Source organism: Mercenaria mercenaria, chromosome 6 (genome assembly GCF_021730395.1).
Source record: "Mercenaria mercenaria strain notata chromosome 6, MADL_Memer_1, whole genome shotgun sequence".
In the NCBI taxonomy this organism is placed as follows: Eukaryota; Metazoa; Mollusca; class Bivalvia; order Venerida; family Veneridae; genus Mercenaria; species Mercenaria mercenaria.
The window spans coordinates 75,166,172-75,742,887 of record NC_069366.1 but is presented as its reverse complement, the minus strand read 5'-3'; the positions used below and the strand labels follow the sequence as shown (position 1 = coordinate 75,742,887).

Genomic DNA, 576,716 nt, shown 5'->3' with positions numbered 1-576,716 from the left:
ATGATAATATGTATGCAAGTATTACATAAAGATTTATTGGGAGGTTTTTAATCTGTATAATAAAAGTTTTTCTAAAGTTGTATATAACTAATACATACTGAACAAAATAGCTAAGTGCCCCCCCCCCCCCCCCCCCCCCCCCCCACACACACACACATACCCCACACACACACACTTTTAAATACTTCTTGAAATGTAGTGTACACTCAGAACAATATGTTATTGATAAAATGCCGATCTTTTAACAAAACCAAACCACGACTTCAGATATAATATTCATTCATTTTACGATTTCAACCAATTTTTGACAGGTCACAAAAAGTAAACAAAAATGTTTATAATGTGCATGTACATACTAAAAACGAAAGCGTATTTTGGGAAGATAATGAAATAACTTCGTTAACTTACTTTTTCTAAAAGCAGCATTCATCATTCGTGTCATATTTAATCATTCGTTAGAAAAAAAATATTAGTATCTTACAAATGGTATTCACTTGTTTATTAAAACACAGTTTCTATGTGTTTTTGTGACTTTTTTACAAATGGGGTGAGTTAGTAAATTGAATAAAATTGTATATGGCGTCACTTAATATTTTTGAAATTTTATTATTTTATTAGCAACACTTTGTTCTATTAAGAATTGTATTTACAGAATTTTCAAAGATATTGGAAAATTAGCAAATGCGGTTAGCTATTTTGTTCTGTATATATACCCAATGACCTTTAACCTTTATATATGATCATACAATGCGTTTTTGAGTGCGAGTCATAATTTATTAATTGAATACAAGTGTATGATTTATTTAAACCTATAATTGTAAATCAAATCCTGTATAATGTGAAAATATTCATGAAACATTGCATCAGTGCCGAAAATTATGTGAAAATATCAGTTTTAACGCATGACCTTTTGACGGTTTCAAAGGTAACAGCTGTAAAACTAAATAATTGATTTCGAAAAAGCTTTCCTTTTTCCTTATGTAACATATGTGTTTATCATTAAATCGTAACATAGAAAGAGGAATACAAACGTTAGCATTTAAAGCAAAAGGTTAACACAATTGACTTGCATTCATAAAAGATAGATATAATGGGAAATATATTTTGTTTTTGTAAAATGTGTAAAACATACATGTTTAGTTGCGGATAAATGACGTAAAGAATTTCATTATTACATAACGTGAAGTGTAAAAATGGATTTATATACAGCACATAAACTGAAAAAATATTACACTTGCAACAACAAAACATATTCATCAGTAATGTTTTCTCTTGTGTTGATTCTTGCACTTATTCTTATACATAGTTGCATTGTTCTGTCTAGAGATGGTAAGTCATTTCCGAAATTACATAGAAGATTAAACAATAACAACAATAACAATTAATCTCAGGAAACGTTCAGACTTTCTTGAAAACAATTGTATATATCCTACATGACGCATATATTCACTTGTAGTTTACACAAACATAAATATAATTAGTTCCTAATATAAATACGAATTTATACAATTATTTTAAAATGTAAATATAACTTAGTACATATTGACATATTTACCTATGAAAATATAACTGTGTTCTTTTACATCTGCCAGCTTTTTTGCTGATTCGAATAATCACAGGTTATAAGCTACGTTCAATAGCATGAAATTATTTTACTTGCCTAGCCCGCAAACAGATTATATTACGGCTAAATTCTGTTACATCAGTTTCCGTCCTCGCTAAGCCCACCTTTTGGCACCTGCGTTACCGTTTGACAAATGTACTGGCCCAGTCACAGTACTGAACTTTGGAGAAATATTACTTCGAACATGAGAAGACAAATTCAAATATTCAACGTCTGTCATTCACAAAACAATCATTACAGGCATAATCCTCGTTTAAATGGGACAAAAGTGTTGTTGTAATATAGAATATACTGGGCCTGTTTACAAGGATATGTGATATATATAGCATTATGTCATTACTTTTGAGCATGGATCGCTGGTGTAAACCTTCTTCCCCTTCCGTTTGGAACCGTTCATGCTTACAAACACGTTTGTTTATTTTTTTAGGAGTACATGTAATGTGTATTATCTATACATTACATTATACATATTGTTGTTTGTGTGCGTGCGTGCGTGTGTGTATGAGTATTTTTGTTGTTGTTGTTGTTGTTCTTGTTGTTGTTGTTTTCGCGCTATAAAGGTAATCCCGTTTATTATCTCCATAATTGTACGTTAGTTACCTAGCAAATACTTGCTAAGAAATATTACTAGTGTGATTGCATGAAGGATATAAATTATATAAATACCTCGTCATGTATACAACTGTTTCACTTTTATGGCCTTACTAATGTATTATGTTTTCACAGACTGTCTTATGTTTTCCTTTTTATTATTGTGTTTTGTGTGTTGCTATATTATTTAAAAGATATTAAACCCATTTCGCTACATTAACTAACATGTAGATCAGGTATATAAAAATCAATTTCTGATTTATTATTACTGTACCAAGGCACTAAATCCTATATGATTTATTATTGTCAGGTAGCAGTTTTATAGCAAATGTTTGATAAAAACAAAACTGCTTACTGCTTCTTATGAAAAAAAGACAGAATTAATTAACATATTTCATGGAAAATAAATATGCTTTCAAGCAAAAATTTTCTTTTAGTTACCAACAAGCTTATTAAACTGAGAAGAGAAGAAAGCATTATGCACCTCCCGTCGAAACAATACTTACCTGAGCTGAGGACTGATGGCAATAATACATATATGCACCGCCCGTCAACCGGATCCCCGCTTGTGCTGAGAAATTATGAAGATGCAAACGGCCCGTCTATTGGATCCCGGCATGAACTGAGAAACGATAACAATTTCAACGGCCCATCAACACGGCCACTATCTAAGCTTAAAAGTGAGGACAACAATATGAACAGCCCAACAACAGCATCCAACCAGGTTGTAACCTTTCTTTAAGGGGTTTGTCTTATTTTCTGGTAAGATTTCTGTAACCGCAACAACGCCCCGCCTCCAATATACATTTATTTTTGGGGGGGGGGGACACTTTAATTTGACATTGTCCATAAGTTTATTCGACCATACTTCCATCCAAATTTGTGTCTTGCATGTGCCAAAGAGCTTTCACCAGGAGTCATAAATCGTTACTGAATTTTAATACATATGATACTATATATAGTAACAAAAATGAATGTGTTTTCAGCAGATTATTGCTTTCACGCACTGATTATCACTTATCGGCCCGGGCCGAAAACTCATAATCATAATCCGCTCGGTGAACACGTGCGCGTGAAACCAATGGCTACACAAAACGTCATCATGGTCAAGGCGCTTTCAACATGGTGGCCGAGCGAACGTCGGAGACGTTATTGGACGTCATAATGGTCTGTCACTGGTCTACACGTTAAACTGTTGTTTATCGCAAAATTACAATGCTTACAAGGTTTTTAGTAATAAAACAGAACATGCACATATTTACATTGGAGCTAGAATTCCGAGTTTCAACAGTGTTCGGGTATGTGGTGTAAAACAGCATGATTCGCACCACACAATTTCAAAATTTCGACGAAGTTGCAGGTTTCTTCTCAGTGAAAATGGAATAACTGCTTTTCCTATACTTGTATCATAGCTCGGTGTTTTTTCTTAACAAATTTGGTGCAGGTAATTCGTATACTCCAAGTACAGGGTGCGGTAACTAAAAGTGTGCAGGTATTTAATACCCGCACGCTAGTTACCGCACTGTTAGATAGGAAAGTATGCCAGCTGTCTGGAACAGTAGACAGCAAGTGTATTTTATTGATTTTCTGCTCTAGCATTGGTTTGTTTACCTGGGCTTTACACATTTGTAAAGCAAGGATTTTAAGTACTCACTGAACTGCTGTATATGGCAATGTGGACCGCCTACAACTACCATATATGGATGGCTATGATACAAAACAGAAAGAACATTAAAACTCTCGGGTAAACGATTTATACTCGGGAGCTACGCCCCCTTGTACAAATCGTTTACCCTCGAGTTTCAATGCTCTTTCTATTACATAGATCTACTGCTAAGAAAAATGCATTTTTTCATGGAATGACTCAAATTAGGCTCAAATTATTTGCTGTTCCACATTTTTAGAATGGCGAACCATTTGATGAGTTTGATAGGTACATACGCATTTTGAGACAAATGTACCCGCAGACTATTTAACGCTAAAGGACTGTTGTATAAGCTGTTTAAGTGTGCACTTGATGTTCTGTATGTGAATTTACACTTTCAGACCAGAGTAATTGTCCTTAACTTAGTAAAAATAAACACATCAGTGATTAAAAGTTTTTATCGAAGATGTCTTAAAAGTAGTTGATTTGGAGTCATGAAGCCATATAAGAATATTTTTTAGCATATGAATATGTGCAACTGAGTTTCTTTTTTATTTATTTTTTTTTTTTTTTATTTCACTCTTTAAGACAACAGTTATGGTCCATGACGAAATTAAAATATGCAAAGAGAGCCTGAAAGTTTGTGTCTCCTGTAACCTTAGAAAATTTCAGTCGGAGTCATAAAATATTAGGGGATTGTTAAATAGTATGTGCAGCTGTGAACTTCGTGTTCTTTTTGAAATTTTACTAAAAAGTTTGCGTGGCATATATCTGTACAAATATTTCACCTGAATCATGAAACCAAACACGTCAGCACTTCACATATGTTACTTTTCGTCATCGTAACGCATTTATAGGAATTCCTCTGGAGGGGGATATAATATTAGCTCGAATATACGAAGTATATGAAGAGCTGTCCTGCGTGCCTTAGAGGTTTAAAACAATTGTTCATCATATAGCTTCAGGGTCATGACTCTCGCACATAACTTAATTATTATTATTTTTTTTTTTTTTTGGTTTTTTCTTAAAGGCTTAGGTTAAAAATTGTGAGCACTTTTTGTCCAACTCTGTTGTTACTAAATGGATTTGATTTCACATAATCACCCATATGACATAAAGTCCATCATTTTAGTACCAATTTTTCATGGATTATGTCCCCTTTGCTTAAAGTTTTATACACTTATACTTTGTCTCTATTGTTTCTGTTTGATTCTAATTTAGAAAACTTGTTCCACTTCATAGCCACATCATAAGACATACGATTCATAACTCTAGTACTAATATTTTACGAATAAGGCCCCTTTTTACTTGAAACTTCATATTTAAGTTGTGATGCACTTTTGCTCTTTCTATTACTGAGTGGATTTTATTCAAACATAAAACAGGTGCTTCATGTTATTTCCACATGGTATGACAGATGGTGCATTAGTCTTGCTGAAACATTCCATGAATTATTATCATTATATAATTACTTAATGTTCTGAAACACTTTCACTCTGCCTGTGTTGGGGGCGGCATTCCTGAAATGTGAATTTTTCTATTGAACCTTATCTTTGATCTTGGTTTTTTTAGAATTTTGATAAACATTGTTTTCTGCGTTCAGAAACAATGAAATGGACCTTTATCTGGGACAAAGTTTTTTTAAAATTCTATTTTTAGCCAGTAACTTATGAATTGTGTTCATTCCGTTAAAACGAAGAATGCCAATCAAATGCGATTTTTTTAGAGTAGGCTCAGGTGTTATCACTCCGAGCGATTAACATATCGAAATAACAAAACTTAGGAAGACGATTGATATACATATGTGTAAATAGCAAATTTTCAATTAACAATTTCCCCGCATTATAAAGACAGTGTTTGTAAGTGTGCTAGTCGTGAATTACATTATGTCAAGTCATTGTAGTATTCTTACAGTTTTATTGGAAAAAAATTCTAAATGCATGAAAACTTTCATAGCATGACTATGGCAGTGTGAACGATATAGCAAAATATCGTTGGAAGATGTTTAAACATTTGGGAAGTATATATGGCAATTTCTTTTATATTTTTTACATTATATTTGATTGTTTTTGTTTGATTTTTAATGACGATATGTTTTTCAGAACCATAGTTTTCAAACGGCTATTACAAGAAATGCTGAGAGACAGAAAAATCTTCAACAGCGATGCAGCATTTTTAGTCAAAAAGAAAGAAGTAATGTTTCAAAATGGCAGAGGCAGGAGTTTTTTAAAAAGGAACATATTAGAATTCTGACCAATCCACATGTATCCGTTGCCTATTGCCGTGTAAATAAAGCTGCTTCATGGTATACTATCAACACACTTGGTGAAATTCTTAACTGCACGGAGGAATGTTTACGTAGTTTTTCTGAAAGAATCCGCATGTTACCATATGAACGTAAAAAAGAGGCACTCAGTAATGCTTACAAATTTATGTTTGTTAGGGAACCATATGGGCGATTATTTTCGACATACTGTAATAAGTTTTATTTCCCAAAAGGCAATTGGGATCCAATAGGAAAAGATATTGTTAAAAGATTCAGAGAGGATCCGTCAGAAGACAGTTTAATGTACGGACATGATGTAACATTTGCTGAACTTATACGATATACTATTGAAGACTTTGAAGCTGGTAACAAAATGGATGCGCATATAAGACCCATGCATACCAACTGTAAACCTTGTGACTATGATTATGATTTTATAGGAAAATTAGAAACAATGAAATCAGACTGGAAATACCTAACCCAAGAGTGGAAATCAAGGAACATCACAATAAATATTCCAGCTGATATCGGCGAAAAATCAAAATATATATTCAGTGAAATGAGTCATCTGCTTCTAACTTTGAAAAGAATAAAAGATTCGAATATAAAGCTATATGACCTTTACCAAAGAGCATGGAATTACTACCAGATAACTTCAGTTATATCTAAACGTAATAATATGCCATTGTCAAGATCTGATAACAGAGCTTTTGGTTATTATTCACTTCTTTATCACCTGAAACGTGCTAGCGTTTATTCAAAACAATATTCCACTGAAATGAAAGCCCAAAGACATGAAGCAATGTTACAAGCATATTCTACCGTGCCTTCGGAAGATTTAGAAAGATTGAAAAGTGTAGTCAAGGAAGACTGCCTGCTGTTTGGTTATGATGACAGTCCAGAATGGCTGTTTGGAAGAAAGATCGTCTATAATAAGTCAGCTTCATTTGATTACTTTAGCGGTATAAATGGAGACAAAACTATTTAACAAAATGACAAAATGTTATCGATTTAGCATAAAAAACAAAGACAAATATCAAACAGGGAAGGCCACGCACCAAAAACGCAGCCTCCTCAAAACGAAACCCACAGCACGCAGACGCGTGCACCACACGCACACATACACACACACAGCCAACACATTAGAACAAAACGAACAAACAAAGGAACACACACACACACACACACACACACACACACACACACACACAAAGCCAACACATCAGGACAAAAAGAACAAACAAAGGAACACAGTGGGGCACCGCCTTGGAACGGTCAGTGGCAAAAACGCCACTGGGGAACTTAAACCGGTTTATGGTGCGCACCCAACCTCACTCTTACCCCCCATCATATTCCAAAGACACGGGACAGTGTAAATAAAAGTAATCCCCTCCAGGTGAATCTCTAACACAAGTAATGGAAACAAAAAGGCATGGCATGTAAACCACAAAAATGTTTATGTATAAAAATATAAAAAGCAAACCTTTAGAACCAAAAACGTATGTACTCAATGCCTTTTCAGAAGACAGAGCAACAAGAGAAACACCCTTAAGGGCCCGACGAAACAGGCCAGAAGAGTTCAGTCCTGGTAGGATTTAAAAACTGCTTATCATAGAGTCCTCCCCCTCCTCCGTCAGACACAATAAAAGAGGGAAGCGTAATGTCCAACTGTAAACGGGTTGAACACTAAACATGCGGTATGTCTCAAAACAGCCGGGCCGCAACCTCCCTCAACAAAACGCTCCACAACCCTACCAAACACACCCGGAAAACCACAATGACCCAAGACCCCACGAAGTTTGTAAACCATACCCCCACAACAAACGGGCCCAGAAACACCCCAGCAGAAGCGCCCCTAAATCACCATCGAACTCCAAAACCAAACCAGAATCACGACAGCAAAACTCAGCAAAACACATATTTGTGTGGTTGAGATCTCTTGGTATTTAAAAGTGCGTTAGCGGAGTTCTTCAAATTGTCCCGGTCATTTCTGTTCATATAGTTATGGTTTACAGGCGTTTAGGAATGACAAATGCGATGTCATTTTTAAAAGGAGTGTACTTTACATTGGCACTGGACTGAGTTAATGTACTTTTATGATTAATACTGTTTTATTTACATATCACACGTTAAAGGAAACCTGTTAACAAAAGTTAACAAGGATTTAATTGATAAATGACATTATTTTTAATACCATCTTCACAGTTAAAACGGTATTTACATTCTAGAGTTAATTAGTTTAGTGTGAAGACATGCACGTGTTTTATGAAATTATCCAATAGTGCATACATCCATCGTCTGTAAATGTTACACAGAACGTTTGGTAAAAGCAACGTGCGTGGTTCATTCTCTCTTATCTGCTACTATACGGCGAGGGCCTCACATGTTGTTACAAAACAAAATTGAATATACCGGGAAATGATCCCGTGATCAGTTATTAGATTTCAACCACCTAAAATTAATAACAAAAAGATACAAAAACATACGAAAATGTATTTTAATAGACAATATACGAAACAGTATCTTAATAAACAATATAAGAAAACGTATGTCCGTAAACAATCCTAACAACGTGTACGAACGTGGTTGAAAAGTGTGAGAAGTAAACGATTTGAATACGAAATTAACGAATACAAATACCGCTATTTTAATTTATACCTTATCTTCAGTAAATGTTTTCAATATGCAAAAATTTGCTACGTTTAACGTTTTTGTAAGATGTAAAATGCCAGACAATATTTCATCACTGGATATACTAACGGGGAGTGTCGGATATTCAGATGATCTTACTTTTACGATCAAACTGTAAAGTATTACGTTATACATAATGTATTACGTTGAATGAAGTATTATTCTATATCTATTTTATCTATCCAATCGCGAACGTTCATTTGCAACACGTGACCGTACAATATATTACGGTATTTGGATGCACGTGCGTACAAAAACCCTGTATTTTCTGTATTTGGACGCACGCGCATACAAAAAATCCTGTATTTTCTGTATTGGACGGTTCAACAGTCCCATGTTAAACAAACGATAAAGCCCGAAACGCGTGAATATGTTCCGAATGTAAATCGGATGAAGAAGGCGCTCTATGTATAGAGCTTGATTATGCGTCTTGAAATCTGGATTTAATTTGAATACACACAAAAACGATTCAAGTGATAACAATGCTATCTGATTTAGATATTAAAACGTTCGTTAATAATCAAAAACTTAAAAATTCAGTAAAAAAGATAATCAGATTTGGAATATTTGAAAAGTCGCTAAAAGAAGCCGTTCCGGACGAAACCTAGAAATTGCAAGATATCAGCCCTGACTGTCTGAATAGCTACCTCAGCAGGTTTTATTGGTTAAGAAACAAAATGTAGAAGATTATGAATGGCAGCGGACGGGCGGTCAGCATCCAAAACATGTCTGCTCTCTAATTCAGTTTTCGTCTGATCTTCACCAAACTTGCTGACAATGTTTGTGAGCATAACATCTCGGCCAATTTCGATAACCAGCCAAATTATACCAGGCACTCTTTGACTATAGTCCTTGAATTACTCGGGAAACGGGGAATTTAGTCTTGTCCGCTCTCTTAAGTCGAACAGTTTTCATCCGATCTTTACCAAACTTGTTGGCAATGTTTGTGGGCATAATATCTCAGCCAAGTATTATTACCACCCAAATCGCCAAATGGCTGTTGTAGGGAGGTCGCACCATATACTTTTTTTAATAATGATACGCAGAAAAAAACATTCAATGTATTACGTATATTACGTATGAAGTGAAATAAATATAGAATAAAAAGGTTATATAAGGCCTAACATTGTTCTGTATAATAATTATATATTTGCACACATACCAAGCTGGGAAAAACTAGAAAAGGCAGGAATACAATATTCAGTGAAACATTCTTAATTTTAACTATTATTATAGTAAGATAAAATAGATATAGAATTAAAAGGTTATTTAACATTGTACTGTACAATACGAGATATATTTCCGTATTGTACAGAACAATGTTAAATAACCTAATAATATCTGAATTATTGATTTTAGATATCCAGCATTTTAACAATTTCACAATGACTATTATATGCTGGTACAAGACTTTTCAGTTTTCTAATGGGGGCCATTGAATTTGAGAACGGAAAAATGTGCAGCCTTTTTAAGGGTGGATTTTATTATTTTTCCATCTTTTTCTTTTCAAACATAACTAAAAGAGCTCACAGTTACGTTATTCATAAGGAGTGTTACCTGCAAAAGCGACGCACTGTTGTGTAAGCTGGACTTCATTTAAAATATTCAAGTTTATACGTTATATGCTTACCCAAATTAGTAAAGCCAATGACTCGGAGGAGGTCTGCCCCCAGACATGTGGCATGCCAGGCCCACCGGTGTGTGGACACGCCCTGATGCCTATGACAGACCCCCAGCTATGGGACAAATAGCTCCTGTGTTCCCAGGATAGGGTTTTAACTCGGAACTAAGGGTGAGGTAACCCTGAAAGAAACCTAGAGAGTTGAAGACAGAGGTGCTGGGCCATTGGCACTCTCTTAACAAACCACAGCACCATGCAATATCGCTATGTCTACACAGCCATCCGGTTTTAAACATAGTGGTGCTGCGAATGACAAGAAGAAGAAGATGTAAAGCCAACTGTCATCTTGCTGATTTCCGATTTCAAAAGCTCTCTACACAATTTGTTCTTGGGTGTACAATCCTTGAATGAAATGCTGTAGAGTGTTTTCTATAATTTCTTTTTTCTCTTTGGAACCATAAGATATGGCTCGTTTATTTTTAACAAACACACACACACACACACACACACACACACACACACACATATATATATATATATCTAACTAAATAGATAGTATTATTTTCAAATATACATGACGGCATTCGTGACGTTAATTAATTGATGTACAATAAGTGTTATGTTATTATAACTTAATGTAGTCCATACTTGACTAACAAATATAAGAAACAAGGACTTCAAGTACAAAGTAATCAGACGTTAGACTGAACAATATTGTAGATTCTATTAGATTTTAAAATACAAATAGAAGTACTGAAAAAAACATTAATGCGTCTGTTACAGAAAGTCTTTACATTAAAGACATTCACGACGCAAGTTATGTTTCTTTTTACCGACAGTAAGGACATCAGATTAAGTTATCTATTGTCGAAATCGGAATAATAGAGTTACATGTTGTGCACAATTGCTATGTGTCAGTACCTATAATATACTTTATTTCTTATCAGTATGTGCTTCTTTCAAATACTTGATAAATTTATTCAGAATGGGATGATTGTACTTCTTATTCTCATAATAATTTTCCAAGACTAAAAATTCATTATACAGTACTTTCTTATTATTAATAATTCTTGCCCTGCTATCACTTATCATATAAGATTTATTAATAATAAAGCCAATATGACTTAGAATAATATTTACATCTTGATAAGCTGTGAGCTCTGTATTATATCCAACGATAAGGTATTCTAAATCATCAAAACGTTTACATATTTTAAGCTTTTGGAAAATGGAATGAATTACATCCAAAAGTGGTGTGACATATGGACATATAAAAAGAAAGCGGTCAATAGTTTCAACATTCTGACAGTGATTACAACAAGGGGAGTCAGATATTTCCCAAGTAGAAAGATTTTCTTTTTTTGCAGTTATTCTATGTAAAAGTTTTAATTTAAACTGTTTCGCTCTATTGTCTATGAAAATCCTATTTAACATAAAATATACGGAATTCAAGTTTATAAACCTATTAAATGTCTGTTCCCAATATCTATGAATATATGGTTTTTCACTCCTTTTTAATAAAAACATATTTTTCACTTGTTTATTAGTTAAATTATTGAAATCAAGACGTGTCTTTAAACGAGTTTTAACTTTAGATTTAGACGCTGATTGTTTCAAGGTATTTTTCCAAAATGAAAGAATTTCTTTAACAATCCTAGAATATTCTGAAATCCAGTTAGATTTGTTTTTTTAGTTGATTTAAGATAGCTTCTTCATTAATTTCACCATCTTTAATTATTTGACCAATAAAGAGTATATTGGATTCTATCCAGTTATTATATATTAAACATTTTCCTTTATATTTTATAAACTGATTGCCCCATATAACCTGCATTCTAGTCATGAAATGAATTTGGATTACAACTTTTATTTACATTGCATAATTCTATGCAATCCATAACTACCTCTCGATAAAACCGTGGTAAGGTTCATTTTGCAGGGAGGGATTTAAAGAAATCAATATTCATCTTAAAAATTAAAAGATCTCTGCCATACTGGTTTAAAAACAAAGTCGGGATAATTTTCCAATTGGCATCATCTTCTATACATAAAGATCTAACCCATTTCATCTTTAACATTTTTATATATGAGATTAAGTCAGGTATTTCTATTCCACCATCACTTTTATTTCCAATCAAAACTGATCTTTTAATGTTTTCCTTTTTGTTACTCCATAAAAATTTAAATATCATAGAATTAATTTTATCTATAACAAACTTGGGTGTTGGTATTGATTGGATTAAGTAGGCAAGTTTTGGTAGGATTAAAGACTTTATAACCGTCACTTTTCCAAAGAAAGTTAGATATCTATAACTCCATCTATTAAACAAACTTTGACAGGTTTCAATTTTACTGTTCCAGTTTAACTGCTCACATTCAGTAGTATTTGTTCCAAAGTACGTTCCAAGAGCTTTAACTTTTTTGTTGACCTTAATGCTGTGTATTGGCAATTGGTTAGCGTTTTTTGATTTCCCAATTAAAAGGCCTTCTGTTTTATATTTATTTAGTTTTAGTCCTAAATGACGTCCAAATTCTTCAACTATGTGTTTTTTATAATTTCAAAAATTTTACATGTATTTTTATGTACTTAAATCACGTTTGTCTTAAAACATGTGCGGCAATCGTATGGATTAAAACAGAATAAATAAATATTATAATAGATAAAAATGTCTTGAAGGAGCATACATGTTTTAAGATGAGGAAAAAGTTCTGCTATCAATCCATTCTGATATGATCATAATTATTTTTATTTTCTTTGATCGTAAAAATATTTTTACAACTCACTTAGAAAATTGCATTTCAAATAGTTAATAAATTACTTGTCGTGAACAATATGTGTGTTGTTGTTGTTGTTGTTGGTCTTTTTGTTGTTTTTCTTTCGCTTTTCAGTCTCTGTCTGTTGTTACATAACAAAGTAGCAATAACTGTATAGCCACAGTTACGGTCCTAGGTTGACAATAGGGAGGTGAAAATAGTTCCTTTGTTTGATATTGAATATTGGTGAAATTGTGTGTGAAAGATCTGCAATAAATGGCATAACTTAACACAGGATATAATATTAGCCGTGCCATGAGAAAACCAACATAGTGGCTTTGCGACCAGCGGATGCGCAGGCTGGTCTGGATCCATGCTGGTCGCAAAGGCACTATGTTGGCTTTCTCATGGCGTGGCTCATATAGTTTTAGTTTATTTTCAATATTCCAAATGGTCCATGAGGACATACAATACATGATATATGGCAAGACAGTGTACAACATAGCTCAACATGCAATCGAAGTTGATGTGCGGAGAAGGTTTAAAATACATTGCATATTAATATCCTTAATGCGTGATAATATCAATGAGTATCAAAATAAATAGTATCGAAAATTACAAAACCATGCGTTTTACAAACCACACAACATTGTGATACATTTTAAAACGAGTTTTTATATAAAGTCTATTTTTATAAATTCTTTGTTTCATAAATATATATAACAAATAAAACATGGTGCTAGTAATATCTGTAATAAGTGATTATCATATATTATTCTCTTTTTCATAAACGTTATCATACATTGTAATCAAATTATAACACATTATTCTCTAGACTTGTTTTAGTGTAAAGTATACATCATCTCAAAATGTTCACATACTAGAAGATCAACATTATTTTGGCCAAAAGAATCTGAATGCCACAGAAACTGCAACTGAAAGTTACAGAGTGAGTTAGCTCACAAAAAAGTAAATATGTTCAAATTATTATAGCACAGGCCCAAAACATTAATGATAATTGATACACACAAGTATAATGAGCACAATATACAGTCAGCATTATAAATAATGTCATAACTTACTATACATATTAAAAATCATAAAATGGTCATGAGTAAAACACACGATACATGAAATAGTAGATACATGTAGAATTTGATAGAATTATAATGACAGAATATGTATGACATTACTTCTTGATAGATTTGCCTATTTGCAGCCATTTAGAGACTTTTCTATATACGCGAGTGATTTGGTTCAAGATTGTTGAAAGAAGAGCTTATTAAGCCTATGTTTATTGTGGCTGGAATTATTTCTCTTGAAAAGTTCTGTTTAGTGCAAGTTTTATTTCTTGGTTCGGAATACAGGCAAAATTGCAATATTCTACAGTGTCAGTATAGAACATATAGTAAAGTTTATAAGAACAAAATATAAGGGACAGGAGTGCAAAAAGCCCATGGCTTTATTGACGCTCTAAATATCAAAGAGGTCGCAAAAGTTAATCGCATCTGCAGCATTTATATTATACCAGATATATAGCGCATTTTCATGATAAGAAACGTTCAAAGGCCCTTAACAGGGCGCCGAATTTATCATCTACTAGTACTGATACAGAGCGATCTGACCACAGGGACAGAGTTATCAAAAGCCCCAGAACAGAGAGCGATCTGTCCACAGGGACAGAGTTATCAAAAGCCCCAGAACAGAGAGCGATCTGACCACAGGGACAGAGTTATCAAAAGCCCCAGAACAGAGAGCGATCTGTCCACAGGGACAGAGTTATCAAAAGCCCCAGAACAGAGAGCGATCTGACCACAGGGACAGAGTTATCAAAAGCCCCCAGAACAGAAAGCGATCTGACCACAGGGACAGAGTGATCAAAAGCCCCAGAACAGAGAGCGATCTGACCACAGGGACAGAGTTATCAAAAGCCCCAGAACAGAGAGCGATCTGTCCACAGGGACAGAGTGATCAAAAGCCCCCAGAACAGAGAGCGATCTGTCCACAGGGACAGAGTGATCAAAAGCCCCCAGAACAGAGAGCGATCTGACCACAGGGACAGAGTGATCAAATGCCCCCAGAACAGAGAGCGATCTGACCACAGGACAGAGTGATCAAAGCCCAGAACAGAGAGCGATCTGACCACAGGGACAGAGTGATCAAAAGCCCCCAGAACAGAGAGCGATCTGACCACAGGGACAGAGTGATCAAAAGCCCCCAGAACAGAGAGCGATCTGACCACAGGGACAGAGTGATCAAAAGCCCCCAGAACAGAGAGCGATCTGACCACAGGGACAGAGTGATCAAAAGCCCCAGAACAGAGAGCGATCTGTCCACAGGGACAGAGTGATCAAAAGCCCCAAAAACAGAGAGAGCGAGAGAAGTCCTTTTTAGATACAGGCCTGTTCGGCTAACTTAGCCAATCTCTTTGCAAATAGACAGTCTGGTTCTTAAACGTGCCCGGTGTATAGCACCGATACATTCGAAGCCTTCTTTCCTTTGAGGAACCAGTACTAGTCTCTTAGCGAGTTTGCACTTTATGGCGACAAAATGTCTATTATCATAATAATAATAATATGTTTCTCCAAGACGAAAACGACGGTCAACTCATCGTACGATGCTGGAGACCCACGATCAATTATATCTCTGATCTATTCATATCTCTGAGGAAGGAGCTGATCAGCTCCATGTTAGCATGACAGTTGTCAGTTTTGACAGTTTTGCTATGCATTATACATCTTTGAATCGTCTAGCACCCTAGAAGATTTGCAGTTAAACGGGTTTAATTTAATAATAACAGGTATTATTCGCTTGTTGTACATGAAAGGATTTAACGAACGCGATAATTAAAGTTTGAAATTATTAAAATATCTGAATAGTCTGTTTGCCTGAAATATTCAATACAGTAAAACGAAGCTGTGATCTGCGTACGTCATGCTGATTTGTTTATTTCTGCTATCTATTTCTAACCTTTAGTGATTCTGCTGTTCTGCCGGCGGGTAGAGTGTGTCAGACCCCGAGATCAAGTGTTGTAAGTTCTTTGATGAGTAACATAGATAATTTTATATGTATTGCATTTCACGGGTATTTATTGTAGGTTACTCCAGATAAGGTGGCAGTCAGGAAAGATCAAATGTGGAAGAAAAACAACGGCACTTTCATACATCTCATTTATTCACATTAAAGTGTCATAACAAACCACATCTATAGAACACATGTATGCATAACATAGTTAAAAGGTCACATGTATGGTCATATCCTGAAACTATTCCGGTTATGGGGTCTGGTTATTTCTTTATCGAAGTATACATTGTATACCTTATATTGGACCTTAATATCCATTATTTGTACTTGACTTGTATTACTGTTAAATTCTGTATCCCTAGCCTCCCAGTTACAGACTTTCATTGGGCCATTGTAAATAAAAGTGGCGTTTCTAAATAGGCCGATACATTTAAATGTGTAAGAATATCCAAAACAAATCCTAGAAAATCTGTACTTTTAATAAGACAAGAGTTCAGCCAGGCTGGGCAATATATACCCGAAGGATTTTTTTTTTTTTTGTTTATTTTTTTAAGGTAACTTCTTCTTTATTTACAAACATTCATAATATACATCCATACATCAATTAACATGTATACCAAGAATTTTAGACAACATACATGTACTCGTATATACATGTACAATATTGTATACATTCATACATGAATATATAAATTACAAAGTAGAATACATACATTACAAAGTATATGACCCAGATATATATCATAAATTGCATTATACTATTATATTGCTCCTGAAACCTTTGAACACATTGATTTGTAGTACTTCTATGTCAAGTATATAATACAGTAATTTCACATATTTGAGTTAGGAAGCACACATAGATACTTTAAAACATTTACTAAAAAAATAAAATAAAAAAGTATGTGTATGTCATTTCTATTTAATGTACATATCATCAAGTATATTTTCAATATTATTTTAAAGGAAAAAAACTCTTAAATATGTACACTATGAATTATCAGATTTTTAAATGAAACATACAAAGGAAACACCAAAAAAGAAGTATGGCTAAGCTGTATTGCTTATTCAAAATAATTTGAAAACCATTTTACCGATCTAATGGCAACATATTATAATACTATATGTTGATTAGATATCATTATTATTATTATTATACCAGATTTATATAGCGCCCTTTTCATGATAAACACGTTCAAAGGCGCTTTACATATAGCAAACGCAGCCACACAGGGCGCGAAATTCATCCTCTACTAGTACAGACACAGAGCGATCTGACCAGAGGGACAGAGTGAGATAAAGCCCCCAGAACAGATAGAGATACAGATATGCAGATACAGGCCTGTCCGGCTAACTTAGCCTAGCTCTTTTGCGAATAGACAGTCTGGTTCTTTTAACGTGCCCGGTGTATAGCACCGATACACGCGAAGCCGTCTTTCCTGGGAAGAACTAGTACAGGCCTCTTATTTAGCTGGGAGACACTCAAGAGCATCTCAGAAATTTCCAGCGCCTGGACCGAGATTCGAATCCCGGACCTCTGGATTGACAGTCAAGCGTGTTACAACTAGACCACCGGCCCGCCTTTGATATGTGGATTGTCAATAAGAAGCTGTACAATTTTCCATCTTTTTTTATATTGGTGCTTCTGTATACTTGCCAGGCACAATTTAAGCTACCTTTTAAACCATAAAAGCATGGTACAAGCTCTTTCCTTTTACAAGTGAAAATATATTTTTTGTTTTAAAAGAACGAAACATAAAGTTTTTCAATTCCTTTTTCACAATTTCCTATGATAAAGTCTTCCCCTCTTATTTGAACAGTTGTTTCATTGTTCAATAAAACATGTTTCACTTCTTGCGATAACTTTATAATACTAGTATAAGTACAAGACCAGAACAGATGCATAATTGTGTCTTTCTCTTCTTTACAAAATGTACACAGATTATCATTAAAACTTTTACAATATTCACATGAAATTATAACTTAGTACCAATAATTCTGTAGAGTATTCGTAATTGTAACCACTGAATGTAAGAATCACTTGTCATAAGAAACATACTTCCAGTCATTGGTTCCATTTAACTTGACTGGTAGGAATATCATTGTTTGCAATCAGTACATTATACACATGCTTATTTTTCTTATTTGAAAATACAACTTTTGAAACATAACAAAACAACAGGTCCATAACAACTACAGTTACCACTTATTCTAATATTACATGTTCTTAAATAGGACTTTATAGTACTTTTTAACCCTTCATAGAATACAAAATTCAATCTTTTACCAATACACTGTTCTAAGTATGAAACCTGCAACTATTATTAAATCACTAACAAATCGGAAATCAATATGCTTTATCAAATACACTTTTGTTACCCATTTAAACATTGTTATAAAACAGTGGCATCGCAAGACGTTCATACAATTTAAACAGTCATCTTATCCATAAGAGATAAAACTTCTTAACAATCAACCGAATTTGTTATTTATCTTTCATAATTTCGCAAAACAATTTTTCATAATTTACCATTCTATGTAAGTCAAATATCGAATTTTAAACAACGCGTAACACTTTCCAGTACCACTAAAAGCTTTTCTTATCCATGACACTTTCATACTCTGTTCATATTGATAAGTATCTACCATTTTTAGCTCTCCTTCTTCATAATTCTTAGCAACAACAGAGCACTTTATCTTATACGGGCCGTTCAATACAAAGTCATATAACAATTTATTTAAATTATCCATTGACATTTTAGGCGGCGGTTGCAAAACGATAAACAAATCTGTAAAGAGTGGAACTAACAAAGATATCACAACAGTAATTTTTCCAATAGCAGTAATTATTCTTCTGATAAGTAGGATATTATCTTTTTAACATTTTCTAACTTATCAAAATTAAGCATTATCATACTATCGAGATCTACATCAAAAATAATACCAAGTACTTTAAACCTTGTAATACCCCAAGATAGTTACTATAGGTACTTTATCTTTATTGATCGGGTACTGTATTTCATTACACCTATCCAAATAATATTAGTCTTCCCGAAGTTAACTCTCAGACAATTAAATGAAAATTCACGTAGCATATGTAAGGTAGAATATAAAGACTCTTCCGAGCCATCCAACAGCAATGTTGTATTGTCAGCAAACTAAGATATTTCATACTCAACTTCATCAAATGTAATACCTTTAGTTTTCTCAGAATTTCTTATTTTAATAGCAACTGTTTCGGCACACAATATTAAAACATAAGGACTTATAGGATCCCCTTGTCGGCAGCCTCGTTATACTTTGAAGAAATCTGAAAGGAATCCATTGAGTTGGAGTGTAGTCATAGTACGTACTATGTAACAAGAGAGTCATGATGACCCTGAATCGCTCACCTAAGTTATATGAGATATATAGACAAGTGTAAGAGATCAGGTAAGCAAGTCAAATATAAGTAAGCATTGAAATATTTTCCCAGTTGTTTAAACAATTTAAAATGCCAAATTGATGCGAAAATATTAAGAAAGGTCAGTAGGTCACATTCATGGTTACTGAAGATCAGTTTAATATCGGTGTGCAAAACTGTATGTCATCCAAATTTCAACGCTGTATCTTAAAAAACAAGAAAGTGGGTCAGTATGTCAATGTCACAGTCAAGTGACTCCTAATTGCTTGGGCCATCAGGCAATTATTATTAAACAGTCTAGGAAATAGGATCAGATAATTTTTTAAGTATTTTTTCATATATAACTCTTATAACTAGGGATCCCTTGGGCGTGGCCTATATTGACTTCAGGGTCATGATTTGAACAAAATTGATAGTTGACCACTAGACAATACTAAATACTAAATATCTAAACTATGGGCCTTATTGTTTAAGACAAGAATTGTTAAGGGTTTTTCCTTTACAAGTTTTTCTAAACCATATGCCGCCCGGGGCGGGGCCATTTTTAACCCCAGGGAGATCAATTTGAACAATCTTAGTAAAGAACTACTATACGATGATTCATACCAAATATCAAAGCCCTAGGCTAAGTGCTTTTGTACAAGAACATTTTCAAAGTTTTCCTTATATAAGTCTTTATAAACCATGTGACCACAAGGGCGGGGCCATATCTGACCCTAGGGGGATAATTGGAATAATTCTGGTAGAGGCCCACTAGATGATGCTACAGACCAAATATCAAAGCCCTAGGCCCTGCGGTTTTGGACAAGAATATTTTTAAAGTTTTTCCCTATATAAGTCTATATTAACCTATGTGATCCCCACGGTGGGGCCATATTTGACCCTAGGGAGATAATTTGAGCAGACTTGGCAGAGGACCACTAGATGAAGCTACATACCAAATATCAAAGTCCTAGGACCTGTGGTATTGGACAAGAATATTTTTAAAGTTTTCCCTTTTTGATTGCATGGCAAACAGATTTCTGTATGATATTCAATTCTTTGAGCAATTTTTAAGAAAACCATACAAGGAACATCCCTGTGAAGTTTCACCAAAATTGACCAGGTGGTTTAGGAGGAAATGTTGTTTAAAGGAAAGTTTGGACGGACGCAGCGACGGACGCCGGACGGTGAGCGATCGCAATAGCTCACCCCGAGCACTTTCAATCCAAGCCATTTCTTGAATGTGGTTCCAAAGTTTAAAAAAATCAAAAGGTTTTTTCAATAAAATTGAAAGATAATATATGCCCGAAGGATTATATCAGTGGAAGACGGAAGCAAAATTTAAAGAGAAAATAAAAACAGAATTTAAAGATTTTCATTTGGTGAGCGGTGTAGGGGTGTGGGTGGGGGACGGCAGGGCGGGTGTGAGTTAGTTGGGACATGATGCTAAAGGGCAAGAAACTAAATGTGTTTTTTGTGGGGGGAGGAGATGGGGACTGTAATGCAGATTAATCCAGTCTACACATCGTCTCATCACCACCTGCCTATATTCCAAGTTTCAACTTAATACCTTAAATATTTTTAGGTTATGCTCTGGACACAAAATATGGCAAATTTGACCCTGCTGTGACCTTGACCTTTGTTCTACCATCCTGGTTCATGCACTCTGCATATTGTCCTATTACCAACTACCTACATTCCAAGTTTTAAGTCAATACCTTGAATGGTTAATAAATTTTTCTCCGGACACGAAATATGACGGACCGATTTGACCTTTTAGGTCGATTTTTGACCTTTATCTTTGACCTACAGAGCCGGTTCATGCGCTCTGCACATCGTCTCATCGACATTTACCTCTATGCCAAGTTTAAAGTCAATACCTTCGATGGTTTTAAACGTATGCTCCAGACACAAATTATGACGGAAGGACGGACGGACAGACGCAGGCGCCATCCCATAACACGTCTGTTTTTTGTTGTTGTTTTTTTTTCAAAACGGGCGTTGAAAAATGTCACATGACCTTTGTAACTAGTACGTGAATAGAAAAAGGGTATACATTTGGTCACGTGCTATATGACATCTTAACACGATTAATTTCTTAACATATTCGTAATGGAGATAAGCAGAACCGACAGTAAGAAATTTTAATCATCACAGAGTGATTAAAGGATGACAGGTGAATCTAAATATACATTACAATAATAAATACTTTAACGTAAGAGATTGACAGGTGCAAAATATATCGGATATAGAAGTGGTTTCCAGAGGAAGTTACAGTTCCATAATATTCAGACGAAATGATCTTCGTTACACTATTGACTCAGTGTTGTTATACTTTCTTGTCCTTTGGGATAATACCATGAATTCATTGTAAAAACGAATTCCGGTAAAGTTGGTCTATGGGCTCGAAGTGTGTTGCACATTTTATTATCTCCATTGAACTGATTCAGTCAAACCAAGTCTGCTATTATTTTACTTTTCTGTGTTCTTCTAAATGATTGTCTAGATTTCATTACGTCATATACATGTTTAATTTAGGGAATCGTTAAAAGAGTCAATAGTATTGTTCCAAAATATATATGCATATACTATATATGCATTAAACTTTCAAGTATTGCAGATGATTTCCAAGTAAGGTTGATAACTTTCTGAAAACCGACTGATTTTGAATGTTTTGAACTACTGATCTCTGAAACAAATTTGCATGAACTTCATTTCAAGTTCGAGTAAACAAAGTTATATTGCAGTTTTACTGACATTTGCAACATTGTAGAGCGAGTAATAATGTTGTTCATGTTCGAGATAAAGGTGTACAAAATCAAACAATTAAAACCATCATGACCTATCAAGATTTTATTTTCTCGCTCATATCTTGGTCAATATGATTGCTTATTATTGGATGCATTTAATTTAGGAAGTGTCGGGTTTATTATTGATATCAAGGATGTGTCGGGTATATTTATCAGATTAAACTCCCAAGCCAGTATGTACTCTCTTTATGGTATGTCTATATATTTTCACCAGCAAACTCCCAAACCAGTATGTACTCTCCTTATGGTATGCCTGTATATTTTCACCAGCAAACTCCCAAACCAGTATGTACTCTCCTTATGGTATGCCTGTATATTTTCACCAGCAAACTCCCAAACCAGTATGTACTCTCGTTATGGTATGTCTATATATTTTCACCAGCAACAATTATAAATACGGAGATACTTTTTCGACGCTCGTTTCTAAAAGTTTCATTCACGTTACACGTTGCCTCTGCTTATACCGCTAAAGTAATTAAATGTATTAGACTCACTTTGTAGAGTCTTACCACCAAACAGCCATTCAGGACTCTCGTCATAACCGAACAGCAGGCAGTCTTCTTTGACTACATTTTTCAGTCTTTCCAAATCTTTCAAAGGCACAGTAGAATAAGCCTGTAACATTGCTTCATGTTTTTGAGCTTTAATTTTGGTAGAACTTGCAGCTGACCGTTCACGCGCAGCCGACAGTTGCTGAAGAAATAGTTCATATGAAATATTTTTGTTAACAATTCTTGAAAATGGCATTTCTATATGTTTAGATATAACTGAAGTTATCTGGTAGTAATTCCATGCTCTTTGGTAAAGGTCATACAGATCTATTTTCGACTCTTTAACTCTTTTAAGAGTACGAAAAACAAATTTCATTTCACCAAACGCTTTTCTTGATATTTCGCCAATATCAGTAGGGATATTTGTTGTAATGTTCCTAGATTTCCACTCATGTGCTAGATATTTCCAGTCTGATTTCATTGTTTCTAATTTTCCTATAAAATCATATTCATAGTCACAAGGTTTACAATTGGTATGCATGGGTCTGATATGTTCTTCCATTTTGTTACCAGCTTCAAAGTCTTCAATAGTATATCGTATAAGTTCAGCAAATGTCACATCATGTCCATACTTTAAACTGTCTTCTGACGGTTTCTCTCTGAATCTTAAAACAATATCTTTTCCTATTGGATCCCAATAGCCTTTTGGGAAATAAAACTTATTGCAATATGTTGAAAATAGTCGTCCGTATGGTTCCCTAACAAACATAAATTTGTGAGCACCATCAAGTGTTTTCTTTTTGCGTTCATAATGCAATCTCCGAATTCTTTCAGAAGAATGCTGGAAGCACTCCTTTGTGCAGTTAAAGATTTCAACAAGTGTTTGAAAAGTATACGTCGAGGCAGCTTTATTGACGCGACAGTAGACAAGAGATAAACCTGGGTTGGTCAGAAACCTTACAGTATCTTTTCTAAAGAATTCATGCCTGTTTATGTCTGTTCTATTGCTGGATTGACTTACACTCCTACATTGCTCTTGGAGACGTTGCTTCCTCTCAGCATTTCTAAAGATGATTGCTTGAAAGTCATTCATCTGAAAATAAAAACGGTGCAATCATCGTTAAGAAATTCAAATTACTTATAAAACAATGAATGAAAGAAGACCACGTAGTCTGCATGATCGAAACATTTAGGCCGGCATTCCATGTATCCGCGATCTGTAATCCGTGTTCGTATCCGCTGTCGTCATCACGTCAGTAACAAATCGCACATGTAAAAATTCATTTGACAATTCTATTTTCCATTCTGTGTCCGGGTATGCCTCCAATGTTTGATGATTTTCACGGTTATGGTTTAATTACGGACAGGACTCTGATGTTTCACTCTTCAAACTTAATAGATCGTCAACCCTGCTATATACGAGAAAAAAAAAGCTGCCACAATATGAATATAAAAATGCATTGATTGTGTAAAACACGTTGTCTTCAGTCGCAATATTGTACGAATCGTCGCGGATACGGAAATGGACCCGACGGACTTTTATCGGTCAATTAACGGCTTTTGTTGATTCAAATTAGTTTACATAGAGATTTGCATTGTCCGGTACGGAAATATATTGGCCGGTTTCGTAGAGCACATGCAAATTGATAGAGAAAAAATAAGTATAGAAACATAAAATACCGCTCAGAACTGAATGAGTAACCTGAATCGTATTTTCATTTATAAATAATAGATTGTAAAACTAACTGCAAAATTTCTTAAAAGTTAAAATAAATCTGAAAGCATAAAAATAAGAAAAACAGAAAAAAAGAAACCTGTTGGGATGTTTCTGTCTGGTGATACCTGTTGTTGTAATCACTTTTCAGCTTATGTAGGGTGTATCCATAGGTGTCTGAAAAAGAAGTGTATTTTTTACAAGAAAAGAAAATTCATGGTTTCATTGTTTCAAACATCTCAGTTATTCAAAAGGATGGGAAACTGATCAAACGTTTGCTGTAAGCCGTTATCTGACAATACTGTAATGCCGGTAAAATGTTACAAATCGCGCTGTTACTAAACTTCAGAGCCACAACCTCAGTATATTGGAAGGAAAGAGGTTTTGCGGATTTATCACTTGATTACATTTGTAATCTATGAAAATGTTTTATGTTTTATTTTTAATACTTTATTGATTTAACTTACTTGGGATGTTTTACATGTTAGTCAGTAATGAGATCTGATTATATTTATATGTGTCGTCAGTTGAATATAGACTATGCTAGTAATTATATGTACCTTGGAATTATGTTAAACTAAAGTATTACGGCAAAATATGTTACTCAAGGTGCTGGACGTGCCCTTATACTTCTTATTGCTAAATTCAAAGGTTACGTAGGTCTTCCTTACAATGTCTACACTAAACTGCACGCAGGTCGTGTATTGTTCCAGTAATACTCTATGGGGCATCTGTATGGGGAGTTAAGCAGTTTTCTTGTATAAATGCCATTCACCACCGTGCAATGCGATTTTTCCTGGGCACTGGCAAATATACTCCAAATGTAGCTGTTAAAGGTGAAATTGGCTGGAGGCCAATTGTAATCGAAAAATGGAATTTATATGTAACCATTGCAATCGTTGTTTAAATTATGATGACACAATACTCAGTAATTAATCAGAAGAGTTTTACCTGGGCATTAAGTAAAGATAATTACAGATGTAAAAACTGACCTTTCGTGGTTAAAGACAGGTTAAAGTATTTTGGTTTACAGTCGTACACGCAGTTATCTTTCCCCCCTAAACAGTTATCAACCGATGTTTCAAATGTTCCTAGGAACATGCTGATTGAACAGTGGAACAATGATATTCAGAAGGTCACTGGTAAATGGCAATGGACGTAACAAATTAAGAATATATCGGATTTTTAAAGATTGTTATCAGGTTGAACAGTATTGTAAACAAAGTTTTCCATTTCCACATAGATCAGCTCTTGCTAAATGAAAATCTTCCTGAATGTGACAGAACATGCCAATTATGTTCAAAAGCTATAGAATCTGAATTACATATACTTTTAGAATGTTCTTCATATTTAGAAGACATGAAGTTATTGTTTGAAAAAGCTAACATTGTAAACAGTAATTTTAGAGTACTCAGTGATATTGATAAACTCGAGATCATGTTTACTCACCCAGATATTATTAGAACTATAGCAAAAACCGGTTGTAATACTTTAAAGGCCTAGATTTTGGCAGTGGGTCAAGGGATTTCTGTCTTCACCAGCACAGTTGGGGGCTAATGACCATAACAGTATGGTTCCATTGTTTATTGGAGTCGGTCTACCTTTCAAGTGTATCAATTAGTGAGAAGGGAAAACAATCTAATTTATTTTAAATTAATGAATAACTAGAAAATGCTTTTGTAAAAAAGCGCATGTTTCCACCAATGCAAAGTCCTATAGGCAAGAAGTCAATAGGGGTCAGGAGCGAAAGTCAAAGAGACAATGATGGTTAGCTGCAATAGGGATCATCTACTTGGCATGTCCAGTCATCCCGCTAAATTTCAACACTCTTGGCCTAGTGGTTCTCAAGTCACTGTTCAGGCTCCAGTGACCTTGACCTTAGATCAAGTGACCTCAAAATAAATAGGGGTCATCTACTCTGCATGTCCAATCATCCTATAAAGTTTCAACATTCTAGGTCAAGTGGTTCTCAAGTTATTTCTAAAAAATGATTTTACATGAACAGGCCACTGTGACCTTGACCTTTAATAGACTGACCCCAAAATCAATAGGGGTCACCTACTCTGCATGTTCAATCATCCTATGAAGTTTCAACATTCTGGGTCAAGTGGTTCTCAAGTTATTGATCAGAACTGGTTATCAATGTTCAGACCCCTGTGACCTTGACCTTTAACGGAGTGACCCCAAAAACAGTAAGGGTCATTTACTCTGCATGAACAATCATCCAATGAAGTTTCAACATTCTGGGTCGAGAGGTTCTCAAGTTATTGATTGGAAATGGTTTTCCATGTTCAGGCCCCTATGGCCTTGACCTTTAACAGAGTGACCCTAAAATCGTTAGGGGTCATCTACTCTGCATGACCAATCATCCTATGAAGTTTCATCATTCTGGGTCAAGTGGTTCTCAAGTTACTGACCGGAAATGGTTTTCAATGTTCAGGCCCCTGTGACCTTGACCTTTCATAGAGTGACCCCAAAATCGTTAGGGGTTATCTACTCTGCATGATCAATCATTCTATTAAGTTTCAACATTTTTGGTCAAGTGGTTCTCAAGTTACTGACCGGAAATGGTTTTCAATGTTTAGGCCCCTGTGACCTTGACCTTTGATGGAGTGACCCCAAAATCAATAGGGGTCATGTACTCTTTATGACCAATCATCCTATGAAGTTTCAACATTCTGGGTCAAGTGGTTCTCTAGTTATTGATCAGAAATGGTTTTCAATGTTCAGGCCCCTGTGACCTTGACCTTTGAATGAGTGACCCCAAAATCGATAGGGGTCGTCTACTCTTCATGACCAATCATTCCATGAAGTTTCAACATTCTGGGTCAAGTGGTTCTCTAGTTATTGATCGGAAATTGTTTTCAATGTTCAGGCCCCTGTGACCTTGACCTTTCACGGAGTGACCATAAAATCAATAGGAGTCATCTACTCTTCATGAACAATCATCCTATGAAGTTTCAACATTCTGGATCAAGTGGTTCTCTAGTTATTGATCGGAAATGGTTTTCAATGTTCAGGCCCCTGTGACCTTGACCTTTAACGGAGTGACCCTAAAATCAATAGGAGTCGTCTACTCTTCATGACCAATCATCCTATGAAGTTTCAACTTTCTGGGTCAAGTGGTTCTCTAGTTATTGATCGGAAATGGTTTTCAATGTTCATGCCCCTGTGACCTTGACCTTTGACGGAGTGACTCCAAAACAATAGGGGTCGTCTACTCCAGCAGCCCTACAACCCTATGAAGTTTGAAGGTTCTAGGTCAAATGGTTCTCCAGTATTTGCTCGGAAATGAAGTGTGACGTACGGACGGACGGACGGTAGGACGGACGGACAGGGCAAAAACAATATGTCTCCTGTGGGAGACATAATTAATAACATTTAAACTTATACTTGTTTTTTTAGGCATTTCTATGTAAAGAAAAATGTTGTTGATCAAACACAATAATAAAATAATCAGAAACTTATTTTCACAATAATAAAATAACGAGAAACTTTCATAAAGAAATATGCAAGTTTTTATTTTTTTTCAAATTCTGTCTGGAAAATTGTGATATTTCAGAAAAAAGTGACTTTCACTCATCTAAAGCTGGCAGAATACTTTAGATAACATTTGTCTAAAATTGAAAACAGTATATGCATTTCAAAGTTACAAAGCAAAGCATGAAAAAAAGTCACCTTTGGCAACAAACTAAAAATGAAAATTGATTATAGATGGACCACAATAATTTTATATAATTTTTTTGTCAGCACAAAGAACTCATGAAGTTTTCACTATACTTGTGTTTTATTATCATTATTATTTTCAATATTATTACTGTATCTTTTATCATCCTATTTGTAATATAATAATATTATTATTATTATTATTATTATTATTATTATATTAAAGTAATAGTTATTATCATCTATATTTATCAAAATAATAATTATTATTATTATCATTCCACATTCACAGACGCAAAATTAATTTCTTTCAACTCCACTGCACACATCTTCATGGTCTAGTTGGGGTCCCTGTTGTGCTAATTGCTCTAATCAGTAACTGTTACATAATCGCTGATAAGCAACAGATAAGATGGGAGTTGTATATTGGATTTGGGGGGAGTGGGGACACTTATATAGTAGTGAATCTAGGCCTTTAAAATTTAGACAGTAAATCGTAAACAATTTTAATATTAGCTAATGTATTTTTAACTTATATGTAGTCTCTTAATTAACTTTTATTCAAGTTGGGAAATATCTGCTAATCTACTCGCTTCTTATTTGATTAAAGGTGATATTTTCTTAAAAATTATGATAATAACATAGAAAGGTACAAACACTTTCTGTGCATTGTGCATTATAGATAAAATAAAATAATAATGTATACAAGCTGTTGATGTAGACTGATGCACACCTTACTATATACTGTTCGTCAAATAGCAGGGATCGATGGTATATTTTCACATTTTGGAGCAAATTAAGAAATGAGAGACGGGCGAAAGCGCACTATGGTCTAAGTGGCCAAGAATACTGAATATGTTTAACAGTATAATTAGGGATGAATGCTGGTTCACTTATTTTAGCATACTTGAAATAAACAAAAAAATCTGGCGACGGAAGTTAGTTAGTAAATATATATATAATAAAAATAAACACGATAAACATGAATTTTTCACATTAGAATATAATTTATCTTCTCCTATTTCTATGTTGTCTGTACATTTCTATGTATGATTTGTTATCAAATTGGGCACAGCTCAAGATTAGGTTTGTTTTTTTTAAATGATATTTAATATTGTTTTATAGAACATGCCCTAACGTCCCTATTCACTAGATACAAACATATGCTTTGGAAATTCCTAATTACAGACGCGCATGTTTTTTCTCAAACTGCTTAACCAACTATTGGTAGATGTTTGTAAATCATGTGTATTTTATATATTTACATGAAGAAACAAATCCATCTTCATGACAAATCGGTAGAAATACTATAGAAATACTTACAGTCATGGGACAGAAAAACACGACCATGCATAACAGCAGGTATAAGAATCAATACCAGAAACACCATCACAGTTAGGAGCGTCTTCTTCTTCTTTCCTTTTTTAAAATCCATTTTAAATTTCCGTCGACAACTGTAATATTTACCAGCAGGTGTCACTAGTTAAATATTAACAAACCAAATACCCAGATTTTATTGACATAAGAGTCCTTATTAAATATCTACATTCTTAACTACGCGAAGTTGTTGTAGCGTTATATACAGACCATACAATAATGTCGCGGTGTGATCAAAACGTTAATGTACCGACATAATGACTTTCATAAATGATTGTACAAATTAATTATTGTATATTCAATTCAAAATTATTATTTTACAAGAAATCCATTTATAGACTAAGCTTATTAATGTTTATATGTATATTTTCACTGTTCTTTAGCCAAAGACATATGTTGTGTCGAGCTTGCTAAATAAATGTTGTTGTTGTTGTTGTTATTATTAAATTAAAGCTGATTGAATTAATAAAATGTTTTATGCATCACGCGTATTTCCTTTTTAATGGATTGCCAATTACCACTAAATAACGAAAAACATATACAACACTGATAGGGCTATGAAGTTTAGTTTCTTCTTTTATTAGTGTCTCATCTGTATACATCATATACATACAACATTAAACATTATACAGCCGCTCTGTACAGAGCTACAAGAGACAATACATATATAAAACCTCTCATTCAATTTAAAACATGAATGCTTATCAATAACGGGTATATATTTGTAACTGCAAGATATAATTTAATATAATGCCATTTTAATTTTTTTGCGACATTTGTTATTTTGCCAACAGTTTGCATACATCAGTGAAATATGTACTACGCGAATTGCCCAATAAATCTGAAAAAAAAAAGAAAAAGATAATATTCATAAAGAAAACAATATTTTAATAGGAAAAATGGCAAAGGTTCCTACTTCTTTTCTTTATTCGGTAATCAAACGTTTACACTTTAAATACAGATTTATTAAGGACATATTTAGATTTTATCTTATTGAAAATATTAAAAGTTAAAACCTTTGTGAAAAGTTTATCACTTTTCAACATTCATTCATTGCATATTATGTTTTAAATTTCACTTCAATATTTTTTTTTTTTTTACATCAGATTTATATAGCGCCCTTTTCATGGTTAACACGTTCAAAGACGCTTTACATGGCGCAAAGGCAGCCACTCAGAGCGCCTAAGTCATCCTCCATTGTATAGGAAGACCCGGTACTGACCTTTTACTTAGGCAGGAGACAGCCAAGAGCATCTCTGAAATGTCCAGAGCCTAGATGAATGTCCATGACTATGATATATAATCCCATCAGTCTATCTTTCTTGTATTTGTTACGTAAAATGCCGGGGGAAAATGTCATGTATGCTGTCATTGTAAGCAAAATTTTGATACAACCTTTTAACTAAAGGTTTATTTGTTTTGAATATCCCATCAGTCTATCTTTCGTGTATTTGCTACGTAAAATGCCGGGGGGAAATGTCATGTATGCTGTCATTGTAAGCAAAATTTTGATACAACCTTTTAACTAAAGGTTTATTTGTTTTGAATATCCGAAGCCGTGATATGTTATCCGGTTTGTCAGCTGTTCTTTTATTTTCTGCATAAAATGTCGAAAAATTGTCATATAACTATGTGGTCAACTTAAGCAAAATGTTTATACAACCTTTAAACTAATTTCGATGTCCTAGATGCGACAAGCTATAAATAAAGACCTTTTGAATGTTTATTTATTTATTTATTTAGCTTTTTATCTATTTTTGGAGAGAGAAAAATGAATGTCGTAGACGACGTTTATTTCACTTATTTTAAAGTAATGACATGCCATGAAAAATAGTGGTTGCGACAAGGGATCGCCCTGCTGAATCATCTGGTAAGTCCATTCAATTTGCTCCAAATTCGATAAAGCTATTTCAAGTAGCAACAGCTTGGAACCTGATCAGACGCCGGATTATCGGCGCTGGATCTGGTTCCATGCTGTTCGCAAAGGCTTTATTGGTGTCCATGGCAAGGTTAAATTAAACTTCAGTGCGAAGAATCTACCGGTAATCACGCAAACAAGGGATATTGCTGAATTATCATCAACAGAAAAAAAGTAAATTGTCGCATCAAATTTATCAAGGCTGTTAATGATTATTACATTGAAAGCTTCAAAGTAGATTAGTCCATTCTAGGTAACTATAAACAAATATGACATAAATGAAATTTTGCTTTTGTTGATCTCTTTTAAAAAGAAAGCAAAGGAAGAATTATAATGTAATGACCCAACCATAGATCTATTTCCGTATATATAATATTTTTCGACCGTATGAAACATGCTTGATGTTCTATTTTCCATATTTTTTTCTTGAAGTGAATTTGTACTGAAACGTACCAGAGGAAGGTAACTTGTTTGCGTTTGTCCAATAAGCAAGAGTTATCCAATCCGTTCTTTCCTTTAAAGGCGTATTCAACTTGTGTTCAAAACTGTGTCGGTTTAATTTAAATATGCTTGTTTTCCAATGTTTATAGAAGTCGTCATACTTGGATTTCAATATTTGCATTTTGTCCATACTAAGTAACATTTTTTTCTGCCAAAAACGAACATATCTAACAATTGCGATTAATTAATGAGCTGAAAAGAAAATGAGTACAAAATTCACTAATAATGATAACACGAACAATGTCTAATGAAGTTGATCATGATAACTCAAACGATGTCTAATGATATAGGCATACAGACACTAAAAAGAAAAATGGCGCGAAAAAAAATGGTAGTCGCATAATGGCGGATACAAATAGTCCTCAGATTTTTTTGCTCTGTAGAGCTACTTTCCTTATTTTCTTTGCAATTTTTTTTTGCTAAAATCACATGACAGATCTATGCTTGACATGTAGGTAGCATTTTCATAATGAAATAACAACATTACAAAATTGTTCATGGAAACGTAGATCATACACCACCAGTATAATTTGGGGTCTCATTTTTTAGCTGATTTTACAGTTTGTGTGTTTGACTGAAATTATTTTTCTTGCATCAAACATAACCCCCACTTTTCTTTTGATTTTAGTTAGTACTGACAATATTCTTCAAGAAAATGTAGCTTACAAAAATAAAAATGGGTCCTGATGTGTGCTGCGATCATTGGAATTAGGTCAATTTTATATAGAATAAAGAACAACAACTATTTAGTGTTTTATAACCTATAGACGGATTTACAATGCTATTGGTTGCCATGATGTTTTACAGGATGTTTTGATTTTAATGCGCATGCGCTCTTTACGTGTAGCAAAAAGACTGCAAACCTACATAAATTCATCATTATATTACGAATTGTTTTGCCATAATAAAAAAGATTTTGATCACACAATTTATTGTACGGAATGCCTTGATTAAAATAGATATGTTATTAATCATATCTTACCTGAGAAGTCCGCTTTAATCTTAATCAAAGTTTCGTCAGATAATGACATCATGAACGATGTCTAATCGTACCGTTAAGGGGACGCACACTTTGAAATTAGAAAAAAGTGGGTGGGGTATGATAAAATTTGCCTGCAAAAAAGTACAAAGTTTTGGTACATGAAATGGATACTGTTTCAACTGTTATAAGTACACAAAGGATTGCTCACTAAAATATAAATGAGAAAAACTGAAACAAGAAAGTTATTGTTGAATTACACAAGACTTATTGTGTACATTCAAAGTCAACAATTAATTTATTTTTTTTTTGTGCGAAAATAATAGTGCTTTACCTTGTCCAAACATTTATCAATCTCCTACAGATTCTAATTTAAAGAAAAAAAGTGAAATAAAATCACTGTCTTGCTTTTCATTTTGCATATGTAAGCTAAAACACGTTATTTAGTTTGTTTACAAAGTAGTGCATAAGAAAAGATATGGTGGTCAAGGAATGCCACATTCCAAAACTAAAAGAGTATATTCCTGATGAATGGGGGGGGGGATCCAGCTTCAATTTGTTTACATAATGACGTAATATCGTCCATGATTTTGAATGGAAAACGGTAGACAAATAACACTGTCCATGATTTTGAATGGAAAACTGTAGACAAATTACACTGTCCAGGATTTTGAATGGGGAATGTAGGGACAAATATGGTACCACTGTCCTAGATTTTGAATGGAAATGTAGGGACAAATAAACGTAACACTATCCAGTATTTTGAATAAAAATCCTTCAACAAAATCAAAATAAGTCAATTTTATGAACGTAAGTTGGCAATGTGAAATACAAACAGACTGATGCGAAATACAAACAAATTGATCATAGGGTTTACAAATCAGAGGAACTCTGTATTCGTAAATTAGTAAAGAATAACAGTACAATGTAGTATGTTGAAATACTATAACTAGCATAGTGGCTAAGACTTTAAACAAATATTATAGTCCATTGTTACGACTTAAAGGTAGCGTATAAAATCATTGGACTTAATGATGGCAAAATGTAGTATATTTAATTCGAATGAATGGTCATGGTCCTAAGACAACTTGTATCATGCCCTGTATTACACATTACAGAAGTACATTTTACAAAACTAACATGTTCAATTATTCCAGACGTGTTTCAGTTAGAGTTCATAGTTCCATTTGTACATACAGGTAAAATACATATGCAATAAACTTGATAACAATAGGCCAATCTCAAAGATTTATAAGAATCTAGTTATAAATAAAATTCCAATTTAATGAGACATTCTTTTTATTCCCTAGATAAAGACGGTACAGTGATATTGTTTTAAGAGATACTGTTTATTTTAATTGATAGCAAAACATTGTTTATGATTTAGCTATGAGTGATACCTGACTTTTGTGGGGAACAAATCTCCCCACACCTTAGTTGTTGAAAGATTTTATTTCCAATTAAACTAAGTTTCTGGATAACAATGCTGCAGCAGTGTCTGGACACACTCAATATTACAGCCTAGTTGACAGATGTATTTCAATCCTAGATTGTATTCAAAGAAATAAACTTGAAAGCTAAAGTTCCCGCTATGTAGAACTTGCGCGGAAAAAGAACGTCAATTCAAATGTAACTGCACAGATAAACAACGAATGATCACAGGAACCTATTGCACCCCCGAAATACATAAAGCTGTAGAAAATGGGTACACACTCATTAAAATTTATGAAGTGTATCATTTTCCTCAAACAGAGAAATATGACTCAGCCACAAAAACAGGGGGTATTTTCACGAATATATTAATACATTCCTAAAACTAAAGCAAGAAAGTTCTTGCTGGACCGGCTGGATCAAGACAGAGGAAGATTAAATCAAATACATTGCTAACTATTGGGAAAAGGAAGGCATTCAACTAGAATACAACAACATACAACAAAACAAGGGTCAAAGAGCCTTGGCCAAGCTCTGTTTTAATATGTAACTCACTAAGAATTTTTTTTAATTTTCAGTTAAAATTTTCATAAAATAAAAAAAATCAGAAATTTTTCAAAAACAATCAGAAAATTTTCCAAAAATATATATATTTTTTTTTAAAATATAATGGTTTTACATTGAAATACATAGTGCTTTTTTGTAAAAAAAAATCAGAAAAGTTTAAAAAAAAAATCAGAAAATTTTCAACAGAAATCTGAAAATTTAAAAAAACAGAAAATTTTCAAAACAAAATCAGAAAATTTTCAAAAGAAATCTGAAAATTTTCAAAAAAAAAAGGGCAGAAAATTTTCAAAAAAAAAGACAAAATTTTCAAAAGAAATCAGAAAATTTTCAAAAAATATCTATATTTTTTTTTTAATATAATAGTTTTACATAGAAATACATAGTGCTTTTTGTAAAAAAAAAATCAGAAAATTTTCCAAAAAAATAAGAAAATTTTCAGAAGAAATCAGAAAATTTTCCAAAAAAATCAGAAAATTTTCATAAAAAAAAATAGAAGACAAAAAATATTTGAAAGTAGTTTTATATTTTCTTTTTTCTCCAAAACAATTGTATAGAATGATATTTTTTCACTACAGTACTGACTAAGTTCATTGCGTTTTTTCAGCTTCTGGGGTAAATTTGGACAAAAACAAAACTTGAGACAAACAACCTATTTCCATGAGAGCCATGAGGACAAATTCTTTCAAATGATATCGGACAGTACAAAAAACGTGACAAATTTTCACGTAATATCGAAAGACATGTTAATAATGGAGTGGGAACATAACAAGAATTATGTGCCAGATGACACCAAAGTATATGTGTTTATTGCAGCTTTCACAACATGCTATGCTAGATTAAAACTGTACTCTCTGTTGGAAATGTTAGGTCAGAGGATATTGTACATGGACACTGATTTTTGTATCTATATTACCAAGGCGGGACTTGCTGAGCCTAAACTTGGGGATTATTTGGGTGAACTGACCAATGAGCTTAATCCTGGGGAGCACATAACTGAGTTTGTAACTACAGGACCTAAGAGTTACGCCTATTTAACCAACAAAAATACACAGGAATGTAAAGTACGAGCATTTTCATTGAAAAGTTATACCAACAGCAAACTGATTAACTTTGATACATTGAAAGAGATAATCATAACAGACAAATCAAAATCGGTCAATGTTGTCAATGAAAGAAAGATATGTCGTAATAAAAAGTCAAGCATCCTTTATAATCGTAAAGAAACAAAATGTTACAAAATGGTTTTTACTAAAAGAGTTATTGATGATAATTTCAATACATTTCCTTACGGATTTTAATTAGTCTGCTATGGGATAAGTAGTTAAAAAAATACCCAAGAAACACTCATTTGTACATTCTTAAATTTATTTTCATTTTATTTCATTTGTAATATAATAAAGAGATAACAATAAAAACTAATATTTTAACCATTGTATTTGTGTCTTTTCATTTCGTTTGTTATGTGGTTTCTTTTCAATATTTTGTTTGTATAATTCTCCTGGAATTTGTGATGATTTGCCTCTCACATATCCTGCGCCTGTTTGATTGTGTTCTTTTCTAGTTATCAAACTTCTTGGAGTATTTATTTCTTCAAGAACTGAATAAAATTCACTCAGTCCCTCTGGCTCACGTCTACTTAAATGTGAAACAGTATATCTTATCAAATCTACGATATGACTGTTTGGAATAACTTTGTCATGCACTTTGATACGGCCTGTGTTGTCCCAAGATAATACGTTATTGGAATTCTGTTTCATAAAGGTATATAAAGCCTTGGCCTTGTTTAAAATGTTTTTAGGCAATGTTATTTGTATCAATTTAAAAATGAAGTCCTCTTCTTGTCGTTCAGATGCTTGGTTTTATCTAATACTTGTAAATACTTCTCGCTGTGATCCAGTTTAGAGATAGGTTGTTGTTTTAACTGCTCACCATGGTCTTCCAGCTTAGACGTAGACTGTTTTTTGAGTAGTTCATACTGAGCCTTTGATAACAATATCAGCTCTCTACTCATTCTTACTTATTACTGGTAAAACAATCTTTAAAAAGTAAGAATACGAGATTCTGTTTTTTTATCAATAATGTTCTTTTTTCCGCACGTTTTACAGTTTTGTCTGCAAGTAAATGAATAACCTTTTGAAATGATGACAAAGATTGAAGGTCATCCTTATTTATAGGTATTGTGTCGTGTAAAAAATTAAAAAATAAGGCACAAAGTACATCCAGTTGACTATTGGTAGAGTTTTCTAATACCAGCTTCCTGTGTTTAGGACTAGACACTGATAAATATTTTAAAAAGTCTTTGTTGTTCTCTAACAACGTTTCCATAATAACGTCTTTTATACATCTGATGCCAATATAGGTTCCGTGTTTCATTTATAGTCTAAAGGGAGGAAGCATGTTGTTTCTTCTCCTGGAAATATTCCTGTTCATAGTGAAAAGCGTTGGTCAGTATTTGCCGATATATCTACTAGTAAATACCCATAAGGCTGTGCCACACACTTATCATAAGCATCTAGGAAATAACCGATTTTCCTGGATATAGCTGAGATGCAAAAGTGACAATTTGTCTTTTGTCTCTTCTGTTTCTGAGTAAGAAATAGTACTGTACTTGTAAACTTAAAGTCTTTGAAAATCGTCCGGGTGGGTATAAAGACTGAGTTAAAAATATAACTGATATCTTGAGGTGGTGGCTTAGTACAGTAAACAAATGAACAGCATCTTCTGACTGCGTTACTTGCATGAAAAGGTCATCAATACATAATATGATATGTTGTCTTTCACACCCTCAGCACTCCAATGTTTCTCTGTCCAGGAGATTTTGATGAAATGAAATGTTTTCAATACTTTGCTTCATTTCATCAAAGAGTGGTTGCCATTCTGAGTAACAGTAAATAATGGATTTTGGTGGTTCACTATACATTTTCTCTGCATTTTCTAGAATTCGTTTGGTTAAAACAGATTTTCCGCTCATTGTAGGCCCATTGATATACATAATAGATGGGGTTGTGAACTTGATTAAACTTTCATTTTTCCACCATTCATTCATTTTGTAACGTGCTACCTTTACTATGCTTACCAATAGAATGACACATAATATATGGTAGTGCTATTATAAGACATATAAACACTGTTTGTTTTAACTACATTTTATTTACTAAACACATATTTTAAATACACTCACTAAACATATTATGTACATATTCATAGACATGCATATCATTTACAACTTTATTAGAAGTAAAATACGACAATATTTCTTTATTTGTTTTATAATTAACTTTCATCAGTACAAAAAACATGATATAATATCCACAAACAGAAGAATACATTTGTTGTAAAGCTATTTCATTGTAATGGTAAAAGGAGGCATTCGCCGTTAAGAAATCAACAAAATGACTAAAATAAAACCCGGGGCGTTTTCCTAAACTATCAAAAAATAAAGCATTAGTTTTATTTTCAAAGTAGAACAAAACCCAATGTTTTCCTTTATTATAAGAAAAATCTATATTCACTATATAAATACTAGGGTATTTTACAACAAATCTTGGTAAAGTATCGTTGGCGTAAATACCCATTACAATATTTCTGGCTCCATCTATTTTAGACAAAATACATTTCATCGTATTAGAATTCATGGCTGAATAAAACGTATGTCTCTGAACTGATCAATTTGTAACAAGGCGGGAAATTCTGCAAACATTAAACAACTAATGGGGACAGGAGTAGGAGTTTTAAATCTGACCTCTAGACGGGTATGACCAGTTTTAACGAGATTCAAGTATTTACCACCTAGATTGTTTGGCTCAATCACAAAGCAAAACAATGAATAACCATTTGGGAAATAGGACCTCTCAATCGTAAGTCCAGTGCGGTTTTGTTTACTTTCCGCGCAATCGAACAAATTTAAATATGCTGATACAAACTGATTTTTATCAACATCTAACTGTAATGGTCGGCTTGGCACGCTTACACCGTCCACGTATAAACCAATACTGGTTACCATTACTATGTATAAAGTTAAAGGGATTATGTACGTAACTACCGTTTACAGCCTGTTGGTTTACAAAACCGATTATAATTTTATTAGGCAATGCGTTTTGAAATAAATTGTCCCATAAAAACTCTGAGGAATTAGTAGATATGCTATTCATTTTTATACGCCCGTTTGAAAACCGGGACGTATTATGGGAACGCCCCTGGCGGGCGGGCGGCGTCCACATACTTTGTCCGGAGCATATCTTCTACATGCATGAAGGGATTTTGATGAAACTTGGCACAGTTGTTCACCATCATGAGACGGAGTGTCATGCGCAAAAACCAGGTCCCTAGGTCTAAGGTCAAGGTCACACTTAGAGGTCAAAGGTCAAATTCAAGAATGACTTTGTCCGGAGCATATCTTCTTCATGCATGGAGGGATTTTGATGAAAGTTGGCACAATTGTTCATCATCATGAGACGGAGTGTCATGCGCAAGAACCAGGTCCCTAGGTCTAAGGTCAAGGTCACACTTAGAGGTCAAATGATACAAGAAAGAAAACTTTGTCCGGAGCATATCTTCTTCATGCATGGAGGGATTTTGTTATAACTTGGCACAAATGTTCACCGCCACATGGCGGAGTGTCATGCGCAAGAAACAGGTCCCTAGATCTAAGGTCAAGGTCACACTTAGAGGTCAAAGGATACAAGAATAAAAACCTTGTCCGGAGCATTTCTTCTTCATGCATAGAGGGATTTTGATATAACTTTGCACAAATGTTCACCACTATGAGGCGGAGTGTCATGCGCAAGAACCAGGTCCCTAGGTCAAAGGTCAAGGTCACACTTAGAGGCCAAAGGTCAGATACAAGAATGACTTTGTCCGAAGCCTTTCTTCTTCATGCATGGAGGGATTTTGATGTAACTTGGCACAATTATACACCATCATGAGACAAAGTGTCATGCGCAGTTCTCTTCTTTAGAATTACTTCCCTTTGTTGTTACTATAAATAGCTTATATTGTAACTTTTTCATTACTAGTCGTAGGGAAAAATCGAGACCACTTTTCTGTAGTACAACATGCATGCTACATCCAATTATGAGGTGTATTTTGACCAATCTCTACCTGGTGAAGATTTTTGTGTGGACTTACAATTTTTTTTTGGATTTTTTTTTTTTTTTTTTTTTTTTTAAAGATTATTTTCCCTTAGTTGTTACTATAAATAACTTATATTGTAACTTTTTATAATTGACCGTAGGGAAAAAACAAGACCACTTTTCTGTGGTACAACATGGATGTTACTTTCAAATTTTAGGTGTATTTTAAGGTATCTCTACCTGGTAAGGAGTTTTTTTGTGGACTTAGAAAAACAAATGACTTACAATGATTACTAAACAAGCACAAAATTAAAATTCCATTTGCAAATACAGGTGCTAGAGTAAAGAAATTTGCTGTGACGGGCGTATATTGTGCCATGGTGGCAGAAACAGGGTCTGTTTCATCCAGATTAGAGTCATCGGGATAGTATAATTGACTTTCGAGTTGTTGTAAATCATCATGTGATGTACTCATCAATGTTTTGATATAAGCTTTCCAAGGGTAATTATTAGCGTTCAAAGACACTAATTTTCCGTTCATGTATATCTCCATCTGTGACCACATAGATTGTAAAGGTAAGTTAATGATAGATGTTTTTTCTTGAGCAGTAAGATGAGATCCGTCATGTTTCAATAGCTTTGCCTTCACATAAAGTCGACTACGTTGCAAGTCTAGATATTCTTGTCCAGCTCCTGGTATTTGGATTTCTACAGGGGAACCTTCTGTCGATATCGCGGATATAGGCTGACATTCTACAAAACGAATATTCTCAATGGCAACTTGGTTCTGTCTGGTTGCAAATATTTTTAAACCCGGTTTATAAGCCACATCTTGATTGGAAATGTTCAAAAAAGCCATTACTTCTTTTCAGCTTTCAGTTTAGAAAACACAGTTTTTCTTTTTTTTCTTTTATCGTTTTTTGTTATTTTTATTTTCTTTAATCGGTGTATATTTTTTCTTCTTGTTTAATGTCTTAGCACCGGTTTTAGACTTCTTTTAAGATGTTTTTACTTTGGGATTTACACCAGTTGTGACAGCTTTTCTTTTCCTAGTCCTTTTTATAGCTGACGGATCCACATACGGAATTTCGTTCTTGGACTGGAACCTGTACTCGGTCTTTGCTCTGTTATTGTCTGCTTGAACTATTGCATTTTAAAAATTGATTGTCCTTTATCAAACATATTAGGCTCATGTTTGAGAGACTGATTAACTTCTTTTTCCCAGTATTTCCAATCACTAATATACATGTTTTCCATTTTAGTTTGTTAAAAAAATTGTTGTTTAAGATGAAGCGTTACTGTCAATGTCCCATCTAAAAAAGAAGCCAGATGATTTTTCTGGTCAATTATATAAATCTGTATTTCGTGTATATATCCTAACTTTACAGGAATGTAGTGAGGGTTGTCAAAGGTAACTGCGCTGTCTGTTTTATTGTAAAGGAAGGCATTTCTTAATAAAGGTATAATGGAACAGCCAACGTAGGAATCTTTGCAAATATTACTACAAAAATATAACATTTCTTGTCTAGGAAAATTTTTAGTGTTGCTAAATGCAAAATCTGTTAAAGCTACCTTCCAGCTTCCATCTAAAATTAATGGCTTGCTTAATTCGACACGGAAGTTATTATCCTTGTAAAAATCAACACAGTCTGTGGAACGTAATACAATACGAATGTCAGTCATTTTCGCTGATATCGTTACTTGGTACCCAACTATTATATTTTTAGGCCAACCGAGCCAGCTGACCAAGGACTGTTTTACACCTTTTACTTTTCGTGTTTTTATGATAGTGTCAATGTACCACTTTGTTTCTTTAGATTTATTCACTTTTTGCAGTTCCTGTTCATAAAATGAACCTGTCACTGGCGAGTTGTCATACTCATTAACTTTGTATACGGGAATGCCTTGTCTTTTATACCTTTTAGAAATATAAAATATTTCAGTTGTCCAACGATCATTGTATTCCCTTTGAAAAGGATGTTTTAAATGAGAAATACGTACTATATCATTTACTTTAAACTTGTAAGGAGTGATACGTTTTAGTTTTGAAGCGTTTTTCTGCTTCTTTTGACGACTGACATATTGCAAATATCTGACCTCATCTTGGTTAGAATTTATGACTTCAGCAGGTGTTAATCCCCCTAGGCCTGAGTGACTTCTATGGTTATAATTATAAACAATCTCCTGCAAAACGTCTGTAAAGGTAAACGTGTGTTGACTTGCAAAGTACCGGTACATTGCTTGCTTTAGAAACCTGATACATACTTCGCTATAGTTAGCATGAGTTTCACTTTCCGTCGAGTAATAATTAATAATTGAGCCGCGCCATGAGAAAACCAACATAGTGGGTATGCGACCAGCATGGATCCAGACCAGCCTGCGCATCCGCGCAGTCTGGTCAGGCTCCATGCTGTTCGCTTTTAAAGCCTATTGGGATTGGAGAAACTGTTAGCGAACAGCATGGATCCTGACCAGACTGCGCGGATGCGCAGGCTGGTCTGGATCCATGCTGGTCGCAAAGCCACTATGTTGGTTTTCCCATGGCATGGCTCATATTATGTTTTTTCAGATAGGATTGAAAATGACGACCTCTCCATTCTTGTCCTTTATCGCTTCTTAGGGTCACTGGACGTCTATTTGTAGAACTCAAAACTTTATCAAAGCCTCTAACAGTTTCTTTATTAGTTTTATCGTATAAGGGTGCAACCCACATGTATCTTGAGAATACATCTACAGTCACCATCAAAAAACGTACACCAGAATTATATTTAGTTATAGATTCACAAGAGGCAAGATCTATGTCCCATAAAGAATCGATACCGTTTACTACAACGCGACCTCTTTTAATTTTTCTCAAAACCCTCTTTCTGACACTATAACTGTCTTGGTCATTTAACCACTGTTTAATTTTCCTTAGACTAATGATGTATTTTCCTTCTTTTTTAACATAACGGTATAATGTTAAAGGTCCAGAATAAGAAACTGGATTTTTAATATCATACTATATACTTTCTAAATATTGACTGGTATCATTCATACTGATAAATGAACAAAATATGGGTAAACATTTCATTTATATACAATAAAACAATCTCATTTCTGATACATTTTATTTGAAAAGAAATTGCTCGCTAATAAGTCTGAACAGTAATGAAAAGCAGACACAAACAAATCATGCTAATAAACTGTCGTGATCTTTATACCCTGTTGGGTTACACACTGAACAAGATAAAGCGCCAAGTAAATTGGCATGATCACTCTGCATATAGCAAGGTTGAAACTGGTCAAAATTGGGTATACATTTGTTAATATCGGTAAATGAGTCTTTCATTTTGTTATACATTTCAAAAGACAAAATTTGTCCCTGTTTCGTAGGATGGATGTTTATAGTACCTGGGGGGTTCCAGTACCGTCTAATATTTACGAATGGATATCCGCTTTGAACACAGATATACCAGTTTTTCCCAAGATGTAATTTATAGTCCACATCTTAATTTCCTTGCTGTAATTGCTGGATCTTGTTATCTAATTCAGAAATGCATTTCTGTATTTCCCACCACATCTGTTCTGTTAAGGATATTCCTTCTTTTGTTGGTTTCCCGTCCTCTCATTTACGAATATGTATATAATGTTGATGGTTAAATGTAGACATAGATAAAAAGAGGTTTTTATCAGCACTAAGTTCAACTTTGGTCTGTTTTGAGGTTTCTTGAGATTTCTTTATTTCAGCCAAGTTATGTTCAACAGCTTTTTTGACGTTTAGTTTCTGCTTCTTCGTAATTTTAAGAGTTGCCATTTTTTCAGATGCAGTCAAAACCTTTTATATGTAAAAGCAAATATTTATTAAAATATGATACAGATGTTACAAAAACATTAGAAAAAACGAGATTATGGTCTAATGTTAACTGTTATAAATTAGAAATAAAATGTAACAATTCCATCTTTTAAATTATTTAATATGACAAAGGTTTATAGATAATAATGTTTCACCTTTCTGTGTAGTTGGCCACTTAAATCCACCAGATGATGTTATGACGTTTGTTTCAGCGTTTTTAGGATGTCCTAGGAAGCAATTGTTTGGTATTGGTTTTCCAAATATATTTCCTGGCTTTAAGTTGGGAATAAAGATTTCTGATGTCCTGGTTCTGAAGAAAAAGGATTTTTCAGTTGAGTCTGGTTATTTAGCTCTTCATTACATCCATAGCCAATTATTTTTAGAAAAACGCTGTCAGGAGAAAACTTTAAATGCCCATCCAATGCGTTATCAGAGGGATTCCAGTCCCGTAGTTTTATGTGACAGGAGAAACACTCTGTTATATGTCCACAGTCAGTGTAAAACATGCCAGCTTTTGCCAAATTATACTTTGTTGGTAGTATCTGATTTGACCAGTTTTTAAAACTTTCAAGTCTGTCCTAGTAAAACATCATATTTTGTGGAAGAACTTGAGCACAATCCATTCCTTCCATTTTTATTTCTCAAATAAAATGAAAACAAAAAATAATGAAAAAATAATGCTAACTCTTTAAGTATGATAGGTTAAAAACTGAACCTATTCTAAAAAAATATGTATCAATATTTGACGATTTTTGAAAAAAAGATCTTCGTTAAGTAAAAGTAGAATTTCAGGTTAGAAAATAAGAAAATGTGATGAAATCTTTACTAAAAGCCTTAATACTGAATACAAAATACATACCTGACAATTAGCACTTTGTAAATCTTTTCGGCAAACAAGACAGAAACGCTTTTATGAGCTGATCATATTAGGTTATCTTGTAACAGTCAACACTTGTAATGCTGCTTGCAATAAATCTGCCTCATTAAATAGTGATTCACAGTAAACTTGTCTAGGGGTTGTTTATTGATAAAATGAACATGACGCGATAATTTTTGTTCTCATTTTTACCATTGAAAATGCTGGACAGTGTGGCGTTGCCCTCAGATTTCCATTCAAAATACTGGATAGTGTTACGTTTATTTGTCCCTACATTTCCATTCAAAATCTAGAACAGTGGTACCATATTTGTCCCTACATTCCCCATTCAAAATCCTGGACAGTGTAATTTGTCTACAGTTTTCCATTCAAAATCATGGACAGTGTTATTTGTCTACCGTTTTCCATTCAAAATCATGGACAGTGTTATTTGTCTACCGTTTTCCATTCAAAATCCTGGACAGTGTAATTGTCTACAGTTTTCCATTCAAATCATGGACAGTGTTATGTTAGTTTCATTAAACAGGAGGTTTGTTACGTTCATTCAAAATCATGGACAGTGTTATTTGTCTACCGTTTTCCATTCAAAATCATGGACAGTGTTATTTGTCTACCGTTTTCCATTCAAAATCCTGGACAGTGTTATTTGTCTACAGTTTTCCATTCAAAATCATGGACAGTGTTATTTGTCTACCGTTTTCCATTCAAAATCATGGACGATATTACGTCATTATGTAAACAAATTGAAGCTGGATCCCCCCACCCCCATTCATCATTTTCACCTTAATACATTAAACATTTATCGTTACAGAAGTCGGGTGGCTTACAATAAGGGCCTAGAAATGTTTCCATTATTAACTAGTTATTCATGAACTAAAATGCACTTAAATATCAAAACACATTGAACAAACTTTTGAAAATGTATTGTCTTAAAAATCCCTAAAATAAGGTATGAAATTTGGTTGAGAGGTCCAATCAATGTGTATATGTGCAAAAGTAACATTCTAATCTTGTTCACAAAACTTACTAATACACAGCAGGAATGTCAATGATCAAAACTGGACGAATATACAGTTATCCTCACTTTAATGTCATTTATAATTTGCCCTTGAATTCTCCACCATACTTTTCATAACTCTGTTTGCACGAGTTACACGAGAATGCTGCCATTCACGTAAAAAACGGGGTCAGATAAGTTGTAAAATGCAATATCGTGTAAACGTAATTAATGGATTATGCAGTTCAAGAAAAACTTTATCTCATAACGTAATGAACAAGTATAATGTTGCAACAACAACTATACTTAAACTGATCTAAGTAGCAGTCGGTTTATAAGTGACTTTATTGATTCATTTTGTGTTTTGTTATTGTTGTCAAAAAGTATAACGGAAGTGCCTCACAACTGAAGGGGAAACCAGTTTGATGCGCAAAGTAGTCCACTGTAAGTAATATTTTTTGATAAATGTCCATAGAAATTAATTATTTTCTGATATTAAAGACGAATCTCTGAATACGATTCGTTATTTGATAAGAAATTATAATCATCGACATGTTTTTTTTAAAAATCTACACGTGCTGACACCTAAGTTGTCTCCCGTTGTTTATTAGAGTTACCTTTCGTCCGGCGCAGTACTACTTTTTGCAGTGAATCGCCGAGAAATCGTGGGAAAATTAAAAAACATGTAAATAAACTAAAATTAACCACCTTTACAAGATCAATTTCAAGTGATCGACGTTATGCATTTAACCCATCTGACCTGTGTAGTAGCATCTTAGATATCTGTTCTAAGGTATTTATTGTGTAGAACGTCGTGTTATGCCCTTGCAATGGTAATCCCACTCTGATTTTTTTGTTTACATTTTTTATCAATGAGAAATATGGCGTCCATCTCGAGCTGAAATGACGTGGCGTTAAATTTTTACATGTTTAAGCAAACCTGGTGTGTTAGAAAGAAAATTTCATCCCTTCAACATTATTTGTAACACTGGTATTGTCAAAAACCTGTTTTTTCCTTATACAAAAGCTTAATATTTTGTGTTGAATGTACTTTCACAAAGACCTCTGTTTTCCTATTACATTCATAGAACCACATACTTATCCACAAAGTACTGAATATTACAGGTGTCCATCAGTATTATATCAGTTTAGGAATATGTTTTTTATCTTCCCACCATCGATTTCTTGAATATGCACCCCTTCCTCATTTCTGTATGAACTGTGAATGTAGCAAAATGCGTCCCCTTAATGAAATTCATAACAAAGTCATTTGAAAGTACAAATCGAAGATAGTAAATATATTATCTACAAAAAAAATTGAAACAGTTAAGTTTCATTTAGAAGGATTGTTAGTTGTCAATTCATGTTCTACAGTTGTTCCCGTTTACATGTAATTTTCTACACAAGAGTATGTCTTGAAGCGCATCCCATGGCCTGTGATGACCTTTACAATGCAGATGATGCCAGTACCTAACTAGAAAATATTAGATGTCAATACTACATGCACATGTACGTGCTAACATTGTTTTAATAACAATATTTCAAAAAAGATAATTAATTGTGAGAATTTACTAACAGAGCGATAGCAATGAGAACTGAAAATTAACGATGATTCTGGAAAAAAGTATATCAGAAAAAAATCACGTGATAAAGAATTGAAAATATATATACATTCAAAAGATAATTCATGTTAAAATTAGTAACATTGTTTACTGATATTAAATCATTTAAGTTAATATTTCATATTTCGTGTCCCTTTGTGGAAATGCAGCTCAATATCTGAATGAATTATTGTGTTACATTAAATTACCGGTATGATATTTTAGGATCATTTGCTTATTTCTTACACAGCAACAGGAGAGAGCGAGTTACATAAGGCGAATACAACCCGAGAAGATCGTTCAATATAATACTGTCTTGTGATGTAATGAAGATAAATCTTGTACACGAGATGGCACGTAATGTACTGGTTGTTTCCCTTGAATCTATCATTTGATAGGTCTCGCATAATCATTTTATCTCCTTGTATATATCGTATACCACGGAACTTGACATGAAGAACTTGTTCACAAATTGTCACAAAACCCGAAACTCCGAAACTTATCACATGAAAATATTAAGAGGGGAAAATGATAGCGGTGCGATTTATTACCATGGCGTTTAGCCATGAAAATATTAAATTCTAAAATGCGTTTGTGAAAACTTTTTAACAGCGCAAAATCACGTATACTAGAAAAATATACTTAGCTGTTCATATGACTGGCAACTATAACTTTTGAAACTGTTCAAAATCATAATGATCCTGCTATATGTAACTAAGTTTATGATAATGTTGCAAATTCCAACATTTTAAACCCACACCGTAATCGCGTCGACCAGCTGAGTTACTGCTCCCCAAACTCCACAGAATTTAGCCAGTATGTGTCATCGTTGCTGAAGCTCTAGTAAAATCCCTTCCCATATCATTATATTTTATGATGGCCAGAAAATAGTTATTAAGTAAAAAAAAGTGTGCCTAAAATACATCATTAAAGTGATCAGTCCTATCTTTTCATTGTCACAAAGGTTGGTAAAAAGTACGAAATTAAAAAAAGGATCTTATTTTTAGAAGAATAGGGCAATAAAAAATAGCTCAGGAAAGAAGCACCTCTGAAATACCTGTTTTACCTTGTTACTTACGGGGTTTCCTAACTCGGTCGCGCAACAAAGACTCAGTCGAATTAACTGAATTATCGTTTGTAAGATCGTTTACAACAGACAAATTTACCACAGAAGATTTGTCTTAATGTATGTTAAATTGGTTTATGGAACTATTCTAATGTTAAATTCTGGAGGACAGTGGTTTAAACCTCAGTTGTGGTGACGTCTCTTAAAAATGTTACAAGAAAACAAAGTCAAAACCCAGGGTATACTATAAGAACCATTGTCATGAACGGGAAAGTGCACTAATCCATTTCAATCAAGCATTTCTCACGATCGGTAAATGGGTACCATGCATATTGAACAATTTCTATCTTGCACCAATCACATTATCTCAATATATCATACAGCAGAGACACTCCACATCTTTTAAGCATTATATTTTGTCCACAAATATTCTGGAGGTCGACAGCTTTGTATCTCAAAAGGGTCCTGTTTATAGCCATCTCCCGTACAGCAGTGTTGGCCGAGTTGAACAGCGTCCACCTCGCAGAAGCAATACAATATGTAACACATCCCACTCTCCTAGTATCGGCTAAAGAGGAACTCTATTGTACCAATGGTTTTAATGGATTCTATGTTTACAAAGGATCTGATTTATAACAACAATCAGTTATGGAGTTTATTAAAGTACTAAAGTAAAAGGTTTAGACTGATCAAACCGATGACAGTACGAGTTGTGACTTGATGAGATAGCAAGGCATATTCCTAAGGCGTGATATTCACTATGGACTTTGACGTACCTCGTTAGATATACATGACTGACAAAATTGTCCAAAAGAAACCAAAAGTTTCAAAAGATTCACGTGTCCAACTCTCTCCTGTCTAACTGGTGTTCCATAGCTTCCATTTTATATCCATTGCGTTGTGTCTCTTTAATATATAGCATGAGCAATACTGTCTGGTGATCTAAGGAGTTATAACTCGTGTACAAATCAAATCACAATGTATGCATTGGTGGTTTCCCATGACGTTAGGCCTATCTACTGTTATAAAAACAAACATATGTGTGCATGGACATGAAATAAGTTAAACATGTTCAACCAAATTATTGATCTGAAAGTTGCCAACCATTGCAGATATAATGCACGGAGGGACAGCGGGGTCTTCCGCCACTATCAAAAGCTGGAACATCAATACCGCCATATAAACAATAATTGTGTCGGTGTGACGTTGAACCCAACAAAAACAATAAAAAAAAACAACAAAGAACATTAAGATTTGGCACCAGGGTGATTCCGTACTTTGGGTACAGTATGTATGAAAATTTGCATCACGTACACAGATAAAATTAGCAGCCTAAAATCCATCACATATTCCCAGCTCTGAGTAGGTCTTCCTTCACCGATACAGTTGAAACATCGCCATATGTGACCGAATTCATAATGCTTAAAGTTGGAAATGACTTTAGTCACAGTAATTCTTTAATGTGTGCGATGAATTAAGTGCGTTAAACAGTGCAGTTGGAGCCAGCTGCACACTAACAAAATCAAACAAACACATCCTTTTTGTCTGTTTCTGTAAACAGGAAACTGAAATAACTTCCGTTTGGTACGATAGTGTGCGATAAATTGCATTTTACGTCACACCGGTGCAGTGATGATGGACGCAATTATATTTGCACTGACTTACGTGTTTATATTGTCTTTGTGAAGTAGTTAAGAAGTAACTTATACACTTGATGACCATTTAATGATACAGGAAAGTATTTATACATAACAATCTGTTAACTTGTCATAACAATTAAAACTCAAATATTGTTATTGTGTGAAATTTACATCCACTTGAACTTCTCACCCGAAAGCGTATCTTTCTCATCTTTGTTTACAAAATTGCATTCGCAACTTTTAAAAAAAGTACATGTCTCCCCAAAAATATTTTTGGACATATCCTATGATTACTGTATGTGGACAGATTGTTTTCAGCATAACGTAAGCCTACTTATGTACTTAATATCATTCAGCGATCATTTGGGGTAAAATGATTTGGAGTTGACACAATTTTGTGACAAATGGAATGGACGGGCGGACAGTCGACTACACCGTAAATGTTTCCATCCGATTTTGGGTAAACGTTATTTTTTGCTTTGTTAAAAAGTGGTCTTGATAGCTAGATTTAGTGTTGACAAAACGTTTGTCTGGTTCCACTAATCTATAGAAAGTATTGCAAAACCTAAAATGATGTGACATATGTGTTTCTTAGTGTAATATAATTATAACCATATAAAATATAACAAAATTATTGAAGTTACTGATGCAGTGGGTAATACGCATTACTTTGTGAACCAGCTGGGTCAAATGGGTACAAAGTCATTACACTGTAGTATTTTGTACGATAGTATTGTTATTTATATCAAAGAAAATTTATTTTTATTAAGAGTGTACTATTGTTTAACAAACTATATAAGTACATAAATCATAATAATAATTATGAATTTACTTCCTCCACCCCCACTCTATAGTATTTAGTACATATGAACTACGACTATGGAATATCACTAAATGACTCCTTATATAAAATGCCGTACTTTAGTTTGTGCTGTTGAACGGTATATATTTCTACATTAAATATTGCTCAGCTAAAGTTAAATCTTGAAGACAAAGAATATGAAAATATATTTCTGATGTCATGTTATTAAAAGCTTAAAATGACTTGCCGGTCAATAATCAAAACAATTTTTCAGACCCCATACAATTGTTCACTGAGTGTACATCTTAAATAAATCACTGGTCACTAGTCTGTGCTACTGACCGGTTAATAGTTCCACAAAGTTCTGTTGGGCTAGAGAAGAAATTAACTGAAACTTTTGAAATTTGTTCCCGATTAATAAAGGCTTGCCGATCAATAGTAAATACTATCAGCCCTTGGCCCTTTTTCAAGCTATTCAGTAAGTGTGTATATAGATGCTATAATTGCACGACTCCTTATCTTTATATAAATCGCCGGTCCATGATTTGTGCTCTATGACTTTCTATATTCAACACATTTTTTAATATCTGTGATAATGTATTTCGGATGCACGTAATGCCACACTTATTTAATGATTTAATCCCATTTCAGACTTTTAAATCCAGTCTTCTCTAATATTGATTTCAGTGATATGAGAACTGTGCATTCTGAATGATCATGGAGTTAGTTTTGTATTACAGTTTAACCCATATGAGATTGGAGCATATGTTTTAGTGAAAGTGAGAAAAAATTCGAAACAGAATTAGATAAAACAATAATTATCTTCTAGTTCAAATTTAAGCATTACTCTAAGGAGGATGTTTGAATAAAAAATACTTATTACTTTCATATCTTAAGAACAAACAATAATATTCTACTGTGCAACTAATTTGTACTGCATGATTACCGCAGAAATAGCTGTTCCTATGTGTTTCGCAGATTATAACTGGTTGCTTTTGTACGTAATATTAGCCTAAAACCTAACTGAATATTTGTTGTTTTCCATTTTTACTAACAATATCTAACAAGTGAGAGCACTATCTCAATTTCGAAATAGATTATTTCAATGTCGGCAGAATTCGAGCACATCTGTGCCTGTGCGAAAAATTAGAAACAGATGAAGCACTTAAATCAGGTTCGCCTGAAAATGGAAAGTACAAACTACTCTCAATTTAATCAGTTTAAATTATTGTTGATTTTCCTTCTTTGGACAAAACTCTTAAAAAAGTTAGAAAAAAGGCATTTCGTTTGTCATTCATGCCAGTAAGTAGCTGTCAGAACTCTACAAACTCGTATAAAACCACTCGAGATGTAGAGATACGTGTACATTGTGCCGTCAGATGCACTTTCAGTACGGCGCGTGCACAGGATATAGTGTGTGCACTGTGATGTAATCAGGCACCAAATCACGACGACACATCTAAAACAATGGACCAAAATAACAATAGACAGGATACGAAATTAATTAAGAAATCATGCAAATCGTGCTGAATATTTAATTGCAAAAAAAAGCATTTATTGCTGAAGAAACTATATGCAGGTCTCGGGGTTATGCGATTAAGGATGTTATGTCAACTGGCATGCCCATGCAAAATTCTTCTATATAACACTATAAGCTTGGCCCGTCATCTTTTCCAAATGTCGACTTTTTAATGACTTTTAAAGCCTTAAAATGAATTTAATAAGCGTCAAGCACCCTATTAGTTCTCTATGGATATGCTCATTTTTTCCGTATTGATATGAACTTTATAACAAAATCTGGCAAAGTACATGTCTGAAACCATTTAAGCTGTGGTTAAGATATTTGGCATGCAACATCATTTAAAAAATACGACAAAATTTTATATGGATAAAAACTGGCTCTGTCTCGAGTGTCACACTTTACGTAAACACTTCAAAAATCTTCTCTGAAACCACAATTACTTTATCTTAGACACATGTATCAGACTTCAAAAATTATGAACCTTGGATATAAGAATGACCCCATCCTGCGTGATACTTTTTGTGATATATATATGATTTTTTTGTTATATACATGTATATACCTATTTTGGAAAAAAGCGTTTAACGATTTTCTTCTAAAGGAACTACAACAACTCGAGCCGCTTAGTTATGTGACAACGACCAGTCACAATCCTGGGTATATACAGAAACAAGGCAAAAACGATAGGTGTTATTAAGCCAGTGAGATAAGAGGAGCGTCAGGCCGTCATGAGCCTTACGTTATTTTGTATTCCCGAATCTTTCAATGATTCGCTTTTTCTTTTACAACATGCAAAGAAGAGCATGTCAGGTGGTATTACATACGGTAAATATGCTGTAACTGTTAGAGTGACATTGATCTTGTAAAATACCAGTAAATTTGCCGGAAATGGCGTTCCTAATTTGGTTGTTGCTACACTGGGCGGTTTGTTACATTTAAGAATGCTGCAGAAGTCAAAGTGATTTAAAAGTTTCGCTTTCTCTGTGGATAAGTGTGTCTAATAATCTAGTTGGTCGCCTTATGGACTCGAGTCTGAGACCTATGTTTCTTTTTTTTTTCTTTTTCTTGTAGAATCTTATATCGTCTCCAAATTTAAGATCAAGGCTTTATATTTACCATCAGGTAATATTTCATATTGTTTTCTGGTAAAATATTAGAAACAAATTATTATGTTAGCAAGTGATATTTGCAGTAAAATCAGGCTCTAGACATTTGCTCTTGATTAAAAATTGGAACGTGTGCGTGTGTGTGTTGGGGGGGGGGGGGGAGGTGCGTGCGTGCGTGAAGTCTACTCATTGTGTATTGTTAACACCGTGGACACTATTCACAGAGCTTAATTAATGAAATGTAGTCACGGTACCGTCAAAAAACAGTGTTAAATGAAATGATGTCACAACACAATGAACACTACTCACTTAAAAGTGTTAATTGAAATGTTGTCACAACGCAATGCACACTATTTACTAAGCAGTGTTAAATGAAAAGTAGTCACAACACAATGGACACTACTTACTTAGCAGTGTTAATTGAAATGTTGTCACAACAAAATGGACACTACTCACTTAGCAGTGTTAATTGAAATGTTGTCACAACACAATGCACACTACTCACTTAGCAGTGTTAATTGAAATGTTGTCACAACACAATGGACACTACTCACTTAGCAGTGTTAAATGAAAAGTAGTCACAACACAATGGACACTACTGACTTAGCAGTGTTAATAGAAATGTTGTCACAACAAAATGGACACTACTCACTTAGCAGTGTTAATTGAAATGTTGTCACAACACAATGGACACTACTCACTTAGCAGTGTTAATTGAAATGTTGTCACAACACAATGCACACTACTCACTTAGCAGTGTAAAATGAAAAGTAGTCACAACACAATGCACACTACTCACTTAGCAGTGTTAATTGAAATGTTGTCACAACAAAATGGACACTACTCGCTTAGCAGTGTTAAATGAAAAGTTGTCACAACACAATGGACACTACTGACTTAGCAGTGTTAAATGAAAAGTAGTCACAACACAATGGACACTACTTACTTAGCAGTGTTAATTGAAATGTTGTCACAACACAATGCACACTACTAACTTAGCAGTGTAAAATGAAAAGTAGTCACAACAAAATGGACACTACTCACTTAGCAGTGTTAATTGAAATGTTGTCACAACACAATGGACACTACTCACTTAGCAGTGTTAATTAAATGTTGTCACAACAAAATGGACACTACTCACTTAGCAGTGTTAATTGAAATGTTGTCACAACAAAATGGACACTACTCACTTAAAAGTGTTAATTGAAATGTTGTCACAACGCAATGGACACTACTCACTTAGCAGTGTTAATTGAAATGTTGTCACAACGCAATGGACACTACTCACTTAGCAGTGTTAATTGAAATGTTGTCACAACGCAATGGACACTACTCACTTAGCAGTGTTAAATGAAATGTAGTCACAACAAAATGGACACTACTCACTTAGCTGTGTTAAATGAAATGTAGTCACAACATAATGGACACTACTCACTTAGCAGTGTTAAATGAAATGTAGTCAGAGCAACGTAAACACTACTCATTATGCCTTGTTAAATGAAATGTAGTCACATCAACGTGAACATTACTCATTGAGCATTGTTTAATGAACTGTAGTTAAAGAAACATGAACACTACTCATTGAGCATTGCTAAATGAAATGTAGTAACACCAACATAAACACTACTCACTGAGCATTGTTGAATGAAATGTAGGCATAGCAACAAGAACACAACTCATTGATCATTGCCTAATGAAATGTAGTCACACAAACGTGAACATTACTCATTGAGCATTGCTAAATGAAATGTAGTCAAAGAAACATGGACACTACTCATTAAGCATTGCCTAATGAAATGTAGTCACACCAATGTGAACATTACTCATTGAGCATTGCTAAATAAAATGTAGGCATAGCAACAAGAACACAACTCACTGAGCATTGCTTAATGAAATGTAGTCATATGAACAAGAACATTACTCAATGAGCAATTTTAAATGAAATCTAGTCAAAGAAACATGGACACTACTCATTGAGCATTGCTAAATGAAATGTTGTCACACCAATGTGAACATTACTCATTGAGCATTGCTATATGAAATGTAGGCACAGCAACATGAACACAACTCATTATGCATTATTAATGAAATGTAGTCACAGCAATGTGAACACTACGCATTGAGCATTGTTAAATGAAATGTGGTCCCAGCAACGTGAGGACTAATTATTGATCATTGCTTATTGAAATGTAGTCACAGTAACGTGAACACTACGCATTGAGCATTGCCTATTGAAATGTAGTCACAACACCGTTAACACTACTCATAGAGCATGGTTAAATGAAATGTAGTCACAGCAACGTGAACAATGCTCATTGAACATTGCTTACTGAAATGTAGTCACAGCACTTTGAGCACTACCCATCGAGCATTGCTTAATTAAGTGTAGTTACAGCAACGTAAACACTACTCATTGAGCATTGCTAAATGCAATGTAGTCATAGCAACGTAAACATTACTCATTGAGCATTGTTCTTTGAAATGTAGTCACAGCTCATAGAACAATACTCATTGAGCAATGTTGAATGAAATGTAGTCACAGCACATAGAACAATACTCATTGAGCACTGTTAAATGAAATGTAGACAAAACAACGAGAACAATAATCATTGAGCATTGCTTACTGAAATGTAGTCACAGCAAAGTTAACATTACCCACTGAGCTTTACTTACTGAAATGTAGTCACAGCACCGTGGGCACTACCCATTAAGCATTGCTTAATGAAGTGTAGTTACAGCAACGTAAACACTACTCATTGAGCATGGTTAAATGAAATGTAGTCATAGCAACGTGAACATTACTCATTGAGCATTGTTAAATGAAATCTAGTCAAAGCAACGAGAATAATAATCAATGAGCATTGCTTACTGAAGTGTAGTCACAGCAACTTGAACACTGCTCATTGAGCATTGTTAAAGTATTGTAGTCAGATCTCCGTGAACAGTAATTATTGAGCATTGCCTATTGAAGACAGACAAAACGACATTATTTGATAGTTCTCGTCTGTTTTACAAATCTGATGGCCCTGAAAATGTGCTTTATCCGTTTGCTAGACAGATTCTTAAAAAGTTTTATGCTTTGATCGGTGTGTGTATTTGCCGTTACTTATAAGTTTCGACTACCGAATTTAGTCATAACAAATTGTTACAAATGGTAGGTGACATCGATATACAGTTCGTGTTTAAATTGACTGTTAACCGAAGTTTAAGCACAAAAAAGCTGCGGTGTAGCGATCGGTAATTAAATGTTTAAATTTCAATTTTACGTGTAATTAAATACTTGAGTGTTCGTGTAAAGTGTGAAATAATTTTGAACAGAAAGAGACGAAATAGTTAAATGACAATAATGAAATAATGACTAATTGTTGAGCATGAAAAATACCGGTGTTCAAGAAAGGATCCTGTAAAAAGGTAAACTTTTATATATTTCTTAAATACATGTCGACAAGTTGAAATGTACAAATTTTGCAGGAAAAAAAATCGATTTATTAAGGATTGACTTTTTGATTTGGAAAAAAAAAAAAAACGTCATTATAATTCATTCAAATCTTGGCTTTTATTTCTGAAATGATTTTTCTTATCAAAATGTGATACGTATGGAATACGTATCTATGTTTTACAATGAAACAGAAACATTTATATTCAGTTGATATCTTACGACAATCCTATAAGAACAGGTGAGTTACATTTTGCATCAAGTTCGGTAATATTTTATAGTTTATGTCTGTCTTTTTCAAACTGAATACACTGTTATGTTTCAGCTGTAAAATTTTATCTTAAATAAAATTTGAAACCAGTCATCCATTATAAAACATACATTTGTGATTTTGTTTTATTACATTATATCAGTCTTAAATTTGTAAGTCTGACAAATCAACATAAAAAAAACATTACACGTGTATTTTTCAGTTTTCTTGAATGGTATGAAAAGTCAGTTAGTAAAGACACAACGCTTAAGAAACAAATAAAGGATATTTTATTTAAAATTGCAGTTCTGCGTGAATATTGTTTGTGCACTTTTATGCTTTATAGCGGTTTTATCCCGGAAACACAATTGTGTTTGTTGTGGCGATCTACTTGTTTTTTATCTATAAATTATGATATCATATTAATATTTTTATGCCCCCGAAGGAGGCATATTAGTGTTCAACTGTCCGTCCGTTCGTTCGTTCGTTCGTTAGTTCGTTAGTTTGTTCGTTCGGTCGTCACAACGTTAACCTTTTGCATGAAGGCATTTTACTCGCGAACCACTGCACCCAGGACCTTCAAACTTCACGTGCTGATAGTACTTATTAAGTATACCACCCCTACTGACTTTGGGGTTACCAGGTCAAAGGTCAAGGTCACAGGGGCCAACGTTAACTTTTTGCATGAAGGCACTTTACTCACGAACCACTGCACCCAGGACCTTCAAACTTCACATGCTGATAGTACTTATTGTAGATTGGGATCACTAATCATCCCCTACTCGACTTGTGGGATCCGCACTTGAGTCCAAATCGGTCACTGGTCAAGCACAAAGGGGCAAACGTTAACTTTTTACCATGAAGGCACTTTACTCGCGAACCACTGCACCCAGGACCTTCAAACTTCACATGCTGATAGTACTTATTGAGTTCACCACTCCTACTGACTTTGGGGTCACCAGGTCAAAGGTTAAGGTCAAGGGGCCAACGTTAACTTTTTGCATGAAGGCACTATACTCGTGAACCACTTCACCAGGATCCTTCAAACTTTCACTGTTGCCTCAAGATAATAACTTTTATGAAGCTATCAAACAACCAAATCCCATAACTGATCCTACTTTGGGAGGTCACAAGGTCAAAGGTCAAAGGTCACAACAGGATTGCCACAGAACGTTATAACTGATTAAAATGTCTTATATTTATTGTTTATTGAATTAATTTTGGTATATTATTTGTGTGTATTAATCCTCATTGATAGTAAATCTGAATATAACTCTTTCTATAGATGTTGTCAATTGTATCCATTCTGTATCTTCAAGCATTATATGCTATCTAAATTACCATTATTTTTGTGCACATTGATGAGACATAAATTAAATAATCTGTAGGAATAAATTCATAAGATTATATGCAGCAACTGTTTTAACAATGTTTGAGAGGACCGTATTTTCACCTCCCAAAACATCTGACCGAGCCACTATAAGAGGGTCAAGATACACATTTTGATATCTGGCAAATAACAGAAATAGGAAAACAACATAAACTTATTGTGTAGAATATAACCTTTAGCTCACTGTATGAAATTTTCTACATTTAAGTTAAATTCTATGATAATATAAGAAGCCGCAAAACTTTTGAAATTTTACCTTTATGTAAATATATTTTCTTCTGAATGAGACGTTATTGAAATCAAATTTGTCCAAATTTGTAGGTAAATAATCCCACAAATAAGGTTATACAATCTTAAAGGCCTTATCTAAACAAGGTGATTCTCTTTTTGTAGAGAATAAAATATAAGTGTTAAAATCACCACTTTTAAAGTCAATAAAATGTGTAACGAAAATGAATGGGTGAAATTAGGGTCATGGTAAAGGGTCGTAATTGTGTATTTGATTTCCTTTTGATGAATTAAACAGAAACGTTTATAAAGGATATTAACATTACAGTCAAACCCGACTTAAATGATCACCAAAGATTTCGAGTAAAATCAACCACAGTAGTCACTTATTAAAGATCAGTTGATAATACTATTAAACGTACATGTATATATGCGGAGACCACACTTTAGATTTGGGACAGCCAAAAACTGATTTATATCTGCGGATGATTTTTGTTTTCCAAGTTTAATACAGTAAAATACTACTCGATCAGGTATAGCTGTCTTTAGACCCCCACAATCACGAAACTACTTAAAAACTTCTAGTAGTCCCTCTTAAAATATGTTATTCAAAATGTGCTGCTTAGGTATTGCTAAGAACATTATTGAAATTTGGCAGGTAAATTAGTCCAATTATGCATCATAGTTACGATTTAAAAACAGTTTGCTAGTGTATGCTATCTTTCGATCCAGTCTGAATTACGTGTTTATAAATATCATATCGGAATAACGAAAACTTGAAGATGCACACACAGCATTGAAATCGTTGTTAAGGCATATTAAGTTTTCTGAAGTCCAGGATGTGAATTATGTGATATTTCTTTCTTTGAGTACGCCGAAAACTGTATTTAACATGTTTGCTTACAACCTTCCACCACTCCGTTCGAACAGCTCAGAATTTAATTGCGTTTCTGGTTTACGCCTGTATCACTCCTATAACGATCAGAACGTGTGAACACGTTCTGCCCGCTATGAAAAGCAGTTCACGTTGCATTTATTCTCGAAAATGTCTCTTAAAATCTCAAACACAAAAAAATACAACATTGGCCAATTAAATCATTTGAACTCAAAGAAAATTTGAGACTGCCAGTCACAAATAGGTGTAATTTAAACTTTAAAGCAATGGAAAGTCTCCAAGTCTCGTCTGAGGTTAACCGAAAAAGAGGTGGTGTCGGTTATATAACGTCCCATGCTCCTTTGAGACTTCTGTTCAATCGAGATAAGGGACAGTATGAAACGAAATCATAAAGGCTATCCTAACATTAGCTCATAATCCAAACAATGTGGCAAACTGACCCGTAACAACTCATGAATTTATACCCAAAACCCTTTGGTAATTTTAATATCCTTGCAGATGATCAGACGTTGCAGAACTGTGAAGAATATAAAGTACATAAAACGAGCCGGTAACAATCAAAAATTGTAAAACTCTTATGAACTTTTATGAAAACAATTTTGCCAAATCGCTTTATATTTATCTTTGATCGATATTCTAGGAATAAGTCGACCCACTAAGGATGTAATGGGTCGATAAGACTTTTGAAGGTTAAACACTAAGAAACTGAATCGCCGGTGGCACTCAGTCACTTAAATTGACCTCGTTCGCATACTCGACAACCACTCTCATCGATCGGAAATTCGGCCGTTCAGTTTTACGTCCACTCGTTTTAAGTACGTTGTCAGTCCGTCTAACTGTAGGACGGAATGATTGGCAGAAATTTTTGAGTAGGCTCAAAGTTCTGGAGCACCATTCCCGTTCAACCCCGTCCGAGCCAGTCCATAAAGTTCTTAGACAGACTGTAGAACGTCGCTACTACGTCTGTTCCGTTACCACACAGTTTGAGCCCGTTCGGTTACATTTTTTAGAACGTACTGAAAACGAGCTTGGTGTGATGGGGGTATTAGCACCAGGCCCCAATTTCACGAAACTACTTAAATAATTACTTCTAGTTAAGTCTTTTAAAATATGTTATTTCAAAATTGTGCTATTGCTTAGGTTATTGCTATTTTATAGATACATTATACTATAGTTAATAGTATTTGTCGGCAGTACTTATTTCAGTCACGAAAATTATGATATTTTTATTTAAGCACGATATAACAAACTTAAGTACTTGCTTAAGTGTATTGCTTATTTCTTTACTTCGATTCCAGTAAAAATTCAGAATTATTGTGTTTTGATCTATGAAATAGTCATATACGGTTCTGATATAGACGAAAAACTTTGAAGATGCACAAAGGGCAAAAACAAGCATTCGAAATAACGGACTTAGTTAAGCAATTATTTAAGTTTTTTCGTGAAACTGGGGCCAAGGTACTCGTGCAATTCATGTGATCATTTTCTTTCTTTGTGTCGCTTCAAAAACCTGGATATTTCAAGCATTTTGCTCTACCAACTCCTCTCCCCTCCACCACCATCGGTCGTTTGATACAGCTTTCCACGGAATTTAATTTGGGGTTATCTTGCGATCTTACAATGCCAAATGTATCACGTCTATATAAGCCGATAGAACGTGTGAGGAACGTTCTGCGCTATGATGATGGAGGTTCAAGGGTTGATTTTTTCGAAAATGGAAACTAAAACTAAAACATATATGAAAAAAAAAACACGGGAATTTTGCTGTTCCCATACCATTAAAAATCATTTTGAATAATACTGATTTACAGACTTTATTTTATCTTTTTGAGATTGCTGTCAGTCACAAAATAATTGGTGTAATTTAACTTTAAATGCAGAGGAACGGTCCTTCATAAGTCTGGTCTTAGGTTAACCAAACAAAGATGGTGTGTTTCGAGTTAGTAGCAAACGTCCAAAATAGCTTCCGGAAGATTTAAGAGCTTGCGGTGATCATTTCGATAATAAGTGGTCAGTATGAAACAAGAACATATCATTAGAAGTGCTTATTTCCTACATTTAAGCAGGGTCATTATCCCCAAACAAATCCGTAAGGCATTGAACTGACTGGAAAACATCATTGAAACTGCTGTTGCCCAATAAATAACTACTGGTACTTTTTTTAAATATCCAATTGTGGCTTTATTTATTGACAGACTGTTGCAAAACTTGAAGAATATATTAGTTAGCATAACAGCAGCAGCTCTGGTAAAACAAATTTCAAAAATGTAGTCGAAATTGATCATTGATCGGACTTTTAACATAGGGAAATATACAATTTTGGCCTTAAACTCGGCTTTATTAATATATCTTTATAACGATATTCTAGGGATTGTTCTACCACCCCTGGATTTCCATTAGGTGTATGAAATAGCAGATTTAACCAAAAAACCTTGAAGCTGTCTGAGTGGCACTTCAGTCCACTTCCCGAGAAAGTTTCAGTATTGGTGTAAAACTGAATACTCGACATTAACTCGTGACCTCATGGCGACCTCCGGGTTGAAAAATGGGCTCCCTTATCAAGTCGATTTAACGGAAACAGATACGGATTACGAAAATTTACTCAAGAAGACCCCTCGAAATGTCCTTTATTTTTATCGACGATACTTAATGTATATTATTCTTCCCGTTGAAACTTTTAGACACATGTTCAACTTGTATATGATTGTTTAATTTCCATAACGTTTATATAGACAAGTCCTGTTTATAAATTAGAACCATTTATCCATGACAAAAAAAATAGTGAAGAAACAACATATAACCAAAAGTGTTTGTTAAAGACCATCTATTTAAAATCATGCAAATTCTTGATCTTTTCAATTTCCAGGGGGAAAAATTGACCTTGAAGATAGCAGAGAATGTCTGAAAACTGTTTCTGTAGCATGTGATGCCCCATATTAAAACTGTTCGAAATGTCTTTTGAGTAGAGCACATGGGCAAAAACGGACACATAACGTATTATTTTAGTGTGGCATCGTATTCAGTGATAAATGCAACCTTACATTTGTATAGTATGTGTGCTTGGTGCCAAGATAATAGACCTTTAGAATGCAACTTTGCCATTTGTTAAATAAAAACATTTGTTGTAGACATTTTGACAATAGGAATGTAGGCTAATATTACAGAAATTAATACAGTCTTATCATTGGTCAATTTAAAGACATTAGATTTTGCTCAAAAACACCCGGTTAAAAACTGGAGAACACTTTAAGAAATCCAGCTTCCGAGTACAAACTTTAAATTGACTAAAGATAACAACCTGAAGTCAGTCTGATTTCAAAAGACCAACATCAACAACGCAAAAGTTAGGTTTATAGAATCTGTTTTCAATCTTTTACAAAAGACTATGGGTGCTGAAGTAGGCTCTAGTACAATGGTGTTAATATCAGAGAGGTTTCAGCAGAATAAGTACCCCATAGACAAAATGCGACAGCATATCTTTGGAACTGAATCTACGTTTTTGACATAAGAGTATCATTTCAACAGTAGATAAATTACATGGAATAAGCGTTGGTAAATGGCAGTGCAAAACCTCCATACGTTTGGACACCGGACAGTGTCCGCTTTCAGGGTCACTTAAGTTATAATTTTTGATGTAGTGACTTCAATCAATATATACAAAATATATGTCACATTCTAAATTTATATATAACTGATTCCATCATACTTCTCTTTTAGGTACAAATTTGTCATAAGTGTTGGCAGTGCTTACGAAAATAAACGTGATTTCAATTAAGATTTATTGCGTCTTAAAGTTTCTAAATAGGACACTGAAGGACATTGTCACATCTGTGTCTGACTCAGAAACCGTAGAAACTATAAAAACATCAACTTTAAGATAGAGTCAAGTAGTTTGTTAGATATGTAGCCTCCAGTGGCGGAAGTTATCAGTTAAATACTATGATTAATTTCGAGGACCTAAAGACACCAGTCACCAGTACTTTTAGCTGTTGCTGTCAACACTTGTAAAAACTGGTATCTGTCCAAATGGCCAGTGGTATATGCATGCATCTATATTGTTCAATAGTATTGTTTGCTTGTTGCTGTTGTAGCAATTGTTTAGCAACTGGCTATAGCTCTTAATCAACTTTCAAGTTTCAACCTCGCGTCGTTTGAGTTTGCCTTCTATTTCTATGTGACCTGGACGTGTAAAAATAGCCCCATATTTATTTTTGTAATCTTGGTATTGGGTGAGTATGTGAGCAACTGGGGACTACTGTTTTAAACAACAAAAAGAATCTAGAATAATTATGAACTTTATATTCACATTCGAAATATTCGGAATCACGCCGCTCTAGGGTTAGGGTTAGGGTTAAACTTGACCCGACCCTAGGGCAAACTTAGTTTTACGAGAGTTGTATAGGGAAAACCTTTAAAAATCTTCTTGTCTTGAACCACAATGCACAGAGCTTAGTTATCTGGCCTGTAGCATTGTCTAGTGGACCTCTACCAACATTGTTCAAATCATGACCGGTCTATGCACAATGAAATGAGCAGTGCCATGGCAAAACCAATATAGTGACTTTGCGACCAGCGTTCGCTAACAGTTTCACCAATTCCAATAGGCTTTAAAAGCGAACAGCATGGATCCTGACCAAACTGCGCGGATGCGCAGGCTGGTCTGGATCCATGCTGGTCGCAAAGCCATCATGTTGGTTTTCTCATGGCACGGCTCAAATGTTGATTCTTGAAATATCATTCCATAAGCACTGGCTATCCTTGATTATATTTTTAGGTTTGACTTAAATTGTAATTACAATAAATGTAAATCATCTTTTGTAATAATTAGATTTTACAGTAAAATTCAGTGTAGTTAAAGCTAGTTAATGTTACAACAAATAGTCGTTTGTGGAATGCTTCCTTCAATGTAGAAACCCTCCAAGTTACAGTCTCTGCATCAAAACTGAAAAACACACGTGTTATTTAAATCAGCAACAAAAAGTTCTAAAGTCAAAGCAACATAAATTACATTAAATAAACATTACAGATACAGCGGAACAGTTTGTTTTTGGTTTAACATCGTTTTTCAACAGTTACTTGAATGCCGTTTTTCAACCATATACCATTGTCCAATGTTTCCTTATTTTATTCACTCAAAGTAACGGATAACTTCTCCACATGAATTAGAGCTGTAGAGCCAAACATCACGATGGAAATCGCCCAAACCAGGCGATTCTAGCCTCAGGCCAATAGCTTGGAAATCTTGAGGATGAAATTTTACATACGCTTAATAAATCTTAATGCAATGGTATAAAAATGAATAGAAGCTCCTGGCGAAATTTTGCCCTGGTGTGAAGTTTTTTCATATAAAAAGCAAAGACAATAACGCAATAACCGAACAAAGGGTACTGACTTACACGTTTTCGGCATTTTTTTTTTCATGTATGTACCAGTTAATATCACTGTTCTTTTGATATCAAAATTCTTTCTTGCTTCATTACAAGAGCATCGTACAGTTAAAAAGAAACTTTCCCGAGTCATGTTTGTCTTAGAAAGGTAGAATGTGTGATTTTGACTCAGAAAGAATTGCGTTGTCAGTCGCCACAATATTTTGATGCCAAGTGTTTATATGGTCGTTTCAAGAACTAACTGTAGTTAAAAAGAATCCTCCTTCTTTTCGTGTTTGTCTATGAAACCACATTAGGTCAAAGGAACCCTTAATGACATGAGAATTTGACTCATTTGTTACCTCCCAAAACAAACTAAAGAAACCGAAATTACTAATCAGAAAACCGGAAAGCAGCTGACATTATATAAAATACATTGCACTTGTACAAAAAAAAAATTGTATTTTACGGACTAAACCACTTATTGAAAACAATCTTAAATTGTCATTAAGAAGGAAACAAACAAAAACACCAAGCAGACGACATGAATACTTGATAAGAACATTAAGGAAGTCTTGGAGCTATTTAAACTAGCAGACGATCATTTGTATACGTTTAAGTGAAATAATGAATGAAGAATTGTTTTCTGTCGCATACTGCATTTCCTGCGTGAAAAATCTCAGTCACGATCTTGAAATAACAAGTAAACCCTCTCAGACTGCACATTGCCCTTGTATAGTCGTCAGACCCTTCAGATCAGTCAAAGACACGCGGAATTTGTCCTTTTACGCGAAACAATGGGACTCCGGAGGGAACCTCAAGACCGTTTTGCTCAAGTGCACAAAATCATTATTAAAACAACCTTAAATTATTTATATGCTGTTTTAAAAAGTAGCATTCCTCCTTATTTGTGCACTTATTTCGTTTTAAAACTACAGCAATATTTATCAAATATAAAAAAAAATGATAAATAAAAATCACCAAACTTATAATGAAGTATCACCAGAACTTACATGAATTGTCTCGCTTTTTACTCTTACATGTGATAAATGAAAGTAAATCATAAATTTGAAATGTTGAATTTAAAGTTTTCAAAATCATTTCTGTCACTGTCAAAGCGGGTCTTTGCAATTACGTGGTATATGGTTTCATTACAAAAATATATACTGTATTATAATGTTTATTTTATTCAAAAATATTTTCTTACACTAAATTATTAAAAGTAAAAACCCAAATATCATCAAAGAGTTGTCATTAGAAGGATACTAGGTCGATATGTCGGTGTATATTTCAAAAGAAAGCAAATCAATTTGGTATTAAATTTTACCAATAAAGCCCATATTAAATCGTTATCTGTCATTCGATCTAACCCCCTGAGCAGAATATTAAAAATACAGTTGTTACAGATTGTCAAAACAATGACTATAGAGAGAACCGGCTTGTTATATCCCCATTAAAGGTACTGGACCCGTAATAACAATCTCCATTTTCCGTTCGATTACGTACTGTACCCGTAATAACAATCGCCATTTTCCATTCGATTATATAACAGTTGCTATATTCCGTTTAATTACGTACTGGACCCGTAATAACAACTGCCATTTTCCGTTTGATTACGTACTGTACCCGTAATAACAATTAGCCATTTTCCGTTTGATTACGTACTGGACCCGTAATAACAATCGCCATTTTCCGTTTGATTACGTACTGGACCCGTAATAACAATTGCCATTTTCCGTTCGATTACGTACTGGACCCGTAATAACAATCGCCATTTTCCGTTCGATTACGTACTGGACCCGTAATAACAATTGCCATTTTCCGTTTAATTACGTACTGGACCCGTAATAACAATTGCCATTTTCCGTTCGATTACGTACTGGACCCGTGATAACAATTGCCATTTTCCGTTCGATTACGTACTGGACGCGTAATAACAATCGCCATTTTCCGTTTAATTACGTACTGGACCCGTAATATCAATCGCCATTTTCCGTTCGATTACGTACTGGACCCGTAATACATTTCAACAACTAATAAAAAAATAGTTTAACAACTTTTAACAATGAGAGCATTAATTATGAAAAACCTAAATTTTGTTCAAAGTAATTCTAATATGCTCATAAATAAAATTGCTATATACGTATACCGTTGAAATATCATATGTTCGATTAGGTTATGCCAATTTTTGCAGTTGGAAAAACGATTTTACGATTAGAGAAAAGCGTCATGTAATGAAATGTATATTAATTTTTAAGATTTGGGATTTTCAATACCCTTGGACTGTTTAACAATAACCTCTAATTTCTTATTGAAACTTAACGTTAATTAATAATGGACTTTACATTTTGCCACTTCAATCTATAAAACTTAACAATATCTGATTACCGTAATTTTCACAGAATTAAAGATTTAGTATTGGAGGCGTAAAGTAATCAACAATAATAGGGAAAAGTTAGTTTCACATGTGGGTTTTCAATTTTTTTAAGCCATGCTATGAAACCCACTGCAATAGTCATGCATCAACATACAGTTATTTATGCAAATACGTAATGAATGTAACCAAGCAAAATAATAGAGACTCATTGGTCGTTGTTCTTGATGTATTGAATGTCACCTAGACGGCTTAAAGCGGAATTCTATTATGTGAACTGATCAAAAATGAATGAATAAAGAATCTGTAGTCATCATGAAAAACTGCATTGTTTGAAATGCATATTCATTATATTTAATTTAAAGTAGAAAGAAACACTTGCACATTATGTAAGTTTAAGTTTCGTCAACAAATGAATTTAAAAAAACAGAAGCGTCGCTGAGTTCAAGAAACAAATGTACATCAATCTCGTTACTACCTGGGTTACAATCCAGGTATTAAATGGTTAATGAATTTAAATCTGACATAAAACAGAAGTCCTGAATGCGCAAAATATATACAAAAGCATACTGTTAATTTGTTCATATTTAATAAAACACGTCCAGAGTTTTACAGTTTTGATGCTTTACGGCGTTCTGCAAAACTCGTATGTCATGTCTAAGCTAAAGCAAATTATTTATACAAAGTAAGAATAAATACTAACGAAAAGTAGAATAAATTCTCTGGCTGTCAAAAAGTAAAATATACAATATTTGTAAGTACATAAATTTAAATAAAAGCCTATATTTTAAATAGAAAATTATTTCCTGTACTAAGTTTGTCCATTGTTAAAATCTGACAGTTTAATATAACCGTAACAATGGTACAGATGACCAGACAAACATCGGATTAGTCGATTAATTCGATGAATACAGTAATACAAATCAATTTATGAATTGTTGCATAAAAATGTCATCTTATCACTAGAAATCAATTACACCTGTCCCTTACAGGCAAAACCTGTTCTGCTTAGTGATAAATGCGTCATTAGAAACGTATGGCCACCGTCTTTAGAAGTTAGTGTATTCCTTTTATTAATTTTTTATGTGTATATATACATCATTAAATGGTTCACTTATTATAACCCCGCGGTCAGTGTGCTAGCCATTTTTTTGTTGTTTAGTGTTACTGCAGTTCAGTGTCATTCGTTATAATTTCATGGATTTAAAATGGGAAACTACAAAATTGTTATAAAATGGAGTTTCCTGGTAAGTTGTTAAATATTTTTTGCAGAAAATTCGTCCAAAATGCAATCATTCTTTGGAGATGTTTATACAAAAACGGTTGGCTATTCATGACATTGTATTTCGCGGTGGAAAAAGAATTCATCTACCGTTACCAAATGTTGTCACACGGGGGTCCGGCACAATGCTAGGCTTAGATATTTATAATAATGTCTAAAATATTATGAATTACATTCAAAGCTATATGTAAGTGTGGGACCCCTGTGAGAATAATCCGGTTTACAACCGGTGTATGTTTTGGTCTGCGCCTCACAACAAAATAGTCCATTAAGTTTTTGTAGATTTATGTAAGAACAACGAAATCTGAGTTCTGGAATTATGTATTACTGTGTATATATTTTTTCATGTTGTTTGTTTTTATTCAACAAAATAAACTGCTTTTTTACTTTTTAAAACTTTATGCACTATGCATGTAAGAGACATTAGAATAAATTGTAAAAGTCTGAGGTACTATATGACATACATCATGTGAGCCAAATCTAGCTCCGGTAAAGAATTAGGTTGTTACCACTTCGGTCGTTAACTAGTGGAGATCAAGATATGTCACTTATTAACGCAACCGCAATATAAAGTCTGCAGAACATTTCTGATGAATCCAGATGGAAATTTGCACATTACCCTGTGGTTTCGTGTGAAAATGTTCTTTAGTTTACCCTTTTATCTTTTAGTACGTAAGTTAGTGGTCATGTGAAGTTATGCATATTCAGCCGTTGCAAAAAAAGATGGTTTAAAAATGGCTGCCAAACATTCTCTTGATACAGACACATATTGTATGTATTTACGGACAGGGTTTTTTTTATTCGAGATCTATAGGATGTTTGATTCGAAACAATATTTAAAATTTGTGGTTTTGGAAACGACTTAACTTTTGAAGGTAGAAAATGTTAAGTTACAAAGTTGTATAAGAAATACATGACGTTATTGTTTAAAAACGTTTCACAAAACGCCAGTATCGGATTAGTTACTTCTGAGCATAATCTGGAAATTGACCAATGGTGCCGTTGCATCCCTAGACTGGTTATGTATAGGCCTAGTATATGACTGGTTGTTGTAGCTCAATTTTGAAATTATCCAGCGGTAAGGCGGTATTCCTAGATCGGTTTCAAAACTCGGTTTTATAACTTTGCCATTGTCCGTGATTGGTTGTTTCGAGCCCAATTTTGAAGTTATAAAATGGTGCAGCTGCATTTCCGGACTGGTTTTCGAACTTAGTTTTTGGATTTTTACAGTCACGATGTGGACAGCAGAACAATCACGTTTGCTGCAATTCCATCAAACACAGCTGCAGTTTCATGACATCATTTTTTCCTCTTTACTTTCATGTGCCGAATCCTGTGTGTTTAAAGGTGGGTTCCCACTGCCGATCAGATCAACTCGATCATCCCGATCACCCAAATTCCCCGATCAGGCCCGACCATGCTCGACTAAAGGCGAATACACGACTTCTTCTCGACCTCTTGTCGATCACACACGATTTCCACACGATTATTCACGACTCCTTCACGACGTCAACCCGACCACCTTTCCGATTTCCGCTCGATCATCCCGACCTTTACACGATCCCTACACGATCTCAACTCGACCTACTGGATCTCTGCTCGATCGGTGTCAGATCTTTCCCCGACCCGATCGTCATAGTCGTACTCGAGTCGTAGAAGGTCGTGAACAGTCGTGTACCAAAACTTTTAGAATAAAAACTTCAAACAGTGTTGATCATTATCACTTCATCCTGAAACTTCATGGTATATGTTGTGTCCAGCATAGTATACATATTTATGGAGATTGAGCAGTTGCAGATGTGGGCCAGATGGTTAGAGCTCCAGAGAGACAGGGCCATTGCAGTGCTAGAGTTGGAACAAGAGGAAGAGGCTGAGGGTCGTAGGCATAGACGTAGGCGACAAATGCGCAGGAAAATATGGATGAAGCAGTGGCTTGCACGACGACCCCTGTATGGGCATTATGAGCAACTGCTACAGGAGCTAAACAGGGAAGACCCAAAAGGATACAAAAATTTCCTAAGGGTAGACGCTGATATGTTTGGGGAGCTTGTTGATCGCATATCACCCAGAATTCAGAAAAAGAACACCAACTTCAGGTAAATCATGGGTTTGATCCCCATCATTTTCACGTATTTCTGAAATAATTAGTCATCTAGTTACTTTTCCAACCAATTGACATCAACAGCTCTGTGCAATTGTCACTAATATTTAAGAAATTTTAATACGTTGTATAATAGCAGGCTAGTTATTACTTATCATTGTTCAATCTCTATTTCAGGGAAGCCCTGGAGCCTGGATTGAAGTTGGCGGTCACTCTTCGTCATCTCGCAACTGGAGCCTCGTATTCAGACTTGATGTACTCATTCCGAGTGGGAAGTAACACAATAAGTAAATTCGTCCCTGAAGTTTTGGATGCTATAATACAGGAGTACTCTGAAGAGGTTTTGCCAGACGTCGTCACTGCTGAACAATGGCAGCAGATTGCAGATGACTTCCGAACCAAGTGGAATTTTCCTCATGTCTGCGGGGCTCTTGATGGTAAGCACGTGAGGATAAAGAACCCGAAGAACTCTGGATCTCTGTTCTATAACTATAAAGGCTTCTTTTCCATAATACTACTCGCACTCGTAGACGCAAACTACAAATTCATCTGGGTAAGCGTTGGTGCTAATGGCAGTGCATCCGATGCCCAGCTATTCAATAACACTGAACTCAGAACCATGCTAGAAGAAAACAACCTTGGTTTGCCTGACCCTGATCCACTGCCTGGCGATGACATGAACACCCCATACTTCCTCATTGGAGATGACGCCTTCCCGTTGAGAACTTGGATGATGAAGCCATACTCCAGACGCAACTTGACCAACGAGGAGCGCATATTCAATTACAGGTTAGACAATCTTTTGAATTACTATTGGCAAAATAGCTATGCATTTAATCAGAAATTTGTTCTTATAAACCATCACCATCCTTTCATTTTAGGTTGTCCAGGGCTAGACGAGTGGTAGAAAACGCCTTCGGTCTTCTCGCTATGCGGTTTCAGTGCCTACTTGGCTGCTTGAACCAGATGCCCGAAACCGTTGACTTGATTATTCTTGCATGTGTCACACTGCATAACCTTATCAGCATACGGTACCCTGCCATTGCAAGACTGGCCGTCGACCAAGAGGACGAGCATAACCAATTAGTACCTGGTGAATGGCGCCAAGGAAGACAGTTGGCTGATGGTGATCGGACCCATGGAAGAAATGTGGTGACATCCGCTGGGTCAGTCAGAGGAACTACATTAAACACTACTTCAACTCCCGAGCTGGTTCAGTTGAGTGGCAACAGAATATGATTTAGTGTGTTAGTTACTTTGGAAAGATATTTTGATGAAGTGTATAACCTATATGATGCGAGTATGCACAAGTTATGTAGTTATTAAAGTGATTTCCGATATGTTTAAGTATATTATAGTAAGTCATCTTCTATTTGGATATGATAGTTTCCATGATATGTTTGTTAATGGAGGAAATAAGCTTCAAGTATACATGTATATACAATAGAGTTGATTGTTTGTTTCTTGATTTTATGCCCTTTTTCGAAGTATTTCAATCATATCACGGTGGTGAGTTAACTTAGAACATGACCTAAGTCGGCAACAAGAAATAGCCACATACCAGTAATTTACAACTTTCATTTATAGTTCACCCTAGTTTCTGAGCCAATCACCGTCCAGAGATTTTTCAAATTTCTGCTCGAATATGTTCCATATAAGAACACTTCTGCACAAATAAGTTCGTATTATAACTAGGTCAGCAGACATGGCGCGCGCCAAATAGCAAGCCCAGCCTACTGTCTGGAACGACAGAAGTGTCGATTCAAAATGACGTCACTTCTGCTTTATCAAGCGGTAGTTACGTCATTTTGAATCGATAACGACTTATCCAAGTTACCGTTCAACCAATTGGCGCGCTGTATACGGATGGCGTGATTTTCCCCCGATCACATGACTTTAATTGAAGGCACAGGAATGATAGTGGGCGGGGTTAACTATAAGTCGGTCATAGTTCATATAATGGAAAAAATAAACAAACTTAATACGGCGCTTCGCTTCGCTCGCTTGTATTAAATTTGGTTATTTTTCCATTATATGAACTATAACCTACACGTATAGGACAAGTTGCGGTAGCAGACATCTCTTCATAAGGTCGAACGTTTTAACTACCAGAACACAACGCTCACTTTTAATTGATTGATTAATTGTTTAGGGGCTGAAGAAAAATATTAAATTTTAGAATACATGTATTCTTAAGTAATTGCTACCAGCATGACCAGCCTTGTTTTGTTATAACAATACACATTTAAGTTCAACTTTTAATACTGACAGAAACCTACATAATAACAGGGTTATTTTGCCTTATGCCAAAAGTAAGCTAATTAAGTTTCTAAGTAAGATAAATTGCTATCCAAACAAATTTTACGAACAGTTTACATTGATTTACTTAAGAAGACTCAACAGTCAACAGTAATATTTATCAAGAATGAGGCTATTTAACCTTTATTCAAAGTAAAAACCAAAACGTCGAAAAACTAAATTCACAATGCACATAAACTTGAGTAAAATCACATCATCAAATCACTTGGCTGGTTCAACCATTTTCCAGTTACTTTGTTCAGTCCTTGGGTGCGTCATGCATCTCCTGGGTTAGGATGGGGGAACTATTTGGTGTCGAGACCATATCCATAGCCTGGCGGATGATAGATGCAGTCGTGGTTGGGGTTTCTATGGCGGGTGTAATGGACCTGTAAGCACATGTAGGCTGTTGCAAGATTGCCTGCACATTTGGTGGTTGCAGGTGAGTAAAACTTTTCAGCAGTGGTGTAAGATGGGCTGGTGGTGCAGATGCAGCTATATTGGTAGCTAGCTGAAAATCCTGCTGCATGTGATCCTGTTGCTGAAACTGATTCTGCTGCCATGCTGAGCCGAATACCGCTGATATGGGAGCCTGTCTTCTGTATATAGATGATGTAGGAGCGGGAGGGACAGGCATGGCAAAAACTGGATCTGCTATCTGTTGACCTACATGCCCTGCTGCCTCTTGGGTGGCTAGTCGTCTCTTCTCCTCTTGGCTTTCCTCCGCAAGGTCCAGAGCCAGCCTTGTTGCACGTGTGACAAACACATTCATTCTCTGCTGGTCCATTTGGCGCATCAAATACACCAAAAACTGGCCAGTGTGTGCTGCTGGATCTTGCGCAACTGTGATGGCACCACGCACGGACTCCAACTCGGACGTCAATGAGGACAGTACACGCGCTGCTTTGGGACGGCAACCAGATACTGCTGATGTAGAGGGTGCTGACGAATCGGAGGCGGCGTCATCATCCTCTGTCTCCTCCAAGACAAGTTCCTTTCTCTTCTCCGCAAACTGCAAATATAGAAAGTACACAGAATAAATACAGACTTTTAAGAAGGTGCCCCGATGGCAGAGAGGTTAACGCCTTGGACTGCGAATCCTGTGTCATGTGTTGGCTTGAGTTTGAATCCCGGCTCTGAAATGAACTTTTCAGAAATGTTGTATGGTATTTCTCTTGCACAAGACTTAAAACATAGGTCCACATATGGCCTTGTATAATAGAGATATGGCCTTAGCTGTCGTTAAATCCGAGTCAAACTTAGGCAAAAAAACTGAACTCCCTTTTATACCATTAAAATTTAGAAATAATTTAATGCTTGATTACGTATATTTCTTTTAAGTGTATACACATGATTTATACAGGATTTTATTACTACATGTACTTACTTTGGATCCCCTCTGAGTTCGCAGCTGTACCAGATAAGGGCGCAGGAATTCAAAGTTGTCCAAAATCCACTGTTGCCTTGCTGTGCGCTCTCCAGCACCAGATCCAGATTTGTTGGTAAGCTTAATTAGTTTCGAATACTGTGTTCTCATATTCGTGTACCAGATTGACGACAGGTCTCCAGGTTTGAGGCCCAACTCTGCCTCTTTCGCGGCCCATGTACTGTTCTTCTTCTCCTTATACTTGAATCCTGCGGATGATTTGTCGAAGAGGAACGAGTTCTCTCTTAACCACGCTACAAGGTCATCTTCTTCATCTTGCGTGAGTGTACGATGTAGTGTCTTCCGGGGCCTGATATCAGTCTGTAAACATTAAAAGTATACTTATGAATAACAAGGAAACTTCCAATTATGTTTGTTATTTTGCGCCTAAAATATTGCCGAAAAAAAACATATACATGTAGAGTACTAATTGTAAAAATACATGACAAACATAGCAGTGTGTTATGATAAAATAAACAAATTATGCATTATATCCTTATAAACACTTGACACACAAAATATAAGTCTAATGACAGTTGTTTGTTCGTATTCGAAGGGAAAGCAAAATCAAAAGCTTAGTACCTCTATCTCAGGAGAAGTCGGACGTTCTTCTACTTGCTCTTTTCTGGTTTGCTCGGCAGAAGAGTCAGTAGGGGGTATAGGCGACTCATTACTCTCTTCCTGGGTGGGTTCCACGATTTCAGGCTGAGGCGCAGCAACTGCACATTTACTCGCAATTGTACTGCCTATCGGCCTTTTGCCTTTTCTCGGCATCTTTAGTTTGTAGTAGAAATGGCTTGGCTGAAGATGTTTTAACAGATATTGGTTTGCTAAAGATGTTATATCTTCAGCGTCCAAACAACTTATGAGACACTGGTCAGCACGCTTTTCTTGCTTTAGTCACGTGAGCTCGTGTATGGTCGAACAGTGATCGGGGTTTGATCGTGTGCGGTCGTGTGTGGTCGTGGAGTAGTCGGGTAGCAGTCTTGATAATCTGGACAAGAGATCGAACAGAGATCTACTTAATCGGGATGCGATCGTATATTACTCGAGTAGAAGTCGAGAAGATCGGTTACAGATCGGGTAAAAGATGTCAATCCGACCAAACAAGATCGCTACACGATTGTTTCTCGATTAACTCGATCTTCAACTCGATCAATACACGATCGCTTCCCGAGCTCTTCTCGACCGCTTGGCTACACGATCGCTACACGAATTTTTTTGACATGTCAAAAAAATTCGGGTAGAAAGCCCGAGCGATGCCGACCAAGGTAGACCTCCCCGACCACTCCCGATCAATCATGCCGACCTACCCAGACAAGTACCCGATCGCTTGATCGGGCTTGATCGAGTTGATCTGATCGGCAGTGGGAGCCCAGCTTAATACTGGGGCGGACATCACTAAAGGCTCCTCTCGCTTTTGAAGTATTTCCCACGAATCTTTTAATCTTGTTGACATCATCTGACCCCATATCTTGTGATTAGCACTGTGAAATAAACTTTAAGATGTTTTTAAGTTGATCGGGAAATATACTTTACATATTGAGATGCAATATGGACAAATTAATTATGTGTAAGCGTTCAAGTGGTCGGGAGTAAAGTTCATGTTGAGCGTGCTGTAACGTGCTGTAATATCAGTAGAAAATTTTCATTCGACTTGAGCAGTTGTGCAATATATTTATTGAAAATACTTCTTAAAAAAATTGTCAATTTTTTTTTTGTTGAAGATTTCTCATTTGGATATTATTGCTGTGTGTTGAAAAGAGGTTTTCAAAATTATCCGGTAAGAACTTTTTTTATTTCTGAACAAAGTTTAAAAGATGGAGCAAAAATAACGAAAGAAAATAGCGAGCGTCGAACTTTGAAACTAAATGTAAAATAAGTGCAACTGTTTAGTGCCATTTGACTCAAGTTAGAAATTGTTTGCTTTGACACTTTTGTTATATATGCTATTTTCAGTTAATGAAAATTAGTTTTATAGGAATCTGTATAAATCACAACTTGTTCTTTCTGTCCTGGGAATGCATACTAATAAAAATATTGTAAAAATTCAAATGCATGAAATATATAATGTACATTGTAGTACTTTAAGTTTAACAAAATGCTGATGGACAGTTGGCTGCATCAGAATTTATATTTTATTGTAAGTGTACAACTTTAAGCTGTTGCTGCAAGCATGTACCTCAATACAGTTCAGCATAAAAATTTAACGTTTTTGGTTTTAACATTTCGTAAAAGGATGTCTTTTATAACATGTCTGATGTCATGGCTATGCCATAAATTTGGTATAATTAGGCTACGAGTAATAACTAAAGACTTCAGTTTTATAACATTTTGAAGTTGGCGTTTGAATTGACTTGGTCTGTGATTGGTATTTAAAGGAAGGATTTCAATGTTTCAGCACAAAAAGCACGATTATTTCACCTTGGACTTATTAAACCCCTTAAATGCTCGGCATGTTATATTCAGTATAGAAAGACACATGTGCACATATCCTCTATGTAAGTTGACATACGTTTAAGATTTAAATATCATTGAAGATTAGTTTAGCCATTTGACACTTGACATATTATGATGTGAATGTATGACGTGACACACGACGGTACCGACGGCACGACGTAGACGTCAACATCAGAATATAAGGCGTAGTATGTTTCCTTTGTGCATCGCGGGTAACGGCATGATATTATATAAAAGCCCAGACAGGATTTTTGCATTTTATCGAAAATCGCTCCGTTAGATATACTGACGGCTGTTTCTGTGGGGGTTTTTTTATTTCTGTGTTTTTAATGCACTAGTATTTTCTCAGTGTTCGTGCTTACAATACGTAGTAAACCCGACTCTATATAGGGATTCTTTTTTACATACAACTCCAAAAGAAAGTAAAATCATTACGTTTATTTAGTTTCTATAAATAACAAATCCAGGGTTAATGCACTGCAAGACAACAAAAATATCCTTTTCTCGGACAAGTTCAGAGTTTAATTGGTGAAAAAAACAAAAGTACAGCTTACATCAGATACCGTTTCGATAATTCGAATTATTAGATCAGTGCGTGTGAAAATCTTCCGTATCATGTTGGGAAATCAGCGTCTCCGCTAAATTTGGCGCGAAAGGGAAATAAACCTTAGAAAATTTCAAAATATACTCGTTTGAAATAAACAAGATAAAAAGATACTCAGCCGGTAATACTTAGGATCGTGTCAAAAGGACAATGTACTTAAGATAAACAATGATATCACGCGCAACATCTAATTGGGATACTTGTAATCTTAACACTTAGGGTTAGGACAAAGAATTTCAGTTGTAAATGGCGTACCAATTTAAAACAATGAAAGAAGCTGGATATGACATTACTATAAAAGCTTTTCGATTTTGAAATAAAATTGTCCGCGATGGTATCTTGAATACTTGGAACATTTCCGATCCAGGAAATTTAGTTTGAAGTGAAAATCAGAAAAACATTTGTGACTTAAAAAGTTAGTCGCCCCATTCTGACGGATCAGGTTGCGAAGTTTTCATAAATTTATGGAGAACAAGCAAGTACTGGGCCTGAGATTATAAAACTAAGTTTGGAGACCAGTCTTAAAACGTTCGAGCAGCTGATAGGTTGTTTCTCAACACAGCGTAAAACCGACCAATGACAATGTTTCATTTTTCCACATTGCTTTTACAGCAATGGACCCACTTACGGTCTAAAAGAACACTTAATTAAAATGACGCCACACTTTTAAAAACCACGGTAATACACCAGTCAGATGCAACTTCTGAAATAGTGGACTTGATGAACCATCAGTGGTCACTAAACCTAGTAACCTTCCTTTCGGGTCAAACAATATATATACCACAACGGTCGTGTGTATTTTATGGATACTTTATGTTGTTTGTGTGACCTTTGGATGTTTGATTGGCACTGTTTATTTGCTTTGTTAGCATGATTGCTTGTCAGACAAGTAGATTAATATTTGTTATTGCACGGGCTTGTAGGTAATAGCATATTTGAAAATTATGCCAGTCATAAATATATTGACGACTATTTTATTCTCATTTCAGGATTCGACCAGATGCAATGACAGCTGAAGCAAACTAGAGCACAGCCATGAATTCTACGTCCAATTTTACATCCAGTGTCGTACCAGGTGCACCCGTGGGTGTGGCTCAAATTACAACTTCAACGGTGCCGAACACAACAACGCTGAGTGAAGATGACCTATTTGAAATACTCGTTCGACATAACGACGCAAAAGCAACTTTGTATATTCCAGTTATTGTGTACATGATCATTTTGACAGTGGTGGGAACATTTGGAAATATTCTAGTTTGCTGTGTGTACTGTTGTAAACCTACAAAATCATCTTCGCATTTTTTCATCTTGGCGCTGGCCGTCCTTGACCTTTTGACATGTATAATCGGAATGCCTACGGAAATTACCGATCTTAGATATCCCTACATGTTTTACGCTTCGGCTGCATGTAAACTTCTAAGATTCGTGGAATCTGTTACAACAATCGGATCTTCAATGATTTTGATATCAGTAGCCGTGGACAGATATTTGCGAATATGCAAATTAGGCAAAATGATCTCAGTAAAGGCCTCCAAAAAGATATGCGTAGTGGCAATGTTTGTTGGTGTTGCTCTTTCCTGGCCGGCGTGTTTGATTTTTGGTCGTGCTACAGAGGAGCTTGAATCCGGCGTGTGGGGAGTGGACTGTTCCACGGACGATTCCATGCATGGGACACTTTGGACGCCAATTTACTATGGCTTCCTTGGTCTACTTTTCATCTGCTGCCTTGTTTTCTTCTCTGTTATATACATTCAAATAGGGCTTCAAATATGGCGACAGAAGAAAGCAAAAATCGGCCAAAAATCAAACAGAGAATCTGAAATTTCGACAAAATCAGGGCGAACATTCAGCAGTAGCTCGACACGTGACTCCAGTGATCCAGTGGAAGAGGTCAAAGGTAATGCACCAGACGATAATGGATCGGACCCAATCAGTACCGACATGTCTTCAGAACAAATGAATGACTCTTACTCAAAGAAAAAGTGCATTAAAAACAATAACAAAGACAGAAAATTTTCATCTATTTCGTCGGCGAGTGTGAAATCCACCGCACCTACAAAACGAAAAATTAAAGTCACTCGGACCACCGTTGTCCTCTTCGCCGTGACGGTCGCTTATGTCATTAGTTATCTACCATTTCTAATTATAATGGTTATCCGCAGCATCAAAAAGGACTTTGAAGACAATCTTACGCCGACACAAGAAGTGGTGTTCAAATTTTGCGTAAAGTCATATTTCATAAATAACGCGATCAATCCAATTATTTATAGTTTCCTGAATATAAACTTCCGAAAAGACGCAAAGAAAATGCTTTTGCGGATTTTTGGCGCGTGCTGTTGTTGCAGGCGACACAATAGCGTCTGACTATATGATAGGAAATCCGACAAAGCAAAGAGGTACAAGAATGTGTGTTTTAACGAAGAATCTATTGAACTGTGCTAAAATTAATGCGATATGAAAGGGAAGGTTGATAAGTACGATCTGCTATTGTGAAAAAGTACGCTTCAACACTTACTTTATATTATTAATATTAACGAGGCAATCTTCTTACATGTATACAGTGCTTCACTCGAATTCCAAAAACTGTTAACAAATAAATTTGCCCTTTCAGTATACAATGCCTCTAGTTTGGCAATTCAATTTACAACGATGATTTCCTGCTTTGTAATGCGATGTACTTTATTCTGTTTGTTTCATTATTTTGCACGAAAAACAAAAAGATCATTTATACTGTATTTTATGAAAGTGTTAAAGTACTTTCGTTAGATATATTATTTTCTAATGTGACTAAGATCAAGTCTGTGAAAATGTTGTGCATTTAAGAAATTCTAAATTAACGTAAATAAATATTTTGTTATATAATATTTATACTATATTTCGTCTGAAGAAATCCCACAAGAGCCTTGTGCTATGTGGCAATTTTTTGCAGAAACCTGTGTGCTGGCACGTTTTGCTTTGTTGCATTTACAAATATTTAGTGCAATTCCTCATTGTGTATTTATGTATATATTTTCTGTAACATAAATATTTATTTCTTGTTTATAATTTGTTCAGGTCTAAATAATTCCTTATTTCGAAAGAATAAATTCATAAATAATAGGTTAAGTTGTTATTCATTTCAACAGAGAGTAGAACAAAGTAATACACAACCATTACTGATAAGTGGAGTTCTCGGACCAGACCTCAATGATAGAGTATCTCTTGTGATTCTGTAATCATCAGCAATTAAAATTTTAACTTAAAGCTGTACGCCTCTAGATTTATATCATACCGTTTGAAATTTAGAATTTCTTAAGCTAGTAACTGCAGCTTAGAGGAAGTGATTGCGTGAGTTTTAGGAATTTTTTTTAACATTCAGCCTGCTGGCGGCAAGTGATTCTGCCTTTGCGACCAGTGCTGACCAAGATCAGCCTGCACATCCGTGCAAGCTGATCATGGTTTGCACTGTTCAGTCATGAGCATGCATCAGGGTAGAACCACTGACCTTCCGTAAGCCAGCTTGATGATTTCCTCAAATGGAAGAATTCTACAACCAAAACAAGTATTCAAACTTATAGCAGTGAGGAGCAAGTGATTCCAAGTCAAAGAACTTAACCAGTTGGCAAGGGAGGCCCTTCATAAGGGTCATCAACTGACCACATAGAAATCATCTTATCAAGTATGGTAGCCAATGATCCAGAAAAGGAATTATTAGCATTCTCAAGGTCACTTTCACCTTAACATCTCACCTACTGTGCCCAATATAAATAGAGGAATGTTGGTAAGAAGTTGAATACAGGGTCTCGAAAACATACCCAGTGTTAAGACAATTATTGTGACCTTCACCTTTGACATACCGAAACCATTCTAAAATTGGGCTCATCTACAGACTATCCAAAAACAAGCCATGCAATTTGATTATGATTGCTCTATTGCTCAAGATATAGACCAGATACCTATTAGGTTTAAGTAACAGTAACCTTGACCTTTTGATATAATAAAAATCAAAACTTGTTATGAAAAAATTTAGGGCCTAACTCCAGTGAAAATCACTGAACCATAATATTCCAATGACATACATAACTAGGCTTGGTACTGATTACTCCTGTGAAGTTTGGTTTAATTCAAACCAATGGCATAGGAATAGCATAGACATCACAGAATTCGACAAATCAAGGGTCGTAACTCCAATGAAAATCATTAAACTGGAACGTGCATATGGACAACTACACTTCACACTGATCACTAGTGAGGTTTTTTTTTATCAATTTCAGCCCAATGGCAAATAGTGTAAACACTGTAAAATTCAATAAATAAAGGACCATAACTCTTTTGAAAATCACTGAACCATAACATGGCTACTAGGCGTTACCTTGAAAACACCTTTAGTGTTCGGTGGAAATCTGCCCAAAGGTGTGAGAGAGTAGCCATAAAATCATAAAGTTTGACAAAGGACCATTATGCAGATGAAAGTTGCTGAACTGGCATATGCCCATGATATGAATAACAAGTAAATTCGATGAATTGGTATCCCCCGCCAAAAGGGTCTGTGGTGAGGAACAGCAAAAGACTATACCCAGCAAAAAGTTAAGAATGTTACAAAGAAGCAAATAATTTCATCAGTCAAAATTAAATTAACAGAAAATGAATGTTTTTTTTTTGGGGGGGTGGGGGGGGGGTGAGGGTACAAAAGTTTACATGTTGATAAAGTTTGACAAAGGACCATTATGCAGATGAAAGTTGCTGAACTGGCATATGCCCATGATATGAATAACAAGTAAATTCGATGAATTGGTATCCCCCGCCAAAAGGGTCTGTGGTGAGGAACAGCAAAAGACTATACCCAGCAAAAAGTTAAGAATGTTACAAAGAAGCAAATAATTTCATCAGTCAAAATCAAATTAACAGAAAATGAATGTTTTTTTTTTTTTTTGGGGGGGGGGGGGGGGGGGAGGGTACAAAAGTTTACATGTTGATTATAAATATTAATGGAAAATTAAAAATGAGAAAAAAATAAAAAATTGGAGGGGGGGGGGAGCGGGGTTGGTTGGGAGGGGGAGGCAAGGTGTAGGTACACAGCTTCACATGTTTATCATAATTGTTCATGGAAAAGAATGAAAGAAGTTTAATGAAATTCTTCCAATTGGTTGGTTTGTTATGTTTAAACAATTAAAGGGCAATAACTGTATGGAAAATAGAGCAATAAAAAAAGAAAATGACAGGCATCATCAAAGTATGTTGGTTCATATTTATTTCAAGTTTGATGAAATTCTACCTGCTAGTAACTGAGAAATGGCTGCGGACGGACGGACTGACGGACGGACAACGCCATTTCAATACCCCCCCTCCAGATTTCATCGGCGGGGGATAACTAAGCTTGGCAGTCATCACTTTATGAAGTTTGGTGTAAATCCTCCTGCTGGTATTGGAGCAATTGCATGGACTATGTTTAGCGTCTTTTTCAACAATATTTCAGATATTGCGGACGGACATTTTTGTGCATTTTTCATTAAATCAAGGGCAATAATTCTAAGGGAAATTGACCAATCGAAAAAAACTTGAAGGGCATCATCACAGTATCTTGGTTCATGTCTATTTCAAGTTTGATGAAATTCTACCTGCTAGTTACTGAGCAATGGCTGCGGACGGACATTTTTCATTAAATCAAGGGCAATAACTCTTACGGAAATTGACCAATCAAAAAAAAAAACTTGACGAGCATCATCGCAGTATGTTGGTTCATGTTTATTTCAAGTTTCATAAAAATCTACCAGGTAGTTACTGAGAAATGGCTGCAGACGGACGGACTGATGGACGGACAACGCCATTTCAATACCCCCCTCCCGATTTCATCGGCGGGGGATAACTAAGCTTGGCAGTCATCACTTTATGAAGTTTGGTGTAAATCCTCCTGCTGGTATTGGAGCAATTGCATGGACTATGTTTAGCGTCTTTTTCAACAATATTTCAGATATATAGACGATGGTGTCTACTTATAGCAGTGAGCAAATTGCCCAACTTTATTGTGCTTCCTCACTAGAATATCATGCCATAAACAAGTGACAAAATACCCCACCCAGTCATATTATACTGATATCTGGCTGACCAGTCCTAGTACTATCATAATGCTGGGTGCCAAGCGAATGAAGCTACTAGAACCAAAGCTACTTGTAGCAACAAAAAAAACATGATATCATATTTTATGAACTTTTTCATGTATAATAAAATGTTAGAATCCAAGTATCTGATGCATGTTTCAATTAATTAAATCACCACACAGAAAAATTCATTCACTAAACAGGACATGTAACCCTTAAGTCCTGTTTGGATCAATTGAAAATACTACATTGTCATTAACAAATTGTTAATTAACATCAGATAACAAAGAACCTGGATGTATTAAGATCTTGTTATGAAAAAGATTGAAAGCGTCACTGTCTTACAGTTAAATCAAAATACCAAAGCAGGATAGTATCTAAATGGAGAATGTTGTACTAATTATTATTCAATAAAACTTTAAAACAGTAAAGACTTTTAAAAGTGCACCCTTTGTGCATCACACTTACAACTTTCACCAAGCAAACACCTGATGCTGTTTTGAGGAGTTGCGAAGGGACGAGAGAAAATGTAAGATCTGCAGCAATTTCAATCTTACATGCCAGACAAGCAAATTATGTTAGTTTATATCTTTTTGGTGGATTTAACCAATTTTTACTTAATTTGTAGTTCTGTATCACTGGAAAATATATCTAACTGCAAAATTACTGTATATATTTCACAGTTTTATTGCAACGACTAAATATAGACACTTGTGTTGTATACACTTGTAATCAGGATTTATTTCACTGTTCGAATAATCATGATGTGATCTTTATAACCACTCTGGACTAAATTTGAAATCTAATTTCCCTTCTGCTGGTATGAAGTTCACCCGTACATCTATAGCACTATCTTCAACACTACATGCACTTTTATGATTGTTGTAAAACAAATGTACTCCTTGCTTTGAATGATAATCCCATATGATTTTTTCGCCAATTCTGATTGGCTGCCTTGGACCAGTTGAGGTCACATGACCATTTCCAAAGTCAAACTCCACCCACATGGCAACACCATTGCATGGCTCTTCACTGTAAAATTAAACAATAATGTACACATTCAGCTAATAACAACATCATAACATTGATATCATAAAATCTACAAAATTAGTTCAATGTAAAAAAAAATAGGACATATTTCTTAAAACACTAAAACAAGTTGCCTGGATTGTTCCAATGTAAAATTAGTCTAAAATCAAGGAAAATTAAATCAACAAACATACTACTTGAAATCTATCTGAAATACAATGTCATTTCTTGCATTCTGGCAATTCATATTTATATCATGTATGTAACTTACAACACAACACAAATTTTGCAAATCATCAAGAACTGTGATGATCTCGAAGTATCTGGCAGACACTCAAATTACATTTATAAATACATTAAACAGGCAATAAAATTCTTTGTACTATGAAAAAAGCTTTATATACATATACATGAAATTTAATGCTCTCTAATATAATTACAAACCATTATTTACAATACACATTAGTTTCTTTTCAATGACATTAATATTCAATTTTTGGTAAAAGACTAACCTTGTTACATTTAGACAGACACAGTTGTCAACTGATGATGTTTCCCTGGCTGGTTTTGTGAAATCTATATCTAGAAGGCATTGCTGGTTACCGGCTGCAGTACACGGATACTCCCATAGCGGGTGTGGCTCAACATTCTCATCTACCTCCTCTGAACTTTTCTGTAACATAGACCAGCATGCCAAATAAAGCTCATGTACTATGAAATCATTTGATTTGATTACTTTGAATTTTGAGTTTGAGTGCCAATAAAATTTTGTGCCTGCTTCTTGGGGACATGGATGATTTCAAATTTTAAATGTAAAGTAAACAGAAAATTTGCTTAATTGTCAGTAATTAATGGGCTGGTGCACCATCAGATCATACATGCCATATTTTCAGATGGTCAATAATGGAGATTTGCCTCAACAGGGCTTTTTTTAAGGGAGATTTGGGTAAAAATAAGGGAGACTTTTATTCGCTCATTTTTTATGCGCTAAATAGCCGTTTTCTTGAAAAAGTCATCAAGTTTTCTATATTGAATTGATGAGTGGAGCCAACAGTTGTGTACAGAATGCATGATTATTACTTATAGCTCTTTACTTATTCCAAGGAAATTCAGAATTCCATGAAAGATTGAACCAGGAACTTTCATTTTGCTTTATGTGTTGATGCTTCTGCATCTGGAGAGAGTGATCTTTTTGACATGTTTAAGCATACAGTTCTCAAAAGATTGCGGAGATATCATGTCAAAACAGTCTTTTAAGGGCAGGCATTTCTTTTCAGAAATGAAGTTGTTAAAACAAGAAAGAAAGCCATTCTTTTGCTGGATTGTCCATATTTAGATTAAAACTACATGTATTTAAACTGGGAATTCTTCTCCCGTTTATTATTGCAACATGACAATATCACAAAGGAATGGTAGTCAATTCTTCGGGCAGTATGAATTGCAATTCATTTCATAAAATTCACTTATCCGAATTCATGTTTGTCCGAAATTCTGTGTAGTCTGACATTTACTCACCAATTTTTGTTAAATCGTGGTTGATTATTTGCATGTTTTGCAAGTATTTAAAATTGAGAAGCATAAACTCGGTGTTAACACTAACCTGTCTCATCCTCTGATAGCTCGATAAATATTGAGGTCAGCGAAAACGAAAGTACACTCTGGCAGGTGGCGGTAAAATGACGTAATTTTAAGACTGCATGGTTTACATATTGTTTTGAAAACTACAGGTCCGTGACTTTGATGTTACTGAATCAGTCTAAAATCTCGCATGCACATGTTTACAATTGCCTACGGGTTAGATTAAATGGTTAATTGTTTGCAGATGGTGACAGTAGCTGGTAAGATAATTAATGCCTCAGGCGTGTATCTCTCGATAAACAAGCTAGGGATTATAGACAACTATCAAAATTATGTTTGAAGAGTATTTCCGGGCTACTCGATATTAAATTTCAAGTATTTTCTTAAGGTCTACATTGGGTCTGATTTTTCGACAGAGGACTTTTTTTCAGAATTTATTTTTTTACGGAGGTTTTCATGTCCCGGCGGGAGACCGGGAGATATACTGAAAATACGGGAGAAAAAGTCTCCCGGCGGGAGATATGGCATGTATGTCAGATATTAGTCTGCCTCCAGTCCCCAAAAGAGGTGGCCCCACTTATATGCCTAGTTAATACAGTGGTATTTTCTTGGGTAGCAGTTTCTGGATTAAAAAAATAATTCTAAGAAGTGATATTTTTCTCTATTTTTGAAAAAAATCTCCATATTGTTTTTACATACTCATAGTAGATATTATAAACCATGATACAATTGAAAACACAAGACCATCACCATATAACAAACAACCCCATAACCAGGAGTAGTCCATATTCAATACATGGTAATGAACCATGATTCACAGAATTTATGACCATGTATCACTGACAATAAACTCTGTATATTTTGTAGTAAATGAACTGAATACTTCGCTTTTAAGATCAAGGTGTGAGAGGGTAGATAACTACTACATCAGTATTGAATCAAAATAGTTAGTAATGCCCCTTGCCTTAACAAGAAAATTATTAGTGTTTCAAACTGCACTCAACAATTCTAATACTTCTGAGTTTGAGAGAGAATTGCTGAGTGATGAGTTTAAAAAATGTTGCCAAATTTCTGTAAAAAGAAATAGCAATACCTTTTGCAAATTTAAATCACTGTTCCACCCTATATGTACTAAAGTTTCTCAGTGTAATATTTACTTTTTCCTGTTGCATATCATAGGATTATCTCTAAGTTTCAAATTGTGAAAAATGTTTTAATAGAAGTATGTCTAGATAAACTAATAATTTACCTACACTGAACTCTCATGATTTAAGTGCTCCAATATAATGTTCCTGGAATGCTGGATTTAAGAAATAATTTATAGCAAAAGAATGTTTTAACACTTTTTATGCACACTCAGTTATACGTCGGGCGAAATTATTTGTATGACGTCTTACCGCCCGAGTGTATAAATAGTGTTAAAACACGGTTTTGCTATAAATTATTTTGATTCTAATATGCCCTTAATCTAAAACAGTAGATAAAATATAGGAGCACTCTTTTTTCTTGGTCGCAACAAAAACATGACGTCACCGCACGTTAACGTGACGTCATTCTAGCGTAAGTGTGTTTTAACAGAGTCAAGCACATTAGAATTAATAATATTCCACTTGGGGATCCATTTACAACTTAAAAAATAATTTAACATGTTTTTTTTAGAGGAAATCAAACTTCTGCTTGAAACGATATAACTTATTTCTTAACAACAGCTATCAAAAGGACAGTACAAACAACTACTTGGAAATGTTTGCCAAGAGCAGTGAAAACAACAAAGTACTCTCAAACTATGCTAGAAACTAAATTCTGTTAACATCGTTTTATATACAAAACTATTGCCATATGAAACCTTGCAAAGTATTAAATATTATGCTAGATTTATATAACACCTTTTTCATAATTAACATGTTCAAAGGCACTTTACACAGCGCAAAGGCAGCCACTCGGGTGCCAAATTCATCCTCTACTAGAACAGACACAGAGTGAGACAAAGCCCCTAGAACAGAGAGAGAGAAATCCTTTTTTAGATACAGGCCTGTCCAGCTAACTTAGCCTAGTTCTTTGCAATTATACAGTCTGGTACTTTAACTTGTCCTGTGTATAGCACCGAAATATGAGAAACTATCTTTCCTGTGAAGACCCAGTACTAGCCTCTAAGTTAGGTAGGAGATACTCAAGAGCATCTCAGATATTTCCAATGTTTGGACTGGCGTAACGGTCAGTTTTTTCCCCAGTCAGCTTTTTCCCCTGAGGAAAAAAACAACCGGTTTTGAACCTCGGACCTCTGGATCGACAGTCAAGCGTGTTACCACTAGACAATCTGACCACCTACTACAGCATATTGCATTACTGTTCAATAACAATGCTTCAAAAGTAGAAAAGCATTTGTCTGAGACACTTTGAAATTACTGGTATGCAAAAAAGCATAAAGAAAATAAACATTCTATATATATTTTTTGTCAGACATTAACACAGTTCATATAGAATATCCAAGAAAAATTTCAAATTCTTTTCAAGGACTTTTCAAGCACATTTTTTTACTTTTTCAAGGAACATTTTTCACAAAGGAAAACCATATCTTAAACCTTAGTCCCAACAAGTTATATAAGCTATTTCCAAAAACTGCATTATAGCAGAAACTTTGCTTTGTAAGCTGTGACAAAATGCTGTCTGCTTACAACTGCTACATAATGGATTGATAAGTAACAAAATATCATTACTTTCTTTTAAAAAAATTCTATTTCTTTGTTTAAATTTGTTCTTACTGCAAAACAAGGTGATGACAGAACATTTTTCAAGGAGTTTGTGGTGAAATTCATGCATTTTTTTTCAAAATTCAAGCAGTTTTTCAGGGTTTTAGTCAATTTCAAGGATTTTTCAAAATCTGTGCAAGCCCTGATTTAGTCACCATTTCCAAATATTACTAAAATGTATTTTGTTACCTGTCAATGTCCGATTTATGTACTGGCAAAATTATGTGTAAGTTTTCAATCCTTATTTCTAAAGCATCTGAGGCGGCGAAACTCAAAACATTGCAACTTTTACACATTTATTGGTTCATATTAAATCTTAATTAGTAAAACCTAAACCTTAAGGTTTTTTAATTCATGTAGCATACAACTAGATTTTATTCATAGGGACAACTTTAACAGACGCTTAGTATTATGTACAAGCTGAACCTGCCATAACAGCCACCTATATTACACAACCACTTGCCTTAATATCAGCCAGTAAGCTAAGAACCGAAACCACTTGACTGGCTGCTTAATACAGGTTTGAATGTATCTATAGGCATTTACTAATGTATGTCCACATGTACAAGTACTGATAGTGCAACTTCTCCCACTATTAGAAAATATAATTTTTCATTTTTAACAATGAATAACTGCATAAAATATCAAATGGTCAGTAACATAAATGACCTAAAATCCAAAGCAAGTGTATGACAATACCCCTCACTGTCAAAACCACTTCCACTGATTTTTCATGAAGAGAAACCCTTCATGCTGTTTTACAGATAAGGCAAAAACCTCCCCCATTAAAATTTCAGGAGTTGAGCACTGACAAAACCTCTCCTGCTACCAAATCAACATGCACAAAACATTTCTTATTTTTAATAGGTAGGAAAAAACCACTCCCATTATGTTGTTTAAGTGTAATTAGGGGTGGGTTTGTCCTATCTTTTCTTAGTCAGTGGGAGAAATCTGTCACAGAGTGATTTTATCTGGCTCCTGTTTAAACCTGAATATCATAATTTTAAAAGAAATTTACCTGAATTATCTTATCAAACTCTTGTATACTAAAGCCCTCACAAAGACCTACATCAGCCCGTATTTTCCATAAATCTGCATAATTTACTGCTATTGCATATACGGTCATCTTTCCTGGTAACACTTTGCTTTGATCTGTCAAACGATTGGTGAGTTGTTGTGTAAGGTACCAGAAACACATGTTATCCCAAGGAAGGACTGATGTCTGGAAGATTGGTTCCCCAATTATTATGTCAATCTGAAAAGCAAAGAACATGCCAGGTACCAGAAATACATATTATCCCGAGGAAGGACTGATGTCTGGAAGATTGGTTCCCCAATTAGTATGTCAATCTGAAAAGCAAAGAACATGCCAGGTACCAGAAACACATGTTATCCCAAGGAAGGACTGATGTCTAGAAGATTGGTTCCCCAATTATTATGTCAATCTGAAAAGCAAAGAACATGCCAGGTACCAGAAACACGTTATCCCAAGGAAGGACTGATGTCTGGAAGATTGGTTCCCCTAGTACTATGTCAATCTGAAAAGAAAAGAACATGCCAGGTACCAGAAACACATGTTATCCCAAGGAAGGACTATGTCTGGAAGATTGGTTCCCCTATTATTATGTCAATCTGAAAAGCAATGAACATGTCAGGTACCAGAAACACATCATCCAAAGGAAGGATTGATGCCTGGAAGATTGGTTCAACTATTATTATGTCAATCTGAAAAGCAAAGACTTGCTAGGAACCAGAAACACATATTATCCAATGGAAGGACTGATTCCTGGAAGACTGGTTCCCCTATTATTATGTCAATCTGAAAAGTAAAGGACATGCCAGGTACCAGAAACACATATTATCTCAAGGAAAGACAGATGTCTGAAAGATTGGTTTCTCTAGTATTATGTCAATCTGAATAGCAAAAAAACTTGCTAGGTACCAGAAACACATGTTATCCCAATGAAGGACTGACGTCTGGAAGATTAGTTCAAGTTTGATTAAAGTTGGAAGATTAGTTCAAGTTTGATTAAAGTTGATAGCAAAATGTGGTCTCTATTGTGTTCACAAGCCAAAATAGCAAATTTTGGCCCTTTAAGGGGCCATAACTCTGAACCCATGATGGGATCTGGTCAAGTTTAGAAAGGAATCGAGATATTATGCCAATACAAGTTGTGTGCAAGTTTGATTTTAAATTTGCTAGCGAAATGTGGTCTCTATTGTGTTCACAAGAAATTGTGGATGGGCGAACGACAGAAGGACAGACGACGGAGGAAGGGCGGGCACAAGAGCTCCAGGTGAGCTAAAAATAAAAATTTGTGTTTAGTGCAATATCATTAGCGTCTCCCTAACATAGGTAAATATGGCATTCTAAATGTTAATGTATGCAGGAGAAGTAGCAATACAGATTTTTATCACAATTATGGCAAATGACACCTAAGGTTGCTTGATAATTAGGAAGGAAACATTATCCTAAGAAAACATGAATGTTACCTACTAATTGTCCAACCCAAGGACTGATGCTTTTTTGTCTTATTAAATTCTGTCGAATGATAAGGAAATTATTAGCAAAATCAAGGAGCTGCATTTTCAGAATGCAAAATCATGCCCCCGGGTGTATGACCAAAGACGGTTTTCAAGTTTAAAGGTGAAGATCGTAATTATTATGAACTTCAATGTCAGAGGGTAAGTATGAACTAAATTGGACATTAATGTGGGCTGTAGGACCAAAAATTTTGTTAAGGTTTTAAATTTGAAGGTGAAGGTCATATTAGGGTCAAGGTCATCTATAAATAGGTCAGTTTGTAGGTCTTGCTACAAGGATTGTTGAGTATGAGTATGAACTAAATCAGATCATTAATGTGGACTGTAGGCAATCTGGTTCATACCGACAGAAAGACAGACATTTCAATCACTATATGCCTGCGGAAATAAAAAGTTCATCTGAATTGAGAGATTTTTCCTGTATGTTTGGTACTGAAAGCAGAAAGGTCATCTGGGATGTTCGACTTATGAAGATAAAAAATATAAACATTTTAATAAGAATTTTTTTTTTTTAATAAACAGAATATCAGTATTTACCTTTTCTGGTAAATCATTTTCTCCAATTTCTTCTGGTATTTTATCCAATACAGTAATTCTGTCTTGAAGTCCATTATGCTTAATGAAATCTGTAACCACTCTGTTACATAGATGATTAATTTCTACAGTGTAAACATGTCTGGCCCCTAGTCTGGCTGCAATCAGTGGCAGAAGACTACCATCACTTATACATAAGCACGTGGTTTCTGGTGTAAAGTTCTGAAATAAAAATGTTTCTTTTGATAACAATAATCATGATGATGATAACTGATAGAGATAACATGGACACAGAAAACTAAGATAACGTTTAATAACAATATGGCCAAATCATGGCCCTTCTATCAACTGGCCCAAAGTCTCTCACCTGACTGCTTTTTGACCAAATTTAGTGAACAACTATCAAGAATATTGTGAAAGGAAACTGTATGAAATATTTTCTGTTTTTAGCTCCGGTTGCGTATAAGTGCAGTCAAGTGTAACTATTTGAACAAATCTGAGAACAGTCTATCAAAGAAGGCTTCTGATTAAGTTTTAAAAAAAACATCCATTCAGCAGTTCATGAGAAGAAGTCCTTCAAAGAATTAATTTTTTTATTCTAGTGGCCCCAAAGTGCAGCAAAGTGGGATCATTTGAACAAATCTGAGAAAGGACTAGGCAAGAATGCATCTCACAAAATCTTGTAAATATCCGCTGTTCATGAGGAGAAGAAACTGTTGGTTTTTTTTTTCTATTTTTAGGTGTGGTGGCTCCTAATGGCATTCAAGCCAAACTATCTGAACATATTTGAGAAAGGTGGGGATGGGTTAAAGAATACTTTAAAACATCATCAAACAAGAGCTGTCAGTGGACAGCACGCTCAACTATTCTCAGTGCTTGATAGTATAATATAGGCAATGAGTAAAACTTTAACATTACAATAAGCATATTCTAAGTCAAAACGGGGACATAATTCAGTCAAAATGCTTGATAGAGTTGCCTCCTCCTTTTTACAGACTGGGGTAATGATGGTAAGCAAGTATGCAAAATATGAAAGCAATACCTCAATGGACTTTGAAAATATTTGGGGTGGTACGCAAACTTTAACATTTATTCTAAGTTGAAAAGGGGCCATAATTCAGTCAAAATGCTTGATAGAGTTGCCTCCTCCTTTTTACAGACTGGGGTCATGATGGTTAACAAGTATGCAAAATATGAAAGCAATATCTCAATGGACTTTGAAAATATTTGGGGTGGTACGCAAACTCTAACATTTATTCTAAGTCGAAAAGGGGCCATAATTCAGTCAAAATGCTTGATAGAGTTGCCTCCTCCTTTTTACAGACTGGGGTCATGATGGTAAACAAGTATGCAAAATCTGAAAACAATATCTCAATGGACTTTGAAAATATTTGGGGTAGTACGCAAACTTTAACATTTGTGTGACGCCCACGCTAACGTCGATGCGAGTAGGATAGCTCCCCTATTCTTCAAACAGTCGAGCTAAAAACACAGCTTACAAGAAACTAAGAGTAAAGAGCTGTTTTTTTTAATTGCAAGTACATGTAAATCCAAACATGAGGGCCATGATGGCCTATATCGCTCACCTGAGTAGAGTTGTTTGCTTGAACAAATTTCTTAGCTAAAGCTTTAAAAACAAGAAAATTAGGAGAGTGGGTCAAGGTAAAGATTATGCAAGATAACTTTTGAAATCTGTAAAAAAATATTACAGGTGGTCCAAATCCTTTTGCTGTAGCTTAGAAAACAAGAAAGTAGGTCAGTAAGTCAAATTGATGGTCACTGAAAGTCTTTTTAAAGATCGGCATGCAAAACTATACATGTCATCCAAATTTCAAAGCTGTATCTTAAAAAACAAGAAAGTAGGTCAGTAGGTCAAATTTAAGGTCACTGAAAATCAATTTTAAGATCAGTGTGCAAAACTGTACATGTCATCCAAATTTCAAGGCTGTATCTTAAAAAACAAGAAAGTAGGTCAGTAGGTCAAGGTTACAGTCAAGTGACCCCTAATTCAAGTCATAAGGTAATTATAATTTAACAGTCTAGGAAATATGATCAGATAATTTCTGAAGTATTTTTTCCTATACTACTCATATAAAAACTATGTTACCCTCGGGGCAGGGCCTCTTTTCATCCCAGGGGCATAATTTGAACAATCTTGTTAGAGAGCCACTAAGCAATGCTACTTACTGAATATCAAAAGCCTAGGCCTTGAACTTTCAGTCAAGAAGATTTTTAAAAGCTTTTCCTAGGTGTAAAAAAAAAAATTGTTTGTTTCCGGTATCCCGACCTACCCTAAATTTTTGGCCCGACCCTAAATGTTTTTATGGCCTTAGAGAATTTTTTTTTCAACTTTTTAACAAAAAGTTGCAAAACTGCACTTTTATGCTTTAAACATGGCCAGTGATGTTAGAAATCAACTTACTGATGCTCTAAAGGCATAACCCCCTTGTTTGTATTCATTTTTTGACACAAAAATAATTTCCGAAAAGTCTCCCTTAATAAAAAAAATTTCCCAAAAAAAAAATTTTTCCGACCTACCTACCCTAATATTTTTGAGCATGTTACCGGAAACAAAGAATTTTTTTTTTTAGGCCCTATGTAAAAGTCTGTAAAACTTGGGACCCCCATGACAGGGCCTCTTTTTACCCCAGAGGCATAATTTGAACAATCTTGGTAAAGGACTACTAGGCAATGTAACATACCAAAAATCAAAAGCCCAGGCCTTGCAGTTTCAGACAAGAAGATTTTTAAATTGTCTATGTAAAATTTGGGACCCCCGGGGCGGGGCCTCTTTTCAACCTAGGGGCATAATTTGAACAATCTTGGTAGACAACCACAAGGCAATGCTACATACCAAACATCAAAGGCCTAGATCTTGTGGTTTCAGAAAAAAGGATTTTAAAAAAAAAATTCCTATTTAAGTCTAGGTAAAACTTGAGACCCCCGGGGCGGGGCCTCTTTTCACCCTAGGGGCATAATTTTAGCAATCTTGGTAGACAACAACAAGGCAATGCTACATACCAAACATCAAAGGCCTAGATCTTGTGGTTTCAGAAAAGAAGATTTTTAAAAAAAAATCCTATTTAAGTCTAGGTAAACATTGAGGCCCCCGGGGCGGGGCCTCTTTTCATCCTAGGGGCATAATTTGAACAATCTTGGTAGAGAACCACAAGGCAATGCTACATACCAAATATCAAAGGCCTAGGTCTTTTGGTTTCAGACAAGAAGATTATTTAAATTTTTTCCTATATAAGTCTATGTAAAACTTGGAACCCCCATGAGGGGGCCTCATTTGCCCCAGGGGCATAATTTGAACACTCTTTATAGAGGACCATTAGATGATGTCACATTACATATATTGAGGCTCTATGTCTTAAGGTTTTGGACAAGAAGATTTTCAAAGTTTTCCCTGTATAAGTCTATGCAAACCATGTGACCTCCAGGGTGGGGCCATATTTGACCCTAGGGGAACAATTTGAACAACCTTGGTAGAGGACCACTAGATGATGCTACATACCAAATATAAAAGCCCTATGACCTGTGGTTTTGGACAAGAAGATTTTTAAAGTTTTTCCTTTCGGTTGCCATGGCAACCAGTTCTAAATGGAATTCAATTCTTCGAACAATTTTTAAAGAAGACCATCCAAGGAACATCCCTGTGAAGTTTCATCAAAATTGACCTGATGGTTTAGGAGTAAATGCAGGCTGTCTAGCATACCCTGACAAAAAATTAGGGCTAATTTTAGGGCAATTTGTACAAAAAAAATAGGGCTAAAATTAGGAATTTGGTACAATTTTAAGGAAATTTTAGGGCTAAATTTAGGAATTTTCAAATTAAAATATGGACTTTAAAGACCATGTAATGTGCTTACCTTTATGAGACTGACATAAAAGTAACTCACAAATAGTGCTTTATTTACAGAAAAGACGTCTACCACTGGTAAACTGCTTTGAACTCTGCTAAACTGTTTTTTTCTGAATTAGAAGAACTTTAAAACAACATTTAAAACATTTTCTCTTTTTGATCATTGCAAAAAAGTTAAAAAATTAGGAATTTTTGTGAAAAAATAGGGCCTTTTTAGGAATTTCCTTTGATTTTTTTTAAAAAATAGGAATTTTAGCCAAATTGAAAAAAAAACAGGAAAAAGTAGGAATTTTAGGGACGCTAGACAGCCTGTAAATGTTGTTTAAAGGGAAGTGTGGATGAATGGACGGACGCCAGACAGTAAGCGATCACAATAGCTCACCCTGAGCCTTTGGCTCAGGTGAGCTAATAAAACCCAAGAAGCACAAATTCACATGCTGAACAAAATTCCTTCAAATATTCATGACTTTAGGTCAAATACCTTTTGACATACATACAACACAAACTTTTAGACTCTTTATGCATATATTTTACTAAGTCAAAGGCCGTGTTTACTCTGGTCTTGTCGGGTGATATAAAGTTTCATCATTCTGGGTCAAATATTTTTGGAGATACATGCGGAACAAACTTATAGGTCCTTTTTGCATGTTTTTGACTAGGTCAAGGGCCTTAACTCTAGTCTTTCTAATTTGAATTCCAAAACAAAACTCTAGGTGCACTACTTCACATGCTGCATAACAATCCCATATCATTTGATGACTATAAGTGAAATCATTTTTGAGATATACATGACACAATTGCTGGACTGGCAGACTTCCTCAAGAGAGAGTAGTGTTGTGGTTACCTTTATGTTCTTTCATTTGTTCATTTTAGCTGCATAAAAAATATCAGCCACATTAAAGTAAACTGAATGAATAATTTACAGTTATCTATTGATCTCTTAGCCAATTTCCTATGTGGATGCTACAGATCAAATTTGGTGCAATTCTTACCAGTGGTTTCAGAGATGTCATCTGAAAGAAAGTGTGGACAGACGCCAGATGGACTAATGGATAGACAGCTGATAGATGGTGAGCAAACACAATAGCTCATCTTGAGCACTTTGTGCTTAGGCGAGCTAAGAAGTCCACACAAAGATGTTATCTACCAAGTATGTCAAATGTACATCAAGTAGCTCTTTTTTTTTTTAAATTTGTTTCTATTTTGAGCTTTGGTGGCCTCTAATTATGACCATCTGAATGATGCAACAGCCCAAGTTTGCTGAAGTTCCATAGAGTGGTTTATGAAAAGAAATTGTTTCAAGGTTTTCTTTTTTCACTCTAGCAGTCCAGCAAAAACGATTTGAACAAGACTGAGAGACGTCAGTGCAAGAATGATACAGATAAAGTTTGGTGAAAATCAATTATATGGTTCATTAGAAGTTGTTTTTTAGATTTAGTAGTCCCGGAATGCAGTCAAATGGAACAATCTGAACAACCTTGAGAAATGTCTATGCTAGGATGCTTAGTGTAGATAGACCAAGTTTGGTGTAATTCTGACCAGTAGTTTAAAAGAAGATTTTAAAGTTAAGTTGTTGATACAAGATGCAGGACCATCAAGGTATTTGGTTCAGGTAAAAATGTCAATATATAATAATATAGCTATCACTGCTGTGAAGTTTCACCAAAATTCAGCTGTCACTTCAAAGACAAGATTATATAATATTTTGAGGCAGGCAGCCAGAAAACAAACAAATAAACAAACAAACAAATGGACAGAGTGATGATTATACAGGGCCCTTGTTTGACACGTTTTTGGCTGATGTTCTGCCAAATTCCCCTCTCCAAAAAGTATGTTTTTTTCCGCAATTAAAAAAAAAACTCTCATAAAAAATATTTTTTTCTTAATACCCTTTCCACCTAAAACTCCTAGTACAGATGTACATTTTTACAACACAATGAAATGCCTAATTTAATGTAACCATTTTCCTCTGAAAAATACCATTTTTTAAAATACCCCTTTTTCCTTCAAAATGACACAAAATTCCTCTACCCATGGCCCCAATCCTCTAAAGTGGTGCAGAGAGATGGCCAGACAGTCATACACACAACCCAGTATGTCTCTCTTATACAAGGTGTGACAGATTTCATGAAACTTAGATTTTGTAGTCTTTCATATCATGTAAGTAAATACTTAACCATTGATCAAGTTAAAAACAGGGACATTGTTATCTTGACATTTTTAGATTATAAATTGATTATAACCTGGTTACTTCAACTACAAGTGCTGGCAAGTTTAGTATTTATCACAAAATTACATCTGAAAAGCACAAACACATTTTTCATGAAAATATCATTAATACTAGATGAGCATATTGTTGTTATACTAAGAATACATCATTAAAGTGTGACCTTTGGATTAATTTCAGGTTGAAAGACTGATTTAAATATATACACAGTAAAACTAAGTACAATCTTTAATATAATCTATTTCAAGATATTTCGAAATATGGCAACATCTGCAGATTTCAGCGAATCAGTGATAGAAGCCTCTGATGAACTTGTGGACATTTACTGTGAACCCTGTGCAGATGATGGGAAACAAATTGAAGCTGAAGGATTTTGTGTGGACTGTTCCGAGTATCTGTGTGGACAATGTTACAAGAACCACACAAGATATAAAGCATTTAAACACCATGTGCTTCAAGATAAGAATAAAATGCCTGTGGATGCAGCAAAAGCTCGTGTAACAGATGTTTGCATAGAAAAGTGTGCAGTCCACTCTGCAAAGGTTATTGAATATTTCTGCAGGTCATGTGATAAACTAGGTTGTACAGCCTGTATTACTGTCAACCATCGCCTATGCAAAAATGTGGATCACATACCTAACATTGTCAAAGATCTTGAAAAAAGTGAAGAATTGAAAGAATTTAAGAGCAAGCTAGATAAAAAGCTAGAGGCAGTTACTGAAAGAAAGAAAAAAATCACATCAAGTAAGACTCAAACAGAAGGAATGAAAACAAAAGCAAAGGCAGAGCTGAAACAACAGCAAGAAGAAATAAAGAATTTTTTCGCAAACCTTGAACTGGAAATGGAAAGACGAATAGAAGATATTGATAAAAATAATAAAGAAACTCTGAAAACAGCAGCAACTACATGTGATTTCATCAATGATGAACTTGACAAAATGAAATCTGACACTGATAATAAACTGAAAAATGAACAAAAATGTGAACTGTTTATAGCTATGAAACGCCATAAATCAATAATGGATGAAGTTGACAAGGAATTTGAAAAGTTGGAAACAGAGAGCAAAATACAAAGGTATGCTTTGACACCTTCCTCTCAAATGGAGGCAGTGATGAAGAGTACATCTGAAATCTGTACACTGAGAACCACAAAGTTTGGGTCAGAAATAAATGTTGGCACCAAAAATGACAAAGAAAAGCCTGTAGTTTGTGGACATGCAATGGTACAGAATCATTATCTCGCAATAACAGACTTAAGTAATGGATCAGTCAAAGTATTTGACACAAGGAAAATGAACCTGGTATCAGAAATGGACATGAGTAATGTTAGATGCATAACAAGTGTGAAAGATAAACAAATTGCAGTGTTACTTAGATCTGGTAAACAGAGTAAAATCTTCATCCTGTCAATATCAACATTTGGTTCATTGAGTAAAGATTACCAAATACCTGTAAATATTGAATCTGACAGCATGGCATACAGCAGAGACAAACTGTTTATAGTTGCCCGTAACAAAATAGTAGTCATTGATATGCAAGGCCAGCTTCTTGAAACAATTAAAACTACATATTCTAAACATATAGCATTAAGTCCAGACCAAGAAACCATCTACATGACCAATGTTCTTGACAACACAGTGACCAGTATGACCTTAGAAGGCAAGATAAAGACAGTCTACCAGGACGAGGACCTAAAATTCCCACAAGGCATTACAGTGGACAATGAAGGTTTAGTATATGTTAGGAATTATGGAAACTCCAATGTACATCAGCTGACTGCAGACTGCACAAAGGTTCAAATACTCATAGAAAATGTGCCTGGCACAACAATCACTTACTCGAACACAGAAAAAAGATTTTATCTGGGATGTGCTAATATGGTCAAAGTGTATCAAATGGAATAGAAGAGTATATGATACACTAAAAAGGAGACTATTTCAAAGTGAAAACCAAATTCATTGAACTCACATCACACTTTTAACATTATAGAAAATTACAAACAATATTTTTGGTTCTATGAATCAACATACTGGTAATGTTTTTTGCAAAAAAAAAAATCATTGTAAATATTATTCAATGTTATACTGAACACTCAAACTGACTGGAAACTATTTTGAACGTATTGCAATATCAGAAAAAATATTCAAGACAGTTCTAATGGATATTATGTCATAAATAATAGCAGTTTGGAACAGAGGACAATCACTGTCGAAATGATATTATGCTTCGTGGCATTTTAACTTCCAGTTAGTTTAGTTTATACTACATGTAATTTGTTTTAGCTTGATTGTGATGAAAGCTTCCAGTTACAAGAAGGAGTATACAAAATAAGTTCTTCATGCTGGGCAATTAGTCCTTTAAGCCACTGAACTGCTTATTCATTATTCTGCCCACTTCATTTTACAACTAAAATCATATTTTCTTAGATCTACTTGTAACTTAATATTGACTATAGAACATAATCACAATGTCTTATTGTTCTTTGTCAGTCCTTTCTCTTTACCCTTAATTTGTAATACTTTGCTGACTCCTCATATCTGTTCTGTTCTGTTCATACCTGAACATTCTACATTCTATCTGCCAACACTATTCTACAACAGCATTGTGCACCTGTGTTTTTGCTTTATTAATTAATCCATATGCCTTGCGGGTGCAGACGCTCATCTGATTTTTTTGTATAATAGAAAAGTTGTCCTACCCATGATTTTCTAAGTCCAAAAAGGGCCATTATTCTTGCAAATAGCAGGATGGAGTTATGTTTCTTGCCTTACAGGGTCAGCTATTGATGGTGAACAAGTGTTGCAAGTTTCAAAGTAATAGCTTTGATAGTTTAGGAGAAAAGTTGACCTAAACATAAAACTTAACCAATAAATCTGATATTTTCTAAGTCCAAAAGGGGCCATAATTCTTGCAAAAAACAGGACAGAGTTATGTTTCTTGCTGTACATGGTCAGCTTATGATGGTGAACAAGTATTGCAAGTTTTAAAGCAATAGCTTTGATAGTTTATGAGAAAAGCTGACCTAAACATAAAACTTAACCAAGAAATCTGATTTTCTAAGTCCAAAAGGGGCAATAATTCTTGAAAAAAGCAGGATGGAGTTATGTTTCTTGATGTACAGGGTCAGCTTATGATGGTGAACAAGTGTTGCAAGTTTCAAAGCAATAGCTTTGATAGTTTAGGAGAAAAGTTGACCTAAACATGAAACTTAACCAAGAAATCTGATATTTTCTAAGTCCAAAAGGGGCCATAATTCTTGCAAAAAGCAGGATGGAGTTACGTTTCTTGCCTTACAGGGTCAGCTATTGATGGTGAACAAGTGTTGCAAGTTTCAAAGCAATATCTTTAATAGTTTAGGAGAAAACCTGAAACCAGTATACCCCACTTACAACTTTGTTGTCGGGGGGGGGGGGGGGGGGTACAATAGTACAATAAAACATTTGAAGTTTTACAGCATGTCCTTTTAATTCAAAAAAGTGTGTAAATATTACATTTAGATTTACTGTGGCATTTTTATTTTTCTTTAACATAAAAGTATAACCATCATATACAGAACAAAACAGTAAACCCACTGTTTGCAAATTATCTTAAAAATTACTTACAGTATTTATTTGAAATTTAAATTAAAAATATACTGTTGGTGCAATTTCAAACATTTTAAATCAAATCAAGCTGTCAGTTAAACTCATGCATTTTGCAACTACAGACAGATAAGCTAAAATGTCTATAATTTACTAAACTAGCGTAAAAACGTACATTGGGAATAAAATGAGGTAAGGCCCCTGGTATGCCCTATCTAAAAACAGCATTTAATATTTGTGTGATATTTAGCCATTTTCTCACACAAAAATCAGTATGAACACCTCTGTTCTCTTCTTTTCACTCATTTCCTAAAGTGTGATGTTTTACAAATGGGTATGAGGAAATTTTGCATTGTTTAAAATTTTGAAATTTAAATCTATGTAATTAACATCTCTTTATTCTAATTTTGACATTTTTTCAAATTGATGGTAACTGATATTTTTTATCTTCCGTACTAAATATATTTCCTTCAGTGTGTGCCTTATTCAGCTGGGTTTACACATACATGAACACCAAAAAATGTTTTAGATTATTGAATCCCAATCTAAATTTACAGAGATGTGACTGGTTGAGTAGATACATCCAACAAATATATAAATACCTTTCTAAGGATTTCCATATAGAGTTTATTTCTGTCTGGATCATTCAGCATCCCCATCCTTGCCCTTCCATAGGAGATATGTGCACCACATCTACATATAGGATGTTCCTCTGGGCAATTGTCTTTGCTAGAAAGAAAGCAGGATTTCATATCTGATTTGCACAGTCAGCTGCGAAACAACATACAAATGTAATATGGTCACAAAAGTTTTGAAAAAATAATTGTCATCATATCTTTGTTCATGGAATAAACCTTTTATAGTTCAAGCAGTAGCTTCATCCATAAAGAATAGAAACTGTAAAGATATTTGTTGCACATCAGACTGACTTTTCCTGTGATATTATCCATGTCCTCAAAATCAGTCTGGCACCCCACCATCAGCCAGATGACTCTCATGCATGATGCTTTTAATTACACACTGATAATATATTTCTTTATGTAAAGTTCGATAGAAATCAAATAACTTAATAGCAGCACTTTGTTCCTTTAACTTTATTTATTCAAATCAAAAACACAACATTATGCTACAAATGATGAAACTGAACCAGAATTTTGATGTTGTGTATGCCTAGGAAATAGAGATCAATATAACTGCACCTTTACTAATCCTACCAGGTGTTCTGTATTACAAAAGTGCTTCTGTTGTAACATTTTGATACAAGCAAAATAGTATTATCTGCACTATAAAATACTTACTGGTACGGCTTGTCAAAAGTTAATTTTTTACTGTAAGTAAGCTGACAAAATGATATGAAGCAGGTTTTATGCGGTAAATCAGATTCATATGAATGAATCCTAAATGTTTTTGTTGTGCAAAAGGGTATGATATTGTGCCTTAAACTGTTTTCATATTCCACTCAACTGTGTAATTGCAAGGGAAGTAAACTAATAGATATCTCTGCTATAAGTACTGGCCTAGGGCAAGAGTTGTCATTCTTTGCAGATCACAACTTTAAATTAAATATTAAAACTTCTGTTATTGATATAAACAAAACTATCAAAAATTTCACATTTGTAAAATCATTTTTTGTTATTTCAAGGGGTTAGAAATCAATTTCTAGACTTTATTTAATGTATTTCTATCGCTGAAAATATTAAAACTTCTGTTACTGGTATAAACAAAACTATCAAAAGTTTCACATTTGTAAAATAATTTTTGGTTATTTCAAGGAGTTAGAAATCAATTTCTAGACTTTATCTAATGTATTTCTATCTCTGAAAATATTAAAACTTCTGTTATTGGTATAAACAAAACTATCAAAAATTTCACATTTGTGAAATCATTTTTGGTTATTTCAAGGAGGTAGGAATCAACTTCTAGACTTTATTTAATGTATTTCTAATGCTGAAAATTTTAGGGTCTATCTCTATGTTGTGCATCTTTGAAATGTCATGACGCCCCTTCTGTTTACCAATACTAATTTGCTTTCCTTAGTTTAATATGAATATGCTACTATAAGTAAGAGTGCTTAAAAGGAAGTATTTGTTAACTTTTAATTTTATAAGTTGTAAATTGCAAGGAAAAAACTCTGCAAAGCTTTGTTATCACCAAATACAGTTTCCTTAGCACCAGATATACCATCTGCATCTACAACCAGTGACAGATTATTATCCTTAAGAGCTTAGTATTAAACTGAAAACCTCTGAATAATTAACACTTGACAGGTCTTTAAATTCTCATAAACAACACATTGCATTATTTGACTTGAAACAAGAGTGCCAGACTGTCACAAAATATGCCCATCATCAAATTTGGCCTAATTCAAGGGCCATAATCCAAGAGTGCCTCAGGTGATTTGGCTGATTATCGAACTTGATTGAGATATTATGCCCACAAACATTGTCAGCAAGTTTGGTGAAGATCGGATGAAAACTGTTTGGCTTAGAGCAAGGCTAAATTCGCAGTTTTTCGAGTAATTCAAGGGCCATAATCCAAGAATGCCTGGGGCAATTTAGCTAGTTATCAAATTTGGCCGAGATATTATGCCCATAAACATCGTCAGCAAGTTTGGTGAAGATCCGATGAAAACTCTTGGACTTAGAGACCGGACAAGGCTACATTCGCTGTTTTTCGATTAATTCAAGGGCCATAATCCCAGAGTGCCTTGGGCAATTTGGCTGGTTATCGAACTTGGCCGAGATATTATGCCCACAAACACTGTCAGCAAGTTTGGTGAAGATCGGATGAAAACTGTTTGACTTAGCGAGAGGACAAGGCTAAGTTTGCTGTTTTTCAAGTAATTCAAGGGCCATAATCCAAGAGTGTCTGGGGTGATTTGGCTGGTTATCAAACCTGGCCGAGATATTATGCCCACAAACATTGTTAGCAAGTTTGGTGAAGATCCGATGAAAACTGTTTGACTTAGGGAGTGGACATGCTTTGGACGATGTCCGCCCGCCCGTCAGCTGCCCCCCCGCCCGCCACAAATGTTCACATAATAAACATGTATAGCAATTCCAGTATGTTTTGAACAGAGATGAGTTAAGTCCTCAGCAATAATCATAAAACTAAGAAAAAAAGCTGTAAACTTACACAGTATCCATGGCAACATCAAACCATAAACTATATTCATCATGTTTACTTATGACCTTGACACTGTCACCCTTGGCAACTGTCAACTGACTGTAAGGGTAATAGATAGCTTGCATCCAATGGTCTCGCCACTGCAAACAAAAACAGAAACAGTAAAGAAGGACATTTTTGCATAAAAAAGTTACCGTAGTTTAGTTTATAATTATTCATTTTCTATCGATTGTGATATAAGTTCTACTAGGTTAATCAGTCAATCCTGACATCTCATTCCTGATGGAACCCTTCTCAACAAGGGTAGGACAGAAGAGACACCAGTTTCACTTTTTTAATACTGGACAGGAAGCAAGTGGGTACTGAACCATTTTTCATGTCTTTTGTATGATGTAGCCAAACTTCTACATTCATAGGGAGTGCTCTACCACTAGGTTACCAAGATGATGAAAATGTGTTACAACAATATACAAAGTCCAGATTTCTGGCTCCCTACTTTATGAAACTAGCAATTCTGTGCTTACAGTCATATTTCAAAAATCAACAAGATGCAATGATGGAACATATGACCTTCACCTTGCTTTCCTTAACATCCACCAAGAAGTTGTCTAAAGACTTTTGTCTTTTAGCCTTTAGCTATGGTCAGTGAAGCAGTACCATTTCAATAAAAAAGAGAAAAAGGTCTATGCAAGGAGAAAACTTTGACTGAGTTTGGACGACATCCATTAAACAGTTCATGACAAGAAGTTGTTGAAAGTGTTTTACCTACTTGTGGTTCAAGTGGTTCATAAATGTATTGAAGAAGGCAATAGATGTCCAATCGACTATTTGACTAGCTAATACTAGGCTACATACAAAAAATTCAGCAAATTTTTTCATCAAAGTCGAAAAGTGGCATAATTTGAAAAAAAATTGTCCAAATGGTCCACTATACAAGCGATCAGGCCCACTTGCTGCAATATTTTTGAGAAATTTGTTTCAACTAACAAGAGGGCTATGATGGCTCTATATCGCTCACCTGTTATCATTGCACTTGAGGACAAGAAGGTCCTCAGAAAAAATATCAAAAAGAAAAACAAAATTCTTACAAGGTACAGATATGTCAAAATACACCTAAAAATTGGAGGTACCATCCATGTTGTACCACAGAAAAGTGGTCTCGGTTTTTCCCTACGGCCAATAATAAAAAAGTTACTAAAAATAGGCTATTTATAGTAACATACAAGAGCACCGCCTTGCGGGTGCTGACGCTCATCTGATTTTTTTTGTGTAATAGAAATATTGTCCTACCCATGATTTTCTAAGTCTAAAAAGGGCCATCATTCTTGCAAAAAGCAGGATAGAGTTATGTTTCTTGATGTACAGTGTCCACTTATGATGGTGAAAAACTGTTGCAAGTTTTAAAGCAATAGCTTTAATAGTTTATGAGAAAAGTTGACTTAAACATAATACTCAACCAAGAAAATGATTTTCTAAGTCCAAAAGGGGCAATAATTATTGCAAAAAGCAGGATGGAGTTATGTTGCTTGCTGTACAGGGTCAGCTTATGATGGTGAACAAGTGTTGCAAGTTTCAAAGCAATAGCTTTGATAGTTTAAGAGAAAAAGTTGACCTAAGCATAAAACTTAACCAAGAAATCTGATATTTTCTAAGTCAAAAAGGGGCCATAAATCTTGCAAAAAGCAGGACGGAGTTATGTTTCTTGCTATACAGGGTCAACTTATGATGGTAAACAAGAGTTGCAAGTTTTAAAGCAATAGCTTTGATAGTTTAGGATAAAAGCTGACCTAAACATAAAACTTAACCAAGAAAACTGATTTTCTAAGTCCAAAAGGGGCAATAAATCTTGCAAAAAGCAAGATGGAGTTATGATTCTTGACGTACAGGGTCTGCTTATGATGGTGAACAAGTATTCCAAGTTTCAAAGCAATAGCTTTGATAGTTTAGGAGAAAAGTTGACCTAAACATAAAACTTAACCAAGAAATCTGATATTTTCTAAGTACAAAAGGGGCCATAAATCTTGCAAAAAGCAAGATGGAGTTATGTTTCTTGCTATACAGGGTCAGCTTATGATGGTGAACAAGTATTCCAAGTTTCAAAGCAATAGCTTTGATAGTTTAGGAGAAAAGCTGACCTAAACATAAAACTTAACCAGGCAACGCCGACGCAGACGCCGACGCCGACGCCGACAACCGCTCAAGTGATGACAATAACTCATCATTTTTTTTCAAAAAATCAGATGAGCTAAAAAGGGAAGTAATTCAAAAGAAAATTATTGTAAGTTAACAAAAGAAGGATCTGCCAAATAAATCTGTTAACATAAATGAAATTTCAGATCAGTATCTTCATTAGTTACGGAGATATACCCATTTTAATTTCAAAAATAAAGGGAGGTAATTTGACATAAAATCAGTCCATAGTTATCTACCCTGATTGGCTCGGTCCAACTAATGACAATAATGAAATTTCAAATAAGTCCTGTCAGTACTTACTGATATAAATCCATTTTGACTACAATCAGGGGAGGTAATCAGATATAAAATAACTCTGGAAACTATGAATGGATCTGATTTGTCATGGAATCCAAGATTTATTGTTGTTGAAGATATTTTGGAAGTTTGTATCAAATAAAACCATAAATGAAGTCTCTATATGGCTGCAAAAGCCAAACTAGCCCATTTTGGACATTTAAGGGGCCATAACTCAGGAACCTATAATGGAATCTGTCCAGTTTAAGAAAGGAACCAAGCTCTTGTGGTGATACAAGTTGTGTGCAAGTTTGGTTAAAATCAAATCATAAATGAAGTTGCTATTGTGCAGACAAGGTCAAAATAGCTAATTTTGGCCCTTTCAGGGGCCATAACTCTGGAACCCATTAGGAGATCTGGCCGGTTCAACAAAGGAACTGAGATCTTATGGCAACACAAGTTTTGTGCAAGTTTGATTAAATTCAAATCATAAATGAAGCTGCTATTGTGCAGACAAGGGCAAAATAGCTAATTCTGGTCCTTTCAGGGGCCATAACTCTGGAACCCATAATGGAATCTGGCCAGTTCAAGAAAGGAACCAAGATCTTATGGTGATACAAGTTGTGTGCCAGTTTGGTAAAAATCAAATCATAAATAGAGCTGCTATTGTGCAGACAAGGTCAAAATAGCTGATTTTGGCCTTTTCAGGGGCCATAACTCTGGAACCCATAATGGGATCTGGCCATTTCAACAAAGGAACCGAGATCTTATGGTGATACAAGTTGTGTGTAAGTTTGGTTAAAATAAAATCATAAATGAAACCACTATCGTGCAGACAAGAAATTGTTGACGGACGCACGGACGCACACACGACGGACGACGGATGAAGGGTGATCACAAAAGCTCACCTTGTCACTATGTGACAGGTGAGCTAAAAAGCCTTGGTAGAATGCAACCAAGAAACATTGACTTAAATGATCTTGTTTTTAGCATCTCCCTCTGGCTGCCCTTATGTGCAGATTAATGGAACCATCTAACAACTATGAAGGACCACCAAAGAAACATTACTTTGAAGTTCAGTCGATATTGGATGTGTGCTTTAGGAGATGTTGTTTAAAGAAAGAGTGGACAGACAAACCACAGGCAGATAGAAGCTATTGAGTAGTCACAATAGCTGACACTGAGCACTTTGTTCTTAGGTGAGCTCAAAAGTGAAATATAACATTTAAAAGCAATTTCAATTGTTATCTAAACTGGGCATATGTAAGTCAGGTTAGCAAAATTGTGAAAATTTGCACAAATGTAATCAAGTAAGAAAAAGTCATTATCTATCTACGAGTGTTGTTTTGGAAATGATTGTTTCTCAATGATAAATCCAATAATCCAATTAAAGTCAAGAGCTTCATTTGCAGGTAAGAAAAACATCATGTGAACTATAAAACCAAGAGAGTATCATAAAACATTTTAATATAGAAAGGGTTTCCATCTCTATTTAGAATCAATTAATCAACATACAAACCTGCATATTATCTGGGGTAGGATGGGCCCATCTAGGAGCACAACTGAGGATGATTTCACTATCTGGATCCATTTCAAGGTCCCACCACATAAATACAGCATCAACAGACCCAGAGTTCATCATCATACAATCTAGTATAGAAGTGTTTTCAAACGGTAGTGACGTTTTTCCTGTGAAATCAAATCTGAAAATGGAAGACTTGGATTAAATTACATATTCTTATTTCTGAATGGCATTTTCTACAATGAACAAACTGATTATATCTTTCCATAAAATTTTTGAATTTACCTACTTACATGTACCTGTAATTAGAATATTTCCTATCATGTGATTGAATACTAAAAGAAGCATGTCAATTGATGAGAAATGAGCCAATGTTTATGAAGAACACATTAATTCGAGGTTAATGTTTTAACACAATACAGTCAACACTGTATTAAAAGACCACATAAAGAACTGGCAAAACATGGTCTCTTGACAGAGCAGTCAGACAGACGGGTAATATGTTGAACTGTTGATATACCATGATGAGGTGTACTGTAATTTATCGCATGTCATGTACATAGTACAATATATAATTATTACGGTGTTGAAACTGTTTGTTTGTTTGACTGTGAGAAAAGTTGACACTCTTTCAAAACAGTACCTAAATACCCTTTTAGGTTCAGTGAGTACAGTGAATGTATCCATTGGCAACTGATCAAGCTGAAGGTCATGCAGTGATGGTGCTCCTCCACAACTGGAGATCTCATCAGGGGCAGTAACTCTACTAGCATTGACAACAATATCTTCAACCCGGTTCCATCTTCTGACAAGATCAGATGTTATAACTTGTACATACAAATTTGCATAGGATGGAATTACAATGCAATCTTCCTGAAAAATAAATAAAGTGGATCATAGAATGCAAGGGTTGAATGTAAAACTGTCCTAACTCGTATTAGATACAGGTGGAGTTAGGACAGTTTTTTGTTCAGCCTTAAAATTATGATTTACCCTGGAATCATTAATTATAAATATTTGTGGGTAACTAATTTTTTCAGATTTCATAATCAATTTATGCAACAAAATTGAATACCAACAAATAAGTAAAATTCCCATTCAATTTAAATCTAAAAATTGAAATCTACAAAATCATATCCTGACAAAACTATTTTTAGCTCAACTATTCATAGAATAGTGAGCTATTGCACTCGCCCATGCGTCGGTGTCGGCGTCGGCGTCCCGATTTTGGTTAAGGTTTTGTATGTAAGCTGGTATCTCAGTAACCACTTGTGGGAATGGATTGAAACTTCACACACTTATTCACTGTGACAAACTGACTTACATTGCACAGGTTCCATAACTCTATTTTGCTTTTTTACAAAATTATGCCCCTTTTTCGACTTAGAAATTTTTGGTTAAGGTTTTGTATATAAGTTGGTAACTCAGTAACCACTTGTGGGAATGGATTGAAACTTTACACACTTATTCACTGTGATGAACTGATCTACATTGCACAGGTTCCATAACTCTATTTTGCTTTCTTACAAAATTATGCCCCTTTTTCGACTTAGAAATTTTTGGTTAAGGTTTTGTATGTAAGCTAGTATCTCAGTACTTACTAATGGGAATGGATTGAAACTTCACATACTTGTTCACTATCATGATCTGACATGCACTAAGCAAGTCCCATAACTCTACTCTCTTTTTTTTCAAAATTATGCCCCTTTTTCGACTTAGCAGTTTTTTGTTAAGTTTTTGTATGTAAGCTGGTATCTCAGTATCCACAAATTGGAAAGGATTGAAACTTCACACACTTGTTCACCGACATGATATGACATGCAGTACAGAGGTTCAATACCTCTACTTTGCATTTTACAAAATTATGCCCCTTTTTCAACTTTTGTATTCATTCAATTGACAAGGCTGTTGAATAGTCGAGCCTTGCTGTCCTCCGACAGCTCTTGTTTTTTTAACTAAAACCATGGAATTTCCAATGCACAATATTACATGATTTTACAGCATCTGTTTATTTCAAATAAACAGGCACAGTTGTAGGAGTGCTATTCAGCTAAGTGGTTACTGTACTGGCTTCATAAGTGGAAGGCCATGGTTTCAAAACCCCATCAGAGGCTGGCGGTTTTTCAGATCATGTGGAGTAGCAGGAGTTAGCTTGGATCAATACTCAAGGAAGATGTATGCATATAACCAATGTCCATATTGTCAAACATATTTGATATAAATGATAGCACTTCTGCAAGTAGTTTTTTTTCTCACTAATACAAACAGGTAGCAAGTAAAGTGAAGTAAACTCTTCATGAAAAGTTAAAGGAAATAAAGCTATAAAAACATTCTGATTTAACAAAAGTTTCTGTCCCACATACTTCAAGGAGCTGTTTATGAGCATGGGTAAATGTCCCTATGGCCCCTTCTCCAATAAGTTCTGTGTCAAACACTTCTGTTACCAATATGTTTGCTCTTCTAGGGAGGTCTTTTCCTGAGAAATCAAAAAACTATTATATACTATGAGGTCATACATGTATACAGCAATTTACAATGCCAGACTACATGCTGTTTTGATCATGCTATTCAGCATGTCCTGCAGGTATACCAAATTGATGCAGGTACAACTTAGGCCTGAATGAAACCGGTGCAAATCTGTGTACTAGGTCAAAGCTGCATATACAATACAGCCCACCTACTACTAAAAAGGAAAGTCATCCTATGACCTAATGTTTCCAGCGAGGCTATAAACCTAACAAAATAACTATGAAATAGATGAATATCTTAATCATATATAATTTATAAACTTTGTATCTAAAATAAACTGTATTATCAAATATTAATAAAAAGATTGCATTGTAACAGAAGAATTTATTTTTCAAGCAAAAAATAGTGTAATATGTATTAAAGTCAATGTTAACAACATATCAGTTACAGGTATATCATTTTGTTTTTGTTGAGTTTAATGTCGTTCAGGCACTATTACATGTCATATTGCGGCTTTCCAGCTTTTGACGGTGGAGGAAAAAGGCAAGTGCTCCACCATGAATTTTTGCAGTCACTGAAGGGCACTAACCTTCCATAAGCCAGCTGGGTGGCTTCTCACAAGACAGACTGCTACACCCTAAGTGAGGTGCCTCGAACCCACGGCGACAGGCAAGTGATTTAAAGTCAGCAACTTTAACCACTCAACTAGACACCCTAGTTACAAACATATGTATATGGGAGTCAATTAACTTAAAATTTTCCTTGATTTTAAATGAACCAGAGGTTTGGGATGAATGACTTTTATATCTACATGTAGTCATGTATTGTCTTCTGTAAACAGTGGGACTGTCCTTTTGCCAAAGAACCAACTTGCAAACTGTGGATTATTTTGAAATGAAAAAAATTCTTCATGGACTAATAATTAGCAATTTTGACGGATTTGTGGTTGCCTCAACCCGTCTAGTTAAATCGCTATGAACAAATTAAAATCCTACTGATATTTATTTTTTCTTTGAAATTTGAAATATAACACATTTCATGCCTGTGCGAAAAGCATTTTTGACGCCTATTAACTGTAGTACCTTTGTATTCAAAAATGAATAAACTTTCATAAATCTGAAATTTAAGAATGTAACTATTATATTATAATAGATATTTTAATTTATAAAAACACACCTTGGCCAACTGTCAAATCTGTTGAACGTTTGGGCACTAATTTTATCTTATCAGCAAATCCATTCTCTGCAATAATTTTGGAAGCACATTCTGTCATCGGTTTGAATGCCTGTAAAGAATATACAATATTATTGCAAGTTCTGTGTTATATTATGTAATTTGCTTCCATTACTCCCATATATCATTTACAAATATAGTATAACTCTTGCTTGCAACATCTTAAAAAAACAAACACCTTTTTATAAAGGTAATTTTCCCACAAAATATACTTGGAAACTGAAGGAACACAAGATACAGAAGTAGCTGTAATACTGTTAAGTCTAAAAAAGGGGCAATACTAAGAAAAATAAATGGACATGAAACAGAAAGTCGCAATAATATGCACATATCCTCTTCCTGTTGATGATGTATACAAAGTTTCATCTCTTTTGTACGCAAACTGTAGGAGGAGCTGAGTACACAAGAACTTTAATAGACAGACAGAATATGGACAGACATTTAAAACACAATATGCCTCCAGAGTCTTCGACACCTGAGGCATAAAAAGTTGTTGCAACAGACTGGTTACACATAACCACTTACTTCATATGCAAAAACTGTATCTGCACAAAGTTTTGCTGACATGATAAACAATTGGCCAAAGTATCAATGCTAAGGGCAAAATGTTATTGGAACAGACTGGTTACCTAGAAACTTACCTCACAAGCATAGACTGTGTCTGCTCCAAGTTTTGCTGCCATCATGGACAATAAACCAGTCCCTGTACCAATATCAAGGACATGTACTGCCTGACCTCTCTGTCTCATCTTAGCAATAGCTATTTCCAGACCTTTATAGTATAACTGATTCTGAAATAATTATAACTCTGTGAATTTTTTTTTCTTGCCATCAAAATTCATAGTATAATATATTACCCCAAAACAACAATTTCTTGGATTTCTTATTAACGGATAAAATGAATTTATTTTCATTTGTTTGGATTAAATGTCACGGACTGCAGTAACCATGAAATCCAGGTTTATTTCGTAGTAACTACATACTAGTAGAATCAAAATCGAAAATATTACTGAAAATTAGAGCAAACTAGAAATTTTTCAACAGTGAATTGTACTTTTAATATAGGAGAGATCATGTTTGTATACAAATCCCTTGTATTTTCTATTTTTAGAACTGATAAGACAAAGATCGGGTGGGCAGACGCCGAGCGTCCATGTTTTTTTGTAAACAGTGATGTTTTTCTAACGGCTTAAACTTTCTTAAAACACAAATGATATCAATAATTTTTTGATCAATGGAAAGGATATAAAACAAGCAATTTATTGATTACTTTTAATTATCATTTCGAAACAAAATGGATTTATTATGAACGCTTAACTTACAGTGTTTTTTCTAAAAGTTTGGAGCATCGCTACGCCGCTATTAAAATCATATGTCATTTAAAACGGTCATTCATTTTAAAAAGGTATTTAAATGAGAAAATATGAAAATCGTAAGCATTTCAAAACTTTTTGAATTTTTAAAATCCATAAATGAGCGAAAAAGTTATTAAAAATTAAAAATTCCGATCCCATACACAAACGATGTAAAAACATTTGTTTTGCCAACCACCAGATAAACAGGTGTTAATGCGTGACGTCATGGCGATCTCTCCTATAAAGAAGAAAAACACTGTATATGAACATTAAAGCATAGATCTATCAAAATTTCCATCCCAAAATGATGTATAAACATGTTAGTAATATGCAAAGCATCTTTATGAAACGATAAATCTCTGAAATAAGTAAACAGACTGAAGTTTAACCTTTACCCTGCTAAATTTCTAAAATGGACTTGTCCATCATTCAATTTGGACAGCATCACTTATTATTCAAAGGGGGTGTTCACTGACTGAATAGGCAACAGTGCAGACCATGGTCTCAAAGGCTAAATTACTTTCGGCCAGCAGGTAAAACTAAAAGGTTAAACAAAATTGGCACAGAGTTATATGGTAGCTCCTTGCACTAAAACACTTTGTTTACAAATTTATCAAAATAACATTATATGATTTTACCCTTTCTGTATCATGTAACATGTCAGCATATGCAGATCTGCAAATAAAAAGCAATAATATGTATCTCTAATTGCAGTATAACATTTCAGCACAGCAATGATAACCTGTAACAACATCATACTGCCCACATTCTTTTGAAATCATATATAAACCTGATCAATTTATTATGCTCACAGGCTCTTTAAAAAGTGAAGAGTGAAAAAAGCATTTTCTTCAACAAACCAGCTTGGCACTGGTCATGAAATCCTTTGAAATTTCATTCAAATTCCATCTGTAATATGTAACAAGAGCTGTCGGAGGACAGCAACGCTCGACTATTTAACAGCCTTGTCGCTTGAATGAATAAGAAAGTCGAAAAAGGGGCATAATTTAGTAAAAAAGTAAAATAGGGTTATGGAACCTGCATAGTGCTTATCAGCTCATGACAGTGAACTAGTGTGTGAAGTTTCAATCCTTTCCCATTAGTGGATACTGAGATACCAGCTTACATACAAAAACTTAACCAAAAATTTCTATGTTGAAAAAGGGGCATAATTTTGTAAAAAAGCAAAATAAAGTTATGGGACCTGCTTTGAGCATGTCAGATCATGACAGTGAACAAGTGTGTGAAGTTTCAATCCATTCCCATTAGTGAGTACTGAGATACCAGCTTACATACAAAACCTTAACCAAAAAATTCTAAGTCGAAAAAGGGGCATAATTTTGTAAAAAAGCAAAATAGAGTTATGGAACCTGTGCAATGTAAGTCAGTTTATCACAGTAAATAAGTGTGTGAAGTTTCAATCCATTCCCACAAGTGGTTACTGAGATACCAGCTTACATACAAAACCTTAACCAAAAATTTCTAAGTCAAAAAAGGGGCATAATTTTGTAAAAAAGCAAAACAGAGTTATGGAACCTGTGCAATGTAAGTCAGTTTATCACAGTGAATAAGTGTGTGAAGTTTCAATCCATTCCCACAAGTGGTTGCTGAGATACCAGCTTACATACAAAAACTTAACCAAATCGGGACGCGGACGCGGACGCCAACGCATGGGCGAGTCCAATAGCTCTACTATTCTATGAATAGTCGAGCTAAAAAGTACTCTAAACAAATCTTATAAAAAATGCCCTTTAAGCTTTAAGGTGCCATAACTACAATGTTGTAAATCATTCAAACTAAAATGCTGACAATATGCAGTTATTAGTAGCCTTGGTACTCAACATCCAGCTACTAGAATCACTTACTGAGAAAAAAAAGCTGGTCATTTTTGAGAGGGTTTTTTTTTTTTTTTGACAATTAGAAAAAAAATCACTATTTCTCCTGATACCAAATTTAGTGATGATATGCAAAAATTCATGACACCCATATATGGTTTAAGCCAGTCAGCTAAGATTTTCAAGTTATAATAACTAAAATTCTGATTACTAGTTACAAACTTTGATGAAAGGATATCACTCTCCTTAGGTTGTTTCCATGAAAAAGCAACAGAATGGTCAGCAAAAGCTCCAGCTGATGAGATTATGATAAATCAGCAGCAATGGCACTTACAAATCAAAGTGGTAAAACTTGTTGCTTAATCTATATAGATTATTAGTATTTCTATTTAATTATAAATGCTATTATCTTAAACTAAAGGGAGATATTGTACAATTGTACTATTGTAGAACAAGATTTTATTAATGCTTGTATTCTTTTGGCATGGTTCGCTTTAATGGTATGCAAAAGAAGGATGAAAATTCAGTGACCATTTCAGCTAATTGGTGATCATCTCTATGTTAAAGTAATCCTGGGAGAGAATATACCAACGTCCTTACTGGGGGGGGGGGGGGGGACCTTGGACCTTGTGATCTGTAGACAAACACTAAACAAAACCCCAAGGGTTAACCCAACAGCAAGTCTGAATGACCCTTAATGCCTGCCACATGAGTCAGTCAAACACTTCTGACACCACTACAATAAGATCAGGGCCCACACTGGGCTGAATAAAGTTGGAGCCACCTTTTTCTCGGAAACGGTAGGGAGGGTGCTGGAGAGGTTTCCCTTCCCGCGGCGCGTTGAAAATTTTTGTTACTTCCCATAAGCAAATGGTGATATTCTAGGTATATAGGGGGACTTTTGAATGAAAGTGGGTATACCTCTAAAGCAAGTTTTGTATTTTAAAATGTTGTTGGATGTTTGAAGCAACCTGTATGAAATATTTTTCCATTACAGCTTCTTTTTGTTGTGGGCCTACTATGTAAATGCATGGCCCGGTGGCTGTGTTTTTGGTGCTCTGTGCTTCCGAGAAATCTACCCTGATACAGGATTACATTTCAAATCCATTCCTAACTTTTAAAGACATTCAAAAAAGTTGGCAAACACCTTTACTAATTACTTACTAAGATCACAGACACGGGTCCAGTGTATCTTTTTTTTATTAATATAAAAAAACAACCTTTTTTTCACACAAATATGCTTTCTATGTTAGTCAAATGAAAAAAAAAAAGATGACAAAAATCCGGTCACAGTGTCGTGTATGATATTGTGACCGGGTTTTTGTCATCATTTTTTTTTTTTTCATTTGACTAACATATAAAAAGTATATTTGTGTGAAAAAAAGGATTTTTATATTAAACAAAAAATACACTGGACCCGTGCCTGTGACTAAGATACTGTCTGACGGTGGCGACATCGTTCAAAAATTCATCAAACCATTCATTATTTTGCCGATTTATTTATCAATTATTTGATCATGGAAATTAAAGGCATCAATCATCTAATCTGCCGTAATGACAACAAAACAAAAAGATTATTTTAACCCGATAATCGGTTGCTAATTGATAGCAAATTGCATCTTCTCGCGTGTCAAGATGTTTATTACACATTGTTATATGTAAAGTAAACGCAGACTGGGAAATACTATCCCGAAATAAGTTAATTTTATAAGGTAAAATTATCGGAACCAGTCAACTGTTTTTTAACATAATTTCTCGGAGGTTACGATTTAGAACGTCTGAAACAAAATGGCGGTCCAAATTACGAACATTTTTTCATTTTCGCCACTCGCGATTTTTCTTCGCCACTTTCATCGCAGATTCGCCAAATGGCTCGAGTGGCGAACGACAGCGTGGGCCCTGAAGATAAGATAAGCATCCTAACGATGAACCGTGGTAAATTAGACGATAAATCACAAGAACTTGAAGTTGAAGAAGGCCTTGATTAATTGTTTTCATTCTGACATGCTCATTGACATATTTTAATAAATGTGATGCTGGACTTCATTTACCCAAGAAGTAATGTCCTGGACGTCATCCGGAAATTTTTGACGTCATAATGCTCTCTTACCGGTCCGCGCATCAACCGTGGTTTATCGCAGAATATACAGAGCTTGATGCTAGCAAGACATTTCAACCCCAAGAGACAATTCGACCCCAAGACATTTCAACCCCAACTCCTTGGACATTTCGACCCCATTCAATGATATACCAGAAAACATCTAAGAATGCCGTCATTATTATAATTAAACTTTAATCTAAAGATAATTGAGCAATTTCAAAATGTTATAACCCTTAATTAGCAATTAAAATGTTAAAATACGGTTATTTTCGCGAAAATAAGATTTTTGTTTATGAAATTGAGCCATATTTGTCTAAATTTCTTTATTTTCTAAAATTCTTTTTCTAATTTCTTAAAGACTTTGTTAGTACCGACTTCTTATGAGAAATGAGTGATTTTTATCTCACAATAACGAAATAATCATCATCTATATTTTTTTTTTATTAACGAAAATAACGGGATTTATGTATCAGCCGCGTTTATTACGTAAATAATTTAAGAACAAACCGTTCTGATTATCTATCTTAAAATAACCTTTATATAACATATTTTCATAATTGGTGTTTATTTATATTTTCAAATCATCTTAAACATCGGAAATTTATAAACATGTGTCAACATTATCTTTAATTTCGGCGAAAATGTAAAGAAAACAATAGGAAATTAAACAACACATTGCTTTAATGTTATTTTCGCAAGCGATTTTGACGCACACATAAAGTATTTGCTTTACAGAATACAGAATATGATTGTTGTTATTTACAAACTGCTCTTTTCTTTTCTATGAACGACATTCCTTCCAGTTGTAAAATATCAAAAAAGAAATCCCCGTTACTGCAAAATATAAGAATATATGAGTACTGTTCTGTTAAAAACGGGGAAAAAATTATTATCATATTTCATATCTGTAAAGAAAATGTGGCAGCCGTATTACATTTTTCTATATTATTTTAGCAAATACACGTGATTTAAAGTATGATTTTAAAAGTATGATTTGAGCAACTTCAAGCGATTTCGGTTACACATTAAACGGGAATCCACCTAAAAAATCGGGATACACCGGAATACATTTTACATAACCGGGATACACCTGTATTTTGTAAGTTAAAGGTATTTTTGAAGGGTTTTTTTTTAAATAATTCAATCATATATATCATAAATGAATAAAATACAAAAGGAAAATAAAATACGTTCACGCAAAATTTCCATTACCGAAATACACCATTATTTTATTAATAAATGGTATTTTTGTAGGGTATATTGCAGAAATCATTCGTGTATAATATAAATAATACTGGCAGTAAGTTTCAGAAGGATAAGTAAAATTCTTTAACGCAAAACGATTTTATAAGAGACTGAAATTCGGCGACCACGCGGGAAATTACCGTAACCGAAATACACCCGTATTTCTTTAACAAATGGTATTTTTGAAGTGATTTATGACTGACTTCAAACATATATATCATAAAATATTATTTTTCAAAAGGAAATTAAAATACTTTTGCGCGTTACGTCTTGTACATGATTGAAAATCGGCCTGCGCACTGGAAATGTGTGCATTCGGAATTTCCATGTCCTAGATTCTCTAATGTACACAGGTATTTCTTAAATAAATCGTGTTTTTAGGGTTTATGATAGAATTCAATCATATCTCAAATAAATAATTAATTTACAAAAGGAAAATAAAATGCACAAAACGTTTTTACACGAAGTTGAAAATTTGTTGAGCGCACGGGAAATTTGCGCACTCGTGGATGAACAACAGTCGCCGGTATTTTGTTAGCTTTTAAATTAAATAAAAGCTTATTATATTTAACAGCACTTACCTTAAGCTTGTAAAACATTAATTGTCACATGTCACATGTGTGTGCTTACAAATATACTGATTAATTGATATAATCAATAGGTGTGATAATCCAATCAAACTCTATCAGAACTTAATCAGAGGCACGTGTTTGTTACGCCGCATATATTCAAAGGACATTAATTGTGCTTTGGCAATAAATACAGTAAACGTTTTTATATTCATATATAAACATGATATAATTCTTTTAAAAACTGATTTTTCATAATAATTTTTCTTCTTAAATTATCAAATTAAACATGAAGAAATAATTCAATTAGTTCCAATAATAAACTTTCCGGTCAGCGCAGTTTATTCACTTACATGTATTTTGTGTATGATTCATTTAAAAATAGCATGTTTATATATATACATCTATATATTAATATTTTCCAAAATATGCAACATGGAAGAAATATAAAATGAAAACATACAACTATTTCTGAGTGGTCGAAATGTCTTGGGGTCGAAATGTCTTTGGGGTCGAATTGTCCAAGAAAATTAAATTTTGGGGTTGAAATGTCTTGGGGTCGAAATGTCTTGGGGTCGAAACGTCTGTTGTATTTTGGTGAGAAAATCATCTACCCAGTGTAGGACTCGAACCTACGACCCCCTGCTTGCAAGTCAGGTGCTCTACCAACTGAGCTAACCGGGCTCCTGGTTTACCAGAAGCCTCGAATCACTACACTCCTCCTCACTTTAATTTTGAAGGCTTAAACCTTATCGTGAAACCATAGAGCGAGGCATCAACTGTTCAGCTTCCAACAGAGTATAGCCTCTGCAAATACCGCATGCTCTATATAACTGGCCACGTAGCCTTCCTTTACAGTGGAACTGCAGAGCGGGACATCAACTGTTCAGCTTCCAACAGAGTATAGCCCCTGCAAACTGCATGCTCTACATAAACTGGCCACTGTAGCCCGCACTTTCCAATTTACCTCGTCGCCAATGTTGTATTTTGGTGAGAAAATCATCTACCCAGTGTAGGACTCGAACCTACGACCCCCTGCTTGCAAGTCAGGTGCTCTACCAACTGAGCTAACCGGGCTCCTGGTTTACCAGAAGCCTCAAATCACTACACGTCCAAGATTCAGCTTGATTTCCTTCTTTGTTTAACTGGAAATCAAATCAAGCCATGTTAGAATTCTACATATAAACTCTAATGTATATTCTTGAATGATAAATCAATGACAGAGCAGGGCGATCAATGATGATGATGAAATTTCAAAGATTTTTTATTTTTTATCCGAACACTACTACACTACATTTACCTCGCAATCTCTTGTTTATAATCGTAATCGTCCTCTCTGAAGTCCCATTCCATTTTACCAGTTATTCTATTGACACGGGATACAAAGGTACTCATCCTTAACCCTTTAAACTGCAGAAAATCTTTGAATTTGAGGATTTTTTGAAAGAAATTATGAATCATCTGTTCGCGTGTTCATGGGCGCGGCCATATTTGTTGTCAAAAACTAGGTATAATACCACTAAAAATGGGGGTGTCAGACGTTTCACCCCCAAGACTGTTCCTCCCAAGACTTTTCCTCCTAAGAGTTTTCACCCCCAATTTGCGGGTGAAAAGTCTGATGTTTTATAGCATATGAAGACTTTTCACCCCCAATTTGTTTTTATTATTAAATATGATTATAATGTTTTTTGGGGGGAGGGGGTTGTATAGTTATGAATAATTTCATATATATTATAATAAGGTTAATACATTAAAAAAAAATTATGTTTGTTAGTAAGGATGACCATAAACTTTACACATAAGTTATTTACAAGGTTATCTTTTAATCCATTTGTCTGTTCAATGATTGAAAATGTGACTTTGATGATTAAAGGTACTTTTGATAATAGTTACAAAAAAAAACAAAGACAAATATCAATCAGGGAATGCCACGTACCAAAATCCAGCCTCCCCAAAACGAAACCTACAGCACGCAGATGTGCACACCACAAACACACACACATACACGCGCATACACACAAAGCCAACACACGAGGACAAAATGAACAAATAAAGGAACACAGTGGGGCACCGCCTTGGAACGGTCAGTGGCAAAAACACCACTGGGGAGCTTAAACCGGTTTATGGTGCGCACCCAACCTCACTCTTACAAACTTAAAAAATATTTTGCTCCCTTTGTTTGATGTTTAGTGATTGAAAAAAATAAAAGTACATTTGATAATAATAACTACAAAGTAAAATATGTTATTGATGTTAAAATTAGCCTTGTTTTTCAAGGTTTGAACGTTTGCTATCAATTAACAATGTTGTAACATAAAAAAAAATACATTGCTAAAAGCCGCTATCAAATAATTTACATCATAGTATAGAAATATATAAATATTTGCAAATTTTGTACAATAAATTATCAATGGTAAAAAATAAGATTGAATAAAAAATTGACCCATTTGTCTTGTTTGTTATATTGTGAAAAATAAATTATTTAAGTCAGTCAGGTGTTTATAGAAGATTAATGATTTGGCTGATTAAAACAAAGTTTGGGGATTTTCGGACTTTAATTAATTTTGTCCAAATATTACGCTGAATTACGATAGACTCTGTAGATTTTGTAACATGAACCAAGTAGAATATGAATATCATTTTCTTTTGATATGCCCTAAATACAGTGTCTTACGAGTAAAATATTTATCTAATTACTTCTGCCGCTGGCCATACATCCTTGAACAAGTTTGAAACTCTTTTATCTTCGAAATCAAGAAAATCTATACAGTGCCTTGCTAAATTTTTGTACTTTGCATTCAACAAAGGGGGAACTAATTCGTTCTTTTTCACAATATATTCTGTATTTCGTTAGCTCTAGTAATACAAGAAAACCATACTGATATTATTATCTACCAGACATTATTTAAAGAAAATCAACCAAATGTCAACTTCAGTATAGTATTCATGTACTCTTCTGTTAACCATCTTTGATGTTTACATGTTTATTGTGAATTTATATTCTACCATGCTGCCTTTGTACTTTGTATATTTGCTAGAAACAATGTAAATTGTTTAATGCAATAAACTATTCGCATTCGTATTCGATTTTGTGTAGGAAATAAGCAATAAATCTATTGTGGAAAAAATGTTATATTCAAATTGTTTATATCGCACATCGTTGGTTGTTGGCAACTTAATTGTTAGTTTTTGTTGATTCCTTAATAGGCAAGTGATGCAAGATAAATTAATTTAAGTCTATCAACTGTTAATTAATTGGCCGCATTCTCTTGCATGTTTTAGTATATTTTGTCCTTACAATGATAAACTGTACATGTTCAAGTTATATCAGTAAATTGAAATAATAACAAATTCTCGATTATCCAATAAGTCGAAATGGTTTGATGAATCTTGTTACATATAGCAAAATATAATTTCAAGAAAGGAAGAAATACATTTGTGAAAGACAAAAATGAGGGAAATAGAATTAATTTTACAAGCATGCGTACTAAGTATAATAGAATAAGAAAAAAGGGATAAATAATTAGTATTATATGGTAAGCTACTGATTCGAATAATTTGAAGAAAAACCCACTACAAAAAATAATTTATCATATGCTGCGTAACGATGCAAACAATTACATTACTGTACATAGGCAAAGAGGGCGTGGTAATCAGAATCGTGGAAGAGGTCAACAGCAGTCGGGTTCACAACAGAGGGGACGCTCATTCAGGAGATAGGCCAAATTTGGTTTTTGGAACATTAACGGTTGGAGTGTAAATAGAGAAAGTGATAATTTTTATCTCAGAGAGGAATGTGCTAACTTTTTAAATTGTGATATCTTGGGGTTAGCTGAAACTCATTTAACTAATGATAGTTGTATAAATATGCCTGGTTATTTGTGGTATGGAAACAATAGAAAACATTTACATATTAATGCCCGCACTGGATCGGGTGGTGTTGGTTTCCTTGTAAAAGAAGAACTTAGTTTATATTATGACATAGATGTAATTGATGATAATACTGATGGTATACTATGGTTATGTTTTAAGGACAAAATGTTAAATACTAAGTTTTACACATGTGTATGTTATTTACCTCCAATCAATTCATCTAGGCAAGTAGATGTTCAAGAATTTTATGACAGTCTTTTAACTAGTATATATACTTATCAAAACGATGGTCTATTAGTAATATGTGGCGACTTAAATAGCCGTGTTGGAGATAATTTAGATTATATTTTGGGAGTGGATTTACTTCCGGAAAGAGATGTTATTGATTTTACATCAAATACTTATGGTGATTGTTTACTTGAGTTTTTGATAGACAGTAATATGTGCATATTAAATGGTCGTAATGCTTGCAGAAATGATTATACTTCTGTATCTTCAAAGGGTTGTTCAGTGGTAGATTATTGTTTTGTTCAACATGAACACCTTCCAAAATTTTCTAATTTTACAGTAACACGTGCATCAGAACTTATTACAAAGGTTAATACAAGAAACAGTTTATCGCCTACATCTATTCCAGATCATTCTGTGTTAACATGGACTGCGGAACTTGCGAGTGGAATGGGTGAAAGTATTCCACAGCAAGTTAATGCAAGTAACGAAAACATACAACCACCGTCTGTAACGTATGATAAATTTGACATGACAAGTATTCCATCCGATTTTTTGAAGGGTGAAGATGTTGTACATCATATTCATGAGTGTATTTTTAGGTTAGAACAAAGTTTCAAACTTAAAAATGATATTGACATAGCTTATAAAGATCTATGTAGTATTTTAAAAGAAGAAATGTATAGTAATATTAATTATAGATCAGTAAATATTGCAAATAGATCATCAAATAAGAAAAGGAAGGTTGGTAAACCTTGGTGGTCGGAACATCTTTCTTATTTATGGAATAGATTTTGTGAAACAGAAAGGCTTTGGCTTAAATGTAAAAACCTTTCAGAAAAGGCTAGTTTAAAAACCAATTTTATAACAGCCAGAAAACATTTTGACAAGGAGGTACAACGTAGTAAACGATATTTTTGGTTAAATTTGCAGAAAGAATTACTTTCAGATTGTAATAATAACCAACAGGAATTTTGGAAGACTATAGGTAAAGTTGGTGTGTCCCAGTCAAAGTATAAATCTATTCCTATGGAGGTAGTTATAAACGATGTTGTTTCTAAGGAGGTAAACACTGTGTTACACAAATGGAAAGAGGATTTTAGTAGCCTTTTTAATAAATCAGTATATTCTGTAAATACAGCTGCTGTAAATGATGAAGGTAATGTTATTTGGAACGACTTTTCTTCCAGTTTGAATGAAAATATCTCTATACTTGAAGTACGTAATACTATATCTAAAGCAAAAAATGGTAAAGCATGGGGATTTGATAATATACCAATGGAAATTTTAAAAAAATGACTGTTCGGTATCATTCCTTCATATTTTGTACAATATTTGTTTTGAAAAAGGAATTATTCCATCTGACTGGGGCAAAATTATTATTAGTCCCATTCCAAAGTCTTTGACTATAGATCCAAGAGATCCGCTCTCTTATAGAGGTATATCCCTTTCCTGTACAATGTATAAGATATATTGTTCTGTCTTAAATGACCGTCTGTCAAAATGGGCTGAGAATAATGATATAATTGTAGATGAACAAAATGGTTTTCGGAAAAACAGAAGTACTATAGACCACGTTTCAACATTAAGTAATATTATTGATACAAGGAAGAAACTAAGAAAGTCTACTTTTTGTGCATTTATTGATTTTCGGAAAGCATACGACTTTGTTGATAGAAATATTCTCTGGAAGAAACTTAGTGATTTAGGTATTTACGGTAATATGTTCCAAGCAATAAAGTCTTTGTATCACTCTGTTTTATCGTGTGTAAGATTGAATGGAATTAACACAGACTGGTTTGACGTACACTGTGGACTACGTCAAGGTTGTTCCTTATCACCTCTGCTTTTTAATTGTTTCCTAAATGATCTAGTTGTACAGGTAAAATCTATTGGTAAAGGGGTCTATATTGACAATGAACAAATTTGTATATTACTGTATGCAGATGATGTTGTTTTAATTGCTGAAAATGAACATGATTTGCAAGCTATGCTGGATATATTATCTAATTGGTGTAAGTTAAATTCAATGTCAATTAATCCTATGAAAAGTAACATTGTTCACTTTCGTCCTGGTTCTTATGATAAGTCTACTTTTAGTTTTTCATGCTGTGAAAATGAACTGAAACTTGTTGGTCAATACACTTACCTGGGTATTCTGCTTGATGAGCATTTGGATTTTAACAAAACTGCTAAATGTGTAGCTCAAAGTGCAAGCAGGGCTTTGGGGTTATTGATTGCCAAATCTAAAGCTATGGGGTCTATGCCATATGATGTTTTTGTAAAGCTGTATGATTCAATGGTATGGCCTATTATTTCCTATGGAAGTGCCGTTTGGGGTAATAGGTCATTTTCGTGCATCAACTCTGTACAAAATCGGGCTATGCGTCATTTTATGGGTGTTGGTAAATACACGCCTACTACAGCTCTTTATGGAGAACTGGCTTGGCAACCACCTCATGTTAAACAGTGGAAATCTATCTGTCATCAGTGGCATAGGTTTAGTAAGATGGAGGTGACAACACTTAACTATAAAGTTTTCACGGCATGTAGAACTATAAGTGGAAATAGATGCAAAAATTGGCAATTTGTTTTTACAAAATGTTTAGACAAACTAGGATTAACTGAACATTACAGTCAGTGTGAAAGACAGTCGTCCAAATATTTTTGTGATAAAGTTATTGATAGTTTAATGTCAGAGTATAGAGTTGAATGGCATAACCTGTTGAATAGAAATACAAGTTTGAATGGCAGAGCAGGAAACAAGTTAAGGACTTACAAATTGATGAAGCAGGAGTTTTTAACTGAAAATTATTTGAAAATGTTAATGCCTTTAAAACATAGGGCGGCTTTTGCTAAATTTAGATGTGGGGTTGCCCCCATCAGACTTGAAACTGGCCGGTATGAGAACCTCCCCATTGAGAATAGGATTTGCCCAGTTTGTAGGGAATCTGTAGAAAGTGAGGTACATGTTATACTTCATTGTAACGCTTATGAAAATTTAAGATTGCAATTGATGGCTAAAGCGTCTGAGATTAATCCCGCTTTTAGTACATTCACAGATAATGAAAAATTTGTTTTTATTTTCTCCAACTATGATACTGTCAAGGTCACCGCAAAAACCTGTTATAATATATTGCAATTAAGGTCAAACATTCTGTACCCGTAGGTATTGTAGATTTTTTTTATCGTAGGCTTTTTAGGAGTCTGTGTTGTTTTTTTTTTTTTTTTTTTTTTTTTTTTACTAACTTTTAGTGGTAGTTTTACTTCATATTCTGTAGCCGCTGATTTCTTTTATCTCTCTGTTTTATTTAAGACATGTTGAAATTTCAGGATATGTGGTAGAGTATTTTAATGTTTTACTTAATAGTCTCTTGTAATTCAATATTATGAATGGCATTGTACTTTTTATGACTTTTATATTTGTATGTATGTAAATATTTGTACAATGATGAGACTCAAATAAACAAACAATATAATAATTCAAACTGGGCGTTTTAAATAAAGATGCTGTTAAAAAACCTGGGATTGTCGGATATATGGATAAGTCAATCAAGACAGCAACAGTAATTCTTTATCTACAGAGAATATTGGACAATTATTATCAAACTTGATATGCTAACATTAACAATTCTCAACGATTACTCTCTTATAGTAGATTTAAACATTCCTTTAATCTTGGAAAATACTTAAATATAATTGAAGATAAAAAAAATTCGAATTGCTCTTAGTAGATTTAGATCATCATAACATAATTTTGAAATAGAAAGAGGTAGATATAACAACACGGATCATAATGATATAAAATGTAAATTTTGTAATCTTAATTCTTTAGAAAATGAATATCACTTTCTTCATGTATGTCCGTTGTATAAAGAATTACGCAGAAAATGTTTAAAACCATATTACTGTAGATGGCCCACTCTGTAAATCTGATGTCTACGGAAAATAGGAAGGAATTTCTGAATCTGTCAAAATTCATTTATTTTGCAAATAAACTTAGACAAGATATTGAAAGTTAGTTTCATTTTTGAAGCAACATCATTTTTGAGTGATGAGTATAATTTTTTTTTATTTCCATAAGATCAGTCAAGGTTTAGATTAATTAAAGTTTAATATACTACAGGTTAGCCAGTTAATCCATTTATATTTTAACACTTATTCCTGTCAATCAAAAGGTGTTGATTAAATCACAACACCTATGAAGAATTTAAAATATTGACTATTTCTGTCAATCAAAAGGTGTTGATTAAACACAACACATGCGAAGAGTTTAAAATATTGACCTACAATGAAATGAATGACTTTCAAATTGTAATATTAGTTTATGTATTTATTATTTCAGTCTCATCAGCATACATAAATAACATCACAGTACATACATGTATTACATATAATAACATTAATTAACATATCGAATGCTGCCACTCAATACTGAGTTACCTGAGACTATTTATCTTGTTAAATATATAAAAAATAAATCATAAAAATAAATTCCACATCATATTGCTCTTATAAATACCCATATTACATGTTATCACAATTGGGCTATCATTATTATACTAAAGGATAAAAACATACCCTCTAATTCTAACCCCTAGTTAATATTTACATCTACTATTGTAATCTGAATCTACTCATATTTTTCATAATTATATTACATAATTAAAATTTTAATCCATTTGAATAACATAGAAAAAAATTATAATCATTTAGAAGTCTCAACAATCTGACATTTAAAAAGATCAGTTGATTAAGTTGACTACATGTATGTTACCCTAACTTCAGTGTATATTTGATAGAATTATGGTCCATAAAGTAACAAATTATCTTAATAAATGCCCTAACAACCTACACAAAATATATAAAAAAGATTTTAAATATCAAATAACAAAATACTTCACGATATTTTCACTATATTAAAAATTTGGGGTGAAAAGTCTAGGGTTTGTAAAATTGGGTGTGAAAAGTCTTGGGAGGAAATATTTGGGGGTGAAATGTCTAGGGGAGGAAAAGTCTTGGGGGTGAAACGTCTGGAATTCAAAAATGGTATGAACGACCCTGTGCAACCACAATGCTCAAGCGGCGAAAGCGACAAAATAGTAGAACGGTCAACGTTGAAACAAAACCAAACTGTAAGTAACGATCAGCAAGTAGGGAAACCAAACCAACCTGAGAACAACGAGTATTCAACGAACCAGCCTATTATGCAAGAAAACCAACCTATTAATATTGGTTATGTAACAGGTAACCCAGTTTTCTACAAACAGTCCCAAAAAACAAAGATTAATCCTCCTAGACCATCAGTACATAATCAGGTACAGCCAGGAATGGAGCATATGATCGATTTGACACAACCACCACCGATAAGACTGTGAGACTGTTCATGCTAACAATTTACTAGATACTGATCATCAATCTAGATATTTTGGTCCATCCCGCCCGCCAATGTCTTCAATGGAGGTACCCCCTTTTCGTCATACCAGCAACACTCGGATCCAGTTATAGATAAGCAAGACCATGTGTCACTTCGCGTTTCTTCATTTAACTGCAAAAACGTTAGGACGTCGGCAATCGCGATTAATGAACTATTTAAAACATGTGATTTTATTCTACTACAGGAACATTGGCTGTTCCAAGCACAGATACATTTGTTAGGTGAAATAAATTCCTTCTCTGACTATGCTGGCAAGGGTGCGGACTTTCGAAATCCCCTGCCTCCTATTCAAATAATGACTTTTGTGCATGTGTTGATGAACTTAATGAAATTGTTTTGAAACCGAAACGGTTTACATAAATCTGAAATAGACTATTTTTTAACATGTGGTGATACCGCCTTTTTGAAAGGTACGAAAGAAATAGTTGAAATTGAAGCAAACGTATCTGATCACATGCCGATTGTCAGGACGTGTAAAATGTGAAAAAGGAGAAACTCAAAAAAGTGTGAACCACCATCTGTTAACAAAACTAACTGGGATAAGATCGATAAAGACGCATATCAAAGTGCGGTGAATGAATTATTACAGAGTACGACTTTTGATGACGTCATTGAAAATAATATTATGTCACTGTGTTCTACCATGACGCAAGCGTCTGCGGATGTATCTGGTAAGAAGAAGAATAGCAGGAAGTCCAATCCTAAGCTGGCTGTCTGGAATGAAAATATCTCTTATGCATTAAAGAAAAGTAGGGATGCTTATAAAATATGGGTAGAAGCGGGAAAGACCTGCAACCCAAGAGACTCATTGTTTATAAATCATAGAAATTGTAAAAAAAAAACAATTTAGGCGACAGTGTAGAATAGCGGTTGCTGAAGATTTTAAGAGGGAACGAAACAACATAATGAAGGCTAGGACTGGTGACAATAAACTCTTTTACAGACTCATAAATAAACAGCGTGGTTCTTTAAAAAAAAAGTAGTTGACGACTTGTATGTGGATGGGACATGTTAGACGGGTGAAGATGCGTTGTTAGAGGGCTTCAGAAAACACTTTCAAAGTTTAGCCGAACCTTCAGAAATGGAACAGTTTGATCTCAAGTACCACGAACATGTAAGGGATGAAATGAAATATATTACTGAAAACGTCGAAAGAACACGTATTGAACCAGTTTCTTATTCTGAGCTTGAGAAAGCATTGAAATCTAAACATAAAGGTAAATCGTCTGATGTTTATGTTGTTAACATAGAGTATGTTCTGTACGGGGGTGAAGTCTTACGTCATAAACTTCTCAGTATCATAAACTCTGTTTTTTGAAAGTGGCGAAGTACCGTCATGTCTGAAAATCGGGCTCGTGTCTCCAGTTTTTAAAAACGAAGGACAACCATCTGATGCTACAAACTATAGAGGTATCACTGTACTACCAACATTATGCAAAATTATTGAATCTGTTATACGAAACCGTATTCAGGAACAGATATTGCTGCATCAGAACGTAACTCAACGTGGTTTCACAAAAGGGTCGTCGCCCCTGAATGCTGCCTACATTCTTGAAGAATTTTATCGTTACTGTGCAGACAATAAGGTTGATGCTAATGTTATTCTATTAGACGCAAAAGCTGCTTTCGATGTTGTGTGTCACTCGCACTTAATGAAGAGACTTTATCACTCGGGTATCAATGATAGACATTGGCTTTTAATAAGATCCTTGCATGAAAACGCTTCAAGCGTAGTTAAACTGAAAAATAAAATAAGCGACAAGTTTGAAATATCACAAGGGGTACGTCAAGGGGGAATATTATCAACTGATCTCTACAAAACATATGTAAATCCTTTGTTGAATCAACTAGAATCTACAAAGATTGGTGGGAAAATTGGAACATTATTAACAAATAACTGTTCTTGTGCTGACGACATTTGTATTATGAGTAGCGTTGAATATGAGATTCAGTTGTTAATAAACATTGCAAATAACTATGCGGATGAAGAAAGGTATATCTTTTGCAACCGACAAAAACTGTTGCAATTAAGCTCAAAAATTCTCGTAATACGTGTAGTCAAAATCGGCAGTTTAAATTGGGGGATAAAACTCTGAGTAGTGTTAATGCCGCACAGCATCTAGGGATAACAAGAACCCCGACTGTTGAGGAGAACGCAGAAATGAACATGGATAACAATTTAGCAAAATCTAGAAGAGCTTTATATAGTTTGTTTTGAGCTGGACTTCATGGCGAGAACGGCATGGACCCTGCTTCTGCAATTCATCTTTACAAAACGTTTGTTTTACCGGTGCTTGTATACGGTGTGGAACTTGTTTTACCATCACAGAAACTAATCGAAAAGCTTGAATTATTTCAAAAGAAAACTGTCAAACAACTTTTATCGTTACCAGACAACGTAGCTGAATCTGCAATATACATTTTATCAGGCTTGTTACCAGTGCAGGCAGTTATTGATCTTCAAATACATATACTTAGCTTTTTTAATAATTTGTGTAATCAGCACGACGACAGTCTTGAAAAAAGGATACTTGTGAGACTGTTAACAGTGAAAAATGAGAAATCACTTTCATGGGCTATGAAAATTCCACCTCTTCTAGCAAAATATGACTTTGAAGATGTTTTTACCTATATTAAATTTCCATGAAGTAAGCATAAATGGAAAACATACACATATAAGCTAGTTGAACTCAAATGGAGACAACAGATCGAGTTTCAGGCTGGACTTTACTCTTCGCTCCGACACATGAACTGTAGTTATCAACCTGGTAAACTTCATCCTGTTTGCGTGTTCGGTGTACTTCAACTCTTGAAGTTTCAAGGATGTCACCTAGATTGAAGATCTTGACAGAAACATACCTTCTACAAATCAACAGAGCCCGTTTTAATCAAAATGCAGTTAATCCAGTGTGTCAGTTATGCCATTGTGCTGACGAAACCTCAGAACACTTTATATTGCAATGCCCAGAGTTGCAAGACACTCGCGCATCGATTATCACATCTGTAAAGAATAAGCTAAAAGAAAATGGTCTACAGTGTTTTATTTCCTCAACAAATGACTTTGTGAACCTGTTTATTGACTACTCTAAAGTTCTGCCTTCATATATATGGTAGGGACAGACTTTGTGAATGATTCAGAGTTTGATGCAAGGCGGCTTTTATATAAATTGCATAAAGAAAGGGACAAAATATATAGGGGATCCATTCCTAGATGATCTCCCACCGAGTGCATGCGGTCTAACTTACAGAATTTTAGACAAATTTTAGACAGTGTGTAAAGACTGATCTGTATTTATAAATGTAAATACTTTTCGTGGTGATTCTGGTGTGGGGCGTAGCACCTGTACAGTGTAGCATTTATTCGGTAGTGGATTAGGGTTCGCCATTGTTGGCGGTGAAGAATTTGAAGAAGAAGAAGAAGAAGAAATGGCCGTGAAATATTAAAAACTACTTCAGTTTGACTACTTACATACAGTATTTGGAATTATTTCCAAATGCTAACAAAATATCGCAAGCTTCAAAATTCCTCATAAGCGTTATGGATTTTGGCGCTTATAACGGGTGAAGTGGTTGGTGAAATAGCTGTGAAACACAATTAACTTATAAGTTTCACAGAAGAGGTATTTGGCAATTTTGAGAATGGCCAACAGACTGCTGTCATCGTCATGGACTTCAGTAAAGCCTTTGACAAGGTTGACCAACATATATTGATTCATAAGCTCGATACCCTGGGAGTCCATGCACCCATTAGCATCCCAGTGGATCAAGTAATTTCTCAAGGACCGTTCCCAAAGAGTAGTTGTGGATGGCTTCACCTCAAATGAACTTCCTGTTCTTTCCGGGGCTCCACAAGGATCAGTCAATGGCCCCTGTCTCTTCATAGCCTACATAATGACATCCCAGAGTCCATCAGAAGTAAGTCAGGACTTTTTGCAGATGACACTATATTGTCTAGCTGACGGTTAAATCCTCCCTTGATTCTCAATCCCTACAAAATGATCTCCATTCCCTATAGAAGCCTGGGAAAAGGACTGGTCAATGGAGTTCAACCCGGACAAGTGTGAGGTGTTGGGTATTACTCGAAAGGAAAAACCTATCATCTACAATTATACGTCCATAATATATCACTAAAACCTATAGAAGCTGCTAAATACCGGGGCGTTACACTAAGTAAAGATCTCAGTTGGTCAAAACACATTGATAACATCACTTCGGAAGCAAATAACTCACTTATATTCATCAAAAGAAATGCCAAAGCAAACAACAGAAAAGTAAAAGAAACAGCTTACAACACCTATGTCCGCCCACAGCTTGAATACTTTTCCACTATATGGCACCCTTGGCAAAAATCCCTCACATACAAAATTGAACGAGTACAACGATCTGCAGCTCGATACGTATGTAACAACTTTGGTCAAACAAGCAGTGTCACCCAAATGCTTAAAGGTCTCAACTGGCAATCCCTTGAACAACGCCGCATTAAAAATTCCCTTTATATATTTTTTTAAAAAATAAAGGACAGTCTTATTGCAGTTGACCATAACCACCTCACACCTACAAGGAACCTGATCTACTTGATCCCACAATCTCATACGCAATACCATTCTAACTCATTTTTTTCCAAGAACAATTCGTTCGTTCCTGGAATGGTCTGCCCCTACACATACAGTCAATCCCCAGTTTGATTCTATTGACTGAGAGTCTGGCAGCTGTAACCTTCTAATCTATATCTATGATTTTATCTTAGTAATTGTAGTTCTTTTTAACTTTGCACCTAATGAGCTTGCTCATCTTTTAGCAGTCTGTCCCAGACAAGCGCCTCCCAGTTATAATCAGAATTGATTGTTGGGCAGTACACAGTAGCAGTGGTAAGACCATTTTTTGATCTGTCAAGATTTTGAAAAAAGAAATCTATTTCAGACAGCTAATTGAGTCGTGCGCTTTAATATGTTTCGTGTTGTAGATGAGAAATATATGGAATAAAAATTTGCGTATTTCTTGCTTAAAAACATGGGCCCACTTCAGAATATTTTAATAATGGGGTATATGAAATGGTACACCCTTGTTCAAATGTAAATACACTGAAATTTACAGGAAATTTCATAGCAATTTTAAAGGAAGTTATGTAATTTTTATAACTCTATAATTTAAAGTGAACGAAGAAAAAATATAAAAAGACAGCTAAACATGTTGTCAATATATACCTATAAATTATAGGACTGCATGCTCATTAAAATTAATCTCATCCGACAAATAAAAAGCTTAACTGAATTAAAAATTTAGTGTTTTGTATCACGTTTTATTTGAGGAACTTCACTGCATTAATAATTTGAAACTGCAGAAATATTAATTTCCAAATTGAAGTGAGAACTAACAATAACATAGAAAAATGGTTGGAAGAGGAGTAAAATATCAGTTTCATGACGTTAAAAGTCTCGGACTTTTACGTTTTTGTAAGTTTGTGACGGCTGAAGATAGTCTATTAATTAGATCTATATATAGCAAAACGTTTTGGTACAGTCGTCTTTAATAAACGTTGTTTTTACATATAAAATGTTAAGATGCATATATGTAAATTTCTAAATACATGTTTGTAATTCAACATAACTCTTTCTTGTACATTTTTGTAGAAATCTGAGAAGGCCTAATTAGATATCTCAATAATTACTCCAGCGCATATAAGAAGGAAAAGTAGATTTCATCGATACATCTACGGTGTACTGACCAACAATCAATTCTGATTATGACTGGGAGGTGCTTGTCAGAGACAGTCTGTCCGTTTATCATGTCTTTGCTTAATTTTTACCATCGTCATGTGAGGAAGCCATCCATTTGCTTTGAGAAGATTTGTAATCTGCCTTCGCGCAACGTATATGAACACTATGCACAAAAGTCTAAATAAATTTCATTTTTATAACAACAAAAAAAGTACTTTTTCTCATTAAAGTACATGGTTACATGTAACTATTTCTTTGATAATGTACTGTCATTCAGTTTTATAATATCCATATTAAGCGTGCAATGGAAATTCTGATTGAACTTTTTACGTTTAAATATTATTAAAACATTACAAAGTTTGTTTTTAATCTTGGTCTAAAACCTCGAATCAATAGGAAATATTTGCTCAAGTAACGTGTATCATGCATACTCTTACCAGGACTTAAGGAATATGTCGGTTTTTTAAGCTTGGCTTTTAAACTTTTTGTTAGGTAGTATTCATGTAAAATTGCCAGACGGTTCCTTGCGAGAAAACGTGTGTGTGTGTGTGTGTGGTGGGCGTGGGGGGGGGGGGGGGGGGGGTACCTCGAACTTTCGGGACTTTCTTGAAGAATTTTCTAGGACTTCCTTAAAGAATTTTGAAACCCAGCAAACATTCGCTCTTCATCAATACATTTGTACTCCCGTCAAATTGCGACACTGGTTGTGTCGAAGTGAATTCTAATAAATGAATTGTGTTTGTAGAGCTTCATTCATAATTAAATGTCATGCAGTAACAGTCGATTGTTTAAAAAAAACTTCCATTTTTGTGGTAATACACATTTATACTGTCTTCAGCCATACATGTATACAGCGTGTACTATTTTTAACTTAATGCATAGTATTGTTAATACACATAAATTGCTAATTTTATGTTTACATAAATTATATGAAGTATTTGTTCATGTATGAAATTTGGATCTAGTATACCTGTAACTAATTCTGATCATATTTAACACATAAAACGTGTATGCTTGTAAGATCTCAATCAAATGTAATTGTTCTCTTCAAAATATTCATTATATGAGGCAACGCAAAATCTTACAACGGAACAAAAGCTAATTCTCTGTTTGGACATATTGATCTAAAATGTAAATTCACAATATTTTGTACGGATTTGAAAGACAAAAAAAGTAATTGTGCGTTTTTCCCCTTCATTTTTGTCTTCGCATCTGCCTAATCTAAGTTTAGTTTGTGATTTCGGATACGGACAATGTAATGAAATATAACCACAAATTTAATCCTATAAACACCATATTAATATTTGTATTAAATGCATGTAAAATTAACATACTTAAAGTATTCAAAATTGTCTTGTTTAGATTTATAGGATAACTGAATAACAGGGTAAAAAATCAACTTCATATTCTCTTGTAGATCTAATATTAATTTTTAACGATTATTTTCATTTATTGAAGAGTAGGTGGTAGTTCAATAGACCATTTAGTGCAAAGGAAGTGATAGTTCCACAGACCGTTTAATGCGTGGGAAGTGATAGTTCAAGAGACTATTATACTCGGTAGAGCCTCACTACTGTCAAAACAGTTACCTTAGAACCGGATATTTCCATATGCATGTACTCATTCTGTTGATAACAACTAACAATTCGTGCGTTGATTATATATTATTTATGTAAAATTCGATAAAACTCAAATATCTTGATAGTAATTCTTTATTCATTTTAGTATATCTATTGACAAAAATAATTATTTAAAAAAAAACATAACGCTATGCTGCAAATGATTTAACTAAATCGGAACTTTGTTGTTGTGCATCATTGAAATGTCATGACGTCACTTCTTATGACAGACGTTAATTTCCCGCGCTATGTTTAAATACGCTTCTATAAGAAAGAGTGCTACGATGAAAGTATTTCGTTTCGCTTTATATATTCTTTAATTTGTAAAATACTGTATGCAAGAAAAACAATTTGCCACTGGTTATAGAGGAAGATTGAATTATATGTTCTCGTGTTACTGATCGGCGTTTATTCGGTAGAGCATCGTTACCGTCAAAACAATTATAATCGAACCAGATATTCCAGGCTGCAATCTTCAACCAGTGACAGATTATTACAACATATAAGCTCTAGTTGCACCCCCCCCCCCCCCCCCCCCCCCACCCCCAATCGATTCTTTGGTTGCCTGGGTAAAACTTTAGTACAAATAAAACAATTGTATCATCGTCATGTAGAAATATATTTTAGAACCACCTGTAATTCAATGCGGGGCCTTAAAATAACGGCAGGTTACAAAACAAAAGTCAAAATTGTTGCTGTCTCGTTTGATATTATACCTGATAAGATGTTTCAGTTAGTTAGATTATGAGGTAAAATGCAGATAATTGTTACAAAATGCCTAAAGGTTTGCCCAAACAAAGTCATAATAAAATCTTGACTTAATTTCCGTTTCTAAATGAACAAATCTGTCATAATGTGCAGAAAAAGTCTGGCATGAGTTAGAAATCTCTGTAAGAAAAGCACAGAAATACAAAAAATATAAGGATTCGTAAATATCTGATTTTTAATGAAATTTCTAACGCAGTATGAACTTTCTAGTCAGACTAAACAGACTATTTCGGTGAAATAAAAGTTGCAAAGTGATTTCTAATTTATCACACTAGTATATTTTAAACAAATATATTGTAAACTACGGTAAAATGCGCCTTTTAACAAAAATTCAACTAAGACACTGATTCCCAAGTTATAATTTGAGAAAGACATTTTGGCATGGACCTTCAAATTGACTGTATCAGACATCAGCTAATGCCAGTTATCAGCATTTCGTGTATATTTGTCATGCATAAAAGACTAATGAGAAAGGGGGGGGGGGGGATCGGGGCGCAATTATACAAAAAAAGACTCCTTTATTAACAAAAATAAAACCAATATATCATAACATAACTGCATTGAATGTATAGTTAGGTATTAACAACCTTAATAAGAAAGAAAACAACAACTTCTCTACTTAAAACTTGGTTAAAACTTCTAAACAGGACTAACAGGTAATATCTACATTTACAAGAGACCACCACTGGGACTTTAAAATATGACAAAGCCGATATTACGCAAGCATTTCTAATCCATTTTTACACTCATATTCTCTTTAGTCTTGTCTCAACCTTGTCATTCTCTTCTCCAATTTATATATAGTGCGCCGGACACTTCCAGAAAACCTCCGTCTATGCCGTATATGACTAATGACCGGAAGAGGCTATTGAAATTGTTATCAAATCTGGAATCAGGCAAAACGGGACAAAATAACATAAAACCACCTGACCATAAAGAACTTCGAAATGAGATTGTTCCAGTTATAAAAATCATTTACAAAATTCCGCAAATTCAGGCATATTACCCAAAGTATGGACATCAGCAAATGCTTGTCCCCATTTTAAAATTAGGAAAAGAAGATGTTCACCAAATTACCTTCCCATTTCCGTTACTTCTACTTTGTGTAACTTAAAGAACACAATGTAACGTCTAATATCTCTTCTCATTTTACATAATACAATATTTTATATGATCTTCAGCACGGGTTCAGGGAACGTCGCTGTGAGATCCGCTATATATTACAACTTGTTGATGACACTGGGAAAAAACTACGGGAAAGGCCACCCAACTGATCTATTTCTATTAGATTTCAGTAAGGCATTTGATAAAATTAGTCATCTATAATTCTGTTTAAACTCCGAGAACATGGCATCTACTTTGTTATAGATTAAATCTTTTATGATAGCTGGTATACAGTTTTTCTTGACGGTGAATATCAAATAAAGTACGAGACTGTTACATCTGGAGTACCACAGGGGTGTGTACTTGGGCCTTTACTATTTATTTTAAACGCTAAAATCCCAAGCTCGTTTATTCGCAGATGACACCGCTGATAACCTCGCTATTAATAACCTGCGAGATTCCCACTTTCTACAAAAAGACCTTGTAAAATTGGAAAATGGGAAGAAAAATGGAAAATGGAATTTTAGCCCAGTATGTACTGTTCTAAATATATCTAGAAATAAGGAAAAAATAAAGTTTAACTATATACGTGTACTTCGTCGACATATTTTAGAAACAGTTCAGGATGAAAATACATAAAAGCCTGGATATCGCTGAAGACCTCTCTTGAAACACACACATAAATAGAATACATCTAACTTTAACAAAACTCTTAGTTTTCTTCGCAGGAACATTATCAACCAAAAATTAGAAGATCAAGCAACGTGCCCATAACATTATTGTAAGACCGCTATTGTAATACTCTTTATCTTTCTGGTCCTTTTAAACCCAGTATGATATTGACAAGATTGAAAAAGTCCAACCTAGAGCCACTTGCTGTGTAAAAAAATAATAATTCATTATATCTGTGAGAAAAGAACTTAGAAGACAAACTAACTGAGACAAGACTTGTATAGAGTGGTGTCATACTTTACGTTCCTTTTTGATAATGGAGTCCATTCAATATCTGTCTAATAGAATTCCGCTTAAGCCAAAGCTAGGAAGCGTGAGAGGTGTTGCACTTTCCATTACCTCTCATGAACTGAGACTCAATCAAATCGAGTCTGCTATAAATTTGCTTGGTTTTGCTTGGCTAAATTCTATGCTTCCAAAGAATCTTATTACAGATTTTATTACTTTTTTGCAAATTTGTTAACTTCTTAGTTTAAGTCTCATTGCCGTCAAACCTTGTGCGTCTCATGAGAATAACTCGCAGTATCCACCGAACAGACGAGTCCATACCTCTGCCAATTATTTTTAGTTTCCTTTTTTTCCCTTAAACAATGGTGATCTGACACAGCCTTCCTTCATATGTTGTTATTATACCCCGCCGAAGACGGAGGGATATAGTTTTGACGTTGTCCGTCCGTCCGCCCTTCCGTCCGTCTTTCCGTCCGGAGCCATATCTAGGAAGTGGTTGGGAATATTTAAATAAAACTTCATATACATGTTCAACACAATAGGGAAATGAGGCCCGTCAAGTTTCAGTCAGATTGCCCAAGAAACACCATAGTTATGGTCCTTAGAGGTTTCTAGTGTCAACTATATAGGGTACTATAAATATGGCAATTTCTGCTTCATAACTTGTGACATATTTGACCTAGAACTATGAAACTTAAACTGAATTTAGACCACCATAATGTGGTAGTGCACACACAATTTCGTCAGGATCTCTTTTGAAACTTCAAAGTTATTGTCCTTTAATTGTTTAAAAATCCGCATATTTGTACATAACAAACTAACAAATTGGTAGAATTTCTTTCATTTTTTTCCATGAACATTTATTATAAACATGTGAAGTTGTGTACCCACACCCGGTCACACCCACCGCCCTGGTCACACACCCTCCCCAAATATACCCCCACCCCTACCAAAATTTTTTTTTCATTCCTTTTTTAAAAATTGTTTTCAAACTTTCTATGAATATTTATCAACATGCAAAGTTGTACCCTCCCCCACCTCGCTCCTCCATCCAGTCATCCCCATCACTCCCGATCGTGCATCCCCACCCCAACAATTTTTTTTCTTCATTTTTTATTTTCCATCATATTTGTTATCAAGAAATTCGGCCCCACTTCTCTGTAAAAAAAGTATGTGTTTTGTATTTTCCCCTATTTCTGAAAAGAATTCCCCTCAAATTTTTTTTTACATATCACAACCAACAAAACCCTTTCTAGATGTACAAAAAAAATCTACATGATAATGTGATAATGTAAACTGTACCATTTAAAACATGAGACAGTGTGCTTTTAAATCATTTTCTTTTTAAGTGTAACATATTTATGAAAAATATTGCTTTTATCACGATGCAATTTTCCCCCTATTTTAGTGGTTACGGCGCAATTTTCCCCTCCTTATGGGCCCCAAAATAACGCTGCAAACCTTCCATGAATGTTTATCTACATGTGAAGTTGTAACCTAAATCACATAAATCTGAGATATACAACTAATATCCGCAACAAATTGAGCATGCAAAATAACCGAATTGAATCAATTATAGTTGTTTTCAAATGATATGTATCAAAACCAAATCCCTATTTTTATCTTTTTTTTACGCACTAGGTCTACAAAAACAAGGATGATCTATGTTTAGTCTATTCCGCACATATCTATTTATGGCAACCGGATAACTTTCGTGAAATTGTTGGAGAAAACTGAAAAAAAAATCGCCAAAAAGATTAATAAACTTTTAATAATTTTATTGAAAGTTTTTGTCAAAATTATATGATCATCTAAAAAACGTCTTAAAGTACAATAGTACTAATAGGTAATCAAGCATATAATCAGATAATGGCGCAAAGAAAAAATCCTCATTTTTTCCAGCTAAAGTGGCATTTTCGTGTTTTATGTAAGTCAGTTTCTGTTTTTATTTCATTGTGGACCTATACTTGACATTTTGGTAGCATTTTCAAGGAGATTGTTTGCATTTATAGAATAGTAAGCAAACCTTAATACTCATGTGTTCATACCCACATTTTAGCTGTCAGTTTGGAAGATATTCCATAGTGTTGACCTGTCAGACAAAAAATCTCTCTTAGAAGATACATGGCCTCTATTTTTCCTGGTGTTTTTGGTGGTTTATAGGTCATTTAAGAAGACAAAGCTAGTAATTCTTTTTTTAAAATAGGCCTATGTGTTACAGCTCTCAGAAGTTTGTTAATTTTATATAGAACATATAGCGAATTCATTTACTACAGTATAGCCTATAACATCAACATTGGCAAAAATTGGGACTTGTCCAGATATGGGTATAAGGGCTATTTTGGTAAGATTTTAAAAGAAAATGATCTTTTCATTGCATTTTGCTGCAAATATTGTGAAAAAAAAAACACACACATTTAGGGTGTATTTCTTTTCAGAAAGAGCATATTCAGAGCCTAAATATTACCCATTCATAGCCATCAGAGTAGATAGTTTGTATATTTAACAGTGTTTATATGTTATTTGCTTGCAAATTTGAGTACAAAATAGAAGAATAGGGCCAAAATAAGCTCCAACTTGGAGAAATGGTTAAAAGTTATATCACAACAAGTATTTTTGAGGAAAATTGCTGCAGTAGCACTTGTTACTGAAAATGCCATTTAACCTTGGAAAATGATTTTATCAAGCTGAAATACAAATAAACTACTGTTACTATATGAATGACACTGGTACTATTACAGAAAGCCACTTTTTCTTAAAGGTACAACAGTACTAAATAGGTAATCAAGCAGAACTTCCGGGCTATGCCATCGGAAGGAGAAGATACATGACCCCTACTTTTCTTGGTGTTTTTGGTGGTTTATAGGTCATTTAGGAACATAAGGCTAGTAATTATTTTTTTTAAATGGGCCTGGCTATGTGTTACAGCTCTCAGAAGTTTGTTAATTTTATATAGAACATATAGCAAATTTATGTACTACGGTATCTATCTATCTGCCGTTGACGTCAGACGTAGACGTTCTGCGCGTCAAAAACAAAAAGAGAAAGAAAATAGTGATAAAAAAATTAGAGTGGGAGAAACTAAAATAAATTTGGTGATATAAAAAGGTTAAAACTTGAGTTTGCATGATAACTAGGGCGAGACATGTTCTAGGCTGCAAACTGCAGCACTGAACTGCTCTAGGGTAGGGAGGATTATGGTACACTGTTCTCGGAAAATAAGAAAACTTGTAGTAGCCAGTGGTTGCAGTAATTAACCTATAACTTAGGGAATGGCCATAGCGGACACAGCGGGTCATTGGGGTCAGGTAATCTACGATTGGGATAGCAACCAGATCATGATGAATCTTATAGAAGTGTGATAACCTAGAATCAATACGCCTGAAATCCAGTCGACGAAGGTTTAGGGAGTGTAGCATATGTGTTACACTGGAAGTACGGCCGTAGTCGGTCTTGATCCAACGGGCGGCTCTCCTTTGGACGCTTTCAATTTGGTCAATTTGAGTTTGGGTGTGGGGCGACCATACCTCGGAGGCATATTCGAGCTGGGGTCGGACTAGAGTCTGGTAAGCAATGCTCTTAATGGGTTGGGATTTGACCTTAATGTTTCTTCGTAAAACCCTAGGGTTTGGTTAGCTTTCTTTATTGGCCTGTTTATGTGATTGTCCCATGATAGGTCATTTGAGATATCCACGCCTAGGTATTTAGCTGAGCTGACCGATTCAAGTTGGACTCCATGTAGGTATTACTTGGTAGGGATAGGATGTTTCGTTCTAGTGGCGTGGATCACTTGACACTTGGATGGGTTGAACTCCATATCCCACTCCATCTCCCACTTTTCTAGAAGTTTGAGGTCATTTTGGAGAGTGACAGATTGGTCTGCAGATGTCAGAGTTAGATATATTGCCGTGTCATCTGCAAACAGACGGACTTTGGAACTGACGTTTTGTGGGAGGTCATTTATGTAAGCTAGGAAGAGCAGGGGACCAAGGGACCAAGTACAGACCCCTATGGGACACCTGATGATACTGGGATGGCATCAGAGGTAGTGCCATTTAAGACTACTGATTGGATCCTATTATCTAAGAAGCCTTTGACCCATCTTAGTGCGTTACCTCTGACTCCGTATTCGTGCATTTTTAGAAGAACTTTCTCATGGCTAACCTTTTCGAAAGCCTTACTAAAATCTAGTAGTATAAGATCTACTTGTTTCTTATTGTAGACTGAAGTGACCAGATCATTTCAGTCACGATTGCATATCATTTACTAACATAACTAACTGGGTAACACATGATCTTTTCCCCCTAAATCCATGCTGTAGGTCATACAGAATACCATGTTGGTGAAGTGCTTAACAATAGATGAGGAAACAATGTGTTCAAGAACTTTACATAGGACACATGTTAATGAAATTGGCCTGTAATTAACTGGATTTGATCTATCACCTTTTTTAAAAATGGGGGCAACATATACGGATTTCCACTGGGATGGAAGTGATCCTTCCTCCAGGGATTTCTGGAATATGACCTCAAGGATGGGGATAGTTCTACAGAGAGTGTTTAAGTATTATTGGCTTGATTTTGTCAGGACCACTGGCCTTATGGGGGTTCAGGTTGCTGAGAAGTTTCTCAATATCATTTGCGCCTATCCTAATATCTGGCATAGTAGGGACTGATTTACCGTCTGGAGTTAGTTTCATTTTGCTGAGCGAGGCAAAGTTTAGTGGTGATTTGGGGCTAAAGACAGACTGAAACCGTTTGTTCAGTACTGTTGCCTTAGCTAGATCATCCTGCTGGAGTTTGTTTTCATACTTTAGGGGAGGGATATAGGAAGATTCTTGTCTCTAGTGTTTAACGAGCGAGAACAGCTTCTTAGTATTTTTTGTTTTGGGAGTGAGGCATCAGTGGTGTTCAAGTTTAGGGTGTGCTCAAGATACTAGCTATAAGCCTCTTTGACCTTTTTTCGCACTAGATGCTTTAAGTCTAGGACTTTCTTTCGATCAGAAGATGAGCCAGTTTTCTTAACCTTTCTAAAAGCTCTATTCCTCCTTCTGATTAGTTTCTTAATGTCCTGATTGACCCATGGAAGGTGATCTCTTATAGTTGACTGTTTGGATGGAATCCATTTTTCTGTAAGGTTGTTTAGGGTATTTGAGATATTTTCCCATAACTCTTCTGTGTTTAGTGCGGGGTATTTATCCTCATTGGTTATAACCTGGTGGAAGTCAGTTAATGACTGTTTTATTTCCTGCCAGTTTGCTTTTTTATACAAGGGAATTTTTCGAGGCTTCTGGTAACATATCCTTGCGGATGTATTGTATTTTGTTTCTACTACATTATTGATCACTGATGCCCGGTATGATGTTGACCTGATTTACCAGAGTTGGGTTTGTAGTAAGGAATAAGTCTAGAATATTATTTCCTCTAGTTGGTAAGTTGACCAGTTGGGTTAGGTTTGCATCATTAAATGTTTCAATATCCTGACGGTAGAAGGTGGGATGCTTACATTCAGGGGATGGACTGCTGGTGTCCCAGTCCATTTTTGGAAGGTTTAGATCCCCGGCCACCTAGACATTTGAAAACTTTCTATTAACCTTTTCAAGGGATTTAGTAAATTCTGCGAAACTGTCAATGTCTAATTCATGTGGCTTGTAATAAGCACCAATAACTAGGGACTTATTACCTACCTGGTCTAACTTTACCCAAAGGTCCTCACACTCGGACTGAAGTTCGGGCATTTTTGGGCTGTGATACAGTTTCTAATTGCAATGAAGACCCCTCCGCCTGCCTGCTTGATTCGGTCGCGATGGAAGATAGAGTAACCTAGGTCTGAGTGAAATACCTCACTAGGCGATGTTTAGGTTTAAGCCAGGACTCGCGAAAATATAGAAATGTCGTCAACTTATTTTAATATACAAGTAGGAAATTTATAACTTTTCGTGAAACTTTTTAATTTTTGAGAAAACTTAGATTTCGTGAAAAAGAAAGAAATCTTTCGTGTTTTCATGAAAATAAAGGGGGAAAAAGGTTCTCAAATATAATTTGTTAGATTAAATATGAATTTCCTATGGTGGCATAAAACTGCCACCTCTTAATTATCAGGTTTCTTGAAAACTTTCACGAAAATAATTTAGTTTTTCTCGTTAATAATGGAGGATTTCATGAAAACAGTAAATTATCACAAAGGCCAATAAAGTATCTTAACACGAAATTATGCTAGTTAGTGCTTTGAACTGACACCACTTAAAGAAAATTTTCATGAAAAGTTTCGTAAAAGCAGATTATTTTTCACGAAAGCAGATAATTTTTCATGAAACCAGATAATTTTTCACGAAACCACAACACATTTCAAGAAAAGTTTTCATGAAAAGTGTCACAAAACCAGATAATTTTTCACGAAACCAGATAATTTTTCATGAAACCCAGATAATTTTCACGAAACCAGATATCTAAAAATAGATGATCTCTCATTCGGCGAGCCCTTACTCCAAGACAGAAGAATCGTTCCGCATATGTTCCGTTTCTATTCGTAGTTAACTACTTTCATGAAAAGTTAATTGGTATCATCTGGAACAACTGATACGGGGACTGGAAACCGGCATTTATCTTATCTTATGCTGTCGTCCGATCGAAGCGTATGCCGTAGGTTATTCTGCTATTACTCAAACACTTACGCCTTACAGTTTAACTTGTCCTTTCAGTGAAAATCTGGGAAAGCATTTGTTGAATTTTTTGTTGAAAACAATAGTTCTGCCATGAAATTATTGCCTGCATCTGTTTTTAAATGGAAAATATCTACATTATTGTTACTTTTCGCCCTGTGAAACTGGCTAAATCTAGGCTTGTCTTACCCAGAAAGAAAGATGTCGTTTTTTACATGATATTTGCCTTGTTGATTCAGAGTATTTAGAACAATAAAATTAGGACATATTCTAATGAAAAAAGCAAGTCGAAACTGTAAACTGTTGCCTGAAAATATTTGTTTATGATATTGCTTGTTCTTCACCATTTAAATGCGTGTTAAACCTAGATGATTTTCTGCAGTTGTATCTAAAAGTTCGGAATACTAAATGTAACTTCGTTGTCGGCCTTTTTTAAAAAAAAATTATTGTTATTTTAATTTAAATACATTGTATGTTTCACACATCAGTTTTAAGATTAAATTATTAAACTAATTTTTGGACTTTAAACAACAATTTCGTTTGAAACATTCTCTGCGTTCAAGAAGAATGTTTGTTTCTGTATGTAGAAATCTGACATTATAAACAATAATTACAATTATGGCTCTACAAGATTAAGAAAAGTGTCAGCTTTCTGTTTTTTTCCATTTTATTTATTCAAATCCAACAAAAATTGGTCCTTTGAAAAAGGTTTGAAGTTACGTGGTAAAATATTTCTTCAGGGAAGTGAGCTCGAGTTAATTCATAATAATTAAGCATAACACCACATGCAGCCGCATGCTGCTTTTCCTTCGGAATCCCTTTAGATCAATCTCTGATCATTTAATTATCGCCACTTAACATGTGACTGGTAAACCCTTTGAACAAAAAGTGTTATAGCTCCATGATTAACATGAGGTAATATGCTAATTACACGCTAATCGATAGTGGCGAAAACAAAATATCGATCGCTAACGACTGGTCGATATTTACAGGTATGGACGACAGCATAATACAGATAAATGTATTGATTTATACGGAGTTTCTACTCCCCGTATTAGACCTTCCTGGTATCATGAAAACTTTAACTGCTAAGCTGTGGCAGTTTGAAGCAGTAACGAGCAAATTTTCATGTTAAGATATTTATCTTGCATTCATGAAATGTTTATCTGTTTTCGTGATTTTTTTTACTTTTCGTGAAAACCTAAATTATTTTCGTGAAAGTTTTCATGAAACCTGATAATTAAGTGGTGGCAGTTTTATGCCATCATACTTTCCGCCTGGTAGTGAGACCATAACTTTTGAATTTTTACGAAAAAAAGATTTTTTTTTCTCGAAAATTAACATAATTTCCATGAAATTTAACCGTTTGTCGTATGCAAAAATATGTCATGTTCATAAACTTTTAGTACTGCTTAACCTAGTTGCTGTAACTTTTACGACATAAACATTATCGTAAATTGTCATCGCCAGCGGCAAGTTCGAACGTGCATTATAATTAAGATTTTGGTAATTATCAGTATTTATATTCATTTTTACATCATAAAATCATGTATACTACTTATAGTGATGATTAAGCCTTTTAATAAGAAGAAGCATGTCATATTTAAGGACTGCCGCGACGTGTAGTGCGCTCTATTCTAAGTGAAATAGTTACCGGATAGTTTAGTCATATTTATGATAATCCGTTTAATAAGAAGGATCAGTGTATATTTAAGGACTGTCATGATGTGTAATATGGTCGTTTTGAAGTGCAAATGTTATTGCTAACCTGGTCTGACAGGGTTCATGAGTTAGACAATATAATACAGGGAGAGTTTCGAAAACTTGTGTCATTTTAGTCGTCTGGAAACTGGATGCCTAGCCTGTGTTCTAGCCGTCTGGTAACTGTAAGCCCAGCCTTTCCTATGAGGGTTTTCTTGGCATCCGGTAATCAATTTTTTCATGAATTAGGTATTTTTCATTGAAAGAATTCTATAGCTAGGACTTTTCTGGAACGCAGGCTATAATTAAGGCACTTCCAAACAAATTCAAATTAGATCTAATCAGTAAATTTAGGTTACAGATACCAAAAAAATATACTGCTCCCATTTCTTTGGAATTAAAGAGCCTAGTTTGACACAATGACTTCCAAGGATAAATTAAGCATGTCCTTCAGTATATTATCACTTCTCTTGATTTTACTTCAACTTCAACTATCTACTGCCGAACAATCGTCTAGCGATTATGACTGGCAGGCGCTGTCAGGAAACAGTGTTTTAGTAAAAATTTTATGTGGTGTTACTTTTACAGAGTATAGTAATGACAAACTTAAGGTATGTTTGGCATAACTATGTAGTGATTTTGTTACTATTATTTACAGCCACATAATACACCATTTCCTGGAGCCAAAAAGCAATATTTTTCCTTAAAATTATTATATTTCCCCTAATTTTGCCTAAAGAAGGTAATATTTTCCCCTTGGAATTAAGAGAAACAATTTCAAAATATACATAATTATTTTTCAAAAGATTGAGTTGATATATTTTTCAACCACAACCTTAAAATTTATGACTTGTGACTGATAATTATGCTGTGTTTACTTCCAGGTTTTTTTCCCTTATATGAGGGGTACTGATAAACTGAAAAGCACCGCATTGTGTTTTTTACGACTGCGTAAATTTTATAGGCGCCGTAAATATAAATACTCTCCATCTGTGTTCACACTCGGACATTTCGTAACTACCGTGTAAAAGAATGCGGGATTGGGGACGAAACAGAATATTAGTAGGTTATTGGAGGTTCGATTGTTACTTGCATCAATTCTTGTTTTACTGATAAAATGTCGCACAACAGCAAATACTACCGAAAAAGATTAAGGCAGCCGGAAAAGAAGAAAAGAAGCGATGAGATGCTTTCAAAACGACAGAATGTTCAAGAAGAAGAGGGTGCATCGCCAAGAAAAAAGGGGAAGAAGGTCTGTCACTGTTGGGTCCGGCGAACTGCCATTACCGACGAGTGAATCTACACATTCATCCTCACATGAAATGTTATTGAAAAGTTCAAGACTGCTAAAAACAGAAAAATTGCTATGTAAAGTGATATTTGAATGACTGTATTAATGATTAAACAGAGTTTAGAGCCTTTTCGGTTGTTATGTTGAATTAATTACTATAAAATGTGCTTCATAGAAATTTCCCAATTTGACCAAAAATAGCACGATTTTTCCAAAATTGCACGGGTACCGGTACCATTCCCAAAATACTGAAGAAAAAAATCCTGACTTCTCATTAGGTGCCAAGGTTTAAAGGTAAATTGGCATCAGTTCTTGCAAATTGGGACTGATCCTGTTATCATAACATTCTAATGTCTAGGTTTCAAATTTGGATTTTTCCCATTTTGTATTCATAGCACTATATTTTCCCTACAAAGCCACAGGTTGTATGAAATCATCCCTGTCAATACAGAATAAGGAAAATGTGAAAAGTGAGATATAAGATATATAAAGATATTACTACATCTGATGCTGTGCAGTACAAAACACCTTGTCACATGTATTATAAAACAAGTATAGGTAGATCACTATATTAAGACAAAATTTATGGCAAATTTCATACCAACTTGTAACATACCAGCCATTAATACTCAGACTGGCCATTTCATGAAAAGCTATATGGCATATATTTTTATTTTCATGAGACTGCATTCAACTGATAATAACTTGAGTTTTAAAGATTCCTTTGCCCCTCCCCTTTCCCCCATGGGCTTGACCTTTGCTTTGAATAACATGCCGGGTCATATTGCAGCTTCAGCTGTAATTTTACATGCCCGAACTCTTGTTGCTCAGATAAATCTACAATTTGGTCTGCATTCCTGGACCTGCAGTGTAACTCTAATTATTACTCTTCATCTAATTTATTCTTGATCAAGCAAATAAACATATTTGCTACATTCTGGATCAATAAAAATATTTTGAAATTGTTTACATGTATATCATCAAATATTTACATTCGCCCTATTCTTTTCCATTGAAACTTTTGACGTTCATTTCGTATGAACAGCAAAAGGGAAGGCGCGGAAGTTATGTCATTGCTGCTTAGTGATAACCGACGGCTGTTTTGACGACGTCCGCGTCATGGAGAACGTTCCTTAGATGACGTCGCAGTTGTTCCGTCTGGTGAACAAAATGGCCGGGAAGCTGATTTTAATGTTAAATGCTGCACATTATATGCAGTTCATAATATTATGTAGTTTACAAATGGAAAGGAAATATAATGTAAATATAAGAAATGAAACTAGCGCGATTCATGGATTTGCCGATCCTATTCTGTTGTTCATTTCGCATGAACACCGAAAAAAATCATTTCATTTCTTAAAGGACCACATTTTTTTTTTCATAAAAAGGACATTGTCACTGGGATGTTTAGTGATCAAAAACAAAATTGAGATAAAAATATCTGGTAGAGAAGAAAAGCATTTAGGCCGAATTTCGGCCCCATTCCCACTGGCAATAGTATCTCCCCCCATCCCCACCCCAGTTTCAAAGCTAGAATTCCCAAAAGTTAAAAAAAAAAAATAATAATAATAATAATTTTTCAACCACGACTGTACATGTGAAACCTTAAAAATTTGAAACACAAGACATTATGCTAACCAATCTGACTAAAGTACATCTCCTATTACGCTACGCTTAGGATCTGAACACGAGCTATTGATAGCCTCGTTCTGACGACCCTTCCCCTGGCCAATCAAAAGCTAACTTACAACATTCTGCAAGCTTAAAAAAGCCTTGGTTTTTGATATCTACAATTCTTATGTCGTAAGATGTCAGATAGCCGGCTAGCTCAGTCGGTAGGACACTTGCTTTGTAAGCGAGGGGTCCCGGGTTCGAGCCCTGGACTGACTGCAAAGTTTTCTTACTCTTTGACATTCGAACAAGTCGTCTGATTGGTTCAAATAAAAATAGATTTGTGAAAATAAAAATAACAATACTGGAAATCCAAAATATACAGAAGACGTATGTGAATAGGTCATTCTCTGATCTTCATTTAGAAGTTCTCTGATCTTCGTTTAGAAGATCAAGTACTTAAGTCAGATTGTTATGCTAACTTAAGGTGGGTCGATACCTTCTTCGTCAAATATGACATTCCCTCCGATTTTGATGAAACTTTGTCCAACTGTAGCACAAGGGTTCTAAACTATTTTTCCGTCGTCTTGGCAACAATGCGTTATCAGTGATGACGTCACGAAAGTCACAACGTAGGGCGCCAAAATGTCGAAATACTGCCGTTTTGAGTCCTCTAAAATGCCTAATTATGATTTAAAATCAGCGGAACTGTACATTTTGAAACTTTATTTAATTTATATTAGGACTAGCGTGTTTGTAAGTGGTATCGCACCATATTACAACGGACAATTATCATTTGATCAAGCAAACCATGTTCCTTCTGATACAAAATTTTGACAAAATATCGGCAAATATACGCGAAAATGACATCTTTAAAAATCTACAGGCCCATTAAAAGTCTGAATTTCAGCACAAGTGATCAATTTGCAAATGAAATGTCAAATAAAAAAGGGAACTTTACGTTTTCAGTTTTTCACAATATTGTGTTGAAGACAAACTGTCCTTCTGATTTTTGGACGTACAACTCAACGTTTTGACGTTAGATGCCATGTACGTACATCGCGCCATAGCAATTTGCTATCTATACATGTGTTTGTTCTTCGTTCTACGAGGAGATAACATAATAAACATAATAAGCAAATATAACTAAAGGTAAATCATTTGTAAACTTTGATATCGTATCGTGCATAGTTGATAAAAGTAGGTGAATGTTATAAGGACAGTTCTGGAATTAATTGTATGGGTGGGTCGGAAGGCAGTTTTTGAAAAAAAAAAATAAATGAAAAAAAAAAATATAAAAAAACACCACCCATACCTTTTTTATTTTCCTCCAACCCCACTCCCCATGATTTTTTATTTTCCTCCACCCCACTACCTTTAATTATGAACTTAATACTAACTCCCACCACCTACAATTACTAAATGTACAAAAATCGAAACATAGAGAGAGTCTGTGGAATTTACCATTTTCCCTTTCTCAAAAGCGTCTAAGAGTCTATAAGCATTCGGTCATTACCGAAGGGACATCATGGAAGGCACATGCTGTTTTCCCGCCAAAGTACAAAGAAGAAACGTCTGCTTCCCTATCTGTCAAGAAGACCCGATATTTACGCATATTCAAGCCGAATTAGCTTGACGTTTACATCTTCCGAACAGTGTACGAAAATGTATATAGTGATTTAGTACAGTTTCTACTGAAATATGGTACATGTATTGGAAGAATCATGTTGTGTCATTAAAACATGCATGTATCATGCCTTCTTGCCCTGACGCCGACAAGACTTGTGATTTATTTGAACAGTCATGATTTATGGAAATTCAGTCATCCGTTTTTAAAAAAATTACTTCACACTGTACATGTTTTAGTAAACTTCTTTTAAAGGCATTGACTTCTAGATCCTACGACAACAAAAAAGATAGAAGATAGATATAGAAATTTATTGCTCTATTTCTTAAGGGTTTAAAACTTCTCTCCTGATTTGGTAGTTTAAGACAGATTAGGAATAAACAATCGTGTTCTAATGGTCAAAACATGACTGAACTACAAGCGAAAATCTGGAGGCCAGTGCCTTTAAATGTCTAAACGTGAAAGTATATTGTGATTTTTTTGTCTACATACTGTTTAATCTATAATGGAAATAATGTAAGACTGGTTATATTTAGGAAAAGTTGTGAAATATTTTGCAGGTCACATTTTTTTTTTTTACTTCAGCGTAATATAGGTTTTTAAAAGGTTTTCTTTTACGATGCTGGCTTTGTTATTAACACTTCTAACTGCAAAAATGCACTTATTTATGATAGGTCTGTCTATTATGTACATTAATCTGGGGGCAAAATATGATTGGAAACTAACAGAAGGTAAGTTCATATTGCAAATCAGATAAGCATGCAGGTATTTTAAAGAAACCGATGTTCGCGATTTTTTACTGTTTAACCTTGCAGTGATGCATAGGCGATTTAACTGAAAAAATATAGTTCAAAGCCACGTATTAGAAGAGAAAACATTTGCGTAACTCTGTAGTAAATATAATTGTAGGCAACATTAGTGACTTTACATAATTATAAACGAGAATGACTGCTGGGAATATTATAATGTCGGTTTTCTTAGAGATTTACACATTTTGCTTTAGAAAAAAAGGTTTCCGAATCGGCTAGTGCTTCACAAATATATCAAAATACCTGAGGCAGATATGTTTTAATATCGATGATGACGATATAACAATTCTGTCGGCATTGGATAATGAAATCATTAGCATTGATTTATCAACATACGATTTTGTGTGGAATTGCACGATGAATCTGTACGCCTGTTTGAAGTAGTCGTGCAGCATGTAAAAATTCGACTAATATTAGGAAAAAGTGATTTACATGCAAGAAAAAAAATACTCAATTCTCGCATGTTTTCGTTTTGGCCTGCCTCTATGTCATTTAGCTACATTCTATTTCTTTTTTTTCCCCGGTTCAGTTTTTGGTGCGTATGCGAAACAGCCTTTACTAAGATACTCATACGTGCAACGTGCCAGACAGAATACACGTGCGAATGAAGGGCGGGATTAAGGACGCGATTAAGGACGCTAACTGCAAATTCAGCGGGAACGAGACAAAAAACAAAACAAAACAAAAAACAACAAAAAAAACAAAAACAAAAAAAACCGAAATGTTAAATGAAAATAAATAAAAGGAAAGATCGTATTTCTTAGATCGGTGATGTCAAAATTACGTTCCGTGTATCGCGGTCAGTTAAGTAACGACTTGTAGTTAAAAAGGAAGGAAATCTATCTACCTATCTGTCAATATTAGAAAGACTGATGCATAATAATTTCCCAAAGTTGTTGGCTCATGAATACAGATGAAATGGACCTAAGATATAATGCAAACGTCCAAAGCGCAACGATGCAAACAATAAGCAACGTCGATAAAACGTTTACGACCAAAAATCAGAAGGACAGTTTGTCTTCAACACAATATTGTGAAAAACTGAAAACGTAAAGTTCCCTTTTTTATTTGACATTTCATTTGCAAATTGATCACTTGTGCTGAAAATGAGACTTTTAATGGGCTTGTAGATTTTTAAAGATGTCATTTTTGCGTATATTTGCCGATTGTTTTGTCAAAATTTTATATCAGAAGGAAGTGGGTTGCTCAATAAAATTATAAATGTCCGTTGTAATGTGATGCGATACCACTTAAAACACACTAGTCCGTATGTAAATTAGTTAAAGTATGATATTGTGAAATTTCGCTTATTTTAAATCTTGATTAGATATTTTAGAAGACCTATTACGGCGGATTTTGGGCATTTTGGCGCCCTACGTTGCGACGTTCGTGACGTCATCACTGATTATTTATTGTTGCCAAGACGACTGAAAAACAAAAAAGGAACCATAGCGCTATAGTTGGACCAAGTTTCATCAAAATCGGAAGAAATGTCATATTTGACGAATAAGGTATCGACTCACCTTAATGCATTTATGACTATTTTTTCTAAAAAGTTAATTTTTATAAAAAAAAACATGACTTTTGTCAATTCCCAATTTAGATGTTTTATGACACAATTTTCACGGGCCATATTCCCAAAACAGTGAAAAAAAAATACTTGAAATTTTATGGACAGTTTTCTAAAAAATAATTCCAACATAAAAGTCCAGGTACCAGTATGATAGACACTGATTATATATTGCAGGTCGCAATTTAATTAAAATCAAACTAATATTTATTTGTTGTTAGTAATTTAAGTAAACATATAACATTACAAATATATGCTATTTATAGCTTTTGACTGACAATAATGTTGAAGAAGTTAGGAAGAGTTTGAAAGCATGAATTATCTATTGAGTTATGCCCCTTTTTGAATTTTTCTAGTGTAAAGCTGCATCTTGTATACTATACTCACAAATCTTGGTATACACCAGCAGCATGAAGTGGACAAGCAACTATTGTTGGAACTTTTGTGTCTGATTACTATCTTTCGGGTTATATCCCATTTCAGCTCACCTGAGCACGAAGAGAAGGATCATTGTCCATTTATAGTCCAAGGTTTCTTTAAAAAACTTCCTCCCATGAAATCACCAAGCCAGTTTCAATCAAATTTCAAGGGAATATTTCTTGGATTGTCCACTTTCAGATTCCTTCCAATCTAATTCATCCATGGAAACTTCTGGTTTCCATGGCAACCAAAAAGATATTCTCAGAAGCACTGGTCTAATTTCAAAATAGTTTCACAGATTGCTCTCCACTAATTTCCTTCAAATTATTCTGTTTTCATTGTGAAAAAAACAACAGCCATGGCTGCCAGAAGTTGGGGCTAGTTTTCTCTATATGGCTATGGAAATCTAGGAAACTGCTATCCCATTTATGAAATTATTACACAGCAATGTTCCCTTTGTGACCCCTGTTCCAAATTCCTTTTGATCATTTTATTTTGTGAAACAACATGGCTGTCAAGGGATGGGGCTAGTTTTGTGTATATTGCTGTATAGAAAACTACTAAAATCTTGTTGTCTGAAACTGCTAGCCTATTTCAAAATAATTTCAAAGAAATGTTCTGTGGGTAATCTTCTACCATGTTCCTTGAAGTCATTGTGACTTGTCTAAAATTTGGCCACCAGGGATTGGAACTAGTTATTTCAATATGGCTATATTTGAAATTTTGAAAACCTTAATTCTGCTCTGAAACCCACTGGCATGATTATAAAATAATTTCTGATTCATTTGAAAACATGTCTGCTAGAGCTTAAAATAAAAAAAAAACTCTTCAAAGGAATTCTCTTCTTTTAACCCCTGGTCTGATTTTGAAATAATTACAGAGAAACGTTTCTTGTTGGACATACGCTCTTCCAAGATTGTTCAAATTCTTTAAATTTTGTCAAAAACATGGATGTCGAACCTAAAACCTAAAAATAGAAAAGTCTTCAAACATCATAGTCTCTTAAACTTATGGTGCAATTTTGAATAATTCCACAGAATGTTTCTGTAGTTACCATATATCAGTGAGCAGACAGAAGTTATTAATTTTCAGCTTGTCAAAAAATATGTATATTGTGGTTCCTTTAATATATATAGAGAGAAGTTTAAAATTTTCATGTCAGTAACCACTAGCTCAATATATTCTCCTTGCATACATGTAATACTTTACCAAAATTGTTCAGCCCAACTGTGAGTCAGGTGAGGGATCTAAGGCCATCATGGCCCTCTTGTTTGAATTGAACAATATTGCAACTACAGATGTACCTTGTGTACTCAACAAACTTGGCATACTTCATCAACTGTAAGTGGACATTCCCTGTTTTGTTCTTGTCAGCCTTTTAGTTTTAGAGTTATACTCCTTGTTTTGACGTAACAGTTTTACATCTCTGTCTTGGATACCCAACCCGCCAGCTTAGCTCAGTAGGGAGAGTGTCGGTCTACAGATCGCGGGGTTGTGAGTTTGATCCTCGGACGGGGCGGATGTTCTCCGTGACGATTTGATAAAAGACATAGTGTCTGAAATCATTCGTCCTCCACCTCTGATTCATGTGGGGAAGTTGGCAGTTACTTGCGGAGAACAGGTTTGTACTGGTACAGAATCCAGAAACACTGGTTAGGTTAACTGCCCACCGTTACATGACTGAAATACTGTTGAAAAATGGTGTTAAACCCAAAACAAACAAAACAAACCGTCTTGGATACCCAACTACTAGGGTTTCCATCAAATTCAGATGAAACTTGGTATACACATGAAGTAGACATAATAAAATTATATGCTCTTTGTCAAGATTTTAATTTCTAATTGTTTTTTTATTGAGTTATGACCCTTTTTAGCTAACATGAGCAATGCTCAGGTGAGTTATTGTGATCGCTCGATGTCCGGCGACTGTCGTCTGTCAACATTTAGCTTGTGTATGCAATAGAGGCTGTATTTTTCAATTGAACTTCATGAAATTTGGTCAGAATGATTGCCTTGATAAGATCTAGGCCAAGTTTGTAAATGGGTCATCTGGGATCAAAAACTAGGTCACTAGGTCAAATCAAAGGAAAACATTGTTTAAGCAATAGGGACTGCATTTTACACTCAACGGTCTGGATCTTTATGAAGTTTGATCAGAATGTTTGTCTTGATGAAATCTAGGTCAAGTTTAAATATGGGTCATCTGGGATCAAAAACTAGGTCACCTGGTAAAATAAAAAAAAAACTTGTGTAACCACTAGGGTTACACTGGATATTCATAAAATGTAGTCAGAATGGTTTCATTGATGAAATCTAGTTAAAGTTCGAATATGGGTAATTTGGGGTCAAAATACTAGGTCGCTAGGTCAAATCAAAGAAAAACCTTTTGTATGCAATAGGGACTGCATTTTACACTGGATCTTCATGAAATTTGATAACAATGTTTTTCTGGATGAAATCTAGGTAAATTTCGAATATGGGTCATCTGGGATCAAAAACTAGGTCACCAGGTCAAATCAAAGAAAAACCTTGCATATGCGATAGAGGCTGTATTTTTCAATTGATCTTCATGAAATTTGGTCAGAATAACTGCCTTGATGAAATCTAGGTCAAGTTTGAATATGGGTTATCTGGGGTCAAAAACTAGGTCGCTTGATCAAATCAAAGAAAAACCTTGTGTATGCAATAGGGACTGCATTTTACACTGGATCTTCATAAAATTTGATCAGAATGTTTGTCTTGATGAAATCTAGGTCAAGTTCCAATATGGGTTATCTGGGGTGAAAAACTAGGTCACCGAGTCAAATCAAAGAAAAACGTTGTGTATGCAATAGTGGCTGCATTTTACGCTGGATATTCATGAAATTTGATCAGAATGTTTGTCTTAATGAAATCTAGATCGAGTTTAAATATGGGTCATGCTGGGTCAAAAACTAGGTCACCTGGTCAAATCAAAGAAATACCTTGCCTATGCAAAAGGGGTGGCATTTTTAGCAGGATATTCATTGAATTTTATCAAGCTGTTCTCAGGTGAGCAACCTAGGACCATCTGGTCCTCTTGTTTAAAGGGACTGGCCTCCAGATTGTTCAAAAACAACAAAAATTTGTTTTAGATATCTGGAAAATACATGCTATACTTCTTAAGAGGGCTTTAAAACTTAGTTACTGACAAACTATATGTTACGGAAACACATGAGACTTTGCTGTTTTTACTACTTTTTACAATGAAAATCGAAAAGCGTTTGAACCGCTTTACACCAGGTGAACTGTCTCAATTAGCTCAATTAAAGTTGTTGTTAACTTTGTTATGGTAGGTCTACAGATATCAGTTCTGGATACAGATCTGAATCACACCTTATTTTTTTTTTCTATAAAAACTTTTATACACTCTTTAAACACTTATGTTATTAAATTAAAACTACCATGATTTTATTCTGAAAAGTTACTTATATTTCCATTATCTTCAATTTTAAACGAAGCACTGTCAAAAACTTCAAACCTTAGTCAGTACTTTGTGTAAAATCATAAAAAAAGTTGGATAGAGACTGTGAAGAATCTGAGGTCAGTCACTAAGCTCCCTCTTGTTCAGTTTTTAATACTGAAGATTTCACTTTATACATTGCATTTTTCTAGGTTGTTTTGTGATTTATAAAGAATAAATTCTGCTAAGAATTATTGCCAATAATGGTAAAGGTATTTCTCTCTTATAACATCGAGCAGAAGAAATTTTCCAATTCATACAAACACCAATGCAGTTTCATTGCTGTAGTTAAGATATTTATCGCTCCAGGAAGTGTTATTTTACAATACAATATGCTGATCAAGCACAATAATAGACATGTTCTCTTTATGCCCAGATCTTGTCTAATCCTGATTAAATTTTTTAACGACAGTACTCTGTACTTATGGTTGTTTATAGTGTGTCTGTGATTTTATCCAATCAGTAAGGTGAAAGAAAGCTGAAATAGGACTACATTCAGATTCTTATAACTGGATATATAGCCTATCTATTAGTAAAGATCTTGTAGTCATATTTAGCTTGACTGAGAGCTTTTGTAGTTATCCTTCTGTTCACAGTGCTATAAGCCGCAGCGTCCACATCACTGAAAGTTAAAAATTTTGCATGTGAGCAGGTTTCTCGGAAACTACAAGGCTAAATACTTTTTGACCACATATGCAGGGTTGCCAGCAGTCTTTAAAAGTCAGGGAAATTGGTTTCTTTTTCAAGGTCAGGGAATTGTCAGGGAATTTTAAAATTTGGTCAGTGAAAAATGAAAATCCTGGAAAGTCAGGGAAAAGTCAGGGAAAAAAGATTTCAAAGCTCGAAGAAGTTAATCATTTTAAACTTTTGTGGCTATGGCAGTCTTCAAGCATTAAATTTAAGTAATTAAAAACAAAGTTTAATGATGTAATACTGTAACATGCATTTAATTTGTTTAAATCACCAAAATTGATGCTTTGTCAATATGATTCCAATGGTCTTGCTATTAGTCATGGTGTTTTATTGTTTTTGCCTCTAGGAAACTGTGTAATAACAGATCTTAGATTTTTGAAAATGATATTTTGCTAATACTAGCAGGGTTCCAATGGTCTTGTTATTAACCATACTTTATTGTTTTTACCATGAGGAAAGTGTACCTTAAAAGATGTTAGATTTTTGATAGTTACATGTCTTGCAAAGATGCTTTTGATATGTATCTCTTAATAATTAGGTTTCACTGACCAATAGTCACAATTATGTTTCATTGACTTGACCACCAAACAGTCATACAAGAAAGAAAACCATGTTTATTATCATTGTGTTTGATGTTTATGTTTAATATATTGGAAAATAAATACAAAACATTTGGAATAATGGGAGGATTGGACGGCTATAGGGGAGGTCAGGAGGCCGTTTAAATGTTTGGCGGTTTTGGTCAGTGAAAAACATGAATTGGTCAGGGAAAAGTCAGGGAATTTAATTCACCCAGAGTGCTGGCAACCCTGATATGTCTGTGGCATCATAAGGTAACCTCACAGGGCAAGATATGTAGCTTTAAATTTTTTGTCTAAATTATGTCCCATTTCAACTTTGAAATTTTGGTTAGAGCTTTGCATGTAAGTAGGTTTCAGAAGAACTGCTAGGCTATATGCTTTCAATTCAAGCTTCATACATGCCTTTGATATCATGAGATGACCTCATGGGACAAGTTACTTAACTCTAACTTATTTTGTTAGAATTATCCCTTGTTTTTAACTAAGAAATTTTCAGGACTCACACTGGCCTCAAAAAAATAATAGCCATCTTTTTAACCTATGAAAAATTAATAGCCAAAATTGATGCGGATCTTTGCGTGCAATTTTTATAAAAATAAAAATGATAAATTTTAACATAATTATATATTTTCTTAATTGCTTTAAAAAGTAGTAGGCCCCTTCAGGGGAGTGTTGGAATTGGGGCTTTCAGGGAAATTACCTCCTAATATTGGATGCATATTTAGTTTGTGTAAGGTAGCTGAAATTGTTGATATTGACTGACATTATGGACTGGGCAATGGCTCACATTCATGCACACACAATATGGACAAAGTTGCACTTGATGGAAAGTTTACCAAGCCTTTGAGTATCAATCCTGTTTATACTTTTTCTTTATTCATGATTCTTTTGACCATAACTGCACTTAAATTGCTCGAAAAGTACAAAACAATCCGGTCGCGAAAATACGTGATATTTGGCATCTATGCACACTATTGAATTACAGCTTTTTGTCAACAAGTTTTTGATGCCTTATTCAATAAATATACTATTTTTATGTGTTTTAGAATGTTTTCACTTACGCTAATTACAGTATGCAAGCAAATTTATTTGTTGATTTTTTTTTAGTTTGCCCGTATCGGCCATGTTTCTAAAAATAGAAACAGGACTGGGTTTTCCGATAATTTTTTTATTAATGTGCAAAACAAATATTGAATATGCCAGAATTGTCTTGGTAAAAAAATAGACTATTCAAAATATCTGGCCTATAATATTTCAACAAAGTCGCGTTTTTTACAAATTCTGAAAATTTCGGAAAACAAAAGATTTTTTTTCGCTTCGAACAATTTCATTTTAGATTAAAAACACATATAGATCTAACCAATATCCTGATTAAAGATAATATTTTGAAATCATCGACAGTTAATTAGGTCAGTTTATAATATGTTTTTAAAGATAATTAAATTAGCGGTAACTATAGATGGCAATTTAATTTTTCATCAGGAAACTACCTGTACAAATTGGTTTAATTGTCGTCTGTCGAATACAGAGTTGAAGAAAATTTGCGTTGGCATTTTAAAACGTTCAAAGAAAGTAGCCTGCCTGTGAGTTCAATCTGATTGATAGCTAGATAATTAAGATTAACTTTTGGTTATAATCGGTTTAAGTGTCGTCTGCATCCTACCGCCCTAGGCAATGTCATCGGCATAGTTGACACGTGTTTGGAATACACGAGGTAATAGACAGTCCGCTCTATCGATTTTCTACACTAGCAGACCGCTGGTTACTGTCTCACTTGGCACAATCATTTATGTAGCTAATAAATAAAATAATCGCCAGTTTGTCGCCAAAATGAAAAAATATTCGCCATTTAAATGAAATAATTGCTAATGGCGATAATGGCAACTGACAGCGTGAGCCCTGAGTTTTACATTGTAGATTTCACAGAAAACTACTTGACCAAATGTTTTCAATTTCAACACACATATTGTAACAACTCTGGGTTATATTTTGGCCAAATTATGTGTCTGCTCAGTAACTAGAGTTTTTTTGTATCAGAACTAAATTAAAATTACACAAAATACGTATCTCTATAAAATTTAGGCCAAGTTCCATAACTAGCCAGTTTCGACCGGTATCTCCAGAGTTATAGCCCTTGAATTGCCAAAATTGACTCTAGAATAATTCTTTGATGTCAACCATACTTATACAAAAGATGAAAAAGATGGGTCTCCATAGTTGAGTGGTTGAGGTCACTGCCTTCAGATCACTTGCCTCTCACCAATGTGGTTTCGAGCCTCAGTCAGGGGATTTAATTTTTCATGTGAGGAGGCCAGCTGGCTTACGGAAGGACGGTGATTTTTGACCAATAACCATGTTTCAGTAAGTTACAACAAAACTTCATACATGTGATCATCTTGGAAGTGCAGAATCTGATTTACTTAACATTTTTAAGGATTTATTTATGCATTCCTTCGACAAAGCAGTATTGCTGTGGTATTAATCACTTCCAATGATACCTCAAGTTTTTGTCTTCAGCTATAGTCTTAATTGTATTTGTATAATTAGCTTTTCTCGCCCCTTGCATTCGAACAATTACTGCAAGAAAAATATCAGGAGCTTTAATTTTCTACTTACAGGAGAAGTTCCAAAGTTGTTTTGAAATTTGGAAAATCCTTCTACTTTGTAATAGACTTTTATAGATATAAAGTGTTGAAAGTAAAAATAATACAATTTATTGAATTCTAGGAAGAATTTATTCTTAAAATTCACTCTTATAGCGGAAAGACCAATTAAGGTATAGAATATGTAAAAAGCCCCTACTGGGTTAGTCACACAGTAAAAATGTGTTTTCTGTTTAACAAGAACACTATGAACTGAAGTAATACTGACTGATGGTTTGTGATATCTTATAGGTAATTGCAACCAGTTGGGACATATAGTTATGGTGCTGGTTTTCTGTCTGTCCATCCGTTTGTGATTAATTACATTTCCACAGAATAAATTTGACTTATGGTCCTCAAACATTATATGGTTATTGCTCATGGGCAGTGGCTGACCCTTATTGACTTTGAGTTAAGTTTGTCAAAGGCCAAGGTTGCAGAGACTGTTACACCAAAAACAGTTTCTACTAAATACCTTGAGAATGCCTTGATCTCCTGTTTCACTATATAAAACAAGCTCATGAGATTTATTGACAATGAACAATACAGATTTGGTAACTTTGATCATTTACTTGCAGAGTAATATCACAGCAAAATATAATTTATAAACAAAACAACGTAAATTATTACATTGTTTGAAGTTCAGATTCATAAGTTTCTATAATTCATAATTTTAACATGTCCAAAACATTGCGGAATGATACTTATTTCACTTGGGTAATGATAACATTTTACTCTGACTTTATCATAGACTCCCTGTGTAAAATCTCAAACTTTAATCTAAAATAAAGGTATTAAATCGATATAATATTTCAATGAAACTTCAAAGTTTTGTTGTTTGTAGCATTATCTGGGGCATGTGCAATGAGAAATCTTGATTTGATAGCTAAAATAGTGTGATATTTATTTCTAAAGTCACTATATGTTCATTGTAAATATACTTGGTTATACCCAAGTGGAAACTGGCAGGTACTCGAAAATGCAGCTCTCTGATTGGTCAGTTAGAACCCCTAATGTACTGTGATGTCATGATAAAGTTATGAATAATGGGTTCGTAGTGCATCTAAATGTAATTCAGTGATGTTTTTTTTTTAAATTGCTGTTTGGGATATCTTATTTAGATTCTATTTTGACATCAAAAAACAATTTACCTGTTTTCAACATGCTGCGAAATAGTGGCAAATTCACCAAAGAGCAGATTTCAGTTCAATAAGGCTTTAAATTTTATGTTAAAATCAGATAAAACAACTATGACAGTTTGCAGTTTGTTTGATAACAGTTATTATATTCACTGTTTCAGCATTCCATGATTGATATAGAAAGTCATTTGCCTGTTCATAAACAGCAGAATGAGAAATTGCCTGGAAATTGGGGATTGTCATTATGGGTCCATGACTTTAAAATTGGTGGTGTTTTCCCAATTAGGCCCCCCAAAAACTGTCAAAACTTTCTCTTTCAAGATATAATTCAGTCCAGGAAGAACCAAAAATAGTGCAGCAATTAGAATGCACCTCTTCAAACTGTCAACAAATTGGAAATTTTCAATATATTTTCTCCCCAGAGATTGGTCCAGTTGATGAAGTTATATAATTCAATTTATCATTGCAGGGATTAGTTTCAACACTGTCCAATAAACTGTGAGAGATGTTTAATTAAAAAGCAAGGAAATGGCAAGTGCATCAATCGATATAGATTCACCAGACCTGTGTCTCATTGACTGTGGTATATCTAGTCTCCAAGAAATTCCACTAAAGTCGCATTTGGTTTCACTGAATCTTCACAGCAACTACATCAGCTGTATAGACTGCCTAAGCCATTTGAAGCTTCTGAAACACCTTGATTTGTCAGCCAACCAGATCCGTGTCATTGAAGGGCTTGATGGTTTGGCTTCTCTGAAGACATTGAATTTGTCATGCAATTTGTTGAGCTGTGTGGAAGGACTGTCAAATTTAAGGTATTTTAGTTGTTTTACGCACCTAAGCACAAAGTGCTCATGGTGAACTTTTAGGATTGTTGCATGACTGTTGTCCGATTGTCCGTCTTTTGTCAATCATCTGTGGCCATCCACAAGTTCTTTAGAGATTATCACCTGAACCACAGTGCCAATTTCAATGAAACTTCACAGGAATTTTCCTTGTGTGCTCCCCTTTCAAATTCCTTCAAGTCGATGGTCTTTAATGCAGAATGTCTGGTCGCTAAAAGAATAATTTAAATTGCCATCCTAATAAAGTGCAACATTTCTGCCATAAGCTATATTTTCATGACTCTTTGAAATGTTTGTTTATCATTAATCAATTGATGCCAACTATTTGTCATGAAAACTTCTGTGTTTGAAAACAGTAGCAGAACACGATATGGTTGACACATAACTGCTGAAATGTCATCATGTGTCAACTTCTAAAACACACAAAGCAAATTGTTGGTTGCTGCATGGAAAATCATGTTTGTCTGTAGTCTTTGTTCAATTGTACTTTGAACAGCATTTGCTGATTTTAATTCATTTCAGTACAAAGGGGGGAGGGGGTGCAGGGCTACTTTTCCCTGCGTATAATTGTCCCTATATGACTATATGGAAAACTTTGACAATCTTTTAGACAACTAGCAGGGTTTTAAAATAATTTCACAAATGTTTCACGGGTGATCTCCTCTTCCAAATTCCTTACAGTCATATGAATTTGTTGAGAAACATGGTTGTCAGGGGTTTGGGCTAGTTTTACCTAGTATACAGCTTTTTTTTCTCCTCTGGAACTGTCGGCTTTATTTGAAAATATTCTCACAAAAATTATGATTAGATGACTCAAACCTACAGCTTTTGTCTGTATGAGATTTCAGCATTTATAAGAAGCAAACTTGTTGGTCAAATTACGTATCGGGATGAACGATTTTTCAAAGTAACTCTTCGTTCTCATGACACTAATGTGGTAGGCAGTGACAACAATGTATATTCAGTATACTTAGTGTTTATCCATAAATTTGCCAAACAAATACCCAACTTCTTCTGTGTTATCAAAGGGAAACATGAACATTTATTGTCATTATTCTACAGCTTCTGAATCTGAAAAGTGGTCCTGCAGCAGGTCTGGTCAAGCAGCATGGGGAATAGGGATAAAAGGATGGTGGTGGGTATGGTGTGGCTCTGATTAATTTCAAAATTTTATAAGTACGATGGTGCTTTTTAGGCCATTCTGGACATTATATTCTGGGGAAAACTTTTTAAGCGCAAATCTATGTTGAATGTAAACCATGTCCCTGAGATTTATTAAAAAATGTGGGACTAATTGTGTTTTACCCTTGTATCTGTCACAAGATAATTTCAGCATGTGAAGAAGAGTTGGGGGGAGGGGGGCACCAAAAGATGTTTGAAGAAGCTAGGTTAAACATTCTTCAAGACAGAATCAAGAAGTATAACTTGTGACAGTACATGTTGTAGTTCATGTAGTGCAGACGGGATTCAGAAAAATTTTGAAATCTTATGAGAAAAATAATTCATTTTAAGCCGTAGAAAATAAGGAAAACCTGCCAATGATTTTGTGATTTATGTGCAAAACAATCTTGTCAGGTTTTAAGAAACAAGAATCACGACAACTGCAGGAGTTTATTTAGGTTTCACTTTTGTCAGAAATGTTTGAAGAAAACATCAACCAACTTATGCATGTTTCTGTTACAATGTTTTTTGTCCATTAATTTTCTTGAAATACAAGAACATATTGTTAATATTCATTATTCTAAAAAAGTCAGAGGATTGTAATAGTAAACCATTTGTCTTTTCAAAATGTTGGAATTTCTTTTTGAATTGATAATCAAATATCTATACTGATGTTTCTATTGCTAAAACATGGCCCTTGTCGATGGTAGATTAATGCCCCCTCCCTTACGAAGGCAAACTGAAACACACCCAGGAATTTTTTTTGCATCATTATTGTGGCCCTTAGACATTACTCATCCCTTGTGGGCTGACTTGGGGGATATGTTCCTTCAACAATGGTAAATCTGGGCCTGCTGCAGCAGTCATTTTCAAAGTGTTACCGCAGTTACCACATGCAACATTTATAGTATGTATAAGCATGCAATGTTTTACATGGCCAAAATACACTTAACACTGCATTTTTTGTAAAAAATTTGAAAGCTGTTTTTACTGCATTATTCAATTTATTGTTATTTATATCATATTGGTGCTACAATCTGTTAACTCCCCCACCCCTCACCCCTTATTATTTCATCACATTTTTAGCATTTTTACTGTTTTCATTTTTGCTTTAAAGTGTAAGCCTGGGCCTGCAGTGCCTACAGGATGCTACACCTATATCATCAACAGAGTTATGGTCCTTTAATTCATCTAAATTGCCAAAATTAACAGTGTCAGCAAGATAACAGTATTTTTCCCAGAACTATACTAATGTAAATGGGCTTATATTTTGACAGGTCAGTACGTTTGTTATTTTTGAGTCGGCTAAACGCTGTCAAGCGTTCGACGAGTCCTTGCTATCGCCCGATTTCTCATTCTTAAATGGCCTCACAACACAGCGAAGTGATGTAGTTCCATTAGATTGTCTCTAATTTCAAGGATATCATTGATCGAATGAAGTTCATTTATGTCAATCCTATTTGCTATGACCAATATACAATGTAATCTGTCAAATTTATGAAGTGTAATTGTGCAATACTCGAATAAAGCCATGTATTTTCTTCCGCGGTAACTCATTAAGCATAAACACGCATAACGATTCTGCGGGATTTGGTAATACATTTGCGCATATGATTATGGTGACGAATTTTATGCCCTTTTGTCACAAAATAGCAAATATGATGATCACAAATTCAAATAAAAACTGCATATTAACTTATTAGCCAAATTATCCATTTGTTACCCTGTCCGTTTCAAAAAATAATCTTTAAAATCATTGCGCAAATAACAATTATATTGCGCTGTGCATTTTATGAATTGCGCAGGCTTACAAAGCTTGCGTAACATCCAGCGAAAGTTAAAATATAGTTCCAGAGCATACTGCTAGTATTTTATTGAGTGGGTACCTCTGAAAGCATTGGAATGTCTCTTATCAAAGAGTTTACCACATCGATGAAATTAAATTATGACAGCTTCATTTTAAATGACCCGAATAAGATATGTGCAGTACGTTAATTTTTCCGCGAGACTTTGCGGATGAATCCTAACTACATTCTGGACACTTGTTGGCGAACACGCGTGACCTGTTTATAACAACGCTTCTACGACTTTGCGTGGGTTGAATTTTGCAGTCAGTAAACGGATAAATTATCGGAAGAAGAAGCTCTTACTGGTTTGTTTAGTTACTACTGATATTAAAAATGATTTTATTTCTTATTTTTCGACAAATAAACAAATCGGCGAAACATTAAATTGTATTTTCTTGTAGTTTTTGAAATCGAAAGTAGATCATCTATGTTTGGCTGCTTTGACGAAACGAAACAACTTTTTTATGAAAAGATTTAAATAAGAGGTATTTTAACCGTAAACTTCAATGTCAGATACTGCCAATTGCTGCTAAATGTCTTCGTATCATCACAATTTGTAAAACATATTGTTGAAACTGGAGAAAAGTGTAATCGTATCCGGATATAATATTTTGGGTAAATATCGAGCTGTGTTATGAAATTTTAACATTCAAGTAACATACATGATATATATTATTGTAACAGAAATGATTCTAGAATTTATTTTTATTACACCTACATATAATCTATATCAGACTCATATTCTAGTCCTGAGGCATGATCTGAAAGTAAAAAGATGAAGTGACAGTCTACTTTGGATATTGTAATACTAGAAAGAATCTAGGTAATATTTAGAAATTGAAACAGAAGATTTTCAGTTAAAATCGCACCAAAGGCTGTATCAAGGGTCTACATATTCAAAAATTTCTTGTGGTAATACCCCAAACCCTACTTGCAGGAGGGGGTATCCTCCCACACCCTTCCCCCATATTACCACTTACAGTTTGATACATTTGCCCTTTTACCATCTGCCGCAATGCCCATTTCAAAATCTGACTGCAATTTAAAGCGGAAAGAAACACCCCTCCCCACACCCACCCTGCTACCGACCACGTAAAAATGGCTCAAACATTTTTCTGCCCAAAAGTCTGGGCCTGTCTGTCTACATGAATCAAAATGGATAATTGAAAGTGGATGGACTTCGGGATAACAGACATGATTTTTAAGGGGTTAACAAGTCTAAAAAAGAATAAATGATAGTTTTAACTAAAAAAGAACTGCATTTATTAATATCGGTTACACTATATATTGACACTCGGCAACATTTACATACATGTATCTCTAAACGCAAAAGTAAGTATACTTTAAATTGACATCACTTATAATATGATTGAACAAAACCTAACATATGACAAGGCTTTCGCCAGGCCCATTATAGTATCTGTAAAATATCAGTTCTTTCGTCCATCCATTACAAATTGTATGTGGCAATCCGTGCTGTAAAATTTTAATATTATAAATTGTCATATTCAAATTTTATCATGTGCGAGTATATACCAGCCGATAATTGCCTCTTTTGGCAATGCCGGAGGCAAATGTTTACTGGAAAAATATATATAGTCATGGGCAGTATCTTAGTGTCAGCTGTCAAATTGTAGTTTGTACTTTCAACATTTTTATTTCTGCGAACCACTTTTCAATTTTAGAGAAATATATTGGGTTTAAATACTTGTATAATGTCAATCAAAGTTTTACTAGGCATCGACCGAATGTTCATTTCATTTATTGTAACAAAATCTCTCTTTAGTTGGGGAAAAAAACTAAAAACAAACTGAAACTGGTAGACTATACTGTCAGTACATCAATCATTAGCTGACTCAGGCCCTTCAGGCCTTTGATTTACATTTGAAAAATTGTGACATTAATCTGATGGCATGAGCCTTGAATTTCTGTCTGAAAAACAAGAGATGTTGATAAAATAGGAAATAAAAAAGATAAGTGTAAACCAGGCCTAGATCCAGGGCCTGGCTGTTGAGGCCCGTGCCCCTCCCTCCCAGTTGGCTGAGAACTGACCTATACTCATCAAAGTTGCACCCAACTATTTTTGCAAAGGAACTATATTTTCTAAAACTTTAAACCCAAAAATGCATCAGAGGCCTCTATTTCATTATCTGTCTTTCAAAATTTTCCAGAGGGAGCCTTTCCCTCTGAACTGAGGGGGTACCCTTCAGGTACCTCAAAATTTAAACAAAATCAAAGGCCTGAAGGGCCTGAGAGTCGGCTAATGATTGATGTACTGGTAGTATAGTCTACCAGTTTCAGTTTGGTTTTAGTTTTTTTCCCCAACTGAACAGAGATTTTGTTACAATAGATGAAATGGACATTCAATCGATGCCAAGTAAAACTTTGATTGACATTATACAAGTATTTAAACCCAATATATTTCTCTAAAATTGACGAGTGGTTCGCAAAAATAAAAATGTTGTAAGTACAAACTACAATTTGACAGGTGACACTAAGATACTGCCCATGACTATAAATATTTTTCATGTAAACATTTGCCTCCGGCATTACCAAAACAGGCAATTATCGGCTGGTATATATTCGCACATGATAAAATTTGCATATGAAAATTTATATATTGAAATTTTATAGCGCGGATTGCCATATACAATTTGTAACGGATGGACGAAAGAACTGTTCAGATATTTTACAGATAAGGGGCCTGGCAATTACCGTGTCACATGCTAGGTATTGTTCAATCATATTATAAGGGATGTGAATTTAAAGTATACTTACTTTTGCGTTTAAAGATATGTAAATGTTGCCGAGTGTCAATATATAGTGTCATGAATGTTTACACTGACAGGAAAATTGCGCATTCGAAACTAAGAGAAGTTACTCGGACTAGCTACCAATTTCGGAAAAGATAACCAATATTAATAAATGCAGTTCTTTTTTAGTTCAAACCATCATTTATTCTATTTCAGACCTGTTAACCCCTTCAAAACCATGTCAGTAGTCCCCAAGTCTATGTACTTTCAATTATCCGTTTTGATTCATGTAGACAGACAGGCCCAGACTGGGCTGAAAAAATGTCTGAGCTATTTTTACGTGGTCGGTAGCAGGGTGGGTGTGGAGAGGGGTGTTCCTTCCCGCTTTGAACTGCAGTCAGATTTTGAAATGAGCATTGTGGCAGGTGGTAAAAGGGCAAATGTATCAAACTGTAAGTGGCAATATGGGGGGAGGGTGTGGGAGGATACCCCCTCCTGCAAGTAGGGTTTGGGGTATCACCATAAGAAAATTTTGAAAATGTAGACCCTTGATACAGCCTTTGGTGCGATTTCTAACTGAAAATTTTATATTTCAATTTCTAAATATTACCTAGATTCTTTTTAGTATTACAATATTCAAAGTATGAATGACTGTCACTTCATATTTTTACTTTCAGGTCATGCCTCAGCACTAGAATATAAGTCTGATATTGATTCTATGTATGTATTATAAAAATAAATTCTAGAATCATTTCTGTTACAATAATATCTATCATGTCTGTTACTTTTATGTTTAAATTTCATAACACAGCTCGATATTTACCCAAAATATTATATCCGGATATGATTACACTTTCTTTTATACCGCCAAAATCTCCAGTTTCAACAATATGTTTTACAAATTGTGATGATATGAAGACAGTTTAGCAGCAATTGGCAGTATCTGACATTGAAGTTTACGGTGAAATTATTTAAATCATTTCATAAAAAAAAAATTGTTTCGTTTCGTCAAAGCACTCTAACATAACGATCTACTTTCGATTTCAAAAACCACAAGAAAATACAATTTAATGTTTCGCCGATTTGTTTATTTCTCGAAAAATAAGAAATAAAATCATTTTCAAAATCAGTAGTAATTAAACAAATCAGTAAGAGCTCTTTCTCGGGATAATTTATCCGCTTACTGACTGCAAAAATCAAGCCATGTGTCATCATGAAAAGCAGAATGGGTGACGGTTTCATTTTTTTGCGAACCTGAATCGTAAGCAAATTATCAAAACCAGTCAAAATTCCAGAAAGGTTACGATCTAGATTCTTTCTAGTATTACAATATCCAAAGTATGACTGTCACTTCATCTTTTTACTTTCAGATCATGCCTCAGGACTAGAATACGAGTTTGACATAGATTATATGTAGGTGTAATAAAAATAAATTCTAGAATCATTTCTGTTACAATAATATCTATCATGTATGTTACTTAAATGTTAAAATTTCATAACACAGCTAGATATTTACCCAAAATATTATATCCGGATACGATTACACTTTTCTCCAGTTTCAACAATATATTTTACAAATTGTGATGATACGAATACATTTAGCAGCAATTGGCAGTATCTGACATTGAAGTTTACGGTTAAATTACCTCTTATTTAAATCTTTTCATAAAAAAGTTGTTTCATTTCGTCAAAGCAGCCAAACATAGACGATCTACTTTCTATTTCAAAAACTACAAGAAAATACAATTTAATGTTTCGCCGATTTGTTTATTTCTCGAAAAATAAGAATTAATATCATTTTTAGCTCATCTGATTTTTTGAAAAAAAATGATGAGTTATTGTCATCACTTGAGCGGTTGTCGGCGTCGGCGTCGGCGTCGGCGTCGGCGTCTGCGTCGGCGTTGCCTGGTTAAGTTTTATGTTTAGGTCAGCTTTTCTCCTAAACTATCAAAGCTATTGCTTTGAAACTTGGAATACTTATTTACCATCATAAGCTGACCCTGTATAGCAAGAAACATAACTCCATCTTGCTTTTTGCAAGATTTATGGCCCCTTTTGTACTTAGAAAATATCAGATTTCTTGGTTAAGTTTTATGTTTAGGTCAACTTTTCTCCTAAACTATCAAAGCTATTGCTTTGAAACTTGGAATACTTGTTTACCATCATAAGCAGACCCTGTACATCAAGAAACATAACTCCATCTTGCTTTTTGCAAGAATTATTGCCCCTTTTGGACTTAGAAAATCAGTTTTCTTGGTTAAGTTTTATGTTTAGGTCAGCTTTTATCCTAAACTATCAAAGCTATTGCTTTAAAACTTGCAACACTTGTTCACCATCATAAGCTGACCCTGTACAGCAAGAAACATAACTCCATCATGCTTTTTGCAAGATTTATGGCCCCTTTTGGACTTAGAAAATATCAGATTTCTTGGTTAAGTTTTATGTTTAGGTCAACTTTTTCTCTTAAACTATCAAAGCTATTGCTTTGAAACTTGCAACACTTATTCACCATCATAATCTGACCCTGTACAGCAAGCAACATAACTCCATCCTGCTTTTTGCAATAATTATTGCCCCTTTTGGACTTAGAAAATCATTTTCTTGATTGAGTATTATGTTTAAGTATACTTTTCTCATAAACTATCAAAGCTATTGCTTTAAAACTTGCAACAGTTTTTCACAATCATAAGTGGACACTGTACATCAAGAAACATAACTCTATCCTGCTTTTTGCAAGAATGATGGCCCTTTTTAGACTTAGAAAATCATGGGTAGGACAATATTTCTATTATAAAAAAAAAATCAGATGAGCGTCAGCACCCGCAAGGCGGTGCTCTTGTTAATATCAGTAGTAACTAAACAAACCAGTAAGAGCTTCTTCTTCCTATAATTTATCCGTTTACTGACTGCAAAATTCAACCCACGCAAAGTTATAAACAGGTCACGCGTGTTCGCCGAGAAGTGTCCATGTTACGCGCATATAGCCAATCTGCGCATTTGGTAAATCGCGCAGCGCAAATAACCAATTTGTTATCTGCGCAACGATTTGTAAATCGGGCAACCTTATATATTTCCTATATGCGCAGGGCAACTGTCTTGCGCGTTTGGTAAATGAGTCTGCGCTTTTAGCATATGGATGATATCTCCCGATAAAATTGAATATCATTAGAATGTTAGACTTGTAGGCCTACCTGACGGTGATCAGGCATGCGTAAAGGTGTGAATTTGTAAAGAAAAAGAAAAACATTTTTTAAAGTAAATGAGCGTATTTATGCGGTAATTTCTCAAGTCCCTGGTAGTTTATGGCCTATAAATTTCTGTTGACGACGGTATTAAGAGTCATTTGTCATAGGTGTTAAAAAACGTTAAAATGATACAAAATATCCCAAGTATATTTAATAACACAAGTATTTTTTTATTTATTTTTATACTTTTTTTTAACTTTTAAACGCCGTAGCCTGTGCGGGATGTCGATCCTGCGCTAATAGAAAATCTGGAAATTACTCTGATAATATGCATATCTGCCATAAACCATGCTAACTTTTACATTGTTTAACAATTACAGACTGATATTGCAAATCTTGGTTTTAAAATGTGTCATAAATTTATTTCAACATCATTAAATTCATGGGAGTCGGTCACCTGGTTTCAATACCTGCAATATGATACAATATGCAATAAAACTCGAACATGCGTGAAGGTGTGATTTCCTTCGGATAGCCACATCGTCCTCTCTATTCTTTTTATAACTAAAGTATTTTACTTCATTCGATTACACGCAGTCATTTTATACCGAATATAGAACATAAAGGAGACTTACATAACAGACTGAATTGCCACACACTTACCACATTTCACCATATCGCTTTTCTTTTCATCATATTGAAAAAGCGCAGTTCTTTTTACCGACGTGAGCATATCTCTTGACATGACCAAGATTAAAAATAAAACAAAAATAAGCAGAATTAAAAGACGAACTTACAGATCTTTTATACTTATATAGTTGTTTAATGTTTTATAGTGAGATAAATAGAATGAATAACTAATAAAATCCCTCAAAATGTGAACGAAATTTTACATTTTGTAGGTGTGCAAGATGTGTGTCCTGCACTAATAGAAGTCTGAAAATTACTCCAATAACTTGAATATCTTTTGTAAACCATTTTAACTTTTACTTCGTTTTTCGATTACAATCTAAAAATGTAGCTTTTGAAAATCTGAATATAATGTTTCATCTGTAGCCTGCGCGGGATGTTGTTCCTGTGCTAATAGCAATTTCTGAACTGACGTTGATATTTGCAACATATTTCAATTCTAAAAGATACTATTTATGTCACTTCATGAAAATGTTTTCGGAGTAGAAAAAAAATAAAAAGAAGTGTGATTTGCGTCAAAACGAGAACGAAATATTACATTTGTTATCTGTGCAAGATGTGTTTGCCCTGCGCTAATAAAAAATCTGGAAATAATCCTGATAACTATGATATCTTTCATAAACCATGCTAACTTTATCATTGTTTTATGATTACAGGCTGAAATTGTAGCTTTTGCCAAATGAATATTTTGTTACATCTGTATCCTGCGCGGGATGTCGGTCCTGCGCTTATAGCAAATCCTGAAATGACGTCGATATTTCAAACATATTTCAATTCTAAAAGATACCATTTATGTAACTTCTTAAAAAATGTTTTCAGAGTAGAAAATAATTAGAAAGAAAAGGGGTTTTCGTCATAACGAGAACGAAATATTACATTTGTTATCTGCGCAAGAGTTTAAGTTAACATAGTTTATGAGAAACATTCAAGTTATCAGAGTAATTTTCAGATTTATTATTAGCGCAGACACACACATCTTGCGCGGATAAAAATGTAATATTTCGTTCTCGTTATGACAGAAATCACTCTTTTTCTATTCATTTTCTACAGTATTCATTTGAAAGTTACATAAATGGTATGTTTTATGAATGAAATATATCTGAAATACAGTGTTATTTCAAACTTTGCTATTAGCGCAGGACCGACCTGCCACGCAAGTTACAGGTGTAACATTATAGATCCATTTTGATTTGTAAAAAAAACCTATAGTTTTAGTCTGTAATCGTAAATCAAAGTAAAAGTTAATATGATTTATAAAAGATATTCAAGTTATCAGAGTAATTTCCAGATTTATTATTAGCGCAGACACACATCTTGCGCGGATAAAAAATGTAATATTTCGTTCTCGTTATGACAGAAATCACTCTTTTTCTATTCATTTTTCTACAGTATTCATTTGAAAGTTACATAAATAGTATGTTTTATGAATGAAATATATCTGAAATACAGTGTAATTTCAAACTTTGCTATTAGCGCAGGACCGACCTCCCACGTAAGTTACAGGTGTAACATTATTGATCCATTTAGATTTGTAAAAAAACTCTATAGTTTTAGTCTGTAATAAAAGGCCTACTCTTTATTCAATCGATTTTGTACTATAAAATAATAATAATAATAATAATATAGATAAGATCTGTAAGAATTTTCTTTTAATTCTGTGACTTTTTTATTTCATCTTTTATCTTAGACATGTTGAGAGATATGCTCCCGTTGGTAGAAAGAATACTATTGGGAAATTTCAAGATATTTCAATATAATAAAAACGATATTTTACTAAGTGTGTGCTCGGGTGAAGTAGAAAATTATAAAAATAGCCTAAAACATACCAGGGGACGACGTGTGCAAGCTGGAGGAAATCACACCTTCACACATGTTTGGGTTTTATTGCATCTTGTATAAGATTGGAGGTATTGAAACCTGGTGACTGACTGCCGTGAATTTACTGATGTAGAAACAAATTTATGACACCTAATTTAAGTACCGAGATATTCAGCATTTGACATCTATATTTATTAATAAATTGACCAACTGCATGATTTATCAAACACGAAATGCAAATTTCTGATATATAAAGTTACATTTGTTATTTGCGCTGCGCATTTGGTAAATCGGGCAGGTTAAATTTATCCTGCGTAAATCGTTGCGCATTTAACCAACGTACAAAAATTTGTTATATGCGCTGCGTGTTTGGTAAATAGCGCAGATTGGTTATTTGCGCTCAACATCCAGAATGTAGTTAGGATTCATCCGCGAAGTCTCGCGGAAGAATTAAAGTACTGCACATATCTTATTCGGGTCATTTAAAATGAAGCTGTCATAATTTAATTTCATCGATGTGGTAAACTCTTTGATAAGAGACATTCCAATGCTTTCAGATGTACCCACTCAATAAAATACTAGCAGTATGTTCTGGAATTATATTTTGTCTTTCGCTGGATGTTACGCAAGCTTTGTAAGCCTGCGCAATTCATAAAATGCACAGCGCAATATAATTGTTATTTGCGCAATGATTTTAAAGATTATTTTTTGAAACGGACAGGGTAACAAATGGATAATTTGGCTAATAAGTTAATATGCAGTTTTTATTTGAATTTGTGAACATCATATTTGCTATTTTGTGACAAAAGGGCATAAAATTCGTCACCATAATCATATGCGCAAATGTATTACCAAATCCCGCAGAATCGTTATGCGTGTTTATGCTTAATGAGTTACCGCGGAAGAAAATACGTGGCTTTATTCGAGTATTGCATATTTACAAGTCATAAATATGACAGATTACATCGTATATTGGTCATAGCAAATAGGATTGACATAAATGAACTTCATTCGATCAATGAACTCTTTGAAATTAGAGACAATCCAATGGAACTACATCACTTCGCTGTGTTGTGAGGCCATTTAAGAATGAGAAATCGTGCGATAGCAAGGACTCGTCAAACGCTTGACAGCGTTTAGCCGACTCAAAAATGCACCAGAGACCACTATTCCATACCTACATTTCAAAGTTTTTTGGGAGAAACCCCCGACCCCCTCATGTAACTCAAAATTTACACAAAAATGCACCATAGGCCACCGTTTCATACTATTATTTCAAAATTTTCAAGTGGGAGAGCGGCCTGAACTCCTTCCCCTCACCCCCAAACTAAGGGTTACCCCCTCATGTACCTCAGAATTTACACAAAAAATGCACAAGGGACCACCATTTCATAGCTGCATTTTAAAAATTTCCAGGGGGAGACCCCTGACTCCTCTAACACAATGGAAAATCCCTGTCCCTACCTATCACCCTTCGGTGCTTAGCGCCTCATCGGTCTTGCCTTCATTCTTGACTGGTGTACCCCCACCCCCATTGAAATATTTCTGGATCCGGGCCTGTAAACTGTCCAGCTGCAAGGCCCTCAAGTAAGCAATTAAATTAATAGGTTTAGACTGAAATAGTTATTATTTGGCTCAGGTGTGAAACTTTCTGAAATCTTACCATTGTTTATCCTGCTGTAAGGGTATATAGAAACAGTGGCTGACTGATTGAAAATTGAGACCAGTCTAGTCACATTAATTTAGGAAAATAAAATCTTATATAGATTAGCTTTAGAATTTCAAACCTCATCTGTTTATTTTCCAGTGAGACATAATTCATAAGAACTTGGGTGAAATCATTGGCATTTTAGCTCATCTGATTTTTTGAAAAAAAAAAAAAAGATTTATTGTCATCACTTGATCGGTGTCGGGTGTCAGTGTCTTCGTCGGCGTTGCCTGGTTAAGTTTTATGTTTAGGTCAGCTTTTCTCCTAAACTATCAAAGCTATGGCTTTGAAACTTGGAACACTTGTTCACCAGCATAAACTGACCCTGTACAGCAAGAAACATAACTCCATCCTGCTTTTTGCAAGATTTATGGCCCCTTTTGGACTTAGAAAATACCAGATTTCCTGGTTAAGTTTTATGTTTAGGTCAACTTTTCTCCTAAACTATCAAAGCTATTGCTTTGAAACTTGCAACAGTTGTTCACCATCATAAGCTGACCCTGTACATCAAGAAACATAACTCCATCCTGCTTTTTGCAATAAGTATTGCCCCTTTTGGACTTAGAAAATCAGTTTTTTATGCCCCCGAAGGGAGGCATATAGTTTTTGAACCGTCTGTCTGTCGGTCTGTCTGCAATTTTCGTGTCCGGTCCATATCTTTGTCATCGATTGATGGATTTTCAAATAACTTGGCATGAATGTGTACCACAGTAAGACGACGTGCCGCGAGCAAGACCCAGGTCCGTAGCTCAAAGGTCAAGGTCACACTTAGACATTAAAGGATAGTGCATTGATGGGCGTGTCCGGTCCATATCTTTGTCATCGATGGATGGATTTTCAAATAACTTGGCATGAATGTGTACCACAGTAAGACGACCTGTCGCGCGCAAGACCCAGGTCCGTAGCTCAAAGGTCAAGGTCACACTTAGACATTAAAGGATAGTGCATTGATGGGCGTGTCCGGTCCATATCTTTGTCATCGTTGGATGGATTTTCAAATAACTATGCATGAATGTGTACCACAGTAAGACGACGTGTCGCGCGCAAGACCCAGATCCGTAGCTCAAAGGTCAAGGTCACACTTAGACATTAAAGGATAGTGCATTGATGGGCGTGTCCGGTCCATATCTTTGTCATCGATGGATGGATTTTCAAATAAATTGGCATGAATGTGTACCACAGTAAGACAACTTGTCGCGCGCAAGACCCAGGTCCGTAGCTCAAAGGTCAAGGTCACAGTTAGATGTTAAAGGTCATTTTTCATGATAGTGCATTGATGGGCGTGTCCGGTCCATATCTTTGTCATTCATGCATGGATTTTAAAATAACTATGCATAAATGTGTGACACAGTAAGATGACGTGTCGCGCGCAAGACCCAGCTGTGTAGGTCAAAGATCCTAAACTCTAACATCAGCCATAACTATTCATTCAAAGTGCCATCGGGGGCATGTGTCATCCTATGGAGACAGCTCTTGTCTTGGTTAAGTTTTATGTTTAGGTCAGCTTTTCTCCTAAACTATCAAAGCTATTGCTTTAAAACTTGCAACACTTGTTCACCATCATAAGTTGACTCTGTACAGCAAGAAACATAACTCCATCCTGCTTTTTGCAAGATTTATTGCCCCTTTTGGACTTAGAAAATATCAGATTTCTTGGTTAAGTTTTATGTTAAGGTCAACTTTTTCTCTTAAACTGTCAAAGCTATTGCTTTGAAACTTGCAACACTTGTTCACCATCATAAGCTGACCCTGTACATCAAGAAACATAACTCCATCCTGCTTTTTGCAATAATTATTGCCCCTTTTGGACTTAGAAATCAGTTTTCTTGATTGAGTATTATGTTTAAGTCAGCTTTTCTCATAAACTATCAAAGCTATTGCTTTAAAACTTGCAACAGTTTTTCACCATCATAAGCGGACGCTGTACATCAAGAAACATAACTCTATCTGCTTTTTGGAAGAATGATGGCCCTGTTTAGACTTAGAAAATCATGGGTAGGACAATATTTCTATTAAACAAAAAAAAAAATCAGATGAGCGTCAGCACCCGCAAGGCGGTGCTCTTGTTTATATTTATTGCTAGAATTTGAAAAATATTTTAGCATTGCCTTTTGGTGAGGTATTTCAGTATTTAGGGTGCACATTTGTATGCATAAATAGAGAATAATAGGTTAGTGCCGTAGATGAGAAAGTTTATCTGGCAAGGTGGAGGAGGTTATCGGGTGAGCCGCAGGCGAACCTGATAACGTCCGGAGCCGAGCCAGATAAACTTTTCTCCATTTTAGGCACTAACCTATTATTCTATTTATCTTGTCATGACTTCATTTTTCGATATTTGGCAATTTATTTTACAAAAAAAGTGTGCGACAACCGTTTTAATGACATCATATTCGTAATGACGTCACTTATATAATGAGGTAATCACCGACATAGTAATGTGGTTACAATTAAAAATCGCAATAACTTCTTCGTTTTTGAATAAAAACTCATTATTTGACCACTCATTTTCTTAGTTCGGACATTTCCAACACAATGGTGATGGTTTCAATGCAAAATTTCTTATGACAACAATATCGATCATAAGGTCACATGATCAACTGACCGTATATCACTGGTCACGTGTCAACTGACGGTATATCAAGAAAGATATACGGCACCCTGATATCGGGTCGAAAATACTGCAAGTGACAGGATAATATTTTATTCAATGTTATCATGTGATAATTTTGTTCAGTCTGTCATTCCACTATGTTTCTTTCATCTTCATTTTGTTTGTCGTCTGTGTTAACAGAGTTGTTTGGCTGATTTTGTAGTCAATTATTAGTCATGTTCTCTGGATTGGAAAAGTATCTTTTCCTTTAAATAATTTTCTAAATGCAGACCCCACAAATTTCAGTGTGTTAAATTCTTAAGAATATTTACATAGAGAAATCACTATAGTGGTGTCTAAATATATTTGATTTTCTAGGCGTTCAGTTTTACACTGCTCACATTAATGTTTGCCTAAGTCACATACATATTCCCAGTCAGAGAAAAATGTTGCTGAAGTTCTCAGCTGCTATGGTATGGATTCTTAAAATCTTAAAGAAAACAAAAACTGTCCATCCAATAAATTCCTATTTCAACTGTTTATCTCATAGCTGTTTGTCCAGCTCCTTTTACTGTTTTGTCTCTCCAGTATCTATTTCCAGTATATCATTGTTGCTCCAGTCTAGTACCAACAGAAGATGTCTTCAATGTGATTGGTTAAGGTGATACAATATTTACAAAATGTTACAATATAATTATCAACATGTTTGTAAGTTTTACCTGCTTGGTCACTGTTGAAGCAGTTTGATATTATCAGTGTACCAGTGTGAAAAGCATGTTGTTGGCACATACCTGGTTCCTATTTGAACATTAGGCATTTTCTGACAACAATGTTATAGAGTTGTACAACCTGGTCATGCCGCAGTGAAATTCTTTACCTTTGTAGAAGCGTATTTCAGTGGTTGCAAGCGAAGTAGGTCTATCTGCTTCTTTATTTATATGTACTTGACCTCTCACTCATACCCAGTGGTTTGCTTTTCAGAGATGTTAACACAGGTTATAAATACTGATGCTAACTCAGGTTATTAGCAGTGATGCTAACTCAGTTTAATAGCAGTGATGCAAACTCAGGTTATTAGCACTGGTGCTAACAGCTAGGTTATTAGCATTGGTTGCTAACTCAGTTTTTTATGCCCCCAAAGGTGGGCATATTAAAATCGCAATGTCCGTCTGTGCTTGGGTGCGTGCGTGCGTGCGTGAGTCCATGCATCTGGTAAATTATTGTCCGGGCTGTAACTCTTCCATCCGTGAAGGGATTTTGAAATAACTTGGCATAAATGTTCACCATAATGAGACGACATGTCATGCGCAAGACCCAGACACCTACCTCCAAGGTCAAGGTCACACTTACAAGTCAAAGGTTAACAGGGTATGTTTCGTGTCCGGTCCATAACTCTGCCATCCATGAAGGGATTTTGAAACAACTTGGCATAAATGTTTACCATAATGAGACGACTTGTCATGAGCAAGACCCAGACCTCTACCTCCAAGGTCAAGGTCACACTTAGAGGTCAAAGGTTAACATGGTCTGTTTCTTGTCTGGTCCATAACTCTGCCATTGATGAAGGGATTTTGAAATTACTTGGCATAAATGTTCCCTATAATGAGATGAGGTGTCTTGTGCAAGACCCAGACCCCTAACTCCAAGGTCAAGGTCACACTTAGAAGTCAAAGGTGTTTCTTGTCTGGTCCATAACTCTGCCATTGATCAAGGGATTTGAAAATAATGTGACACAAATGTTAACCATATTGAGAAGATGTGTCATACTTATGACCGAGGCCTCTTAGATCAAGGTCACAAAATGATATGTGATTTTTTTCGCATACAGCTGTAGCATTCTTGGGCCTACTTCAGGGGCATTTGTCACCAATAGTGACAGTTCTTATTTAAATCATTGTTGCTAACTTGGGTTATTAACAGTTTTGTTAACACAGGTTATTAGCATTGTTGCTACTCCAGGTTATTAGCATTGTTGTCAACATGGGTTATTAACAGTGATGCTAACACAGGTTCTTAGCATTGTTGTTGAATTGGGAAAAATGACGGCATTTTTAACCCAAATTGGGAATTTTTTGTAATAAGTTAATAACATCATTTATAACACTTCTTCCTTTAATTCATTGTAAATATCATCCAATAAACATAATGAATGGTTGAATAGTTTTGCTAGAGATACATGTGGTTGTTCTTCAGTCTGTATTATCATAGACGTATCAATATGGGCGTTGGAAACAGTAGCCTTGGACATTTCTGACGGTGATTGATGAGGGTTGTCCTCAGTCTGCATTATTATAGAGCTGCGAGTCTCTACAGGAATATCAGGGGTTGATTTGTCGGAAACAGCAGGAAATGAATGGGTAGAGGTTGATGAACATGGCCGCTGTAAGGATTTTGGCTTAAAACCATAATCTGCAAGGCTTTTAAAGCCATCAGTGGTAGATTTCTGCAATTTCTTAATGTAATATTTACTGTTATGGCTCATTTTGTTTCTCACGAAAACGTATTTTGTACAGAAGATAAATCCTGTTCTAGGTATTAGACACTGATAAATTCCCGTTTCCGGTGATCGGACATTACACTATCTGGTAAACTGGGCCGTCTCTTTTACGGAAATGCCGGCTGGCGGGGTTTATTCTTTTACGTCAAAATGGAGGTTTTTCATTCTCGGCCTTGGGGGTTTTGTCAATTTATAGGATATAATCAGTTTGTTTTGGTCATTTTGGGAATTTTTGGATGAGAATTGGGAAAAAAAGGTACCTGTCTTCAATTGGGAAAAGGTCCATTTACCGGACCTTTATAAAGAAGCAAAAAAATCACTGATACAGGTCCGTTGTATTTTTAGCCCACCATCATCAGATTGTGGGCTATTCAAATCACTCTGCGTCCGTGGTCCATTGTCCTTCCGTCCGTCCGTCCTTCCGTCCGTTAACAATTTCTCGTTATTGCATCTCCTCAGAAACTACCAGGGGGATTTTGACCAAACTTTGTCAGAATAATGTATTGGTACCTTAGTTGTGTCCCCCTGAAAATCAGACTGGTTCAACAATTTTTTAGTAAGTTATGGCCCTTTTTTTATTTCTATAATTTACATAGATTTATATAGGGAAAAATTTTGAAAGTCTTCTTGTCCAAAACCACAGAGTCTAGGGCTTTGATATTTTGTATGAAGCATCATCTAGTGGTCCTCTACCAAGATGATTCAAATTATTACCCTGGGGTCTAATATGGCCCCGCCGGGGTCACATGGTTATAAGACTTATAAGGGAAAATTTGAAAAACCTGTCAACCCCAAAGCTAGGGCTTGATATTTGTAATGAAGCATCATCTAGTGGTTCTTACAAGTTTTAAACTTATCCCTGGTAATATGCCGCCCTGGGTCACATGGTTCAAAGACTTATTAGGAAAAGTTTAAACTTCTTGTCAATTACCTACAACATTCAAATTTGGACCACATGTATGGTTTTGAGTGGCAAGATCAACCTTGACATGAGTTGATCTTGATTTTGACCTAGTGACCTACATTCACATTTCTGTAGCTACAACCTTCAAATTTGGACCACATGCATAGTTTTGTGCACTGAAAAAAAATTTGACCTTGACATTGACCTAGTGACCTACTTTCACAGTTTTGAAAGTACAGGCTTCAAATTTGGACCACACGCATAGTCTCGTGTTCCGAAATGAAGTTTGACCTTGATTTTGACCCAATGACCTACTTTCACATTTCTCAAGCTACAGCCTTCAAATTTGGACCACATGCATGGTTTTGTGTACCGAAACAAACTTTGACCTTTACACTGACCTAGTGACCTACTTTCACATTTTTGAAGGTACAGGCTTCAAATTTGGACCACATGCATAGTTTTGTGTTCCGAAATAAAATTTGATCTTGACTTTGACCTAGTGACCTACTTTCACATTTCTCAAGCTACAGCCTTCAAATTTGGACCACTTGCATAGTTTTGTGTACCGAAATGAACTTTGACCTTAAGATTGACCTAGTGACCTACTTTCACATTTCTGTAGCTACAGGCTTCAAATTTAGACCACATACATAGGACTGTGTACCGAAACAGACTTTGACCTTGACATTGACCTAATGACCTACTTTCACATTTTTGAAGATACAGGCTTCAAATTTGGACCACATGCATAGATTTGTGTTCTGAAGTGAAACTTGACCTTGATTTTGACCTAGTGACCTACTTTCACATTTCTCAAGCTACAGCCTTCAAATTTGGACCACTTGCATAGTTTTATGTACCGAAATAAACTTTGACCTTAAGATTGACCTAGTGACCTACTTTCAGATTTTTCAAACTACAGCCTTCAAACTTGATGCACATGCATAGTTTTTTGTACAAAGAACTTTGTTCTTGAAATTGATCTAGTGACCTACTTTCACATTTCTCAAGCTAAAGCTTTCAAATTTGGACCACATGCACAGTGTTGTGTATGGAAATGAAATTTGACGTTGAGCTAGTCAATAAGTCTTGAAATTTGGAACACTCAAAAATGGCACATTGGTGGGTGCCAAGATTACTCTCTGATCTCTTGTCTATTTTTAGAACTTACAAGACAGTGATTGGGTGGGCAAAAGCTGAACGCCCATTTTTTTTTGAAACAATGTTTTTCTGACAGCCTAAACTTTCTTAAAACACAAATTATATATCAATAATTTTTTGATCAATGTAAAGGTTATAAAACAAGAAATTTATTAATTACTTTTAATTCTTATTTCGAAATAAAATGGATTAATTATATGAAAGCTTAAATTACTGTGTTTTTCTAAAAGTTTTAAACATTACTATGCCGCTATTAAAATTATATGTCATTTAAAGCAGTTAGTCGTTTGAAAAAGATATTTAGATACGAAAATATGAAAATTGTAAGTATTTCAAAACATTGAAAATACATAAATGCAGGAAAAAGTTATTAATATTTAAAAAGTCCATACACAAACAATGTAAAAACATTTGTTTTGCCCACCACCAGATAAACAGGTGTTAAGCGATCTCTCCTATAGTAGCATAGCATAACGAGACACGGGAAATTGTGAGTTGTAAATATTTGTGAATGAGAAATATTTATTCTATTTTAAAGATGTTTTGTTTTGGTTTTTCTTAATTATTCATTCCATCAGTAGCATTGAAATACAAATGTTGTTGATACAGTAATGAAATGACGGCGCTAGGAACATTACATGTTATTTTAAAATCAAAGGTTCACTTTGAACAGCATGTTACACTTACTATTGATTATTCTCCGCGCATAATTCATAGATGTGTCACTCAGTTTGTATGCCGATATCGGATTGACAGCAGTCGGAATATTGGCGGGTAGGCACTATGTCTGCCCAATATAAAAATATGACCCACACAATTTTTTCCTAACAATTAGGCATAGTGTTATGTGTGTAAGATATTATTAAAAATCCCCTCAGTCAATACCTAACAATTCATATATGTTAAACACATCAAAAACAAGAAAGGTCAAGTATTGGCCAGATGTCATAAGAAATGCACCTTAAATGTAAGCTGTTTGGCATGCCTTTAGTAATGTTGATAATTTTTTTGTCAATAATAGTGAACTGCTTAAAAGACTGAGTATCCAAAGTGACAGATAGACGGTTTGGCAGTGGCTAGGCAGTTGTTCCATCAATGTCAAATAGCTAATGTTAATTGATAAATGATAAATACTAATCGTCAAAATCTTGTACAATCTGTGTTGTTCAGAGACAGTCGATCCTCCAGTACTTTCAGTCCTTTGATTTGTTAATGCAAGTAATTAGCAGTGTTGTTCATGCAGGATTTTGGTGTTAATGCAGGTAATTAGCAGCGTTGTTAATGCATGTTACACTTTATATGATTGTTTTAAACTTTTCCAAAACTTCTTTTACAGACACCTGGAAAAATTGAATTTAAGTTACAATCAGATTGAAGACCTCTCTGGTTTGAAGACAGTGTCAGGCCCATCATACAGTCTCTCACACATAGATCTCCATGGCAACAAGCTGTCATCAGTAGCACATATAGCACAGTGTCTGTGTCGGCTAGTCAACCTTAAACAGCTTGTTCTAAGTCTGGATGGATCCAGTAATCCTGTGTGTCATAGATCAGGTTGGTATGTCATACAGTGAAACACAGCTTGCTTGGGCATATCAAGTGTTTGAGCACCAAGGCCCACTGTTGTAATTCATGTGGTTCAAAGCCATTTTTTCCTATGTCTGGATTACTAAAAACCCTAGAAAACACAAGGATTTTGACCACACCTTTGCAACCTTGAGCAGTTAGGCCAGAGTTTTTTTATTTTTCGTTTTACGGGAGCGCCGGTCCTAAATATTGCAAAAGTGGAATAAAATTAAAATTCATTTTCCCGAATTTTATTTTATTTTTTCCGCCGGTCGGTTGTTTACAGCCCCAAAGAAAATAAAATTAGTGTATTTTCACCTGGACGTAATTTCACAGGAAGGGAGTTTAACGCGTGCAAAATCTCGTGTTTTGCCGTACATTTGTCGGCATTAACAGGGTGTAAAATTCCACTCGCCTGCTCGCATCGGCGAGTTAAGTCTGAGTAGGACGAGTGGACCTCACTGTGTACTCGACCGATCGGGCGAGTGGTTTGTTTACGTCCTTACTTTACCAAAATTCAGAAATTACATCTACAAAACGTCAACAAACTTTGAGATGGTTCAGTCGCTACCTGGATTGACTGGAATTTACCCGCGAATCGTAAAGGTATCAAAACGTCATGCCGGTAATTTTCCATTCCACAAGCACGTGTGACCTATCGTAACATCTAATTTACATTGACACGTACACAAAAACCGTGTGTAGTGCATTCATTTTTTTAATATTTTCGCTTCAAGTTTTCAACACCCCTTGAGAAATAATACTTTTTGAATTCTATAATGATTTTAATAAGATATCGACAGAAATGTAGGCAAAATTCTATAAAAACGGTCGAATTTTCAGATAATCATTTGTAAAAATTCAAACAGCGCGATCTTAGTTACTTATTTCTTTCTAAAAGTAAATAAATGATGAATTCTAAGGATTTAAAATTCAGACTTTTGACCAGAAAGTACAAAAAACAGAATAAAAAAATCTTAAATAATGAAAGAGCGGCTGCGATTACAATACATGGAGTAAAACGATTTTTGGCAAACAGATTTCTGTTAGTGCGGCAGAATAGGTTACGTGACCTCGTGAACGTAAGTAGAAATGCGATTTTAAAATAAAGCAATGTGATGTCACTGCGGTTTTTAATAAGTTTTAAATGAATCTTTGTACATGTATTTTTTGACCAACAATTTAAAAGTTTTTTCTTGTCAAACAATAATGTAAATTCATTGAGGGCAAATAGGTCACAGAGGTAGGATATCCACTATAGTAACTATCGTTTGAGACATTTACCTTTTATACGGGATATAGCACATTCGCTTTTGATAACAAAATAAAGAAGAAATTTTTTATTGATTTCTATTTCTCAGCAATTTTTAGAACCGATGCGGTACGATCAGACAGTGATATGTCACATGGCGCGAAAACATGACGTAATGTCATGACAATCTCGAGCAAAAATACCGCTTTGATCTCCGCTTCAGATGTCAAGATACTGATACACTTCTTTTAGCTCTTAGAGGGAGTGTAAATTGATCATGAAAACAAGGTCAACATTACTTAGTTTATCACTGAATTACCGATAATCTTTAACGTTTTTTTTTCTCTCTTTCTACACGGGTGGATGGACGATGATTGTGTCCAAATTTTTCTAGACACTTTTCAAACTATATATTTTTCGGGAAATAATAATATTGTACATAATAATCCTTTCATAAAAGTGACAGTAATAAAAGTATTAAATTGTCTAAAGATTGTCTTACTCACATTTTGTTTTCAATAGATTCAACTTACAAGTTTGCCATAGAAAGGTAATACAATATCAAAGGTGCTTTGACATTAAATTTTATTCAAAACATTAGTTGTTTGCAGAACAAATAAATGTTTGTAACAGCAGATTTTTTTTACATTTTTATTTCAATGGTGACCCCTCACACTTTACACAGGCTTGGGACTGTCTGGCATAAAGCAGCTGGTAGTGCTGGCAAAATCTCAGACAGATGGTCCATTTCTTTTGTAACTTCAATAGAATTCATAAGTGTATAAAGAATAATAAAGAATACTTTTTATTGGAGACAATATTTTGACAAAAAGTGATGCAACTTCAGTACTTGAACTTAGTGTAGTATAAAAAGGTGCAAATTACAGAAGCAACTTCAGTACTTGAACTAAGTGTATTATAAAAAGGTGCAAATTACAGAGTTAAATGAGGTAAACTTTCAGATTACTTTTTGCTAGATTATCTTTCGTTTTTCATCACTGAAAAAAAAATCTTGCCCTCTGCACTGTGACTGTTATTCAAAGTTATTAAATACTTTATTTTGCTGATAAAATCCAGTATATTATGAGCTGGCATAAACTGTTAAGTTAGCTCGTTAAAGATGATATTGGTGAAAGATACAATAAGTAAATATTATGTATAAAAAGCAGAGGTTACACAGATGAAGATGCAAGCAAACCAAACCACCAAAACTACTACACTACTAGGCCACTTTATACCAGACGTGTTTAGTCTCTACTTGCTGTCACTGAAATTTACTGTGGCTGTTGTAACAGATAAAATAGTTTTTGTCTTCCACTTGAATTAAGTAAAACAAGCTTTCTGAATTTTAAAGACTTGCCAGTGTGAGTTACAGTGCCTGAAGCAGTTTATTCACAAGCATGCATGAAAATTTTATTCAATGTTCATCCTGTATAAATGGCTTTTATAGTCTTAAAACATAACAATACATCACCAGGGTTTTCCCTCGGGTTTTTTATTTGGGAGTCCATGGGCTCCCATGGCTGCTAATTTAAGGGTCCCTAATAATTTTTGGGGGTCCACAAATTATTGATCTTGAAAATGGACATTATTACTAAAAAAAAATTTATCCTAAAACCGAATGAACTTGTATCTTTTTAATTTAGATAGCAGCTGATTCAGTATTTCGGAATGGTATCTTTCAAAATGGCATGAGCTTCTCAATCCAGACTGATAACAAAAGGTGTGACAGTCTTTTTGTTATGATCAAATAGCCAGTAATTACCGGCAATTAAGTGTCAACTCGTGTCAATTATGTTGTTCACAGTTTGATCTTAGTTAAAGATAAATACTCGATCCTTAATTAGCATCATAATTTTTGTGATTTATTAATATTTTTTCATCAAATACTTTAAATTTATATGAAATTAATTTGTTTAATAGAAAAATAAACCATTCGATCTTTTACGGAACGTAACGGCAATCTTAGATTTTAGCGGTGTCAGTTAGCGCGGAGAGTAGTTTCCCTTTACCAAAATGGCGAACATCGGTAACAAAACTTGTTTTGAAGTTGGAAAATCGTCTATACCTGTGTATAATGAGCACCCACGATTCGGGGATGGTCCCGGTGGTAAAAAACTGCGCATTTTACATGGGTATCTGCGCAAAGGAAGCTTCAGTGCAAAGGAGTTTCGTGACCGATTTTGCGGGTCCAGTGGACGCAGAGGCACTACAAAATGCGAGTCCAAAGCAGTCAAAGCGCGTCAGGGACGCAGAAAACCTGCGTCCGGGAAAACCCTGCATCACAATATTAAATACTGGACACAAACACAAGTAAACAAAACTTGAAACAAAAGTTAATCAAAAAAAAAAACATCTTAAAAAATTCTATTTTATTTTTATTTTTTTCCGAGATGCTCACTTTCAAGCTTTTTTTTTAATTTTTATTCCCTCCTCCCCCTGCTCATTTTTCAAAAATCTCCCGTAAAACGAAAGATAAAAAAACTCTGGCCTTAGTATTTATCAGTATGTAATAGATTGCCTAGCTTTAAAGAAAATTACATGAAAATGTTCACAATTGTGCAGTCAAAACTTATAGGTGAAGGGCAGACTTGTCATGGTGGGTGGAGTTGGGGCTCAAAAAGTGGTCATTCTTTACAGATATTTAAGGTAGTGTACATATTTACAGGTTGAAAAAGTGCTGCATTTAAACAAGAAATAAAAGAAGTGGCTTTGGTTCACAATTCACAATCTACAGCACAGGTTTGTCAATATTGCGTTAAGGAGACCTTGATATCACATCATCCTAGTAGCAAACAAAAGCAGATGGGACTTTCTGTCTTTGAATTAAGCCAGTTTTGTTTTGCAAGTTAACAAAACTGGTTTTGAAATGTGCATTGGAACTAAAGACAAAAGGGTAGTAAATTTGACTGGTATTTTTGTATGCATGATAGTTTTATATGCCCATGGACTAGGATGTATTTATGTGATCACTTTCGGTGGGGGAAGGGAGGTGGGGGGCAGGTGTGCGGATGTCCATTAAATTCGTCTGCTCTCTTGCTTGAGCAGTTCTTATCTAATGCTCATCAGACTTGGTCACAATGTTTTAGCATATCATAATATTTTATGACCAGCTTGATACCTGCACACACTTTTGAGTTATGGTCCTTTACATGAATTGCATGAAATTGTGAACATTGACACTATCCACTTAACACTTGGGCAAATCATTGCAAATATTCTCAAAAGTTGGAATATTTGTAGGCGTATTGATTTGGCCATTTCCATAGCAAACTGGATAGACCTTTTTGCATTTGACTTATGACCCTTGAATTAGTCAGACTTAAGAAAATTGACAACAAGTCTGCTGAATCAGTAGAGAGCTTTAAATATTCAAAATATTGTGACAGTTTGGATTTCTTGTTTATGTCTAAAAAGTGTAGCAGATAATTTAAGTTCCATATATCTGTATTCATACCCTCTCTGATTTTTAGCTCGACTTTTCGAAGAAAAAGTAGAGCTATTGCACTCGCCCCGGCGTTGGCGTCGGTGTCGCCGTTGGTTAAAGTTTTTGATAAAGTCAAATATCTCTGTTACTATCAAAGCTATTGACTTGAAACTTAAAATAGGTATTTACTATCAACATCTACACCAGGACAAACAATCCCCATAACTCTATTTTGAATTTTGACAGAATTATGCCCCTTTTTAACTTAGAAATTTTGGCTAAAGTTTTTGATAAAGTCAAATATCTCTGTTACTATCAAAGCTATTGACTTGAAACTTAAAATACTTATTTACTATCAAAGTCTACACCAGGAGAAAAATCCCCATAACTCTGATTTGAATTTTGACAGAATTATGCCCCTTTTTAACATAGAATTTTTTTAAAATAAATTGATAAAGTCAAATATCTCTTTTACTATTAAAGCTTTTTATTTGAAACTCAAAATAGTTGTTTACAATCAAAGTCTACACCAGGAGACACAATTCCCATAACTCTGGTTTGAATTTTGACAGAATTATGCCCCTTTTTAACTTAGAATTTTTTGTTAAAAGTCAAATATTTCTGTTATTATTAAAGCTTTTGACTTGAAACTCTAAATAGTTATTTACTATCAAAGTCTACACCAGGAGACACAATTCCCATAACTCTGATTATAGTTTTGACAGAGTTATGTCCCTTTTTAACTTGGAATTTTTTTACTGGCAAAGCTCTAATTCCAGAGTCAAGCACTGAGAAAAGTTGAGCGCGCTGCCTTATGGACAGCTCTTGTATGCTTAACCTTTAGCCGGCTGATGGCAAGTGATTCTGCCTTTTCGACCAGTGCAGACCAAGATCAGCCTGTAGGTCCATGCTTGCTGAATGTGGACTGCACTGTTTGCTTTTCAGTCAGTAAATTTTCAGTGAACACCCCTTTTAAAATACGTGATGCTGCTTAAATGAAAGACGGGCATGTACATTTTAAAAATTTGAAAAAAGTATATGAGCATAACCAGTAGTGAGTTGTTACTGCAGCAGATACACAATATCATAGTTTGTTCCCTTATACTGTACGTCTAATAAGTGATCTCTTTCTATAGGTTATGAACAAGAACTGATGTCAAATCTACCTCAGCTTTATTATCTGGACGGGAGGGACCGGTTGGGAAATCTGCAGTCCAAAAGTGATACAAATGCTCCAGGTACGTGTTGTTACTTTGCCAAAAATAGAAAGGTTACAATTTTGCCTTTATACGGTGTGTATTGAGACATTATATATGAGCCTCACCATGAGAAAACCAACATAATGCATTTGAGACAAGCATGGACCCAGACCAGCCTGCGCATCCGTGCAGTCTGGTCAGGATCCATGCTGTTCGCTTTCAAAGCCTGTTGCAATTAGAGAAACTGTAAGCGAACAGCATGGATCCTGACCAGACAGCGCCAATGTGCAGGCTGATCTGGATCCATGCTGGTCGCAAATGCACTATGTTGGTTTTCTCATGGCACGGCTCGTATTTCATGAAGTGGTTTTAAACTTCAGAGCATTGAGGTTTTTCATTAAATTAAGAACTATACTGACAAATTGGAAGTCTAATTTTGTAGTTCAAAAATATATACATTATGTATAGGGAGGTACTCTCTTAATTTATGATAAATTTTCAGTATACACAGCTGTATTTTAAAATAAGGGAGCATACAGGTTTATTTTTATGCCCCCACTTTGGTGGGGGGGAGCATATAGATTTGCTCTTGTCCGTCCTTCCGTCCGTCCGTCCTTCCGAGAATGTTGTGTCGCGCCTAGCTCCAAAAGTATTTGATGTAGAGTCACAAAACTTTACAGGAATGTTGGTCAGCATGTGTAGTTGTGCACCTAGGGTTTCGCGTCTGGATTCATTCAGTCGTGTAGGAGTTATGGCCCCTGACTTTGTAAAAATTGGTCATTTAAGTGTTGTGTCGCGCTTAGCTCCAAAAGTATTTGACGTAGAGTCATAAATCTTTACAAGAATGCTGGTCAGCATGTGTAGTTGTTCACCTGGGGTTTCGCGTCTGGATTCATTCAGTCGTGTAGGAGTTATGGCCCCTGACTAAGTAAAAGAATTGGTCATTTTAATGTTGTGTCGCGCCTAGCTCCAAAAGTATTTGACGTAGAGTCATAAAACTTTACAAGAATGTTGGTCAGGATGTGTAGTTGTGCACCTGGGGTTTCATGTCCAGATTCATTCAGTCATGTAGGAGTTATGGCCCCTGACAGTAAAAAAATTGGTCATTTTAATGTTGTGACGCGCGTAGCTCCAAAAGTATTTGACCTAGAGTCACCAAAGTTTACAGGAATGTTGGTCAGCATGTGCAGTTGTGCACCTGGGGTTTCGCGTCCGGATTCATTTAGTTATGTAGGAGTTATGGCCCCTGACTTAGTTAAAAATTGGTCATTTTAATGTTGTGTCGCGCGTAGCTCTAAAAGTATTTGACCTAGAGTCACCAAAGTTTAAAGAAATTGGTCAGCATGTGCAGTTGTGCACCTGGGGTTTCGCATCCGGATTCATTCAGTATTGTAGGATTTATGGCCCCTGACCTAGGAAAAAATTTGTGTCCTTTGTCATGTAGTGGGGGCATCTGTGTCCCATGGACACATTTCTAGTTTTAAATGAGATACAACACAGTTATAACTAGGTTGGAAATTTTTATGTTAAAACCCATTTTGGGACTGACATGCTTCTGTTGTGCTACGCTTCTGCAGTATCTTGTTTCAGCTGTAGTCATTAAAGTCTAATACCTTGTTATACCCCCACAAAGTGTTTTGGGGGTGATGAGGTTTATAGGAGAGAGCTTGGCGGCCGGTCGGTTTGACGGTCGGTCGGTCGGTCAGTCCGTTGGTTTTCATGGTTTCCAGATGATAACTCATGAAAGGCTTGACAGATTTAAATAAATTTTGGTACACAGGTGTAACATCATGAAATACAGGTCAAGTTCGACTTTGAGATCAGTAGGTCAAAGGTCAATGTCACAGTGACTCGGAACAATTAAACAGTTTCCGGATGATAACTTGAGAACGCTTGGGTCTAGGATCATAAATTTTTGTACACAGGTGTAACATGATAAAATACAGGTCAAGTTTGACTTTGAGGCTAGTAGGTCAAAGGTCAAGGTCACAAAATCACGAAACAGTTAAACGATTTCCGGATGATAACTTGAGAACACTTGGGAGGTTGATAATGACCAGCAGATGACCTTTATGCATTTTGAGGTCAGTAAATTGAAGGTCAAGCAAGTTCAGCTTTGACATTGACTTAGTTCTGTGACAAGGCCATATTGTGGGGGTATAATTCGTCACTCCTGTGACAACGCTAGTTTTGGATTGTTCCTCGCAATTCTTGAGCATGTGTACATATTGTAGGTAATTATCATAACAATGAAAAATGTGCAATTGTATACCCAGCTGTTGAACTGTGGCTCTTCTGAAAATGCTTCAAGTTTTATAGAGCACTTACAGACATAATCATTAAATTTGCTTTGATTGATGTTTTAGGGTTAGATGAATTTTTGGATTATCTACTATCCAGTGGAGCAGATTCTGATACTTTTAAGGTAAGGAACACCTGAAATAGAATTGCTACTTGTACTGTTTAAGGTAAGGAACACCTGAAATAGAATTGCTACTTGTACTGTTTAAGGTAAGGAACACCTGAAATAGAATTGCTGCTTGTACTGTTTAAGGTAAGAAACACCTGACAGAGGTGTGGAAATCTCAGTATTTTTCACTTGGCCACGGACAAGTGGGAGATAAAAATCCACTTGCCCATAGTCAAATTTCATTTGTCCGGATTTTCAGCAAAGCCTGCATTAAACTGCCAATTATTCCTTATTTCCGGCAAGTGTTTTTATGATCTACAGGTAAAACCAAAAGCAAACGTAATACAGTGTATTACTGTAACTGACAAAAAAAAGCTATGAATACTTTTGCCTGACTACATGGCTGAAGTCACATCCGCAAGGCTGGGGAACATTCAACAAATTCAATACAATAAAAATGCCATACCAAAACTTTGCCCGTAGCCTCTTGAAATGATCTTACTCGTTTAGCATCGTACCTGTGATTTCTCTGTGTTTTGTTTTAACCCGACATTGACTCCCGTTTTTGTCAGCGAATGAATTTATCCAAAGGTTTTTGGAAGAATTGTTATGTTTCTGGTTTCTATTTGTAAAGTTACCGTTTGCAAAATCACGCGAAACCGACACCAAGATCCAGCCAGAATGCGGAAAAAGATGATAGATTTATACGCAAGTGCATGGGTTTTCCAAAACTTCAACAATTGAGAGGGCCTCTGTGGGTAAAACATGGATTTCGTAGAAAAGAATATTTTTTCACCTCCATAAACTTGTTTTTTTGCATAATTTATACCTGAAAATGTATGCTTGTCCGCGTACAAACAGTATGAAAAAATGCACTTGTCCGCCAACAAAAAGTCCCGAGTCGGACAAGTCGGACATAGGAATTCCACACCCCTGCCTGAAATAGAATTGTTACATGTACTGTTAAAGGTAAGGAATGCCTGAAATAGAATTGCTACAGGTACTGTATAAGGTAAGGAACACCTGAAGTAGAATTGCTACAGGTACTGTATAAGGTAAAGAACACCTGAAGTAGAATTGTTACTTACAGGTACTGTTTAAGGTAAGGAACACCTATGGTTTCTATCTAACTAACTTTCATAGTTACACTTTACTGATAAGGAACATCTAAAGCAGGGCTTCAATTAAGAGTTTAGTGATATTAGTGATATGGATCCTTTCAGTGCATAGTGGTACAAAGTAGTCCAATTTTAAGTGCATTTTTTGCAAATTTCAAGATATATTTTTCAAAGACATTATTTGGAGCTCTGCCTAAATAGATACATTTAAGGTATGGAATACCTGAAGGTGGATCTGTTAATAGATACATTTAAGGTATGGAATACCTAAAAGTAGATCTGTTAATAGATACATTTAAGGTATGGAATACCTAAAGGTAGATCTGTTACTGTAACACTTTGGTAAGAAACTTGTTAAAAATGTATTTAAGATAAGGAACTCCTCTTGGTATAATTGCAACAGATACACTTTTGGTAGATTTGCCAGGCAGCAAACTAAATTTACATACTATATATATGAAAAACATGTCGTAAGTGAATAAATTGTTCTTGTGACATGACATTCTTAATGTAACATAACTTGCATTAGAATATAAATTCCAAAAAAAATGGCATGTCATATTGAGAATGAAATTTTGAATGTAATGTCACACTTAGAATTTCATGTCACATTTAGAGTGGCATGTTGTTAAGAATGTAGTTAACCAGTATAAACATCATTTAGCCACTTTGAAGTTAGAAGTTGTCATCTAGGTGCATTAACAATTGGAAATATTTTTACTGGGGCTATAATACCCTCCATAATGTTCATTTTAAAGTGTGTTTTGAATTTCAATATCTGACACTCAGTCTGATGCTTAAGGGTGTCATAAATTTGTAGATAATAGTAATGGAAATATGACTTTGCTTTTGTATCTTAATTCGCTTCATTAATTCAAAAAGGCACCAAGTGCTAATAATTAACGAAAGTTATGGTACCTTTTTGCATTAAATGGAATTCCTATAGTTTTTCTATGCGCATCTTTCTGCACAGCAGATTCTATCTATGGAAAATTGAATTGAAGTCAACATTTGATGAAACATGTGACAGAAAATCTTAAATATGAGGAATCTTGTATAAAATAACATTTTCCAATTATAAGTTTTATCAGTATTCAAATGTTGATACTGGTTTATGATGTGTTGACATGCATCATGCCTGACATGTATCATGCAACTTGCCATTTGTGGCTGTGTTTTGACAGCGCATTTTAGTACAAAGACAGTATTGTTCATATAATGTTAGTCAATTAACTTTGTATTGATAGGACAGTATCTCCTTTTAGATCATTTAGTATTCTATTATAGAAGGGATATAGAATTTTTTTAAAGTAATCTAGCAGATATAATCAATTTGGTCAGGTTCAGGCCATTATTTCGTCCGAATAGGTGTTGTATTCAAGCGGACCTAACATACATTTTAGCCTGGTGACCCATACATTTTTGGCCACTTTTTTGTTCACAATACAATTATCTTTACACAAGGAAAACAGGAAAAAAATCTATGAAATAGTTTTTTCAAAATTTAAAAAGATATTCTTTACTATGAGTATTTTTCATTGAACAAACTTCACAAAAGTGAATATGAAACAAGATTTTTGTTTCATTTGTACCCATCACTGTAATGATATAGTATTACAAATATGACTATGATATGAAATAAATATATAATAAAATCTGTAAAAAGAATAAACCATATTGTGCTGTCTTGATTCATGTTTTTTTTTGGTATTTATAAAAAAAGCAGAAAATTATGAAAATGTTAAAAAACGCTAGGAATTTCAGCAACAGTGGATATGTTAAAACAACTTTTCACAAAAACAAGCCTGGTGACACATTGTTTATATTTGTTCATTGTTTTCAGCACAAATTTTCCTATCATATAATTATGTGAATTTGAAAAAAATCTATGAAAGGAAAAAAACTATAGGAATTCTCTTTAATGAAACATATAATGATTTATGTTTGGGTGACCTGTTGAAATGCCTGTTTATAAAATACTGTTATACAAGGGGTGTATTTGGCACCATATAACCTATACTGTGTTGGTGCACCAAAAACCCAAATAAAAAAAGAATGAAAGTAATGCTGCTGGGTCTGTATTTTGCAAATTATATTCATTTTGAATTCCTGTTTATTTTGACTAGTACTTTCATATTTTGAGTGTAATGGCAATTAGACATTCAGAGAAGCAGAGAAAAAAATATTTCATGCAAAAGAGGTCGTGTTGTAGGATTTTTAGCTTACCTGGGCACAAAGTGCTCAAGGTTAGTTATTATGTTGTCTGTTGCCATGCTTTGTGGTGTTAATATTTTACTGTTGAAACTGGGCAGAGGTATCAATTTATCCAATCCTAATGTAACATGGTCAGAATGTTTGCTTGAAAAAAAATTTGGACAAGACTGAAACTGGGACATCTAGACACTTAATCAAAGGCCATAAGAGCCGTGCCAGGAGAAAATCAACATAGTGGCTTTGCGACCAGCATGGATCCATGCAGTCTGGTCAAGATCCATGCTGTTCGCTTTCAAAGCCTATTGCAGTTAGAGAAACCATTAGCGAACAGCATGGATTCTGACCAGACTGCGTGGATGTGCAGGCTGGTCTGGATCCATGCTGGTCGCAAAGTCACTATGTTGGTTTTCTCATGGTGCGGCTCATATTTTCATTGGTCAATGTGTAACCTGTATTGTGTTTTGGATTGTCAGGCCAAAGATGTAGATCACTGTCTTTGGGAATTCATATGCTTTGAAATATCAGTAATTTACACCTGGCCTACATCTTTCAAACTTTCAAGGATTGTTGCCTGTGGTCTGTAGATGTTAGATAACATGTTGTTTTTGTCGAGCCTGCTTGTGGAAGCGAAGATATAGTTGTCCAAATGGCTGTTCGGTGTTTGTGCGTCCGTGCATGCGTCCATTTGTGCGTCCATCCAGATTTGTTTGTCCGGACCATAACTTTGACATGTAAGGAGCAATCTTGTTTATATTTGGCATTAATGATAACCCCAGTGAGACGGAGTGTCATGCACAAACCCCAGGTTTCAAACTCAAAGGTCAAGGTCACAGTCTGAGGTCAATGGTCATGTCAGATCTTGTCCGACCCGTAACTTTGACATGCATTGAGGAATCTTGTTTATATTTGGCATGAATGTTTAACTCAGTGAAACGAACTCTATTTCAAAGGTCAAGGTCACAGTTAGGGGTCAAAGGGAGGGCTCGACATGTTGCATCTAGTTAGTAACATAGGCCAACAATAAATGTCACATTGACCTTGGTGCCTGAGACATTTCGTATTAATACCTAGTATTAATAACTGCAGAATAATTGTACCTACAGCAGTTGACTAAAATGATAGTGTTATCTAAGTTGGTTTTTGCTGGTTCTGGGCTCAAAAGGTCAAAGGTCTTGGTCACCACGGTATTGAGGCAAATCGTGGCATACCCACTGTCAGCAGGCAACCATGGGGTGGGAACAGCATATTACAGCTATTGTTTAAGCTGTAGTTTATTCATGTAACTTATGTTAGTTCACAAAATTTAATCTGACAGCAGATGTTTTAAGATTCTGTCTTTATTAAATCATTGTCGATTTTTCCCTGAAGTCTATCAGATAAACTGCTTAATCTATTGACCAAATTGAAATCTACATCAGAATGCTCTCATTCAATTAGAGATGAACATTTTTCCGAAGTTAATTATTTGAAATGGCCTACAGAATGATGTATCTTTTCCTTCTTTGGTGAAGAGTATGTAAATGAATAAGGTAGCAGGGTACACTTTCGAATTTTGGCCCCCGTCAATATTTGTTATAAAGAGAACATCGTGATTTTGGATGTCTGTAAATTAAGGTGAGAGATAATGATTATTAATTCTTTAGAAAATTTATACAGCCGATACACGTAAAATTCTGATGTCAGTTGGAAAACCTAACTGCTGGTAGCTTTGTATGATCAATGAGACACCATTTCGCGGAAAAATTCAATTCACGGAAGGGTTCTGTGCTTGTTGATTGATACTCATGAACATTTTCGTTATTTTCTGAAAAAACGAGCTGGATGGGCCCCCATTCCGTTTATGTCCTGACGTTCAGTAAGGACTATTAAATTAAGAAATGCAATAAAATTGGACAGTGTTCTTGCAGCGGGATCATTGTAGACTGTCCAAAAGGTGCAAAATTGATGATTTTGGCACGCTATTTTTCATGGATGATGTAAACCTTTCGCTTTGATAACTTTCTTTATTCTTGTTTGAGAATCCTGATCTTGCCATTAATTAAAAGCACAAAACATGCACGCAATTTATAAGATAGCCACCCAAATTTTGCTCATAGGGGAAGTGCAATATTGCGACTCGCTACATGTAAGACCGTCCGTGCCCAAAATTTTCGCATCTAAGTGTACCTTGCTACCTTATGGAAAATCTGCCAAAATTAAATTTTGAAAGAACTCTTAAATTTGTGCGGTTTCAAATAGTTTAGAACCTCTTCTTCGATATTCTAAACTTTCTGGGCACTTAAAACGCTACCTGACGGCACAGCAGCTCAAAAATGTTACGGTGAGGACACATAAAAGCATAAAAGTCAATATACACGCATACGATTTTTTTGGATTCTAGCTCCAGAAACAAGGTTCTGGTACAGTAAAAACATCATTTTTATCGTTATTAACCCACACAGCGCATATTTGGCCCACCAGCTATGCAGTTCGTCAATCAGGGGGATGGTCGGACAGTGGGGACCCCATGAAATAAGAAAATAAGGGGTGGAGACATTTTATTTTCGCAAAATGGTGCAGAATTGCGCTTATATCATTCCTAATGACAAAATACGTTAAATAATGTCAGAAAATGGTAAAAACGGATGTATTGTACGTTCTTTGTCTCGTAGCGATGATTTGTAAATTTTGGCTAAATTTGTGCATTAGGGGTGGGCAAGTTTAGAGTCTCTCAAACAGACTTCTTTTCATGCTACTGAAAACATATTTATTTGGTTGAATTGGCGAAAGACATATAAAAGTTCAGAACAAGTAAAACCCTCTTCTGTTCATTAACTGAAAAATCTTAAGGTAGCAGGGTACACTTTCGAATTTTGGCCCCTGTCAATATTTGTTATAAAGAGAACATCGTGATTTTGGATGTCTGTAAATTAAGGTGAGAGATCATGATTATTAATTCTTTAGAAAATTTATACAGCCGATACACGTAAAATTCTGATGTCAGTTGGAAAACTAACTGCTGGTAGCTTTGTATGATCAATGAGACACCATTTCGCGGAAAAATTCAATTCACGGAAGGGTTCTGTGCTTGTTGATTGATACTCATGAACATTTTCGTTATTTTCTGAAAAAACGAGCTGGATGGGCCCCCATTCCGTTTATGTCCTGACGTTCAGTAAGGACTATTAAATTAAGAAATGCAATAAAATTGGACAGTGTTCTTGCAGCGGGATCATTGTAGACTGTCCAAAAGGTGCAAAATTGATGATTTTGGCACGCTATTTTTCATGGATGATGTAAACCTTTCGCTTTGATAACTTTCTTTATTCTTGTTTGAGAATCCTGATCTTGCCATTAATTAAAAGCACAAAACATGCACGCAATTTATAAGATAGCCACCCAAATTTTGCTCATAGGGGAAGTGCAATATTGCGACTCGCTACATGTAAGACCGTCCGTGCCCAAAATTTTCGCATCTAAGTGTACCTTGCTACCTAAACAGTATTGCTGGTACTTTTTTCCCTCTATTGTGAAGAGTAATTAAGGTAGTTCTGCATGTAAGATTAACTGGAAGTGATGGCATATCATTTATTTGGAAAGCCTAGAAGAAATGCTTGGTATCTGTTATATGGGTGGCATAAATGTTGCTGGGAATTTATTATTCATTGTATTAAGTGTGGAACTGTCAGTGCTACTGTCTTTTAACCCTTACCCTGCTAAATTTCTAAAGTGGACTGGTCCATCATTCAGTTTGGGCAGTACCACTTATTATTTAAAGGGGTGTTCACTGAAAATTTACTGACTGAATAGCGAATAGTGCAGACCATGATTGTACTGCACGGTAATGATGTAATAGCATTTGATAATAAAGAATAAACAAAAAAGGGGCTATATAAAGAATCCAGTTGCCAGATTTGGCAAATTGTGAAAAGTTAAGAACATGGATCTATACATTTTACCTGGCCATACCCTTGAAAATAAGTAAACCTACAACTGTGGAAGGTTTTTATTAAAGTGTCATGGAAAATGCGACTTTCCCTCAGAAGTCTAATGAGAAAATTGACTGGAGGATCAGTATTTTTAATCCCCTGCCATGGGTGGTGGAGGGTTATAGGAATGGTTTCCATTAGTCCTTCTGTAACATTTTGTGTCTGCTCTTTATCTCCTAAATCCCTTGAAGGATTTTCATGAAACTTGGGTCAAATGATCACCTCATCAAGATGATGTGCAGAACTAATGAGTCAGCCATGTCAGCTCAAGGTCAGGGTCACAAATCCAGGTCAAAAATTTAAGCCTTCCATTTCCTAAACCCCTTGAAGGATTTTAATGAAACTTGGGTGTAATGATCTCCTCATCAAGACGATTTGCAGAACTCATGAGTCAGCCATGTCTGCTCAATGTCAAGGTCACAACTCCAGGTTAAAGATTTGAGTCTTTCATTTCCTAAACCCTTTGAAGGATTTTAATGAAACTTGGGTGTAATGATCACCTCATCAAGATGATGTGCAGAACTCATGAGTCAGCCATGTCTGCTCAATGTCAAGGTGGCAGCGCAAGGTCAAAGGTTTGAATCTTCCATTTTGTGTCTGCTCTGTATCTCCAAAACCCCTTGAAGGATTCTAATATGACTTGGCTGTAATATTTCCCTTATCAAGACGATATGCAGAACTCAAGATTCACCCATGCCAGCTCAAGGTCAAGGTCACAACTCAAATGTTTATTGCTTCCACCCAAAACTATCAACCCTTTCACTATCCATAACGTTACAGTGGCAGGGGATATAGCTGTCTTTCAGACTGCCTTGTCAAATTTGTTTTACACAATCTTATCTTTTTTATTGGCTGAATTTCTTTCAGATTCAGTGATGCCTAAAAGGATATGGTTTAATAAAATTCTACATAATACAATAATGTTTGTTTCTGATATACAGAGCTACCAAAATAGTGTATAGAAATCTTGGTATTTTTGTTGTCATTCAATTTTTAGCTCGACTTTTCGAAGAAAATGTAGAGCTATTGCACTCACCCCAGCGTTACAACAGAGCTATTGACTTGAAACTTAAAGTAGCTATTTACTGTCACAGTCTACACCAGGAGAAACAATGCCCAACTCTGATTGAATTTTGACAGGTTTATGCCCATTTTTAACTTAGAATTTTTTGGTTAAAGTTTTTGATAAAGTCAAATATCTCTGTTACTCTCAAAGCTTTTGACTTGAAACTTGAAACAGTTATTTACTATCAAAGTCTACACCAGGAGAAACAATTCCCATAACTCTGGTTTGAATTTTGACAGAGTTATGCCCCTTTTTAACTTAGATTTTTTTGGTTAAAGTTTTATATAATGTCCATTATCTCTGTTACTTTCAAAGGTATTGACTTGAAACTTAGAATAGTTATTTACTATCATAAGAAACAATGCCCATAACTCTGATTTGAATTTTGACAGAGTTATGCCCCTTTTACTGGCAAAGCTCTAATTCAGAGTCAAGCACTGAGAAAAGTTGAGAGTGCTGTTTTACGGACAACTCTTGTTTTATGTGATAATCATATGGCTAGTTGTTTTCTACAGACTTTAAAGGCTACCAATGTCAAGTTGATCAATTCTTCAGTTTTAAGTAGTCTACCAGCCAGATGTATCTGTGATCATGTTTGTTAAAGCAATCCAAATCTGCAAAATGTTATTACATTTAATACTGTCAGCGTGACTTTCCAACAAAACTAAGTTTATTAGTAGATATATTCAAACGCAAAGGAACTTCTGCAAATAAAAAGCAGTGTTAATTAAGCCATGTCCCAGTTGTTCAAAACTTATGTTTAATTAACAAACGTTTAACTCATTGTTAGTTAAATTGTTGTTACTTCATTAGCTAGCAAGTCCTTAAATTTTCAGTTGTTAAAACTTCCATTAGTTAACGAGTCATTAAATCTCTTAATAACTTAAAAATTTAGCGAATCATTAAATATTTTAATAACTCTTTTAACAACTCATTGAAAATTTAAGAAGGCATTATATCCCATCATACACAACATCTGCACTTTCTCTTAGAGCATTGAAAAAATACAGTAACACCAAGAACTGACCTGTTATGTAGCACCTCATATGAGCCGCATCATGAGAAAACCAACATAGTGGCTTTGCAACCAGCATGGATCCACACCAGCCTGTGCATCCGCGCAGTCTGGTCAGGATCCATGCTGTTCGCTAACAGTTTCTCTAATTCAATAGGCTTTGAAAGCGAACAGCATGGATCCTGACCAGACTGCGTGGATGCGCAGGCTGGTCTGGATCCATGCTGGTCGCAAAGCCACTATGTTGGTTTTCTGATGGCATGGCTCATATATTGTTACCACACTCCACTTATTGACTGTTTTTCTATTTTTAAACCGGCTATTTCGCATGCTTGTAATGGACGCAGTCCTTCTTTCTTCCCTTGAAATAAATCATGTGCTTTAACTGAGGACAGCAAATTAAGTTTATTTTGTTTTAGTATACAATGTAAGACAAGTCAGCACTATTTTAAGTACCAGTAGTATTCATTTTTGTTGTATAAATTTCTGAACAAATGAACTGTTCAACAGAATAGTTTAGTATACTGTTTTACGAAAAGTTAACATCACATTGAATAATGAATAATAAAATCCTTGCAGAAAGAAAATGAAGTAAGGAAGTGAGAAGATGCATGTTATTTTTTTACCTGTCTGAGCTATTGTGATGAATCATCATCTGGTATCCTTCCTTTGTCCATCCATCCACACTTTTCTTCAAACAACATCTACTTTGAAACCATGTGGTGAAAATTGATGAAACTTGGCTTGGATGTTCTTTGGGTGGTTTTCTTCTGAAATTATTCAAACTATTCAGCTTGGTTGTAGATAGGGGCTGCCAGAGCTGAAAAATAGAAAAATCATAGTTGTACACAAATGTTCCTTATGTTACCTTCTACCAAGATTGTTCAGGTTACTCAGAGTCGTCAAAAAACATGGCCGCCAGAGGGTGTGGTCACTTTTCCCAATATTTATAAATCTTGACTTTAAAATAATTTGATACAAATGGTCCTTGTGTGACCCTCTTGCAAGATTGTTCAAATTATTCCGATTTGTCAAAAAACATGGCCTCCAGAGGGTATGGTCACTTTTCCCTATATGTATACAGCGTAACTCAAGTGAGCTTGCACTTTAGACAGTATTATGGTTCTGACATAGGCCTACAGTGTTATTAACTGTATATATATTTAGATGCAAGGCAATCAATATTCTACAAATGATTTTTAGCTCATCTGATTTTTGTTAAAAAAAATGATGAGTTATTGTCATCAGTTGAGCGGTTGTCGGCGTCAGCGTCGGCGTCTGCGTCGGCGTTGCCTGGTTAAGTTTTATGTTTAGGTCAGCTTTTCTCCTAAACTATCAAAGCTATTGCTTTGAAACTTGGAATACTTGTTCACCATCATAAGCTGACCCTGTATAGCAAGAAACATAACTCCATCTTGCTTTTTGCAAGATTTATGGCCCCTTTTGTACTTAGAAAATATCAGATTTCTTGGTTAAGTTTTATGTTTAGGTCAACTTTTCTCCTAAACTATCAAAGCTGTTGCTTTGAAACTTGGAATACTTGTTCACCATCATAAGCAGACCCTGTACATCAAGAAACATAACTCCATCCTGCTTTTTGCAAGATTTATTGCCCCTTTTGGACTTAGAAAATCAGTTTTCTTGGTTAAGTTTTATGTTTAGGTCAGCTTTTATCCTAAACTATCGAAGCTATTGCTTTAAGACTTGCAACACTTGTTCACCATCATAAGTTGACCCTGTACAGCAAGAAACATAACTCCATCCTGCTTTTTGCAAGATTTATGGCCCCTTTTGGACTTAGAAAGTATCAGATTTCTTGGTTAAGTTTTATGTTTAGGTCAACTTTTTCTCTTAAACTATCAAAGCTATTGCTTTTAAACTTGCAACACTTGTTGACCATCATAAGCTGACCCTGTACAGCAAGCAACATAACTCCATCCTGCTTTTTGCAATAATTATTGCCCCTTTTGGACTTAGAAAATCATTTTCTTGGTTGAGTATTATGTTTACGTCAACTTTCCTCATAAACTATCAAAGCTATTGCTTTAAAACTTGCAACAGTTTTTCACCATCATAAGTGGACACTAAACATCAAGAAACATAACTCTGTCCTGCTTTTTGCAAGAATGATGGCCCTTTTTAGACTTAGAAAATCATGGGTAGGACAATATTTCTATTACACAAAAAAAATCAGATGAGCGCCAGCACCGGCAAGGCGGAGCTCTTGTTAAAAGTACAAATTGGTGAACCAGACTTGAGCATAACAGTTCAAGTCTGCTATGAATGCTCTTAATAGAAACAGGAACCAGGTACCAGGTAAGTATGTCACAGTTCAAGTCCCAAGTATGAATGGTCATAATGCAGAACCAGGTACCAGGTAAGTATGTCACAGTTCAAGTCCCAAGTATGAATGGTCGTAATGCAGAACCAGGTACCAGGTAAGTATGTCACAGTTCAAGTCCCAAGTATGAATGGTCATAATGCAGAACCAGGTACCAGGTAAGTATGTCACAGTTCAAGTCCCAAGTATGAATGGTCGTAATACAGAACCAGGTACCAGGTAAGTATGTCACAGTTCAAGTCCCAAGTATGAATGGTCATAATGCAGAACCAGGTACCAGGTAAGTATGTCACAGTTCAAGTTCCAAGTATGAATGGTGGTAATACAGAACCAGGTACCAGGTAAGTATGTCACAGTTCAAGTCCCAAGTATGAATGGTCATAATACAGAACCAGGTACCAGGTAAGTATGTCACAGTTCAAGTCCCAAGTATGAATGGTCATAATGCAGAACCAGGTACCAGGTAAGTATGTCACAGTTTAAGTCCCCAGTATGAATAGTCGTAATGCAGAACCAGGTACAAGGTAAGTATGTCACAGTTCAAGTCCCCAGTATGAATGGTCGTAATGCAGAGCCAGGTACCAGATAAGTATGTCACAGTTCAAGTCCCAAGTATGAAGAATGGTCGTAATACAGAACCAGGTACCAGGTAAGTATGTCACAGTTCAAGTCCCCAGTATGAATGGTCGTAATGCAGAACCAGGTACCAGGTAAGTATGTCACAGTTCAAGTCCCAAGTATGAATGGTCGTAATACAGAACCAGGTACCAGGTAAGTATGTCACAGTTCAAGTCCCCAGTATGAATGGTCGTAATGCAGAACCAGGTACCAGGTAAGTATGTCACAGTTCAAGTCCCCAGTATGAATGGTCGTAATGCAGAACCAGGTACCAGGTAAGTATGTCACAGGTCAAGTCCCCAGTATGAATGGTCGTAATGCAGAACCAGGTACCAGGTAAGTATGTCACAGTTCAAGTCCCCAGTATGAATGGTCGTAATGCAGAACCAGGTACCAGGTAAGTATGTCACATTTCAAGTCCCCAGTATGAATGGTCGTAATGCAGAACCAGGTACCAGGTAAGTATGTCACAGTTCAAGTCCCCAGTATGAATGGTCGTAATACAGAACCAGGTACCAGGTAAGTATGTCACAGTTCAAGTCCCCAGTATGAATGGTCGTAATGCAGAACCAGGTACCAGGTAAGTATGTCACAGGTCAAGTCCCCAGTATGAATGGTCGTAATGCAGAAAAGAGTTTAATTAGAGTGTCACAGTTTGAGTCCCCTATGAATGGTCATTATAGGAACAGAAACTAGGTAAGAGTGTCACAGATTAAATCCCCTATGAATGGTTATAATAGAAACAGAAACCAGATTAGAGTGTCACAGTTTAAGTCCCCTATGAATGGTCATTAAAGGAACAGAAAGGAGAGTATTTAGAGTGTCACAGTTTGACATAAATGGTTGTCATAGGAACAGAAACCAGGTTAGAGTTTTAAAGTTTGAGTTCCTTATAAATGCTTGTTATAGAAGCAGGCAACATGTTAGGGTGTAACAGTTCAAGTCCCCTAAGAGTGGTTGTTACAGAAACAGGAACCACGTTATTAGCTCACCTGTCACAAAGTGACAAGGTGAGCTTTTGTGATCGCGCGGTGTCCGTCGTCCGTTGTCCGTCCGTGCGTCTGTAAACTTTTGCTTGTGACCACTCTAGAGGTCACATTTTTTTGCGGGATCTTTATGAAAGTTGGTCAGAATGTTCATCTTGATGATATCTAGGTCAAGTTCGAAACTGGGTCACGTGCCATTAAAAACTAGGTCAGTAGGTCTAAAAATAGAAAAACCTTGTGACCTCTCTAGAGGCCATATATTTCACAAGATCTTCATGAAAATTGGTCAGAATGTTCACCTTGATGATATCTAAGTCAAGTTCGAAACTGGGTCATGGCCGTCAAAAACTAGGTCAGTAGGTCTAAAAATAGAAAAACCTTGTGACCTCTATAGAGGCCATATATTTCACAAGATCTTCATGAAAATTGGTCAGAATGTTCACCTTGATGATATCTAGGTCAAGTACGAAAGTGGGTCACGTGCCTTCAAAAACTAGGTCAGTAGGTCAAATAATAGAAAAACCTTGTGACCTCTCTAAAGGCCATATTTTTAGCTCACCTGAGCAATGCTCAGGTGAGTTTTTCTGATCGCTCAATGTCCGGCGTCCGGCGTCTGTCAACATTTAGCTTGTGTGTGCGATAGAGGCTGTATTTTTCAATTAATCTTCATGAATATTAGTCAGAATGATAACCTTGATGAAATCTAGGCCGAGTTTGAAAATGGGTCATCTCGGGTCAAAAACTAGGTCACTAGGTCAAATCAAAGAAAAACCTTGTGTATGCGATAGAGGCTGTATTTTTCAATTGATCTTCATGAATATTGGTCAGAATGATTGCCTTGATGAAATCTAGGATGAGTTCGAAAATGGGTCATCTCGGGTCAAAAACTAGGTCACTAGGTCAAATCAAAGAAAAACCTTGTGTATGCGATAGAGGCTGTATTTTTCAATTATTCTTCATGAATATTGGTCAGAATGATAGCCTTGATGAAATCTAGGCCGAGTTCAAAAATGGGTCATCTCGGGTCAAAAACTAGGTCACTAGGTCAAATCAAAGAAAAACCTTGTGTATGCGATAGAGGCTGTATTTTTCAATTGATCTTCATGAATTTTGGTCAGAATGATTGCCTTGATGAAATCTAGGCCGAGTTCGAAAATGGGTCATCTCGGGTCAAAAACTAGGTCACTAGATCAAATCAAAGAAAAACCTTTTGTATGCGATAGAGGCGGTATTTTTCAATTGATCTTCATGAATTTTGGTCAGAATGATTACCTTGATGAAATCTAGGCCGAGTTCGAAAATGGGTCATCTGGGATTAAAAACTAGGTCACTAGATCAAATCAAGGAAAAACCTTGTGTATGCGATAGAGGCGGTATTTTTCAATTGATCTTCATGAATTTTGGTCAGAATGATTACCTTGATGAAATCTAGGCCGAGTTCGAAAATGGGTCATCTGGGATTAAAAACTAGGTCACTAGATCAAATCAAGGAAAAACCTTGTGTATGCGATAGAGGCGGTATTTTTCAATTGATCTTCATGAATTTTGGTCAGAATGATTACCTTGATGAAATCTAGGCCGAGTTTGAAAATGGGTCATCTGGGGTAAAAAACTAGGTCACTAGGTCAAATCGAAGAAAAACATTGTGTATGCAATAGAGGATGTAGTTTTCAATTAATCTTCATGAAATTTGGTCAGAGTGATTGCCTTGATGAAATCTAGGTCGAGTTTGAATATGGGTTATCTGAGGTCAAAAACTAGGTCACTAGGTCAAATTAAAGAAAAATCTTGTGTATGCGATAGACTGTTTTTTTCAATTGATTTTTATGAAATTTGGTCAGGATGATTGCCTTAATGAAATCTAGATCGAATTTGAATATGGGTCATCTGAGGTCAAAAACTAGGTCACTTGGTCAAATCAAAGAAAAAACTTGTATATGTGATAGAGGCTGTATGTTTCAATTGATCTTCATGAATTTTGGTCAGAATGATTGCCTTGATAAAATCTAGGTCGAGTTTGAACATGGGTCATCTAGGGTCAAAAACTAGGTCATATCATAATCTAAGAAAATGCTTGTTTTATCACAAGAGACCAATTTTTTGGTCCAATCTTAATGAAAATTGGTCAGAATATTGATTTTGTTTCCATGAAATCACTAGGTCAAACATGTTTTACACTGTTATGGTGTGTTTCTTAGGTGAGCGACCTAGGGCCATCTTGGCCCTCTTGTTCATGGGACCTGTATGAAAGTTGGTCTGAATGTTCATCTTGATGATATCTAGGTCAAGTTCGAAACTGGGTCACGTGCCATTAAAAACTAGGTCAGTAGGTCTAAAAATAGAAAAACCTTGTGACCTTTCTAGAGGCCCTATATTTCATGAGATCTTAATGAAAATTGGTCAGAATGTTCACCTTGATGATATCTAGGTCAGGTTCGAAATTGGGTCACGTGCCATCAAAAACTAGGTCAGTAGATCAAATAATAGAAAAACCTTGTGACCTCTCTAGAGACCATATTTTTTATGAGATCTTCATGAAAGTTGGTCTGAATGTTCGTCTTGAAGATATCTAGGTCAAGTTCGAAAGTTGGTCACATGCCATCAAAAACTAGGTCAGTAGGTCAAATAATAGAAAAACCTTGTGACCTCTCTAAAGGCCATATTTTTCATGGGATCTGTATGAAATTTGGTCAGAATTTTCATCTTGATGATATCTAGATCAAGTTCGAAACAGGGTCATGGGCGGTCAAAAACTAGGTCAGTAGGTCTAAAAATAGAAAAACCTTGTGACCTCTCTAGAGGACAGACTTGTGAATGGATCTCCATAAAATTTGGTCAGAATGTTCATCTTGATGATATCTAGGTCAAGATCGAAAGTGGGTCATGTGCCTTCAAAAAGTAGGTCAGTAGGTCAAATAATGAAAAAACGTTGTGACCTCTCTAGAGGCCATATTTTTCATGGGATCTGTATGAAAGTTGGTCTGAATGTTAATCTTGATGATATATAGGTCAAGTTGGAAACTGGGTCAACTGCGATCAAAAACTAGGTCAGTAGGTCTTGAAATAGAAAAACCTTGTGACCTCTCTAGAGGCCATACCCTTGAATGGATCTTCATGAAAATTGGTCAGAATGTTCACCTTGATGATAACTAGGTCCGTTTAGAAACTGGGTCACGTGCCTTAAAAAACTAGGTCAGTAGGTCAAATAATAAAAAAACATTGTGACCTCTCTAGAGGCTATACTTTTCATGGGATCTGTATGAAAGTTGGTCTGAATATTCATCTTGATGATATCTAGGTCAAATTTGAAACTGGATCAACTGCGGTCAAAAACTAGGTCAGTAGGTCTAAAATTAGAAAAATCTTTTGACCTCTCTAGAGGCCATATTTTTCAATGTATCTTCATGAAAATTGATCTGAATGTTCACCTTGATGATATCTAGATCAATTTTGAAACTGGGTCACGTGGGGTCAAAAACTAGGCCAGTAGGTCTAAAAATAGAAAAACCTTGTGACCTCTCTAGAGGCCATATTTTTCATGAGATCTTCATGAAAATTAGTGAGAATGTTTACCTTGATGATATCTAGATAAATTTCAAAACAGGGTTACATACCTTCGAAAACTAGGTCAATAGGTCAAATAATAGAAAAACCTTGTGACCTCTCTAGAGACCATATTTTTCAATGGATCTTCATGAAAATTGGATAGAATTTTTATCTTGATAATATCTAGGTCAAGTTCAAAACTTGGTCACATGAGCTCAAAAACTAGGTCACTATGTCAAATAGTAGAAAGTGATGTCATACTCAAAACTGGGTCATGTGGGAAGAGGTAAGCGATTCAGGACCATCATGGTCCTCTTGTATTTGAATGTTACTGTTCAAATCCCCTGCTAATGCTAGTTATAGAAACAGTAGACACATCAGTGTATCACAGTTCAAGTCCCCAATGAATGCTAGTTACAGAGACATATACCATTTTAGAGTGTCACAGTTAAAGGACTCCATGAATGGTTCTTATAGGAACTTACAGCAATCTGATTACAATGTCACAGTTCAGGTGCCCTGTGAATGCTCGTTATAGAAACAAGCACCAGATTATGAACAGATCCCAAACCAGAGTGTCATGGTTCAAGTGCTCTATGAATGTTAAAAGGAACCAGATTAGAATGTTGCAGTTCAAGTTCCATATGTGAATGGTCATTACAGATCAGAATATCACATTATAAGTCCCCTATGAATGCTTGTTATAGAATTAGGAATCAGATTGGACAGTTTCAGTCTCCTATATGTGGTAACAGAAACAGGTACCAGGTTAGAGTGTCACAGTTCAAGTCAACTATAGGTGGTCATTATAGGAGCAGGAACCAGAATAATGTCACAGATTGAGTTAATGGGTCTTTATGGCTGAATGGTTGAGGTTACTGGGATCTAATAACTTGCCTGTTACCGCTGTGGGTTAAAAATCTTGCTTAGAATATATAGAATTCTTTCATGTGAGGAAGCCGTCTGGCTGGCTTTCAAAAGGTCACTGGTTTTACCTGGATGCCTGCTTGTACCTGTTATAATACCTTGATGGGCACCTGTGGTCTTGTTGCACCATAAAAAAGATGGAAGATTGCCATATGACCTACAGTTGTGTTTTTCTGCTGTTAAACCCAACTATTCATAATGAAAAAAAATGTATGAAAGAAACTGTAGTCAATTAGAATAAAGCAGGAAAAATCCTGATGAAATGACGTCAGGAAGTAATGCTAGTCATTGCATGTCACTATTCATTATAGGCTTACCAAGATTCCTCTTTTGTCATTCCTGGTGGGAGCTTAACCTTTTGTCAGTGATAAATTGTGAAGATAACCTTAGGTACAAGGATATACAAGTATATCATGGTATTTTGTTCTGTTCTGTGATATTTTTCTGATTAAGTGTACAGAACTTGATCATACTTTGACTAGAAAGTAGTCATCTTTTTTAAGTTTTGCAGCACAGTATTAGCAACACATAATAAACCTAAACATAGAGTTACAGAAGCTGACTCAGAGCTCACCTTTTCTGGCGTCAAAAATTGATAGCATTCAGCCAAGTGGATTACCTATCATCTCGTATTGCTAAAATGAAATGTGAAGTTAGAAAGCATTTGTTCTAACAATTTTTGATAAAATTGCTTTCACGGTAAACATTTGTGATGGTGATGCAGCTGCAATGTCAAAATGGTGACAACAAAAGTTGTATCTTTTTAAAAATGTGTCCGGAATTAAATGTTAGCACAAATCTATCTTATTCTTGTTTGGTTTATATTCTTAGAATAGCCGAATAATTTAAATTAATTTACTTAAAAGGATGTCCATAAAACACCTTACTCCTAAGTTCAAACCTTGTTGTAAATAGTCTTCATGAAACGGGCCCCAGACTAGTAAAATATCATGATATTATTGTGTACACAGAACTGTGTCATCAAAGTAAAAAAATATATATATCTTATAAACTACTTAATAATATGTAAATAAAAGTTGAGAAATATTTTTAAAATATTTGAATACTGTTCCTGTATTAATTAAAAGGATTTTTATTTGTCTTTTGCACCTCTGTGTGAATATCCCTTTTTTTTTATAGAGAAATGCTATCCTGTATCTCTAATGGAATACTGTACTTTATTAGGAATTCACTGAATTCAAGCCACTTAGATGAAATTAGAAGACACGCACACTACCACACTACGGGAAAGTACATTACCAATATACTGGTTATCTATGGATAGCACCATTAGTAATATTAACTCCATTAACTTTTGTGGGGTTTATCATTTTAATAAAGGAGAATAGTTATTAGCTTTTTGTCCTATTTGAAAAGAACTGGTAATTTATCGTTTTTGAACCTAAAATTGATTAGAAATCTTCAATTTTACTGGTGGTTTTTTTCTTTGATTTCTTCCTTAGCACGCACCTGAACATTTTTTCTTTGTTTTTTTTTTTCATTAGTTCACCTGTCACTTAAACAAATCAGTTAACAGCAGAAAAATAGTTCTCACATATTTTTATAGGGATCTGCACTAAATTTTCACAAAATATTTTCTATAGAAAGTAGCATAAATGAAAAATATGTAATGTTTTTCTCAATTAACCATAAATTTCTTGTCCATCTTTCAATTTGGACAGTACCATTAACTGTTAAAAGGAGTGCTTACCAAAAAGATACTGACTGAATAGCGAACAGTGCAGGTCATAATCAGACTGCACGGATGTGCAGGCTGATCATGATCTACACTGTATGGTCGCAAAGGCAGAATAAGTCATGTTTAGCATGATAAGGTTAAAACTATTGTATGTCTGGTATTTTAAGTTATGACAAGTTAAAAAAATTATTTTGTTGATAAAATGCAAGAACAAAGTTTTAACAGGGTATATTTCATTAATTATTCAATTTAGGCTTATTTTTATCAATGACACCTTGAAATATAATATTTGATCAGAATATTGTCTCTTTCTCTGCTGTGAACTTATTTGCTGGCTGTGGAGCTGTTAATTAGTACCAAAATTTTACGGGCAGGTGCATCTAAATGAGGGAGTATATAGTATGCATGAAGGCACTTTTTTAAGCAGTTTTTTCCTGTGCATTACAAGCATTCAGAGCCCACCTGCTTAGCTCAATAGGGAGAGCGCATATCTATGGATCAGGGGTCGTAAGTTTGATTCCTTGGTGAGGTGCATGTTCTCTGTGAATACTTGATAAGAGACATTGTGTCTGAAATCATTTGTCCTCCACCTCTTATTCATATGGGGAAGTTGGCAGTTACTTATGGAGAACAAGTTTCTACAGAATCCAGGAACACGGCAGCTGTTAAATAACTGAAATATTGTTGAAAAATGGTGTTAAACCCAAAACAAAACAACAGGTATTCAGATTTTTTCTTCAGAATTTTTTATAAAGCCATGTTTTTTTAAAAACAATGCTTGTTTTCCTGAAATAATTAGTCCTTTGGAGTTCATATTTGAAAATGAAATTAAGAATAATTATAAAACCAGTAACAATGTTCATTATCTGGAGTCTCATGCTGTTTCTCTGTCAGCAGGGACCACTTTTAATTTCCTGGAACTTTAAAAAGATTTTCAAATTGCTTTTTCTTAAAATCTGTTACATAATAGGATTTTAAATCTTTTAGGAGAATATTTTGCAATCATCTGTGTCCTGAATGGTGTGTTCACTTTACAGAGTAATTATTTGTTTCATGTAATTGGGCTCTTTGCCTTTTCCAAGCAATATTTCTGTAACACAATGGCATTCAGTAGGTCTAATGACTGTTAGTGGATTCTAAACCAGGAATCAGACTTTTGACATGCACATTGTCTAGCCACTTTTTGTGGATTCTGTACCAGTATTCAGACTTCTGATGTTACCACTATCTAGCTACTGTATGTAGATTCTGCATTAGTATTCTAGATCCTGCACCAGTTTTTAGGCTGTTGATCTGACATACACATTGTCTAACCACTGTTATAGATTATGCAGCAGTATTCTGGATCCTGCACCAGCATTTAGGCTGTTGACCTTACCATTGTAAGTGGATTCTGCACCAGTATTATAATTCTGCACCAGTTTTCAGGCTGTTGACCTAACCACTGTTATAGGGTTCTGCAAGAGTAATCAGACTTTGATGTAAATAGTGTCTAGCCATTTTAAGTGGATTCTGTACTAGTATTCAGACTTTTGAGCTAACTACTATTAATGGAATAGCCAGTGTTAGTGGATTCTACACCAGTATTCAGACTTCTGATCTTACCACTGTTAGTGGATTCTGTACCAGTATTCAGACTTTTGATCTTACCACTTTTAGTGGATTCTGTACCAGTATTCAGACTTTTTATCTTACCACTGTTAGTGGATTCTGCACCAGTAAGCAGACAGGGTTTCAGAAATTCCCATGTCCGGAGCCAGGTAGCTGTCAGAAAGTTTTGTCCGGTCACTTGATTTTTTTCACAGCGTGCCTGCGAAGCTGCCTTGAAACTCAATAATTATATACTCACTCGAGGCATTAATTACCTTACCACCTTTTGACACAATCCGCAAACAATTATCCTTTAATTGTACCTGGAGGCAAATGTTTACAAAAATAAATGCACACAAGATTTAAGACCGAAGTTGCTGATCCATAGTGTTCAGAACAGTATGCAAACCAGTCTTAAAATTATGTACTCAAAGCACTGTTAGTTGATTTAGACTAGCCACTAGACTGATAATCAAAAAATTGTCACAAAATTGTTCTTTTATTTCATGTGTTAGTAACAAATGCAAGTCTATTTAGAGATGATTGTAATATAATCACTAATCAGTCTAGTATCATCTGAAATGATATTGGACATATGATATAGACTGGCTATATTCACAATTTTGAAAATAAAAATTAAAAAATATATATCATAATCTAGGAGCTAGTCTAAGTTGATTCTGCGCCAGTTTTCTGATTTTTGATGTAACCATTGTTTTTTTAGTTCAACGTTTTGAAGAAAAAGTAGAGCTATATTGCACTTGCCCCATCCTTGGCATCGCCGTTTGTTAAAGTTGTTGATTATGTCAGATATCTCTGTTACTATCAAAGCTCTTAAAATGGTTATTTACTATCAAAGTCTACACCGGGAGAAACAATTCCAATAACTCTGACTTGAAGTTTGACATAGTTATGCCCTTTTTAACTTAGATTTTTTTGGTTAAAGTTTTTGATAAAATCAAATATCTCTATTACTATTAAAGCTATTGACTTGAAACTTAAAATAGTTATTTACTATCAAAGTCTACACGAGGAGAAACAATCCTGATTACTCTGTTTAGATTTTGACAGAGGTATGCCCCTTTATAACTTTTGGTTAAAGTTTTATGAAATTTTTACTGGCAAAGCTCTAATTCAGAGTTGAACACTGAGAAAAGTCGAGCGTGCTGGACAGCTCTTGTATCTCTTCTAACAATTTTGTTTAATTTTTATACGCCCGTTTGAAAAACGGGACGTATTATGGGAACGCCCCTGGCGGGCGGGCGGGCGGGTGGGCGGGTGGGCGGCGTCCACAGACCTTGTCCGGAGCATATCTTCTACATGCATGAAGAAACAGCATGAGACTCCAGATAATGAACATTGTTACTGGTTTTATAATTATTCTTAATTTCATTTTCAAATATGAACTCCAAAGGACTAATTATTTCAGGAAAACAAGCATTGTTTTTAAAAAAACATGGCTTTATAAAAAATTCTGAAGAAAAAATCTGAATACCTGTTGTTTTGTTTTGGGTTTAACACCATTTTTCAACAATATTTCAGTTATTTAACAGCTGCAGTGTTCCTGGATTCTGTAGAAACTTGTTCTCCATAAGTAACTGCCAACTTCCCCATATGAATAAGAGGTGGAGGACAAATGATTTCAGACACAATGTCTCTTATCAAGTATTCACAGAGAACATGCACCTCACCAAGGAATCAAACTTACGACCCCTGATCCATAGATATGCGCTCTCCCTATTGAGCTAAGCAGGTGGGCTCTGAATGCTTGTAATGCACAGGAAAAAACTGCTTAAAAAAGTGCCTTCATGCATACTATATACTCCCTCATTTAGATGCACCTGCCCGTAAAATTTTGGTACTAATTAACAGCTCCACAGCCAGCAAATAAGTTCACAGCAGAGAAAGAGACAATATTCTGATCAAATATTATATTTCAAGGTGTCATTGATAAAAATAAGCCTAAATTGAATAATTAATGAAATATACCCTGTTAAAACTTTGTTCTTGCATTTTATCAACAAAATAATTTTTTTAACTTGTCATAACTTAAAATACCAGACATACAATAGTTTTAACCTTATCATGCAAGAATGAAAACTTTGTCCGGAGCATTTCTTCTTCATGCATAGAGGGATTTTGATATAACTTGGCACAAATGTTCACCACCATGAGGCGGAGTGTCATGCGCAAGAACCAGGTCTCTAGGTCTAAGGTCAAGGTCACACTTAGAGGTCAAAGGATACAAGAATGAAAACCTTGTCCGGAGCATTTCTTCTTCATGCATAGAGGGATTTTGATATAACTTGGCACAAATGTTCACCACCACAAGACGTAGTGTCATGCGCAAGAACCAGGTCCCTAGGTCTAAGGTCAAGGTCACACTTAGAGGCCAAAGGTCAGATACAAGAATGACTTTGTCCGAAGCATTTCTTCTTCATGCATAGAGGGATTTTGATGTAACTTGACACAACTATACACCATCATGAGACGAAGTGTCATGCGCAGTTCCCTTCTTTAGAATTACTTCCCTTTGTTGTTACTATAAATAGCTTATATTGTAACTTTTTCATTACTAGTCGTAGGGAAAAATCGAGACCACTTTTCTGTAGTACAACATGCATGCTACATCCAATTTTGAGGTGTATTTTGACCAGTCTCTACCTGGTAAAGATTTTTGTGTGGACTTACAATTTTTTTTTTGATTTTTTTTTTTTTTTTTTTTTTTTTTTTTTAAGATTAACTTCCCTTAGTTGTTACTATAAATAACTTATATTGTAACTTTTTTATAATTGACCGTAGGGAAAAACCAAGACCACTTTTCTGTGGTACAACATAGATGTTACTTTCCAATTTTAGGTGTATTTTAAGGTATCTCTACCTGGTAAGGAGTTTTTTTGTGGACTTAGAAAAACAAAACACTTAGTTATTACTAAACAACTACAAAATTAAAATTCCATTTGCAAATACAGGTGCTAGAGTAAAGAAATTTGCTGTGACGGGCGTATATTGTGACATTCTTGCACTCTTGTTCAGTTTGTAGTTCTTACATTGCTGATTTTTTATGTTACTATTTTAAATTATTTTACATCAAAAACCTATCTGACTACTGTCAAAATTAGCCTGAAAGAAGACAGTAAGTGCTGACTGTGTAACACATAAATCGTGTGATTTAATATGCACCTGACAACATTTATGCCACTGTTCAAGGACATAGGGCATTATTCCAGGATTTGCAGACAAATGATGTTATGCATTCCCTTCCTGTTAATCAAATGTGCAGAATAACCTTAATAGGTAAGTAATTGTTTGTGACATACAGCTGATGGTAATCAGACTACTGGAATAAATGTTGGTTGATTTTAAGCTTCAGTGCTTTTGATGTTTGGAAATTTCCATTTGATTCAGTAATTGTTTTCAGTGTTCTCCATTTGTTACCACAAACCATCTGCTGGTCTGTATGAAGAATAATAGAATAGCTTACCAGAACATGTAATTACTCAGAAATTATTTATTGTGACTTCCAAACTTGGTCTGTAGTATCTTGGCAAGGTCTCAAATTAGTTCAAAAGATTCTGCTTGACTCCTTTAGTGGACTGCTAGGGCTAAAAATCCTTCTTATGAATTGATTGATGGATCATCATTAAAATTGCTTGTAAGATAGTATCATTATATTAGCTCCGCTCTCAAATTTGATCAAACAGGGGCATTCAGCCCCTTTAGGAACCACTAGAGCTAAAAAGAAATACATTGAAATGACCTTTTCTTTTGAACTACTTGATGGATTTTTATCAAGATCATTATTAGGTCTTCTCCAAGTTTTGTTCAGATGAGAGCACTTTGGGCCCCTTGTAGGGGCAGCTAGCGCTAAATGATAGAAATACCTTTAAACAACTTATCATGAACCACTTGTTTGATCTTCAAGAAACTTGCTCTGTAGCATTATTATAAGATCATCTCCCACATTTGTTCAAATGTACGTTCAGCCCCTTTTAGGGGCCGCTATAGAGCTAAAAATAGAAATGTCTTTTAACAACTTTTCAAGAACTGCTTGATGGATCTTCATCAAGTTTGGTCTGTAGCATCTTTATAAGAGATAGACAAAGAAAGATAATATTAATTTTATAAACTTGCATTTCTTATGTATTTTAGCTAAATGCATTATTGTTAATGCACATCATTGACAAATATAATATAACAGTTCTAACATTCATATAATTCCCAAGGCTAACTGTGTTTATAGAATTAATAGTATGCTAAAATAATTTTATTTTGGTTGGGTAACCAGGATAGGAAAATTAGAAAATTTAACAATACCTCTTTTAACCTGTATCATGCTTGACACGATTGATTCTGCCTTTGCGACCAGTGTAGATCATGACCAGCCTGTATATCTGTGCAGTCTAATCAAGATCTGCACTGTTCCCTATTCAGTCAGTATCTTTTTGGTAAGCACCCCTTTTAATAGTCAATAATACTGTCCAAAAGATGGATAATTTCATAATATGAATTCAGCAGGGTAAGGGTTAAAAACTGAACACGTAATTGGCTCTCATTGAATGTAAGTAAGTGTAAATGATCTGATAGTGATGTTTTGAACAAACCCATTACTTGATTTGAATATGATAAACCACCATTAAGACAGCTCCTGGCTAACTTGAAATATATATATATTCTTATTCTTTTCTCGATATTCTGAATAAGACACTGTGGGCTGACAATCTCTAAAGATCTTAGTAAGCCAGCTTATACCAATTATATTATATCCAAAGTAAAACACTCTCTCTGTGCATCTTGATCAGGAGAAATGTCAGGACAAACAATAAGGAAATTGAAACATGGGCTTATAACACCTTTGTCCACTCCCAATTACAATATCATTGAATTGTTTGGCACTGTCCTGGCAAAAATCCCTAACAAAATTGAAATGCCATAAACAGGTTGACAGCATACTATGGTTGTAACATGATTATAGAGTGTTTTCTTCATGATAATACCATATACTACTCCTGCACGATAATTTGAATGACAGCATGTTTATATTATCGTTTGATTGTTATGGTTCTCATGCATCGTTGAACTCAAAATGGTTGTCAATGATAGAAGTTAAGTGCATACTGTAATGTTATACAAAAATATTTTCTGTATTGAAACGTTTTAATGTAGAAAAATCATAATTATCAAACATGTTATCGTGCGAGATTTATACTGGCAAACCTTAGAAAAACACCATCACCTATTTCTCAAATCATATTTTGCAAAATCAAATTTAACCTTTTTAGCTCACCTGAGCAATGCTCATGGTGAGCTATTGTGATCATGCTGTGTCCGTTGTCCGTGGTCCATGGTGCGTGTGTGTGTGTGTGTGCGCGTCCTTCGTCAACAATTTAAATGACATCTCCTCCAAAACGGAATGAATTTTGATGAAACTTTTATTTGAAACTTAGATGGTCCTCTACCAAAATTGTTCAAACAGTTCTGCTTGGTTGCACATAGGGGCTAAAAACAGAAAAATCTTCAAACGACATCTCCTCCTAAACCGATGGTCTGATTTTGAAATAATTTCACACAAATGTTCCTTATGTCACCCTCTACCAAGAATGTTCAAATTATTTTGATTCGTCAAAAATTTTTCCCTATATGTATATAGTGGAAACTTGAAAATACTTCTTGCCCGATTTTAGAATAATTTTACACAAATGGTCGTTATGTGACCCTTTACCAAGATTGTTCAAATTGTTTTGATTCATAGTGGAAACTTTAAAAATCTTCTTGTTTGAAACTGCTGGCCTGATTTTAAAATAATTGTACACAAATGGTTCTTGTGTGACCCTCTACCAAGGTCATTCAAATTATTCCCATTCATCTAAAAACATGGCTGCCAGGGGGCGTGGTCACTTTTTATGCCCCCGAAGGGAGGCATATAGTTTTTGAACCGTCTGTTGGTCTGTCCGCAATTTTCGTGTCCGGTCCATATCTTTGTCATCCATGGATGGATTTTCAAATAACTTGGCATGAATGTGTACCACAGTAAGATGATGTGTCGCGCGCAAGACCCAGGTCCGTAGCTCAAAGGTCAAGGTCACACTTAGACGTTTGAGGAAATTTTTCATGATAGTGCATTGATGGGCGTGTCCGGTCCATATCTTTGTCATCCATGGATGGATTTTCAAGTAACTACGCATAAATGTGTGGCTAGGTAAGACGACGTGTCGCCCGCAAGACCCAGGTCTGTAGCTCAAAGGTCAAGGTCACACTTAGACCTTAAAGGTCATATTTCATGATAGTGCATTGATGGGCGTGTCCGGTCCATATCTTTGTCATTCATGCATGAATTTTAAAATTATTGGTCATGAATGTGTACCACAGTACGACGACGTGTCGCGCGCAAGACCCAGGTCCGTAGCTCAAAAGTCAAGGTCACACTTAGACGTTGAAGGTCATATTTCATGATAGTGCAATGATGGGCATGTCCGGTCTATATCTTTGTCATTCATGCATGGATTTTAAAATAACTACGCATGAATGTGTGGCACAGTAAGACGTGTCGCGCGCAAGACCCAGGTCCATAGGTCAAAGGTCCTAAACTCTAACATCGGCCATAACTATTCATTCAAAGTGCCATCAGGGGCATGTGTCATCCTATGGAGACAGCTCTTGTTCCTTTATGTATATAGTAGAAACTTAGAAAATCTTCTTGTATAAAACTGTTAGCAGAAAGTGGCAGAATCTTAGGGGTGTTCTGTGTATGCTCCAATGTAAAAAGATAGGGTGTTGAATGTAAAGGTTCAGCATAACAATGCCATAAAGGATCTTGGTATGCCTGCCTGTGTAAGACAGGGTTTCCCTAACTGAGGGACAAGGAGGAATAGAAAACAAGCATTAGCAAGGTTTGTAATCCATATTGTCCTGTGGGTTGGGAAAACATTAATTTTGTCATTCATAGGCAGACAGGTGTGATAATTTTTCTTGTTGATCACATTAGATTAGATCACAATGACAAACAGGTTCCCATGCCTGAAGAAACCTTATGAAAGACTGACCTTTAAGAGGTCATAAGATGATTGATTGCCTGTGGTCAACTGATGACAGAATGATATTCTTTTGGGGCTAAAGACCAAGCCCATGGCAATCTTGAGATACTGTTTTGCTTATAACTGAATAACTATTTAGCCTAAAGCTGTCAAATTTTGTAGGATGATTGCTTAGGTCAGTATCTGACCCCTGTTGCTTTAGGGAATTAGTGGGTTAAAGTTCAAGGTCACAGTGTCTTTGACAGTATAATAGTGTTGTAGACCATTTCCCTTCAATTTAAAAAACAACAAAAACTTTTATCACAAACATTGTATGGTTTGACTGTTCTTTTTGTCTGTCGCTAAACATTGTGTCTTTGTGCTATAGATTGATATTGTTAAGTAATTAATGCAGCTTTCTGCTTTTACAAATAAAGGTTTCCAGGTTCTTTTCTTCTTATCGTTAACTAAAATTTGTTTTATTTCAGGAATCAAACAAAACTGATTTGATAACACCAAGGATTGATAAAGCTGTAGAGAAGTTCCGTCAGCGCCACCATCAGCAGCCAAACGTAGAATCATCCTCGGCAGATACCAGTGTAATACAGTCTGTCACTGATACTGAACAAAGTCCTTATCCAGCTAGGAGTCATCCAATAGTTAAGGTAAAACCAGAGAGATCACCATTTTGTACTTATATAAATATGGATATATGCATCTTGTAAATCTTCTTTATTCCTCCAATTGAAAGGCAAAGGGAGAATGTGGTAGTCAATCTCTCCATATGAGCCATGCCATGGGAAAATCAACATAGTGGCTTTGCGACCAGCATGGATCCAGACCAGCCTGCGCATCTGCGCAGTCTGGTCAGGATCCATGCTGTTCGCTTTCAAAGCCTATTGCTATTAGAGAAACTGTTAGTGAACAGCATGGATCCTGACCAGACTGCGCAGATGCGCAGGCTGGTCTGGATCCATGCTGGTCGCAAAGCCACTATGTTGGTTTTCCCATGACACGGCTCATATCTGTTTGTCCATCCATCTTTTACAGTTGTTTCAAGCATAACCCTAAAACATTTAAAAGGGTTTTGTTGAAATTCAGTAGAATGTTAAAGGACATTGAGAACAAATACCATGTACAAGAGCCATAAATCTACCGTGCTTACTTTTTGAATTATCTCCCTTAATTTAATCTGATAACACTTGTCTCAAGGGCATAATGCCATCATTGTTAAAGGTATTTTGTAAAACTTAACACAATCACTGATGGTATTGAAAGAAAATACCTTGTACAAAAACTGTAACTCCATCTTGCTTGCTGTTTGAATTATTTCCCTTTAATGGATTTACTTGTCCAGGGTATAGCTCTTTGACTGCTGAATGGGAATTTATTGATACTGAAAGATGGAGAACATTTAGGGAAACTGCAGCACAGTTTGCTTACTTTTTTGAATCGTCTCCCTTTATTAAATTTACTTTGACACATTGTCAGGAGCATAACTCCAAAACAAAGGGATTTTGTTAATACAATGGCAGAGGAAACTGAAAGGAAGCCCAATGTACAAGTACCATAAATCTTCTTTGCTCACTTTCATAATTGACCAAATGCCGGCTGTCAATCAAACCAATAAATCGATAAGTGATCAACCAATCAATGCGCTTGATTCGACGCACACCTCTAGATGGTGTTAATGTAAATATTACCCTCCGACACTGCGATCTCGACAATGATAAAAACAACTGATAAATTCCTTTTGAAAATGATTATATATACATGTAAAACTTATTAGAAATGGTAAAAAGGTGTCAGTAGGGACTTTGCAAGTCTGATAGTCGCTTCCCAGAATGCCTAGATTATCCTTTTTCCAAAGCCTAAGTAAAGTTTTGAGAAGTGTCTTCGCTGGATTAAGACCTGTGGACATCCTCACAGACAATTGAAATTGGATAAAATCGACAGAAACTACCACCACATATTTGTATATACAATGGTATTAATATATCTAGCTTTCACCTAATTCACATCGTGCCATTTTTAGCTCACCTGTCACAAAGTGACAAGGTGAGCTTTTGTGATCGCACAGTGTCCGTCGTCCGTGCGTCCGTCTTTCCGTAAACTTTTCCTTGTGACATCTCTAGAGGTCACATTTTTCATGGGATCTTTCTGAAAGTTGGTCAGAATGTTCATCTTGATGATATCTAGGTGAAGTTCGAAACTGGGTCCATGCGGTCAAAAACTAGGTCAGTAGGTCTAAAAATAGAAAAACCTTGTGACCTCTCTAGAGGCCATAATTTTCAACGGATCTTCATGAAAATTGGTCAGAATGTTCACCTTGATGATATCTAGGTAAAGTTCGAAACTGGGTTACGTGCCTTTAAAAACTAGGTCAGTAGGTCTAAAAATAGAAAAACCTTGTGACCTCTCTAGAGGCCATATATTTCACAAGATCTTCATGAAAGTTGGTCAGAACATTCACCTTGATGATATCTAGGTCAAGTTTGAAACTGGGTCACGTGCCATCAAAAACTAGGTCAGTAGGTCAAATAATAGAAAAACATTGTGACCTCTCTAAAGGCCATATTTTTCATGGGATCTGTATGAAAGTTGGTCTGAATTTTCATCTTGATGATATCTAGGTCAAGTTCGAAACTGGGTCACGTGCGGTCAAAAACTAGGTCAGTAGGTCTAAAAATAGAAAAACCTTGTGACCTTTCTAGAGGCCATATATTTCATGAAATCTTCATGAAAATTGGTCAGAATGTTCACCTTGATGATATCTAAATCAAGTTCGAAAGTGGGTCACGTGCGGTCAAAAACTAGGTCAGTAGGTCAAATAATAGAAAAACCTTGTGACCTCTCTAGAGGCCATATTTTCATGGGATCTGTATGAAAGTTGGTCTGAATGTTCATCTTAATGATATCTAGGTCAAATTTGAAAGTGGGTCACGTGCCATCAAAAACTAGGTCAGTAGGTCAAATAATAGAAAAACCTTGTGACCTCTCTAAAGGCCATAGTTTTCAATAGATCTTCATGAAAGTTGGTCTGAATGTTCATCTTGATGATATCTAGGTCAAGTTCGAAACAGGGTCATGTGCGGTCAAAAACTAGGTCAGTAGGTCTAAAAATAGAAAAACCTTGTGACCTCTCTAGAGGCCATACTTGTGAATGGATCTCCATAAAAATTGGTCAGAATGTTCATCTTGATGATATCTAGGTCAAGTTTGAAAGTGGGTCACGTCCATCAAAAAGTAGGTCAGTAGGTTTAATAATGAAAAAACGTTGTGACCTCGCTAGAGGCCATATTTTTCATGGGATCTGTATGAAAGTTGGTCTGAATGTTTATCTTGATGATATCTAGGTCAAGTTTGAAAATGGGTCAACTGCGATTAAAAACTAGGTCAGTAGGTCTAAAAATAGAAAAACCTTTTGACCTCTGGAGACCATATTTTTCAATGGATCTTCATGAAAATTGGTCAGAATTTTTATCTTGATAATGTCTAGGTCAAGTTCAAAACTGGGTCACATGAGCTCAAAAACTAGGTCACTATGTCAAATAATAGAAAAAACGACGTCATACTCAAAACTGGATCATGTGGGAAGAGGTGAGCGCATCATAGTCCTCTTGTTTTTTTAGCTCGTCACAAAGTGACAAGGTGAGCTTTTGTGATCGCGCGGTGTCCGTCGTCCGTGCGTGCGTGCGTCCGTAAACTTTTGCTTGTGACATCTCTAGAGGTCACATTTTTCATGGGATTTTTCTGAAAGTTGGTCAGAATGTTCATCTTGATGATATCTAGGTGAAGTTTGAAACTGGGTCAGGTGCGGTCAAAAACTAGGTCAGTAGATCTAAAAATAGAAAAACCTTATGACCTCTCTAGAGGCCATATTTTTCATGAGATCTTCATGAAAATTGGTCAGAATGTTCACCTTAAAGACATCTAGGTCAAGTTCGAAACTGGGTCACGTGGGGTCAAAAACTAGGTCAGTAGGTCTAAAAATAGAAAAACCTTGTGACCTCTCTAGAGGCCATATTTCTCAATGGATCTTCATGAAAATTGGTCAGAATGTTCACCTTGATGATATCTAGGTCAAGTTTGAAACTGGGTCACGTGGGGTTAAAAACTAGGTCAGTAGATCTAAAAATAGAAAAACCTTGTGACCTCTCTAGAGGCCATATTTTTCATGAGATCTTCATGAATATTGGTGAGAATGTTTATCTTGATGATATCTAGGTCAAGTTCAAAACTGGGTCACATGGTATTGAAAACTAGGTCAGTAGGTCTAAAAATAGAAAAACTTTGTGACCTCTCTAGAGGCTATATTTCTCAATGGATCTTCAAGGAAATTGGTCAGAACGTTCACCTTGATGATATCTAGGTCAGGTTCGAAACTGGGTCACGTGGGTCAAAAACTAGGTCAGTAGGTCTAAAAGTAGAAAAACCTTGTGACCTCTCTAGAGGCCATGTTTCTCAATGGATCTTCATGAAAATTGGTGAGAATGTTCAGCTTGATGATATCTAGGTCAGGTTCGTAACTGGGTCATGTGCGGTCAAAAACTAGGTCAGTAGGTCGAAAAATAGAAAAACCTTGTGACCTCTCTAGAGGCCATATTTTTCACGAGATCTTCATGAAAATTGGTGAGAATGTTCACCTTGATGATATCTAGGTCAAGTTTAAAAGTGGGTCACGTGCCTTCTAAAACTAGGTCATTAGGTCAAATAATATAAAAACCTTGTGACCTCTCTAGAGGTCATATTTTTCAATGGATCTTCATGAAAATTGGTCAGAATTTTTTATCTTGATGATATCTAGGTCACATGTGCTCAAAAAGGCGGGAAAAAAGTCAAACAGACACTGTGCGGAGATTATATGGAAATCGTGCAATTTCAGAGCAGTTGCCTTGCAGTCAACGCAAGCTTCCAACGGAAATCTTACGTGCCGGAGATGACCAATATATATAACCATTTGAAAAATGTAATGCCATATCAAGGCCGCCGCACGGAAATGATGTGGCCGCTGTAGGGTTGTCGCGCAATGATTGCTCAATATCCGTGCGATTTCATTCGGCACTGCAGCAGGCAGGAACCTTGTGGCAGCTGTGCGAGGGCCCTGCGAAGGTCTCAGGTGTCTACAGTCGCCGTATGATTTCTTTTAGGCACTATGTCCACGGAATATCGTGCGTTGGCTTCACAATCAGCGTGTGGCCACCTAACGATGCCTGTGCGGAGATTGTTCAAAGCCACCTGCGACATGTCTACGGGCTTTCGATTAATTCAGATATGTATAACTTTTTGCTAAACAAAATCATAGAGGCTGCGGAGCCCGTGAATCCGTACAAAAATCGCACTCATCAAGACGATGTGCAGAACCCATGAGTCAGCCATGTCGGCTTAAGGTCAAGGTCACAACTCAAGGTCAAAGGTTTCAGCCTTCAATTTCCTGTCCGCTCTGTATATCCTAAACCCTTGAGATATTGAAATGGGTCAATATCACTATCAAACATGTGCAGAACATGAGTCAGCATGTGGCTCAGTCAGGTCACAACTAGGTCAAAGGTTGAGCCTTCATTCTGTCCCTTGTATCTCAAGCGGCGATGGTTGCACTAAATCCCTCAGAGGGGTTCGAACTCATGGGGTGATCTTCACTGAGGGTCATGGTTACAACTACATCCCTCAGAAAGTCAAATGGGTTTCCTCCATTAAGCTGGAAGTCCATTCCAAATTTCGTGCGTCCACATATTGTATCTCCTAAACCCCTTGAAGGATAATCATGAAACTATTGGGTCAAATGATCACCTCATCAAGACGATGTGCAGAACCCATGAGTCAGCCATGTTAGCTCAAGGTCAAGGTCACAACTCGAGGTCAAAGGTTTCAGCCTTCCATTTCGTGTCTGCTCTGTATCTCCTAAACCCCTTGAAATATAATCATGAAACTTGGGTCAAATGATCACCTCATCAACACGATGTGCAGAACCCATGAGTCTGCCATGTTGGCTTAAGGTCAAGGTCACAACTCAAGGTCAAAGGTTTGAGCCACTATCCATAACAGCGGCAGGGGATATAGCTGTCTTTCAGACTGCCTTGTTCAGCATTATTTAAGTCATGTAACAGTTAACCTATCCAGTGTTCCTGTACCAGTACTAACCTGGTCTCCTTAAGTAACTGCCTACTTCCCCACATGATTCAAAGGCCGAAGACAAAATGACTCGTGACACAAAATTGCTAAAAAGTGACAGTGTATATACTTTTAAGTTGAGAATATCATAACCATTGTTCATCAAAATTTGTCACAGTGTTTATTGGCATTATATCTCAGTCAGATTTGATTACCATCGCAGTCGTTCCTGTGGCTTTGGAGTTTTTGTTCTTGGATTACGGAATATTACAAAATTGACATAGTTTGCTTTCTGACTTGAATAGTTCTTATCAAATGTTCACCAAGCTTGGTCATAATATGAGCCGTGCCATAAGAAACCAACATAGTGGGTTTGCGACCAGCATGGATCCAGACCAGCTTGCGCATCCGCGCAGTCTGGTCAGGATCCATGCTGTTCGCTTTTAAAGCCTATTGCCATTAGACAAACTGTTAGCGAACAGCATGAATCCTGACCAGCCTGCGCGGCTGGTCTGGATCCATGCTGGTCGCAAACCCACTATGTTGGTTTTCCCATGGCACGGCTCATATTTATAGGCATAAAATCTTAGACAGCTTCATTTAGCAGTGAAATAGTCCCTGGGTCACTGTTGAGTTTTGGCCTTTGTGTTTATAGGTTTATTGTCTTGGCCAAGTTTGGTAATCGGCTTTGTCTGTCTGGAATTATTTCCCTTGAATGAGTTGAAATTGAGAAAATTCACAATAGGTTTCCTTAATAAGAAGAGAGTTAAACAATGGAGAATTAATTTTCCAAGTGTTCCAAAAGTAATCAACAATTTGAATTAGTGGTGGAGAAGAAACCATTTCAGACATCAGGTCTTCAGTCAAGTGGGATTAAATTCACCGCATGGAGACTGTAAGTCTGGGTTCAGTCTACTGATCAGGTATGGCAAGCATCACTTTAAATGCAAACAAAAGTGATTGCAACAGAACAAAAATTAGATTGTCTGTAATCAGACACATCTTTGACCTTGACCTGGCATCCAAGTATGAAATCATGACATTTGATTACAAACAGGACTACAAATAGGATTACAGAGCTTAAGCAGCCTGATGGAAGGAATACAAATTATGTCTGCATCACTGCCAGGCAGTCCCAGATTAAATTCAACTAACAGTCCTTGACCTGTCTCTTTTACGCACAAAGAAAAACATTTAGGTGTGTCTTTGTTAAAAGTAGATGTCCATTGGTGAGATGTCGAACTATGGAACCAGGGGTTGCATGTTTGATTCCCAGCTCCTATAAGTAATTTTACTTATAGTCTTGTCACGGATCTGTTTGGGTACTTCACACTAGCCACATTGAAAATATATTGAAAGCTTGAGGAATTGGAGGATCTTTCTTACCTTTCATTATTCTCCAAAGTCCTAAAATGACTAAAATTCTTCTTGAAGAAATGGCCATATGCAGCTTTCCATAGTAAAAAAATATATACATATATTACACATTGTATGTTTATGAAAAATATGTGTTTTTTTTTTGCAGGGAAAGGAAGAGAATTTAGAGAAAGATCAAGATCAGAGATTAGAACAGCTTGAACAACAGATTGCCCAATTACTGAACAAAGCTAAGGTAGGAATCATTAAAATGTGGATACGCTGATTGATAACTGAGAACAAAGGTCAGTATGTCATGTCAATGTCCTTTTATGATTAATGGGAAATCATTTTACTTCTGCTTTAGAGAGGTCTAGTTAAAAATGTGTGCCCCCATGATGTTCATCTCATTTCAGAACAGCTTGCAATTTCCTTCAAATGTCAGAGGTGATAAGATCAGTATCAAACGTTTTAAAGATGAGAATGTAGGTCAGTCTGAGAATCCTGTCTCGCCATTTGTCAGTTTCAAATATAATATTATGCTCAAATATAACCAATCAGGTGCTGGAATTAAGAGACTCACGATCTTTAAATGCATCTTCATATGGGCTCAGTATAATTTAAGTCAAAAGTTTGAAAATTTGAAGGGTTTCTGCTACTTTTTATGCCTCAGCATATTTATGTGGGGGATATATAGAGTTGCTGCTGTCTGTAAATATGTCGGTACATCCCAGACTCTTGCGTGTCCAACTCCTCTCACTCAGACTGATTTGCTACAAACTTTCACAGATGAACTAGCTTGATGTGCAGATGACCATAAAGGAAGGAAATTTTTCTGTGATTATTTTTCTGCAGTTATGGCCCTTTGATAGTTTTTGCTATATGGAATATAGAGAAAAGTCTTGTCTCCAACTCCTCCCACACTAGTAGCCTGATTTGCTTCAAACTTTCTCAGATGAATAAGCTAAATGTGCTGATGACATTAAAGAAAGGATTTTTTTCTATGAGTATTTTTACAGTAGTTATGGCCATTTAATAGTTTTTTGCTATATAGAGCATGGCACAGTATATGGGGGCATTCATGTTCTATGGACACAATTCTAGTAACAAACTTTTTTGGTGCCTGACTATTGCATTAAAGAACCTTTTTGCATATATTTAAGGACTACACAAATGGTTATCATGAATAAATACCTCCTAGAATGCAGGATGTTGATAGATTTTAGGTCTCTGGCTTAGAATCACTTGCCTTTCAATTCTGTGTGTTTGAGCCCTGCATTTGTCCTAATGTAAGGAAACCAACCATCTGACTTAAAAGAAGTTCATGTGCCTGCCAGTGTCAGAAATAATGCACTGGGTTGCACCATTAGAGGCAAAAATAAATTGTGCCATTGTGACTTAGAATTCATCAAAAACAAAAAGCAAAAACAAATAAAATTTCCTCACAGTTTTGTAAAAGAAGAGCAGTACTTATAATGATATCTTTATTGTACTAAGATGAGCATATATTTCATGATTTCAGAAACTAGATAAATAGCCAAGTAAATACCTCCTTTATTCTTTATGTAGCTACTTTTCCTAAGTACAGCATCTTTAAGCTGTATAATGCACATCCACAATGCAGATATGGAAAAGGTGTGTACATGACATTTATTTACAGTACCTTGAATATGGCAAAAGTACCTTGAATATGGCAAGAGTACCTTGAATGTGACAAAAGTACCTTGAATATGGCAAGAGTACCTTGAATATGGCAAAAGTACCTTGAATCTGGCAAGAGTACCTGGAATATGGCAAAAGTACCTTGAATCTGGCAAGAGTACCTTGAATATGGCAAAAGTACCTTGATTGTGGCATGTTTTTACAGAAAACAGTCACTTGCTTCCATTTCATTTTTGTTTTCATTAATTGTTGCATGTTTACTATGCTGAGGGAGTCCCTGTTTCAGTAATTGAAAGAGGATGCCATATTGACTTTGATGAAATATTTCCATTCATAGGTATTACAAGACATGAAATAAATCATGTGCTCATTTTTATTGCCAAAGAAAGGTGATTGCCTTGACAGATGAAGTTTGTATGTCAAGTTTGGAACCAAATTTATTGAAAAAAAAAAAGATTTCTAATCTGGTATCATATAAAAACCATTTGTTGTATTGTGATGAAACTGGGCATGGACGTTCCCAGGATGGTTCTCCACTAAACTTCTAAACAGTTCCACTTACCAGAGCTGAAAGCTACCTGCCCGCAGTTTGGGTGAAATTTTTAAACATGTTAACTTGGTAGATCATTTCCACCAAGTTTGGCATAGAATGTATATATGACACTGAAAAATGATAAAGTGGGTGGAATTGGTAGAAATACAAGAAGAATGTAAATTTTCTGCATTATTTCAAAAGTGTTGCAACAGTTTTCTGCACATTCAATAATTTTAATTATTTATAAGTATCTTCAAAAATCTTATTTCAATAAGTTTGTACCACTAGTCACTTTCAGAGTACTCACTTTTTTTTTTTTATAGATTTTTGAGAGATATTATTTTTTGCCTAACATACATGTATGTGGGTTAATGGCTTTAAATAGAAACATCTTCATATAACATGCACATCTGAAACCCTGTCAAATTTTGTGTCTGTTCTATAAGAAATTATGTTATTTGAATCTTTCTATCAATGTCATACCTGTAGTTAATCTGGAAATATAAATGCTTATCTTTACAGAGTGATATGGTTGGTAGAAGTTCAAGTGAAGACCTGCCAGCGAGCTCAAGTACAGCAGATGGTCCAAGAGTAACAAGACATATCGCTGAACGAGGTTATTTCCTCCACCTATATCCTGCTAAATTTCTAAAATGGACTGGTCTATCGTTCAATTTGGGCAGTACCATTTATTATTTGAAGGGGTGTTCGCTGAAAATTTACAGTCAGAATAGTGAACAGTGCAGACCATGATCAGCCTGCATCGATGATCTTGGTCTGCACTGGTCACAAAGGCAGAATCACTTGCCGCCAGCAGGCTAAACTAATCATTTGCCACTTCTGTAGATTTAGGACTTGTGCAGGTAGTTATGTGAGGAAGCCATCCAGCTGGCTTTGGGAAGGTCATAGGTCCTACCAAGGTGCTTACCCTTGCCTGAAATTATATGAGCCGTGCCATGGAAAAACCAACATAGTGGCTTTGCGACCAGCATGGATCCAGACCAGCCTGCGCATCCGCGCAGTCTGGTCAGGATCCATGCTGTTCGCTTTCAAAGCCTATTGCTATTAGAGAAACTGTTAGCGAACAGCATGGATCCTGACCAGACTGCGCGGATGCGCAGGCTGGTCTGGATCCATGCTGGTCGCAAACCCACTATGTTGGTTTTCTCATGGCGCGGCTCATATCTAGCAGGCAAGTATGTGGGGCTTCCTCTACTGTTTAACTGGAAAATTACCATATGACCGAAATTGCTATACCAGTGTGATGTTAGAGCTTTATGCATGAATTTTTATGGCTTTCTATTCACAGTGGATATAGATTCCATTTGTATCTCAGTTCCAAAGTAATGGACACAACTGTAGGAGTGTCATGCTCCTTTTGTAGCGGTAAGAGAAAGCAACAGTGTGACAGAATTCAAAATTATTCAGTTGGAATCTTGTAGTTTTACAAAGAAATTAATTAGTAATGGATGTGATGTTTATTGTTTATCACAGTCTCAGAGTCAAGGATATTAATGAAAGAATAGAAGTCCTTGAATTGTGTTATGAATTACAAGGCAGTAATTTGCTATAGATTTTAACAGATAAAAGTGGAGTGTGGGTGTGTTTCTTAAATGTTGTTTGTAACATTTTTCACCAAATGATAGGTGAATGTCATCATTTCAACTAATCCCCTTGGTAACCTACTTGAAGAGTGCCTGTATGGCATGCAAGAGGTCATGGGTTCTTCATACCAAAGACTTTAAAAAATTATACCAGTAGCTCCCTTGCTTGATGCTTTGTATAAAAACTGGCCTTTATTATGTCATACCTTCATTACAATTATGTGACATATCCTTCAGTGAAGACATTATAAGGAAATAACTATGAAGCTGTGTTCCATAGTTGTTCCAGACAAAGGTGAGCAATGCGCAAAATGCAGCCTGCCCCTTTTTAGCAGCACCCTGCCCTTTTTGGAGCCCTAGAAAAATCCCTATATTACAATATATACAGTCCAAGAGGTTTACCTGATAAACTTTGGTCACAGTCCACATTACCTATTTGTACTGATATGCAAATCAGTGCTTACTTAACTAGATTTGGTAATAAATTGGCATCCCAAAACATTTGGTCACAATTTCATTTTGTCATCAGTGATGCATTCAGAATTATTTTGTTTGTCATTTTGGAATATAGTGTGCTGAAACTCACAAAAATATACTTCTAGTAAAACCTTGGATTATATTTCATACAATACTTTAATGTTTTTATGATGTTATCAAAAAGCTATACCAGCTTAATTTCTTCTTAAATACGAGAAAGTATGTACGAATCATTGCGTCTTTTGTAACAGATAGAGCATTGTCTGGGGACAGTGACAGTGGGCATGCTGTGGATGATAGAAAAACAAAGGCAAAGAAATCCCGCTTGCCGAGTTACAGGAAGAGCACAGCTGCTTCAAGAGCTAGGAAAGATGCACAAACTAAGTAAGTTGTACTTTAAACTTATGTAGGACAATGTCCCTTTTTCCTATGAATTAGGCCAGACAAAAAATGTTATTACTTACAGCTCTTTATAAAAGGTTACCATGTTATTCATACTGTGGAATGATCTCTTAGTGTAGCAGGTTACGCTAGAAAACTGTAGCCAGAGGCAACAAACAGTTCTAAAGTCGTCCTAGCTATCTGAACAAATTTTAACCTCATGAAAAAACCATGTCATTCTGATGAAATAAATGCTTATTCAAGAAAACTCCACGGCATATTAATTGCAAGACACATACTTTAAAATCATTAATATATATGAGCCGTGCCATGAGAAAACCAACATAGTGGGTATGCGACCAGCAAGGATCCAGACTAGCCTGCGCATCCGCGCAGTCTGGTCAGGCTCCATGCTATTCGCTTTTAAAGCCTATTGGAATTGGAGAAACTTTTAGCGAACAGCATGGATCCTGACCAGACTGCGCGGATGCGCAGGCTGGTCTGGATCCATGGTGGTCGCACACCCACTATGTTGGTTTTCTCATGGCACGGCTCATATATTGGTTACATCAGTCCATGAAATTTACTGTCAGTGAAAATATAAAATTTCCATTCGTCATCTCTTCAAAAGTTGAAATCCACAGATTTATAGCACTATGAAATAGCTGTTTTTTGGGGTTTTTGTTTTGCAAAAAGCACAAAAATTTTATGCCAACAAAAATCATTTTACAGGATGTATTTTGATCAAGTTTTATAAGTTCAAGAAACACCAAGTCTTCCTTAATGTAAATACACCAAAAATGTTTTTATTTTTGGAATAATTTAGATAATAAAGCAGACATAGTTTCGAATAACGTAGTCATAACCAAAGTCAGGAAATATGTTCTTGATGTAAACATTACAAAATGATTGTTGTCATTAAACAGCAGATACCGATATAGAAAGTTCAGTAGAATAATATTGTGAAAAAAAATTTTGTCAAGAAGATATTCACTAATTTACTTTGTTTGTACTTTGTCAACAGGAAGTGCATTAACTTCGTGTTTGTGCCCATAATTACTTGAATGCGTCTTTTAAGATGAAACCTTATCATTGCATGATTAATCAAAGTTAAAATACGATGCTCACATCAGTAATTGTTGGGTGGTCTTAAAAGATGTTTGTTTTCTGGCATGAGAGCAAATTTATTATTAAGAAAAAATTACGTTGGTCAATGATCGTTCTGTCGTTAAGCTTTCTGATCACGTGGGAGTTTTGTAAAATGATAACGAAAAGCGAAAGCTACTGAAAACAGTGCTCATGCACTAGATATTTGTATGATAGTATTAATCAATGGTTATATTTTTAGCTCCACTATACAAAGTATGGAGAGCTGTCGTACTCTACCCGATGTCAACTTCGGTGTCCTTCCGTGTCTGCTCTTCGGTTAAAGTTTTGATGCACTTTCTCTTTATCTCTGTAATTACTTGATGGATTTGTTTCAAACTTAAAATAATTATTCCTCATTATCACCCACATCAAATAGCACAAAGGCCATAACTTTTGGACCAATATTTTAAGAATTATCCCCTCTTTTGACTTAAAGGTCCAATACTAAGGAAAGTGAACATTTTAATTTCTTTTAAAAAGCACAGAAACTATTTCATTTTATTGGAAAATGAAAGTTGGTATGTAGAAATTCGAAATAAATCGCAGTATATGTACAATTATTTTTCTATGAAGTATGAAGAAAGTTAAAAAGACCTGGGGGGTCATTCTGTCGATTCATTGAAATTTCAACATAATACACATACATTTCTTTGAGTTCCAAAGACCTTCTGTAAATTTTGACCTGCCAATCTTCATTATTTAGTGTCTTGCAGAAGTCTATGCACTGGCTATGAAAAAAATTGCCAACTCACTTTCCCTTAGTAATGGATCTTTAAAATTTCAGGTTAAAGTTTTGGTGCACATTCACTCAATCTCAGTTATTACTAAATGGATTTGATTCAGATTTAAATAGTTGTTTCACATCATCACCCACATCACATGGCACAAGCTCCATAACTCTGGAACCAATTTTCCAAGAATTATGCCCCCTTTTTACTTAGAATTTCAGGTTAAAGTTTTGGTGCACTTGCATTCTATCTCTGCTATTACTTAATAGATTTTATTCAAACTTAAAATAGTTGTTCCACATCATCACTCACATCATATGACACAAGGTCCATAACTCTGGCACCAATTATTCATGAATAATGCCCCCTTTTACTTTGAATTGAAGGTTAATTTTGATGCATTTTCACTATATTTCTGTTAGTACAGAGAGAATTTGATTCAAATTTAAAATAGTTGTTTCACATCATCACCAACATCATATGACACAAGGACCATAACTCTTACACTAGTATTTCCTGAATTATCTCCACTTTTTACTTAGAATTTCAGGTTAAAGTTTTGGTGCACTTTCACTCTATCTCTGTTATTACTAAATCAGTTTGATTCAAACTTAAAGTACACATCATCACCCACATCATATGACACAAGGTGCATCACTCTTGCACCAATATTTCATGAATTATGCCCCCTTTTTGCTTAGAATTATACTTACTTAATGTTTTGATAATTTTATCTTTGTCTCTCTTATTACTTAATTCTTTTGACACAAACATAAGCTATTGTCCAATACCTTCATCCACATTGGAGTCATTAAACACTCCAGTGACTGCTGCAGCTTCCTCAGATGTGCCCATTTTCCCTATCCAGCATCGAAATAGTCGAGCGTGCTGTCTCCTGTGACAGCTCTTGTTTTCCTTCTTTCAGAAATCAAAATAACTAATGCTGTCATAAGGAGAAATCATTTACATTTTGTAAATATAAGATGTCATAAGTATAGCAAAAGCAGCTATTGAAATTCCTTAAGGACTTGAGATAAGCAGAAAATTTTACTTGTTTGTTTAAACTTAATATTGTTGATCAACGAAAACACAAAAAATGATAATGTCAAAAATATATTTTGTTTGCACGTAATTTTGTCGTTTTATGGTCAAAATTGCTCTTGTCAGGATACATGTCTGTGGAATTCAACTTTTCAGAGATGGTGGACGGATAGCTCAGTGGTTTGCACACTGGCGTTCCAATCCTGAGGTTGGGGGTTCGATCCCCGGCAGCTGCTCGGGAATTTTCAGAAACGCTTTTCAGTGTTTCCCACCCAACTAGAGGTGTACTGGTCAGGAACCCAGGCAATCCTTGTGTGTATCAGTGCTATACACTGGGCACGTTAAAGAACTAGGCTGTCTATTCGCAACGAGCTAGGCTAAGTTAGCCGGACAAGCCTGTATCTGATTTCTGATCTCTCTGTCGTGGGGGCTTTGTCTCACTCTGTCCCTCTGGTCAGATCGCTCTGTGTCTGTACTATTAGGGGATGAATTATGCGCCCTGTGTGGCTGCATTTGAACTATGTAAAGCACCTTTGAACATGAAATTGATCATGAAAAGGGCGGTGTATAAATCTGGTATAATAATAATAATAAAGAATGGAATTTTATCTGTTCATTGAGACAACTATGAAAATAAGTCTTATGTCTTTGATTATTTTATAGAATCTGTCTTTTGATCATTTATGTATTGTTTGTCTGTAGGTATCAAATTATTTAATTCTAGAGATACGACAGTAGATTTGGAGGGAAAATTTTTTAAAGTGATGCCAACAGGATTTCATAACAGATACCTCTATCAGCTAGGGTATCCCTATAAAAGCCAAAACTTTTGTTTGGAAATATTTTCATTTTGATTAAACGATACTGGCTAATATAGCTTATTTGTTTTGTTTATATGAGGTATATATCAATCATATGGAGTTTGGTAGACCAATTTTATGAATTTTGAGAACATAAATCAAGGCTTTTAGCTAATTTGTTGGCCACTGACACTGCTTGAACATTTTCTTAGTTTTCTGTTTGAGAAATGACTGGCACAGTTTAGAATTAAAATTTGTGGCCTCTTTTGCTGCTGATTTTGATATATTTGACCCTCAACGCTATCGGTTTGAAGTAGAATTCTTTCGTGTGAGAAAATCATCCTGTTGGCTAATGGTAGGTCAGAGATTCTACCCGATTACAGAAATTGTGCTAGGAGGGGCACCTGGGGTCTTTCTTCACTATTAAATGCTGGAAAGTCCCTCAGTTACCTCAAATTTTGTTGATGGGACTTGAAACCCAAGAAAGCAATCAAAAGAATATTATAGAATTTGCATGAGCAGAATAGGTGTCTGGCTTGTAGATTATAATATTTGATATTTCTAGAATTTCGGTCTGTGGCATTTTTATATGCTCTAATTGAAGCTTGTATAAAAATATATTGCAATCAAATGAGGTAAAAGTGTTGTAGATCAAATCACAATTTTTTAAAAGACATTGATTCCGTATGAGCATTTGCATGAGCGAAATAGGCATCTGTCTTGCAGATTATAATATTTGATATTTCTAGATTTTCGGTCTGTGGCATTTATATTCTCTAACTGAAGCTTGTATAAAAATAGGTTGCAATCAAATTAGGTAAAATGATTTGCATGTTAATGTAAGTAAGGTTGTAGATCAAATCACAATTTTTTAAAAGATATTGATTTTGTATCAGCACGGTGGAATGAGGAGATTAATGATATACATTAATTCATTATAAATGGTTAATTAAATCGAAACACTGGCTCATTAAATGCGGATGTTATGAAACCAAATCAGTTTGCCAGACATCCGCAGAAAAGTGTGAAAATCAGTATGGAGTTACTTCCTGCAAATATGTATTCATAGTGGGTCTTTTTTCCAGAAATTTTGGAATAGTGACAGAGGTTCTGAAAGGAGGGAAAATTGCACCATAAAGACTTAAATATAGGAAAAATTGTATTTTTAATAAATTTGTTACACTTAAAAAGAAAACAACTTAAACACTCATTGACTTGTATTTAAATGGAATGGTTAACATAATATGCTAACAGTTTTGGTTGTATTATTTATTCTTGCATAAAAACTACTTTTTTCACTGGATCCGCCCATGTATTAAGGGGAGAAAAATCGTGCGCAAACAAGGCAATTCACGTGCTGTTAATACCTGATTTTTATTTTTGTAATGCTTTCGTAGGGACGACTATATGTATTTCTGCGCAGATTGACATCTCGTATCTGGGTCTTGTTTCTTTCATAAAAACCTCTTCTTGAAGCATAAAAGATGCAATCTAAACCATAGAATGTTTTGCTGTATCAGTAACTAACGCCAAATGCGCTGCCCCCAACAATGTACGTACTCGTTTCTTCCCTTGTTTACTCCCCTTTAAGAACTCGGCGTCGATTCCGATTTTGTAGACAACCATGAATATTAACACAAAAATTACTGAGTTTCATTATGAGTCCATTGCCATTAGATATTATGCAGTATTGTATTTCAGGAACAATGTAACATCTACAGTAAATTTAGTTTCTTAAATAAATTGATATACTTTAAAATGATAAAGAATTTTTGCCAGTGTTTAAGTTTTACACAGACATACATATCTTGTTATATCAAATACTTGTTTTTCCTTGCATGGCCGTAGTAGAAATAATTTCTCCAGTCAGCTTTCTTAAACTTTGATTGATGATCCGAAAGCTTTTCTAAAAAACAAAAGTCGGGTTCCTTCCATTTAAATAGTTGTTTTACACACAGTCAAGTTGTATAACTGATATTTTATACATGATCTGTAATATATACTACTCAAACGATTTGGATAATAAAAAATTTATTCATATATTTTCTGTATAGAATTTTTTAACAAAACAATGAAAGGGTTATTAAACAACATGGAACTGTTTTTAAATGGCTTTACATTCATATAAATGGCAAAAAATACAACAAGAAACACATCACAGTCAAACAAGCATTCAACATGCATTACGCATTTCAGCACTTCTTTAATGTATAAAGCACAGAAAAATAGTAAGCCAGTCAGTCATCACATCAGAATCCAAGGAAAATTTTTGTACACCCCAAAACAAATTTTGAGAAAAAGATGAAAATTTCTACAGTAAGGATAATAGTAAATTAATGACTGCAGTTAACGAAATCCTGATTTCTAGAAAAGCCTTATTAGCGTTTCATGAATGGAAGCAACAAGTGTTGACCATATGCTGTAATATCATTATTTGGTTTTGGCAAAAATGGCAAACAATTTGAGACTTAAAACTCAAAGTTTTAGTAATAAAATGAATAGAAAGACCGTAAAATCCGCAAAAATCCCCCCCCCCCCCCCCCCCACACACACACACAAATATTAATGGTTTGACAGTACTAATGGTCAGAAGGATTTTCGTCTTGGATACTGTGAAAGTTGTAGGGGGACTTAAATTTTCATGGACTTTGTGGCTGTCAATCTGCAGAATTAAATTCCAACAAGCAGGCAAAATTTCTTATTTTGATAGCAGGAAAATTGATATCCTTGCAAAATAGCCATTTTGGGCAAAACCACAATAATTGACTACTGCAGCAGGAAAGAATTTTGCTTTTTGCTAATCATTTTCGAAAAAAAGATACAGTATAAGGCGAAACTTAGAATAAGGGTATCTGGAACCAGACAAAAAAAAGATTTTGGTTATTTTGGTAAATAATGTTAACATGTTAACATTCTTGATTAATGCTGCATTCTCTGCAGCAGCTACTGTAAGCTGCATTAACTTTTCATTAGGTTATATTGTCACAAATTGTTAAGGGCCTTAATGGGGGCTCATTTATTTAGATATATATTCATGTGACAGTGTCTGGAAATAGAATACATATACTTAAGTCAGTAAAGAATTTGTTGTATTGGAGTCTGACTGTCTTATAGGCATAGGAGCAGTGTGGAGGGGTCAAGAGAGTGCATAATGCCATAGAGGTCCCACTTTTTGCAAAAAAAAAAATCAACAAAAAGAGCTGATTTTTGCACTGAAATAACAGAAGATTAAGGAAAAAAGCATATTTGAGCCGCACCATGAGAAAACCAAATTAGTGCGTTTGTGACCAGCATGCATGCAGTCTGGTCAGGTTCCATGTTGTTCACTTTCAAAGCCTATTGCAATGCACAGGCTGGTCTGAATCCATGCTGATCGCAAATGCACTATGTTGTTTTCTAATGGTGCGGCTCATTAAGAGAGCATTTTGCAGTACTGGTAAGAATCTTGTTTTTGTATTCCATGGTTTTCCAAAAATTTTGATGGACGATATTTTTAAATTCGGCTGGTTGCTCATTTGTAAGTGGGTCGAAATAACAGCAGTACATACACTGATTTATAGCTAAACCTTGCACTTTTTTCGTTATCTAGCATTTTCAGTTTTGAAAAAAAGTGACTAATTATGTTCCCATGATCTATTAGCAATGTTGACAGTAATTTTGGAGCAGTGTTTTCATTGAAATTGGCCATTTTGGCCAGGGTACTGATCGTGAAGTAATGGTAGCATAATTCAGATGACTGCAACCTATGATAATATGTTCTTGCCTTTGAAACTTTGTTTTTAAAGCTGAATTGTTATGGAAATGTCACACTGCTCAAAATGGTATTCATAGAATTACAGAAAAAAATAGTTGTGGAGAATAAGATAAAGGCCCTGAAAATATTCTTCAAAAGTGCTGACATTTTTGTTTTGTAAATCTGTAAGAACCCTATTACATCTCTGACTGTGTATGTAAGAAATATGACAATATGAAAGGTAACAAACTTCAATTGAAAATGCTGGGGCCTCCGTGGGCGAGTGGTGTAGGTCGCTGACTTCAAATCACTTGCTCCTTACTGATGTTGGTTTCAGGCCTCACTCGGGGGGCTTTGAATTCTTCCTGTGAGGAAGCCATCCAGCTGGTTAACTGAAGGTTGGTGGTTCTACCCAGGTGCCCACTTGTGATTAAATAATGCACAGAGGGGCATCTGGGGTCTTCCTCCACCATCAAAGCTGGAAAGTCGCCATATGACCTATAATTGTGTCGGTGCAACGTTAAACACAACAAAATCAATAGAAAATGCTTTCTGTTTCTGTCGTATATAAATCCTGACAAGAAGGGCTTTGATAAAAATGAAACATTAGATCCATTTGAGCTGATTAAATTTTTTTGTTTTGAGTTTGGTCCCTCGATCATTCACTCATATTTTCACTAAACAGAAATGAAAAAAAAAAGATTCATTTCTTCCTTTACATGGAGGATAAGAAGGTTACCCTGCTCATACATATATTCTTTATATATATATACTGACAAAAAAAGGAAGCGATTATTTTACAAAATATTGTGTAAATGACAAAAACAATTTTAAAAGCTGTTAAGCACCTTAAACACAGTTGAAATGATGATAACAAGGAACATGTAACAAATATTTGATACTGGTTTTCATTTTTCAATGTCAAATATACATTTTATATCACACTTTTTAAAAGTGAAAATAATAAGTCACTTTTTTACGCTGAAAGTTCATTATAAACAACTCATTTCATTATAGTAAAGAAGTTGTGACGTCAAAAATGTTGGTTGTATTGTTTCCATATACACGAATTTGACCATTTCTAATGTAAACTGAGCTCTGTCGCACTGAATACATGTACTTGAACTTTGGTTCTTTTTTCCGAATACAAAATCGTTTTAGAAACAGACGCCTGAACCGTTTGCTCAACAAGCAGTATAGGATGAAGTTAATGGCGGAATTGAACACAACAAGAAGGTTACTTATAGTTGTAAACTGAACCCAGTGAACAGAACACTGCAGCACCTGATGATCGAATATAGCAAAAACTATATTGTCGATGAGGGCCGGCAGCTGGCATCCAAGAAAAACATTTATTACTACAATGAGCATAACAGTTAAGTTTGTATCCTTGGAATTCGAAGAACTCATGCAGTTACGTTTTGCGCGAGCTTTACGAACAGCTTGAATCAACAGAATGTTTAAAACGGTTAAAACACTGAAGGGAAGCAAAAACATTATACATAAATACGCGTAAATGAAATACACTTCTTGGAATATCTTGTTACTTCCGATGGTTGTGTACTGGATTGTTGGAACTGTTCGGTTGTAGTAGTCGCTCCATTCTGTCGTTGTTTTGTATTCCAGAAATCTTGGAATATTGTACACGATTGAAGCAATGAATATAATAACGATGACACGTTTTGTTCGAGACATTGTGCAAGTGTTTGCTGCATGCAGCGGTTTACACACAGCAATATATCTTTCCACAGTAAAGGCAAGTGTCGTATAAACTGTCCCTGTTTGAGCAATAAGTGCGACAGGATACACAAACGGATGCATGTAACGGTATGCAAAGTAGTATCCTTCTAATAGGTCTTTCTCTAAGTAAATTGTTGGTAAAGCAAGAAATAATGACATAAATGTAATAGAACCATGTCTTTAACGGCAAGATATAAGAAAAAAAGAATTCGAATTTTTTCCCTTCGGGCTAGTACAGTAATTGATAGGATATTACCTTTTTCCCAAACAAGAGACTATTTTGCCCTATTCCCCCGCGAATACTGAAAAAAAACCCCCGCGGGGGCCCGATTGTTCTTTTGCTAACGAAGATTGTTATCTGTCAGTTGCAACATTTTGAACCCCGAAATAATGGTGGAAATTTAATCCCCAGGAGAGATTGGGGGAAAAAAGAGGTACTCGCAGACAACCTTGATAGCTTTATTTAAAGGGAAAAAAAAATTTTAGCATTACGTTTTACAGAATTATCCACAGAAAGTGTTTTTAATCTGCATTTTGAACAGACTACTTGGCAAGATTTTGGTGCATCATTTTTTGTGCCATGTCAAGTATTCTTCTACTTCAGATACCCAAATCAAAAAATTATATTCGAAAAAGTGATAATTGTTTTTTTTTTAAAACCGTTATAATAAAATTTTTTATAAACGGTGATTTGGATTTTGGCCCGATCCTTTTCGATGATTTGGGAGAACCAAAAGTTGGGATCAATCAAAGTCTTTTTTCCCTTCTGTAAATTTTTTCCGTAATCAGCAGCTATAGATTAAAATCATAAAGTGAAGTTTTTCATGTGTCTTATAAAATCGTTTTTTAAGAAAAAATTTTTGTACAATGAATATGGGAATTTGGGTTAAGCAATTTTTTAAAGGGTTTAAAATTTGAAACAGGGTGACTTTTTTTTGAAAGATTGCCCCAGAATAATATTCTTTTGTATTTCCATGATGGGTTTTACATGGTACTTGTTATGAAATGACGGAAAAATTTGGCAAGACAAATTTTTTCCCCGTCTAATATTTTTATTGTGAATGAGTAGTATAACGTATGTTTTATGTAACTGACGGACCAGTCCCCGCCAGAAAAAGGGATTAAAAAAGCAATATTTTTTTTTTTAATTCTATTTATAAAACTTCTTTGCCCCGTTAGTTCTACCCAGGCATTTCCCCATTAAAGATGACCCAATATATAGTAAACACTTACATCCGGGACTTTAAAAATCGGGCATAACACCACATACTGTTTTCCATCGTTTTTCCAGGTGGACAGGACCCATGCTCGCCCAGTGGTATATTTTTAAAAGAAAAACTTTTTATGTATTAAATGACATGATAAACATTTAGTCAAAATTCTATCAGTATTTTCTCAAAAACATATTCACTTCCACAAAAAGCATGATAGTTTACAACAGAAGTTAAAAAAAACGTATTTACTGTAAAAAAAAAATGATGCAGCATTCTTGCCTAGAATTTATAGGTAGGATGCGGGACGAATCACAAAATTGCATAAAACAACATTTTTTAATTACATTTAAATAACTAGATGTGAAAGAGGGACGGTTTAAAATTGTCTGTAATTGTTTTTGCCCTGGAGGGCAGCATTTCGAAAAAATTTTGACAGCCCGGAGTCGACGAATATTTGCTGAAAATAAAATCATTATTTGGTCTGATAGTTTAAAAATAAACAGCATAAAAATTTCATACTATGTGTAACCTCTAGTTTTGCAACAGCTTTTAACCAGTGTTTTTGAAAATATTTATTTTAAGTCATGTTTTTTTTTGGGCCACTTTCACTTTTGGTTTCACTTTCACTTTTATTTTCATCTGCTATCGACCTTGACCGGAACCGGAAACTCTTCAAAAGTGAGGACAGAAAGTGAGACACAATGGGTACAAAAAATAAACAACACATGTGATAAGAGTTTGCATCTTTATTACACAATCTGGCATCAAAATAAAAAGTGGGCGAGCATGTGCCTGGGCGAGCATAGGTCCAGTGACTCTATGAAGATGAGTTTTGGCCACATTTTGTTTCTGCTGGGTAAGGTCATATAGTTATTTATCTGTGTATATAAAACTTTACTGAAAAGAGATGGACTGAATAAGTTCGCAGATTATGTTGTGAAAACACAATAATACAGGGAAGGCCTAAATTGTCCACCTGCCATCTTGTATAGCTGTATTATACCAGTATGGGAGGAAAAAGTAGGTCACTAGGTTGTGGTGGGTCTTTAATGGAAAGGAGTAACATTGAATGATGCTAATAAACGAGTCTAGCAAATTGTGAAGTGGAGCAATCTAACTGAGTGCAAAGTTCAGTTACATGTACTTCATTTTAGATGGTAAAAATACCATTCAGATTTGAGACAGAGGAACTTTGAGCTTGGTTAAAACAGGTAACTTAAAATTGGTTATTCCTGATTAGGTTTGTGGCTGAGTCTGAAGGACTGCTGTTAATTATAGTTCTTAAAAAAGATGTGTGAAATAAGGCGTTAACGAAGTATAGAAAATGGATGTCTTTCAGACAAATATTTTTTGTTGTACTTTAAAGTTGACGTCCTTTATCTAACCTTGGAACATCGAAGAAAGCTTTATATTCCGCATTTGAGCTGACAAACATCTTTGTGACATTAGATGAATGGCTAGGAGTTACTTGACAAAATTGTATGTAAATTGAATTAATTTTCCTTGATTACATGAACTTAAAAATTCTTGACACGTCTTGTACAGTTGATGAAGTATATTTGCAATGTCATTTAAAGAATGATAAACAAGTTTACTAAAAATTTTCTTATGGTATAAATTTTCAGGTATTGTGTGTATAGATGGTGCCTCAATCAAGTTAGTGTGATGTCACATTATGATATAAAGAATCTGCCGATTGAGTGGTTTTTCAAGATGGAATATTGTGTAGTTATAGTAAGCAATAAATTACTGGGTAGGGAAAGTAATCTGAAAGTTGGCACATTTTTTTTACGATATTTTGTTTTCTGTAGGAATCGAAGTGTTTAATTTATTCCAATTCATTTCAGCTGAGTTTTGATGAAAACTCGAAGCTTATTTGAATTACTCATCCTGAGAAAAACAGAAAAAACCATGCTAGTGTCATAATTATGAGATGTGGTTGTGATCCCAATGGCGTTCAAACCCACAACTTTGGACTGAGTGGCCAAGTGGCCAACACCTAAACAGATTAGACTATAGGTCCATTTACATTTTGCTGTTGAGGCTTTAAATGCAAGTAATGCTTAATAGTTTGTAGATAATGTAATCTTAACCAATCTGCTAGGAATGCAACATTAGAATTATTGATGGTTAACTTTTAAGGTAATGCGAGATAATTCAAATATTGCCACTCATGAAAGTTCTGCATGGGTGAAAGTTATTTCGATCTTCTGCAAGGACAAATGAATATCCTATATTTGAATGGCATTTTTAGCTCGACTATTCGAAGAATAGTCTAGCTATTCTACTCACCCTGGCGTCGGCGTCGGCGTCACACCTTGGTTAAGTTTTTGCATGCAAGTAAATACAGCCACCAATTAAAGGCATATAGCTTTGAAACTTATTTTTTCTTTTTCTAGGTCAATTACCAACCTCTCTGGGTCAAGTCCCATAACTCTGACATTATTTTGGGGCAAATTATGCCCCCTTTGGAACTTAGAAATTTTGGTTAAAGTTTTACATGAAGTTTCTATCTCCAAAACTAAGAGATATTGATTTGAAACTTCAAATGTGCCCTTTGGGGTTATAAAACTAGTTGATAGCAACAAGTCCCATAACTCTGACTTTCATTTTGGCCAATTATGCCCCTTTGGACTTAGAAAATTCTGGTTAAAGTTTTGCGTGCAAGTACTTTCACCTATTTCTAAAAGGCTATAGATTTGAACCATTTTTTTTTTTTCTAGATCAATTCCAACATCACTGGGTCAAGACCCATAACTCTGAAAGTATTTGAGCAGATTATGCCCCTTTAGACTTAGAAAATTTGGTTAAGTTTTACAAACAAGTTACTATCTCAAAACTAATGCAGATATTGATTTGAACTTCACTTTGTCTTCGGGGTTTAAAAAAAGTTGATAGCCAGCAAGTCCCATAATTTAGCACTTTCTTTTTGGCCCAAAATTATTGCCCCTTTTGGACTTAGAATTTCTGGTTAAGTTTTGTGTGCAAGTACATACAAACCCATTTCTAAAAGGCATAAGATTGAAACTTATTTTTTCTTTTTCTAGATCAATTACCAACCTCACTGGGTCAAGACCATAACTCTGACATGTATTTTGAGCAGATTATGCCCCCCCTTTAGACTTTTGAAAATTTTGTTAAAGTTTTACATGCAAGTTACTATCTCCAAAACTAAAGCAGATATTATTTGAAACTTCACATGTGTTTTCGGGGGTTTTAAAAACTAGTTGATAGCAGCCAAGTCCCATAACTCTGACATTTCATTTTGGCCAAATTATGCCCCCTTTTGGACTTAGAAATTTGGTTAAAGTTTTGCGTGCAAGTACATACAGTTTTCTAAAAGGCATTAGATTTGAAATTATTTTTTTCTTTTTTAGTATTACTAACCTCATGGATCAAGCCCCATAACTTGGCATGTATTTTGGGCAAAATTAGCCCCCTTTTGGAGTGAAAATTTGGTAAAGTTTTTGCAATTTTTGTCTCCAAAACTAATGCAGTATTTGATTGAAACTTCACGTGTTCGGGGTTAAAAAAATTTTAAAAGCGCGTCCCTAATCAGTGTTATGATTTTGGTCAAACTATTCACCCTTTTGAATTTAAAACTCTTGATATTTAACCTTTTTGGGTAATTTTTTCCCTGCTTCTGGGAAATATTTTGAATGTGAGCTTGGCTGTTTTGGACAGTCTTGTTAGTGATGCACCCCATAAAAGGGTTGACAGATATAATGCGGCTGCGAAGATTTTTTTGTAAATGCCCCTTTTCTTTTGGCACAAATGCTGCGACTTTTTAAATTTGTATGAGGACATCTATGTTGTTTTGAGTAAAACTGTTTTGTGTCGTTATGTATTTTGAAAACATAAAACAAAAATAAATAATGTAAAAAATTTTTGGCATCCAGTTGTGGGTTTAACCTGGGAAAAACCTATTTGATGTTTTGTTTTATAAATTTGAAAGGGTAAAAAAAATGATTAATCATACATTATGTGATGAAACTTCTAAGTGGTACCCCGAGTAGATAGGGGTCGGTTTGGGCCCACGATGGCATGCGTGAAAATGACGTATGCGCGGGGGCCCTTTTTGTTTTTTTGTTTGATAAAATCATTTTTTTTTTTAAGATGACTTCACTTGCTTTTTTCTCCCAAAAGTATTAGAGCGCTTATTTACCTATCTGGGGCGTTTTGGCCATTGGGGTAGGGCTCGCCCGAGGGGAGAAAATTTTTTAAAAACAAAATTTTTCAAGAAAATCAAATAAATATAATTTTTTTGAACTATAGATTTTTTTAACCAAATAAAAAAAATACATTGTATGGTAAACAAAGAGCTTTTTAAAAAATTAATTTAAAGCAAAATATTTATTTTTTTAAATTTTTAAAACATTAAGCTTTCTTTAAAATGTCACGTTGAAGTAAAAATTTACTGAAAATTAAGTTACTTTTTTTTTGTTTAGGGTGTTTCCTCCTTGGGTCACTGACAAAAAGGATCCTCATAAGTGTATATTCCTAAAGGGATGCTGGACCTATTTTTAAAAAAAGCTTCATAAGTTTATTTAATAAGGCAGGGTGCATAAAACGTGATCATGGTCAGAAAGTCTAGGTGTGTTATTTAAAGGCCCCGGATAGGCGGACAAAAAAAAGTAAATGTCAAATTTAATCCTTTAAAAGTCCCCCAAAATGTCTGGCTTTTTTTTATTTAAGGCGGTACGTTAACATGCCTATTCAATATAAAATTTTAAACCCCTTTAAAAGTGCCGTAGTTTTGGGCTTTGTTGACTTATGGACGGATGCTTAACAAAGGCCTATTGTTTGTCCAAGTTAACCCGTGTTTGAGAGGGTGGGAGGGGGACATCGGGTTTGGGGTCACATGGACCAAAGGGCCCTCTTTCTCCTAAATATATGTGTTAAAGAAATATTTTTAAATTTTTTTTAAATGCCACCCAGGTTTTAGAACCAGTAAGGCTTTTTAAGAAGGTTGCTAAAAAATAAAAATAAGAGTTTTGGGGTCCTTTTTACATTTTGGGTATCTACTTTTTGAAAAGCCCAAAAGGGTTTTATTTTTACCAAAAACTAGGTGCCAAAGGGAAAAATAAAGTCTTTAAAAATTTTCAAAGTCTCGTACAGACTCGGGAGGGGTCCCCGTTAGAAAAACTTTCGGTGGGTTCAAAAAATTGTACAATTACGGGTTATCTCATCCGTTTTCCGTTTTTGGGGGTTTTTAAACCAAACATTCATCCGGAAAACCCGGCTTCATGCTTTTTTATTAAGAAAACCCGGCATGTTGGGTATCTAACCAAAAGGTCTCGACTATCTATAAGTTGGTACACTAAAACCCGGAAAGTGAATCAATCAAGCGTAAAATTCACTTTTCTGAGCCCCTGACTCGAAAACTGCAAAAGAAAGCCCCGGGGTTTACACACGAGAAACACACACACAAAATTTACAGCACACGCACTTCACCACAGACACACACAACACACACGATAGCGAAATCACACACACACAAAAAGAACCCCCGCACGCGCATACTGCGCCGCACAAGTACCCGCCCCATTAAAAATTTTAATGTAACATCTCAAATTTCAAAATTATCAAAAATCTTTCGTCCCATTCCCTGTACACGATTGTTCTGCAACTTATTAAAGGTATCACAATAATTCTTCCTTTGTAATTTACATTTGTATTTTATTTATTACAACAAATTATTTCCCCAAAACAAACATGATTCCCATGGTGTGATACCCCAACACTTTACAAAATATTTCTTTTATAATTTGAACATCCGAATTTTAATTAACAGGTTACATTTCAATGTAATCGTACAAGTTATGATGAAATTAACCTTCAGCGGATTTTAATAAAAAATTTTTTTGATTGAGATGGGGTTAAGATAATGTTGAAAAAAAAAAGGGCCCAATGTTGACACAAATACTTTAAAAACTGAAAAAAGCGGATTAAATTTCGGTCAATTTTTTATGATTTTTTAGGAGAAATTTTTGAAAACGAGTATTTTGTGAAAAAAACCCCTTTAGGTTTTATTTAAAGTACAGTTAGGTCTAAAAAACCCTATTTCGCCATTCTGGGAAACGTCAAGTTTTCAATAAACATAAATACATTGAAAAATCTTTTTTCCCCATTTCGTGCACACTTTCATTCTAAATTTCTGAGATGTTTTATTTATGTGATGGAATTTAAAAAAATCTTTATTTACTTCCCCATTCTCGATTCGATTTTCAACGTTATGGTTATGATTTTAAAGCGTTTTAAACCTTTTTTCTTAAAATTTGCAATAAACTCTTGAAACAGATGAAGGGAAAGATCTCGTCGCTGGGTTTCGAAAAATTTTATGAAATTTCCCCTTATCTAGATCCGTTCTCAAGTATTGGGTTTAAAGTTGAGTGACGTCCCCTTTTGAGGGTAAATTCAAATTCGCAACCCAAAAATTTTTAAAATGTAATTTCTCCTCTTTTGGGCCCGTTTTTAAATGATTTTGGTGAAAAACCCAAAAAGTTGACGAGAACAAAAGTGTTGGTAGCATAAAAACCGGAAATGAAATCATCTGCAAAAATATCGTTTTTTCCCCTTTATTACTCAACGACTTCCGTTTTGGTACCCTAAAAAAGGGTTTTTGATGACTATTATTGTTTGCACAAAAAGAAATAGGGGGTATAGGTAAAATGCGTCAAAGTAAGCTTACCTGTTTTTCCTTGAGATAAAAAATGACAATAAACAAATTCACAGGGGGTTTTTTAAATAAACTAAATGGGTTTTTTTTTCCTGAGCCAGCGGTTTGATTAGTCAGTAAAGGTTATGCATGTCGATTGGTTTGTGTTGGCTTTTGATTGGTTTATTTTAAAAGGGGGTAGCTTAATTTTTAAATTTGCATTTAGCGTTTAGCTTGGTTCAAAGCTGTTCTAACTAAAATTTTTCTTTTTTTTAACCAGCCAATGAAATCACCCCCTTTTTACAAAACCTTGCTTTGAAAATGAGCCCCCTTAAAATGGTATTTTAGAGCACGTTTTTTAGTTAGTAAATAGTCTGACTTTAGACGTCAAGTTTACAGTAGGGAAAAAACTTGCCATTAAAAATGTATCATCAAACGCAAAAAGCAATATCTTATGCACGATTATACTTTTGTTATATTTCCCTTGCCTTTCGCTTTAGCTTTTGCGAAAGAATTCAACTACCCGAAATTTTTATGAATTAAAGTGAATAAAAACCCAGAGCCTGCCATTATGAAACTTTTGATATAAGAAAAAAGTATATTTACGTTGAAAGAGATAGTGAAACCCTTTGGATTTGAACTTTTTAAAAAATCACACCCAAAAGTATCATTGGAATAAACTTTCCTTAAGCAGGGGAAATCAATATAAACTTCTTCCAAAAATCGAGACCCCTCATTGAGCAAAAAGCATTCAGAATTTTACATATGCCAAAGGCTAGAAACTATAACAAAAAACATTGCCCACCACCATACCACCCCATTACCTCCTCCACCCACCCCCATAATCCTCTACACCCAAATACACCCCACCACCCACCTCCACCCCCACCACTCCTCCACCATCACACCCCCCCACCCCCAACACCCCCTCCTCCACAACCTCCCCCACCTCCACCCACCCCCCCTCCTCCCCCACCTCCCCCCACCACCCCCACCCCCTCCACCACCCCACCCCCACCCCTCCTCCACCCCCACCACCCCCCCTCCTCCACCCCACCACCCACACCACCATTATGACATAATTCGCGCAAAATATTTTTAATAAGGTAAGAAGGGCTTTTAAAATTTGTAAGAAATAAAAAAGGTGTCTTGTTGTATGAAAATAATTTTAATCTTTTCAAAATGAATAAGTCCCCTCTATGTCCCCAGTATTCTTAGGCGCGACGCCATGCTGAGAATCACGTATAAGCTTTGGAGTGACGACCACACTGGGAATATTCCCATCTTACAAATATTGAAACTTCAAGGAGGCGTTTCAAACACCTTTTTCTTGGTCGTTTCTGGCCCAAGTGGTAGTAAAAAAAACTAAAGGGAAAAATGCTACATCAAATCGTAAAAACCTAGCCTCAGGTATCATATGGTGTTTTGGACAATGGCAACCTTGTATGTGAAAATTCAGGTGAAATCCCCGGTGTCGAATTTGTACACGGTACCGTCTTTATGATTCCCAATATTAAATGTTAGTCAAAAAGGGAACCCGTGGTCTTTGCGACTTGATGATGAAAACTAAATGGACCCAAAATTGCTGATCTCTTTACCCAAGGGGAGTCACCCCAGGAAAATATTGTGTTTTCCACCCAAAAATTTTTTTCTCAAGGGAAAAACCCGCAGAGATATCGCTTTAATAGCAGTATCTGGGCTATTTTTAATCTTTGATAGACAGAAGTGGCTACATTGGCAAAAAGAATATATCCTTCGTTAGTAAATCTTTATGAAAAGGTTTGAACGAGCGACATCAAAACCTCACGGTTATTGGTAATAGATTAAAATCAAGCACCCAGAACACCGTTTAGTGAAAAACATTTTTGGGCAAAAAATCCCGAAAAGAGAAAAAGAAAGATGAGAAAATTTAAAAAAGAAGACATTTAAAAAGGTGAAGGATTGATAAAAATGATGACAAGTTTTAAGATAAAGGAGGAGAAATTTTGATGACTTGATGTGATGATAGTGATTGAAAACAGAAAACGAAATAATGATATTTTGTAAGAAACGATTTTGATCAAGGGACCTCCGGTAAAGCAGAAAAGTGAGATTTAGAAGAGCGATCACGCCGTGGGGGTTGGGAAAGCGTTTTAGGATCCTCTCAGACAATCTATTAAGAACAATTTTTAAAACTAAAGTAACAACTTTTCGAACAAAGGGGCCCCTTTTAAGAAGCGTACGTCGCAGCTATTTTGAAATTTCCCCAATTAAGAAAAAGATGAGCAAAAATTATGCCGTTTTTTAATTGACTTTTATGAGCTTTTCAAAAGACCCATCAGCGCGATTTACGTGGCTAAAAAACTAAGAAGTCAGCACGACTGATGTCAAAAAATCTGTTCGGAAGCCCTTGCCCCTTTGAAAAGACCTATTTATGGTTTTGGCCCCTTAAAAGCAAAGAAGAATTTTCAAGGTGATAATAAAGAAAATGGGGAGAGAAGAATCGGATGATGTGAATGAAGTTGTAAAAAGGATTTGCGTGTTTTACCTTTACATGCAAAATGGGTTCAAAAGAGGTATACGATTTAAAAAAAAAATGGGTAGGATAAACCCGGGCCCGGAAATGGATCAACATTAAAGACTTGGGGGCGGATATGGACCTGATCATATGGGCCGTTACTTTGTAGGGAAGCGGTGCCATCGAAGAAAAATGGCTGAATAAAAGAGAAACAAGAAAGAGAAGCACAAAAACAAAAAGGTGAAGATTCCGTAGTAAAATTTGTGACACCGTGCCAAGCGGTTGATATTGCTAGGTCGGGAAAAAAGAGGTCACAAAAGCTAGTGATCTGAAGGACATAGGGATAAAGGGCCACCTTTTGAGTCGTGATTTAGACACCAACGACTTGAAATATCGCCAAATATGACCCAAGATACTTTGGATTGGGAAAAACCCATAATTTTAAAATGAATAACTACGAGCTCGAGGAAATGTTAAAAAAGTACCCTGTGACAATATGTGCTGCGGGGGCAAATTTGATGTAGAGGACAATACGTATTAAATACAGCACGAGCCAGGGATCAGGAAAAAAATTGGGGGCCCCCTTTTTTTTTCCAAAAAGGGGACCCCACGAAATTTTTTGATTCATAGGTAATAGACCAGAGCATACAAAGTTCATTTTGAGCAAGTGTTTTTAAAAAAAGGGTTTTGGGTGTTTTTAGTCAAATACAGGATACAGATTCAAACATATGGGGCTGTATTTTGGGATTTACTTTGAACGTGTTTTGGGCGAAAATGAAGGAATTTTAAAACCGTTTAATGTGTAGCAAGAAGTTGAATGATGACTTTATTTTTTTCTTATTTTAGTTGATACATGTTACCTGTATTTGTGTTAAAAGCTTTTTGGGAAAAAAAAGATTGAAAGAACAATATGATTTGTTTTTTATAACCCTTTCGTTCGAATTTGATTTGAAAAAAAAAGATGCGTCAGTAGGGTTGTGGTGTACACAAATAAGACAACATATTTGTTTTTTGTTTTTATTTTCCAACACGCTTCACAAATTAAAATATGCTTCGCAATAAGCGTTCTGCAGTTCAAATGACACTGTGAATTGTTCATTGTCATTTTTGATTCAAAATGTAAGGTCAGGTAAACTTTTTGACGTTTTACGCGTGAGTGACCCCTATTCTTTTTTTGCAAAAAAAGGAATAGTATAGTCAAAACCTTTCGTAATTTACCAAAACGGGTATAGTGGTTTAGTAATAAAGGAGAAAATCGATATTTTGCATGAGGATTTCATTTCCGGTTGTATGTACCAAATTAGTTCCGTCAAGCGTTTTGGTTTGCACCCAAAATCATTAAAATCGGGCCACAAATAGAGGAGAAATTACATTTTGAAAAATTTTGGGTTTCGAAATTGAATTTACCCCCAAAAAAGGGGCGTCACTTCAATCTTTAAACGCCAAAATTTTGAGGGATCTAGTAGAGGTAAAAATCTATACATTTTTGAACCTATGCGCGAGATCTTTTTCCCTGCATTGTTTCAAGAGTTTATTGCAAGTTTAAGAAAGAAGGTTTAAAAACGCTGTTACGTCATAAATGATAACGGTTTGAAAAACGAATCGGAATGGGGGATGTAAAAGAAGATTTTTTTGAATTTTATCACATGAAAAAAACTCTAGAATTGATGATAGAAAAAGTGCACGAAATGGGGAAAAATATTGTTCAATGATTTTGTTTATTGAAAATCTTGACGATTTCTAGAAAGGTCGAAATAGGCTTTCTAGAACCTAACTGTCTTAAGCGTACCTAAAGGACTATAAAAAATTTTTAAAAAAAAAAATATCGTTTCTTAAGTTTCCTAAAAATCATAAAATTGACCCAAATTTAATCCGCCTTTTCAGTTTTCAAAGTATTAGTGTCAAATTTGGGCCCTTCTCTTTCATACATTATCTTAAGCGATCTCAAGTCAAAAAATATTAATACTTTAAAAACCCTGAAGGTTGAAATTTTTGATAGATTTTGTTTTCATTGAATGTTTAAAATTGTTAAATTCAAAAATTTGGTGTTTTAAATTTATATTGAAATTTGTGTGATGTGTTGGAGTATTACACCGTAGTGGAACTGGTGTTCAGTTTCGGAGACTATGATGTTGTTGTAATAAATAAAAATGACAAATGTAAAAATTTCAAAAAGGGAAAAATTTTTTTTGTGATACCTGTTAATGAAGTTTTCGCACAATCTGTGTCTAGGGTAATAGGCACGAAAGATTTTGTAATTTTGTATTTTGTGATGTTACATATATTGTTTAAGGCGGTCGTTGTGGGCGCATGTTCCCTTTGCTTTTTGTGTTTTATTTTCCTATCTTTTTTTTTCTTTTTATTCGGTGCGGGGTTTGTGGGGTTGTGGGGTTCTGGGTAGCGTTTTTGTTGTGCTTTTGAGGTTCGGTTAGGGGCGTGGTGTGTTTTTTCGCTTGATTGTTTCATTCCCGGGTTTGAGTTCAATTTTGTATAGTGAGCCTTCGGTTAGTACAAAATGCCCAGGAACTTTTTAAAAATAAGCCGGGTTTTTTTCGGATGAATGATTTTGGTTTTAAAACCCCAAAATCTGGAAACGGATAGGTGACCCGTAATTTTTTACATATTTTTGAACCCATCGAAAAAAATTTTTCTAACGGTACGGGGCCGGTCTGTTTTGTGACTTTGAATTTTAATGATTTATTTCCGGGTTTGGGACCCAGTTTATGGTTTAAAAAAAACCCTTTTGGGGTTTTCAAAATGCAGATACCCAAAAAAGTAAAAATGGACCCCAAAACGTCTTATTTTTATGATTTTTAGCAACTTCTTAAAAAATCTTTATGGGTTTTAAAACTTGGTGGCATTAAAAATTATTTAAGAAATATGTTCTTTAACATCTATCATTGATGGTATAAAGAGGCACTTCGGTCCCTATGTGACCGACCCGATGTCGCCTCCTTCCCCTACCAATTTCACGGAATTTAAATTGGACGTCAATAGGCCTTTTTTAATGCATGTCCTAAGTCAAAATAAACTAGAAAAACGGCGACTTTTAAGGGGTTTAAAATTTTATGTTGAATAGGCTTTTTTTAAGTATCCCCCTCTTAAATTAAAAAAACGCCAGCTTTTTGGGACTTTAAGGATTAACTTTTACATGTTTTTTTTTTTTGTGCCTATCCGGCCTTAAACAACCCACGCTAGACTTTTTGACCATGTCCGTTTGATGCACCCATGACCTTATCTAAATATGCTTTTTAAGTCATTATGAAAAATAGGTTTCCGGCATGCGCATTTTGGAATAAAACACTTATGATTGGGTCATTTTGTCATGGACGCCAAAGGGGAAAATCGTAAGCAAAAAAAAAAAATAGTCTTTATTTTTTGTAAAAATTTACTTTAAGTGACTATTTGAAAGAAAGTTAATGTTTTAAATTAAAAATAATAAAATATTTTGCTTTAAATTTTTTTTAAAAGCTTTTGTTTACCCCACAATGATTTATTCATTTAGGTTTTAAAAAAAAATTATTGTTCAAATATAATTAATATTTATTTGTTTTTTTTTGAAATATTTTTTTTTAAAGTTATTCCCCGTCTAGGGTGAGCACCCGACCCCCCCAAAGTGCGGGAAAAAGCCCTGATAGGTTTTAAGTCAGCTCTTTCTTTGGGAGATTAAATAGCCCCGAGTGAAGTCATTCTTAAAAAAGAAAGTGTGTATTCTAAAAATAAAATTCAAAAAGGCCCCCGCGCTGACGCATTCTCACGCATGCGCAGTCGTGGGGCCAAACCGACCCCTATACTACTCCCCAGTAGTCACACCAAGAAGTTGTATCACAGTCAAAGTCAAGACATTGTATCTTGTTGAATTTTAAATAAAAAATAAAAAACCCCCTTTGCTGCGGCGGCAAGTGTTCGCCTTTGCAAAACCCGTGCAGCCGATCAGCCTGCACTCCGTGCAGTTGATCATGGTCTGCCTGTTCGTATTTAGTCGTAATTTTTCAGTGAACACCCCTTTGAATAATAAGTGGTATGGCCCAAATTGAATGATGGACCAGTCCATTTTAGATATTTAGCAGGGTAAGGGATAATTATTGTTGTAGTAAGAAAATATAATGATATATAATTTGCTTGTAATGCAGTAAAGTGTATGAAATGTTGCTTATTTTCAAAGTTTTGGTGATCAACAAGAAACAAAAGTTTTACTATTTTTTCCTGTTACAAGTGGAAAAAATGTCCTTGAAAAGACAATATAGATAAACAGATTTGATTCTATAGGGACAAGTAAGCTGATCAATTTATTGTTTTGAATCATCAAAGATTAATGTATGACCATTTGATACCAAAGGGTTGGGCTCTTGTCATTCTCCTAAGAGTATTATTTGGTATCTTTATAATGATCCAGTGAACTGAGCAATGTAAAGCCTGTCAAATTTGCTTTATTTTCTGGATAACATGTACAATTTTTCTCCAGAAGAAAACTGGTGTCTTTGTGATAGGAGGGTTATGTTTGTGTATTTTTTTAGTTTTCTTGTTGTTGGGCTTTTCATTGTGGAGGAAAACCTTATGTTCACTAGGCAGGCATGCATTATTTCCCCAACAAGTATTATAAAGTATAATGTACAACTTTTTTAGTCAAACTTTTATACGTATTTTACCAACTACATAGAGGTTTTTGCAGATAAATTATAGTATTTCATATTATCTACACACCATAGGGTTGTTGGAACGACAATGGTATTGAAGAATTTACTTATTAAAATTAAGGGTCCTCAGTTAAGTTTAGTGGTTAAGTTGGCTGACTTCAAATTACTCTCAGCTCACAGACATATTGGTATTGAAACCTTTCTTTGGATGTAGAGGAAGCAATTCAGCTGGCTTAAGGGAGTTAAGTGGTTCTACCCCAGGTGCCAGTACATGGTTGAAATAATGCTCCGACAGGCACCTGTAGACTTACAAAGTCTGTTGAGATAAAATAATATGTAATAGTGTTAATTTCATTCTTTATACTGACACTGATATTTTCTCAGAAAAAGCTCATCTCAAGTCAGAGATAAGAGATATTGTAAATTTTTCAAGAAAGTGCTATTAAAGAGGATTTTATGGTTTGAAAGACTCTAAGGACTGATGCTAGGGCACCTGAGGTTTTCACCCACCATCAAAGTTGGGGAAGTCACCTAATTAATCATGACCTACATGGTGTTGGTTTGAATGAAAAAAAAAAGTTTTATCATAACAAAATGTTCAATTCTGACTGTATTAAAGTCTGATTGATTCATAACAATGTCTGCAGTTTTGTGTTTGACATACAATAAAAAATTAAAACAAAAGACATAGGAAAGTTGTGTAAAAATTCAGCTGTAACAATTGTAAATTAATCATAAATCATGTACCTGTTACAGATGATGAATGCTGTTCATTATATATTTAGCAACTTGATCTCTATATCTGTAATTACCACACCCATGCAATTTTTTAGCTCATCTGAATGTTGAAAAGAAACTAGAAGGTATTGTTGTCACTTGATCAGTCTATAATGTTGGCTGTATGGTTTGTTTAAATGTTCTTGCTTAGGTCCACTTTTCACATTAACTGTAAGGCCAGAGTTTTTTTATCTTTCGTTTTACGGGAGATTTTTGAAAAATGAGCAGGGGGAGGAGGGAATAAAAATAAAAATAAAAAGCTTGAAAGTGCGCATCTCGGAAAAAAATAAAAATAAAATAGAATTTTTTAAGATTTTTTTTATTTTGATGAACTTTCGTTTCAAGTTTTGTTTACTTGTGTTTGTGTCCAGTATTTAATATTGTGATGTATTGTTATGTTTTAAGACTATAAAAGCCATTTATACAGGATGTACATTGAATAAAATTTTCATGCATGCTTGTGAATAAACTGCTTCAGGCACTGTAACTCACACTGGCAAGTCTTTAAAATTCAGAAAGCTTGTTTTACTCATTTAAGTGGAAGACAAAAATTATTTTATCTGTTAACAACAGCTACAGTAAATTTCAGTGACAGCAAGTAGCGACTAAACACATCTGGTATAAAGTGGCTTAGTAGTGTAGTAGTTTTGGTGGTTTGGTTTGCTTGCATCTTCTGCTGTTGTAACCTCTGCTTTTTATACATAATATTTACTTATTGTATCTTTCACCAATATCATCTTTAACGAGCTAACTTTACAGTTTATGCCAGCTCATAATATACTGGATTTTATCAGCAAAATAAAGTATTTAATAACTTTGAATAACAGTCACAGTGCAGAGGGCAAGATTTTTTTTTTCAGTGATGAAAAACGAAAGATAATCTAGCAAAAAGTAATCTGAAAATTTACCTCATTTAACTCTGTAATTTGCGCCTTTTTATAATACACTTAGTTCAAGTACTGAAGTTGCTTCTGTAATCTGCACCTTTTTATACTACACTAAGTCAAGTACTGAAGTTGCATCACTTTTTGTTAAAATATTGTCCCCCAATAAAAAGTATTCTTTATTATTCTTTATAAAACTTATGAATTCTATTGAAGTTACAAAAGAAATGGACCATCTGTCTGAGATTTTGCCAACACTACCAGCTGCTTTATGCCAGACAGTCCCAAGCCTGTGTAAAGTGTGAGGGGTCACCATTGAAATAGAAATGTAAAAAAAATCTGCTGTTACAAACATTTATTTGTTCTGCAAACAACTAATGTTTTGAATAAAATTTAATGTCAAAGCACCTTTGATATTGTATTACCTTTCTATGGCAAACTTGTAAGTTGAATCTGTTGAAAACAAAATGTGAGTAAGACAATCTTTAGACAATTTAATACTTTTAATACTGTCACTTTTATGAAAGGAGTATTATGTACAATAGTATTATTTCCCGAAAAAATATATATTTTGAAAAGTGTCTAAAAAAATTTGGACACAATCATCGTCCATCCACCCGTGTAGAAAGTGAGAAATTATCGGTAACTATTCAGTGATAAACTAAATAATGTTGACCTTGTTTTCATGATCAATTTACACCCCCTCTAAGAGCTAAAAGAAGTGTGTCAGTATCTTGACATCTGAATCAGAGATCAAAGCGGTATTTTTGCTCGAGATTGTCATGGCATTACGTCGTTTTCGCGCCATGTGACATATCACTGTCTGATCGTACCGCATCGGTTCTTAAAATTGCTGAGAAATAGAAATCAATAAAAAAATTCTTCTTAAATTTGTTATCAAAATCGAATGTGCTATATCCCGTATAAAAGGTAAATGTCTCAAACGATAGTTACTATAGTGGATATCCTACCTCTGTGACCTAAACTTTTAAATTGTTGGTCAAAAAATACATGTACAAAGATTCATTTAAAACTTATTAAAAACCGCAGTGACATCACATTGCTTTATTTCAAAATCGCATTTCTACTTACGTTCACGAGGTCACGTAACCTATTCTGCCGCACTAACAGAAATCTGTTTGCCAAAAAATCGTCTTACTCCATGTATTGTAATCGCAGCCGCATTTTCATTATTTAAGATTTTTTTATTCTGTTTTTAGCTCATCTGATTTTTTGAAAAAAAATGATGAGTTATTGTCATCACTTGAGCGGTTGTCGGCGTCGGCGTCGGCGTCGGCGTCTGCGTCGGCGTTGCCTGGTTAAGTTTTATGTTTAGGTCAGCTTTTCTCCTAAACTATCAAAGCTATTGCTTTGAAACTTGGAAGACTTGTTCACCATCATAAGCTGACCCTGTATAGCAAGAAACATAACTCCATCTTGCTTTTTGCAAGATTTATGGCCCCTTTTGTACTTAGAAAATATCAGATTTCTTGGTTAAGTTTTATGTTTAGGTCAACTTTTCTCCTAAACTATCAAAGCTATTGCTTTGAAACTTGGAATACTTGTTCACCATCATAAGCAGACCCTGTACATCAAGAAACATAACTCCAATTTGCTTTTTGCAAGAATTATTGCCCCTTTTGGACTTAGAAAATCAGTTTTCTTGGTTAAGTTTTATGTTTAGGTCAGCTTTTATCCTAAACTATCAAAGCTATTGCTTTAAAACTGCAACACTTGTTCACCATCATAAGCTGACCCTGTACAGCAAGAAAAATGACTCCGTCCTGCTTTTTGGGAGATTTATGGCCCCTTTTGGACTTAGAAAATATCAGATTTCTTGGTTAAGTTTTATGTTTAGGTCAACTTTTTCTCTTAAACTATCAAAGCTATTGCTTTGAAACTTGCAACACTTGTTCACCATCATAAGCTGACCCTGTACAGCAAGCAACATAACTCCATCCTGCTTTTTGCAATAATTATTGCCCCTTTTGGACTTAGAAAATCATTTTCTTGGTTGAGTATTATGTTTAAGGCAACTTTTCTCATAAACTATCAAAGTTATTGCTTTAAAACTTGCCAACAGTTTTTCACAATCATAAGTGGACACTGTACATCAAGAAACATAACTCTATCCTGCTTTTTGCAAGAATGATGGCCCTTTTTAGACTTAGAAAATCATGGGTAGGACAATATTTCTATTATACAAAAAAAATCAGATGAGCGTCAGCACCCGCAAGGCGGTGCTCTTGTTTGTACTTTCTGGTCAAAAGTCTGAATTTTAAGCCCATAGTATTCATCATTTATTTACTTTTAGAAAGAAATAAGTAACTAAGATCGCACTGTTTGAATTTTTACAAATGATTATATGAAAATTCGACCGTTTTTATAGAATTTTGCCTACATTTCTGTCGATATCTTATTAAAATCATTATAGAATTCAAAAAGTATTATTTCTCAAGGTGTGTTGAAAACTTGATGCGAAATATTAAAAAATGAATGCACTACGCACGTTTTTTGTGTACGTGTCGATGTAAATTAGATGTTACGATAGGTCAAAACGTGCTTGTGGAATGGAAAATTACCGGCATGACGTTTGATATCTTTACGATTCGCGGGTAAATTCCAGTCAATCCAGGTAGCGACTGAACCATCTCAAAGTTTGTTGACGTTTTGTAGATGTAATTTCTGAATTTTGGTAAAGTAAGGACGTAAAAAAAACACTCGCCCGATCGGCCGAGTACACAGCGAGGTCCACTCGTCCTACTCAGACTTAACTCGCCAATGCGAGCAGGCGGAGTGGAATTTTACACCCTGTTAATGCCGATAAATGTACGGCAAAACACGATATTTTGCACGCGTTAAACTCCCTTCCTGTGAAATTACGTCCAGGTGAAAATTACAACTAATTTTATTTTTCTTGGGCTGTAAACAAACCCGACCGGCGGAAAAAATAAAATAAAACTCGGGAAAATGAATTTTAATTTTATTCCACTTTTGCAATATTTAGGACCGGCGCTCCCGTAAAACGAAAAATAAAAAAACTCTGGCCTAAGAGCTGTAGCTTTGATACTTTGGTTTATTATCAGTTGAGCAACTGTTAGCCAAGATCCATAACTCTTGTAAAATAATGGTCCTTTTTGTACAAAGTTTCAGAAAATTGGAGTTTCTGGTTACAATTTTTGTTTAGGTCCACATTACTTTGACACAATAAGTGAATTGTAGCTTTGAAATTGAGACTATACACCTGTTTAACACTGTTAGGTTAGTAAAACTGTTACTCTGACTTGTGTTTTGTCATAATTCATTACCTTTATTAACTGCAAACAGAAGGCTTTTTAATAGTGGGTGTATGAATCACAGTTTTAAATAAGTGATAGCTCTAGTTTCGATTAGAATGGAACTTTAAATACAATAAATTGGTTAAAACCATTGAAAAGATATGAAATAAAATGAAAACTTGTTTTTCAAAAGCCCCATGTGGTTCTGGGATGATCTTTGTATGAAAAGAATTGGAACCACTGCCTTACCCTTGCATGATCATAAGAGGCGACTAGTAATAGGGTCTTAAAACTTGGTTTTGCAGTAACTCTGTGATTCCAGCAGGTGTGCACATTTTGATTCCATACCTCGTGTTTTTATTTCGATGTAAATGAGATGTGGAACCAAAATTTATAGTCCTGTTTGGCGCCATATAACCTATACCATGTTGGTGCGCCGTAAAACCCAAATGAATAAAAAATGTTTTTCAAAAATATCTTTCACTTGATTACAAGTTCCATTTTCACCCACTCATTGAAGTTATTGCTTCAGGTGTTCTTTGAATGGAAGAATTATTACTTGATATTAAGTCGTAACTAAATAAAACAAATATCCTCTTTGTAAAACTGACAATTATCCTCCTATATCATGTGTTTTTCAGTGGTTTATTAAAATATAAAGTGAATCTAATGTTTCAAACATTGATGTTGTCAAAATATAAAATTTCACTGGTACGAAACTGCACTTGAATGACACTACTGGATGCACATGCCATTAAAAGGGTCATGAAATTGGCCTTAATTTTTTCAAACATTTTTAACAGAGTTTTAATAGGTCACCATTAAAATTCACCCATTACTTCATACTTTTTAATGGGATATTCATGACCATAGTTTTAATGCCATATATTAAAATACCATGAAATAAGTATATTAAAACCCTGGTAAAATATACCTTGTTAAAATGACTTTGATGGCCATGAAAAGCTGCTTAAAATAAACCATTAAAATATGTTAATTGGCTCCTTAAAACTCCATGAAAAATTTTAATTGGCATGAAATTAACGTTTGGGGGGGCTATATAGGAGTCAGTTTTGTCATGTCACGACCCACCGTGTCGCGTCCCATCCCGTCCCAAAATCTATATCTCAGTTATTACTAAATGGATTTGATTCAAACTTAAAGTAGATGTTCTACCTTATCACCCACATCATGTGACACAAGGTGCATAACTCTCACTCCAATTAATGCCCCCTTTTACTTAGAATTAAAGGTAAATTTTGATGCATTTTCACTATATCTTAAGTTATTACAAAATGGATTTGATTCAAACTTAAAATAGATGTTCAGCCATATCCCCCACATCATGTGACACAAGGTGCATAACTCTGACACCAATTTTTCATGAATTATGCCCCCTTTTACTTAGAATTTAAGGTTAATTTTGATACATTTTCACTATATATCTCAGTTATTACTAAATGGATTTGATTCAAACTTAAAATAGATGTTCCACCTTATCACCCACATCATGTGACACAAGGTGCATAACTCTGACACCAATTTTTCATGAATTATGCCCCCTTTAACTTAGAATTTAAGGTTAATTTTGATGCATTTTTACTATATCTCAGTTATTACGAAATGCATTTCTTTCAAACTTGAAGTAGTTGTTCCACATCATCACCCACATCATATGACACTAGGTGCATAACTCTTGCACCAATGTTTCCTGAATTATGCCCCCTTTTTGCTTAGAATTGTACTTATATAATATTTTGATACACTTTATCATTCTGTACCTCTCTTATGATTTGATATTTTTAACACAGGCTCAAGCTATTGTGCAATATTCATCCACCATTGGAGTCATTAAACACTCCAGTGACAGTTCTTGACAGACTTAAATGTTTTTGGTACACAGGTGTAACATCATAAAATACAGGTAAAGTTCGATTTTGGCTACAAACCACCAATTTTATATGTAGTTATGGCCCCTTTCCAACTTAAAAATTTGTCAAACTCATGTTTCCCGAAGAATAACTCACAAAAGGCTTGACAAGACTTAGATAAATTTTGGTACACATGTGTAACATCATAAAATACAGGTCAAGTTCGATTTAAATTGCACCTTCTTGTGGCCATGTCTTTCTTATGGTTGCCATTCTTCTGTGACCATATTGTGGGGGTATTTACCACTCCTGTGACAGTTCTAATTGTTTCAGAAAAAGACAAATAATCAAGCAAAAAAAAAAAAACAAAAAAAAAAAAACACTTTGATCGTTTCTGTATTTTTGCAAGTTTGACCTGTTGCTATAACTTGTATGCAGAGTGATAACTAGTTAATAGAATAGACACATAGGAGCGACAGTTTTCTTGTGGCAGTTCTGTTTTTGACAAGATCATACAATTTACTATAAACTGAACTTGCCAGAAGTTGCAGTTCTTATTCCTTTGCAATGGACATTTCATGAGAGTATTTTGATAATCTGATATTTAAAAATTCAAAGCTATGAGGCTAAAAACAAATCTCTTGACATTGAAAAAACCCTAATTGTTAGAAAATGATAGTCACACTAAAAGGTCAAAGACTTTTGGACATGTTTCTTGTCCAGTATGTTACTTTTTTACACCTTGACAGGTACTTTTAATAACTGCAGGCCCAAATGTTCACAAAAGCAAGCTATGTCATATACAAGGACCAGGAAGTGCATGCCCTTAGTCTTTAGGTTAAGGTCACAGTTAAAAATCTATCATTTTTCTTGTTCATACCACTTACATTTTATGCAATGGTCAAATTTCAAATAACTTGTCACAGGCATTTGCCATAATAAAACTATGTTGAGCATGCAAGAATAGGTCCTTAGTTCAAAGGTCAAGGTTACTCTCGGAGATCAATGATTTGATTTTATTGATTCTACCCTTGAAAATGAAGTTAAATTGTGTGTATATAAGAGTCAGCTGATGGTTTGTTGCTTGGCTGGTTGTCTTTGGCATGAACTGCCTCAGTTATTTTTAAAGAGAACTTCACATGAACCTTCTTGAAAGGTTATGTTTAATATTTTTACTTACTTGCCTTTAGATGAAATTGTGCTCTGGTATAATTGGTGCACTAGAGTCAGTTTGCAGCGCAGACTACTTCCACATTTTTAAAGGATTTCAATGAAATTTTGGAAATGTGAACACCATGAAGTTTTGACTTCTGTTGCACATTGTTTTAATGGCTAGTAGATGAACCCTATTGACTTTTGGATCAGTACATCAAAGGTCAAGGTTGCAGGGTTTTGACTTTCAGTTACAAGACTCTTTGTTATCCCCCTCCGATGAAATCGGGAGGGGGGTATTGAAATGGCGTTGTCCGTCTGAGCTCACATTTGCATACTTAGGCGGCTATAGGAACAATAGATAACTGTACTTTTTCTTTGATGTCATTCATTCCGTAAGGCTTTTATGTGGCTATTTTTCTCTTATTTTTTCATGAAACTTGAAATAAACATGAACCAACATACTGCGGTGATGCCCGTCAAGTTTTTTTTTTTGATTGGTCAATTTCCCTTAAAGTTATTGCCCATGATTTAATGAAAAATGTCCGTCCACAGCCATTTCTCAGTAACTAGCAGGTAGAATTTCATCAAACTTGAAATAGGCATGAACCAAGATACTGCAATGATGTCCTTTAAGTTTTTTTTTCGATTGGTCAATTTCCCTTAGAGTTATTGCCCTTGATTTAATGAAAAATGCACAAAAATGTCCATCCGCAACCATTTCTCAGTTACTAGCAGGTAGAATTTCATCAAACTTGAAATAAATATGAACCAACATACTTTGATGATGCCCGTCATTTTCTTTTTTATTGGTCAATTTTCCATATAGTTATTGCCCTTTAATTGTTTAAAAATCCACAGATTTGTACATAACAAACCAACCAATTGGAAGAATTTCATTAAAATTCTTTCATTCTTTTCCATGAACATTTATTATAAACATGTGAAGTTGTGTACCCACACCTGGTCGCCACCTTGCCTTGGTCACACACACCCCCCCCCCCATTTTTTTTTTTTTTTTTTTTAATTTTCCATCAATATTTATAATCAGCATGTAAACTTTTGTACCCTCCCCACCCCCACCCCAGCCACCCAACCCCAAAAAAACAAAAACATTCATTTTCTGTTAATTGGATTTTGACTAATGAAATTATTTGCTTCTTTGTAGCATTCTTAACTTTTTGCTGGATATATTTTTTTGCCGTTCCTCACCACTGACCCTTTCGGCGGGGGATACCAATTCATCGAATTTGCTTGTTTTAATTATGAGATCTTTTCTCATAGTTACAATATCATACAATATGTCAAGTATAAAACTTTGGTTGGAGGGGGTTTATTTGATACACATTTAATTAAGATTTAAATAATTTATCGCAATTAATTTTATGGGTGGCCCAAAACAAAGATGGGTTATGTATGGCCCAAAACAAAGAACTCTTCCGTCTGTTTTGGTATACCAATATATAAGACTGTCCTTCTATAAGACAGGTTACTTTAAATACTTAATTTGGCAGTATTTTGCAGACTCTTTTGTAAGCAACTTTATGTCAGTTACATTAACTCACTTACAAGACTTTAAGGTCTGGATTTTAAGGGGAAGGTAAATACGGTTTGCTAAGTATTAAATATACCTTTCTAGTGCCTAGATATTTTGTTAGTAAAACAATTTCTTAAAACAATTATCATATCATTTTCGCAATATTTTGACTCAAACAGATTTAAATATAAATTTGGGTACTTTCTGTAACTAAAAATATTAAATTTTGTGAATATTTGTGACAATTTTACAAAGTCTTTTTTTAATGTCAAGTTTATAAAATATCAGTGATTGTATGATTGGTGTTTCATACACTATGTACTTCAACTGAAGAAGCTTATTTAAGTGAGGCATGATTTGTTGTTTTTAGCTCATCTGATTTTCTTTGGAAAAAATATGATGAGTTATTGTCATCACTTGATCGGCGTCGGCGTTGACTTTGCCGGGTTAAGTTTTATGTTTAGGTCAGCTTTTCTTCTAAATTGTCAAAGCTATTGCTTTGAAACTTGCAACACTTGTTCACCATCATAAGCTGACCCTGTACAGCAAGAAGCATAACTCCATCCTGGCTTTTGCAAGATTTATGGCCGCTTTTGTACTTAGAAAATATCAGATTTTTTGGTTAAGTTTTATGTTTAGGTCAACTTTTCTCCTAAACTATCAAAGCTATTGCTTTGAAACTTGCAACACTTGTTCACCATCAAAAGCTGACTCTGTACAGCAAGAAACATAACTCCATCCTGCTTTTTGCAAGAATTATGGCCCGTTTTGGACTTAGAAAATATCATAAAAACACAGGGGTAGGACAATATTTATATTATACAGAGACAAAAAAATCAGATGAGCGTCTGCACCCGCAAGGCAGTGCTCTTGTTTTGAATTTACATAATCATTAAAATACAGCTAAATTCCTCCAATTTCATGTCAGATAATACCTTACACAGCAGATAACATTTCTGCATATTTTATTGCCTGGAAGAGGTGTTCTATTTTTACATGAACGTTGCCTTATTTCCACAATGCCATTACTAGCTTTTTGTTAGTTTTGGGAAACGATGGTTTAGTGTCAATGACTTCACATTAACTTACAACCTTGTTGAATTATAACTTAGCCTGTTTATGTTAGTTCTACAATGCCACAAATTCACCATCATACTGAGGTACCCGAAATGGCACTAAAATCTCAATTTTGCCAAAAATGGACTTAACTCCCTGAGGCCGATATCATAATATACCTGCTGCGGCAAGATAAGAATTACCACCTGACATCGAAGAACATCATCTGATCTTATCATAATCACACTCGCATGGCTTTTATTGCAGTCAATTGAAATCATACATTGAAATATTAATAACATGGGTGTAAATCAAACTATACTTATAAAATCTTCCAAGTTTGAACAAATATTTATATATATCCACTTTCGTCCGTAACTTATATCTAAACAGAATAGTAATTTTACTTTGAAACATTCACCATTTTTACACACCTATTAATAAATATTTAAACATTTCCGATTTTATTACTTTTTCACATGTAAACACATTAAATTCCAAATAGAAATAGAAATTTAAATAGAAATACATTATTAACACTATATTTACATCAGCATTACCCAAAATTAACATCCATTTTTGAGTGAATATCAGTGGTTTATTTTGATGTAAATTAATTTCTAAACATGTACACAAACGTTGTGTGACACATACAAAGACAGTTAAGTTGTAGTATTTACACCCATCTTTGAAGAATTATTAAATTTACAAAAAGCGTTTATTTACACTAATTTTTATGTATGAAACATGTTTTGCAGTGTTATTTTTATCCATTTGAATTTAATGCGATGTAAGTGTATGAATATTTCAGCTTTCTAAAACGTTTTTCGACCATTCATTTCTCTGATAATGAAATTTCATCATCAGAATCATCATCCGATGGAACTGATACATCAAAATCAGCATAATAATGAATATTTTCTTCAATGTAAGAAAAATCTCTGGCAGCCAACATTATTTTAATCTTTTGAAATACAGTATGAACACCGGAGTTCGTGTTTTTTATTTCCTTTACCGCATATTTACAAACATTTATTTTAACAAGGAAACGAATTATTAGCATTATTAATAATTGTAACATCTAAGAAATAATAGCCGGTATGCAAAATAATTTTGCTTTTATCAGGATTATCAAAAATTAACAAGTATGTGACGTAATCAGCATGATCTCGGTGCCGCAACTATACTCATCAATCGCCGTCCTGGGGAGTCCTGGTAATGCACGTATAGTCGGATATCAACGGTACGGGGGTAGAAAATATAGCGCCTTTAGTCGCAGTTCGGCCCCAAGGAGTTAAAGCATTGTGGAAATAAGACGTTGATAAATGCTACCCAAGAATCAAATAATTTACAAATTGTAACAAGTGATAAAAGGTTCCTAAATTTCAAGAAGACATTTAAACAATATAAATTATGAATGATAAGGCCGTAATAACTTATTTGCTAGATTATCATTATTATTTTGTCATAAAAGTGCGATTAGTGACTTTTTTATTTCTGAAGATTGATTGTGCAAAATAATGCATCAAAAAGGCACAAAATGATGATCTAAAATTAACTATTGAAATGTGCAATATACTTTGTCAGTTAATTCGACTGATTTTAAAACAACAAAAATAATTGTTTATTTACAAATATTAACTTTTCTAAATTTTTTTTTTTTTTTTTTAAAAAAAACATCCAAACAGTGATTTGAATAGCAAATCACACGCAAATGGTATAATTCAATGGTTAATTATTTTCTGTATTTTTTTAGAGTAAAATAAAAAAAAAGGTTAGGACGGCATGAAGAATATGGCCGCACAGGGATGATAAACTTGCAGGTAATTTATTTTGGCTGGAGAAAAATTGAAATCCTGACTTTTCTTACCTTTTATCCTTTGTTCACTGAATTTTTAATTCTGCAACAGTATCCATAGGTTCTTAGAATTATACCACAAATGTTCATTTATTTTTGCATTCAACCAAAACACATGTAAAATCTGTTTCCTGCACATTCCATTTCTAAACGTTTTTGTTATTCAGTTCAGAAAAGTAAGCAATTAAGATAATTTTTTTTCAATAATCAATGTTAACAGATGTTGACAAATAGATTAAGTTTTATTCATATTGTCTTGCTCTGTCGCCACCTTCTTAGTATCGGAGAGCGTTAAGTCTTCACTGTTTAAGAATGTTATGTTGAGACAATTTGTAATGCCTTTCTCTTATTGGATAAATTGTTGTCTTGGAACGACCACAGTTAGTGACGTTGCTCTGATCGTATTTTGTTGGAATTTTAGAGAGCTTTATGGAAAGTGTTTGGTTAAGTTCTAGTATCAAGGTCTATTTACTAGGGAAATACCAAACAAGCAAAAATACCTGAAAATATGTACAATGGCCAAGAATTATTGGACAAAAAGTAGAATTCATGAAAATTGAACCCTCCAATGTATTTATTAGCAATATATACTTTATATCAAAATGGACGGCTCGACCAAAGTTTTGAAATAATTTGATTTTATGAAATTCTTAAATTCTTTATTAAAGGCTTAAGCTGCTGAGCATTAACTACTTTTGAGTTTTGATTATTTTATTACTTTACAAACATTTTAGAAAATTATGTTTGAGGCTTCAATATTAGAAATAAATATTACACAGCCAGAATTGGTTAGTAATCTTGATGAGAATGTGAACTGGGTATAATCAATGAAAGTAACTCAGTAAGTTGTAACAGTCAGTGAAACTTACTCAATGAGTATTTCTCAGTGAATATTACGTAGTGAGCAGAGTCAGTGAATATTACTCATTCAGGAAAATCAGTGAACATTACTCAGTTTGAATAATCATTGAACATAGAATCAGTGCAGATTACTCAGTGAGTAAATTAGTGAACATTTACTCAGTGAGTAGAATCAGTGCAGATTACTCAGTGAGTAAATCATTGAACATTTACTCAGTGAGTAGAATCAGTGCAGATTATTCGTTGAGTAAATCATTGAACATTTTCTCAGTGAGCATCAGTGCAGATAACTCAGTGAGTAAATCAGTGATTATTACACAGTGAGTAGAATGAGTGAAACTTACTTAGTGAGTCTAGCTGAGTTATTTTTCACAGAATGAACTCTGTGAACATTACCCTGTGAATAGAATTAGTGAACATTACTTATAGCTCAGTGAACATTACTCTGTGAGAAGAATTAGTGAACATTATCTAGTAAGTAGAATCATTGTGTAGAATAAGTGAACATTACCTAGTAAGTATAGCTCAGTGAACATTACTCTGTGAGAAGAATTAGTGAACATTATCTAGTAAGTAGAATCATTGTGTAGAATAAGTAAACATTACCTAGTAAGTATAGCTCGGTGAACATTATCAAATGAGTTGAATTAGTAAACTTTACTCGGTGACTAAAAATGTGTAAATGAGTTCTATTGAGTGAATATTCTTTTGGCAGCAGAATATTTGTGAAATGTTAAGCGAGTATTACTCAGTGAGAAGTACTCAACAAAAATTGTTCAGTGAGTGGTATTCGCTGTCTAGTGCTCAGTAAGAAGAACCTAGTGATGTGTGTTCAGCGATTAGTGTTGGTTGATAAGTGTTCAGTTAGTAGTACCCAGTGAGTAGTATACAAAGTGACCATTGTTAAATGAGTAGTACCCAGTAACCAGTGCTCATGAGTAGTACCCAGTGACTAGTGCTAAGTGAGTAGTACCTAGTAATTAGTGTTCAGTGAGTAGTACTGAATGACTAATGTTCACTGAGTAGTGAGTTACAGTAGTAACCAGTGACAAGAACTAAGTGAGTAGTATCCATTGATGAGTGTTCAGTGAATAGTGTTTAGTGAGTAGTGTTCATTGAGTAGTACCCAGTGACAAGTGTTCAGTAAGTAGTGTTCAATGAGTAGAACCCAGTGACAAGTGTTCAGTGAGTAGTGTTTACAGTGGCAAGTGTTCAGTGTTAGTACCCAGTGATAAGTGTTCAGTAACTAGTGTTTAGTGAGACGTACCAAGAGACCAGTGTTCAGTGAGTAGTACCCAGTGACTAGTGTTCAGTGAGTAATACCCATTGACAAGTGTTCAATGAGTAGTACTCAGTAGTACCCAGTGCCAAGTGTTCAATGAGTAGTACCCAGTGACAAGTGTTCAATGAGTAGTACTCAGTTACAAGTGTTCAGTATCTAGTGTTTAGTGAGTAGTACTGAGTAACTAGTGTTCAATGAGAAGTACCCAGTGACAAGTGTTGAATAAGTAGTATCCAGTGACAAGAATTCAGTGAGTAGTACCCAGTGACAAGTGTTCAGTGAGTAGTACCCAGTGACAAGTGTTCAATGAGTAGTACCCAGTGAGTATTGTTTAGTGACTAGTGTTCAGTGAGTAGTACCTAGAGACTAGTGTTCAATGAGTAGTACCCAGCAACTAGTGTTCAATGAGTAGTACCCAGCGAGTAGTGTTCAATGAGTAGTACCCAGTGACTAGTGTTCAATGAGTAGTACCCAGTGACTAGTGTTCAATAGGTAGTTCCCAGTGAGTACTGTTCAATGAGTTGTACCCAGTGACTAGTGTTCAATGAGTAGTACCCAGTGACTAGTGTTCAGTGAGTACTGTTCAGTGAGATGTACCCAGTGACTAGTGTTCAATGAGTAGTACCCAGTGACTAGTGTTAAATGAGTAGTACCCAGAGTTCATGTTTCATTTCTTAAAAATAATATTGAACATTATAGTTCTATGAGGTTTGCGTAATGAATATTACAATCACAGAGAGCATTGTTTGGTCATTTTGTACTAAGTGAATATTTTTCACCTAACACTGCTGAATGGCTCATCTTAGTACTTCTATACTTATTTACTAGCAATTACTAACTGAAGTTTAGTGACAATGGTCTTAGTATGTTGAGTTTCAGCCCTGCGTTAGATCATTTGGTAAAATAGGTACGTTATATTTGTGTACCTGGGAATCTCAGTAGCCAAGTGGTTCATGTAGCAGACTTAGAATCATTTGAGCCGTGCCATGAGAAAATCAACATAGTGGGTTTGCGACCAGCATGGATCCAGACCAGCCTGCGCATCTGCGCAGTCTGGTCAGGCTCCATGCTGTCCGCTTTTAAAGCCTATTGGAATTGGAGAAACTGTTAGCGAACAGTATGGAGCCTGACCAGACTGCGCGGATGCGCAGGCTGGTCTGGATCCATGCTGGTCGCAAAGCGACTTTGTTGGTTTTCTCATGGCACGGCTCATTTGTCCCTCACCAATGCTAGTTTGAAACTTCACTTGTGATGTGAACTCTTCATCTTGTATATATTTACCTTTACCTACACCTGTTTAAATCAGTCATTGCCAATGAGGGACAAAATAGAGTGGACTCAGTCATCTAATGGTTGCACTGTTTAAATTATGAATCTTGAGTTTGATCCCTGCTCCACCAGCTACAAATAGTTAACATTCAGATTGAGTCCCATGTATCAGTACCTCACAGCAAATGAACCAGAAATTTTCTGCAATTTTAGCATCTTTAGTATCATCCACTATCTTCTTACTAAAAATTACAAATAGTCTTCTTGAGGAGAGGTCCATACAGGTGGCTTAAATTTATAAATAAGCTCTCTTACTCACATGCATGCTTATGCAAACACTTACACACACAAAAGCACACACATTGACAGAATATTTGAATATTGCACTGTGAATACCTGCAGTTGAAAGTCATCGAATTTCATTCCCTGGTACCCAGACACATGTGAAGCAATTTTTATTCGCCCGGCATCTACTGATGCAGGAGGCATATAGTGATTGTCCCGTCCATCCGTTCGTTCGTCAAAATTACGTTTGCCAAATAATGCAACAATATTTTCAGCCGAGGCCAAAGCTATTGATTTAGCTCTAAATTTTATATCAAAAAATAGTGCAGAAAAATTTATTATCTTTTCCAACTCGCTTTCTGTTTTACAGTCAATTCATAACCGAAATATGGAAAATCCATTCATTCAAAATATTCTTCTCAGGCTTCATGAACTATCTTTAAAAAAGTTTATCATATTTTGTTGGATTCCTTGTCATGTTGGTATTCATGGAAACGAGGATGCTGATATTGCAGCAAAGAAATCCCTTTCATTATCACAATCTAATTTGAAATTACCACATACCGATTTTAGGCCCAATATAAACAAATACATTTTATCTAAATGGCAGTCGTCATGGAACCGTGCTTCATTCAATAAACCTCATGATATCAAACCTACTCTAGAGGAATGGCACCAAGGGAACAGATCTGTTCGCAGGGAGGAAGTTGTTCTTTCTCGCTGTCGAATAGGTCATACCCGTTTGACTCACTCTTACCTTTTGAATAAAGAAGATCAACCCGAATATGTACCATGTCAAACACCGCTAACTATTAAACACATTTTAATCGACTGTGTGGACTTTGCTACACAACGCAGTACATATTATGACGTTCAATCTTTGAGAGAATTATTTTACAACATTTCAGTCGGAACTATTTTATCGTTTTTAAAGCAGATAGGAATATATCAAAAGATCTAACACTTCTTATTTTTATTTACATCTTGCAATATTATTATGTTTGCAGCTGATATTTTAACACACACGTACATACATTTTTACATTACTGTTTTTAGATATGCTTTACATTTTTACATGGATGCTTTTATCAATGTTTTACATTATTCATAGTGTTCTTTACATTTTTACATGGATGTTTTTAGGTATGCTTTACATTTTTACATCAATGTTTAGGCTTTACAGTTGGCGTTTGCAATATGACTTTTTCTCGGCGATATATGACCGTTTGTGTCGGTTCGCCGTAAAACCAAACTCACTCACTCACTCACTCGTTCGTCCATCCGTACGAGGTTAACCAAATGGGACCGTTTCGTCTAGCATAAATACCCCTTACTAGAATGATTTGATACTTATGCAGATGTAACCTGTGACTATTCCTCATCTTCAGACATCACCTGACCTGAGTTTGACCTTGACCTTGACCTCGTTTTGGACTTGCTTTGTATCGACAAGGATGCCACCGGGGGCATCAAGCGTTTATTGAACGCAGCTTCTTGTTTCAGGACATCATTGCCTTCTGTATAAGTGATGTCATTTGCTGGAAAAAGATTTTCAGGTTACATACTGTCCTTGAGACATTTTATGTTAATTTTTTCGACCAAAATCGTGACTCAAAAACAAAAAATAAGTCGATACAGATAAGGAGTGTTTATCCAAGTTTAATTTGAGAGGAAATAGAAGGCCATCTTCTGGCAATAAACAGTCTTAACCAGGTGTATATAAATTAGGTAATTTGTGAGGGAAAAAAACCTTGGTCATTGCCTAGATATGTTGGTCAAATTTGGTTCCATGTAGGTTGACAGAACTTCATTAATGTAACAGTGATTGATTTTCCTGCTCTCTGCACATGTCTGTACCAACTAATGGTCTCTGCCAGCAAATGACTACTTATTCACATAAATCAGCAATAGAGGATTATAAATAACACACAAAGTATTGTATTCTGACAGATTACCAATAACAATTACCGGTACCACTCTTAACAAGCCCTTGGATTGATATAATTAACTTTTTGAATCCCAGGTGAGACATATGTATCCTGCAATAATTGACACTTCCTTCCTGTTTGCATGAAAAAATATAAAACTTGATCCTCTTGAATGCTTCCCATGTCAAAAGCTTCCTGATATAATGACAAATAATGTCATGAATTTCAGTAAAATTCAAGTATTCTCACTAATTCTACAGGACAAGTATAAAAAAATTATTTCTCAAACTGGTTCCTGATATTTTGAATCCTGAAGGTTGTCATGTTTGTAAAACACAAGAACCAAAATGACCCTTTTGTTGTATCTGTTTGAGCTGTAAAGCTCTGGTGGGCGCTATAAGGCCATAATGGCCCTTTTGTTATACCTGTTTGAGCTGTAAAACTCTGGTGGGCGCTATAAGGCCATAATGGCCCTTTTGTTATACCTGTTTGAGCTGTAAAGCTCTGGTGGGTGCTATAAGGCCATAATGGTCCTTTTGTTTTACCTGTTTGAGCTGTAAAACTCTGGTGGCTGCTGTAGAGCCATAATGGCCCTTTTGTTTTACCTGTTTGAGCTGTAAAACTCTGGTGGCCGCTGTAGGGCCATAATGGCCCTTTTGTTTTACCTGTTTGAGCTGTAAAACTCTGGTGAGTGCTATAAGGCCATCATGGCCCTTTTGTTATACCTGTTTGAGCTGTAAAACTCTGGTGGCCGCTGTAGGGCCATAATGGCCCTTTTGTTTTACCTGTTTGAGCTGTAAAACTCTGGTGAGTGCTATAGGGCCATAATGGCCCTTTTGTTATACCTGTTTGAGCTGTAAAACTCTGGTGGGCACTATAAGGCCATAATGGCCCTTTTGTTTTACCTGTTTGAGCTGTAAAACTCTGGTGGGCACTATAAGGCCATAATGGCCCTTTTGTTTTACCTGTTTGAGCTGTAAAACTCTGGTGGCCGCTGTAGGGCCATAATGGCCCTTTTGTTTTACCTGTTTGAGCTGTAAAACTCTGGTGGCCGCTGTAGGGCCATAATGGCCCTTTTGTTTTACCTGTTCGAGCTGTAAAACTCTGGTGGCCGCTGTAGGGCCATTATGGCCCTTTTGTTAGCTCACCTGAGCAATGCTCAGGTGAGTTTTTCTGATCGCTCGATGTCCGGCGTCCGGCGTCCGGCGTCTGTCATCCGTCGTCCGTCGTCTGTCGTCAGGCGTCTGTCAACATTTAGCTTGTGTATGCGATAGAGGCTATGTTTTTCAATTAATCTTGATGAATATTGGTCAGAATGATAACCTTGATGAAATCTAGGCCGAGTTGGAAAATGGGTCATCTCGGGTTAAAAACTAGGTCACTAGGTCAAGTCAAAGAAAAACCTTGTGTATGCGATAGAGGCTGTATTTTTCATTTAATCTTCATGAATATTGGTCAGAATGATAACTTTGATGAAATCTAGGCCGAGTTCGAAAAGGGGTCATCTGGGGTCAAAAACTAGGTCACTAGGTCAAATCAAAGATAAACATTGTGTATGCGATAGAGGCTGTATTTTTCAATTCTTCTTCATGAATTTTGGTCAGAATGATTACCTTGATGAAATCTAGGCCGAGTTCGAAAATGGGTCATCTCGGGTCAAAAACTAGGTCACTAGGTCAAATCAAAGAAAAACCTTGTGTATGCGATAGAGGCTGTATTTTTCAATTGATCTTCATGAATTTTAGTCAGAATGATTGCCTTGATGAAATCTAGGCCGAGTTCGAAAATGGGTCATCTCGGGTCAAAAACTAGGTCACTAGGTCAAATAAAAAAAAACCTTGTGTATGCGATAGAGGCTGTATTTTTCAATTGATCTTCATGAATTTTGGTCAGAATGATTACCTTGATGAAATCTAGGCCGAGTTCGAAAATGGGTCATCTGGGGTCAAAAACTAGGTCACTAGGTCATATCACGTAAAAACCTTGTGTATTCATTAGAGGCTGTATTTTTCAATTGATCTTCATGAATTTTGGTCAGAATGATTACCTTGATGAAATTTAGACCAAGTTCGAAAATGGGTCATCTGGGGTCAAAAACTAGGTCACTAGGTCAAATCAAAGAAAAACCTTGTGTATGCAATAGAGGCTGTATTTTTCAACTGATCTTCATGAAATTTAGCCAGAATGATTACCTTGATAAAATCTAGGCCGAGTTCGAAAATGGGTCATCTGGGGTCAAAAACTAAATCACTAGGTCATATCACGTAAAAACCTTGTGTATTCATTAGAGGCTGTATTTTTCAATTGATCTTCATGAATTTTGGTCAGAATAATTAGCTTGATGAAATTTAGACCAAGTTCGAAAATGGGTCATCTGGGGTCAAAAACTAGGTCACTAGGTCAAATCAAAGAAAAACCTTGTGTATGCAATAGAGGCTGTATTTTTCAACTGATCTTCATGAAATTTAGCCAGAATGATTACCTTGATAAAATCTAGGCCGAGTTCGAAAATGGGCCATCTGGGGTCAAAAACTAGGTCACTAGGTCAAATGGAAGAAAAACATTGTGTATGCAATAGAGGATGTATTTTTCAATTGATCTTCATGAAATTTGGTCAGAGTGATTGCTTTGATGAAATCTAGGTCGATTTTAAATATGGGTTATCTAAGGTCAAAAACTAGGTCACTAGGTCAAATTAAAGAAAAATCTTGTGTATGCGATAGAGACTGTTTTTTTCAATTGATTTTTATGAAATTTAGTCAGGTTGATTGCCTTAATGAACTCTAGGTCGAATTTGAATATGGGTCATCTGAGGTCAAAAACAAGGTCACTTGGTCAAATCAAAGAAAAAACTTCTGTATGTGATAGAGGCTGTATTTTTCAGTTGATATTCATGAATTTTGGTCAGAATGATTGCCTTGATAAAATCTAGGTCGAGTTTGAACGTGGGTCATCTAGGGTCAAAAACTAGGTCATATCTAAGAAAATGCTTGTTTTATCGCAAGAGACCAATTTTTTGGTCCAATCTAAATGAAAATTGGTCAGAATATTTGTTTCCATGAAATCACTAGGTCAAACATGTTTTACACTGTTATGGAGTGTTTCTTAGGTGAGCGACCAAGGGCCATCTTGGCCCTCTTGTTTTACCTGTTTGAGCTGTAAAACTCTGGTGGCCGCTATAGGGCCATAATGGCCCCTTTGTTTTACCTGTTTGAGCTGTAAAACTCTGGTGGCCGCTGTAGGGCCATAATGGCCCTTTTGTTTTACCTGTTTGAGCTGTAAAACTCTGGTGAGTGCTATAAGGCCATAATGGCCCTTTTGTTTTACCTGTTTGAGTTGTAAAACTCTGGTGAGTGCTATAAGGCCATAATGGCCCTTTTGTTATACCTGTTTGAGATGTAAAACTCTGGTGGCTGCTATAGGGCCATAATGGCCCTTTTGTTAGCTCATCTGATTTTTTTGGAAAAAAATGATGAGTTATTGTCATCACTTGAGCGGTTGTCGGCGTCGGCGTCTGCGTCGGCGTTGCCTGGTTAAGTTTTATGTTTAAGTCAGCTTTTCTCCTAAACTATGAAAGCTATTGCTTTGAAACTTGGAATACTTGTTCACCATCATAAGCTGACCCTGTATAGCAAGAAACATAACTCCATCTTGCTTTTTGCAAGATTTATGGCCCCTTTTGTACTTAGAAAATATCAGATGTCTTGGTTAAGTTTTATGTTTAGGTCAACTTTTCTCCTAAACTATCAAAGCTTTTGCTTTGAAACTTGGAATACTTGTTCACCATCATAAGCAGACCCTGTACATTAAGAAACATAACTCCATCTTGCTTTTTGCAAGAATTATTGCCCCTTTTGGACTTAGAAAATCAGTTTTCTTGGTAAAGTTTTATGTTTAGGTCAGCTTTTATCCTAAACTATCAAAGCTATTCCTTTAAAACTTGCAACACTTGTTCACCATCATAAGCTGACCCTGTACAGCAAGAAACATAACTCCATCCTGCTTTTTGCAAGATTTATTGCCCCTTTTGGACTTAGAAAATATCAGATTTCTTGGTTAAGTTTTATGTTTAGGTCAACTTTTTCTCTTAAACTATCAAAGCTTTTGCTTTAAAACTTGCAACTCATGTTCACCATCATAAGCTGACCCTGTACAGCAAGCAACATAACTCCATCCTGCTTTTTGCAATTATTTTTGCCCCTTTTGGACTTAGAAAAATCATTTTCTTGGTTGAATATTATGTTTAAGTCAACTTTTCTCATAAACTATCAAAGCTATTGCTTTAAAACTTGCAACAGTTTTTCACCATCATAAGTGGACACTGTACATCAAGAAACATAACTCTATCCTGCTTTTTGCAAGAGTGATGGCCCTTTTTAGACTTAGAAAATCATGGGTAGGACAATATTTCTATTATACAAAAAAAATCAGATGAGCATCAGCACCCGCAAGGCGGTGCTCTTGTTTTACCTGTTTGAGCTGTAAAACTCTGATGGCTGCCGTAGGGCCATAAAGGCCCTTTTGTTTTACCTGTTTGAGCTGTAAAACTCTGGTGAGTGCTATAAGGCCATAATGGCCCTTTTGTTATACCTGTTTGAGCTGTAAAACTCTGGTGGCTGCTATAGGGCCATAATGGCCCTTTTGTTTTACCTGTTTGAGCTGTAAAACTCTGGTGAGTGCTATAAGGCCATAATGGCCCTTTTGTTATACCTGTTTGAGTTGTAAAACTCTGGTGGCTGCTATAGGGCCATAATGGCCCATTTGCTAATGTATTAAAATGTGACTCTGAACCTTGGACTGAACACCATACTTTTGAATGTAAACAGTACACCGAGGCATGGTTGCAAATATGGTCACTAATAAATAAGGTTCCTACAATTCAGTGAAGCAAAAATGTTGGGGCACATGATTATGTAGGTATATCTCACTTGATTTCAATATGCATGCTGTACCTCAACCAAATACTCTAAAAATTCCTTCTTATTGTAGGGCATTTGCACTAAAGATATAATAGTAACATAATTCCTATGGTTTAAATTGAAAGAGAAACCTTCCATTCCTCCCTGTGTTTTGATTAATATTTTAATCAATAAAGAGAAAAATTTATAGTTTAATTTTGACATTTGAGGTTCAATTTATAGACTTGTCTACTGAAATCAGCATGATCATTTACATTGTCTTATTTAGTTAAGAACCACTATCGTTAATCATACTGAATGACATTACCTAAATTACGGACCGTTACATCATTAAAAGTAAAAAAACATCTCTGACCTCAAAACCGAACTACAGTTCAGTTTCGTAAACATGATGTTTGTAAACATTAAAGATTGCTTTTTTTTTTAGCCTTAACTCGGGGTTACACATTTTAGTGTGTCTTGTATAAGACAAACTTGAGCAGAAGCTAAAACAAAACAAAATCAAAAAGTCGAAAATTATTTGAGCCGTGCCATGGGAAAACCAACATAGTGGCTTTGCGACCAGCATGGATCCAGACCAGCCTGCGCATCCGCGCAGTCTGGTCAGGATCCATGCTGTTCGCTAACGGTTTCTCTAATTGCAGTAGGCTTTAAAAGCGAACAGCATGGATCCTGACCAGACTGCGCGGATGCGCAGGCTGGTCTGGATCCATGCTGGTCGCAAACCCACTATGTTGGTTTTCCCATGGCACGGCTCATTTACTTTGTAAATAGAGTTATTTTGGTTTAAAAGCGTGTTTGGTAAGTGTGAGAAATGCTCATTAATTTCACTTCAGAAATATCACTAATTTGAGCAGGTAGTCATTAAGCATTGTCCTGATATGTAAAGATAATTTCCCCAAACAAACAAGACTTACCTTAAGTTGATGTTTGGTTGGAATTCTATATAGTCATATTACTATTGAAGGGATCAAATGAGATGTGCACAGACCGTATCAATATTCGTCAGTATTTGAAGCTGTATAGCAAGAAATATTTGTTAACTATTGAGGGATCAAATTTCCTCTTGTGAAAAACACATACAGCTATATAAACCAATGTGTAAAACAAAAACACAAAAGGGAGAGGAGGGCGGGCATTTGATCCCTTCAATAGTAATATGACTATATAGAATTCCAACCAAACATCAACTTAAGGTAAGTCTTGTTTGTTTGGGGAAATTCTATTACGTCATACTATTTCCGGAATCAAATGAGACTTTAACGCAAAAACAAATATTGCTTGCGTCAGAAAAGATACTTCTGCTTAAAGACAAAACATATACAATCTGAAGTATCAAGCCCTCTAGAAAAAAGTAAAAAGAAACTATTACCAGTAAAAACTTTACTGTAATGCTGCACACTGGAAACCATCTCCATCTTGTGCCTGTAAGGGTTTATCATAAAACCTTGCGAATGTGTGTGAACTTGACCAACCAGCTACTTTCAAAATTTCACTTAAAGGAAGTCCATTCTGCTTTGCTTTTGACGAGGAAGCACTACGTGTACTATGTGAGGTAAACTTGGTTATGTCTAACCCAGAATTTTTCATTACACATTTAATCCAACGACTGATGGTTGTTGACACGACATGATTGTGAGGTTTCATATAACTAATTATCAAATTTCTCTCGTTACCGCGCAAAGAACTTGAACGGTTAATATACTCAGACAAAGTCCTATAAACACAAATATCACTGTCTGGTGTATACATGAATAAATGTACAACACGGTTTACCTTTCTTTTTCTACACTGTTTCAACAATCCACTATAATACAAAGTGTAAGACTTATCGTCTTTTTTCATACCATCAAGAGTTAATAAAGAAATGGAGTGTGAACGACTTGCCTGAGTCAAAGCAATCAACATTACTAATTTGTAACTTAACAGTTTAAAATCTAAGTGTTCAACTGGTGACAACATCTTCAGATAACACAGAACTTTAGACACATCCCACGTTTCATGGTATTTAGGCTTTGTTGGACGCAAATTAAATACACCAGTTAAAAATCTTACTACTAACGGATGACTACCCACTTTATAACCGTCTTGCTTATCACAAAGATTAGACAATGAACTTCTGGCAGTATTTAAAGTTTCATAACTTAGTCCAGATTCATATAATTCTGTGAGAAATTCTATTACTGATTCAATAGGGGCCTGAAGTGTATCAACTTTTCTTTTACCACAGAACAAAATCCATCTGTTAATATACGTGGAATACTGCTTTTGTGTGGATTTCCTCCAAGATGCCATGATGATGTCAATAGACTTTTCCGGTAAATTTCGGATTTGGTATGATTTCCTGATATGCGACATAGCATCAGATGTAGTTTGTTTACTAAAGGATGCACTTTGTTGGTCTGTGGTAAACTCAAAATGTCCTGATCTACCCTGATAATGAACGGATCGTGTGTCATCATTTCCAGAACAGTGGTGTAGAAATTCTGTGTCACCCAAAAAGGAGCCACCAGTAAGACATCTGTCTGATCCTGAACGACTTTCTGCAAAAGTCGACCCATCAAGCTGAAAGGAGGAAAAGCATAGATATATTTTCCCTTCCAACTTACAGAAAAAGCATCAATAGCCTCAGCTTCCGGGTCTGGTTTCCAGGAAACAAACCGTTTAATTTGCTTGTTTAACCTGGAAGCAAACATGTCTATTTCAGGCATACCAAAAATGTCCACCAACTGTGAGAATACAGTTTCATTCAGTTTCCATTCAATATTTTCATTAAAATGTCGAGAATAGAAATCTGCTTCATTTTCAATTCCTGGAATATGTGTTGCTGAAAGCCATATTGCTCTAGATTTACACCATAACCAAATTTCTTTTGCAAGATCATTGAGCTGTTCTGCTTTACCACCCATATTCTGAATATATGAAACAGTACATGAATTGTCTGAACGTATTTGAACATGAATGTTTGTTTTTAATTTGCAAAAGGACTTTAGAGCATGGCTTGCAGCAAGCAACTCAAGGAAATTGATATGGTTATGGATCTCATGCTCATCCCATCGGCCGCCTATTTTAATATTAAAGCAGGTGGCACCCCAACCAAAGGCACTCGCGTCCGCGGTGATTACAACATCTGGATTTCCATGGGAGATATTTCTTTTTTGTTCTGACAAATTTTGTATCCACCATGAAAGTTCTAGTTTCATTTTTTGTGTAATCACCATGAACGAGTCATAGTCACCAGCTTGATGTTGAAGTGCCAGGATTTTTGCTCGTTCCATAGCCCTATAAAATAATGGACCAAACTCAACAGCCGAGAAGGATGAGACCATGAGACCCAGAACTCTAGCAACATCCCTGATTTTTGCTTTATTCTGCTTGTACAGCTCTGTACATGCTTGGACAATTTTTTCCACTTTTCTGAAGGTAGAGTAACTGTCATTTTTTCTGAATCAATATCATTTCCAAGAAAAGTGATTTTCTTTTTTGGAATTAATACAGATTTCTTTTCATTGATCATAAAACCAAGATCAGTCATAAGATGAACTGTGTCTTGCACATTTTCTTTGCACTCCCTATTCTCATCACCCATCAACAGGGCATCATCTATATATGGCGAGTTTTTATGTCCAAGCATGCGCAGAGATGCATAAACAGGCTTCATCAGTTTCGTGAACTGTTTTGGCGCGCAAGAAATACCCATAGGTAAGACTTTGTACTGGTAGATTTTTTCTAAATGCATGAAACGTAACTTTATTCTTTGTTCTTTTGCAATAGGAACACTATAGTACCCATGGCGAATATCAGTACTAGCAAAATACATGTTTGGTTTAACTAATTTCAGAGCAGATTCAAAAGTTTCCATTTTAAAATGATGGTACTCTATATACTTATTTAAGTCTTTAAGATTCAGAATCATTCTATATTCACCACTAGACTTTGGAACAAGAAAAATTGGAGAAATATATTCATCTGGATGATGTTCTACTTCTTCTATGACACCCATGTCCAATAATTTTTGAATTTCTTGACATATAATCTTTTCTTCCTGACTAGAAAATTTACTCCTAAAACAATGTCTATTTATAGGATTTTTCTCATCAATAAAATCAACATGACAATGCTGAACAATGTCTAACACATTTTCATCCGATGTTATCTTTCTCCAATTTTCAAGACAATTTTTTATTCTACCAGCATAAAAAGTACTCACCTCTACTTCTTCTGAGGCTTGTTGGAGTTTTTTGCCTGGTTAGGCAAGTCAAAACGACTCCTCGGAACACCTCTACCACGGCCTCGAAAAACTCGTCCCCGTGTATAAGGACTGAATCCACGTCTACCACGGACCATGCCTCTTACTGGACCGCCACGGCCACCAGACTTCCCAATCCGGTTCATGTTATTTATTTCCCGAACATTGTTGTTGACATCTGTATCATTTCCATACAACAGATCGGTATAAGGTAATGATGAGGAAGCCAGATAATGGTACTTATAGTCTAAGTCAGGCTTGTGCATCTCTTTGCGTTTTGTATTTATCATCTTGTTGGCATGGCCAAGGAGAGCTATAGCAGTAGTACCTAACTCCAAATCCTCCGAATCTGTTGAGGCAACCTTTTCTAGAAGCTTAACAATGTTAATGGAAGCCTTTACCAATACCCCTTGAAGAGAAACTAACCTCGAATCTTCAGACTGTGTATGACCCTGAAGCAAGCGCCAGATACCTTGATTCACACGAGTCTTAACTAGGGAATCACAATTCTGAGGGCGATGTATTTCCTTACATATTTCCTCCAAATTTTCATCAGACAACCCATTTCTAAAAGAATTGTTCACCAAACTAGCTAAATCAGGGTGGACGTCACAGTCAACCTGCTCAGTCTGCTGAAATTTATCCGACAGTTTTTTGAAAATGGACTTAGTTTCACTTTCACTGCCTACGGATGACGACTTATCATCATTTTGAACAGAAAAGTTAGAGTCATTTTCAAAATCATAATTATCATCGGGATTATCATAGTCAAACTGACTGTCCTGACTGTCATCATTCCACATCGCCATCAAATCATCAATACGCTTGTCTTGCTTTTCTAAGCGTTTATTTTGACTGTTCACGTTAGAATTTAACGCCTGTAAAATTTCTAACACTTCCTTCATGGGTGGGGTACCAGAGGAAGACTCTTTTGAGCTAGATTTTACGGCAGGATTGGCGTTAGTAGTTTGAGTAGACGAACCTGGGGTACTCTGTTTTGATATGGGGGCTTTTGACGACGTAGTACTCGTCTTTTTACCCGTAGAGACGACCGAAGTCGCGACATTTTTGGCAAACTGAACTTCTTTGTCAGCCATAACGCACGTGAAATCGTAAAGTGTCTACCGCAAACTGAAAGTCGCAAAACTAGGACGCTTTTACGACAATAAATTTCTGCGAACAGAAAAATACTAAGTTATATTTGCCGAGACAAATTATCTAAATTTCATGCTACCTAGATAGCACAATAAATACTTGGTGTTCCTAAAAACACTGAAGTAAAACTCTATAAATTGTTGACGAATAAAACAATTCGTCACGGTCGAGTTGCAGCCTAGTGAAAAACAGGTCTTCACTGTACGAGCTACAACAGCGCACTGACGAATATTGATACGGTCTGTGCACATCTCATTTGATTCCGGAAATAGTATGACGTAATAGAATTAAGGAATTCAGACACTGGTTATAGAATTCAGACACTTGCCACATTAATTGACTGTCATTATGTAACAGAAAATGTATTGAAAAAGTGCATCAGCCTTGGCAGAACAACAAACTCATCCTTTTGGTCAGCATTCTAGTGCTGTCCCTGCTAAACAAGCATTTACACCAGGTTCATGTCAAGACTAAGCATTTTTCTTTCTTTTTTTATAATTTGTTTTTCAATCTTCATACATTTACAAATATGATGACATAGAAAAATATTTTTAACATTAGAAATAAACATGTATTTAATGGTCATCGGATCAAGCAAACTTTTGTATTAAATGGATATCGAAGAATATCTTTTTTTTTAAGTTATGGGAAAATGTGAAAAATTAAAGAAATGTTTAATGTAAAAAAAAAAAAAAATAGATGTATGGGATGTTTAGATCATTTCCAACTTAATTAATTATTGAAAATTGTAAAGGTTATTTCTGCTACAGTCATGTAAAACATTTTGACTAAGCATGTTTACAGATCATATTTAGTTGCTGTCACAAATTGACATACGGGCCTTATTTTATATGTATTGTAAATGCAGGTATTGCATCATCTTTTGTAAATTTTTGAGTTATTGAGGTAAATGTCAGATTTCACGCATGAAATACCTCTCATGTTTTTCTGTATTTTATAACTTAAATTTCCATGTAAATTTCATTAAATTCTGTTCAGTAATAAGAAAGTTGATATTTTATAAACTTCAGTAATTTATGTTTTTATCCCCAAAACCACTATAATGGGCCTCAAATTGTCAATTTAAATTCGCGCCAAAGTAGTTAGATTCCCCGGCTATATCGTGAATCCCGTGAAAATAGAAATAGTAAGAGTCCACGGCTTAGCCGTGAATCCTATGAAATTTAGTATTTGGCGGGACATTATCCTTTAAATAGACTGGACTAGATATGCCTTGCGCACACCACCTTCCGACATTATAGACGAATCTATGTCTGAATTATTTTCTTGCTAGAAATTTATGCTCGATCGAGGTAAGAAATTTATTTGTTAGATTTTTGTATGATTTTTGCATTACGATTTTTATTTGGTAAATTTTTGTTCATTCTACAGAATTCTGTAACATTTACTTTTCGGCATGTGATTTTAGCTAGTTTCGGTATGTCAGGATGATTTATTAAATTTTTCAGACTTTTGTAAATTATTTGGAAAGAGGAATCTAAAATGTTTCATTTATATAAGATGTAAAATTTGTACTGAAATTTGTAACATGATATTTATAAAGTACTTTGTTTCAAAAACTTATGTCAAACATTTTTGTTAATTATGGAACGCCATTACTGCATTGTATTGTTATGTATAAATCTATATGGCAAGTCTAGTACCATGTATGTAATATATTATTGTAATTTGTAATTGTGTGCCAGTCTATAGCACATCTAATTAATGTCCGTTGTAGTGTATGGCATTTGATATTATATGGATGCCAACTATGATATAACGTTTGATTTATATTGAATTTTGTTAATTTGTAGTTGTAAATAACGGCTGCAGTTTATCATTTCCATTACTATAATGTTTCATCATATACTTTTCATATCTTTTTCATACTTTAACTTTAGTCTTTAAGTAAGTAATCTTTGTAATAATGGAAGTAATAAGTGACGTATTTTAATCATGTGACGTATGAACTTAGTAGCACATATATTTTGTATATGTAGCACGTATTATTTATGGGAGCCTACGGAGGTATGGTGTACCCAAAGGAACAGTTTTATGCCCTGACTTATTTGTTTTGCTATGGTGCTTACCATATGTTATATATTTTAGCTTCTTCCGCCAGACGATTTTTCCTGGTGATGTCATAACCCGGAAGTACAATGCCCGAGGTTCACTTGTCTTCACTCGCCTGGATGTGATATTCCCAGCGCAGAGCTTTCGTCCCATGGTTGTGCCGTAAACCGCAAAGACGATGATTTTTGTTATCCTCTGAAGTCAGCTCAGGGATGCAATCACCTACCACCATAGGGAGCCAACACGGAATCAACGTATTCACGGTTTAAAGGGACTGTATTTTGAATTTAGAAGCTATGTTTTGTTTGTGCTACTTAAAGTTCACAATTACATTAAAGACCTGTGTCACGTCAGATTAGAATGGAAGTATAAGAACTTTTGTATCTAGAGATACTGAACTTTTTTTTTTTCTTTCTTATAATCAGTTTTTTTTTCTTTTCATATCTATTCATTGTTAATAATCATCTTTTGTAAATAAATTTGTAAATATTGTAAAGGGTGTTGATTTGTTCTGATGGTTACTGTCGCCGGTACGGCCTTTCCTGTCACAGTTGCTGTCCTGCCCAAATGGTAATATTTGCTAACTTTAAATCACTTGACATTCACCTATGGGTTCCAGACCTTTTCGTGTTGGTTCCCCACCCTCTAAGCACAATAGGGATAGTACAGATCTTCAGATAACGAAGTCTTGAGTTGTGTGTTTTTTGTGATTTATTGATATAAGTTTGATACCTCTGATTCATATGAAGAAGTTTGTAGTTATTTTCAAAAGCAGAAGTGCTGGTACAGAATCCAGAACACTTGTTAACTGAAATACTATTGAAAAATATGCAAAACCCAAAATGGCATACAGGATACTAGTTTGGTTGCGAGCGGGTTTTTGGCCGGGTTTTCGAAGAAAAATCCAACTTGTAGGTTAGGTCTGTCCGGGCGGATGGGCTGGCTGGCAGATGGATGGAAATAATGAGTCTCATGTTAACCTTTTTGTTCACTCAATATGTGGACAAGTATTTTACCTTGGACCTTGAAACTTCATAGATGTGTTGTTCTTGATGTGTACATGACCACTATTGATTTTTGGATCACTTGGTCAAAGGTCAAGGTCTCAGGGACCAGAACATTGAAAATGGTGTCCGCTCAATATCTGGACAAGTATTTCACCTAGGACCTAGAAACTTCATAGGTGTGTTGTTCTTGATGTGTACATGACCCCTATTGATTTTGGGAACACTGGGTCAAAGGTCAAGGTCACAGGGACCTGAACATTGAAAATGGTTTCCGCTCAATATCTGGACAAGTATCTCACCTAGGACCTTGAAACTTCATAGGTAATACTATGTTGGTCTTGATGTGTACATGACCTTATTGATTTCGAGTCACTGAGTCAAGGTCACAGGGACTTGAACGTTGAAAATGGTTTCCGGTCAATATCTGGACAAGTATTTTACCTAGGACCTTGAAACTTCATATGTATTTTGGTCTTGATGTGTACATGACCCCTACTGATTTCAGGGTTACTAGGTCAAAGGTCAAGGTCACAGGGACCTGAACATTGAAAATGGTTTCCGCTCAATATCTGGACAAGTATTTCACCTAGGACCTTGAAACTTCATACATATGTTGGTCTTGATGTGTACATGACCCCTATTGATTTCAGGGTCAAAGGTCAAGGTTTCAGGGATATAAACATTGAAAATGGTGTTTTCTTACTTTTATTTTTTTACACCAATTTATTTCTTTTATTTCATTTCCCATTTTCCCCTCAATAGTGCTTATTAATTTGGAGGTTATTTATTGTATGCCTTTATTAGAACTTTAACTCATTATCACCTAATTCAGAAAACCCGGCCAAAAAGCCATCAGGCGTTAGCTGCTTGTTTTAACATGATCTAAAACATCCCCATGACCGACTTTAGTTGTGTGACTACCAAAGATTACCCAGAACATGTGGAAAGATTTTTTACCATTCTTTATAGCCAGTCATAAATCATTTTGAATTGTCATATCCTTTAGTTGTAAATGCCCTCCTTTTAATAAAGTCTGCCTGTGTTCCCCATCAGGCAATAAAAAAACATTTATGTAAATTTATGTCAGAAGTGGTTACCAGTGATTAATTGTTCCTTCTCTTTGAATTGGTAAGTCACACTTGACTGAGCAACTGACCTCGTAAAATGTTGTCACTACAAGCTGGCCAATCAAACTCCGTGACCTTCGAAATGACCTCTGACATTTGACTTTTTCTTTCCTAATTGAGGCGACTCCCTGGTTGAACATGCTCTGCGGCTTACATATTACTAAACCCGAGGATGGAAATGTTGCATTGTTGAAAAATGCCAAATATCTTATTTGTCACAAAGATTAACATATGTCGTTACTTTCAAATGAATGGTCAATATGTGAAAACAAACGCCATTGCGACCCTCTTATTGTGTGCAGCAATTAGCAATATGTAGTATTTATATGTAGTATAAACGTGTGGAAGAGTCTAGAGATTTAGGACAGATACTGCTAAATAATAGCCATGAATTACTTGATCAATGACCACTAAGTTTGTCATGTTAGCACATCAAATCACTACATTAAGATGTTAAAAATAAAAAAAAAAAAGCGGATATATTTCAATAAGGCAAATGCGTCCAATCCTGGGGTTCCACACACTGATGACCAATTTTTAGAACAGACATTGCAACCAAAATTTTACAATCATTTGATCATTATACAGTCAAACTCGCTTTATACGAACTCATCCGGACCTAAGAAATATGTTCGTATCAAACGAAATTCGTATTAATGAATGTATGACCAGATAATTTGTCCGAGCAAGTTGGGCAGTATCACCAGTATCATCGGTGAATAGATTCCGATATATGAAAGTAGTTAATAGTTTTAAACTTATTAAGTTAATTTACCCAGATAACATTGAAATTACTCAACAAACGTCATACTTAAACACGTAAAACCTATTAATTTAAATTTTAATGTGCGGTCGATGTCCAGAGTGCCAAATTATATCCACCGCCAACATTGAAGCTTGTACTATATAACAGTCATTCTAAGAGGGATAAAAGTTTGTATATTTTGCAAGACACAGCCTACCTGTATCGACACTAGAACGTCAATAATGTGTTTAGAATTATTTACACCTCTTTAAATCTTGACCTCTCAATTGATTAAATTGTTTTATATTGAAATGATACACAAAGGACCGAGTGATTGTTTGTGAATAAGTGTGGACCACTCCTTTGTCCAATTACCACGCGGCACAAGGTTGACCATATTATTATTTTCAACACATTTTATAATGGCCCCGACTTCTAAAATTCATTCGTATCAAAAGATGGAAAAGTATAATGTTTAAGCTTATTGGGACTTCCAAAATGTGTTCGTATCTACCGATTATTCGTATGAAGTGAGTTCGCTATTACCGAAATAATTTTACAAAGAAAATAGAAGGACTCGGCCGGGGAATTCGGACTTTGTTCGTTTAATCCGAAAATTCGTATCAAGCGAGTTCGTATTAAGTGGACTCGACTGTATATTTATATAGATGTGACCTAGAAGGAACTTTTGCTGTGCTTTAACTTGTGGTACTGTTATAATAGTTAAAATTCATTCATTATAAGTTAGATATGTAGCCTTAATACCTTTCCCCACCCTTGCAAAAAGCAATGCTAATGGGGAGTGATAATAAAGAAATATACTGTAAGTGAAAAAAGAGATTTTTGATCAAAATTGTTTCAGTTAAAGTCCTATCTTAAAACATATTATTTCCCCATCATTGCTCTTCTCCAATATCATCAGTGCTAGGCAGGAGATTAGAAACTGCTATCAAAGAGGATAAGGTTTATAGAGAACTCAATTGCCTAATGGCAATGTCAGTAATCTTGTATAAATTGAGGTTAAGATTGATAATTATATCCATAAAAATAAGAGTTTATTGGAATATTGCTTTCTGTGTAGCTATTTAGGGCACCTTTGAACCTGACTCCTATATAAATCTGGTATAATAGATTTTAAGTCAGTTAATGAGGGCAGGATTTATGTCTTTTAAAACTCCCCTTCAACATAGAAGAAAATATTCTAATCCCGATAGATTGCTTATTCATATAAAAACTGCATAGTTCTTGACAAGGCATATTTGTTGCAAAAATCTTTGCCATTGTTCACATACCAGACTTGCTGTACTGTTTGCTCCATGTTATTCTATACAGACGTTTTTCATTGATTCCTCTTTAATATAAAATTGCATATTTATTTTGATATCTTACATTTAGAACCAAGAGAGGCCTCCATTGCCAAGTGGTTAGGGTCTCTGACTTTAAATTGCTTGCTCCTCATGGATGTGGGTTCAAAACATTGCAGAGGGTGTAGAATTCTTCTTGTGAGGAAGTCATCCAGATAGGTGATTCTACTCAGAATCTGATGCTTGCCTGTGAAGTAATACCCAGAGGAGCAGCTAGGTTTTTCCTCCCAAGATAATTAGCTAGAAAAGTCATTGTATGATTTAAATTGTATTGGTGTTACATTAAACCCAACAAAATTGTTCTAAAGAACTCCCAGGGCCATACAAAAGTATAAAGAAGTTAAAAGATATATCTTGTTAACACTTATATAATATTTATGAAGAAATGATTTTGAATGTAAGTTACAGTCATTTTGGCCCATAAAGTATGCATTTAAAATAGTAAACTTTAAGAGAATAAAATTTAATGTTGCCTCGAAAATGCTGACAACAATAATTCCCTAGTAATTTCAGAATTGATCATTTGTCAATGTTTCTCATATCGAAACAGAGGGTGTCAGCCCCCAGCGAAATGAACACTTACTGTTCATTGTAAAATTTATGCATGTTCAAGAACCACATTTATGAACAGTTCATGGGATGTCCATGAACATAAAATGGCACCAGTTCTTGAAAAGTTAAAAAGAAAATTGATGCAAGTTCATTCACAGTTGATCTTGAATATTTCATGAAAGTTTGCTATGAAAAAATCATGGGCAATTCAAGTATGTTAGTTTCGCGAACTATTGAAATTCATGAACTAAGAACTGTTCAGGAACTTTTGCGAATGCTAATTCATTGTGTCATTTTATCTTCACGAAAAAATTCTAGTACAGTTCAAGAACATAATACATAATAAATATGCATTCCTTTAAATGATGAATAATCAAGGATGTTATTAAGCATGTAATCAGTTGTTTTTGCTTGAACATATTAATCATGAACAGAAATGTTGAATATTTTATGGGCAATGCAAGCTTTTCTCAACTGTTCAGGTACCTTTTCAGCACAGTAATGATGAATATTTTATGGGCAATGCAAGCTTTTTCAACTGTTCAGGTACCTTCTCAGCACAGTAATGATGAATATTTTATGGGCAATGCAAGCTTTTTCACTTGTTCAGGTACCTTCTCAGCACAGTAATGATGACTATTTTATGGGCAATGCAAGCTTTTCTCAGCTGTTCAGGTACCTTCTCAGCACAGTAATGATGACTATTTTATGGGCAATGCAAGCTTTTCTCAACTGTTCAGGTACCTTCTCAGCACAGTAATGATGACTATTTTATGGGCAATGCAAGCTTTTCTCAACTGTTCAGGTACCTTCTCAGCACAGTAATGATGAATATTTTATGGGCAATGCAAGCTTTTTCACTTGTTCAGGTACCTTCTCAGCACAGTAATGATGAATATTTTATGGGCAATGCAAGCTTTTTCAACTGTTCAGGTACCTTTTCAGCACAGTAATGATGAATATTTTATGGGCAATGCAAGCTTTTTCACTTGTTCAGGTACCTTCTCAGCACAGTAATGATGACTATTTTATGGGCAATGCAAGCTTTTCTCAGCTGTTCAGGTACCTTCTCAGCACAGTAATGATGACTATTTTATGGGCAATGCAAGCTTTTCTCAACTGTTCAGGTACCTTCTCAGCACAGTAATGATGAATATTTTATGGGCAATGCAAGCTTTTTCAACTGTTCAGGTACCTTCTCAGCACAGTAATGATGAATATTTTATGGGCAGTGCAAGCTTTTTCACTTGTTCAGGTACCTTCTTAGCACAGTAATGATGAATATTTTATGGGCAATGCAAGCTTTTTCAACTGTTCAGGTACCTTCTCAGCACAGTAATGATGACTATTTTATGGGCAATGCAAGCTTTTCTCAACTGTTCAGGTACCTTCTCAGCACAGTAATGATGAATATTTTATGGGCAATGCAAGCTTTTTCACTTGTTCAGGTACCTTCTCAGCACAGTAATGATGAATATTTTATGGACAATGCAAGCTTTTCTCAGCTGTTCAGGTACCTTCTCAGCACAGTAATGATGAATATTTTACATTCTTCATCAGTTTAAGATTGATTCCAGTGCTGAAATCATGAATATTTCAGGGACAATATTACCAATTCTTCAAAAGTTCTTGATTGATCGTAAAAATGAATTCATGAATTTATGAACTACATTTCACAGGGGTAACACTTACTTAAAAGCCATTTTCATAAGTTTGTTGTTATCTCTATTGTAATTCAAGCTGTGATTAAAGTATTGAGGGACAAAATAACAGAAAAAATAGAATTCTTATTAAGAAAAATTCGCTGTACCACTTTGCAAAGCCTTGATATATCTCTGTTTAGAAGATTTAAGATAAAACTCTAAATATAGTGAAACACTGTAGGTGGGAGACATTACTGCAAAATATGGCATGCAAAAAAACTATTCATTCATTCATTGTCAAACAGATGTCATATTTATCAAATACAGGTTTGCGAATATGCTGTTTTCTTCTAAGAAAAATACATATTCATAATATCTCACCTACATTTTGGAAAAGGTTTTTTGCCTGGCTTCTTAATAAAAACTATTTTTCCACAGAATTTTGTCGGACTTTCACTATAGGAATTACTTTTTCTGGAGTCCATGCATATGCAGACCCTGCCAAATAATGCGCAAATGTTGAATTTAAGTCCAAAAGAGGTTTTAATATGGGTTTACACAAGCATTAACAACAGAAAAAAATATGATTTTTATCCTTATGATTCTCAATAAACATCTTTCCACACCATTATTTTCATTTTTCCACGATTTAAATGTCCCCAGCCAAAATTTGTCAAACAAGTTTTTATCAAATTTTCAATGGAAACCATGACAGTTGTGCAGGAAATGATCAAACTAAGAAAATAAAACACTTACAATAATGTTTCTTTCAGAAATAAAGGTATATGACATTTTTCAAATATTCCTTTGATCTGTTTCGGCATTGATGCAAAAGTGAAATACATGCATATATCACATAAATTTAAAAATGATAAACAACTGGTTTATCACTGTGAGAATGTCTCAGCTAAACCAATCAAATTGCTCTAACTAATAGCTATTGCATTTACTGGTGTAATGACAATACTTGTGACTTGTAAATTGTATATAATACCCCAGTCACACATACGGCACGGATAACTACGTCTAGCTACGGACAGAAACGTAGTAATCCTTATCGATCCGTACCTGAGCCGTACCTCAGAGTAGTCATTCATATTAATCCGTACCAAAACGTGGTCAAAACGTATTCAAAACTTATTCCAAACTTGCAAGTTTCTCCAACTTTTGAACATGCACAAAAGTTTGAGCGAACCGTAGCCATTTGAGCGTGACTTTAGTCCAACTTGGCTGAAACTTATTCATCCGTAGTTAAACGTACTTAAACGTAGTTATCCATGCTGTTGCGTACCTCACTGTAGCCGAACGTAGTTATCCAAGGCTGCTCGTACTTAAGAATAGTTCAACGTAGTTTACCGCAGACCCGTCCATGCGCTGGGCAAGTTGCAAGGTGCAGTAAAACGTAATTCAACGTAGTACCTCCTACCTATACGTACTTATTCGCATCCTGTATTGTTCTGTTTGTTTCCTGGTTCTCACCATTTGGATTGAAACTTTACATACTTGTTCTCTGTTAAGATCTTGCTATGCACAGGTTCAGTAACTTTTATTATATGCCTGAAAGGACGTATTATGTTATACTCCCGGTGTCCGTCTGTCCGTCCGTTAGCAATTTTGTGTCTGCTCTGTAACTCTTGAACTCCTTGAAGGATTTCAGAGAAACTTGGCACAAATGTTCACCACACCAAGACGACATGCAGAGCACATGTTTCAGATGACTCGCTTCAAGGTCAAGGTCACACTAAGGGGGTCAAAAGTCATATATGACTTTGCTTTATGTATATTGCTCTTCATTGCAGTGCTCTTGTTTTTATTTGGCAGATCCCTTTTTTGTTCACTTACAATAAATTTTTTTGAATTACTTCCCTTTTATGTTACTATAAATAGCTTAATTTGAAACTTTTTTATTATTGGCCGTAGGGAAAAACCGAGACCACTTTTCTGTGGTACAACATGGATGGTACATACAATTTTTAGGTGTATTTTGACATACCTGTACCTGGTAAGGTTTTTTTTTGTGGACTTAGAATTTTTTTTGGAATTTATTCGCTTGTTGTTCCTGGCCTTTGGGCTTCAACAGTCAATTTCTTTAAATTTTGCTCCCATCCTCTGATGTAACCCTTCGGGCGTATATTGCCCCACTTGGCAGAGCTCTTGTTTTACTTTTTCACAAAGTTATGCCCCATTTTCAACTTTATTGTATTTGTTAATTTAACTTTTCCAGTGACATTTGAAAAAGTAACATTGCTGTCTTGCAACAGCTCTTGTCTTTAATTTCCATTTGCTTATCTCAGTACTTTGTGGACTAGGAAGGAGGAAGTGTTATGTGATAGTTTTTCAGGAAGTGCTATGTAAGAGGATTTAGTTTATTAATAACATTGTCTGTCACCTTAAGACACTGTGTTGGTGATCTTTTATAAATATAGGTTAAGATAGATAGAATCAGTATTACTAGAGTTACTTGGCCTACTGTACGCTATTCAATTAAAGAGTACATACAAATATATGATTACATATTTTAAAATTAATTTTCAACTTTGAAAAATGTATTCTAAATCTGTAGCATTCATTTAATGAACAAGTCTTTTTATTCATTACTCATTTTTCTTTGTGAGTAAATTAATTATTTGTGAGTAAATTAATTATTCACTGATTTCATGTTAACAACACGACATGAATAACAAGTATTAGGTGATAGCATTAGTATTTGGCAGCGATTTGATAACAATTCCGTCCAGTGGAACCACAATAATACATATACGAATTTCGGCTTAATCGATTTTTTGATAACTACCATAGATTTCACACTCCGCCAAAAGAAAATAGTTCTCAAATGGCAGCACATAGAACAACTGAAATTACCACACTTCACTGCATGCTTTAATTGAATGCAGACGAGCAGTGTAGTATAAACGCTAGACTGGCATCAGTCGTTAGAGTCATTACCTGTAAAGCACTTGGCCATAAAATCCTCTCTGATACCACTTTCTCATAAAATTTACAATATCTCTAGCCTCTGTCTCTAACGACTGGACAAATGCGATCCTGAGCCGGACAAATTTCATACCCTCTGATAATCACTATCTCATTAGAAATCATTGCAGACACGTTCATGATGTAATGTAACCTTTGGCCGACTGCCCCAAGGGTTCAGTAAACAGGTGCTTTGCTTTTATGACTTGGTGAATAAGCCAGAGAGGGATCAATTTTCACTAATTGTAAAATATCCCAGTAAGTGTATATAAAATACAATTTAAATTTGAAATATATAGAAAATGTATTTATCAAAATAGTACCAATTTAATTCTGTTTATGAGTTGTTTGAATCCTTGATAAGAAAAATGAGGAAGAGATTTGAAATTGAAAGACAAAAACATTTTGAAATATTTTTTCAAGATACCTTCAAATCATTTTGTGAATGAATTAAAAACAATTTATTCAATATACCTTCTAAGACTTTTTATTAATTTATATTAGAGGATAGATTAATATCTGCTATAAATCACAAAAATTATTTTCTTATCTATAGTCCCTGTAATTTCATATCTGATTGCATATTCATGTTAATTAGACTTAAGTGGTCTCTGTCAACGGCATGGTGCAATGTATTACATCAATTATGATTCTGTTTAGATACAAAGTGAAGACATGCTGTGCACCAGGGTGCTAAGTAACAAAATGTAACATATGGCTTGAAAACTGACCAACAATAATTCTAATATATATAGACATGTACATGTAGTTGACAACTTCAGAAAATCATATCAATCTGAAAGTTTATATGTGCAGAATTGTTTTTCGATCATAGCTAAAATTAAGCCTATTTAGTGATAAATTTAAAAGTGGTTTAAGGGATGTGATTTTAACTTTTTCATGAAGATTTTGTATGTAATATGGAAAAAGCAATAGCATATGGACTACAACAACTAGGATATACAAATATTCATGAAAATCAGAAAGAAGTAGTAGAAGGCTATTTATCTGGAAAGGATGTATTTTTTTGTTCCCCAACTGGCAGCGGAAAATCTTAACATTCGAAGTTGCACCATTTGTGCAAAGCTACCAACGGGATAGTAAAATTCTGCCTGAAATATGTTGCATTGTTGTGTCACCTCTTGTGTCTTTAATGAAGTCGCAGGAGAAAAGTCTTCTGTCCAGAGGAATAAAGGCACTTTATCTATCTGACCAAGATTAAAAAACCACTAACCATCAGGTCCTTAGTGATGTGTTGAAGGGACAGTACAGCATTTTACTCAGCAGTCTTTCTTGTTAAATCCTATTTTTGATATTAATTTTCTTTAAAATTTGTCAAAGGTTTGAATATTCGTGAATATGATAGAATGTTTTATTGACTCTATTGTTTTGTATAACCTCCCTTTAATACTCTAACTATAAGAGTTCATATGCAATATCAGAAGTAGGGAGTGCTTTTCTAACCATGTAAATATGCATAACATCTACTTGGAAAGCCATTTCATCTGTTTTTAAGATGAAAATCTAAAGCATTATGGAACTCGAACAAATTATTTCATTGAAATTTAGTGTTGAACTATAGACCATCCAATAGCACAAACTATGGATCGACAATCTATAAAAGGAGTCATGTAATAATTTTTACTGTTTACTGGCAAGCCGTTCGGGAAATGTTGTATGTTTTATAAGCATAGCTATTTTTATGGTTTTGTCTTTAGGCAAACATGTGTTGCACTATTGACCAGTAAATAATTAGTACGGTAATAAGGATTCTTGTAATAATATGTATTAACTATGGTTTATAAAATACTGACCTGTAATAAAGCTGGTTCATTGCTACTGGGTGAAAAAAGAGGTCGCTTAGAATCTGGTGTGCCTGTAGTTAACATCCTTTTCTGTGATACAGTTCCATGAGATTCTTTTAAATTTGACTGTGTTTGCATGAATAATTCTTTCATTTTAATTAACTTGTTCTCTGCAGAAACTACCTTTCGCATACAACATTTGCAAGCATGGTCAGCAAAACTGTATGTGTCACTTATTTCAACACAAAGAAGCTTTTCAATATAGTAAGCAGTGAGAAGTTTTCCCTGTTTTATGAAATAGTCGCAGTCTGTCCGATGGATCTTTAATTATTTTCCCACACATGATACACAGTGTTTTCTTACTTGTAGGTGGCAACTGAATTCTTGATACCGGTTTGGTCGGTGTTTTAAATTCCATTTTAGTTACCTTACTATCTTAGGCAGTCAAATTCCATAATAAATGTTCCAGAAACAATGATAGGAAATATGTAAATACACTTTCATGTTGATCTTGTTAATAAAATTGCAAACTTATATATGAATTACCTATACATTTTATTCTCCATTTTTGCACATTTCTTAAAGGAAACACAATCTAGTTTAATACTCACATAAAACTTGTATCTTGTTTATGGAGCAGCAGAGTTTATTTTCTCTCAGCTCAACATCTGGCTGGAGTTTTAAGCCTCATTTATTACCTTGTGGTCAGTGGTAATGGCATAACACTGACTTGTTCATTGGGCAATAAATCTTTGTACTGTTAGGACACTGATGAATCCTCATCGAGGTTATGTAAGCCGAAATCGCATTTTATAAGTCTGTTGAGATAAGCCACAGTAAAAGGGAGCTACAGATAATTTGAAATATATTTAAAAAAAAAATTAAAAAAATGGGAAATGTTAAATCTCAACAGACTGTGTAAGTCTATATAAACGCGAGCAGTCGATGTGCCCGATGTGCCCGCTAACCAATAAACTAAGCATGCTTTATATACGAGACAGTGTTCTTATCACTGGATGATGGATTTTTCATTGAAGATTTTACATCAATTGAATTTACAAATAAATTAGCTTTACTAAAACATTCAGAATTTAGGGGAAGTAAAAGCTTGGATATTTGTTATTTTTAATCACCACAAAGAAGTGAAATAGAATAATAGAACTTTGATAGATGCTTTTGATAATCAAAAGAATTAAAAGACTTTTCCAATGATTTATGATACTTGGAAATTTATTGAGAAAGGAATCTATTATATTGCCGAATAGAATATTACTTAGCTCTCGGTAAATCTGTAAAAGTTATTACTATTTTAGAGCAAAAACAAAATATTTCATGCTCAAATGATTTGGCTATTACAGTCTATTTTAATTTGCAACATGCTAATCAGTTATATGTGTATTCCTTAAAAGTCTGATTGTCCCTGCTATAATTAGTGACCTTATAAAAATGTGTTTCAGTTCTGTGCCCTATGTTATTATAGTTTGATGTATATTTGCCCAATAGTTACTACAAAATGTATGATTGTTTTTGTAATTGTGTGTATGTGTCTACATGCACATCAGATTCTGTGCAGTCTGATCATGATAGTTGGCATTGTTCATATTTAGTCATTAAATTTACAATGAACATAGAAATTTGGCAAGGAAATGGTTACACTGTTGTAAAAAAACAACCAAAAAAGACATTTACTAGTTTAACAGTCCCAACAGAAAAGGGACATTGCTGATCTCGGATCTGACAGAATTAATACATTTCAAGACAATCGTCCTCCAGTATTTACAATGCTTTGATTATGCAGTAGTAAGATGTCTATCATCGAGAACTTTATCAGCAATAGAGGAATTATTCATTGTGCACAAAGAGAATCACCAGAGACGGGATTTATTTTGAATATAGGTTGTATAATATTTTTTATTTTACAGGAAATTAGAAGACTCTGATAATGATGAGAGAAGAGCAAAGTCACCGTCAACAAGAGGGGCAGGAGCTGAGACAGATGCCAAGATCAGAAATGATATCCAGTCGTCATATACTGTAAGTGATAATGTTAGAATCTGCTACCCTTAAATTACTCTGCTAAATTTCTAAAATGGACTGGTCTGTCATTTTATTTGGGCAGTACCAATTATTATTGGAAGGGGTGTTCACTGAAAATTTACTGACTGAATAGCGAATAGTGCAGACCAAGATCAGTGCTCCAACAACAGGCTGAACTTGGTCTGCACTGGTTGCAAAGGCAAAAGCGCTTGCCGTCAGCAGGCTAAAGTTTAACACTTCTCAAATTTGAGAACCAGAAAAAGCATATCATCTTTTATGTTTTCTTTAGCTTACTTGAGTGCTACAGCTGGTCAGCTATAATGACTGCCATGCGATTGTTTTTTTTTATTGAAACTTCACACAAACATTTGAGCTCACAATGAAAATGTACATGTCAAGTTCCATAATTCTATACCTTTCATTTTTGAAAAAATATCTTCCTTTTAAAGCATCTTAGTATGTATTGATCATGTGTACTGTGAAATCATTTAATTTCGTCGGCACGAAATTTCGTCGTTTTGGCCAAAACAGCTGTTTCAAGGGGTCATAAATTTGTGGATTTTCAATTTCAAAATCCCCGCGAATAATAATGATTTCACAGTATTACAGACTTTTTAAATGTAAGAATATCACAGAATTTTTATAGTGAATAAATAGCAAAATAGCATCCCATATATTTTATTTAGTTTACTGAGACAGTTTAGATTATTTTGTAATCTAAAGTTGGCATTCTCTGCATGGAACTATATTTTGCAAAAAATTCCAGTATTTATATTAATTTCTTGAGAAAGGGCAATTGACATCATGTAATCAATAGTTAATGCAGATTTTATGTTCTGTTTTGTTGACTGAAAAACTTCACCTCTGGTGGGGAAACTTTGGTATGCAATCTTCAGGTTTACGAATGATTGGTTTTTAATTTCCTTCTCATATGTTACAAAATTATGGTTCCATGCATTTGACAGCTTTGAAGTCATGGATATTTGGAATAACATTTAAAGCATGAAAAACTAAACATTTTTACTTTTTGATTGTTCAGTAACATTATATAATTAGGTAATTGTTAACATCGGTGCAAGTTGTGTGAAAATATCAAAAATATTTTAATATTCATTGTGATAAATCGATTTTTCAATGTTTGGTTTAAGAAATTATTGATATTGTTTCATTGAGTTTTCTTATTGATTTTGTTCCATTGAATTTTAGGGGCAACTAGAGCTAAAAATAGAAATACCTTTAAAAGATTTCTTCACATAAACCGTTAGATGGATCTTCATCAAACTTGGTTGTAGCATCATTAGAAGGTCTATTCCAATTTTTATTCAAATGGGGGTAGTTTGCACCTTTTAGGGGCTGCTAGAAATAAAAATAAGAATACCTTTTAAGGACTACTTGTCATAAACTGCTCAATGGATTTTCATCAGACTTGGTCTGTAACATCATTTAAAGGTCCTTTCCAAAATTTGTTGAGGTAGGGGGCTCTTGGTCCCTGTTAGGGGCCACTAGTGTTAAAACTTGAAATGCCTTTAAATGACTTCTCCTCATGAACTCCTAGATGGATCTTTGTCAGACTTGATTTTTAGCTACATTATAAAATCCTTTAAAAAAAATCAATTGGAGACACTTAGCCCCTTTTAAACAGCAGATAGAGCTAAAAATAGAAATACCTACAACTCATAAACTCCTGGATGGGTCTTCATCAAACATTTTCTGGAGCTTCATTATAAGGTCCTTTACCATATTTGTTCAGTTGAGGGCACATGGCCCCTTTTAGGGGCCACTAGAGCTTAAAATAGAAAAACCTGTAAGGTACTTTTCTCATGAACAGCTTAATGGATCTTCATTAAACTTTATCTCTAACATCATTATCAGATCTTATGTCAAATTTGTTTAGATGGAGGACACTTGGGCTCTTTTAGGGGCCACTAGAGTTAACATAGAAAACCTCTGATGGTTATGCTTTTTTGTGCCTGACAGCAAAATATAGAAAAGAATTTAATAAATAACTTTTGTTTTAGTTTTGTCTGAACAGATTAAAAGATGTTCACCAAACCTAGTTAGAAGCAAAGTCAGATGGTTACGGTTTTCTTCAGATGAGCGACTTAGGCACATTTTGACCGCTTGTTTAAGTTTTAATATACCGTATAACCCGGTATTAACGCCCCCCCCCCCCCCCCCTCTAATTAACGGCCCCCCCACGTTTTTTGAGGAAAATAAAAAAATCTTACCTTCAAAAATTGGTCCTAGATCCAACACAATAATATCCAGATAATAACAATTCCATAACAATATACAAATGAATTTCAAAAAAAAACACACTTTATTAACACAAACTTTTAAACACGTCAACGGGCATGGCACAAATAAATCTACTGTGTGTAAGTACTGAATATGCTACGTGCAGGTAAATCCACATAAACATCTGGGCTATAAACGCTACAGTATTGATCGAATTTAACTCGGATCACGTCACTCAGCGCGCGACTTTACACAGATTCCCAGTACGATGACGTATCGGGTTAATATGTCAGTGCATGAATTGGGATGAATAGGGGGCGTTTATATGAGTTACGGACATTGTTAAAGTGCTCTGGGCAAATGTGCGACCTAGCATCAAGGTCCAGAACAAACCTCATTAACTTATTCTGTGTGGCTTGGATTTAAGTAACTGAGTCAGACTATGGTACAATATAGAACAGGCGTAATCAAAATGACATTGGATTAGGGCCATGACAAGAAGTTTCTTGGTGTGTTGAGTAAGATAACGTTTCTTCCGATATAGATATTTTAACCTTGCGTTAGCCTTTTTTAATATGGAGCGAGCCATTGAATCGAAAGATAGGGTCTGATCAAGGGATGCACCAAGATATTTGACAGTAGAAGTTGGTTCAATAGTTGTACCATTACATGTAATATCAAGAGTTGGATTTGACCTTATTCTATGTTTAGATCCAAATAAGATTGACTCAGTTTTACCTAAATGAAGTGACAACTTATTATCTACCAACCATTGACTGACAAGATGCAGGTCATCTTTCAAAGATTTTTCTACAGATGACTTACATTTACCTGAAACAAGTATACCAGAATCATCTGCATATAACAAAAGCTTGTTTTTAACCACAGCTGACATATCGTTGACGTAAATTAAAAATAAAAGAGGGCCTAGTATGGACCCTTGTGGAACTCCACCTATAATGGAAGCAAAAGCAGAATGAGTACCAGAGACATCCACCAGCTGTTGTCTTCCTGAAAGATATGACTGAAACCATCTAAAAATGTCATCACCAAGTCCCACTGAACGAAGCTTCATAAAAAGAATGGAATGGTTTACTGTGTCGATAGGAATTACAGAGTCGATGACTCTTAATGTTCTGGGGTCACTTGACTTAAGAGAAAGGTCACAGAGGCATGAAGATGGAAAAACTCTTTCTGGATCAATAACTTGAGAATCACTTGACCCAGAATGTTGAAACTTCATAGTAGATGACCCCTGTTGATTTTGGACTCACTCGATTAAAGATCAAGGTCACAGGGGCCTGAACATAGAACACGGTTTACTTGAGAACCATTTGATCCAGAATTTTGTAACTTCATAGGGTGACTGGACATGCCAAGTAGATGATCTCTATTGCAGCCAAACATTAGTGTCTCTTTGTCTTTCACTCCTATCCTCTATTGACTTCTTACCTATTACGACTATGCATTGGGGTACTAGGGAGACATGGGCATCTTCTTATTTGAAATTTAATTGCCCTCCTTCGAAGGAGGAGGAGTATATTTTAAATATTAATGTTTGATGATGGATGTTGGTCGGTCTGTAGACAAATCAGTTTCCGGATGATAACTGGAGAATGCTTGGACCTAGGATCATGAGATCGTGAGATTTGTCGTGACCAGAAAATGACCCCTATTGGTTTTGAATTCAGTAGGTCAGAGGTAAATATCACATTGACAATAGAACTTTTTTGCCAGAAAACTAGATTATGCTTTGGTCTAAGATCACATTTGATACGGAGGTCATTTAAGACTGGTAAATGACCCACCCATGATTATTGATTTAAGATCAATACGTTAAATGTCAAGTAGGCAGTAACCAAATAATTTCTGTTCCTTGTCAGTTAATTCATGCAAGTTTTCTACAAGCTCTTGTTATAACTAGAATCTCCAAACAACACATAATTATCAATTAGTCCATGACCTTTGCTAACATTTACTGTTATTCCCCTTGTTCCAGTAAAAGCAGGGTGTTTCCCATTGATTTGTTAAAAAAATGCTTATAATTCAAAACAGATTTTGAACAAAATTAACCAATACTCACAAAATTTTCAATAAGCACACGAGCTTTGCTCATATATTATTCTATCCCCTTTGACAGAGTAAAAGCAGAGTTTTACCCCTTGATTTGGTAAAAAAAGGTTGAAAATACTTATTATTCAAAAGTAGTTTAACTAGAATGACCAGACTTAAGCTAACTGTTCATGCCCATTACCAGAAGCTGTCAGCCGCTGCCCACATCAGTCCTCTCAGTGCTTTGATTTGAAAGGACTTAAGTTTATTGGTTTGCTCTTGATTACAATTGCCCCAAACTGTACAGCAGTAGTCTAAGTGGGGGAGAATATATGAGTTATAGAATAGTTTACCATGGGTATTGACAAGTAATATTTAATTCATCCAAGTAAGTAAAGTAATGAGTTGCATTTTTTCAGAATATTCTCCACTTGGTTTACCCAGGACAGTGTACTGTCAATTTGTACCCCTAACAACTTTTCTTGTTTAGAAATCTCTATATTTTCATTATTTAAGTGGTACATGAATTTGGTTGGTTCAGTGTAACATGATTAAATACAGGTCATGTTCGACTTTGAGGTTAGTAGGTCAAAGGTCAAGGTCACAATAACACGAAACAGTTAAACGGTTTTCAGATGATAACTTGAGAACGTTTGGGCCTAGGATCATGAAAATTTATAGCGATGTTGGTTATGACCAGCAGATGACCCCTAATGATTTTGAGGTCAGCATGTCATAGGTCAAGGTCACAGTGACCTGGAACACTTAAACGGTTTTCGGACAATAACTTCACAACGCTTGGGACTAGGATCACGAAATTTAATAGGGAGGTTGGTCATGACCAGCAGATGACTGTAGTTATTTTTGGTTCCAAAGGTCAAAGGTCATTTAAACCTTTTCCGGACAATAACTTGAGAACGCTTGGGCCGAGGATCATGAAACTTCATAGGGAGGTTGATCATGACCAGCAGATGACCTCTATTGATTTTGAGGTCAGTAGGTCAAAGGTCAAGCAAGTGCAGCTTTGAAATTGGCTTAGTTCTGTGACAAGGCCATATTGTGGGGGTATAATTCGTCACTCCTGTGACAACTCTAGTTTTGTGGACTTAGAAATTTTTTTTTGAGTTTCTTCCCTTTGTTGTTCCCGTCCTTTGGACTTCAACAGTCAAGTTCTTTAAATTTTGCTGCCATCCTCTGATGTAACCCTTCAGGTGTATATTGCCCCGCTTGGCAGAGCTCTTGTTTTATGCAAGCTGAGATGCGAATATTTACTGAAACTTCACATTTGTTCACTGTGATGGTATGATATGCTTGATTACTGCCAATAACTCTGTTTTGGTCGATCACAAAGTTATGTCTGTTCTTTTTATATGCTCATCTCTGAAAGAGCGGGGCATATGTGAACACCTGTGACAGGCGGGCAGGCGTGCGGCGTCCAAAAGCATATCCGCTCCCTTAGTCCAACAGTTTTCATCCAGTCTTCACCAAACTTGCTGACAGTGTTTGTGGGCATAATATCTCGGCCCCAGGCACTCTTGGATTATGGCCCTTGAATTACTCACAAAACTGCGAATTTAGCCTTGTCCGCCCTTTTTTAGGTCGAACAGTTTTCATCTGATCCTCACCAAACTTGGTGACAATGTTTTTGGGCATAATGTCTCGGCCAAGTTTGATAACCACCCAAATCGCCCCAGGCACTCTTGGATAATGGCCCTTGAATTACTCAAAATCTGCGAAATTAGCCTTGTCCATTCAAACAGTTTTGATCCGATTGTCAATTTCATCCTTGATTTCTGTTTTTGGGTTAACAAGGCATACATCATCAACATTATTACCTTTATGATACATAACTGAATATTTAGACAGGCATATTTTGTGACAGTCTGGCATTCTTGTTGATTTAGCAGTACTTTTTTCTTGGTGCAATCTGTTACTCTAATTATTGTCACATGTTTCCCTATTTGTCTGTATTTTCATTATACAAAATGTACCGTATTTTACCTAAGTCTTGGGACAGCATAAAATAATTATTTTTTTCACTGTCCCAAGACTTATTTCCCGAAAAATAATTATTGAAAAGTGTCCCAAAAATATGGACACAATAATCGTCATCAGGTAACATCCCCCACCCACCCGTGTTGAAAGCGAAAAAAAAACAACGATTATCGGTAAATATTCTGTTGATAAACAAAGTAATTGGCCTTGTTTTCATCATCAATTAACAACCCCTCAAAGAGCTAAAAGAAGTGTGTCGGTATAATGACATTAGAAGTGGAGATCAAAGCGGTATAGTTTCCCCGAGATTTTCATGGCTTTACGTCATGTTTTCGCGCCATGTTGAACATCATTGTTTGACTGTACCGCCTCGGTTCTTAAGTGCTGAGAAGTAGATCTAGTGTTGTAACAATCAATAAAAAAAAAAGCTTCTTTCTAATTTGTTAAAGCGAATGTGCAATATCCCGTATAAACTGACAGGTTAAACGTGTCAAACTATAATAGCGGATATCTTACCTCTGTGACCTATTTGCCCTCAAGGAAATTACAAAATGGTTTGAGAAGAATATCTTATTATAAAGTGTTGTGTCAAAAAATACATGTACATGTACAAAGATTCATTCAAAACTTATTAAAAATACGCAACAACATCATTATTGTTTTTGTTTTTTAACCACATTTTCTATTTACGTTCACGAGGTCACGTAACAGAAATCTGTTTGCCAAAAATCGTTTTACTTCATATTTTTAAATTGCTGCCGCCTTTTCATTATTTAAGATTTTTCTATTCTGTTTTTTGTACTTTCTGGTCAAAAGTCTGAATTTTATGCCCATAGTTTGTATCATTTATTTACTTTTAGAAAGAAATAAGTATTTAGGATCGCGCTGTTTGAAATTTTGCAAGTAATTTTATGAAAATTTGATCGTTTTTATAGAATTTTGCCAACATTTCTAACAATACCTTTTTAAAATCGTTATAGAATTCAAACTATATTACTTCTCAATCGGTGTTGAAAATCTGAAGCGATAAAATAAAAAAATCCAGTCAATTCCAGTCTGTGGTAAATAAAAATAAATAAATAAATAACAGAAAATGGACTTCCTGGCTGCAGCAAAAAAAAAAAAAAAAAAAAAAAAAAAAATACAACACAACTGGTATGGTAAAAAAACACTTTACTAGTAAAAACACAACACGAAAATGTAAAAAAAAATAGTCTTTGGTTCTTATAATTATTTGATATTTTGATCGATACAACACCATACATTATGTATAATAACAGTATTTGGGTTACATCTTGAATCAGTACACAACCTTAGTCCCAACACTTAGGGACGAAAAATACGCTGAGAAAATACATATCCAAAAACTTATGGTCAAGAAAAATAATCATTTTTCCACATTTTAGGGCTGTCCCAAGATTTAGGGTGTCTCAAGACTTAGGTAAAATACGGTATTCATTTTTTAGTGACAATGGTTTTGATCAGTTGAGTGTTGCTTTGCACAAACAAATCTGAAAGCTTGTTCTTTCAAGTAATGTCCCTAAGTCCTTAATAGCTAAGTACTTACACCCCCGTAATTAGCACAGCTTCTTGCAAAGCCAGAAATAAATGATAAACCAAATACATCTGCTGCTAGGCAAACACATGGATGGGAATTTATTTCTACTTTCTGACCAGGAGAAATTTGTGTAGAAGGAAAACAAGATTGATGTTTGTTAATTCTCTTCTTAGACCTAAGGTGATTAGTGCCTTATTGAGTCTGTACAAATTCTTTTGCTCCTTAATCACGGAGGTTGTCGTAGCTTTAATTTTGGTCTGTATACGCATGAATTTTCTGTAATTTGTCCAATACGTCATGTCATTCATGCCGAGAACCTTTATGTCAGAGTGTCAGACATTTGGGAATTGGCGATTATACCTGTCAGGCTAGTTATACCAGGGGCAGTCGAAAATGTTGCAAAATGAGCATGGGAGTAGCAATAAAGTTACAGTCTGAAATATTTGTCATAAAAATATACTGCTTTTAAAGAAGCTCAGTAGGTAAAGCACATGGCTTCCAGTCACAAGGTGGTACGTTTAACCTTTACCCTGATAAATTTCTAAAATGGACTGGTCTGTCATTCAATTTGGTCAGTATCATTAATTATTCGAAGGAGTGTTCACTGAAAAAAAACTGACTGAATAGCATACAATACAGACCATGATCAACCTGCACGGATGATCTTAGTCTGCACTGGTCACAAAGGCATAATCACTTGCCGCCAGCAGGCTAAAGGTTAAAAAAAAGACTTACTATACTATAAGGCCAATATTGGTCAGAGACTGATTTTGGTTTATTTCATGGTTGCGCAGTTCCACAGAATTAAATTCCAATGAAACAATGGAATTCCCATTAAGCTTTTTTACAGAAGCGGAATTACATGAATTTATATCACCATTAAGGTAGTATCTGAGGCCAAAACATGTTTGATTGGCTGAAGATATTAGTTTAATGTCATTCCTTCCACTACTTCTGAGCCTTGTGGATATTACTCCCAGTAGAATGATGGAGTGTAGTGATGTGACAAATCAGGCTTTTAGGAATCATGAATAGGTAGCATGTGACACAATAAGCAGTTTTTATTCTTGCAAAGTTAGACCACTTTAAAAATGAACAAAGTAAAGCAAGTCTAGTGTATTAAAACTGATTGGTATCCTTATTCATAAATGTGCATGTAAAAGGATATTTTATTACTATAGTAATGCCAATGGGTATTTTGTTCTGAATCAGGAATTAGATATTCATCGTGCAAAGGCTAAAATTATCACTTCTAACCAGTTTTAATTTTTAATCACATTGAAATCAGATTTCAACTTCAGCTTAAGTACCCTTGATACTCTTTGAACATTTCTCATGCCTTAAGTGTTTTGAGGACATGATTTTAACAAGCTTGACCACTGTTTTCATGCTTTGAAATCATTTAATTTTGTGAGCACAAAATTTGTGAGAACATAATTTGTAGATTTAAAATTTTCAAAATAAATAAACAATTTTCTTGTTTGTTGGCACTTATTAATGGATCGCGATAATTTTATTTTAACGGTACTTGGTAAAATCCAAAAACAGGTAAAGCAGGTGTATTTTCCGATAAGTGGTGTTCATTTGTATATTGTAGTAATACTACTTTAGACACGATGCGTCATTCCATAACAGATTTGTAGTCAAGTGGATAGTGTGTTGGATCTCTTTTCTTTTTATGTTTGTATGGTGTAGGTTCGAGCCCTTCTTTTTAAAAAAAGATTTTACTAATTCTATTTTTGCAGGTCTTTTTATATCATCATTTGTATTTATTTTTGCTTTCATTCTTGCAAGAGTTTTCTCTATTCATTTTGCAATGTTAATAGATTTAATATCGATTCTAATATGAGATCCCCTGAAAAAATATTAATATGTACTTAGTATAAGTGCACAAGAAAATCATCATACAAATAGTTTTACCTGCATTCTTCTCCAGGTAAAAACATGTAAAAAAAAAGAAAAGAAAAGTAGCTCGTCCTGCATTCGAACCAGCACCGTAAGCTTACAAATCATACGTGTTAACCACTAGACCACGCCGCTATTTACATCGGTTTTGCGATATAAGATATTTGTCATGTAATGTTTCCACCTGATTCCCTATTTCATTGTTATGGGTTGATCCGGTATTAGTAAATAAAGGCCACAGTTATCGCATTTTGTTAATACTTTCAAGGATTAACATAGCAACAAATCCATGAACAGTTTTCCCCAACAAAAATTAACGATTTTACAGTATTCAGACCATATAATTACTTGAAAATCATGCTAAAGTTTGACTGACTGGTAACATTAGTTGTTGTTTTCTTTAGGATATCATGCAAGAATTGGAAAAAGAAAGAGAAAGAAGATGGAAGGCTGAAGCTGCTGCTAAACGACTGGTAGAACATATACAGTCACTTACAAGTAAAGGTAACATTTCTTAATTTGTATTTTGTAAAGCATCAGTCCAAATATGACATGTTAAATTATGTGAGTACTTTAGCTTTCAACGGTGTGGAATGTCCTAGAATCTTTCAGACATTTTTAAGACATTCAAAGACATTTGACTAGTTCTTCAGACCCTCCACAAACAGACTTGATGGCTTTTATTAGAAGTGGCCATTGTTTTCTTCCATTGAATATATCTTTTGTTAGAGATTAAAGCCAGAGTGTATGAATTTATTGAATAAAGGTCACATTATTTTATCAGCTCACCAGTATTCAAAGGCTCATGATTTCGTCATTCTTTTTTGGCCATCTAACCATAAAGAATTACCTTAAATGATGTGTTTCCGAAACCACACTGATCCTCTATATAATTGTTTAAAACAGAGACTTAGGGCCATATTCATAGTCGCCACTCAAACTCACACTTGACTCAAACTTGGGTAAGTATAACTCAAGTAGGCCTCGAGTAGACCTTGCGGGAGTGTGAGTGGAAGTCGAATGTCATATTCATTAATCCCACTCAATCTTAACTTTCGGAAGGGTAACTCAAGTATTGGTTTCATTGTACACAATATATTTATAGGATTATAACGGTATATATGACAATAACATCAAAGGTATGCAAAAGTGTTAATCGTTATTTTTGCAGATCAATTTGCCAAGTCGGAAGTTGTCGTTTTATTGCCTGTCTGAATGTTTGTCCGTCCGTCTATTTGTTTTATATAACGTATTAATATTAGTATTATTAGTCATGTTAGTAAAATAAAATTTATACTTAAAAATACATGAGTTTTTTTTCCGCTGTATTGAGATTTTATTACAACTGAATAATACTCGTGCCTTTAACTGTTGGTGTTTCCGAAAGCCAGTCCACGTAAATTCCAATCATTACATATATATCATTTGTGAAATAAATGTTTTCGAATGAGATTTGGTGAATATTGTTTTTTTAATGACACATTAAGTCGGAGGGAAATATTTATATTTTTCAGTATGAATTTTCAGATATCTAGGCTTGTAAATATTTGTTACTAGGACGTGTGTTTTTGGGATTGACTGATGAATTTGCCACCAGCATGGATCCAGACCAGCCTGCGCATCGGTGCAGTCAGGTCATGATCCATACGGTTCGCTAATAGTTTCTCCATTCTCAGCATAGATCCTGACCAGACAGCAAACGTACTATGCTGGTTTTCTCATGGCGCGGCTCATATCTTTTATAAAATAAATGTTTCCGTAATGATGGGTTCTTCATGACATTTAATTGTTATATTTTTTTTCTGTATGAATTATTGAAGAAGAAAAAAGAACCGATATCTAGGGTTGTGAAATGTAAATATTAGTTACTAAGACGTGTGTTTCTGAGAGTGACTGATGAGCCCCGTCAGATTAGGTTTAGTAGATGTATATTTGATTTCCTGTATCTATCTTTAACCGTTTTTATTAATTCAACATTCTTTTAATTTGTTTGGTATTTTTACGTTTTCGTCGTCCTCAGCAACATGTATTTAAAATAAGAACTAAATATATTTTTTTCAAAATACCTTGCACAAATATGAACTTTCGCTTTTAAATGACACTGTTATCTTACCTTCAAATTAATTAAATATTGTAAATTTATCATCTAAACTTACATTATGAGACCTTGAGAAACACTCAAGGGTCCCCAGGACCTCCCTTAACATTCACTCACTCTTGGGAGTTGACTCGACTGTCACTCACCTTTATGAATACAAATGGAATCTTTCCTGAGTGAAGACGTGACCGTTAGGCAATTTATTTGAGTGTACTCAATGAGTGGTGTTGGAGTTTTGTCTGTGAATATAGCCCTTAGCTGCTAAGTTAGCTACTGAGCCATTAGGAAGTAGAATGTTAATTGTTTGATTCTTGTACCCATTTGCCCTGTATAACCCTCCATTTTTATTTTATTTTTTTTTTTTTTTTATTTTTTTTTTTTTTTTTTTTTTTTGTAGAATGTACTATTCTGGGTATCCAAAATTTTATATCCAGATAGTGTTACACTTTCATGTCAAGTTTAAACAATATGTTTGACAATTGTGATGATGCCAACACAGTATCTGATGCCTCGTTAAATCTAAGTACACTAAATTTGGAGTACTGTTCAAAAAATATATGCTAGTTAGACACCACAAGCCCTGTACATTATATTTTATCCTGGCACTTGCAGTATTTTCAACCCAATATCAGGGTGCCGTATATCTTTTTTGATATACGGTCAGTTGATATGTGACCTTATGATCGATGTTGTTGTCATAAGAAATTTTGCATTGAAACCATCACCATTGTGTTGGAAATGTCTGAACTAAAAAAATGAGTGGTCAAATAATGGGTTTTTATTCTGAAACGAGGAAGTTATTGCGATTTTGCCGGTGATTACGTTATCATATAAGTGATGTCATTACGAATATGACGTCATTAAAATAGTTGTCGCACACTTTTTTTTATACGCCCGTTTGAAAAACGGGACGTATTATGGGAACGCCCCTGGCGGGCGGGCGGCATCCACAAACTTTGTCCGGAGCATATCTTCTACATGCATGAAGGGATTTTGATGAAACTTGGCACAGTTGTTCGCCATCATGAGACGGAGTGTCATGCGCAAAAACCAGGTCCCTAGGTCTAAGGTCAAGGTCACACTTAGAGGTCAAAGGTCAAATTCAAGAATGACTTTGTCCGGAGCATATCTTCTTCATGCATGGAGGGATTTTGATGAAAGTTGTTACAATTGTTCATCATCAAGAGACGGAGTGTCATGCGCAAGAACCAGGTCCCTAGGTCTAAGGTCAAGGTCACACTTAGAGGTCAAAGGATACAAGAAAGAAAATTTTGTCCGGAGCATATCTTCTTCATGCATGGAGGGATTTTGATATAACTTTGCACAAATGTTCACCACCACGAGGCGGAATGTCATGCGCAAGAACCAGGTCCCTAGGTCTAAGGTCAAGGTCACACTTAGAGGTCAACGGATACAAGAATGAAAACCTTGTCCGGAGCATTTCTTCTTCATGCATAGAGGGATTTTGATATAACTTTGCACAAATGTTCACCACCACGAGGCGAAGTGTCATGTGCAAGAACCAGGTCCCTAGGTCAAAGGTCAAGGTCACACTTAGAGACCAAAGGTCAGATACAAGAATGACTTTGTCCGAAGCATTTCTTCTTCATGCATGGAGGGATTTTGATGTAACTTAGCACAATTGTACACCATCATGAGACGAAGTGTCATGCGCAGTTCCCTTATTTAGAATTACTTCCCTTTGTTGTTACTATAAATAGCTTATATTGTAACTTTTTCATTACTAGTCGTAGGGAAAAATCGAGACCACTTTTCTGTAGTACAACATGCATGCTACATCCAATTATGAGGTGTATTTTGACCAATCTCTACCTGGTAAAGATTTTTGTGAGGACTTACAATTTTTTTTTTTTTTTTAAGATTATCTTCCCTTAGATGTTACTATAAATAACTTATATTGTAACTTTTTTATAATTGACCGTAGGGAAAAAACAAGACCACTTTTCTGTGGTACAACATAGATGTTACTTTCAAATTTTAGGTGTATTTTAATGTATCTCTACCTGGTAAGGAGCTTTTTTGTGGACTTAGAAAAACAAATGACTTACAATGATTACTAAACAACCACAAAATTAAAATTCCATTTGCAAATACAGGTGCTAGAGTAAAGAAATTTGCTGTGACGGGCGTATATTGTGACATTCTGGCATTCTTGTTGTAATATGAATTGCCAAATATCGGAAAATGAAGTAATGACAAGATAAATAGAATAATAGGTTATAAATGCCCAAGATGAAGAAAGTTTATCTGGCTCGGCTCCGGACGTTATCAGGTTTGCCTTCGGCTCACCCAATAACATCCTCCACCTCGCCAGATAAACTTTCTCATCTACGGCACTAACCTATTATTCTCTATTTATCCTACCCTCATATTAGATATAGCACAATATCGGCCTGCCTAATAAATTTTGCTTTATCTAGTCAGTGTCAAGATATCACTTTTACGGAAACTTGAAATCAATTATTTTATCAAAATTTTGCATTTAAATCATCACCATTGTATTGGAAATGTCTCAGCTTAGAAAATGAGTGGTCAAATCAAAGGTTTTTGTCCTGAAACAAAAAAGTTATTGCTATTTGTCACTTTTACAGCACTTCAGCCGGAAATTTTGAAAACAATTTTTTAAAAAGTTATTGCATTTTTTCAGTTTTCCACAAACTGAATTAGGACACTAGCAAACGTCATATTATATGACGTCAAGTCTGCACGCTGTTGCTCTTTCCAATGACTTTTCCCCAATTTTCTGAACAAGTAGGGTAAATAGAATATTAGATTACTATCTGAAAAAATTTAAATTTATTAGGCTCGTCTACGAAAAAATATAAGGCTCGGCAAAGCCTCGCCTAATATATTTTCTTCAACTCGCCTAATAAATTTAAATTTATCAGACAGTAACCTAATATTCTCTATATATTACCATTAATGAACTAATTCACAGTCTACTAGATCATTTAGTAGAGCACCTTGTTTTTATTTTCAATGGTAGAAAAAATCGGTTATCTAGGACAAAGATTGCATGAGGGTGATTGAACTAAATTGGTGCAGATTATGTCATTTATATGATCTCCTATTCTATAATCTTATGTTGTCTTTTTGTGCTAGAACCTACATAATCAAATAAGAGTGTATTAAATTGATTTTCTGTCATATTTCTACCATACTCTGCTGCTAATCAGAATTATGTGTTTATTACAATCTTCATTAATTTCCTGTTTTTGCAGCGAAAGAGGAAGGAGACATGAAGGATTTGGCTATTGATGCAACATCCAGGCTGAAGCAAGCCGTAATGAATGAGCGGGAAATTAAACTGAATTTGCAGAATGAGACCGATAGACTGAAGGTATGATTTGGCTTGAAATGCACTTTTTTGAATTGAACGATAGCTTTTCAGGGCAAGTTTCCAACTTATCTCTCCTATTTGCCTAATTTTCTTAATTAAAAAAAAGTCTTGTCTTCAAATTCAGACAAATTTTATGGTTTCTCTGCAGTACCAACCTGAACAGCAAGCTGAAAATAAAAACATTAGTTTTCTGTGTGTCATGTCAGTAGAGACTAACTATATAGATCTGGCTGATGGTTAAAAACTGTTTTCTGACATTTCTCTAGAGTTAAGTATCATTACATCTCTCTGTTGAGTTACAGACAGATTTGCAGTTTTCTTGCGTTTGCACGTAACAACAAGGAAATTGAATTAAAGACATTTTCTCATAGATAAATTGTTATGGACGCAAAAAAATTGGTTCCTTTAGTAATTTATGTAACCTCCTTCAAAGAAGATTAAGTATTTTGTTTCCCTCATGTTGGTCAGTCCATGGGGTCCATCCTAAATCATTTGGTTTCTGATCATTAACAAGAGAAGTTCCACACAGTCACATTATTTTTTTTGTTAATGGTTTTGTCCTTAATCAAGGACATATTAATTTTAAGCTTGTCTGATATCTAAAAGAAAAACTAAAGTATAAGGATGGGAGGGTGGAACAGCACGCCCTAACACCAGAAAAGTTTGGACTTATTTGATTTAACTACCGGTTTCGGTATTTTGAATACCTTCATCAGGTTATTCAGGTTTTTCTAAAAGAAAAATTAAGAGGCACTTTCATCGTTTGATTTTAGATGTTGGAAGTGGTTCAGTGAACTGTTCTTTAACTCTTAGCCTGCTAAATTTCTAAAATGGACTGGTCCATCATTCAGTTTGGGCAATACCATTCATTATTCGAAGGGGTGTTCACTGAAAATTTTCTGCCTGAGCAGTGAACAGTGCAGACCATGATCAGCCTGCACGTATGTTCGGGCTGATCTTGGTCACAAAGGCAAAACTACATGATGTCAGCCTGCTAAAGGTTAAAACTGTAAAACTATTGCTTTGAAATTTTGTACAGTTGTTTCTCATCATAAGTTGATTAATACGGCTAATCTTAAGAATCATAACTCTCGCTTGCATTTTGTCAAACTTATTGTACATCAGCTTCTTATCATTAACCACTTTATATGGACCTTCACAAAAATTGGCCTGTAACACCCTCCGTTGGACCGTATCTGGGTTGCACATTTTAGGTTGTCAAAAAAGAAAAAAACCTTTAAATAACTTTTAATGAGATGCTTAAAAGATGTTCACTAAACTTGGTCAGCAGTAAGTTCAAAAGGTCAAGGTTCTCCTGAGTGACCCATTTGGGCGTCATGTCTTGCTTATTGCCTAGTGTCAGCACTAACAGACAAGCTTTGGCACATACAGGTGGTGTACATGTACAGTACAACCACCTAAGAGAAGGGCAAAATGCAGTCTCTTAAGGTATTAGGCCCCTAATAGTAATGTTTAATCAAAGCACTGAAAGTACTGGAGGATCGATCGTCTCTGAACAACACTGATTGTACACATTATGTGTAAATATCAGGGGAACCTTTAGTGTACATATGCACACGTAGTTTGACATTAAACCATATAAATTTTGTGAACTTCACTTTTGGTATAGGAACGGATGGCTTGCCTTTTGCATTCAGTAATCATATTTCACCATCCTATGACCTATCACAGCAGTATCTTAATCGAGAAGTAGATTTTAACAAAACTGAACTGAAAATTCAAAGCTTGCACAACAGGTAATATTAAGTTAAACGTACTTTTTGTGAAATCAATTCAATATTTATTTACAATATTATTGTTAAATATAACAATACAAACATATTAAAGCTATGTATATTGTATAGCTTTTGACTTATATATTGTGGGTGAGTGTTACACTATAGTTTTTACATTTCCTTCTTAGTCACCTTTTTATGCAAAGCAGGACTGGTATGTTTTTATCCAGTCTACATTTTTTATACCAGCAGTAAAATACTCTCCACTGGGGCTTGAACCCAGACCTCTTCCTACATGGTTTAAGAAGCATTCTTACATTGAAATATGAAGAGGATTTAGCAAATTGTTGTAATACTTGAAATACAATATCAGAAGAATTCAAAACAAACGTATACACATTAGAATGTATAGTTATGCCTGCATGTATTTTTCTCTATCTATTTTATTTCAAGAAATTGAAAATCATGAGATTAATCCAAAATTAAATTCTTCAACCAAGTGCAAGTTTAAGAAATTACCTATTTAATTATTTTGAAATAGGATGAGAATTCCTCATAAATACTTTTAGGTCTGTTGTGCAGCATTTTTTAAACCTATAGTTCTCTTGTAAAACTAGAAATATTTCAGTCACACTGGTAAAATTCACAAAAATTGAGTTGTAAGAACATACAAATTGGACACTGTCTGTTTTTGGCAATCAGTAACATTAAGCAAAAGCACTTAACTGCAGTGCCAACTGCAAAATTAAAGGTGAACATTCATTCCAAGTTACATCAAAATCCAACCATGCATGAAAAAGAACTTCAATTTGAAATTTGACTCCAAATTGTGACCTTGACCTTTGAGTTAGGAACATAGGGTTTATTCATGTCACATCTTCTCACTTGGATAAACATTCATGCTAAATATAAACAAGATGCATGCAGAAGTTATGATCCGGACAAATCGGACAGATGCACAGACGCACAAACAAACACCTACTCCCAAAAATGATGACTAAGTCCAGCTAGTCGAGCTCATCGCAGGCATCCCATTTCTGTTGTTCAGAAGCTTATTGTTTCTTTTATATTTTTGCTTAATCTGGAATTTACACATGTTCAGTTAAAGTTTACTCAGGAACCAATGCTTTTCTTAAATCTTGTTTCAAATTAAAATTTTGTTTGCACATAAGTATCAATATCTATTAGTAAGTAGGTATCAGTAAGTTTATTGTCACCGGAAAGCACATTAAAATAACTTGACATTCATACTGTTGTATATTTGTGACAGGCAATCTTAACATCAAAACTTTGAAGGATCAGTATAATGGAAGATATAAAGCAAAATACACAGTGACATGTAAAGTTATTGGTTTTATCAGTAAGACGTAAAAAAAAAATTGTTTCTGGTATCCTGACCTACCCTAAATTTTTCACCCAGCCCTAAATTAATGTTTTTATGGACTTTGAGAATATTTTGTTTTAACTTTTTAACAAAAAGATGCAAAACTGCACTTTTTAAGCTTCAAATACGGCCAGTGATGTTGGTAATCAACTTAATGATGCTCTTAAGGCATTACCCACTTATTTGTTTTCATTTTTTTTTAACAAAAATAATTTCTGAAAAGTCTCTCTGACAAATAAAAATAAAAAAAAATTCCGATTTACCTACCCTATTTTTTTTTCAATTTTACCAGAAACAAAGAATTTTTTTAGGCCTAATTCACATGTGAAGGAACAGTAGATGTTAATCGTGTACAGTACATACATAGGTTTAAATCACCAGAATATTATTTGATAACTTTAACATAAATCAAGCAAGAGCTGAATCCCCTTTTGATAAATATAAGTTGCATTTGAATTTATTGCCAATTCCATGAAATAATTGGCATTTAAACCTATACTGGTCCAGTACCTTAAACCGGACAGTGCTTAATAATTTTAACGCTTTATGATCGTGATTTTTTACTGGAATGAACATGATCGAAGCAGACGAACGCTTTGATGCCCAGTTGTCAATAACAGTGTGTATATTTAAGTATTTCCAGAGAAAATTACCTTCAAATATCCACGCCGCCAAATGTAAACATTGTGTGTCTTAGGAGATGACGCTATATAGTGCACGCCAGTTATTTGCGGTGCGACGAGGTACTATGCCTGTTGCAGACGACTCTTTTTCTTAGTTAATTAAAACTAAATGTAACAACATGCTTTACAATTCTGTACAACCCTCAGTATTTATTTAAGAAATTTAAGCGATTTCTGTTATATACTGGATGTCATCGAGCAGCATGTCGAGCTCGTCAGCTGTCAAAAGGACTGGGATCTGCACACGACACTCTGTTGCATTGAGGCGAACATTTATGCCAAATAAAAAAAAGATTGCAAAAAGTTACAATATAAGTTTGTAGTAACAACAAAGGGAAGTAAATCTTAATAAAAATTATAAGTTCACACAAAAATCCTTACCAGTAGAGATAGGTCGAAATACACCTCAAAATCGGATGTAACATGCATGTTGTACTACAGTAAAGTGGTCCTGAATTTTCCCTCTGACCAGTAATTAAAAAAGTTACAATATAAGCTATTTATAGTAACAACAAAGGGAAATAATTCTAGGTTCTTGCACATGACTCATGTCTCATGATGTTGAACAATTGTGCCAAGTTACATCAAAATCCCTCTATGTATGAAAAAGAAATGCTCCGGACAAAGTCATTGTTGTATCTGACCTTTGACCTCTAAGTGTGACCTTGACCTTAGACCTAAGGACCTGGTTTTTACGCATGACACTCCGTCTCATGGTGGTGAACATTTATGCTAAGTTACATCAAAATCCCACCATGCATGAAGAAGAAATGCTCTGGACAAAGTTGTCATTCTTGTATCCTTTGACCTCTAAGTGTGACCTTGACCTTAGACCTAGGGACCTGACTCTTGTGCATAATATTCTGTCTCATGATGGTAAAGAGTTGTGCCAAGTTTCATCAAAATCCCTTTATGCATGAAGAAGCAATACTCCGGACAAAGTTGTTATTGAATTTGACCTTTGACCTCTAAGTTTGACCTCGACCTTTGAGATAAGAACCTGGGGTTTGTGCATGACACTCCATCTTACTGAGGTTAACATTCATGCCAAATATAAACAAGATTACTCTATGCATGTCGAAGTTATGGTTCGGACAAACAAAGCCGGATGGACGCATGCACGGACGCACATACACTCTGATGCACATACACCAAACAGCCATTTTGACAACTATGTCTTCACTTCCTCAAGCGGGCTTGACAAAAATGATTCAACAGAGAAGAAAATGCCAGCATTTTGCAGACAAGGGAAGCAATTCATGAAGTAAAATCGGCGCGGCGTCATTATAGTGCAAAGTTGCGTCAAAAAGTATAACGACAGCAACAGAATCTGTATGTGGGTGAGAAAAGTTGTAAACTTACATTTTCGCTAAGATAGATTTTATTGCGTAAAATTATATGATTGCTACAGCTGGTGGTTATACATTAACTTAAAATCTAGTTAACAGGATCATGTGATTAACAGGTAATAAAACTTCAATCGACGAACGGAGATGTCTGTAAACATTAACAGGACTGAATCTGATTGCTTTATTTCAAACAAAGTCGTGTTCTTTGGCATAGAGATTCATAAAGAATCTAAAATTATACATTTGAAATGTGATGCACTAGCGGTTTCGGAATGCAAAGTTACCGTCATAAAACCTCCAAAAGTGTCTGGATTTAGGCACTGGACCAGTGGAATGTGAAGCGTCAGCAGTGATGAAAGTTTCATTGCAAATCGCTTCAACTGTTTTGGTCTTTCGAGTGTTTGACATGAGTGGGTATGTATTGCCCATATCAAAAAAATATCTCAATATTTCTGATGATGTCAAATTAGTTTGACTACTGAATGCCTAGAACTTAGGCTCAGTGAGTAGTAGACATCAAGTGACCAGATGACAAGACACTTCCAATGATAAAATATATATTTAGCAATTTGTACACCATAATCAGAAGCTAAAATTTCTTAAATTCATATTTGTCTCGGAACTGATTGATGAAAATAATAAACGTTTCCTTCAGTCAAAGAACTATAAAATACAAAGAATGGCAACTGGAGATACTTCCGCATCATTGCATGTTAGCGAGTTATCTTATTTAAAAGCATTTGCCAACTTGATCAATTGTGATCAAATCAACAGATGATTACCTTCATGAAGTATAAAAGAAACAGTGCGCCTGGCCCTATGAAACCGAATTAAGTCTTATTTTTCAAACAACAACTGTTGATTTGCCAGACAGTTCCAGTCAAAAGTTCATTCCTTCCCCATGTAGAAAATACTAATAAGAATAAAATAACGTCATTAACATTGTAAACAAACATCCGAAATTAATCTAATTTCAAAGCTTTTGCCTACTCAATTAATAGTGATCAACATTCATAGCTGTCAAGGCTCTATAAAGGCCGCGAGTGTGATCGGGGTTAGAAGGGAAGGTTGTCCCTCGTAGGGTCCGGAGGACAATAATCCCTAAAAACCAAAGACACATATGGAAAAAATATTTTTTGAACACATATAATCAGTCTGCTTTTGAATAGTTTCCCTCCATGATTACTTTTTGTGCTGTTTATGCATGCGGTAAAAATGACACGTTGCACCAGTGAATGTTAAAGCTGTATTATATGTATGAAAACACTGTCTCACAATTATTCAATAATTTTCTACGGAAAAAAACAATGGACTGCTATATTTTTTTAAAATGCGTGTGACTTGGAATAACAGGTGCGTGAGCGTGATCTAGGGCTGAAATGCGTGTGACACTGTGTCTTGACAGCTGGTATGCAACAAACGCTTACGAGATCTCATTCAGTAGTCACAGGATGTTGGCAAGATTTGTTCTATATGGCTTTCAAGTTGCTGATCTATTTATTTTTATAGCTCATGGCTTTAGTAAATAAGGCATGGAGTGTGCTCACGACTTGTAATTATCAGAATTATAAATAACAATTTCACAAAAATCGTGATAACAACTAATCATCAATTTTACCAGCTATTACTTTATACACTTGCTTTACAGTACATAATACGTACATGGTACTAATTGTATATTAAGTAACGGATCTCTAACCAAATTACAACACAATCAAAATTGGGGACGAACTGACTGGGGCGAAATTACTTCATCCTGCATAAACAAATATTAACTAACTACAGCAGAGTCTAGAGCATTTACAAATTAAATCATCATGTCTGTTGTACAATAAAATTATGACTGAAAAGTTGGAATGAGATATTAACCTCTTTTTGTTCGTGGGAAAATGTATTTCTGACATGTATGCAAAGGACGTAAATGAAACAAAGGAAGGTAACTGTTTAAAGACGAATTGAAGTATACAGCTGTTTTCCTTGCTATCTCGAACTCGTTATTTCTTTTCAGTTCAATAAAAAATTTTCGATCAAAATCGCTACAGAAAAGACTCTTCTAGGTTAGCTGTAACCTTTAAACAACGTCTAAGGATCAGTTTGTGCTGTAACAAAACTGGCATCGTAGGTTTGTCAGTGACCTAGTTTTCGCGCATTAATATGTCACTGCAGTCAGAAATACACATCAGAAATGTATGTAATAAAACTTGGAAAATACGTTAAGAATTTCTTGTTTTGGATGTTTGACAGCTGAAAATACAGTCATGCCGAGATAATTAAATTTTGATGGTTGACCTATACTTTGGCATGGAACTACTTTCCGCACTATTTTGTTTGGTTTGCAGTAAGGAAATTTCGGCATTGTTAACTTTGGATCGATTGCGAGACAATCGATCCAAAAAATGGCATTTGCTTGGTATATTCTTACAGTTGACTGTGCTTCGCACCTTATTGCAAATTTTTTAAAACTTTTACGGTGCTTTTTTTTATAAATTTTGTGTAATTTATGGTATTTCCTCAAGCTCAAGTAGAGACAAATTTCAAAGTGGCGACCTTTATCCAAAACATTTGCAGAGAATTCATTTTTAACCAGGTTGAAAACCTGAGTTATTAGATTGGGGTAGATGTCAGTCGGGCGGGCAGGCGGCGGCGGCGGCGGCGTCAAACTGGTGTTTCCGGTCAATAACTTTTGTTTCGGTAAAGATATTTGAATAAAACTTGGTATGTATGTAGCTTATATCAAGACAAAGGCTGGGATTGATTTTTGGGTTTCTGGGATCAAGGTCAAGGTCACTGTTACTTAAAATAGAAAAAGGGTTCCCGGTCAATAACTTTTGTTTCGGTAAAGATATTTGAATAAAACTTGGTATGTATGTAGCTTATATCAAGACAAAGGCTGGGATTGATTTTGGGGTTTCTGGGGTCAAGGTCAAGGTCACTGTTACTTAAAATAGAAAAAGGGTTTCCGGTCAATAACTTAACTTAGGAATGAGCTATCATGATGAAACTTGGTGTATAGAAAACTTATATAAAGTTGTAGCTTGGGATTGATTTTGGGGTTTCTTGGATCAAGGTCAATTGTTACTAAAAATAGGGTTAGGGTTAGGGTTAGCATATCTTCTACATGCATGGAGGGATTTTGATGAAAGTTGGCACAATTGTTCATCATCATGAGACGAAGTGTCGTGCGCAAGAACCAGGTCCCTAGGTCTAAGGTCAAGGTCACACTTAGAGGTCAAAGGATACAAGAATGAAAACTTTGTCCGGAGCATATCTTCTTCATGCATAGAGGGATTTTGATGTAACTTGGCACAATTATACACCATCATGAGATGAAGTGTCTTGCGCAGTTCCCTTCTTTAGAATTATTTCCCTTTTTTGTTACTATAAATAGCTTATATAGTAACTTTTTCATTACTAGACGTAGGGAAAGATCGAGACCACTTTTCTGTAGTACAACATGCATGTTAATCCAATTATGAGGTGTATTTTGACCAATCTCTACCTGGTAAGGATTTCTGTGTGGACTTACAATTTTTTTTTTGTTTTTTTTTTTTTTTTTTTTTTTTTTTTTTTTTAAGATTAATTTCCCTTAGTTGTTACTATAAATAACTTATATTGTAACTTTTTTATAATTGACCGTAGGGAAAAACCAAGACCACTTTTCTGTGGTACAACATAGTTGTTACTTTCTAATTTTAGGTGTATTTTAAGGTATCTCTACCTGGTAAGGAGTTTTTTTGTGGACTTAGAAAAACAAAAGAATTACAATGGTTACTAAACAACCACAAAATTAAAATTACATCTGCAAATACAGGTGCTAGAGTAAAGAAATTTGCTGTGACGGGCGTATATTGTGACATTCTGGCACTCTTGTTTATTCTTATGAAAAGTGTTGAAAACCTGGTTTCGTGGCATTGCCGCGTTTCTTGTACCATTATTAGCTCAACTATTCATAGAATAGTAGAGCTATTGGACTCGCCCATGCGTCAGCGTCCGCGTCCGGGTCCCGATTTGGTTAAGTTTTTGTATGTAAGCTGGTATCTCAGCAACCACTTGTGGGAATGGATTGAAACTTCACACACTTATTCACTGTGATAAACTGACTTACATTGCACAGGTTCCATAACTCTGTTTTGCTTTTTTACAAAATTATGCCCCTTTTTTGACTTAGAAATTTTTGGTTAAGGTTTTGTATGTAAGCTGGTATCTCAGTAACCACTTGTGGGAATGGATTGAAACTTCACACACTTATTTACTGTGATAAACTGACTTACATTGCACAGGTTCCATAACTCTATTTTGCTTTTTTACAAAATATGCCCTTTTTTCGACTTAGAATTTTTTTGGTTAAGGTTTTGTATGTAAGCTGGTATCTCAGTACTCACTAATGGGAATAGATTGAAACTTCACACACTAGTTCACTGTCATGATCTGACATGCCCAAAGCAGGTCCCATAACTCTATTTTGCTTTTTTTACAAAATTATGCCCCTTTTTCAACATAGAAATTTTTGGTTAAGTTTTTGTATGTAAGCTGGTATCTCAGTATCCACTAATGGGAAAGGATTGAAACTTCACACACTAGTTCACTGTCATGAGCTGATAAGCACTATGCAGGTTCCATAACCCTATTTTACTTTTTTACTGAATTATGCCCCTTTTTCGACTTTCTTATTCATTCAAGCGACAAGGCTGTTAAATAGTCGAGCGTTGCTGTCCTCCGACAGCTCTTGTTTTTTATGAAAGAATCACCAAACTATTGGTAAACAATTATAAAAATAAAAAATAAAAGTGTCTATCACTTTTTCTAGGGTGCCTCAAGAAAACGAATTTAGTGAGACAGAATTCTGTCTCTAACATTGAAAAATTAAGGTCGAATCCTGCGGGTCTGTTTTGAATTTTGCTCACTTCATTCAAAAATAACTGTGGGGCAGAAGTAAAACCTACCTACATTTCTTCCACAATATGTAATCTAAAGAATGAAGGCAAAATAGAGAACTTTTACTGCATGTAACTCAGTATTTTTAAAGATGTCTAACTCTACCACTTCTATTTCAGAGGTAAATTCACTTTGAACAGCAAGAAATCGCTTATCAAATGAGTATTTTCCACTTCTGTACAATAAATCAATAACAAGTCTTGAAAGAAGCAAAAACTTACCAGGAAAAAAAGAAAAATAAGAAAAAAAATTTGGTCCCAGTGGGGCTTGAACCATACATGCCATAATTTTTCAGGACATTTCCAGGATTCCGAGTTCAAATTTCTGGGATTTTTACCCTTTGTCCGGGACATAGACCGTGACATTAGTATTCGTCTGTTTCATGCATAAATATCATAAAATTACATGTAGTTTCCGGAGATAAACATTGTTCACTCGCTAAGGAATAATTTGCTGCAAATGTCGTCTAGCTTTCTAAGGGAGGTAATTACCGGTAAATAGGGTAATTCACGTCTATAATTCGGCACGTGAATTGGTTGCGTTCCCGAGGTGAACAGACTTAGGAGACTTACGAAGAATTAATATAACCTGGTCATTGTGATTTAGAATCCAACTTATTTGGTATCATTTTAAAGCTTAAATGTTTATCTAATCATTAAATCCTCAAAGGAATAAAATAAATCTTGTAGATAAAAATCGATATAAAATATTTCGGGTTGGGTAAATTTTCATGGATCGGTCGGCAAAGGCATTAAATAGTCAAAATTTTAATTTAGAATATGTGTGACAATCAATCTACATTTTAAAAGATTACAACCTTTTAAAATAATTATCATTTAATTGACCGTTTTTAGCCATTTCTTCCATAAAGGCTACATGTAGCTTCACTGCCTACGTGCTAAAAACAACGAGATTTTCGGCTATTGTTCCTAATATTAAATTATCATAAAACTATTATTGATTGCATAATTCTGTCAATTCATAATCAGGGTCATCAAAATAGCCGACTGTAAATTAATCTGGGTCATCAAAAGATCGCGGGGTGCGTTCAATATGAGTGTTGTTTGGAGCTGGCTTAATCAACATGTGTCCCGCTCGAGGACATGAAACTGATAATTAGGAATAAACAATGTGACACCGGGGCCTGTTAATTGTGTTTTATTAATGTAAAATTCAACAATTTATAGACCAAAAAAACTAGTTTTTTGGGGGGTTATTTTTGTTTTCTGTATTTTTAATTTTCCGGGACATTTCAACAATGTCCGGGACACAGGGACGATTATGTCATTTCCGGGACAATCCGGAATGTATGACATGTATACTTGAACCTACGCCCCCGTGAAAATTGCAGGCAAAGAAGGTTTATGGTAGAAATTGAATACTCTTCAAAAAGGAGAAACTCTATCATGGGCCTAATACCTTAATAAAACGTAACAACACGAAAAGAAACTGAAAATGTTTTCTCTTAATGCAAGTGGTCTGTTGAGCAAGTTTAATTGTATCTACTTTGCTTTGCAGTTATGAACACAGTCACTTTTAGCTCATCTGATTTTTTGAAAAAAAATGATGAGTTATTGTCACCACTTGATAGGCGTCAGTGTCTGTGTCGGCGTTACCTGGTTAAATTTTATGTTTAGGTCAGCTTTTCTCCTAAACTATCAAAGCTATTGCTCTAAAACTTGCAACACTTGTTCACCATCAATAGCTGACTCTGTACAGCAAGGAACGTAACTCCGTCCTGCTTTTTGCAAGAATTATGGCCCCTTTTGGTCTAAGAAAATATCAGATTTCTTGGTTGAGTTTTGCGTTTAGGTCAACTTTTCTCATCAGAGGTCAAAGCTATTGCTTTAAAACTTGGAGCAGTTATTCACCATTAAAAGCTGACTCTGCACAGCAAGTACCATAACTCTACATTACTTCTTGCAAGAATTATGGCACCTTTTGGACTTAGAAAATCAGATTTCTTGGTTAAGTTTTGTGTTTAGGTCAGCTTTTCTCTTAAACTATCAAAGCTATTGCTTTAAAACTTGCAGCACTTGTTCACCATCAATAGCTAACTCTGTACAGCAAGAAACATAACTCCATCCTGCTTTTTGCAATAATTATGGCCCCTTTTGGACTTAGAAAATATCATATTTCTTGGTTAAGTTTTGTATTTAGGTCATCTTTTCTCCTAAACTATCAAAGCTATTGCTTTAAAACTTGCAGCACTTGTTCATCATCAATAGCAAACTATGTACAGCAAGAAGCATAACTCCATCCTGCATTTTGCAAGAATTATGGCCCCTTTTGGACTTAGAAAATATCAGATTTCTTGGTTAAGTTTTGCATTTAGGTCAATTTTTCTCCTTAACGGTCAAAGCTATTGCTTAAAAACTTGGAGCAGTTTTTCACCATTAAAAGTTGACTCTGCACAGCAAAAAGCATTACTCTACATTGATTTTTAGCTCATCTGATTTTTGGAAAAAAAAATGATGAGTTATTGTCATCACTTGATCGGCGTCGGCGTCGGCGTTGCCTGGTTAAGTTTTATGTTTAGGTCAGCTTTTCTCCTTAACTATCAAAGCTATTGCTTTGAAACTTGGAATACTTGTTCACCATCATAAGCTGACCCTGCACAGCAAGAAACATAACTCCATCCTGCTTTTTGCAAGATTTATGGCCCATTTTGGACTTAGAAAATCAGTTTTCTTGGTTAAATTTTATGTTTAGGTCAGCTTTTCTCCTAAACTATCAAAGCTATTGCTTTGAAACTTGCAAACTTGTTCACCATCAAAAGCTGACCCTGTACATCAAGAAACATAACTCCATCCTGCATTTTGCAAGATTTATGGCCCCTTTTGGACTTAGAAAATATCAGATTTCTTGGTTAAGTTTTATGTTTAGGTCAACCTTTTCTCTTAAACTATCAAAGCTATTGCTTTGAAACTTGCAACACTTGTTCACCATCATAAGCTGACCCGTACATCAAGAAACATAACTCCATTCTGCTTTTTTCAAGAATTATTGCCCCTTTTGGACATAGAAAATCAGTTTTCTTGGTTGAGTAATATGTTTAAGTCAGCTTTTCTCCTAAACTATCAAAGCTATTGCTTTTAAACTTGCAACACTTGTTCACCATCATAAGCTGACCATGTACAGGAAGAAACATAACTTTGTCCTGCTTTTTGCAAGAATTATGGCCCCTTGCAACAGTTGTTCACCATCATAAGCTGACTATGTACATCAAGAAACACAACTCCATCCTGCTTTTTTTAAGAATCATTGCCCTTTTTTGACTTAGAAAATCATGGGTAGGACAATTTTTCTATTATACAAAAAAAAAAATCAGATGAGCGTCAGCACCTACAAGGCGGTGCTCTTGTTGTAAGAATTATGGCCCCTTTTGGACTTAGAAAATCTATTAAACAGAGACAAAAATATTCAGATGAGTGTCTGCACCTGCAAGGCAGTGCTCTTGTTATATTACAGCCCCAAACATGAAGTATTTTAGTATATTGTTGTCATGCGAGTCTTGTTGCTTTGTCTATATGTAATTCCCCCCATGATCATATCTCCGAAACTGCTGTATGCATTTACAAATAACTAAAACAAAAAAAAATATGTTAACATGACAACATACAAACATGACCAGGGTCACTTGGTCTAAGGACATTAGGTCACTCTTAGGTCAAAGGAAAATTTACTGACAATAATAAACAGTGCAGACCATGATCAGCCGGCTGACCTTGGTCTGCACTGGTCGCAAAGGCAAAATCACTTGCCCCCAGCAGACTAAAGGTTAAATGCTGAGCATAATTGTATATCTTTGTATTGAATTGTAGATTTGCAGATTTTCTGCATGGTGGGACAAAGAAATTGAACAAAATGATAGATACTTGTCATAGTATGATATTGTCTGCCATTAATTCCCATGATGATAAAGCAGTTGATTCATTCTTCAGTTTATTTTCTCTTCACAATGAGGTTTATTATAGTAAAATATCTCTCCCAAAGACAGTTTATTTTCTCTTCACAATGAGGTTTATTATAGTAAAATATCTCTCCCAAAGACAGTTTATTTTCTTCAATTTCGTTGTACCATTTGGTTATAATCTTCCTTACATTTAGGTAATGGACCCATAATGATAGTCAGCTATTTCAGCATAATTACTTCTTCTCGTTAGGCAATTTGACATTCTTTGGATGTAAATATTGTTCAATGCACACATGACTTTCCGCAGAAATCAAAGATTATTGAATTTGCACACAGAAAATACGTACTTATGGGGCAATATATTGGTTTTGTATTGACCATCAGCCTGTCTGTCTGTGAGATTTCAACCAAACTTTAAAGGGATGAATTATACTAATTCAGTTCCTTATTTTGTAACATATACACAGTGAAATCTTCATACCTCATTTACAGTACTTTAGAACATTTCAGTGATATGAAAACCATATATAGTATGTCTTCTTACAATAGATAAAAAAAAAAAACACATTGAGATGTTACACTACATCTAAGGAAAATAATCTACTTTGAAAGACAACACCATGTGAAAATGCTGCCATAAAAGTTGCTGTTGAGATACTGCATTTTCTCAATGCTTAAAATATAAACCTAGAAATTAAATTAACAATGAAAGCAATCTTTTCTTTGTACAATAAGCAATTCAACTAAGCCAAATACCGCCATAAATATTCTTGTATGACTCATTATACAATATTTTGTTAAAAACATGGAATTTCACAGTCACTTTCAGTTTGGTGAAAACAGTCTTGAATTTTGTAATCTATTTCTAACTCACCTGAGGTGAACTATTTTTATTGGCCTGTGTTTGTGGTTGTCTGTGGTAATGTCATCAACAGTTTGTCTATTAACACCCTAGATATCACAATTTTAGCCCAATTTTGATGAAACTTGGTCAGAATATAATCACCAGACAAGTTTGTTACTGGGTCATGTTGATTCAGAAACTAAGTCACTAGGTCAGGTCAAAGGAAAACCTTGTTAACACCCCCAGAGGCCACATTTGCTACATGAGACATCTTTATGAAAGCATGTCAGAATGTTTATCTTCATGAAGTCTAGGATAAATGTAAATCTATGTTATTAAAGATCAAAAACTATGTATGGTCCTTGGGATATTTGTAAGACTTATAATGATACATTAATATGTTAATTCAAGCTTGACTGTACAAAGTGTATGGGTCACCGTCACACAGCTTGCTTAAAAGATTTCGAATGGAAAAAAAATTAAGAAGATTCTCTCAGGTTCACAATCATGTATTTTATTTAATGTTGCCATGTATATTTTTTATGCACCAGTCCTTTTGAAAAAAACAAATAAACCATTGTAATTTTGTTTTCTGAACAGAAAGCAAGTTACTTTATGTAGTATCAAGTTTCCAATTAGGAATGGTGTCATAATTTATAGTGAAAATGGAACCACTAATTATGAATAAAATATTTGCCTTTCATTGCGAGGTATTTGCTCCTCGGAGTAGGCTGTCTCCTTGAAATGTGCAGATTTTTTATTTTTGACAGAATAAGATTTCAGTGGAAAGATGTTTGATTGCATGTGTCACAGATTTTGTGACATATTGTCATGTGTTTTTGTGACATGTTTGTCACATGTTTTTGTGACATATTGTAAGATGGTGGCCTGCATTCATAGAGCTTGAATTTGCTCAGTTTGTCCATGCTTCGGAGAAAAAAAGTTCAAACGTCATCAAATCATAGAAAGAAAGCATTGTTTTACATGAAAATATAACAGCATATAAAACATTTATATTATTGTACAAAACCATTGTCAATTTATTCATATATGTATTGAATTCCGGAAAGGGACTACTTGAAGGGGCCACACTTCTGGACAGTCCAGCATCTTTAAAAACTCACCATTTTTAAAAAGCTGTTACTTGTCTTCGTTTTGATGCATTTGCAACATCGTGCGAGTGTTTAAACTTTACATAACTAGGTAAAACATCGTTTTGACAATTGTTTACATTTATTTCTTTACAAATGGCATTCTTATTTAAAGGGGGACAACTCATTTAGAATATTTTAAGTATCCAACTCCGTGGGACAGAACAGTAAAACATGTATTGGACAGATAAGTTGTGTGTCAAGATGCTGTTCATTCGCTAAAAAGTCTGGGGGGTTTTGTGATATACTGCTAAACCTTAATTAGCTTTCAAAAACCATACAGTAATAAAATTGATCAATTTCATGAAAGAGTTTACTTAAAATATTGTTCTGTACACTATGGCAATATATTTGGACAAGTACCCGTTTGAAAAAAAAAAAGGCATATTAGACAAGCCAATGAGAACGAGTTCAAATGTATCTTGTATTGGACAGAACAATATTCATTGACTTTTATTTTATAAATATTTTTATCAGTAGAAAGGGATGTTTTACAGAGGCACACAATTTCATCTATAAAACCAGGTGTATTAAAAAACAGTCAAAACATTGATTCTTGTTTTTGAAAATCCTCTGCACATTAATAATTACAAAATAATTATTTTTATAAGTTTGGTAGGTTCATATGTAGTAAAAGTATGATATCAACATGAAATACTATCAGTTGTAGATGTTATAATCAATGTAAACATAAAATTTATTAGGTATTTTTTTATCCCAAAGAGGAGGGATATAGGAATTAAAATGAGAATAGGAACAATTCTTGAAACAAACAGTCACCTAGAAATAAAGGGATGTTTGGTTGTTCTGTGGCTATCCAACCTCACATTTATCCAAAATTCATCATGCTTATAGTAACCCAACAAAGAAGGAAGCTATGAGTTTTTCTTTCTTGTGGCTATCCATCCGCACATTTACCCTAATTTTAACATACGGTACTTAGTATTCCTATTTCGCTTACTTGTGGCTATTTGACCTAGCTTAGATTTACCTTATATTCAACTTGCTTTTAAAATAATAACATTGGAAAGAGAGACACTGGTAGTTCTATCTACCATATATTCGCGGCCATAAGTCGAGTTTTCAATGATCAAATATACAGTTCACATTCTTGGGTCGACCTATGGCTGCAATATCAAATGAAAATAATGCAATGCACTAGTTTGTAAAACAATAAATTAAATCTTTTTAGATATTTTCAGATACAACATCGAAAAGCTTTTACCGGGCATTCGTAATTTTTTATCCGCGTTCGGCAAAAAGAAGAAGTTTTTTGCAAATATCGGCAAACATAATTAAAAATAAAGGAGCAATGACTCTCATTTGTAAAACAATAAATTAGTTCTTTTTAATTATTATTAAATTCAACATCGTAAAGCTTTTACTGGGTATTTTATTTTAATCCGCGTTCGGCAAAAAGAAATTTTTAGCAAGTATCGGCAAACATATTAAAAATACTTCATGTTTGTAACAGTAAAACCAAAACGAACTGAGTCACTAAATACGTACTGTCCTCTCAAGTTAATCCGTGTGAAAAACATGACAGCCAGCAGGTGCCGAATCACATCGATATCAAAAGAATTTGCGGCTCTTTTATCTTTTGTCAAAGCGACATTCACACCGACAAAGCCTGCGATTAATGATATGCAGAAAAACACTGCATCCAGTGACCCACCACCAATCAGAAATAATTACTCAGTTGTTTGGCACTGCCATAACCAATCAAAATTTATTACTCAAGGTCAAGCATTTTTTTCCTTGGTCGAAGGCATGTCTTCAGTAATTATGCACATTGATTGTTGTAACAGTTCTGTAAATATGTCAGATACCTTTATGATGAATTATGTCTCCCCAGGAGACATATTGTTTTTGCCCTGTCCGTCCGTCCGTCCGTACGTCACACTTCATTTCCGAGCAATAACTGGAGAACCATTTGACTTAGAACCTTCAAACTTCATAGGGTTGTAGGGCTGCTGGAGTAGACGACCCCTATTGTTTTTGGGGTCACTCCGTCAAAGGTCAAGGTCACAGGGGCCTGAACATTGAAAAACATTTCCGATCAATAACTAGAGAACCACTTGACCCAGAATGTTGAAACTTCATAGGATGATTGGTCATGAAGAGTAGATGACCCCTATTGATTTTGGGGTCACTCCGTCAAAGGTCAAGGTGACAGGGGCCTGAACATTGAAAACCATTTCCGATCAATAACTAGAGAACCACTTGACCCAGAATGTTGAAACTTCATAGGATGATTGGTCATGAAGAGTAGATGACCCCTATTGATTTTGGGGTCACGCCATCAAAGGTCAAGGTCACAGGGGCCTGAACATTGAAAACCATTTCCGATCAATAACTAGAGAACCACTTGACCCAGAATGTTGAAACTTCATAGGATGATTGGTCATGCAGAGTAGATGACCCCTATTGATTTTGGGGTCACTCCATCAAAGGTCAAGGTCACAGGGGCCTGAACATGGAAAACTAGTTCCGATCAATAACTAGAGAACCACTTCACCCAGAATGTTGAAACTTCATAGGATGATTGTACATGCAAAGTAAATGACCCCTATCGATTTTGGGGTCACTCCATTAAAGGTCAAGGTCACAGGGGCCTGAACATTGAAAACCAGTTCCGGTCAGTAACTTAAGAAACAATTGACCCAGAATGTTGAAACTTAATAGGATGATTAGTCATGCAGAGTAGATGACCTCTAACGATTTTGGGGTCACTCTGTGAAAGGTCAAGGTCACAGGAGCCTGAACATTGAAAACCATTTCCGGTCAGTTACTTGAGAACCACTTGACCCAGAATGTTGAAACTTCATAGGATGATTGAACATGCAGAGTAGATGACCCCTATTGATTTTGGGGTCAGTCTATTAAAGGTCAAGGTCACAGTGGCCTGTTCATGTAAAATCATTTTTGGAAATAACTTGAGAACCACTTGACCTACAATGTTGAAACTTAATAGGATGATTGGACATGCAGAGTAGATGACCCCTAACGATTTCGAGGTCACTTGATCAAAGGTCAAGGTCACAGGAGCCTGAACAGTGACTTGAGAACCACTAGGCCAAGAGTGTTGAAATTTAGCGGGATGACTGGACATGCCAAGTAGATGATCCCTATTGCAGCCAACCATCAGTGTCTCTTTGACTTTCGCTCCTGACCCCTATTTACTTCTTGCCTATAGGACTTTGCTTTGGGGGAGACATGCGCTTTTTTACAAAAGCATTTTCTAGTTCATTCTTGTATTGATTTCTGTTTGAGATATAAACTGTCATAAAAGTTTTAAATTTCACGCACGCATCGGATTATCTGTTATTATTTTGATAGAACTGTGACAAAATGCGTAAACGGAAGCGTGTTGCATATGACAATGCATTCAAAGTTTGTGTAAAAGAATTCGCAGAATCTTCTAATAATTGTGCCGCTGAACACGAGTTTGGGGTCAGCGAAAAACTTGTACGAGACTGGCATAAATCCAAGGACAGAATTATTGAAGGTCCTAAAGGACAGAAACGTCGTTTAGTGCGTTTGGGCCCATACGAAGGGCTAGAGACAGACTTGTTAAATTGGATTCTAGAATTATGGCAAAGTGATTTTGTTGTAACGAGAAATGCGATTAGAATTAAGGCTCTGCACTTGGCAGAGGACGCTATGTATTCCATAGACAAAGGCGTATTTAAGGCGTCGGCAGGATGGTGTTCACGATTCATGAACAAACATGGACTAACTCTGCGCAAGAGGACGCACATCACACAGAAATTACCCAGCGATGTTGAGAATTACATAACATCATTTCACCAGTTTATTATCCGTGAACGGAAAAAATTTGATTCTGAACTTTCACAGATTGGAAACATGGACGAAACACCCATGTTTTTTGATCTCCCGGGGAACACAACCGATCATATTATAGGTGATAAGGCAGTGTCAGTGAAAACTACAGGTCATGAAAAATCACATTTCACAGTTATTTTGTCGTGCATGGCAGATAGAACTAAACTAAAGCCAGCTGTAGTGTTCAAACAGAAAACAATGCCTACTGTACAGGAGAGGCATTTGAAAACCAGACTAATACAGACAGACTGTGGCTGAAGCTTCTGGATACTGACTAAATAATCTTTTAAACCATAAGAAGGAAAAGTGGAACACTTGGGTCTTTGAGAAGAGAAGGGACATAATTATACAAAATTTGAATAGCCTCAGGAGTTTACTCCTGTAAAAAAAACATTGGGTCTGAACATAGACTAAGACACCAGAGTTCAGTTATACCATTATGAAGTGAAAGACTTTCCATAAATTGAAACATGTAAACATGAGCACACTTTTTATGCCCCCGAAGGGAGGCATATAGTTTTTGAACCGTCTGTCAGTCTGTCCGCAATTTTCGTGTCCAGTCCATATCTTTGTCATCCATGGATGGATTTTCAAATAACTTGGCGTGAATGGGTACCACAGTAAGACGACGTGTCGTGGCAAGACCCAGGTCCGTAGCTCAAAGGTCAAGGTCACACTTAGACATTAAAGGTCATTTTTCATGATAGTGCATTCGTGTCCGGTCCATATCTTTGTCATCCATGGATGGATTTTCAAATAACTTGGCATGAATGTGTACCACAGTAAGACGACATGTCGCACGCAAGACCCAGGTCTGTAGCTCAAAGGTCAAGGTCACACTTAGACGTTAAAGGTCATATTTCATGATAGTGCATTGATGGGCCTGTCCGGTCCATATCTTTGTCATTCATGCATGGATTTTAAAATTATTAGGCATGAATGTGTACCACAGTAAGACGACATGTCCCGCACAAGACCCAGGTCCGTAGCTCAAAAGTCAAGGTCACACTTAGACGTTAAAGGTCATATTTCATGATAGTGCAATGATGGGCATGTCCGGTCCATATCTTTGTCATTCGTGCATGGATTTTAAAATAACTACGCATGAATGTGTGGCACAGTAAGACGACGTGTTGCGCGCAAGACCCAGGTCCGTAGGTCGAAGGTCCTAAACTCTAACATCGGCCATAACTATTCATTCAAAGTGCCATCGGGGGCATGTGTCATCCTATGCAGACAGCTCTTGTTTTTCAAGAGCTGCCTTACTTCCATCAAAATATGGACTGAATATTATGAATGAGTATTTTTGGCATGACAGTACGACCCCCTGTTTTCGATAATCATCAGTTGTTGCAGATATTGTCAAAATGTATAATCAAATATTGCAAACACAGAAATAAAATTTCCTTTTATTAAAGGAAAGGTTTGCCTGGTTTTGCAATCTAGGAACTATATCAAAGACTGCAAGTAAAGCAACTTATGATCAAAACAAAAACAGTTTGCATAAAATGGAAAACATTGTGTAAAAGCATCAGTATTGTCCGTTGTTCTATATATAGTCCAAATGAGGGTTTTCCTTTGTTAATATTTAAATCTGAAGAAAACGAAGTAGTCGACTTCTCTGCTTTTTTCGCAAACATGACTAAGCGGTGAAAACATGCACAGAAGCAGACTCAAAACTGGCAGCAAATTTTCCTCTGAGATACCCATTTGGCAGATTATATTACTGTGAAATCATTTAATTTCGTCGGCACAAAATTTCGTGGTTTTGGCCAAAACAGCTGTTTTGTGGGGACGTAAATTTGTGGATTTTCAATTTTTGAAAAAAAAATTGTTTTCATAATTTCCACATGAATAGATCTAGAATATCATTTTGTTCTTACAGGTGAAACCTACATGTGTCAAACAGCGCTACCATGTTACCGAATTTGCAATCTATGCCGTGGGAGAGTAGTGTGTGATCATATGACAATTAACGACCGCGTTATCTATAATTATACGACCCCTAATTTGCAAAACTTAATGAAACTGAAATATTCAATAAGAAAAGTCTGCACCAATTAAAAAGTGTCAAACCATTGCACCTGCACAATTAGCATTCATAATCGAAACAAATATAAAGTTAATCGCATTGATCATTTGATCGTGTTTCAAACAAGAACTAGTTATTGTATTGCAAATTTAAAAAAAAGCTATTATAGATTTACTAATTTTATGTTGCTAAATTGTGTTTTTGCACATGATTGATACAATATAAATGGTTTAGGATCATGAAAAAAAAAAGTTCCGTACATGGCTGTTGTTTTTAGCTCACCTGTCACATAGTGACAGGGTGAGCTTTTGTGATCGCCTGTAGTCCGTCCGTTGTCCGTCCACAATTTCTTGTCTGCATGATAGTGGTTTCATTTATGATTTTTTTTTTAACCAAACTTGCACACAACTTGTATCACCATAAGATCTTGGTTCTTTTCTTGAACTGGCCAGATCCCATAATGGGTTCCAGAGTTATGGCCCCTGAAAGGGCCAAAATTAGCTATTTTGACCTTGTCTGACAATAGCAGCTTCATTTATGATTTGATTTTTACTAAACTTGCACACAACTTGTATCACCATAAGATCTTGGTTCCTTTCTTGAACTGGCCAGATTCCATTATGGGTTCCAGAGTTACGGCCTCTGAAACGCAAACACCCGTTGGACCGAAACATGTAGGTGTGACCAATCGGTAGACTCCTTACATCTCGCAACTTGGATGTATTCTGCTTCCCGGGTTCTTGTAGTAGACATGACTACATTTAGGGAGGCAAAATAACGTGCTTGTAGCTCCAAGCCAAAAAAGGCTGAATTTGAGGAAGAAAGACACTTCTAACTATCAAGCCTTTTGGCTGCATAAAGATTATCAAGCACCAATAATAATCAGTTTGTTCAGATAGATGGTGACTAGAAATAGATACATTTCACTCTGAACAGTTCAGATAATTAGTGATTAGAATCATTGCCATCTGATTACTAGTCTAATCACATTGTCTTGATGAGGTGATCATTATATATATATATCTGTCATCTTTCACCTGTGGACGGAATCATTTGCATTTAAATGTCAAATCTGTTCAGATTAACATATGCTTGAATGGGGACAATTTGCTAATGCTCTGACATTACTTAATGAAGCATTCAAATGTCATTTTTAATCCCTTATTTACAAGACACACATAGGATTATCTTGCTATTGTACTATTAAGTTGACCTGTCAAAACATGTTTCTGGCTTTCATGTTAATCTTATTTAGGCTTGAACAGAATATAATGAAAGCTGGACCAAGTTTTGACAGGTCAATTAAATTGCACACTACATGGTTAGAATTTCCATCTAGAAATCTGTTACACCTGGGGTGCAAGATTGCTCTTATTATGATAAAAAAAATCAAAAACCTTAAATTTCTGGTTTCTTTTTTGTTAATTATAGAATATTTCTTGATCATAAAAAGATATTTTGCCAAAAATGTATGACATTACATGGCAGATGATAAAACAAAACTGGAATTGATGTCTTTTCTATTTCCAGACATGAATTTTGCACGAAGGATCAGGGTGAGCTGTTAGTATGGGGTGGCTGGTCCGGCGTCTATCGTCCGTCGTCCACATTTTTACTTAAACATCTCCTCTGAAACTACTGGTCAGAATGACACCAAATTTGGTCTATAGTATCCTGGTGAGGTCCTCTATCAAGTTTGTTCAAATGGGGGCAATTGGCCCCTTTTAGGGGCCACTAGAGCTAAAAATAGAAATACCTTTAAACAACTACTTTTCATGAACTGCTTCATGGATCTTCATCAAACTTGGTCTATAGGATCATTATAAGGTCCTCTCCCAAATTTGAACATATGGGGGCACTTGGCCCCTTTTATTGACCGCTAGAGCTAAAAATAGAAATACCTTGAAACAACTTCTTATCATGAACCGCTTGATGGATCTTCATCAAACATGGTCTGTAGCTCATTATATGGTCCTCTCACAATTTTGTTCAAATGTGGGCGCTTGGCCCCTTTTAGGGGCCGCTATAGCTATAAAGGTAGAAATACCTTTTTAGGACTTCTTCTCATGAACCAATTGATGGATCTTCATCAGACTTGGTCCGTAACATCATTATATGGTCCTCTCCCAAGTTTCTTCAAACGGGGCCCATTTGGCACCTTTTAGGGGCTGCTAGGGCTAAAAATAGAAATACGTCTAAACAACTTCTCATGAACCGCTTGATGGATCTTCATCAAACTTGGTCTGTAGCATCATTATAAGGTCCTCTCCCAAATTTGAACATATGGGGGCACTTGGCCCCTTTTAGGGGCCCCTAGTGCTAAAAATAGAAATACCTTGGAACAACTTCTTATCATGCACCACTTGATGGATCTTCATTAAACTTGGTCTGTGGCATCATTATATGGTCCTCTTTCAAATTTATTCAAATGGGGATACTTGGCCACTTTTAGGGGCAGCTAGAGCTAAAAATAAAAATACTAGAGTAACAAGAGTTACTGCCCCTGAAAGGGGCAAACTTTTCTATTCTGGCTATTTCAGTCATATAAAGGTTTCATTTATGCTCTGATTTGATACAAACTTGCTCAGAATGTTTATCTTGATGATCTTTAGGTCAAGTTAGAAACTGGGTCATATGGGGTCAAAACCTAGGTCACCAGGTCAGATCAAAAGAAAAGCTTGTTAACACCCTAGAGGCCACATTTTAGACCCTATCTTCATGAAACTGGGTAAGAATGTTTATCTTGATGATTCCTAATCCCATCGTCTAGGGTCAAAAACCAGGACACTGGTCAAGTGTTAACACTGTAGAGGCCACATTTATGACCCTATCTTCATGAAACTTGGTCAGAATGTTTATCTTGATGATTCCTAGGCCAGATTGAAAACTGGGTTATGTAGGGTCAGAAACTAGGTCACCCATTCAAATCAAAGGAAAAGCTTGTAAACACTCTAGAGGCCATATTTATGACCCTATCTTCACGAAACTTGGTCAGAATGTTTATGTTGATGATTCCTATGTCATGTTTGAAACTGGGTCATATGGGGTCAAAAACTTGGTCACCACTTAAATCAAAGTAAAAGCTTGTTAACACTGTAGAAGTCACATTTATGACCCTTTCTTCTTGAAACTTGGTCAGAAAGTTTATCTTGGTGATTCCCAGGCCAAGTTTAACAGATGAGCGATATAGGGTCATTATGACCCTCTTGTTAAAAAATTATGACCTTTTTCCGACTTATTAATGCCCGCCACAAGTGGTTTAGGGTTATAGGAATGGTCTCCTCCCATGTCTTCCGTCCGTCAATAACATTTCATGTCCGCTCTGTATCTTCTAAACCCCTTGAAGGATTTTCATAAATTTGGGTCAGATGATCACCTTGTCAAGACAATGTGCCAAACTCATGAGTCAGCCATGTCAGGTCAAGGTCACGACTCAAGGTCAAAGATTTGAGCCTTCCATTTTGTATCCGCTCAGTATCTCCTAAACACCTTGAAAGATAATCATGACACTTTTAATGAGCACCTCATCAAGATGACATGCAGAACCTGTGGGTCAGCCATGTCGGCTCAAGGTCAAGGTCACAACTCCAGGTCAAATGTTTGAGCCTTCCATTTCGTGTCCGCTCTGTATCTCCTAAACCCCTTCAAGGATAATCATGAAACTTGGGTCAAATGATCACCTCATCAAGACAATGTGCAGCACTCATGAATCAGCCATGTTGACTCAAGGTCATAGTCACAACTAGAGGTCAAAGGTTTGAGCCTTCCATTTTGTGACTGCTCTATATGTCCTAAACCCCTTGAAGGATTTTTATGAAACTGGTCAAATGATCACCTCATCAAGACAATGTGCAGAATTCATGAGTCAGCCATGTCGGCTCAAGGTCAAGGTCACAACTCGAGGTCAAAGGTTTTAGCCTTCCATTTTTTGTCCGCTCCATATCTCCTAAACCTTCTGAAGAAATTTCAAGAAATTTGGGTCAAATGATCACCTCATCAAGAGGATGGGCAGAAGTAACGAGTCAGCCATGTCAACTTAAGGTCAAGGTCAGGACTCGGGTTGAAATGTTTGGGCCTTCCATTTTGTGCCCACTCTGTATCTAAGGATTTTCATGAAACTTTGGTCAATTGATCACCTCATCAAGCCATGTTGGCTCAAAGTCAAGGTCACAACTTAAGGTCAAAGGTTTGAGCCTTCCAGTTTATGTCTGCTCTGTATCTCCTAAACCTTTTGAAAGATAATATGACTTGGCTGTAATATTCCCCTTACCAAGACAATGTGCAGAATTCAGAATTCACCCCTGCCAGCTTACGGTCAAGTTCATAACTCGAATGTTTAATGGTTCCACCTAATACCATCAACCCTTTCACTAACAGTGGCAGGGGATATAGCTGTCTTTCAGACTGCCTTGTTTTTATTAATTTAACTTGCTTTAGTCACAAAGCTGTTGAATAGTGGAGCATTACTGTCCTCCAACACCTCTTGTTCAGAATGCTAGAAAAAATAATCATCAGTCACCTAGTACATCCCATGTTTGTAGCAGTGGAATTGACATCATGCAGGGCCAGTGTCTGATTAATTTCTAGTGTCAGAGGCTTAAAAACACAAGTCTTTTTGCACTTAAGAGTTATCCTGTATGTAAAAGTGTGACAGATCGTTAATTATCAGACAGGGCTTCCCTCCAATTTATCATAGTATTGGTACAAATGACCTTTTAAAGTCTCTTTCTTGAGGTATTTGCCCATATTCAGCTAAATTCTTTAGAGCGTGATGCTTAGATGTGGACTTTTTAAAAGGCTACAGAAAACAAAAGCTTGCAAGCTTCAATTGTATACACACTCACAAATGACCCATTCTGAACAGGTTTATATCTCATCATCTCAGTATACTGTTGTTTTCTATATGTGTAGCTTGTATGAAAAATGCCATTTTCAAAGTCACCAAGGATATGCAATATTTGTGTTTTTGTATGTATCTATTTAATTTTGTAGTAAAATTAGACTTGTGGAAACATTTTTCATAATAAAATATACATATACCACAGTTGACATTGTCATGTCATAAGAACACTGCATAATGTTTATTATACAAAACATGAAGAAAAACTGCTATTTAAATGGGGATCCAATATGCAATCACTACTTTAGGTCTGCATCCTGCATACATGCATATTAGCTGGCTGGCGATGCAGTCTTAAAAGACAGGCATTGTCATACTAGAAATGAAAAATTACAAACTGATAAATATTATGCACACTGGCTTTAAAATTAAATTGCTTTGGTTAAGTTTCAGTGGCTTGAATATTGTTTTATATTTTGCCGACTGTCAGTGCCACCTTATTGTACGACAAGCCAAAACAATCTGAATTTTGGTTCAGCTAAAATATCTACAAAATAACAACCTTATAGGCTGATGTTCAAACAACATTATTGGAGATTTATAAGACTCTTCAGTCTTCACTGAGATAGGACATGGAATAAGTAAGTTATGAGTCCGAAAAAAATATTTATTACTGGATATGTCATTATGTGTTCCTCAGTGTCAAAGGCACATGTGGCATGTAGTGTTTGAACATAATTTCAAAGGGTCCTCTTACAGATTTTATTGGTATACTTCAAGTGGACAGGAGAATATTGCTGGGAGTTTCATGTTTGATAATTATCTTTTGAGTAACAGTACCTGGCTAGAACTTTAGTCAACTTGATTTGAGGGTGATCCTAGGAAATATTGAGAAAATCTTTTCATATGGCCAATTATCTCCTCTCCAATTAGATGGCCCGTCACAAATAAACAACCATTAATCTGACTGTCCAATTATTTTGACCAGTTTGAATCTTTTATCACATTTATCATTGTCAAGCTTTTGCAGGAACTTGTGTCATTTTACATTGAAATTGAATTTTGTTTTGAACAGAACTGAAAATTGTAGTATTAGTGATTTTTTCTTCTCTAACCCTCAAGACTTCAAAGTAAAGAAAAATGTGTTTAGCAAGTTGATACTCACTTTTGCTCTTACATTTTGCCATTTCTTTGGTTTCTTTCCTTTTTTAGCTCGACTATTCATAGAATAGTGAGCTATTGCACTCGCCCATGCGTCGGCGTCCGCGTCAGCGTCCGCGTCCGCGTCCCGATTTTGGTTAAGGTTTTGTATGTAAGCTGGTATCTCAGTAACCACTTGTGGGAATGCATTGAAACTTCACACACTTATTCACTGTGACAAACTGACTTACATTGCACAGGTTCCATAACTCTATTTTGCTTTTTTACAAAATTATGCCCCTTTTTCGACTTAGAAATTTTTGGTTAAGGTTTTGTATGTAAGCTGGTAACTCAGTAACCACTTGTGGGAATGGATTGAAACTTCACACACTTATTCACTGTGATGAACTGATCTACATTGCACAGGTTTCATAACTCTATTTTGCTTTTTTACAAAATTATGCCCCTTTTTCGACTTAAAAATTTTTGGTTAAGGTTTTGTATGTAAGCTGGTATCTCAGTACTTACTAATGGGAATGGATTGAAACTTCACATACTTGTTCACTATCATGATCTGACATGCACTAAGCAAGTCCCATAACTCTACTCTCTTTTTTTTCAAAATTATGCCCCTTTTTCGACTTAGCAGTTTTTGGTTAAATTTTTGTATGTAATCTGATATCTCAGTATCCACTAGTTGGAATGGATTGAAACTTCACACACTTGTTCACTGTCATGATCTAACATGCACTGTGAAGGTCCCATAACTCTACTTGGCATTTTTACAAAATTATGCCCCTTTGACTTAGCAGTTTTTTGTTAAGTTTTTGTATGTAAGCTGGTATCTCAGTATCCACAAATTGGAAAGGATTGAAACTTCACACACTTGTTCACTGTCATGATATGACATGCAGTACAGAGGTTCAATACCTCTACTTTGCATTTTACAAAATTATGCCCCTTTTTCAACTTTTGTATTCATTCAATTGACAAGGCTGTTGAATAGTCGAGCGTTGCTGTCCTCCGACAGCTCTTGTTATCAATTGTAGTATATTTCTGACAGTCCCACATGAATTTGACCCTTGTCCAATTACAATATACAGACAACAAATTTGGTACATGTGATACGCCAGATAATTTTTCTATTTCTACATCTGGACAGCGTTGATAGTGAAGGTCATTTTCGTAGGTGATTACTCCTAATGTTGAGCTTTAGGTGCAGTAATTTCTACTCCGATCCAATTTGTTAACAAGTCGAAAGATTTCCTGCAGCCAGAGACCAGAAATTGTTATTGATGTTTGTGTGACCACAGACTAAAAAGTAATTTATGGGTGAAAAGCGAGCTTGTTTTTTTATCGTACCATTACGCTTTAATGTAGGAAATATTACTCCATTCTACGTGTTTTTAACTCACATGAGTCAAAGGCTCATGGTGAGCTTTTGTGACTGCTCAGTGTCCGTCGTTCGTCCGTCAACATTTTCTAAAAAAATCTTCTTGAAAACCACTGGGCAGAATTACACCAAACTTCACAGGAATGATCCTTATGTGGCCCCCTTTCAAAATTATTCAAAGAATTGAATTCCATGCAGAACTCTGGTTGCCATGGCAACCAAAAGGAAAAACTTTAAAAATCTTTTCGTCCAAAACCACAGGGCCTAGGGCTTTGATATCTGGTGTGTAGCATCATCTAGTGGTCCTCTACCAAAATTGTTCAAATTATCCCCCTAGGGTCAGATATGGGCCCCCCCCGCCCCGGGGGTCACATGGTTTATTAAGACTTATATAGGGAAAACCACATGGCCTAGGGCTTTCATATTTCGAGGGCTTAGAGCGAAACTGGTCTATCTGCTTCTATTTCTATATACAGATAGACCAGTTTCGCTCTAAGCCCTCGATTTGGTGTGTAGCATCATCTAGTGGTCCTCTACTAAGATTGTTCAAATTATACCCCTATGGTCAAATATGGCCCCACCCCAGGGGTCACATGGTTTATATAGACTTACATAGGAAAAACTTTGAAAATCTTCTTGTACAAAACCACATGGCCTAGGGCTTTGATATTTGGTATGTAGCATCATCTAGTGGTCCTCTACCAAGATTATTCAAATTATCATCCTAGGGTCAAATATGGCCCCGCCCCGAGGGTCCTAAATTTTACATAGACTTATATAGGAAAAAAAGTTTAAAAATCTTCTTGTCTGAAACCACAACACTTAGACCTTTGATATTTGGTTTGTAGCATTGTCTTTTACCGAAATTGTTCAAATTGTACCCCTTGGGTGAAAAGAGGCCCTGCCCGGGGTCCTAAGTTTTATATAGACTTATAAAGGAAAAAGCTTTAAAAATCTTCTTGCCTGAAATCATACGACCTAGGCTTTTGATATTTAGTATGATGCATTGTCTAGTAGTTCTCTACCAAAATTTTCAAAATATGCCCCTGGGGTACTTAAAAAATTATCTGATCTTATTTCCAAGACTGTTTAATTATAATTACCTGATGACCTTAAGTAATATGATGTCACTTGACTTTGACCTTGACCTACTGACCTTCTTTCTTGTTTTTTGGATACAGCCTTGAAATTTTGATGACATACACAGTTTTGCAAACAAATCGTAAAACTGAATTTCATTGACCATGAATGTGACCTGCTGACTTTCTTAATATTTTATCATCAGTTTGACATTTGAAACATGTAGCTCATATTACTCAGGTGAGCGATCCAGGGTCATCATGACCCTCTTGTACAAGTAGATCTATGAAATATACATTTCCAAATAAGTATGAAGTACACCGAATCGCAACAGGAGATAATCTATTTTTAATCTAATCTAAATTCATTTTTATAGCTCTTTGGTATTTCTAAATTCTGAAAGTCATTGTTTTGAGCAAAATAACTATATTTCCCTTTAATGTATAACATAGCTTTTATCTCAACTGGTCACATTCCTCGACTATTGAAACACTTTACTAGAGCTGTCACAAATGTGATTCATGCCTTCACCTGAACCTCGTTGACATATAGAGTAAAACAACACAGAACCATAATCCAGGAAATTAAGAGCATTAAAAATCTCTAGCACACTAAGTATCAATACTTACCATGCTAAATTTGATAAATATATGAAATAAAATGAGGAATTCAGACAAAGCATTTCTCTATAATACTTAATATGCTCGCCAGCTGTATTGAAAACGCTTCCATAATGCTAAAACCATCACATTCGATAAAATCACGAACAGCATTTCCCATTGTGCTGAAACTTGTTCCATCCAATTAAACCTGCCCTTCCCGCCGCAGGTAAAATAACTGTTATCTCTGCCAACTATCAAGATTATGTCTGTAACTTGTAAATTTCCTATCAATTTGTTGTTGGTTTGCGTCTGCATTAACTGCACAATTTCACTCATCAGGCAGCCATTTTCATGCGTCTACTGACCAGTTAAAAACCTTACCATAGAGTTATTTATTTGCAGCAGCAGAAACGACGTTCTGGGTAAATGAAAATAAAAGAACTGAAATTGACATTCATTTTTATATTGTTTTGTCAAAAATTAGGGTCGGCGCTCCCGTAAACCAGAAAATTAAAAAATGCTGGCCTCACCCCTGCGTCGGCGTCTTTCCGCGTCCCCACCTTGGTTAAAGTTTTTTTTTACACTTTATCTTTTTTCTCCTTATCTCTGTAATTACTTCATGGATTAGCTTTAAACTTAAAATCTTTATTCCTCATCATCACCCACATCATATGGCACAAGGGCCATAACTCTCACACAGATATTTCATGAATTATCCCCCTTTTTAGCTCGCCTGTCACAAAGTGACAAGGTGAGCTTTTGTGATCGTGCTTCGTCCATGCGTCCCTGCGTCCGTAAACTTTTGCTTGTGACCACTCTAGAGGTCACATTTTTAATGGGATCTTTATGAAAGTTGGTCAGAATGTTCACCTTGATGATATCTAGGTCAAGTTCGAAACTGGGTCACATGCCGTCAAAAACTAGGTCAGTAGGTCTAAAAATAGAAAAACCTTGTGACCTCTCTAGAGGCCATATTTTTCAAAAGATCTTCATGAAAGTTGGTCTGAATGATCACCTTGATGATATCTAGGTCAAGTTTGAAACTGGGTCACGTGCCTTCAAAAACTAGGTCAGTAGGTCAAATAATAGAAAATCCTTGTGACTTCTCTAGAGGTCATATTTTTCATGGGATCTGCATGAAAATTTGTCAGAATGTTCATCTTGATAATATCTAGGTGAAGTTCGAAACTGGGTCACATCAGATCCAAAACTAGGTCAGTAGGTCAAATAATAGAAAAACCTTGTGACCTCTGTATAGGCCATATTTTTCATGGGATCTGCATGAAAATTGATCATAATGTTCATCTTGATGATATCTAGGTCAAGTTTGAAACCGGGTCAACTGCGGTCCAAAACTAGGTCAGTAGGTCAAATAATATAAAATCCTTTTGACCTCTCTAGAGGTCATATTTTTCATGGGATCTGCATGAAAATTGGTCAGAATGTTCATCTTGATGATATCTAGGTCAAGTTCAAAATTGAGTCAACTGCGGTCCAAAACTAGGTCAGTAGATCTAAAAATAGAAAATTCTTGTGATCTCCCTAGAGGCCATATTTTTCATGGGATCTTCATGAAAATTGATCAGAATGTTCCCTTGATGATATCTAAAGCAAGTTTTAAACTGGGTCACGTGTGGTCCAAAACTAGGTCATTAGGTCAAATAATAGAAAAACCTTGTGACCTCTCTGGAGGTCATATTTTTCATGGGATCTGTATGAAAATTGGTCAGAATGTTCATCTTGATGATATGTAGGCCAAGTTCGAAACTGGGTCACGTGCGGTCAAAAACTAGGTCAGTAAGTCAAAAATAATAGAAAAACTTTTGACCTCTGTAGAGGCCATATTTTTCATGGGATCTGCATGAAAATTGGTCAGAATGTTCATCTTGATAATATCTAGGTCAAGTTTGAAACTGGGTCACATGCGGTCAAAAACTAGGTCAGTAGGTCAAATAATAGAAAAACCTTGTGAGCACTCTAGAGGCCATAGTTTTCATGGGATCTGTATGAAAGTTGGTCTGAATGTTCGTCTTGATGATATCTAGTTCAAGTTTGAAACCAGCTCAACTGCGGTCAAAAACTAGGTCACTAGGTCTCAACATAGAAAAACCTTGTGACCTCTCTAGAGGCCATATTTTTCAATGGATCTTCATGAAAATTGGTCAGAATTTTTATCTTGATGATATCTAGGTCAAGTTCAGAAGTAGGTCACATGAGCTCAAAAACTAGGTCACTATATCAAATAATAGAAAAAACGACGTCATACTGAGTTCATGTGGGGGCAGGTGAGCGATTCAGGACCATCGTGGTCCTCTTGTTACTTAGAATTTCAGGTTAACTTTCACTCTATCTCAGTTATTTCTAAATGGATTTGATTCAAACTGAAAGCAGTTGTTCCACATCATCTCCCACATGTTATGACACAAGGCCCATAACTCTGGTACCAATATTTAATTAATTATCACCCCTTTTACTTAGAATTTCAGGTTAAAGTTTTGATGCACATTCACTGTATCTCAGTTATTACTAAATGGATTTGATTCAGACTTAAAATAGTTGTTCAACATCATCACTCACATCATATGACACAAGGGCCATAACTCTTGCACCAATATTTCTTGAATTATCCTTCTATTTTACTTAGAATTTCAGGTTAAAGTTTTGATACACTTTCACTCTATCTCAGTTATTACATAATGGATTTGATTCAAACTTAAAATAGTTTTTTCAGCCTTATCACCCACATCATATGACACAAGGTGCATAACTCTGGTACCAATATTTTATAAATTATGCCCCATTTTTGCTTAGAATTATACTTATATAGTGTTTTGATACACTTTATGTTTACCTCTCTAATATTACTTAATATTTTTGACACAGACTCAAGCTATTGTGCAATATCTTCATCCACCATTGGAGTCATTAAACACTCCAGTGACAGCTCCAGCTTTCTCAGATGTGCCCAGTTTCACTATCCAGCATCGAAATAGTTGAGCACGCTGTCTCCTGTGACAGCTCTTGTTCACTTTGTTATGGCCTTTTATCTATAATTTTTTTTTTTTTTTATGTATATGGAAAAAATTTGTCCGAGCTATTTCTCAGCAATAATTTGCTAGATTTCCATCAAACTTTGTAATTATTATCAGTACCAAGCCTTAGAATAAGTTGTGCATGTGCGAAGCGGGTTTCATTTGGATGAATTTTCACTTAGTTATTGCCCTTTATTAATTTTTTCTTTATATGTATATGGAAAAAATTTGTCAGCGCTATTTCTCGGTCCTTATATGCCAGACTTTTACCGACCTTGTAATTATAGTTGGTACCAAGTCAAGTTGTGCATGTGCAAAGCACCATTTGAATGATTTTTCACATATTTATGGCTTTTTGTTATACGCCCGAAGGGACGTATTATGTCATACTCACGGTGTCCGTCTGTCTGTCCGTCCGTCCGTTGGCAATTTCGTGTCTGCTCTGTAACTCTTGAACCCCTTGAAGGATTTCAAAGAAACTTGACACAAATGTTCACCACACTGAGACGATGTGCGGAGCTCATGTTTTTGATGTCTCACTTCAAGGTCAAGGTCACACTTAGGGTTCAAAGGTCATATGAGTGTGTTTCGTGTCCACTCTGTAACTCTTGAACTGCTTGAAGGATTTCGAAGAAACTTGGCACAAATGTTCACCACACTGAGACGACATGCAGAGGGCTTGTTTCGGATGACTAGCTTCAAGGTCAAGGTCACACTTAGGAGTCAAAGGTCATATATGACTTTGCTGTGTCCGCTATCTAACTCTTGAACTGCTTGAAGGATTTCAAAGAAATTTGGCACAAATGTTCACCACACTGAGGTGACATGCAGAGCACATGTACTGGATGACTTGCTTCAAGGTCAAGGTTACACTTAGGGGTCAAAGGTCATATATAACTTTGCTTTGTGTATACTGCTCTGCATTGCAGTGCTCTTGTTTTTATTTGGCAGATCCCTTTTTTGTTCTCTTACAATAAATTTTTTATGAATTACTTCCCATTTTTTCAACTAAAAATTGCTTATTTTGAAACTTTATTATTGGCTGTAGGGAAAAAACGCGACCACTTTTCTGTGGTACAACATGGATGGTACATTCAATTTTTAGATGTTTCTAGCTCACCTGTCACATAGTGACAAGGTGAGCTTTTGTGATCACCCTTCGTCCGTCGTACGTGCGTCCGTCCGTCAACAATTCCTTGTCTGCACGATAGTGGTTTCATTTATGATTTTATTTTAGCCAAACTTGTACACAACTTGTATCACCATAAGGTCACGGTTCCTTTCTTGAACTGGCCAGATCCCATTATGGGTTCCAGAGTTAATTGGCCCCTGAAAGGGCCAAAATTAGCTATTTTGACCTTGTCTGCACAATAGCAGCTTTATGATTTGATTTTTACCAAACTTGCACACAACTTGTATCACCACGAGATCTTGGTTCCTTTCTTGAACTGGCCAGATTCCATTATGGGTTCCAGAGTTATGGCCCCTTAAAGGGCCAGGATAAGGTATTTTGACCTTGTCTGCACAATAGCAACTTCATTTATGATTTGAATTTAACCAAACTGGCACACAACATGTATCACCATAAAGTCTTGGTTCCTTTCTTGAACTGGCGAGATTCCATTATAGGTTCCAGAGTGATGGCCCCTGAAAGGGCCAAAATTAGCTATTTTGACCTTGTCTGCACAATAGCAGCTTCATTTATGATTTGATTTTAATCAAACTTGCACAAAACTTGTGTCACCATAAGATCTCGGTTCCTTTCTTGATTTGGCCGGATCCCACAATGGGTTCCAGAGTTATGGCCCCTGAAAGGGCCAAAATAAGCTATTTTGACCTTGTCTGCACAATAGCAGCTTCATTTATGATTTGATTTTAACCAAACTTGCACACAACTTGTATCACCACGAGATTATGCTTCCTTTCTTCAACTGGCCAGATTCCATCATGGGTTCCAGAGTTTTGGCCCCTTAAAGGTCCAAAATTGGCTATTTTGGCTTTTGCAGCCATATAGAGACTTCATTTATGGTTTTATTTGATACAAACTTCCAAAATATCTTCAGCAACAATAAATCTTGGATTCCATGACAAATCAGATCCAATCGTAGGTTCCAGAGTTATTCTATATCTGATTACCTCCCATGATTGTAATCAAAATGGATTTATATCAGTAAGTACTTATAGGACTTATTTGAAATTTCATTATTGTTATGAGTTGGACAGAGACAATCAGGGTAGATAACTATGGACTGGTTTTATGTCAAATTATCTCCCTTTATTTCAAATTAAAATGGGTATATCTTCATAACTAATGAAGATACTGATCTGATATTTCATTTATGTCAACAGATTTATTTGGCAGATCCTTCTTTTGTTCACTTACAATATTTATTTTTTTAATTACTTCCCTTTTACGTTACTATAAATAGCTTATTTTTAGTAACTTTTTTATTATTGGCCGTAGGGAAAAACTGAGACCACTTTCCTGTGGTACAACATGGATGGTACCTCCAATGTTTAGGTGTATTTTGACATATCTATACCTTGTAAGAATTTTTTTTCTTTTTGGTTAAATTTCTTCTCTTTGTTGTTCCTGTCCTTTGGACTTTGATATTTTACTGAGGACCTTCTTGTCCTCAAGTGCAATGATAACAGGTGAGCTATATAGGGCCATTATGGCCCTCTTGTTTTAAATAACTTTACCTGGTAAGAATTGTTGTTTTTTTTGACTTGGAAATTTTTTTTTGATTTCTTCTTTTTGTTGTTCCTGTCCTTTTGGCTTCAACAGTCAAGTTCTTTAAATTTTGCTCCCATCCTCTGATGTAACCTTCGGGCGTATATTGCCAGGCTTGGCGGCGCTCTTGTTAATTTTTTCTTCATATGTGTAGAGAAAATATTTGTTCATGCTATTTCTCAGACTTTTATCAAACCTTGATATTATTATCATCGGTACCAAGTTTAGTTGTGCATATGAGAAGCACCTTCCTTTTGAATGATTTTACACCCAAGTTATGGCCCTTCATTTGTTTCAAATATGAATAGAGTAACATTGGAAAAAACTTCAATGATTTTCTAACATATTTCATATGCTGTTAAGTACAACTAGTTGATGGCCCTTAGTGATCACAGTCATGGTCCCTTGACCTACTGCCCTACTTTCTTCTTTTTTTAAGATATTGCAATAAAATTTGAACCGCTTGTACAGTTTTGAACAAACATCTCAAAACTGACTTTCAGTGACCTTGATTTTGACCTACTGACCTTCTTCCTTCTTTCTAAGGTACAGCAATGAAATTTGGAGATCCTATACAGTTTTGCACAAAATGTTTTGTGCATCTCTGTACATTTTGTCCCTGTACAATACACAAATGCATTGTATCATATTCTTGTTCCCCTGACAATAAGGTGCTGTCGTGGGGTATTCATCGCCATTAGTGATAGGTTTTTTTATTAAAATAACAAAACATACATCTTTAACTGGGATCCAGTTAGGAATTATACAGTGTTGCTTAAATATGACTGACCACATTTAAACTCTTCCTAATGATAGATGACTTGTTTTACCCTTTACCCTGCTAAATTTCTAAAATGGACTGGTCCACCATTCAGTTTCAGCAGTACCATTTATTATTCGAAGGGGTGTTTACTGAAAATTTACTGACTGAATAGCGAACAGGGCAAGACATGCAGGCTGATCTTGGTCTGTACTGGTGGCATAGACAGAATCTGTGACTTGCCGCCAGCAAGCTACAAGTTAAGGACAAATCTGTACTGTAATCGGTTATAATCTGAAATTAAAGAGGCTAATAAATTGCTTTCAGCCATCTTGTCACTTGCATAAATTTATCTTCTTAAAACATTTGAAATATAGAAAAATCTCTTTTTAGAAAAATATAGAAATATAAGTCTTCACATTTACTTGATCTTATATAACATTATTAATTTACTCACCATTATATGATGTTGCAAATCATTGTGCAAGAAAATAAAAAAGATAACTATTACAGACAGAACATATAGACCAATATAATTATCACAATACACCTCAATACCATAAATACAAGCAGCCATACCCATCACTTTTATTAACCCACAAACTTTGTATAGGAATGAGCTTGTCGGTCTGTTTGTCCGTTAATTGATTTTCATGTTTTCTGGACAATAACTCATGAAAGGCTTGACAGATTTAAATAAATTTTGGTACAAAGGTGTAACATCATAAAAACAGGTCAAGTTTGACTTTGCATAAAAACTACCATTTTTTATACGCCCGAAGGGACATATTATGTTATACCCCTGGTGTCCGTCTGTCCGTCCGTCTGTTAGCAATTTCGTGTCCACTCTGTAACTCTTGAACCCCTGGAAGGATTTCAAAGAAACTTTACACCACACCGAGAGGACATGCAGAGTGCAAGTTTTGGATGTTGTGCTTCAAGGTCAAGGTAATACTTAAGGGTCAAAGGTCATATCAGTTTGTTTTGTGTAGCTTATTTTGAAACATTTTTATTATTGGCTGTAGGGAAAAACCGAGACCACCTTTATGTGGTACAACATGGATGGTACCTCCAATTTTTAGGTGTATTTTGACATACCTATACCTGGTAAAGATTTTTTTGTTGACTTAGACTTTTTTGGGGAATTTCTTACCTTTGTCAAGTTCTTTAAATTTTGCTCCCATCCTCTGATGTAACCCTTCGGGTGTATATTGCCCCGCTTGGCGGAGCTCTTGTTTGAGGTAGTTATGGCCCCTTTCCAACTTGAAATTTGCCAAACTCATGGTTTCCAGACAATAACCCATGTAAGGCTTGACAGGTTTAAATAATTTTTGGTACATAGGTGTAACATCATAAAATACAGGTCAAGTTCAACTTTGGCTACAAACCATTTTTGGTACACAGGTGAAACATCATAAAATACAGGTCAGGTTCGACTACAAACCACCAATTTTTATGCCCCAGAAGGGAGGCATATAGTTTTTGAACAGTCTGTCGGTCTGTCAGTCTGTCCGCAATTTTCATGTCCGGTCCATATCTTTGTCATCGATGGATGGATTTTCAAATAACTTGGCATGAATGTGTACCACAGTAAGATGACGTGTCGCCCGCAAGACCCAGATCAGTAGCTCAAAGGTCAAGGTCACACTTAGACATTAAAGGATAGTGCATTGATGGGCGTGTCCGGTCCATATCTTTGTCATCGATGGATGGATTTTCAAATAACTTGGCATGAATGTGTACCACAGTAAGACGACGTGTCGCGCGCAAGACCCAGGTCCGTAGCTCAAAGGTCAAGGTCACACTTAGACTTTAAAGGATAGTGCATTGATGGGCGTGTCCGGTCCATATCTTTGTCAACCATGGATGGATTTTCAAATAACTTGGCATGAATGTGTACCACAGTAAGACGACGTGTCGCGCGCAAGACCCAGGTCCGTAGCTCAAAGGTCAAGGTCACACTTAGACGTTAAAGGTCATTTTTCATGATAGTGCATTGATGGGCGTGTCCGGTCCATATCTTTGTCATTCATGCATGGATTTTAAAATAACTACGCATGAATGTGTGACACAGTAAGACGACGTGTCGCACGCAAGACCCAGCTCCGTAGGTCAAAGGTCCTATACTCTTACATCGGCCATAACTACTCATTCAAAGTGCCATCGGGGGCATATGTCATCCTATGGAGACAGCTCCTGTTTGACGTAGTTATGGCCCCTTTCCAACTTAAAATTCGCCATACTTCTGTGACAAGGCCGTATTGTGGGGGTATTATTCGTCACTCCTGTAACAGTTCTAGTTGTTCATAATGAGATTGGCATTTAGTGCAGTATGTCACCTGGTTCTCAGCTTGCCTATTTTTTATGCCTCCCAAAGGGAGGCATATAAGTTTTCAGCTGTCCATCCGTTCGTCCGTTCGTCACAACGTTAACTTTTGGCATGAAGGCACTTTACTCGCAAACCACTGCAACCAGGACCATCAGACTTCACATGCTGATAGCACTTATTGAGTACACGACCCTTAGTGACTTTGGGGTCACCAGGTCAAAGGTCAAGGTCACAGGGGCCAATGTTAACTTTTTGCATTTGTTCGTTCGTCACAACATTAACTTTTTGCATGAAGGCACTTTACTCGCGAACCACTGCACCCAGGACCTTCAAACTTCACTTGCTGATAGCACTTATTGAGTACACGACCCTTAGTGACTTTGGGGACACCAGGTCAAAGGTCAAGGTCACAGGGGCCAATGTTAACTTTTTGCATTTGTTCGTTCGTCACAACATTAACTTTTTGCATGAAGGCACTTTACTCGCGAACCACTGCACCCAGGACCTTCAAACTTCACTTGCTGATAGCACTTATTGAGTACACGACCCCTACTGACTTTGGGGTCACCAGGTCAAAGGTCAAGGTCACACGGGCCAATGTTAACTTTTTGCATGAAGGCACTTTACTCGCGAACCACTGCACCCAGGACCTTCAAACTTCACATGCTGATAGTACTTATTGAGTACACGACCCCTACTGACTTTGGGGTCACCAGGTCAAAGGTCAAGGTCACAGGGGCCAATGTTAATTTTTTGCATGAAGGCACTTGCGAACCACTGCACCCGGGACCTTCAAACTTCACATGCTGATAGTACTTATTGAGTACACGACCCCTATTGACTTTGGGGTCACCAGATCAAAGTTCAAGGTCACCAGGTCAAAGGTCAAGGCGCTGCGGGGGACATTTGTCACCATTAGTGACAGCTCTTGTTTATTGTATAAAAAGTAAAATAAGTAGCACTTAAAGGCTTTTGTCTCCTAAGTTGTATTCAAACAAAAATCCTGTAGTAATAGCATACTTGGTGAAAAGGGCTTGAAAAAGTTGGTTTTGAACTTGTGCTGCTGTAATGTTTATAGAGAAATTAATTGATTGATAAAACGGGGCAGCTAAAAGGTCATGTCAAAAATAACATAATATTATTGTCTCTTGCTTTTAACCCATTACCAATATTAACTCTTGCTGATTTCCCATCCTATGGGTATTGACCCAGCATAATAATAATTGTTGACAACCATTGTTTTGGCTTCCATTTAGGTTTATCCAGCTGCCATTTTGATGAAGCCTTATGGGAAGACATGCAATGTTAACCATTCCCAAGATTTCTCTACAGAGATGTTATTGTACCCCCCGACAACAAAGTTGCAAGGGGGGTATACTGGTTTCAGGTTGTCTGTCTGTCCGTCCATCCGTCTGTCTGTCCATCTGTCTGTCCGTAGACACAATCTTGTGCGCACCATCTCTCCTCATCCCCTTGACACAATTTAATGAAACTTCACACAAGTGATCAGTCACAACAGTAGTTGTGCATGGGGCATGTTAGGTTCTTTCAGAAAAAAAACTTGCAGAGTTATGGGACTTTGTTTTTTGTTACTATACTATATACATAGACACAATCTTGTGCGCACCAACTCTCCTCATCCACTTGACACAACTTAATGAAACTTTACACAAGTGATCAGTAACAACAGTAGTTGTGCATGGGGCATGTTAGGTTCTTTCAACGACAAAAATTGCAGAGTTATGGGACTTTGTTTCCTGTTAACATACTATGTACATACAGTCTGCATATGCAGTATTGTGCGCACCTAATCTTCCGAACCCTTGCACACAATTTAATGAAACTTCACACAAGTAATCAGTACCAACCCTAGTTGTGCATGGTGCATGTTACGTTCTTTTATATAAATATTCTGCATAGTTATGGGACTTTGTTTTTTGTTACTATTCTGTATACATACAGTCTATATACATACAGTCCACATAATTATGCAATCTTGTGTACGTCAGATTGCAATGTACTGTGTCAGTGCATGCGGGGCATACATTCATCACCTTTAGTGATAGCTCTAGTTAACACCAGTTGTACAAATCCAGGGGAAATGTCACAACCATAATTACGCTAAAACTCTTTTTCAGAGAATTTTGCTGAACTTCATCAATATCCCACCCTGTTTTCTAATAGGAAACCTGTCAGAAAGCCATGGGAACAGGATGAAAGACATCTTTCATTATAATTGAAACAGTTTCTGCTGATGGCTTCAGCTGCCAAGTTGTGATATACTGTTAAACTTTGTTGGCTTTCTTTGCTAAATTTGTGATGAAAATCTGTCTTAAACACACTTGTAGTCCTTCAAACAAGTTGAAATGGAAGCTAAATCAGAATCACTTTGCCCTGGCAGAATTGATTAAGCTGTTGCAGTAACCTGTTTGTCAGGGTCTCTTGTTATACATCGACTTATATAAGAAAAACTTCGATAATGCAAATATGGTCATGAATGCGTAAAATCGTGAACATAGCCTTTCATATATCATACGTTAAAACCACCAGCTGGACTATAAGCATGTCACCATTTTAGTCAGGTGAGTGATAAAATACCATCATGGCCGTCTTGTATAGAAACATGGCTGTTTAAACGTTGAGCTTTGCTGCCCTGTGACAGCTCTTGTTTTTTATTATGAGTAAGAAGAGCTTTGAAGTCACATTTTCTACCCAATATTAAAAAACTTTGTCACACTATTATTCCTATGGTGTCTAAACTCAGTACAAACTCAGTACAAAACTGGGACTACAAAAAAAAAACTAGGCTGCTATGTCAGTAAATGAAAAAAAAACCTTTATATGTCTGAAACTCAGTAACTTGATTAAAAGAATTAGGTCACAAGGTCAGTTCATCAAAAACTTTGGATTCTGTTGTACCAGATTTAAATAAACATTGTTAAAAATGTTTGTTGTAAATGTAATCTAGGTCACCTGGGGTAAAAACTAGGTAAAGTGAACAATACAGGGGCTTAATGGTTGTCTTGTATTTTTAGCTCACCTGTCACATAGTGACAAGGTGAGCTTTTGTGATCACCCTTCGTCTGTCGTGTGTCCCTGCGTGCATCCGTCCGTCCGTCAACAATTTCTTGTCTGCACGATAGTGGTTTCATTTATGATTTTATTTTAACCAAACTTGCACACAACTTGTATCACCATAAGATCTCGGTTCCTTTCTTGAACTGGCCAGATCCCATTATGGGTTCCAGAGTTATGGCCGCTGAAAGGGCCAAAATTAGCTATTTTGACCTTGTCTGCACAGTAGCAGCTTTATTTATGATTTGATTTTAACCAAACTTGCACAAAACTTGTATCACCATAAGATCTTGGTTCCTTTTTTAAACTGGCCAGATTCCTGTATGGGTTCCAGAGTTATAGCCCCTGAAAGTGCCAGAATTACCTATTTTGACCTTGTCTGCACTATAGCAACTTCATTTATGATTTTATTTTAACCAAACTTGTACACAACTTGTATCACCATAAGATCTTGGTTCCTTTCTTGAACTGGCGAGATTCCTTAATGGGTTCCAGAGATATGGCCCCTGATACGGCCAGAATTAGCTATTTTGACCTTGTCTGCACAATAGCAGCTTCATTTATGATTTGAATTTAATCAAACTTGCACAAAACTTGTGTCACCATAAGATCTCGGTTCCTTTCTAGAACCGGCCAGATCCCATAATGGGTTCCAGAGTTATGGCCCCTGAAAGGGCCAAAATTAGCTATTTTGACCTTGTCTGCACAATAGCAGCTTCATTTATGATTTGATTTTAACCAAACTTGCACACAACTTGTATCACCACAAGATCTTGCTTCCTTTCTTGAACTGGCGAGATTCCATCATGTGTTCCAGAGTTATGGCTCCTTAAAGGTCCAAAATTGGCTATTTTGGCTTTTGCAGCCATATAGAGACTTCATTCATGGTTTTAATTTGATACAAACTTCCAAAATATCTTCAACAACAATAAATCTTGGATTCAATGACAAATCAGATCCAATCGTAGGTTCCAGAGTTATTTTATATCTGATTACCTCCCCTGATTGTAATCAAAATGGATTTATATCAGTAAGTACTTATAGGACTTATTTGAAATTTCATTGTTGTTATTAGTTGGACTGAGACAATCAGGGTAGATAACTATGGACTGATTTTATGTCAAATTACCTCCCTTTATTTCAAATTAAAATGGGTATATCTCCATAACTAATGAAGATACTGATCTGAAATTTCATTTATGTCAACAGATTTATTTGGCAGATCCTTCTTTTGTTCATTTACAATATTTTTTTTTTAATTACTTCCCTTTTACGTTACTATAAATAGCTTATTTTTAGTAACTTTTTTATTATTGACTGTAGGGAAAAACCGAGACCACTTTTCTGTGGTACAACTTGGATGGTACCTCCAATTTTTAGGTGTATATGACATATCTATACCTTGTAAGAATTTTTTTTCTTTTTGGTTAAATTTCTTCCCTTTGTTGTTCCTGTCCTTTGGACTTAGATATTTTTTCTGAGGACCTTCTTGTCCTCAAGTGCAATGATAACAGGTGAGCGATATAGGGCCATCATGGCCCTCTTGTTACGCAGTGTCAGTAAATTAATGATTGCCTTTGCTCCAAACTTGCAATAGTTTTTCTTCATCTTTTTTTCAGTACAGGTACATTTTAAGGAGAATGTGGAACATATTTTTAACTGAAGGGTAGGGTAAGAATTTGTCATTGCCCTCATGTTTCTATTATTAGTTTTTTTCCACCACAGAAACAGCCTTCTGGAGGTGATAGATGGAGCTGCGGAGATGGCAATAATTCAAAACAGCTTGAGGTATTCTGAAGAGCAACTGTCTGTGCCATCTTATTTAAATAATTGTTGTTACTTAATAACCACAACAAAAGCTTAAGGAGACTGTAGAGTATTTACCAGAGAGCAGATATGTTCAAATATTTGCACTCTATTCAAATTATATTACTTTTTTACTGCAGGAACAGCTTCAAGAGGCCGTAGAACATTTATCAAAGAGTAGACGTGTCCAGGAGGAACAGACAAAGGCTATCAGACAGATGGAGGAAATGGCCTCAAAAGAGGAGAGGGAAAAAATGAAACAGCAAGCACATGATGTAAGCATTTTTGTTATCTCAGTGCAAATAGTGGATAAGTTATTAATCCCCCGCCGTGGCGGAGGGATTATAGGAATGGTGCGTGCGTCCGTCTGTCCATCCTTCCTTCCGTCCGTCCTTCCGTCCGTAACACTTTCGTGTCCGCTCCATATTTCCTAAACCCCTTGAAGGATTTTCATCAAACTTGGGTCAAATGATCACCTCATCAAGACGACGTGCAGAACCCATGAGTCAGCCTTGTTGGTTCAAGGTCAAGGTCACAACTCAAGGTCAAATGTTTGAGCCTGCCATTTTGTGTCCGCTCTATATCTCCTAAACCCCTTGAAGGAATTTTATAAAACTTGGGTCAAATGATCACCTCATCAAGATGATGTGCAGAACCCATGAGTCAGCCATGCCAGCTCAAGGTCAAGGTCACAACTCGGGGTCAAAGGTTTGAGCCTTCCATTTTGTGTCCGCTCTATATCTCTTAAACCCCTTGAAGGAATTTTATAAAACTTGGGTCAAATGATCACCTCATCAAGACGATGTGCAGAACCTATGAGTCAGTCATGCCGGCTCAAGGTCAAGGTCACAACTTAGGGTCAAAGGTTTGAGCCTTCCATTTTGTGTCCGCTCTATATCTCCTCATCCCTTTGAAGGATTTTCATCAAACTTGGGTCAAATGATCACCTCATCAAGGTGATGTGCAGAACTTATGAGTCAGCCATGTCGGCTCAAGGTCAAGGTCACAACTGAAGGTCAAAGGTTTGAGCCTTCCATTTCGTGTCCGCTCTATATCTCCTAAACCCCTTGAAGGAATTTTATAAAACACGGGTCAAATGATTACCTCATCAGAACGATGTGCAGAAATTATGAGTCAACCATGCCAGCTCAAGGTCAAGGTCACAACTAAGGATAAAAGGTTTGAGCCTTCCATTTGGTGTCCACTCTGTATCTCCTAAACCCCTTGAAGGATTTTCATCAAACTTGGGTCAAATGATCACCTCATCAAGAACTCATGAGTCAGCCATGTCAACTCAAGGTCAAGGTCACAACTGAAGGTCAAAGGTTTCAGCTCTGTATCTCCTAAACCCCTTGAAGGATTTTCATGAAACTTAGGTTAAATGATCACCTCATCAAGACGTTGTGCAGAATTCATGAGACAGCTATGTCAGTTCAAGGTTAAGGCCACAGCTAAAAAAAAGGTTTACCCTTTCACTATCCATAGCAGTGGCGGGGGATTTAGCTGTCTTTCAGACTGCCTTGTTCTTTACATTAATGCATTTATCCACTTTTTGCACTAGGGTGATAGTTTACCCAGATATCATTTCATCTTCTGCCTCTGGTTCCTGTGGAGAAGTGGGCAGTTATTTGTTACTTGCTGAGAACCAGCTTGTACTGATGCAGAATTCAGAAAAACAATGATAGTTAATTGACTGTCATTATGTCTTTCCACCCCTATCCGTCCATCCGTTACACTCCATTTCCAATCAATAACTGGAGAACCATATGACCTAGAACCTTCAAACTTCATAAGGTGGCAGGGCTTATGTAGTAGACGACCCCTTTTGTTTTTGGGGTCATTGCATCAAGGCCACAGGGGCCTGAACATGGAAAACCATTTCCGATCAATAACTTGAGAACCACCTGACTCAGAATGTTGAAACTTCATACGATGATTAATCATGCAGAGTAGATGACCCCTATTGATTTTGGGGTCACTCTATTAAAGGTCAAGGTCACAGGAGCCTGAACGTGGAAAACCATTTCCGATCAATAACTTGAGAACCACTTGACCCAGAATGTTGAAACTTCATAGGATGATTGGTCATGCAGAGTAGATGACCCTTATTTATGTTTTAATATCATATTTTGACTATAGAAATATGGCAACAGTGCCATTGTAATAAATTTACTCACAGGTTGCGATTAATTCATAAAATGATTTTCGTTTCCATACGCCGAATCCAGTCTTTATTCTACGTTTTCTGGGAAAATGGCGTTACGCCATCACTTTGATCCAGTTTATCAAACGTGCAGAACTACCTTAAGAATTAATATGTCCTAATACAGTGATTTTGTCATTGAGTAATATCATTGTTCGGAGTTTTGGATGAGGGAATTAGAGTGTGCAGAGATTTTGTTGCACAGTAATGTCACATTTACAGTCTTCTTTGTTTGATAGGAAAACAGAGTGGGTTAAAATAAGAATAGACACTCACTTTGCAATTGTTTACATCTCATACTATATAACCTGTGTTAAAGCCAACATATTGAAAAGTTGAAGTGCTTGAATGAAAATAAAACATGTAATCTGCAGTACATTGAAAGACATCTCCCCATGAGCATTGATGGCTCCAGCAGGCATAGTCACGCAGTTCATTTGGTAACCTGCCATTTTCCATATATTTTTAACTCGATTATTCAAAGAAATCTAGCTATTCTACTCACCCTGGCGTCGGCTTCGGCGTCACACCTTGGTTAAAGTTTTGCATGCAAGTGCATATGGCTATCATTTAAAGGCATATAGCTTTGAAACTTATTTTTTCTTTTTCAAGGTCAATTTACCAATCTCACTGGGTCAAGTCCCATAATTCTGACATGTATTTAGGCCAAATTATGCTCCCTTATGGACTTAGAAAATCCTGGTTAAAGTTTTAAATGCAAGTTACTAGCTCCAAAACTAATGCAGACATAGAATTGAAACTTCATATGCGTCTTTGCGTTTATGAAACTAGATGATAGTATCAAGTCCCATAACTCTGACCTGCATTTTGGTCAAGTTATGCCTCCTTTTGGACTAAGAAAATCCTGGTTAAAGTTTTGCAAATTTCTACCTCCAAAACTAATGCAGATATTGAATTGAAACTTCACATGTGTCCTCGGGGTTATGAAACTAGTTGATAGCGTCCAGTCCCATAACTCTTACATGCATTTTGGTCAAATTATGCCCCCTTTTGAATTTAGAAAATCCTGGTTAAAGTTTTGCATGCAAGTACATACAGCTAATACTTAAAGGCATATAGATTTGAAACTTATTTTTTCTTTTTCTAGGTCAATTATCAACCTCACTGCTTCTGGTATATTCCTGCTTCTGGGACAATGGTTCAAATAGTCGAGCACTGGAAGTCTTACGGACAGCTCTTGTTTTATCTTTGGGTCACTCAAAACCTTAGATAACACATGTGGTTTGCTCATCTCCTTGGGACTTGGAGCAATTTGGAGCAATTGTTGTTTTACGTTACGTTTGAACATTTCAGCATAAGAAGCTACAGGAAGCATTGATGAAGAGTGCAGCCCTCAGCAGGGAAGTTGACTTACTAAAGAATACCTGTGACAGCCAGAAAACTCAGATTCAATCTTTACAGAGCTTGCTGGCCTCCAGAGAACAAGAACATAGGTTTGTGTACCCCAGTCTCACTTTTTGTTCATATTTATAATATATACACTTTTTCAAGAATTTTTAGATTTGCAGAAATATGTTTCTGATATACTTTTACCTATGTTTTCAAATAACCTAATTGTTAGATTGGCAAAAGTTGTTGAGCGTATGGGCAGCAGCAGACTTTTGGTTTCCACTCATTAGCTTGAGTTAGGAATGACTGATTGCAATGAAACTTGGTATCATTTCATCCTCTGCCTCTGGTACATGTGGAGAAGTGGGCAGTTACTTGTTACTTGTTGGTGTGTAGGTAGCTTGCATAAAGACAAAGTTTGGAATTGCATAGGTCATTTGGGTCAGGGTAAATGTTACCAAAAATTAAAAAACATGGTTAATAATTAATGGCGTTATACCTGGTGTGAGGAATGTGTGTTGATATATTTTCTAAAGAGCTAGCTTGTTGCATTATGTGTACCATAATCTACAGCTTCAGTTTGTTTTCGGCCTGCCTCGGCAGGACCATATTACGTTAGGAACTTTATATGAAAATCTACAATAAAGTCTGATAATCTTGGTTGTGGAGAAAAAAAAATTGATAAAAATGTTCCCGCCAAGGAATAAATTCTTTTCATCGGATCAGCAGTTGTGCTTAATTGTAATATCAAAGCACTCTCTCAAGAATAAATTCTCTGTGTAGGACCAGCTGCAATGCATTATCGTCATCTAAAGAGCTATCCTTCAGGAATAAATTCTCTTCACTGAACCAGCTACTCTGTCTAACTGTGACCTCTCTGGCTCTCTCTCTCCAGTGGGGCTCAAACTCCAGAGCTCTCGATCCGGAGGCAAACGCTCTACCACTGAGCTATCATGGCACACAATTTCACTTTCAGTGAGCTAAGTTTGTCTAATGGTAGAGCTGGAAGGGCATGGATTCCATCCCAGGTCACATACCAAGGATATGAAAAATAGTACCAGTTGCTCCTTTAATAGGCTCTTATCTCAAATTCGTAATTTTACATGAATGAGATGTGGAGACTGATGTCTTAAAATCAATAGGATTTGTTTCAGGATTCACCATAAATTAATTAGTCTAAAAAACAGTAATTTTGTACCAGATTTAGGATCAGATATACTATTTTTGTGCTGATTATACCTGTAAAGAGGAGCAGCCATCTGACATGTTGTAATCGATGAGCGTCGATAAATATTTCTGGTAAAATCAAGCAAATCCTCGTGTTATAAAATTGCATTTGAAGGAACTTTCTAAAAGTTCAAAATACTTTTAAAGTAACTATTTTCACGAAATTAAATCGACAACGGGCCACTACAAAGCTAAGCTTTTCCATTTTATGAGTGAACTTCATGTTATACCTGTACTTCTGAAAAGCATGGCTGGATGCAGTGAGATATGTATAACAGGACATGACAGGATGATACAATGTTTAAAGGGGAATTTCCACATTTCTTGTTTAATTTAGTCAAATATTGTGTCATATCTTGGAGTTTTACTCACTGTATTATTTTTTGCTATTTATTGAAAGGCTTAAAGAACTTTGAACTAAATCCGTGTAAGAAATGTATCAAAAGAATTGTTATTAATAAAACTTATCTAGCAGAAATCATACTTTGCATTGTATTTTATTTGTTTGAGAAAGGGTAAAAAAGTTAAACACAATGTATTGCTGTAGAAATGAAAGACTGATAACAGAGTCTGACAACATCACTGTTAAATGAACATAAAATTCCAAATCCTTGGTAAAAAGTTTGCCTCAAGAAGATCCTATTAATTGTTTCATATTATCTGTAACAAGGTTTTTCCATTATATCTCTTTAAAGGGCAACCCCTGTCATATTGATTGTTTAAGTTATTCTAAAGAACAGCAAGAAATGGCTTATCAAAATAAAAAAATTCCAATTTTGTACAGTAAATCAGTAATAAGTCTTGAAAAAAAGTAAAAACTTACTAGAAAAAAAAGGAACATAAGGAAAAACAGTTTCGTCCCAGTGGGGCTTGAACCTATGCCCCCTTGAAAATTGAAGTCAAAATAGGCTTATTATAGGAATTGAATACTCTTCAAAAGGAGGTACACTATTATGTATCTAATACCTTAAGTTAGATTGTGCAGTAAGTAGTAAATTTGACCTCTGAATGATACGAATGTTTTCTGAGAAAATTTGAATTTGTTCATTTGCACTAAATACAGCCATCTACATTAAGCAGCCACTTGTCCTAAGCATCAACAACTGCTATTTCCCAGTTACGTCCTGTATAAATGCACAACCTGTTTTAAAAGGCTACTTTTACTTTTTCCCTTGACTGGTTACTTAGACAGGTTTGATTGTACAGTAAAAATGTTGTAAGGGGTACCTTTGAAGAACAAATACCTTTCTTCAGTCAGTGAGAATCTTTTCGAGTCTTCAGAGCAACAGTATTTGTGCAATGAACAAAAGTAGGACTTCACTGTAGTGTTACTCTATAGAGGTATGGTATGAAAACCCTCTCAACTGAAATCCTTTAAAAGTGAAAATCACTTTAAAATTAGCAGTTGTCTTGGTCCAAAATATTATTAAGTTCTTTCAAGTGGAAATAATTCCCTTTTAACCATATAGGCTGCTAAACAGACTGTTTGTTTGGTATTGACACTGGTCACATTATAGGGGTCTGACTGTATTCTGTATTTCAGGGAGGAGATGAAGAGCCGCTATGGTCTGGGAAGTAAGGAGATGCAGACGGCGATACAGGAGGAAGTGAAACGGAATGAGAAAGAATATCATCATCAGATGAAACAGCAACAAGAAAAGTATGTTTAACAGATGATTTTCAGTGTAGATATAGCCCTTCATTCATCAAATTTTATCATGTTTTGGCCACTTCTCTTTTATTTTTAGGCGGAGATCCACGTAACTTTAAAGGAGAGATCAGTTGAAGTGTCATTCTGCATATTGATGGCATTTTCTGGTTTGCTCATTTTCAGCCAAGTTATGGCCCTTGATTCATAAAATTTTATGACATTTTGGCCACTTCTCATATATTTATGCCTCCCACCACACAGTGTTGTGGGAGACATATTGATTTAATCCTGTCTGTGTATGTGTCTGTCACAAATCCTGTCCACACTCAGTAAGTCGAACATTTCTCATCCGATCTTCACCAAACTTGAACAAAATGTGTTTGCCAATAAGTCCTCGGCCAAGTTCGATAACTAGCCAAATTGGCCAAGGCACTTAGGAATTATAGCCCTTGAATTACCAAAAATCGCTAAGGTCTTGGGGACATAAAGGACCCATATACAACTAATGTGAATAGTAGTATATGGATCATTTATGCCTGTCAGATGATAGGCAGTTAAGGTCTTGGTGCATGGTTGACTCATATACTACTATTCGGATGATTAGGCAGTTGTAGGAGACATGCACTTTTCTCAAAAGCAGCTCTAATATTTGGCTGATTTCCACAAAATCTGACAGGAGTGGTTGGTGCCGAGCCTCATTGTGCATATTTTAGGCATGTTCTGGTTCAGATATTTTCATTGGAGTTATTGCCCTTGATTTGCTATACTTTACCTTGTCTGGGCAACTGCTTTCATAAAAGTGATCATTGCCAGGCCCTTTATTTGTCAAATATTATGATATTTTGGCAACTTCACTTAGACCTTTGGGCAGATTTCCACCAAACCTTACAGCAGTTATCCGTGTCAAGCCTAGTTATACATATTATTGGCATGATCCAGTTCAGTGATTTTCAGCAAAGTTATGGCCCTTGATTTGTCACATTTTATTGTGTTTTAAACTACTTGTTGTAAACAGTTAGGCTCAATTTCACCAAACCTCATATGTGGTAAGTGTGAAGTGTAGTTGTGCATATTATCCCCATGTTCTGATTAAATGATTTTAAGTGGAACCTTGACCCTTGATTTGTCAAATTCTTAGATCTGTGCTACTGCTCCTTACCACAGGTTGGAATTCCACCAAACTTCACAGGAGTTACAGCTGGCAAGCCTAGTTGTCTGTTTTGTTTGAATGTTATGGTTCAGTGATTTTCCCAGGAGTTATGGTTCTTGACTTTTGGCATTTTACAATTCCTGTTTAGTAAGTGGTGGGAGACAAATACTTTTCATGAAATACAGCCTCTAGTTTCATTTAAATTAAAGTTTGTTGTCTAACAGCAACAGGACAGGTATGTTTGTTTCCTGTAAAATTCAAGTTTGTAGTCTAACAGCATCAAGACAACCTTGCTAGTTTCCATTGGCATATTTAAATAAAACAATCAACAAGACAAGCATGTTTGTTCCCTTTGGCATAAACAGCAACAAGACAAGCCTGATAGTTTCCATTTTCATGAGTATTTCAAGACCAGCATGTTTGTTTCCTTTCACAAAACTGTACATGCTCTGTGTCTGAAACAGCGAAAACTGCAAAGAAATGGTGATTCATTTCTATCTAAAGATGGTTCCTGCATTGTAGGGGAGGGTCTTCCTTGTGTTAATGAACTATCAGACCCCTATGTTGAATGTCAAGGTCACACTTAGCAGTCAGATGTTAACATGGCATGAACAGGGTCTGTTTTGTGTCTGGTCCAGAACTCCATCAAGGGAATACAGTATTACTTGGCACAAATGTTCCCCATAAACAGATAACATGGCATGCACAACCCAGAACCCTGCCTGAAAGGTCAAGGTCACATTTGGAGTTAAAAGGTCAAAAGGGTGTTTTTGTTATGCAAAATAACACTTATATATTAGCTGGCACAAATATTTCCCTGGATAGGATGACATGTCATGCACAAAAGCTGGACCCCTAGCCCAAAGGTCAAGGTCACACTGGGAGGTCAAAGGTCAATTTCCTGTCCGGTCTGTAGCCCAACAATCCTTAAAGGGATTTTAATATTACTTGGCTCAAATGTTCCCCAAAGTAAAATAATGTGTCAGGCGCAGTACCCGGGTTCCTATCTCAAATTTCAAGGTCATACTTATATCAAAGGTCAAGGTCACAATTAGAGATCAAAGGTCAGTAGTGTTGTTAGCTCGACTATTCATAGAATAGTAGAGCTATTGGACTCGCCCATGCGTCGGCGTCCGCGTCCGCGTCCCGATTTGGTTAAGTTTTGTATGTAAGCTGGTATCTCAGCAACCACTTGTAGGAATGGATTGAAACTTCACACACTTATTCACTGTGATAAACTGACTTACATTGCACAGGTTCCATAACTCTATTTTGCTTTTTTACAAAATTATGCCCCTTTTTCGACTTAGAATTATTTGGTTAAGGTTTTGTATGTAAGCTGGTATCTCAGTAACCACTTGTGGGAATGGATTGAAACTTCACACACTTATTTACTGTGATAAACTGACTTACATTGCATAGGTTCCATAACTCTATTTTGCTTTTTTACAAAATTATGCCCCTTTTTCGACTTAGAATTATTTGGTTAAGGTTTTTGTATGTAAGCTGGTATCTCAGTACTCTCTAATTGGAATGGATTGAAACTTCACACACTTATTCACTGTCATGATTTGACATGCACTGCAAAGGGTCAATAACTCAACTTCGCATTTTACAAAATTATGCCCCTTTTTCAACTTAGGAGTTTTTGGTTAAATTCCTACATGTAAGCTGGTATCTCAGTACCCACTAATGGGAATGGATTGAAACTTCACACACTTGTCCACTGTCATGAGCTGATAAGCACTATGCAGGTTCCATAACCCTATTTTGCTTTTTTACTAAATTATGTCCCTTTTTCGACTTCTGTATTCATTCAAGCGACAAGGCTGTTGAATAGTCGAGCGTTGCTGTCCTCCGACAGCTCTTGTTTTTTTTGTCTGGTCAGTAACTGTCATCAGTGAGGGATTTTAATATTACTTGACACAAATGTTCCCCATAATGGGACAAGGTGTTTTGCGTAACGCCCATATCTCTAACTCAAAGGTCAAGGTCACAGTTGGAGGTCGAAGTTCATTAGTTTTTTTTTCCTGTTTGGTTGATAACTTCATCCAATAAGGGATTTTAGTATTACTTGACACAAATGTTCCTTATAATGAGACAATAATTTGTGCAATACCCAGACCCCTAGCTCAAAGGTCAAGGTCACAATTGAAGGTCAAATGTCAACATTGATCTTTTCCTGTCAAGTCAACATTGATCTTTTCCTGTCAAGTCTGTAAAATATTTTAATATAAGCTCGTGTATTATATTGATCTGGAAACGTGACATCCAAAACATTTAGGGGCCAAAGGTCATATCAGTGTGTTTCATGTCCGCTCTGTAACTCTTGAACTGCCTGAAGGTTTTCAAAGAAAAGCACAAATGTTCACCACATAGAGTGCATATTTCAGATGACTTGCTTTAAGGTCACACTTAAGGGTTAAAGGTCATATATGACTTTGCTTTGTGTATATTGCTCTGCATTGCAGTGCTCTTGGTTTTATTTGGCAGATCCCTTTTCTTTTTTGTTCACTTACAATATTTTTTTTTTGAATTGCTTCCCTTTTATGTTACTATAAATAGCTTATTTTGAAAAATTTTATTATTGGCCATAGGGAAAAAACGAGACCACTTTTCTGTGGTACAAGATGGATGGTACCTCCAATTTTTAGGTGTATTTTGACATACCTGTACCTGGTAAGGATTTTTTGTGGACTTCGATTTTTTTTTTTTTTTAATTTCTTCCCTTTGTTGTTCCTGTTCTTTGGGCTTCAACAGTCAAGTTCTTTAAATTTTGCTCCCATCCTCTGATGTAACCCTTGGGGCGTTTATTGCCCCGCTTGGTGGAGCTCTTGTTGTTTTTATGCCCCCAAAGGGAGGCATATTAGTTTTCAACTGTCCGTCCGTTCCTTAGTTCGTTCGTTCGTTCGTTCGTCACAACGTTAACTTCTTGCATGAAGGCACTTTACTCGTGAACCACTGCACCCAGGACCTTCAAACTTCACATGCTGATAGTACTTATTGAGAACACGACCCCTACTGACTTTGGGGTCACCAGGTCAAAAGTCAAGGTGCTGCGGGGGCATTTGTCACCATTAGTGACAGCTTTTGTTTTTTTGAGAAAACCAGAACATTTCATGCGAGATGATATTCAAGTTCAACATTTTCACTCACATCGTATGACACAAGGGCCATGACTCTTGCACCAATATTTCATGAATTATTCCCCCTTTTTACTTATAATTTCAGGTTAAAGTTTTGGTGCACTTTCACTCTAACTCAGTTATTACTGAATGGATTTGATTCAAACTTAAAATATTTGTTTCACCTTACCACCCACATCATATGACGCAAGGTCCATAACTCTGGCACCAATTCTTCATGAATTATGCCCCTTTTACTTAGAGTTAAAGGTTTATTTTAATGTTTTTTCACTGTATCTCAAGTTATCACAAAATGGATTTGATTCAGCATGACACAAGGTGCATCATTGGTGCACGAATATTTCATGAATTATGCCCCCTTTTTGCTAAGAATTATACTTAATATTTAATGTTTTGATACACTTGATCCTTATCTCTCTTATTACTTAATACTTTTGACACAGACTCAAGCTATTATTCAATATTTCATCCACATCATTAAACACTCCAGTGACAGCTCCAGCTTCGTCAAATGTGCCCAGTTTCACTATCCAGCATTGAAATAGTCGAGCGCGCTGTCTCCTGTGACAGCTCTTGTTATGCATACCCTACTCAGGGGTTACTGTTGCTTAAAGTAGCTATGGATGTTGGATTTTAGATTACTTGTTCCTCATTGCTGTTTGTTCTAAACTCAACTAGGGATGGAGAATATTTTCATATGATGAGGTAATCTAAATTCTGTGGAATCATTTTTAGTTTCGTGGGCATTAAATTTCATGGTTGTGGCAAAAATAGGCTAATTTTTCCAGATATGAATTAGTTGATTTCAGCTTATAAATATATTAACCTTTACCCAGTGCTTAATTTCAAAAATGGACTTGTCTATCATCAGTTTAGGCAGTATCACTTGTTATTCAAAGGGGTGTTAACTGAAACTTTACTGACTAAACAGTGAACAGTAAACTTTACTGACTAAACAGTGAACAGTACAGATCAAGATCAACCTGCAGGTATGTGCAGGTTCATTTTGGTCTGCACTGGTCACAAAGGCAGAATCACTTGCTGCCAGCAGACTTAAAGTTAAAAAGAATGGGTATAGTATCTATTTGTTAGGATTTAATTTTGAGGATGCATGAAACAATGAAATCTACAAAAATTAGTCACCAGCAAATTTTAATGATTTTACAGTAGCTAGCGTGTAAAAAGATCAGTTGCTCTACCTTGAGTCCCATCTCCCACACTGATATTATATTCATGCTCTTAAATAATCATCTGCAGTCTTCTTTCATCATAAAAGCTGGAACATTGCTCTATACAGTCAAATCTTTTACTGTTTCTTAGTATCAGTTCAACTTTGGGGGCATATTAAAATCGCACTGTCCGTCCGTCCGTGTGTGCGTCCGGTAAATTCTTGTCCGGGCTGTAACTCTTCCATCCATAAAGGGATTTTGAAATAACTTGGCATAACTGTTCACTATAATGAAGTGACGTGTCATGTGCAAGACCCAGACCCCTAGTTCCAAGTTCAAGGTCACACTTAGAGGTCAAAGGTTAACATGGTCTGTTTTTCATGTCCGGTTAAAAACTCTGCCATCCATGAAGGCATTTTGAAACAACTTGGCATAAATGTTTACCATAATGAGACGATGTGTTATGTGCAAGACCCAGACCCCTAGCTCCAAGGTCAAGGTCACACTTAGAAGTCAAAGGTGTTTCTTGTCTAGTCCATTCCATTTATCAAAGGATTTGAAAATAATTTTACACAAATGTTAACCATATTGAGAAATGTTTCACTCTTATGACAGAGGTCTCTTAGTTCAAGGTCAAGGTCACAAAATGATATGTGATTTTTAGCTCATCTGATTTTTTGAAAAAAAATGATGAGTTATTGTCATCACTTGAGCAGTTGTCGGCGTCGGCGTTGCCTGGTTAAGTTTTATGTTTAGGTCAGCTTTTATCCTAAACTATCAAAGCTATTGCTTTAAAACTTGCAACACTTGTTCACCATCATAAGCTGACCCTGTACAGCAAGAAACATAACTCCATCCTGCTTTTTGCAAGATTTATGGCCCCTTTTGGACTTAGAAAATATCAGATTTCTTGGTTAAGTTTTATGTTCAGGTCAACTTTTTCTCTTAAACTATCAAAGCTATTGCTTTAAAACTTGCAACATTTGTTCACCATCATAAGCTGACCCTGTACAGCAAGCAACATAACTCCATCCTGCTTTTTGCAATAATTATTGCCCCTTTTGGACTTAGAAAATCATTTTCTTGGTTGAGTATTATGTTTAAGGCAACTTTTCAACTATCAAAGCTATTGCTTTAAAACTTGCAACAGTTTTTCACCATCGTAAGTGGACACTGTACATCAAGAAACATATATAACTCTATCCTGCTTTTTACAAGAATGATGGCCCTTTTTAGACTTAGAAAATCATGGGTAGGACAATATTTCTATTATACAAAAAAATCAGATGAGCGTCAGCACCCGCAAGGCGGTGCTCTTGTTTTGCACATACAACTGTGGCACTCTTGGCCCTACTTCGGGGGCATTTGTCACCAATAGTGACAGCTCTTGTCTTAATGTGCCTTTAAATCTCCCTTTTTGAAAAAAGATCAAGTCAGGTAGTGATATAGATCATAGCCCTCATGATGGAGTTTTCCAGTTTAATAGTGATTTTTGACAACCCTTGTTTGAATATATCAAACTTGAGACTTCTTAATCACACAACAGTTGTATGGTAACAGACAATCTTCACATAAGTCATGTGTTTCAAAGACAAAATAATTAGAATGAATATTTTTCTCTCATTTCAGGACACAAAAGTGAAATTTGTTATTATACATTAATGAATGACAGTTTACTTTATATATATGCCATTACTTATATATATGCCATTACTTAGCATATCCACTCATTGTCTTAAAGGCATTTGTCATTATTACCATATTCCGTGTGACAGTTTCTGTATCATTATTCTCATTTTGCTGCTTAAATTAACAGTTCTGTCAGTAAATAGATTGTTTTTTCATTTGTTTTGTTTTTCCCAGGGAAAAGGACAATCCCTGTCCTGTGACATACAATACTGTCTTTCAGCTCAGGGCAGTAGTTCATAAAAGCCTTTCAAGTCCGTAAGTTTTACTATTGCCTAGATTTCTTGCAGAGAAAACATATTTTCATTGACCAACTTGTGCTGCAAAGGGGCTACCATACTCTTTGTATGTAACTTTATTTATAGTCATCATAAGTTGTCCATATTTGTGATTCTGTATGAAGAATATTTAGTTAACTCAATGTATTTTTTTCAGAGGATTGTTCAAGACATGTCTATCTCATTGGCTTCACAAGCCCATTTCATAACTTAAGACTCAGAGTCTACAGTTCTTGCACCAGTATTGCATGAATAATGCCCCTTTTCTCTTAGAATTTATTTCAGGTTAAAGCTTTGATGCACTTCCACTCTGTCTCTGTTATTACTGAATGGATTTAAATCAGACTTAAAATAGTTGTTCCACTTCATCACAAGGTCCTTAACTCTCACACCAATATTTCATGAATTATGCCCCCTTGAACTTAGAATTTTAGGTTTCTTTAACATTGTTTAATGCACTTCCACTATCTGTGGTCTTATTAGATATATATTTGATTTAAACTTCTGATAGTTTTTCCACATCATCGTGCACATCATACGACACAAGGTCTATAACTGTGGCAATAATATTTCATGAATCATGCCCCCTTTTTACTTACTGCAAGAATTTCAGGTTAAAGTTTTGATGCACTTTCATGCTGTCTTGGTTATTACTAATTCTAATAAGTTAAATGTTTCTGTTAAAACATGCTTACACTAAAATGACGTCACATTAATGTATGATGACGTAAATGTTTTTGTTGTGACCAAGAAAGAGCACTTTTATATTTTATCTAATGTTTTAGATGAATGGCATATTAGAATCGAAATAATGTATAGCAAAATCATGTTTTACCTAAATTAATACACTCAAAGTCGGTTATACGTCGCCAGAATAATTCACTTGGGCTGGGTCTGGGCGTATAACCCCTTTCTGTGTATTGATAATGTTAAAACACAGTTTTTCTATACATTATTTCTTAAATATATTTACTTAGAAATTATAATGTTTGTTACACAACACAGATGTTGGGTGCAATTGAACAAGATTACAGCATCAAGTCCCATAATTCTTACATGAATTTGGACAATATATAATTATTATCTTAGGTAGAAAAAATATTTTACCGACACGAGCGTGCTGTCACGAGACACTCTTGTTTTCTCGGCATTTGGTCATGCTTTTGTTTTCTGTACATTGTTTGCTTTAAATATTTGATGACATAGATTTTCGTTACTTTTTTTCTGACTTGTTTGTGGACATCTCTTGTGTGGGTGTGAGCATTCAAGAGTAAGGTATGTGTGACATATGCCCAGTGCGTGAGGCTTGCTGTGTTTGCTAGTGGTATTATATAGGGTAACTCTTTTTTCTCACAGTATTTAATATTTTGACCTTTAAATAGCAATTATTCTCAGTTCTCAACAACAGCCATAATTCACATGTAAATGAATAACACTTAATTCTGCTGCCACTTTCATGTGTTATTGAATAGGTAAAGTATATGCGCGCTGGGGAAAATATTTCATGATGGACATGTGAATTCTTTACTTACGGGTGAAACAGGTCTCATAAGCGTAAATACGACTAGCTTTTACTGATTATATAACATACCGTACGATTTGTTGTGAATTAACTGTTGTTGTACTATTAGTAGTTCAACCACCACCCTTGTTTAAGAGCAACTAAGTACTGGACATTATATGGTAAACACTTCTTTCCTGCACAAATGACAATTTCGCAACTTCTGTCTGGTTTGTACAAATTTCTGGCCGCGATAAATCATTCGACTTGTAGATTCACTGAATCAGTCTTGAAAAGTATCTTTCAAGTTAATTGCAAAATTGATTGAATAGTGCACCATTTACTGTAAGTCTGGGTCACCAGGCACTAGAAAGTTGGGTTGCTGGGTGCTTGGAAACTGGGTCATCAGGTTCTTAGAAGCTTGGTCAGTAATTGCAGCAAATTCAGTTGAACCGTTTTTATAAAGAATATGCTTTGGAGAACCAAAAAAGAATTATTATTTGCAGGCAAAGTTATATGAATGGAAAATGTTTTATTGAAAGTAGTTATTACTGAAGCCAGGTAGACTATTTTCAAAGGTGGCTTTTAGCACAAGTTTCATTCTACAAATTTATTTATTTTTTATTTTTTCAGAATTGATGAACTTGGTAAACAGTATACAAGTTTAGAAGATGAGTTCAGACAGGCTCTGCAGATAGAATCCAGCAGATTTCAACAAGTATGTTTTTGTGTGTGCAAAATAACATAATTTAGTCCCACTAATGTTTTAATTTCAGGAACTGCGAAAAAGTCTGTGCGGGAAATTAGCTAAGGGGAAAAAGTGTCATTTATCGACAGCTTTTTTAGATTGGTCTGAAACAAGTTACCCAATAAAAGCTAGACAAAGTGGTCATCTGTCACTCATCTATCAGACACTATGTGTGATAAATCACATTTAGGGTTTAAGTGGAATGGCTAGATTCTGTATGCAACTATTTAATGTATCTCTGTTTTTCTGTATTGGCATTTTTAGGGTTCAATGTCTGTTTTATCTGACATTAGGGTAAGAAAACAGGGTGTGACTGACATAAGTGTTAGGAAAAAGGATATGACTGATATAAGGGTTAGGAAACAGGATGTGACTGACATAAGGGTTAGGTAACAGGGTGTGACTGACATAAGGGTCAGGAAACAGGGTGTGATTGATAAGGGCTAGGAAACAGGATGTGACTGACATAAGGGTTATGAAACAGGGTGAAAATGACATTACGGTTAATTTATTTATTTATTTATTTTGTTGGGTTTAACCTCGCACCAACACAATTTTAGGTCATATGGCGACTTTCCAGCTCTAATGGTGGAGGAAGACCCCAGGTGCCCCTCCGTGCACAATTTCATCACGTGCGGGCACCCGGGTAGAACCACCGACCTTCCGTAAGCCAGCTGGATGGCTTCCTCACGTGAAGAATTCTATGCCCCAAATGAGGTTTCGAACCCACATCGATGAGGGGCAAATGGTTTGAAGTCAACGACTCTAACCACTCGGCCACGGAGGCCCCGACATTACGGTTAAGGAACAGAGTGACCGACATTAATGTTAGGAAACAAGGTGTGACTGACATTAGGGTTAGGGAACAGGGTGAAACTGACATTAGGGTTGGGAAACAGGGTGTGACTGACATAATGGTTAGGGAACAGAGTGACTGACATTTATGTTAGGGAACAGGAGAGTGACTGACATTTATGTTAGGAAACAGGGTGTGACAGACATTAGGGTTAGGGAACAGAGTGAAACTGACATTTGTGTTAGGAAACAGGGTATGACTGACATTATGGTTAGGGAACAGAGTGAAACTGACATTTGTGTTAGGAAACAGGGTGTGACTGACATTAGGGTTAGGGAACAGAGTGAAACTGACATTTGTGTTAGGAAACAGGGTGTGACAGACATTAGGGTTAGGAAACAGAGTGAAACTGACATTTATGTTTGGATAGGGAAACATGGTGTGACTGACATTAGGGTTTGGGAACAGAGTGACTGACATTTATGTTAGGAAACAGGGTGTGACTGACATTAGGGTTAGGGAACAGAGTGACTGACATTATGGTTAGGGAACAGAGTGACTGACATTATGGTTAGGGAACAGAGTGACTGACATTTATAAGGAAACAGGGTGTGACTGACATTAGGGTTAGGGAACAGAGTGACTGACATTTATGTTAGGAAACAGGGTGTGACTGACATTAGGGTTAGGGAACAAAGTGAAACTGAAATTAGGGTTAGGAAACAGGGTATGACATTAGGGTTAGAGAACAGGATTTGACTGACAAGGGTTATCCACCAAGCAATTAATGTCAGACAAAACCATTGTTTTTTTATACCCCGGTGTCCATCCATCTGTCTGTACATTAGCAATTTCATGCCAGCTCTGTAACTCTTGAACCCCTTGAAGGATTTCAAAGAAACTTGACACAAATGTTCACCACATCGGGGTGATGTGCAGAGTACATGTTCTGGATTGCTCACTTCAAGATCAAGGTCTCACTTAGGGGTCAAAGGTCATATGAGTGTGTTTCCTGTCTGCTCTGTAACTCTTGACCCCCTTGAAGGATTTCGAAGAAACTTGGCACAAATGTTCACCACATCAAGATGACTTGTAGAGCACATGTTCTGGATGGCTCGCTTTAAGGTCAAGGTCACACTTAGAGGTCAATAGTCATATTAGTGAGTTTCATGTCCACGCTGTAACCCTTGAACTGCTTGAAGGATTGTACAGAACTTTGGCACATATGTTCACCACATTGAGACGAAATGCAGAGCGGATGTTTTTGATATCTCATTTCAAGGTCAAGGTTAAACTTAGGGGTCAAAGGTCATCACCCTGTAACTCATGAACCCCTTGAAGGATTTCGAAGAAACTTGACACAAATGTTCACCACATTAACACAATGTGCAGAGTGCATGTTCTAGATGGCTAGCTACAAGGTCACGGTCATACTTAGGGGTCAAAGGCGTATTTTGCTCTGCATTTTGCACTGTTCTATTACCAGGACTAAAGAATAGGTCAGAAATAGTTTAATGATAACAGACAACTATGTTTAAATATGGTAAGTTAATTTGTCTGGGAGGGGCCTCCGTGGCCGAGTGGTTAAGGTCGCTAACTTCAAATCACTTGCCCCTCATCGATGTGGGTTCGAGCCTCACTCAGGGCGTTGAATTCTTAATGTGAGGAAGCCATCCAGCTGGCTTACGGAAGGTCGGTGGTTCTACCCAGGTGCCCGCTCGTGATGAAATAATGCACGGAGGGGCACCTGGGGTCTTCCTCCACCATTAAAGCTGGAAAGTCGCCATATGACCTATCATGTGGCGGTGCGACGTTAAATCCAAAAAAAAAAAAGAAAAAATTTGTCTGGGACTGTTTATGAAAATAAATGCCTAAAGTACCCAAATCATTTCATTCAATCAAATTAAATATTACTATTACTCAAGTCAACGCTGTCATTTATTGTAAGTATGGCTCTTGATGACATTTAGTTCTGTCTGACCTAAAGTGTTAGATTTACTGATGGACTGTAAAATCGCACCATTTACATAATTATACTGGATGTAAGTATGCGACATTATTAATTTATGTAAGTTTTCTTTTTTAAACCGAGGGTTTTGGGTTGGACTAAAAGAATGTGCAATCTTGATGGGTTTATGCTTTTTATTATGCTTAGATTTAAATATAGAGGGGTTCCTGTGTACATATTGACAATATGTTTAGCAAAACCATGTATATTACACCAAACTTTATCATTTGAGTAGCTCAGACACTTCAGAGAGGTTGCAATTTAACTCTTGCCAAGCTAAATCTCTATAATGAACTTGTCCATCTTTCAATTTCGACGGTACCATTGACTGTTAAAAGGGGTGCTTACGAAAAAGATACTGACTGAATAGCGAACAGTGCAGATCTTGATCAGACTGCACGGATGTTAAGGCTTATCATGATCTACACTGGTGGCAAAGGCAGAATCAGACGTGTCCATCATGCTAAGGGTTTATATGTGTACATATGCAATTAGAAAAGTCTCTTCATATAACAATGTCTGCCAAAAATGTCTGATAACTTGACGCTTGCTAATCATAAATTTACATATTTCAAATTCCTAAGTTCACTTTTACTAGTACATAGTGTTCTGCATTTTAACATCCATAGAACCTATAGAATTAAAAAAGGAAATCTTGCATAGATATACCACTACAAGTATGAAATTGCAACCTTTCTACTGATGAATATTTCAGACAAGAAAGTTTGCGTATAACCATTCCTAATTAGAATTGATCTGTAACTTCCTTTAACAGGAGGTGGTCTGACTTATATTACCCATAATGCATTTGAATAAACTATCTGTTATTGTTTTAGGAAATAGTTTGCACGTCATCAGACTTCGGGGGTAATTGCGTCACACAACAACTAATTGTATTAGACTGGAACTAGATACAAATCCTGCAATGAAATTGTCCAATAAAATTGTTAACATTGTCGTCATTTTTGACAGTATGGTCTTTTTCATGGCCTGCCCTCTGGTGATTAATTAGAACTTTATTGCTGTAGTTTTTTGCCGAGCTATTACATGATCATGTTTTTAGTGCCAAGGACAGTAATAACTTTGCTGTAAGAGTCAATTTTCTACCTGTGATTTAACACTTTGACATAGTTTTATTACCATCTAAGGGAAGATTCAAGGTTTTAAGCTCACATGAGCACAAATTGCTTATGGTGAGGTGTTAGGATCGTTGAAATTTCTGTCGTCCATCCATCCTTCTCAACTCTCTAAAGCCCATATTTATTGAGTGAAAGCTGTAAAAATCCTCCCGTCAGGAAACAGTGGCCCTATTTCAGAATAACTTCACAAATATTTTCTTTGCCTGACGCTGTACTAGAACTGTCCTTGCAAGCTGTGAAACCCAAGTGTTAGGGCAATAATTGCCCTCTTGTTTTGATGAAATAGTCATGATGTGTTTATGATTTCTCTTATTAATCAAAATATCAAGATAAAAACTTTTTATTGGAAAAATACTTCACACACAAGACTTTATTTGATATCCTGAAAATATTTCATGAATTTTGAATTTATGACTTGCCTTCCAAGTTTTCTCAATGGCTAGAAAAGCGCTAGACTGTGATTGAAGATGTTGGAAATCATTTCCTAATGTTATTCAAGCCCGCCCGCTTAGCTCAGTAGGTAAGAGCGTTGGTCTACGGATCTCGGGGTCGCGAGTTCGATCCTCGGGCGGGGCGTGTGTTCTCCGTGACTATTTGATAAACGACATTGTGTCTGATATCATTAGTCCTCCACCTCTGATTCATGTGGGGAAGTTGGCAGTTACTTGCGGAGAACAGGTTTGTACTGGTACAGAATCCAGGAATATTTAGGTATACTGCCCCCGACATGAACTGAAATACTGTGAAAAAACTGCGTTAAAACCAAAACAACAAAAAACAAATAATGTTATTCAACTGAAGACACTATGTCCTCCTCCTCTGATTTCTTTGGAGTTTGTCAGTATTTGTGAACAAGTCAGAATTGGTGCTGGTTAGGTTAACTGATAGCATTTAATTTTGTGGGCATGAAGTTTTGTGTTTCTTGCCAGGGTGGCTATTTTGTGGGGTTATAAATTTGTGGATTGTGCCCATTGAACTTAAAATGTATGGGAATGTTACTTTTTAATTGGGATTTTAATTCCATGGATTGACTTAACCACAAAACCCATGAAAATTAGCCCCCCTTGAATTTTAATGATTTCACAGTACTGTTAATAATCACTGAGTAATTGCAATGTTTATTAAGTCTTCAAGTAATATATTATCATCATCAGTGATTTCAAGTTATTAGAAGACTGTGGTTCTCTTATTTAGGTTTTAATATAGAATAAATATCACAATTTTCTTGTTTTTCTAAATCTAAAGATCAATTTTTAGCTCGACTATTCGAAGAATAAGTAGAACTATCCTACTCACCACGGCGTCGGCGTCAGCGTCACACCTTGGTTAAGTTTTTCGTACCAGTCCACATTTTGACAAAGTCTTTTGAGATAAAGCTTTGAAACTTTCAACACTTGTTTACCATCATCATGGCCAGGTTATAGGCAAGAGCACATAACTCCATCAAGGATTTTGGCTGAATTATGGCCCCTTTTGACTTAGAAATCATGGTTAAGTTTTTCATACCAGTTCATATTTTGACAAAGTCTTTTAAGATAAAGCTTTGAAACTTTCAACACTTGTTTACCATCACCATGGCCAGTTATAGGCAAGAGTACATAACTCCATCAGGGATTTTGGCTGAATTATGGCCCCTTTCGACTTAGAAATCTTAGTTAAGTTTTTCGTACCAGTTCATATTTAGACAAAGTCTTTTAAGATAAAGCTTTGAAACTTTCAACACTTGTTTACCATCACCATGGCCAGTTATAGGCAAGAGTACGTAACTCCATCAGGGATTTTGGCTGAATTATGGCGCCTTTTGACTTAGAAATCTTGATTAAGTTTTTCGTACCAGTTCATATTTAGACAAAGTCTTTTGAGATAAAGCTTTGAAACTTTCAACACTTGTTTACCATTACCATGTCCAGTTATACGCAAGAGCACATAACTCCATCAAGGATTTTGGCTGAATTATGGCCCTTTTGACTTAGAAATCTGGGTTAATATTTCGTACCAGTTCATATTTTGACAAAGTCATTTGAGATAAAACTTTGAAACTTTCAGCACCTGTTTACCATCACTATGTTCAGTTATAGGCAAGAGTACATAACTCCATCAAAGATTTTGGCTGAATTATGGCCCCTTTCGACTTAGAAATCTTGGTTAAGTTTTTCGTACCAGTTCATATTTTTTGTAAAGTGTTTGACATATGGCTTTTAAACTTTTATCACTTGTTTAGTATAATAGTTTCTATCTGTAGGAAAGAGAGCATAACTCTGTAAATCTATTTTGGCTGAATTATGGCCCTTTTTGGACTTTGAAATTGGTTCTGTTTTCATACAAGTCCATGTTTTGTCAAAACTATTTGACATATGGCTTTTAAACTTTGAACACTTGTTTATCATTATGATTTCCATCTGAAGGCAAGAGTACATAACTATTTTGGCTGAATTATGGCCCTTTTTGGACTTTGAAATTGGCTCATATATTGCCATTTAGTGCAAGACTTATCAAAATCAAAGTAATACAGGAACATTGTTTGTCTGATCTATTTATTTCTTTTGTCTGAATATCAGTGGAAATATTTTGACCCCATTCTTCAATCAATTCTTCCAATAGTCGAACGCGCTGTCATCAGACAGCTCTTGTTTTGTTTGTTTGTTTCTGTATTATTGTGTTTTTCATGAAATTCGTGACAAGGTATTATTTATATTACGGTATACCGGTAATCATTAATTTGTATCAGTCCCAATACTAGTCCACATTTTGACAAAGTCTTTCAAGATAAAGCTTTGAAACTTTCAACACTTGTGAACCATCACCATGTCCAGTTTTAGGCAAGAGTACATAATTCCATCAAGGATTTTGGCTGAATTATGGCCCTTTTTAACTTACAAATCTTGGTTAAGTTTATCGTACCAGTTCATATTTTGTGTAAAGTCTTTGACATTTGGCTTTGAAACTTTTATCACTTGTTTATTATAACAGTCTTTATCTGTAGGCACAAGTACATAACTCTGTCAGCTATTTTGGCTGAATTATGGCCCTTTTTTGACTTGGAAATTGGTACAATTTTCGTACAAGTCAGCGTTTTGTCAAAACTATTTGACCTGTGGCTTTGAAACTTGGAACACTTGTTTATCATCATGATTTCATTTTATAGGCAAGCATACATAACTCTATTAACTATTTTGGCTGAATTATGGCCCTTTTTGGACTTGGAAATTGGTGCAGTTTTTGTATGCTGTCAACAGACAGCTCTTGTTTCTCAACAGTATTATTGCATTGCCATGAATATCAGTCTGGCTGATCTGGGAACAAATGTACTACTCCCAATACAAATTGTCAAAATTTGAAATGAGGCATTCAAATGGCCAGTCTAGAAATACCAGAAATACAAATTTTAGATCCTTGCCTGAGATTTCAAACTATGATTAATAATAAATATATCTGAGGCGCTTTTGCTCCTGAAAATTTTTAGAGATAGAGGAGAGATAGGGTGGGGTGGATTTAGATTTTTATGCCCCCAAAGGTGGGCATAGTAAAATCGCACTGTCCGTCCGTCCGTGTGTGTCTGTGCATGCGTCCGTCCTTCTGTGTAAATTCTTGTCCAGGCTGTAACTCTGCCTTTTAAAATGACTTAGCATAAATGTTCACAATATTGAGACAACGTGTCATGCGCAAGACCCAGACCCCTAGCTCCAAGGTCAAGGTCAAACTTAGAGGTTAAAGGTTAACAGGGTCTGTTTCGTGTCTGGTCCTTAACTCTGCCATTGATGAAGGGATTTTGAAATTACTTGGCATAAATGTTCCCCACAATGAGATGACTTGTCTTGCGCAAGATGCAGATCCGTAGCTCTAAGGTCTATGTCACATTTAGAGGTTAAAGGTTAACATGGTCTGTTTCTTGTCCGGTCCATAACTCTGCCATTGATGAAGGGATTTTAAAATTACTGGGCATAAATGTTCCCTATATTGAGATGATGTGTCAGGCGCAAGACAAAATTAGACCCCTAGCTCCAGGGTCAAGGTCATGCTTAGAAGTCAAAGGTGTTTCTTGTCTGGTCAATAACTCTGCTATTTATCAAGGGATTTGAAAATAATTTGACACAAATGTTAACCATATTGAGAAGGTGTGTCATGCTTATGACCCGGGTCTCTTGGGTCAAGGTCAAGGTCACGAAATGATGTGTGTTTTTTTTTTGCACAGACAGCTGTAGCATTCTTGGGCATGCTTCGGGGGCATTTGTAACCAATAGTGACAGCTCTTGTTTTCAATCTGTCTGTTCGGATTTGTTTGGACACTTTGATTGTCATTGATATTTTAGTCAAGGGTATTCTTCTTTCATGACAAGAAATCAATCGTAGATAATTGTCATTCTGTTCACCCAACTTTTGTTACAGAATCAGTTTCTTTTTATGCCCCCCGGCATCTACTGATGCGGGAGGCATATAGTGATTGTCCTGTCCATTCGTTCGTTCGTCCGTCCGTACAAGGTTAACCAAATGGGACCGTTTCGTCTAGCATCAATACCCCTTACTAGAATGACTAGATACTAATGCAGATGTAACCTGTGACCATTCCTCATCCTCAGACATCACCTGACCTCAGTTTTACCTTGACCTTGAACTTGACCTCGTTTTGGACTTAGGTTGCTTTGTACCGACAAGGATTCCACTGGGGGCATCAAGCTTTTATTGAACGCAGCTCCTTGTTTATATTGGTGTCCATATAATATTCTTGTCCTGTCACTGCATGATGAAATTAATGATTATAGCATTAATAAATATGTTGTCTGTTGCAGCTGAAGAGTGCATTTGAGACAGTGAGTGAGGAGAACGCATCAAATAAAGCAGCATTATTTGCAGCACAGAAAAAAGATGAAAAATCAAGTGACATCATTGCTGAACTTACTTCCGTAAGTATTGAATTATTTCCTATTTGTAATGAAATAAGTTCTTGGTTACTGTCCCTGCCCAACCACTTTCTTATGCGCCTGGTGTCGAATGCTTGGGAAGCAAATAGTGTTTGAACTGTCAGTCTGTTCTTCTTTCATACTTTTTTGTGTGCTCAACTCTTCCTACAGTCTCCATTTAGTTCAAATGATATTAATTTTGTATACATCATCAGCATAAAGTGGACATGTGTATATTATTGGAAATTCAGTCTCTGATTATAGTTTTTGATTGTGCTCTGTGTTTTTTTGGACTTCAAATATTACAAGTGCATTTGTGTCTGGTGTACTCAGATTCTCTACTGTTTGTATCCAGTTCTAACGAAACATGGTGTATGTCATAACTTGTCGAGTCTGATTTGTTATCTTAAAATTATGCCCCTTATTTGCTTTATTTAACTACATCTGTACCTTGTGTACCTAACTCCTCACACAGTTTCCATCTAGTTCAAATGAAGCTTGGTTTATATCATTCGTCCTTATTGCTGGAACAATCATGTTGGCTTATTAGCTCACCTGAGCTGATATATTGTGATCACTATGTGTCGTGCGTCATCCTCCATGTGTAGTGGGTCATACGTTGTCCATCGTCAACAGTTTGACTGTTAACACTTTAGAGGTCACAATCTTGGCCAAATCTGTTAATGAATCTTAATGTTACCCACAATAAATTCTTGGATGAGTTTGTTACTGAATCATCTGGGGTCAAAAACTAGGTCACCAGGTCAATTAATAGGAAAACCTAGTTAGCACTCTAGAGGCCACATTTTCCACCTCATCTTCATAAAACTTGGTTAGAATGTTTGTCTTCGTAAAATCTAGGTCAGTTTAGAAACTGGGTTACCTGAGGTCTTAAACTACACCACTAGGTCAAATCTTAAAAAAAATTTGTTAACACTCTAGAGGCCACATTTGCTACTTTATTTTCAAAAATCTTTGTCTATGTTTGTCCCTATGAAATATAGAATAAATTTGAAATTGGACTTCCTGAGTTCAAAAACTAGATCACTAGGTCAATCAATAGAAAAACCTTGTTAACACTCTAGAGGACCTGATTTTCTACTTGATCTTCCTAAAACTTTCTCAGAATGTTTGTTGTTGTGAAAATATAGGTCAGATTTGAAACTGGATTATCTTGGTGAAGAACTAGGTCACTTGGTCAAATCATAGACAGACATTTTCAACACTCTATATAGACCACATCTTTCTACCCGATCTTAAGGAGACTTGGTTGGAAACTATGTCACTTTGGTATAAACTTGGTCGTTAGGTCAAATCATAGAAAAACTTTATTAACCCTTAAGAGGCCACTTTGTCATAAATCTTTGTCGGAATATTTGTTTGTATGAAATCTAGGTCAAGTTCATAAGTGGGATACTGGAGGTCATCAGGTCAAATCATTGAAAATCTTGGTTAATGATTTAACTGATTTACATAAAACATGGTCAAAATATTTGTCTCTGAAATCTAAGCTAAATTAGTTACTGTGTTATCTGGGTAAGAACTTGGTCAAGTGAGCGATAAGGGCCTATAGGGCTCTCTTGTTTATAAGCTTCACCTTGAGAATAGAATCATTTTCTTTGCAAGTTCCAAATTTGAGATGTTACAACTCACAAGGTCAAATGGCAAAGGGCCTACTTAGGTGCATTTGGCTGTCTTTTTATTTCCAAGAGAGAGAGAGAGAAAAGAGAAAACTATCAAAATGAAACAGCTTTTAACTGCTATAAGGAAAATTCTGCTTTACAAGTTTCAGTAAGATTGCCAAAGAAATGCAAGGGGGAGTGGTGGCCTAACGGTTAAGGTGTTGACTGCTCAGCCCAAGGGTCATAGGTTCAAGCCTCACTTGGGTCACGACCACACCTTCTCGTATGACACCAGTACTGGTTTTTCCAGGCAGTGGACTCAACAGTGGTTCAAATAAGCTTAAAGCCTTCATCACAGTCAAAATAAAATAAATTAGTATGAACTGAAGATCTGAGGCCCTGGCTGTTTCTAAAGTCATTGTTAAGATGTGGTTTTCAGTATTTAAATAACAGGTGGTAGAAATATTAAATAAAATACAGTCAAACCTGTCTTAAGCAGCCAGCCAGGGGAACAGACAGTTTTGCTGCTTAAGCCAAGTGACCGCTGATCAGAGGGGCAGCAAGTATATATATATGTATATATTTCAGACTTCTGACCCGAGTTTTAATCAGGAATTTAGGCTCATTTCATTTCTTTTTACTCTTATCATTTTGACAGGATACATTGATGTGCATTTACCTTCACAATATTAATCGTCTTCTTAGCAAACAACAACTCCGGTGCATATGACCAGCAAATGACCCCTATTGATTTTGAGGTCAGAAGGTCAAATGTCAAGGTCACAGTGACCCAGAACAGTTAAACGGTTTCCGGATGATTCTCAAGAATGCTTGGGCCTAGGATCATGAAAGTTGATAGGGAGGCTGGTCTTGACCAGCAGATGGCCCCTATTGATTTTGAGATCAGTAGGTCAAAGGTCAAGGTCACAGTGACCAGGAACAGTTTAACAGTTTCCGGATGATAACTGAAGAACGCTTGAGCCTAGGATTACGGAAGTTGATACGGAGGTTGGTCATGACCAGCAGATGACCCCTATTGATTTTGAGGTCAGTAGGCCAAAGGTCAAGGACACAGGGACCTGGAAGAGTAAAACCGTTTCCAGACAATAACTTGAGAATGCTTGGGCTTAGGATCATGAAACTTAATAAGGATGTTGATCATGACCAGCAGATGACCCCTATTAATTTTGAGGTCAGTAGGTCAAAGGTCAAGGTCACAGTGACCTGGAACAGTTAAAATGTGTCTGGACGATAACTTGAGAATGCTTGGGCCTAGGATCATAAAACTTAATAGGGAATTTTATCATGACAGCAGATGACCCCTATTGATTTTGAGGTCAATAGGTCAAAGGTCAAGGTCTCTCTGAGCAAGAACAGTAGAACTTTTGTGCACAGTGACCAAATAAATTCTGTTCCTTGTGCAATTACTGAATGCACATCAAGGGGGGGGGGGGGGGGGCATTTCGTGTTCTATGAGCTCTTGTTTACATAAAAAATGTCCTTTTTTTTGGCTTGTGAAAACCGATTTGCTATGTGGGAAATAGTGCTTTCCCTTGCCTCTGTTTGGGATGCTTTGCACATGTACATGAAGTGTAATAAGTCCGACATTCTGACACAATTATCATTCTTAGTCATTTTCGTCCCAGTTAATAATAAACAACGAAAATTGATATTTTATACAAGTCTTTAGTTATTTCAATAACAATAACAGAATTTCAGTTTGTATACTTTATAATACTACATACGAAGCACAAGGTAGTTTTGATCTTTTGTTTGGAAAAGACTTAACAGTGTACGGCCTTCATTAAAAATCATTTAACGTCTTTAATCAATGAAGCGGATTTTCGCACCTTTTCTACAAACAGTTTAAATAGACAACAGAACATAGTATTACGTAATTAATTGATCATTTAACATCAATTAGTGATTAACTTCTCAACGACCACAAAGTCAGCATGTTTTTGTAGGCATCAGCAAACTTTTAAAACTCATAAATATTGTCTAGTGTAACTCAAAATTTAATGACAGTGTCCTGTAACTGTTAAAGTAATGTCCAAAAAGAGTGACAGCAAAGTGAATATTTCATGTTTTTGGTGGCTGCTGCCACCAGTGTCAAAAAGAATACTCAGTTTGAGAAATCTTGTCAGTTCTTAAGACCATCCTAACAACACAACCAAAAATAGTTCCAAGCTTTCCAGGTAAACAATTATCTACACAACGTGCAGAATATGCAAAGCTAAAATATATGCCTAAATAATACCATTTTTAATGTAAATTCGGCGACTAAAATCAATACAAACTGAATTCAACGTTTTAATTAAAACAACCATGTGTATGAATACAAATATGCAAATTTATGGTCATGTCACCTAACTGGAGCGATGATACTGATTAGCTATTGCATAGTACTGTCCCAGAGGTTACGTAGCTTATAACGTAGAAAAGGTAGCTTACATATATATATATATAGAAACCTAGCCTGGGAATCCAGACTGACAATTCAAAAATGTTTCCTAACCGCAGTGTCACATGTATAACTCCCGAAATTTAAGGCTTTATTTGATAAAGAGCAATGACTTCTGCTAGTAATAATCCGCAGCTAAAAATAGAAACGGAATTTCAACGGAAAAGTTTCCAAACATTTCCGGTCCATAGACAATACCAGTCTGTACCTCTGATAGCTTTTCCAGCAAGTTGTAACACTTTTCAAATATGTCAGAACAAACTTAAATGTGCGTCATAGCAATCAAATTGTAAGGTATTATATTAATGCAACCCTAGTGATCTAAGAATGTTACTGAACTTTCAACTGCATTGTCTCGTTTTCGTTTCAAGCACGCAAAAATATGACCACATGTTAATTAGGCTATTTATAGAAAATCGATAATCAGCAGTGATTTGGATTTCCTCAGGCGTTGATACTGCCAGTTAACACTAATTAGCGCAAAATTTAGTGAGATGATTTATTTACAGGACAGTAATTTATGGATATAACTTGAACATGTACAGTTCATCGTTATATCAAGAACAAAATATACTAAAACATGCTTAGCAATACGAGAGTGAACAAAAATAAAAGAACATTCAGTTAAAATTCATTCGATATTGTTTGCAATGTGACCTGCCGTGAGAATCAAAGACACGTATGTTTTCTAAATAATATTCCCTCACGGATAATGTTCTTTCAGCAAATTTACAATATAAGATACTATATGTATGCATAGATACACATGTATTCGGTACCATTTCGTCTGACAAAACACGAATTATCAACGTGGAAACCCACAGGTCGCCCAAGCTGGCAAATGTTGCAAGCTCGCTTTGACTAAGTGGTGCTACTGTATCACGATTTTATCAACTTGTAAGCCCGTGAAAGTGGGCGCAGTAATGATACTAATACTCGCCTTTTTGAAACGGCAATCTGTCAGACTGTAGCAAGTCGTCGGATAACAGATTTGACTAGCTTTAAAATTGAATTGTTCCCAGACAGATTCTGCTCACTTCAGCTAAATTCATTTGAGTCGCACCATGAGAAAAACAATATAGTGCATTTGTAATCAGCATGGACCCAGATCAAACACTCTGGTCAGGATCCTTGCTGTTCGCTAATGGTTTCTCTAGTTGCAATAGGCTTTGAAAGCTAACAACATGGATTCTGACCAGACTGCGCGGATGCACAGGCAGGTCTGGATCCATGCTGGTCGCAAACGAACTATGTTGGTTTTCTGATGGTGCGTCTCAATATATCTGGTTGATACAAATATATGTATAAAAATTAAAACGGTTTCGTTTCGGCAGTTACATATTTTTCGACGTTTTTCTCGGTCTGACTAAGTTGTAAGTTTGTCTGACTTAATGTCCAGCATTTTTGCGAAGCCTGCTGTTATGTCTAGCGAACTTTTGAGTATAACAGATGGTGATAAATAATGCACCTCTAAAATACACTGGCTGCAGAACTGACATTCTGAGATGCATTTGTGGTGCATGTTTCTGTTGTTTTCTTTCACAAAAGTCTCATGAGAACCACAGCTATCTGATACGGACTAAATCAGTGTGTATAATAATTCATGACAGACACTGCCCATAAGCTTTAAAAAGAAATCTTAAAAGCTGAATTATTTGGAGAAAAAGCTTGTATTATTTATTCATAGTAAAACATCTTCGTTTTAATTTATGTTGTAGTTTTCGTCACAAATAATCAAAAAGGATCAAAACTATTCGTTAAAGACTGAATCAGTGTGTATGTAAACAATGACTGGCAGTGAAAAAGGATTAATTTTGAAACCAAAGCCGAATATTAAAAAAAACGCAAAAAAAGTTCTTATGGTTTATATTAACAATTCCTCAGTTTTCGCTTTCTTTGTAATATTTTAAACATTGGTTAGCAGCCACCATCAGCGCTTTGAGCGCTTTGATTTATTGTAGGATATATGTTGAAAGCTCCTAGTCTGCAATTATCTGCACTCTGAATATGAAGTTTAGTTACTGGTTATTAGATACATACCTTAAGGGATGTCAGTCACATGGAGAGGTGATTTCTGAAGCTGTTTGAGCCAAGTGAGATAGATTTCGGGACAAATATTTTTTAAGAATTGTTTTGATTACTGCAAGAAAAAATCTTGCTATTGTATTAAAATTATATTCATTGTTTAAACTTTTGATTTATACATATTATGTGATGATGCATGCATCTGTCAGTCTGTGTGTCTGTCATATATCGTGTCAGGAGCAAAAATTGTCTCCAATATTTATGTGCTGTCAGCTGGGGGAAAATATATGAATTTCTGTATATATTACACACCCTTATGTAAAATGAAATTAAAAGGTAGAAAGAAGGAAAAAGGCCCCAGTCAAATGTTTATTCATACTTCATGAAGTACTCATGAAGCATTCATGACTTCTTCATGTGGAGACTTCATGAAGTCTTCATGACAAAAACATGAAGTGCAAATGAGACAAATGCATAAGCAGCTCATGAAAACAGATTCATGAATTATTCATGAAGTGGTAAATGCATTAAAAATGCATGAAATAAAGCAAAGCCTGTGTTCATGAAAAATTCATGAAGTTTGTAGTTATTAATCTTCATGAAGAATTCATGAAAATATTCCTGAAAAAAATACTTCATGAAGACTTCATGCATTATTTTGTTCTTTATTTCAATGTCTCATTTGCACTTCATGTTTTTTCCATGAACACTTCAAGAATAAATATTCTTATAACTTCATGAAGACATTTTGTGCTTTTCTTGAATATTTCATGAACAATACAAAACATTATAAAAGGACTTCTTTGCCTTAAATGATACAGTAATCCATCATATTTTCAGTTACTAAATAATACCTTACCAATTAAGTAGTATCCATGCACTTGTTATTAAGAGCCGAGATAATGTATTGATATTCATGAAACATAAATTTTGATTTTCATGAATATTTATTCATGAACAATTTTTGTAAAAAAAAAAATCAAGTTTCATGACCTTGTCAAGGTAACCTGGTAGGAGTGTAACACTATGAAACCTGAGAGATCTGCGTGTAATGGAATTCTTTAAACAATATCGGTATAGCTTGATACAAGAAAAATCCCTGTAGGTCAATTTAAGAGTTGTTCAGTTAGTGGCTAGAGATTGTTTTAGTCTCTGCTGAGTCACTGAGACAATGACATTTTCCACCCTCAACAAATGACATGTTGAGTCAAACAGTAAACTAGAGTGGGATTGGGAGCATAATAAGAAGTAAACAATAATTATTGCTGTATAAAATACAAAAATGTATAATTCACTTTAATCTCAAGATTGACATTCAGATTAGATACTAGCTTTGTTTCAGGGTCGTGAAAACATGTGACATTTTAAAAGGATTATATATTTTCTAAATGAACAATTTATGACAACACCATAATTACTTATTTGATATTCAGTATACTCATGTTCCTTTTAAACCATTCCTTACTGTAGTATGATAAATATTTCCTTCTCATTTGCTGCACAAACTTCTCAGATATTGTTGAATCACATGTGCAAACAATTTCCCAGCATGCAACAAAATAATGGAAACTGATCATGTGACATTATGAATTTAATGTTCATGAACATTCATGAACAGTTCATGAACTTATTCATTTATTGTAAAAGGAAAACCTAAGTTTTATGTTTAATGAATGAACAGTTCAGAAACTCCTAATTGGGTTCAAGAACTGGTACTGAACTAGAAAAAGGTTTTGAATTTTAGTACTTTTAATGTATCATAGATGACTTTTTCTTAAGAACACATCAAGAATGTTTTAAGAATTTAATATTCTTAAACTGCTCATAAAATGTTCATCATTTTTTTCAAGAACTTTTCTTGAATTCTATAGGTATATTGACATTAATGAAAAAATCTTGATTCATTCTTAAACAAGTTCATGAATATTTCAAGGATTTCATGAATCTGTCAATAATGCTTGATATCTTCATGAAGTAGATCAAATGACACTTCATGCATAAAACTTCATGAAGTCAGATTAAGAAGTGATCCAGAACAGTTCATGAAAAATTCATAATGGTGATGAAAATTTCATGATTTCATGAATTCCATTTCGCCAGGGGGTAGCATATTCTTTTGCATGTATATAAATTTCATAAGATATTGAAATATAAATTAGGCTTTGGAAATATTAGACATATATTCCAGTTTAAAAATCTTAGTGGATGGTTGTTATACGCCCGAAGGGATGTTTTATGTTATGACGCTGGTGTCATCCGTCCATCCGTCCGTCTGTCCGTTAGCAATTTCGTGTCCGCTCTGTAACTTTTAAACCCCTTGAAGGATTTCAAGGAAACTTGACACAAATGTTCAACACACCGAGAGGATGTGCATAGCCATGTTTTGGATGTCTCGCTTCAAGGTCAAGGTCAAACTTAGGAGTCAAAAGTCATATCAGTTTGTTTCGTGTCCGCTCTGTAACTCTTGAACCCCTGGAAGGATTTCAAAGAAACTTTACACAAATGTTCACCGCACCAAGACTACGTGCAGAGCGCATGTTCCGGATGACTCGCTTCAAGGTCAAGGTCACACTTAAGGGTCAAAAGTCATATAAGTTTGTTTTGTGTCTGCTCTGTAACTCTTGAACTGCTGGAAGGATTTCAAAGAAACTTGGCAGAAATGTTCTCCACACTGAGACGATTTGCAGAGCACATGTTCCGGATGACTCGCTTCAAGGTCAAGGTCACACTTAAGGGTCAAAGGTCATATATGACTTTGCTTTGTGTATATTGCTCTGCATTGCAGTGCTCTTGTTTTTATTTGGCAGATCTCTTTTTTGTACTTACAATATTTTTTTTTAGCTCACCTGTCACAAAGTGACAAGGTGAGCTATTGTGACCGCTTGATGTCCGTCGTCCGTCGTGCATCAACAATTTGTAAAAAAATCTTCTTGAAAACCACTGGGCAGAATTACACCAAACTTCACAGGAATGATCCTTGGGTGGCCCCCTTTCAAAATTGTTCAAAGAATTGAATTCCATGGAGAACTCTGGATGCGATGGCAACCAAAAGGAAAAACTTTGTTCAAATCATGACCCCGGGGTCAAAATTGACCCCACCCCAGGGGTCACTTGATTTTACATAGGAAAATCTTAAAAAATCTTCTCAAAAAGCAGAAGCGCTAGAGCTTAGATATTTGACATGTAGCATTGCCTAATGAACCTCTACTAAAGTTATTCAAATCATGACCTCCGGGTCAAAATTGACCCCGCCCCAGGGATCACTTGATTTTACATATGAAAATCTTCAAAAAATTTCTAAAAATAAACCAGGAGGCCTAGAGCTTAGATATTTGACATGTAGCATTGCCTATCTATCTATCTATCTTCCATAACCGTCCAACCCCTTGCGGGGACGTAGACGTTTTGTGTTCTCGGAAAATAAGAAAACTTGTAATAGTCAGTGGTTGCAGTAATTAACCTATAACTTAGGGAATGACCATAGCGGACACATCAGGTCATTTGGGTAAGGTAATCTACGTTTGGGATAGCAACCAGATCATGATGAATCTTATAGAAGAGTGATAACCTAGAATCTATATGCCTTAAATCCAGTCGACGAATGTTTAGGGAGGGTAGCATATCTGTTACACTAGAAGTACGGCAGTAGTCAGTCTTGATCCAACGGGCGGCTCTCCTTTGGACGCTTTCAATTTGGTCTATCTGGGTTTGGGTGTGGGGCGACCATACCTCGGAGGCATATTCAAGCTGGGGTCGGACTAGAGTCTGGTAAGCAATGGTCATAATGGGATGGGATTTGACCTTAATGTTTCTTCGTAAGAACCCTAGGGTTTGGTTAGCTTTTTTGGTTGGCCAATTTATGTGATTGTCCCATGATAGGTCATTTGAGATATCCACGCCTAGGTATTTAGCGGAGCTGACCGATTCAAGTTTGACTCCATGTAGGTAATACTCGGTAGGGATAGGATGTTTCCTTCTAGTGGCGTGAATCACTTGACACTTGGAGGGGTTGAACTCCATAACGCACTCCAACTCCCACTTTTCTAGAAGTTTTAGGTCATTTTGGAGAGTGACAGATTGGTCTGCAGATGACAATGTTAGATATATTGCCGTGTCATCTGCAAACTGACGGACTTTGGAACTGATGTTTTGTGGGAGGTCATTTATGTAAGCTAGGAAGAGCAGGGGACCAAGTACAGACCCCTGCGGGACACCTGATGATACTGGGATGGCCTAGTGGACCTCTACAAAATTTGTTTAAATCATGACCGGTCACTTGTTTACATGGAACTTAAAAAATCTTTCAACCGAGCCTAGCCTTGAGTAGCTGCCTAGTGGACTACAGTTTATCAGACCGTCAAATTCGCCAGGTTTGTTTACATAGGAAATCTTAAAATTTCTAAAAAAAAGCCTAGAGTAGATATTTACATGTAGCATTGTCTATGGACCTTACAATTGTTCAAATCATGACCCCGGTCAAAATGACCCGCCCAGGGTCACTTGATTTTACATATGAAATCTTCAAAAATTTCTAAAATAAACAGAAGGCCTAGACTTAGATATTGACATGTAGCATGCTATGCCTAATGTATGACCTCTATCCCCAACATTTCTGATTTCCACAAATTCAATTTACCCCAGGGATCAAAATTGACCCCGCACATACCGGGGTCACTTGATTTTACATATGAAAATCTTCAAACATTTTCTAAAAATAAACCAGAAGGCCTAGAGCTCAGATATTTCACATGTAGCATCGCCTAGTGGATCTCTACAACATCTGTTCAAATCATGACCCCCAGGGTCAAAATTGACTCCGCCCCAGGGGTCACTTGATTTTACATATGAAAATCTTCAAAAAATTTCTAAAAATAAACCAGAAGGCCTAGATCTTAGATATTTGACATATAGCATTGCCTAGTAGACTTCTACAAAATTTGTTCAAATCATGAACCCCGGGGTCAAATTGGCTCTGCCCCAGGGGGTTACTTGATTGTACATAGAAAAATCTTCAAAATTTTCTAAAAAAAAAAACCAGAAGGCCTAGAGCTTAGATATTTGACATGTAGCATTGCCTAGTGGACCTCTACAAAATTTCTTCAAATCTTGACCCGCCAGGGTCAAATTGACCCAGCCTCAGGGTTACTTGATTGTGCATAGGGAAATCTTCATAAATTTGCTAAAAATAAACCAGAAGGCCTAGATCTTAAAGCTTTAGCTAAGAAATTTGTTCAAGCAAGCAACTCTACTCAGGGGAGCGATATAGGGCCATCATGGCCCTCTTGTTTAAATTACTTCCCTTCTATGTTACTATAAATAGCTTATTTTGAAACTTTTTTATTATTGGCCGTAGGGAAAAACCGAGACCACTTTTCTGTGGTACAACATGGATGGTACTTTCAATTTTTAGGTCTATTTTAACATACCTGTACCTGATAAGGATTTTTTTGTAGACTTTGAATATTTTTTTTGTGGACTTAGATTTGTTTTTTTCAAGTTTTCCTTTTGTTGTTCCAGTCCTTTGGGTTACAACAGTCAAGTTCTTAAATTTTTGCTCCCATCCTATGATGTCAGCCTTCGGGCGTATATTGCCCCGCTTGGCGGCGCTCTTGTTTTCTTATATAAAAACATAATGCCTTTGTCCGCTTTCAAGGACTTGACATTTGAATCATGCCTTGGGCATCAGTTTTCTAAAGGCGTAAACAAGAAAATTTGTCCTCATGCACAAAAATTTGATTGGTATTAATTGCTATTACAACTTTTTAAACATGGCACTGCTATCAGAAACTGACTTGGGGGGAAAATTGCCAGTCAAATGTTCTCAACTTTTTTTCATATGAGTGTCACCAATTGGGACATTCAGGAGTTTTTTTATTGCCTCATTATTGCTGAAAGTCGCTGCTAAAAAATTTCTCTCTCTAACAAACTGTCACATTAACTGACTGTCAGCAGGAGGTGAAAAGGTCAAGGAATAATTTTGTCACATAGGTTTTGCTTAGTTTTGCAATTTGATTATTCAAAATAAGGTGATGCCTTCTACTTGGCTTGATCCACTTTGTAAGTTTTCTGTCTATGTAATCTTATTATTCAATATAAGTTGACATTCACAAATATATTGTTCCCTGATGATATTAAGTGTATTTTTTTTCAGGATCAGAAGTAATAACTCATTTACATTAAATTTAGCACTATTCTAAGTTATAGCAGGATAAAATTGAATACAGTCAATCCTCAAGTACAAGGGACCAAAATCTTATTTCGAATAATGCATAGGTTCGAATAATCCAACTGCTAGCTCCGACCGGTCTTTGTTTCATTCCAATTGTTGCAACTTACTCCAGACTTAGACAGATCTCCCCAATCTGACTATAACTTTACTTGATAAACCCTTTTTATTACTATATTCACGAGAACATTGAGACAAATAAGAAAAACATATTTTTTATCAGTTTTATTTACAAACAAATCTTCATAAATCCACATAATAAACACATTATTTTAAAATACATGTACAGATAATTACACAGGAAGTACACAATGATATAAAACATTTACGAACATGTCGGTAACTGTTATCGTTGTCATCTCTCTCATTTATTGTATTTCGCAGTCACTGTTTAAAAAATGAAGTTATTACTGTCTGTTTTGAGCACTTTTTACGAAGATCGTCTTTCACAATTTTGTCGGACATTGAGCAGAGAGATTTTAAAAAGTCACTACAATTGTCTTTCACACGGAAGTGGTTAGATAATGTCCTCACAGCATCTAATAAGTCCTGGGTAGAAGGAATCGGGATCTGTACATTTTCTTCTTCTTCTTCCTCGTCGTTTTCGTCTATTTCGCCCAATGTTGTCTGGTTTCGTCTGGCCTGCACCTCTTCTATTATACACTCGTCGGACACATCTGCACTTGTCTGAATGTTATCATCAACACTAATGAATTCAGACATTGTCTTTTCCGTCAGACCCAATGTTGCTAACTGTGCAAGTGGGATATCGTCGTCCGGATCATCCTCAGTGAGGTCTTGATCAGTTTGTGTCTCGCTCACAATAAATCCGGCATGTCTGTAACAGTTTTGTATTGTGACCGCAGTCACACTTGACCATGCCTGCTCTAACATTTCAAGTGCTTGGAACACGTTTATTTTCAACTCTGTGTTTGCCTCAATGTGGCGGAGAAGGGTATAAATTACTCGTTTCCTATAATGACACTTTAAAGACTGAATAACACCCTGATCCATGGGTTGTGTTTTTGATGTTGTATTTGGTGGAAGAAATATTAGTTCGATTGCCTGCAGACCTTTTACATTTGGATGTGCAGGGCAGTTGTCAATTATCATAGCAATTTTTCTGCCCTTTCGTGTCATTTTTCTATCAAGTTTTCTAAGCCATGACTCAAACATGTCTCCTGTCATCCATGCTTTCTTGTTTGCCTTGTATTCAGTTGGCAAGGATTTGACATTTTTAAAGCAACGTGGTTTCTGAGATTTGCCCAAGACTAAAAAAGGTAATTTTTCTCCACCGGACATATTGCTGCAGACAAGCACCGTGAGTCTTTCCTTACTTCTTTTACCACCATGGCACTGAACGTCTTTAAATTCTAGCGTTTTGTTTGGGGTAAGCTGGTAAAAGAGACCAGTTTCATCTGCATTGAAGATATCATCGGGTTTGTAATTTTCCAAAATAATTTTGAGCTTACTCTGCCATGCGGTCATGTCATCAGACGTAGAGTTTACAGAATTTGATTCACCACAGACTTTTTTAAAGGAAATGCCATGCCTATCCTTAAATCTATCTAACCAGCCATTTGAAGCCTGAAATCCTTCAATAGACATTTTTTGTGCCAATTCATTTGCTTTAGCTTGAAGCATCGGTCCTGAAATAGGGATGTTGTTTGAGCGAGTGGCTTTGAACCAGGTCGTTAGAACTTCCTCCAATTCATCATAAGCCCCAACTTTCATAGATTTTCGTTTCGGTCCAAATTTTTGATAGCCATCTTTAATTGAGTCTTTATTTTTAATCCACGTTGAAAGAGTGCTTGCTGGAATATTAAACTGTCGCGCTATCTCCGTTTTTGATCGAGTACCCTTCTCACATTCTAATATCGCTGCGTATTTTTCTTCAATAGATTTGCTCTCCTTTTTTCTTTTCAAACCCTTTCCGCCCGTCACTGATCTGGCTATCCCCCCGACGTTGCCGGGTCCTTCACCAGATTGCTCAGCTCGGACAGAAAGAAAAACATTGGCCGATCTGGGTATCCCCCCGTTACCGGGTCCTTCGCCAGATTGCTCTGCCAGAATTTGTTGTGCTAACGTTGTAGAAGTCATTTTTGATATGACAACTTCTAAAACACTCCTTCTTTATATAGAAGTGGCCAAGTTTATTGTTTGCAGGTTTGCATAATCGTAATAAAGTTTGGAAATGAATGTGAACACTTTTAACAAAATTCACCAATATTCAAAGCCGTTTTCACAAACAAGCTGAATACCGTAAGTGTAATTATCACAATTTGGCGAATATTACGAACAAACCGCTTTTCGTTTTTCACACATTGAGCGTGTCAGCAACTTGTAAATTGATTGGAGTGAACTTCGAATAATAGGTGTGAAATTCTTTACAAACACAATCCACGGTGCTCAAAAAAGACTTCGAATAATGGCATGTTTTCGAAAAATTGATTTCGGGTAATCCATGTAATTTAACATAGCATTATATAGAGAGCAATTCGGGACCATAAGTTTCCTTCAAATAACACCGGGTTTACGAATAATAGGTTGTTGAATAATCGGGGCTCGACTGTATTTGCAGAATGGGCAAAAGCAGTTTTGCCGAGACTGATTGGTCAGTTACTTTATCAGTCGGATTAATTGTATAAGCATGACAGCTAGCCTACCCTACCATTTAGTTTTTTCAACAGAACTTGAGGATTGTAACAGTCTCAGTGTTTTCCTTCATTTCTATCATTACTAGATGGATTTACATCTGATTGAAAATGAATGTTTGTCATCAACACCAACATCAAATGCCACAAGGGCCATAACTCTCAACCACTATTTCAAAAATTGAGCTCCCTTTTTACTTTGAATTTCAGGTACAAGCTCTGTCTCTATTATAAATGAATGCATGTGATTCAAATTTAAAAAACAGTTGTTCCAAATCATCGCCCATACCATACACAAGGTCCATTACACCAATATTTCATGTATTTCATGAATTATTTTCCATTTTTACTTCCGAGTTTCAGGTTGAAGTTCTGATGTACTTCCAATCTATTTCTCTGTTATTGCTTAATGGATTTGAATTAATATTAAAATAGTTGTCCTATATCATTACTCTCTTCATGTAACACATGGTCCATAGTTCCAGCTCAGATATTTCCAGAATGTCGCTCCCTTTTTATGCCCCCCTGCGAAAAGGAGGGTTATATTGTTTTGCAGATGTCTGTCGGTCGGTCAGTATGTAGACCAATCCATTTCCAGATGATAACTCAAGAATGCTTAGGCTTAGGATCATGAAATTGATAGGGTGGTTGATCATAACCTTCAGATGACCCCTATTGATTTTGAGATCAGTAGATCAAAGGTCAAAGTGACCCGGAACAGTTAAAACGGTTTCCGGATGATAACTCAAGACGCTTGAGCCTAGGATCATGAAAGTTGATAGGGTGGTTGGTCATGACCAGCAGATGACCCCTATAGATTTGAGGTCAGTAGGCCAAAGGTCAAGGACACAGGGACCTGGAACAGTAAAATCATTTCCGGACAATAACTTGAGAGCGCTTAGGCCTAGGATCACGAAACTTAATAGGGAGGTTGATCATGAACAGTAGATGACCTCTATCGATTTTGAGGTCAGTAGGTTAAATGTCAAGGTCACAGTGACCCAGAACAGTTAAACGGTTTCGGGATGATAACTCAAGAACGCTTGGGCCTAGGATCACGAAAGTTGATAGGGAGGTTGGTCATAACCAGCAGATGACCCCTATAGATTTGAGGTCAGTAGGCCAAAGGTCAAGGACACAGGGACCTGGAACAGTAAAATCATTTCCGGACAATAACTTGAGAGCGCTTAGGCCTAGGATCACGAAACTTAATAGGGAGGTTGATCATGAACAGTAGATGACCTCTATCGATTTTGAGGTCAGTAGGTAAAAGGTCAAGGTCACAGTGACCTGGAACAGTTAAAATGTGTCCGGAAGATAACTTGAGAATGCTTGGCCCTAGGATCATGAAACTTAATAGGGAGGTTTATCATGACCAGCAGATGACCCTTATTGATTTTGAGGTCAAGGTCACTTTGACCAAGAACAGTAGATTTTTTGTGTACAGTGACCAAATAATTTTTGTTCCTTGTGCAATTACTGAGTGCATCAAGGGGGGCATTTTGTGTTCTACTAGCTAAAAAATTCAGCTCAGAGATGTTTATATGCTGTTACAGATCTCTGCACTGAACCCCGTACTGAAACCTAACCAGGAATCGTCCCAGAAGTCTGTCACGCTATAATTTCATCAAATGAAATGCAATGAACTCACCTTTTATTTTAAAAAGTTTCTAATTAATTTTTCTTTTGATCTGGCATAAACTTATCCATACAACATAATTTGAACACAAGATATACACACAAGTTTCAAATTGGTACCCCTGTCTGCAATATTGTGTCCGCCATTGCAGTTGTCACCTGATCAGGGTACTCTTCATTTGAAAACCAATAGGCGGTATAGAATTTTTATTTATTGACCTTTTCTGAGAACTTAAACTTTCTAGGGTATGTTTTTTATGAATTTTATCAAAATTGGTTATGTTTATGATTAAAATAAATGTATTAATAAGTGAAATTTTGATCTTGATTTTCAAAAATAACCATGTGCTCTGTTGCATGACGTCATCCATTTCTCACGAGAGAAGTGTGCGAGATGTTGCAGTTTGATACTGGTTAGTTAACCAAATGGGGTTTCGCCATAACTTAATGGACGCGACCATCAGAAAATAAAAACAGCGTCAGTTAAGATATGGTAGCCAGAACTAGTGTTGTACGAGCTCTTGTTACATCGAATTTCGGGTCAAAATTTTATGCACTTTTACTTCATCTTGATTATTATGTCTCCCACCACACAGTGGTGTAGGAGACATATTGAAATACTCCTGTCTGTGTATGTGTTTGTGTGTCAGTCTGTCTGTCACAAAGCTTGTCCGCACTCTAAGTCAAACATTTCTCATCTGATCTTTACCAAACTAGAACAAATTGTGTTTGCCAATAAGTCCTTGGCCAAGTTCTATAACTAGCCAAATTGGCCTAGGCACTTCAGAATAATGGCCATTGAAACTTGTTTTTGATAATCAAAACACTCAAAGTCTGATAAGGCAGTTGATGTCTTGGTGCATGATTGACTCATATACTACTATTCAAATGATTAGGCAGTTGTGGGAGACATGCACTCAAAAGAAGCTCTAGTTACTTAATGGATTAAACTTAATTCAGCAAAAATGTCAAATTGTAAAATAACTTTCTAAAGTATCATAGCAGATATATTTTGATAAAAATTAAGCTCAATTGGAAAAGAACAAGAATTTCGTTATGTCAAGTGTTTGACAATTGATGTATGAAGACATCAATGTCTGAAGTCATTTGTCCTGCTTTGCTGATTCATGTGAGGAAGTTGTCAAACTGGACAAGAAAAGTTATGTTTTTTTCATGTTTATTCATATTTTTTTCAGTGTGTTAAGGAACAAAAAGGACGAATATCCGAGTTGTCAAAAGCTAAGCAAGAGCAAGGATCACAGTATCGGGTAAGAAAATATAAATCACCACCTCAGTACAAAAGTTGATAAACTGTATTAACATAAAGAAGCAGTTAAACTCTTTTGGCTTTGAGGTGACAGTATATTACGCCCCATTATTGCAAAAAGATACCAAGTGCTGGTAAAGAAGGTTCTGGTACATTTTTGCAATGAGGTGACTATGTAAGTTAGGTATGATGCCTATTAGTCCCCAGGTTTTTACTTAAATATAGTTTTTTACCTTAATATAGTTCTGCACGCTCAGATCAATTTTTTTCTGTAATGCAGAATTTGATTAAACCCTGAATTTTCAGAACTTCAGAATACTGTGAAATCATTTAAATTCTCTGGCATGAAATTTCGTGCAAACGGCAAAAAAGACAGTTTCGCGCGGGCTTAAATTCAGTTTAAGATTTTTTAGATATGTTTTTTATGCCCCCAAAGGGAGGCATATTAGTTTTCAACTGTCCGTCCGTTAGTTTGTTCATTCATCACAACATTAACTTTTTGCATGAAGACGCTTTACTCTCGAACCCGCTGCACCCAGGACCTTCAAGCTTCACATGCTGATAGTACTTATTGAGTACACGACCCCTACTGACTTTGGGGTCACCAGGTCAAAGGTCAAGGTCACCAGGTCAAAGGTCAAGGTGCTGCGGGGGCATTTGTCACCGTTAGTGACAGAAAGCCTCACATTTCAAGCTGTTTTTAAGACATTATTTCAAATTATTCAACATGTCAAATGTTTTGATATTATATTTAGTTTTTAGAAAAGAAAGTAAAGTTGCCGTTTATGGGTTATAAATTCATACAAGTTCAGGCTTTCTTCTGCTATCTGCCTCATGTGGTTCTGGGACAATCTGTGTATGAAAAGAATTGGAATCACTGCCTTACCCTTGCATGATCATAAGAGGCGACTAATAGGGTCCCATCGATTATTATCCCACAGTCTCTAGGCCCAGGTTAAAGGATGGCAAGCATCTATTTACTGTAAATCCGGTATTATTCGCGGTGTTTTAATTTTCGCTATTTTTCAGGAATCGAGTGCATCGCGAATTCATAAATCCGCATAGATTTCCTTCCATAACATACAGACATATCGGAAAAAAATGTCAGAAATAAGGTCAATTTCAGCAATGAATACTAACCGCCTGTACACCATGTTTATTGAATGAACTTCAATTTATTTCAATATATTATGAATAAGTATAATAAAAATCCTCAAAACTACATTTCATGTAGAATATACTGCTTAGAGACAGAATTAACGCTAAAGACTAGAGGTTGGATTTTCATGCAGCTGGCAGGGATGTATATAACATGATAACTGTGTTTTTAACAAGTTACGGATAGCAGCTCCTTGATGCACTTTGTATGTGCGCGTGTTGCCTTAGGTGATGATCCATACCATCTTTTATCTTTTCAACACACCTATTTTTTACACATTTTGTTTAGATAGCTATGGGATTAGCGGACAATTTGCCACACCATTATATTATATACTTGTAACTTTCAAATGACTGTAACAAACTAAACATTTTATCAGCTATTAAATGTTATAAGAGTAATCACCCGTAAATTGAATAAATGGTTAAAAGTCTCTTTTCGATCGAATTTCAGTCAAACAAAAGCAGTTCATGTGAATAAAATAACCGATTACTGATACGAAATAGCTGTTACCGACCATTATTTAAAGAGTTTTTGGCGTGCATAAATTCGTTACGGTACGAAATAATGGACATTAATGTAATCAAGACTTCTGGAACTGGAATTTCACTAATATAAGATAAGAACCTTCGCGAATTTAAATTTCTGACCCTCCTGTCGCAAATTCATAAATCCATGAAATAATTCAGAGTAAGGAAATTCGCAAAATAAAGATCACGCGAATATAAAGTGATTTACAGTACATGCTTGTATTCAATTGTTGTCCAGATAAAACCAGTTTTCAGAGATTGTGGTTATTGGTTGTTGTGAGCTTGATAGCTCACTTGAGCACGTGCTCAAGGGTGAGCATTTGTGGTCAGTGATTGTCCGGCGGCGTCTATCCGGCGTCCGTCAACACCTCCCAGCATAAACCACCTGTCCAATTTTGATGAAACTTCACAGGAATGTTCCTTGCATGATCCTCATTAAAAATTAGTCAAAGAAATGAATTCCATACAGAACTCTGGTTGCCATGGCAACCGAAAGGAAAAACTTTAAAAATCTTCTTGTCTATAACCACAGTAGCTAGGGCTTTGATATTTGATATATGGCATCATCTAATGGTCCTGTACGAAGTTTGTTCAAATTATCCCCCTAGGGTCAAATATGGCACCACCCTGCGGAGGTGGGGGTTGGGGTGGGGGCGGCGTCACATGGTTTACATAGATTTATATAGGGAAAAACTTTGAAAATCTTCTTGTCTAAAACCACAGGGCCTAGGACTTTGATATTTGGTATGTAGCATCATCTAGTGGTCCTCTACCAAGAATCTTCAAATTGTCTCCCTAGGGTCAAATATGGCCCCGCCCCGGGGGCCCCAAGTTTTACATAGACTTGTATAGGAAAAATCTTTAAAAATCATCTTGTCTTAAACCACAAGACCTAGGCCTTTGATATTTGGTATGTAGCATTGCCTGGTGGTCCTCTACCAAGATGTTATTACCTTGGGGTGAAAAGAGGCCCTGTCCCGGTGGTCCCAATTTTATATAGACTTATATAGGAAAAAATCTTTAAAGATCTTCTTGTCTGAAACAACAAGACCTAGGCCTTTGATATTTGGTATGTAGCATTGCCTTATGGTCCTCTACCAATAGTGTTCAAATTATTACCCTGGGATGAAAAGTGGCCCCACCCCGGGGGTCCCAAGTTTTATATAGACTTATATAGGAAATTTTTATAAAAATCTCTTGTCTGGAAGTTCAAGGCCTAGGCTTGTTATGTGTGTTATATTGGAAAAAATACTTTAAAAATTTTCTGATCATATTTCCAAGACTGTTCCATTATAATTACCTGATGACCCCAAGTAATTAGGGATCGCTTGACTTTGAATTTGACCTACTGACCTACTTTTTTGTTTTAAGATAGAGCCTTGAAATTTGGATGACAAATACAGTTTTGCACACCGATCTTAAAAATGACTTTCAGTGACCATGAATGTGACTTACTGACCTACTTTAGTCTTAATATTTTAGCATCAGTTTGACATTTGAAACATGTAGCTCATATTACTCAAGTGAGCGATCCAGGGTCATCATGACTCTCTTGTTTTACAATAAGCTGGATTGTGTTGTGCTAATCTACATAGTGCTGTGATAGACAGTTACTTGATTATAGCCCTATAGAGTGCTGTAGCTGCAACAACTTCATACTTAATATGTCCTGCATTGCTGTATTGATTTGGATCTTTTATGTATCCAGTGTATCTTATCCAGAAAAACCTGATTAAATCATTTAAAGTAAATGACTTGCACTTCATGAACTCTGTAACTTTTTTAGGCTAAATCAGATTTTCTAGGGTGACATTAAGGTATAGATCATTTTCAGTACAAATTCCATTTTCTGGATAATTTCACAAATCTGTGACTTCTTAAAAGAAAAGAAAACGGTCAATTTGAAGGAATTGGAATATTCAATGATGGTTTTATCTGTTTTGAGGAGATTGAATAAGTCTGCTGTTGCCCGCATCATTTCACAATTTATGGTAATTTCTAAAAATAAATAGGTTTACTCAAGTCTGGTTTTGTTTGCCTGTGTACTTTTAACAAGTTACCTATGGAACTGTCAGTCGTAATAACCATAATTAGCACACTATTTGACATTTGTATGAAGTCTGCTCATTGCTAGTTGGTCTCTTTGTCTGCCTTTCTGTCTTTCTTTCAGTCAGTTGACCATTTTGGTTTGCCATCAGTAACTAGAGAATTTTGGTGTTGCACTAGTCAAACTTTGTAGTATGATTGATTACCTGTGGTTAGTAGATTACCACTTATCCCTTGTGGGTCTAACAAGATTAGATAACAAAACCTTGGTACTGTTCACAAATATTTTGTAAATTGTTTGAATACACTTAATTTATAAATACCCAACAAATTTCTGTAAGGCAATACTTTTCTCTTGGTGTGTGAATTGTAACACCCTATGAACCGAATGTTAAATTGCTGTTCAATGTGTGAAATGTTTGCTGGTTAGAATAGAAATATTAAATGTGTCCAAATGTCTGCCTGTAGTTTATAAACCAATAACATATAGCAGGACATTAAATTATTAACTCTTGTCACAATATCTTCACTCACTTCAGAGTTATTACGTTGTCTCTTGTCTCCTCACCACTGTGGTGGGAGACATTGATTTACTCCTGTCTGTGTGTGTGTCAGTCAGTCACAGATCTTTTCTGCATTCTAAGTCGAACATTTCTAATACGATCTTCACCAAACTTGAACAAAATGTATTTGCCAATTTAAGTTGTGGGAGACATGCGCTTTTCTCAAAAGCAGCTGAAAGTTGCCTTTCAGTTGTTCTAGAATGCATAAATACCTACGTAACAAAGAAGCCATTAGATAGAAATTCATAATATTTGAATTAGATGTACAACAGCATAGTGTGGTGATAAAATTTTCATGAGGATTTCTTCAGTAACCTGAGAGTTATTGCCCTTGAATTGTTTTAAAATCATTAAATTCCAAAATAATGAAGTAACCAATTAATAGAATTTAATTATGCTCATATACTTACAGGAAAGTGCAGCGACGCACAATCTGTCAGATTCTGAGTTCTTGATCTTCATTTGCTTTAAAAACTGTAGATTCCTACATTATGGAGTTAAGCCTTCATTATACATATAATGAATATAGAACAGCTCTAAGCTTGGTGGTGTTTATGCAACTTTCATCAACTCCGTGGCCGAGTGGTTAAGGTCACTGACTTCAAATCGCCCCTCATCGATGTGGGTTCGAGCCTCACTCGGGGTGTTGAATTCTTCATGTGAGGAAGCCATCCAGCTGGCTTACGGAAGGTCTGTGGTTCTACCCAGGTGCCCGCTCGTGATGAAATAAGGCACAGAGGGGCACCTGCGGTCTTCCTCCACCATCAAAGCTGGAAAGTTGCCATATGACCTAAAATGTGTTGGTGTGACGTTAAACCCAACCAAAAAAAAAAAAAAAAAAAAAAAAACTTTCATCAGGATCATATCAGTAACCTCAGAGTTATTTCCCTTGAATTGTTTTAAAATCTTATAATTACTACAAAACAAAGAAGCCATTTGAGAAGAAATTCATTATACTTAAATTATACTTAAATCAAATATATCACAGAATAGTGTAGAGGTGCACACACTTTTCTCAGGTTTTCTTCAGTAACCTTAGAGTTATTGCCTAATTATGTCTCCCACCACACAGTGGTGTGGGAGACATATTGATTTACTCCTGTCTGTCTGTGTGTTTGTCTGTCACAAATCTTGTCTGCACTCTTAAGTCGAACATTTCTCATGCGATCTTCACCAAACTTGAACAAAATGTGTTTGCCAATAAGTCCTCAGGCAAGTTTGATAATAAGTCAAATCGCCCCAGGCACTTCGGAATTATGGCCTGTGAAAATTGTTTTTGATAATCAAAGCACTGAAAGTCTGACAAGGCAGTTGAGGTCTTGGTGCATAGTTGACTCATATACTACTATTCAGATGATTAGGCAGTTGTGGGAGACATGCGCTTTTCTCAAAAGCAGCTCTAGTTCACAGATACCTTCATTATGAAGCAGCCAATGCTAGAACTTAATTATACTTAAAACAAATAAACAACAGCATATTGCGATGGTGCATGTGTGTATCTTTTTTCAGGTTTCATCAGTAATTTCCCTTCAGTTTTGTCTTAAATGCTACTATCAGATGCGGTGCATACTTTGACAGAGGGTTATCAATTTAAGGAATTTACTTATTTCTTAATAGATTAATCTTTAAAATCCACAAATACATGCCACCAAGAAGTCACAAAAGTTTAGGCCTACAAAATAGATGATTTCACAGTAATAAAAATAAACTGCCCTCTGACACATCTCTGTTATATATATGACCCGTTCCATGAGAAAACCTGTGTTAGTGACAAAAAAATGAAAATTGAGATTACAAAATATTCATGAAAAACATTCTTTTATCTTTCAAATTTGAAATTTTGAAGTAATTATCTTCACTATTTCAAGAGTTATGACGATTTTAAGTTAGTCACCAAAAGCATTTTGAGATGTTACGTTAAGAACGTCATGAAAGCCATGACGTGGCTGTGTATGGCGTGTATTTTTCAAGTCATAAATGCTACAAATTTTGCGTATCACTTACTAAACATCATACTTTTGAATATTAAGGATCAGTTTAAACAATGTTAAAATGATTTTACTGTAAATAACAACTGTATATTGCTGGTTTCATCACGGTCTTTGTATGTACACATCACCATATTTTCATGGTACATGGGTGCTTTAGAATTTCCGTTGCCATGACAACACAGATAGCATTTATTTGAAAAATATGGAAGAATTTGATTTCCCTTAGATAACTGTATGAGAGTGTACTTGTTCTTAGTTTCGCATGAACATAAGAAAAACAAGGATTTTCCAGTATTTTAAACTACTTATTATGCAGTATTTATATCATGTCACTAATACAGGTTTTCTCCTGGAACAAGTCGCTATATGACCTATCATGTGTCGGTGCGACGTTAAATCCAACAAAACAAATTCTGGAACAGCACATGTATAAAAATGTGACTACATTTTATTAACCAGGTTTTCAACGAAAACCTGAGTTATTAGATTGGGGTAGATGTCGGTCGGGCGGGCGGGCGGGCGGCGGCGGCGGTGGCGGCGGCGGCGTCAAACTGGTGTTTCCGGTCAATAACTTTTGTTTCGGTAAAGATATTTGAATAAAACTTGGTATGTATGTAGCTTATATCAAGACAAAGGCTGGAATTGATTTTGGGGTTTCTGGGGTCAAGGTCAAGGTCACTGTTACTTAAAATAGAAAAAGGGTTTCCGGTCAATAACTTTTGTTTCGGTAAAGATATTTGAATAAAACTTGGTACGTATGTAGCTTATATCAAGACAAAGGCTGGGATTGATTTTGGGGTTTCTGGGGTCAAGGTCAAGGTCACTGTTACTTAAAATAGAAAAAGGGTTTCCGGTCAATAACTTTTGTTTCGGTAAAGATATTTGAATAAAACTTGGTATGTATGTAGCTTATATCAAGACAAAGGCTGGGATTGATTTTGGGGTTTCTGGGGTCAAGGTCAAGGTCACTGTTACTTAAAATAGAAAAAAGGGTTTCCGGTCAATAACTTAACTTAGGAATGAGCTATCATGATGAAACTTGGTGTATAGAAAACTTATATAAAGTTGTAGCTTGGGATTGATTTTGGGGTTTCTGGGATCAAGGTCAAGGTCATTGTTACTAAAAATAGGGTTAGGGTTAGGTTAGGGTTAGGGTTAGCATATCTTCTACATGCATGGAGGGATTTTGATGAAAGTTGGCACAATTGTTCACCATCATGAGACGGAGTGTCATGCGCAAGAACCAGGTCCCTAGGTCTAAGGTCAAGCCCGGCTGTAGTATGTCCATGGATTCCATGGATTTCAGCATGGTCTGTTGTCCATGGAGTATTGGAACACATATCCATGGACAAAAACTGTGTATCCCTGGATAAAAATCCATGCCTGTCCAGGGACAGTGGCCATGGACAATGTCCATGGCATCCATGGCCAGTGTCCACGGCATATCCATGGACAGAGGCCATGCCATCCATGGACATTGTCCAGTGTCTAAGCCATCCATGGATGGTGTCCATGCCATCCATGGACTGGGTCCATGCCATCCAAGGACCTGTCATCATGCAGCACTTCTTAGCCTAACCTGGCAATTGTGGCTTGAACTTCCTACCGTAACAGGGCATTTGTTCAAATCTACATATCAGACAAGTGGAAGTCTAAGAATGATAAATATTCACTTAGCTTTAACTAAAAAATTAAACTAAAAGATATATTAAATATAAAAATTATTTAATAGAAAGTTATGAATACAACAAAATCATTTTTGGAGTTATGTTGGCTCAATATAGGTGGCACCAGAATGTCTCTTAGCTTTGCTAAACCATCACCAGGGTCAGGAACCTCATTCCAGCCATTTCTGAAATTGATATAACACATATATAAACAATTTATATTAATAATTGCAATTAAAATGTTTAGACAATACAATATTACCTAGAATGTGAAATGAAAACTCTAAATCCAGAATTAACTCGCAGTTACCATTTAAATGTTGTATCAAAACTAGTTACTTTACAATTGGACACTGAAATGAAAATAAGAGCACAATCTGTGGGTACTATCCCTCATCTCAGTAAATGCTTATTAATAATGATGACAGACAAGCTTAAAAAGAAATTTTAGAATTTCGTACTGACAAAAAATTAATGTCATAAAATGTTGATGGAATTACCAGCCTGTCAGTGAAACCTTATCCCCAACAAGATAAATTAATACATCATCAACCTTTTATAGAAATAAATATACTAGTATGTTCGCAAATATTTACTTACAGTTAAGTGTTTGATGGGGTCTCTGTCTGTAATCTCATTTCATCCTGTAGCATATATAGTCACTAAAGCCATCAATTATCTCTGATTACATCATTTCATTCATACATGTTGAAGACAATGCTTCTAATAACTAAATATGTACACTCTAGCTTATATCTGAAAAGTAAAATTATAACATAATGTTTAGACTTTGTTGTAAGCCAAAGTGATTATAGGACTAATTACAAGAAATGAATAATGTAAATTATTTTGAATAAAAATAATTTTATTTATTTTCGAGAATTCACGTTATTGGTTGCTAAGCAAAATAATATCAATGAATAACTGGTTCCGTAGCTCTTCTTTATCTTCTGGGTACCGACGTACTTTAAACCGGTCTCAAGCTAATACGCATGAACAGGTAGTTTACTATAAATACCGCTAAACCCGTGCTCTTCGTTCACTTTGTATTGCTACACGGTTGTATCAGGAGAAAACTTAGATCTACATGTATAATACTACACAGTTGTATTCAAGTGATCAAGTTTGACTTTAAAAGCTTGAAAATGCCACGCGGTCGCAGAAGACAGGCACAGGCTAGGCGTATGCCGAGACAGGAGAGAGCCGTTCGGCAGGAGAGAGCCGTTGAGCAGGAAAGGCAGGAGAGAGCCGCTGAGCAGGACGAGGAGCTGAATCTGCAGAATGCCCGGCGTAACTTGAGAAGGAACGCTGCCAGAGAGGAGCAGAATGACCAAGGTCACGGGGACGTCAGGGGCACCAGGGGGCAAAAAAGGCCTGCGGCTGACCTCGAGGATGCTGTAGACGAGAGGTTGCTACAAACAGATGCCGGTGAGTGCAATGTTATTGATTTCGAACAAATTATTAGAAATTCACAAATTATTCCTCCTACGGGCAATAGAGATTCAAATAATGCAAATAATTTTCAAGGGTGTGGCGGCGCAAATTCTATCGACCCACAATCTTCAGGTATTCAATGTAATGGGCCACTGAATGTACCGTACAATAATTCTATATTGTCTATGGTTCGCTTAGCAGATGACGACTTAGCCGCACACGTTCCGGCTTCATTAAAACAAAAGATATGCAAAGGTGAATATGTCAACCTAGCATTATTATTAAAAGGAGCAGTAGAATTGTCAGAATTTTGTTCAGGTAGCGTTTTTCGCTTAAATTCGGAAGGCCAGATTGAATCAGCAAACAAAGAATGTAAAGAAAAAATTACAAACATAGAGAAATGGACAAACGCGTTCATAATCTATACATCCATTTACTTAGCTACACATGCAGATAAAGTGTACGAAATGTTACACTACATGTTCAATATAAGAGAATGTGCCTTACGCCAAGGCGGTTTCTCATGGAGGACGTATGATGAACAATTTCGCCTCCGTCAAGCAATTTCCCCATCCCCTTGGTCACAAATTAATAATGACTTGTGGTGGCGCTGCATGCAATTACAGCCTACCCACAACATTACACCAAATGCAGGTCGGTACACGTGTCAAGACTTTAACAGAGGCAACTGTGCTTGGCAAAACTGCAAATTTCCTCATGTTTGCTCAAAATGTTCGGGGCCCCATCCTGAGGTCACATGCACTAAACAAGGTTCATTTGTAATGAACCAGTCTGGTTACTCACGTGGTGGACAGTTTCGTCCCGCACAGCGAAATCTTTTTCGCGGCAGACCCTTTTTAGACGGGGCAGTTACGGAGGCCCAAGAAAAAAACTAACAATTCTAAAAAACAAAGCACTTCCACCGAACAGAGTAATTTGGACATACACAATTTGGCCCAAACACCTGTAAACGTAATAGCCCTTAAAAAGCATTTAAGAAACTATGACGTCACTGAAGCGAAATTTTATTAGATGGATTTATGAATGGTTTTCCGTTACAATATACAGGTCCACGTACTGCACGCGATTCAAAAAATCTACGCTCAACTTTGTTAAACCCCGATATCATAAAACTTCAAATTCAAAAAGAAATTAAAGCAGGTAGGGTGGCTGGCCCATTCAATGAAAGACCGATGACTAATTTAATCGTTTCACCCATAGGTTTAGTTCCAAAGAAAACACCTGGAGAATATCGAATGATACATCACTTATCATATCCGTCTGGAGATTCGGTGAACGATTACATAGACCCTACTTTGTGTTCCGTACAATATACGCACTTGACGAAGCGGTAAAATTAGTACAGGACCTGGGACGTAACTGCAAATTATTCAAAACTGATATTAAAAGTGCGTACCGGCTTATACCTATAAAACCGACTGATTTTGAATTGTTAGGCTTTTGTTTTGAGAATAAATATTATTTTGATAAAGCACTTCCATTTGGTGCCTCAATCAGTTGTATCACGTTTGAAAGATTTGCAAGATTTCTTGAATTTTGTGTCAAATCGAAACTCAAATCAGGCGGACTGTTGCATTATTTGGACGATTTTTTGGGCGGAGACAAAACGAACGCATCATGTACTGCTGCACTTCAAACGTTCAGAGATACCATGATAGAATTAGGTGTACCGTTAGCGGAGGAAAAAACGGAGGGCCCAACAGAGGTTTTAGTTTTTCTTGGGCTGGAGTTAGACTCTAAGCAAATGCTCGTTCGTATCCCAGCTTCAAAAATTCAAGAGCTTATACAAAAAATCAATGAAATTTTGCTACATTCAAAAACAACTTTAAAGAAAATACAATCACTTATAGGTTCTCTGAATTTTTGTTGCCGCGCAATCACTATGGGTAGGCCTTTCATCCGCCGCCTGATAAACGCAACCTGTGGATTAACGAAACCACATCATCATGTTAGAATTAAAAATGAAATATGCTTAGATCTGTCAATGTGGTTACTTTTCTTTCAGAATTTTAACGGTATTTCTGTATTCCATGACCGCTTTTGGGTATCGAATACAGATGTCCAACTGTTTACGGATAGTGCTGCGGGTGAAAACTTAGGGTTCGGCATATATTTTAAAGGCCACTGGTCCCACGCTAAATGGCCAGAAGCATGGCACAAATCGGTATTACTGCAGATATAACAGTTTTAGAACTGTTTCCAATCCTAGCGGCATTGTATATTTGGGGCGCAGATTTGACCAATAAAAAGATAATATTCAACTGTGATAATCAAGCAGTAGTACACATTTTGAACAAATTAACTTCAAAATCAGAAGCAGTCATGTGCCTAGTTCGAGTACTGACGTTACGGTGTTTAAAATTAAATATCTTAATCAAAGCCTGTCATGTACCTGGTCATCAGAACGAAATCTGTGATGCACTGTCTCGTTTTCAGTTGAACAGATTCAGAAAAATAGCCCCAGACGCGGATCAAGATCCATGTCCCGTGCCACACTTCCTTTGGAAAGTCTTCGACGCCGAGCTGGACAGCTCATTAGATCAGGAATTTCATATAATTCCAGGTCAACATACAGCACAGCTATAAATGCTTTTACAAACTTTCGGTCTATTTATGGGCTTACAAATCAATTTCCTATTCCCGTTCAACAACTTACACTGTTTATAGCTTATTGCTTTGAGAAGGGACTATCACCAAAATCAATATCTACTTATGTAGCGGGCATCAATTATCATCATAAACTGCATGGATTTTATGATCTTAACAGTATTTTTATAGTTAAGAAATTGCTTGAAGGTTGTCACAGGAGTCGCACAACACGAGATAAGCGTGCTCCGCTGACCAAGTCTGTATTGTTAGCTGTTTGTAGGTCACTCCCTGAAGTATGTTATGACAACTACGAAGTAACGCTATTTCATTCACTTTTTACCTTAGCATATTTCGGTTTGTTTCGGGTCAGTGAACTTGTCAATGTAAACAAACACCTGTCAGAAAATCCCCTACAACGCAATGATTTACGCTTCACAAAAGACGATTGTGTAATCATTCGGTTACGCCACTTTAAAACTAATCAAAGGGGTAAACCAGTATACTTAAAGTTGCCCAGACAGGCTGGTAATTTGTGCCCAGTTAAGGCAATTAAGGAATTTCTGTCTATGAGGCCAAGCATCCAAGCCCCACTTTTCTGTCATCGGGATGGGTCTGTAACAACTAGGACCCAATTTTCTGCAGTCTTAGCAAAAGCCATCAGTAAAACACATTTTTTAGGTGCACAATACAAAACACACAGTTTTAGGATTGGTAGAGCCACTGACCTAGCTTCCGATGGATACCCGTCGGAAATCATAATGAAACTTGGTAGATGGACATCCAACTGTGTTAATCTTTATGTTCGAACATGATGTTAATCTGCAGATGATATACGGTACATCACAATCAACTTTATTTCACAACGGTATTAATTACCATTCTAAACGTAATATTTTCATTAATTTATTTTACCAGCTATAAATGAAAACTATTTTTTATTCAGACGTATGGGTTCTGGGTGACTCTATCCCGTTCTGGGCCGGCGAACATGCAAAGACGACTAGGAAACCAAATCTTAGTATCCCGAACATTTCTATTGCTTGGTGGGCAGTCAGAGGTCTTCGTTGGAGAGGTTTCAGACATACAATTGAAACTCAGGTCTTACTTTCATCTCCTCCTTCAATAATATACATTAATTTAGGCGGAAATGACCTAGTATACGAAAATACTTGTGAATTAAGAGGAATGATTGAAACAGAGATAAACTATTTACGTGAAGCATTCCCAAATACAACAATAGTTTGGATAGACATATTAGAGAGACAAAACTGGCAAGGGGCATTAGGCGGTAAAAGGCCAATTGAAAAGAAAAGAAAACGCCTTAACCGCATAGCGCGGAAAATAGTAATAGAATCAGGGAAAAGTGACGTCATAAGCCCCGATATTGACGCAGAAACAGCCTTTTTAGAAATGACGGCGTTCATTTAAATCTCGTAGGGTTAGAATTCTTCCTAGATTATTTAAGAGATTCAATTAGAAAGCTAATATAAGTATGACAATTTAGTAAACATAAATGCTGAAGATTCCGTGTTCAAGCATTGTATAAATTAAACATTTTTATTAGATAGAATTTTGGGGGATAAATTGTTTCAATTTATTGTGGCGGAAAATTCTATAAACCGGAAGGTGATCAGGCGTGTCTGCTTACATTAGTTTACAATAAACTGATAAGTATAATTTGGAAATAAATATTGTTTCATAAAAATACATCTATTGTCTGGCGAGAACTTACAAAGCACTGTATTTTCGGCGTGTGTTACTCTTATGTGGTTACTCTTATGTTGTTATGTGGCTAGGGTTGAATAGGTTTTGCCCATAGTACCTGGCGAAATCTAGTTTTGTATTGCGTATTGCTTTGTATTGCGTATTGCTTTGTATTGCGTTATCAACCCTCTAGCATGCAACTTACTGCTTTCCTTCACGCAGTGGTTTTGGTATGTGTTGACCCGTCATTCCCGGATACCTGGTCGTGTCTGGTAACTATCATACCGTGACTACTGGCACCGAAGTTGCCGTGAATTGCCACATTATGTTTAAGTTAGTCAGTATTGCTACCTCGTTATGTCCGACAGTGCAGAGTTACGTTATGTTGAAATTAGCCGGTGTTGCTACCACGTTATGAGAGTGTAAATTATGTGACAGTGCAGAGTTTCATTGTAATAGTTTGCAAATTTTAGCAGACGCGCCTGGTCTCCTTCCGGTTACTTTATTCACATACTTGGCGAGATACCTCGTCAAGTACATCTTTGTTTTTGAGCGGCCAATAACTACCCAACCTTGCATTCATTTAGTAAATATTTTATTTGTTTGATTTGTAACATATTGAAATATTAACATTACAATATAAAGTCCTATCGTGTAGTAATTAAAAGGTACAAAGCATGGTTTAGTTGTAATCTTTTCGAGTATTAAAATAATGTAAATTATTTTGAATAAAAATAATTTTATTTATTTTCGAGAATTCACGTTATTGGTTGCTAAGCAAAATAATATCAATGAATAACTGGTTCCGTAGCTCTTCTTTATCTTCTGGGTACCGACGTACTTTAAACCGGTCTCAAGCTAATACGCATGAACAGGTAGTTTACTATAAATACCGCTAAACCCGTGCTCTTCGTTCACTTTGTATTGCTACACGGTTGTATCAGGAGAAAACTGACCCGCCCGCCACACCCCTGTACTAGAAATCATTTTTGTCAGATTGATAATGAGATTAAACATAATTCAGTTTTTGTATGAATATATATTCAAATACAATGTATTAACCTTGTTACTTTAATATCTTAGACAAATTGACTGTTTCTCTGTAGTATTTATGCTTACAGGCAACTTCTCAGAGTAGTTGACAAAAGGCCTTATAGAAGAATGCACAGTCGTATACACAGGAACATTATGCCAGGAACTATCGCTGTGAGAAGGGATATCCGGCGATTCCAGGACATTCATATGAAGAAAATGTGTGGTAACCAATGAACTCTTTTGAGATCATTTTAAGCATGTGAATCACTGTTCCTGGATATTCTTGTTATAGTTACATGTAACTGTGCGTTCATTTGAAATGTGATAAGTACTATTAAAGGTGAAATAGACAATCACTGAACTGTTCCTGGAAGTTCTTGTTTAAATTTCATGTGATTTGTGCATTCATTTAAAATATGATAAGTACTGTTAAATGTGACATAGACAATCACTGAACTTTTGAGAAAATAGATCAATGTGACTGTAAATATTCTCACCGAGAAATATTTGAAGGCCATTTATGTAGCCATATTTGCGAACAATATTCTTTTCTTTGTATTTTATAATTAACGTCGCTCTATTTTCATATCGGAAAATTCTATAAACCGGAAGGTGATCAGGCGTGTCTGCTTACATTAGTTTACAATAAACTGATAAGTATAATTTGGAAATAAATATTGTTTCATAAAAATACATCTATTGTCTGGCGAGAACTTACAAAGCACTGTATTTTCGGCGTGTGTTACTCTTATGTGGTTACTCTTATGTTGTTATGTGGCTAGGGTTGAATAGGTTTTGCCCATAGTACCTGGCGAAATCTAGTTTTGTATTGCGTATTGCTTTGTATTGCGTATTGCTTTGTATTGCGTTATCAACCCTCTAGCATGCAACTTACTGCTTTCCTTCACGCAGTGGTTTTGGTATGTGTTGACCCGTCATTCCCGGATACCTGGTCGTGTCTGGTAACTATCATACCGTGACTACTGGCACCGAAGTTGCCGTGAATTGCCACATTATGTTTAAGTTAGTCAGTATTGCTACCTCGTTATGTCCGACAGTGCAGAGTTACGTTATGTTGAAATTAGCCGGTGTTGCTACCACGTTATGAGAGTGTAAATTATGTGACAGTGCAGAGTTTCATTGTAATAGTTTGCAAATTTTAGCAGACGCGCCTGGTCTCCTTCCGGTTACTTTATTCACATACTTGGCGAGATACCTCGTCAAGTACATCTTTGTTTTTGAGCGGCCAATAACTACCCAACCTTGTATTCATTTAGTAAATATTTTATTTGTTTGATTTGTAACATATTGAAATATTAACATTACAATATAAAGTCCTATCGTGTAGTAATTAAAAGGTACAAAGCATGGTTTAGTTGTAATCTTTTCGAGTATTAAAATAATAGAAAACTGCAAGAACTATATGCATTAAATAAACTGTTGCTACAGAAGCATAATTATGTATCATTCACATATACCTTAAAAAGTACCTGTAACCAGGTGAAAGTTTAAGCCACCGAGATGAATCAAGTTCCTGCTTCAGTCTATTTATTTTAGTTCTATGATATATAGATTTAAATTATATTTTAGTTTAGAAAGTTTAATGTTCTTACCTGATATCTCTCTAAAAGCATTTTAGAATTTCAAGGTACAAAATTATTTAGCTCCATTCCATTTTGCCTCCAACATCTAGAACAAAGCACTTCCTGTTTACATTCAAATTTTTGTATTCATGAGCAATATTCCTTGGTACAGTATAGTTACTGAAGGGAATATCTGGAATGATATATATATATATATATATATATATATATATATATATATATATATATATATATATATATATATATACATACATACATACATACATACATACATATACACAGTTTATGAGAATTTTTCCATTTATTTGCTCACAGAATTTGCAAAGATCACAGAAAAAAAATAAAAAAGTATTGGGATTATTTCTTGGGGCTACATGTGTAAAACGGCTTCAGAAGCCTGCATTTCCATTGGTCTTTATCTTGGTCAGAATCTCCAGATGTTATCAGTTCATTTATACAACAGTACACATTGAACAGCAGTGTATTAACTGGCTGTAAAAGCTAGATAATTAATCACTGCCTGGATTATCGAAGGCATAGACTAATTCAGTTTATAATATGAAGAGTTTACATATATGAGCATAATTTCATACAATTTCTTTGACTATATGACATTTAATCCTTATGAACTACTGTATTTTTTTCGGTGCCATTGTTTGAGATGTTCAATAACAAACTGAAAGAAATAAATAGCTTATATAGTGGGCTATATTTTCAATGATTTATGATATCTTATTACATCAACTGTCAAGATGAATTAATAAAATGATATAATTCTTATTTACTTTTTTTTTAATATGCAAAATGAAAACATTTTATTTAGTTACATTCCTTGTTTCATTTCAATTAATTTGAATACCTATATGACCATAAAACTAAGGACAGTAATGAATTAATAATTTAAAAAAAAATTCCCATTTTTTTCGACTTAAAACTTTTTCTGCCTTATTCATCAGAGAATTTCTAAGTGTGAACAGAAAAGCTGACCATGGACCATGTCCATGCTGCTATTCACTTTCCATGGACAATGTCCATGATATCCCTGCCTTCATCCCTGGACAACTGTCCATGGATTCAACTTTTCCATGGCAAAACTCCTAATTCACCTGGATATCCATGCTCTGGCCATGGATATCCATGTTTTAACCATGTATAAAAATATCTGGCCATGGACATTCTACAGCCGGGAGGTCACACATAGAGGACAAAGGATACAAGAATGAAAAGTTTGTCCGGAGCATATCTTCTTCATGCATAGAGGGATTTTGATGTAACTTGGCACAATTATACACCATCATGAGACGAAGTGTCTTGCCCAGTTCCATTCTTTAGAATTACTTCCCTTTGTTGTTACTATAAATAGCTTATATTGTAACTTTTTCATTACTAGACGTACGGAAAAATCGAGACCACTTTTCTGTAGTACAACATGCATGTTACATCCAATTTTGAGGTGTATTTTGACCAATCTCTACCTGGTAAGGATTTCTGTGTGGACTTACAATTATTTTTTTTTGTATTTTTTTTTCTTTTTTTTTTTTAAGATTAACTTCCCTTAGTTGTTACTATAAATAACTTATATTGTAACTTTTTTATAATTGACCGTAGGGAAAAACCAAGACCACTTTTCTGTGGTACAACATATAGTTGTTACTTTCTAATTTTAGGTGTATTTTAAGGTATCTCTACCTGGTAAGGAGTTTTTTTGTGGACTTAGAAAAACAAAAGAATTACAATGATTACTAAACAACCACAAAATTAAAATTACATCTGCAAATACAGGTGCTAGAGTAAAGAAATTTGCTGTGACGGGCGTATATTGTGACATTCTGGCTCTCTTGTTTATTCTTATGAAAAGTGTTGAAAACCTGGTTTCGTGGCATTGCCGCGTTTCTTGTTCAAATTATTCAAGGGTATGTTCTGTTTTGTTCAATTGAAACTGGCTATTTATTTTTTACAGGGTTATTAATCTTATTTGCCTAAATGTTGTTTTTACAGGAACGTGTAAATGTGTTAGAAGCTCATGTCGAAGAAGCTCGAAAACGAATGATACAGTTTGAACTGCTAAAACAAGTATGTTTTTCCTTTAGTTTTTTTTTTTTTTTTTTTTTTAAAAAGCTTTTGCCAATTCTTTGTTTTCCCACAAATGTTCCTTATATTTAACAGCAACACTATTTTCCCCTACTTTATTTGTAAAAATTTTTCCATTATTGTGCTCTATCATTCCAGTCATTATTTCCTCTAGGTGTATCTCAGAATCAGGTCTAAGATGAAAAATATGTTTATTAATCTGTATCCTTTGGCTAAGACCTTGACGACTTAAAGCAGTCAGCTAGCTAACTGTCAAAATGGATTTTTTTATTAAATGCCTGTCTGCGAAAGAGCGGGGCGTATTATGTGAACACCCGTGGCGGGCGGTTGGCGTCCAAAAGCATGTCCACACTCTTAAGTCGAACAGTTTTCATCTGATCTTCACCAAACTTGGTAACAATGTTTGTGGGCATAATATCTCGGCCAAGTTCGATAACCAGCAAAATCCCCCTAGGCACTCTTGAGTTATGGCCCTTGAATTACTCGAAAATTTGCAGATTTAGCCTTGTCCGCCCTCTAAGTTAAACAGTTTTCATCTAATCTTCACCAAATTAAAAAAGAAAAATCTGACAAAAAACTAAGATTTTTTCTCACCGTCTTTCAAAATTACAGTTTGTTTTATGGCTGTTTATTTACATTTATAAGTAAATGTTTAGATAATCATACCATCAGATGGAAGGTTGAACAGAAACTTTCTTAAGGTTTAGCAGTATATCACCAGATAACAGAAATGTTTGGTAAAGGAACAACATTTTTACCAACAATCTACCTGTCTAATACATGTTTTACCTTACTGTCCTGTACCATTGGATACTTTAAATATTCTCAAAAGTTGTCCCTCTTTATAAAAGAATGCCATTTGTAAAGAAATAAAAGTAAACAATTGTTCAAATCAATATTTAACCTAGTTATGTGAAGTTAATTGCAATTGCATTAAAACAAAGACATGTAACAGTTCTTTAAAAATGGTGAGTGTTTAAAGGCATTGAACTGTCCAGAAGTATGGCCCCTTCATGCAGTTTCTTTCCAGAATTCAATACATATGTGAGCAAATTCATGATGCTTTTGTAGACTTATATACATGTTTTATATGCTGTTTAATTTTCATGTAAATTAACTCTTTCTGCGACTTGGTGATATTGAATTTTTTTTTCCAAAACCTGGACCTAACTCTTAACTGATATAAAATAAAGAATGAGTTACATCAGTTTTCCATTGAGCACTTGAGATACAAAGTGTATGTGGGACTATATATTGGAGTCAGGCATGTCCATCTGTTGGCCAGCCTGTCTTGTCTACTATATTGGAGTCAGGCATGTCCATCTGTTGGCCAGTCTGTCTTGTCTGCTATATTGGAGTCGGGCATGTCAATCTGTTGGCCAATCTGTCTTGTCTACTATATTGTAGTTGGACATGTCCTTCTGTTGGCCAGTCTGTCTTGTCTACTATATTGGAGTCAGGCTTGTCCATCTGTTGGCCAGTCTGTCTTGTCTGCTATATTGTAGTTGGGCATGTCCATCTGTTGGCCAATCTGTCTTGTCTACTATATTGGAATCAGGCATGTCCATCTGTTGGCCAGTCTGTCTTTTCTACTATATTGGAGTCAGGCATGTCCATCTGTTGGCCAATCTGTCTTGTCTACTATATTGTAGTTGGGCATGTCCATCTGTTGACCAGTCTGTCTTGTCTACTATATTGTAGTTGGGCATGTCCATCTGTTGGCCAATCTGTCTTGTCTACTATATTGGAGTCAGGCATGTCCATCTGTTGGCCAATCTGTCTTATCTACTATATTGGAGTCAGGCATGTCCATCTGTTGGCCAATCTGTCTTGTCTACTATATTGTAGACGAGCATGTCCATCTGTTGGCCAGTCTGTCTTGTCTACTATATTGTAGTCGGGCATGTCCATCTGTTGGCCAGTCTGTCTTGTCTACTATATTGTAGTCGAGCATGTCCATCTGTTGGCCAGTCTGTCTTGTCTACTATATTGGAGTCAGGCATGTCCATCTGTTGGCCAGTCTGTCTTGTCTGCTATATTGGAGTCGGGCATGTCCATCTGTTGGCCAGTCCGTTTTGTCTGCTATAATGTAGTTGGGCATGTCCATCTGTTGACCATTCTGTCTTGTCTACTATATTGGAGTCAGGCATACATCTGTTGGCCAGTCTGTCTTGTCTACTATATTGGAGTCAGGCATGTCCGTCTGTTGGCCAGTCTGTCTTGTCTGCTATATTGTAGTTGGGCATGTCCATCTGTTGGCCATTCTGTCTTGTCTACTATATTGGAGTCAGGCATACATCTGTTGGCCATTCTGTCTTGTCTACTATATTGGAGTCAGGCATGTCCATCTGTTGGCCATTCTGTCTTGTCTGCTTTATTGGAGTCGGGCATGTCCATCTGTTGGCCAATCTGTCTTGTCTACTATACTGTAGTTGGGCATGTCCATCTGTTGGCCAGTCTGTCTTGTCTGCTCCATAACTGTCTTAATAAAATGCTGGGAAGAGTTTCATGGAATTGGAAATATAATCAACCTCATCAAGATAATATACAGAGCTTACAACCAACGAGATGGAGTGTCATGCGCAAGAATTAGGTCCCTGGGTCTAAGGTCAAGGTCACAGAGGTCAAAGGTCAAAATCAAACATGACTGTGCAGAGCATTTCTTCTTCTTGAATGGAGGTATTTTTATGTAACTTGGCACAATTGTTCACCATGTCATGTGCAAGAACTAGGTCCCTAGGTCTAAGGTCAAAGTCACACTTAGAGGTCAAAGGTCAGATACAAGAATTACAACTTTGTCCGGAGCATTTCTTCTTCATGCATGGAGGAATTTTGATGAACTTGGCATAAGTGTTCACCATCATGAGACGGAGTGTCATGTGCAAGAACCAGGTCCCTAGGTCTAAGGTCAAGGTCACACTTAGAGGTCAAAGTTAGATACAAGAAGGACAACTTAACAAGCTCGCGACAGGCGTATTTTCTGACTATGGCACCCTTGTTCAGTTAGTAATAAAATATATGTTAAAATTGACATTTGATTTGAAGACAGTTGTTAAAAACCAGCAAAGGAATTTTTATTGCTTGGTAACTGTTTCAAATCAGAGAAATCAAGAAAAAAAATCCTATATTGTAAAAGGTGGATCAAACAAAAGTTACAATAACTATTTCTACAGATGGATAGAAGATAATTACAATTATTGCAGTGAGTTTTATTTGGTCATCTCTACAGGGTACCATCTGCTAGTCATTTTGATTTGTAATGTTTTGTGACTCCTGTTGCTAGTAGAAGATTGTCTGGAGAAAAAAATGAAGGTGTAAATGATATATGGCAAAAAACTTTTCACTATGGAGTCTAGGTAATCAGATTTGTATTTTGTGCTTTTTTTATGCACAATTGTGACAGTTTGTTGCCTTTGAGGTTAGGGAAAAATACAAGAGCAGAAGACTTCTAATTATTAAAATGGTTCAATTTCAGCTTACAAGATTTGACATAATATTATTTCCTAGGACATTAAGTAGGGCAAGTAGCTCAGAAAACTAATATCCAAAGGAATCAACTCTGCTTGTTAACTCTGTAGACTAATATTAGGTATTGTTGAATTTGGTTCTGGCTTCAGTCGACTGACATATCACTGCATAGTTGTATACTTGGTAGACCTTTTGCTGAATTCTTTCTTAACTTCAATTTGGCATATCACTACTGTGTTGTTAACGTTGTAGACATTTTACTAAATTCATTTTTAACTTCAGTTAACTGTCATATCACTGCATTGTTGTCTACTTTGTAGACATTTTGCTGAATTCATTCTTAACTTCAGTTGACTGTCATATCACTGCATTGTTGTCTACTTTGTACACATTTTGCTGAATTCATTCTTTACTTCAGTTGACTGTCATATCACTGCATTGTTATAAACATTGTAGACATTTTGCTGAATTCATTCTTTACTTCAGTTGACTGTCATATCGATATATTGTTGTAAACATTGTAGACATTTTGCTGACTTCATTCTTTACTTCAGTTGACTGTCATATCACTGCATTGGTGTAAACATTGTTGACATTTTGCTGAATTCATTCTTTACTTCAGTTGACTGTCATATCACTGCATTGTTGTAAACATTGTAGACATTTTGCTGAATTCATTCTTTACTTCAGTTGACCAACAAATATCACTGCATTGTTGTAAACGTTATAGACATTTTACTGAATTCATTCTTTACTTCAGTTGACTGTCATATCACTGCATTGTTGTAAACATTGTAGACATTTTGCTGAATTCATTCTTTACTTCAGTTGACTGTCATATCACTGCATTGTTGTAAACATTGTAGACAATTTGCTGAATTCATTCTTAACTTCAGTTGACTGACAAATATCACTGCATTGTTGTAAACGTTATAGACATTTTGCTGAATTCATACTTTACTTCAGTTGACTGTCATATCACTGCATTGTTGTAAACATTGTTGACATTTTGCTGAATTCATTCTTAACTTCAGTTGACTGATAAATATCACTGCATTGTTGTAAACATTGTAGACATTTTGCTGAATTCATTCTTTACTTCACTTGACTATCATATCACTGCATTGTTGTAAACATTGTAGACATTTTGCTGAATTCTGAATTCATTCTTAGGGGCCTCCGTGACCGAGTGGTTAAGGTCACTGACTTCAAATCACTTGCCCCTCATCGATGTGGGTTCGAGCCTTACTTGGGGCGTTGAATTCTTCATGTGAGAAAGCCATCCAGCTGGCTTACGGAAGGTCTGTTGTTCTACCCAGGTGCCAGCTTGTGATGAAATTATGCATGGAGGGACACCTGGGGTCTTCCTCCACCATTAAAGCTGGAAAGTCGCCAAATGAACTATCAGGTGTCGGTGTGACGTTAAATCGAAAAAAAAAAAATTCATTCACTTATCACTGCATAGTTGTATACTTGGTAGACCTTTTGCTGAATTCTTTCTTAACTTCAATTTGGCATATCACTACTGTGTTGTTAACGTTGTAGACATTTTACTGAATTCATTTTTAACTTCAGTTAACTTCACTTAACTGTCATATCACTGCATTGTTGTCTACTTTGTAGACATTTTGCTGAATTCATTCTTAACTTCAGTTGAGTGTCATATCACTGCATTGTTGTCTGCTTTTTACACATTTTGCTAAATTCATTCTTTACTTCAGTTGACTGTCATATCACTGCATTGTTGTAAACATTGTAGACATTTTGCTGAATTCATTCTTAACTTCAGTTGACCGACAAATATTACTGCATTGTTGTAAACGTTATACACATTTTGCTGAATTCATTCTTTACTTCAGTTGACTGACAAATATCACTGCATTGTTGTAAACATTGTAGACATTTTGCTGAATTCATTCTTTACTTCAGTTGACTATCATATCACTGCATTGTTGTAAACATTGTAGACATTTTGCTGAATTTTGAATTCATTCTTAGGGGCCTCCATGACCGAGTGGTTAAGGTCGCTGACTTCAAATCACTTGCCCCTCATCGATGTGGGTTCGAGCCTTACTCGGGACGTTGAATTCTGCATGTGAGGAAGCCATCAAGCTGTCATATCACTGTATTGTTGTAAACATTGTAAACATTTTGCTGAATTCATTCTTCACTTCAGTTGACTGTCATATCACTGCATTGTTGTAAACGTTATAGACATTTTGCTGAATTCATTCTTGACTTCAGTTGACTGTCATATCACTGCATTGTTGTAAACGTTATAGACATTTTGCTGAATTCATTCTTAACTTCAGTTGACTGTCATATCACTGCATTGTTGTAAACATTATAGACATTTTGCTGAATTCATTCTTTACTTCAGTTGACTGTCATATCGATGCATTGTTGTAAACATTGTAGACATTTTGCTGAATTCATTCTTTACTTCAGTTGACTGTCATACCGATGCATTGTTGTAAACATTGTAGACAATTTGCTGAATTCATTCTTTACTTCAGTTGACTGATAAATATCACTGCATTGTTGTAAACATTGTAGACATTTTGCTGAATTCATTCTTTACTTCACTTGACTATCATATCACTGCATTGTTGTAAACATTGTAGACATTTTGCTGAATTCTGAATTCATTCTTAGGGGCCTCCGTGACTGAGTGGTTAAGGTGGCTGACTTCAAATCACTTGCCCCTCATCGATTTTGGTTCGAGCCTTACTCAGGGCGTTGAATTCTTCATGTGAGGAAACCATCCAGCTGGCTTATGGAAGGTCTTTTGTTCTACCCAGGTGCCAGCTTGTGATGAAATTATGCACCGAGGGGCACCTGGGGTCTTCCTCCACCATTAAAGCTGGAAAGTTGAGCTATCAGGTGTCGGTGTGACGTTAAATCAAAAAAAAAAAAATTCATTCACATATCACTGCATAGTTGTATACTTGGTAGACCTTTTGCTGAATTCTTTCTTAACTTCAATTTGGCATATCACTACTGTGTTGTTAACGTTGTAGACATTTTACTGAATTCATTTTTAACTTCAGTTAACTGTCATATCACTGCATTGTTGTCGACTTTGTACACGTTTTGCTGAATTCATTCTTTACTTCAGTTGACTGTTGTATCACTGTATTGTTGTAAACATTGTAGACATTTTGCTGAATTCATTCTTCGCTTCAGTTGACTGTCATATCACTGCATTGTTGTAAACATTGTAGACATTTTGCTGAATTCATTCTTTACTTCAGTTGACTGTCATATCGATGCATTGTTGTAAACATTGTAGACATTTTGCTGAATTCATTCTTTACTTCAGTTGACTGTCATATCACTGCATTGTTGTAAACATTGTTGACATTTTGCTGAATTCATTCTTTACTTCAGTTGACTGTCATATCACTGCATTGTTGTAAACATTGTAAACATTTTGCTGAATTCATTCTTTACTTCAGTTGACTGTAATATCACTGCATTGTTGTAAACATTGTTGACATTTTGCTGAATTCATTCTTAACTTCAGTTGACCGACAAATATCACTGCATTGTTGTAAAAGTTATAGACATTTTGCTGAAGTCATTCTTAACTTCAGTTGACTGTCATATCACTGCATTGTTGTAAACATTGTAGACATTTTGCTGAATTCATTCTTAACTTCAGTTGACCGACAGATATCACTGCATTGTTGTAAACGTTATATGAATTCGATGGTAGTCCTTGAAAACTCCTTGAAAATGACAAAAACGCTAAAAAACCTGGAAAAGTACTTGAATTTTGAAAAAAACTCCTTGAATTTGACCTTTCACTCCTTGAAAATATTCTCTCAGTAACTTTGCTTTACAAAAAGAATTTAAGGCTTAAAATAAATCGGAGAAAATAAAATAAATTGGTGAAATTGCAGGATCGGGTCTCTCATATGCTATTATAGTGGTCTACGGCCACACTTTATCGATATTTACAGAGTGCTATTTCTATTATATCACCGTTTGCATGTTTCCGTTTCCATTTAAAAACATACGGGGAATAATAACTCGCAATTTTTAGCTATTTGCGCATGTTTCCAGTGAATTAAAATGTGTAAGAAAAATAAACATGTTTACTCAAGTAAGCGGGAGACAAAAGACGAATACAAACAGTGGCTGAAGCCCTATAGAGCTGACAGAACGAAGTGTATTTGTACGTCGTGTGACAAAATTTTGAGGTATCATTAGTAGGAATGCGCTAAAAAATCACAAGAAAAGCGTTAAACCTCAGCAAAATAGTGAATCACATCAATCTAATAATCGAATTACATCATTTTTTAAAGGTGTGACAAGTGATGGTTGTTTTATTTTTGCATTACATAATAAAAGTTGTTCAGATTAGGTTGTGATTTTAAAAAAAAATAGTGCTTGAAAAATTGTAAAAAAACCTTGAAAAGTCCTTGAAAAGTACTTGAATTTTGTCTCTGATATTCTGTATGAACCATGCTTCAGTTGACTGACAAATATCACTGCATTATTGTACACATTGTAGACATTTTGCTGAATTCATTCTTTACTTCAGTTGACTGTCATATCACTGCATTGTTGTAAACATTGTTGACATTTTGCTGAATTCATTCTTTACTTCAGTTGACTGATAACTGCATTGTTGTAAACATTGTAGACATTTTGCTGAATTCATTCTTTACTTCAGTTGACTGTCATATCACTGCATTGTTGTAAACATTGTAGACATTTTGCTGAATTCATTCTTTACTTCAGTTGACTGACAAATATTACTGCATTGTTGTAAATGTTATAGACATTTTGCTGAATTCATTCTTTACTTCAGTTGACTGTCATATCACTGCATTGTTGTTAACATTGTAGACATTTTGCTGAATTCATTCTTTACTTCAGTTGACTGATAAATATCACTGCATTGTTGTAAACATTGTAGACATTTTGCTGAATTCATTCTTTACTTCAGTGGACTGTCATATCACTGCATTGTTGTAAACATTGTTGACATTTTGCTGAATTCATTCTTTACTTCAGTTGACTGATAAATATCACTGCATTGTTGTAAACATTGTAGACATTTTGCTGAATTCATTCTTTACTTCAGTTGACTATCATATCACTGCATTGTTGTAAACATTGTAGACATTTTGCTGAATTCTGAATTCATTCTTAGGGGCCTCCATGACCGAGTGGTTAAGGTCGCTGACTTCAAATCACTTGCCCCTCATCGATGTGGGTTCGAGCCTTACTCGGGGCGTTGAATTCTTCATGTGAGGAAGCCATCCAGCTGGCTTACGGAAGGTCTTTTGTTCTACCCAGGTGCCAGCTTGTGATGAAATTATGCACAGAGGGGCACCTAGGTCTTCCTCCACCATTAAAGCTGGAAAGTCGCCATATGACCTATCAGGTGTCAGTGTGACGTTAAATCAAAAAAAAAAAAAAAAAAAAAAAAAAAAAAAAATGGAATTCATTCACATATCACTGCATAGTTGTATACTTTACTTGGTAGACCTTTTGCTGAATTCTTTCTTAACTTCAATTTGGCATATCACTACTGTGTTGTTAATGTTGTAGACATTTTACTGAATTCATTTTTAACTTAGTTAACTGTCATATCACTGCATTGTTGTCTACTTTGTAGACATTTTGCTGAATTCATTCTTAACTTCATTTGACTGTCATATCACTGCATTGTTGTCTACTTTGTAAACATTTTGCTGAATTCATTCTTTATGACTGTCATATCACTGTATTGTTCTAAACATTGTAGACATTTTGCTGAATTCATTCTTCACTTCAGTTGACTGTCATATCACTGCATTGTTGTAAATGTTATAGACATTTTGCTGAATTCATTCTTTACTTCAGTTGACTGTCATATCACTGCATTGTTGTAAACATTGTAGACCTTTTGCTGAAATCATTCTTCACTTCAGTTGACTGTCATATCACTGCATTGTTGTAAATGTTATAGACATTTTGCTGAATTCATTCTTTACTTCAGTTGACTGTCATATCACTGTATTGTTCTAAACATTGTAGACATTTTGCTGAATTCATTCTTAACTTCAGTTGACTGTCATATCACTGCATTTTTGTAAACATTGTAGACCTTTTGCTGAATTCATTCTTTACTTCAGTTGACTGTCATATCACTGCATTGTTGTAAACATTGTTGACATTTTCCTGAATTCATTCTTTACTTCAGTTGACTGACATATCACTGCATTGTTGTAAACATTGTAGACATTTTGCTGAATTCATTCTTTACTTCAGTTGACTGTCATATCACTGCATTGTTGTAAACATTGTTGACATTTTGCTGAATTCATTCTTTACTTCAGTTGACTGACAAATATCGCTGCATTGTTGTAAAAGTTATAGACATTTTGCTGAATTCATTCTTTACTTCAGTTGACTGTCATATCACTACATTGTTGTAAACATTGTAGATATTTTGCTGAATTCATTTTTTGCTTCAGTTGCTATTTTGCTGAAATCACTCTTAACTTTAGTTGACTGTCATATCACTTCATTGTTGTAAATGTTGTAGACATTTTGCTGAAATCACTCTTTAATTTCAGTTGACTGTCATATCACTTCATTATTGTAAACATTATAGACATTTTGCTGAATTCATTCTTAACTTCAGTTGACTTTTATATCACTACATGGTTGTTAACTTTGCAGACATTTTGCTGATTCTTAACTTCAGTTGACTGTCGTATCACTACTGTGTTGTTAACGTTGTAGACATTTTACTGAATTCATTTTTAACTTCACTTGACTGTCATATCACTACATTGTCGTTAACGTTGTAGGCATTTTACTGAATTCATTCTTAACTACAGTTGACTGTCATATCACTACATGGTTGTTTACTTTGCAGACATTTTTCTGATTCTTAACCTTTTATTGAAAATTGGACTTCCTTGTTTGTTTAATTTGTGGATCTTTTGTGAATTTCCATCTTTACTTCAGCTAATTGCCATATCACTGCATGTTTTTTGTGCCCCAGCATGAGTGGTGGTGGCATATAGATTTGCTCTTGTCCATGCATCAGTCCGTCTGTTCGTGCGTCCATCCATCTGTGCGTCCGTCTGAAGTTCGTAATGCACCTAGCTCAAAAAGTATTTGATATAGATTGATGAAACCTTGCGTGAGTCTTTATCATGATATGAACTTGCGCACCTCCTATTTTTCGTCTGGCTCCACCCCCTATTTTTAGCTCAACTATTCAAAGAATAAGTAGAGCTATCCTACTCACCACGGCGTCGGTGTCGGCGTCGGTGTCACACCTTGGTTAAGTATTTCGTACCAGTCCACATTTTGACAAAGTCTTTTGAGATAAAGCTTTGAAACTTTCAACACTTGTTTACCATCATCATGACCAGTTATAAGCAAGAGCACATAACTCCATCAAGGACTTTGGCTGAATTATGACCACTTTTGACTTAGAAATCATGGTTAAGTTTTTCGTACCAGTTCATATTTTGACAAAGTCTTTTAAGATAAAGCTTTGAAACTTTCAACACCTGTTAACCATCATCATGGCCAGTTATAGGCAAGAGTACATAATCCATCAAGGATTTTGGCTGAATTATGGCCCCTTTTGACTTAGAAATCATGGTTAAGTTTTTCGTACCAGTTCATATTTTGACAAAGTCTTTTGAGATAAAGCTTTGAAACTTTCAGCACTTGTTTACCATCACCATGTCCAGTTGTAGGCAAGAGCACATAACTCCATCAAGGATTTTGGCTGAATTATGGCCCTTTTTGACTTAGAAATCTGGGTTAATATTCCGTACCAGTTCATATTTTGACAAAGTCTTTTGAGATAAAGCTTTGAAACTTTCAACACCTGTTTACCATCACCATGTCCAGTTATAGGCAAGAGTACATAACTCCATCAAGGATTTTGGCTGAATTGTGGCCCCTTTTGACTCAGAAATCTTGGTTAAGTTTTTCGTACCAGTTTATATTTTTTGTAAAGTGTTTGACATATGGCTTTGAAACTTTTATCATTTGTTTAGTATAATAGTCTCTATCTGTAGGAAAGAGAAAATAAGTCTGTCATCTATTTTGGCTGAATTATGGCTCTTTTTGGACTTTGAAATTGGTTCTGTTTTCATACAAGTCCATGTTTTGTCAAAACTATTTGACATATGGCTTTTAAACTTTGAACACTTGTTTATCATTATGATTTCCATCTGTAGGCAAGAGTACATAACTATTTTGACTGAATTATGGCCCTTTTTAGCTTGACTATTCGAAGAATAAGTAGAGCTATCCTACTCACCACGGCGTCGGCGTCACACCTTGGTTAAGTTTTTCGTACCAGTCCACATTTTGACAAAGTCTTTTGAGATAAAGCTTTGAAACTTTCAACACTTGTTAACCATCATCATGGCCAATTATAGGCAAGAGCACATAACTCCATCAAGGATTTTGGCTGAATTATTTCCCCTTTTGACCTAGAAATCATGGTTAATTTTTTCGTACCAGTTCATATTTTGACAAAGTCTTTAAAGATAAAGTTTTGAAACTTTCAACTCTTGTTTACCATCACCATGGCCAGTTATAGGCAAGAGTACATAACTCCATCAGGGATTTTGGCTGAATTATGGCCCCTTTCGACTTAGAAATCTTGGTTAAGTTTTTCGTACCAGTTCATATTTAGACAAAGTCTTTCGAGATAAAGCTTTGAAACTTTCAACACTTGTTTACCATCACCATGTTCAGTTATAGGCGAGAGCACATAACTCCATCAAGGATTTTGGCTGAATTATGGCCCTTTTTGACTTAGAAATCTGGGTTAATATTCCGTACCAGTTCATATTTTGACAAAGTCTTTTGAGATAAAGCTTTGAAACTTTCAGCACTTGTTTACCATCACCATGTCCAGTTGTAGGCAAGAGCACATAACTCCATCAAGGATTTTGGCTGAATTATGGCCCTTTTTGACTTAGAAATCTGGGTTAATATTCCGTACCAGTTCATATTTTGACAAAGTCTTTTGAGATAAAGCTTTGAAACTTTCAACACCTGTTTACCATCACCATGTCCAGTTATAGGCAAGAGTACGTAACTCTATCAAGGATTTTGGCTGAATTATGGCCGCTTTTGACTTAGAAATCTTGGATAAGTTTTTCGTACCAGTTCATATTTTTAGTAAAGTGTTTGACATATGGCTTTGAAACTTTTACCACTTGTTTAGTATAATAGTCTCTATCTGTAGGCAAGAGAACATAACTCTGTCATCTAATTTGGCTGAATTATGGCCCTTTTTGGACTTTGAAATTGGTTCTGTTTTCATACAAATCCATGTTTTGTCAAAACTATTTGACATATGGCTTTTAAACTTTGAACACTTATTTATCATTATGATTTCCATCTGTAGGCAAGAGTACATAACTATTTTGACTGAATTATGGCCCTTTTTGGACTTTGAAATTGGCTCATACATTGCCATTTAGTGCAGGACTTATCGAAATCAAAGAAATACAGGAACATTGTTTGTCTAATCTATTTATTTCTTTTGTCTGAATATCCGTGGAAATATTTTGACCCCATTCTTCAATCAATGCTTCGAATAGTCGAGCGCGCTGTCATCAGACAGCTGTTGTTTGACCTTGAAATTGCCTCATATATTGCCATTTAGTGCAAGACTTATCGAAATCATCGTAATACAGGAACATTGTTTGTCTAATCTATTTATTTCTTTTGTCTGAATATCCATGGAAATATTTTGACCCCATTCTTCAATCAATTCTTCGAATAGTCGAGCGCGCTGTCATCAGACAGCTCTTGTTAGAGTTATGGTCCCTGAAATAGTCAAAAGTGCACATTTTCACCTTGTGACACGCCTAGCTCAAAAAGTATTTGATATAAATTCATGAAACCTTGCATGAGTCTTAATCATGATATGAACTTGCGCACCTCCTATTTTTCATCTGGATCTGCCCCCTATGTCCAGAGTTATGGCCCCTGAAATAGTAAAAAAATGCACATTTTCACCTTGTGACGTGCCTAGCTCAAAAAGTATTTAATATAAATTGATTAAACCTTGCATGAGTCTTTATCATCATATGAACTTGTGCACCTCCTATTTTTCATCTGGATCTGCCCCCTATATAGAGAGTTATGGCCCCTGAAATAGTAAAAAAATGCACATTTTCACCTTGTGACGTGCCTAACTCAAAAAGTATTACATATAAATTGATTAAACCTTGCATGAGTCTTTATCATGATATGAACTTGTGCACCTCCTATTTTTTTTATCTGCCTCCACCCCCTATTTATGGTCAAAAATGCACATTTTCACCTTGTGACGCACCTAGCTCAAAAAGTATATGATATAAATGGATGAAAACTTGCATGAGTCTTTATCATGATATGAACTTGCACCCCTCTTATTTATTTGCTGGCTTCTCCCCCTATTTTTAAAGTTATGGCCACTGAAATAGTAAAAAAAATGCACATTTTCACCTAATTATGTGCCTAACTCAAAAAGTATTTAATGTAAAATCATGAAACCTTGCTTGAGTCTTTATCATAATGTGACCTTGCACACTTGGCATTCATCTTGAAAATCTTTGTGTTTATTACGGAGTTATGGCCCTTGAAATAGCCAAAATAGTGGATTTTTTGTTTGTGATGCTCATAGCTCAAAAAAATATATATGGTATAGAATAATGAATCCTTATCATATTTTTTTTTTTGAGGCTATACCCAATTAAGAATGCAAACATTTGAATTATTTCCCCTTATTTGTGACAAATATACCAGTGGGAGGGCACACCCTGTGTCCTACAGACACATTCTAGTTATGAGGATATTATGCTCTGTTAGAAGTCACAACTTTTATGAAATTTCCCAGAAGCAAATTAAAGAAGTATAAAAAGACAGTATATTTTCAAAATGTATTTATTAAATGCATTAGATAACAAAAATGTGAATAAAATGTCCATACATGTCCTGAAGCAGTGATGTCCACTCTGACATAATCATTTATAATAACTGAATTTAATACAGTATACTGCTTCGAGAGAACAAAGGTGATTTTTTTTCTTACCAGGCTTTTATTTTAATGGAAAAATTGAATGAAATTTCTATTATTAAAAGTAGTCACTTTATGGAATTATGACAGATGATTCAGTATCAAAGTGCTATTTTAACTTATTAGTGTTCAGGGAAAAGGTGTTCAAAATCGATGTAATTAAAAGAATTTAAAGACATCTATTTTTCTTCTATTTCCTTGTCACAAAAAGAAGTAATTTTCAGCTCTGTGATCACTGGCAGAAAAAAAAGAGAACAGAATTACATAATAACTGATTAGAAATTGACAAGAAACAGTGAGCTTATTTTACAAGATAAAGTTTGGATAATCTTCTTGTCATAAGTCAGTTTTAATAAGCGGGAACTCCCCAGGCTTTCTGTTACTGTCATCACTTTGGCACAAAAGATGGATAATTGTATTGACAAAAAGAAGCACATACTCACTTTTTTGCTCTAAGGTGACAATTTGTCATTTACTAAGCTTATATATAATGCATTAGATAGAAGTTTATCCTTTTTGTTCTTACATACACATCAGACGCACAATTTCACCTCTGTCAAGATAAAAGCTAGACTTTGTTCAGAGGTGTAAGATCTAAAAGATATGGAGGAATCAGATACCTGTTTGATAAAATAATTTTGCTTTTAGTATTATCATTAATTACTATCATTTTGTTAATTTGTGGGAAGTTTTAAGCTCATTTTTCTTGCACACCAGACTGGCTCTTTCTGCCATTTTACCCATGCTGGCAAAACCTATCTGGCACCCCCATGCCTGATGACATTCATGCTGTTAATGACAATGATTGTGCACTAACAGTATATGCGTAGATTATGTTTGGTTTATTTAAATTTTGATAAAAATCAAATACCTTGATAGTTGCTCTTCGTTACTTTTAGTAATTATTTCTAAATTTAAAATAAGTTATTTTAAGGAAAAAGTATAACATTACCTTACAAATTACAAAAACTAAACTGGAACTTGTTAACTGCCGAGAAAATGTCATGACATCGTTATGTCATTTCTGTTTGTGGACGTTTATTTCCCTTGCTTTATTTAAATATGCTACTGTAATAATGAGAAGTACAAAGAAAGTTTTTTACTTTATTGTGTCTTATTTGTTCTATAATTTGTAAAATATGGTATTATATACAAGAAAAATAATCTGCCACTGGTATAGTAGATGCACATGGAAATATCCGGCTCAAGAAATTGTTTTGGGGGTAATCTAAAACCACTCGCCCCAAATTTTTTTACTGGTCAGAAAGTGCCCCAAAATTTTTTACTGGTCAAAAATTATAGAATATATTCCAAGTATTGAAAAAAAATTTATCCAGATACTGTTACATTTTCACAAAATTGCCTACATCTTACATTGGCAAATAGTAAATTATTGTGATGATATATAGACAGTTTAACAACATTTTACAGAATCTGAAAATAGGTCTTGTTAAAATAAATCATGAGAATTTTTATGAGAAGTTTGACATCTTGAGACCTGTTTTTGTTTCCAAAAAAAGAAAAGAAAAAGATATTGTCAATATATTTTTTTTTATGCATTGGATTGTAATTGATCTTTATTGATTAAGATTAAATATCTGTTGCCGTGATCGTTTATATCACAGGTATGCCTGCCGGGAAGGTTGACTAAATTTTAAGCCATTTTCGTGTGCAATATTATGCATTTTCTACATGAGCCAATGAGATTTACTGCAGCATTATAGCTATAATGTTCTGATTCTGTAGCTTTAGCACATGCACAGAGGCAGGATAGAAACTTTGTTACTGTGAAAGAACTAAATATTGTGCCCCCACCCCTCTGTCCACCTCTCCCAACAGCCTGCCAAAAGATTAGGGTTTAGATTAGCTCTTGTCTGTATGTCCCTCTGACTTTTGTGATTGGCTTGTGTGGTAAATATCTCGAAAAGTGTTTGACCTAGAGAAATTGAATATTATAGAAGTGTTATTGACAATCAGCACCCTGGTTTTATATCAGATTTCACTCATTTTGACCACAGTTACAGTCCTTAACATAGTCAAATTATGCATGAACAGCAATAAAGTTTCTGTCCCATTTTACAGAATTGTTATTCTGCATTTGAAGTTGCAGTTTTTTGTTTATATTTCGGCCAGTTTGTGCAAAGCTTTTACCCTTCTCACAGTCAAAAATATGCATTAAGGGTCGAAAAGTCTTGGCTGCATGCATGCGTGTATCTCAAAAGTATTTGACCTGGAGTCGAAAAAAAAATCGAAATATTTGTCAACATATAAATTTGAGCACCCCTTCTATAAAACAGTCAAAAGAAAGTTCAAATGTACTTTTATCTCATGCTTTTGATTTTCTTCCAAAATTCAGTTAAGAATCTAAAGATTTATTTCCCATTTAAATTCAACATTTCCCTGCCAGATTGCTCTTGCACTAATGATAGAATAATCTGGTTATATAACCTTAGACATGCATTTCCTAAATGAGTTTCAAATCTTGGAAAAAAATAAAGCAGATATAATTTTGAATGATGAAGATTGGAGAAAATGCCACATTAGGCATCAATAAAGTTGAATAAATCCTTTAATTGTAGATTCCTAGATATAATGATAGTTTTAGAAAGGATTGGTGTGTGGAAGGAAGAAAATATTTCTCACTTCGACATTTATGAAATTAAAGTTGGAACACGATATCTTCAGTTGCAGGATAGTCTTTGTCACAAGGGACAGGCTCATTTATTTCAAAATAGACTGAATTCAGCTTGAGGAAATTTGCAGTTTAATTATTTTCTCTGTATTATCTCCCTTTATAAATATAAGATCATTGATTTTAACTTATTTTATGAAGGCACCTGTTAATGTTCCAGTTTAAAAGTGCCCTTAACTGTCCACATTGTGCAAATCTAAAAAAATATTTGACCCAGGGTGATCAGACCTCACAGGATTGTTATTCAGCAGGTAAAGTTGTGCAAATGGTGTTTTAATTGGGAGCCAACACAGCCAGACCAGAGTGTGCCCTTGACTTAGTCAAAAATATGCATAAAAATTTAGGTCCTTAGTTTGTGTCACATGTATCTCAAAAAGTATTTGATCCAGGATTGTGAAACGTCACCTAAAATCTGTATGATAAAATAATGATAAAATAATAAGAATATCCATTGTAAAAATAGAATGCAGCCAAGCAAAATTATGGCAGATTTTGATTTGATTTGATTGAGTCTGTTTATAAGCAGAAATAAAATATTCAAAAGCCCACACGACCACAGGCTTTTATAAGGGGAAAACTGTTAAAATTTATTGAAGGGACCAGAGAATATAACATTGCTGAATCTTGTATATTTTTTAGTACAAGATGTAAAATATTTATTTTTACAAACTGCTGATTTCTTTTTTATATGCCAGTCTCTGAAAACGCGGGGCGTATTATGTGAACACCCATGGCGGGCGGTTGGCATCCAAAGCATGTCCGGTCTCTAAGTTAAACAGTTTTCATCCCATCTTCACCAAACTTGCTGACAATGTTTGTGGGCATAATATATTGGCCAAGTTCAATAACCACCCAAATCTCCAAAGGCACGCTTTGATTATGGCCCTTGAATAACTTGAAAAACTATGAATTTAGCCTTGTCCACTCACTAAGTCGAAGAGTTTTCATCCGATCTTCACCAAACTTGCTGATAATGTTTGTGGGCATAATATCTCGGCCAAGTTCGATAACCACCCAAACCGCCCCAGGCACTCTTGGATTATGGCCCTTGAATTACTTGAAAAACTGCGAATTTAGCCTTGTCCACTCTTTAAGTCGAACAGTTTTCATCCGATCTTCACCAAACTTGCTGACAATGTTTGTGGGCATAATATCCCGGCCAAGTTCGATAACCACCCAAATCGCCCTAGGCACTCTTGGTTTATGGCCCTTGAATTACTCAAAAAAAAACTGGAATTTAGGCTTTTCCGCTCTTTAAGTCGAACAGTTTTCATCCGATCTTCACCAAGCTTGCTGACAATGTTTGTGGGCATAATATCTCAGCCAAGTTTGATAACCACCCAAATCGCCCCCGGCACTCTTGGATTATGGCCCTTGAATTACTCAAAAAGCTGCAAATATAGCCTTGTCCGTTTTCATCTGACGGGCATATTTTGTGACAGTCTGGCACTCTTGTTCATCTTTTTACTACATGAGCATAAGGTGATTTTTTGATAGGCCGATTCGGTCTGATCAAATCTGTCGCGTCTTCCTTTGGAGCTGCAACATTTAGCTGTTATATAGAGCATTCAATACTCATAACTGTCAGAATGATTACCTTATGACACCAGCTTCAAAATGAGCATTGGAAAAACTAGGTCATTGTCACCAAGAATGATGGATAGAGCTAAATTTTTCAATGATTCATGAATTTGTAAATAAACTTATGAAATCTAGGCTTCAAATGGTCATCTTGGTCAAAAATAGTCCTAGGTAAATCTAAAGTAAAACTGTGTATGCGATAGAGTGTTTTTTTATCACTGATCTTCTTGAATAATGGTCAAATGATTGCTTATGAAATCACTTGGCGAGTTTGAATGGTCATCTCGGCGTCAAACTAGGTCAGCTAGTCAATCAAGGAAACGTTGCTGCGTAGAGCTTTATTTTTCATTATTCTCTGATATTGCAAATATAATTGATAATTAGCGATTTGAAATGATCATCTCGGTTAAAAACTAGGTCACTAGTCAAATCAAGAAAACCTTGTGTATGCGATAGAAGCGACATTTTCAATTTGATCTTCATGATTGCAAGATTATGCCCTTGATGTAATCTAGCGAGTCGAAAAGGTCATCCGGGTCAAATAGTCCTAGGTCAATCAAGAACCTTGTGTATGGTGAGGCGATATTTTCATGCTTCAGAACTTTGGTCAAATGATTCCTTGATGAAATCTAGGCGATTCTGAATGGGTCATCTCAGTCAAAACTACTGTCACTAGTCAACAAAAAAACCATTGTGTATGCGATAGAGCTTATTTGTCACTGATCTTCTGAAATTTAGCCAAATGTAACTTGATAATTGCGATTCGAATGGGTCATCTTGTCAAAAAGGTCATAGTCAATCGAGAAACATTGTGTATGCAATAGAGATGAGCTTTCAATTGCTTTAAAATTGGTCAGATGATTGCTTGTTGACATCTAGTCAATTTGAATATGGGTTATCTGAGCAAAAAACTAGTCCTAGTTCAAATTAAGAAAAATGCTTGTGTTGCGATTAGAGATTTTTTTTTTCAATTGATTTTATGAATTTGGTCAATTTTGCCTTATATAAATCTAGTGTTTGAAACATGACATCTGTTCAAAACTAGGTCATACTAAGACAGCTTGTTTTACGCAAGAGCAATTTGGTCCATCTTAATGCAAAATGTAAATATTTGTCCTATGAAATCGACTAGTCAAACATGTTTCCTGGTTGGTGATTTTTTAGAGCACCTAGCATCTTGCCTCTTGTAAATAGATAAGGTTTGTTAATTAGCTTCCATGTGATAATTCAATCTGTGAAGTATCCTGGAAGCTGGAACAATCAAGCAAATATATAAACTGCTCATGACCCGCTTTTAGCAAGAATGAATGGTTTTGATCCAATGTGAGAAAATAAATTGTACAGATTCCTATCATTACTCAAAAAAATATAAGTTCACAGAATTGCTGGAATAAACGCTAAAAGCAGATTTTGTCTTTTTTAGCTTAATCAGTAACCCTTTATAGCTACAAAAAGGTCAGTTGTAGTGCAATTTTATTAGAATGGAGGATTTTTAGGGGGAAATTTTTTAAAGAGAATTAGAATGATTAACTACCAGCACTGAAATGTTTTACCTCACCGCAAAAAGTAGATAACAGTGCATTGATGTAAAGAAGCAGTTACGCACTTTTTGCACTTTGGTGAATTTAATTTTTTTTTTGGTGACAATCGGTTGTTCCTACTTTTAATTAAACTTGTAAAATTGTAACCTGTGTTAGCAACACCTGTGACCATTTTAAGGCAAATCTTTTCCCAGAGGTGGCACTGTATTATTATGTCTTCCATGTGTAGTGTCTTTCAGTCGGTCACTTGTTTACCCAACTCCACCTGGCCGATTTACACTAAACTGCATGGAAGTGTTCATTGCCAAGCCTAGTTGACATGCTCCAGTTTGGCGATTTTCTGTGAAATTGTAGTCATTGATTTGTCAAATTTTATGATGATTTGGCTGCTTCTCTTATATTATTAGGCAGATTTTCACCAACCCTTATATATACATGCCATAATTTTTCAGAACGTTTCCGGGATTCTGAGTTAAAATTTCCGGGATTTTTACCTTTTGTCCGGGACATACACCGCGACATTGGTATTCGTTTGTTTCATGCAAAAATATCATATTATTACGTGTAGTTTCCAGAGATAAACAATGTTCACTCGCTTGTAATTTATTTGCTGCAAATGTTGTCTAGCTTTCTAAGGGAGGTAAATACATGTACAGGTAATACACATCTATAGTTCGGCATGTGAATTTATTGCGTTCCCGAGGTGAACTACTATATACGTAGATTATAAGAATCAGCCAGGTCATCGTGATTTAGATTCTAGCTAATTTGGTATTATTCTAAAGCTTAAACATATATCCTTAAAGGAATAAATTTAATTTTATAGATAAAAATCCACAATATAAAATGTATGGAGTCGGGTCAATTTTCATCGGTCGGTCGGCAAACGCATTCAACATTTTAATTTAGAATATGTGTGACAGTCGATCTAGATCTTAAATGATTTCAACCTTTTAAAATAATTATCATTTAATTGACTGTTTTCAATAACCTCTTCCATAAAGGCTACATGTAGCTTTACCGCCAACGTGCTAAAAACAAAGAGATTTACGACTTTTCTTCCTAATTTAAGTATCATAAAACAGTTATTGATTGCATAATCCTGTCAGTTCTTAATCAGGGTCATCATAATAGCTGACTGTAACTTAATCAGTGTCATCAAAAGATCGTCACGTGATCAAAGCGAGCTTAATCAACATGTGTCCCGCTTGAGGGCATGAAACTGGTTAGGAATAAACAATGTGACACCGCGGACTGTTTATTGTGTAAAATTGAACAATTTATAGACAGAAAACAAGTTTTTTTTGGATTATTTTTATTTGTTCCTATATTTTTATTTTTTCTGGGACTTTTCAACCCTGTCCGGGACACCGGGACGAGTATGTAATTTCCGGGACAATCCGGGACGTATCACATGTATGCCTTATAGGAGTGATCAGTGCCGGGTCTAGTTATGCATATTGTAAGCATGTTCCTATTCAGTAATTTTCAGTGGAGTTATGGCCCTTGATTTGTCGTAGTTTACCTTGTCTGCCCAACTGATCTGACACAACTAGGGAATATTACACAAAACTTCAAAGTGATCATTTCCAAGCCTAGTTGTGCTTCCCTGTTGAGCTGTAGTTCATGAACTGATGAGCATTCATGAACTGTTCACGAACTGTTCGTGAACATTCGTGAACAATGCCATGAATGTTCCTCAAGAAGTTTGTGAACTATTCACGAACCAAAAGTTCATGAATTGTTCATGAAACTATTCCTGAAAGAGTTCACCAACTGTCTGTGAACCTAAAGTTCAAGAACTATTCATGAACTGGTTCTTCAAAAATTTCACCTTTGGTGCATGATTTTAAGTTCACGAATTATAAGTTCAGTAATCAAACAAGTAACTTCATTCAGAACTCCAGTGCAGTATTTGATTTTATTTCAATTATGCTGATGGTTCATGAACCTGAAGTTCATACACTGTTCATGAACTTCAAATTAATGAATTGATCAATCAAGTCTGAAATTCATAAAATTCATAGAACAAGAACCATTTACTTGTAAAAGCTTCTAGTATTTACAGCTGAAGGCTAATACCAGAGTTACTGATAACATACATATGACTAGGAATGTTACTACATGTATTTTGTATTTTATGTTGTCTGCAATTTGTACAAAATTTTGATTAAACATTGGGGATAGCTAACAGAAGTTTCATCATTATTTGGCAATTTAGAAAATGTCACTGGAAAAGAATAACGGTGTACACTGATTTTTGGGTTGGTGAATTTATTGATGTCTTTCATTTCATACCAGAAATCCTTGAAATATTCATGAACTTGTTTAAGAATGAATCAAGATTTTTTCATGAATGTCAATATACCTATAGAATTCAAGAAAAATTCTTGAAAAAAAATGATGAACATTTTATGAGCAGTTTAAGAATATTAAATTCTTAAAACATTCTTGATGTGTTCTTAAGAAAAAGTCATCTAAGATTCAATAAAAGTACTAAAAATTCAAAACCTTTTTCTAGTTCAGTACCAGTTCTTGAACCCAATAAGGAGTTTCTGAACTGTTCACTCATTAAACATAAAACTTAGGTTTTCCTTTTACAAAAAATGAATAAGTTCATGAACTGTTCATGAATGTTCATGAACATTAAATTTATGTCACATGATCAGTTTCCATTATTTTGTTGCATGCTGGGAAATTTTTTGCACATGTGATTCAGCAATTTTTTAGAAGTTTGTGCAGCAAATGAGAAGGAAATATTTATCATACTACAGTAAGGAATGGTTTAAAAGGAACATGAGTATACTGAATATCAAATAAGTAATTATGGTGTTGTCATAAATTGTTCATTTTAAAAATATAAAATCCTTTTAAAATGTCACATGTTTTCACGACCCTGAAACAAAGCTAGTATCTAATCTGAAGATTAAAATAAATTAGACCATCTAGCAACTGAATTTTGGATAAAATTTCACTTGGGGTTTTGTTGTTTTTTTCCGCTTTTTTATATTTTGAAATTTAAAGACCTTTTTCAGTGTCGTATGAGGGCGTAATAATTTTTAAAGCAAAATGGACACAATCGGATGTCCTTGGGATTTAATCACAGGTTTAAACAGTGCAAAGTGTTCTCAAGTCACTAACCTGAGAAAGCCTGCTTTTCTCAGACAGGCTTTATCAGGCAGTTGCTATAGTAATGTCACTATTGTCAAAATCACTGTTTCTAATTCAGCTGGGTTCATCAACTTTCCATTTATCTTGTTACTTTCAGTTCATGAACCCCTGGTTCATGAACTATGGTTCATCAACTTGATGAATAGTTGATGCCGCAAAAAGTCCCATTTGTAGTTGATGAACTGTTCATGAATAGTTCACGAATAGTTCAAGAATTATTAATGAACTGTTCATCAAGTTCGTGAATTTCTGGTTCATCAAATTCATGAACCTATCAATTCATGAACTTTGATGAACACATCCAGTTCATGAATTTGATGAACCAGTGCAGTTCATGAACTTGATGAACCACGCCCAGTTCATGAATTTTTGATGCCGTAAAAAGTCCCATTTGTAGTTCACGAACTTTCATGAACTATTCATGAACAAAGTTCTGGAATAGTTCAAGGATTATTCGTGAACTGTTCACGAATTTCTCAACAGGGTTATGTTGGCATGTTCTGTGGACTTATGGCCCTTTCACTACTTGGCATCAAAATAGTAGGGAGAGCTGTGTTGTGACACCAGAATTTGTCCACTTCAGGATTTCTTGACACTCATTCTTATGTTTAGATCTGATATATCTGTAGTCCTCAGCTTGTTTTATCTTTAATGAACGGTCTGTGCTTGGGACAATCTATAATTTACCAAATTGTTTAAAAATGAAATCAGTCCTAAAATTCTATTTCAGATAGGCTCCTACTGTTTTATTTGCAAATTAATCAATTATAGCTGTACTTAAGGTCTGATCTAAATTAGCGATAGACAAAATCTTCTATATTTCTTTATTCAAAATTGATCTTTTCATTAAATAGAAGCTAAAAAAGAAAATAAAGCAATCTAAGACATACTTTTGTTAAATTTCTTTGATGTAAGATTTCTATTTGACCAAGTAGGATATGAATTTGTGGATATAAAGTTAATAGGATTTTGTCTATTGCAAGAAAGATAGGGAAATTGGGCATGTATTTGTCGCGCTGTTGTCTGTTTGCCCCTAAGTTCTTGTCATGATAACTCAGACAATTGGCTCTTGTATACTGAAAATAATTGTCACTATGTAGGCATTGTAACTAAAAATACAAACTTCAAGCAGGCACTTTCTATTTTAGATATATGTGTAGCTAACTGCATCAAAGTATGCAGTCTGAAAAAATATTTTAGATATCATTTTCTGAAAAGAGTTATTTGAGCTGAAAAAAATGATCCTGGGTAAAATATCTGGAAAAAATGGAGACAACTCTGCTAAAACTTTATTTTAGGCTTAGGTGGCTATGTACATACCCAGCAAACAAAAGACGTCGTATTGACGTTGGACCCCGACGTCGGATTATAGTTGGATTTGAAAGTTTTTTAGATGTCATAATCCGATGTCGATACAACGTCGGCAATCTAACTAATATCCAACCATGATGCAACCTTAACCCAACCAAAATCCAACCATAACCCAACTTGTTAACGACTGCATTCTACCCATAATTTAACCATAATAGGTAATGAATTTCTGCTATTTAAACGTTGGAATTTTACTTGTGACCTCGCATCTAATCAACACAATTGTATGTATTTTCTAATCTTTCTTTCCACTTCTGACAACATAAATAAGTCTATAAGATAAAATGTAGTCAATTATGCGTGCCTCTTCAACATAGCTAAAATATCCACCTGAAATGTATAAAATACAAAGTTTTCATGTCCACAAAATCGAAATAAAAAAGCGAAAATGTTATTTCGTAAGAGCTAGAATCAAAATCACTTCATGAAAAACAAATGTATAATATATCCAAGATTCAAATATCTTCCCTGACTTCGAAAAAAGTGCACAAACTTTGGTAAAATGCAGTTCTAAAATAAATGTTTTTGTTTTGTTTTTTAAACAAAAAAAATCAGCAGTCATTAAATTAAGACTAAGTTTAAAATAATTTACTCACGTTGCAGATCCCTTTGTGTAAAGTGTCTTGAAACTGGCTCTATCTAACCTCTCCAATGTATCAAATTACCGGAATATCGTGTAAACCGAAGCAAGCTTATCTGGAGAATGCGTGACTAAAAGACGTCATGTGTAGAGAAATTTTACTACTTTAATAATCTATACAAGTTCAATGTATATTGATTTCCTGTACAAAATTTATTATTAGTAGTATTATTATTTTGATATTCGGAAAAGTAAACAGTCTGTTATATGATTTGTTGTATAAAAAGAGAGAGAGAGAGAGAGAGAGAGAGAGAGAGAGAGAGAAAACAGTTATGATTTTTAATATCCAAATGAAATATTATTTGTCAGTTTTACACGCATTTTCAGGACTTTGCGAGAACAAGTAATTATTTTAACACTTTGAAAATAATTCTGCACCAAATAGTTGTTTTACAAATGACAACATTGCACTCTCTTCAAGTCCGACCAGAATCTGACGTCGTAAAGACGTCTAAATATAACGTCTGCTAGACGTCGTAAATATGACGTTGAACCGACGTTGCATTTAGGTCGCCGACGTCGCGACCAAAATCCAACGTTGTTTCAACGTTGATCCGACGTCAGGTGTTTGCTGGGTAGTATCTCATGTAAAGCATGCCTCTCTAGGCACGAAAAAATCATGCATACCATATTTTCCCGAATAGACGCCCCCGGGGGCGTTACATTTTCCAAAGAGGGGGCGTTCATTTGAGGTAAAAAAATAAAAAATAATTTTTTTTACAAAACTTAAAAACATCGTTCAAACCAACTGTAAAGTGTTTCTGTGTTGTTTAATTCCCCCAAAACGTAATTATTTGGCATCCAATTTAATGCAGTGTGTCTTAAAATTATGCATTTAAATACGGTACCTCATGTATTCCGTGACACGCTCGCGACATTACACATTACGTCATCATACCCAAACAGAAGTGTACTCCGATAATATTTTCCTTAGTACATGCGGGTACTGCAATACACAATGTCAGTCGTTTGACATGCTGCTTATGTGCCGGCTTTTAAATTAAAAGTTATTAAAACTGCCGAAGAAAAGGTTAACACTTTGCCGCAAATTTGTTTTAAGTCGACCGGAAGCTTGTGCGCGGGTGGTGCAAAAACCAATCAAAGATGGATTTATCGTTTAATTTTCTATTTGATGATTGGATACGTACCGTACTTAGTATAAACGTTTTGGATTTACGGTACATGTACTGTTTAAAAGTGTGTTTAATTCTTAATACATTGGATACTTACTGTAAATTACTTATTATGTGGACTTATAAAAATGAGGTAGGTAATTTTTTTTCGTTCTTGTTGACTTTTTTCCCCTCCAAAATGGGTGGGGGGCGTTAATTAGAGGGGGGGCCTTAATTCGGGAAAATACGGTAATTAGTAGCAATTACTGTAAAGATCAGCACTTTGAAAAGAAAAAATATTTACTGCCCCGGGGGAAAGTGTGACATTTTTGTGGTGAAATTTGTCAACAAACAGATGTTAAAACCCACAGAATTTCACATGGTAAAATTTGTTGAGAAAGCTATTGCTGGAATGAGAATGATCTCTGCTACCCGTATATATGCGTCAAAGTATGGGAAAAATATCTAGAAATATGAGAAAATCAAAGAAAACAATTTCATGACTGTTAGATGCATGACTGTGTTATCATGTATAGCAGGTAACATAGATAGCTTACTTTTCTATTGCACTGGTATTACATGGTCAGAATTATGATTGTCAGTCAGTGTTCACTCAACAATTTCACTCTATAAACAGATTGTTTCCCTTGTGTAATTAGGGCTTAGGGTAATTTAGTCTCTACACTATGAAATTGGGGTATTGACAAGACATACATGTACTTATATCCAATAAAGGAGTTGTTGCCCTTGAATTTTTACTGGTACTACATAATAAAATTGTATGCTTTTGCAAATATCTCCTCCTACAGCTTTGAAAGGTAGAAGAAAATTACCTGTTTTATTAGCTCGTCTGATTTTTGAAAAAAAATCTGAGAGGTATTGTTGTCACTTGATCATTGGCATTAGTTAAAATTTTTGTTTAGGTCCACCTTTTCCAAACACTGTAAGAGCTACAGCTTTGAAACTTTGCACACTTGTTTATCATCATTAGGGGACTTTGTAGGCCAAGAACCGTAACTCTGATTTGCATTTTGATAAAATTATGGCCCTTTTTGTACTTAGAAAATCTGAACTATAACTCTTTTCTTACATTATTGTCCAGCACTTGCAGATGTGCGATGACACCCGTGTGAAGGTGCTCTTGTTAAACTGTATCTTGGTATTTGCAGAGTTAGAAATATCTTACTTTGGCATAGGCATTAGTGATGAGAATCGGACAGCTGAAGCAGAATCGATTAATCGGTCCTATTCTGATCTCTCTCCGATTTGATTAATCGAAAGAATCGGAACCGAAAGACCAAAATAGACTATTGTAATGTAGCAATAAGGTAGTAATAGCAAACCTTTCTCAAGACGTTCACATTGTTTGACTACTTTTATTACTTTTGAAGAAAACATTTATGACACAGCTGCTGTAGTGTGCAGCCTTTAGCAACTGTCGGGCAATCAGGACCCAGTTGTTAGAATCTTTAACCGGCTGTTAAACTAACTGCTGGTTAGATTTTTGTTCGAAATATTTATCTTGATGGGAAATATTAGTATGATTTTTAGCTCACCTGAGCAATGCTCATGGTGAGCTATTGTGATCATGCTGTGTCCGGCGTCCATCGTGCATGGGTCCGTCCGTCGTCAACAATTGTGTTTAAAAGACATCTCCTTCATAACCACTGAATAGATTTTGATGAAACTTGGCATGGATGTTCCTTGGATGGTCTTCTACCAAAGTTGTTCAAACGGCCGCCAGAGCTAAAAATAGAAAAATCTTCAAATGACATCTCCTCCTTAACCAATGGTTCGATTTTGAAATAATTTCACATAAATGGTCCTTATGTCACCCTCTAAAAATATTATTATACCCCCACCAAACATGTTTGAGGGGGGTATATAGGAGTCAGTTTTTTCGCGTCCCGTCCCGTCCCGTCCCGTCCCGTCCCGTCCCGAAATCTATTATCTTAGTTATTTTCAAATCGATTTGATTCGAACTTAAAATACATGTTCCACCTTATCACCCACATCATGTGACACAAGGTGCATAACTCTTGACACCAAGTTTTCATGAATTATGTCCCCTTTTACTTAGAATTTAAGGTTAATTTTGTTGTATTTTCACTATATCTCAGTTATTACTAAATGGATTTGATTCAAACTTAAAATAGATGTTCCACCTCATCACCCACATCATGTGACATAAGGTGCATAACTCTGACACCATTTTTTAGCTCATCTGATTTTTTGAAAAAAAATGATGAGTTATTGTCATCACTTGAGCGGTTGTCGGCGTCGGCGTCGGCGTTGCCTGGTTAAGTTTTATGTTTAGGTCAGCTTTTCTCCTAAACTATCAAAGCTATTGCTTTGAAACTTGGAATACTTGTTCACCATCATAAGCTGACCTGTATAGCAAGAACATAACTCCATCTTGCTTTTGCAAGATTTATGGCCCCTTTTTGTACTTAGAAAATATCAGATTTCTTGGTTAAGTTTTATGTTTAGGTCAACTTTTCTCCCAAACTGTCAAAGCTATTGCTTTGAAACTTGGAATACTTGTTCCATCATAAGCTGACCGTACAGCAAGAAACATAACTCCATCTGCTTTTTGCAAGATTTATTGCCCCTTTTGGACTTAGAAAATCAGTTTTCTTGGTTAAGTTTTATGTTTAGGTCAGCTTTTATCCTAAACTATCAAAGCTATTGCTTTAAAACTTGCAACACTGTTCACCATCATAAGTTGACCCTGTACAGCAGAAACATAACTCCATCCTGCTTTTTGCAAGATTTATGGCCCCTTTTGGACTTAGAAAATATCAGATTTACTTGGTTAAGTTTTATGTTTAGGTCAACTTTTTCTCTTAAACTATCAAAGCTATTGCTTTGAAACTTGCAACACTTGTTCCACCATCATAAGCTGACCCTGTACAGCAAGCAGCGTAACTCCATCCTGATTTTTTGCAATAATTATTGCCCTTTTGGACTTAGAAAATCATTTTCTTGGTTGAGTATTATGTTTAAGTCAAACTTTTCTCATAAACTATCAAAGCTATTGCTTTAAAACTTGCAACAGTTTTTCACCATCATAAGTGGACACTGTACATCAAGAAACATAACTCTATCCTGCTTTTGCAAGAATGATGGCCCTTTTAGACTTAGAAATCATGGGTAGGACAATATTTCTATTACACAAAAAAATCAGATGAGCGTCAGCACCCGCAAGGCGGTGCTCTTTTTTATGAATTATGCCCCTTTTTACTTAGAATTTAAGGTTGATTTTGATGTATTTTCACTTTATCTCAGTTACTACTGAATGGATTTGATTCAAACTTAAAGTAGATGTTCCACCTCATCACCCACATCATATGCCCACATCATGTGACACAAGGTGCATAACTCTGACACCAAGTTTTCATGAATTATGTCCCCTTTTACTTAGAATTTAAGGTTAATTTTGTTGTATTTTCACTATATCTCAGTTATTACTAAATGGATTTGATTCAAACTTAAAATAGTTGTTCCACCTCATCACCCAGATGATGTGAGATAAGGTGCTTAACTCTGACATAGATTTTTTATGAATTATGTCCCCTTTTACTTTAAATTTAAGGTTGATTTTGATGGATTTGATTCAAACTTAAAATAGATGTTCCACCTCATCACCCACATCATGTGACACAAGGTGCATAACTCTGACACCAATTTTTCATGAATTATGCCCCTTTTTACTTAGAATTTAAGGTTAATTTTGATGTATTTTCACTATATCTCAATTACTACTGAATGGATTTGATTCAGACTTAAAATAGATGTTCCACCTCATCACCCACATCATGTGACACAAGGTGCATAACTCTGACACTATTTTTCTTGAATTGTGTCCCCTTTTACCTAGAATTTAAGGTTAATTTTGATGTATTTTCACTATATCTCATTCTGATTGGCTTAGAGCCAAAGGGAAGTAACCTTTTTTTAACCTTTGTACTGAGTTTCTTCCCCTTAAATTCCAGGAATTAGTCTATTTTTAGAAATCCTATTTTTAGATTTTCAATATTTTAGGTATTTTTCTAACTTTTTTATTATAAGTCCTATGTAAAAAGTAAAAACATTTTTCTGTGATAACATGGGTCGGTAAGACACTTTTTTGTATTCACTTTTAGTGTATCTCTAATATTAGAGATTTAATATATTTACTAGTATTACTATACTAGTATTATACTAGTATTACTTATATGTGGAAGCCCAGGATGAAGTACTCCAAAGTATTTTTAAGATTCCTTATGGTTGCCATTCTTCCGTGACAAGACCGTATGGTGGGGGTATGAGTCACTTCTGTGACAGTTCTAGTTCAAATTATTTTGATTCGTCAAAAAACATGGCTGCCAGGGGGCGTGGTCACTTTTCCTTATATGTATATAGTGGAAACTTTAAAATTCTTCTTGTGTGAAACTGCTGGCCCAATTTTAGAATAATTTTACACAAATGGTCCTTGTGTGACCCTCTACCAAGATTGTTCAAATTATTCCGATTTGTCAAAAAACATTGCCGCCAGTGGGCATAGTCACTTTTCTTTATATGTTTATAGTGGAAATTTTAAAAATCTTCTTGTGTGAAACTGCTGGCCCTATTTTAGAATAATTTTACACAAATGGTCCTTGTGCCTCTACTAAGATTGTTCAAATTATTTTGATTCGTCAAAAAACTTGGCATGGTCATTTTTCCCTATATGTATATAGTGGTAACTTAGAAAATCTTCTTGTGTGAAACTGCTAGCCTGATTTTAAAATAATTTTACACAAATGGTTCTTGTGTGACCCTCTACCAAGATTGTTCAAATTATTCCGATTCGTCAAAAAACATGGCTGCCAGGGGCGTGGCCACTTTTCCCTTTACATATATAGTAGAAACCTAGAAAATCTTCTTGTATAAAACTGTTAGCCTGATTTTAAAATAATTTCACACAAATTGTCCTTGTTTGACCTTCTACAAATACTGTTCAAATTTTTCTGATTCGTCAAAAAACATGGCCGCCAGAGGGCGTGGTCACTTTTCATCAACTATTTCTTTAGACAACATCTCCTCCAAAACTACTGAATGTATTTTGATGAAACTTTACACAAATGATCTCTGGGTAGCCCTCTTTCAAAATTGTTAAATAGTTCTGGTTCATTGAACATACAGGTCTGTTTGGTTAAAAATAGGTTTTCAGCTATCAGACTTTAAAAATCCTTTTCTCTAGAGCTTTGATATTTTGCATGTGATATAAGGGTTTGACTTTTGACTCTCTACCCTAATTTTCCAAATTATTGCCCTAAGGTCAATAAAATGGCCATGCCCGTGTCTGACATGCTTATATATAAGAAACTTTGAAAATCTTCTTCTCTGAATCAATAATAGCTAGAGCCTTGATATTTGGGGTGTGATAACAGATTTGTAATGACTACCGTAATTATTCAAATTATTGCCCTAGGTTCAAAAGTGTGTGTGACATGTATATAATATAGGCTAACATGGAAGAAACCTAACTCTGTACTTATACAAACACACTTGAAACCTTGTACACAGGTGAGCGCTTTAGGGTCAGTGACCCTCTTGTTTTATTTTACTGTGAAGGCTTTTTATTGTGCCCCCCCATGAGTGGTGGGGGCATATAGATTTGCTCTTGTCCGTCCGTCCTTCCAAGAATGTTGTATCGTGCCTAGCTCCAAAAGTATTTCACGTAGAGTTACAAAACTTTTCAGGAATGTTGGTCAGCATGTGTAGTTGTGCGCCTGGGGTTTCTCGTCCGGATTCATTCAGTCGTGTAGGAGTTATGGCCCCTGACTTTGTAAAAATTTGTCATTTTAGTGTTGTGTCGCGCCTAGCTCCAAAAGTATTTGATGTAGAGTTACATAACTTTACAGGAATGTTGGTTAGCATGTGTAGTTGTGCACCTGGGGTTTCGCATCCGGATTCATTCAGTCCTGTCAGAGTTATGGCCCCTGACTTAGTAAAAAATTGGTCATTTTAATGTTGTGTCGCGCGTAGCTCCAAAAGTATTTGACCTAGAGTCACCAACGTTTACAGGAATGTTGATCAGCATGTGCAGTTGTGCACCTGGGGTTTCGCGTCTGGATTCATTCAGTCTTGTAGGAGTTATGGCCCCTGACTTAGTTAAAAATTGGTCATTTTAATGTTGTGTCGCGCGTAGCTCCAGAAGTATTTGACCTAGATTCAGGCATGTTGGTCAGCATGTGCACTTGTGCACCTGGGGTTTTGCATCCGGATTCATTCAGTATTATAGGAGTTATGGCCCCTGACGTAGGAAAAAATTGTCATTTTAATGTTTTGTCGCGCGTAACTCTTAAAATATTTTATCTACAGTCATTATTTCACTACAGAAGACCAGACTTCTTGTCGAGACTTACTCAAAAAAAAAGTTTGTGAAACATTTATGTTAAAATGTACTTGACATAGAATCATAAAACATTAGGGGATTGTTTTATAGCCTATGAAGTGTTCTCTTTAGGATTTTACTCAGCTAGGCCAGAGTTATGGCCAACTAAGTGAAAAATACACATAAGGTTCTTAAAAGTTTTTGTTACAAACATCTTAAAAATTGTTTAACCTGAGTCATTAAACCATGTTACTGTGGCAGGAGTGGGGGCACCTGTGTCCTATGGACACACATCTAGTTGTTCATAGTCCTTAACTCATACATCTGTTTTTCAAAGTCTTCTAAAATGTCAACATACAGCCTTAAAAGTTAACCAACCATAGCTTAACCGGCTGTTCGAAGTTTTGAGCAACACAGTCTAAACTGCGAACTGGGAGGAACTATTGGACAAAATGGAAAACTAACTGGAATTCATCTGTTGAGACTTTTATCCATGACTAAAGACCTGCTAGATGCAATGCCAAATTTGACATGGAAAATATGTTGGGGACATTCCTGGCTGGTCTGGAATTAGTTCCATCATTTGTTTTTGAATTATATCCACTATTTTGTATTGTAGAAATAATAAAAGCTTGTCAAATAAAGTCTGAAAATCGTTCCCAATTAAAAAAGAAGTGGGTGGGGTACCTTCATTAATGTATGTATTAAAGCATATTTTGTAAATAGCTCTAGTAGTATCAAGGTTTTCCTTAAATGGAGTCAACCCCCGGCATTCATGCTTCATGCAGAACCCGAAATATTTCTAGGCGTCTGATGCTGTGCTGCCCTGGGACAACAGATTTTTTATTACTGTTACGATCATGAACTGGCCTAACAGCGTTCTCCATTTTAAAGAGCAGATATTTTGAAATACTAACCCAAAGATTATAAAAGTGCAAAGGTATGTACGCTAAACAGCGAGAGGTATCTGAAAAAGTCTTGAAAGTTGGATTTTAATTTTTCAACAAAATCAGCGACTAGAATCGATTCTTTGTGGTCAGAATCGATGTCGCCAACATTAAAACTATGGCGATGATTAATTGAACATCGGCGACAATTGGAACATCACTAATAGGCATTGATCTGTTTGTTTATGGGACATATATATAGTAGTTTTATAGCTTCACAGTCTAGAAAGAAACCTTCATAATGTTTTCACCATTTTCAACTTAATTATCAACATCTTCTACAGAAACAGGTGTGGATGGATGAAAAATGGACTGAGATGAAATATGGACTCGAATTAACAAATAAGCTGCCAACAGCTCCTCCAACCAAATTTCTCGTATTGATTAAGGGCACAGCACTCTATTCATCAAGCTTAATGTTTTTGTCCACAGTTCCAGTGATTAAGATAAATGGTTTTCTCAAAAAACTGTATTAATTTTCTCACCAAAAATGCCAATTTTTGGACCAGCTCCCTTTATAATTTTTTTTCAGCCATTATTACGGAAGGTGGATATAAAAATGCTGTCAGTCCATCCATTGACTTGTCACATTTCTTGCTTGGATGATCACTTTGGAAAAAAACAACAAAAAAAACAAGAACTCTGCCAAGCGGTACAATATACGCCTGAAGGGTTATATCAGAAGAGGACGGGAGCAAAATTTAAAGAACTAGAATGTTGAAGCTCAAAGGGCAACAGTGTCGAGCCCATTATTTGTTGACACACCGCCTGAATGACTCAAACATTTCAGCCAGTTAAAACAAGTTTCATTTCAATATCTTGACCAAAACAAGAACAGAAACGTTCATCCACACACAAAAAAATAATTCTAAGTCAGCAAAAAAATCTTAACCAGGAGATATAGTTCAAAATACGTCTAAAAATTTGATGTATCATCCATGTTGTACCAAAGACAAATGGTGTTTGTTTTTCCATATGACCAATAATAAAAAGGTTACAAAATAAGCTATTTATAGGAACAGCAAAGGGAAGAAAAAGTCCACACAAACAAAAATCAAAAAAATCTAGGTCACAAAAAGAAATCCTTGCAAGGTACAGGTATGTCCAAATACACCTAAAAATTTGAGGTACCACTCATGTTGTACCACAGAAAAGTGGTCTCGGTCTTTCCTTAAGGCCAATATAAACTATTTATAGAAACAATATAAAGGGAAGTAATTTTATAAAAAAATATGTAAGTCCACAAAGAAAGAATCTGCCAAATAAAAAATATTTTTTTAAGTTGTGCTCTGGATATGATAGGCAGATTTGACCTTGCATTGACCTTGACCTTTGACTTACCACCCTGGTTCATGCACTCTGCACATTGTCTCTTCAGTGTCCTGTTTTTCCAGAACGGGCATATAAAAAAGATGAAATTTGCATATTGTTAGATGAGAGTAAGTGCAGTGTGCAAGGCCCATAACTTGTCTTACATAATCTCTGTTAATAAGGAAAATTATTTTGCACACATTTCAGCTTCTTTATCATTAAAAGAATTTTCCTAGAAGAAAAATTCTGTGTACATCAAAAACATTCACAAAATGAGCCGCACCATGAGAAAACCAACATAGTGCATTTGCGACCAGCATGGATCCAGACCAGCCTGCGCATCCACGCAGTCTGGTCAGGATCGATGCTGTTCGCTTTCAAAGCCTACTGCAATTAGAGAAACCATAAGCGAACAGCATGGATCCTGACCAGACTGCACGGATGAGCAGGCTGGTCTGGATCCATGCTGGTCGCAAATGCACTATGTTGGTTTTCTCATGGTGCGGCTCAAATCTAGATTTTGCATTCTTGAGATGCCATGATATTAAATCTTACCATTTCAGGATAATATCAAGTTGACGTCTCAAGTACATGGCATGGAATCCGTAATTGAAGGTTTGAGGGCAGAGAGAAAATTGTGGGAACAAGAATTGGCCCAACAAGGTAAGAAAGATGTTAATCTGATAGTAGGCCTAGAAGTCGGTGACATTATTTTGGATTGGTATAGAATAAGAACTGTGTCAGCAAGGTAAGAATGCTTTTAGAAGACATAGAATAGATTGACTAATGAGAGAAAACAAGCACTAGGTCAAAAAGGTAAGTGTGCTTTTAGAAGACATAGAACAGACTGGACTGACTGATGAGAGAAAACAAGAACTAGGTTAAAAAGGTAACAAGAACTAGGTCAAAAAGGTAACAAGAACTAGGTCAAAAAGGTAACAAGAACTAGGTCAAAAAGGTAAGAGTGCTTTTAGAAGACATAGAATAGACTGACTATTGAGAGAGAACACGAACTAGGTTAAAAAGGTAAGAGTGCTTTTTGTTGGCCAGGTTTACGAAGAAAAATCCGGCTTGTAGATTAGGGCTGTCCGGGTGGATGGGCGGGCAGGCAGACGGATGGGATAATGAATCTTATGTTAACCTTTTTGTTCATTCATTTTTCCTAACAACTACTTATCCAAACTTCAAGAAACTTGGTCAGAATGATCCCCTATTACCCTAGTTGGTCCAAAATGAGAATGGGGTCACTGGGTCAAAGGTCAAGGTCACAGGGACCAGAACATTGAAAATGGTTTCTGCTCAATATTTGGACAAGTATTTCACCTAGGACCTTGAAACTTCATAGGTATGTTGGTCTGACCCCTATTGATTACAGGGTCACTGGGTCAAAGATCAAGGTCACAGGAATCTCAACATTGAAAATTGTTTCTGCTCAATATCTGGACAAGTTTTTCACCTAACACCTTGAAACTTCATAGGTATGTTGGTCTTGATGTATACATGACCCCTATTGATCTCGGGGTCATTGTTTCCGCTCAATATCTGGACAAGTATTTTCCCTAGGACCTTGAAACTTCATACATATGTTGGTCTTGATGTGTACATGACCCCTATTGATTTTGGGGTCAAAGGTCACAGGGATATAAACTTTGAAAATGGTGTTTTTCTTACTTTGATTTTTTTACACCAATTTATTTCTTTAATTTCATTTTCTACCTGTCCATTTCTTTTTTCCCCTTTTTCCTTCAATAGTGCTTATTAATTTTGGGGTTATTGTACCCCGCGACGACAAAGTTGTAAGTGGGGGTACACTGGTTTCAGGTTGTCTGTCCATCCGTCCGACCGACTGTCCTTCTGTGCGTCAACAATTTCTTGTCTGCATGATAGTGGTTTCATTTATGATTTTATTTTAACCAAACTTGCACACAACTTGTATCACCATAAGATCTCAGTTCCTTTCTTGAACTGGCCAGATCCCGTTATGGGTTCCAGAGTTATGGCCCCTGAAAGGGCCAAAATTAGCTATTTTGACCTTGTCTGCAGAATAGCAGCTTCATTTATGATTTTATTTTAACCAAACTTGCACACAACTTGTATCACCATAAGATCTTGGTTCCTTTCTTCAACTGGCGAAATTCCTCTATGGGTTCCAGAGTTATGGCCCCTGAAAGGGCCAGAATTAGCAATTTTGACCTTGTCTGCACAGTAGCAGCTTCATTTATGATTTGAATTTAATCAAACTTACACAAAACTTGTGTCACCATAAGATCTCGGTTCCTTTTTTAAACCGGCCAGATCCTTTAATGGGTTCAAGAGTTATGGCCCCTGAAAGGGCCAAAATTAGCTATTTTGACTGTCTGCACAATAGCAGCTTCATTTATGATTTGATTTTAACCAAACTTGCACACAACTTGTATTACCACAAGATCTTGGTTCCTTTGTTGAACTCGCCAGATTCCATCATGAGTTCCAGAGTTATGGCCCCTTAAAGGTCCAAAATTGGCTATTTTGGCTTTTGCAGCCATATAGATACTTCATTTATGGTTTTATTTGATACAAACTTCCAAAATATCTTCAACAACAATAAATCTTGGATTCAATGACCAATCAGATCCAATCGTAGGTTCCAGAGTTATTTTATATCTGATTACCTCCCCTGATTGTAATCAAAATGGATTTATATCAGTAAGTACTTATAGGACTTATTTGAAATTTCATTATTGTCATTAGTTGGACTGAGCCAATCAGGGTAGATAACTATGGACTGATTTTATGTCAAATTACCTCCCTTTATTTCAAATTAAAATGGGTATATCTTCGTAACTAATGAAGATACTGATCTGAAATTTCATTTATGTCAACAAATTTATTTGGCAGATCCTTCTTTTGTTCACTTACAATGATTTTTTTTTAATCACTTCCCTTTTACATTACTATAAATAGCTTATTTTTAGTAACTTTTTTATTATTGGCCGTAGGGAAAACCCGAGACCACTTTTCTGTGGTACAACATGGATGGTACCTCCAATTTTTAGGTGTATTTTGACATATCTGTACCTTGTAAGAATTTTTTTTTTCTTTTTTTGGTTAAATTTCTTCCCTTTGTTGTTCCTGTCATTTGGACTTAGATATTTTTTCTGAGGACCTTCTTGTCCTCAAGTGCAATGATAACAGGTGAGCGATATAGGGCCATCATGGCCCTCTTGTTGTGTAAATGTCAGAATACCTTAAAGAGAACATAAAAGAAACTTTATGTGTTTTGATACAGAAATAATAATTAGAGAATGTCATTGCTTATTAATAATGTATAGAGATAGCAAAAGATCGCAAATTTACATTTATAAAGTGAGAATGTTTCCACTGAGAATGCTATGAAAATGTCACAAATTAGTCTGCGGCCCAGTAAGATCTATTAGAGGTGACAGGAAACCTCATAAGATGGCCTCCAGTAATGTTTATCCCTGCAGTGATGTGTAATTACAGCTCAGTTTGCAAAGAAAGGGGGGAAAAGACATATTATGGTGTGCAACTGCTTCTGAATTATTTGAAAGAACAATTTTTTGTATACTGGGAAATCGTTACATTTCATGGGCATGAAATATCATTATTTTGGACAAAACAGCTATTTGATTGGGATAAAATGAGAAAATTTGCAGATTTTGAATTTTGAACATAAAATGAATGGGAAATTTACCTAGTTTCATGGATTAGCGCTTAGCGTTACGTTTGGAAAAAAAAATCAAACAAAACCAAATCATAGAAAGGGTTGTGTCACATGAAATTGAACAGCATATAAAACATGTATATTACCCTACAAAACAATTATCAGTATACTGATATATTCATTGAGTTCCCGAAAAAGGGCTGCATAAAGGGGCCACACTTTCAGACAGTTCAATGCCATTTTCAAAGAACTGTTACATAATCTTTTGTTTTGATGCATTTGCATTAATTTCCAAGTGCTGAAATTTCACTTAAATAGGTGGACGTATGTTTATTTTTATTTCCTCACAAATTAAATTCATTTTTAAAGGGGGACAACATTTTCAGAATATTTTAAATATCCATTGTACAGGAGTGTCACTCCTTCCCCCTCCTCCCCACCCCACACCACCACCACATGGTCACAAATGCACCTCATATGACACCAGTACTGGTTTTTCCAGGCAGCAGACTTGAAAGTTATTCAACTTCATGACAGTTGAGCTTGTATAAATTAGCACTGGTTATGTGGCTGCCATGAAACTGAAGTACAGGTGAAAAAAATTCAGATATATAGCCCCTGTGCAGTAGTCTGTAAATTTATACAGAAAAACACCAATTCCTCAAGGTCTTTAAAAACGAATTTATTGTTTTGGAAGTAATGATAAACCAGACCTATTCACTGATTATGAAGAATTGCCAGTGGGTAATGTACACTAGTTCTGTTGCTATTGTGAAGAAATGCCAGTGATTGCTACAAATAAGTATTAATACATCAGTTCTTTTGCGATTGTGAAGAATTTCTAGTCTCGTGTTTAAAGTATATATATAATGTTGCTGTCACATTTTTAGCTTGACTATACAAAGTATATGGAGAGCTATCCTACTCACCCTGGGGTCGGCGTCTTTCCGCGTCCCCACCTTGGTTAAAGTTTTTTTTACACTTTCTCTTTTTCTCCTTATCTCTGTAATAACTTGATGGATTTGCTTTAAACTTAAAATAGTTATTCCTCATCATCACCCACCTCATATGGCACAAGGGCCATAACTCTCACACCAATATTTCATGAATTATCCCCACTTTTTACTTAGAATTTCTGGTTAAAGTTTTGATACTCTTTCACTCTATCTCAGTTATTCCTGAATGGATTTGAATTAAACTGAAAGTAGTTGTTCCACATCATCTCCCACATCATATGGCACAAGGCCCATAACTTTGGTACCAATATTTAATGTATTATCCCCCCTTTTACTTAGAATTTCAGATTAAAGTTTTGATGCACTTTCACTCTATCTCAGTTATTACTAAATGGATTTGATTCAGACTTAAAACAGTTGTTCAACATCCTCTCTTACATCATATGACACAAGGGCCATAACTTTGCACCAATATTTCATGAATTATCCCCATTTTTACTTAGAATCTCAGGTTAAAGTTTTGATATACTTTCACTATATCTCAGTTATTACTAAATGGATTTGATTCAAGCTTAAAACAGTTGTTCCACCTTATCACCCACATCATATGTCACAAGGTGGATAACTCACCAACTTTTCATGAATTATGCCCCCCTTTTACTTAGAATTTAAGGTTAATTTTGATGCATTTTCACTATAGCTCAGTTATTACAAAATGCATTTGATTCAAACTTGAAAGTAGTTGTTCCACATCGTCACCAACATCTTGCACCAATATTTTATGAATTTTGTCCCCTTTTTGCTTAGACTTATACTTATATAGTGTTTTGATACATTTTATCTTTACCTCTCTTATTACTTAATATTTTTGACTCAGACTCAAGCTGTTGTCCAATATCTTCATCCACCATTGGAGTCATTTAACACTCTAGTGATAGCTCCAGCTTCCTCAGATGTGCCCAGTTTCACTATCCAGCATCAAATAGTCAAGCGCGCTGTCTCCTGTGACAGCGCTTGTTTATTAGGAAGTTAAAATATATAAATTTCTTTATCAATCTTTGGCTAATTTAAGTATCTCAGATAATTGTGGTAGATTTGAATATTTGATCCAGGCAGTGGAAAGTATTGTATCCAGTGTTTATGACTACCTCCCTTTATGGCTCTGATTGGATAAATTCATGTGCAGTATTGAAAGTAGTGCTTTTCTAACCATGTAAATAAATGTATGTGCAGACTCTCCATTTTGATGACTGCCTAAATGTGTTTCATATAATATTAAAAACCATATTGGAATTTTCAGTGATTTTTGTTAAAGTAAGTGATGAAAATGCTGATCTGTTCACATGTCTCTTAGAAAATTCTTTTCAAGTGTGTATGTATTGAATTTATCTTATTTAGTCTTTGCACTTTAGGTGCATCTCTTGCCCAAGACAGAGGAAGCTTAGAGGCAAAGTTGGAGGCACAGAAGTCAGAAATAGCCATGCTAAAGAAACAGTTGGAGGTAAGATGGTGTAAGGCATATCTGAACCAAAAGATAAACAATACTGCTTTTCATAATTCATAATTTTATGCACAAAATCAAAGAAGAAGAGGAGTATATTGGTTTACTTATCTGTCCATTGTCGGTATACCATTTGATTTGCCTGTGGTCAGTAGTTGAGAGTCAAGGTTACAATGACCTTCAGACTGAAAATGATCTCCACTCTATAACTTGAAAATGCCTTGGCATGCAGTGGTCAAACTTCATAGGATGATTGCCTGTGGTCAGTAATGATCTATATTGTTTTAGAGTAGCTGACTGTTTTTGTGCCGCCTGCCCCCCCACATGAGTGGTGAGGGCATATAGATTTGCTCTTGTTTGTCCGTCCGAAGTTTGTAACACGCCTAGCTCAAAAAGTATTTGATATAAATTGATGAAACCTTGCATGAGTCTTTATCATGATATGAACTTGCGCACCTCCTATTTTTCATCTGGCTCCGCCCCCTATTTTTAGAGTTAAGGCCTCTGAAATAGTCAAAAATGCACATTTTCACCTTGAAACACGCCTACCTCAAAAAGTATTTGATAAAGATTCATGAAACCTTGCATGAGTCTTAATCATGATATGAACTTGCGCATCTCCTATTTTTCATCTGGGTCCGCCCCCTATTTCTAGAGTTATGGCCCCTGAAATAGTAAAAAATGCACATTTCCACCTTGTGACACGCCTAGCTCAAATAAGTATTTGATATAAATTGATGAAACCTTGCATGAATCTTTATCATGATATGAACTTGCGCATCTCTTATTTTTCATCTGGGTCCGCCCCTAATTTCCAGAGTTATGGCCCCTGAAATAGTCAAAAAAATGCACATTTTCACGTAATTATGTGCCTCACTCAAAAACTATTTAATGTAAATTCATGAAACCTTGCTTGAGTCTTTATCATAATGTGACCTTGCACACTTGGCATTCTTCTTGAGAATTTTAGTGTTTATTACAGAGTTATGGCCCTTGAAATAGCCAAAGTGGTGGATTTTTTGTTTGTGATGCTCATAGCTCAAAAAGTATATGGTATAGAATAATGAATCCATTTCATAAATTTTTTTTGAGGCTATACCCCATTAAGACTGCAAACATTTGAATTAATTCCCCTTATTTGTGACAAATGTACCAGTGGGGGCACACCCTGTGTCCTACAGACACATTCTAGTTGTTTCTGGGTTCAGTAAGTGAAGGTCACAATGACGTTGAGACTGAAAGCAGTTTCTGTTCAAATATCTAGTGAATACTTCCAGTTGAATTACTGAAGAACAGGCATTTCAGCTTATCATTCCTCTAGATGCGAGTTGGCCTGAATGTGTTGCATGACTAGGTGCCACTTGGGAGTGTTAGTCAGTTTCACTTATTTCATTGTTTGACAGTGTATCAGAAGTCACGCTTCTGTCAAAGCAGTTGCATAAAACCTACTGTAATACCTGTGTTCCTACCAGCAATGTTGTACAGTATTTTTTTATGCCCCCGAAGGGAGGCATATAGTTTTTGAACAGTCTGTCGGTCTGTCAGTCTGTCCGCATTTTTCGTGTCCGGTCCATATCTTTGTCATCCATGGATGGATTTTCAAATAACTTGGCATGAATGTGTACCACAGTAAGACGACGTGTCGCGCGCAAGACCCAGGTCCATAGCTCAAAGGTCAAGGTCACACTTAGACGTTAAAGGTCATTTTTCATGATAGTGCATTCGTGTCCGGTCCATATCTTTGTCATCCATGGATGGATTTTCAAATAACTTGGCATGAATGTGTACCACAGTAAGACGACATGTCGCATGCAAGACCCAGGTCCGTAGCTCAAAAGTCAAGGTCACACTTAGACGTTAAAGGTCATATTTCATGATAGTGCAATGATGGGCATGTCCGGTCCATATCTTTGTCATTCATGCATGGATTTTAAAATAACTACGCATGAATGTGTGGCACAGTACGACGACGTGTCGCGCGCAAGACCCAGGTCCGTAGGTCAAAGGTCCTAAACTCTAACATCGGACATAACTATTCATTCGAAGTGCCATCGGGGGCATGTGTCATCCTATGGAGACAGCTCTTGTTTAAACATTTGTTGGCATTCATTGACAAATAATACATGGTATCCATTGACAAATGATACATGGCATTCATTGACAAAAAAATGTATGGTATTCATTGACAAAATAATATATGGCATTCATTGACAAAATAATACATGACATCCATTGACAAATAATACCTGGCATTCATTAACAAAATAATGCATGGCATTCATTGACAAATAATACAATCAATACAGGAACATATTGCATTTTTAGCTCACCTGAGCAATGCTCAGGTGAGTTATTGTGATCGCTGGATTTCCGGCATCCGTCGTCTGTCTGTCAACATTTAGCTTGTGTATGTGATAGAGGCTGTATTTTTCAATTGATCTTCATGAAATTTTGTCAGAATGATTGTCTTGATGAAATCTAGATAAGTTTGAATATGGGTCATCTGGGATAAAAAACTAGGTCACTAGGTCAAATCGAAGAAAAACATTGTGTATGCGAAACAGGCAGTATTTTTCAATTGATCTTCATGAAATTTGGTCATAATCATTGCCTTGGTGAAATCTAGGTCAAGTTCGAATATGGGTAATCTGGGGTCAAAAACTAGGTCACCCAGTCAAATCAAAGATAAACCTTGTGTAAGCAATAGGGGCTGCATTTTACACTGGATATTCATTAAATTTAGTCAGAATAGTTGCCTTGATAAAATCTACATCAAGTTTAAATAAACCTTGTGTATGCAATAGTGGCTGCATTTTACACTGGATTTTCATGAAATTTGATCAGAATGTTTGTCTTGACGAAATCTAGGTCGAATATAAATAAGGGTTATCTAGGATCAAAAGCTAGGTCACCCAGTAAAATCAAAGAAAAACTTTGTGAATGCAATAGGGGCAACATTTTAGGTAGGATGTTCATGAAATTTGATCAAAATGTTTGCTTTGATGAAATCTAGGTCAAGTTCAAATATAGGTCATGTTGGATCAAAAACTAGGTCACCTGGTCAGATAAAAAAATAACTCAGTGTATGAAATAGGGCCTGCATTTTTCACTAGATATCCATGAAATTTCATCAGAATGTTTGTCTTTATGAAATCTAGGTCAAGTTCAAATAGGGGTCATCTGGGGTCAAGAACTAAGTCACCCAGTAAAATCAAAGAAAAACTTTGTGAATACAATAGGGGCTACATTTTAGGTAGGATGTTCATGAAATCTGATGAAAATGTTTGCTTTCATGAAATTTAGGTCAATTTTAAATATGGGTCATGTTGGGTCAAAAACTAGGTCACCTGTTCAAATCAAAGAATAACCTTGTGTATGAAATAGGGGCTGCCTTTTTCAGTGTACCTTTATTAACCCTTTACCACACAGAACAGAAGCCAAAAAAACCTTAACATAACACTGATAAGTGATAACCAATAATCAATAATCGGTATATGGCTGATAGGTCTGACTGTCTTATCTGAACAAAATATTTTTACATAACATTACGTAATTTTTTGATGTTCAATCGCCGGTAAACCACGGGTGACTTCCGCTGCAATTAACTCTTGGGGTGTCATAAAGTATTTGGAAGTCGCGGTCCTTCTGTTTTGATTAATACTTCCTGTTATATAAGACCATAAATTCCAAGCCATCGTAAACACAAATTGTTGTTTTTGGGAACTCCGCATATGTCACGTGTGACCTTCATGACCTTACACATTTAGAAATACTTAGGTGTTAAATGGTTGTTATTTTTAGAATGAGGAAAGTCCTGCAAACCGGCCAGTTGCAAGTAGTTTTCATTGTAATTTTCCATGACGTAGCGTCATGCACATGTAGCAAAAAAACCCGGTGTCTTTAGTTGCAAAGTACTCAATAAATTTAAGTAGTAACCACATGATCTTTTACGTAAATAATGATGATGAAATCCCATACTTTGCATTAGTAAACATCCGGAATTCATTTCTTCAGGAAAAGAATGAAAAAAAAGCGATTGATTATGAAATACGGGGATATACGTTTTTGTTCAAATGGCCAATACTCGATAATATACGTTTTTATCGGGTAAATTATAGACGTGGATCAATATGTATCTGTTTGGTAATCGATAGATTCGGGGATAAAAGTATCGGTGTGGTAAAGGGTTAAAATTTATCAAAGTGGCTCTTCTAGCTGTTAGCAGGTAAGCGACCTAGGACCATTTGGTGCTCTTGTTTGTTGGATTGCCCTGTCCTTTATGCGCCAATATGTCGTGCACTATTTGTTGTATTGTTTTGATTAAAGAATAATTTCTATCATATGTATAAAAATACTGATATTCAAGATAGTGTCATGGAAAAAAACATGCCTGTGAAAAATCACGCTGCCAGCCATAAACAGTGGCGCCAGTTGTTCAACTATATTATGGACATCACATAAAATAAAGAAAAAATATGCAAAAGATGTGCAATATTGATAAATATACACAATTGTTTTTGTCAGTGGCAACACGTTTGTTGTCAAAGTGAGAGATCTGATGGTTTATATGGTTAGCAAAAATATGTCTGGACAGTTGCTGGAGAGTAAATGTTCAGTCTTCATGATACCATACAGTTGAATCTGTCTTGTCTGAACTCTTCTAGATCAAAGGAAAAGTTTTCATTGAGAGGTTTCCAGATTAAAGTGGTATTTCTATTTGTAGCCCCTAAAAGAAGTTTAAGTGCTTCATCGGAACAAACTTTTGTAAGAACCTTATGATATGATGATGTAACCAGTATAAAGGTGTCCCCATTTGAATATAAAACTGGGAGAGGACCTTATAATGAAGAAATGCTATTCAACTGCTTCTTCTCATGAGGAGGATTTTTATTAAACTTGGTCTGTACCATCCTTGTAAAGTTCTCTCCACATTTGACATGTTTTATGTTATTTTTTGCGAAACAATTGTTACCATTCATGAATAAGTATGTCATATATATATTCATGGGTCTAATGGCCTCTATTGCCCTGTTCTTGTGTTTGCTGGGCTTATCATCCCACCAACACAATTATAGGTCATATGGCAGTTTTTCAGCTATATGATCGTGGAGCATTATTTCCTGTACCTGGGTACAATTACAGACCTTCTGTAAGTTAGCTGGATGAAAGAATTCTACACCCATATCTAGTTTTTGAACCCCCAAACTGTTTGGAGTAAACAACTATAAGAACAACTGTTTAATCATTTGTGAATGATTTTTATAGAAAAACTTATTTTTGTAATATGATTTTAAAGGTGGATAATCAGATTTTGGCCATGTAACGGATTTGTTCGAAACTTTAGCATCTGATCATTTACACTCATTTATGTTCACTTAACACTTAATACAAATTAGATTTTCACTGGAGGTATTTTTAAAATTTCATTTTCCTATCCTGGTTGCCCAACCAAGATAGAGTTATTATCCCCCGCCGATGAAATCGGGAGGGGGGTATTGAAATGGCGTTGTCCGTCCGTCAGTCCGTCGTCAGTCGTCCGTCCGTCCGCAGCCATTTCTCAGTAACTACTTGGTAGAATTTTATGAAACTTGAAATAAACATGAACAACATACTGCGATGATGCCCGTCAAGTTTTTTTTTGAGTTGGTCAATTCCTCAGAGTTATTGCCCTTGATTTAAAAAAATGTCCGTCTGCAGCTATTTCTCAGTAACTAACAGGTAGAATTTCATCAAATTTGAAGTAGACATGAACCAGATACGTGCTGATGCCGTCAAGTTTTTTTTTTGATAGGTCAATTTCGTCAGAGTTATTGCCTGATTTAATGAAAAATGTCGTCTGCAGCATTTCTCAGTAATAGCAGGTAGAATTCATCAAACTTGAAACAGACATGAACAAGATACTGCGACGATGCCCTTCAAGGTTTTTTTCGATTGGTCATTTTCCATATAGTTATGCCTTTAATTGTTAAAAATCCACAGATCGTACATAACAAACAACCATGGAAGGGATTTCATTAACTTCTTTCATTCTTTTCCATGAACATTTATTTAACATGTGATGTTGTGTACCTACACTGGTCACCCTTACTTGGTCCCCCCCCCCCACCCACCCACCCCACCATTTTTTTTTTTTCATTTTTCATTTTCTATCAATATTTATAATCAACATGTAAATGTGTGTCTCACCCCCACCCCCCCAGCCCACCCAAACAACCATTCATTTCTTTATTTGATTTTGACTATGAATTATTGCTTCTTGGTAAATTCTTAACTTTTTGCTGATATATTTTTTTGCGTTCCTCAACTCTGACCTTTCGGCGGGGATTCAATCATCGAATTGCTTGTTTATATAAGTATAAATTGATAAACATATTTGCTAAGGAAATGTATAAATATTGACATATTGTAATTTTGTAATATTTGCATTAAAAATTAGATTAGATGGATTCATTAGAAACGCAGTTTGAAAATTATTATTACCTCCTTTGCCTATCTGGTTGCGCAACCCAGATAGATTGGAAATAAATGAATTCAGAAGCTAACACAGCTTTTAAACTTGCATTTGATTCAGATTGTCAATAGTTGATATATGTCTATCAAAGCAATGTAACTGACATTGTATTGAAAAAGAATACCAGCTTTATATACTTATATAAAGGGAGTAATACAAATTTATAAATAATAAAATATACATTTCAATAGGAATCTAACCTATGTAATCGTCTTTGTCCTTAAATAATTCTCTACCAGAATATAAAAAAAGTAAAAAATGTCATTAAATGTTGTTTAAATGTGGTTGACCACCTTTAACAACAATTCATTAAATATGCAAGTTTATAGTATTGTAATATTCTATTTCTTTAGCTTTAAGCAGTTTTAATATGTGCTTTTTGTAAGCTCACCTGAGCACGAAGTGCTCAAAGGTGAGCTTTAGTGATCGCCCTGTGTCCGTCGTCGACGGCCTGTCGTCAACAATTTGACTGTTAACATTCTAGAGGTCACATTTTTGGCCCAATCTTAATGAAACTTGGTCAGAATGTTACCCGCAATAAAATCTTGGATGAGTTCAATATTGGGTCATCTGGGGTCAAAAACTAGGTCACCAGTTCAAATCAAAGGAAAAGCTTGTTAACACTCTAGAGGTCACATTTTTGGCCCAATCTTGATGAAACTTGGTCAAAATGTTACCCATAATAAAATCTTGGACAAGTTCCATATTGGGTCATCTGGGGTCAAAAACTAGGTCACTAGGTCAAATCAAAGGAAAAGCTTGTTAACACTCTATAGGTCACAATTTTGGCCCAGTCTTAATGAAACTTAATCAGAATGTTATCCTCAGTAAAGTCTTGGACGAGTTCAATATTGGGTCATCTGGGGTCAGAAACTAGGTCACCAGGTCAAATCAAAAGAAAAGCTAATTTACACTGTAGAGGCCACATTTGTGACTGTATCTTCATGAATCTTAGTCAGAATGTTAATATTGATGATCTTAAGATCCAATTTGAATCTGGGTCATGTAGGATAAAAAAACTAGGTCACCTGGTCAAATCAAAGGAAAAGCTAATTTACACTGTAGAGGCGACATTTATGACCATATCTTAATGAAACTTGGTCAAAATGTTAATCTTGATGATCTATAGGTCAAATTGAAATCTGGGTTAGGTGGGGTCAAAAACTAGGTCACCAGATCAAATCAAAGGAAAAGCTTGTTAACACTCTAAGAGGCCATATTTATGACTGTATCTTCATGAAACTTAGTCAGAATGTTAAACTTGATGATCTTTAGGACAAGTTCGAATCTTGGTCATGTCAGGTCAAAAACTAGGTCACCAGGTCAAATGAAAGGAAAAGCTAGTTAACACTTTAGAGGCCACATTTATGACCATATCTTAATGAAACTTGGTCAGAATGTTAATCTTGATGATCTTTAGGTCAAGTTTAAATCTGGGTCAGGTGGGGTCAAAAACTAGGACACTAGGTCATATCAAAGGAAAAGCTTGTTAACACTCTAGAGGCCACATTTATGACTGTATCTTCATGAAACTTAGAATGTTAAACTTGATGATCTTTAGGTCAAGTTCGAATCTGGGTCATGTCGGGTCAAAAACTAGGTCATGGGGTCAAATCAAAGGAATAGCTAGTTAACCCTTTAGAGGCCATGTTTATGACCATATCTTAATGAAACTTGGTCAGAATGTTAATCTTGATGATCTTTAGGTCAACAGGTCAGGTGAGCGATACAGGGCCTTCATGGCCCTCTTGTTCATATTGTTGAAATATATCCCATGTTGTTGGAATATATCACAATATCTATCAAATGGAAATATAATTTGAAAATCTGTTGCAATAAAAAGAGCAAAAAGATAGTTTTGCCTTAAATGGAGTGGTTACAAAAACATTTAAAAGACAAAAAAAAAAACAGGCTTATCTAGCTGTGTGAAGGGCCTTTTTGTTCAGTAAACAAGTCTATTAACAGAATTTATGAAAAGTAAAAAATGTCATTAAATGTTACTAATATCAGATTGACCACATCCACAGAATTTCTCCAGTTTCACAATGAAGGTTAAAACAGTTACCATAACACAAGCCTAGTTTAAGTTTCAGTACAAAATCGGAACAATCACACAGACAACATTCTTGCGCCCGTAGCATGTAAATTGGTAAAAAGTTAAATAAATGTAATCACATTTTAAACTTTTCTCCTTTGAGCAATTTGTTTCATTTCATGAATTTAAGTTAATGTCTGATTTATATATTCTGTGACAGTTGTTCTTATATGCCGGAAGGGACGTATTATGTTATGACACCGGTGAACAGTAAACAGTGCAGACCATGATCAGCTTGGTCTGCACTGGTTGCAAAAGGTAAAATCACATGCCACCAGCAAGCTAAAGGTTAATGGCCAGAATTTGTCCAATACTCAAACTTTTGCAATTTTCAGTTATCACATGATTGTGCTCCTCTCATTTTGAACATTACTTCGTTACAGATTTTTCACAATTCTCTTTAATACAAAGTCATGATGCATTTACATCCGCAGATTAGAAAGGCATATTTTTCCAAAGAAATGCTGTTCAACACTAGATTAAGAGTTTTGGAGCATTGATATGTTAGAATTTGCTATAGATGACTTCAGCAACAGCCATGTCAGTTGTATTCATGATTTGTGGACACGGTGGTACTACTGAATGTTGTTTTTAAAATTTCATAATGTTGGTAGTAACTTTGAACTGTTTTTTGGGGGGGGAAGGGTGGGGGGGTATTTACCATTGTAATTTTCAGCCTTGTGACTAAGGTTGTAAGAATTTCTGTTTTAGATTCAGTAAATGGTACAGTATTACTTTAGAGACTGTATGGTGTAGAAGCTTTTAATGAAATAAGTTTTTTGTCTGCCTGATTTCATTTAGAGCATTCTCATTAAAAGAACAACAAGTATAATTATTGTTTTAGTGATAAAAGAAGAGAAAATATCAATGTTCTGTGATAAAATAGTAGATTTTAGACACTCAAACTTTCAATGAGTCAGACAAGGCTCCGGAGGCTTTTAGAGGTTGCATTCATTAATTTAACTTTTATGCAGTGATTGTATTTTATTTTCTGATGAATCACATTGACCTACAATGCAAAGAACTTCCATTGTCACTTTGGGTTAGTGTGCTTGTTTGGGGTGTTTTATAATGTTGTTTTTCTTGCGCAGAATGGCTGGATGTTAAATTTGGGTGAGATTTTGTCCTACATTCAGTGTTTGTAAATCATGGACACATCTGCTTGACACATTTATTTTAAGAGCCATAGTAGAGCTGAAATGACCCCAAAGTGGCAGAAATGTATAGTAAGAGCTGAAATGACCCCAAAGTGACAGAAGTATTTGATATAATATCATAATTGTTGCATTTATGAAAGGAAATGTTTCACTAATTTTATTATTTATTTCTGTTCCAGAGAGAAACTGATGGACTCAAGATCAAAACAAAGATGTTAGATGATCAAACAGATACCATCAAGAAATTAAAAGAGGTATTTCGAAATTGTTTATTTCACAATATAAGTTAGTTATTTTGTTGCGTAATTATGCCTCCTTCGAAGAAGGTGGGGTACGTTGTTTTGCAGATGTCGGTCGGTCGGTCTGTCCGTAGACCAATCCGTTTCCGGATGATAACTCAAGAACGCTTAGGCCTAGGATCATGAAAGTTGATAGGGAGGTTGATCATGACCAGCAGATGACCCCTTTAGATTTTGAGGGTAGTAGGTCAAAGGTGAAGGTCACAGTGACCTGGAACAGTTAAACCTTTTCTGGAAGATAACTTGAGAACACCTGTGCCTAAGAATCATGAAAGTTGATAGGAAGGAGGGTCATGACCTGCAGATGACCCCTATTGATTTTGAGGTCAGTTAGCCAAAGGTCAAGGTGACATTGACCCAGAACAGTAGAACATTTTTGCCAAAGAACTAAGATCACATTTGATACAGAGTTTTAATTACGACTGGTAAATGACCCATAATTATTTCAAGAGGTGGGGGTGCATTTCATGTTCTATGAACTCTTGTTACATGTTGCATTGCTCTTTATGATAAGGTGGAGATATGGTCTGATGAAAAAGGTATTTTGTGCTCAAGACCAGAGGTCACAGGTTCAAACCCAAAGAAAGAATTATTCAGTATATAACAAGTTTCTTTCTAAACTTCAGTGAAATTTCCCAGAAGAAAAAACTGAGTGATGGTTATTGCTATTTTAGAGAATAAAATCTATGAGTCTGGCTTAAGTTTAGAAACTTTTTATAAATTTATGCCTAATCCATTTAAATGTGGTATATGAGAAGTATGCAGATATTGGGAGACAAAAGTATTGTAGCCAATAGACCACTACCAATAGATTTGCATATAAATCCTGCATGGCTTTTAAAATCTCTTTGGCATGCTGTCATGGACAGACAAGCTGTTAATAGGAAAGAAATAAAAATTACACTGAAAATGGAGGTAGAAATTGTTATTTGAAGTTTACATACAGGGTGAAAAATGGAATTTGGCTAAAAAATGATATTATGTTTTCACAGATGGATGTCTTTGTAATCAAAAACGATAGTTACAGTCTCAAGAAAAGGCATGTCCAGCACTTGTAACTTGCTATTAAATTTCAGGGAGTTTCAAGCACTAAAGATAAACTTTTAGGGAGCCTCACTCGGGGCGTTGAATTCTTCATGTGAAGAAGCCATCCAGCCAAAGAAGTATAAAATACACAGAAGGGCAACTGGCTGTAATCTCGTGTCAGAGCGTGAATCGGCGTTATCTTAGTAAAAACAAACATCGACGAGCATGTAGTTACAATTTGTACCTTTAAAACTACATTTAAAATACATGTTAGCTTCTAAAACAACATTTGTTTAATGTGAAATAGTCTTAAAACACAAAGTACATGTTTCTTGCCATCAAAAGAAGCGTGGTCATACGGTGAAAATTAATGTACCGATGAATAATTGCTTTCGCATACAAAATGGCGAGTGGAGAAAGCGTCACTTCTGGTAAACGAGATCTCATTCACAGGATGTTGGCGAGATTTGCTCTATATGCCTTTCAAGTAGCCGATCTATTTATTTTTATAGCTCTTTGATCCAGCTTACGGAAGGTCGGTGGTTCTACGTGAAATAATGCACTGAGGGGCACCTGGGGTCTTCCTCTCCACCATCAAAGCTGGAAAGTCTCCATATGACCAATAAATGTGTTGGTGTGACGTTAAACCCAACAAAAACTTTTAGGGTTGTTGAGTGTCCGCATTGGTTATCCACAGATTCTTTAAAGAAAATCTTCTGAACTACTAGGAAAATTTCAATGAAACTTTAAAAGAATGATCTTTTGGTTGTCCACTTTTAGAATCTTCAAAGTCTAGGTCATTTGCTTAGAATTCAGGTTGCTTGGTAAATTAAAAACTTTAAAGAACCTCCTCAGAAAGCAGTGGCCATTTTTCAAAATCATTTCACAGAAATTTCCATGGATGACTATCAAATTCTTTCAAATAGTTACAGTGGTAGTTTGAGAATCTTGTCGTCAGATATTGCTAACTAGTCAAGTTTTGATTTTATTTCACAAAATGTCCACATCATTTGCTGTGTGAAGAAAAAGGCTGACAAGGGGTGGAGCATGTTTTCCTTATATAATGTTATATTAGTGAAAGCTGAGATAGTGCTTGCCTGATACAGAAATTTTCCATTTGTCAAATTTTATCAATTAATCCAGCCTCATTAAATAAACTTGGCTGGCTGGGTTTTCGTTATAATGGCTGTAGTGAAAAACTTTGCACAAACTGCTGGCCTGATATAAAATACGTCTACAAAATGTTCCTGGTGATATTCAGATCATTTTGATTCATGAAAAAAATTAAAAATTGCCACCAGAGGGCGTTGTTACTTTTCCCTGAATGTTTATATAAATGAAATAATTTTACAGAAATTTGTCTGTAACAATCTTCTACCAAGAGTTTTCATTTTTTTGCGGTTTGTCATAAAACGTGGCTGTCAGGGCTAAAAAAAGGAAGATCTTCAGATAAATGGGCTTCTAAACCTTTAGTCCTATTTGAGATACCAATGTTCCTTGGGTGACCCGCTAGCAGCAGTGATCACTAGATTAAATCTATTAATCAGGGGTTCAGACCCGCTAGCAACAGTGGTCACTAGATTAAATCTATTAATCAGGGGTTCAGACCTGCTAGCAACAGTGGTCACTAGATTAAATCTATTAATCAGGGGTTCAGACCTAAGTAAGGTAATTATTCTAACTTTTGATCTGACAGAGTACAATTATGTAAAAAGTTATTTGACGTCCAATTCTTATTAATGTGGAGAAGTAATTAGGAACTTGCACAGGTCTGTACTTACTCATATTAATTTTGCTGACCACTGTTTTGTTGAGTAGAATTCTTCATGAGGATACCTTCTTCAAGATTCAAGGTTTTATTATTTCACTCCATACATGTAAAAATAAGATAAAAGAACATATGTAGATAAAAATAAATGAGGTACTAAAACTGTATGGCTGATACATATCTAGACTGAAAGTTAAAAAAAAGTATTCTTGTATGCACATTTAGACTGGAGAAATTAATGCTTTATATCAGTGATGTCATAGTAATAATTACAGGCGGACAATTTAAGACCATTCCTGGGTTTATTGTATATTTCACAACTTTATGTAGCCTTTTAATTCAGTCAGTTTTTTTCATTGTATTTTAAATATTTATAGATGTCTTGCAATGTGTGGTTTAACCCTTATCTTGCTGTACACAACTGATTCTGCCTTTGCAACCAGTGTAGATCATGATCAGCCTGCACATCAGTGCAGTCTGATCATGATCTACACTGTTTGCTATTCAGTCAGTATCTTTTTAGTAAGCATTCCTTTTAACAGTTAATGGTACTACCCAAATTGAAAGATGAACAAGTTCATTATAGAAATTTAGCAGGGTAAGAGCTAAATACATCAAGTACTATCAATACTTTACGTACTGCTATATTCATTCAGTTAAAGTGTTAAGATGATAAATGCCCTAGTCCAGTCCTCCTATTTATGATTGCAAAAATGGTAAAGATAATAGTCCTGCTTTTCCTATTTCTGTTTTTTAATTAACCATCATGGAAACATAGACAAATACAGTTATTTTCTGGTGGGTCTTTAAGTACAAGGGTCATTGCTTGCAATACCACAAATGGTGTTTTCCTTTCTGACTGTGCTGCTTATTTGAAAGACAATGTCTGTTATAAAAAGTCTGGCATGTCTGCAGTGTCTTAGTCTCTTACCAATTTATTGCCTAACCAGTGGTAACATTAAAGGTCTAATTGGGATTTCACAGCATTATCTGTTGAAAATGTATTGACTTATGAGGAACTGTGATTAACAGATTTTTTTCTGGGACTGACCAAATGGTAAATTATGGAAAGAGTACTACTTCCCTTGTAAACAATTAGGTATTGGAGACAGAAAACAACTTTCTAGGATTATAAAGCACTGTCAATTTGTAAATGGAAAGTAACCCAAGAGTGATTGAATAGAGATCATCCATTGATTTGATTTCCGGGCTTTGCCACAAAAACATCTTTAAGTTGTAAAAAAAAGTTGTTTATGGGGGAAATGTGTGATAAAAAGTTGTCAGTCATAATTAAACAACATTCTGTGGCATTTTTAGCTCGACTAGCTCGAAAAAGTAAAGCTATTGCACTCGCACCAGCGTCGGCATTGGCATCTCCATCGCCGTTGGTTAAACTTTTAGATAAAGTTAAATATCTCTGTTACTATCAAAGCTATTGACTTGAAACTTAAAATACTTATTTACTATCAAAGTCTGCACCAATAGAAATAATCCCCATAACTTTGGTTGAATTTTGACAGAATTATGCCCCTTTTTAACTTAGAATTTTTGGTTAAAGTTTTTGATAAAGTCAAATATCTCTGTTACTATTAAAGCTTTTGACTTGAAACTTAAAATAGTTATTTACTATCAAAGTCTACACCAGGAGAAACAATTCCAATAACTCTGGTTTGAATTTTGACAGAGTTATGTCCCTTTTTAACTTTGAAATTTTTGGGTAAAGTTTTATTATGTTTTTACTGGCAAAGCTCTAATTCAGAGTCAAGCACTGAGAAAAGTCAAGCGTACTGTCTTAGCGATAGCTCTTCTTGTATATTCTGATTTATTTAAAGAACAAAAAGACCCGTTACATAGTGTTAGGTCCCTGTCTCAAATCAGGTTTAATGGCTTTGTAGCTCTACTGAACTTTATTCAGGTTGAACTATTAATATGATTGGATGGTCTGGCATAAGTTGTCAATCATCGATTGTCCAGCATCCTGTATAATCAACATTTTTACTTAAACATCTTCTCCTTTGAAACTACTAGTCAGAATTATGCCAGACTTGGTCAGTAGCATCCTGGCATGGACCACTATCAATTATGTTCAAATGGTTCACCGTGGCCCCATTTAGGAGACACCAGAGCTGGTTATAGAAAAAGTTTTTAATACTTCTCCCTTATGAACTGCTCAGTGGATCTTCATCAAACTAGGTCTTTACTATCTTTATTAGGTCCTCTCCCAGATTTGTTCAAGTGGGGGCACTTGGCCCTTTTTAGAGGCTTTTAGGGCTAAACATGAAAATACCTTTCAACAACTTCTCATGAACCGCTTGATATATCTTCATCAAACTTGGTCTGTAGCATAATTATAAGGTCCTCGCTAAAATTTGTTCAAATGGAGACACTTGGCCCTTTTTAGGGGCTGCTAGAGCTAAAAATAGAAATATCTTAAAATTACTTCTCATAAACCGCTTTATGGATCTTTATCAATCTTAGTCTGTAGCATCATTTTAAGGTCCTCTCCCAATCTTGTACAGATGGAATTGCTTAGCCCCTTTATTGGGCCACTATGGCTAAAAAATTAAAAATACATCTAAATGACTTCTCCTCCTGAACTACTCAATAGATCTTCATCAGACTTGGTCTGTAGCATCATTGTAATGGTTCCTTTTAATCCATTCTAGGGGACACCAGAGCAAGAAATAGAAAATTATTTAAGCAACTTCAAATCATCAACTTTGTTCTAATATTTAGGCTGTTTTGGGCTGTCAAAGCAAATTTAGAAAACAAACCTTTAATTAACTTTTATTTGATGAACAGTTGAACAAACTTGGTCAGAAGCAAGGTCAGATGGTCAAGCTCCTCTTCAGGTGTGCACCTTATGCCCATTTTGGTCTCTTGTTGTTGTTATTCTTTTTTTGGTGTGCATGGAGGGAGTGGGGTTTGTGTCATACTGACACAATTACTGGTCAGTTGGTAACTTTCTTAGAGGCCTTATACAACATACAAGTCAAATGTATTCCTAAAGCAGAAAGTGGCCTTTATACAACCTGTTTATACATTTAACATACTCTTTAAGTGGCCTCTATACAGCATTCAGTAAACTTCTGAAGTGGCCTTTATACAACATTCTCCTAAAGTGACTTTTATAAAACATTCCTAAAGTGACCTTTATACCATGTTCCCCTAGTAACCTTTAAACCATTTTCCTAAAGTGACCTTTAAACCATGTTCCTAAAGCGACCTTTATACCATGTTCCCCTAGTGACCTTTAAACCATGTTCCTAAAGTGAACTTTTTACCATGTTTCTCTAGTGACCTTTAAACCATGTTACTAAAGCGACCTTTATACCATGTTCCTGAAGTGACCTTTAAACCATGTTCCTAAAGCGCCCTTTATACCATGTTCCTCTAGTGACCTTCATACCATATTCCTCTAGTGACCTTCATACCATGTTCCTTAAACGACCTTTATACCATGTTCCTCTCGTGACCTATTAACCATGTTCCTAAAGTGACCTTTAAACCTTGTTTCTCTAGTGACCATTAAACCATGTTCCTAAAGCGACCTTTATACCATGTTTCTCTGGTGACCTTTATACCATATTCCTAAAGTGACCTTTATACCATGTTCCTCTCGTGACCTTTAAACCATGTTGCAAAAGTGACCTTTTTACCATGTTTATACCACGCTCCTAAAGTGACCTTTAAACCATGTTCCTAAAGTGCCCTTTAAACCATGTTTCTCTATTCACCTTTAAACCATGTTCCAAAAGCGACCTTTATACCATGTTCCGAAAGTGACCTTTATATCACACTGCTAAAGAGACTTTTAAACCATGTACTACAGAAAAGTGGTCTTGATTTTTCCCTATGACCAGTAATAAAAAAGTTAAAATATAAGCTATTTATAGTAACAACAAAGGGAAGTAATTCTAAACTAGGGACCTGGTTCTTGTGCATGACATTCTATCTCATGATGGTGTACAATTGTGCCAATTTACATCAAAATTCTTCCATGCATGAAGAAGAAATGCTCAGGACAAAGTCATTATTGTATGTGACCTTTGGCCTCTAAGTGTGACCTTGACCTTAGACCTAGGGACTTGGTTATTGCGCATGACACTATCCATGCTCATTATTTGTGTCAAATTATTTTGAAATCAGACCATGCATGTCAAAGTTATGGGCTGGACAGGAACTTCACCCTTGGAGGACAAAGTCATTCTTGTATGTGAAATTTGGCCTCTAAGTGTGACCTTGACCTTTGAGCTAGGGTGACCTGAATGATGTTGACTTTAGAATTTCATGTGGTGTCCTGAATGATGTTGACTTTAGTTTTTCATGTGGTATCCTGAATGATGTTGACTTTAGTTTTTCAAATGGTGGTCTGAAATATAGATAGATATATTTGACTTAAGGTTTTCATGTGGTCTCCTGAATGATGTTGACTTTAGTTTTTCATGTGGTATCCAGAATGATGTTGACTTGAGTTTTTAGCTCGACTTTTCGAAGAAAAAGTAGAGCTATTGCACTCGCCCTGGCGTCGGCGTCAGCATCGCCGTCCCCGTTGGTTAAAGTTTTTGATGAAGTCAAATATCTGTTACTATCAAAGCTATTGACTTGAAACTTAAAATAGTTTTTTTACTATAAAAGTCTACACCAGGAGAAACAATCCCCATAACTCCTATTGAATTTTGACAGAATTATGCCCCTTTTTAACTTAGAATTTTTGGTTAAAATGTTTGATAAAGTCAAATATCTCTAATACTATCAAAGCTTTTGACTTGACACTTAAAATACTTATTTACCATCAAAGTCTACACCAGGAGAAACAGTCCCCATAACTCTGATTTGAATTTTGACATAATTTTGTCTCTTTTTAACTTAGAATTTTTTGTTAAAATTTTTGATAAAGTCAAATTTCTCTTGTTACTATTAAAGCTTTTGACTTGAAACTCAAAATGGTTATTTACTATCAAAGTCTACACCGGGAGACACAATTCCCATAACTTGAATGATGTTGACTTAAGTTTTTCATTTGGTATCCTAACTGATGTTGACTTTAGTTATTCATGTGGTGTTCTGAATGATTTTACTTCGTGATGAGGTGTCTTGAAGTATGTTGACTTTAGTTTGTTGTGGGATATTCAAAACAGTTATGATCTTACTTTGAATAAATATTCAATACTTTGTGATGATTATGTTGAGAATGAATTTGATCTTGCCTTTTTATAAGGTATACAAGATAGGTTTGACTTTACTTTGTCATGATTTGTCAGAGTAACTTGGGTCTTACTTTACTGTAGGGTGTACAAGAGAGAGACGAAGAAATTAAGAAGTGTAGACAAGAAAATCTCAAGATACAGAAGAGCCTTGAGGAGCAGCTGGCAGAGGAAAGAACAAATAACCAAGATAGTCAGGTAGGTGAAGATAATATAGATAATTATATTTGATATATATCATAACCTCGTGGTGTAGCTGGCAGAGGAAAGAACAAATAACCAAGATAGTCAGGTAGGTGAAGATAATATAGATAGTTATATTTGATATATATCATAACCTCGTGGTGTAGCTGGCAGAGGAAAGAACAAATAACCAAGATAGTCAGGTAGGTGAAGATAATATAGATAGTTATATTTGATATATATCATAACCTCGTGGTGTAGCTGGCAGAGGAAAGAACAAATAACCAAGATAGTCAGGTAGGTGGAGAAAATATAGATAGATATATTTGATATATATCATAACCTCGTGGTGTAGCTGGCAGAGGAAAGAACAAATAACCAAGATAGTCAGGTAGGTGGAGAAAATATAGATAGATAGATATATTTGATATATATCATAACCTCGTGGTGTAGCTGGCAGAGGAAAGAACAAATAACCAAGATAGTCAGGTAGGTGGAGAAAATATAGATAGATATATTTGATATATATCATAACCTCGTGGTGTAGCTGGCAGAGGAAAGAACAAATAACCAAGATAGTCAGGTAGGTGGAGAAAATATAGATAGATATATTTGATATATATCATAACCTCGTGGTGTAGCTGGCAGAGGAAAGAACAAATAACCAAGATAGTCAGGTAGGTGGAGAAAATATAGATAGATAGATATATTTGATATATATCATAACCTCGTGGTGTAGCTGGCAGAGGAAAGAACAAATAACCAAGATAGTCAGGTAGGTGGAGAAAATATAGATAGATAGATATATTTGATTTACAGTTGAATATCGTTACCTCGATATCGGTTAGCTCGATACTCCGGTTAGCACGATGTGTTTTAGTCGGTCCCGATTTTTCCCTATATATTCTAATGTTATTATTTATCATTACCTCTATATGATTAGCTCGATATTTTGTTTAGCTCGATGAGATTTTTCAGTCCCGTCAACTTACCTGTAATGTTATTACACCTGGTTTCGTCGATATCACAGCGTGTCAAAAATATCCATGTTATTTGTAAGGTGTGAAAAGCAACCTATTGTTGTCCGGCGATGTATTTATCATAATTTGTTATTTAATCTTTAATCCAGTTCAAATGTTAAGAAGTTTGCATTTAATTCCCAATAATTAGTCTTATAAAACAGCGTGCAAGTGGGCAACTTGTTTTCCAATATAACAACTAATTTGGATGAAATATTTTTCTGTATCTGCCATTTAGGATTGAGTGACAATATGCGTATTACACAGGCAAATTTTCGTTATCGAAGCACAGTCAAAATGACTACTCAACTAGGAACATTACAGCTGCATTCAGACTTGTTTTAGGAAGGAATAAAATGCTAATGTTTACACGTATATTTTGAAAAATCTAATACTTAAATGTATGTATGTACTATTTAATTAAGATGTTTATTTGTCAATAAAATTAAAATCGTATTTATGTTATATTATTTCTTTCCCCTTTCAAACCCTCAAAAAATGCATAGGATATAGTGACAATATAGACGTCCGACACAAGTTCAAAGTTGTCCCAGAAAGCCGATATCGTTACGTCAAACTTCGGATACGTCGATGCAATTTTTACAGTCCCTTGAATATCGAGGTAACGGTATTCGACTGTATATCATAACCTCGTGGTGTAGCTGGCAGAGGAAAGAACAAATAACCAAGATAGTCAGGTAGGTGGAGAAAATATAGATAGAAATATTTGATATATATCATAACCTCGTGGTGTAGCTGGCAGAGGAAAGAACAAATAACCAAGATAGTCAGGTAGGTGGAGAAAATATAGATAGATATATTTGATATATATCATAACCTCGTGGTGTAGCTGGCAGAGGAAAGAACATATAACCAAGATAGTCAGGTAGGTGGAGAAAATATAGACAGATATATTTGATATATATCATAACCTCGTGGTGTAGCTGGCAGAGGAAAGAACAGATAACCAAGATAGTCAGGTAGGTGAAGAAAATATAGACGGATATATTTGATATATATCATAACCTCGTGGTGTAGCTGGCAGAGGAAAGAACAAATAACCAAGATAGTCAAGTAGGTGAAGAAAATCTAGATAGATATATTTGATATATATCATAACCTCGTGGTGTAGCTGGCAGAGGAAAGAACAAATAACCAAGATAGTCAGGTAGGTGGAGAAAATGTAGATAGATATATTTGATATATATCAGAACCATGTGGAGCAGCTGGCAGGAGAAAAAATGAATAACCAAGATAGTAAGGTATGTGTAGAATATAAAGATAATTATATTTGATTTATATCCGAAACTTGTAGAGCAGTTGGCTAGGGAAAGGACAAATAACCAAGATAGTAGGTGAAGAAAATACAGATAAAAATATTTGATATATATCAGAACCTTGTGATATAGTTGGCTAGGGAAAAAACAAATACTAGCTGTAACCAATATTTGATATATATTAGAACCTTGTGGTATAGTTGGCTAGGGAAAAAAAACAAATACTTAGCTGTAACCAATAGCATTATAGTGAACAGTGCAGACCATTTACAGCCTGCAAAATGTGCAGGCTGATCTTGGTCTGCACTGGTCGCAAAGGCAGAATCTTTTGCTCAAAGGCAGAATCTTTTGCTGCCAGCAGACTGAGGGTTAATATAGGATAATAATTATCATTTAATTTTTCAAGTATGATCGACTTCTTGGTTGGCCAAAACATTTATTGTCATTGGAATATAACTGCACGAATTTAAACTTGATCAGAAAAGCAATTTGATTTTTGGGGATTTAAATTCATAGGTTGGCCATTATTGAAATCCATGGAAATTAATCCCTTGCAATTGCTGAAGATTTTGCAATATATCAAAGTGCTACAAGGAAAAAAGGGGTGGTTTCCAGTGGTAGTTGAAATAAATATTAACCCATTAGTGTTAAAGAGCACATGAATCTCCAACGAGAGGTTGGAAAAGTGTTATTTGTTTTAAACATTCATGAAAATGGCAGCAATGAGAGTTTCTAATGTAATTTTTATCTCCGGAGCAATGATGTCAGATCATATATAACTACATTTGCACTGAGAAAAGTTTTTGTCCGCAGAAATGAATAAACACAATCATTAGAAGCAGATAAAAGCCCATTTTAGACAACTTGATGAGATACCACATAGTACATTAAACATTCTAAAAGTTTGAAAGCTCAAAGGGGTTTAATCCAATCATTTGAACATAGAAGAGTCCTAATGGACTGAAAACGACTTCTGTATAGAGGAGATTTAGTATAAATTTACATATTGCAGACAGAATAGGGCCATCAAATTCCATATCATCTTAAGACCTGTTTATGAGATGTGTACAATTAAATCTTGGTTTTTAAGTCAAATTAAATGTTTACAGTAAGAATTAATCTAGCTTACCAACAAGATAATCTTTGATATTTAAATTTTGTAACATTGAAAATTATGATGTTATTTTTCTATGAATTGCCTAAGTTAGGATAATACTGCTAAGGGATTACATGTCTCTGTTCTGATGACATCCGCATTTAGTCAGGGAAAATGTTCTTTAGATGATGTCACAGTTATTCTGTCTGGTGAACAGATTGTTCAGGAAGTAGATTCTAGTGTTAAATACAACAGAATATGTGCAATTTGTAAAAGAATACCTTGTTAACAAAGGGAAAGGGAGACTGGTGTACCTATAAGGAATGAATTTATTGTGTCGGAGTTCTACCAAATGAACGACAGAGTATCATTGTCAAATTCACCATGACTAGTAAAATTCATAGATTTGCCAATCATATCCTGTCAATTATTTCCCATGAACTCCTTAAAAAAATCATTTAATTATTCTCTTGATATTACTTGACTGTGTAGACTTATCAAAAACTGTTAAAGTTCAAGTTTAATATGTAATAGTTTAAGTTTACACTGAAATTGTTTGAGTTTATACTGTTCCCATGCTTAGCTAGAAAGGGAGAGAGCAGATCTATAGAATGAGGGGTCATGAGTTTGATACCCAAGCAGGGCGTATGTTCTAAATAATGATTTGATAAAAAAACATTTTGCCTGAAATCATTTTTCTTTTACCTCCAATTCATGTGGAAAAATTGGCAAGTTACTTACAAGGAACAGGTTAGTGCTGGTATAGAATCCAGGAAGACAGGTTAACTAACCACTGCTACATAGCTGAAATACTGTTGAAAAAATGGCTGTGCAAAACAAAAGGAATAAAGGTTTATACTGTATATACAGGAGATGTTGGAGAGGCTAAGAGACAGAAAACAGGATCTGAAGCAACAACTCTCGGAGTTACAGGCTGAGCTTGATGAATCCAAAAGAGCACATAGGTAAGATTTTTAAACTCACAGAATGGAATGTTCTGTTTGATCCACTTTTTAGCTCACCTGAGCACAATGTGCTCATGGTGAGGTATTGTGATCACGCTGTGTCCGTCGTCCATCTGTCAAGTCGTCCGTCATCAACATTTGGATGAAACTTGGTCTGGATGTTCCTTGAGTGGTCCTCTTCCAAAGTTATTCAAACGGTTCCGCTTAGTTGCACATAGGGGCCACCAGAGCTAAAAATAGAAAAATCTTCTCCTCCTAAACCAATGGTCCGATTTTGAAATAATTTTACACAAATGGTCCTTCTGTCACCCTCTACCAAGATTGTTCAAATTATACTGATTCATCAAAAAACATGGCCGCCAGGGGGCGTGGCCACTTTTCACTATATGTATATAGTGGAAACTTTAAAAATCTTTTTGTGTGAAACTGCTGGCCCAATTTTAAAATAATTTTACACAAGTGGTCCTTTTGTGACCCTCTACCAAGATTGTTCAAATTATTCCAATTCATCAAAATATATGGCCGCCAGGGGGCGTGGCCACTTTTCACTATATGTATATAGTGGAAACTTTAAAAATCTTCTTGTGTGAAACTGCTGGCCCAATTTTAAAATAATTTTACACAAATGGTCCTTTTGTGACCCTCTACCAAGATTGTTCAAATTATTCCGATTCATCAAAAAATATGGCCGCCAGAGGGCATGGCCACTTTTCACTATATGTATATAGTGGAAACTTTAAAAATCTTCTTGTGTGAAACTGCTAGCCGGATTTTAAAATAATTTTGCACAAATGGTCCTTGTATGACTCTCTACCAATATTGTTCAAATTTTTCCGATTCAATACAGCATATAGCTGCATTGAACTGCTCAGAGGTTTGGGAGGTGGACGACAGCAGGAGGGAGATAATTCCAGTGATATATTGTTCTGGGGAAGAAAGAATACTTTAAGTAATCTGTAGCCGCTGTTAATATCTTGTAACTAAAGGAATGGAAGAGTGAGGGGAACTCAGTAAATACGTAAAGAAATTTTATATTTTAGTGAAAGGGGCTTGTTTTTGGTGAAAACTTGTTTAAATCCAATAACTCTAACTTGTTTGGAAAGTTTTCACTGTCTTTGTCCATATTTTTCAAAAATTGATACTGTTGTTAGTGTGTGTGTAAATATAAAAATAGCATGTTTGGCCCAGTTATTGCTTTACTGGGTGGGAACCAGGTTCTGGACAGGACCAATATAGTAACAGCTTTATTTTGGCACCTTTCATGCAATAGTGTGATTGGACATTCTTTCAAAATTTGTATTTACATAAAATTATATATATCCTCCAGACATCAGAAATGGCGGGGTATATGTTTTGGCGCACCACTTGTGACTGCTAATACTGTCAAATTTACTGCACATTCAGCCCTGCAATCTTCACCATTTGTTCAAAGGGATGTTGCCTGCTGGTAAATTATGAAATAATGATAAACAAGTGTGTACAAACATTGAAAACCTAAGAAATGTGCATAGGTACCCTCATTATAATCACACTGTCCATTTGTTTGTGTGTATGTCTGTGTGTCCATCCGTTTGTGTAAATTCTTTTCCTGCCTGTAACTTTGCCATCCTTAAAGGGATTTTTAAAGTACTTGGCATAAATGTTCACCATAATGAGACAATGTGTCATGCGCAAGGCACAGACCCATAGCTTCAAGGTCAAGGTCACACTTAGAGGTCAAAGGTTAACAGGGTCTGTTTCAAGACCCCTAGCTCAAAGGTCAGTCACACTTAAAGGTCAAAGGTTAACAGATGTCCGGTTTATAACTCTGCCATTCATCAAGGGATTTTGAAATTACTAAGCATAAATGTTTCCCATAATATGGTGACATGCACAAGACTCAGACCTCTAGCTCTAAGGTCAAGGTCACACTTAGAGATTATTCCTTTACCACACAGAACAGAACCCAAAGTAACCTCCTTTACATAACACAATAATCGGTATATGGCTGATAAGCGTGACTGTCTTATCTGAACAGAGGTGTTGGCATTATTTTGTGATTACACACACCTATCTTAAAAATATCATTATTTTAGTATTTTCTGCAAGTTTGACATTATTTTGTCAATATAAAGTTTATAGCAGTTCAAATTCTCTTTCCGATGATATAAAATTCATTGTAGTCTTTGAGTTTCGAAGATATAAAGTGTTAAAGTAAGGGAAATATATTTTTAGGCATAAAATTCTGTTTTGGATTACTTTCACATTGATATTCATATACAATTTCATTTAGATGTTTGAAAGTTTGATTTATAGTTAATAAACTCATCTTCCGAATTGGAATCGTTAAGTATTTGTGTAAAAAAAAAACAACCATCAAACTGAATAACACTACATAAAAAACGGATCATAAAATTTCTGAAAGTGCAAAAAGATTGCTGACATCGAGACTGGTAACCGACAACAGTATTCTTGTACTAGAAATTAAAAATTTTTTAGATAATATTACGTAATATTTTGCTGATCAAACGTCGGTACATCACGGGTGACTTCCGCTGCAATTAACTCTTGGAGTGTCATAAAATATTTGGATGTCGGGATCCTGTTTTGATTAACATTTCCCATTATGTAAGGCCATAAATTCCAAGCCATCGTATACACAAATTGTTGTTTAGGGGAAATCCGCATAAATCACACGTGACCTTCATGACCTAACTCATTTAAAAATACTTAGATGTTAAATGGTTGTTATTTTTCAAATGAGGAAAGTCCGGCGAACCGGCCAGTTACAAGTAGTTTTCACAGTAATTTTCCATGACGTAGCGTCGTGCACATGTAGGAAAAAAACCCGCTGTCTATTTTTGCAAAGTACTTGATAAATTTAAGTAGTAACCACATGATCTTTAACGGAAATATTGATGACGAAATCCCATATTTTGCGTTAGTAAACATCCGGAATTCTTTTCTTTAGGAAAAGAATGAAAATAAAGCGATTGATTATGAGATACGGGGATAGACGTTTTTGTTCAGGTGGCCGATACTTGATAATATACGTTTTTATCGGGTAAACGATAGACACGGGTCAATACGTTTCTGTTTGGTAATCGATAGATACGGTGATAAACGTATCAATGTGGGAAAGGGTTAAAGGTTAACATGGTCTGTTTCTTGTCTGATCCATAACTGTCATTTTTTATCAAGGGATTTGAAAATAATTTGACACAAATGTTAACTATATTGAGGTGTGTCATGCTTATGACCCAGATCTCTCAAGTCAAGGTCAAGGTCACAAAATGAATCATACCTAAACTATTCAGGCATATTTTGCAAAGACAACTGTAGCATTCTTGGGCACGCTTTGGGGGCATTTGTCACAGATAGTGACAGCTCTTGTTTCTTATTACTATTTAGCCAGCTTGCCTTTATTCTGAAACTTTTCAAAACCTGACAGAAACAAACACTTTTTAACAGAGATACACATGTAACCTTTTATTTCGTATTTATCAAATGTAATGACATTTAAAATAAACTGGAGAAAATTTAGTTCCAGTATTCACAAATCAGAGAAAAACATTAAATTTGAGTGGCTTGATGTACTATTAGCTTTTATTTTTATCTTCAGTTTAATATAAATATATATTAACTTTCAAATTGTTTATACAGTTATGTTCCTCAATTAGTAAGTGAATATAAAATGCTAAAATTTCTTTCAGGTGAACTTTAAATTGCTGAGATAATTTCATGATTCGTATGCTTTGATATATTTTATATGACACATAAATTTGCTTATATGAGCCGTGCATGAGAAACATATGGGTTGCGCCAGATGGATCACAGCCTGGCATCGCCAGTTGGTAGATCATGCTGTTCGCTAACATTTCTCAATTTCCAATGGCTTTAAGCGACAGCATGGAGCTACCTGCGCGATGCAGGGCTGATCATGCTGGTCATACCACATGTTGTTTTCCATGGTGGCTCATATTATTTTTCTTAATTCTCATGTTTAAATGTTACAGTTATAAAAGTTATATGAAGTCCTTTGATATAACTAGGAAATTTTCAGTAAATTTCAGTGTATCTAGATTTCATTAAGGCTGCGCCATTTCATAAAGTGTAGTCCATGAACTCAAGCAAGAAATACACGAGTTTTCATACAGTTATTTTTACATGAAACATAAGCAAAGGGCTCAATTAGTTGTCTGAAATGAATTTTTATCTTCAAAATCTTTATGGATTAAGCAACAGTCTTATTACTTTACCCCTTGTGTGAGCGGAAACCCATACCACAAGGATAGTTACCCCTGTGGTAGTGGCCACATGAATTTAGTAGCAATTTGTCTTAAGCAGCCAGTCAGCCAGCTACCCAGATTGAATTTTTGTTCTAATATCAACTTGTCTTAAACAGCCACCTGCCCTAGAGCAGTCAGACGGTATCACTGTCTTGGCTGGCTGTTTAATACAGAATTGACTGTACTTTGTTTACTTCTAAACAACTGACCATCACATTGAAGACAGCCTTGAAGGACACATCTATAAATGAGTCCAAAAGAGCTTTTTGTAATTTGGAGGTTAAAAGGATTAATTAGCATAAGCAAACATGACACGTGTGTTCTAATGAGATGGCGGTTTCGTAACAGAATGTTTACTTAATTAGGTGAAGGTTTGTAAAAACGGAGGTGGAAAAGATTTATAAGTATAAACAAACCTAATAATGATGACATTCATAAAATCTGGCTACAAGAATAATTTCATTATATGAATGAAATTTGGGGATCAGACACTAGGTAATTTAGATAGATTGACACAAATCTTGTTTCATGTTGACTAATAACTGGGCAGGGAATTCATAGAATTGGAAAAATTGCAACAAAACTATGAAATTGGCTGCAAAATCCTGATATTATGGGAAGAGATTTCCATTTTTCCGGCTGGTACATTTTTTTTGTCTTTGACTTTCATACTTGTAGGAAGGTTTGTCCCTTATTTCTCTTTAGATGTAAGAATGTACTTTCCAAATTATACAGCATTCTGAGGAACTTTGTTCAAATTTGGGTGCTTGAGCTGCTAGATCTAAAAATAGAAATACATGTTCCTTTAAATGACTTCTTCTCATGATTATCTTATGGATCTACATCAAACTTGGTTTGTAGCATCATTATAAGATCATCCCTGAAACCTTTTCAGATGGGAGCACTTGGTACCATTCAGGGGCTGTGGAGCTAAGAATAGTAAAAAAAAAATTTTAATTAACCATTTGATAGATCATCACCAAACTTGGTGTCTAGCATCCTTGTATGGTCCTCTAAGATTTGTTGAAATGGTTCCGCTTAACCCCATTAAGGGAAGACCAGAGCTAAAAATTGGAAAAGCCTTGAAATGACTTCTTCTTATGAACCAGTTTTTAGATCTTCACCAAATGGATCACGCAGATGCGCAGGCTGGTCTGGATCCATGCTGGTCGCAAAGCCGTTTGCATGACTAGTTTTAGGGGCTGCTACAGCAAAAGTAGAAAAAACCTTAAAATAACTTTAATGAACTGCTAAATGGATGTTTAAACTTGCTCAAAAGCAAGGTCTAAAGGTCGCATTCCTTCCCAGGTGAGCGACTTTGGGTCTCTTGTTAGTTCATGGAGTCAGTGAAAATTGAATTGTAGTTATATGGCCTATATTAATTGATTTGAATAATAGTTATGTTTAGTTATGTTTCCCATTTAAAATGTATCAGTTGATAGTTCAGTTTTCTTTTGACAGTAAATATTTAATTATAGAAGTTATGTTGTATATTAACATTTTAACGATTTACCACCACAAATTTTAATTTCATAATTTAGGTACATAAATATGATCATATATAATTAGGACTATGCCTTCTTTATATAATTTCTATACATCTGATCTCCAAACAGAGATTTTATAAACAGTTATATCACTGCTATTTCTATACATCTGATCTCCAAACAGAGATTTTATAAACAGTAATATCACTGCTATTTTTTATAAACAGTAATATCACTGCTATTTCTATACATCTGATCTCCAAACAGAGATTTTATAAACAGTAATATCACTGCTATTTCTATACATCTGATCTCCAAACAGGGATTTTATAGAACAGTAATATCACTGCTATTTGTGATATAGTATTTAGACATTCATCTTAGCAACTTGACTGTCATGAGTATCAGAAAATCATGATAACTGTAAGTTAACAGTCTATACTACAGTCATAAAGAGTCAAATTCCACCCATGTTAAATTGTAACTTGCAGCAAAATTCAAGACTTCAAATAAAAGGTATCATTTCAGATTTTTATTTGAAATATCCTTAAAGTTAAACCCAATCAAAAATCACAATGTTCAGATTAAATTTTGATCATAACTGTCAAAAAATTGAGTTTTAGCTATGATTAAAAGTTGTTTTCCTAACTTTTGTAATGCCAGTTTTGAATGAAATTTCCCAGTGATGCCATTTTGTGTGTTAATAAAATATTATGAGGTCTTAAAAAAAGAGATTGTGCTTGCAGTTTGATGGAGCCTGTGGGAGAAAGGGTGGCTTTTGAAGAAGAGGATTTGAGCTGTCAGTCCTGTTTTTTTTTCTTCTTTCATTACAAAATATTAAAGTGGATGTTAATATACTGTAATATACTGTAGGATAAGAATTATTGGCGGCTATATTGGAGGATGATATAGTTTCTACCTTATTTAAACATTGCCATAAAATCAAATAGCCAATTTTTAAAGAACTTTGTCTAGTGGAGGGAACTGAAGATTGTTTATGATTGTGTGACCAAGAGGGGATGAAAGCAAATTTATTCATAACTGAAGTAGAAAATTTTTGATGTCAACACTTACGTAGTAGTAAGTTAGAAATATGAAATTCAAACCAACTTTATTGTGTATCACCATGTTGGGTACCTTACCTGCTTTTAGGCCCAGCCACATTTAGACAGCTGACAAAAATTGTCTGATTTTCAGTGATATTTATGTGCTCTCAAACTAAGAAAAAAAAATGTATGGAGCTCTACTTTAGTGTATAATACACACCCCTTCGTGAAAACGAAAAAAATAGTGAAAAATCACATAATATATTCAAATTTTACAGTACCTTCACTGGCTTTTTGAGCTGTTTTCGGTAGAAATGGAAGGTTTTATTTTGGTGGAAGACTGGAATTAGTTAATTTATGACACTCCCAGTACAAATTCCTGAGAAAACACCAATATTTGACATTGCAGATATATTGCACTATACAGTAACTATTTCCAAGAAATGAAAGTAAAACTTTACAATGATATCTTCGAGGTGAATTAATCACACTGACATAGGGTCAGTTTATGGAAGAGCCAGTTTGGTATGACCTCCAAACAATGCAGATTTTATTGCATGATATTCTTACAGTTTCAGACTTGTTTCAAAGGAAATGCAAATTAGGTTGTGTTAGAATACCTGTTATCTGTTTACAGTGTATTGAACATTAGGTATTTACAGTGTATTGAACATTACGGTATTTACAGTGTATTGAACATTACGGTATTTACAGTGTATTGAACATTACGGTATTTACAGTGAATTGAACATTACGGTATTTACAGAGTATTGAACATTATTTACAGTGTATTTGAAAATGGTAGTGTTTCCTATTTACAGTGTATTGAACATTATTTACAGTGTATTTGAAAATGGTAGTGTTTCCTATTTACAGTGTATTGAACATTATTTACAGTGCATTTAACATTGGTTTAGGTAATATTACCTAGTTACAGTGTATTGAATAGTGGTACTATTCCCTAATTACAGAGTTTTTAATAGTGGTAATGGTATATCTTTTTACACTATTGATTAGTGGTAATTTTTTCAATTTACATTGATTGAACAGCAGCTGTGTTATCTATTCGCAGTGAATTTAACAGTAGCAATGTTTTCTATTTACACAGTATATTGAACAATAAATGGAAGGAAAAGTCTCAGCTGATTGGTCAACTTGAGCAGCAAGTTCGAGAAATGAAAGACAGCTGGGAGAAAAAAGAACAAAAACTCTCACAAGAACGAGACAAAGCCCTACAAGCTGCAAAGTAAGGAGAATTTCTGCTATATAACTGTTCATATTCAACTGAAGTGTAGCTGTTCATAGTTATCTGAAGTGGGTTTTTAGCTCGACTATTCGAAGAATAAGTAGAGCTATTCTACTCACCACGGCGTAGGCGTCGGTGTCGGCGTTACACCTTGGTTAAGTTTTTCGTACCAGTCCACATTTTGACAGTCTTTTGAGATAAAGCTTTGAAACTTTCAACACTTGTTAACCATCACTATGACCAGTTATAGGCAAGAGCACATAACTCCATCAAGGATTTTGGCTGAATTATTGCCACTTTTGACTTAGAAATCATGGTTAAGTTTTTCGTACCAGTTCATATTTTGACAAAGTCTTTTAAGATAAAGCTTTGGAACTTTCAACACTTGTTTACCATCACCATGTCCAGTTAAAGGCAAGAGTACATAACTCCATCAAGGATTTTGGCTGAATTATGGCCCCTTTCGACTTAAAAATCTCGGTTAAGTTTTTCGTACCAGTTTATATTTTGACAAAGTCTTTTAAGATAAGGCTTTGAAACTTTCAACACTTGTTTACCATCACCATGCCCAGTAAAAGGCAAGAGTACATAACTCCGTCAAGGGTTTTGGCTGAATTATGACCCCTTTCGACTTAAAAATATCGGTTAAGTTTTTTGTACCAGTTTATATTTTGACAACGTCTTTTTAGATAAGGCTTTGAAACTTTCAACACTTGTTTACCATCACCATGCCCAGTAAAAGGCAAGAGAACATAATTCATCAAGGATTTTGGCTGAATTATGGCCCTTTTTGACTTAGAAATCTTGGTTAAGTTGTTCGTACCAGTTATATTTGTGTAAAGTTTTGACATATGGCTTTGAAACTTTATCACTTCTTCGTTTAATATCTCCATCAGTAGGAAAGGTACATAAACATTTCATCAAAGATTTATCTATTTTGGCTGAATTATAGCCCTTTTTGGACTTGGAAATTTGTTTTGTTTTCATACAAGTCCACGTTTTGTCAAAACTATTTGACATATTGCTTTTAAACTTTGAACACTTGTTTATCATCATGATTTCAATTGGTAAGCAAGAGTACATAACTCTGACAACTATTTTGGCTGAATTATGGCCCTTTTTGGACTTTGAAATTGGTTCACACATTGCCATTTAGTGCAAGACTTATCGAAATCCACAAATACAAGAACATTGTTTGTCTAATCTTTTTTTTTCTTTTGTCTGAATATTTGTGGTTATATTTTGAGCCCATTCTTCAATCAATTCTTCGAATAGTCGAGCGCGCTGTCATTCGACAGCTCTTGTTTTAAGTGTGCCAAACCAATAAACATTTCTGCATTGATTAATTAGCGTTAAAGGACATCATCACCAAACAAAAATGTAACTTTTAAGTTAAGAATAATATTTTAGCTATATATAAGCTTTGGCATTGCCAACAAAAATAATGCTGGTTAAAAAACTAGCTATTTCAAAGGGACATAAGTTGGTGAATTTAACATTAAGACTGATGGCTTCCTCGGGGCATCGAATTCTTCATGTGAGGAAGCCATCCAGCTGGCTTACGGAAGGTCTGTTCTACCCAAGTGCCCGCTCGTGATGAAATAATGCACGGAGGGGCACCTGGGGTCTTCCTCCACCATTTAAAGCTGGAAAGTCGCCATATGACCTATCATGTGTCGGTGTGACGTTAAATCCAACCAAAAAAAAAAAAAAAGGACAAATTTGTTTATTCATTAGAATAATTACACAACCACAAGTTCATAAACCCTGTAATTCTTATTTCGTCAGAGATGTTCTCAAATGTGATCACCCTTTAAGCTGTCATGTGCCATCTCGTAGTCTGATAAATATTAATGACTGTAATTTAACCTTTATATGGTCTTTAAATGTCAATTTAGTTCCTTATTTCGAACACAGTTTTTCTTTAGATTTCCAATTAAATAAGTTTCCGTTGATCATTGACATTTGTACTTTCCTTAAAAGTCCATAATGCTTTTAATTTTTATGTAAAAAACAGATGAAACAGCTGTTTAAATAGATGTTATGCTTACTTACATGGTTAGAACGGCACTACTTTTCGTATTGCACATGAACTTTTATACAGTGAAACACCACTCACTCGAGGTCGGATGGGGATGAGCAAAATTATGCTCGAGTTATCCATGGTTTCGAGCGATCTGAACTTTGATGAAAAAAACAAATAGGAAGAAAAGTGAAGTTTGTTCGAGACCATTTCAGGGAACGGTGATGCATTGGAATAATACACACGACATTTTCAAAATATGTATTACAAACGTTAATTATGATAGACGTTTCAATATGTAATTTGTAAATGGCACATGTGAAGAAACAACAAAGACTTTTTTCTGTATTTATCAACAAGTGCATATAGAAATTAGATTCTCATTCATTCATTTCATTTATTCATGCACGAAAGTGTATAGGACATATAGGACATGCAAAACAATACAAAATATTAAAATATTAAGATCTCATGAATAATTATCTTCTTGATCCGGCAGAAAAGATGTAATAAGTAATAACATACTTGCTTTAATTTAAACCAAACAGTAATTGATCAATAAAACATTTCGTCAACCTTTCACCAATAATTAATCTCATATCAGATCAAATATACTGACAAACAAACATTTAAGATAGTCGGGGAATAGACCATGCAATTCTCACAGTGTGCGAAAATTTTTTAATTAACCAGTACATTCTGACCGCCGAAGGTGTGAAAAATTTTGACACCTCGGCTCGAGTTTGCCAGAAGCAACAAAGAGTAAATTAATACACAGGGACCAGGAGTCATGCTCCAGCGATCGAGTTATCTATCATGGTTCGCACAGGTCTTGAAAAGTGCTTTAATTTGATGCCTAGTACTTGAAAAGTACTTGAATTTGAAACTGCCAAAAACTCCTTGAAAACTACTTGAATTTTGAAAAAAAAAACAAGTAAATTGTGATAAAATGTCTTTGAATTGATGTTCTGCGAAAAGAAAATCAGAAAAAATAACAGATCAGACATACATGTGATACGTCCCGGATTGTCCGGGATTGTCCCAGAAATTACATACTCGTCCCGGTGTCCCGGACAGTCTTAAAATGTCCCGGAAAAATAAAAATACAGGAACAAATAAAAACAATCCCCCAAAAAACTTGTTTTTGTCTATAATTTGTTAAATTTTACACAATAAACAGTCCCCGTTGTCACATTGTTTATTCCTAATCACTTTCATGCCCTCGAGTGGGCGAGCGGGACACGTGTTGATTAAGCCTGCTTTGATCACGCGACGATCTTTTGATGACACTGATTAAGTTACAGTCAGTTATTATGATGACCCTGATTAAGAACTGACAGGATTATGCAATCAATAACTGTTTTATGATAGTTAAATTAGGAACAATTGTCGTAAATCTCTTTGTTTTTAGCACGTTGGCGGTAAAGCTACATGTAGCCTTTATGGAAGAGATTATTGAAAACGGTCAATTAAACGATAATTATTTTAAAAGGTTATAATTATTTAAGATCTAGATCGATTGTCACACATATTTTAAATTAAAATGCTGAATGCCTTTGCCGACTGACCCATGAAAATTGACCTGACTCCAAATATTTTATATTGTCGATTTTATCTACAAGATTTATTTTATTCCTTTAAGGATTCATTATTAGATAAATGTTTAAGCTTTAGAATGATACCAAATTAGCTAGAATCTAAATCACGATGACCAGGTTGATTCTTCGTATATAGTAAGTCTCCTAATTCTGTTCACCTCGGGAACGCAATAAATTCACGTGCCGAACTATAGATGTATTACCCGTATACATGTATTTACCTCCCTTAGAAAGCTAGACAACATTTGCCGCAAATTAATACAAGCGAGTGAACAATGTTTAGTCTCGATAAACTACATGACTAGTATATTATGATATTTTGGCATGAAACAGATGAATACCAATGTCACGGTGTATGTCCTGGACAAAAGGTAAAAATCCCGGAAATTTTAACTCAGAATCCCGGAAACGTTCTGAAAAATTATGGCATGTATGGATCAGACCAAAATATTGGGGAAAAAATGACCAACAAATGACAGACCTATCTTCGACAGGGCTTACTGACGAGTAAATGATAGTACGGTATGGTACCGGGACGGGTTTTAGTACTCAAAACGCAGTTATCACAACGTGAAATTTTATCGGTGCTGAAGGTTATAACACACTAAATAGTTATTGTTCTTTATTCTATATAAAATTGACCTATTTCCAATGGCCGCAGCACACCTCAGGACCCATTTTAAATGTCTGTAACCTACATTTTCTTGAAGAGTTTTGTCAATGCTAAATAAAAATCAAAAGAAAGGTGGGGGTCATGTTTGATGCAAGAAAAATATTTTCAGTCAAACACACAAACTGCAAAATCAGCTAAAAAATGAGACCCCAAATAGCACTGGATGATCTAAGTTTCCATGAAAATTTTTGTTTGTTGTTATTTCATTATGAAAATGCTACCTACATGTCAAGCATAGATCTGTCATGTGAATTTAGCAAAAAAATATCAAAGAAAATAAGGAAAATAGCTCTACAGAGCAAAAAAACTGAGAACTATTTGTATCCGCCATTATGCGACTACCATTTTTTTTGCGCCATTTTTCTATTTAGTGTCCGTATGCCTGAATTGAAGGTCATTTCCGGGTTATTATAGCGGTGTTTATTTTGTAGAAAATCGACAGAATTTGTCATAAGTAAAAAGAAATAAATGCGACAAATGCGATTTTGTAGTCCTTGAAAATGGGGAAAAAATCCTTGAAAAGTACTTGAATTTTGTTTTGAGAGTTCTGTATGAACCATGTCGAAGCTCGACCCAGTCATGGTAACTTCACATAGAAAATAGAACGAAATCGGCCGGGACCACATGAATTGCTTGAGCGAGCCCGGGTACTCGAGTCATCGATGCTTGAGCGAGCGGTGTTTCACTGTAGTTAAAGCCATAAAGGGAGGTAATAAAAAACAACAGATTCAATAAAAAATTCTAGTATATTCAGCAATAATCAAACCTTTGATAAATGTTGAAGAAAGTAATTATCAGAAATAGGATTTAACAAGAAATTAATGTATTTTATGTTCATAACGAATGGAAAATGTGGCAGCATTTTAAACAAAGGCATTATGAGCCTTTAAAAAGAGAAAATTATCTCAATGCCAAATGGTTGTTTTTGATCACATGACTTGAAATTGACCAATGGCAAGGCTGCATTTTTACACAAACCTTATCATTTCATTTACAGAGGCTGAACTGTATTGAAACATACCCAGTGCTTTTGTCTTTTTAGCATTTTGATCGTCCGTCATTCACAATTTCATTAAAGAGCATGTTGTCCTCAACCACTATACATATTACAACCAAACTTCACAGAATATTCCTTGGGTGGTCCCTTTTTAGATTCCTTTAAACTTCATGCAAGTAGAATTCTGGTAGCCATGGCAACCAAAATGGAAACAAATAAGAATCTTATTCTTACAAACTGCTGGCCTGACTTTGAAATAGTTTCACAGAAATGTTCCTTTGGTGACTCTCTACCAAACATACAAATCATAGATACCCAGTGTCCATCTTTCACTAAATATTTTATCTTTGGATACTCACGTCAAATAAAGAAAATCCTTGTGAAATGTATTTAACTTGACTAGATATATAAATTTTTTGTGCATGGAGCATTCATAATTAAATGTTTTCCCATTATTACTATTTTGAAAACTTGAACATCTCTGAAACTGAATGCTTGACTTGAAAATAATTTCACAGAAATATTCCTTGTGTGACCCTCTTTTAAATTCCTTTAAATTGTTCTGTTTCATTAAAAGACATGGCCACCAGGGGAAGGGGCTAGTTTTCCCTATAAGGCTATATAGGAACCTTTGAAAATCTTCTGCTATGAAGGTGCTGGCCCTATTTCAAATTATTTTCACAGTATTGAGCCTTTTATGACCCTCTACCAAATTCCTTAAAATATTTTTTATGAAGAACATGGGTACCAAGGAGCAGTGCTAGTTTTCCTATCTGGCTGTTCTTAGAACTTTTATAATCTTTTCTTCTGAAACTACTCGTTTGATTTGAAAATATTCCAAAGAAATGATCCTTTGCTGACGCTCTACTAGAGTCATTCAGATCATCTTGTTTCATTAAAATAGTAGCCTCCAGGGGGTTGGGCTAGTTTTCCTATGTGACTGCAGTATTGAAAGTTTTAAAAAACTTCTCCTGTCTTATGACAGGTTTGATTTCAAAATGATTGACAGCAGAGTTCCTTGAGAGGGCAGGGTTTTTTTTCGGCCGTTTTTATAGCCGTTATTCGGCTATATTCCCAATGCCAAAAAGTATGTATTTTTCCCAAAATGAGTGCAAAAATTCCCAATCTACAGTCAGAAAAAAATTTCATCAAAATTGCACAAACATTGACCAAATTATAGACAATTTTGTAATGGCAGTATGTTAAAGAGGTTGTACAATGTGAAACAAGTGTAGGAGAAAGTGCTTAAACACATCCTTACTATATCCTATGGGACTAAATATTTCCCAAATTGGAACATTTACACGTCAAAATTCCCAATTCTGGGGGTATAGGCTATGTTCCCAAAACAGCAAGAAAAAACCCTGGAGGATGTATACTAAATTCTTTAAGCCATGTTGATTTGTTAAAAAGAAAACCTGCTGCCTAGAGGTTGGGCTATTTTTCTCAATATGGCTATAGTTATGACAAACTAAAATAACTTGGTTAAAGTTTTGCATGCAACTAGCTATCAAGCTATATCTCAGTTGGATTAAAGCTTCAAACAATGCTTCCAGGTCATAATACCTACTAAAATAACCAAGTAAGATAATTCTTGGTTGAATTTGATACAGGGATTTTGACTAAGTAAATTTGGTTAAAGTTTTGTTTGCAAAAAAACTGTAAAACTGTATCTCTATATCTCAGTAAAAACTACATATGGAGGAGTTAATGTCAGAAGAAATTAAATGCCTTCTTTATTGATATGTACATAGCACATTCTGGCTCTAACTCCTTGATATATTGAACTAAATCTTCACACAAGATATTCTTCCCATCCAACTTCCATTCAGAACCAAGTTAGAGAACTCTTGGTTGAAATTATTTTGAATTATGGCCCTTTTTTTTACTTAGAAAATTTTGTTTAAGCTGTACATGCAAATTGTTATTTTTGCTGTAATAAATTTTAATTTGTTGTAAATTGTAATAAAATAACAAGACTTGCCAAGGCTTTTTTTTAACTTAGAAATTGTATTATAGTCAAAGAAATTGTAATAGAGTCAAGCATGGCGTACAGACTTCCATGCTTATGACTTGATGGCTGTTTCAAGGGGACACAAACTTATTAGATAAAATATATGGAGATTTTATTGGCTTCTTATGATTTGATTTCATGTACATTGTGTATAGACAAAACCATAGAAATTCTGCATTTACAGCACATGAATTTCTCTACTAATGCACATTTGCTTCCCAAAGAATTTTTTTAATGCAAGAACAGACATTCGCTGTGAAGATATTAGGTAACAAATTTTGTCAGAAGTTATTTTCCAAGGAAACTGAGAGATGCTGGGGAAACTTATCTAATTTAGAAATTTCTCTGATTTTACAAGTGAGAACCAGAAAAGTTTTGCATGTATATAGGCAGATTTCACAGTGTGAACACAGAAAAATTAGAAATTTAATACTTAACCAAATTCTTTCAAACATAAGCCTTGGACAATTTGAGATAGTATAACTTTAACTCTGGCTTAACATTTTATCAAAAGTATGTCCCTTTTCAGCTTAAAAAGTTTATCAAGACTTGCATGTAAACAAAAATGATGAAACAGAGCCAGGTTCCATAACTCTGACTTTCATTCTAATTTTTTTCCCTTTTAAATTTACTTTATGTATCAGCTGTTACTATGAGGAAGGGTTTCAATTAGCTGAGCACACTGTCAATAGACAACTCCTGTTTTCCTGCTTCTTCTATTACCAGTTTCTTGTGTTTCTCCATAAAGTACACTTTACCTCGCCCACCACCTGCTCAAAAGTAAGTTAGGAGAAATCTGCCAGACTCTATAGTTAGTCTGTTTCCTTTCATTTTCACTTTCTTTTGACAAGTTGGGCAAGCAGAACTGTCCTTCAGACAACTTTCAGTCAATAAAGACCTAATTTAAAATAATTGATGTTACATCTAGGCTAGTGATGTAATTATTAAATTGGGTTTTTGACTGTTACCTTAATGGATTTGAGAGAAGGGGATTGAATAATCAAAAATAAATCTATTGCTGGAAGGGTGGAAGCAGTTTTGACGGGTTGGTTGGAGTACAGCAACATCTTTAGAATGGCATTACTGCTTGTTGGTTTGAAATATTGAAAGAGAAGCTATCACAATGAGAAATAGTATATAACAGAACCATGTTGTAATATATTAAAGAAGGACAAAGAGGTTTTACGCCATGAGGGTTATGGCACACCAATTGTCCAATAATTACGTGAACCAAGGCTCACGGTAAAAAAAACTAAGATTAACGATCGATAAACCAGGTTTTTCGAATACTTACCTATAGTTTCCAGTGAAAACATAGGATAACACTGTAAACCATAGTTCATGCTCGTAAATGTAGGTTCACACTTGTAAACCGAAGTTCACAGGCATAAACATAGGTTCACGTTCGTAAACTATGGTTAACAAGCTTGAGGGTTCACAAGCGTAAATATATGACAACGATCATAAACATAGGATAATGACTGAAATTCGTAGTTCAATCGAGAAACCTAGTTTATCAAACGTAAACCATAGTTTACGATTGATATACTAGGATTATCAAATCAACTATAATTTTCGGGCGTGAACATGGGTTTACGAGCGTGAACCTATGTTTACGAACGTGAACCCATGTTTACGACCATGAGCTTAGGTTTATGACCCTGAATCATAGTGTTCGGAAGTGACATGTATGGCAATTGTCCAGTAATTACGTGAACCCAGGTTCAAGGTTGAAAAACTAGGATTAACAATCGATAAACTAAGTTTTTCAAACGTAAAAGCATGTGAACCTATTCGTTCGAGCAAAAACATAGAATAACGTCATAAACCATAGTTCATGCTCGTAAACATGAGTTCTCGTTCGTAAACCCAAGTTTACAGTCATAAATATAGGTTCACTTTCATAAACTATGGTTTAGACTCGGGAACCCCGGTTCACACTTGTTAACATTAAATAATGACTGAAATTCATAGTTCAATCGAGAAACCTAATTTTTCAAATGTAAACCATGGTTTACGATTATTATACTAGGATTATCAAATCAACTATCAATTTTGCGCATGAACACAACTGTGAACCTATGTTTACAGCCTTGAACCTATGTTTATGAACATGAACCTAGGTTTATGGACGTGAACCTAAGTTTACAACCATGAACTATAGTTTATGGACGTGAACCTGTGTTTACGACTGTGAACTTGGGTTTATGAGCATGAACCATAGTTTATGAACATGAACCTAGGTTTACGTTCGATAAACTATGTTTCTCGAACAAAACAATGATTTTTGGTTGTTGTCCTAGGTTCACAAGTGTGAACCTATATTTACGGTCATAAACCCATGTTCACAGTTGTAAAACGTTACTGTTACTGTTATTCCTACTTTGTCACAAAGTGGATAATAGGGGCACAGGGTAGGTGCTGTACTTGTCATGACAGTTCCTGAAATATCGATCAAAGTTATAATAAATTGTTTTTCGGTGAAGGATCGAACCCCATTATTCCATTTTCTCAGGTTTATAAACAGTTAAACTATGTTCAGTAACAAACAATGTTCAGTATTATTGGAATCAAAATTACTTGGCTGTTTGCAATATCTAAGAGGAAACAAGATTTATGTCTGAGTTTTGACCATATTATTGTAAAGATCAGTAATCTTCAAGCCTATTTTCTCAATAATTATATTGGCTCAATTAATGAACTAAAGCACTTTGATGCATTTTCTTATGTCTTTTGGAATTGATTTTGTTGAAATTACAATATGTAATTGACAAAACATTGTGCTAAAAGTGACGTTATGCAGTGCAGTTACATTGTAATTTAAACATCGACAATTTTATAGATGTACATGTAGATAATCTCTATACATAATAATAAAGGTCTGCTAAGGAAAGCCCAGTAAATTTTATGTATTAGTTTGATACAGTTAAACCTTACCCTGCTTAATTTCTATAATGAACTTGTCCATCTTTTAATTTGGACAGTACCACTAACTGTTAAAAGGGGTATATACCAAAAGGATACTGGCTGAACAGTGCAGATCATGACCAGACTGCATGGATGTGCAGACTGATCATGATCTACAGTGGTCGCAAAGGCAGAATCAATCGTGCCCAGCATAGTAAGGGTTAAAATTACATGTTTAAACTTGTAATCTTACAAGTACATTTGAATGTAGAATAACTTTCATGTGTTCTAAATTTAGACCCCTGAGATGTTTCATGAAATAAAGAAGGAATCCTATGTACATACCCTTATAATACAAGTATGAAATTACAGCCTCTGTATTGGCAAAATATGTGTTGCTTTCGAATAAAATATGATGTTTCTTAGAATGATCTAGTGTAACCATTGTGTCCTCCAATCTGTTGATGTTTTCCACTGTCACCTTTGACCTTTTCATGATTAGTTTAACCCCAAAGTTCATGGTTTCCCAGTTAATAAAGGGAAAACTGAAAAGTGTGTCAATTTCATCCTGGGGAAGAGATCATTAATAGATGAAACAAAGTTTCGGAAGCAAACAAGGTTTTAGCCACATTAGTTTACATATGTCAAGACATCTTTTGAGATACATGTAATTATCTTGACTTTGCTCATGGCACAATAGAATAGTTCCTGTTCCAACCATACACAAAGATTAACAGTAAGCAGTACTGATTGAATCAAAATAATGTGCCGATAAATGAGAGAAAAAAAATATTTGTAAATTGAAGATGTGAATTTTAATTTTAGTAGGGATGGGAACGAATGTAGGACGTTTTGGCCAGCAGACGTTTTGGCCCGGACTTTTCGGCCTAGGATGTTTTGGCCAGGCATTTTTTGGGGGTAGGACATTTTGGCCAAAAATAAATTGTGGTTCCATATTGTGCAAAATATGGTCTGGAGATTACTCTAAAGAATGTTATAGTATAAGTGAACAAATTAAACTGATAATAAAACATACTCATGGTATTTTATTTTTTATAATCATTTTATATATAAACATATACACATTGTATATGTACATACACACATTGTATATGTTTGTGTATGTGAAAATATTTGCCATTGACAACAAACAAAAAGAGTTATGAAAATAAATTTTATTCACAATTATTTTTTTCAAAAGAATGATCAATTATACTATAACATATGATAACATATTAATGTCCAGATCATAATTTGCATATTATGGAAATAATTTTTTTGGCCAAAACGTCCTACCTCAAAAATTTTCTTGGCCAAAAGATCCTAGGCCAAAAGATCCTAGGCCGAAACGTCCAGGCCAAAACGTCCGTGGCCAAAACGTCCGTCCTCTGATAGGAACGAATACTTAAATCAATATTCGAATATTCGGTTTGTTTTATAGGAAGCTTTAAATTTTTATTAAGTATTTGGCATATACACAACGTATTCATTTGTTTAAAGTGTAATTCATCGTACGTAATAAGGCCAAAAAATGTTTGTTTCGGGTAACCCGATCCTACCTAGCAAAACCCGCCGAACCTAGCGTTTTACTTTAACAATTCTGTCAATATAAACATGAACAGATTTAACAACCAGTAATTCAGTGTTTTAGCTTCAAAATGATACAAAAAATCAAAACGATTATAATTTAGACCGTCGCAGTTTTATCTAAAATAACAGGTCGTCCCATTTAAACACATGACGCGCTGTTGTATTACCGCCGCCATTTTGAAAATTTTCAGTCGGCATGTAAAACTCGTCGTGTAAAAAGAAAGTAAGGCAGACTTAAACCTCCTTCAACATGAACTTATGCATCAATCATATGTTATTTCTTGATTTTATTATAAAGTACTTCAAAATTTAATTCGAAAACGACCGATGGCGGATGAAAACTGATTGTGCGGATGGTCTGAAACGTTGTACAAAATATTGTGAAAAGATCGACAATATCTAGTTTGGTATTGTTTTTGAAAAAAAAAATTCTACAACTTGTTACATAAAACAGGCGCCAATGAAAATTAACAAAAGATAAAAAGATATCGCATTTACGCCTAATACAAACTCTTAATCCATAGGGATGACCCCAGGTAATTATGCATTGCAATTTTCTTGTTAATTGGACATCTTTTGACATTCATCTCACACATTGACGCCTGTTTCAAACTGTTAATCCGTAACGATGGCCCCTGCCAATTATGCTTTGCTATTTTTTTGTTAATTGGACATCTTTTGATACGGGATAAACAAACATGACATGGTTTTATTCTGTAGAATTAGCATGCTCATATTGCCCAAAATCAATGATACTTATTTTGAAAAAAAAAAAATATACAATAATTTACGAATATTCGAATTTGAATTTCATATTTGAATATTCGACCGATTTTCGAATATTCGAATATTCGTTCCCATTCCTAAATTTTAGTAATATTCTTTTGTGTATGAAATACAGGTGTGTATGAAATACATTGACTTAAAGGAGAAAAAATCTAAACTTATTTCCATTTATAAGGCGCAACTTATTTTCTTTAAATCATGCAAAAAGAAATGGGTCATTAGAGAATTTTGTTATATTTCTTTTCTGTTTCTCTCTTTGCAGCTTAGCAATAGATCGGCTTAAGGCTGCGGATGATTCATTTCGAAAACAGTTGGAAGATAAAGTGCAGGCGTACCAGGAGCAGATCATGCAAATAGAACGTGAGAAGCAGACAGAAATAGACCAAGCGTACATGAGGGTAAGGCTGTAAGATGGACAAAAATTAAGGGCACTCATCCTTAATGGTACAGGCAAAACTGTACTTAAGCCCAAAATGGAACCACTTGTCCCTAAACACCACCCAAGTTTCATGTCCATTTTAGGTGTTTATTATGCATTTTAACAGCAAACAAAGACAAGTTTTGACTCTCTTGGTTTCCTTTACGGTGTGCTGTTTGCATAGGTAGAAGATCCAGCATCCAGCAAAGTTGTCTACAAGAGTTCAGCAGTCATAGGTGTCACAATTTTGGCTAAATCTTGTACTGTCAAAATGTTTTTCAATAAAATCTTCAGATTAGTTTGAGGCTGGGTAACCAGAGGAATTTATTTAGCTTAGCACTTAGAGACCACATTTAATACATGAAAACTGATCAGAAAGTTATTCCTGAGATCAAGGCCAAGTTTGAAACTGAGTAATATGAGGTCAAAATTTAGGTCTGACTCAAAACTTTAAAAATGCTGTTGTAAAGTCACCTAAGGTTGTATCTTAGGAAAACGTGTTTAAATTTCACAACGTGGGGAATATGGTCAGTAAGTCTAGGGCTCAAACCCATCGGAACTGCTCTTACAGGGCGAGTGCTATACTGACTGAGCTTATCGGCTGCCTGACACATATTCTCTGCGAATGTGACTATGTTGATACACAGACATATGCCCCCACAAATTGGAAAATTCTGCAGGTTCATTATATTGCAAGCATCATAAGACTGACCATGCAAGCATACTATGGTCCCACATCGGGTGCAAAATGTCACAGGATAAAAAAGATGTGCAGTCTGCCCAGGGCTTAAACCTTGCGCCCCTCGCTTACAGGGTGAGCGCTAACCGACTGCCAGCCACATACTCTCCCCAAATGTGACCAAGTCTGTACTGAAACGTTAAACTAGGTTACTGTCACTAGCTCTAATCATAGAAAAGCCTTAGCATTCTATTTGCCTTTTCTTCTAGCTCTGATCTGAATGTTTGTATCTATGTTCATTCTTCTGCAATTTTGAAAGTGGGACACACTGGTGTTAATCAAAGGTCATTTGGTCAAATTGAAGTCACCATATGACCTTAATTGTATTGGTGTGACATAGAAATAAAACACTAGGTCAAATCAAAGATAATAAACTCTCTAGAAAATAGAAATCATACTGACTGAATGCCCATGAAAAAAAAATATGCAATGATGAATATCAAACTAAATTGACAAAAATATTCACTATAACAAATGTCAAAGGTCAAGAATAATACCATTCTTTGTTTTGGGGTCATTTATAATATTTTTACATAAAAAATATGATACATTAAAGTTAACAAGATTGATGTGACATTTAGAGTTTTTCCACCATGTTATGTTTGAGTGAGACCTTTGCCTTGTATTCAAGTGTGTGCCACTGTCTTTTTGGAGATTTGTCATATATTTTCCCTGATTTCACATACTATCAGATAAATTTAACATGATGATTTTCTTTGATAAATCGCTTTCATTTACCCATTGAAATGGTATATAATTATATCCTATACCTACTTTATCAAACATTATCCGGAATGAGACATTTCCTTAGACAGAATGCTAAATGCACTCTTCTGAAATCTGTACTTTACGAACTGAATGACCTGGTAAAAATCAGACTGTGGTCCATTTATGATAAAAATTTCTGAATATTCTTAAGAGGAAAATGATATTTATAGTCTGATCACCCACTCAAATTATCTGGTAGAGTGAATGTTGCTCATCAGTGCAGCAAAGGTCCTCTGTAGGGACATACATTTTCCACTGTATTCTGACAGATATAAATTGTCACAGTGGTGTGATGTGATATAATTAGGGGGTACTATGCAGCCATGCACACAGATACATAGACTGGCATCAGTCGTTGAGTCATAAAATGTAAAGCACTGGCCATAAAATCAATCCTCTCTCATACCACTTTTTGAAAAAATTTACACTATCTCTTGCCTCTGTCCCTCTGTTGAGATGAGCCTAGAGAGAAAATGTTTTTCTGAGAATATATCAGTGTCAGTATGAAGAAACTAATATTATTACAGATTATTTGATCTCAACAGACTTTGTAAGTCTAACAGATACAGAAAAATCCTAGAAAATGATTTATTTTCTCTGGAAAAATCAAGAAGTTTGAAATAGTTGATTTTGTAGATGACTTAAAAATTGCAGATGTGTTTTTGAACAAGTTTTTGAAATTCATTAAAATGCCAATAATGCAATCTTAAACTTGGTACAAAATCTTTTAAGTAAGAATTCGTATCTGGGGGATAATTTTCAAGGGTGTGACACAGATAAAATGTGCCATTTACAATATTTTGAAGCATCCTTGTGTAAAATATCAAGAAGAAAGCTTATGACATTTTGAACGATGTACTCGGGTGTCATCTGAGAGTCATTTGTTTCTTTTGATGGGTCCATTGCAAAATAAATGTTTGCACGAAATGCTTCCACATTTTTAGGGATCCTGATGAAACTTTATACATCTAAAATGAGTAAATCACAGATAAAGCGCAGACTCTGATATAGCAAATCTTGTATATAAACAATAGTACAAGTATTATTGTTTGTTTCACTTTTTCCCATTTTTGTGTGAAGGCAATTGATTTTATGACAGAATATTATTAATACGTGTCAAAAAAATTGATCTCAGTCAATTATAAATGGTTCAATCATACATACAATGAACTATAATGCAGCGTGTACCAGCATCCATTTATAGTTAAACCTGTGTAAGCAGTCACCTTTATTAAGCAGACACTTATCTTAATCAGCCACATTTTGCTTTTTCCCATTTCTATACTATCAGAGCAAATTAGTGTATATTAAGCAACAATTTGGCCACTTTTGCTCCTTCATTTGACATGTTTGAATGTATCATAAATTGTTAGTTACACAGGTACATCGAACCTTGTTTAATATAAGGAACAAATTTCCAGTGTTCTGACCTGTTCCCTATATCCTAGTTTTACCATTACTTTACCTTGCAGTGTAAACGTGCAAGACAATTTAGTATGGGTCATTCTCCAACCCATTGTTTCAGAAAAGCAAGAGATCACAGAGTGATCTTGGCGCCCAACAATGTGCCATTTTTGAGTGTTCCAAATTTCAAGACTTACTGACTAGCTCAAGGTCAAACTTCATTTCCGTACACAACTCTGTGCATGTGGTCCAAATTCGAAAGCTGTAGCTTGAGAAATGTGAAAGTAGGTCACTAGATCAATTTCAAGGACAAAGTTCTTTGTACACAAAACTATGCATGTGCATCAAGTTTGAAGGCTGTAGTTTGAGAAATTTGAAAGTAGGTCACTAGGTCAATCTTAAGGTCAAAGTTTATTTCGGTACACAAAACTATGCAAGTGGTCCAAATTTGAAGGCTGTAGCTTGAGAAATGTGAAAGTAGGTCACTAGGTCAAAATCAAGGTCAAATTACACTTCAGAAAACAAATCTATGCATGTGGTCCAAATTTAAAGCCTGTACCTTCAAAAATGTAAAGGTAGGTCACTAGGTCAATGTCAAGGTCAGAGTTTGTTTTGGTACACAATCCTATGCATGTGGTCTAAATTTGAAGCCTGTAGCTACAGAAATGTGAAAGTAGGTCACTAGGTCAATCTTAAGGTCAAAGTTCATTTCGGTACACAAAACTATGCAAGTGGTCCAAATTTGAAGGCTGTAGCTCGAGAAATGTGAAAGTAGGTCACTAGGTCAAAATCAAGGTCAAATTTTATTTCTGAACACAGAACTATGCATGTGGTCCAGATTGGAAGCCTGTACCTTCAAAAATGTGAAAGTAGGTCACTAGGTCAATGTAAAGGTCAAAGTTTGTTTTGGTACACAAAACTATGCATGTGGTCCAAATTTGAAGGCTGTAGCTTGAGAAATGTGAAAGTAGGTCACTAGGTCAAAATCAAGGTCAAATTTCATTTCAGAACACGAAACTTTGCATGTGGTACAAATTTGAAGCCTGTACCTTCAAAAATGTGAAAGTAGGTCACTAGGTCAATGTCAAGGTCAAAGTGTTTTTCAGTGCACAAAACTATGCATGTGGTCCAAATTTGAAGGCTGTAGCTACAGAAATGTGAATGTAGGTCACTAGGTCAAAATCAAGGTCAACTCATGTCAAGGTTCATCTTGCCACTCAAAACCATACATGTGGTCCGAATTTGAATGTTGTAGGTTATTGACAAGAAGATTTTAAAAGCTTTTTCCCTATATATGTCTATATGAACCATGTGACCCCCGGGCGGGGCCATATTTGACCCTAGGGGGATAATTTGAACAAACTTGGTAGAGAACCACTAGATGATGCTACATTACAAATGTCAAAGCCCTAGGCTTTGTGGTTTGGACAAGAAGATTTTCAAAGTTTTTCCTTATATAAGTCTATGTAAACCATGTGACCCCCGGGGCGGGGCTATATTTGACCCTAGGGGGATAATTTGAACAATCTTAGTAGAAGACCACTAGATGATGTCACATACAAAATATCAAAGCCAAAGGCCCTGTTGTTTTGAACAAGAGGTTTTTCAAAGTTTTTCCCTATATAAGTCTATATAAACCATGTGACCCCCGGGGCGGGGCCATATTAGACCCCAGGGAAATAATTTGAATCGTCTTTGTCGAGGACCACTAGATGATGCTTCATACCAAATATCAAAGCCCTAGGCTCTGTGGTTTTGGACAATAAGATTTTCAAAGTTTTTCCCTATATAAATCTATGTAAATTATAGAAATAAACAAAGGGCCATAACTCACTAAAAAATTGTTGAACCAGTCTGATTTTCAGGGGGACACAACTAGGGTACCAATACATCATTCTGACAAAGTTTGGTCAAAATCCCCCTGGTAGTTTCTGAGGAGATGCCATAATGAAAAATTGTTAACGGACGGAAGGATGGACGGAAGGACGACGGACCATGGACGCAGAGTGATTTGAATAGCCCACCATCTGATGATGGTGGGCTAAAAATACTAGTATCTTACGGCAATATCTAGAATATTTAGCCAGCAGAGATATACCAGTATCAATGCAATGGTAGGATTATGTTTTTGCCACTTTTATTTCAAGTCTGTTAGACAGCAGACGTATTTGCACTTCAATGTGAGAAATACTGCAAAAATATTTCATTAAGAGACCACATAAAGATGCACAAATAGTGGTCACTTAACTCAAATGGTCTCTAAATGCAACAGAATTTTTTTAACAATACCAAAAGAAACATAAAAAGTGTTTTTTTTTTAATGCAAGTGGTGTCTTTATAGATGTGGTCTCTTCAGCAAGTTTGATTGTATTAAAGATCATGTAAAAGTAAATATTTCCCACTTGTGTACTTTATTGCATTAAGAATATCTATGGTCTGTAGTTGAGATGTCAAACCTTTTAGGGTATTTTTTAACCATTTCAGATTTTTTCCATCAATTGGGAACTTACTTAGCATATCTTTTGCGAAATGACAAATCTGTTGTCCAATCAGAAAATCTGAATTTCATCATTTGATTAAATTTCAGACCTTGACTGGTGGGATAAAAATAATGTAAAAGAGCAAATCGGCCAACAAAATTGCAACTTCAGCATCTTTCACAAATCAGCCAACAAAATTGCAACTTCGGCATCTTTCACAAATCAGCCAACAAAATTGCAACTTCGGCATCTTTCACAAATCAGCCAACAAAATTGCAACTTCGGCATCTTCACAAATCAGCCAACAAAATTGCAACTTCAGCATCTTTCACAAATCAGCCAACAAAATTGCAACTTCGGCATCTTTCACAAATCAGCCAACAAAATTGCAACTTCAGCATCTTTCACAAATCAGCCATCAAAATTGCAACTTCAGCATCTTTCACAAATCAGCCAACAAAATTGCAGCTTCGGCATCTTCACAAATCAGCCAACAAAATTGCAACTTCACAAAATTGCAACTTCGGCATCTTTCACAAATCAGCCAACAAAATTGCAACTTCAGCATCTTTCACAAATCAGCCAACAAAATTGCAACTTCGGCATCTTTCACAGCAAGTGGAGTAAGGAAAACTTTAAATGAATTTCTGCTTTTTGCTTCATTTTAAGGAATTTTAATGTGCTTCTCCTAATAATTAAAGTTACTGTAGGTTTGCAGTCTTAAACCTTACCCTGCTAGGTTTCTATAATGAACTTGTCCATCTTTCAATTTGGACAGTACCATTAACTGTTAAAAGGGGTGCTTACCAAAAAGATACTGACTGAATGGCAAACAGTGCAGATCATGATCAGACTGCATGAATGTGCAGGCTGATCATGATCTGCAGTGGTTGCAAAGGCAGAATCAATCGTGTCCAGCATGATATTGGTTAACATACTTAGATGAAAGCAGTTGATATATCTTCCTGCATATTTTCAGGTAGCAGAAGTGGAAGAAGAAATGCGTGAGTTGCTAAATGAGAATCAAGCCTCAAAGAAAGCAATGGAAGATAAGATGAAACGTCTTACACAAGCAATGACCGATTTACAGACTGATCTATACCAGTGATTATGCTGTGTACGAAGGGAGATAACAAACATTGTATAGTGTTGATATTTGAAGAAAACGAAAAATTTGAATGTGAAAAAACTTATTATTATGATAATAGTTATGATATTTTCAAAGCTGTGATATTATCTTGAAACATAGATCTCTTACTGAATAATCGTTTTCGAAAATAGTCACTTATGAAGTCATAATGATCATATGATCATATGCATAATTTTTACATAAACAGAACCAGCATGAATGTACATAAGTATTTCCATTTATGCTAGAGACTTCTCTACTGTACAGATGGTAACTTTTGCGCAGGCTTTATTCAGCAATTTTATGGTTAACAGCTTAAATTTATTCTCTGTGTAACGAATTCACAAAACTTGAGTGTTTGTGTCATAGAACATGATGCTTATTAATATTCATGAACATTTTGAATTGACAAGTGGCACAATTTGCAATTCTAACATGACCCAATTCATTTTTCTATTAAACAAAGAAGGCTGAAATTTGTGTGTGCATTTTTCTGAGTCACAATTATTATGTTATAGCATTAAATAGCATAGCAGTGCGCTGGAAAAGAAACCAACAGAAAAACAGGATATATTTGGTCCGTCAAGGATATACATAATAATCATCGATAAGGTATTAGAATTGAAATAACATAATTGAGCCGTGCCATGGGAAAACCAACATAGTGGCTTTGCGACCAGCATGGATCCAGACCAGCCTGCGCATCTGCGCAGTCTGGTCAGGATCCATGCTGTTCACTAACAGTTTCTCTAATTGCAAAAGGCTTTGAAAGCGAACAGCATGGATCCTGACCAGACTGCGTGGATGCGCAGGCTGGTCTGGATCCATGCTGGTCGCAAAGCCACTATGTTGGTTTTCTCATGGCACGGCTCATTTCTCAAACAGTGATTTGATCTTGTATAAAATCATTGTTTGTCATTTAGTTGATTTATTTTATGATATCATTATATAATTCCTTTGCATTCCTTCAAACAATGATTTTATTCAATGACAAATCACTGTTTCGGGTGTATCATTTCTTGATTATTAGAAAAATAAAAACCATTGCAAATATTACCCAATCGGCTTACATTCATCTCGATGTCGCTGAACTTACTTAAAGTTTCTTAGCGCACCTCTCTCTTACCTATCAACATTAATGGATATCTATCAACATTAATGGATATCCAATCTTGTTACGTCTTTTTTTCCTAAGGTTTTTATCTTATATGAGAAGCTTTTACAGCCATCTTGGAAAATTATGTGGCAATTATTTTTGTTTAAAAGCAGAAGCGTTGATTAATATAATTTTACTGTTATTGAATGTTCCCCCAAAGCAGCTTTACGAAGGTAATCGCTACCATTATGGAATAATATACTTTAATTTCGAAGGAAAATAGTTCCTCAAATAGTTCCATAAAAAAAATGAAAGGAATCTCAAGATTTTGATGTTGTCTGTTGACAGGAAGATTGCTATATGGTGTTGTCTTGGGTCTACAATTACTGGAGAATTAAAGGAAAAATAGTTTCTTAGGAAGCAATAGAACAGAACAAAGGGATTAATGTAACAACTAGACACATTCTAAATGGTATTATAACAGATTATGTTCACTGGGAGCTTCTTACTGCTATAAATGCTACAGACCCTGACTAATTACACATTAGAAACATTGCACTGAGTTCTGTTTTTGTACTTTTTCAAGTCATAATAACATTTTAGGGAATTGTTGACAAAGTCTGACATAAGCTGTGATTACTGTTTAATTCAGCTATTTTGCGTTCAGTCCTTTCAAATTCTATAGGTACAGTTTTTATATTACCAATGACTTAAATAAAATGGATCTGTTACTCACTGCTACAAATAATGAGAAAAGCTCAGAGTTTCTCTATCAGATAGTGGTATGGTGTCAAAAAAGTCCACTTTTTTTTTTAGGTAACCCGGACCCAATTTTTAACAAGGCTTGTTATATACCGCAATGTTTGTAAATGTTTTATATTCTGAAAGACCTTTACACTGTTTTTGCGATATAAGATAACATTTCTTCTTTATGTCAGTGTTTTTCCATAGACTTGCAGTATGAGAAATGACTGTAGAAATGTGAATCTTTCAGTAGTAGAGCCTGTCTTTTATTTAGGCTTATCCAATCCAGTTGTACTTCAGACACACCTACCAGCTTAGACTGGCATCAGTCGTTAGAGTCATTGAATGTAAAGCACCTGGCCATAAAATCAATCCTCTCTGATACCACTTTCTAAAAAAATTTACAATATATCTTGCCTCTGTCTCTCTGTTGAGATGAGCCTAGAGAGAAAATGTTTTTCTGAGAAAATAATTTAGTGTCAGTGTGAAGAAATTAATATTATTACAGACTACTTGATCTCAACAGACTTTGTAAGTCTACTACCAGCTTTGTTGAACAACATTTAGAGGTAAAGTGTCAACTGACACATACTATTCTAAAGAGACAATTAAAAAGTCATGTGTGCAATCAGACACTTGTAAAATATTCTGATTTCACAGAAAACATTTTGTTGCTTGGTTTTGAGACCAATATTACGATACATTTTATTGCTTGATTTTGAGACCAATATTACGATTATGAATGTTAGCTTTTGTCTCATTGTCTCTTACGGGTTTCTCTACACCTTTTTCAACCAATCCAAGACCACTTTTCAATCCTGCAGTTATCCACTTTCTTCACTGAGGTGACAGATTTGCTAAACACCATTTGGCCATTATCATTTCTCTTGTAGTTGGATAATCTAATAAAATTCCACCGCCCTTGACTTGTGGCAGTAATCCCCGCAGATTTCTGACCTCTCTCCAGTCGCAGGAATATTTACGCTATTAATCCAATCAAATTTCACTGCCCTTGACTTGTGGCAGTAATCCCTGGTGATTTCTAGCTAGAGCTGATTTTTGTGTGAAAAGTTATGTGCATTCATTTACAAATTGCTTTGAAGTTTTGTCATAATAAAATCTGAACATCGCGTGGCTGAACTGCCTGAACACAGCTTACTGGTCTGTGTGGATAAAGTTGAAGTAAATGGATCTGTTTTATTCGCCATAAAATAGTTATAAAAAAACCCGAAGGCTTCCGTGAATGAGTGGTTTAGGTCACAGACTTCAAACCACTTACCCATCACAGCTGTGCATTGAAAACCTCACATGGGGTCTAGAATACTTCCATGTAAGGAAGCCGTCCAGCTGGCTTGCAGAAGGTTAGTGGTTCTACCAAAGTACTTGTCTGTAATGAAGTAATTCCCAGGGGCACCAACAAAAGCAGCTGGAATGTTGCCATATTACCTAAATGACACCTATTTTGGTGTGACATTAAATCCATGGAAGTAAAAAAAGGTCATAAGAAATAAAAACTACATAAAGATTTCAATAGATTTTTTGAAAAATCACTTTGGAAATTGGTAAGTAGAAAATACATGTATGTTACTGTATATGTAATCAAACTATTTAATGCAAACACACACATAAATAAAAAAAAAGAAAAAAAAAAAGAAAAATTCAGTAGACAGGATTTGAATTGTCCAGAAATAAAATTTGGCCAACATCCACAAATTACGTCCTGTATGCCTATTTTGGCTGAAGTAAAAGCTTTTCAATGATTTTTAAGTATAATATAATCTTGAGGGGTGAAGTGCAGGAGGGGTTAAAAACTATACGTAACATTGTGTATTTCCAGCCAAAAACGCCATACTATGGGTTCGGTTTTGAGCTTTTCTATATTCCCCACAAGAAACCCATATGGGAGACTGATGCTGAAGACCAGTAATTTAAGTGGGAGGATAGTGCAAGACACACTTCAGTTGATACTGAAGACACTTCTGCAGCTATTCATCCTCCACCTCTGATTCATGTGGGGAAGTTGGCAATTACTTGCGAAGAACAAGTTAATCCTGGTACAAAATCCAGGAACACTGTTTAGGGTATTGCCTGCTGTTACATAAAATTTATGATATGCTTTTGAAAAATGGTTCTTAACCCAAAACAAAAATCAATTCCAGATGCTTCCCTGTTGCTTTTTTTGTGTGTGTACCAGGAGTAAAGTACCATACACAGGACTCTTACCTCGATGTTAGCAATTTTAGTTGGAGGAGCGTGGTCTCAGACTCAGGACCTCAGTTGTGGAGTCAGACTATGTTGTCACTGGACCACTATGTCCGCTCTAATAGGGGTATACAATGTATCTTCAATACTATTTGAGGGGGGTAGGGAAATTAAAGGGTACACCACTGGGTTTTAAAAGTTGAAGATTTAAACCAACTTCCTGGAACCATTTTTGGACTATTAAGGATTTTTGTATTTCTGATAAATGATGATAACATGGATAGTCTTGCCAGCTTTTCCTGAGTAGTTTATTTAGATATTGTTGATAACATATCTGTGCTTCTATTCTAGTTTTGGTATTGGCTATTGCTAATAAACTTTATTATTGTTGTCATAGCAATGAAAATTATATTTGATAACTTGTATTTATGCTTTTGTACGTTTTCATATACTTTCATTAATTAATTTATTTTTATGTCTGCTAGATTGCTAGTTTGGTGTTGCATATAAAAAATTTTACAGGAATATTTAGGTGACGCAGAATCCATATAAGAGATTACTGTAAAATTGTCTAATTTTATCAATATTATAAATTTGTGGTTTCACGCTATTTCACAAGCAAATTCATTTTATGGAATTTATATTTTTTAAAGATAAGATAAATGGGAATTTTTTTATTTATTTATTGATAAGGATTAATTTTGTAGATACATGTAACCCTGAAATTCAAGAAAATTAACTGCAATGAATAAATGATTTCACAGCAGTTTGAGATATTCAGGGAGAAGCTGTCCAGTCTATAGTCAGTGGTATGGAGTATTAACACACATACATTGTATTTTTATATTCTTGTATAGTACTGCTCAATGTTTTGAAAGGCACATTAAATTTGTGTATGCTTTGCACTTCTTTTCTTGTTATTCTCTTTGATGGAGAGTACCGATCACTACATTTGTATGCAAGGGAGACTACTGTTATGGAATAACTTTTTCAACACTGTTAGAGTGCTAGAAACTTGGCGTTATGTTCGTCATATTACTACCATGCAATGTTTTTCCTCATGGGCTTCTTAGCCTAATGGAATGAAATATAATAAACTATTTGTAAACTATTTGTATTTGTTAAATGAATTATTGACATAAAATTTATTGATTTCTGAAAAGTTTAAGTGTCAAAAGGTTGCAGTGTTTCAGATTGATGAAAACAAAAACAAAATCTGCATTGTTGTTTCATTATATATATACAGTTTACACTTTCTTTGTTATATCATGACAAGAATTTTTAATGCCATTTGTGAACAAGTGTTAAAATTTATTTTGTTTAATCTAAATTTCTGTGATTGTCTTATTCTGTTCTGAATGAAACAACAATGTAAAAGTGTTTACATGAGTTAAGCACTTTTATAATATGCATTAATAGCTCTTAATCTTTTGTCATTATTCCTGATTTACATCAAATGGTAATGTTTCCAGCAGTGTCGACCTAGAGTGCTTGCTGGGGAGGCGAATTACTTCAGCCGGAAATAAGTTGTTCCATCCATTCCAGGCGGTGACTTTCATTGACTACCCGTGCTTAAAAGAAACATGATTTTTATGCCCCCGAAGGGAGGCATATAGTTTTTGAACCGTCTGTCCGTCTGTCGGTCTGTCAGTCTGTCAGTCTGTCCGCAATTTTCTTGTCCGGTCCATATCTTTGTCATCGATGGATGGATTTTCAAATAACTTGGCATGAATGTGTACCACATTAAGACGACGTGTCGCGCTCAAGACCCAGGTCCGTAGCTCAAAGGTCAAGGTCACACTTAGACATTAAAGGAGAGTGCATTGATGGGCGTGTCCGGTCCATATCTTTGTCATCGATGGATGGATTTTCAAATAACTTGGCAGGAATGTGTACCACAGTAAGACGACGTGTCGCGCGCAAGACCCAGGTCCGTAGCTCAAAGGTCATGGTCACACTTAGACATTAAAGGATAGTGCATTGATGGGCGTGTCCGGTCCATATCTTTGTCATAGATGGATGGATTTTCAAATAACTTGGCATGAATGTGTACCACAGTAAGACGACGTGTCTCGCGCAAGACCCAGGTCCGTAGCTCAAAGGTCAAGGTCACACTTAGACGTTAAAGGTCATTTTTCATGATAGTGCATTGATGGGCGTGTCCGGTCCATATCTTTGTCATTCATGCATGGATTTTAAAATAACTACGCATGAATGTGTACCACAGTAAGACGACGTGTCTAGCACAAGACCCAGGTCCGTAGCTCAAAGGTCAAGGTCACACTTAGACATTAAAGGATAGTGCATTGATGGGCGTGTCCGGTCCATATCTTTGTCAACCATGGATGGATTTTCAAATAACTTGGCATGAATGTGTACCACAGTAAGACGACGTGTCTCGCGCAAGACCCAGGTCCGTAGCTCAAAGGTCAAGGTCACACTTAGACGTTAAAGGTCATTTTTCATGATAGTGCATTGATGGGCGTGTCCGGTCCATATCTTTGTCATTCATGCATGGATTTTAAAATAACTACGCATGAATGTGTGGCACAGTAAGACGACGTGTCGCGCGCAAGACCCAGCTCCGTAGGTCAAAGGTCCTAAACTCTAACATCGGCCATAACTACTCATTCAAAGTGCCATCGGGGGCATATGTCATCCTATGGAGACAGCTCTTGTTGTAACCTAAAATGTTAGTGTAACTGGTATGACTGGTTCAGGCTCTGTGATTTCTCTGCCTATTGCTTGTCTGATAATAACTTATATTAAGTTTTCTGTTGCCTGAATAATATGTCCTTAACCTACATTATTTAATAATCATAATTCAATAATAACTTGAAAATATCAAACTATATAACTTACCGTTACGTTTTGCTTAGTTGTATATAGAATGTATACATGTATGTACTTAATGTTTGTGCCTCCAAAAAGAGGCTGGCATTTACTGTGTAGATTTGCCCTTGTCTATATGTCAACCTGTCCAGATGTCTGTCGGTCAGGATATGTGTTGCGCATATCTCAAAAAGTATTTGACCTAATCATTTGCAATTTCTGTCAGCCAATCCAGACTTAAGTCAAAAATAAGCTTGAAGATTCTGAAAGTTTGAGTTGCGTGTATTTGACCTATATTCGTGAAACCTTAAAGGAATGCTTATCATGAAAAGTTGTGCAACTGGGGTTTTATTCAGTCAGCCTGACCAGAGTTATGTCAAAAATATACATAAAGGAACTAAAACTTTGTGTCATATCTATCTCAAAATGTCCTTGACCTAGAGTTATGAACCATTATATGATTGTTATATAGCATGTGAATTTGTATACTTGGTCTTTTGATTGGTATTTCACTTAGCTGGTCTAGAGTTATAGCCCTTGACTTGTGCATAAAGAGCTTAAGCATTTGTGTCACACATACCACAAGAATTTGACCTAAACACTTGATACCTTATAGGAATATTCAGCAAGTTAAGCTATGCACTCATGGTTTTGTTTGGAATTTCACTCTGCAAGACCAGATTTATGCCATTTGACTTGATTAAAAATATAAAATAAGGCTCTAAAAACTTTGTGTTGCATACATTTCAAAATGTATTTGACCTGGAGTCATGAAACTATATAGGAATTTTGTTCAGCATGTAAAATTGTGCACCTAGGGTTTTATTAGCCCACCATCATCAGATGGTGGGCTATTAAAATCACTCTGCGTCCGTGGTCCGTCCGTCCGTTAACAATTTCTCGTTATCGCATCTCCTCAGAAACTACTGGGGGGATTTTGACCAAACTTTGTCAGAATGATGTATTGGTACCCTAGTTGTGTCCCCCTGAAAATCAGACTGGTTCAACAATTTATGAGTGAGTTATGGCCCTTTGTTTATTACTATAATTTACATAGATTTATATAGAGTAAACTTTGAAAACCTTATTGTCCAACACCACAGGGCCTAGGGCTTTGATATTTGGTATGAAGCATCATCTAGTGGTCCTCTACCAAGATGATTCAAATTATTTCTCTGGGGTCAGATATGGCCCCGCCCTGGGGGTCACATGGTTTATATAGACTTATATAGGGAAAAACTTTGAAAAACCTCTTGTCCAAAACCACAGGGCCTAGGGCTTTGATATTTTGTATGTGACATCATCTAGTGGTCTTCGACTAAGATTGTTCAAATTATACCCCTAGGGTCAAATATGGCCCCGCCCAGGGGGTCATATGGTTTACATAGACTTATATAGGGAAAAACTTTGAAAATCTTCTTGTCCAAACCACAAAGCCTAGGGCTTTGATATTTGTAATGTAGCATCACCTAGTGGTTCTCTACCAAGTTTGTTCAAATTATCCCCCTAGGGTCAAATATGGCCCCGCCCCGGGGGTCACATGCTTCATATAGACTTATATAGGTAAAACTTTGGACCACATGCATAGTTTTGTGCACCAGAAAACACTTTGACCTTAAGAGTGACCTACTTTCACATTTTTTGAAGGTACAGGCTTCAAATCTGGCCCACATGCATAGTTTCGTGTTCGGAAATGAAATTTGACCTTGATTTTGACCTAGTGACCTACTTCCACATTTCTCAAGCTACAGCCTTCAAATTTTGACCACATGCATAGTTTTGTGTTTCGAAAAAACTTTGACCTTGACATTGACCTGGTGACCTACTTTCACATTTTTGAAGGTACAGGCTTCAAATTTGGACCACATGCATAGTTTCGTGTTCGGAAATGAAATTTGACCTTGATTTTGACCTAGTGACCTACTTCCACATTTCTCAAGCTACAGCCTTCAAATTTTGACCACATGCATAGTTTTGTGTATCGAAAAAACTTTGACCTTGACATTGACCTGGTGACCTACTTTCACATTTTTAAAGGTACAGGCTTCAAATTTGGACCACATGCAGTTTTGTGTTCCGAAATGAAATTTGACCTTGATTTTGACCCAGTGACCTACTTTCACATTTCTCAAGCTACAGCCTTCAAATTTGGACCACATGCATGGTTTTATGTACCGAAACAAACTGACCTTTACATTGACCTACTTTCACATTTTTGAAGGTACAAGCTTCAAATTTGGACCACATGCATAGTTCTGTATTCTGAAATAAAATTTGACCTTGATTTTGACCTAGTGACCTACTTTCACATTTCTCAAGCTACAGCCTTCAAATTTGGACCACATGCATAGTTTTGTGTACCGAAATGAACTTTGACCTTAAGATTGACCTAGTGACCTACTTTCACATTTCTGTAGCTACAGGCTTCAAATTTAGACCACATGCATAGGATTGTGTACCGAAACAAACTTTGACCTTGACATTGACCTAGTGACCTACTTTCACATTTTTGAAGGTACAGGCTTCAAATTTGCACCACTTGCATAGTTTTGTGTACCAAATTAAACTTTGACCTTAAGATTGACCGAGCGACCTACTTTCAAATTTCTCAAACTACAGCCTTCAAACTTGATGCACATGCATACTTTTGTGTACAAAGAACTTTGACCTTGAAATTGATCTAGTGACCTACTTTCACATTTCTCAAGCTACAGCTTTCGAATTTGAACCACATGCACAGTGTTGTGTATGGAAATGAAATTTGACCTTGAGCTAGTCAATAAGTCTTGAAATTTGGAACACTCAAAAATGGCACATTGGTGGGCGCCAAGATCACTCTGTGATCTCTTGTTTTGGATTTACCCACCTTTCACTCATACACCCACACCCATTCCTTGAAATCTTTTCTGGCCTTCTACTTTGTTTTGCTTTGTCAGATATTGAAATTACTTGGCACAATTGTCCAACATAACAAGATGACATGTCAGTTTAAGATTCATGTACCTACCTTAAAGGTCAAGGCCACACTTGGAGATAAAATATATTTATGGTCAGTTTCCATGTCCACTTTATAACTTTCTATACATTTACGGATTTTCAAATAAATTGGCAAAAATATTCACCATAGTAAGAGGATGGGTCATATTTAAGACCCATGTCACTGTCTTAAAGATCAAGGTCACACTTGGAGATAAAATATATTTATGGTCATTTTGCCTGTGTGCACTGCAATGTTTTATGCATGAATGGATATTCAAATAACTTGGCAGGCACATTCATCATAACAAAATGATGTGTCATATTTAAGGCATTTAGAGTACACCTATCTGTAAGGTCAGGGTCTTAGGGGTCAAACATTTTTTACTCAATTTTTTATGTCCAGTCTTTATGGATAAATTTGTATTCAAATAACTTTGCACAAACATATACACTATATTAAAATCCCTAGCTCGAAAGTCAGTACCATACTTTAAAAATGTTAAAACATGTTATGTCATTATAATTAACTTTCATATACATACATGATACAATGATATTCAAGTAAGTGTCATAAATCAAGGGAGTATAACCTTTAATGATGAAATAAATCATTTTTCATTTCATTTATAAGTTACATATTCTATTGTCAAAGTGCCATTACAGGTCTCAAACTTTTGTGTCTTAACATCACATAGCAGGGGCATCTGTGTCCTATGGACACATTTCCAGGTTTTTCTCTCTATTTTAGTTTCTAGTGTTGTATTTCTTGATGTTTGAAGTATCCATAGCACCAGCACCCCCACCCACACCAATGACTCACAACACAACAATTATTTGATTTTATGAAATTACATACAGACATAAGACATTAGCTTGTTTGCAGTACAGTAAACAGCAGTAATACCAGTCAAACATTGATAAAAAATTAAAATTGTTCATTATCCTTATATATAAAAGATGAAATCTGATAAACTGCATAGTTTGTAAATGAGTTTTAATATTTCTTCATTGACAATATTTAATATCATGGCATATCCAGATTTGTAAACAGAGATTAAATCAGTTCTTTACTAGATTTAAAAACCATGGAAGTTGTAGAAGGCTTCAAATTTTATGTTAAAAACAGATGAAATAGCTGTCCAAATAGACATTATGCATAAGTAACATGGTTAGAAAAGCACAACTTTTAATAAGGCACATGAGGTAATAAAGTGGGGGCACCAGTGTCCTATAGACACACATGATTGTAGTTTATTTATGTGTATTAAAGTTGTGTATCGAAATGTGCATAACAATATTATTATTGGACAGGGAAATTTATTTCACTTCATTTATTTCCCTATAAAGAGCCTCCCATTTGTTTATGTTATAAATTCTAACCCCTTATCTGTTATGGGTAATGCACCAACAGACAATTTCGCTATAATTTTTTCATATAGGATTTCATGCATAGTAGCTATAATACAGTGGCATGATATTTTGTACTTTAAGCTGATTGTCTATAAAAGTGATTGTCAAGACAAATTGTGACTTCCTAAAACAGCTGGTATTGAAATGTATACTGTTCAGTTCTAGGCATTTGTTAACAACCCAGCTAATTAAGTCAACTAAATCTGAATGTAATAAACAATTAAACACCTGTCAGGGCATAAGATGCTTGTATTCGCAAGCACAAATTATATATTATGCTAATGAACTTGTGAATATTGTTTTATTACATTTCTTTGTACCTTGTATCATTGATAATGTGAAATAAGGCAATGCCTCAAACGGGAATCATTATAGTCCATCAGCTTGCCCAGAAATATGCATTTGTATCAATTTAAAGGTAGATTTTGGAATAAAAAACAATACTGCCCATATTTATACTGATGTGCAAGACGCTGCAGTTCGGACAATTATGTGGACGCTTATTACGCACAAGGAAAAAGAGTATTCTTCCAAAAATTCTGAAGTCAGACGCTCTGTGCACGTGCTGGAAGACCACATTTTTTAATTTGATAGTATATCTCATTCGGTAAATATCGCTTGTTACCGTAGAGGGATCAGTCCCCATTTCCGTCGCTTTGCGTCGAAAATCGGTAGGATCCATTCCTTATCAAGTCCCATAGTTTCAACTTGTTTACCATTAGACAGTCATACTTTAGGAAAGTTGATTAAATTCCGTGTTTTAAGTTGCCTCCCTTTCATATTTCTGTCTTTGTACAGTCCGATTCTCGGGCGGGGCGTATGTTCTCCGTGACTATTTGATAAACGACATTGTGTCTGAAATCATTAGTCCTCCACCTCTGATAATTCATGTGGGGAAGTTGGCAGTTACTTGCGGAGAACAGGTTTGTACTGGTACAGAATCCAGGAACACTGGTTAGGTTAACTGCCCGCCATTACATGACTGAAATACTGTTGAAAAACGGCGTTAAACCCAAAAAAAACAAAAAAAACAAATTGTACAGTCAGCTAGAACCTAAAAAATTCTTTTGAACAGAAACCAGTGATAAAAGCCCCCTCTGAATACAGGCCACATCTGTTTCTATTCCCATGTTACCATAGATTGTGTAAATTTAACTGTTTTAAGAGACCATCAGTCAACAAAGACCACATTCATTATTTCCACATGGTTTGACTGTATTGTGGTATCAGACAATTTTAGTGAGCCAAATTTAACATAGTTCTTGATAGGCAAGGTTTAACTTTTCTGATGTGTTGCAATGTATGAGCTTTTGCCAGGACAAATTTTTGCAAAATTAGCAAAAACATGAAATCAATGTCAATAATTCCCTTGCAAATATATCTGATTTTACAGCAGTTTAAACACTAGGGGATATTTAAACAGACAAGCCTACAGATCAACACTTAAAACTTTTTTTTTTTTTTTTTTAAAGATAGCAACTGATATTAGATTTTGGACTTGTAAACCAGTATTGTATATAATGTAGATAATTTAATGTATATGATTATTAATTGGAGCTAAATTCTTTCTGCTTTATATCAGATTTTGTGATTTTTCTAGACTACTTTTTTTTAATGAACAAACAAAATTGCATTACCAGCTGGAGAATTTTTTTTTTTTCAAATTAAAAAAAAAAACTGACATGAATCTGAGGCCTTCTGTTTCCTTTTTCATTTGACTAAAGATGGAACATAAAACTCTTTCCATTTAATACCTTTTTCTTTATACCCATTTTTACCTTCACCCTTCCTACCTACGTTTACACACATGCACGTGCTCGCCAAATGTGAACATCGCATATTACATCATATCTGCCCTTTAAATTACATCACATCATGAATTACAAAAAGCTAGGTACTTGAGATGTGCATGATATAATCATCCGATAAACAACTTGTTTGTTAGTATTGTTTTTTACAACTTTAAGACATTTCTGCAGCTTGTCAAAAATTGGTTAAATCTTTCATGATTGTTTTGCATGAAACATATAAAGTTTTATTCATGTTCACTGAAGCCTTTAAATTTATATCCTAAAATTTCATATTGCACTGACTTTGAAATGAATATGTAATAGTTACATTTGAATAAAACAGAGCAATAATGATATAATGATACCAGTACAGGCACAGTTTTGAGAGAATGTCATATTCACTCTGCCATTAAATATGTAAGTTGTCCATTAATTATGTTGCATGACATAAATTATAAATCTACTAATTGTGATTTTTCAGTATAAAAGATGCTGATTCATGGTTATGGACAATAATATTTTACTGTTGACACCCTAGAGGTCACAATTTTGGCTCAGTCTTAAAAAACTTGATATAATGTTTGCAGCCCGTAATAATTTTGGTTTAGTCTGGATGAAACTGTTGATGGAGAACTTAGATAGAAAAAAAACACTAGGGGCCACATTTTCAAACTGGTCTACATGAAACTTGGTCTAAAAGAAACCTGAATCTAATTTGACATTGGGTCATCATAGGTCAAAACTAGGTCACAAAACCCCAAGTCATATTAATAACATCTTGTTAAGACTTTAGACCAACATTTTCTTCATGATCTACATGAAACCATGCCAGAATGTTTATCGTAATGAAACCTAGGTCAAGTTTGATTTCTGGGTCATCATGGGGCAAAAAGAAATTGTCAGGTGAGCAATACAGGGCCTTCATGGTCCTCTTGTTTATTCTGAAAAAAAAAAGGGAAGTACTGTGTAGGTGTGATATTGACGCGCAGCATGCCTCTTACTGATTTTCTTACATAATAACTAATAACGGCATTACATCATTCGACAATGTCATGAAATGTATGCCAGCAGTATTATACCTATGATATTTGAATGGAATATTTGGCATTTACCAGTATGACGAAATGTCTATAGCAACATTTCTGTGTACTGATGTTACCTGTAGTCATTTCCTAGTAAACAGTCATTTCCTAGTAAACATGCTATTAACCTATCAGGTATGCAGAGAAAACAGGTTCTGTTCACAGCTTCTCGGTCAACCAATCAACCAAACAATGATAAACCTCAGAATCAACTTTGAAATACATTAATATATAATATAATGTGAATAAATAGCTGCAAATATATTGATTTTATAGTTACATTTCTATTTAGAATGTGATAATGTATTCTTATCTATAGAAGAGCTGAACTCTAAAACTCTGTGAAATATGTCAATTTTATATAGAATACAGAAGAACAGCTATTTAGTGTGTTGTAACCAGTAATACGTATTTCCAAGCCAAAGACTGTGGTTGGTCAGTTACTTTAACAGTGGGATTAATTATATAAGAATGACAGACTACCCTATCCTTAAGTTTTTCAGCTCAACTTAAGGAATATGTACCAGACAATGTAGCTGGAATCTTCACAAATATAAAAACAGCAAAGCTTTACATCAGGTGCTGTATTTTTTTTAACCCTTAGGCTGGCTGTAAGTAATTCTGCCATTGCAACCAGCGCAGACCAAGATCAGCCTGCACATCCATGCAGGCACTGCTGGCTATTCAGTCAGTATCTTTTTGGTAAGCACCCCTTTTAACAGTTAATGGTACTGTCCAGATTGAGTTCATTATATCATTATAAAAATTTAGCAGGGGTGTGACTGTTCATATTCTCCCATGTAGCTGCTTTCCTGCAAGTCTTTTATGAATAAACCTTACATGACAGGAGTAATTCCCTCTCAGGTCTGCCTTAGTTTTATCTGCTTTAGTTGATATTTTGTTAAATTTTAGCTTGACTACAAATTATGGAGAGCTATCCTACTTGACCCAGTGTTGGCGTCTTTCCGCATCCCCCACTTGGTTAAAGTTTTTTTTTTACACTTGATCTTTGTTATTACTTGATGGATTTGCTTTAAACTTAAAATAGTTATTCCTCATCATCACCCACATCATATGGCACAAGGGTCATAATGCTGCCACCAATATTTCATGAATTATCCCCCCTTTTTACTTAGAATTTCAGGTTAAAGTTTTTGTGCACTTTCACTTTATCTCAGTGATTACTGACTGGATTTGATTCAAACTTAAAATACTTGTTCCACATCATCACCCACATCATATGACACAAGGTCCATAATGCTGGTACCAATTTTTCATGAATTATGCCCCCTTTTTACTTAGATTTTATGTTAATTTTGATGCATTTTCACTATATCTCTGTTATTTCAGAAGGTATTTGATTAAAACTTAAAATAATTGTTCATCATCATTGCCTACATCATTTGACACAAGGACCATAACTGTGACACCTGTATTTTATCAGTTATCCCCCTTTTTACTTAAAATTTCATGTTATCATTTTTATGAACTTTCACTCTATCTCTGTTATTACCAAACATTTGATTCAAACTTAAAATAGTTGTACCATTTCATCACCCACATCATATGATACAAGGGCAATATCTCTTGCATCAATATTTTATGAATTACAGTATATCTTTGGCATTACTTATAGGGGCCTCCGTGGCCGAGTGGTTAAGGTCACTGACTTCAAATCACTTACCTCTCATCGATGTGGGTTTGAGCCTCACTCGGGGCGTTGAATTCTTCATGTGAGGAAGCCATCCAGCTGGCTTACGGAAGGTTGGTGGTTCTACCAAGGTGCCCGCTCGTGATGAAATAATGCACAGAGGGGCACCTGGGGCCTTCCTTCACCATTAAAGCTGAAAAGTTGCCCTATGACCTATCATGTGTCGGTGCGACGTTAAATCCAACAACAAAAAAATGAATTTGATAAAAACTTAAATTAATTAGTTTTTCCAGATCATCATCCTCATCATATGACACAAGGTCAGTAACTATGTTGAGTTATATCCCCTTTTTACTTAGAATTTCAGTTTAATTTTATGTTTTTTTATACATGTATCTCTGTTGTTACTAATTAAATGGATTTAATCTGTACCACATCATCACTCACATAATATAACACAAGTTTGATAATGCTGGCACCAGTTTGTTCTGAGTTATGTCCTATTTTTAGTAATAGAATTTCCAGTTCAAGTTGCGATGCACTAAAATTTGCTGTATCTCCAGTATTACTTAATAGGTTTGATTCAAACTTAAAATAGTTGTCTCAAAATAGCCGCATGATATGACACATGGTGCATTACTTTCCATGAATTATGTTCCTATTATACAGATTTAATGTTTTGAGACTTAAGGTATTGGACCCGTAATAGAGTATCTCCTTTTTGAAGAGTATTCAATTCCTACCATAAACCTACTTTAAATGCAATTTTCAGGGGGGCGTAGGTTCAAACCCCACTGGGACCAAATTTTTTTTTACATGTTTTCCTTTTCTTCTAGTAAGTTTTTACTTCTTTCAAGACTAATTATGGATGAATTGTACAAAAGTGGAAAATTTTCATTTTATAAGCGATTTTTTGCCGTTTAATGTGAATTTACCTCTGAATCAGGAGGGGTAGAGTTAGAAATCTTTAGAAATACTGAGTTACGTGCAGTAAAAGTTCTCTATTTTGCCTTCATTTGTTAGATTACATGTTGTGGAAGAAATGCAGGTAGGTTTTACTATTGCCCCAAGGTTATTTTTGAATGAAGTGAGCAAAATTCAGAACAGACCCACCGGATTCGACCTTAATTTTTCAATGTTCGAGTTAGAATTCTGTCTCATTAAATCTGTTAACTTGAAGCACCCTAGACAAAAATGAGTTTTAAAGTTTTATTTTGTGTTTTCTAATTGTTTAACAATAGTTTGATGTTTCTTTTATCAAAATTAATGTTGTAATGAATTCTCTGCAAGCGTTTTAGATAGTGGCCATCACATTGAATTTTGTCTCTTCTTGGGCGTGAGGAAATACCATATATTATACAAAACTTACAAAAAACGGCACGGTGAAAGTTGTTTAAAATTTGAAACACAGTGTGAAACATGGTCAACTTTAAGAATATCTTCATCCATATTTGACTCATTAAACATTCCAGTGACAGCTTCAGCTTCCTCAAATGTGCCCAGTTTCAGTACTCAGCATGGAAATAGTCAAGTTATGGTCCTTGACTTAGAAAAGATACACATAAAGTGTATAAACGTTTGTGCAGCATTATCTTAAAAACTATTCCACCTAGTCATAAAACCATGAGTTCTTTTTTATATTTCACTTTGCTAGACCAGTTATGGCCTTTGACTTAGTAAAAAATGAAAGTTTGTGTCCCATATATCTCAAAATGTACTTGCCCTAGAGTCATGAAACATTAGGGGATTGTTATATAGCATGTAAAGTTGTGTACCTGGTGTTCTTTCTGGAATTTCACTCAGCTAGGCCAGAGTTATGGTCCTTCACTTAGTGGGAAAATACACATAAAGTATAAAGTGCTTAAAAGTTGCATAATATTTATACTTTGGAAAATATTTCACCTAGAGTACAAAGTACCGTGACAAGAGTGGGGATACCTGTGTCCTATGGATATACATCTAGTTTTATTATTAAATCCGACAACTCATAGGTTATTTGAGAAAAATTCAAACATTTGTTGTGGTTGGTCATTTTTCCAGTATTGTGTATAACATCATTGATAGCGGTCAATGTTTGGATTTTGTATCAATAATTATGTGACTGTGTTTTGGCCAATATATAGATTTAACAGTTATATTAATTATCCATAAATCAAGTTTAGAATATCATAAAATCACACATAATTTTAGATATCTTTAAAGGACTTATTGATACCATGTAGTATAATTTCAGATTTCATAAAATTAAAACATTTCATTTAATTGAATCCAACCTTCTTTGAAGACTTAGAATTGGTAAGTCACACTTGAGTGAGCAACTGACCTCTAAAGCTGTTGTCATTACAAGCTGGCCAATCAAACTCTGTGACCTAGCTTAGAAATAACCTCTGACTTTAAAATTATTTTTTCCTAATTGGGGCAACTCTGGCTGAATGCGCAAGGCAGATTACATATTACTAAACCAGAGGATGGAAAAGTAGCTGTTTTGAAACATGCCAAACATCTTATTTGTCACAAAGGTTAACATACATTGTTACCTTCGAATGCATGGTCAATGTGTGAAAACAAACCCCACTGCGACCCTCTAATTGTGCGCAACAAATTCACGCATTGAATGGTACACTACATGTGGACATGGACTGACCGGGTCAGTGTGTATAGCCAGTGTTTCTTAATTGCCGTATTTACTCAACTTGATGCCTATGGGAAATATATAATTTCTTTGATTATGAGAATCAGAGCTCGAGTTTCGAGAAAGTTTTGTGGTAGAAAGCTGCATTATACGATTCTGATACAAATATCAAAAAGAAATCTACAATTCCCAGTAGGGAAAAGGAGAAAATTATTTTTTCTAGTTTTCAGGGGAGATAACTCATGAAAAAAAATTATCAGGGGAGGTAATCTAAAGGAAATTTTTGAGAACTTCTGTCACTATATAACTTGTCAATATGCACCTTATTTCTATCGTTTGACATTTTCAAAGCTTACATTATCAAGTTGTATGTACGCTTTTGGTGAAATTGAGGCCTATTATGGGTTGTCATCCTAATACCTTAAATTATAACTAGTGAAAACAATGTATACAATGCATTTTATGTTATAAAATACATTAAATTAATTAAATGTACTAAATGTAAATTGACACCCGAACGACAGTTAGTTCGTTATCCTCATATAACCGAGAAATCCTGTGACGTGCATATCAGCTGTTTACCTTAACCTTGGTTCAGCTGTTTTTGCCAAAAATAATTGTTTGGTAGATTATCTATTTATAGTTTACATGGCCTAGTTTTATACCAAAGTTAAGACGGTCCATAGTGTGTTGTTTAAGACAGACAATATTGTTTTTGTTTGTTTGACTTGTTTTACCAAATATTTGTGACAATTCGGTCATTTTAATATGTTAAAAACAACACATTATATATTTTCAATTTCCATTTAGATCACAATTTCCGCAGATTAAGTGACTGTTTTCACTTGCAGAATCTTTCCCTTTCGTGGTCGCTCTTTTTAACCCACACCATGCACATGCAGTTCACAAAAATTTCCGTTACAGTTGCTGATAATTTGTTTTGTTGGGTATAAAAAAGACGCAGACACAAGTCATATAGTGATCGACTTTCCAGCTTTGATGGTGGAGGAACTCTATGCATTATTTCATCGCTGACGGGCACCTGGCTAGAATCACCCGTGGGCATTCCGTAAGACAGCTGGATGGCTTCCTCACATGAAGAATCGTTTACGTCTCGAGTGACCGAGGCTCGAACCCACATTGCCTAGTGGTCCTTTACCAAAACTGTTCAAATTATGCGGTAAGGGTCAAGTGTTTTGAAGTTGATCAAGGTTGAAAGCATCTCCGAAACAGCAAAGTATCACGGAACAAAGAGCTATAAAAATAAATGTAGATTCTATTTTATATTTCTTTGCACGGATCAAGGTTCACTTCGCCGACTATTAAAAATAAAAACTTCCATTAAAAATATATACATATGTATAGTAGTGTCCAAAAACAATGTCGTTGAACTTTGTAAAAGGAAGTCAATGTCACAGAAAATGCTAACCTCACACTATTTCTGACCGCCTTATGGACATTTAGTTATGAGCCGCCCAATCTGCCATATTTCGTAATGAAATTTCAGAAACAGAGGATGAACTTAGGGTTTTTTTTTCAAATGCAGCTATATAGATCAGCCTTCATAAATGTTCTAAATTCTGAACTATTCATGTACACGTATTGGAATTTTTAAATGCTTAACATGTAAGTAAGGTTGCCTTCATTCAAATCGCCAGTTTTTTATATTTATTTTTTTTCAAATTAGCCGTTTGCGTCATGGATGTCGTTCACTTAGACTTAGTTCGTGCGCGTTTATACGCTTTTTTCCCAGTTTTCCCTTACTGTGGCTTGTGGACTATACCTGAATAAACGCACACGAAATAACATATAATTCTTATAATTATTTACATATTTTACATTTATAATCTACTTGCTACAAATATATGAGGTTCCTTTCCAAGGGTATACGAAATTCATATATTATCAATATTGGACTACCAATCTTTACAATGACACGTTAAATGTAATTCGCCTTCCTGTAAAAATACAGTTCCTGTGTTTTATTTAAAATATTCATAAATACAAGAAAAAAAATCGCAGGTTCGTGTCTATCCAGTTGTGAGAAAAGGGAATCTTAGCTATCATTGAGTGTTCTCTTTGAAATTTTGTATTTATTTTTATAGCTCTTTGATAGGCCATATTCACCCCAGAAAAAGTTTGAGACCGTCCTCAGTGTTTTCAATAGGTATCAAACACATAACCACATTTACGTTAGCCAGAACTTAGATACAGATACAAGAATCTTTATTTTACGTCGGATAAAGTATAACAAAGAATATTAGCTCATAAGCTATTTCCCGACAAACAAAGAAACAGGAATTAATAAAAAATAAAGCGTCTAAAAATAAAGATAAGCGAAAGTTAGGCTTATTAAAACATAAATTACATTGCAACAGTTAAGAATGGCATGGTTATATGACTAAAAAGAAACTTACATGCATAGCACATATAAGCACAAAACTGTAAAAAAAATAAGTACATATAAGTAAAAGACATACATACAATACACTACATTGTGAGTTTATTGCATAGAAGGTGCTAATTTTGGCAGCAGCTATACATAAGAGACAAATAAAAGGCACAAGAATTTTTTGAAGGCATTTTAAGATTTAATGAATGCTAGTAGCATATTTTCTAAGGTTTGTGTAGCCTTTAGCACCTTCCTCTAGATCATATAAAAGAAAGCACATAAAAGACTAAGTTTAAAGCACATAGAAAACTAAGTTTAAAGCACAGAAGGCTGAGTTTAAAGCACATAGAAGACTAAGTTTAAAAACATCAACAAACAAACAGTATACTGTTCCTACTGCAAACCAGATCACTTGGCTCTTACTGACGTTTGACTGTCTAATTTGCCCAGTCAGTGTACTCGTCCAGCTGACAACAGATAAGCTTCTCAAGTAGGCGTGTACATAAAAGCAACAATAAAAGCAAATGCGAAAGAACATTGCAACGAAAATTCTACAAAGTAAACCAAATCTTTAAGGAAAGAAAAAGCAAGCACATGCAAAGCAGGACAACAGATGAAATGAACTTGAAATAAACAGCATGATGTTGTTTGGTACCTTAAGGGGACGCATATTGCTACATTCACAGTTCATACAGCAATGCGGAAGGGGTGCATATTCAAGTAATCGATGGTGGGAAAACAAAAAACATATTCCTAAACTGATATAATACTAATGGACACCTGTAATATTCAGTATTTTGTGGATAAGGATGTGGTACTATGAATGTAATAGGAAAACAGAGGTCTTTGTGAAAGTACATTCAACACAAAATATTAAGCTTTTGTATAAGGAAAATACAGGTTTTTTTTACAATAACAGTGTTCCAAATAATGTTGAAGGGATGAGATTTTCTTTCTAACACACCAGGTTTGCTTAAACATGTAAAAATTTAATGCCACGTCTGTTCATCTCGGGATGGACGCCATATTTCTCATTGATAAAAAATGTAAACAAAAAAATCAGAGTGGGATTAGCATTGCAAGGGCATAACATGACATTCTACACAATGAATACCTTAGAACAGATATCTAAGATGCTACACAGGTCAGGCGGGTTAAATGCATAATGTCGATCACTTGAAATTCATCTTGAAAAGGTGGTTAATTTTAGTTTGTTTACATGGTTTTTAATTTTCCCACGACTTCTCGGCGATTCACTGCAAATGTATTACTGCGCCGGACGAAAGGTAACTCTAATAAACAACGGGAGACAACTTAGGTGTCAGCACGTGTACGATTTTAAAAAAAAAACATGTCGATGATTATAATTTCTTATCAAATAATGAATCCTATTCAGATATTCGTCTTTAATATTCGAAAATTATTAATTTCTGTTGACATTTGTCAAAAAATATTACTTACAGTGGACTACTTTGCGCATCAAACTGGTTTCCGCTTCAGTTGTGAGGCACTTCCGTTATACTTTTTGACAACAATAACAAAACACAAAATGAATCAATAAAGTCACTTATAAACCGACTGCTACTTAAATCAGTGTAAGTAAAGTTGTTGTTACAACATTATACATGTTCGTTACGTTATGAGATAAAGTTTATCTCGAACTGCATAATCCATTAATTACGTTTAGATGATATTGCATTTACAACTTATTTGACCCCGTTTTTTTACGTGAATGACAGCATTCTCGTGCAACTCGTGCAAACAGAGTTATGAAAAGTATGGTGGAGAATTCAAGGACAAATTATAAATGACATTAAAGTGAGGATAACTGTATATTCGTCCAGTTTTGATCATTGACATTCCTGCTGTATATTAGTAACTTTTGTGAACAAAATTAGAATGTTGCTTTTGCACATATACACATTGATTGGACCTCTCAACCAAATTTCATACCTTATTTTAGGGATTTTAAAGACAATACATTTTCAAAGTTAATTGAATGTGTTTTGATATTTAAGCGCATTGTAGTTCATGAATACCAAGTTAAAAATTAATAATGGCAACATTTCTAGGCCTTTATTGTAAGCCACTAGACTTCTGTAATGATAAATGTTTAATGTATTAAGGGGAATATACTCTTTTTGATTTGGAATGTGGCATTCCTTGACCACCGTATCTTTTCTTATGCACTACTTTGTAAACAAACTAAATAATGTGTTTTAGCTCACATATGCAAAATGAAAAGCAAGACAGTGAACTTATTTCACATTCTTTCTTTAAATTAGAATCTGTAGGACATTGATAAATGTTTGGACAAGGTGAAGCACTATTATTTTCGCACCAAAAAGTCTTAATTGTTGACTTTGAATGTACACAAGAAGTCTTATGTAATTCAACAATAACTTTCTTGTTTCAGTTTTTCTCATTTTTATTTTAGTGAGCAATCCTTTGTGTACTTATAACAGTTGAAACAGTATTCGTTTCATTTACCAAAACCTTGTACTTTTTTGCAGGTAAATTTTATAATACCCCACCCACTTTTTTCTAATTTCAAAGTATGCGTCCCCTTAAAGCAAAGAAGTATATATTTTTATAACTCTTTGCCTAAAGCGTCTTTTTTCTATGCATTTTATCATCAAGGCACGTTAGTGTCTTATGTAGCGAAATATTAAACCCAAGTAGCCTAAAAAGAAATCGTCCTAATTTAATGACTTGTAAGTCGGTAACTGCGGCGTTCCATAGTTTAGTTATCGTACACACGTTGTTTGCGTATATTGATTGAAGTAAAGCACTCACCTTGACTATTTTTAGATCTATGATGCAATAACAACCATAGTTCTTTTCGCATGTTATTTACGTCTTGATTCGCTTGAGTAATTCGGACAACGAACGTGAAAAGTATAAAAGAGCGATCGGTCGGAATACAAACCCAATCGTCCAAAAGCACCGGTAGTTGATCGATGTCGAAGCAAAGCTAGTTTTGAGGAAAAAGGAATCTTTTGGTACAGAAAGAATGGGAGTTGATAATAAAACGACACTCTTGCAGTCAACAGAAATGTAAGTACAGATTTCTCTTATTTTTACAACTGAAGCGCAGTTTTAACTTTGTTGTGCGTTTCAGTTTGAATTTTTTTATTTAATTTGTCTAACATTTAAATTTTAGCGTTAATCAACTTAATATTAGGATTTTGGGTATTTTCCGGATCCCGATCAGCTGTTTCTTTCAAGGGCAAGGTCATTTTCTCGTCCAATGAATTTTACGCTTTTAGCGACCTTGACTTTAATTTGTGTCTATCCAATGAATAAACAACCTGACTGACACACCTTTCACTAAGATAAAAAGTAGTTTTCCTCGGCTATCTATCTGTCGCCGTTAATTGACGAGCGTGGACGGATTTAGTTCAAATTGCAACTTTCAATTTAAAAGTATTTTCTGGTTAAAATTTACTGACGTTTGCTTTTTTTTTCGGTGAGACTTTTATGTGTAAATAAAATATCACTCCGCAGCCACATCACTCAATACCGGCGAAGCCATGGTTGGTGTTTCGAGAATTCTACGGTATTTCTTCCTATATATATTTTTGCAGTTAATTATAATATTGTTTTTATATTTATAGAGCTAAAAAGTATTACTTGTAAGCTTAAACTATATGAATTTTTAGTGTACAGAACCAATAATGATTTTACTGACACGCGATAATTTAAGCGTCGCGTAAACAGCTGATACTCAGAAAGAGGCCCAATAAGGGGTAAATATTAACTAATTATCGATAGTTTGCGTATATTTGTTTAAATGGTTTATTTCCTAGCTGATAAATATTGCAGTATAAATTTTAGGTATATTTTGTTTTACAACTTGTGTGTTTTGCTGAATTTCTGTTAGAAAAAGTTGCAAGTTGTTGACAGTTACAACACTGTCACTGACAACAGGATCAAGTTCAAGGTTTTTGTAAAAAAATTACCAGTTGACAGCAAAGTTGTCACGTAGTATGCTGTCATCCAAGTAGTTAAGGAGAATACTTAATGAGAATACGAGGGTATTCCTATTCATATTTATCTCTACAAAAAATAAAGTGATAATAAATATTACTGGTAGCCTTACTCATTTGGCTTATTATATGATCTGATATTTTATAGTTGTCATCCCTCTAAGCATTACCTGTATGTCACAGCTCCATAATATAAGACCAAGAAATACTCTTCACATCACTTTTTATAAATTTGACAGTAATACAAGAGCTTTTTTTACCCGGTTCTGTTTTAACGTGTTTGAAGTGGCAATAAAAAACTGACAATAATTTACAGCATAAAAACTATGAGAAACATGCTAATCTTACCAAGAAGAGATAGCTACAAAATGACCTTGCAGAATAAGGGGCGCGGGAAGGAGATCCTGTTAAAAAGATACCATGAAAAATCGAAATATCATCCAATTATGTTAAGCTTATTTTCTTAGGGTAGTTTATTTGCTGGAAAACAAAATATTATGGTATATTGCATAAAAATTAATTTATTGAATTAACAAAAAAAAACACACATTTTATACAGGCTGTTATTAAGAGGATTGACAATATTATAAATTTATATAGATAAGCCTTGATGAACTTTAAAAGTGTAGATTCACATGAAGTGAAGCAAATATCATGCTCAAAACATGATGCCTCTTGCACTTAAAATTGGAAGGTCATTTAATCCAGGTCTCTGCAGTGCATATTTAAAATATTTCTTGCAGTCAGTATTTATATTCTGTTCTATTAGATTATTAAAGAAATGATTTTAATTTCAGGTTTGCCTCTCATTATCTGAAGGAGGCAGCATCTTCTGCTAAATATGCGAGCAAGATAGATCCACAGAGGCGGTATGATATTCTCTATGGGAATATAAACAGACTGCCGAGCAGGGTTCGATACTTTGTGGAGGAAAACGCCAAAGTGTGTCAGCCTGATGCCGTGCATATCTGTGATGGCTCGGAGAAAGAAAGAGAACTGTTGTACTACATTCTGCAGCGTGATGGGACCATTAGACCTCTTCCAAAATATGAAAACTGGTGAGTATTTTTAGTATACTATTGCATTTTTTTGCTTAGTACTAAGTGTATTTGAAAAGAGCCTTGATCTTTCTGAAAAGGTTTGTTAAGCTTACCTGTCAACTAGAATAAAGTTCACTGTTTATTAGAACTAAAGTTTAAAAAAATCAATATATTTATAGATGTATAGGTGTTTAAGTTAAGGAGAGATGCAGAATTGTGTGATTTTTATTAAGAAGCAAACGAAAAAGAAGGAAACTCAGTAAAGCTCTAAATATTTTTTTTTTTATTTCTGTTGTATGTTGTTTCATTTTAGTGATATTATTTTAATATGTTTGTAGTTGGTTAGCGAACACAGATCCGGCTGATGTCGCCAGAGTTGAAAGTCGCACGTTTATCTCTACGCATGAGAAATATGACACAGTACCACATACAAAGGAGGGAGTGAAAGGAACGCTAGCAAACTGGATGTCACCAGAGGACATGGAGACAGCTCTAGATGCGAGGTTTCCCGGCTGCATGAAAGGTATGGTATCCTTATATTGTATTTATAACCAAAGGTTTTTAATTTACTGTAGTCTGGGTGATATTTCCATCCATTTATTTTCATTATATTTTTGAACAGCTAGAATCATAAATTTAGAATTAGCTTGATCATCAATCAGTATTATGCCCAATAGTATGACCAGCTGTTGATGAAAAATCAGCTGATCTATATTTTTTTTTTGACCTATAGTTGTATTTTAGAAACACATTGCTACAGAAACAGCTGTTTGCAAAACAGTTTCTATTTATTTACCCTGTTACCGTATTTGTTAATGTTGTACTTCAGGTCGCACCATGTACGTGATACCATTCAGTATGGGTCCAGTTGGTTCTCCCTTGTCAAAGATTGGTATCCAGCTCACAGACTCTGCTTATGTTGTTGCCAGTATGGGAGTTATGACACGGATGGGCTCAAAAGTTATAGATACGTTGAAGGATGGAGAGTTCATTAAATGCCTACATTCCGTTGGTCGACCTATTACCTCAGCAAGTAGTGGTAAGGATAAAATTACGTTCCCTTTCTTCAGTGGAAGCCTGTTTATTTTCAATAATGATTTCAAGAAAATTTCAAAATTTGATCAGAATTCATGTTCAGTAATTCATGTAAAAAAGAATTGTATCAGAAAAAAAATCTTTATTTGAAATAAAATTTCAAGTTTAGTTATCAGTATTTTGTTACAGTAGTGTCTCATAAATAAGATATTTTATTTGGATTTAAGTTTGTTTCCAATATTAGCTGAGATAGTTTTTTTAGACAGCTAAGTGAATTAAATTTTATGATATTTTACAGCGGAAGTTGTGAAGAATTCTTGGCCGTGTAATCCAAAGGAAACCATCGTAGCTCATTTACCAGAAAGGAATGAAATCTGTTCATTTGGAAGTGGTTACGGCGGGAACTCATTGCTCGGGAAGAAATGTTTTGCTCTCAGGATAGGCTCAATTCTTGCCAGACGAGAGGGCTGGTTCGCCGAACACATGTTGGTGAGTCTTCAGTTTTGGAATGCAAACTAGATTATTTAATGTTACAACATTTATGTGTATGTATAGTTATACTGAGCGTAACACTCCTAAACATAATTTGTAACCCTTTAATCGCTATTTTTGAAAGATGTAAGAAAATGATATCAAAACAAATGAAAAATGTGCAGTAGACTAAAAGGTTTGCATTGAAATTGCTTTACAAATGAAAAGTTCAAGACCAATTTATATTTACTCTAGATCATGGGTGTGGAAAATCCAAAGGGAGAAAAGAAATATTTTGCAGCAGCATTTCCAAGTGCATGTGGTAAAACAAATCTAGCAATGATGGAGCCTACATTACCAGGATACAAAGTTACCTGTGTAGGCGATGATATTGCATGGATGAGATTTGATAAGAATGGTCAGTTGCGTGCAATCAACCCAGAAGCTGGCTTCTTTGGTGTTGCACCAGGTAAGCATATTGTACTTTCTGCTTCATTCCATTCTCTTGTAATGTATTCCATACTTTTAATGCAATATTGATGCAAAGAGTTTTTTAATATTGACTTCCAGCATTGTCTGATTTTCAACCATTAACAGAAAATTTTTAGAGAATTATTCGAGACATACTAACAGCATTGATGTATAGTATGTTAAGTTTATAAAATCTTCAGGAGTTTCCATGTAGTGAAAACATCTTTATGTTTACTCTCTTTAATTATCCAGGCACTTCCATGAAAACCAATCCTAATGCCATGAGAACCATAGAAAAGAATACAATATTTACAAATGTGGCGAGTACGAGTGATGGAGGTGTGTACTGGGAAGGCATGGAAGAGGAGCTTCCTGATAATGTATCCACCACCTCGTGGCTCGGAGTCCATGACTGGCATAAGTCCATGGGAAAACCTGCGGCTCATCCAAATTCACGATTTTGTACACCTGCTAGTCAGTGCCCAATTATTGACGATCAATGGGAGAGTCCAGAAGGTGTTCCGATAGAAGGTATCATATTTGGTGGACGCAGACCAGAGGGTGTGCCTCTCATTTATGAGGCATTTGACTGGCAGCATGGAGTGTTTCTAGGAGCTGCACTGAAATCCGAAGCTACAGCGGCGGCAGAGCATAAAGGTACAGTTTACTATTGGTTTTTACTTTTAAAATATATTTGTGTTGCATGGTGTTAAGAAGAAAAAACGAAACTTCTGTAAAACCTCTTCTGTCATCAATTTGTCTAGATTATCAAAAGCAGCCCTACTGTGTAAACTGGTAACATTCCATTGACGGTAGAAATTTGGCAAATTCTTTGGTAGAGGTTATTTCATCAAATCTATTTATATGTGATATATTTTTTTCATTCCAGGAAAGGTAGTGATGCATGATCCATTTGCGATGCGACCGTTCTTTGGATACAATTTTGGACACTATCTCGACCATTGGTTGAGTTTCCAGGAAAACCCAAAGTGTAAATTACCAAAAGTCTTTCACGTGAACTGGTTCAGAAAGGGCTCAAGTGGATTTCTGTGGCCAGGGTTTGGAGAAAATTCTCGTGTATTGGACTGGATTTTCCGACGTGTGAATGGTGAAGACTGTGCCGTGAAATCGGCTGTAGGTTACATTCCAAAAGAAGGCTCAATTGACTTGTCAGGTCTGAAAGAGGACGTCAATATGAATGAGTTATTCAACTTGCCAAAGGACTTTTGGCAAATGGAAGTGAAAGAACTGGGCAAATATTTCGAGGAGCAGGTTGGTGAAGACCTCCCACCAAAAATACAGCAAGAACTGAAGAAATTGGAACAGAGAGTTAACACAGAGTTATAGTTGAAACTGAAAAAAGATGCAGTATCTGATTGATGCAGGACAAGTTAAAATAGGACCAATATGTGTCTTGACTGTTTGCAATACTTCTGTGTTCACATTTCATTAGAAGTTGAGCGTATGTAAAATGATCAACTATCGGGGCAACTGAACTTTCCGCGGAAAATGAACTTATTTGGGAAACAAATCGTTCTATATTGTTATTTTATGTAGCTTGCTTTTACTAGATAACATTTTTATCACGGTATTTTATATGTAAATAGTCATTTTGTTAGAAAAGGTTACGTTGAATACATCTTAGAGGCATTTAGATGTGGGTGTTACTTTTTTCCATTCCATATAAAGCATTGAAATAGTTTCCATGAAGCTGAGTAAATGGGAAATGATTTAATTATTTTCACGTATTGAGGAATACGTAGATGTTACTTTTTATTGTTGGTTTCATTCTTTTGGTTTGAGAACAGTTTAAAATTAATTTATTAACTTTGGGTATACTGTAAGGATGTTACAAATTTCTGGGTTTTTTGTGTTTTTTTTTTTAAAGTTTATTTTATAAAGGTGTAAACACATGCACACCCATAAATGTGTGTAAGATTTTGGTGTAGAAAAGTATTAGGGGTTATAATTTATACCTAGTAGTGAACATTAATATATTTCATATTGTGTTAATCTATGTTCTTAAAGTATGATTGTACTTGAGTACAAGCCATAATCTGGGTCTCTTGTATGTATGATACATGTACCCAGCGTATTGATCTGTGATACTGTGAAGGTCTATTAAATGTACGATGTCGCATTAAAAGGGATCATTTGTGTAAAACTCGTTGAACTACGCAGTTTTTTTATTTTTTTTTAGAAAATGTTATTTGGTTAAAGAAAATGTATACTGTGCAAGTACAATAGAATAACTACATAAAGAACAAACAGAATAACTACAATATAAAATGGTTTTCTCTGAAGAGACTGCTCAAAACATTTATTTAACTAGTCCCTTTTAAGGTGGTTGTTCACAAATCATATTAACATAAAGGCTAGTTTTCATCAGTATTAAGTTTTCATTTATATTATGTAAATTTTCTGTTTTTAATAGACATTCTTTGCATTTCTGATAAATCATGCTTTTAATGTTCATTCTAAAATCATGCTTTTAATTTTCCATTCTAAAATCATGTTTAAAAATGATTGCATTTTATCCTCTTTTTTTTATGATTTTTTTTCTCTCCTTTTTAGACAACTATCATTATTTCTAATGAATTATGCCTTAATTGTTTATTTCTATAGTAGATAATTGAATTTTGTATAAAAAACACGCATTTTATTTTTGTTGTTTTAAGTGGGCATCATATCATATATTATCTTTGTTTTATTCTTATATTCCATATTATGATCTCAGTCAGCTGAACATCTATCGTAGATTATATTAATACACCTTAATGTTCTTCAAATATTGCAATGTAGGCATAAGATTTTTGTATCTGACAAATTTTTATATTTGTTTAGTTTTATAAAAATCAACTTGTTGTATATTCGTATATTGGGTCGATGTTCAGGTAATCTGAACTAAATAAAGAAATGTTTTAAATTTGAAATTGTTTTTTATGTTTCCCGTATAACAAAGTGATTATGCAGTCTACATACTAGTATCACAGGCCTTTATGTAAGAATACAAAAGTCACACTTCAGGAGAAGCAAGTTAAAATTTTCTTGAAATGAAAAAGCCAAAGAAGAATTAAGATCTTTAAATCCAGCTTATATGAAATATGCCAAGTTGCATTTTAGCTCAACTTTTCGAAGAAAAGATAGAGCTATTGCACTCGCCCCGTCTGTCGCCGTTGGTTAAAGTTTTTGATAAAAGTCAAATGTATCTGTTACTGTCGAAGAATATCTCTTGTTACTGTCAAAGTTATTGACTTGAAACTTGAACTAGTTCTTTATCAAGGTCTAAACTAGGAGAAACAATCCCCATAGCTCTGATTTGAATTTTGAGAGAGTAATGCCCCTTTTTAACTTAGATGTTTTTGGTTAAAGATTTTGATAAAGAAAAATATCTATTACTATCAAAACTTTTGACTTGAGATTACTGTCAAAGTCTACACCAGGAGAAACAATCCCCTTTAACTCTGATTTGAATTTTGACAGAGTTATATCCCTTGTTAACTTAGAATTTTTTGGTTAAATTTTATAGTTTTTACTGGCAAATCTTTAATTCAGAACCGAGCACTGAGAGATGTCGAGTGTGCTTGTCTTACGGACAGCTTTTGTTGTTGATTGGGATCAAATTAGGCTTTTCTGCCTGAATTAGAGATATCGGATCTGTAATTCTTCAAATTCATGCTTATCGAATCACAATGTTTTAAGGTATGCCAGACACAAATGTCTTACTTGAAAGTCATGATGAGCAGTTACTATAGTTTATGAAAAGGTATGAAAATACAGAAAGTTTTCATGACTAAACTCAGTATGAATATGTATCGCCACTAAAAGACAGAAGGAAGTGTCTAGGGGTACGGATCCGTACCTATAGAATCTGATTCTAGAGGTACGGATCCGTACCTCTAGACAAGCCTGTTAGGGGTTTTCTAGGGGTACGGACCTCCGTTTTTCTAGAGATTAAGGGACATTTACATTTCCAATTTTGTTGAAAATGAAATAACAAATAAGCCTTCATCAGAATTCACTTAACACTGGTTAAGTATTATTTGTAATTTCATTTTCAACAGAATTTAAGACATAAACATAAATAACCCTAAATCTCTAGAAAAAGGTCCGTACCCCTAGAAACCCCCTAACAGGCTTGTCTGGAGGTACGGATCCGTACCCCAAGACAAAAACTGTTACTGCGTGTCTTAATAGTGAATGTAGTATTATTTGATGGAGCGTGCATTTGTCTGTATGTCGGTTGTATTTGATGTCCGCAGCATAACTTTATAACTATTATTAGTTGGCATTTAGGGTGATGTGTTGAGTGCATGAACCAGGTTGGTAGGCCAACAAATTGAGTATTATTAAGTTAAGGCAACAAATTGAGGTCGAAGGTCAAATTTGTCACTCGTATTTTGTGTCCAGCGCAGAACTAATCATTATTCCTGATACGGACTTTCAATTAGGCATATATGTAGGTGGCTGTAAGACGGCTTATGGGCCAGGCCAGTAGGTCAAATTTCAAGGTCGCAAATGGAGCTCAAAGATCTAATTCGTGTCCGGAGCATAAATTAATAACAATTCAAGTTACTGACTTCAATCTTGGCATATAATTAGGTGGCGATATGATGATGAGTAGAAGGCATGAACCAGGTCGGCATGTCATGGTTACAGCAAGATCAAATCTGCCCATATTTTGTATTCACAGCACAACCTTCTAACCACTTCAAACTTGGCATATAGGTAGATGGGAATGAGACAAGTGCAGAACGTATGAAACTGGTTTGTAGGTCAAAGGTGAAGTTCACCGATGTAGTGGTGGTGTATGATCTAAGTTTCCATGAAAAAATCTGTCATGTTGTTATTTCATTATGAAAAAACTACCTACATGTCAAGCATAGATCTGATTTTAGCAAACAATTGCAAAGAAAATAAGGAAAATAACTCTACAGAGCAAAAAATAAGGACTATTTGTACCCGCCATTTTCCTATATAGTGTCTGTACAAGTCAGTCAGTGCAACATTTCAATGTCGTCTAGTTCAAAACTCCATCCCATCCAATATATTTACACTCAATGCATTGTATTTTGAAACCATTTAATACAAAACTTCATTCCATCCATTTAAACATGGAACGATGCATTGAAAAACTTGTTGCGATGCAGCGTAATATGAAATCATCCAACAAAACATGACACCATGCAGCTCAACGTGAACCCGTTTAACGCAACATGAGTACGTGCAGTGTAAGGTCCCTTTTAATATTCAGATAAATCGCAGGAACAGTTTAAAATTCAATGTAAGAATAGTACTACAAAGTTGGTTTTAGGACAAATTTCAAGACGGTTTTTATGTAAAACTGATCCATAATCTATAACAGGTCAAACTCGTGTTTCATTAAACGGTTTCACATTTGGCTCCATGGCATCAAATTTTGATACGCCTCTCCAAATCACACGACATGGTTTCAGTATGCATTAGACGGCGCCAAACTTTAATGAATCGTTTCATTTTACACTGCACGAGCTCATGTTGCGTTAAACGTCTTCAAATTAGACTGCATGGCATCAAGTTTTTATACACCGCTCTCAATTACAAAAAGCGGTGTCAATATGCATAAGACAGCGTCAAGTTGTAATGAATCATTTCATCTTACACTGCACGTACTCACGTTGTGTTAAACGGCTTCACATTGAACTGCATGGTGTCATGTTTTGTTGGATGATTTCATATTACGCTGCATCGCAACAAGTTTTTCAATGCATCGTTCCATGTTTAAATGGATGGAATAAAGTTTTGTTTAAATGGTTTCAAAATACAATGCATTGAGTGTAAATATATTGGATGGGATGGAGTTTTGAACTAGACGACATTGAAATGTATTGCACTGACTGACTTGTTTAAGAATGGATTGTATATTTCCTAATTTTGGCGGTAACCGCCGCCCATATTTATCTAAGTGTTCCAGCCACATGATTTTTTTTTTCAATGAGTTATTGCCCTTTTAATGTGACGAAATAAAAACAGGACCTGACTCACATAAAACATGAAAATGCCACTTTAACTTTGGAAAATGCACCATTATCCGACTATCAGTATAATACTTTGGTCTTATAAAGCTCCATTCTTAAGAGGAGATGCATATGTTGTCTTCATGTCCTGGGCGGGTGATATTTCACTGAATTATTGTCCTTTAACATTGGTAAACTATTTTGCCATTTCTTGTCCAGGGAATTCCTCAGCAAACCTTTTCTGATATTCAGCAAAATGCCATAGGAAGCTTCACTAGCTTCCTCGAGAAGATGCGCATATTTTGTGCATGCTTTTTCAACAACTTCAGTTTTAAGAAATTTCTTTGGAAGCCTCACTACTAAGACGAAGTATGCGCCAAGTCGATACTATTGTATCTATCCGGCGTGTTGATATTTATCATAATTATAAATTGTTACTCAATAGTATTCAGAAATATACCTTATTAGAAAATATTATATACTAATGCCACTGAAATGACACGAGAATTTGTCAGCAGTTGACACATCATACCCCACGGCTTTGCTATTTAGCTATGGTCTCCGCGAACGACTGCAAAAGCGCTCCGTATAGCTTCAGGACAGACCAATAAGATAAAGGGTTTCTCTATTTTTGGCATTGACGATTATAAAATGACTATCATTAAACTATTAAACATATTGTACAATTTTTTTATTAATCTATAATTAGTTAAGGATAATTTCGGGCTTTGGAATGAATATATTACATTGAAAGAACAATGTACCTTGTGTTTTATATACTTCAATATAGAAACTAATGAAGTTTATAAACTGCTGATAGGTGTACGACTGTCAGAATGCGTTTTTCTGTGGACTTTAGGTCGAGTTTTATAAATTGAAGTTAAATTCTAGATTTCTAGGTCGGATAACAGGAAAACCTTGTTCACAGTTCAGACCCGATCTTCATAAAACTGTCAAGTTTGAAACTAAGTCGTCTAAAAAACAAGGCCATATAAAAAAATTGTTGACACAATAGAGGTCGCACTTTCAACCTTTCTTCCTAAAGCTTGAGCAGAATATTGTCTCTAAACTCTAGATTTAGCTTGACGTTGTTAATCAGGGTCAAAAACTAGATCACTTGGTCAAATCATAGAAAAACACGAGTTTACACTTTAAAGGCCACATCCATTATCGTGATTTTCATGATATCTTGTTAGAATAATGTCTTTATTACATCTATAGTTCATCTCGAAACTTAGTTATCTGGGGTTATGCTAGGTCTGTAGGTCAACTTGGTAAACCCATTCTGATTTGCAGAGGTGCTCAGAACTTTTTGTTTTCTTGAATCAAGGTTAATTGGATACTGTGTCATCTGAAGGTCCTGTTCTCTTTTAGTTTACCAAAACTGTGTTCAGGGTGGCCTGTTAGTATAGGTGGGTGGTCTGGCGTCCTGCATCTATAGTCATGTGCAATGCGCCATCATTTTTACTTTATTTGTCCTTCTCTTCTATATATACTAGTCAGAACAACACCAAGACTGTTCTGTAATATCCTTGTATGTACCTCTCTTATTCTGAGCAGAATGACTGTAGTAGACGAGTTGTTAGCGAGTGGTTAGCACACTCGTCGACGAGTCATGCAGTTCCGGTTCATGGACCGTTTTTCTTTTCTTCAACATTTTTTTTCTCTTCCATTTTTTTACGTGTATAAACGCAAGTCAGAAATACTTTTATCATAAATCTAAATATTGGTAATAATACACGATATAACTTCTAACATTTTAATGATTTATTAAACAAAGAAACAAAGAATGAAGCTAAACGTTGTGTATTCTACTGTAGACTAAGGTTGACACGTACACCGGTTACTCCATGATTCAGTATACCGGTATTCATTATATTTCAATACTAATAATCAAGACCTGCTTATTGTTAAATGGTTCATTTGTACAGATGCTTGGATCTTCACACCGACTATCACCCTCACAGTTCACTTCCGGTGCATGTGAACTCTACACCATGGCAAATCAGACAATAAATCACGCGCAGCACTTGATAATGAGCAATCATAAAGAATGATACTTAAAGTTAACCTTATTAGCGGACGGATTATATTATAAATCCTCATTCGGCACCGTTAACTATCATTTCCTTAAGTTTAAGCACTGCTACGACAGCGTCAGAAAGAACTAAAATTCCAAATACAAGTACAATTAAGCCCAGTCCAGCAAATCCAACGGCCCTTGAAGAGGGTCTGAGATCATTTCTGCTTATAAGTTTGCTTTTTGCAAAAGCTGTATTTTTAGGGTTTATTTTTGTTTCTTGTATCAACATGGAAATAATTTCCTCTTGTGTCTTTCCGATGAAAGTTTGGTTTTTGTAGCATATACACGGCATGATAAATATTTTTACAGGGGATTTTGGTTCTGCACTTGTGTTCTCTATATTTGAAGACGACGTTGATGTTGTAGCAGTAGTAGTTGTAAGTGACGTTGCTGAATCTGAAGACGACGTTGACGTTGAAGTTAATGATCCTGGAATTCAAAATAGTTCAACCATAACCTTAGCATCCGTTAATTTATAGGTATCAACTTAGTTTATTGATATGCCTAGTCGTATTTGTTGAGGCGGAAGGTCGAGAATCAGCCTAAGCATTATTTAGTTTTCCAGCACCCTTAAGGGTTGTCTGTTGTAAAGTTTAGAATATTTTTAAGAATAGGGAAATGTTTTCTCCATACTGTGGTTTCAGCATATTGTGATCGCATTGCGTGAGATGAAAGAGAAAGAATCTTTTCAGAGCGACAAATTCAGCACCGGCAGAATTTCATATTACCGTAAAATATAGTATGTCTCTAACTAAATATATACAATTCGCAGGGTGTGGATAATTAGGCACCCAGGTTAATCATAATCAAATTAACCTAAGATTAAATTTACCAGCGACTTACCAGACGCTTCACATAACGGTTGGGGCGAAGACCAGGAACCATCAGATAGACACGTCTGTGTATTGGAACCCGTTGCTTCAACAAAGCCATCATTACAACTAAAGCTCGCTACCGAGTTAGTAGTTGTATCTGTAAACGTAACAGTGCCATTTACTGGTGCTTCTGGGTCCCCGCAACCTGTACATTCAAAATCACCAGATTTCCTCTATGTCTAGTGATGTGTCTACCGAAGAGTTCCTAAACCAATAACGCTGAGTAGTGTATGGTGCTAGTGTTTTAGCTATAATGTTTTAACTCGACTTCGCATTAAGATAGTCCTGTGTATGAACACGTGTAAATGCCTAAACATATCATTTAATTAATCCTAATCGCTATTTTTTGCAAAATTAAAAGTAATGTGAAATCCCACCCCCTAGCGTGATGGACAACATTTAAAAAAGCCAACTGCAGTAAAGTCCATACATTTTTATAGGAGTATATTGTTTTGCAGATGTCAGTCGGTCGGTCGGTCGGTCGGTCGGTCGGTCTGTCTGTCTGTCAGTCGGTCGATATGTAGACCAATCCGTTTCCGGGTGATAACTCAAGAACGGTTAGGCCTAGGATCATGAAAGTTGATAGGGAGGTTGGTCATAACCAGCAGATGGCCCCTATTGATTTTGAGATTAGTAGATCAAAGATCAAGGTCACAGTGACCCGGAACAGATAAACGGTTTCCGGATGATAACTCAAGAATGCTTGGACTTTGGATTATGAAAATTGATAGGGACGTTAGTTATGAGCAACAGATGATCCCTATTGATTTTGAGGAAAGTAGGTAAAAGGTCAAGGTCACATCGACCCGGAACAGCAAATGAGTTTTGGATAATAACTCAAGAACGCTTGGGCCTAGGATCACGAAAAGTGATAGGGAGGTTTATCATGACCAGCAGATGACCCCCCCCCCCCCCCCCAAGATTTTGAGGTCAGTTATTCAAAGGTCAAGGTCACAGCGACCCGGGACAATTAAACCATTCCTTGACGATAACTTGAGAATGCTTTGGCCTTGGATCATGAAAATTGATTGGGAAGTTGATCATGATCAGCAGATGACCCATATTGATTTTGAGGTCAGTAGGTCAAAGGTCAAAGTCGCAGTGACCCAGAACAGTTAAACAGTTTCCAGACGATATCTCACGAACGCTTGGGCCTAGGATCATGAAAATTGATAAGGAGGTTGGTCATGACCAGCAGATGACCCCTTTTGATTTTGAAACCAGAGGACAATGTCACAGTGACCCAGAACAGTTAAACCATTTCTAGACAATAACTTGTGAATGCTTGGGCCTAGGAGCGTGAAAGTTGATAGGGAGGTTAATCATGACCAGCAGATGACCCGTAATGATTTTTAGGTCAATAGGTCAAAGGTCAAGGTCACATTGACCAAGAAATATAGGACTTTTGTGTACAGTGATCAAATAATTTTGTTCCTTGTGCAGTTAATGAATGCAACATAGGGGGCATTTCGTGTTCTACGAGCTCTTTTCATACCTGGAACACTTGTAGGGCTGGGGGTGCGAATGCCAGGATTACCGCCAGATGATTGATTGTTTGGCATGACTGCGAGGGAAAATTTCAGTGTTTATTGTAAACACTGAGTCCGGTCGGAATAATCATATAATACGTTTAGGCATTTACTCGTGTGCATGCATGGGAATTGACATGTAAAATAAATAACACCACTACTTAGAGTTATAGCTCTTGGAACTATGTGGTAGACACATCGCTTGGAATGGAGGACTTCGGGTAACAGGGTGTGAAAAATGTAATCATTGAAAGTATTTACATAATACATTGTATATATTTAAATCCACGTGGACACTGAGCGCCGCTGTGCGAAAAGCAACGCATAGCTTTGCACCCATTATGTGCAGTCTGATCTGGATCCATACTTTTTTCTTATCAGTTGCATACAAGACTTAGTGCTTTCATTGATAAACGGAAAGCTTGAATGTAGGGTATAAAGTGCACTGATCTGGATTCATTAACGTCGGTTTTCTCATAGCGGCATGCATTTATTGCCTAGAAATATGTGAGGGTGACAATGACATTTGCAATGCTTGTGTAGGTAAATACTTGTACGTAGTTTAATTTCTAAGCCGATCAGGAAATTATTTAGTTTGCGTCTTGTCTCTCACGATAGCTTTTGATAAGCGGTTTCTGGTTACTATCCTAGAACTGACCAAAGACTGCTGCATCAATAATTTATCAATAAAAGCAGTCATCATGACTCCGTATGAAATACTTACTTGAAAGGCAAGATCTCGTATACGTTTTATGTGACAGGTTGAGTAGGTTCAAATTTTGTTTCGAACAACTTTGTGTGGGTGCGCAGTCTGCGTGCATGTAACAAACGGAATTAAAATGGTCCCACATGTAACAGTATGCAGTATCCAAGCACATGGTAATGCAGTCAGAGCGGGATACAGAAGAATGACTATCCGTGGGAGTGTCTTTAATCTTCTTCATTTCCTCTTTTATTTCAAATACAGGACAATCTATGGAAAAATTAAACAAAATTATTTTTAAGAATTAGAGCGGATATGTTTAGTCATCATACAAGGTCACAAAAGTAACACATTTATTTATAATCAATATCGGCTTCTCAAATTGTAAAATACACATTGGAGCGACCAGAGGAGTGGGACCAGAATCTGGTTATTAAAGGTAAGTTAGCCTGAAGTAAATAATTAGCTACTCTCAGTTCTTCCCTCATACCCGACTTTCTACAAATCACCCCACGAAACACTAGATATTTGGCAAATATTTTAATATTACTAAAAATGTACATTTCAAGCGTCTCTTTGTTTGTAACATATCTATCTTTCTGTAATATAGAACGATGAATACCATGTAAATCTATTCAATTTTAAGACATACCTGTAACACAGCTGTATCTGAAGGACCGAACGTCTAAATTGGCGAAAATCCCCAGTATACCATTTATAGGGACCTTGTAGACAATTCCGGTACATGACCCCAAAACACACTTGGTCTCAGACGGGTGATACTCTGCTACGTGAATGGATGTCTGGTCGATATGGGCAAAACAATCACTCTGACTGATTCCAGTCGTTTCGTTATGTTTGCATGCTACTCCACACTGGTAACATGTTTGTAAGTTGTTACATTGTGCAGTAACTGTTACTTGAAAGGATATCAATATTATCAATTAATAATGCGCGGACTACTACAATTAGGCCAAATATTTGGCTAAGTTGACCAATTCACTTTTTAGATCGCCTTATCGAAGCATTCTCATCCATCAGATGTTCGTCAAAATCCCGAGACGAATCGGGGAACCACGGTAGACCTCTGGTATGCGAGAATGTATCGAAGAAAAAGTAGAGCTATTTCACTCGCCCCGGCGTCGTCGTCGCCGCCGCCGTTGGTTAAAGTTTTTGATATAGTCAAATATCTGTGTTACTATCAAAGCTTTTTACTTGAAACTTGAAATACATTTTTACTATCAAAGTCTACAATAGGAGAAACAATCACAAAAACTCTGATTTGATATTTGACAGAGTTATGTCCCTTTTTTAACTTAGAATTGTTTGGTTAAAGTTTATTAAGTTTTTACTGGCAAAACTCTAATTCAGGGCCAAGCACTGAGAAAAGTCGAGCGCGCTGTCTTACAGACACCTCTTGTTCAGATAAGGGTAATTTTCACACTGAAAATTGAGAAGGATTTGTAACGCTATACTCGAGGTAAACTGCCTAACAATCCGGCGTACAATAAAAAAAGTCATATTCCTTTGTGGCTGCGGGAAAGTATTTTTTATTGCCGCGGCGACCCGTGTTCGATTCCCGACTCGGGCATTTTTTCTTGATTTGACATTTTTAAGATAGTTTAGAAACAAAAATTCATGTTTCATTGTTCACAATATGACCAAACTTCGATTTTTAAGAAAGATAATTTTCAGCCAAAACCTGGAGGTCAGAGCGTTATTTAGATCTATTCTATTAAACATAAATTTAACTTACCTTGAATAATCAGATTCCATATCCAATAGGCACGTATATTGGCATTCATTATTCTATGTCTAAAATATGGATTGTGCCAAAATGTGTTTCTTTGGCTATAACATGTAAAGTGATCTCTTTAAGTAAAACATTATAATAAAATCATACGAATTCAAAAAGAATTTTTATTACATTTATATCATTGTTTCAGTCAGAAAAGTGTCCTTGCAAGAAACGCTGCCGATTACTCAATCGTATCTTTTATATGTTTTAATCAGAAATCTATCGTTGCAAGAAACATTTCTGTATTATGAAAAAAAAAACAACAACAAAAAACACATTTTCAAACCGATATTACTCGTTTGTAACATATCAGAATTATATCGCAATATTAAACTAAGGCTTAATAGAACAAAAAAAAAAAAAAAAAAAAAAAAACTAATATTTTTAAATCAATATTTCGCATTTGTAGCTACTATATCAAAGTATTGTCGCAATAAAAATGAACAGATTAAAAAGAAAAAAAGCGTTTTTTGTTTTTGTTTTTTTTTCAAACATGTAAATGTATAAAAGATATTTCGCCACGAGTAAAAATGTACAGCGAACAATATATTTGATATTTTTTAGCTGTGAAAATACCAGATACATTTCACTCTAATATGTCGATAATTCACTGAAAAGCATGTAATACGTCAGAATATTGTCATAATTCTGAATATATATACATGCATATCCTCTCGAATATCTAAAGGCAGCTTTTTAAAAACACCTTTTGTGTTGCACTTACAAAATAATTATCAATACAGCAGCGTAATACTAGAGCTATAAGCAATTAACGCGAATGAAACAGAAGTTATTTAGCAGTTATTTAGCAGTTATTTTTTTACCTTTGATTACAAGTTGGCGTGTCCTTATTTTTCAACTTTCCAATTATTCCCAGTGGGGCGTGCATCAAAAGAAGAATTCAAAGAAATTTTTAAACAAATACACTACGGTTACTAGCAGGCCCAACTGTTACGCACAAAGACTTCTATATTTATATAATAAACAATTCAGTCCCATTACCTTAATATTAAATTAGATCTAATAACAGTGACATATTTCAACAAACCTTAGTACTGTTTTTTTTCTTCTGAAGTTTGATGTGCAAATATTTGCCAACTTCAGAAATCGACCTACGTTTTACTTGACCTTATACTTGTTGTATGTGCAAATAAATTTTCACCAAAGTATGTATGTTTTATTTTCAAGAAAAATATCAATGCTTTGATAACTATCATAGTTTAAGGAAACTGGAAGGCGCTGTTTTATCGAATTAAATACTGTAGCTGCTGTATAATGCAATTAATTTTTGTAATTCTTAAATTGCGTTGATCATTTAACAAATAACCAATGCCTTCGAGTGGTTTGTCGCCTGATTTATCACGGTTCAGAGTTCAGAGGTGCAGGAATTGAACGGCCGAGTGGTTAAATATCTAAACATTTGAAGACTAGAAGATGCTTTTGTAGAAAAGCGCATGTCTCCCTCAGTGCATAGTCATAATAGGCAAGAAGACAACAGGGAACAGGAGCGAAAGTCAAAGAGACACTGATAGTTGGCTGCAATAGGGATCATCTACTTGGCATGTCCAATCATCCTATGAAGTTTCAACATTCTGGATTTAGTGGTTCTGAAGTTATTGTTTGGAAACCGTTTTCCTAGTATGGAATCTGAAGGTTCAAATGATTCTCAAGTTATTGATCTGAAACCGCTTTCCATGTGCCCTGTGACCTTGACCTTTTATCAGATGACCTCAAAATCAATAGGGGTTATCTACTCTATATGTACAATCATCCTAGATGAAGTTTCAACATTCTGAGTCAAGTGGTCTTAAGTTATTGATCAGATACGGGTTTCCATGTTCAGGTCTCTGTGACCTAGACCTTTGATCTAGTAACCACAAAATAATAGGGATCGTCTACTTTGTAAGCCCTATCAAATTATGAATTTTGAAGTTTCTATGTCAAATGGTTCTCCAGTTATTGATAAAAAATGAGGTGTGAAAAATGGATGGCCCCTGTGACCTTGAACTTTGATAGAGTGACCCCAAAAACAATAGGGGTCATCTACTCTGTAAGTCCTATCACCCTATGAAGTTTTAAGGTTCTAGGTCAAATAGTTCTCACATTACTTACCAGAAAAGGATACCAATGTTCTGGCTGCTATGACCTTGACCTTAGAGTGACCCAAACATTAATAGTGGTCATTTACTGTGCATGTCCAATCATCCTATGAAGTTTCAATGTTCTGGGTCAAGTGGTTCTCAAGTTATTGATCAGAAATGGTTTTCCATGTTCAGGCCCTTGTGACCTAGATCTTTAACAGATTGGCTCCAAAATCAATAGGGGTCATCTACTCCGCATGTCCAATCATCCTATGAAGTTTCATTCTTCTGTGTCAAGTGGTTCTTAAGTTATTGATCGGAGATGGTTTTCCATGTTCAGGCCCCTGGAGTGAACCCCAAAATCAACTGGGGTTGTCCACTCCATAAGCCCTGCCACCCTGAAGTTTGAAGGTTCTAGGTCAAATGGTTCTCCAGTTATTGATCGGAAATGAAATGTGATGGACGGACGGACAGGGCAAAAACAACATGTTTCCCCCAGTGGTGGTGGGGAAGACTTCATGAAACGATTAATCACAAGAAGACCTTGATTGGTTCCATGCTTACATGTTCATAAAAATATTTTGATAACAAGAGGGCCAAGATGGCCATAGGTCGCTCACCTGAGAAACACACCATAACAGTGTAAACATGTTTGACTTAGTGATTTCAAGGAAACAAAATATTCTAGCCAATTTTCATTAAGATTGGAACAAAAATGTAGTTTCTTGAGTTTAAATAAGTATTTTCTTAGATATGACCTAGTGACCTAGTCTTTGACCCCACATGACCCATATTCAAACTTGACCTAGATTTTATCAAGGCAATCATTCTGACCAAATTTCATGAAGACAGTCTCTATCGCATACACAAGGTTTTTCTTTGATTTGACCTAGTGACCTAGTTTTTGACCTCAGATGTCCCATATTCATACTCGACCTAGATTTCATCAAGGCTATAATGCTGACGTAATTTTATGAAGATCAATTGAAAAATACAGCCTCTATCACATACTAAAGGTTTTCTTTGATTTGACCTAGTGACCTACATTTAAACCCCAGAAGACACATATTCGAACATGACCTAGATTTCATCAAGGCAATCATTCCGACCAAATTTCATGAAGATCATTGAAAATACAGCCTCAATCGCATACACAAGGTTTTTCTTTTATTTGACCTGGTGACCTAGTTTTTTGATCCCAGATGACCCATTTTCAAAGTTGGCCTAGATTTCAACAAGGTCATTATTCTGACCATAATTCAAGAAGATCAATTGAAAAATACATTCTCTATCGCATACACAAGGTTTTTCTTTGATTTGACCTAGTGACCTAGTTTTTTGATCTCAGATGACCCATTTTCAAACTTGGCCTAGATTTCATCAAGGTAATCATTTGACAAAATTTCATGAAGATCAGTTGAAAAATACAGCCTCTATCGCATACACGAGCTAAATGTTGACAGAGACAGACAGACAAACAGACAGTCAGACGACGGACGTAGGACATCGAGCGATCACAAAAACTCACTTGAGCATTGCTCAGGTGAGCTAAAAACGATGCTAGTTTCCATATATCAGAGTAGTAGGTTCGCGTATCAACCATTGTTTGTCTGCGCACATCTGTGCGTGCAGTGTGATCATGGTCTGCACCAGTCGCTATTCAGTTGAACGCTAATTTGGATAATAAGTGGTAAATCTACTGCAAAAACTGAATGATAGACCAGTCAATTTTAGAAATTTAGCAGCTTGTGCATCTTAGTACTCTTTAAGAGTATACAGTGTTTAAATCTTCCTTTATGTCTCTTTATGTAAACTACCTTCCTGGCGGTCGCACAACGGACACTTGTAAAGCGTTACTTACATATGAAAAAGACCATGCTGCTTGCAAAGTAGCTCATTTCTTTGGAAGAAAGACTCTTTTTAAGGTTTTTACCTTATTTAAAACACAAACTTCAAACTAGCAGTCTAAAATTCTGCTTGAACTTATTTGGGTAACTAATAGGGTTTATCTTTAATAAAGGGGACATGGACACAGAAACAAGAGGGCCAAGAAGGCCCTAGTTCGCTCACCTGTGGAACAAACCATAACAGTGTAAACATGTTTGACCTAGTGATTTCATGGAAACAAATATTCTGGCCAATTTTCATTAGGATTGACCAAAAATGTGGTCTCTTGAGTTTAAACAAGTATTTTCTTTGATATGACCTAGTGACCTAGTCTTTGACCCCACATGACCCATATTCAAATTTGGTCTAGATTTCATCAAGGCAATCAATATGACCAAATTTCATGAAGATCAATTGAAAAATACAGTCTCTATCGCATACACAAGGTTTTTCTTTGATTTGACCTAGTGACCTACTTTTTGAAACCAGATGATCCATATTCAAACTTGACCTAGATTTCACCAAGGCAGTTATTCTGATTAAATTTCATGAAGATCAATTGAAAAATACAGCCTCTATTGCATACAAAAGGTTTTTCTTTGATTTGACCTAGTGACCTATATTTAAGCCCTAAATGACCCATATTCAAAAACGATCTAGATTTCATCAAGGCAATCATTCTGACCAAATTTCATGAAGATCAATTGAAAAATATAGCCTCTATCGCATACACAAGGTTTTTCTTTGATTTAACCTAGTGACCTACTTTTTGACCCCAGATGACCCATATTCAAACTCGAGCTAGATTTCAATAAGGCAATCATCCTGACCAAATTTCATGAAGATCAATTGAAAAATACAGCCTCTATTGCATACACAAGCTAAATGTTGACAAGACAGAAAGACGACAGACAGACACCAGATGCCGGACATTGAGCGACCACAATTACTCTGAGCTAAATAGCTAAAATAGCTCAATATTTGCGCTAATGAAATAGAAAACCTAATGTGGAGTGAAACTGTGGGGAAACTGCATGATTTGAAAGAAATTTTGTAAAGGAAAGAAAATAAAAGTCCTGACTAGCAAATATCTGTGTCTGTCAGCAGATAAATGAAGCCACTCAGACATATTTGAATGTTTTACAGTCTATTCTAACACAACCAGCGAATAACCTACATACATGTAGAGCAAAATCTATCTCGGGTTATTCTGTATTCTAACATGACTCTCTGATTTCCAGTTAAACAAAGAAGGAAATCAAGCTCTGTATATTTAACAAATAATCAAGGTCTTCGAGTGGTTTATCGTCTAATTTACCACGGTTCAAAGTTCAGATGCGTAGGAATTGAACCACGAGGGCGTTAGCCCGAGTGGTTAAATACTGAAGTATCTGAACGATGAACCGTGGTAAATTAACGATAAATCACAAGAAGGCATTGATTGTTTTCATTCTGACATGCTCATAGATATATTTTCATAAATATTATGCTGGACTTCATTTACGCGAGGAGTAATGTATCGGACGTCATGCGGCAATTTGACGTCATCATTGACGTCAAAATGCTCTCTTACCGGTCCGCGCGCCAACCGTTGTTCATCGCAGAATATACAGAGCTTGATTTTCTTCTTTGTTTAACTTGAAATCAAATCGAGCCATGTTAGAATCTGCGATAAACAACGGTTGACGCGCGGACAGGAAAGAGAGCATTATGACGTCAGTTATGACGTCAAATTGCCGCATGACGTCCGATACATTACTCCTCGGGTAAATGAAATCCAGCATAATATTTATCAAAATAGAAGATACATGTCAATGAGCATGTCAGAATGAAAACAATCAAGGCCTTCTTGTGGTTTATCGTCTAATTTACCACGGTTCATCGTTCAGATGCCAGTACAAGTTGTGTGCAAGTTTTATTGAAGTTGATTGCAAAATGTGGTCTCTATCATGTTCACAAGCCAAAAATGGCAAATTTTGGCCCTTTAAGGGGCCATAACTCTAGAACCCATGATGGGATTTGGCCAGTTTTCGAAAGGAACCAAGATATTATGCCAATACAAGTTGTATGAAAGTTTGATTAAAGTTGATTGCAAAATGTAGTCTCTATAGTGTTCACAAGCCAAAAATAGCAAATTTTGGCCCTTTAAGGGGCCATAACTCTGGAACCCATAATAGGATCTGGCCAATTTTCGAAAGGAACCGAGATATTATGTCCATACAAGCTGAGTGCAAGTTTGATTAAAATCAAATACAAAATGTGGTCTCTATCATGTTCACAAGGAAATTGTGGACGGACGATAGACGGACGGACGGACAAACGGACGACCACAAAAGCTCTTTCTTCTATGGATTGTTCACTATCTCTAAACTGGTAATATTTGTGTTCTCTTCTTACTTGGCAAGTTAATTTCTCTCCCCCCCCCCCCCCCCACACACCAAATACTACTGATCTGATTTGCCATTATGCAGTTCAGTGGATACAAAAATACTCGATGTTTCAGGACAGGGTGTAATGGAAATACCTGGAGTTTCAAGACAGGGGATATGGAAATACCTGATGTTTTAAGACAGAGGATATGGAAATATCCAATGTTTCAAGATGGGGGATATGGAAATACACGATGTTTCAAGACAGGGTATACGGAAATACCCGATGTTTCAAAACAGGGGATATGGAAATACCCAATGTTTCAAGACAGGGGATATGAAAATATCAAATGTTTCCAGACAGGGGATAAGGAAATACCCGATGTTTCAAGACAGGAGATACAGAAATATCCAATGATTCACAACAGGGGATACGGAAATATCCGATGTTTAAAGACAGGGGATATGAAAATATCCAATGTTTTAAGGAAGGGGATACGGAAATACCTGATGTTTCAAGACAGAAGATACGGAAATATCCAATGTTTCACAACAGGGGATACGGAAATATCCGATGTTTCAATTTAAGAGGATATGGAAAAAGCCAATGTTTCAAGATAGGGGTAATTGAAATAGCCAATGTTTCAAAACCGGGGATAGGGAAAGGATACAGAAATAGCCAATGTTTCAAGATAGGGGATATACCTGATAAATTTAAGAATGCCAATGAGGATATGACCATGTTATTTCAGTGATACAATGTCTCAGAAACCCAGTCCCACATATCATATCAGAATTATCCAGATGATAATACTCTCTCCTTTCATGTGAAAAGTCTTGGTTCCAATCCAATCCATTAACTAAACTAAACAGGATTGATACAACTTGTGCATGATTAACTTTATTGGTAATTCTGTGGTTTTTAGATCCGCAAATAAGCGCATTCAAAAATGTGAAGTATCTTTCAAAATATCAAAGCCGATAAGAAGAGAGGATATTTGTTTGTTTCAGTGTAGGATTGAAACATCTTTCAGGAGAGAACACCAGATGCAATATTTTCACGAGTGGCATGGCTACAAGTGAAAATGTAAAATATGGTGTTCACAAGTGAACTGTTTTTTGCCCTCACAGATTTTCTTTTTATTTAATGTTTGACTCAATTTATCCATTTATAGTTCCTTACCATTGAAAAATATATTTGATATTTTCCACTGTGACAATACCGGTGTTACAGCCCAGTTTTTTGACTAGTCAGTCCCCCCCCCCCCCCCCCCTCCCTTAGAATTAGTTTTCTGATAGGGAAAGAAACGGACTAGTTAGTCAGATTTTTCCCCAGGGAAAAAACTGACTAGTCAGTTCTTTCCCCCAAGTCAAGTTTTCCCTTTTCCCTTCAAGTACTGGTTTCTTTTGCTTTTGTTATTAGGGATACAAGTGTCTATTCATTTTCCATTTAAATTTCAGATGAAATAGGTATTGTTTTTCGTTTCAATAAACCTACATGTTTCTTTTTTTGTAACTTTAATTAATGTTTTTTTTTTGGTCAAATCAAATTTTTTAACTTCTCTTTGATTGCAATTACTATTTAATATCTGTCAGGTCAAATACTGGCTGGGGGAGGGGGGCGGTGGGGGAGAACTGACTGGTCAATTTCTTCCCCCACCTGACTGATAGTCAAGAATGAGCTAGGAAGATGACCGGTCAATTTCTTCTCCCCACCAGACAGGTCAAGTACTGGCTAGGGGGAAGGAACTGACCAGTTAATTTCTTCCCCCACCTGACAGGTCAAGTACTGGCTAGGGGGGAAAGAAATGATCAGTCAATTTCTTCCTCCACTTAACAGAGCAAGACTTAGTACTGACTAGGGCAGAAAGAACTCACTGGTCAATTTCATTTCCCCACCCAACAGGTCAAGTACTGGCTATAGGGGAAAGAACTGACCAGTCAATTTCTTCCGCCACCTCACAGATCAAGAACTGGTTAGGGGGGAAAGAACTGACCATCCAATTTCTTCCCTCTCTTGACAGGTCAAGTACTGGTTGGGGGGAAAGAACTGACCAGCCAATTTCTTCCCTCTCCTGATAGGTCAAGTACTGGCTAGGGGGGAAAGAACTGACCAGTCAATTTCTTCTCCCCACCCGACAGGTCAAGTACTGGCTAGGGAGGAAAAGAACTAACCAGTTAATTTCTTCCCCCACCTAAAAGAGCAAGTACTGTCTAGAGGGGAAATGACTGACTGGTCAATTTCTTCCCCCACCTGACAGGTCAAGTATATGATAGGGGGAAAGAACTGACTACTAGCTAACGGGGAATGAACTGAGCAGTCAATTTCTTCCCCTACCTGACAGGTCAAGTACTGGCTAGGGGGAAAGAACTGATCAGTTAACTTCTTCCCCCACCTAACAGAGCAAGTACTGACTAGGGGGGAAGAACTGACTGGTCAATTTCATTTCCCCACCTGACAGGTCAAGTACTGGCTAGGGGGAAGAACTGATTGGTTAATTTCTTCCACCACCCGACAGAGCAAGTACTGGCTAGGGGGGAAAGAACTGACCAGTCAATTTCTTCCCCCACCTGACAGGTCAAGCATATGCAAGGGGGTAAAGAACTGACCAGTCAATTTCTACCTCCACCTGACAGGTCAAGTATAGGCTAGGGGGGAAGAACTGACCAGTCAATTTCTTCTCCCCACCCGACAGGTCAAGTACTGGGGAAATAACTGACCAGTCAATTTCTTTCCCCACCTAAAAGAGCAAGTACTTGCTACAACGGAAAGGACTGTCCAGTCAATTTCTTCCCCCACCTGACAGGTCAGGTATATGATGGGGGAAAAGAACTGACTGGTCAGTTTCTTCTCCCCACCTGACAGGTCAAGTTCTGGCTAGTGGGGAAAGAACTGACCGGACAATTTCTTACCCCACCTAACAGAGAAAGTACTGTCTAGGGGGAAAAGAACTGACTGGTCAATTTCATTTCCCCAGCTGACAGCTCAAGTACTGGCTAGGGTGGAAAGAACTGACCGGTCAATTTACTTCCCCCACCTTACTGATCAAGTACTGGCTAGGTGGGAAAAGAACTGACCAGCAGTAATTTCCTTACCTTAGAAGAAATTGAAACAGGAAAAAGGCCCTTAATTAAAACAAGAGGGCCATGAAGGCACTGTATCGCTCACCTGACCTATTGACCTAAAGATCATCAAGATCAACATTCTGACCAAGTTTCATTAAGATATGGTCATAGATGTAGCCTCTAAAGTGTTAACTAGCTTTTCCTCTGATTTGACCCGGTGACCTAGTTTTTGCCCCCACATGATCTAGATTCAAACTTGACCTAAAGATCATCAAGGTTAACATTCTGATTAAGTTTCATGAAGATACAGTCATAAATGTGGCCCCTAGAGTGTTAACAAGCTTTTCCTTTGATTTGACCTAGTGACCTAGTTTTTAAACCCACCTGACCAGATTTAAACTTGACCTAAAGATCATCAATATTAACTTTCTGAGCAAGTTTTATAAAGATATGGTCATAAATGTGGCCACTACATTGTTAACAAGCTTTTCCTTTGATTTGACCTAGTGACCTAGTTTTTGACCCCAGATGACCCAATATCAATCTCGTCCAAGATTTTATTGAGGGTAACATTCTGACTAAGTATCATTAAGATTGGGCCAAAATTGTGACCTCTAGAGTGTTAACAAGCTTTTCCTTTGATTCAACCTAGTGACCTAGTTTTTGACCCCACCTGACCCAGATTCGAACATGACCTATGGATCATCAAGATTAACATTCTGACTAAGTTTCATTAAGATATGGTCATAAATGTGGCCTCTAGAGTGTAAACTAGCTTTTCCTTTGATTTGACCTAGTGACCTAGTTTTTGACCCTACATGACCCAGATTCAAAATAGACCTTGAGATCATCAAGATTAACATTCTGACCAAGTTTCATGAAGATATAGTCATAAATGTGACCTCTACAATGTTAACAAGCTTTTCCTTTGATTTGACCTGGGGGAAAAAATGACCGTTACACCAGATATATTTAAAGTTTAAACTCTGTTTTGACAAACAAGGCAGTCTGAAAGACAGCTAAATCCCCCACCACTGCTATGGATAGTGAAAGGGTAAACCTTTGACCTTTAGCTGTGACCTTGACCTTGAACTGACATGGCTGACTCATGAACTCTGCACAATGTCTTGATGAGGTGATCATTTGACCAAAGTTTCATGAAAATCCTTCAAGGGGTTTAGGAGATAAAGAGCTCAAACCTTTGACCTTGAGTTGACATGGCTGACTCAGGAGTTCTTGATGAGGTGATCATTTGACCCAAGTTCGATGAAATTCCTTCAAGGGGTTTACAAGATACAGAGTGGGCACAAAATGGAAGGCTCAAACCTTTGACCCTAAGTTGTGACCTTGACCTTGAGCCAGCATGGCTGACTCATAAGTTCTGCACATCGTTTTGATGAGGTGATAATTTGACCAAAGTTTTATAAAATTCCTTCAAGGGGTTTAGGAGATAAAGAGCGGACACAAAATGGAAGGCTAAAACCTTTGACCTTGAGTTGTGACCTTGACCTTGAGCCGGCATGGCTGACTCATTGGTTCTGCACATTGTCTTGATGAAGTGACCATTGACCAAAGTTTCATGATTATCCTTCAAGGGGTTTAGGAGATACAGAGCGGACACAAAATGGAAGGCTCAAACCTTTGAACTTCAGTTGTGACCTTGACCTTGAACCGACATGGCTGACTCATGGGTTCTGCACATCGTCTTGATGAGGTGATCATTTGACCCAAGTTTCATGATCATCCTTCAAGGGGTTTAGGAGATATAGAGCTGACACAAAATGGAAGGCTCAAACCTTTCACCCTGTTGTGACCTTGACCTTGAGCTGGCATGGCTGACTCATGGGTTCTGCACATCGTCTTGATGAGTTGATCATTTGACCCAAGTTTTATAAAATTCCTTCAAGGGGTTTAGGAGATACAGAGCGGACACAAAATGGAAGGCTAAAACCTTTGACCTTGAGTTGTGACCTTGACCTTGAGCCAACAAGGCTGACTCATGGGTTCTGCACATCGTCTTGATGAGGTGATCATTTGACCCAAGTTTCATGAAAATCCTTCAAGGGGTTTAGGAGATATGGAGCAGACACAAAAGTGTTACGGACAGACGGACGGAGACCATTCCTATAACCCCCCACCATTTGTGGCGGGGGATTAATAACTGAAAAACATGCAATAGGAGCGATCGCCATGAAGTCACACATTAACATCTGTTTATCTGGTGGTGGGCAAAACAAATGTTTTTAAATCGTTTGTGTATTGGATAAGAATTTTTAAATTTTAATAACTTTTTCGCTCATTTATGGATTTTCAAAATTCGAAGTTTTGAAATACTTACAATTTTCATATCTTCGTATTTAAATATCTTTTTCAAATGACTAACCGTTTTTTAAATGACATATAATTTTAATAGCGGTGTAGTGATGTTTAAAACTTTTAGAAAATCATTTAAGTTAAGCTTTCATATTTAATTCATTTTATTTCAAAATAATAATTAAAAGTAACTAATAAATTTCTTGATTTATAACCTTTCCATTGATGAAAAAATTATTGTTATAATTTGTGTTTTAAGGAAGTTTTTGCCGTTAGAGAAACATCACTGTTTACAAAAAAACATGGATGTTTTGCGTTTGCCCACCCGATCTTATCAGTTCTAAAAATAGAAAATACAATGGATTTGTATACAAACATGATCTCTCCTATAGATATATCATCTTTGTTGACTGTCTTTTCTATACTGTGAAATCATTATTATTCGTGGGGGACTAATTTTCGTGGGCCCAATGTGGTTCTGGGACGATCTGTGTATGAAAAGAATTGGAACCACTGCCTTACCCTTGCATGATCGTAAGAGGCGACTAATAGGGTCTTAACACTTGGTTTTGCAGTAACTCTGTGATTCCAGCAGGTATGCAAATTTTGATTCCATACTTCATGTTTTTATTTCGATGTAAATGAGATGTGGAACCAAAATTTGTAGTCCTGTTTGGCGTCATATAACCTATACTGTGTTGGTGCGCCGTAAAACCCAAATAAATAAATAATTTTTGTGGATTTTTTGGTCGAGTCTATCCATGAAATTTAATCAAACAAGTAAATAAAAAAAATTTGTGGTTGAGTCAATCCACAAAATTTAACCCAAACGGAGAAATGAAATTCCAGTTCATTTTAGGTTCAAAAGTTGAAATCCACAAATTCATATTCCCACAAAATTGCCATTTTGACCCAAACCACAAAATCTCATGCCCACGAAATTAAATGATTTTACAGTATTTTATTTCCCTGGCTCTTGTATACCTACAGGGTCACATATCAATTATCAAAAATAACAAACTGTAACCCACTTCAGCTATTTATTTCACATTTCTATATAACATTATCACAAATATTGGAGCAACCTATACTACCGGGTATCACCAACATATCAGTAATTTCCAAAAATGTAAATTACCTGTTAAGAAATTTAAGCTAGTACAGAATAACTGTTTGATCCACTAGCTCCATTAAGAGGTTTTCATGAATTTTGGCTTTATTTTGCAAAATCAAGACATAACTTACACATCATTCTTAAGGTCTCTAAATGTGGCAGTAAGAACTTCTGGACTATAGGATATCCTTTATAATGTCTTTTTTCTGTTTTGGTTAGAAAATGTACTTTTCCCTGTTTATAGTAATTTCCTTAAGTTCTATTGTTACTGTTTGATGCTAATTTGAATCACTCTGGAGTCCACTTCCTGGAAAAGCCAGTACTGGAACCATATGAGAAGAGGTGGTCATGACCCTAGCAGAGCTGATTCCATGACCTAGGATGAGAAGCCGGCACTCAAAGCACCAGACCACTGCTCCCCTGTGTAAAATTAAGACCTATCAATAATACTGAAAGCTACTTCTTGGAACTGTTGTTTGCTGACTAACTCAAAAATCCCTAAAGTTTTAAAACAAGTCATTTACAAACAAAGCCCAACTTGAGATCTTAAAAAAAATGCCGAAACTGGTTGAAATACCCAGTCTATAAATGCAATAAATTCATCAGTAAAAGAGATATTTTGAAAAATTTAAAAAAATCTATTTCCACCATTATACTGATGTATTATATGAATGGCATTACCTTACATTTAAACAGAAAACAATGAATCCCCACATTAAGGAATAGGTGGATCATGCAACAATTCTGCAGTTTGTGAAACTTTGTAATTTCAACCTGATACAGAAATCCAGTTTGCATCAGAAATAATGAATGAAACGTATATATACATAATGTATTACTGGCCACATTTATTTCTCATAATGTTACAATATAAAGATGAAACTGAGTATATTTATCTTGATTAGAAATTGAGTATGTCTAACTATAAACTTCAATCATATATAAATGCCTTCATGATAAAAGGACCAACTTAATGATCTATGACCATTTAAGACAAAAGACTGAAATTTTGACACATGCTGCTTTGATGTATAGAGCAAACAGCTTTCCTTTGCAAAAAATCCAAAAACAAGATTTTCTTTAAATGATAAAAATCTTCAGCTTGAATATTTAAATCAGGTGGTCCATTCCATAATCACTGCTCACATAAGTCTGAATATATATTCCATATACATTTATGCATTAAATTATCTTGTGGAAATACAATTTCACCGACTTGCTTGTAATATCTACCAACTTTGTATAATTGACCTAACTTGCTTTCACTACTGACGGGTCAAAATTGAATGTACCAAAATTAGACAAGATGTATTGTGAGATCATTATTATTCCAGGAGGACAAATTTTCATTGTTCAGTCAATTCATGATATTTAATCCCAAGGAACAAGTAAAATTCCCCGTCACTTTATATTCAAAATCTGACATCCACGAATTTGTGTCCCCACAATGAATATGCCATTTTGACCAAAAGCATGAAATTTTGCTGATGAAATTACACTATTTCACAGTAGTATTTGACTGTAAAATATACATTAAATTGCCAATATTACTAAGAACCATACAAAATGTAAAATATTCATCCAAAGTCAGACTGTGCCAAAATATCCCAAATACGGTATCATGAACAAATATGGCTAAAAAGCTATAAAAAATTGTACAAAATTATTAACAGAACTTTGCAAACAAAAATATGACGTAAAATTTGGTTAACAATAATCACAACAACAAAAGATAACAACATAAATAAATATAATGTGATATATATACATCATGGTCCAGGGATATGGGTTCAAGTTAACAGCAAAACTACAGAAGTGTCCATTAGGCATGAATGCCCCGGCAGTGTGATGTGAAGGCAAAGAAGTGTGCATCTTGTGAAGAATGCAAATTTGACATGCACTGTGACCTTGAACCTTGAGTTGTCTACATGATTCTGGCATGCAATAAATCATCTTGTAGTGGTCAATCGTGCAAAATTATTCCGTAATATCATCAAGTACAACAAAGCCAGTTAGGATTTTCCCAAACACACACACCGACGGACAGGGATAACACTATATGCCCTTATCACTGAGACAAGGGCATTCTAAAACTACCTAAACAGTTGCTATTTCAACATGATTATGTATGTATACATATCTCTATAATACATATTTTCTATTCACAATATTTATTTGTACATGAACATATAAAACTATCCTATGTAAAATATTTTGAAAGTGTGATATTATATAGCACAAATCTGTGAAAGAACAAAAATTATGCAGTTAAAGGTCAATCACTCAAACTCATCCATATAGATTTGAACATTTTGACATTACTGGGAAACAGAGTAAAAATAACATGAATTTATCATTGGTCATGATGGCCCTATGTTGCTAATGAACGGTTTTGTTTGTTGACTAAATGAACAACAAAAATTATCTCTGCTGAATTATCTCTTTCTGACTTACTGCAACATAACTAAATTGTGTATTTTTTCATTCTTGTTATAAACATAATCTAATACAAATTTCTGAAAGAAATTTCCTTAAGACTTATGTACATAATACAAATACATAATCACCAGATTACTTTTTTTTCAAGCAATACACTCAGAACTAGAGCAAACAATGTCAACCCTCAGCTTAACCTGTAAAGAAAAAAAAAGAGTGCACACCTCTAAAATGGACATCAACTATCAGGGGATATAACTCTCCTTCTTACCAACATCTCAGCTACAAGTGAACATGTACAAAATCCATTCATACTTCCATTCTATATAGAATTTAATGTCACAAACAACTGTAATGAGGTCAGTTGGTTTTATAATTACACTTATTTTATACAAGACGGTCATGATGACCCTGAATCGCTCACCTGAGTAATATGATCCACCAGTTTCAAATGTCAAACTGATGCTAAAACATAAAGAAAGTAGGTCAGTAGGTCACATTCATGGTCACTGAAAGTCAGTTTTAAGATTGGTGTGCAAAACTGTACATGTCATCCAAATTTCAAGGCTGTATATTAAGGGGTATAATTTGAACAATCTTATAAGAGATCCACTAGGCAATGCTACACACCAAATATCAAAGGCCTTGGACAAGAAGTTTTTTTTTTCTATATAAGTCTGTGTTAAACTTGGGACCTCCAGGGCAGGGCCTCTTTTCATCCCAGGGGCATAATTTGAAAAATTTTGGCAGAGGAACACTAGGCAAGGCAACACACCAAATATCAAAAGCCTAGGCCTTGCAGTTTCAGGCAAGAAGATTTTAGAAGTTTTTTTCCTATATAAGTCTATGTAAAACTTGAGAACCACCAGGGCAGGGCCTCTTTTCACCCCAGGGTAATAACTTGAACAATTTTGGTAGAGGACCACAAGGCAATGCTACATACCAAATATCAAAGGCCTAGGTCTTGTGGTTTTAGACAAGAAGATTTTAAAGCATTTTCCTATAAAAGTCTATGCAAAACTTGGGACCCCCAGTGGGGGACCTCTTTTCACCCCAGGGGCAAAATTTGAACAATCTTTTTAGAGGACCATTAATGATGTCACATACCAAATATCCAGACTCTAGGCCTTGCAGTTTTGGACAAGAAGATTTTTAAAGTTTTTCCTTTCGGTTGCAATGGCAACCAGAGTTCTGCATGGAATTCAATTCTTTGAAAAATTCTGAAAGGGGACCACCCAAGGGTCATTCCTATGAAGTTTGGTGTAATTCTGTCCAGTGGTTTTCAAAAAGAAGATTTTTTTAGAAAATGTTGATGGACACACGATACACGATGGACATAGAGCGGTCACAAAAGCTCAACATGAGCCTTTGGCTCAGGTGAGCTAAAAATTTGGGTCAAAGGTTACAAACCTGAATTTGGGGACCAGTCTAAAACTTTAATATCTGATTGGTTGCTTCTAAATAAATTTTTTAAATTGACTGGTTGCTTCTAAATAAAATTTTTAAATTGACCAATGGCAAAGCTGTATTCCAAGAATTGTCTCCAAACTAAGTTTATTACCTTGGAGCAATTTATATAATTAAGACTAATAAAGACTAAAACCTAATACATAAAGTCTATAAGTGAGGTAAAGAAAAACAACACTGTAATGCGTGTATTTTTTTTGGAAAAGTCATTCCACCAAGTCGCTCATTTAATAGCCTTTCCACTCTTTCAGTTTCAAGTATCTATTTTTTCTGTGTGTTTTTCTCTGTTCATATGATCTCTTGATACACTGTAGCTGTCAACAGCAAAATCTGGCCATTATCAGATGCCCATAATAATGTACCATATAACCCATGCTAGCAACACCAGTGAAGGTGAATACCTCATTACAGATAGTATAACCTCTCCTAACAGATACCTCTCTATAACAACACATAATTTTTTTCCAAATACTGGCTAGGAACCAGTAGCTGGACAAATTTTCATATTTGGGCTCCATCATTTTCTCAAAAAAGTATTTGACATAAATGAAGATCACACTGCACAAACTTCAGCTCCTTCTGCATCTGATGTTGCAATCAGCATCACGTTGTAATGTAATGGGTTCCACGGGGCCTCAAATGGGGTCACAAAAAGACATATCTTCCATTATCTACTAGATAAATACATAAGTACAAGCACTACATATGATCATCATCTGATACTTATTATGCTTCTACTTGGAAACACTGAATGAACATGTGGTCAATTTGAGTAATTAACTGTATAAAATGTACACTAGCAATAATAAAAGGATCAATATGAAAAAAAAAAAAAATCCTCAAATATATACCCAATCAATTACAGTATTTTTCCCTATGTCTTTCCAAGCTAGGGAAATTTGGTCAATATCTTTGGAATATTGTTCCATACTGACTGTGTATTTGATTAATATCATGACTAGAAAAAAACAACAACAATAAACAGATGTGATAGCGGTGGCATAAACTTCATCCTGACAAAATGGGACACTATAGCTTGTCAATCATTTTCCAAATTATTTACTTATCACTATGCAGATTTTAACAATCAGACTAAAAACAAAATTTTCCAATAATGTCATTCTATGCAGACATTAATAACAAGGTCCCCTCTGTCGTGACAAGGTTCAAAATTATGCTATAAAAAAACCAACATCTGAGCAACATATATGGAGTACTTACTGTAAAATTAATTGAATACATAACCAACATAATATGCTCTATACGTACCTAATTCAAACATTTTCTTTTATATTATGTGTCGTTCTGAAGTGTTTCATAAAGTTACAATATGGTTTGTTTGAAATGCTTTCAAAACTGATAACACTGCAGTGGTAAAACAGACTACAGAAATAAATCCCATTCTAAACTGAAAGAACACCCATTTCTACTTCTCATCAAATGTCTCTGTAAACAGACGAGTTTAACAGTCTTTTTAACACTTCCAACATATATGGCAGTTTAGTATCTGTTGTATCAATTCATCATTAAATATCTATACAGCAGCACCTATAGACATACTTTTACAGAGAAATATGAAGTATATCTTTAACATGAACGTATGGAAACAAGGCTACTGGAACAAGATTCTTTGGGCGGACTCCAAGGCTCCGCTGGTCTCAAATCTCAGGGCTCCAAGGGGCAATGTTCAAGCAACCAGTCCAAGACGACTCACTTTTGCAGAAAGAAATGTATGAAGCACAAAAACGAGAGGTTTTGGACAAGACTCTAAATCTAACTCCTGAAATGATAAAAGCAAAATACAGGTAAGCTCAATCTTAAAAGGCATCTTGTGGTCTCATGTTAAAATCGGTCATTTGGCTGAATGCTGCCTTGTCCAGAAGTGGTGTTCAAAGGTAAAAAAACTTTATCTTTTATGTATTTTAGGGCATTACATTTTAATCAAGAAATAATAATCATATACACTATGTCTAGGTCTATAAGACTTTTATCAAAATATCATTTCATATTTTAAGTCTTGTAAAAACCAAATTTCTTGTCTCTCAACATACAATTAAAACACCAGCTGTTTGTAAAACATGTATACCGGGCATAATGACCTATCCCATTTTCAGTCTTGAAATCACTTTAACCTTGACCTTTGACCTACTGACCCCTAAAACAAAAGGGGGCATCTACAGACCAAAGGCAGTCATCCTATGGTGTTTGTCGACTGCAGGCCAAAGCGTTCTATACTTTAGCAGATAGAACTGTTTTCCTTCTCAAGGTCATTGTGATTGCAGACAATCATCCTGTGATGTTTGAAGACTGTAGACCAAAGAGTTCTTAATTTATTGGGTGGGACTTGTTTTCAGCCTCAAGGTAAATGTGACTTTGACCTCCGGCATACTCACCCCCACCACCCTCTTCAAAATATTATCAATCATCTACTGACCACAGGCAATCATACTATGAAATTTGAGAACTGAAATCATAAGTGTTCTTTCGTTATTGAGTGGAAACAGTTTTCTATCTCAAGATCACAGTGACCTTGACTTTTGACCTACTGACCCCCAAAACATTACTAGTCACCTACTGACCACAAGCAATCATCTTATGAAGTTTGATAATTGTGAGGCCATGCATCTCTATTTATTGATCAGAATAGAATGGTCAGCCAACTGACAGTGTTTGTTTTGTTAAATGCCGTATTTCAACAGTATATCAGTTATGTAATGGCGAGCAGTTAAAGCCTAACAAGTGTTTCTGGATTCTGTACTAGTACAAACCTCTTCTCTGTAAGTAACTGCCAACTTCTCTACATGAATCAGAGGTGAAGGATGAATGATTTCAGTCACAATATTATCAAATCGTCACAGATAACATAAGCCCCACTCGGGGATCGAACTCACAACTCAGCGATCCATAGGTCTGCGCTCTCACTATTTAACTAAATGGGCGGGTGACAAACAATGAGCAAAACAATATACCCCCTCTTCCTTGAAGGCGAGCACTATGAATATCTAGATATTACATGTTCATTAAGCACTTGAAATGATTTTTTACAGTACAAAGTGTATAACCATAATGATTACATTTTTAACCATCAAATTAAACAATGGGAGAAGGTAAAAATAATATTCACACCCTCCTACCACCTAACATTATAGTTTGGATTTAGTTGCCCCTAAAGCTGAAGGATAGCACCAGCAATTTGTTTTAATACCTGTTCTCCCTCCTCCCCAAAATCTAACCACAGCAGTCTATGTCCATCATCAGCAGACATACGTAACTTCTCAAACGGAAAATACCACAGCAGCTTTGGTTTGTCTCCCTCTGTAGCAGGTTTTAAGGCATGTAGAGCAAATCCATTCTCAAAGTGTAACGTCAGTTTACCTTTGTGGTTTTGCCAACTCGCAGCTGGAAATAGAAGAATACAATATATCAACCTTTACCCAGCTAAATTTCTAAAATGGACTGTTCTGTCATTCAATTTGGGCAGTGCCACTTATTATTCAAAGGGGTGTTCACTTACAATTTACTGACTAAATAGCAAACAGTGCAGACCAAGATCAGCCTGCACAGATTTTGTCTGCACTGGTCACAAAGGTAGAATCACTTGCCGCAAGCAGGCTAAAGGTTAAAGTAACAAGAGGG

General features: G+C 35.4%; 12 protein-coding genes, 1 long non-coding RNA gene and 2 other non-coding genes across 19 annotated transcripts in view; 7 read left to right on the top strand and 8 right to left on the bottom strand.

The window, feature by feature from the left end:
• Positions 1–1,039: 1,039 nt before the first annotated feature.
• On the top strand, positions 1,040–11,950 carry LOC128557848 (uncharacterized). Its single transcript, XM_053546358.1, has 3 exons — positions 1,040–1,329; positions 2,653–2,939; positions 5,963–11,950. Exons 1-3 carry the CDS (start codon positions 1,194–1,196, stop codon positions 7,112–7,114), a joined length of 1,575 nt encoding a protein of 524 aa, XP_053402333.1. The 5' UTR covers positions 1,040–1,193; the 3' UTR covers positions 7,115–11,950.
• Positions 11,951–21,509: 9,559 nt separating this feature from the next.
• On the bottom strand, positions 21,510–24,864 carry LOC123550008 (carbohydrate sulfotransferase 11-like). Its single transcript, XM_045338456.2, has 2 exons — positions 24,717–24,864; positions 21,510–23,995 (listed from the first exon to the last, which is right to left on the bottom strand). The coding sequence occupies exon 2, from the start codon at positions 23,993–23,995 to the stop codon at positions 22,853–22,855; it is 1,143 nt and encodes a 380-aa protein (XP_045194391.2). The 5' UTR covers positions 24,717–24,864; the 3' UTR covers positions 21,510–22,852.
• A 17,872-nt stretch (positions 24,865–42,736) lies between these two features.
• On the bottom strand, positions 42,737–50,459 carry LOC128557847 (uncharacterized). Its single transcript, XR_008371440.1, has 3 exons — positions 49,818–50,459; positions 44,118–44,272; positions 42,737–43,944 (listed from the first exon to the last, which is right to left on the bottom strand). It is a non-coding gene; the product is annotated as an uncharacterized LOC128557847 (long non-coding RNA).
• Positions 50,460–56,808: 6,349 nt separating this feature from the next.
• Positions 56,809–80,782, top strand: LOC123548494 (alpha-2A adrenergic receptor-like). Of its 3 annotated transcripts, none has more exons than XM_045335792.2 (2): positions 56,809–56,984; positions 78,673–80,782. In XM_045335792.2, the coding sequence occupies exon 2, from the start codon at positions 78,719–78,721 to the stop codon at positions 80,045–80,047; it is 1,329 nt and encodes a 442-aa protein (XP_045191727.1). In that variant the 5' UTR covers positions 56,809–56,984; positions 78,673–78,718; the 3' UTR covers positions 80,048–80,782. The 3 variants fall into 3 exon arrangements, with proteins under 3 accessions (XP_045191727.1, XP_045191724.1, XP_045191725.1); XM_045335789.2 differs by lacking the exon at positions 56,809–56,984 and adding an exon at positions 76,221–76,402; XM_045335790.2 differs by lacking the exon at positions 56,809–56,984 and adding an exon at positions 77,963–78,158.
• Positions 70,143–72,343, top strand: LOC123546981 (putative nuclease HARBI1). Its single transcript, XM_045333692.2, has 3 exons — positions 70,143–70,890; positions 71,073–71,684; positions 71,777–72,343. Exons 1-3 carry the CDS (start codon positions 70,535–70,537, stop codon positions 72,132–72,134), a joined length of 1,326 nt encoding a protein of 441 aa, XP_045189627.2. The 5' UTR covers positions 70,143–70,534; the 3' UTR covers positions 72,135–72,343.
• LOC123564887 (uncharacterized) lies at positions 73,453–75,987 on the bottom strand. The gene is made up of 3 exons (XM_045358796.2): positions 75,202–75,987; positions 74,581–74,940; positions 73,453–74,205 (listed from the first exon to the last, which is right to left on the bottom strand). The coding sequence occupies exons 1-3, from the start codon at positions 75,391–75,393 to the stop codon at positions 73,453–73,455; spliced, it is 1,305 nt and encodes a 434-aa protein (XP_045214731.2). The 5' UTR covers positions 75,394–75,987.
• Positions 80,783–84,431: 3,649 nt separating the features above from the next.
• On the bottom strand, positions 84,432–121,291 carry LOC123548495 (protein arginine N-methyltransferase 7-like). The gene is made up of 13 exons (XM_053546355.1): positions 121,093–121,291; positions 114,681–114,717; positions 113,329–113,478; positions 112,631–112,739; positions 111,349–111,461; positions 109,629–109,858; positions 108,983–109,166; positions 105,004–105,134; positions 102,471–102,597; positions 92,199–92,417; positions 90,136–90,372; positions 85,302–85,462; positions 84,432–84,792 (listed from the first exon to the last, which is right to left on the bottom strand). The coding sequence occupies exons 1-13, from the start codon at positions 121,251–121,253 to the stop codon at positions 84,534–84,536; spliced, it is 2,118 nt and encodes a 705-aa protein (XP_053402330.1). The 5' UTR covers positions 121,254–121,291; the 3' UTR covers positions 84,432–84,533.
• On the top strand, positions 98,335–100,981 carry LOC128557846 (E3 ubiquitin-protein ligase TRIM36-like). Its single transcript, XM_053546356.1, has one exon. The coding sequence runs from the start codon at positions 98,548–98,550 to the stop codon at positions 100,189–100,191; it is 1,644 nt and encodes a 547-aa protein (XP_053402331.1). The 5' UTR covers positions 98,335–98,547; the 3' UTR covers positions 100,192–100,981.
• On the bottom strand, positions 120,404–120,476 carry Trnaa-ugc (transfer RNA alanine (anticodon UGC)). The gene has a single exon. It is a non-coding gene; the product is annotated as a tRNA-Ala (tRNA).
• Positions 120,797–120,869, bottom strand: Trnaa-ugc (transfer RNA alanine (anticodon UGC)). Its single transcript has one exon. It is a non-coding gene; the product is annotated as a tRNA-Ala (tRNA).
• Positions 121,292–147,555: 26,264 nt separating the features above from the next.
• On the top strand, positions 147,556–520,702 carry LOC123548496 (leucine-rich repeat and coiled-coil domain-containing protein 1-like). The gene is made up of 27 exons (XM_045335795.2): positions 147,556–147,665; positions 164,194–164,539; positions 186,223–186,440; positions 192,268–192,369; positions 194,697–194,755; positions 223,330–223,506; positions 230,478–230,564; positions 233,028–233,121; positions 234,838–234,970; positions 302,737–302,848; positions 313,004–313,103; positions 317,940–318,058; positions 362,866–363,000; positions 366,243–366,382; positions 369,049–369,165; positions 378,720–378,804; positions 387,565–387,678; positions 405,501–405,572; positions 423,913–423,987; positions 459,814–459,913; positions 465,283–465,371; positions 475,314–475,388; positions 483,519–483,632; positions 487,880–487,974; positions 495,884–496,021; positions 508,872–509,007; positions 515,398–520,702. Exons 2-27 carry the CDS (start codon positions 164,253–164,255, stop codon positions 515,524–515,526), a joined length of 3,102 nt encoding a protein of 1,033 aa, XP_045191730.2. The 5' UTR covers positions 147,556–147,665; positions 164,194–164,252; the 3' UTR covers positions 515,527–520,702.
• Positions 414,370–419,953, top strand: LOC128557845 (uncharacterized). The gene is made up of 2 exons (XM_053546354.1): positions 414,370–414,955; positions 418,515–419,953. The coding sequence occupies exons 1-2, from the start codon at positions 414,673–414,675 to the stop codon at positions 418,997–418,999; spliced, it is 768 nt and encodes a 255-aa protein (XP_053402329.1). The 5' UTR covers positions 414,370–414,672; the 3' UTR covers positions 419,000–419,953.
• An 18,553-nt stretch (positions 520,703–539,255) lies between the features above and the next one.
• Positions 539,256–546,296, top strand: LOC123548500 (phosphoenolpyruvate carboxykinase, cytosolic [GTP]-like). Of its 2 annotated transcripts, none has more exons than XM_045335800.2 (8): positions 539,256–539,414; positions 541,144–541,404; positions 541,725–541,909; positions 542,216–542,425; positions 542,720–542,910; positions 543,148–543,361; positions 543,616–544,020; positions 544,253–546,296. In XM_045335800.2, the coding sequence occupies exons 1-8, from the start codon at positions 539,371–539,373 to the stop codon at positions 544,708–544,710; spliced, it is 1,968 nt and encodes a 655-aa protein (XP_045191735.1). In that variant the 5' UTR covers positions 539,256–539,370; the 3' UTR covers positions 544,711–546,296. The 2 variants fall into 2 exon arrangements, with proteins under 2 accessions (XP_045191735.1, XP_045191736.1); XM_045335801.2 differs by lacking the exon at positions 539,256–539,414 and adding an exon at positions 539,440–539,916.
• A 4,844-nt stretch (positions 546,297–551,140) lies between these two features.
• On the bottom strand, positions 551,141–556,696 carry LOC123550009 (uncharacterized). Its single transcript, XM_045338457.2, has 5 exons — positions 556,306–556,696; positions 555,202–555,468; positions 554,571–554,819; positions 552,286–552,462; positions 551,141–551,871 (listed from the first exon to the last, which is right to left on the bottom strand). The coding sequence occupies exons 1-5, from the start codon at positions 556,352–556,354 to the stop codon at positions 551,462–551,464; spliced, it is 1,152 nt and encodes a 383-aa protein (XP_045194392.1). The 5' UTR covers positions 556,355–556,696; the 3' UTR covers positions 551,141–551,461.
• A 12,393-nt stretch (positions 556,697–569,089) lies between these two features.
• The window catches only part of LOC123548501 (beta-1-syntrophin-like), a 21,742-nt gene continuing 14,115 nt past the window's right edge, over positions 569,090–576,716 (bottom strand). The window contains exons 5-6 of one of the 2 annotated variants that reach the window (XM_045335802.2): positions 576,286–576,479; positions 569,090–574,860 (exon numbers count right to left, since the gene is read on the bottom strand). In XM_045335802.2, the coding sequence (XP_045191737.1) occupies positions 574,768–574,860; positions 576,286–576,479 (287 nt within the window). In that variant the 3' untranslated portion in view covers positions 569,090–574,767. Of the gene's footprint in view, positions 574,861–576,285; positions 576,480–576,716 lie in introns of those variants that run through there. The other variant, XM_045335803.2, reaches the window with a different exon arrangement.

What these genes read in the sequence shown, in the direction of transcription:
- LOC128557848 (XM_053546358.1), top strand. Translation starts at nt 1,194, where the DNA reads ATGGATTTATATACAGCACATAAACTGAAAAAATATTACACTTGCAAC. An exon ending in CATTGTTCTGTCTAGAGATG is followed by an intron (nt 1,330 to 2,652) that starts GTAAGTCATTTC and finishes ATTTTCTTTTAG; the next exon opens with TTACCAACAAGCTTATTAAA. An exon ending in CAACAACAGCATCCAACCAG is followed by an intron (nt 2,940 to 5,962) that starts GTTGTAACCTTT and finishes TATGTTTTTCAG; the next exon opens with AACCATAGTTTTCAAACGGC.
- LOC123564887 (XM_045358796.2), bottom strand. Translation starts at nt 75,393, where the DNA reads ATGCCGAGAAAAGGCAAAAGGCCGATAGGCAGTACAATTGCGAGTAAA. An exon ending in CGACTTCTCCTGAGATAGAG is followed by an intron (nt 74,941 to 75,201) that starts GTACTAAGCTTT and finishes TAATGTTTACAG; the next exon opens with ACTGATATCAGGCCCCGGAA. An exon ending in GAACTCAGAGGGGATCCAAA is followed by an intron (nt 74,206 to 74,580) that starts GTAAGTACATGT and finishes CTATATTTGCAG; the next exon opens with TTTGCGGAGAAGAGAAAGGA.
- LOC128557845 (XM_053546354.1), top strand. Translation starts at nt 414,673, where the DNA reads ATGCCACGCGGTCGCAGAAGACAGGCACAGGCTAGGCGTATGCCGAGA. An exon ending in GTTGCTACAAACAGATGCCG is followed by an intron (nt 414,956 to 418,514) that starts GTGAGTGCAATG and finishes TTTTTTATTCAG; the next exon opens with ACGTATGGGTTCTGGGTGAC.
- LOC123550009 (XM_045338457.2), bottom strand. Translation starts at nt 556,354, where the DNA reads ATGAATGCCAATATACGTGCCTATTGGATATGGAATCTGATTATTCAA. An exon ending in CAGATACAGCTGTGTTACAG is followed by an intron (nt 554,820 to 555,201) that starts GTATGTCTTAAA and finishes ATTTTTCCATAG; the next exon opens with ATTGTCCTGTATTTGAAATA. An exon ending in TACGAGATCTTGCCTTTCAA is followed by an intron (nt 552,463 to 554,570) that starts GTAAGTATTTCA and finishes TTGAATGTACAG; the next exon opens with GTTGCGGGGACCCAGAAGCA.
- LOC123548500 (XM_045335800.2), top strand. Translation starts at nt 539,371, where the DNA reads ATGGGAGTTGATAATAAAACGACACTCTTGCAGTCAACAGAAAT. An exon ending in CTTCTTTGGTGTTGCACCAG is followed by an intron (nt 543,362 to 543,615) that starts GTAAGCATATTG and finishes TTAATTATCCAG; the next exon opens with GCACTTCCATGAAAACCAAT. An exon ending in AGCGGCGGCAGAGCATAAAG is followed by an intron (nt 544,021 to 544,252) that starts GTACAGTTTACT and finishes TTTTCATTCCAG; the next exon opens with GAAAGGTAGTGATGCATGAT.
- LOC123548496 (XM_045335795.2), top strand. Translation starts at nt 164,253, where the DNA reads ATGGCAAGTGCATCAATCGATATAGATTCACCAGACCTGTGTCTCATT. An exon ending in ATGAGACCGATAGACTGAAG is followed by an intron (nt 318,059 to 362,865) that starts GTATGATTTGGC and finishes TTTTTACTGCAG; the next exon opens with GAACAGCTTCAAGAGGCCGT. An exon ending in CAAATAACCAAGATAGTCAG is followed by an intron (nt 483,633 to 487,879) that starts GTAGGTGAAGAT and finishes CTGTATATACAG; the next exon opens with GAGATGTTGGAGAGGCTAAG.
- LOC123548495 (XM_053546355.1), bottom strand. Translation starts at nt 121,253, where the DNA reads ATGATTCATAATTTCTTTCAAAAAATCCTCAAATTCAAAGATTTTCTG. An exon ending in ACACAGTCTATGCTTGTGAG is followed by an intron (nt 112,740 to 113,328) that starts GTAAGTTTCTAG and finishes TATTCTTTACAG; the next exon opens with GCATTCAAACCGATGACAGA. An exon ending in GATGTTGCCATGGATACTGT is followed by an intron (nt 102,598 to 105,003) that starts GTAAGTTTACAG and finishes CTTTCTTTCTAG; the next exon opens with CAAAGACAATTGCCCAGAGG.
- LOC123548494 (XM_045335792.2), top strand. Translation starts at nt 78,719, where the DNA reads ATGAATTCTACGTCCAATTTTACATCCAGTGTCGTACCAGGTGCACCC.
- LOC128557846 (XM_053546356.1), top strand. Translation starts at nt 98,548, where the DNA reads ATGGCAACATCTGCAGATTTCAGCGAATCAGTGATAGAAGCCTCTGAT.
- LOC123546981 (XM_045333692.2), top strand. Translation starts at nt 70,535, where the DNA reads ATGGTATATGTTGTGTCCAGCATAGTATACATATTTATGGAGATTGAG. An exon ending in AAAAAGAACACCAACTTCAG is followed by an intron (nt 70,891 to 71,072) that starts GTAAATCATGGG and finishes TCTCTATTTCAG; the next exon opens with GGAAGCCCTGGAGCCTGGAT. An exon ending in GAGCGCATATTCAATTACAG is followed by an intron (nt 71,685 to 71,776) that starts GTTAGACAATCT and finishes CTTTCATTTTAG; the next exon opens with GTTGTCCAGGGCTAGACGAG.
- LOC123550008 (XM_045338456.2), bottom strand. Translation starts at nt 23,995, where the DNA reads ATGAATGACTTTCAAGCAATCATCTTTAGAAATGCTGAGAGGAAGCAA.